Here is a 576,716-nt window from a genome sequence, read left to right on the forward strand (position 1 = left end):
GCTGTTGTGAGGATTAAGGAAGGTAAGAGATGTAAAGAACTTGAAACTGTCCATGGCATACAGAAAGGCTCGATAAATATTGGTTACTAGAGTAACAATATAATTAGCAGATGCATAACTCTACCTTGCTTATAAAGGTCCTCTATAAAGATTCTGTGATAAAAGTCACCAAAATATCCATTATCAGCTAAAACAAGCTCCAAGGGATGTTGATAACAGTGACGCTGAATCAAGTCAGGGTCTGACTTGAAGTGGGGTGTCTAACTGAGGGCACATGGATGGCCTTGGGAATGTGAATATACATTGAAACTGTAAATAACACCTTGAGCATATGGGGAGAGATTTCATAGTAGTGCTGTCAGCAGAAATATTACAAATATAATGCTAATGACATTCATAATTTTCAAATTTTAAAAAGTTGTGAGTTTTCAATAACTACATTTTTTTAAGTAAAAAGAAAAAAAAACAGGTGGAAATGTCAAATATAAGATAAATAAGATTACCAATGGAACAGAAACAGACTCACAGACCTAGTAAACAGCCTGTGGTCGCCACGGGGGAGGGGAGGTAGGCGAGGGATAGATTGGGAGTCTGGGGGCAGCTGATGCAAACCATTATATGCAGAATGAATAAGCAATGAGGTCCTCCTGGACAGCACAGGGAACTATAATCAATGTCCTATGATAAATCATAATGGGAAGGAATATATATGTATATACGTGCAACGGAAATACTCGCTGTACAGCAGGCACTAAAAGTGTAAATCAACTCTATTTCAATATAATAACATTTTTAAAAAGAAACAGGTGAATTACTTTTATTTATCCAATATACCCTAATATTATTTCAGTTCAGTTCAGTTCAGTCGCTCAGTAGTGTCCGACTCTTTGGGACCCCATGAATTGCAGCATGCCAGGCCTCCCTGTCCATCACCAACTTCTGGAGTTCACCCAGACTCGCGTCCATCGAGTCAGTGATGCCATCCAGCCAGCTCATCCTCAGTCGTCCCCTTCTCCTCCTGCCCCCAATCCCTCCCAGCATCAAAGTCTTTTCCAATGAGTCAACTCTTCGCATGAGGTGGCCAAAGTACTGGAGTTTCAGCTTCAGCATCATTCCTTCCAAAGAAATCCCAGGGTTGATCTCCTTCAGAATGGACTGGTTGGATCTCCCTGCAGTCCAGGGACTCTCAAGAGTCTTCTCCAACACCACAGTTCAAAAGCATCAATTCTTCGGTGCTCAGCTTTCTTCACAGTCCAACTCTCACATCCATACATGACTACTGGAAAAACCATAGCCTTGACTAGACGGACCTTAGTCAGCAAAGTAATGTCTCTGCTTTTGAATATGCGATCTAGGTTGCTCATAACTTTTCTTCCAAGGAGTAAGCATCTTTTAATTTCATGGCTGCAGTCACCATCTGCAGTGGTTTTGGAGCCCCCAAAAATAAAGTCTGACACTGTTTCCACTGTTTTGCCATCTATTTCCCATGAAGTGATGGGACTGGATGCCATGATCTTCATTTTCTGAATGTTGAGCTTTAAACCAACTTTTTCACTCTCCTCTTTCACTTTCATCAAGAGGCTTTTAGTTCCTCTTCACTTTCTGCCATAAGGGTGGTGTCATCTGCATATCTGAGGTTATTGGTATTTCTCCCAGCAATCTTGATTCCACCCTGTGCTTCATCCAGCCCAGTGTTTCTCATGATGTACTCTGCATATAAGTTAAATAAGCAGGGTGACAATATACAGCCTTGACGTACTCCTTTCCCTATATGGAACCAGTCTGTTGTTCCATGTCCAGTTCTAACTGTTGCTTCCTGACCTGCATACAGCTTTCTCAAGAGGCAGGTCAGGTGGTCTGGTATTCCCATCTCTTTCAGAATTTTCCACAGTTTCTTGTGATCCACACAGTCAAAGGCTTTGGCATAGTCAATAAAGCAGAAATAGATGTTTTTCTGAAACTCTCTTGCTTTTTCCATGATCCAGCAGATGTTGGCAATTTGATCTCTGATTCCTCTGCCTTTTCTAAAACCAGCTTGAACATCAGGGAGTTCACGGTTCACGTATTGCTGAAGCCTGACTTACAGAATTTTGAGTATTACTTTACTAGCGTGTGAGATGAGTGGAATTGTGCGGTAGTTTGAACATTCTTTGGCATTGCCTTTCTTTGGAATTGGAGTGAAAACTGACCTTTTCCAGTCCTGTGGCCACTGCTGAGTTTTCCAAATTTGCTGGCATATTGAGTGCAGCACTTTCACAGCATCATCTTTCAGGATTTGAAATAGCTCAACTGGAATTCCATCACCTTCACTAGCTTTGTTTGAAGTGATGCTTCTTAAGGCCCACTTGACTTCCCATTCCAGGATGTCTGGGTCTAGGTGAGTGATCACAGCATTGTGATTATCTGGGCTGTGAAGATCTTTTTTGTACAGTTATCTTTTTTGTATAGATCTTTTTTGTACAATATTATTTCAGCATGTACTAAATATAGAAAACTAGTCAGAGATCGTTTACATTCTGGTTTTCATCGTAAGTCTTTAGAATCTGGTGTGTGACACAGATGAAGCCCATCACAACTGGGACGAGACATTCCAAGTGCTCTACAGTGGTGGGCCGCTCACGGCTGGAATGTCTATCACACTCATTAAGAGCCAATGAACAGGGTGATGTACTCATGAAATCCTGTATATTATTGCTTTTATTTTTATGAACTGAATGCTCATTTTATGAACCAAATGCTTATTTTTTTAAACTCAAATTCTACATGAAAATAGAATTATCTGTAATTCCACAATTAGAATTGTGGCAACTGTGGATGACATTAAACATTAAATTTTAAAGGTGAACTTGGTTAGAGTCTTCAAGCAGTAGAGAAATTATTAACGGTTCTGTTTATTCTCCCCAAATATTTTCTGAGAATACATAAAAACTGATATTTACATAATATAGTTTATTAATAAGGAAACAATTGTTATACTATTCACCCTGTCCTATTGGTTTTTCAGTTAATAATATTAATATATCTCGGAGGAGAAGGAAATGGCAACCCACTCCAATATTCTTGCCTGGGAAATCCCATGGACAGAGGAGCCTGGTGGGTTCATGGGATCACAAGAGCTGGACACGACTTAGTGACTAAATAACAATAAATTTGGGAGGATTTTCTATATTAGAATATGACACATCACACTTGTTTCAAATAGTTGTATGGCATTCCATTAAATCAACATATAAGGATTTATCTAACCAATCTCCTTTGGATGGTCCTTTGCTTCCACTTCTTTATCCTTTTTAATTTTACTGTTGCAGACACTTCTGAGATGATCATGTTTGTTGATACCCTGTTCATATCCTTATTGAGTTGATATATATAGTTTTGCAAGAGGTTCCTAGAAATACATTTAAAATTTTGATCAATTTGTCAAATTTCTCCCCTAGAAAGTTATTCATTTATATTTCCAAGAAATGTAATGTCTATTTGCCCTAACCATTTACTGTGGTTTATATATTTTTTTCACTTTGCAAATCCACATAATAATGATATTTCCGTTTGTCTTGCATTTCTGTAATCGAGTGAGGTTCTTATTATGTTTTCAGCCATTTGCTTTTATTTTCTGATACACTATTGTATACGTTATACAATTTTATACAGCTTGCCTGTTGTATTAATTTTTTCATGAATCCTTTCTCTATTACATGTGAGAAGTTTTTAAATTTGTTTTTAATTGGAGGATAACTGCTTTACAATGTTGTATTGGTTTCTGCAGTACAACAACGTGAATCACCCATCAGCTCAGTTCAGTCACTAAGCTATGTCTGACTCTTGGCGGCCCCATGGACCGCAGCACGCCAGTCATCCCTGTCCATCCTAGAGCTTTCTCAAACTCGTGTTCGTCGAGTCAGAATCAGTCATAAATACACATATATCCCCTCCCTCTTGAACCTCTCTCCCATCCCCCCGACCCCATCCCACCCCTCCAGGTTGTCCCAGAGCACCAACTTGAGCGCCCTGTGGTATACAGAGACTTCCCGCTAGCCATCTGTTGTGCACATGTGACGTATACGTTTCAGTGCTAGTCTCTCAGCTCGTCCCACCATCTCCCTCCTCTGCTGTGTCCACAAGTCTGTTCTTTTTTTTTTTTTTAATTTTAGTTTTTTATTTTTTAAATTTTAAAATCTTTAATTCTTACATGCATTCCCAAACATGTTTGAATGCACAAGTCTGTTCTTTATGCCTGCGTCTCTATTCCTGCCCTGCAAATAGGTTCCACTGTACCATTTTTGAGAAATTTTTCTTTAATCTGTCCTTCATCTTTTTATTTTGTCTATGCAGAGTTTTGGGGAGGCCTTATTTAAATTTTACATTATTATGTGATCAGATTTATCAGTCTTTTGCTTTATGCCTTCTCTCTTCAGCAGATGTTTAGTTGGATAATTTTCCAGATGTGTTTACTATAGAAATATACAGCAGAAAAGCTCAAAGTAGAAATTTGAAAAGGGTAGAAAAGGGGATATAAGAGACACAGTGAACATTGATATCCCCATTACTAGAAAATAATCCTGTTTTGTTGTGTCTAGTTTTTTAATGCATCAATTTTTCTTGATGATGAGTGACCTGGAGGTAGACTTCCCCAGTGTACAACAAGGTGTGGTAGAATAATATTTTAAAAGAATTAATGTAATGTAATATTAATTAACATAAATAGTTTAATATGTTTAATTAAAGCATGTTATTAAACTTACTAACCAAACCTTAAGGTAATTAATATGTGTTTAAAGACTAATGTTTTTTGCCCCACGTCTGTTGCCACACTGTGAGCCAGCATTTGTCCTGTTTACTGTGACAGGTGACAATACCATGGGCTGGGGATGAGGGAAAAAGGGGAAACACTGCTGTGTGTCTTCAAGGGTCAGCCCTGCGCTGGCTCCTCTGTGAGCTCATGGGAATCGAGTGGGGCCCAAGGGCTGAGAGTCCTGTCGTGGCTTCTCGGGGGTGTCCTAGGGAGATGATGGCAGTCTGAGGAGGTCTCATGCTTTGCCCTAGTGGGCGAGTCCGCAAGAAGGAATCTCAGCGTGGCAGGCTAGTCCTGAGTCTCTGGGAGCCCAGAGTGGCCATAATTGTCTGAGACGGATACAGGAGTACCTCACGGAGGCCTGGCAGACTAACAGACGCTTCTTCGTCCTGGGAAGAGGAGCCCAAGAGCAGATGTCAGCGCTGTCCCGATATCAAAGGCCAGATGGGAACTCAGCTGCCTCTGCGGATGCCAGCAGGGAGAGACGCTGACAATTGGCAACTCCAAGGAACGAGGACACGGCAGACTATGCCAGCATGGACAGATGAGAACCAAGGGCCAGACGAGCCCCCTCCACGTCCAGATGTTCTGTCCATCTCCGGCCAAGTCCCCAGGGTCAAGGTGGGAGGGGAGGAGAAAAACCCTGAGTGGACTGAGCTTACCTGGAATGACTTGTTTCCAGTTCTGCCATCAAGTAGAATGGGGCCTCAAGACAAACTGGAGTCAGTTATGGAAATATAGGTTCTCACATTTTTGCACACCTGAATTTTATGGTCAGAAATATTACAACCACTACAAAGATAAAGCGAACTGAGACACCAGCAAAGGCCTTTGATAAAAGCATGACTGGAAATGTTTTCCACTCTGGAAACAAACTAAAAAAAGCTTCAGTCTTAGAAGGGATTCTAGACCATAGAAAAATCTGCAGACAGAAGGAGAGAAGTGGGATGGTTTCTCTTTGCTGTGTGGATGAGTATGAATGAGAGTTTTGGTGACACTTCCAACAGTTGACAGAAAAATGTAGTAGAATGGCAATATGTCACTCCATTTACTTCATTTTGATGCTCTAGCAAGCATGGGTTCATCGTTTGTACTCAAGATTCACAGTATTATAATGAATCTACGGGAGGAAAGAGGGATTTGTAAATTCCTAATGTTCTGGTAATTCTCACTTCTGCTCAGAGACCCAAATAACTAAGCTCATCAGTACAGAGAGTTTAGAAGGAGGAAGTGGTGGCTGTACTCTTAACCCCAAACAGGCATATTCATTAAAAGCAGAGGTGTTCAACACTGGCTGCTCATTAGAATCATCCAAGATGCTTTTAAAAATGTTTATCTCGGGACTCACCACTTCCAAAATTCTAGTTTAATCCATCTGAAATTGTTTGCAGCTGTGGGATGCTGGAGACCCCTGAAGGGCTTCGCTGGTGGATCAACAATACAGAATCTGCCTGCAAGACAGGAGACGTGGTTCCAATCCCTGGGTCGGGAAGATGGTCTAGAGAAGAAAACGGCAACCCACTCACTCCAGTATTCTTGCATAAGAAATCCCATGGGCAGGGAGTCTGGCAGGCTGGAGGCCATGGGGTCTCAAAGAGCTGGACACAACCGAGCGACTAAACAATCACCACAGAGAACCATGGGGGAGGGGAAACCTGACTTTGCTCTGCTGAGCACCAGCAACTTGGATCCTCCTGCGGAAAATGCTGCTGGTTGTCCCTTTATATTAGTAAGAGATTTTCCAATTTCTAGCTTGGTTCATGGTCATCTAAAACAAAGGCTGTATTGCACAATGTCTTTGCATCAAGGTCTGGACACTTGATTAAGTTATCCTGCCTCCTCTCACCTTTTCACTGAGAATTTAGAATATATTTGGCTTCTAGGAGCAGAAAACCCAGCTCATGGTGGTTTAATAATCGGGTTCATTTTTTTCTCCCATAACAATAGATCTGAAGGCTGGTAGCCCAGGGCGGAAGAAGAAACTCAAAGATGTCAGTCCCAGGCTCTTCTTCTATTTCCACTTTGCTACTCTTAGCGCAGTGGTTTCCCACACCACAGTAGCTAACACAATGACTGTCACAGCTCCAAGCACCAGCGACTTTGTGCAAGACACGAAGATGATGGGAGGGATGGCTCGAGCTATTCTGTCTTTTCTAATATTAAGAGAAGCAACCACTTCCACAAAATTGCTTAGCAGACTTCCATATATACGCATTTCATGGGTTATAATTGTGACTTCTGGCCATCTCCAGGAACAAGAGAGTCTGCTAATGAGTATGGAGGTTTTTGAGCTTCTATACTAGGAGGGAGAAGAGGGATGGAATGGATGTTGGGTCAGCCAGCTGATAGCATCCGTCCATCATGTTCACCTACCGCAGCTAATCAGTCATCATTTCTGCTCACTTCACCTGATGAAATTGCTCTTGACTCTCCATAGCCACTTCTCTAAATCAAAACCACACTGTAGCCGCCAGTTTGGCAAAAACAAACAAAAACCAAACCTGAACAGTCTTTATTCATAATGTGCATTTGCTGTAGTATTTGAGAATGCTCAGTTTTGCTATAAGAGACAAAACAAACTGAATGCATGTAACTGTTAAAAGGCTAGAGTACTGGGACTTCCCTGAAGGCCCAGTGGCCAAGACTCCATGGTGGCAGCACAGGGGGCCTGGCTTTGGGCCCTTGTCAGGGAACTGGACCCCACACACTACAAGTAAATCTCTCTCATGTCTCAACAAAGACAGAAGATACTGTGCACCCAAGCTAAAGCCTGGTGCAGCCAAATAAATAATTGTTTTTCAAAAAAAGAAGGATGAAGTAGTGATAGTAAGTAAAGGAAGAACCTTTGAAATACAGGCAAAACTCATAGGATGTTTAAGAATAGAGAATGATTAAACAAGTAGTATGCGAAACTTAGGTAGACCGCCAGGCCCCTCTGTGCATAGCATTCTCCAGGCAAGAATGCTGGAGTGGGTTGCCATTCCCTTCTCCAGGAGATCTTCCCAACTCCGGGACTGAACCTAGGTTTCCTGCATTGCAGGCAGTTTCTTTACCATCTGAGCCACCGTAGAAGCTGGAATTCATCAGATGTGTTAAAATAGATATAGTAAGTTATATCTGCCTGAGACACGCAGAGGATACATAGAATAAACAGGAGATATAGCAAACAAGAGAGTGGCTTACAGAGAGAAAGTGCTTTCAGTGGGGGGAGCGTGATCCGTCACTCCCAATCAGTCACCCAGTGGTGAAACCCCGTATGATTACGATTCCCTACTGGCCCTATGTAGAAGTGCAGAAGAAAACTTGTAGCTACAAGTTTGTAGCTTGTAAAAAACTTGTAGCTTCAAGTTTGAAAAGCTGCAGCTCTGGCCTACGTACTTGCTCTGTTCCCCTTCAGTAGAGCGAGCGTGTCTTTGGCTTCAGGCGACGTCCCTTGTGGGGCTCCTGCCCCAATCTCAGCTCTCGTCCTGTCGTAACCACATCATTGGGGGAAAGGCTGATGCAAGATGATGAGGAGATGGGGCAGGGCTGACGGACATAACCTGACTAGCACAATCCTTTCACCTGCTTGCTGCCTAACCTGACTCTTCACATCCCTCCCTGGCTTCTCACTGGGGGGTTTGCGTTGACTTCATGAGGTGTGTGGTTTGAGCCTTTTCATCGGCACTGTGAGTGTTCTGTGGGGTGGGAGAGTTCCCATGCGTGTGTATTTGGGGGGTACATTATATCCAAGTCCTTTCCCTCAGGACACTATTCCTCTGTGTTTGCCACTTCAACACAGCCTCCATGTACTACCACAGAGTAACCCTTAAATACTGCACATCTGATCACTATTGCCAAGAGTGGTACCATCAGACTCTCCTGCAGAGTGTTGAGGACTGGACTCCCTGAGAAGCAGAATTGGACTTGCAGGTGAACATGTAGGAAATAATTTAGGAAGTGTCCTTGGGAGCCTTCTATATGCCTGATCACCTAACACTGACCGGTTATTAGGTTTGGTGGCCCTTGGGGTGGGGTGTGACCTCGGGTGAGTACCAGCTATAGCGTGCTAGAGCAGGTGTCTAAGCAGCACAGCACAGTCCTAGAGGACTTTACAGGATGGGTCCCTGCCTCTCTTTCCATCTCATCTGTTGTTTTTTTTTTCCTTCTTTAAACACAGTTACATTGTTCAAATATACCGCTCTCCTTCACCCTCCATGCCTTGTCGCGTTGTCCCTTCTGCTCAGGATGTCCTGTCTGTCCACTGCTTCCACTCCTCCAGAAGCCCAGACTCGCAGCTTCTCAAATGAGACCTCTCACCCAGCCACCCACGGCACCTGCATGTCAGGCCGGCCCCGCTCCAACCCACTGTCTGCAGCTCACCTGCTGTTCTGAACTGGCCAACTGTAAAAAGAAGTGATCGGAAGCCCTTGAATGAAGTACAAGTGACGAGTGCTGACATAGGAGGGACCGAAGGCAGTCAGCCTACACGTTCTAAAATACTTCCTCTTTCCAAACATGCGCCTTACCTCCCACCCGCCCTCACCACCCCAAATCCAGTAATAAGAAACCTGGATTCATTTTGTAACAGAAGACTGCACACTGTAGCTCTAAATTGTCCTTTAAAATTTTAATAGTAGGCTAAATTGAAAAACACATAGGGAGCATTTTGAAGATGCCCTGCAGCTGGATTTATTTTATGCTAGAGCAATTTTGCTGCCTGGCTGCTTCCTGCTGAAAGCACAGAGGATGTGCTGAAATGCTGCCACTGTAAACAAAACTAGATCAGACAGAAGCTGCTCTCTTGCACTGACAGATCTACCTTGTAAGTGGCTGGCAGCGATGCTATTTGACAAGCACAGTGCTAGGAAGCAAGTGGCTTCCAAAATAAGAATTGAAAGGGAGGAATTCCTCAACACAAGCTTGAAAAATGTCAGCACTGGAAAGGACTTTGGAATTCATGCCGTCTAGCTTCCATAACTAATAACTGAGGAAACTGAGGCCAAGGAAGGTTAAGGTACTTTATCCTATGTCACCCAGCTTATGAGCAGCAGCCTGAACCAAAACCCAGGTTTCCTGGCTCCCCGTCTAATCGTTATTCTACCACATTGTATTCGTTACTTTTCCTTAGCATTTTCACTTTTGTTGTGCATTTCAGAGGATCGTATGTAATTCTCATGATCAAAACAACTGACTACATAGGAATGGCTATTGGTGTGTCACTGGGAGGAACAGTTACAAGACTTACTAATTGGACTTTGTATTCATTTCTCTCCTAATTGCTTGTTTAATTAAGGCATTTCACCTTGATCATAAATGCAGTCACATTTGATGAATCTTGACTGTGCTATGAAGATCCAACATATGTACGAAATGTTGTCATTAGAACTTAGGAAAACCAAACAACTAATTAGCTTTGAGATATTTAAAGGTTCAGTTCAGTTCAGTTCAGTTGCTCAGTCATGTCCAACTCTTTGTAACCCCATGAATTGCAGCACACCAGGCCTCCCTATCCATCACCAACTCCCGGAGTTCACTCAAACTCATGTCCATCGAGTGGGTGATGCCATCCAGCCATCTCATCCTCTGTCGTCCCCTTCTCCTCCTGCCCCCAATCCCTCCCAGTATCGGAGTCTTTTCCAGTGAGTCAACTCTTCACATGAGGTGGCCAAAGTACTGGAGCTTCAGCTTTATCATCAGTCCTTCCAAAGAACACCTAGGACTGATCTCCTTTAGAATGGACTGGTTGGATCTCCTTGCAATCCAAGGGACTCTCAAGAGTCTTTTCCAACACCACAGTTCAAAAGAATCAATTCTTCGGCGCTCAGCTTTCTTCACAAGGAGTAAGCATCTTTTAATCTTATGGCTGCAGTCACCATCTGCAGTGATTTTGGAGCCCCCCAAAATAAAGTCTGACACTGTTTCCACTGTTTTCCCATCTATTCCCCATGAAGTGATGGGACCAGATGCCATGATCTTAGTTTTCTGAATGTTGAGCTTTAAGCCAACTTTTTCACTCTCCTCTTTCACTTTCATCAAGAAGCTTTTTAGTTCTTCTTCACTTTCTGCCATAAGGGTGGTGCCATCCTGAGGTCATTGATATTTCTCCCGGCAATCTTGATTCCAGCTGTGCTTCTTCCAGCCCAGTGTTTCTCATGATGTACTCTGCATAGAAGTTAAATAAGCAGGGTGACAATATACAGCCTTGATGCACTCCTTTTCCTATTTGGAACCAGTCTGTTGTTCCATGTCCAGTTCTAACTGTTGCTTCCTGATCTGCATACAGGTTTCTCAAGAGGCAGGTGAAGTGGTCTGGTATTCCCATCTCTTTCAGAGTTTTCCACAGTTTATTGTGATCCACACAGTCAAAGGCGTTGGCATAGTCAATAAAGCAGAAATAGATGTTTTTCTAGAACTCTCTTGCTTTTTCCATGATCCAGTGGATGTTGGCAATTTGATCTCCGGTTGCCAGGAGCAACCTCATAAATTTTAGAATTATTCTCTGTTTTGTATATTAATTCACACATGCATGAAAAACCATAAGGGATCTGTGCAAATTATGATTTATTATTTCTTTATGATTTTTTTTCTCCCCTGGAGAAGGGAGAGGCTACCCACTCCAGTATTCTGGCTTGGAGAATTCTATGGACTGTAGTAGTAGTCCATGGGGCCCCAAAGAGACGGACACAACTGAGTGACTTTCACTTTATGCTTTTTTTAGTGAGGGGGTGGAGATGGGTGGGGGAGGATTAAAACCCCCAACATGCCATTGAGTGAAAGCAATTTGTTTGGCATTTAACATTACTTTTTCCTGTGACACTTTTTCCTCCCAGCTGCTCAAAGTACTTAATACATATCAACCAATAATCCTCACTACAGCCCAGCTAGAGAGAGTAGACAGCAAGTATAATCCTCTTGATGCACAAGGCCTACAGTCTGCTTGAAAATCCAGTGTGCAATTGATTTGGATGCTAAATGCATGAGCAGAGTATTTGTGCACTGGTTGAAAACTGCTGTCCAACCCATATGTGGCTAGTTTTTTTTTGCTTCTGGGCTTCTTTTCAATTGAGAATATATTGCTGAGTTTAAAAACACCAAATTGCAAACTGTTATACATGGATTAACATAGGCTTGACTTTCATAGGATGTTCTGGGCTATCATGGAAATCATGCAGAATTATTGAATGTGTGGAATAAACAAACGAATACTAGCAATAATGGTTATCATTTATTGAGTTCCTACTCTGCCTCAGGTGCACAGGCAGGTATTTTGCATACATTCTGCAAATTCCCCAAACAAGCCTGCAAGACAGGCCTAGTTACCCCTATTATTCAGATGAGCAGGGTGCAGTTATGAGAATTTAAGTTCTATCATCCAAAATGGAAGCACCAGTTACAGAGACTCTCGGCCAGACTCCCGTGAAGAAGGGCATGGCACCCCATCCCAGTGTTCTTGCCTGGGAGAACAGAGGAGCCTGGCTTGCTGCAGTCCATGGGGTCACAAAGAGCTGGACACAACGGAATGACTGAACAACAAAAACAAGGCCAGACTCACTATTTAGACACATTTCTTCACCTTTCCCCCAGTTTTGCCCTGCTCTCCTCCTTCTCTTTAGTCATTCAACAAACATTTACTGAACACAAACTTATGCCAGGCAGGCACTAGGGATTGGTATATGGTTGAGAACAAAGCAGTCAGACGTCCTGCCCTCATAGAGTTTGGCTTCTAGGCTGATGTCTGGATTTCTACAATGAAGTGGTGAGAAACAAACAGAATAGAGTTAGGTGTAAAGCAACAAAGAGAACCAAGGACACATAAAAGATGGAGATTGCCTAACCAAATACTGATCTCAGAGTTGCAAATTGTTATCCTTGTTTTCTTTAGTGATTTTATTTCGGTCATTTTTTGTATTAGCTCAGCACCAAGCATATGGAAAGAGGAGTAATGTGCTTTGCAACAAAATGACAGGGCTGTTAGCTGCTCCATTATAGCATGGAATTGTGAAAAATGCTCAAGGTTTAGGTGTAATATTCCCATAGAATAAGTTGCATCCAGAATGGTGGACCTAAGGTGGTAACCTACCATGTCTCTTCAGCATGACCCATGTTTCACCTGCCCAGTCCACAAGCCACTTTCTCTGTTAGCTAACATCTCCCTTATCCTCCACTCCATGCCCTAGTGGGTTGAACAGTCTCTTCCCAAGATTCGTGTCTACCCATCACAGCTCTCCACAACCGTTTGTCTTTTCTTTATTGGAGATATTCTCTGCTGTGCTCAATCCACACTTCATGAAGCTGTAGTTCCCGTTCTCTTGCCCTACCCCCAGCTCCATGCTGTCTGCAAATAACTGCAGCTTTTGTTATCTGGTCATATCCGGAGTGGCTGAGCACCCAGTGGCTCAGTTGTTAAAGAATCTGCCTGCTAAAGCAGAAGACCTGGGTTCGATCCTTGGGTCGGGAAGATCCCCTGGAGAAGGGAATGGCAACCCACTCCAGTATTCTTGCCTGGAGAATCCTGTGGACAGAGGAGCCTGGTGGGCTACAGTCCATGGGGTTGCAAAGAGTCGGACACGACTGACTGCCTAACACTTTCACCCTCATACAACCTCTAGAGTGGACCACATCCCTCTATCCCCACCCCCAGGTCATCCATCCAAGGGCCCCAAATGACCACCTCCAAACTGGCTTCTAATTGGGTCTTCTCGTGAGCTCAGAAATACTGCCCATGGAGCTTCCTTCTTCCCTCTTCAGAAGTAGTCCAACATGTGAAAAACACCTGAGCAGCAATCTGTGGCCTTCTCTCTGCATTAGGGCCTTGTGCTGTTACAGGAGGGTTCAGGGCACCGGTAGGGAAATTCACACGGTACCTTGTCTGGCATTACTAGAGCAAGCAAAGCCACACGGAACAGACTCTGTTCAACACAGGAAGACTCACTCACCTTTATGCCTTAATTGATCTTGGCGCCAATTTCTAACCTTCTCCAGAGAAAACATTTCCTCCCCAACAGAGCCTCTCAGAATGCGAGCAGGAAATTTACCCTCACCACACATGCAAAGAATCCCATTTTTGTCTAAAACTTGCATAAGCTTTTAAATGAAGCTCCTTTTTCTTAGAAAAGAACACTGTCATTGTTCTCTGGGGTGTATTGTTTTGCTGTTCCTATTATACATGCATTTGGGCCTAGAGGTTATAAAGATTCTGCTCTAGATAAGAAGGGCAGGAAATAAAATTAAGAATGTCTCTGGACACCAGGAACAAAATTGTTGCAACGATAAGTAGATTGAGCAGTAATTACTCAGGGAAATGATTTTGTTTCCAAGGATAAGGACAGAGGGCAATTTTGAAGTATAGATGGGCAGAAAACAACGAGTTTGTAAGAAAAAAAAAAATACAAGATCTGATTCCTGATTTAATGATTCTCAAAGGGTGGGCCATGACATGTAACCATTAGCATGATCTGGGAACTTGTTGGAAATGTACGTTCAGGCTCTATCTTGAAGCTACTGAATCAGAAACCGGGGATGAGGACCAGCATTCTGCACTTTAGCAGTGATTCTTCACTTTCCCAGTGATTCTGACGTATGCTAATGTTTAAGAACCGCTGGGTTTAAAAATAAAAACAAAACAAAACAACTCTTCTGTAGGGAGAATATTTAATTCAGGACACCTGGTGTAGGAAAAAGCTCAAGCAAAGCAATCAAAGGTCAATTTTGTTCCACTTGGGAAACTCGTCCCCCCTAGTTCTCTGGGTCAAGGCTGGGGAAAGCCCAGATGCCCCCACTGGTCCCTTTAGAATTCAAAGGAGGGCTTCAGAGCTGAGCTGCCAAAGACTTTGTAGCCAGACTAATTAGTCTCTAGGAATTTCCTGTAAGAGTTTGAAGGGCTGAGCTGGAAACTTGTAACTGGTGAAGTGGAGGAAAAAGGACCAACGACACTGCTGAAGTACCACAAAAGCTGGTCCTCCCCAAGAGGGACTGAAGGCAGCCTGTTTCTGTCTAGCAGGCTGTGAAAAGCCCTTCCTTTGCTCTGATGGGAACTGGGCTCAAGGGAGTTTCCCTTCCAGCAAGAAGTGAAGAATAAACCAAATGCTGGCCAGATCTCAAGCTGGGGTACACAGGCCAGCCGTCCTGTCTTCTCCCTGGCTTTTCCTCCTGCGTGCTTGTGTGCTCAGTGGCTCAACTGTGTCCGAATCCTTGCGACCCCATGGTCTGCAGCCCACCAGGCTCTTCTGTCCAGGGGGTTCTCCAGGCAAGAATACTGGAGTGGGTTGCCATTTCCTTTTCTAGGGGATCTTCCTGACACAGGGCTAGAACCCGTGTCTGCTGCATTGCAGGCAGATTCTTCATCTCTGAGCCATCAGGGAAGCCCTGCTTTCCCTTCTATACTCCCCTCTTCCTTTTTCCTCTGTTCTTCTTTCCTTCAGTGTGGTCACAGGACTTGCTGTGAAGGATCAGCTGACTGGTGGGAGCACCACCGCTGGACACAGAGTCTGGAGCTTGAGTCCACCATTGTAACCTCTTGGGATAGAAAGCTGTCTAATATCTTTCAGTTTTGATGTCTTTCTGCTGAAAATCTGCCATGGTGAAAAGCTTCATCCAGTGAGAAATGCTGTTAGAGTTCTAAGACCTCTCATTTGCCTTTGACAAACTCACTAGTCCACCCACTGCCTTCTGTCCAATGACACACTTTAACTAGACCAGCTTTTCAGGACTGTCTCAATTTTGAGATCAATGGCTTGTGTTTCTTCCCTGGAATCCCTCCATCATGCATTCATTTGTGCATTCAGCAAAGGCTTTCTGAGCACTGACTTCATACTGTGCTCATCATATCTTTGGGTTCCAGGAGCATTGGGGGGCAGTGATGTGCATCTTCTTACTTCTCCGTCTTTACTTTTGTGGCACCCTGCCCTCTGCCTGGGGATTCCCTGGTGGCTGAGATGGTCCCACCTTCCCTCAGCAGTCCCACCTAACTGCTGACTGCTTACCTAACCTTCATAGTTATGTTAAAATATCTCTCACTCTAGCTTTCTCTGCTCAGCCCCCGTTCCCAAGTGGATGAAGTGTTTTCTCCTTTGTGTCTTTCATATTTGCTTCTTTCTACCTTTTGTTTTTTCTTTCTTCCCTTCCTCCTTTCTTTCTTTCCATAGCACATCTCTATTTTAAACATCACTATACTTTTTTCCACTTACACATTTTCCCCCACCCAGATGAAATATTTAAAGGTAAAAATCACACTTCATTCACCATGGTATCTGTATGTCTAACTCATGCTCTGTGTATAGAAAGTAATGCTGAATTAACGCTGCAGTGATTTAAACATTTATGTTTTTGTGCTGTTTTTTAGCATAAAAAAATCGAAAGTCTTTTTTTCTAACTTGTCCACAGGTATTTATATTTAGTTAGAGCAATATTCCTAAAAGAGGATCATAAATGTATGACTGTAGTTGTTTAATGGTCAAAGAGAAACCAGAACTGGATGGAAGGTAACACGGTAAAAACATTATATTTGGAACTCAGTTCTAAATACATCACAGACAAGTGGAAATTTGTAGCCAAGAAGCAGGATAGCCATCATCGGATGGAAAAATCACTGAGGGGTAACGTGAGGGGTTAAGGGCATTCTGGCTAAACTGACCTATAACTGATCTCTGCTGAAGACAGGCCAGGGTGAAGAGGCATCTCCTGGAGGATAAGGGAGGATGAGGAACCTGCTAGATGTGGAGGGTGATCAGACATGGAGAATGAGGCACTCTTGTCTAACTGACCGAGCAGGGTTCCGGCTACAACTAGATTTTACAGCTGGGCCTAGGAGAAGGTTCAGGAGCCTCACTAAAGTTTGGTCAGGAACAGAATCTTTGTCACAACCTAGAGGAGGAACACCATTGTGGTGTGCTTAGTTGCACAGTCCTGTCCGACTCTTTGTGACCCCATGGACTGTAGCCCTCCAGGCTCCTCTGACCAAGGAGTTCTCCAGGCAAGATACTGGAGTGGGTTGCCATGCCCTCCTCCCGGGGATCTTCTCAACCAAGAGATCAAACCTAGGTCCGCGTTGCAGGCAGACTCTTTACTGTCTGAGCCACCAGGGAAGTCACCATAACTATGAAAAATAATCCAAGAGAGCTTGATGTATCATCCTCAAAAGAAAGATGTGCCTTGAACCAATAAAAATGTGTGGTAAATCATTTATAGAATTCTTTCACATATTTTGTTGATAGTATAGATGTTAATTTCCATGGAAAAGGGAGCAAAGATAAAACTGTTTTTTGGTTCCTGAAGCTTTTCTTATTATTGACAAGGTTGGTACACACGCATTTCTAAAATGTGATTAAAGATTTTGTGTTTTCTGGGGTTTCACTAATGGGGTATGTTGGCACAAAAAAGTAAAAACTCTGAAGAGAAATTAATTATATTATACATATAATTAATTATAAATAATTATTTATTCTCCGTAACTTAAGGTTAGATTCTCAAGCTAAGGATTAGGTTGCTAACTAGTTCATAATTTGACCTCCTACATGGTTATAGCACCTTTAAAACCTGTCAGTTGAGGATATAAACCAAGCTAGCTACTGCATTAAGGTATCTGTGTGGATAAGAGTTATTTACATGGTTCTAAAGCACTGTCAGGCCAGAGAAAGCACATGAAAAGCCATACAATGAATTGCTGCCTGTCAGGGTCTGTGAAAGTGTTAAGTGCCATACAAGTGCCCAGCAGGGCTCCTGCTAACACTGTTTAATTGTCCTACCAAATAATAGCAGCAATAGCATGCCATGCCCCCAATCAGTTTAACGTATCATTTGCATTTACAGTGTAAAGTTGTTATTAAGGGCAGGATATTTTTGCAAGTGCAAATGTTGTATCTTCTCTTTTCACTCTCTTGTAGTGGCACAGTATTTAAGAACCCGCTGCTTAACCACCTGTTCACATTTATTCCTGGGAGAACCATGTTCCTGCCATTGGCAAATTTCTTTCTTTGGTTGTAATGCTGCCCCAAATGCATCTAGGATGATGGGCTACAGAAGCATGGCATTGAGCACCAAGATCCCTGGAAATGTGTGGCTCAGTTTTGCCTGATCTGGAAAGGATCAAGCCCCAGAAAACCATGTACCTTTTTCCTGTTGAGAGTAAGACCTTGCAGGAAGGAGAACTCTGGTTCTCACCTTTGGGGCATTGGATTTTCAATGTGCCTATTGTTTAACATAGTGAACAAAAGAGTCCAAAATGCAGTACTTGGATCCAATCTCAAAAACGACAGAATAATCTCTGTATGTTTCAAAGGCAAACCACTCAGTATCACAGTAATCCAAGACTATGCCCCAACCAGTAATGCTGAAGAAGCTGAAGTTGAATGGTTAGTTCTATGAAGACCTACAAGACCTTCTAGAACTAAAACTCAAAAAAGATGCCATTTTCATCATAGGGGACTGGAATGCAAAAGTAGGAAGTCAAGAAATATCTGGAGTAACAGGCAAATTTGAGTACATAATGAAGCAGGGCAAAGGCTACCAGAGTTTTGCCAAGAGAACGCACTGGTCATAGCAAACACCCTCTTCTGACAACACCAGAGAAGACTCTAGACATGGACATCACCAGATGGTCAACATCGAAATCAGATTGATTTATTCTTTGCATCCAAAGATGGAGAAGCTCTATACAGTCAGCAAAAACAAGACCAGGAGCTGACTGTGGCTCAGATCATGAACTTCTTATTGCCAAATTCAGACTTAAATTGAAGAAGGTGGGGAAAACCACTAGATCATTCAGGTATGACCTAAATCAAATCCCTTATGATTATACAGTGGAAGTGACAAACAGATTCAAGGGACTTGATTTGATAGATAGAGTGCCTAAAGAACTATGGATGGAAGTTCATGACACTGTAGAAGAGACAGGGATCAAGATCATCCTCATGGAAAAGAAATGCAAAAAGGCAAAATGGTGGTGGGAGGAGGCCATAAAAGCTGAGAAAAGAAGAGAAGTGAAAGGCAAAGGAGAAAAAGAAAGATATACCCATCTGAATGCAGAGTTTCAAAGAAGAGCAAGGAGAGATAAGAAAGCTTTCCTCAGTAATCAATGCAAAGAAGTAGAGGAAAACAATAGAATAGGAAAGACTAGAGATCTTTTTAAGAAAATTAGAGATATCAAGGGATATTGCATGCAAAGATGGGCACAATAAAGGACAGAAATGGTATGGACCTAACAGAAGCAGAAGATATTAAGAGGTGGCAAGAATACATAGAAGAACTGTACAGAAAAGATCTTCACGACCAAGATAATCACAAAGGTGTGATCACTCACCTAGAGCCAGACATCCTGGAATTCGAAGTCAAGTGGGCCTTAGAAAGCATCACTACGAACATGGCTAGTGGAGGTGAGGGAATTTCAGTTGAGCTATTTCAAATCCTAAAAGATGATGCTGTGAAAGTGTTGCACTCGATATGCCAGCAAGTTTGGAAAACTCAGCAGTGGCCACAGGACTAGAAAAGGCCAGTTCTCATTCCAATCCCAAAGAAAGGCAATGCCAAAGAATGTTCAAACTACAACACCTTAGCATTCATCTCAGTTCAGCTCAGTCACTCAGTCGTCTCTGACTCTTTGTGACCGCATGGACTGCAGCATGCCAGGCTTCCCTGTCCATCGCCAACTACCAGAGTTTATTCAAACTCACGTCCATGCATCGGTGATGCTATCCAACCATCTCATCCTCTATCGTCCCCTTCTCCTCCCGCCTTTAATTTTCCCCAGCATCAGGGTCTTTTCCAATGAGTCAGTTCTTTGCATCAGGTGGCCAAAGTATTGGAGTTTCAGATTCAGCATCAGTCCTCCCAATGAATATTCACTGATTTCCTTTAGGATCGACTGGTTGGATCTCCTTGCAGTTCAAGGGACTCTCAGGAGTCTTCTCCAACACCACAGTTCAAAAGCATCAATTCTTTGGTGCTCAGCTTTCTTTATAGTCCAACTCTCACATTCATACATGACTAATGGAAAGACCATAGCTTTGACTAGACATACCTTTGTTGGTAAAGTAATGTCTCTGCTTTTTAATATGCTGTTTAGGTTGGTCATAAATTTTCTTCCAAAGAGCAAATGTCTTTTAACTTCATGGCTGCAGTCACCATCTGCAGTGATTCTGGAGCCCAAGAAAATAAAGTCTGTCACTGTATCAACTCTTCCCTCCCCCCATTTCCCATGAAGTGATGGGACCAGATGCCATGATCTTAGTTTTCTGAATGTTGAGCTTTAAGCCAACTTTTTCACTTTCATCAAGAAGCTCTTTAGTTCTTCTTCACTTTCTGCCATAAGGGTGGTGTCATCTGCATATCTGAGATTATTGATATTTCTCCCGGCATCTTGATTCCCACCTGTGCTTCATCCAGCCCAGCGTTTCTCATGATGTACTCTGCATATAACTTAAATAAGCAGGGTGACAAAATACAGCCTTGACGTACTCCTTTTCCTATTTGGAACCAGTCTGTTGTTCCATGTCCAGTTCTAACTGCTGCCTCCTGACCTGCATACAGATTTCTCAGGAGGCAGGTCAGGTGGTCTGATATTCCCATCCCATCTCTCGAAGAATTTTCCACAGTTTATAGTGACCCACACAGTCAAAGGCTTTGGCATAGTCAACAAAGTAGAAGTAGATGTTTTTCTGGAACTCTCTTGCTTTTTCCATGATCCAGTGGATATTGGCAATTTGATCTCTGGTTCTTCTGCCTTTTCTGAATCCAACTTGAACATCTGGAAGTTCATAGTTCATGTACAGTTGAAGCCTGACTTGGAGAATTTTGAGCATTACTTTACTAGCATGTGAGATGAATGCAATTGTGCAGTAGTTTGAGCATTCTTTGGCATTGCTTTTCTTTGGGATTGGAATGAAAACTGACCTTTTCCAGTCCTGCAGCCGCTGCTGAGTGTTCCAAATTTGCTGGCATATTGAGTGCAGCACTTTCACAGCATCATCTTTTAGGATTTGAAATAGCTCAACTGGAATTCCATCACCTCCACTAGCTTTGTTCGTAGTGATGCTTTCTAAGGCCCACTTTACTTCACAATCCAGGATGTCTGGCTCTAGGTGAGTGATCACACTATTGTGATTATCTGGGTCATGAAGATCTTTTTGTACAGTTCTTCTGTGTATTCTTGCCACCTCTTCTTAACATCTTCTGCTTCTGTTAGGTCCATACAATTTCTGTCCCTTATCGAGCCCATCTTTGCATGCAATATTCCCTTGGTATCTCTAATTCCCTTGGTATCTCTAATAGGAGCAGTGACCCCACAAGAGACTTACCCAGTCTTGCCCGTGGGTGTCCAGGAGTCTCCAGCAGAGGCCTGAGTTGGTGGTGGCTGCTGCAGGGTTGGGGGCACTGAGCGTAGCAGTGCTTGCACTCATGTCACACGCTAGCAAAGTAATGCTCAAAAGTCTCCAAGCCAGGCTTCAACCATATGCGAACTGAGAACTTCAGATGTTCAAGCTGGATTTAGAAAAGGAAGAGGAACCAGAGACCAAATTGCCAACATCCATTGGGATCACAGAAGAAGCAAGAGAGTTCCAGAAAAACATCTATTTCTGCTTTATTGACTATGCCAAAGCCTTTGATTGTGTGGATCACAACAAACTGTGGAAAATTCTGAAAGAGTTGGGAATACCAGATCACCTGACCTGCCTCCTGAGAAATCTGTATGCAGGTCAAGAAGCAACAGTTAGATCCAAACATGGAATAATGGAGTGGTTCCAAATTGGGAAAGGAGTATGTCAAGGCTGTATATTGTTACCCTGCCTATTTAACTTAGACGCAGAGTACATCATGAGAAATGCCAGGCTGGATGAAGCACAAGCTGGAATCAAGACTGCCAGGAGAAATATCAATAACCTCAGGTACACAGATGACACCACCCTTATGGCAGAAAGAGAAGAACTAAAGACCCTCTTGATGAAAGTGAAAGAGGAGAGTGAAAAAGTTGACTTAAAGCTCAACGTTCAGTAAACTAAGATCACTGCATCTTGTCCCATCACTTCATGACAGATAGATGGGGAAACAATGACGATAGACTGTATTTTTTGGCTCCAAAATCACTGCAGATGGTGACTGCAGCCATGAAATTAAAAGACGCTTGCTTCTTGGAAGAAAAGCTATGACCCACCTAGAAAGCATATTAAAAAGCAGGGACATTACTTTACCAACAGAAGTCAAAGCTATGGTTGTTCCAGTAGTCATGTATGGATATGAGAGCTGGACTATAAAGAAAGCTGAGCGCTGAAGAATTGATGCTTTTGAACTGCGGTGTTTGAGAAGATTCTTGAGAGTCCATTGGACTGCAAGGAGATCCAACCAGTCCATCCTAAGGGAAATCAGTCCTGGATATTTATTGGAAGGACTGATGTTAAAGCTGAAACTGCAATACTTTGGCCACCTGATGCGAGAGCTGACTCATTGGAAAGACCCTGATGCTGGGAAAAATTGAAGGCAGGAAGAGAAGGAGACGACAGAGGATGAGATGGTTGGATGGCATCACTGACTCGATGTATATGGGTTTGAATAAGCTCTGGGAGTTGGTGATGGACAGGGAGGCCTGGCGTGCTGCATCCCATGGGGTTGCAGAGTCAGACAAGACTGAGCGACTGAACTGACTAATTGTTTAACATGCACGTGATCAAGTCCTCAAGCTTTTATCCTCTGGCCCCCATCCTTTCCCATCACAAATATTCAGGGTCAGAAAACTCCTGTGCTTGCATGTTAGCTTGGGAGTAGCAGGATGAAGAATGGATACTTTGTGCAAAAGGTCTCTTCTGCCCATATGCATTTAATTCCAGTCATGGTTTATCTGTGTGAAGGATGGTGGGAAAAAATGAAATTATTGAAGTTTCATTACTGACGTGATTCATTTGGGATGACTAGGAAATACTGTGCAAAGAACTGGCTTTATTACAATAAAAATGTTGGTGAAAAGCTAGAATCTAGGATGTAATCTAAGCTAAGACAGATCAGAATGTCTCTTGCTCTTGGAATCTACTCGATGCATACCTCCGCCATTAGCAGGAGGAAAGGCCTAGAAAAGAAAGTAAGGGAAGAAGTGAAGAGAATAAGAATTGCACAAAGCAAGAGAAGAGATATCTCCTTGCTGGCCTGGTACAACCACACTTAATACATGGGCTTTAACAAATACTGAAGATCAGTAATTAAATGCAGCAGGAACCCCAGGTCTGGTCCTCTTTCAAGCAGAAAGAAAGGGGCAGGCTAAATGAAACTAATCTAGATTTACACCTTGGCCATCTGGGTTGTAGATTCTAGTTCCTTCAAAGTCTCCTAGGCCAGCTGGGAGACACTCTGAAGGAAATATGGGGGTTTCAGCCACCAGGATTAAGAAATGGATTAAAGGAAAAGAGACACAGCTGTTTTGCATAAAGAGGCACACTGTGGGGCGGAGGACAGGAAGGACAGAGATGCTCCTGCAGGAAAGAGAATTGGTCACTGGACAAGAGCGGGAATAAGACTTGGACAGAGCCATGGGGACTTCAAATTTTAACAGTGTAAGTCAATTAGATCTTTAAAGACCAGGAAACCCACATGTATTTAAACCACTCAAGCATGTAGATGAGAGAAGCAAAGGCTCCACAGTATTTTATAGAGAACAATATTTGTGACAAAACTTTTCAAAGCTATCAAAACAGAAGGAACTATAGTCCATATATTAATATAAGCAACACAGACAAAATGTCTGTCACCAGAGTCCAGCAGAACTTTAAAAGAATAGACTCCATTCCAGGAAGGCAAAGGTCATTCTATACTAGGAAACGCAGTAATATAATTTCCCATGTTTCTCAAAGGAGTAAAATCAGTCATCACCATTGGTGCTAAAAAAATAAAAAGGATAAATGTGACATATTTCATTATTTTTTAAACTGTGCTTAGTAAAATAGGAATAGAAATTTTGTTAATATGTTTAAGATATATATAAAAAGTCAGCATCAGTGTAAATTGGTGTAGGCATTAGGGGAAAGGGTGTGGAGGAGGGATAAATTGGCAGTTTGGGATTGGCAGATGCAAACTATTGTGTATAATATAGACAAACAACAAGGTCCCACTGTATAGTACAGGGAACTATATTCAATATCTTCTAATAAACCATCTGGAAAACAATATGAAAAAGAATATACATATATGTATAACTGAATCACTTTGCTGTACACCAGAAAACAACATTGTAAATTAGATATATTTCAATTAAATTTTTTTTAAAATAAAAAGCCAGCATCATACTTAAAGGCAAGATAAAAGAATAACTCTTGCTAAATCTGGGACTAAGACATAGATGCCCACAAACTATTCTTAGTTCTTAGATAATACTATCCTATATAATTATTAATTAATGAAAAGACAAAGAAATGAATTTGTAAGACAACAACTACTTGTGGAAGATTTGATTCCTTATTTAGAAATTCCACCACAATGAGTTGTTTAGAGAACAATAAGAAAGTTCAGTACAGTGGGTATTACAAATGCAATGAGAAAATGAATAGCTTTCTATAGACTCTTGAGAGTCCCTTGGACTGCAAGGAGATTCAACCAGTCCATTCTGAAGGAGATCAGCCCTGGGATTTCTTTGGAGGGAATGATGCTGAAGCTGAAACTCCAGTACTTTGGCCACCTCATGTGAAGAGTCAACTCATTGGAAAAGACTCTGATGCTGGGAGGGGTTGGGGGCAGGAGGAGAAGGGGACGACAGAGGATGAGATGGCTGGATGGCATCACGGACTCGATGGACTGAGTCTGAGTGAACTCCGGGAGTTGGTGATGGACAGGGAGGCCTGGCGTGCTGCGATTCATGGGGTTGCAAAGAGCTGAACACGACTGAGCGACTGAACTGAACTGATATGGAAATAGCTACTTATTAAAGTTTTAATTTTAAAAATTCCATTTACAGTAACAGTAAACACAAACCATTCAGGGAATGATCTAACAAGGAATGGATAGGAATGAAAAATAGATTCACACATTTCATACTTTCTGAGAACTGTTTTTATGGTTTTTACCTTTTTTGTCTATAGGAAGTCGACTCCCAGCAGCATCTATGACCAATTATAGTGAAACTGTGCCTCCTTGAGCCAGGCTGTCTCGTCATCACATTTTAAAAGGGAAAGAGCACTGTCCCCAGAGTCCAGACCCCAGAGGCCTGACTTGCTCACTGACTGTGTGACCTACACAAGGTCCCTCACTGTGTGACCTCAGTGGCCCCAGAGTTTAAGAAAAAGAGTGGGTCACACATATTGAATCAAATGTCATAAACTGGAGTTCACAGATGTGCTTCATGTGACCTGCTTGAAATTATTTTTACTTAGTAGTAAAAACTGGGATACTTCCCGTAAAAATCTGCATTCTCAGCTACCTTTGAAAATTTCAGGGTGACCTAACAGGACTGGCCTCTCCCACTGGTACAATTAGCTGCAGCTGCAGAAGCAGCAGTCCCTTCATTCAGAGCCTGGCCCCAGTGTGCAGGCCCGATCCCCTGACCCCCATGGTGACACCACCATGGCGTCACCAGCCTGATTATTTACCTGACCAGCTGCCCCGTGGTCATTCTGTAAGGTTCCTTTCATTTTACAGTTTAATGATCTTAAAATTCGATCAAGCTGTCAGTCTAGGAAATGTATTCCTTTTCCATATTACTTAAAAGCCTGGGCATTTTGAGCTACTGTGAGTGTAGCAAGCTCTGGCTCCATGGGTCTTTCTTTTTCCTTTGGCTTGTAGCAGACGATCCTTGGTTACCATGGTGATTACCATCCCTTAATGATATAGCTGCTACCGCAATGGGGATGTAATTTTCTTTAAACGTGGTGGAAAGAGTCAGGTAACAGGAGTAAATATAAAACCTTTCTCCCTTCTCTGTCCCTGGGTGCTACTCCGTCACCACAAAGAAGACAAGCCAACCTGAGAGGTGCTGTTAGGACGGAAATACCTTCCCTGGGTACCAGCACACAGGTGGGAGTCCCAGGAAAAGCGCTCCACGCCAAGTCTCATGGGACTTCATTAAAATAGCCAAGGCTTTTGACTCTAACCCCCTACCCAAAATGAGCATCCCACGTCCAAAGAGGCCGGCTCACCGGCACTCGGAGCAAGTGACGCCCCTCACCTGCATGCTCAAGATCCCTGGTAGGGGTCTTGGGGGCCGGGCCGGCCCTTCCTGACTAAACTGCAGGCACTGCTCCGCCTGGACCGTCCAGGGCTCACTTCGGAGGCGTCGGAAGAATGCGTGCTCTCTCCAGTGAAGCACCCGGGCTCCCTCCTGGTGACGTCACTTTGAGCGGCACATTGGATTTGCCCGGGGCTGACGGCCTTCATCAGGTCCTAAGGTCCATTTTAAAACCATGGTCAGAGTATAACAGAAAAGCAGATAGTTTGTTCACAGATAGAACAAACTAGTGGTTATCGGTGAGGGGTGGGAGGGGCAGGTGGGGGTGAAGGAGTGGGAGGCATAAACTACTGGGTATAATATACATGGAAATATAGCCAGTAATAGAACATGGAAAATATAGCCAGTATTTCACAATAACTGGAAGTGGGAAGTAACCTTCAACAACTATATAAAATTTTAAGAAAAATTTTAATATAAAGATGAAAAACAAAATTTTTAAAAAAAGAAAAAACAAAACAAAACAAAAATCACGGCCAAATAGAAAACTGAGTGAATAAGCTGAATTTCTAAAAATGTATTATTTAAAAAAAGACATTAAAAAAATTTATTATTTTCATTATGATTACTAGTTTTATTTTGGTAAGAATGCCTAACGAGATCTAGCCTCTTAGATTTTCAAGTGTACAATGTAGTTGCTCTCTCTAGGTACAAGGCTGTATGGCTGTTCTCTAGGACTTGCTCATTTTGCACAGCTGAAACATAATACATGTTGATTAGCAATTTCCTATTTCTCTCTACCCTTGAGGGTGAATTTTAAGAAATGAGTTAATAGACGAGAGTGACCTCTATAGGACTTACCCTCTCTTTTCTTCCCTGCATCTTCAAATTTCCACAGCTAAACTTTGATTACAGGAAGTCACTAGATAGATAGGCAATAAAGCAACTGGAATCTAGGTAATAGGTATACAGAAGCATCCACTGTAAAATTATTTCAAGTTTTCTACATATTTGAAGTTTTGCTAATAAATATTAGGAAATAAATGACCAAAGTAGAGTTTATAAATGGATGGCTCACAGGCCAGGTATGGTCCAGATATGATTTACTTGGCCATGAAGATTTTTTAAAATTTTAATACAATGTTTTTTGGCCAGTATGAAAAGCAACAACAACAACAACAACAACAACAACAACAAAACCTGTATAAAAATTTTAAAAAAATAAAAAAAAGTCTGATGGTCAAATATATCATGTCTTTATCTTAATTGCCAACATCCACTGGATCATCAAAAAGCAAAAGAGTTCCAGAAAAATATCTACTTCTGCTATGCCAAAGCCTTTGACTGTGTGGATCATAATAAACTGTGGAAAATTCTGAAAGAGATAGGAATACCAGACCAACTGATCTGCCACTTGAAAAATCTGTATGAAGGTCAGGAAGCAACAATTAGAACTGGACATGGAACAACAGACTGGTTCTAAATAGGGAAAGGAGTAGGTCAAGGCTGTATATTGTCACCCTGCTTATTTAACTTATATGCAGAATACATCATGAGAAACGCTGGGCTGGATGAGGCAAAAGCTGGAATCAAGGTTGCCAGGAGAAATATCAATAACCTCAGATATGCAGATGATACCACCCTTATGGCAGAAAGTAAAGAAGAACTAAAGAGCCTCTTGATGAAAGTGAAAGAGGAGAGTGAAAAAGTTGACTTAAAACAACATTCAGAAAACTAAGATCATGGCATCTGGTCCCATCACTTCATGGGAAATAGATGGGGAAGCAGGGGAAACAGTGGCTGACTTTATTTTGGGGGGCTCCCAAATCACTGCAGATGGTGACTGCAGCCATGAAATTAAAAGACGCTTGCTCCTTGGAAGAAAAGCTATGACCAACCTAGATAGCATATTCAAAAGCAGAGACATGACTTTGCCAACAAAGGTCATCTAGTCAAAGCTATGGTTTTTCCAGTAGTCATGTATGGACGTGAGAGTTGGACTATAAAGAAAGCTGAGTGCCGAAGAATTGATGCTTTTGAACTGTGGTGTTGGAGAAGACTCTTGAGAGTCTCTTGGACTGCAAGGAGGTCCAACCAGTCCATCCTAAAGGAGATCAGTCCTGAGTGTCCACTGGAAGGACTGATGCTGAAGCTGAAACTCCAATACTTTGGCCACCTGATGCGAAGAGCTGACTCATTTGAAAAGACCCTGATGCTGGGAAAGACTGAAGGTAGGAAGAGAAGGGGATGACAGAGGGTGAGATGGTTGTATGGCATCACCAGCTCAATGGAGATGAATCTGAGCAAACTCAGGGAGTTGGTGATGGACAGGGAGGCCTGGTGTGCTGCGGTGACGGGGTCACAGAGAGTCAGAAACGATTGAGTGACTGAACTGAACTGAACCTTACATGGCCTGTGGGTCACCCATTTGCAAATGCTACTTCAGTCAAATGCTTTCCAATATTTATTAGGAAAATTTCTGCACAGTCAAAGCTATGGTTCTTCTAGTAGTTATGTATGGATATGAGAACTGGACCATAAATAAAGCTGAGAGATGATGAATTGATAATTTTGAACTACAGTGCTGGAGAAGACTCTTGAGAGTCCCTTGGACAGCAAGGAGATCAAACCAGTCAATCCTAAAGGAAATCAACCCTGAATATTCATTGGAAGGACTGATTTTGAAGCTGAAGCTCCAATATTTGGCCGCATGTTGCAAACAGCCAACTCACTGGAAAAGATCTTTATGCTAGCAAAGGTTTAAGCCAAAAGAGAAAAAGGTGGCAGATGAGATGGTAAGATAGCATCACCAACTCAAGGGACATGAACCTAAGCAAACTCCAGGAGATACTGAAAGAAGGGAAGCCTGTCATGCTGTAGTCTGTGAGGTTGCAAAGAGTTAGACCTTCAGAGCAACTCAACAACAACAACATATCTGTGAGTCTGCCTCTCTTTGTTATATTCACTAGTTTGTTGTATAAGAGTTTTTAAAATAATTGGCATTATAATTGCTTTACAAAGTTATGTTAGTTTCTGCTGTTACAGTGTGAATCACCTATATGCATACATATATCCCCTCTCTTTTGAACCTCCCTTCCATCCCCACCATCCCACCCCTCTAGGTCATCAAAGACCACCAAGGTGAGCTCCCTGTGTTATACAGCAGCTTCCCATTAGTGATCTGTTGCACACATGATAGGGTACGTGTGCCAGCCTGGGGCATGTGTCCACCAGTGTGCATGGGGGCTGGGAGCTGGAGTGTGGGGACTGGAGAGCAAACCCAGGGCAAGGACTGCTGTTGACTCCGAGAAGATGGAAAGAAATCTTAAAAATTAAGGCAGAAATAAATGCAAAAGAAACAAAAGAGACCATAGCAAAAGTCAATAAAGCCAAAAGCTGGTTCTTTGAAAGGATAAATAAAATTGATAAACCATTAGCCAGACTCATCAAGAAACAAAGGGAGAAAAATCAAATCAATAAAATTAGAAATGAAATGGAGAGATCACAACAGACAACATAGAAATACAAAGGATCATAAGAGACTACTATCAACAATTATATGCCAATAAAATGGACAACGTGGAAGAAATGGACAAATTCTTAGAGAAGTACAACTTTCCAAAACTGAACCAGGAAGAAGTAGAAAATCTTAACAGACCCATCACAAGCACAGAAATTGAAACTGTAATCAGAAATCTTCCAGCAAACAAAAGCCCAGGTCCAGACGGCTTCACAGCTGAATTCTATCAAAAATTCAGAGAAGAGCTAACACCTATCCTACTCAAACTCTTCCAGAAAATTGCAGAGTAAGGTAAACTTCCAAACTCATTCTATGAGGCCACCATCACCCTAATACCAAAACCTGACAAAGATGCCACAAAAAAAGAAAACTACAAGCCAATATCACTGATGAACATAGATGCAAAAATCCTTAACAAAATTCTAGCAATCAGAATCCAACAACACATTAAAAAGATCACACACCATGACCAAGTGGGCTTTATCCCAGGGATGCAAGGATTCTTCAATATCTGCAAATCAATCAATGTAATTCACCACATTAACAAGTTGAAAAATAAAAGCCATATGATTATCTCAATAGATGCAGAGAAAGCCTTTGACAAAATTCAACATCCATTTATGATAAAAACTCTCCAGAAAGCAGGAATAGAAGGAACATACCTCAACGTAATAAAAGCTATATATGACAAACCCACAGCAAACATTATCCTCAATGGTGAAAAATTGAAAGCATGTCCCCTAAAGTCAGGAACAAGACAAGGGTGCCCACTCTCACTGGTACTATTCAACATAGTTCTGGAAGTTTTGGCCACAGCAATCAGAGCAGAAAAAGAAATACAAGGAATCCAAATTGGAAAAGAAGAAGTAAAACTCTCACTGTTTGCAGATGACATGATCCTCTACATAGAAAATCCTAAAGACTCCACCAGAAAATTACTAGAGCTAATCAATGAATATAGCAAAGTTGCAGGATATAAAATCAACACTCAGAAATCCCTTGCATTCCTATACACTAATAATGAGAAAGTAGAAAAAGAAATTAAGGAAACTATTCCATTCACCATTGCAACGAAAAGAATAAAATACTTAGGAATGTATCTTCCTAAAGAAACTAAAGACCTATATATAGAAAACTATAAAACACTGGTGAAAGAAATCAAAGAGGACACTAATAGATGGAGAAATATACCATGTTCATGGATTAGAAGAATCAATATAGTGAAAATGAGCATACTACCCAAAGCAATCTACAGATTCAATGCAATCCCTATCAAGCTACGAGCAGTATTTTTCACAGAGCTAGAACAAATAATTTCACAATTTATATGGAAATACAAAAAACCTCAAATAGCCAAAGTAATCTTGAGAAAGAAGAATGGAACTGGAGGAATCAACCTGCCTGACTTCAGGCTCTACTACAAAGTCACAGTCATCAAGACAGTATGGTACTGGCACAAAGACAGAAATATAGATCAATGGAACAAAATAGAAAGCCCAGAGATAAATCCACACACATATGGACACCTTATCTTCAATAAACGAGGCAAGAATATACAATGGAGTAAAGACAATCTCTTTAACAAGTGGTGCTGGGAAAACTGGTCAACCACTTGTAAAAGAATGAAACTAGAACACTTTCTAACACCATACACAAAAATAAACTCAAAATGGATTAAAGATCTAAACGTAAGACCAGAAACTATAAAACTCCTAGAGGAGAACATAGGCAAAACACTCTCCGACATACATCACAGCAGGATCCTCTATGACCCACCTTCCAGAATACTGGAAATAAAAGCAAAAATAAGCAAATGGGATCTAATTAAAATTAAAAGCTTCTGCACAACAAAGGAAACTATAAGCAAGGCGAAAAGACAGCCTTCTGAATGGGAGAAAATAATAGCAAATGAAGCAACTGACAAACAACTAAACTCAAAAATATACAAGCAACTGAGATTCCTTAAAAAACTGGAAATATAACTGCCTTATGACCCAGCAATCCCACTGCTGGGCATACACACCGAGGAAACCAGAATTGAAAGAGACACGTGTACCCCAATGTTCACACAGCACTGTTTATAATAGCCAGGACATGGAAGCAACCTAGATGTCCATCAGCAGATGAATGGATAAGGAAGCTGTGGTACATATACACAATGGAGTACTACTCAGCCATTAAACAGAATACATTTGAATCAGTTCTAATGAGGTGGATGAAACTGGAGCCAATTATACAGAGTGAAGTAAGCCAGAAAGAAAAACACCAATACAGTATACTAACACATATATATGGAATTTAGAAAGATGGTAATGATAACCCTGTATGCGAGACAGCAAAAGAGACACAGATGTATAGAACAGACTTTTGGACCCTGTGGGAGAGGGAGAGGGTGGGATGATTTTGCGAGAATGGTATTGAAACATGTATAATATCACGTAAGAAACGAATCGCCAGTCTATGTTTGATGCAGGACACAGGATGCTTGGGGCTGGTGTACTGGGATGACCCAGAGAGATGGTATGGGGAGGGAGGTGGGAGGGGGTTCAGGATTGGGAACTCATGTACACCCGTAGTGGATTCATGTTGATGTATGGCAAAACCAATACAGTATTGTAAAGTAAAATTTTTTAAAAAATTCAATCAGTTGCAAACATTTAAAGGGCAAGAGACTTCAAATAAAAATACAGACTTCCAGTTTTTCCTAGAAAAATGAAAGAGATTCAATATCAGGCACCGCATTCTTGCATGGGAACATTTGGCTAGAGCTGGGGAGTGGCTGTTCCCTCCCAGTGGGACATGTCCTCTCCATTTGGACACAGACCCACTAGACACGCATTCTACATTTACCTTACTTGAATGGGCCAGCTTCTCAGCTGATGACACTGATATAGAGCAACCTGGAGGTGGGGGAAGACTTAAAAGGGTGGTGTATCTGTCTATGCATGCATGCAGTTGGCAGGAAAATGCATCCTTGTTTTGTTTGGTCAGGGGTGCGGTGGGACAAAGGCTCCTCCTTGGCCTTCTGCTCACAGCTTCCTGAGATATTGCTCAGTGCCAAGCCGTGAGGCTAAGTGTGCACGGTTGCCCATAAACAGCTCTGGGTGTGGCTACATCAGAAAAAAAAAAAAAAAAAAAGGTCTTGGGACTAGCTGAGTAAGGCTGATTTATTTTAGAATGTTTGCCTTCTGACTAGAATGCCTCAGTTAGTGACCAAATAAACCATTTCTTATCCATGTGTTGCCATCATCATTTATCATAGAGCTTCATTGTTAGATGCCAGGCAAAGACAGCAAAGCAGAGCTCAGCTGTCCTAGAGCCTGAATTGGATCTTTGCCTTTCATGATGGGAACAGTCTACCTCTTTCACTTCACTTTCTTCATAAAGGCGGAATGTGGGCAAATGGATGCTTGTCCCAGTGCTTAGTGTTTCTAAAAACTGATTTTTTTCCTCTGCTTCTGCCTTCTCCTTGCAGGGATCTGCACTTGGAACGATGCCTCACTGGGGTGTGCTCTGCCTCCAGGGCCTGTTCGAGGTTGGGAGGTCCTAGGGTGAGACTCGGTTCCATTAAATTCACTATCGATTGGTCCACTGTGAGTGCTGTCAAGAGCATGGCCCATCCTCTGGTGATGAGATTAACAGGGAGCTCTGCTCCCTCTGCTCTTCTGTCTCCAGTGCTTTCTACTCAGCTTGGAATCAATTTCATCTTCTCCCTCGGCCAGCTGTTCTTATGCAGTCTGACCCCTGCACGTCTTGCAGCCTCAAATTGTCCCACTCTTCCGTGACCTTTCTGGGCTCCAGGCCTAATTTCCAGTTCTTAGATTCTTTCTGATTCTCAACCTGCCATGGCTTGTCCCAGCCCTGGACCACAGTTCCATCAGCTCTTGGCCTGGCTGATTGCTTCCCTCTTCTGGCTTCAGGTGGCAGACTCGCCCCCTCAGAGGTCTTTCCTGACCATCATCCCTTTTCACTTACACCCAACTTTTCACATTATACCCTCGTTTTTCCATTGTTCAGTTCAGTTCAGCCGCTCAGTTGTGTTCAACTCTGCGACCCCATGGACTGCAGCACACCAGGCCTCCCTGTCTATCACCACCTCCTGGAGTTTATTTAAACTCATGTCCATTGAGTTGGTGATGCCACCCAACCATCTTATCCTCTGTCATCCCCTTCTCCTCCTGCCTTCAATCTTTCTCAGCATCAGGGTCTTTTCAAATGAGCCAGTTCTTTGCATCAGGTGGCCAAAGTATTGGAGTTTCAGCTTCAGCATTAGTCCTTCCAATGAATATTCAGGACTGATGTCCTTTAGGATGGACTGGTTGGACCTCCTTGCAGTCCAAGGGACTTTCAAGAGTCTTCTCCAACACCACAGTTCAAAAGCATCAATTCTTCGGTGCTCAGCTTTCTTTATACTCCAGCTCTCAATTCCATTGTAGGAATTCTCTAATTTCATTTACTTGCTCATTTCTTGTTACTGCCTCTTCCACTTCAATGCAAGCTTCGCAAAAGCAAGGCCCTTGTCTCTTGTTCACCACAGCATCCCTCATTCCTGGGACAAAGGTTTAATCCATGAATGTCTGCCCCTAGAATGGTGAGGGAATTCTAACAATCATGAGGCTGCAGTCATTAGGGCAAATGTTTCCAAAAAATCAAGTCTATACACATTATTGGTTCTGCCTTTAAGAATGGCCTTTGACTATTTGTAATTTCTGGGTGCCAGTATTAAATTAAATCATGGGAGAGGAAGGCTGAGATTTGACGGTCTAACTTATTTCCTTAATTATTGTGGCATTTATAGCATGGCTATGACTTGTGACACAAAAGGCAAGGTTGCCACCTAGTGTTAGATGTGTAGTTGTGTGGCGCTGGCAAGAATGAATCTGCACTTCCACAACTTGCTATAACAAAGACCAGAATTTACCAGTGGAGCACAATTCTCCACAACATGTCTCTTGGGGGGCCTTGAATGTTCCAGTCTCATGGGCCTCTGCCAAGCTGTGATACTGTCTTTGTTAGCTACTAAAGAAATTTCAAGCAACCAAGAGAGCTGTCAAGCTCAGTTTCACAAAGTAGCATAGCCTCCAGACTGTTTTCTTAAATTCCACTTGCCTCCTCCTTCAAGATGTGCTGCTTATAGAATAAGTGAAATTAAAGAAAACAGTACTCCACTATCTCAGCTGCTTTTCATCCTGGTGACATAAGAAGGATGCATCCTCAAGGTATAGGAACTCATGAACCATTTAGACCCCTAAGTGGTTGCAACCAAGCACAATATTAGCTGTGCTGAAAAATCTTGGTAGCCTTAAGCTGGGTATTTTCCATTTTCCAGCCATGCTGAAGACTCTAAGACAAAGGGAAGCTGTGAAAAGTGGCCAGAGAAGGGTGGCACCAAGGGAACTCATTTAATGAAGAGACTTGGCTATAGGCTCCTAAAATACCACTCCGGGAAACGAGGTTATTAGAAATGATGGAAAATGGGTGGTGAGATGAGTTGGTGGATGGGAATAACCATGGCAACTATCCTTTTTTTTTTTTTTAAATTTCACTTTCCTTGAGACTAAAAATAGTTCAAGTGTAGGTCACTGCAAAAAAGTTCAGCAGTAGTTTATGTCTCCTGCTACAAATTTTGCTAGCTTTTGGGGAGCCTGTGAAGAAATGCTCTCCTAACACTGAAAATGCATCATGTATCTTTCGCTCTAGCCATATAGTCTGTGCTCTAGATATTATCTTAACACATATAGTGTTCTATCTTTGCTTTCAAGTGTATTTTCTAAGAATGAATAAGAAATAGCTATGAAATTACAAAGCCAAAATTAGAATAACTTTTGAAAACCATCTTCTCAAGCAGGAAAATCCAGGAATTTTTTTTTTTTGTCATCCTAAGAGATCTAGGCTCTTTTTAAATCTCTACAGTGATAACACCTATCCTTCTGAAACTATTCCAAAAACTTGCAGAGGAAGGAACGCTCTGAAACTCATTCTATGAGGCCACCATCACCCTCATACCAAAACCAGACAAAGACACTACCAGAAAAAGAAAATTAAGAGCCAAGATCACTGATGAACACAGACACAAAAATCCTCAACAAAATACTAGCAAACAAAACTCAACAATACATTAACAGGATTATATACCACGATCATGCGGGACTTTTCCCAGGGATGTAAGGATTCTTCAATATATGCAAAACAGTGAATGGAATACACCGCATCAACAAACTGGAGATGTTTTTATGGGGGCTTCCCTTGTAGCTCAGTTGGTGAAGAATCTGCCTGCAATGCAGGAGACCTGGGCTCAATCCCTGGGTTGGGAAGATCCCCTGGAGAAGCAAATGGCAACCCACTCCAGTATCCTTGCTTGGAAAATCTCATGGACAGAGGAGCCTGGAGGGCTGCAATCCATGGGGTTGCAAAGAGTCGGGCACAACTGAGTGACTAACACTTACTTCACTTACTTAAAAACCATATATTCATCTTAATAGATGTAAGAAAAACTTCTGACAAAAGTTCAACACCCATTTATGATAAAAACTCTTCAGAAAGTGGGCAAAGAGGGAACATTACCTCAACATAATAAAGGCCATCTATGACAAGCCCATAGCTAACATCATTCTCATTGTGAAAAGTTTAAAGCATTTCCTCTAAAGTCCACTATTGCCACTTGTATTCAACACAGTTTTGGAAATCCTAGCCACGGCAATTAGAGAAAAAAAGAAATTAAAGAAATCCAAACTGAAAAAGAAGTAAAACTGTTACTGTTCACAGAAGACATGATACTATACATAGAAAATTCTAAAGATTCTACCAGAAAACTACTAGAGTTCATCAATGAATTCAGTATAATTGTAGGATACAAAATTAATACACAGAAGTCTCTTGCATCCCTATATACTAATAATGAAAGATCAGACAGAAAATTTAAGGAAATAAACCCACTTACCACTGCAAGAAAAAGAACAAAATACCTAGATATAAACATACTTAAGGAGGTAAAAGATATGTACTCTGAAAACCATAAGATGCTGATGAAAGAAATTAAATATGATGCAAACAGATGGAAAGATACACTGTGTTCTCAGATTGCAAGACTCAATATTGCCTAAACGACTATACTACCCAAAGTAATCTAGAGATTCAATGCAATCTCTATCAAATTACTAATGGCATTTTTCACAAAACTAGAGCAAAAAATTTCAAAATTTGTATGGAAGCACAAAAGACCTCAAATAGCCAAAGCAATCCTGAGAAAGGAAAACAGAGCTGGAGGAATCAGGCTTCTTGACTTCAGACTATAGTACAATGCTACAGCCATCAAAACAGTAGGGTATTCACTCTAAATCATAAATATAGCCCAATGGAACAGGACAGAGCCCAGAAATAAACCCACACTTCCTATCATCAATTAATCTACGATAAAGGAGGCAAGAATATATAATGCCCTGGAGAAAAGACAGTACTTTCAATAAGTGATGCTGGGAAAACTGGACCACTATGAAATTAGAATATTCTCTAACACCATACACAAAAATAAACTCAACATGGATCAAAGACCTAAATGTAAAGCTAAACACTATAAAATTCTTATGGGAAAACATAAGCAGAATACTCCTTGACATAAATTGCAGCAATATCTTTTTTGATCCATCTCCTAGAGTAATGAAAATGAAAATAAACAAATGAGACCTGATTAAACTTAAAAAGTTTTATATAGCAAAGGAAACCATAAGCAAAATGAAAAGACAACCCACAGAATGGGAAAAAATATTTGCAAATGAAACAATGGACAAGGGATTAATCTCCAAAATACATAAAAAGTTTATGAAGCTCAATATTAAGAAAGCAAACAACCCAATCAAAAAATGGGCAGAAAACTTCAATAGACATTTCTCCAAAAAAGGCATACAGATGGCCAAGAGGCACATGAAAAGATATTCAACATCACTAATTATCAGAGAAATGCAAATCAAAACTACAGTGAGAAAAAAAAAAAAAAACTACAGTGAGTTATCACCTCACATCGATCAAAGTAGCCATCATCAAAAAGTCTATAAATACATGCACCCAAATGTTCACTGCAGCACAATTTACAATAGTCAAGACCTGGAAGCAATCTAAATGTCCATTGACAGATGAATGGATAAAGAAGATGTGATATAAATGAAATAATGCCATTTGCAGCAACATGGATGAACCTAGAGATTATCACACTAAGTGAAGTCAGACATAGAAAGACAAACATATGGTATCACTCTTTTGTGGAATCTAATTAAAAAAAATGATACAAATGAATTCATTTACAAAACAGAGACAGACTTACAGGTATCTAAAACAAACTCATATTTTCCAAAGGGGAAACGTAGGGGAGAGGGATAAATCAGGAATTTGGAGTTAACACACACTACCATATATCGGGTTGGCCAAAATGTTCACTCGGATTTTTCCTACCCAGCTTACACAAAAAAACCCTAACAAACTTTTTGGCCAATCCAATATAAGATAGATAATCAGCAAGGACCTATTGTACAGCACAGGGAACTCTAGTTAACATTCTGTGATAACTTATATGAGGAAAGAATCTCAAAAAGAATGAATATATGTCTCACTGAATCACTTTGCTGTATACCAGAAACAAGACAACACTATAAATCAACTACACTCCAATTTAAAAAAAAAATCTCTGCAGTGACAAGGAACTCATTATTCTGTGATGTAGCAATTCCATTATTAAACTAATTGCTGGAAAGCTCCTTCTCTATTTCCATTTATTCATGTAACTGATATTTATTTAGCACCTACGATTGTGCTGGGTATTTCAGATCTAGTGTTGAACAAAATGAACTCAGTCCCTGGATGTACAGAAGTTAAAATCTGCTTCCCTGTATCTTTGCTGTGGGTCTGTGCAACTGGAAACAGTGTAGAACAAGAACAGTACTTTTTTTCCTATAGCAGAGTCTTCTACAGTTTGTAGAGAAGCTTTAGATTTTTCCCTTACTAGCACAAATCATGGAGTCAGGGAGGATTTCTCAGCTGCAAGCAAGCAAACTAATGAACAAAAGCCCTGGCAAAGCATGCATCTATTTGAGACAAATGGAGCAGCTCAGTAAATTGAAGGGGCAGTGGAAGAATAAGGTCTGGAAAGAATAGCAAAGAAGCAGCTTTGGGAATCCAAACAGCAGAAACCAATGGACAGTCTTTTCAAGGTGCTGCTATTGTTTCAGCAACAACTGCTTTTAGTCTTTTGTCTCTGCTCAGGGATCAAATTATAAGCAGAGAGAATCAGATTGGTCTGGCTTGGATTCCATGCTCACTCCATGCTGGGAGTGGCAGTGGGAGCTCTTGATATTCACAAAGAATGAAGCAAAGTACATTCCTGCAAAGAAAGATAAAGGAACTGCCGCCAGAAGAGGATGAATGGATGCTGATGGTGAAACCAACAAATGACCACAGAGATTACCACTTTAACCACCTGGAGTGCTCAGATGCTCTGCTGTGTCCAATTCTTTGAGACCCCATGGACTGTAGCCCACTAGGCTCCCCTGTCTGCAGGATTTTTCAGGCAAGAACATTGGAGTGGGTTGCCACTTCCTCCTCCAGGGGATCTTCCCGACCCAGACCTCGGGATCAAACCCGTGTCTCCTGCATTGCAGAAGAATTCCTTACCACTGAGCCATCAGAGAAGCCCTAACCACTTGGAGACAGGGATGCAAAGAGGAACCTGGAGCTCCTCTCTTAGAAAGGAGCACATGACGGCAAGGCCTGATAGGTTTACCTCATCTCTCTAGTGATAATCTTCAGGTCTGCCTTACCTTCCCTATCTGATGCTCAGGAGCACCTAGATGGCTTCTTCCTTGTTGGTTTTATTCCATCCCGGACTCATCATCCTGGAAGCACAGGAGGAGCCTGCCTGGCAGTGATGATGAAAACTTAGATTTGCATTCCGCTTTGCCTTTTGAAACCCACGAACTGGGTCCAGCCCAGCCACCAACAAGGCCTCAAACTTTCCCCTTACTTCCAAAAAAGCAAATTTACACACCAAGACTGTGATCCTCATCCATTCATCATTTCCCTGTTTGACCCACAGTCACGCTGTAGAGCCTTTTGTGAATGTAAGTGAGCTTCTGCTAAGCTGCTAAGTCACTCAGTCGTGTCCGACTCTGTGCGACCCCGTGGACTGCAGCCTACCAGGCTCCTCCGTCCATGGGATTTTCCAGGCAAGAGTACTGGAGTGGGTTGCCATTGCCTTTTCCTAAATGAGCTTAGTTGTTTCTAAGTGCTCGTTCTTGGGAATCCAGCAGTCTTGCTAAAAGTACACACAGGAACAGTCAAGATTTTTGCTGGAGATTAATATGAAGACTAAATATCTATATATCTATTTTGTTGTTGGTCTTATTGTTCAGTCGGTCAGTCATGTCTGACCCTTTGTGACCACATGGACGGCAGCATGCCAGGCTTTTCTTCCTTCACTATCTCCATGAGTTTGCTCAAACTCATGTCCGTAGAGTCAATGATGCCATCCAACTATCTCATCCTCTGTCACCCTATTCTTCTGCCTTCAATCCTTCCCAGCATTGCGGCCTTTTCTAATGAGTAGGCTCTTTGCATCAGGTGGCCAAAGTACTGGGGCTTCAACTTCAGTATCAGTCTTTCCAATGAATATTTAGGGTTGATTTCCTTTAGGACTGACGCAGCTTTAACTGTCTCCACTATTCTAGCAGATCCCAAGTTTTTTTGTAGATGACTACAGTATCCTTGGAAGAAAAGTTATGACCAACCTAGATAGCATATTCAAAAGCAGAGACATTACTTTGCTGACTAAGGTCTGTGTAGCCAAGGCTATGGTTTTTCCAGAAGTCATGTATGGATGTGAGAGTTGGACTGTGAAGAAGGCTGAGTGCCGAAGAATTGATGCGCTTGAACTGTGGTGTTGGAGAAGACTCTTGAGAGTCCCTTGGACTGCAAGGAGATCCAAGCAGTCCATCCTGAAGGAGATCAGCCCTGGGATTACTTTGGAAAGACTGATGCTAAAGCTGAAACTCCAGTACTTTGGCCACTTCATGCAAAGAGTTGACTCATTGGAAAAGACCCTGATGCTGGGAAAGATTGAGGGCAGGAGGAGAAGGGGATGACAGAGGATAAAATGGTTGGATGACATCACTGACTCATGGACATGAGTTTGGGTAAACTCCAGGAGTTGGTGACGGACAGGGAGGCCTGGTGTGCTGCAGTTCATTGGGTCACAAAGAGTCAGACACGACTGAGCGACTGAACTGAACTGAACTGATGCTTCTTTATACTACGGAGTTAGGGCAGAGCTGGCAGGAAGTCATAAGCCAGTTCCAGCTGTGCTTCCAACACTACTTAACACACTGTGTGTGACTCAGGGCATAACCTCTCTGGGTCTCAGTTTCCTCATTTGTAAAATGAAATGAGTAGATGAGAGGATTTCAAGGTCTTTCTCACTTTAAAACTATGACAGGAAATGACAAATGATATGATTCCATATGATGGGTCTGATAAAAGGATAAGGCAGTGACTTAATTAGCCAAGGACAACATAACTTTCATATTTAAATTCAAATTCTTTTGAGCCTAACAGATTTTTCTAAATGCTCAAGATAAAGCAACCATCAATTCATCTGAAATAAATATGGTATATCTGATCTCAGTACATCTTGTTTCTATTTCTCCAGAAAATTGGCAAAAGATCTCTCCAATATTTACTGGTAGCAGAGAAATTCAGTCTGGGAGCTGGCAGCCAGAGCGCATGGCTGCTTACTATAAAATCCATACAGCCTATTTGGATTGCTCTAAAGGCATTACAGTGGGTTCTGTTTGAGCCTCTGTCTTGTAATGGCTGGATCAGAATGCCTCTGTTAAGAATAAACAGTGACTTCCTGTACTCAACACAACCTAACTTGAAATATGAGTAAGAAGCTGCAGCTTGAGAAACGTAAAAAGGAAAACAAGAAAAAGGTCTTGGATGAAGGGGGTCCTATTAGTTGTATGTGTGTGTTGGGATCTGGTCAAGACTCTTCTTAGGAGCCCAGGTGCTTAGAAATGATTCTAGAAAGGAAAGCGAAGACTAGCATGGGACAAATATAGCCTATTCATTTCTTGTCTTGAGGTACTTGTTCATGTTGGGTACATGGATCCAGGGAAGCCAGACACACAAAGGAAAGCACGAGGCACAAGGAATAAGCTGACTGGGTTCTGGCCTTGAGTTTACACGGTGAAGGACAGCGCTTGAGTTAGACTTCCTCTCAGAGGACCGGGGCACTGGCTGAGAGACCCAAGAGGAGGCTGGGTTTAGAGTTCCAGTGTGGCAGGCGGGGCGCATGCTTTGTGAGCAGGCAACCAGTGCAGATGCATGGGCCTTCTGCTCAGAAGGACCCCATGTCTCAAGTCCAACTCTCTGTGGTCGCCATTTTGAAGTTTTTTAATAACTTAGAACAGCAAGGAGAGATAAGAAAGCCATCCTCAGCGATCAATGCAAAGAAATAGAGGAAAAGAACAGAATGGGAAAGACTAGAGATCTCTTCAAGAAAATTAGAGATACCAAGGGAACATTTCATGCAAGGATGGGCTCGATAAAGGACAGAAATGGTATGGACCTAACAGAAGCAGAAGATATTAAGAAGATATATTAAGATATCAAGAATACACAGAAGAACTGTACAAAAAAGATCTTCACGATCAACATAATCATGATGGTGTGATCACTCACCTAGAGCCAGACATCTGGAATGTGAAGTCAAGTGGGCCTTATAAAGCATCACTACGAACAAAGCTAGTGGAGGTGATGGAATTCCAGTTGAGCTATTTTAAATCCTGAAAGATGATGCTGTGAAAGTGCTGCACTCAATATGCCAACAAATTTGGAAAACTCAGTAGTGGCCACAGGACTGGAAAAGGTCAGTTTTCACTCCAATTCCAAAGAGAGGCAATGTCAAAGAATTCTCAAACTACTGCACAATTGCACTCATCTCACATGCTAGTAAAGTAATGCTCAAAATTCTCCAAGCCAGGCTTCAGCAATGACTGTGAACTCAGTGAACTTCAGATGTTCAGAAGACAGAACCAGAGCAACATTGCCAAATCAAACATCAAAAAGCAAGGGAGTTTCAGGAAAAACATCTATTTCTGCTTTATTGCCTATGCCAAAGCCTTTGACTGTGTGGATCACAATAAACTGTGGAAAATTCTGAAAGAGGTGGGAATACCAGACCACCTGACCTGCCTCTTGAGAAACCTGTATGCAGGTCAGGAAGCAACAGTTAGAACTGGACATGGAACAACAAACTGGTTCCAAATAGGAAAAGGAGTACGTCAAGGCGGTATATTGTCACCCTGCTTATTTAACTTATATGCAGAGTACATCATGAGAAACGCTGGGCTGGAAGAAGCACAAGCTGGAATCAAGATTGCTGGGAGAAATATCAATAACCTCAGATATGCAGATGACACCACCCTTATGGCAGAAAGTGAAGAGGAACTAAAAAGCCTCTTGATGAAAGTGAAGGAGGAGAGTGAAAAAGTTGGCTTAAAGCTCAACATTCAGTAAATTAAGATCATGGCATCTGGTCCCATCACTTCATGGGAAATAGATGGGGAAACAGTGGAAACAGTGTCAGACTTTATTTTGGGGGGCTCCAAAATCACTGCAGATGGTGACTGCAGCCATGAAATTAAAAGACGTTTACTCCTTGGAAGGAAAGTTATGACCAACCTAGATAGTATATTGAAAAGCAGAGATATTACTTTGCCAACAAAAGTCTGTCTAGTCAAGGCTATGGTTTTTCCAGTGGTTATGTATGGTTGTGAGATTTGGACTGTGAAGAAGGCTGAGTGCTGAAGAATTGATGGTTTTGAACTGTGGTGTTGGAGAAGACTCTTGAGAGTCCCTTGCACTGCAGGGAGATCCAACCAGTCCATTCTAAAGGATATTAGTCCTGGGTGTTCACTGGAAGGACTGATGCTAAAGCTGAAACTCTAGTACTTTGGCCACCTCATGTGAAGAGTTGACTCATTGGAAAAGACTTTGATGCTGGGAGGGATTGGGGGCAGGAGGAGAAGGGGATGAGAGAGGATGAGATGGCTGAATGGCATCACTGACTCAATGGACATGAGTCTGAGTGAACTCCGGGAGTTGGTGATGGACAGGGAGGCCTGGCGTGCTGTGATTCATGGGGTCGCAAAGAGTCAAACATGACTGAGTGACTGAACTGAACTGTATTTTTAAATTTGTTTTATAAGTGAAGTTGGATGGGACAGTGGAGCATGTCAGGGACTTGGGGCCTCAGCTCTTAAGTGATCTTGCTTTTCAACACCTTTTGCTAACTGCTTCATAGCTGCCAGCTCCCCTTAGTTCTCCAGCCTCCCCAGCAACCATAGGTTGGGGCCTGGGTGTGAAGCAGGAAGGGCTGGTGTCAGGCAAGCTCATGCCACACAGGGGCCACCTGTTGAGTTGTGGGGCTGGGTCACAACCATGCCTCAGGTGTCCTCAAGCACGATAGACTGCAACATCAATCAGCAAATAAAAACGCCATGACAAGTCAAGAGAGGGACCACAAAAACAGAAAGGAAAAAGCTTTTTCTTTTTTTTTCTATTTTCTGGCTGCACCTTGCAGTATCCAGGATCTCAGTTCCCTGACCAGAGATCAAACCCATACCTCCCACAGTGGAAGCACAGTGTCTTAACCACTGGACCTCCAGGGAAGTTCCTTTCCTGCTTTTTAAGCAAGAAGATTCACCTTTTCATTTTTCACTGGGCTCCACAGATTATGTAGCCAGCACTAGTAAGAGGGAAGGTGATAACTGTCCAAGAGTGAGTTAGCCTGACATCAGTACACAACAGGAAGGCAAGGCGAATACCAAATCCATTATGTAGGCCCCATGAAAATCATAATACAGTTCTAGTAAGAATGCTACTATTATCTAATTTGATAGAAGAGAAAACTGAAGCATGCTTAAGTACTTGCCAGTGTCTGGCTGGTAATGACAGTTAAGATTTGGGTCAGGAACCCTGCTTCCCGTGCTCCACAGAGCCCTGAGCTGAGCCGGGCTGACACGCTCATCAGTGAAGTATTTCACTTGACTTTTCCAGACAGCTAAAAAAGGAACTCTCTACAAACCAAAACTTTTTGTTTTAATAATTTGGGGAGAACATTTGCCTTATATTTGTTACTTACTTCCTGCCTTATTAATTAATAGATTATTCTGAATATTTGGTTGTTCAGTTACTAAGTCATGTCCAACTCTGCAACCCCATGTACTGCAGCATGCCAGGGTCCTTTCCAATAAGTTGACCCTTCACATTAGGTGACCAAAGTACTGGAGCTTCAGCTTTAGCATCAGCTCTTCCAGTGAATATTCAGGGTTGATTTCCTTTAGGATTGATTAGTTTGATCTCCTTGCAGTCCAAGGGACTCTCAAGAGTCTTCTTTGGCACCACAATTCGAAAGCATCAATTCTTCAGCACTCAGCCATTTTATGGTCCAGCTCTCATATCTGTACATGACTACTGGAAAAACCATAGCTTTGACCTAAGTGGACTTTGTCAGCAAAGTGATGTCTTTGCTTGTTAATATGTGATCTAGGTTTGTCACAACTGAACATAATCTATTCTTTTTCAAGGATGACACAGTACCCTTATCCCAAGATAACCTTATTGAGTACTCCTTATGTACGTGGCAATCTTGGAAGGCTTTTTTTCTTTTATAAAAATGTTAACTCACTTGAATCCTCATAACCCTATGAGACAATTATAGATGAAGAAATCTAAGTTAAGAGAGGTTAATAAACACACACACACATCTCAATATATATGAAATAGATAACCAACAAGGATCTAGTGTATAGCACAGGGAACTATACTCAATATTTTGTAATAAAAGACCCTGAAAAAGAAAATGCACACATATACATAGAAAATGAATCACTTTGCTGTATGCCTGAAACTAACACAGCACTGTAAATCAGCTGTACTTCAATTTAAAAAAAGAGAGGTTAAGCTACTTGTCCCACTTTACCCAGCCAGCGGGTAACAATGGAACCCAGGCATCCAGGCCCCTGAGCAGACCCTCTCAAACAGGGAAAAGTAGCTGCTTGATACTGTGCAGAGTAGAGTGAGGCTTTAAGAGCTTTACTCCCACCCCTAATATCTTCAGACCAAGGGGTTATTTTAAGTCTTGTGTCAACTTTTCAGGATATCTGCCTTCTTTCTCACTGTCAGGCAGTTGGCTGGTAATTTTAGCTGGGTTTTGTTTCCAGTACTCATATTTATCACTTGATAAACACATGGAGTGCCTACTAAGTGCTCTGTCGTAAGTGTCTGCTGGTTCCAACGTCCTTGAAGGGAAGAACTAGCCCATTTCCCAGCGCTGTGTGCCAGCTAGAATTTAACATGTGCTGCATGGAGAGACAGATGACCCTCTAATCAGCCTTGTTGTCTTTATTGGTTGGCCTTGCCAAGGTGATTTGGGGTGCTTTGAGGTCTTTTGTTGGTTAATGTTCATTTGTTTCTTGATTTTCAGTTAAGTTTTTAATAGTGTTGGTAAGTGGCATGGCAGATATTATTATCTGTAAGGGGAAAATACTTGGTATGAAATCTTAATTAAGCAAGTGGCTTGTCAGAATTCATTTGCAGGGTAACTGCACTATTTTCATGGTCTTTATTGAATAGTGTTACAGACATTTTTAAGTGGAAAATCGAACTCCACTGGGCTATTCTGAATTATTCTTCCCTTACAGCTCAACTTGCCTATAATACTTAGAATACTGAGCCTGAAGCTGGGAGGTACTTCATCTTTTCACCTGTATATCTACCTCCCAATGTCTTTATGTGGAATGTGTTAATTGTTCAATGGTGTCCAACTCTTTGCAACCCATGGACTGAAGCCTACCAGGCTCCCCTGTCCATGGAATTCTCCAGGCAAGAATACTGGAGTGGGTAGCCATTCCCTTCTCCAGCGGATCTTCCTGACCCAGGGATTGAACCCGGGTCTCCTGCACTGCAGGCAGATTCCTTACTTCTGAGCTTGTCTTGACCCTTGCTCATACCCAAATATCACATTGAAGTGAAGTTGCTCAGTCGTGTCCGACTCTTTGCGATCCCATGGACTGTAGCCTATGGCTCCTCCATCTCTGGGATTCTCCAGGCAAGAATACTGGAGTGGGTTGCCATTTCCTTCTCCAGGAGATCTTCCCAACCCAGGGATTGAACCTGGGTCTCCTGTATTGCAGGCAGACGCTTTATCATCTGAGCCACCAGGGAAGTCCATATCTTAATTCTGGCTTTTATGACTATCCAACTGGCCATAACTCTATATGAAGGCTTGAAAACCACTTCAATCTGATTCTTTTCTATTAACCTTATTTCAGTTCCTGGCCTTCACAGTCTTCTCAGGAAATGCTGCTACCACACCCGAGACCTTATTCTCTGTGGCTGGCCCCATAATGGTATGCTGATTGGCAATCAGTTAGCAAGCCTATGGAGGCTTGGCAGTTTCTGGGTCCTAACAGTTCAGTCATCATGGAAATATCTAGAGCCTTGTGTATGCTTTGGAACATTGGCTAATGTTTGGATAGGAGGAAAACAGGCAAGAGATGAGTAAATTTCTTGAAACATCTTCATCTGTTTTTAAAAGGATAAACAAATTACGCTAGACTACCACCTAAGTCAGAGCTTGCAAACTGCTGATCCACAGGTTGGATTTGGGCTAAAGACATGTTTTGTTTGGTCTGTATCTTAAACTACAGAACTTTTAAATCAATTACTTTCATTTAAAAATCAAGAAATTTCACCAAAAATTTTCCAGACTTCTAACTTCCTTTGAAAATTGAGGAATCTGACAGCACTGGACCCATGTTCCTGCAGAGCAGCAGTTACTTAGAGTTGGGTAGCACCTGGCTATTCTGGACAGCACAGGCACTGTCCCCTTTCCTCATCCATTTGCTACCCAAATTGCTTGCTTAGGTGACTTGCCTGTGCCCTGGGGGCATTTGACTTTGTATATCCCCTACTATGAGTTAACGAAGGCTGTAAGCTCAACAGTTCAGGACCACAGCACCTCTGCTTAGTTTTCTGCTTAGTCAATATAACCTTAAAAATTAATACTGAAAAGTAATACATGCTCATAAAAAATTAAAACCATATGGAAGTGGAAATTCCCTGGTTGTCCAGTAGTTAGGACTCTGCACTTTTACTGGCAAGAGCCTGAGTTCAATCCCTGATCAGTGAACTAAGGTCCCACAAGCCGAGCAGCACGGCCCCAAACAAAACAAAACAAAAAAGCCAAAACCTCACAAAAAACAGAAGTGTATACAGTAAAAAGTATACGTCTGGTGACCTCATTGATCCAACTCCCTTTCCTCACTCTCCAGAAATAATACTGGTAACAGTAACTTTTGTATTCATTTAGAAATATTCCACGGATGTGATTTTTAATCCAACTGAAGTTATCTACTTTTTGTAAAACTATATGTGTATATAAATATTGGGTTCCATACATGTGCAAGAGTGCTATGGTATAGTAAAGTAATTATCTGTACAATTAACAAAAAATCTTGCTGAAATCTCCAAATATTAGAAAAAAATGTTTTGTTTTAAATTATCTGGCTAATTGCCTTAATTAGTCATCCTTTCAGCTCCTTTCTTTATGGAAGGATTCCATCCATTTATTAGACATAGACTCATTTTCTTCTGTGTCCAAGGTGCTGCTGCTGCTGCTGCTGCTGCTGCATCACTTCAGTCATATCTGACTCTGTGCGACCCCATAGACGGCAGCCCACCAGGCTCCCCCATCCCTGGGACTCTCCAGGCAAGAACACTGGAGCGGGTTGCCATTTCCTTCTCCAATGCATGAAAGTGAAAAGTGAAAGGGAACTCGCTAAGTACAAGGCGCTCTAATAGCTAAAGTGCATTTCTATGCAGAGATGAACTGAAAATAAGATCAACAATATTAACATAAAAAAGAAAATGACTAACTTTTTTTCAAAAGAAATGAAATGAAGAATGGATATATATGCCCTAGTTTTAGTAGACCAAATCTAAGATTTGAGGGATTGTAAAAATCCCAGGAATAAGCCCAAACTGGAAAGATGGAGCAAAACAAGTTCAGCTGTGCAGAGAGAAGATGGGTGATGCAGACTGGGTAGGAGGTGGACCAGGCAAGTGCTGAGCAGCGAAGTGAGGTACAAAGGCTGCTCAGAGGTGGAGCATGACTTGCCAAGGTGCAGACCTGCAGGCATCAGGTCTGTGTTCAGGCAGGTAAAAACCATGCTGGGCATGACGGCCATTCCTCTTCACTCCCAAGTAGATTTCAATGACAATTTTACTAAAATGAAAGAGCTACAAAAGTAGACATAAAGTCAGAGATGTGCTCATGAGAGATTTAAAGAAAGAGAAATTTTGCCTTTGAAGTCTTGTATCTCAGTTACCTGGAGACTATTTTTTGTTGTTGTTGAATATTCTCCTGGAATTACAGAATTGTAAAGGCTGCCAATCTTTAAGGGAAAAACCAAAGCCAAACCAAAACCCATATGATTACCTTAAGGCTTTTTTCTCTTATAGTTTTTCAGATCAGACAGTTAGGGCCTCTTGGAAATAGAAAATACTATTTGCTATAGATCTGTGGTTACTTGCGGATGGAGCACTAGGAGGGACCCACAGCACACTCCGAATTCTTTCTAAAGAAGTATCACTCTTCAAAAATCCTTAATTTAAAAAAAATCCTTAATTTTGATCTCCAGCAACTGGATGCTTTCATATGCTCAACATGGATGAGAGTTACTCAATTCTAGTTTTGACATATATAGGGGCTACCTAAGATACTAACACTGGATAAAGCTTTGTGAAGGCTACATGAGCATCTCTGAACTATTTTTGCAATTTCTTGTGACTCTTAAACTATTTCAAAATATGAGGTGTTTTTTTCTTTTTCACCACACTGCATGACATGGCATCCAGGACCTTAGACCAGGGATGGAAACCCTGAACTGCTGGGGAAGTTCCTAAAGTTATTTTTCAAACGGTCACATGACCAATTTTCATTTTGCTTTAAAATGTTGTATCTTTTGTTTTGAACACCTCAGTTAGAGGTTCTAACTTAAAGACCTCTTAAATGATTTCATTGATAACGCTAACTGAAATATTAAGGAAGGTGTTTGAATTATTTGAGCAAAAATATCTGTTATTAGAGGAAGAGCCTTTTATTTTCTCTGAGCCACAGAGGCTGGGGTTCTTCAGTGAAAAACCTCACAGGCTAATAGGGCAGTCTCAATTTCTCTTTGCTTTGCTTTAGCACTTCAGGTATAAATAATGAATGTTTTCACAATAATCCTATTAGTCAACATTTTTGGATATTTTGTCTAAATAGTATATGAAGAGAGCTGTTTAAAATATCAGCAGTGCCATAATTAACAACTATTTGTATCAGTTTTCCCAAAAGGTTTTTCTTTCAACAACACGTTATACCAGTCTATACATATGTTATATTATATAATAAATTACATAAAGCCAAATAATGGCTGATTTTCTTAATTCTGTACTTTCAAAATGCTCTAAATCCACTTAGAAACACACTACAGTCCTTTAAAAAATGTAATGCTTTGGTCTCCAAAATAGGATCCACATGTTCCAGGATATGTTCAGGCTGATTCACACTGCCTAATTTGAAAAATTTAGATGTGATCCAAAGCAGTGGTAATATCAATATACCTGGGCCAATGGTATATTGATATCAAAAGTCTTAGCCAACATTTCTCCACAAGAATTTCTATAATAGATTAAGAAATTTTCTCTGATATTCATATTTCTGGTAGGTAGTGACTGTTCTTTGAGAGGGACACATATCAGTAATTTACATATTTATAATTTTGTAAAAAAAAATACTATGACCTTGTTAGTGAATCATCAGAGTAACTGCTCATCTTTTGCATTCAAGAAAACATATAATTTCTAGTTAGAAAGGATTTGATGTTATCCAGTCCAAATGAGAGCCAAAGCTTGAATTTGCTTTTTAAAATTCTTACTAAGCATTCCTCCACTTTAGAATTTCATGCTATGATCTGCAGAGCCCCAGGCTCTCAGAGGCAGTGTTTCAAGGGTACTATAGGGAGGAAGTGGGTGGGTGGGGGGGAACTGCGGAAAGTGAATGCTAACCTGGCATAGATCCAGTTGTCCTCAATCACTCATTGAACAAGAGCAGCTGGGTTAGCATCTGATTCACTTAATCAGCTTCTGCATCCAATTTAATTTGCAGAAAAAGTATTCCATTGCTTAAAGAAGGGACTCTTGAGCTGAGTCTTAAGGATGTATAGGAGTTAGCCATGCAAAAATATGGCATTTGGATATAACCATTTGAGTGCAAAATATGTCATCTTAAAAAAGCTACAGAGGAGTAATGTTAGAGAAAATGGCAGACAAAGGAACTCCAAAAATTCTTTATAAAAGGAATAAGAAAAGAGCTAAAACTTTTTAGCCAACTTTTCCCAAACTCTATATATAAGCCCAAGGCTTGCAGCAATCTAAGGAGTGTTTATTCCGGAAAAATGGCCCAGTCTCAGTAAAAACAGTGAGATTTGTGGCATTTTAACTTGCCCTCTTCCAACGCCCCTTCTCTAGCTCCATGGTAGCCTTGAAAACCAACAGCCTGCAATCATGTTGATAATTAGCTCCCTGGAAGACACTGGAAGTTGCAGAATGGAGTTGGACCTCCTTCAAAGCCTCATTTCCAGAGAATTATCATCATCTAACTTGTCTTGAGAAACCTATATGCAAGTTAGGAAGCAACAGTTAGAACTGGACATGGAACAACAGACTGGTTCCAAACAGGAAAAGGAGTACGTTAAGGCTGTATATTATCATCCTGTTTATTTAACTTCTATGCAGAGTACATCATGAGAAACGCTGGGCTGGAAGAAGCACAAGCTGGAATCAAGATTGCTGGGAGAAATATCAATAACCTCAGATATGCAGATGACACCACCCTTATGGCAGAAAATGAAAGGGAACTAAAAAGCCTCTTGATGAAAGTGAAAGAGGAGAGTGAAAAAGTTGGCTTAAAGCTCAACATTCAGAAAACGAAGATCATGGCATCTGGTCCCATCACTTCATGGCAAATAGATGGGGAAACAGTGGAAACAGTGTCAGACTTTATTTTTTGGGGCTCCAAAATCACTGCAGATGGTGACTGCAGCCATGAAATTAAAAGACGCTTACTCTTTGGAAGAAAAGTTATGACCAACCTAGATAGCATATTGAAAAGCAGAGACATTACTTTGCCAACAAAGGTCCATCTAGTCAAGGCTATGGTTTTTCCAGTGGTCATGTATGGACGTGAGAGTTGGACAGTGAAGAAAGCTGAGCACTGAAGAACTGATGCTTTTGAACTGTGGTGTTGGAGAAGACTCTTGAGAGTCTCTTGGACTGCAAGGAGGTCCAACCAGTCCATCCTAAAGGACATCAGTCCTGGGTGTTCATTGAAAGGACTGATGCTGAAGCTGAAACTCCAGTACTTTGGCCATCTCATGTGAAGAGTTGACTCATTGGAAAAGACTTTGATGTTGTGAGGGACTGGGGGCAGGAGGAGAAGGGGACGACAGAGGATGAGATGGTTGGATGGCATCACCAACTCGATGGACATGAGTTTGCGTGAACTCTGGGAGTTGGTGATGGACAGGGAGGCCTGGCGCGCTGTGATTCATGGGGTCGCAAAGAGTTGGATATGACTGAGTGACTGAACTGAACTGATCTGGTGGTCCCTGGAAGACCCTACTTGCAAGGCTATCTATACCTGACATGACTCAGTATGGAATTCATCTAGTGGGGAGAGCATTTTCCACAGGGGTGTTTGTACAAGCAGTTAGTGACAGTTGTTCAACTTTTCGACTATGAGGGGTGATAGAAGAAATTGGGATAAACAATAGGCTAACCAAAAAGCTTTAAAGGAAAATACAGGGGGTAAGATGTCCATAGGGACTTTGAAAAGCTCTGACATATTCCTAAGAATCTAGAAAGTCATGCATGTATGGGGCTATTTATGTCCAGAACTCCATGAACGCTGTGGCAAGGCCTGCCATTAGCTTCAGCTCTAGGTAACCTTGAGGGCCTGCAGAAATAGAAAGTGCAGGCTAAGGTAGAGTTGTTACCTTCCTGAGTGAGCATTGAAGGCATGCTCCCACATACAGAGAGCTTGTTGGCAAAGACTGGGAGATTTTTTTGGTTCCAGGTACTGAAGGAGACTGCAACGACCACGTACAACAAAGAACACAGACCTTGTTTTTCAGAAAAGTCACTAAAACAAACAAATAGCAACAACAAATGCTGAAAGGGGAGAGAACCTGATTTCCAGAGTTGCCACAATTTATTATTAGATGTTCCAATTTTTAACAAAAAAATTACAAGTGTGCCGAGAAATAAGAAAACATGGGCCTTTAAACAGGAAAGAAGATAGCAAATAATAGGAATTGTCCCTGGGGAAGCTCAGGTGTTAAAACCACCGGAGACTTCGAATCAGCTATTAGCGAATAAATGCGTGAAAAGATGCTCAACATTATGAGTTGTTAGAGGAATGCAAATCTAAAGAATCATACCCATTAGGATGGCCATGATAAAAAAGGTAGTAATAAATGTTGACGAGAATGTAGGGAAATAGGACTCCTCATATATTCCTGATTGTAATGTAAAATGGTACAGCTACTCTGGAAAACAGTTGAAAAGTCCTCAAAATGTTTAACATAGCATTACTGTACAAGCCAACAATTCCACTTCTAGGTATATATACAAAAGAATTAAAAACATATACTAAAGCAAAAAATTTTACATGGATGTTGATAGCATCATCACGTATAGTGCCCTACCAGGCCATATATCCATCAACTGATGAATGGACAAACAAAATGTGCTATATGCATATAACAGAATATTATATAATCATAAAAAGGAAAGAAGGGCTAGTATATGATACAACATGGATGATCTTTATGATAGTTTTATGTGTCAGCTTGACAGGATCACAGGTACCAGGATATATGGCTAGACATTATTTTCACATGAGTCTGTGAGAGTGTTTCCTGGTGGGATTAGCATTTGAATTGTAGACAGTAAAGACAGTAAAGGACAGATTGTCCTTCTCAGCGTGGGTGCACATCGTCCAGTCTACTGAGGGCCTGACTAGAACAAGAAGGCACAGGAAGGAAGGCTTTGCTTTTCTGCCTGACTGGGTGAAAACGGAAGCATTCGTCTTCTCTTGACCTTGGTCTGAAAATTGCACCACTGCCTTCCCTGGTTCTCAGGTCTTTGGATTCAGACTGAACTACCCCCATTGGCTTTCCCGGGTCTCCATTTTGTAGATAGTGACCATGGGACTTGGGACTTCATTTATATGCCATGTCCAGAATAGGCAACACCAGAGAGACAGGGCATAAATTAACACTGCCAGGGGTCATGGAGTGGGGAGGGCAGAAAAGGGAATGAGGTGTGATTCTGATGGGCATGGTGTTCCTTTCTGTGGTGATGAAAATGTTCTGTAATTAGACAGTGGTGATTGTTGCCCAACTTTATGAATTGTGTACTTTAAGAGGGTGAATTTTATTATTTGTTAATTATAACTCAATGGCTCAGTCAGTAAAGAATCTGCTTGCAATGCATGAGACCCAGGTTCAATTCCTGGGTCAGGAAGATCCCCTGGAGAAGAAAATGGCAACCCACTCCACTATTCTTGCCTGAGAAATCCATAGACAGAGAAGCCTGGAGGGCTACAGTTCATGGAGTTGTAAGAGTCAGACATAACTTAGTGACTAAACCACCAGTTATATCTCAATAAAATATAAAATAAGCTCAGTACTCAAAAAACAAAGATCACAGCATCTGGCCCCATCACTTCATGGCAAATCGATGGGGAAACAATGAAAACAGTGACAGACTTTATTTTCTTGGGCTCCAAAATCACTGTGGATGGTGACTGCACACATGAAATTAAAAGACACTTGGAAGAAAAGCAATGACAAACTTAGACAGTCTATTAAAAAACAGAGATATCACTTTGCCTACAAAGGTCCATGTAGTCAAAGCTATGATTTTTCCAGTAGTCATGTACAAGTGTGAGAGCTGGACCATAAAAAAGGCTGAACACCAAAGAATTGATGCCCTCAAACTGTGGTGTTGGAGAAGACTCTTGAGAGTCTCTTGGACAGCAAGGAGATCCAACCAGTCCATCCTAAAGGAAATCAACCCTGAATATTCATTGGAAGGACTGACGCTGAAGCTTAAACTCCAATACTTTGCCCACCTGATGCCAAGAACTGACTCACTGGAAAAGACCCCGATGCTGGGAAAGATTGAAGGCAGGAAGAGAACAGGATGACAGAGAATGAGATAGTTGGATGGCATCACCGACTCAATGGATGTGAGCTTGAGCAAACTCTGGGAGACGGTGAAGGACAGGGAAACCTGGGGAGCTGCAGTCGAGGGGATAGCAAAGAGTTGGACACAACTGAGCAACTGAACAACAACAACATATTACACGGGCTTCCCAGGCGGCACTAGTGATAAAGAATCTGCCTGCCAATGCAGGAGATGTAAGAAACACAGGTTTGATCCTTGGCTTGGGAAGATCCTCTGGAGTAGGAAATGGCAACCTGCTCCAGTATTCTTGTCTGGGAAATCCCATGGATAGAGGAGTGTAGCGGGCTACCGTCCATGGGGTTGCAAAGAGCTGGACATGACTGAGCACGCGCGCGCGCACACACACACACACACACACACACAACATAGACTACACTAAAATTATGTTAACAATGTGAGAGACTCTGATTTTCAAACATGAGCTTATGAAAAAGATGAGTGATGAATGGAAGAAAAGAACAATACGCATTCGATGAAGAGGATTCCTTGGTGGTCCTGTGGCTAGGACCATGCTTTTACTGGCAAGGACTTGGATTCAATCCCTGTCCGGGGAATTAAGATGCCACAAACCTTGTAGTGAGGCAAAAACAAAACAAAAAAACCCACAACAATAACTGCCCCCCCAACCTGCTCACAAACCCCATTATACTGGCTAAAATAAAAGGACTGGTTGTGGGTAGGCTGAAAAATGCCCCCTCACAAAAGCTATCCACCTCCTAGTTCATGGAACCTGAGACTGTTACCTTCCTTGATCATAAAAGGGGAAGGATGTCTTTGGAGTTGATGACCTTGAGAAGATTCACTAGGTGGGCCCTAAATGTCATCACAAGTGTTTTTATGAGAGAGAGGCACAGGGAGATTCCACAGACGGAAGAGGAGGAAGAAATGTGACCACAGAGGCAGATGTGGATGATGCAGCCAGAGGTCAAAATGCAGGCAACCATGAGAAGGTGGAGGAAGCACAAAGCAGTCTCTCTTACAGCTTCAGAGGGAGTGTGGCCCCACCAACATCTTGATTTCAATCCAGCGATACTGGTTTGGACTTCTGGCCTTTAGAACTATGAGCGAATAAATTTCTATTGTTTTAAGACATCGAATTCACAGGAATTTGTTTCACTAGTCATAGGAACTAGTACATTGATCGCATCAAATGGCATAATCACTTTGGAAAATAGTGACAGTTCCACTGTTAAACGATCCAAATCATCCTACTTGTAGGGAAATGAAAGTACATATCCATACACAAGACTAGTACATGAATATTCACAGAAAATAGTTCCAAACTGGAGACAACCTCAACATTTATCAACAGGTAAAGGTGTCAACAAATTATGGCATATATGTACTATGGAATACTACTCAGAAATGAAGCCAACTATTGATATATACTATAATGTGGATGAACGTCAAAGTAACTATTTTGAGTAAAAGGCCAGACCTCAAAAAAAGGGTACACTTCATAATTCCATTTATATAGAATTCTAGAAAATGCAGACCAATCTATGGCGACAGAAAGAGGATCAGTGGTTACCTGTGCAGGGAGGTAGGGCTAAGAGGGCATGAGGTGATAACTATGTTTATGATCTTCACTATGGTGCTGGTTTCACAGATGTATAATCAGACAGAACTTATCAATTTCTACAGTTTAAATTAGAAATTCACTATGCATCAATAAAACTGATAAAAAAGTAAGTGCGTGTGAAAGGCCACACGCAGGGAGTGTGAGAGTTTCCTGGAGCTGATGCCCTAGAGACTGGAACTTAATTCTTTACTCAGTCTGATAGTCTTGCCACTTTAATTTGGGGAATGAACGCTGCTTTGAACCAGGCTTAGAGTTTGGAGCTCTAATGTTCTAGAAACAGAAGCACATTTGGAACACTGGTCTAAGAGCCTTAGACATCCTGGGATATTTCCTATTCCACCTGATGACTGGTCCTTGAAGATGAGTGTGCAAAGTGGTGATCTAGAGAGTCAGATGACACAGGTAGGCCGGTGCCAAAGCTAGAGCCACGTAGGCATGAAACTGGGGCTACAGGAGATGACTGGGGGTGCAGAACACAACAGTAGAGAGGGTAGAGAAGGGTCTAATTTATCTGACAAACCTTATTTTGTGAGTGTAATCTCTAGCACTTCAGGGGCAACAAAAACATCTAGAGGTAATCGGGCACTTCCTGCCATTTCCTGAACTGCTTCAAATATCCACAAATCATATTGATGGGTCCCCAAAGCACCTACTTAAAATAGCAAAGAAATAGTTTAGGAGATAATTTAGTGGATTAAATGCCAGAAGCACATTCTTGAAATATGCATTCCTCTTTGCATATGCTTGACTTCTCTTTGTTATTATAAACCATAGATTCTAGCTGAAGTGATTTGCCTAAAGCTCTGAGGAGGTATCTAGCAGGCCAGCAATGTACTGTTTCTTGTGCTACAGAATCTGACACAATTCAACATGCTATTTAGCTTTACAAGGTATTATTTTGATTTGTAAAACTGATTAGCCTCTTCAGCTCCAAGCTATTGATCATTTAAATCTTTTTGCAACAAAAAACATGAATTGGTTCTTTTTGTAAAATGTATGACAAATGCTGATTGTATGGGTTAGGATAAACCAAGCAATGTACTGGAAAATAAGCCACATTAAACATAACTAGTCTTTCATTTAAATGACAAATAGCAATGGTCTCCATACAGCCATGTATTTGTTACAAAAGCAAACTTGGGTCTGCTCGCCTGGGAGCAGTAAAGCCAATCTATTGCCACTGGGTTTTGGTGAAGCAAAGTGCAGTGTTTATTGCAAGGTGCCAAGAAAGGAGCGCAGGCAGCTAGTTTTCAAAAGGCCCAAAGTCCCCAATGGCTTTCAGAGAAAGGTTTTTAGAGACAGGGGGAGGGAGAGGGGTTGTGAGGTATGTGATCAGTTTGTGGATATCCTTCTGATTGGTTGATGGTGAGGTAATTGGAAGTCAACATCCTCAGTCTTTAGGTTCCAACCATCCTGGGGTCCATCTGCTGGTGGTCAGCATACAGCTAACTTTTCTCACCTGGTGGGGGTTTTAGTCTCTGCAAAAGAGCGCAAAGGATGTGGCTCAGAATATTATCTGTAGCCCTTGAGGAGGACTTTGTTTAATGGCTAATCTATTATTATTTTTGTTGGTTGACTATTTTCCTTTCTTTCTGCGTTTTCTCATTACTCTGATAAAATGTATTTTTTGAAACTCAGGGAAGGCCTAGGAGGCTAAAGTTTTTCTACAAGAGGCAGGCAGAGGACACAAGGAGAGGTCTGTCCTGTGAAGCACGCATGGGGTCATTCCTGGTTACGTACTGAGAAGTAAGCCTGGTAGCTATTTGAAATCTACCAGGCAATTTTAATTTCTCCTGAGTGGGCTTATCATTTCATTATCTCATGTGATATTTCTAACTGGTAACCATAAGTCATTTTTTATTACGCTAAGGAGTCTGGTGGTGATGAATGTGGCAGTTGCCCTCTTGGTCAGTAAGATGGATTCAGGTGTTGCCAGGTGTTGGACTAGTTGAATGTGTCTCTTTCTGCCTTTTATAAGAGAGAGTTCAGTCGCTCAGTCATGTCTGACTCTTTGCAACCCCATGGACTGTAGCACGCCAGGCCTCCCTGTCCATCACCAACTCCCAGAGTTTACTCAAACTCATGTCCATTGAGTTGGTGATGCCATCCAACCATCTCATCCTCCATCGACCCCTTCTCCTCCTGCCCTCAATCTTTCCCAGCATCAGGGTCTTTTCCAATGAGTCAGCTCTTTGCATCAGGTGGCCAAAGTATTGGAGTTTCAGCTTCAGCATCAGTCCTTCCAATGAATATTCAGGACTGATTTCCTTTAGGATGAACTGGCTGGATCTCCTTGCAGTCCAAGGGACTCTTCAAAAGTCTTCTCCAATACCACAGTTTAAAAGCATCAATTCTAATAAATAAATAAATAAAAGCATCAATTCTTTGGCACTCAGCTTTCTTTACAGCCCAACTCTCACATCCATACATGACTACTGGAAAAACCATAGCTTTGATTAGATGAACATTTGCTGGCAAAATAATGTCTCCACTTTTTAATATGCTGTCTAGGTTGGTCATAACTTTTCTTCCAAAGAGCAAGAGTCTTTTAATTTCATGGCTGCAGTCACCATCTGCAGTGATTTTGGAGCCCCCCAAAATAAATTCTGTCACTGTTTCCACTGTTTCCCCATCTATTTGCCATGAAGTGATGGGACCAGATGCCATGATCTTCATTTTCTGAATGTTGAGCTTTAAGCCAACTTTTTCACTCTCCTCTTTCACTTTCATCAAGAGGCTTTTGAGTTCCTCTTCACTTTCTGCCATAAGGGTGGTGTCATCTGCATATCTGAGGTTATTGATATTTCTCCTGGCAATCTTGATTCCAGCTTGTGCTTCATCCAGCCCAAATGGAGACAGTACATTTTCTTAAATCAGACAGATTTCTTGTTTCCATCATTTCCAGTTAGTCATTGAAATAGCTATTTATTGGTAACTTTCAATAAAAATGATCATTGTTTCTATTTTTTGCCCCTATTTTATGTCTCAGTAGTCACTTTAAGTACTTGAAAGATATATTCAAACATAAAGTACAAAATGGAAGATTTAAATTGTTTTTAATCTTGAGAAATCCAGAAAAGCAAGTCAAGGGCAGTGTATTGTCATAGGATTGGTGTCAAATGGGTGATTTTGATAATTGCCTCTGTTATTTTCTAATTTGAATACCTTACACTTCAAAAAAAAGTTTGAAAATAGAATAGAATATTATATGTATTTTTTGGCATGTGGACCTGGTTGAACTTTTGGTGCTCATGGGGCAGTTCTTTACTTTGTTACATTTAGAAATTTTTCTCCTCCAACCAACTCATTTAATGAGTGGTCTTAGAAAACCCTTCATTGGCATCTTCCTTTTCTTCCTCAAGGCTTCAGCTGCTGCTGCTGCTAAGTCGGTTCAGTCGTGTCCGACTCTGTTAGAGCCCTATGCTTTTGGAGCCCCCAGGAAGCAGAAAGCTGACTGCCTTCTCAGAAAGACGGGAAGCCTGGGCACACCTCCATAAGCCTATTTATTTTTTCTTTCTTTCTTTCTTTTTTTTTTTTTTAAAGACCTCCAATCAAAGAAACTAAAGTTCAAAACAAAATAAATTGAAATTCTTGATTGAAACAAGATTGGGATAACAGCCTCCAATTTAGAACTGCTTTGTAAGCAGAACCTATTTTAGTGTCTGATTAGTCAGATTATTCACTCACTGCAGTTTTGTATCAGAGCAGAATAACCTATCTCCTGGATGTGAAAAACTAAAGAAAGAAAAAAAGGTGGAGAAATAGATGAGTTAATCCTAGGAGACCAAAAATACACCTTGAGAGATGGTAAACATTTCAAAGGCTCGCTTATACTCTTTTGTAGCAAGTTAATAAACACGCTGTGGTGCTTGGCTCTAGAAGCCGACCTGTGCTAGCAGGGTTTTCTCAGTTGAGAGCTGTCTTCTCTGGTGGACTTCGGGTTTCTGTCCTCTTGCTGCCACTACAGGTCCTGCTCTCTAATGGTCCCCTGTGAGGTGATCTGCTTGGCAGCAGGGACTTTGGCAAGTCCCAGCAAAGATGTCAGAAAGGAGCCATGAAAACATCTAACTTGGGATGAACCTTTTTGCTAGGTCATGTCTGACTCTTTGCAATCCCATGGACCGCAGCATGCCAAACTCCTCTGTCCTCTACTGTCTCCCAGAGTTTGCTCAAATTCATGTCCATTGAGTTGGTGATGCTGTCTAATCATCTCATTCTCTGTAGCCCGCTTCTCCTTTTGCCCTCAGTCTTTCCCATCATCAGGGTCTTTTCCAATGAGTCAGCTTTTTGCATCTTATCCAGTGAGTCAGCTCTTTGCATCAGGTGGCCAAAATGTTGGAACTTCCACTTCAGCAACAGTCCTTTCAATTTTTGTTAAATTTCACTTTCTGGTTGGAAACTCAGTTCTAAACCAGCTATCCTCATCTCTAAGCCCTGAGGGTTATGTTAAATACCCTGCATGTGACCCTATCCACCCTCCAAAAGGAGACTGGGTTCTCCCTGATGACCTCAAATTACTATCATGAGATTAACCCTTTACCATTCTTTTCTCTAATCAGAACTTTCATATTTTAGCTCTTTAGCCCCTAAATTCTCAGTTTTGCTTTTAACAATCTCTGTCTGACTGATACTTTCCTCGAAGGATAGAAAAAGAATTAACCAGAAATACTGATACTTGAAAGGGGTTAGTGTCAGCTACAACACACAAAATCATCTGCTGGTTACAGAAGGCATCTTGGTGCAAAAACCCCAGAGTCACAAAAGCAATCTCTCTGGACCTCAGTTTCTTCATCGGTAAAATGAGGAGGTAGACTACTGAAAGTTTTGAGTTTTTTCTGATTTTGAAGAATCAGCAGATAACTTTTAAATTAGGATTTTAGGGTCTTGTATTTGCTTAAGTCATACACCATTTTTTCTCTCATTTTTATTGATTTCTCCTATATTAGAAAATGACTATTAATTTGGTAGACATTTATTAAAACTGATGTGAAGAGCCAACTCATTGGATGGAGGATAAAATGGTTAGATAGCATCACCGACTCAATGGACACAAATCTGAGCAAACTCCGGGAGATGGTGATGGACAGGGAAACCTGGCATGCTGCAGTCCGTGGGGTCACAAAGAGTTGGACATGACTGAGTGACTGAACAAAAACAAATATTTATTAAATGCCTAGACTGGACCAGGCACTCTTATGGCTGCTGAAAGTACAAACACCTTGCCCTCAAGGAGCTTGTGGTCTAGTTAACAGATGCCCTTGTCCTTTCTTCCCCCGTCTCCTGTGTTAGTAAATTATTATTATTATCTATCCATCTCATTCAGGATCCCTTCTCTGTCTCCTCTGATGGTTCCCCTTCCTTCTAGAATATTTAATTAATACTGGGTATCAGTCATCCCTCTGTCCTTATTTCCCAACACTTTTCTACTAAAGGCCATTAAATATTAATCTTCAAAAAAATGCATATTCCCTTGATTTCGCTGACCTTTTGGCCTTAAGCTATTCTGTCACACCAACAGTTAGGACAATAATGCAAGGCACAGACACAGAAGTTCTCGTATTTCTTTATCAAGAAGATTCATCACATCTCCCTCAACCTGCACTAGCCATTTCCACTTCATTCTTAGCTTTCAGGTTTTAAAATATTTTTACGCATTTACGTGTATTTGCTTTTGCCTCTGCTGGGTCTCTATTGCCGCTTTTCTACATTTGTGGTGCTCAGGGTTCTCATTTCAGTGGCTTCTCTTGTTGCAGAGCACGGGCTCTAGGTGACCGGCTTCAGCAGTTGGGCCGCGTGGCCTCAGTAGCTGTGGTGCACGGGCTCAGTTGCTCCATAACTAAGATATGGGATCTTCCTGGACCAGGGATCAAACCTATGTCTCCTTCACTGACAGGCAGGATTCTTTGCCGCTGAGCCACCAGGGAAGCCCCTCGCACGTGTGTGTTCGTGGCTCAGTCGTGTCCAACTCTTTGCGACCTCATCGTGTAGCCTGGCAGGCTCCTCTGTCCATGGGATTCACCATGCAAGAATACTGGAGTGGGTTGCCATTCCCTCCTCCAGGGGAATCCCCTTAGCCTTACGCTTTGTCTCCACTTGAATCTTCATCCGTCTTTCACACTACTCACGGAACCTGGTTTCTGTATTAGTTTCCTAGGGCTGCTGTAAGAAATTACCACACACTGTGAAAGATGATGCTGTGAAAGTGCTGCACTCAATATGCCAGCACATTTGGAAAACTCAGCAGTGGCCACAGGACTGGAAAAGGTCAGTTTTCATTCCAATCCCAAAGAAAGGCAACGCCAAAGAATGCTCAAACTACTGCACAATTGCACTCATCTCACATGCTAGTAAAGTAATGCTCAAAATTCTCCAAGCCAGGCTTCAGCAATACATGAACCGTGAATTTCCTGATGTCCAAGCTGATTTTAGAAAAGGCAGAGGAACCAGAGATCAAATTGCCAACATCCGCTGGCAATCATGGAAAAAGCAAGAGAGTTCCAGAAAAACATCTATTTCTGCTTTATTGCCTATGCCAAAGCCTTTGACTGTGTGGATCACAATAAACTGTGGAAAATTCTGAGAGAGATGGGAATACCAGATCACCTGACCTGCCTCTTGAGAAATCTGTATGAGGTCAGGAAGCAACAGTTAGAACTGGACATGGAACAACAGACTGGTTCCAAATAGGAAAAGGAGTACGTCAAGGCTGTATTTTGTCACCCTGCTTATTTAACTTATATGCAGAGTACATCATGAGAAATGCTGGGTTGGAAGAAACACAAGCTGGAATCAAGATTGCTGGGAGAAATATCAATAACCTCAGATATGCAGATGACACCACCCTTATGGCAGAAAGTGAAGAGGAAAAAAAAAGAAATCTCCTGATGAAAGTGAAAGAGGAGAGTGAAAAAGTTGGCTTAAAGCTCAACATTCAGAAAACTAAGATCATGGCATCCAGTCCCATCACTTCATGGGAAAGAGATGGGGAAACAGTGGAAACAGCATCAGACTTTATTTTGGGGGGCTCCAAAATCACTGCAGATGGTGACTGCAGCCATGAAATTGAAAGACACTTACTCCTTGGAAGAAAAGTTATGAGCAACCTAGATAGCATATTCAAACGCAGAGATATTACTTTGCCAACAAAGGTCCGTCTACTCAAGGCTGTGGTTTTTCTTGTGGTCATGTATGGATGTGAGAGTTGGACTGGGAAGAAGGCTGAGCGCCGAAGAATTGATGCTTTTAAACTGTGGTGTTGGAGAAGACTCTTGAGAGTCCCTTGGACTGCAAGGAGATCCAACCAGTCCATTCTAAGGGAGATCAGCCCTGGGATTTCTTTGGAAGGAATGATGCTAAAGCTGAAGCCCCAGTACTTTGGCCACCTCATGTGAAGAGTTGACTCATTGGAAAAGACTCCGATGCTGGGAGGGATTGGGGGCAGGAGGAGAAGGGGACGACCAAGGATGAGATGGCTGGTTGGCATCACTGACTCGATGGACGTGAGTCTGAGTGAACTCCGGGAGTTGGTGATGGACAGGGAGGCCTGGCATTCTGCGATTCACTGGGTCGCAAAGAGTCTGACACGACTGAGCGACTGAACTGAACTGAACTGAACTGAACTGTGTGGTTTAAAACAACAGATATGTATTGTCCCACAGTTCTGAAGGCCAGAAGTCCAAAGCCAAGGTGTTGGCAGAGCCTCCAAAGACTTCATAATGACCCTTCTTTGCCTCTTCTGATTTCTGGGGGCCGCTGCCAGTCCTTGGTTCTCCTCACAGATGCATCACTAAAACCTCTGCCTTCATTGTCACATGGCCTTCTCACCTGTGTCTCTGTCTGTGTCCAAATTTCCCTCTTCTTATAAGGGCACTGGATTTAGGACTCACCCTAATTCAGTATAACCCCATCTTAGCTTTATTACATCTGCAAAGACCCTATTTGTGTATTTCTCTGTCTCTCTTTTTCTCCTGTTGGATGCATCCTATTGGCTCTGTTGCTCTGGTGGAATCATTAATAATGTAGCATGTAACAAACATTTACTGAATGAATTAATTAAATGCAAAATGAACAAACAAGTAAGTTTTCTATAGCTAGGGAGTGATTTCATTTTTTAGCTTTAATATATTCTGCCTTCCACTAATAGGTCAAGCTCCTTTAACATCAATTTTATCAATTTATTCATTCTTCCAAGGTGTTGAATTTAAACTCATTGTTTGGGTTTCCATGAGCTTATAGTATGAGTACTCTATCTTATTATGTAGTAAGATCTAGTAATTTTTAAAAATAATCTACGACATTGAAAAGATATGAGTTCAACCCAGGCATCATTGTTTACTAAATATGTGATCTTGGATGCATGATGTTATTTCTCTGAGCTTCATTTCCCTCACCAAAAAAATGCAAGTCACCTCAAAGAATTATGAGGGATAAATAAGACAATATGTCTCAAGTTCTTAGCTGAATACATGAAGGTACTAAGTACCAAACAAATAGTCTCTTAATATCGTTTCTGCTCTACTCTAATATGAACTCCCCATTCTCGTCAAGTTGATTTGCTCACAGTTGAGATGCATTCCCAGTCTCACATCCTCCTAAAAATGCTCCCCCCCCTTTCCCTCTTCTTTCTCTTTTTTCTCTCCTCTTCTCTTTTTTCCCTTTCCTCTTCTTTCCTTCTTTACCATTTTTGAAAACTAGATTCAGACCTGTTTCTACCATCTCAATCGTCATTAACCCAACCTGCTTCTCTGTGGACAGCATTTTATTTATACTGAAAACGTTAATTTCACTTTCAGGGAAAAAGAATAGATGTGTTTCTCCAACACATCAGAAGACTCTGAAAATTAGAGGAAAAAAGGCACAACAGCTAAAGACTTAGGGACACAAAGAATAATACTGTGGTGAGTTTACTGGATTTTCTTTATGTCCCATATATCCGAAACTTAGAGATGAGGAAACAAGTAATTAGAAATGCCAAAGGTGCAGAGAAAAAGCAACAACAACAGCAGCAACAAAAGACTATATCCAAAGGACTCTTTATCCAAGAGACCGAGAAAGGGGAAATCTGGTGAGATAGAAAACTTCTAGACAATAACAGCTCTACTCCAGCCAAATACCACAGAAGACACTAGGGCTTCACTCTCACCAAAGCCAGAAAAGGGCGAATGGGGAGCCTTGGCTTCCACACTTGTAAGGCTGTAATGAGACACCCAACACTCCCAGGGGGTTGGTGTCAGAGAAGGTCAGCTAGGGAACCTGGGCTTCCACCCATCTCCCTTTCCGTGCAGAGGTCTCAGAGGAGGCCTAGAACAGAGTTAAGAGTTTCATTATTACCCAACAGTAATGAAGCCATTCCTGTTGCAGTGAACATGTGAAAATAAAAATTAAAAATGCAATACCATTTGTAAATGCTCAAAAAAAAAAAAAAGAAAAGGAAAGAAACATTTAGGTGTAAATCTAGCAAAACATGTATTGGGACATATTGTGAGCATGGATTAGAAGACTCAACATGATAAAGATGTCAGTTCTGTCCTACTGACATACATGTTTAACGTAATTCCTTTAAAATCCCAGTAAGACTTTCTGCAGACAAAGATAAAATTGTTTCCAATTTTATGCTGTGCTGTGCTGTGCTTAGTTGCTCAGTCTTGTCTGACTCTTTGCAACCCCATGGACTGTAGCCCGCCAGGCTCCTCTGGCCATGGGGATTCTCCAGGCAAGAATACTGAAGTGGGTTGCCATGGCCTCCTCCAGGGGATCTTCCTAACCCAGGTCTCCCACATTGCAGGTGGATTCTTTACTGAATGAGCTGCCAGGGAAGCCCAAGAATACTGGAGTGGGTAGGCTATCCCTTCTCCAGGGGAACTTCCCCACCCAGGAATTGAACTGGAGTCTCCTCCACTGCAGGTAGATTCTTTACCAGCTGAACTACCAGAGAAGGCCCCTCTAACTTTTGTATGAATAGGTAATTGAAAAATTTTCAAAAGGAACAATAAAGTGGGAGGAACCGTCCCTAATTCTCTAGAGAATGGAGAATGTCTATCCAGTCTCTAGACATTACATAATGAAAATAACCAAGACAATATGATATTCGAGGAGAGATAAACACATAGATCAATGGAACGAAATAGAGAACTCAGAAATAGACCTACATAAATATGCCCAACTGTTTCTTGACAAAGGTGCAAAAATAATTCTGCAGAGAAAAGATAGCAAAGTAAATTGTGCTGGAGCAAGGAGACATCCATAGGCCAAAAATAAATAAATGAGAGGAGAAGAAATTTGACATAAGTCTTATGCCTAATGTAAAAAATAACTCAAAATGGATAATGACTTAAATGTGAAATATAAAATTATAAAGCCCTAGGAAAAAAGCATAGGAAAAAATCTTTTGTACTAGGACTTGGCAAAATGTTCTTAGCTTGACGCCAAAAGTATGATCCATACAAGACCAAAAAAAATCGATAAATTTGGCTTCATCAAAATTAAAAACTTTAAGGAATTCCCTGGTATACCAGTGGTTAGGACTTGGTGCTTTTGCTGCCAGGGCCAGGTTTTAATCCCTGGTTGAGGAACTAACATCTGTGAAACAACTAACTAACACCTAACAACTGTGAAAGTCTCACAGTGTGGCCAAAAAAAAAGAAAATTAAAAAAAATTTTCCTCTATACATGACCCTGGTAAGAGGGTGAGAAGAAAGCTACTGACTGAGAAAACATATTTGCAAACTATATATTCAAAAAAAGCAGTAGTATCTACACTATGACAGGAACTCTCAAACTCACAGGAGCTACCCCTCACCCAAGGTCAGGGGTGGTGGCGGGAGGAGCTACCCCATGCCTGAGGCCAGGGGCAGTGGCCGGGAAGAGCTACCCCACGTCCAAGGAGTGGTGGCTGCACAGGCACAGGAGGGCCCAGAGGAGATACCCCTCATCCAAGGTAAGGAGCAGCGGCTGTGCTTTGCTGGAGCAGCTGTGAAGAGGTACCTCATGTCCAAGGTAAGAGAAACCCAAGTAAGATGGTAGGTGTTGTGAGAGGGCATCAGAGGGCAGACACACTGAAACCATAATCACAGAAAACTAGTCAATCTGATCACACTAGGACCACAGCCTTGTCTAACTCAATGAAACTAAGCCATGCCCTGAGGGGCCACCCAAGACGGGTGTGTCATGGTGGAGAGGTCTGACAGAGTGTGGTCCACTGGAGAAGGGAATGGCAAACCACTTCAGTATTCTTGCCTTGAGAACCCCATGAACAGTATAAAAGGCAAAATGATAGGATACTGAAAGAGGAACTCCCCAGGTCAGTAGGTGCCCAATATGCTACTGGAGGTCAGTGGAGAAATAACTCCAGAAAGAATGAAGGGATGGAGCCAAAGCAAAAACAATACCGAGCTGTGGATGTGACTGGTGATAGAAACAAGATCCAATGCTGTAAAGAGCAAATTTGCATAGGAACCTGGAATGTCAGGTCCATGAATCAAGGCAAATTGGAAGTGGTCAAACAGGAGACAGCAAGAGTGAACGTCGACATTCTAGGAATCAGCGAATTAAAATGGACTGGAATGGGTGAATTTAACTCAGATGACCAGTATATCTACTACTGTGGGCAGGAATCCCTTAGAAGAAATGGAGTAGCCATCATGGTCAATGAAAGAGTCTGAAATGCAGTACTTGGATGCAATCTCAAAAACAACAGAACGATCTCTGTTCGTTTCCAAGGCAAATCATTCAATATCACAGTAATCCAAGCATATGCCCCAACCAGTAACGTTGAAGAAGCTGAAGTTGAACGGTTCTATGAAGACCTACAAGACCTTCTAGAACTAACACCTAAAAAAGATGTCCTTTTCATTATAGGGGACTGGAATGCAAAAGTAGGAAGTCAAGAAACACCTGCGTTAACAGGCAAATTTGGCCTTGGAATACAGAATGAGCAGGGCAAAGGCTAATAGAGTTTTGCCAAGAGAATGCACTGGTCATAGCCAACACCCTCTTCCAACAACATAAGAGAAGACTCTACACATGGGCATCACCAGATGGTCAACATCGAAATCAGATTGATTATATTCTTTGCAGCCAAAGATGGAGAAGCTCTATACAGTCAACAAAAACAAGACCAGGAGCTGACTGTGGCTCAGATCATGAACTCCTTACTGCCAAATTCAGACTTAAATTGAAGAAAGAACGGAAAACCACTAGACCATTCAGGTATGACCTAAATCAAATCCCTTATGATTATACAGTAGAAGTGAGAAATAGATTTAAGGGCCTAGATCTGATAGGTAGAGTGCCTGATGAACTATGGATGGAGGTTCATGACATGGTACAGGAGACAGGGATCAAGACCATCCTTGTGTAAAAGAAATGCAAAAAAGCAAAATGGCTGTCTGAGGAGGCCTTAAAAATAGCTGTGAAAAGAAGAGAAGCAAAAAGCAAAGGAGAAAAGGAAAGATATAAGCATCTGAATGCAGAGTTCCAAAGAATAGCAAGAAGAGATAAGAAAGCTTTCCTCAGCGATCAATGCAAAGAAATAGAGGAAAACAACAGAATGGGAAAGACTAGAGATCTCTTCAAGAAAATTAGAGATACCAAGGGAACATTTCATGCAAAGATGGGGTCGATAAAAGACAGAAATATGGACCTAACAGAAGCAGAAGATATTAAGAAGAGGTGGCAAGAATACACGGAAGAACTGTGCAAAAAAGATCTTCATGACCCAGATAATCATGATGGTGTGATCACTTACCTAGAGTCAGACATCCTGGAATGTGAAGTCAAGTGGGCCTTAGAAAGCATCACTATGAACAAAGCTAGTGGAGAAGATGGAATTCCAGTTGAGCTATTTCAAATCCTGAAAGATGATGCTATGAAAGTGCTGCACTCAATATGCCAGCACATTTGGAAAACTCAGCAGTGGCCACAGGACTGGAAAAGGTCAGTTTTCATTCCAATCCCAAAGAAAGGCAATGCCAAAGAATGCTCAAACTACTGCACAATTGCACTCATCTCACATGCTAGTAAAGTAATGCTCAAAATTCTCCAAGCCAGGCTTTAGCAAAACGTGAACTGTGAACTTCCAGATGTTCAAGCTGGTTTTAGAAAAGGCAGAGGAACCAGAGATCAAATTGCCAACATCCGCTGGATCATCAAAAAAGCAAGAGAGTTCCAGAAAAACATCTATTTCCGCTTTGACTCTGCCAAAGTCTTTGACTGTGTGCATCACAAGAAACTGTGGAAAATTCTGAGAGAGATGGGAATACCAGACCACCTGACCTGCCTCCTGAGAAACCTGTATGCCGGTCAGGAAGCAACAGTTAGAACTGGACATGGAACAACAGACTGGTTCCAAATAGGAAAAGGAGTACGTCAAGGCTGTATTTTGTCACGCTGCTTATTTAACTTCTATGCAGAGTACATCATGGGAAACGCTGGACTGGAAGAAGCACAAGCTGGAATCAAGATTGCTGGGAGAAATATCAATAACCTCAGATATGCAGATGATACCACCCTTGTGGCAGAAAGTGAAGAGGAACTAAAAAGCCTCTTGATGAAAGTGAAAGAGCAGAGCGAAAAGTTGGGTGAAAGCTCAACATTCACAAAACTAAGATCATGGCATCCAGTCCCATTACTTCATGGCAAATAGATGGGGAAACAGTGGAAACAGTGTCAGATTTTATTTTTTTGGTCTCCAAAATCACTGCAGATGGTGACTGTAGCCATGAAATTAAAAGACGCTTACTCCTTGGAAGGAAAATTATGGCCAACCTAGACAGCATATTGAAAAGTAGAGACATTACTTTGCCAACAAAGGTCCGTCTAGTCAAGGCTATGGTTTTTCCAGTGGTCATGTATGGATGTGAGAGTTGGAGTGTGAAGAAAGGTGAGCGGCAAAGAATTGATGCTTTTGAACTGAGGTGTTGGAGAAGACTCTTGAGAGTCCCTTGGACTGCAAGGAGATCCAACCAGTCCACCCTATAGGAGATCAGTCCTGGTGTTCATTGGAAGGACTGATGCTAAAGCTGAAACTCCAGTACTTTGGCCACCTCGTGCAAAGAGCTGACTCATTGGAAAAGACTGATGTTGGGAAGGATTGGGGGAAGGAGGAGAAGGGGATGGCAGAGGATGAGATGGCTGGTTGGCATCACTGACTCAATGGACATGAGTTTGAGTGAACTCCTGGAATTGGTAATGGATCGGGAGGCCTGGCGTGCTGCAGTTCATGGGGCTGCAGAGTCAGACATGACTGAGCGACTGAACTGACTGATTCACTGACTGATCATATATTTTAATCTCTTCCTTATTTTCCACTGTTGGTTCCAAGTAAGATCATCTTAGCTCCCTAACAGATTTTAAGCTACTGACATAAGGACTATCTCACCACTGTGATCTCTGCCATGAGTTTGCACAAAGTACGTGTTAAGACAGCTGGGTGAATGAATATTGTTGAGTGAATGCTCTGCTGTGCCTAGGACAGGTAGTTATAAGCATAAGACTTGATCATTTCTCTGGCTAGATGCAGGGAATCTGGGTAATAGATACACTTTGAGCACTGACAACATCCCTGCAGTTACTAAGGAAACAGAGTAGCACAGAGCAGCCCCAATACCCATGCCTAGATAATCCATCTTCAACCCACCTGCCACCCCACTGAGTGCTGAAGGAAGAGGTGAGCTAAAGTATATATCTCAATAATCCTTCTCCTGCTTGGAGAAGCTGAGAAGAAAGTTGTGATACAATATAACTCAGCAGGAAGTTTATAAAAATCCAGTGTTCCAACATGGCATAAGTGCGTTCTACGTTGCTTCAGTTGTATCCGACTCTTTGCAAACCCACGGACTATAGCCTGCCTGGTTCCTCTGTCCGTGGAATTTCTTAGGCAAGAATCTTGGAGTGGTTAGCCGTTCCCTTCTCCAGGGGTGTCTTCCTACCCCAGGGATCGAACCTGGGTCTCTTGCATGCAGGCAGATTGTTTACGGTCTGAGCCACCAGGGATGCCCAGAACTGAATAGAAGTGTCTTTGTTTTCTCTTGCTGTGCTGTTTATGTGCTTCCCCAGTCTGGGTGAAGACCCTTAAAGGGTTAACTGAGCTGGACACAAACCAAAACATTTTTAGGACATAATTACTAATAGTCTTTCTTCTGATCCATGCTTCTAAGGTTCAACTTAGGGAAATCAGGTTTTGAATCTTTTGATGTGGTTTGTTGTTGCTGCTCAGCCTTTAGTTTTTTATATATGCCCATATTACATTAATAACTCTGTCAATACTGATGAGAGGAAAAATACTAATTGGATCCTAAAAGATGTAAAGGCTAGTGACAATCAAATCAATAGAAGTGTACCTACACTGTGGCTAGCTGCACAGAGAGCTAAATTAAGATATAATTAGATGGGCATTTATAGATTAGATATTAATTACTCTTTCATTAATATTCCATATTATAGGACATTAATGAAGATGACTAAGACATAATTTTTTTCCTTTGACGAAGTCGCAGACTGGCAGGTAGACACATAAAAACAATTACAACACTGTAATAAAAGCTGTAACAATGGTGTGTTCATGGTGTTATGAAAATGGAGAGAAAGGAGAAACTAACTCAACCTGTGTGTTCTGGCTAGTTTCTAAGAGTCGAAGAATCCTGTGGTTTTCAAAAAATCTGAGTTTGCTTCCCATTCCAAAGTGGTCTCTTTACTTAACTGAGAAATTACAGGACACCATGCAGCTTTAAAATTTACAATGTGGCATTTCTAATATCACCTGAACCTGCCTGACGTCCAACTATTTCCAGGTACTTCCTGAGAATCAGTGGGTGAAGGTAAGAGCAAAAATCTGGAGCCAGACTCCTTGAATTAAAATCTCAGCTCCGCTGCTTGTTATGGAGAAGGCAATGGCACCCTACTCCAGTACTCTTGCCTGGAAAATCCCATGGACGGAGGAGCCTGGTGGGCTGCAGTCCATGTGGTCGCTAAGAGTCAGATACGATTGAGTGACTTCACTTTCACTTTTCACTTTCATGCATTGGAGAAGGAAATGGCAACCCACTCCAGTGTTCTTGCCTGGAGAATCCCAGGGACGGGGGAGCCTGGTGGGCTGCCATCTATGGGGTTGCACAGACTTCAGTCGGACACAACTGAAGTGACTTAGCAGCAGCAGCAGCAGCTGCTTGTTAATTGCCAAGTTACTTAACCTGTTGAGACTTTACTGTCCCCAACTGTAAAGTGGAAGTAATTATGATACACTATGCCTCACTGATCTGTGAAACCACTCATGCTTTTAAATGCTATAGCATTTACGTCATTGCATTCTTATCCTATTACTTTCAAACATTTACATGACCTTTAGCTGTATAATAATAATAATACACTCAATTGTATGATAATGGTGATCCACAATTGATTTTATTTTCTACCCACTCTAAAAGAGAAATTTCAAATTTCTCAAAATTCTCATGCAACTCATCATGACACTATGCAACTTTCTAAAACATACATACCTGTGAACACATTTCACCAGAAGCAAATAAACTGGAAGCTGTAATTAGAATTCTGGCAGGAAACGGAGAGTATATGCATTTGGGGAATCTGAGGAGAGTTTTTAAAAAGGACTTTTGGGAACTTCCCTGGTGGTCCAGTGGATAAGAAACCACGTTCTAATGCAGGGAATGTGGGTTTGATCCCTTGTCAGAGAACTAAGATCCCACAAGCCGCGGGGCAGCTAAACCAGATGCTGCACAAAACAGCCCTTGCATGGCGGCTGGAGACAGCCTGTGAGCCGCAGCGAAGGCCCCGCACAGCCAAAAGGAAAACAGTAAGAACCAAAAATAAATAAATGAAAAGGACTATCGACACAGATGCAGACAGGGTATAGGAAAATCACAGAGGATAGCGGGGTGGAGTCACGGCAGAGAGCTGCTGCTGCGGCTGCTGCCAAGTTGCGTCAGTCGTGTCCGACTCTGTGCGACCCCATAGACGGCAGCCCACCAGGCTCCCCCATCCCTGGGATTCTCCAGGCAAGAACACTGGAGTGGGTTGCCAGAGCTAGTGCCACTGTTTAAACGGAATTTTCTAAAGTTGGAGGATGATCGCTTTACAGTGTGTGCTAGTTTCTGCTCTACAACAACGTGAATCAGCTATATGTATACACATGTCCCCTCCACCCTGAACCTCCCTCCCACTCTCCCATTCCACCCCTAGGTCGTCGCAGAGCACCACGCTCAGCTCCCTGTGTTATTCGGCAGCTACCCACCAGCTGTCTGCTTTACATACAGTACAGCATACGTGTCAGTTCACTGCCACTCTTCAACCTGAAGGGTGAGGAGAGGGAGCGGTTATCAGAAGTCAGAGGCCATTTCATGGGCTTCCCTGGTGCCTCAGACAGTAAAGAATCCACAGGCAATACAGGAGATCTGGGTTCAATCTCTGGATTGGGAAGATCCCCTGGAGGAGGGCATGGCAACCCACTCCAGTATTCTTGTCTAGTGAACCCCCACAGATAGAGGAGCCTGGCAGGCTACAGTCCACGGTGTTGCAAAGAGTCGGACATGACCGAGTGACTGAGCACAGCACAGCACATGACCATCGACAGGCCCATGGAACCCCGCAGAAAGATATCTAGGGGAAAGATACCCTGATCTCCCTCTCCCCTCTTGGTGATCTTTACCAGAATCCCCCTACCATTGACCAAGCCCAGCAGAAAGCCTGACAGCAAGAGAATCATCGAGGCCATGCATACAGGTCAGCTTCCCAGTGCATAGAGCAGGGCTGAGATGAGTACAGATGGTTCTGGAGGGCAAATGATAGAAATTAATGTAGAAGACTATTTCATGGTGAAATTATATCGCAACAACAACAATAACACAACGAAACAAAAAAAACAAACTCGAGATTGGTTGACAGCTGGTCCCTAACTGGACTCTTAACCTAAATTCAAACATAGAGAAAGATTTTCAAAGGCTGAGGAGCCTCTAGGAAGAGCATCCTCCTAAATGCTCAGGTCAGATGTGGCTCCAAGAAACAGTCACAGGAAGGTCTTCTCCAAACGTACAGCTATGGGACAAAGGAAAATAACAGGATTTCCCCAGAAGGCAGAGCCAGGGTCAGAGGAAAGTAACTCCACTGCCTAAGCACAAGGGCCTCATTCGTATTCTTACTGTCCAGCAGGATGTGATGTGGACTGTGTGTTCCTCATCTGTACCTTATCAAATGGGAGTTTTTAAAAGTTGCAGTTATCCTGTTTCTTCCTCCATCATCATATACTGCGTGGATCTGGATCAGATATCATAACTTTTAATCTTAAGTTTACCAAGTCATATGGAACCACAGCCAGAACTATTGAAGAGGACTAGAGCTCAAACGGAGATACTGGACTTTGACCTGAACAACTAGAGTTGTACTCATAAGGAGAAGAAGTAAATGTATTCCACATGAAATGAGTCTATGAAAATAAGGAAGCATATGAATTATGCATTGCCAAGGGGATGGACTGAGGTGGACACCCTGGATGGGCTACGCAAGAGCCTTTCACAAACACCCTTTCCTTGCCTTTCTCTACTAAAGAGACCAAAAGCTAAAACCACACATCTTTCAGGCTCCCTTGCAGCTACAGAAAAGATAATTGTGGTACTGAAATGTAGAGACTTCTAGAAATCCCTACGGTTGAGTTATTGTCCTTTCTCCTTAGACTATAAACATGATGCCTGAAGTTGGAACGGTTCTCTTTTGACCATCAGGATGAATTTTCTGTGCTAAAGATGATAGAGCAAAACAATAGGTGAAGCTTGGTTTCCATGACACTTAGCAAGATTTTTGGCCAATGAAATTAATGACTCACCTCAAATAATGACTATTCAGTTGGTGCTTTTTTTTTTTTAACCATATAGCTCTTTAAAAGTCATCCATTTTTAAATTAACATTTCTTTTGTTGTTTTTGTCGTCTTCATAACTTTTTCACTCCAAATGCTTTACACAGATATACTGTAAGAAGGGACATTTTGACATTACAGCTTCAGACAAAGACATACTCTGATAAACCCTGACCATGAAAATGTTAAGTCACAGAATATCATATAGACCTATGGGAATATAAATGTTGTTACTTTTTCAAGGCTCTGTTTTCTAGAGACTGTTCTGTCGTTCCCTTTCCTTACATGCTCTTTCTCACGCTCTTAAGACAGATACCTTGGCTGACACGTCAGCCTCAGAAGATGTTGTTCTGTACGCAGAACAAACTTCCTTATCTTCAAAGCCTTACTATCGCTTTGCTGAGCTCTGTTACTGAATGCCAGATAAGTTCTCAATAAATATGCACTCAACATTTTCTCAGGGAGTTGCTCTTGCAGGAGCTCTCCCTGCGCTCTCATAATCCTGGGTGTTAGCGGGAATTAATTCAGTGCGACACCGTAACATAGACCAAATGTGAATTGTGCACCACGCTGAGAGGGTTAAATTCATTACAACAGGGGAAACACAGAGGACAATGACTACTGAATAACACAACCAGGCCAGCCTCACAAGTCGTGTGGAGCCACACAGGGCCCTGTGCTCAGAAGGGTACCATGCTTGGTTTAATGCTCTGTTGCTGCCATCTTGAAATTCTTAATACTTTTATCTTGAAATCCTTGTATTGTAAACAAACTCTGATGGACCAGTAGAGCACACACAGGAGCAGACGTGATACTTGTGAATTTGTGTCTCTCCCACTCTTTGCTGCCCCATTTGCATGTTGGCCCTGTGAAACCCCATGAGCACAGAACTCTAGTGGACCCGCCCACTGTGCATGGGAGTTGAATCAGTCTCAAAGCAAGAACAAAGTAAGCATGCTAATTCTACAACGGAGTAAGTGATGGCACTGACAACCTCAGGAAAACATGCTTTCTGTTTGAACCAGGATTTTCTTTATGCAGAAAGAAGGGAAAGCCATTCTAAGACATAAGAACAACCAAGGAGCTCGATGGGTTTCCCTGATAGCTCACTGATAGTAAAGAATCTACCTGCAATGCAGGAGACCCCAGTTCAATCCCTGGGTCAGGCAGATCTCCTAGAGAAGCGATAGGCTACCTATTCCAGTATTCTTGGGCTTCCCTTGTGGCTCAGCTGGTAAAGAATCTGCCTTAATGTGGTAGACCTGGATTCGATCCCTGGGTTGGGAAGATTCCCTGGAGAAGGGAAAGGCTACCGACTCCAGGATTCTGGCCTAGAGAATCCCATGGACTGTACAGTCCACGGGGTCACAAAGAATCAGACATGACTGCGCAATTTTCACTCTCAAGGAGTTCTATCACATCTTTCTTCTTTACTGGTATTAACCAGCCAGACTGGGAAAGGAGTGCGTCAAGGCTGTATACTGTCACCCTGCTTATTCAACCTATTTGCAGAGTACATCATGCGAAATGCTGGGCTGGATGAAGCACAAGCTGGAATCAAGATTGCCAGGAGAAATATCAATAACCTCAGATATGCAGATGACACCACCCTTATGGCAGAAAGTGAAGAGGAACTAAAGAGCCTCTAGATGAAAGTGAAAGAGGAGAATGAAAAAGCTGGCTTAAAACCCAACGTTCAGAAAATTAAGGTCATGGCATCTAGTCCCATCACTTCACAGTAAATAGGTGGGGAAACAATGGAAACAGTGACAGACTTTATTTTCCTGGGCTCCAAAATCACTGCAGATGGTGACTGCAGCCATGAAATTAAAAGATGCTTGCTCCTTGGAAGAAAAGCTATGACCTACCTAGGCAGCCTATTAAAAAGTAGAGACATTACTTTGCCAACAAAGGTCCGTCTAGTCAAAGGTTTTTCCAGTAGTCATGTATGGATATGAGAGTTGGACTATAAAGAAAGCTGAGTGCCAAAGAATTGATGCTGAGTGCCTAGGAATTCATGCACCAACTGTGGTGTTGGAGAAGACTCTTGAGAGTCCCTTGGATTACAAGGAGATCCAACCAGTCCATCCTAAAGGAAATCAGTGAATATTCATTAGAAGGATTGATGCTGAAGCTGAAACTCCAATACTCTGGCCACCTGATGTGAAGAACTGACTCATCTGAAAAGGCTCTGATGGTGGGAAAGACTGAAGGTGGGAGGAGAAGGGGATGACAGAGGGTGAGATGGTTGGATGGTATCACCAGCTCAAACGACATGAGCTTGAGTAAGCTCCAGGAGTTGATGATGGACAGGGAAACCTGGCAAGCTGCAGTCCATCGGGTCACAAAGAGTCAGACACGACTGAGCAACTGAACTGAACTGAACCAACCTACACTGAAAATTATGACACAGAAGGAAAGAGAAATATAGGGCAACCCATAGCTGCTTTTCCTTGCAGTTTTCCTTCCTTCAACTGAAGCCTTAGGTAGAGAATGTTAGTAGAATATGTAAGTATCAAGAAGCAAAATAAAAACAGTTGAGTTAGTTTTGTGTAGTGTTCCACTGTTCAGGTATGTACAGAATGCATATACATGTATAAACTACAAAACACAAATGGTATAATTTCCGTAATCCCATATATAAATTATATGCCCTTATATTTGCATTTAAAACATGCATCACACAATATAAAAATGAATGGCAATAATTCATGCTAATAATTTCAAATTTTAACCTTACTAATAAATTCTCTCTCAAATCTGATGTCAATCCGGAGGAAAGCAGAGAAGCAAGAGCCATAGGTTGAGATTATATAGAACCTGGGGGAAACTTGACTCTCTGAGCCCTTTCAAGCAGTTCCTGCCCTCTGCAACAGGGATGATCACTCTCACTATGGATGTCTCCTTGGATCTGGCGAGAGAGGAGGGGCAGGTTAAGGTTGCTGTCTTACTTCTGTTGTTCTAAACTGTCCTGGAGTCGAGGCCAAAGGGGCACCATAAAACTGGCACAGGCGCCCCAGTCTATTGGTAGGATTAAAAATTTTGAATTCTAGGTTCTATGCCCAAAGTCTATGACTTGAATGAATTTAAGGCATTGGTTAATAGCCCATGAATTGAAGCCTACTACATTATTCTAATGAATAACACAGTCAGGAAACCCTTAACTACAACTCAACTTTCTTGAACCTTTAAAATTCACACCAGCAGAAACAGGTCTCAGAAAGACATGCAGGTACCAGAATGGCCTTCCATTGTTGTTCTAGGTTATTAGACAAGGGAGATCTTCAGAAAGCTGGACAGATGATCATGAAAATCTATGAGCAAAGGAGATTTTCCCCAAGATCAGAAGCTGGGGCAGCTGGCACGTAGATCAAGGACAGCCCGGGTGTGCTTAGCTGCTCAGGTGTGTCTGACTCGGCAACACCATGGACTGTAGCCCGCCAGGCTCCTCTGTCCATGGGATTCTCCAGGCAACGACACTGGAGTGGGTTGCTATGCCCTCCCCCAGGGGATCTTCCCACCCAGAAATCAAACTCTGGTCTCTTGCATTGCAGGCAGGTTCCTTACCATTTGAGCCACCAGGGAAGCCCCAGAATACTGGAGTGGATAGCCTATCTCTTCTCCAGGGGAATTTCCTGACCCCAGAATCAAACCGGGGTCTCCTGCATTGCAGGTGGATTCTTTACCAGCTGAACTACTCCTTATAGTCCAGGGATTACTGTGTTCTCTTTTCCCAAATGAGAGTTGTCATTGAAGTTATTCTGTTTCCTCTCTACTATTAAAGTATTATTATTTAAAAAATAATATTAAGGACATTCCCGGTGGTCCAGTGGCTAAGACTCTGCACTCCCAAGGCAGGGGGCCTGGGTTCCACCCCTGGTCAGGGAAGTAGATCCCACACACTGCAACTAACAGTTCCACACCCCCCCCCCCCCCCCCAACTAACTAAAAGATCCTGCAGGCTGCAATGAAGACTGCAGATCCTGTGTGCCACCACTAAGACCTGGCACAATCAAATAAGTAAATAAATATTAAAAAAATAGCATATACAAATATTATTTATAAATAAAGAGTTTCTTGACTTGCTTAAACATGGAGAGCTACATTTGAAGGGGGCTGGACAGCACCCAGAGAGCCGGGACTGGAGCTGGTGGAGCACACACGGCTTAGCCTCCCCGCTGCCGCCATCACAGAGGCTCACTGGAACCCTCCTGACGTCTTCTTGAAAAAACATGTATTTACTGTGGCTGAGTCGGGTCTTTTTTTTTCCTTTTTAAGATATTTGTGTATCTATTTGTTTCTGACCGCGCTGAGTCCTCACTGCTGTGCGGGCTCCTCTCTAGCTGCAGAGTAGGGGCCCCTCTCTAGATGCAGAGAGGAGGGGCTCCTCTCTAGCTGCAGAGTGGGGGCCCCTCTCTAGCTGCAGAGTGGGGGCCCCTCTCTAGGTGCAGAGTGGGGGCTCCTCTCTAGCTGCAGAGTGGGGGCTCCTCTCTAGCTGCAGAGTGGGGGCTCCTCTCTAGCTGCAGAGTGGGGGCCCCTCTCTAGATGCAGAGAGGGGGGCTCCTCTCTAGGTGCAACCTGCAGGCTCCTCACTGTGGTGGCTTCTCTTGCTGCGGAGCATGGGGTTCAGGGTGCACGGGCTTCCGTGACTGTGGCATGTAAGCTCAGTAGTTTCGGCTCCTGGGCTCTAGAGAACAGGCTCAATTACTGTGGCACATGGGCTCAACTGCTTCCTGGCATGTAGGATCTTCCCGGACCAGGGATCAAACCCTTGTCTCTTGCACTGCTGGGCAGACTCTTTATCAGTGAGCCACCAGGGAAGCCCTCTATTGGTGTCTTGGCCAAAGGGGCTGCCTCTTGGTCTACAAAGCTGCAATTGAATGGCTATGCTGCCCTTTCCCGAGTCCTCAGAGTTGTGAAGGCCCACGGAGCCTATGCCTAACTGAGGAAAAGAAGCTTCCCCTTACCTGGGCATAATCGTGGCACTGCCCACATCCTCATGTCTCAGGGTGTCACACAGAGGCCCCTATAAAAACAGTTCCTTCAGCTTCTGCCTGCAGCTGTTCTCTCCACTGACTCAACCCCACACCCACGGGGCTGCCCAAGGAACGCCGCTGAAATTCTAACCCTTTACCCTACAGCTGCTTCCCTTTGGGGCTTGGGCGCCTGCCTCTTTCCTTTTCAACCAACAAAACAAAGCAAGCCTTCTGGCAGGCCTGCCATACCACATCAGCAGACAAGTCTGGTCCTGTCTGAATCCCAATTATGAGTCACTGCAGAAAACAGACTGACCTGAATATTCATATAATCTATTTCAAAAAGCCTTAGCATCTTGGAGTGATTGAGCAGAAAACCAAGACTTCTTGAAACTGACTTGCCATTTGATTTTTAGGGTAATCTGTTGGAATTGAGTAGAAATAATAGAGGACTATTATTTATTAATGAGCAAGGGGTATTTTGTATAACAGCAAACAGGATTTTTCATTTCAGCTGAGATCACAAAGTTGAGAACAATTCATGGCAGATAGACCCATGTTTTAAATAGAGGAGCTGGACCATCTCTACAGGGCTCGGTAAGAGGCCAAACTGACCCTGATGCCTCTTCAAGGTTTAGTGAAAAGGACTGAGAATAAGGATTTCTTGGAAGTTTGGTGGGTGCTGAACTCTGTGGCATGGGTCTCCCGTTCCAGTGGAAGAGAGACAGAGTTACCCTCTCCCAACTCCAGCCAAGCGAGTGGGCTCCTCCGTAAGCCCTTATAAAAAGCGATGGTCCTGGAGTGGCCCCTGGTGACAGTGTTCACAGAAGACCAGGATCTGGGGCTTGACTCCTGCCTGGAAACCTCTAAGGTTTTAGGTTCTCTGGGCCTGTCCCTGAAGCAGGCAAGGGGAACTGCTGCAGTGGAGGCAATGCAGGCTGTCCTTCCCTAGAGGCACAGTAGATCCCCTGAGCCAGAGTGCCAGTGTGAGATATTCTACTGGAAACAGGATCTAGGGAGGTGGGGGTAAGCAGTCGTCTGGAGAATGTACTGCCCACATCAGTGCATACACAGCACTCCTGTTATTTCAGGGCAGAGTTCCCGAGTGAAAGTGAAAGTGAAGTCGCTCAGCTGTGTCTGACTCTTCGCGCCCCCCTGGACTGCAGCCTACCAGGCTCCTCCAACCATGGGATTTTCAAGGCAAGAGTACTGGAGTGGGTTGCCATTGCCTTCTCCGTCATTATTCCCAGACATAACCAATTAGATCATATCTTATTTTCAATAAACAGTCAGCACTTCTCAAATAATGCAGAACATTGATTTCCAGGCATTTATCTCTGTATGCCATTTATCCAAATAGATTTATATTGGAATTGAGCACTTTAGAAATGTATTAATAGCAAAAATATATTTAATACTCATAATTGGACCACATATGGCTTTCCTTGTCTTCTATATAGATATACTTATTCATTAATTCACTTATAGTAATACCATCCAGACCTATGAATATTAATAGCCTGAGAACAAAATCCTGAGCATTAACTTCTGTTGTACAGGCATTAACTAGGTCTCTGACCTCAGAGTTACAGGGTTTAACCAAATCATTTATTCACACACACCTCAGATATGTATTGGTTCAAACTTTGCACCTTTCCATTCATGTGTACCTTTGTTTACTGATCCCCTAATTAAGTCACTAATAATAATAAAGTCAATGTGTAAAATTCAAAAAACCCTAAAAAAAATCCTAGAATATTACTAAGGTCTATCTATAGGCTTATTTTTCATAAAACTACGATGCTACGTCTTTTTTGCAGCAGATCACAACATTATACACCAAGATTATCAGCTTACTTGCTTCATGTCAATCCCATATTTATACTTTATCTACTATGCTTGCCCTTCATTCACTTAATTTTTCCATGTTTTAAAGATGGTACATATGGTAGCCAGCCTCCAAGACCGCACCCAGGGATTCCTGGCTCCTAGCACTCGTAGCCTTGTAGTGTCCTCCCATATTAAATCATGCCTGGCCTCTATACCCAATAGAATACTTGACAGGCTGACAGCGTATGACCTCTGAATCTTAATTATACATACATTGAGCTTTCTGCCTCCCTTTCTCTTGGGGAACTCAGCTGTCATGTTGTAAGGACACTTAAGCAGTCCTGAGGAGAGGTCCAAGTATAAAGAAACTGTGGTCTCCCTGCCAACGACCAGCATGGACTTTCTGGTCTTCTGAGTGACTCATGGAGGCAGATCCTCTAGCCCAAGCTTTCACAAAGAACCTCCCAAAAGAAGGAGCCAGCTTTGGTGCATCTGCCACGCAAGGCTCACTAAGACCATGTTGCAACAGCGTCTGTCCAGTCAGTGTTTATTCCTTACCTCTCTCCTCTCCCTGTCACCTCCTCCAACCTCGGAGGAGCCAAAAGGTGTGTGCAGAGGAGGAGGAGAAGAGCGGAAGGGCCCTGCTGGGGACTGTGAAAGCACAAAGAGACCAAGGCCCTCTCCCCACTGCTAGGCTGTGGGTGGCGGCAGGGAGAAGCTGGAGAGACCAAAGTTTTCATTTTATCACACAGGATTTGTTAATACTGTACTAGAAAATAAAACCTTTCTAGCTCTGAAAGGGACTGCAAATCTATGGGATCTGCTTAAGCTCTCATCCAGGGGATGAGCAGGGAAACCTGACGGGAGATATCTGAAGATCAAAGTGGGAGAAAAATAAAGGTGCTTCCTGCTGCCTGCACCTCCTGGAGTCCACAATATTCCACAAAACTTTTACATTTGGAATACTGAGGAGAAACTGGAAGAAGTAGCTAACATGCACAGATTTCAAGTAAATGCCACACTGGAGATAAGCGGAATTGATGTTTGCAATGTTGTATTTCACTGTTAAAATTATAGCGTTAGATTGTACTGCATGCTAAGTCACTTCAGTCATGTCTGACTCTTTGCGACCCCATGGACCACAGACTGCCAGGCTCTTCTGTCCACGGGATTCTCCAGGCCAGAATATCGGAGTGAGTTTCCAGGTCCTCCTCCAGGTGATCTTCCTCACCCAGGGACTGAACCCGTGTCTCTTGCGGCTCCTGCATTGCAGGTAGATTCTTTACTGCTGAGCCGCTGGGGAAGCCACAAGAGTTGGATCACGAGGCATTAAATACGGCTCTTTCTCATTGTTTCTATCAATGACAACCAAAATTATTCCCCATCTCAATAATTCATTCCTTGAGGAGAAAAAAAAATCTAAGAACGTGTTTTTTATACTTAACATTATATCATAACTATTTTCTATATTATTTCATTTTCTTTTGAGTGTAATTTTAAATGACTAAAGAAACGACATCCTAAAAAAAGATATTTTGATTACTAACCTTTTTTTTTTAAATAAATAAAGCATGTGGATAGGACTTTCCACATTTTTTAAAGCTTAATTCGTTTGGTTATATTCCAAGAACCAATGGCACTCTTAAGTCTCATGATCATTTCATTTCAAATTTTTGACAAAGTTATAACCGATTCCTATTAATTATGATTGAAAGTAATTTTTGTACTGTGAATTTTATGGCCTTACTGCCTCTTGAGAAATCTGCATGCAGGTCAGGAAGCAACAGTTAGAACGGGACATGGAACAACAGACTGGTTCCAAATAGGAAAAGGAGTGCGTCAAGGCTGTATATTGTCACCCTGCTTATTTAACTTCTATGCAGAGTACATCATGAGAAACGCTGGACTGGAAGAAACACAAGCTGGAATCAAGATTGCCGGGAGAAATATCAATAACCTCAGATATGCAGATGACACCACCCTTATGGCAGAAAGTGAAGAGGAACTCAAAAGCCTCTTGATGAAAGTGAAAGAAGGGAGTGAAAAAGTTGGCTTAAAGCTCAACATTCAGAAAACGAAGATCATGGCATCCGGTCCCATCACTTCATGGGAAATAGATGGGGAAACAGTGGAAACAGTGTCAGACTTTATTTTGGGGGGCTCCAAAATCACTGCAGATGGTGACTGCAGCCATGAAATTAAAAGACGCTTACTCCTTGGAAGAAAAGTTATGACCAACCTAGATAGCATATTGAAAAGCAGAGACATTACTTTGCCAACTAAGGTCTGTCTAGTCAAGGCTATGGTTTTTCCAGTAGTCACGTATGGATCTGAGAGTTGGACTGTAAAGAAAGCTGAGCGCTGAAGAATTGATGCTTTTGGTGTTGGAGAAGACTCTTGAGAGTCCCTTGGACTGCAAGGAGATCCAACCAATCCATTCTGAAGGAGATCAGCCTGGGATTTTTTTGGAAGGAATGATGCTAAAGCTGAAACTCCAGTACTTTGGCCACCTCATGAGAAGAGTTGACTCATTGGAAAAGACTCTGATGCTGGGAGGGATTGGGGGCAGGAGGAAAAGGGGACGACAGAGGATGAGATGGCTGGATGGCATCACTGAGTCGACGGACATGAGTCTGAGTGAACTCCGGGAGCTGGTGGTAGACAGGGAGGCCTGGCGTGCTGCGATTCATGGGGTCACAAAGAGTCAGACACGACTGAGTGACTGAACTGAACTGAACTGGTTAGAAAAGGCAGTTTAGTCCAAAATTAATCAATTTTTAAAATTTTCCAAATCAAGAGCTCGTAAAGTAACAATTTATTCTTTGTGTCTTCTACTTTTGATTTTTAGCAATACATTATTTTAGTATTAAATGGTTTATATTTATTGTCCAAAAAAACACTAGTTTATTTTATTCCTTATTTACATATTATATGTGCTACATTAAGAGTAAATTGTCTTTAAAAATATTTTGTGATTAAGAATTCTCGCTTGGTAGAACAGCCATTTCCTTATTGTTGGCAATCTGTGAGATTTTATCATAGCATTCTTAGAGTATTAATAAAAGACTCAGAGTTGCTTTAAGAATTCAAAGTAATTTCATCAGCTAGACAATTCTGTGGAAGTAATTCATACTGCACATGAGAAAGTGTGAGTGATGAAGTAATCACTTATTAAAATTCCCTCATATTTAATAACAAAATAATATTAAATACATTATATAAGCAGAATAAAATGTGTTACACATTATTTTGCTTATAAATGTATTTATAAAACAAATAAGGTTTCAGTTGTCTGAGAAGAGGAAAGAGAATAGCAATAATAATAAACCATGCCTGATCTAACCCAGTGGTGTATAAATTTGGAACAATGTCCTTACATAAGACTAATATTTAAGGACCTGCACTTAATATTGTTATTTTTAGTGTGTGCAGGATAATACAGATAAAGGTAACATAATTTTGAAGTTTAACTTGAATTTTTGGCACTATATCTTTCAGCAAAGAACACTGGACTCTTTCCCCAGTTGCCTTTGGCAATAAACCCCACAGTGACTGATCTTCATGACCTCATCCTGGAATTTGGCTTGAGTGACCAGTTTTAATCAACCTGAAAATAATGCCTCTTTGTCTATTGGAAAACAAATGGCGACAGATTGGCTCTTTCTGCTATAACCATAGCTCATCTGACTAGCTTTGTCCATGGAAGCCTCAGAAAAGTATGAGACACAATTTGAGGAGTTAGTTGTGTGTGAAAATCTTAATGAACTCAGTCACCTTGTAATTTAATGGCCAAGAAGCAGCTGTCTGAACAGATTAGCCATTAAATCTCCGATGTGAGGCTGTTTGACCTTAATTTGCATATTTCTAAAACCGGATTTTGCAGGATGTGGTCGGCTCTCTGAGTCAAGCGAGGGGTCTCTGAGCACTGCCCACTCCTGTCACAGCACCAGGCTCCAGAGCAGACGCCGAGTCAGTCATTAACAGGAAAACAAAAGGTGGCACTGCTTTCCTTTGTTTTATACAGCTTTCTTATATTAAAGTAGCTTTATACAAGTAGCATTTGCTCATTGGCTACTTTTGTTCTCTGAGAAGCTAAATCAACATTCAGCTGAATACAGCATTCAGCTACAGCAATGGGGAGATCTGTGGTGGGTAATAAGAACATCTTTACAGTGGACTTTACAGTGTATTTATTTCTGAATAGAGATATGACTGTTGTTGGGATTCAGAAAACTGAAAATAAAGTAACAAAGACATTCAAACAGCATTGCCAACGGAAATGCTTAGAAGAACCAGGCAGGTAAAAGTTGAGTTGTACAGGAGACAACTAATGGACCTCCAGGATTAGTAATAGAATCCTGCTTAGAAGACACGCTGCACTTCCCAGGCTTCCTTGCAACTATGTGAAGCCGTGTGCCATGGACTGAATTGTGTCTCCCAAGTTCACAATTTGAAGCCTAATATGCCCCCACCCAGAGAAGGCAATGGCACCCCACTCCAGTACTCTTGCCTGGAAAGTCCCATGGATGGAGGAGCCTGGTGGGCTGCAGTCCATGGGGTCGCGAAGTCGGACACAACTGAGCGACTTCACTTTCACTTTTCACTTTCGTGCATTGGAGAAGGAAATGGCAACCCACCCCAGTGTTCTTGCCTGGAGAATCCCAGGGACGGGGGAGCCCGGTGGGCTGCCGTCTATGGGGTCGCACAGAGTCGGACACGACTGAAGCGACTTAGCAGCAGCAGCAGCAGTACGCCCCCACCCTACCCCACCAGCACTGTGTGACTGTATCAGGAGAAAAGGCCATTAGGAGGTAATTAGAGGTAAATGAAGTTCTAAGGGTGGGCCACTAATCCAACAGGACTGTAACCTCTAAGAAGAGGAAGAGATCTTTCTTCACCAGGTGGGGACACAGGGGAAGACCCCTGTCTACAAGGCAAGAAGAGAGCTATCACCAGAAACTGAATCAGCCAGCACCTTGATCTGGGACTTCCCAGCCTCCAGAACTGTGAGAAAAAATAATTCTGTTTTCTGCACCGCACAGCCTGCGGTACTTGGTTATGGCAGCTTAAGAAGACTAAGACACCACGTAATGAAGTTCTGGCCGATGATGTATGAGCAGAGATGAGGGGTGTGACTTCTGGGTTGTGCACTTACAAAGAATGCACACACTTCCCCCTCCTCCTTTCTCTTTCTCATCAGCAGGACCCTGTTCCTGGCGGTAGTCAGTGATTGCAGGCCGCTCACATAAGGACCATACCTCAGGGCTGGCTGAGCAACACCACAGAAGGGGCCGGGGGCTCAGACACCATGGGTCTGTCACCCTGGCTCTGTACTATTCATGCTAGAACTACATTACATGAGAGAAAACCCAAACCATCCCATGTAAGTCACTGTTACTTTGGTCCTTTTGCTTTACAAGCAGAATCTACTTCTTAATTCACACCGTATATAAGTCAATTGAAAGGAATGGTTAAAATCTTAAAAGCATTAAAATCCAAGTTTTAGGAAACAATGTACATGCCAAAATAAGGGTAAACAAAAATATGTGTCTTAAGATAGATTGAACTAGTTTTCAGTTCTGGCTATTAATTTTCAGGCTCTTTTCTGGAGCCTGGAAAGAATCCTTAGAAAGATGCCACATGCCACCCTGTTCCAGGCTGTTCCAAGCATCCCTCTCACACAGCCCAACAAAGGTGACTCTGCTTGTCAGTCCCTACAGGATTTAGATGTAGGGCTGGGAACACAGTGCTTAGGTCCTCACTATTGCCTGTTGAGTAACTGTGAAGACAGGAAGTTGGAAACCAAGGGCCATGGGTTTATGAGATGCCAAAAGGAGTTTGAGGGTGGATTGGTGAGAAGGCGTCCCTGGAGGGGACTAACACAGGACCACCTCTTATTGGTGTACAGATTGTGTGCTGCCAACTGTAAGGGAGCCCATTCACGAGGAAGTCAGGGATTTGCAAGTTCTGATAACTCTCCCAACAAATGTTAGTAAAGAGCTTCGGAGTTAAAGTTCTCTTTCCCTAATTTGCACACTGTTTCAGTAAGAGCTGCATTAGCTATATTTTGGATGTGACGGGCTGGTTGGGGTTAAAGAGAAAAAAATGACCTTCCCTTTTGTAAAAATCAGTGAGGGTTTGCAGTGTCGGGAGGGCCTGAGTTTTAGAATATGCACAGGAGTACCTTGTAGATCTTGAGACAGCCATGCGGAGGGGGAAACGCCACAAGAAGACCAATGAAGTACAGGTGATGAGCTCACTTAATTAGAAAGGTTCCTATATTTTCAGTCACTGCATAGGAAACCCCAGGCATCCCAAATGGTGCTAGAGGGTTGGGGTGGAGGGAGGTTTCCAGTATCATATTTCAAACATTTAGAAAAGCTCATTTTATGTCAACATATTGTAAGAGTAGCTGTCGCATGTTTAAGATATTTCCAAAAGTTAAGGAGACAAGAACAGGGAAATGGCAACACTGTGAAATTCACTGCTATATATTTTAAATATTATATAGCAGTTTATTGCAGAGGTTGTTATCTGGCTGCTCCGTCAAATTCGGCCTTACAGTCGTATTTTGCTGACACAGTATTTTTAAAAAATTGCCATTAGCTGTCCGTTTTTAAACAGAAGAAATTTTACAATAAAATTGGGATTTGAGGCTTTCTTCTTTGGAAAATGTGACAATACTGAGTTCATGCTGCTGCTGCTGCTGCTGCTGCTGCTAAGTCACTTCAGTCGTGTCCTACTCTGTGCGACCCCATAGACGGCAGCCCACCAGGCTCCGCCGTCCCTGGGATTCTCCAGGCAAGAGCACTGGAGTGGGTTGCCATTTCCTTCTCCAATGCATGAAAGTGAAAGGTGAAAGGGAAGCCGCTCAGTCCTGTCAGACTCTTAGCGATCCCATGGACTGCAGCTTACTCCCTTATGAAAATAATCAATGGAGCTGAATAAAGGCAGGTTCTTTTTTTAAAACTGAAGTGTAGTTGATGTATAATGCTGTGTTACTTTGAGTTGTACATTAAAGTGAATCAGGTATACATATATCTATTAATATACATATACATACTCATATGAAAAGTGAAAGTGCTGCTCAGTTGTGTCTGACTCTTTGCAACCCCATGAACCTACCCTGCAGCCCACCAGGCTCCTCTGTCCACGGAATTCTCCAGGCAAGAATACTGGAGTGGGTAGCCATTGCCTTCTCCAGGGATCTCCCCAACCCAGAGATAGAACCTGGGTCTCCTGCACTGCAGGCAGATTCTTTACTGTCTGAGCTACCAGAGAAGCTCCATATATTCATATACATATACACATTCTTTTCCAGACTCTTTTCCGTTATAGATTATTACAAGATATTCAGTACAGTTCCCTGCGCTATACAGCGGGGCCTTACTGTTATCTATTTTATATATAGTACTGTGCATCTGTTAGTCCCAAACTTTTAAGTTATCCCTATCCTTCTTTCCCCTTTGCTAATCAGAAATTTGTTTTCTATGTCAGTGACTCTGCCTTCGTTTTGTAAATAAGCTCATTTGTATCATTTTTAGATTCCACTTAAAAACAATATATGATCCTTGTCTTTCTTTGTCAAGGCAGCCTCTTTTTGATGGAGCCTCTATTGTTCTGGCCACCACAGTTCCCAGCTCCTCCCAGCCGGCGTGCTTTATATTACCTGCCTGTTCCTGTCAGCACGGCACTAGACTAGCCCTGTCAGATTCCATATAGAGACTGTTTCCCCTACAGTGAGGATCTGTTCTATTGCTGATAGAGTCTGTGCTCGATAAAGAGTCATTGAATACTGAATGAGTGCATAAACTGATCCTGCTCAGGGTTCACGACAGCCTGATGTCAGTGATCATCCTCAGGCTAGAATAAGCTATGGTCCAGTGTTTTGATCATCCTACCCGAACCTCTGCTTCCAGCCAGGAGAGAGGCGAACCTTCGAGCCAGATATCATGAATCCAGCTTCAGTTCAATTCAGTGGCTCACTTGTGTCTGACTTTTTGTGACCCCATGGACTGCAGCACGCCAGGTTTCTCTGTCCCTCACCAACTGCTGGAGCTTATTCAAACTCATGTCACTCGAATCAGTGATGCCATCCAACCATCTCATCCTCTGTCGTCCCCTTCTCCTCCTGCCTTCAATCTTTCCCAGCATCAGGGTCTTTTCCAATGAGTCAGTTCTTCACATCAGGTGGCCAAAGTATTGGAGATTCAGCTTCAGCATCACTCCTTCCAATGAATATTCAGGACTGATTTCCTTTAGGATGGACTGATTGGATCTCCTTGCAGTCCAAGGGACTCTCAAGAGTCTTCTCACAATACCACAGCTCAAAAGCATCAGTTCCTCAGTGCTCAGCTTTCTTCATAGTCTAACTCTCACATCCATACATGACTACTGGAAAAACCATAGCTTTGACTAGACGGACCTTTGTTGGCAAAGTAACATCTGTGCTTTTTTAAAAATATGCTTTCTAGGTTGATCATAGCTTTTTTCCAAGGGGCAAGTGCTTTTTAATTTCATAGCTGCAGTGATTTTGGAGCCCAAGAAAAGAAATTTTGTCACTGTTTCCATTGTTTCCCCATATATTTCCCATGAAGTGATGGGATCAGATGCCATGATCTTAGTTTTCTGAGTGTTGAGCTTTAAGCCAACCTTTTCACTCTCCTCTTTCACTTTCATCAAGAGGCTTTTTAGTTCCTCTTCACTTTCTGCCATAAGGGTGGTGTCATCTGCATATCTGAGGTTATTGATATTTCTCCCGGCAACCTTGATTTCAGCTTGTGCTTCATCCAGCCTGGAATTTCACATGATGTGCTCTGCATATAAGTTAAATATGTAAGGTGACAATATACAGCCTTGACATATTCCTTTCCCGATTTGGAACCAGTATGTTGTTCCATGTCCTCTTCTAACTGTTGCTTTTTGACCTCCATACGGATTTCTTAGGAGGCAGGTCAGCTGGTCTGGTATTCCCATTTCTTTCAGAATTTTCCGTAGTTTGTTGTGATCCACACAGTCAAAGGCCTTGGCATAGTCAATAAAACAACAGTAGATGTTTTTCTGGAACTCTCTTGCTTTTTCGATGATCCAATGGATGTATGCAGTTTGATCTCTGGTTCCTCTGCCATTTCTAAAACCAGCTTGGACATCTGGAATTAAATGGTTCACATTCTGTTGAAGCCTGGCTTGGAGAATTTTGAGCATTACTTTACTAGCATGTGAGAAAAGTGCAATTGTGTGGTAGTTTGAACATTGTTTGTCATTGCCTTTCTTTGGGATTGCAATGAAAACTGACTTTTTCCAGTCCTATAGCCATTGCTGAGTTTTCCAAATTTGCTGGCATATTGAGTGCAGCCTTTTCACGGCATCATCTTTTAGGATTTGAAATAGCTCAACTGGAATTCCATCTTCTCCTCTAGCTTTGTTTGTAGTGATGCTTCCTAAGGCCCACTTGACTTCTCATTCCAGGATGTCTGGCTCTAGGTGAGTGATCACACCATTGTGGGTATCTGGGTCATGAAGATCTGTTTTGTATAGTTCTTCTGTGTAATCTTGGCACCTCTTCTTAATATCTTCTGCTTCTGTTAGGTCCATAGCATTTCTGTCCTTTATTGAGCCCATCTTTTCATGAAATATTCCCTTGGCATCTCTAATTTTCTTGAAGAGATCTCTAGTCTTTCTCATTTCATTGTTTTCCTCTATTTCTTTGCAGTGATCACTGAGGAAGGCTTTCTTACCTTTCCTTGCTATTCTTTGGAACTCTGCATTCAAATGGGTATATCTCTCCTTTTCTTCCTTGCCTTTCACTTCTCTTCTTTTCTCAGCTATTCGTAAGGCCTCCTCAGACAACAATTTTGCCTTTTTGCATTTTCTTTTTCCCTTGGGGATGGTCTTGATCCCTGCCTCCTGTACAGTGTCACGAACCTCCATCCATAGTTCTTCAGGCACTCCGTCTATCAGATCTAATCCCTTGAAACTATTTGTCACTTCCACTGTATAGTTGTAAGGGATTTGATTTAGGTCATACCTGAATGCTCCAGTGGTTTTCCCTACTTTCTTCAATTTCAGTCTGAATTTGGCAATGAGGAGTTCATGATCTGAGCCAGTCAGCTCCTGGTCTTATTTTGCTGTATAGAGTTTCTCCATCTTTTTTGTTCTGAACACTTAATCGATGCTATTTTCTCTCCCTCCTCCCCCTGAGATCAGGGAGGCAGTTTTTACAGTAATACCTGATGAGCTCATGGGAGCTGGTGCTGCTCTTCATTTTTATTGAAACCTTTATTTTCTGACAGCCTGCAGCCCTATATTTAAGGTCCAACCTAGGTGATTTCTGGACCAAGGCCTTATTGCTTGAGTGTTTTTATAAAGCTGCTTTAGATTCTTTGGTGGAAGAAAGATAACTTTTGCCATGTGACCTGATTTTGCTTATCAGCATATTCAACAATTCTGTGATTTCAGTTATTTCCTCAGGAAACTGTGTTTGATTCCAAATGAAACACTTAAGCGTTTTATCTGCAAATAACGCACAATGGGTCCCAAATGTATGGACTTTAATTTATGAGTCATTTAAGAAAAAGAACTGTTAAAGGAAAGCCAGGGAGGGAGGAGGAAGGGAAGGGAAGACAAGAAAGGGGAGGTTGAGGCTGTTTCATAGTCTCAGAAGAAGGGACGGGGAGAGGGAACCGAATGAATGACTTAATCTGGAATTACAATGGGGTGGCCTGGCATAAATCCAAAGGAAGGGAGAGGGTGGGATGATTTGGGAGAATGCCATTCTAACATGTATACTATCATGTGAATTGAATCGCCAGTCTATGTCTGACGCAGGATGCAGCATGACCCAGAAAGATGTTATGGGAATGCATGTAAGAATTAAAGATTTTAAAAATTGCATTGTTTATAAACATGAAACAACCTAGATGTCCATCAGCAGATGAATGGAGTATTACTCAGCCGTTAAAAGAATTCATTTGAATCAGTTCTGATGAGATGGATGAAACTGGAGCCGATTATACAGATATGTCCTGCCTAAAAATTAAAAAGAAAAAATCATTCAGTCCGAGCTTTGGAGGTGAAACCTCTCTGATTCTGGTTTAATATTTTGGCCCATTCTGTTTTGCTCAGTTGCTGTGGCTTTGCTTCCTTGTAGAAACAAAGAAGAAAGCCCTCTAGAGTCCTGCAGGCTGGTTGGTGCTTCATAAACGAGCCCGGAAAGGTTTTATAAACTCCTCCCAGAAGGATACAGTATATAAAAGAAATAACGTTAAAATTTTAGTAGCCTCATTGTCAAGACTGTTTATGTTCCTACATGCTAGGCATATCATTTTCTGGTAACTAATAATGGCTCTCTTTATACAATTCATGAAACAAGAAGCATTTCCTCCTCTCACCTGAGTGTGTTTCCCGAGGCTTTTTCCAAAGCACACGTTTAAAGGAGAGAAAGGCATTCTTCTCATTCTGGAAGCATTTATTCAAACTCTCTAGTGTAGTTACTAGCTAGTCAAGCAAGAGGCAGAGAGAGGTGATTCGAAAGGGGACAGCGGGGCATAAGGCAATGCAGAAGAATCCTAGGATGACATAGCCCCCGATCAACAAGCTAGTCTTTGAGGGCAAATAAACTTACACACTTCACTCATTCAGCTCATTCACTCATTCCTTTATCCATTATTTGTTAAACATTTATTAATGTTAAACATCTGTTAAACATTATTAATTCATGTTGTATTTAGGCCCAATACAACATGAACAAAATCAAAGACCTAGAATTGACTGCGGAAATAGTGCCTTGTACATAAAAGTATTCAATAATGGTTAGCTATTATGTTTCCTGGCTTCCCAGGTGATGCTAGTGGTAAAGAATCCACCTGCCAATGTAGGAGACACAAGAGACACAGGTTTGATCCCTGGGTTGGAAAGATCCCCTGGAGGAGGGCATGGCAGCTCACTGCAGTAGTCTTGCCTAGAGAATCTCATGGACAGAGGAGTCTGGCAGGCTACAGTCCGTGGGGTCACAAAGAGTTAGACACAACTGAGATGACTTAGCACGCATTATGCTTACTAGAAAATCAAAAATTAGTATCACAGGGAGCTTCTACAAATTAATGAGAAAAGGAAAAACACAGAAAGTCGAGCAAGGATTATGGAAAGACAATTTAAGAGGAGGAAATCCTAATCCTCAATGAACCTATAAAAATATGTCCAGCTACACTGGAGGTCAGAGGAAAACACTGATTTAAACAACAAGATATTGGTTTCACACATCAGGTTGGCAGAATTTTAAAAAGCTAGTGAGGATGGGGAGAAATAACTGATACAACTTTGGGGAAAGAAATCTGGAGGGGCCCATTAGAAATAAAAGTATACATATCTTCCTTGGGCTATGGTTCATTTTGGCTAGAACCAGATGAGTGAGTGTTTGCAGGGAAAAGAACACAGGGCGAGAATTGGGTATGTGCTCGGGAGCTTGTATCTGCCACGGGAACCCCTGGCAGAATCTTACCTGGGTAGTGGAAAGTGATGAAGATGAGATGTAGTGCTTCAGAAGGATGCTCTGGCTGCGGTGTAGACAGTGATGGACAGTCACAGGGCTGGAGACAGGGAGACGGGTAACTGGCTGTGAAGACAAGTCCAGACATAAGAAAATGAGGGTCTGACATGAGGGCAGTGACCTGAATGGAGTGGGTACTATCAAAACACTCAGGATGCAAAGTCACAGGCCACCTACACAAATACCCAAGCGTAGGGTGATACAGTGAGAGGCTTTATTTGTTTGGGCTCCAAAATCACTACAGATGGAGACTGCAGCCATGAAATTAAAAGATGCTTGCTCCTTGGAAGAAAAGCTATGACCCACCTAGACAGCATATTAAAAAGCAGAGACGTTACTTTGGCCAACATAGGTTGGTCTAATCAAAGCTATAGTTTTCCAGTAGTCATGTACGGATGTGAGAGTTGGACTATAAAGAAAGCTGAGTGCCAAAGAATTGATGCTTTTGAACTGTGGTGCTGGGGAAGACTCTCGAGAGTCCCTTGGACTGCAAGGAGGTCCAACCAGTCCACCCTAAAGGAAATCAGTCCTGAAAATTCATTGGAAGGACTGATGTTGAAGCTGAAACTCCAATACTTAGGCCACCTGATGCGAAGAGCTGATTCATTGAAAAAGACCCTGATGCTGGGAGGGACTGGGGGCAGGAGGAGAAGGGGATGACAGAGGATGAGATGGTTGGATGGCATCACCGAGTCGATGGACATGAGTTTGAGTAAGCTCTGGGAGTTGGTAATGGACAGGGAAGCCTGGTGGGCTGCAGTCCATGGGGTCGCAGAAGAGTTGGACACGGCTGAGCGACTGAACTGAACTGTGGGTTGGTACAATGCAGATGTCTCAGGAGGCAAAACAGAACAGACTGAAGCAGCTCAGGAAATACCTGCCCTAGATCAAAGTGTGAGACAGCTCAAATTTACATTAAGCTCTTTCTCTTCCTTTCTGGTCTGAGCCCTCCTGCTATCCTGGATTACCCAGAAGTCTGGACCACAGGGCAACCCTCAGGAGCGCTTCAGGCTTCAAAAGTCTCTAAGCATTAAGCTGTGAGCTGCCGCAGGGCAGGGATTGCATCCCATTCTTTACTGTGCCCCACCCTCTAGTTTATCTGTCACATAGTAGGTGCTCAATGAGTATTTGCTTATTTTGTGCTCTCGTTTATTTACTAAGATAATTGACTAAATCACCAAAATATACAAGACAGCAACTTAACATGTGACCTTCCTGGAGTCCACTTTAACCCAAAGAAATGTACTAGCGGTGGTAAAATTTCTGGGAGATGGAGAGCTTCTGGAATTGATGTCTTCCAGGACTGTTAAAGCACACAACACAGGCAAAATCTGAGTATTAACTAGGGTGTTTTGTTTTTTTTTTTTAATGGCAAGACAAAGTGCCACATTTGGTTATGAGAATCCAATGAAATAATCTACCAAAAAATGTTTAGAAGAGGGTAAAGTGGAACAGAGATTCAAGTCTGTCACAACACTATCTGGCTTTACACAAAGTCACATACGGAATGTCTGAGTCTGGGTATATTTGAGGGCTTTGATTTAGGTATATCAGTCTGTGATACCCAAGCATGGGAAGTTTACTTGAGAACTCTCTAGCTTGGTCTACAGTTTCAGTATTTCATACTGTAGCTGCTTTGGGCTTCCCATAATCCACACCTGCTCCAGGCTGATAAGTGACTCATCTGACTGTCTCTTTCTTTACCCCCTTTGCATTCTCCCAGCGCCACCGGGGCCAGGCCAGCAACGTCCTCACTGGGTCCACACTGGTGTGCGTTAGTCTCTTTCGTGTCAGCAGCAGAACCAGCTCCTGGAGGGCAGTTAGAGTGTCTAATTAGAGTGTCTTCTACAAGGCTGTGTATTTGATGCACAATGGCAGCTCAGTAAATGTCTGTGGATTTCAATTAGAGTAAACCATGGAAAAGAGGAGAGTTTCAGTGTCCTCTGACTGGGTTCAAAAGGAGCTGCCTCTAGAGGTACAGCAGATGCTGAAATCCCAGATTTATTGCTGGTCCCCAGAGAGGCCAAGATTTGGCCTGCAACATCCTCCACTTTTATGCATCTCATTCACATCATCTACTCAGAAATGACTTCTTTGATAGTCAGGAACCATAACAATATGATCATAACGGTCATATGGTAATGGCAAGCTATTTGCTATTTATGGGTCAAGCAATATGCCTCATAATTATATGTTCTAATTTTATCCTCACAACAACCCAGTAAGAGGAATTATTATTCTTGTTTGATCATTCAGATTAGAGAGGTTAGATGATTTGTCCAAGGTCACTGGACTGGTAAGCGATGGAATCTTCTGCTCTCTAAATAAAACCTGTGCTTGAGTCACAGCAAGGGCTGTTTGCTGTTTCTCCCCACCCTATCCCCACTCACATTTACATGTCAGCATGGCAGGCATTTTTTTTGGTGCTAGAAGGGTAAAGAAATATGAGTGAGTCATTCATAGTAAAGCGTGCTTAGAGCTTAGTGACAAAGGAATGTATATAAGTACTATGGAAGATCGAGGCAGAGATACCCTAACTAGATGGGCGTCAGGAGTAGGACAGTCTTTTCAAAAGAAGACATCAATGAATATAGTTTTGGAAACAGAACGAGTGTTACAGGTAGAAAAGGGAGACAAGATTTGTTTGGGGACATGCTAAGCACTGAGTTTGAATCCTGATTTATCTCTGCACTAGCTCCAGGGTTTCGAAAAAGTTACTTAAACGTTTTGAGCATTGATATACTCATTTTATTTATTTATTTATTTTTATTATTATTTTTTTTACACTTTTATTTTTTTAAATTTTAAAATCTTTAATTCTTACATGTGTTCCCAAACATGAACCCCTCCCACCTCCCTCCCCATAACATCTCTCTGGGTCATCCCCATGCACCAGCCCCAAGCATGCTGTATCCTGCGTCAGACATAGACTGGTGATTCAATTCTTACATGATAGTATACATGATAGAATGCCATTCTCCCATATCATCCCACCCTCTCCCTCTCCCTCTGAGTCCAAAAGTCCGTTATACACAGCTGTGTCTTTTTTGCTGTCTTGCATAGAGGGTCATCATTGCCATCTTTCTAAATTCCATATATATGTGTTAGTATACTGTATTGGTGTTTTTCTTTCTGGCTTACTTCACTCTGTATAATCGGCTCCAGTTTCATCCATCTCATCAGAACTGATTCAAATGAATTCTTTTTAACGGCTGAGTAATACTCCATTGTGTATATGTACCACTGCTTTCTTATCCATTCATCTGCTGATGGACATCTAGGTTGTTTCCATGTCCTGGCTATTATAAACAGTGCTGCGATGAACATTGGGGTACATGTGTCTCTTTCAATTCTGGTTTCCTTGATATACTCATTTTAAAATAAGGCGAATAATTTGTCTCATGCAGGGGTCTGATGAAAGCCAACGTGAAAACATATGTAGAACACCTAGCTTGTTGCCAGGGATGCAGAAGGCATTTGTAAATGGGGGTGATGGTGGATAGTCGTTATTAATATGATCGAAGGAAGAGGCTTGTGGTAGAGCCCCTGGACAGCTGAGACTGCTGGGGGACTGCTGAGTAACTGGAGGCAGGAATAATGAAGCCTGGAGACAGAGAAAAGGGGCAGATTTGAGAGAGATTTCAGAGGTTGTAAGAGAAATGGAATAACCTGGTGATTGGCTAGATTATCAATGGAGGTAGAGAGAGGAGACGTCTTCCAAGTTACTGCCTCAAATGCAGGGGTGGGGACTGCAGAAGAAGAGAATAGATTTGAGTACTTCCATTGTTTAGAGCCCACTACCCTGTAGGGTCAGTTCTGTTCAGTCACTCAGTCGCGTCCGAGTCTTTGCGACCCCATGAATCGCAGCACGCCAGGCCTCCCTGTCCATCACCAACTCCCAGAGTTCACTCAAACTCATGTCCATCGAATCGGTGATGCCATCCAACTATCTCATCCTCTGTCATCCCCTTCTCCTCCTGCCCTCAGTCCCTCCCAGCATCAGGGTGGCCAAGGTATTGGAGTTTCAGCTTCAGCATCAGTCCTTCCAATGAACACCCAGGACTGATTTCCTTTAGGATAGACTAGTTGGACCTCCTTGCAGTCCAAGGGACTCTCAAGAGTCTTCTCCAACACCACAGTTCAAAAGCATCAATTCTTTGGCGCTCAGCTTTCTTCACAGTCCAACTCTCACATCCATACATGACCACTGGAAAAACTATAGCCTTGATTAGACAGACCTTTGTTGGCAAAAGTAATGTCTCTGCTTTTCAATATGCTGTCTAGGTTGGTCAAAACTTTCCTTCCAAGGAGTAAGCGTCTTTTAATTTCATGGCTGCAATCACCATCTGCAGTGATTTTGGAGCCCAAAAAAATAAAGTCTGACACTGCTTCCACTGTTTCCCTATCTATTTCCCATGAAGTGATGGGGCCGGATGCCATGATCTTCATTTTCTGAATGTTGAGTTTTAAGCCAACTTTTTCACTCTCCACTTTCACTTTCATCAAGAGGCTTTTTAGTTCCTCCTCACTTTCTGCCATAAGGGTGGTGTCATCTGCATATCTGAGGTTATTGATATTTCTCCCAGCAATCTTGATTCCATCTTGTGCTTCCTCCAGCCCAGCTTCCTGACCTGCGTATAGGTTTCTCAAGAGGCAGGTCAGGTGGTCTGATATTCCCATCTCTTTCAGAATTTTCCACAGTTTATTGTGATCCACACAGTCAAAGGCTTTGGCGTAGTCAATAAAGCAGAAATAGATGTTTTTGTTGCTTTTCCGATGTAGGGTCAGGAGAGTCTTAAACCCAGTCACTTGGTATTGACAAAGTAACTCTGAGAAGGGGCTCAGCATGATTGTCAGGGCTGGGAGGAAGATGTGCCACATATTTTTAACCCCTAACCTCATGTTCCAGGTAATATCTGTGATCTTGAAGAAATGTTAGCATGTTGAGACAGTAACCCCCCAATTATTTGCAATGACGCTGTTTCCTTAGTTATAAAGCATCTTTTACTCTCAGGAAGATTCAGAATTAAATACAGAGACAAAGTTAGGATATCAATAATTCTTGTCTTAAGAGATTTGTGCATATTTGTTACTTGAAGTACTTGCTATAAATATTTAACGGAACTGAGTCCATTAGAGTAAACAAGTAACCTTGCTTCCAATATAAATTTGTAGTTGAATTATTAATTTGTGACTTTAAGTTGGAAAAATATAAGGATATGTTAGTAAGTTTAAAAATAGGATTAGAAATCTTAAAACACTAAAAAGTATAAGAGTAATTTACATTCTTAAAATAGTTGGCTTGTTTGTTAGTTAAGATACTTAACATGGAAATAAACTGTATAAATACAGCTTAAAATGTTTGAGGGTATTTCTTTAAATTAACTCAGCTTATACATTAATTTAATATATTAATCAAGCCTTCCTTAAAAGTCATGTAAAAATTTGTCAGCTGTAAAAACCAAATGATAATATTTGTAAGTGAACTAAAACCTCAAAAGAGGCCTAGACTTTCCATTTTTAATATTAACACATAACTTATTAAAATGAAGTTCCTAAATAATCTTTCCTGTTTGCAAAAGCCTCTCAAGGTACCAAAACCACATATAACACATTGACATGATATATGCCTATATTAAAAAGAACATTATGTTTCTCAAATAATATATATTTATATTGTATATATAAATATTTTTTCTATCTAAATGTATATATTAAATATAAAGATACAAATAATATATAAAATATATGTTAATATTTACCTTATTACTAATAATGTATTCTTCTATATATAATAACATATTCTCAATATATACTTTGTGTATATGTTTATATATTCTTTTTTCCTCTCATAGGAATAACAATGGTACACAAAGACTGCACACTAAGGGTTAGATGGTTTTGTCTGAAAGCTGTTTGCCAAGGCTCTGATATCTAGTAACCCAAATAGAGAACAAAGGGATGTTGCTCTGTGAAGCCTAATCGCCTGCTAAATAAATAAATAGATGCAGTATTGTACATGTCAAATGAAGGTAAATATTGACCCTGACACCATACGTTTGCTTGGTGCCAGCTGAAGTGTGCTGGCAGGTTTGATAGTCAGGGGGTCCACCAGCCAGCAAGCAGGGCCTAAGTCATTCAGAAGCACAGGCTGGGAAGAGACTGAAATATCAGTCAGGCTCTCCTGTTGGTGCCTTAATCCACCACTCCGTTAATTCTTTCACTGAAGTCTACTGGCGAAATCTGAAATCCAGAAAAGGAAAAGTAGGATGGATATTGATCGCCCAATCTCTGATGGTCCCCTGGGAGCCTTTGTTAAATCAGACTGAGGAGGAGCATACCTTTGAGTTATTTCACCTTTACCTTAAAAAGGAGCGCTTTTACTCTAATGGGTCAGACCCGTGAGTGTGTAGGAAACCGCAGCATGCCTGAGCGCTACACAGCACCCTCCCCACAAAACCACTGGCTGGCGGAGTCCTAGCACCTCCCTGAACCCCTCAACCTCACAATGAGGATAATCCTGGCCCTGTCACAGGGTTTAGAACCTAAGTGAAGTTCATTATATAACAAGTCCTAGAGAAAAGGCCTGTGAGTTTTTGAAAAGCTAGTTACCATGATATCCGAGTAACAAGGAGTAACTCTGGAGCACCCCCTCACCCACCGTTGTTTCTGTCTCCCTTCCTGCTTCTCACACCCAGAGTGGCTGCAGAAAGGGCAAGGAGAGGGCAGGCTCCCGGCAGCCACGGTGACTTCTGCAGGGGAAGAAATGCCTTCTTTTCTCCTCATTCTTTTTGAATTAAGAACTCTTAGTAATAGATTCTCCAAGAAATGGAATTTGCACATTTTAAGGATACACAAAATCATAGAAGATAAACATTTTCATTTAATAATAGATAAAACTTGTTTCCAAGAAATGGCATAGAGCTCATAAATAAGTGGTCCTTGAAAAACAGGTATGTAGGTTGATTATCTGGTTCCTGGCTATCCCATACAGTTAGAAACACGGGCGTGAGTTTCACACAGGATTACATTTGGCCACCTTTAACAAAAGGCAAACAACCCCCAAAAACAAACCACAAGGGTTTGAACAGATGATTTTCTTTCTTCCTTCCTCATAGAGAAGCTGAGACAGGCTGCCCAGGCTGACATGGTGCTTCCATGCGTGCTGGGCAGAGGTTCCTTTCTTGTTCCCCACCACTGTCTTTCCCTGGCTGTTTGCGTTCCAGCCATTCCATTCAAATGCCAGCCAGCAGCAGGGATGACGGATGTTGCCTGTCTCCTTTCTTCTCGGTAAAGACTTTGAGAAAGATTTTAAAGAGGCTCTCAGGGGCTTCCCTGGTGGCTCAGCGTTAAAGAATCCATCATACCCAGGTATGATCCCTGACCCCGGAAGATCTCACAGGCCCTGAGCAACTCAGCCTGTGCACCGCTACTATCGAGCCTCTGCTCTGGAGCTGAGCCCACCCGCCACGGCCACCGCAGCTGCTGCATCCCAGAGCCGAGCCCCACAGTAAGAGAAGCCACGGTGACGGGAAGCCCACACACAGCAGCAGAGAGCAGCCCTGCTCTCCTCAACAAGAGGGCGGCCTATCCAACAGTGACGACCCGGCACAGCTAAAAACAAATAAACAAACCTTAGAAGGGGGCTCTCAGGAAGCATTCTCGAATACGTAACACACCTTACTGGTCAGGTCTGAGCCACATAGTCATACCTACTTCCAAGGGAATCTGGGGAAAAGGCTCAGCTAAAAATTGGGGTTTCGTTTCAGAGGTAGATTATATGCTGTATTTTGTTTTGATATGTAGATAATGGGAAGGTAAACTTATACCTCAAGTTATCATAAATAGCAAAATCAGACATATCTTTGGATGAATACGCAGGGACTATCTCTTTCTATCTAATTTGAATCCATTCCACCCATCCTTACTATTAGCAGTTTTTTGGCGAAGGAACTAAATCAATTACTTAAAGCTCTGAATACGTATGATGCTCCAGGCAGTACCTTGAGTGTTATAGGTAAAAAACTGAAGAAGGTGCTGCCTCTGCCTTCAAGCCCCTCATAGTCTGATAGGGAAGACAGGCACATAGGAGAATATTTTAAATTATAATACTATAGTAAAAAATAATCTACTCAACCAAAAAATTCACATCATGATTTTCTAGGGTCTTATTTGCCCTTTTATCTTATGTAATATGGATCTAGCTAAAGGAAGATTAATGCTTGCTAACAACATTCTGTAAGGCTGCAGATTCCCCGAGGCCAGAATCCATGCACAGTTTACTCATGGCTAAGCCTGGCACACAGTAGGCTGTCAACAAGTTATGACTGAGTAGTAAAATGATTGGAAATATATGAGGAAAAGGGGAGTCCAAGTATCATTTTTTAAGTGTATACTTTACACAACATGGACACTTGGTACATGAAAATAGATATTTGTCAAAGATAGAAGGCAAAGGATGATTATTTACCTTGAACAGATGGTCTTCATTTCAGAATATGATTTCCCAAATAGCCCTGTATATTTAAACCATGATTTGGGTAGTAGACATTCATTGGTTACTCCTACCTTCTTTCTATGTCTCAGTTGCCTAATTTTCCTTCTCAAAGGCCCTATTTGGCGATCCATGTGATTCCAGAGAAGCAAATGTTGCCTACCACTTGGGAGGTGACTTCTGACCTAGGTTAAGCCATTCAGTCCAGTCTCCCTCTAGCCACAGCGATTGTTTCAGGAATGAATGATATCACCATCACCACCAGCATCATCAACAACATTTTCATAGTATATACTAAGTACCAGGCACTGTTCTAAGCACTGTGTTAGTCCATTTAATCCTTATAACAACCACAAGAGGTAGGGACTATTATAACCCTCTCTTGGTGCTACTCTGAATCTCAGAGCTATAAATAGTGAGCTGGGTTGGATTCTGAACTCAGGCAGTTTGGCTGTGGAATCCATGCTCCTAATGACTCCACTGAACTGCATGTGACTCAGACTGGCCTATCAGAGTGAATCCTGGGCCTCCAACTAACAAAGTTAGGATGACTGCCTCCCTTTGTGTGGCGTGGACAACAGATATGAGCCTTGGAATTTCTCCAGCATCTGATTGCTTCAAGAGAAGTTAGGCTGAGCTAAAGACTAATATGTGGAGGTACTAGAAGTAAAAGGACACAGAGAATCAGAGTCAGTTTTTGAATGATACATGTAATTTATAGTCAGCAAGGCAATAAACTCTGCTCTAAAGGATGGTTTAAGTTCAGTTTTCAAAAGCATCCCCCTATTATTTGATCTGCAAAAAAATTATATACATGCATACTTTCTTATATATATCTGTTACCTGTAAATATTTACACCTATGTCCTTCATATATATTTAATAAACATGGTATAAATACAGAGACATTAGTAGTAATCAATTATTTAGCAGAAAAGAGTAGTATAAACTATTCTAATTATCACTACTATACTTTATCAATTTTCAAGATGATGTTTTTCCCTCATGTTAATATTTCTGAAATTGGGTTATTTTATAAATGATACTTTCTTCAATTAGTTCTTTCTTGGTGGTAAATAAGATACTAATATAATCAGTGGCATCTTAGATTTCAAATATGGTAATTTGATTGTGGTTTGATATATATCCCGTCCTAAATACCACTTTATCCTATCTACAATATGCTGAACTAAGCATATTCAGATATATATTACTGGTATATACATTATAAGTACATACAACAAAACTTAATTTCATACTTTCCTAGAGTTTTGGGTGATGTTTTTTCACATGTGATGGTGAATTGTAAATGAAAAAATAAATTAAGACTGAGGGCAAGGGATCATAATGGAGTAGGAGGACATGGAGCTCATCTTCCCCTCAAATACACACACAAAATCTACATACAGAACAGTTATGATGGAAAATTAACCAGAAACTGACAGAACTCCTATACCATCAAAACTGCCAGAAAGATCACCATGATGGGAAAAAGGCACCGATCAAATCAGGATGACTGTTCCTGGGAGGGATTTGTTAGGCCAAGAAGGCCCACTTGGGTGGACGTGTGGGAGTGAGCAGGGTGAGCTATAATTTGGGCATCCCAGTCCTCTGTTTGTGCACAGAGGAGACAGCCCTCTTTTCTGCTGAGAAATCCAGTAAGACAGAATTGTCAGAGAAACAGTCTCTACTCAAAAAGAGTGCATGTGTGCTGGCTTGCTAATAATCAGGGTAGAGAGCCTCACACTGGCAGCTGCAACCTCCTGATGCCTATACAACAATTCATCCTCCAAACCCAGAATACACATTCTTTTCAAGCATGAATGGAACATTGTCTTGGATAAATTACATACTACGTCACAAAACAAGCCTCAACAAAGTAAAGAAGATAGAAATTATGTCAAGCATTTTTTCTGATTACAACAGCATGAAACTGGAAATCAACCACAGAAGGAAAAAAATGGGAAAGGAAGGAAGAGTGGAGACTAACACCACGCTGCTGAAAAACTAATAGGTCAATGACAAAAATCAAAGAAGAAATTAGAAAATGCCTTGAGATGAACCAAAATGAAAGCTCAGCATCACGAAGTCGATAAGATGAGACAAACGCAGGTCTGAGAAGGAAGTTCATGGTGATATAGGCTTTCTTCAATAAAAAAGAAAAATCTCAAGTAAGCAACTTAAACCATCACCGAAAATAATTAGAAAAAGAAGAAAAAACAAACCCAAAATCAGCAGAAGAAAAGAAATAATAGAGACCAGAGAAGAAATAAAATAGAGATTAAAAAATTAAAAAGATCAATAAAACCAACAGCAATTTTCTTTTTTTCTTGATTTTTTTTTTGAAAATAAACAAAACTGACAAACTTCTAGCCAGGCTCACCAGGAAGAAAAGAGAGAGGACTCAAATAAACAAAATAAGAAATGAAAGAGGAGAAATAACAACAGATACCACAGAAATATAAAAAAAATCATAAGAGACTACTATGAACAGTTACATGTCAACAAATTGGAAAACCTAGAAGAAACAGGCAAGTTTCTAGAAGCATAAAATCTGCTGAAACTGAGTCAAGAAGAAACAGATAACTTGAACAGATCATTAGTGAAATACAATTTTTAATAATAATAAAACAAAACTGTGCAAACAGAAGTCCAAGACTAGAGGGCTTCACTGAGTAGTTCTGCCAAACAGACAAAGAAAAATTTATACCTATACTTCTCAGACGATTCCAAAAGATTAAAGAGAGGAGGAAACACTCCCAAATTCATTCTATGAAGCTCCCATCATCCTGTACCAAAATCAGAGAGACAGAGAAAGAAAGAAAATGACCGGTCAATATCTTTATGAAAAAGGATGCAAAACTCTACAAAGTATTAACAAACTAATCCAAAAATACATAAAAAGGATCATACGCCATGATCAAGTTGGATTCATCCTAGGGATATGGTTCAACTTAAGCAAATCAATCAATGTAATATGCCACATTAACAAAAGTTAAGATAAAAACCATATGATCATCTTCATAAATGCAGGGAAAAAAAGCAGTTGAAAAATTTCAACATCCCTACCTAAAAAAAACTCTCACCAAAGTGAGTAGAGTGAGAACATACCTCAAACGTGATAAAAGCCATTTATGACAAACGCATAGCCAACATAATACTCGACAGTGAATAGCTGAAAGCCTTCCTACCTAATTTAGGAACAAAACAGGGATGCCCACTCTCATCAGTCCTAGTTAACATAGTACTGGAAGTCCTAGCCACAGCCATCAGATAAGAAAAAGAAACAAAAGGTGCACAAATTGGAAGGGAAGAGGTAGAACTGTGTGCAGGCTACACGATGCACTATATAGCGGAGGCTGCAGTCTCCACGCAAAACTACTAGAAGTGATGAATAAATTCAGTAAGTTACAAGGTTAATATGCAGAAGTCTGTTGCATTTCTTTACATTAACAAGGAATAACAGAAAGAGAAATTTTCAAAAGTTCCAGTTAAAATCACGTCAACAAAAAATTCTTAGTAATAAACAACCAAAGATGTAAAAGACCTGCATGCTGAAAACTACAAAACATTGGAAAAGAAATTTAAAGCTGATTCATGGATATGAAAAGATACTGCAAGCTTTCTTGGATTGGAAGAATTAATATTGTTAGAATGGCCATGCTGCCTAAAGCAATGCATAGATCTAACGCAATCAAAATAACCGTGTCATTTTTCACAGAGCTAGAAAAAACAATTCTAGGATTTATATGCAACCGAAAGTGGCTCAGAACTGCCGAAGCAATCCTGAGGAAAAACAGAACAAAGCTGGAGACATAAACCTTCCAGATTTCAGACTATACTACCAAACTACAGTAATCAAAACACCATGATATTAACACAAAGACAAACATATAGATCAATGGAACAGTATAGAGAGCCTAGAAATAAAGCCACACACTTCCAATCAGTTACACAGTTGTGTAACTGACACAACTATGACAAAGAAGGCAGGAATACACAATGGAGAAAAGACAGTTTCTTCAACAAGTGATATTGGGAAAGCTGGACAGCTATATGCAAATCAATGAAATTAGAACACTCCCTCACACCATACACAAAAATACGCTCAAAATGGTTTAAAGACCCAAATATACTACGTGACAAAACAAAACTCCTGCAAGAGAACACAGGAAAAATATTTTTGGCTGTAAATCTATGTTCAACATCACTAATTAAAAGAGAAATGCAAATCAAACTATAATAAGCATTGGTCAGAATGGCTATCATCAAAAGGTCTACAAATAATAAATGCTGAAGAGGGTATGGAGAAAAGGAAAGCCTTTACACTGTGAAGATACTAACTGGTATAGCTGCTGTGGAAAACAGTATGGAGGTTCCTTGAAAAACTAAAAGTAGAGCTACCATATGGCCCTAAAATCCCATTCCTGGGCATACAGTCAGAAAGGATGAAAAGGAATTCAAAAAGATACATGCACCCCAATGTTCAGGCAGCATATTTACAACAGACAAGACTTGGAAACAACCCAAGTGCCCATCAGCAGATGACTGGCGCGCACACACACACACACACAGTGGAATACGACTCCGTTATAAAAAATGAAATATTGCCCTTTGTAGCAACGTGGATGGATCCAGAGAATATTGTTTAGAGAAGAAAATCAGACAGAGAAAGACAAATACTATGTGATATCACTCACATGTAGAATACAAAAAATAATACAAATTAATTTATATACAAAACAGAGACTCACAGACATAGAAAACAAACTTATGGTTACTAAAAGGGAGAAGGAGGGAGGGAGGGACAGACAAATTAACCGTATGGAATTAACAAATAACAAACTACCATACACAAATAGATAAGCAAGAGGGCTTACTGTATCAAATGTTATTATATATTCAATATCTTACAATAAAATGAGGAGGGTATCCAAATAGACTAGGTGGTAGGTACTATGATGAAACTCAAACAGGAATCTCTCCCTTCCTTAAAAACTACTCTTTGTGATGTAACCTGCTCAGCAGGGTCTTCAATACTCTTTTTTTCTGACTGGCATTATTTTGCTGTATGAGGTAGAATAAGAGGGAGGCTGTTGAACTGTCCCCTTTTAAAAAGTTATTCATAGGTAATATAACTTTGATTGTTTTTTTGAGAGGTAGATTCTAAAGCAGTGATTCTCAAAGTGTAGTTCCCAGCCAGCACCATCAGCAGCCCCGGGGAACCTGTGAGAGACGAAGTTCCTCAGGTCCCATTTCAGACCTACTGAATCCAAAACTCCAGGGGCGAGGCCAGCATCTGTCTTTTAACAAGTCTTCCTGGTGGTTCTTCCGCATAGCCTTCAGGGGTTTAAGTAATTAAATTATGCATGTCAATGTTTTGAAGGTGTTTTTTCTTTTTTTCAAATTAGTTAACTTTCTGAGGTTTGGAAAATGTAAAATTATAAGAAGATGACAGAAGACATGGATTGTTTAAATACATCTTCCTGAAGGGAATATGGAGCTTTAAACAGAATGTGGTGTCTGGCATTTTGAAGTGCATGTTTCAGCAAAGGGTGGGGGCCTGTTTAATGTACAGTGAAACTGCTTCTTCCAGGATGAGATTCCTGCAGTCCACCGCAGATGGTCTACATATTCCTATAAAATTATATCTACTCTGAATTTGTTTGTCATTTGACTCATCGACATGGGCTTATTATGACAGAATGTCATCTTGACCAAAGAAAATATTTTCCTAAAAATCTCTGAAGAGAGATCAAAGGTTTTGACATGAGGCTTTAAATAGAGTGTACTATGTTATACACATGTTAAAGATCTGTATCATTTTCTTGGGGAGAAAAATATGTTTCAGTAGTATCTTGTTAATTTGTATCTGTGGCTAGACAGAGAAAGTTTTCCTCCAAAATCCTGTAGACAGTATATGTTCAAATTTTTGAGACGTTACCAAAGGGTTACCCAAGGTGATTCCATCTTATATTCACACCAGCTGTGTATGGAAACACAAATTGTCCCCCGCCCTCACCAATGCTTGTTATGGTGGTGTAGTCGCCATTCTGTTAGAGCTCTACGGCATTTTCTGGTGATCTGAATTTCACTTTCCTAAAGACAAGTAGCATTGAGCATATTTTCATGTGCTTATTTGCCATCTGTCTATCTTCTGGTCCAGTGATTCCACTCTTTTTATTTCAAAAGAACTAAAAGCACATGTCCACACAAACACATGGATCCTTGCTACAGACTGAATTCTGTCTCCTCCAAACTTATATGAAAGTTGTGTTCAATTCTTTGTGTCCCCATGGACTATCTAGTCCATGGAATTCTCCAGGCCAGAATACTGGAGTGGGTAGCCTTTCCCTTCTCCACGGGGTCTTCCCAACCCAGGGATTGAACCCAGGTCTCCTGCATTGCAGGCAGATTCTTTACCAGCTGAGCAACCAGGGAAGCCCAAATTTATATGCTGATGCTCTAACCCCTAAGATAACTGTATGTGGAGATAGAACCTATAAGGAGGTAATTAAGGTTAAAAGGGTCACATGGGTGGGACTCTGATCAAACAAGTTTAGTGTTTTTGTGAGAGAAGACGCACAGAGCTCATGCTCTCCCCAGGAGCTCCTCACAAAGAAGAGGTCATGTGAGCATGCAGTGGGGTGGCAGTCACCTATAAGTCAGGGGAAGGGGTTTCACCAGAAAGCGATCATGCAGGCATCCCGATCTTACTCTTCCATCATTCAGAACTGTGAGGAAATAAGCATCTGTTGTTGGAGCCACCCAGTCTATAACCTTTTGTCTTGGCAGCCAGGGCTGAGTGGTATAGTCCTCACAGTAGGATTTGTAGTATTTCTATTATTTGTAATAGTAAAAATCTAGAAACCACTTAAATGAATGGATAAGCAAATTGTGGTAAACACATGTTCAAAGCAATACTACTGAGTAATACAAATGAACAAGCTAGTGATATACACAACAACATGGATAAATATCAAAAAAACTTTGCTACAGGAACTAAAGCAGACCAAAAAGAAGAGAGTTGGCACTGTTATTCCATTTATATAAAACTCTAGAAAATGTCAATAGCTGATTGTGACAGAAAGATCTGTGGTTGCTTGGGAGGTGAGGTGTGGTGAGGAGTGAGGGGGAGAGATTACAAAGACACAGAAGCAAACTCTAGGGAGTAACAGACAGGTTTACTAGCTTGACCATGATGATGGTTTCACATATACATGAGTTAAAACTTACAAATTGTGTACTTTAAATACACACAGTTTACTGTGTGCCACTTATAGTATTTCTGGACCAAACTTGAGTCTGCTGGCCTGGCCGAAGTAAAGCCAATCTGATTGGTTTGTAGTGAAGGAAAGTTTGGTGTTTTATTGCAAGGCACCCAAAATAAGGCCAAGGTTAGGAGAACTGGCGGCTCATACTCAAGTCCTACACTCCCCAGTGGCTTTCAGGGACGGATTTTTATAAAGACCAGGTGAGGGAGAAGGCAGACCTCCTACTGATTAGTTAGTGGTGAAGTAACAGGGTGGTGTTTCAAAAATTAACATCACAAACCTTCTGGTTCTAGAATTGAAAGAGACACGTGTACCCCAATGTTCATCGCAGCACTGTTGATAATAGCCAGGACATGGAAGCAACCTAGATGTCCATCAGCAGATGAATGGATAAGAAAGCTGTGGTACATATACACAATGGAGTACTACTCAGCCATTAAAAAGAATACATTTGAATCAGTTCTAATGAGGTGGATGAAACTGGAGCCGATTATACAGAGTGAAGTAAGCCAGAAAGAAAAACACCAATACAGTATACTAATGCATATATATGGAATTTAGAAAGATGGTAACGATAACCCTGTGAGACAGCAAAAGAGACACAGAACAGTCTTTTGGACTCTGTGGAGAGGGAGAGGGTGGGGTGATTTGGGAGAATGGCATTGAAACATGTATAATATCATATATGAAATGAATCGCCAGTCCAGGTTTGATGCATGATACAGGATGCTTGGGGCTGGTGCACTGGGATGACCCAGAGGGATGGTATGGGGAGGGAGGTGGGAAGGGGGTTCAGGATGGGGAACACATGTACACCCGTGGCAGATTCATGTTGATGTACGGCAAAACCAATACAGTATTGTAAAGTAATTAGCCTCCAATTAAAATAAATGAATTTTAATTAAAAAAAAAAAAACCTTCTGGTTCTAACTGGTCTGGAGTCTAAACGCTAGTGGTCAGCAGTTAACTTCTTCCACCCTGTAGGAGCTTTAGTATCTTTAAAACAACTCAAGGATATGGCTCAGAACATTATCTATAGCCCTCAAGGAGGAACTAAAAGTCCTTGACTTGGTCTCCTGGCTAAACTATTATTCTTTTGTCTCACTTGACTGTTTTCCCGTGTTTCTGCATTTTCTCACTTCTCTGATTAAAATTTCCCTTTGGAACCTGGAAGGCCTAGGAGGCTAAAGCCTTTCTATAAACAAGAGGCAAGGGGACACGGGGGTGGGGACTGTTCCTGGGAAGGCCACCCAGTGCCCTACTTCATTTCAGTAGCTCAACAGGCTATTAGACAAAGAAAACCTGTGGCACTTCTGCTTTCTCCTGGCAGCTCTCTGTTAAGTAGATTTTCTTTTCTCCATTTTGATAAAGAAATGGAAAAGAAAATGCCTCATCCAGAAAAGGCTGTCATATGTACAGGACTCCACAGCTTTGAACTTTCCCTTGTGAGGAGCCTAGAACAGGACTCCGTCCCACCGCCAAAAGCTGGCTTTCCCATCACCACTGGCGGTAGAGCTAACAAACCACAATACCGAAGAACATAAGGCCGACGGCAGTAAACCCCAAACTGGCAAGTGGGTCATTATGCTTGGAACTTATCTTTTGTTTTTTCAAGTTTCAGTTCAGTTCAGTCGCTCAGTCATGTCCAACTCTTTGTGACCCCATGGGCTGCAGCATGCCAGGCCTCCCTCACCATCACCAACTCCCAGAACTTACTCAAACTCATGTCCATCCAATCAGTGATGCCATCCAACCATCTCATCCTCTGTCATCCCCTTCTCCTCCCGCCTTCAATCTTTCCCAGCATCGGGGTCTTTTCCAGTGAGTCAGTTCTTCACATGAGGTGGTCAAAGTATCGGAGTTTCAGCTTCAACATCAGTCCTTCCAATGAATATTCAGGACTGATCTCCTTCAGAATGGACTGGTTGGATCTCCCTGCAGTCCAAGGGACTCTCAAGAGTCTTCTCCAACACCACAGTTCAAAATGGCCAGGTGTGGGAAGGTCCATAGGAACCGCAGGGCACATGAGTGGATAGTCTCATGGTTCCAGGCCTTGGCTCTGCTCGCTGTATCGGTTTCCCCAGGGAGATCGGGAGGCGTGCTCCAGGAAGGGGCTGCTGCTGCTGCTAAGTTGCTTCAGTTGTGTTCGACTCTGTGTGACCCCATAGACAGTAGCCCACCAGGCTCCCCCATCCCTGGGATTCTCCAGGCAAGAACACTGGAGTGGGTTGCCATTTCCTTCTCCAGTGCATGAAAGTGAAAAGTGAAAGTGAAGTCGCTCAGTCGTGTCCGACTCTTAGCGACCCCATGGACTGCAGCCCACCAGGCTCCTCTATCCATGGGATTTTCCAGGCAAGAGTACTGGAGTGGGGTGCCATTGTAGGGAGCATCAATTCTTCAGCGCTCAGCTTTCTTTACAGTCCAACTTTCACATCCATAGATGAGTACTGGAAAAATGATAGCTATGACTTTGTCAAAACCATAGACAGGCCTTTGTCAGCAGAGTAATGCCTCTGCTTTTTAATATGCTGTCTAGGTTGGTCATAGCTTTCCTTCCAAGGAGCAAGCGTCTTTTAATTCCATGGCTACAGTCACCATCTGCAGTGATTTTGGAGCCCAAGAAAATAAAGTCTGTCATTGTTTCCCTATCTATTTGCCATGAAGTGATGGGACCAGATGTCATGATCTTCGTTTTATGAATGTTGAGTTTTAAGCCAGCTTTTTCAAGCTTAGGTGGCTCTATTGGATATTGTGGGAAAGAATCAATCTTTCAATCATATTTGGTAATTTGGGTGAGGAATATTATATGACAGAAAAGCTTCCACAAGACAATACACTAAAATCTAGAATAAGAAGTCAGCTCATGGGAGGCAAAACTTTGTCAGTGTAATCCAAGGCTGGACACACAGTTTGGTTAGAAACTCAAACTCAAATTGGACAGTGAGCTTGAAAGAAAAAACAGGGTTTGATTCTTAGCTTTAGGTTAAGTTCACACCAAATATAGTGGATTTATTGCTCTTTGGGGGGTTGCAGAGAGGCTTTCTACAGAAGGTTCTTTGTAGCAAATCACTATGGGAGGAAATTCCTTCCAAAGTTGCATTGTGTATTTCCATTTTACTGTGCTCCGGATGCCAGGTTTTTTTTTTTTTCTTCAAACTAGTAACGTCCTAGGCTTTAAGTAAATTGTTCACACTTGGGCTCCGTACCTTAAAAGTGGTAGAGGAGAGAACTCAAAACTGTCTGACGCCCAAACTCTCACTCTTTGTAATACTCAGTATAAAGTAGAGAAGCTTTCTGGCAGGCCTGCCGTCAACCACGCCCCGAGCTCTCCCTAGTGTTTCCTCTAACTTCCACTTGCATTAACTCACTTCTGGTTCCCAGCTGGAGAGCGGATTGCACCTGCTCAGAAGGCCAGCGGGAGCCCCGTCTCCCCCGCAGCTCAGCCTTGGCTGCTTGTGCACGGACAGGAGTGCCCACCAGGGGGCACTGCAGCCTCGGAGCTGTGGTGCCTGCCCGTCCTGGACAGAGCCAGCGGCGCGGAGGGCGTGGGACTGGGAGCGTCGAGCGCCGGGGTCCGCGCGGAGCCGCGCCCTGCCCCTTCCTAGAGCACGCCCCAGATCTCCCCGGGAAACCGATACAGCGAGGATAGCCCGGGCCCGGGGCCGCGAGGCCGACCGCTCCCGCGCCGCGCGGTTCCCGTGCGGACCTTCCAGCACCTCGCCATTTGACCGTCTCCGCCCCGCCCTCCATCCCCAGCCGAGACCCCGCCCCAGAAGGGGCGCCCCCGTCGCGGCCACTGGGTCCCGGCTTGGCTCCCGGGCCTCTCGCAGGCGCCCAGGCCCGGCCCAGCTGCACCTGGGCCGCTCCCGCCCGGGGCGCCACCCCTCGCAGCGCCGAGATAACTTTCCCGGGAGCCGCCGCGGCCTGGCGCGCCCCGGGGCACACCCCGCCCGCCCGCCGGCCGCGTTCCCGGCCGGGCCGCCGGCTCCTCCGCTCACCGGTCTCCCGACCGCCCGCTTCTCCGAGTCTCCTGGAGGAGCGGCACCCCGCCGCCCGGGCAGGGGGCTCTGGGAGGGAGAGCTTCAAGTTGGCCACCCGTGATGAACTCGGGGATCCCCAGGCGGCAGCTGTGCCCCGCGACGATCTGACCTCCACTCGTCGGTCGCGGTAAGCAGCCCGAAACCCTTTCGGACCCTCTTCCGGCTTCGCGGTGCTGGTGGGCTGGGCCGGCGGCGGTAGTGCACTGAGGCACGACCCTCGCCATTGCCCCCGCGGTGGGGCCGGGACGTGGTGGGGGCACCCCTGACACAAAGGAACAGCCGAGTGCTCCCGGGTCGGCGAACCGAACCGGGGCTGCGGGGTGGGGTCGGAGCTGGAAACGCGCGCCCTCTGGGGACCCCGGAGGCGGGGGGGAGGCCGGTGCGTTGCTTCTGCCCTCCGGCGGGCGGAGGTGGAGGCAGTCGCAGGGCTTCTAGGGGCTGCCAAGTCCGAGGAGGGCCCGGAGCGCTCGCCCCTTTCTTTTCTCGCCGCTTGACCCCTTTGACAGGCGACTTTTCTCGCCCGCAGGGCTGCGCGAGGGGCCGCGGCGCCCCCGCCTTCGGAGGAGCCGGAGCCGCAGGATGCGCGGGGACTCGCCGCCGCCCTCCGCGCCCAGTTCCGCCGGCGCTTCCCCGGCCGCTCCCGGGCGCTGACGCGTTCGCGGGCTTCCCCGCCCTCCTTACCTTGCGTCCGCGCCGCTCCGGACCCCGCCGGCGACTGGTGCTCTCGGCGTCGCCGCGGCGCGGGCAGTCCGTTCATGCCTCGCGTTTGAGGGCAGGGGGTGGCTCAGCGGCTGGGTCGCAGCTTTCTCCGCTGGCCGAGGCCCGCCGCAGGAGACATGGGCTGTTTCTGCGCGGTTCCGGAAGAATTCTATTGCGAAGTGTTGCTTCTGAATGAATCCAAGTTAACTCTCACGACCCAGCAACAGGGCATCAAGGTAGGCGCGGGCCGGGGGCGTGTGCCGGGGGAGGCGGTGCGCGGCTGGGAGAGCGAGGGGCCCGCGGCTTTGTCCCAGCGCCCACACCCGGGCGGGGCGGGCGGCGGGGTGTCTCCGCGCGGTGGGAAGGCGCGGCGGCTAACCCTCGTGCTCAGGTGCGGGGTGGACGTGTCAGGCCGAGTTAACTTTGAGTCCTTCCAAAAGCAGGGTAAGTTTGACGTCTGGCAGGATCGTCCGTGCAGCAGCTCTCAACTGCAATCTACCGTCCTGAAACTGAGACCCAAAACTCTTCCCTACCTCGTCCTCCTCCCAAAGCAGCTAAGGCCCCCAGAGCTCCCAAAGAGGCGCAGAAATGAATACACAGGCGATCCTCGGCTTTGTTGAGCGACTATTTTTCCCTTGATAGGATTACTGGGAAAGGAAAATAGCTCACTCGTTGGAAACCCATTTATTAGGTGGCTGTGATTGTGTCGCCTGTGTCTGTGGTTGGGTAATGTTACGTTTGGCCGGAAAATAATCTCCTTTTCCGAAAGCAACCTGGTTTTAGCCCCATGTTTAAGTAAACCTCTCTCCAAACTAGGTAATAACTTTGTGCCTCTTAGTAGGTCATTAAAATGCAGTTACCTCTATTAACCTGAAGAACCCAAACAAAAAGGATATGGGAGCCTGCAGACATCCACTTCCTTAGTTTTGATGGGCTCGTGTTTACGGTTGACAACCTGAAGGACGCGCCTGCGCGCTGGTTTTTGTCTCGAAGCAAGGTAGCTACCTAGAGATGATCGTAGTCCCGAGTGTTTTGTTGTTTTTTCTTTCTCCTTCAGTTTAAAATCGCTTCGGCATTTTAGATGCCTTAGCTGCTGAGTCTGAGGAGGGGAAATCGTCCTTCCCCCGCCTCTCTCTCGTACAGCAGGCCGTCTGGAAAATACAGTTAAGGCTGCCAATTGTGTTTTCCTTGTCTTGTCACCGCAGAATTTAATCCTAATGGCGTAGACTCTGGGCATTTCCTTGTGTGAATTAGTTTTTAACATAGCTTAATACGCACTAGAGTAACTGTTCTCCGTCAAAAGTTTCAGCTTTGTATTATTCTTGGTGTACAGAATTCTGATTTTACAGCTTTTTTTTTTTTGTCAGAAAAAGGTAAAAATGATAAGTTAAAGCCACAAAATAAAGTTAACCCTTTAGCAAATTGTTTTGAATATTGTTTGCCCTGTAATTATAATAAGCAAAAGTCAATCAGATTCTTTTAAGGTCAATAAAAGACTTTGGGCAAGTATTCATTGTATACTTTTAGCTCTTTATGTTCCAACTCCCATCCCCCGCCCCACCAACATGAAATCAAGGAAAGAACTTACAAGATGATGTAACATTCTTTAGTGTACTGTGCAAATAAAATAGGCAACACTCACAAAAACATCATACATTTTTGATAACACATAGATTCTCTTTGGCTTTGAAACAATTAGAGAAAGATAACTCATGATCTGATACTAAAACAACAAAGCAATCTTTCTGAAGTCTAAAGTCATCTGGTATGTGAGCTTCCTATTTTATCATGAAAGCCCTATTCCTGTCAGCTGTGGAGCTTGTACATTATTCTGTCAAGAGAGCAGCCAAGACTTGGGATCAAATGGAATAATATTGTCAAAGAAACATGAATCAAAAATCCTGATCCATAATTACTTTTTATAACCTGATGGTGCTTATCTTGTTTTACAAATAGGTGGAAAATTGGTGAGTGATTCAAAGGCATTCACAACTTGAGAATGCTGTTATTTTGGATATATGCCATTTAACTAAACAATAATTTAGGCATGCTTTTCTTCAAAGTAATCATTTCGCAGCAGGCATGCCCTCTTTCAGTGTCATGAAGCACGCCACAGTTATTTTGATGGCCATATGTATAATACAGATGTCTGCTGAAGTTAACCACATTATCTGTAGCTACTATGCTACCATAAAAATGCATGTGTTAAGCACCTATCTGCTTGTGCCCGCGTGCTCAGCTGCTCAGTCCTATCTGAGTCTTTGCAAGCCTGTGGACTGTAGCCCACCAGGCTCCTCTGTCCATGGGATTCTCCAGGCAAGAATACTGGCGTGGTTTGCCATTTCCTTCTCCAATCTGCTAATGGTATGTACTAAATTAAACACACACATATATGCTTACAAATGGTGTAATGTATGAACAGCATCTTACATGATATTCAAACGCTGAATGAATATTATGTTTGTGCATATTATTGTTTTGTACATTCTTGGCATTTAACTCCTACTTTAATTTGTAAATGAAATAGTAAACAATTACTACAAAGTCAATAGCCAATAACTACTATTATAGTGTTTTCCTTCCAGGATAGTACTCTTGATAATTTTGATTATCGCTAACTAAAGTTAGCTAAGCATATGACATTTTCCCCTGAAATTGAAATATAATTTTTTTCAAAAGTATTTTCTAATATTTATTTTGAGATGACCCTTTTTCACATTCTTAGATGAAGACATCTAATCTTGTGTTAAAATTACATATTTTAACCCTTAATGGGAGAAATTTTACTGATTCCTAAACAGTTATTTAATAATTTTCTTGCATTACCATTATAATAATGCATTATAAATTAAAAAGATTAGTTGAAGTAAATTTAAGTAGAAGGCATAGAAATAAGCTTTGTAAAACACTTTTTTCCCCTGTACTATTTTGAAAAACACTGTGGATTTGTTTAAACACCAAGTTACTCATTGAAAAGTTAGTTATAAAGTGATTTTTTTCTGCAACTCCGATCAAAGTTTTTCATTGACTTTAGGCAAAAAAATCTACATATTTGTTCCCATAGGAAGCATTTCAGCCTGAGGACAGTAGTTACACATCTTATATGTTCAGATTCAAGTGAAAGTGAAGTTGCTTAGTCCTGTCTGACTCTGCAACCCCATGGACTGTAGCCTACCAGGCTCCTCCATCCATGGGATTTTCCAGGCAAGAGTCCTGGAGTTGGGTGCCATTTCCTTCTTCAGAGGATATTCCCGACCCAGGGATCAAACCCAAGTCTCCTGCCTTGCAGGCAGACGATTTACTGTCTGAGCCACCAAGGGAGCCCCTTGTTAAGATGAGTAGCATTTAAATGGAAAACAGTTTTCTGTTTCAAAAATAATTAGAAAAATAAAACCCGGTGTGATATTCATACTAATAAGGTATAGCTGTTTGCCTTCTTATTTTAGAGGTAACCTTACCTTGTCAAACAGAAAGTCTTTTGCATGCAAAAGATTGTAGATTGAGCCTTATCCAAGATTTAAAAACCCAAGTTTATATAAACTGAATGCTATTGGTTGTGTGTCGAGCCACACAATAGCTTTTAGCTGTTTGTTCTCCGCTGCTATCTCTGTTGTTTATTTTAGTAGGAATTTCTGCTGTGGTTGGTCTCTTAGTTTTTTGAGCAGTGTTTGTTCAGGAAAACGTTTGTTTTGTCCTTTGTAGTTTTCTGTGCTTGCTGAGGTAGAAATCTTTCTTTTTATTCTCTTGGAAAGCAAAACTTGAATGTGACTCAGACTACTTTTATTACTTGTCATTTGATTAGCAAAAGATTTTTAGGGGAAAAAAAAAATCACGAGGTTTTATGATTTAGTCCACAGAATTGCTGCTGCAAATGTGAACTAGATCAGTATTTTCATTTCAGCAAGATTTTAGTCCTCTGAGTAGTAATGTAATAAACACTGAGGAGCTTGTTTCTCCCTCAGTGTATTTGACTAAATTAATGAAAGCAATGTGATAGTAAGATGGAATTTCCTTTAACTTAAAAAAAAATGCTTTATTGAGATATACCATCCAATTCACACAGGTAAACCCATCCATTAACTTTTAAATGAAGTTACTTTCTAAATCATCCTGAGGTTCCTGAGGGAATATTATAAATCAGTTTTGATACTTTGATCAGAAACTTCCTAATAAATTAGAAAAGCAGAACTTGGGGACTTGAATTACGTGCATCCCTCTTACCAACAATTGTTTCTTATACTCCATTTAGATTGGTAAATAAAACATCTAAGAAGACTGAGAAAAAGGGAAAAGCAGTAGTTTTTTGCAAATCGTATTATATTCACATATAGCTATATCTTTTAATACCAATGACATAAGGTACACAGTCAGGGACCTTCTAAACATAGGTTGAAGCAAGTAATCGTACCCCAGCATTTCTGGGGTATAAGCATTTCTGGGGTAATAGAAGATTGACCTAGGGTCTCGACTGGTTAGTAAGTTACATGTGACTGGGATAGTACACCTTTTTCACACTGTGTCTAGGTTTCTAAACCTCAAACATGATATCTGTGTTGTAACTGTTTTAAGATGAACTGCTATATAAATGCTCCCTCAAAAATTTTAAAAAAAATGATTGAAAGTATTTTTTCCAGCTTTATTGAAGTATAATTGACAAATGAAATTGCAACATGTTTAACGAGTATAACTTGATGATATAATACCCATACATGTTGTGAAAGGCTTCCCACATCTCACCAACGTTAACACATGCACATCTCACACCTTTCTTTCTTATTGAAAATGCTTGAGATCTACTACTGTCTTAGCAAATTTCAGTTATATACTACAGCCTTATCCCCTATAGATACCATGTTATACCTTTAGATCTTTAGACTTAACTGCCCCCTCAATTTTACAAGACATTTTCTTTGGGGAAAAAAAAAAAGATTAAAAATGCCATTTATTATCCATGGTTTTAAAGTGATTTAAAAGCAATTAAATGGGGAAAGCATTGTTTGTTACCTTTAGCAGATTATGACTAGCTATCCTTTTCTAGGGGCTTACAATTTTCTTGGTTGATGCTGGATCACACTTTTGCTGCCCCGTTAATATAATTGTCCTTGAATTCTATAATATTAAGCTTAAACTAACTTTAAGTTAGTTTAATTTCCAGTAGTCAGTATAGATGTGAGAGGTGGACTATAGAGAAAGCTGAGTACCAAAGAGTTGATGCTTTTGAACTGTGGTGTTGGAGAAGACTCTTGAGAGTCCCTTGGACTGCAAGGAGATCCAACCAGTCCATCCTAAAGGACATCAGCCCTGGGTGTTCATTGGAAGGATTGATGTTGAAGCTGAAACTCCAATACTTTGGCCACCTGATGCAAAGAGCTGACTCCTTTGAAAAGAGCCTGATGCTGGGGAAGATTGAAGGCAGGAGGAGAAGGGGATGACAGAGGGTGAGATGGTAGGAGGGCATCACCGACTCAATGGACATGAGTTTGAATAAACTCCAGGAGTTGGTGATGGACAGGGAGGCCTGGTGTGTTGCAGTCCACGGGGTCACAAAGGGTCGGACACGACTGAGCGACCGAACTGAACTTTGAACTAAATTTAAACTAACACACAGTTCTTGTTTTTTTGAGCATGGGTGGTATCTTAATCTACTCAGGCTGCTATAACAAAATACTGCAGACTGGGTGACTTATAAACAAGAGAAATACATTTCTGATAGTTCTAGAGGCTGGAGGTCTGAGATCAGGGGTTCCAGCATGGTTGAGTGAGGGCCCTCTTCCAGCTTGAAAACTTGTGTCTTCATGTGGCAGAAGGGGCCAGGGAGCTCAGTTGGCCTTTTTTTTTTTTTTAAAGGTGCTAATTCCAAAGGCCACACCTCCTAAAGACCATTACTTTGGGGCTTAAGTTTCCAACATGAATTTCAGGAGGACCCAAACATTTAGACCATAGCAGATGGCGATAAAATTAAATCTAAGTTGCAGGGTCAGAAGTTCAGAATCGACTTTCCATTAGATATATTGACAGTGGTTGGTTATTTTTCTTATAAAATGAGATGGGAAGCTCATCTTTGGTTCAGTGGTTCATGTCAGGTTGTATCTTTGTGGGGGTAGATGGTTCTTTGTTGTGGGATGCTGTCTGCTCCATTGTAGGATAATTAGCTGTAATTGTAGCTTCTACCCAGGAGATGCCAGTCACACCGCTTGCCTAAGTTGTAACGAGGAAAAATACCCCCAGATGTTGCCAAATGTCTCCTGATAGGTGAAATCACCCTCAGGTGAAAACCACTGCCATAGATTGTAGCAGCTTCCCTTTTTCTTCTGAATTTGGTACCCAACCTTCCACACTGTATGCAGACTAACTTTCGGATGCCTTCTTTTTTCTCTTTTGAAAGAGAGTTATATGCCTCATAGGTTAGTGAAAACAATATGAAATCTGTATCTTTAACTTGCTGAATATTCTTAGACTAGCAGGCAGTATACTGGATTGATGAAAAGCATGGACGAGATTTACATATTGGTTCCACTGATTACTTATTAGATGTGAGGACTTCAGAAAGTTACTTTTCTTCTCTGAATCTCAATTTCCCCATCTGTAAAATGGAAACAAAATAATACCCACTTCCGGAATTCATGGTGCCTTGCATGTGGTAAACACTCAGAAATTGTTGGTCTAGATTCTTCCTCCTTCTTTCCTTGTCCTCTTCTCCTCCTTTGCCTGCTTCCTTCCTGTTTGCATATAAAGTCCAACCATCATTGTTTGAGTTAACATTCTACCTGACCTAGACCTTCAGCAGTTCTGTGTACCCAAGTGACTGTGGGTAGAACTGCTCAGTCTTCCAAACATACCTGACTTTCTTGCACCTTATGCTTGGGATTGCTGCTGAGTGGTACCCTTTTGCCTTTCCTTAGCCACATACTCATCTGAACTCATCCTTTAAGACTTAGACTGAGCGTCCCATCTGTTAGAAAGCTTTTAAGGCAGTTTGCCCTGGCAAAGCTAAGTGCTTGTCTGTGCCTTGCTCACATCCTGTTATAGCACTTATCACGCTGCAGACGTTATTTCTAGATGCCTCTCTCTCCCACAGAAGCCCGAGAGCCCTTCCCTGTGATCCCAGCAGCTAGAGCTGTACACCTGTAACAGATGCATGTTCACTGTAATTTGAATAGAAGAATGAATGGAGTGTTACTGCTGGAATCGGCCGAAGAGGCCACGTTGAAAATCTTCTGGATAATGAGATTCCTTTGCCGTTTTATTTTTACTTGAAAAGATCCTAGAATAAAGTGAATCTTACTGTGAGAAATCCTGTTGCCAAGGTACTCTCATTTTCACACTGATTGTGGGTAGAAAGTGAGATGGTGCAGTGAACTGAGCGCAGGCAGGACGCTGAAGATCTAGCTGAGGAAGAGCTGTTTCAGAAAACGTGAGCTACACCGTTTTCGTGTTACAGAAGTAACTACTGAATCTTTCCTCTCTCTCTTTTAACAGTGTAGCTTTCCCCTTACAGCTTAAGAGTCTTTTGGAAGAAAGGCCTGTTTCAAGATGGGATAATAGATCCTCACACTTCAGTTGCTTTTCTTCCCTTGTGTCTGATTCTTTAAACCATCGGACAGTAGTGTCAGTTGGTTTCATAGTGTGGGTTTACACAATTGGGGACCATTGGTATAATTTTTAATCTTGCTGTACTGCCAGTTTTACTGCTAAAGCTGCATAAGCCTCATCTGACACTACTCTGAGGCATAATGGAAAAGACAGGGTCAAGGTTAAATACTGGGTTTTTATGACAAATGATAAGTTTTTCATTCTGATGCACAATGGATTTTTCTGCAGGCCTGTTATAAACAGGACAGGTCAGATGTCAGATTTGCCATAACCCTTCAGCTTCCCTGGAAGCTTCCCTGGTGGCTCAGGTGGTAAAGTATCTGCCTGCAATGCAGGAGACCTGGGTTTGATCCCTGGGTTGCAAAGATCCCTTAGAGAAGGGAATGGCAACCCACTTCAGTATTCTTGCCTGGAAAATCCCATGGACAGAGGAGCCTGGCGGGCTACAGTCCCTGGGGTTTCGAAGAGTCGGACATGACTGAGCAACTAAGCACGCACGCGCTCCACCTTCTCTCGGACTGACTTCTTTGGCCGAGCTTTGTCTCTGATATTTTAGCCACATGAAAAGCCCGTCCTTAATGCTCCAGTCAGCCTGCTTTGGGTGGTAAGAGTAACTGCCATGTGCTCCTGTGTCACAAGATTTGTTTCTCAGTCTCATATATTAAATTTAACCAGGCCCCTGTTATCACTTGTTTGGATCTAGACTAGGTGTGTTAAGGTCAGGGACCAGCCAGTTTGTGACTCAAAGCCTGTAACCATAGTTTGGAAAGTCTGTAGCATTCTCAAAAATGTGGATTGCATTCCTTGCCCTCTGAACCATGTATTTCCTGTTTTATTTATTTTCTTTGTTAAAGTGGAATAGGCACTTTTCCTTAGTGCCGCCTGTTGTTAATCCATTTCTCTGTAACTGAACACTCTTGCTGAGTCTCCAAAGGCTGAGATGGCTCTTGCAAGTAATTCGCTGAAGTCAAGAGGGGGCCTGGCAGTGGTTTCCAAATGGGTGAGAAATTTGTTTTCAAGGATAGTGATGTGCCAAGTGGAGATGAATGCAGGCCGGGAGACCTGAAAGGTGCTGAGCGCTAGACCCTATGGACAGTGACTGAAAGGTCAGATGTCAGAGGAGGAATGAGCCAAACGAGACCAAGGAGGGAACCAAATGCGGCAGCAGATTGTTGAGAAACACCATGTTCAGAGCGCGTGAGGCAGCTCTGTTAGTGATGCTGAGCACTCCAGCTTTGTAGGCATGGTGTCCTGGAGGTTGCCGAGAAAGTACCTTGTTTAGAATACATCTTTGCGTAGGAACAGTGATGTGAGTCGGGGGTCAAGTTCTTGAGCTAGCCCATGGAGACTGTGAGTTTTTTTTATTTATTTAAAGAAAACTCCCCACCCCTCCACCCCCCCAAAAAATGCATGTATGTGGCTGCGCTGGGTCTTCGTTGTGTCCCTCAGGGTCTTTAGTTGCTGCATGTGGGATCTAGTTCCCTGACTGGGGATGGAACCTGGGCCCCTGCCTTGCGAGTGCAGAGTCTTAGCCACTGGACCAGCAGAGAAGTCCCCCTGTTTGAGTTTTTAAACACTCGGGTCCCACCTTGCCCTTCATTTAGGGCTGTATTTGAGAAGCAATCTTGGAGCCTCTCCTGCCTTGTCGCTTGTCAAAACTGGTTTTTACCCACCATTCTCACTGCTCCCACGTTGTCCTGGAACCATCCTACTAACTGGGGTGCTGTGTGGTCATTTTTCGTCTCCCCGCTTCCCCTACCATGCCCTGTGTTTAAATCCTGAAATAACTGATCTTGTGATGGATCACAGGACTCTCCTTTCCTCATCTGTAAGCTGTAGGGTGGGAAAACTGCCTCATGGAATGACTACAAATTTGAGAAAAGACTTTGAGGCACATAGCCTAAAAGGTGCTCATGTTGGCAGGCGAGTGCTTTACCACTAGCGTCACCTGGGAAGCCCCCTAAAATGATAGCTGTCTTTATGTATGGTCTATTATTTGCCTCCCTCCCCCCCCCCACCGCGGAATTCCAGTTTAGAATATCTTACCTCCCCAACCCTGCCCAAAGTGGTGCTGGATCTGAGAGGCATGGATGGGTTGGTTGTTAGAAGTAGGGAAACAGCGGTTCGATATCCATAGATACCAGTGATTTTTCAGATCTCTGTATTTTTACTCACATTGCCTCAGCTACCACTGGGATGCTGAAACTTCGCATCTGTACCCCTAGTGAGACTTCCTGCCTCTTATCTGACTTGAGTCTCTGCCTGCCTGCTGGAGGTCACAGTCGATGTCTCAGCCCTGTTTTCCCTCCAGCCTCTGTCTTCTGGTGCTGCCTAGTTTGGTGAATGAGGCCGCACTCGGTCTTGATGAGTTAAGATGCTTTGATTCTCGGTTACAGAGATTTCATTGCAGATTCTTTTAACATGAGGAGATCTGTTTGCTCAGATCAGGTTCCCAGTTTCTCTTCATCTCTCCTGTGCTCTGTCATCCTGGGAATCAGGGTCATATGCAGGTGGTAGCAGACAGGTAAATGGTTCTAGAGATGATACTTGTACGTGGCAGTATGTGAGATGGGAGTGGAGACAGGCTCTGTTGTAGGAGGGACGACTCCTTCTCCCGAAGTTCACCAGCAGACTTGCCCTTGTGTCTTTTAACAGAGTCTTGTGGCCGTTCTTGAACTACAGTGGCGATGGGGTCACCTTCAGGGTGACAGATTCTGCTTGGGGCTGGGTAAGGGTGGAATTCTTTCCTAAGGGAAAGGGGAAGGGGTTCAGGCAGGAGGGAAAGTGGTCAGGATTGTCAGGATTCTGGCACCTGGGCTCTCCTTAAATTTCCACATCCTTCCAGATGTTGGAATTCTACCACCTCAGTATGTTCCAGGTTCGTTTCTTCTCCCCTCTTCTGATGCCTTCTGCCCTGGTCCAGGTTGCTCTCAGTTCTCAGCTGGACGGCTGCTGTAGCTTCTCAATCTCTTTGGCTTAGTTTATATTCCTGAGTACGAGGGCCGCACCTTGGCCCTTCATGATGGGACCCCATGTCTATCTGACCTTACTCCCACCACCTGCCATATCCTTGTGGATTCTGGCTGAGCCAAGCTGCTTTCTAGTCTGAATTCTCTATCTTCCCTCTCATCCTGGTCTTTTTCTGCTTGGAAAGCCTCACCCCACCTCCTCATGTTTGAGTGAAGTCCCTGTTCTCATCAAGCAGGGTTCTGCTCAGGTGCCACTTTCTCTGAAGGCCCTCTCCTAATCTGAATTACACCTGCATTTCATTGCAGGAGTTTCTGTACACCTCACCCTGGGAGCAATATCGGACGATGAGGAGGGCGTGGGTCTTGGTCATAGATGACTCTTGCTTCAGGTCTCCCTTCTGTGTGTTAGTACTGTAACCATGGCCAAGTCACTACCCTCAGAGTCAGCTTCCTGTTCTATAAAATGAGGGTCAAATTCTCCACCTTATCCTGAGTACTATGCATGACCCTTAGCCCCATGCCGAATGAGTGGGAGCTGTTGTGATAGACATAGAAAGCCTCGCTGCTGCTAAGTCACTTCAGTTGTGTCCGACTCTGTGCGACCCCATAGACGGAAGCCCACCAGGCTCCCCCATCCCTGGGATTCTCCAAGCAAGAACACTGGAGTGGGTTGCCATTTCCTTCTCCAAAGAAAGCCTTGAGGGAGGGGACTATATCTCTTTTATGGGATCCCCAGGTCAAGCTGAGTTGAATCAATGAATGATTGTGGACTGGCTGAATTACTCTGAATAAGGAAAGGTGCTTCCAGATTGATATAAGCAATGAATCTGAGAAGAAAAAGACATCTTTTCGCCTTGATACTTTCTAGGTTCCCTGGGTACACGTGTACCTGCTTGACTCCTAATTTCTTATTTAATTTTTAAAAACAGTTTTATGGAGATGTACATCACATACCTTATAATTTGCCCATTTAAGGTGTGTAATTCACTGGTTTTTCATGTATTTACAGAGTTGTGCAACCTTCATCAAAATGAGTTTTAGAACATTTCATCACTCCAAAAGAAATCTTATTAGCAGTCACACCTCCCTTCCTCCCACCCTCCTACCCATTCCAGCTAGGCAAGCACTCATCTTTCTGTCTCTGTAGATTTGCATATTCTGGACATTCCTTATAAGTGGATTCATATAATATGTGGTCTTTTGTGCCTGGCTTTCTAACCTTGCATTCACTCATAAGGTATGTATCAGTATTTCATGCCGTATTATTGCTGAAATATAGTCCATTGTATAGATACGCCATATTTGTCCATTCATCAGTTGATGGATTTTGGCTACTACAAATAATTTTGCTATGAAGATTCATGTATAAGTCTTTATGTGAACATAATGTTTTAGTTCCTCTTGCATATATACCCAGGAGTGGAATTGCTGGATCACAGCAGCAGTTAATAGTTTGGGGAACTTGCAAACTGTTTTCCGCAGTAGCTGCACCATTTTACATTCCCAGCAATGTCTGAAAGTGAAAGTGTTACTTGCTCAGTCGTGTGCGGCTCTGTGACCCTCTGGACTGTAGCCCACCAGGCTTCCCTGTCCATGGGATTCTCCGGGCAAGAATCCTTGGGTTTCTGTTCCCTTTTCCAGGGGATCTTCCTGAGCCAGAGATTGAACCAGATCTCCTGTATCGCAGGCAGGTTCTTTACTGTCTGAGCCACCAGGGAAGCCCAGCAATGTATGGGTTCCAATTTTCCCCACATTCTCACCAACACTTGCTTTAATCTTTTTGATTATTACTGACCTTTTAGATGTGAAGTGGTATCTCACTGTCATTTTGATTTGCATTTTCCTCAAAATTAGTGATGTGAGCATCTTTTCATATGTTTGTTGGCCATTTGTATATCTTCTTTGGAGAAGTATCTATAGTTTGTCAATTAAAAAACTGAGTTATTTTCCATTTTATCGTTAAGTGTTTGCTATGTGTGTATAGTATGTTGTTGTTCAGTTGTCCAGGCGTGTCCAGCTCTTCTTGACCCCATGGCAAGTTGTTTTTTTTTTTTTTCTGTCAGATTCTTGATTTGGAAATGTTTTCTCCTATTCTGTGGGATCTAAAAATTTTTTCTTGACAATGTTCTTTCATATACAAAAGTGTTAAATTTTGATGAGTCCAATTATCTTTCCTTTTGTTTCCTGTGTTTTGGGGGTCATATTTGAGTGACCATTACTTACTCAAAGGTTGTGAAGATTTACTTCTGTTTTTCTCCTAGGAGTTTTATGGCTTTAACTCTTACACTTGGGGCTATGATATTTTCTTCGTTCTTTTGCAAGTGGATATCCAGTTGTCCAAGCTCATTTGTTGAAAAAACTAATTGTTTTAGTTATCAAAAATCAGTTGACAATAAATTAAAGGTTAATTTCTGGACTCACAATTCTATTCCCTTGACATACCTATCTATACCTCTTGTTTATTTTTACTATTTCCTTAGTAGGGTAGATGTGTATAATTCAGCAGAGAAAGCACTCCCAGTTAAAACAAATTTGACATTTAATATTTTGAGCAAAATTTCCTGTAAACTTCCTGGTGGCAGTAAAATATCGTGTATTTTATCCACTGTTAAATCCCGGGGAAGAGTGGCGGGCACGTGGTGGTGCTCAGTAAATACTCGTCATATTTGAAGAAGGATTGATAGAAGGATTGTTTAGTCATGCTGTTGCTGCTTTTGTAAATTGAAACCTTGGTTGTTGAATATTTAGATTTCCAAAACCTTTTCTGTATAAGCTTTGAATGTTGCTGTTCATGTTGTGTGAAGGATTTGCCTTTGGTTCTTCCAGACTCTTTCTGTAAATTACTTGATGGAGGGCTGGGAAAGAGTATTAGCATATGTTTTATGAATAACTTTGTCAGTCTTGGTAGTTAAGGGTGTAGTATGTTAGGAAAGTTAATGTCATTTAAATAGGTGTATGGATTTCATCTATTACCTTGCAACACACTGAGAAATTGCCAGATAATGGTCCTGAGCAGTGGAACCTGCAGTGTTCTCCCCCTGGGAAAGTGATGTGGATGGCTGGCTGGAAGATCATCACTTCTGAACGCCCACACCCTCTCTCATCCTCACGGCTTTCTTTCAGCCTTGAACTTCCGGGATTCCTAGTGTGATTGCAGGTTAAAACCTGGAGAGCAACTGTGGCTTCATGGAACTGGGCTAACATCCCCTATGGCCGAGGGAAGTGGTAGCACATCTTAGTGGTATTGAAACTGGCGTAATATTACGCCACAGGGGATGTTAGTCCAGTTCCATGAAGCCACAGTTGCTCTCTAGGTTTTAACCACAATCACATTAGGAATCCTGCTTATTTAACTTGAATGCAGAGTACATCATGAGAAAAGCTGGGCTGGATGAAGCACAAGCTGGAATCAACATTGCCGGGAGAAAAACCAATAACCTCAGATATGCAGATGACACCATCCTTATGGCAGAAAACAAAGAAGAACTAAAGAGCCTCTTGATGAAAGTGAAAGAAGAGAGTGAAAAAGTTGGCTTAAAACTCAACATTCAGAAAACTAAGGTCATGGCATCTGGTCCCATCACTTCATGACAAATAGATGGGGAGACAGTGGAAACAGTGAGAAACTTTATTTTTGGGGGCTCCAAAATCACTGCAGATGGTGACTGCAGCCATGAAATTAAAAGATGCTTACTCCTTGGAAGGAAAGCTATGACCAACTTAGACAGCATATTAAAAAGCAGAGACATGACTTTGCCAACAAAGGTCCATCTAGTCAAAGCTATGGTTTTTCCAGTAGCCATGTATAGATGTGAGAGTTGGACTGTGAGGGAAGCTGAGCCCCGAAGAATTGATGCTTTTGAACTGTGATGTTGGAGAAGACTCTTGAGAGTCCGTTGGACTGCAAAGAGATCCAACCAGTCCATCCTAATGGAAATTAGTCCTGAAAATATTCATTGGAAGGACTGATGTTGAAGCTGAAATTCCAGTACTTTGGCCACCTGATGTGAACTGACTCATTGGAAAAGACCCTGATGCTGGGAAAGATTGAAGGCAGGAGAAGGGGATGACAGAGGATGAGATGGTTGGGTGGCATCACTGACTCAATGGAGATGAGTTTGAGTAAACTCTGGGAGTTGGTGATGGACAGGGAGGCCTGGTGTGCTGCAGTCCACGGGGTCAGAAAGAGTCAGACATGGCTGAGCGACTGAACTGAACTGATTCAAACACTTCACAAATCCCAGTAGATATGCAGGCTACAGGCAGTTTCCTCTGTGATGAGAATCTCAAGTGTCTAGAATCTCGATAATGCCACTGCTGTGGGTGACAAATCTTTCACACAAACTGGTTGTTACATGTTACTGCTTTTTCTGCCAGTCACTCATTCTTTTGCTGGGTAGTCCATGTCTGCTTCTCTGCGCCAAACCTGACTGTGGTGATACGTCCTCAGGTAATGCAGCCCTGCAATGCCTGCCCCCAGGTGCAGCAGACACCAGGGGAGGATGTGGCAGAGATGGCATGCATTACAACAGACTGACCTTCACTTACCCTAGGAAGGCAGACTAGGCGCAGGCATTTAGAATCATCTGATGCAGCCCTCCCATCGGACAGCTGAGGGGGCAGGGACCCAGTGAGGGGCAGTGATTTGCCAGAGCCCAGTACGTGGTCCTGGAACCCTGTCTTTGGTTTCCGGCCTGCTGATTTCTCAGTGCTCACCCGCCCTCAGTTTCTTCGAAGTGTGCAAGGAACAGCTGGGAGCTGATTATAGGGGAAGAGGTCAGAACTGATTGAAAATCGTTTAGGTTTGCTGCCAATCTCGTCTCCTCTCATGCTGCCAACCCTTCCCGTTTCCTCCCTCTCCTCCTCAAATCAAGTCCTTCTAGGCCCGCATCTGGCTTGAGTGCCTTCTGCAGTCTCAGCATTTGGATTTGTGCAACTCTTTCTGGGTAGATTATATGAGGGAGAGACTCTTGTCTCAAAGAATCTCCCCCCCGCCCCCCTCCCAATTTGGGAGTTTGCTTATGTGGAATTTCTTTTCAGAATGATACTAGCTGCATTGCATTTTTTTTTTTTTTTTGACTTTCTGGAAGATGCTTGTTTATTTAAAAGGCTTAGAATAATGTATGGTTATGGCCATGGTTTTAGAGCTCGTATCACTCAGAGTTTTTCCTTGGTTTCTGTTTTGTAAAGTCTTTACCTTGAATGCTTATTGCTCCGTTCTGGTATCTCTCCAGGAAAGAAAATTAAAAACTGATTAGTGACCCTTCTTATTGCCTGAGGGAGGGTGCTAGAGAGGAAAGTAGAAAGGTAAAATTGCTCTTTCGTTGAAAGGTTTCAGATGGGCCAATCATCAGGCGGCTAATAGATCTTTCCCCTGATAACGATTATTTCATGCATCTGCTGCTGTTTACAAGGGCACTTTGAGGTTGTGCAAATTTTCCTGAATTCCTCAGGGAACCGGCTTCTTTTTCTTTCAGACAGTGTTTTTACATAATGTTCTGGGGTAGTTATTTGAAGATAAATAGGGTTTGAGTGTGAGGGTGTATGGTGATCTGGACCAGTGCTGTGTGTCTGTAAGTTTAAGCATGGATTTGTGAACTCACTTTTATAAGAATTTATTCAGAGCTTGTGTACCCAGTAGCACCCAGGATTTCTGGTGGGGATGATGAAATCGAGGGAAGACTCTAGCCTTTTTTTCCTTCAAACATAAGTATGGGTATATTTAATTCTATCAGATGCATAAAAGATAGTAATTACACAACCACAAGTCTTTTGTTCAATAATGATATGATTCATAAGCATTTGAATGAAATTTACACAATTTTATATCCATACTGTTGAATTTTTAAATACTGTAAGTAAAAAAGCCCCCCAAATAACCAATTCTTATATTTCCTATTTATCCCTTTATCCACACTTTAAAAAGCTACAAACTGAACGTTATACAGAACATGTAAGTTGTGTTTAAAAACCCGAGTTTTTAAAATTGTTGTGCCCCAATGTGATTCAGAAAAGTCCCCACGCTGACAAGTGCAGTCCTAGGTGGCGAATTGGAGGAGGGGATGAAAGAGACAGAAGCAAGTTTTCTGTCTTAATATTTACTAACCCTCTCAGTTAAAAATGGTAATGTCATGAGAAATGACAGTTTAGGTTTAATATGAGTAATGGAGTTTGCTTCACAGTTAAGTTTAAAAAGTTAAAAGAAATTTAAGTTTTAGGTGGAAAGACAAATATTTACTTATAAAAACAGCATTCAATACAATTCATAAATAAGTACTGGGTTATATAGTGGAGATTTTAAGAGGTACAGACATCCTTATAAGAAATGATGTTTCTAAGATACTGAGGTGGATCGGTTAATCAGGAAAGGTATTTTAGAAGAAGTGAATATAGATTCACCTGAAACCCTTGAGGCTAGATGTGTTTGAAGGTTCAAAATCTTTCAGATTCTAGCGAGGTGTGTGTGAAGTCGCTCAGTCGTGTCCGACTTATTGCGACCCCTTGGACTGTAGCCTGCCAGGCTCCTCTGTCCATGGGATTCTCCAGGCAAGAATACTGGAGTGGGTTGCCATTTCCTTCTCCAGGGAATCTTCCCAACCCAGGGATCGAACCCGGGTCTCCTGCGTTTCAGGCAGACGCTTTATCCTCTGAGCCACCACGGAAGCCCTAGCAAGGTAGTATGGTATATAAATGCTCCATTATGCAATATCCCTGGCCAGGTTTAGGGTGATACCTCTTAAAGCAAGCACAGTAATATTTGCACAACTCATCATTTGAATAGTCACAATAAGTGGGAGTAAATAGAGACTTCAAGTTGCCTTCTTCCAGAGTTTGCCTCTATATTAGTTAACTATTATCTAGTTATCTTTCATCTTGTCTGACTCTTTGCAACACCATGGACTGTCGCCTGCCAGGTTTCTCGGTGCATGGAATTTTCTAGGCAAGAATACTGTCAGTTCCTTCTTCAGGGAATCTTCCTGACCCAGGGATCAAACCCATGTCTCCTGCATCTCCAGCACTGGTAGGTGGATTCTTACCACTGGCGCCACCTGGGAAGCCCCAGGTGTGTATCTATTGCTGTGTGCCAAATTACATACAAAACTTAGCAGCTTAGAAGAACAAACATTATCCTGTACAGATTCTCAGGGTCCAGAATCCAGGAGCAGCTTCACTGGATGATTCTGGTTCAGGTTTTTCTGAGGCTGCACTCAAACTGTGTCTGAGGCATCAGTCAAAGGGAAGCAGATGGTGGGACTACTTCTAAGCCTGCTGACGGGCTTGTTGGTAGGTTGTGGTTCCTCGCCACGTGAGCCTGAGTGTCCCCACAACATGGTAGCTGGCTTGCTCCAAAGCAAGTAATCTTAGACAGAAAAACCAAGATGGAAGCCCTAGTTGTGTATAACATTATGCTCATGTGGTATTTTGTTGGTCATACTAGCCAGTCTTGGAGTGAGAGGGGACTGTGTAAGGATGTGAACACTGGGAGGCAGAGATCACTAGGAGACATCTGGAAGAGGGACTGCCATAGTTACCAAGTGCATTTTGGCATCAGACTTTAGAGAAAGTTTTCCGTTTTTGTATCTTTTTGGGTTGTGAATTCCTGTAGACTCTGGCCTCCTGAAAGTGAAGATTTGTGAGGATGAACCGCGGCTCTGAAGGTGGTCTAGGACTGCAGGATAGCATAAACATAGAGAAATGACGTTGGTGGAGGAAGATGAAGAGCGTCTAGGGAATGCATAGACTCATGGTCTGCTCTGTGCCAGGCACTGTGCCTGACGTGGGGAATAAAGAGGTGAATTAGGTGGTGCCATTGGTAAAGAACCCACCCGCCAGTGCAGAGGACATAAGAGACGTGGGTTCCATCTCTGGGTCGGGAAGATCCCATGGAGGAGGGCATGGCAGTCCACTCCAGTATTCTTGCCTGGGAATCCCATGGACAGAGGAGCCTGGGGAGGCTACAGTCCATGGGGTTGCAAAGAATAGGACACGACTAGAGTGACTTAGCAGGCAAGCAGACAGGCAGATACATTATTAACCATCGGGAGCTAGAATTTTGATTTGAGAAAATTCTAGAGTTTTGCTTTGAAGATACCTGTATTGTCTACAGTGAGAAAGACAGCCTAGTTAGAAAGCTCGCATAGTGAGAGAGTGTAGACTCAGAAAGTCTGCATTCTTCTGCCAGCGCCTTCATTTCCTATCTTGCAAAAGTCAATATTGTGGAGCCTTAATTTTTTCTTTCCATTTGCGAAATGAAATTGGTGGTTACGTTATTCCATCAATATCAAAGTATTGTGAGGCTCAGTTGTTATTGTTCAGTTGCTCAGTTGTGGCTGACTCTTTGCGACCCTATGGACTGCAGCACACCAGGCTTCCCTGTCTTTCACTCTCTCCTGGAGTGTGCTCAAACGCATGTCCATTGCGTCAGGGATGCCATCCCACCATCTTCTCTGTTGCCCCTTTCTCCTCTTGCCCTCACTCTTCCCTGGCGTTGGGTCTTTTCCGGTGAGTTGGGCTCTTTGCATCAGGTAGCCAAAGTATTGGAGCTTCAGCTTCAGCAGCAGTCCTTCCAATGAATATTCAGAGTTGATTTCTTTCAGGATTGACTGGTTGGATCTCCTTGCAGTCCAAGGGACTCTCAAGAGTCTTCTTCAACACCACAGTTCAAAAGCATCAACTCTTTGGCTCTCAGCTTTCTTTATAGTCCAACTCTCACATTCATACATGACTACTGGAAAAACCATAGCTTTGACCGTATAGACCTTTGTTGGCAAAGTGATGTCGCTCTCTCTGCTTTTTAATACACTATCTAGGTTTGTCATAGCTTTTTTTCCAAGGAGCAAGCATCTTTTAATTTTGTGGCTGTGGTCACTGTCTTCAGTGATTTTGGACCCCAAGGAAATAAAATCTGCCACTGTTTTCACTCTTTCCCCACCTATTTGCCATGAAGTGATGGGACCAGGTGCCATGATCTTAGTTTTTTGAGTGTTGAGCTTTAAGCCCGCTGTTCCCCTCTCCTCTTTGACCTTCGTTAAGAGGCTCTTTAGTTCTTCTTTGTTTTCTGCCATAAGGATGGTGTCATTTGCATATCTGAGATTATTGATATTTCTCCCAGCAGTCTTGATTCCAGCTTGTGATTCATCTAGTCTGGTATTTCACATGATTTACTCTGCATGTAAGTTTAATAAACAGGGTAACAATATACAGCCTTGACATACTCCTTTCTCAATTTGGAACCAGTCCACTGTTCCATGTCCAGTTCTAACTGCTCTTTCTCGACTTGCATACAAGTTTCTCAGGAGGCAGGTAAGGTGGTCTGGTATTCCCATCTCTTGAAGAATTTTCCAGTCTGTTGTGATCCACACAGTCAAAGGCTTTGGCATAGTTAATGAAGCAGAAGTAGATGTTTTCCTGGAGTTCCTTGTGAGGCTTAAAGGAAGATAATGGCTGAAAAAATCTTGCAAAATTTTAAGGTGCTCTGGAGTGTTGATTATTTTTATATTGTGGTTTTGGCATTTATTAACGACCTTTGGCCTCAGTGAAATGAGGGTGATAATACTGTCTATTTCATATTTGCTCTGGTGTTTGAATGAAATAAAACATGTAAGAACTGAGAATAGTGTCTGGCACATGATAACATGAGAAATAACAAATATTAACTATTATTATTATGTCAGTATAGTACTAAGTATAGTATAGTATAGTACTTATGTAGTATATAGTATAGTATAGTACTTATACTAAGTATAGTACAGTATAATATTAAGCCACAGTATAGTACTAAGCCTTATATTGATTGAAAGAAAAATGAAATGATTTAGAATGTCCTTAGAAAGTTTGAAACCATGAGACAAATTACAGTTTTCCTTTAAATGCTTTTTTATTATTTTGCATTTGCTGTCTAGAAAACTGATTTATTGGGTTGGACAGAGATTACTTTGAAAACAACTGGCAGCTTCCTTCCTCCTTCTTTTCCTCTCTCTATCTCTTTTTTTTATGTTGAACTTCATGTACAGCTTTTCACATTTTGAAGGTCATAGCTGAAAATAAATCCCGTTGCTTTTCCGGTAATCCAGTAGTCACATTACCTGTCCAAGCAGAAAGAACTAAGTTCAATTTAGAGCTGAGTTCACGTGATGAAGATGTGTTTCAAAAATGAAGCGTAGATATGGAAGCCTGGAAGAATTTACTCATTAAAATTCCTTTTTGGATTAAATTACATGTCAAAAATGAGGACTTGCAATTTTGTTGATTTCTGTGATGAAGACAAGTTTGTTATGATTTAGTCTTTGTAAGAATCTGAATAGCCTTCTTTTGAGGATCATGAGAACTTCCACAAATCATTATTTTCTAGAATCTTTGTCTGGCAAACCCTGCAGAACTTTCCCTGAGAATGCGTTTATGCCATTACATGCACCCAGGGAGGGTGAGCCGTGACAGTGTCATGGAAACATCAGTATCGACGCTGGCATTTTAGTGACCCCCCCCCCCCCCCCCCCCCCGCCCCACACAACAGCTATAAAGGAAACCAGACCCCAAGCTGACAGCAGATCAATTGCTTTATGTCACAGATTTCCTTTGTGAATGGTAGTGAAAACCCTTGGGCTTTTTTGTGTGTTTTCAGGTTAAAAATTCTTGAGATTCCCCCTGCTTGAAAATGCTGAACCGTATGTGCGCGTGTGCTTGGGTGCACACACAAGTGTCCTTGTGCCAGAGAAAGAAAGACAAATGACCTAGTGTTACCCTTTTAATATTCGGGTAGTTGTGTTTAAGAGTGAATGTATGTAGAGGACAGATTGTTGCCAAAGGAGAGGGGTATTGGGAAGGATATATTGGGAGTTTGGGGTTAGCATATGCAAGCTATTATTATAGAATGGATAAATGACAGGTCCTGTGTATAGCACAGGGAACTATATTGAATATTCTTAATAAGCCATAAATAAAAGAATATGAAAAAATATATATGTATAACTGAATCACTTTGATATATAGCAGAAACTAACACAGCATTGTAAATCAACTATACTTCATTAAAGTAAATTTAAAAAAAGAGTAAATGTATGACTTATTGTTCTCTAGAAAATAATTTTTTTAACTTTTAGATGTTTTCAAAATATGATCAGTATGTACTGAAACAACATTTTCTTTAATATGAAAATCGTGGCTACTGAAAACAGGTATCATATTCATCAGAATGTACATTGCTATACTTAAAACATTATTTTGAAGAATTTCATTGTGAATTGACTCTTGCTCTAAAATGCTTCTCATTTAGTATAATTGGAAAGTTGAAAATGACATAGAAGTTTTTTTTCCTAAGGGAAGGGTGATTTTATGTGTCAGCTTGGTTTCAGATCACTGGGTCCTCCTTGTGCTTTTCCACTTGTTCAAGTCAGTGCTGAGCTGAGCAAAGCGAAGTTCTGACAGGCTGCTGTGGTTTCAGCACATGCCTCCCTCTGTTTTGGCTTTACCATCAGTATATGTGTCCGCCTTTGTCCTCAAATGGTTAGACAGTTGTGTGCTTTCTGCCTGAGGTTGTGGTAGCAAAGTGACAATAAAATGCACCGTTTCCCCTACATTTAATAAACTCTGCTGCTCTGAGTGGAATCCGTGGCTTACTAGACATGCCAGGTCGCTAGCTTTCTCAGTATGTTCAACTGAAAATGATGAACAAAATGACATAGACTGGCATGTTCTGAGTCTCGCTGCGTGCATCTGTCAGAGTTTGGCTCTCATTTGTTGGGCAGTCTCTTCATGGAAGAGGCATTGAAACCACTCTGGTCAATTTGATTGCCATTTTCTTGTGTTAGGATGTTGGATTCCTCTTGCAGGAAGAAAAGGGAGTAAGAGCCAGGAAGAACTCAAATAGTTGGAAACATCTGTAATTTTTATACCAATTACTAATAGATTTTGCACTTCCTCATAAATTAAAACTCTGGGGCTGAGAACAAATCATACACAGTCCACAAGTATGTTTGCTATTGCATGAACCTGCTATTTCTGCTTGTGTCAGTGCATGGAGGGGTAATTTTTTAAAAAAAGTCTTCAAAATTAATGAGACAACCTTGATTGAGAAGTAGTTTCCTTACACAGAAACTTTTAGTTCTTAACTGAGTGAAGGATGAAGAAAGGATTCTGCAGATCCTGGGTAGTGAACATGTTAATTGCATATTTGACTCAGGCATTTGACCATAAGTATAAATAGCCGAGTTTCCTTCTAGCTCTCAAAGTCTGATGTGTTGTGTTGAAGGTGGCTTTGGTGACAGGTGCAAGTTTTCATTTCTAGCGGTTGTGTCTGTGCTTTATCTAGTCTGGAGCTATGATCACCTTTATTACCCAGGCTTCACATATTACTACGGCTTGTTCAGTTCGCTGCATATAGTAGACAGGGCTCAGGAAAATCAATGTGATTTCCTGTTTTCAGCAACCTGAATGATTTGGTAGGGAAAGGAGAGTGAAACTCTGTTTTTTCTCAGACTCATGAGCATTTTGGTTACTCATGGACTCTTGGTTACTTCATTGTGGTGGCTGGGGGGGTGTGGGTGGGGAGTGGCAGAGGGTTATTATTTTCTTCTTTAAGGCTACTTCATAGATTAAGCCCATATGCCATTAAAAGTTGCCGGTAAGAGAAAGTGAGCCAGTCCATTCAGTTGATGTTACACCTAGTGATCTTCAGTAAATGTTACCTTTTCCTTCTCTTTGACACTAGTCAGCCTGTTGTGGGGAATACAGAATGGAGTATGATGTTCAAGTGTGAGACCTGAAGGGTCTCATGGAGAAGTGTCTTGAATTAGACTTTTAAGGATAAGTGGGCTATAGATACACAGAAAGCAAGGGGTTGCCCTGTGGAACTCCTGGGACAGTGAGGAGGCTGGCTGAACCTGGAGGCAAAGGGGAAAATGTTTTAGGTTTGTTTTTAAAGAGCATTCTTAAAAGACAGTGAAATAATTAATCTTAAATACTCTGCATTCTAAGGCTTAAGGGTCATGAAGATGTTAGGAGTCAAGTCTATTTGTTTCGTATACATGCAGCCTGTTTCTGCCTTGGGGCCTCAGCTTCTGCTGTTCTTTCTGCCGAGAATGCTTTTCCCTAGAAAGCTGCCTGGCTTAACCTCACCCCTTCAAGTCTCTGCTCAAGTGTCTCCCCTCTGAGACCTTCCTTGAGCCCTCTGCATACACTTTCACTAGGCCCCTTCAGCTTTATTTCTCTTCACCATATCTACCCCCCTTGTAACATAGTGGATAATTTACTTGATGATTTTGTTTGTTGCCTGTCTTCTCCACTAGAATGTGTGTTTCATGAGGCCAGGAGTGTTTTTACGGATTTGTCCGCTGAGATCTGCTCAGCATTGACTACAGCATCTGGCATGTAGTGGGCTCACAGTAAATACTTATTGAATAAACATCTTTTTTTACATGGGCTAAACTCATTGTGCTGCTGGCTCTAAGGATGATGTATTGTGATCTCCCCCCACCCCCGCCCTTTTAAGGATAGGCTGTCAATAGCTTCTTCCTTTCGGAAAACACCATGACAGTAAGGGGAAAAGGTCTCCGAGGTACTAGATGAGCCACTGAAAAGCCTGTGTTTTAAAGACAATGTACATTTTACTCAGAGCCCATGAACTTAAATCAGCAGTCTGATTTTATGAACAGTTATATAACTTAATTTTAATTTTTGCCTCTTTAGCAAAGATAGGCCTACTGGGATGACCATACATGCAAGAAAGAAAACCCAGTTCTAAATATGTGTTTATTGTGGGGCTGTTTATTGTAAACGCTGATAGAACCTTCCCTCCCATTAAACTCCTGAGTACAGAAATTGGGCAGTCCTAGGAAAAAGTAAGAAAAGGCTATTTTTTTATAAAAAGATTCCTCTGTGTCTTCCCACATTGGGGAAAACAGTTAAATTTTTTTCATATTAAATAATCACCCCTGTAGGGTGACTGGGTTGGACTAAACCATCACTAAAGCCGCTTTCCATCTTGAAAGCTGTATGATCCTGCTCTGTCTAAATATTCCACTCTGGCCGGTTTGTTTTATACACCACTGTATGAACTTGCTGCGTGCATTCTTTAGCTTAGTGACTTAGTTTATGATTGTCTGAGTACTCTAGAAGGGGGATTTCTGGATCCAGATGCTTGGAGATTTTTGAGGTTCTTGTTTCATAGGGCCAAATATTTTTTAGGTAGGCTGCCCTTTAGGATAGTGGCTAATGCTTAGGTTATTGAGTTAGCATAGCTGTGATCTGTCCTGGATCTGCCCTTGCCAGCCATGTGCTGAGTTTACTTGGTCCCTTGCCCTTCATTTCTTTCTACCTTTCTTACAGGGCAGCGATGAAAATGAGCTGAGAATGCACCCTGGCTGCTATTATCATCACGATTATTTAACTTTGTACTTCTAGAGTTTCATGAACATAGAATCTTAGCATATCAAATATCCTTGTCAATTTGATAAGGGAAATGTGGCATTTTTATATTTTTTGATTACTTTTGAGTGTCTTTTTTCATGTTCATGATTATTTACATTTTTAAAAAAAATGTTTTAAACTACTTCATTTTGGTAATGATTTCTTTTTCTAAGTTTAAATCCATATTGTACTCACACTCACTTTACATGTACTTGGTGTCCTTAAGATCACCAAACATAGCACAAAGAATGCACACGTGGTTTTTAAGATACCATATGGATTTTTAAAACATATGTGTATAAAATATGTGAGGATTATTCTGTTTTGGTAAAAAATTGTTTTTCAATCAAGTCTGAAGTGAAGTGAAATGAAGTCGCTCAGTCGTGTCCGACTCTTTGCGACCCCATGGACTGTAGCCCACCAGGCTCCTCCTCCATGGGATTCTCCAGGCAAGAATACTGGATTGGGTTGCCATTTCCTTCTCCAGGGAATCTTCCCGACCCAGGAATCAAACCCAGGTCTCCCGCATTGCAGGCAGATGCTTTAACCTCTGAGCCAGTAAAAAGAACCCAAGATCAAGTCTATCAATGGTTTATTAAATAAATACATACATGTTTAATTTTAAAAGAAAATATCTTGCCAGTGGCTTGGGGAGTGAACCATTTTGGAATTTGGGCTCATAGCCCCATTCATGTGCTCAACCGGTACAGCGCTGGCTAATATTCTGACTACAACCTCATCAGAGAACATGAGCCAGAACCACCCAGCTTATTAAAAATGCCAATTCAAATCTGTCCCCATACAGGGAGATAACTTTGAATGAAGTCAGTTTCTTCCATTAGGAAATGTGAGTTCTGCTTTTTAAATTCTTGTACGTTGGTTTTTTCCCCTACTCTTGCTGAGGCTCAGACATTTGTTGTTTTTTCATGTCCAAAGGTTCTCTTCTGGGATGAAAAGTTACTTTAGCGTGAGTTCACAGCTCATTAAATTAATTTAAGAAGCAACTGTGCCAGAGGTCCACAAACCAATAATTTACTCTTAAGTGTGTGTTTACCTCTGAGAATTCATAGCAGGGGCTGAAAGGGAGAGTAGTGAGCCTGGCAACTCCCTACTCAGCTTGCTCACCAGACCCCTCACCGGAAATGTTTCCCCAGCGCTGCTGTTTTCTGGAATTCCATCAAGATGCCCTTCCGAAGATTAGAGGCAGTTGACTCTGCGTACAGAAATGAACCAGGTAATGGAAGCCTAGGCCGGGCCTCTGAGAGAGCCTTCTGCTGCCCAGGTGGTCACAGAGCAGCACTTTATGTTAGGGCAGCCTGTGGACTTGAAGTTTTTAGAACACAGTTTGTCTTTTCCTAGCCCTGACTTCCTCTCCTTCTCAGGCCAGTGGGGCTGACCCCTGATTGCACAGTACAGTCATTTGGAGGGAGTTTTGAAAATAACCAGAGAGGTTCTGATTTAAGTGGTCTAGGTGGGATCTGAGTTTGGATAAAGTTAGAAAACCTCCCTTTGTGATTCAGGTGCACCCCATGACCAGGAACCCAAGCCACCAATCTGTTTCCAGACAGCCTTTCCAACCTCCTCCCTACCATTCGCCTTCCTTCAGTCTGTATATTTAAGGGTTGCTCTAGCAATAGCTCTGTCCTGCACTTCAACCTTGGGCTGCTTGCCCCTTTAAGTGATTTATTTTGGTGAATATTCACAGTCTGTAATCAGGTCGGGTAAGGGTGCGTTGTTAGTTTGCTTCCTTGTTGATCTTTGAATTAACTTAATGATCTGTGAATTTCTACTCAAGCAACTAGACTATCCAAGTCTCTTCTGTGGCATAGCCCCTGGTGATGAACTCTTGTATTTGATTTCTTAAAACTTCTCTTTGCTGGTCCTTATGTGCTGGTATAAGATTGAGATGATTTACTTCCTTTTTATTATTCCTGTTGTTAAAACTTGGGTGGGCAACTTTTACATTTCTTTTTAACGTAGTGAAGGTGGAACATTAAGAATGTATTTCATGAGTTTTGAATCAGTTACTTAAGAGTTAATCTGAATTTCTGATTTTTCTCTTTAGTGTGATTATATTCTAATAAAACCTACAGTCTACAGAACTGCTTCATATAAAATCTCATTTACAGACAATAAATATTTGAAAATGTAGAAACTCTTCAGATCTACAGTTTGGAGGACTGAGATAAATGTCATATTTTTTGGCAACTCAAAGGAAAAATTTGCAAATTACTTAGCACAGTGTCTTTAAAATATAGCCACTTGATAAGAAACTTCATATTAACGGTCTGTTCTGGGCTTGACGGGCTACAGTCCACGAGGTCACAAAGAGTCGGACACGACTGAGCCACTTTGCTTCACTTCTGGGCAGTCTGACACTTACCTTCTGTTGGTAGTTCATTACCTTTTTGAGATACTTAAAGTGATGGGAAGGCTTTGGAGCCCTGAGGGAAGCTGGGGTGTCCTGTGGGAATGGTAGTCTTGTAATAGAGCGGGGTCAAGTGCAGTCCTTAGCACACCACCCTTGGTATGTGCCAGTACCCCTCCCCCCATTATCAGGCAACGAGTCCTGCTCATCCATTGGTTGGTGCTGCACAGAGCCCCTCCCCCAGGCTGCTGCTGCTGCTGCTGCTGCTGCTAAGTCTCTTCAGTCGTGTCCGACTCTGTGCCACCCCATAGACGGCAGCCCACCAGGCTCCCCCGTCCCTGAGATTCTCCGGGCAAGAACACTGGAGAGGGTTGCCATTTCCTTCTCCAGTGCATGAAAGTGAAAAGTGAAAGTGAAGTCGCTCAGTCGTGTCCGCCTCTTCGCGACCCCATGGACTGCAGCCCACCAGGCTCCTCCATCCATGGGATTTGCCAGGCAAGAGTGCTGGAGTGGGGTGCCATTGCCTTCTCTGCTCCCCCAGGCTACCAGCCGTCAATGTGAGACCGGTAGTGGTCCTGCTCACCCATTGGTTGACACCACAGTGGGCCCCGCCCACAACCAACCAACTGTCAAGGAATGACTGTTAGTGAGGGGATCTAGTCAGGAGTGGTGGTCCTTGGGTGGAGAGTGAGGTGAGAGGAGGATCCTAGCCTTCTCCCTGGGACTCTTCCAGTTCACCCGGCCTCAAGCCAGCAGGTGAGCTGGTGGGGCAGGGAGCAGGCTGGGGGCTGTGTCCTGCGTCCTGCAGGGCTCCAGAACCCTCGCCAAAGCCTCCCACCGACTGGACTCAGACCTTGAGGCGATGGTGAACCTCCCCCTCATCCCATCTCTTCGACCTGATGGCAGCAGCCTGGGGGACCTGGTCCCTACCATATGGGCGGCCTGAGGAGCCTGAGGCTCCTGGCTCAGGTTGGGTCCTGGGCGCCTGGCTCCCTCGGCTGTGACAGCTGGGCAGGGTCTGGGAACCTGGCCCTGAGGAAGCCGCCAGCTGACTGCCTCCTCTTAGCCAGGAGGAGGACCTCTGAGGGAAAGTTGTGCTTCGCTTGGGACCTCGCCCTTTCTTGTCAGGACAGAAAATAGCATTCGTTAAGAGATTTACAGAAACATCATTACCATGAGAGGCCCTCTAGAACAAGGGATCTGGTACCAAAGAGTTTACAACTAACCACGCTCCTCCCTCACCTTTCCTGGCAAAGGGCTTTGCTGAAAGCTTTTGGGGAGCTTGGGGTTTTTAAGACATGAGCCACCTGTCTACTTTCATGGCCCTCAATAAACCTGTCTCTGCTCCAGATGCCAACATTTTGGTATTGTTTGACCTCACTGTGCATCGGGCACACAGACTTGTGTTTTGGTAACATTCTGGGTAGGCTCAGAAGAGCCCCTGTGTTGGACATGGTCGGCCTCAGATACCAGGACTTCATGCATCTACCTTAATCCCTGGTTGCATCTGGATCTGGCCAAGTCAGCAACCATGCGAGTCAGCCTAGAGACCTTTCTGAGCAGAGTTTGAGAGGAGATGCCATTGGGAACCTCCCGGTTAGTGAGCTTCATCCTGCACATCCTTATGTGCAGGGCCCTCAACCATCCCTTGGGGCACTGACTGACAGAGCTGAAGGGCAAGCAGCCTTTAGGCCTTTCTCCTCCATGTCTGGATGGCTATGTCTTTGCAAGTCAGTGCTTTTATGCCATCATTAGTTCCAGTAGGATGGGAATTCTCTTCTCTGGACTTTAGTTTTCTCTGTCAGTTGTGAGTCCCATGTCTTTTGGGGCACATGTGAGCCTTCCAGGTGGACACAGACACTGAGGTATCCAGGTGGCAGTTTGCTCTTTTCTTTAATTTTTCTTTTTCTCCCCTCAATCTTTTTAGCAGGGACTGCTGGTAGGCTCTGTTAATGGTGAAGTCAGAGTCAAGTAGGGTAGCGGAAGGGGAAAGGATCTACTGTCAGTGTTTGTTGTCTGTTAACTCAATTGCTTCTGCTTTCTTGCAGGAGACTCACTCTCTGATCTCACTGAACCTTTCATCTATTCAGTCTTCCAGTATTATATCTATCGTATCTTCCTTCACTGTCCAGTCAAAGTGACTGGAATCTATAATCTCAATTTTGAGATCTGTCCTATATTTTTATCCTAAATATGGGGTTAAAAAGAAGGTTGATATCAGAGATTTATTTAAAAACTTTATTTCTATAATATGTTCTGAAGTTAGTGCTCAGTCCAATCTCTTACATCTTTCACAGTCAGCCTGACAGTTAAATTTGACAATCATTTATTGGATTAAAACAACCTGAAAAATTCAATTACCCAGAAAACTCCTTCCCTGAGCATCCTTTTAAATCAATATTGGGCCATATAGATGAACTGGGAAGTCCTTGTATTCCTTAAAATAATTAGTTTATGTGTAAGCCTTTTAGAACCTATCAAAATGAATAGTATTTATTAATTTTTAAACTAGTAAAATTTTTAAACTACGTATTACTGAAGGTTTGATGTCCCACTGGAAATAGTTTAGGATCAGACAGGAGTAATTTGTTGTACTGATATTTTATGTAAGGCCTGAGCAATTTTATTGTCTGGGTTTACGAGGCTGGTGCTTCAGGGTCCATGTATTTCTTCGTTATGTGTTTGCAGGGTTTAACATAAGATGCCCATTCGTGGGTGATAGTGTCTTTGTTAGGCCTTAGTGCAAACAGCTGCGCTTCATACAGACAGGCCTGACAGCTGAGAGGATGCAAGGCATTGCTTCATCTTGCTTTGCCTTTTAAAAATATAAAGCGCTAGGGCTGAATTCTCTACTAAAGTAGCTAGAGATATGTGTAATGAAATGAAATATCTGAAATAAAAGACTAACTAAGCCATATTAGAGAGCTAATTATTTGGCTAACAATGAGCTCACAATTTTATTTCTGAGACAATAAAGCTTGGAGGAAAGGAGTAATGTTCTAGTTAAAAAGAAATCAATGCACATTACTCACATTATTTTCAGAAATTGTACCAATTTGAACACCTACCGTGAACTTGTGAAACTGAAGTCTCCTCTCTTGAGTGATATATAGTATTTTATATTTATATAAAATCATTGTTTTACATCTGAAACTAATATGATGTTATGTGTTATGTGTCAGTTATACCTTCATGAAAATATCACAACTTCTTAAACCTGACTTGAAAGGCAAAAAAATAACGTTTGCAATTAACATGGCAAACCGAGGCTAACTTTACTATTAAAAAATAATAATATTTTGCAGTGGTCCCTCCTCTTTAATATTTTGAAAGAGTTTGAGAAGGACTGGCATTAAATCTTCTTTAAATGTTTGGTAGAATTCACCAGGGAAACTATCTGGTCTTAGAGATGGACTTGTCTCGATTGGCGTCTGTCAGCTCTTACTCTGGACTTTTCTTTCCAGCTTCTCCACGGTTCCCTTCTAGCGTCTTCAGACTGCTTTGTCATACTTCCGCAAGTCTTCGTCCAAAACATTTCCCTCTTTGCACTCAGATACTTCCAATTCAAGTCTGGGTTGGTTGTAACTCTTTCTAAAATACATTTTATTCAGAATAATATTAATATATTATGTACATAAGTGTATATATATATATACACACACAGTATATATATATATATATATATACACACACACACACACATATATATACAATATTTTTATTGAGGATAACCTAAAAGCATTAAAAGGCAGGTAAGGAAATTTGAAAACTGTGTATCAGATACACCTGCTTCCTATATGCTGGTCTTGTAGCTGCAGATAAGACTCCCTTCTCCTTTCTTATTGAATCCCTGGGCACCAATCAAGTTTCATGTGCTCAAAAGAAACTCAAACATTCAAAGAATATCATAATTATTCTTGAAGAGATATCTTGTATTATAAAGTGAAATATTTAACGCCCAATCTTGAATAACTGCATATGAGTTAGGTGAAGTAACTCAGGTCAGAATTTCCCCCAGGAACAGCCAACCTCTTGACTCAGACAGGACTCATACAAGAGTGGATTTCAGCCTCTCTGCTGGGTTGCAGTCTTCATCCTTGTCACAGGTATACAGTGTCCTGTCATCTGCCAGATAATGATAGTTTGCTTCCGGTTTTCTGGCAGTTGTAGCCCTTCTCTTCTGATAGCCATTGGTTAGAGCTTTCGAATGACATGGAGAAATGATGGTGAGTGATTAAAATACTTTTTGTTTTGCTCTTTCAAATATGATTAAATTGAAGTGAAGAAGAACATCAGGTTAATGAAAGAGCTTTCTCTTCCTAACTTATTAAGAGTTTAAAAATGAAGAATGAATGTTAAATTGTATAAAATATTTTTAAAACCACCAGTTGATTTCTTAATTTAAATTTTACTAATGTGAATTACCCTATTATAAATTTCTTAAAATTAAAGCAATTTGGGGGCGGTCCTAAGATGGCGGAGGAATAGGACGGGAGGACCACTTTCTCCCTCACAAATTCCTCAAAAGAACATTTCAATGCTGAGCAAACTCCACAAAACAACTTCTGTAGGCTGGCAGAGGACATCAGGCAACCAGAAAAGCAGACCATTGTCTTCAAAAACAGGTCCAGTGTTCCATACCCTGTGCTATGCAAAGAGAAACATCACTACCATCAAAATCAACTCTATTTTTTTTTTTTCTAGTACTCTGTGCCACAGTCTAATTTGCTTTGTATTTTAACCATGAGAGATTCATACAGCTTTTTTTCCTTACAGTTTCAGTTCTTTTCCTTTTTGGTGAAAAAAAAAAATCTGTGTTTACAATAAAAAAAAAAAATTAAAGCAATTTGTTTCTGAAGGCCTGCTTCCCTGGTGACTCAGATAGTAAAGAATCTGCCTACAATGCAGGGAGACCTGAGTTTGATCCCTGGTTCTGGGAGATCCCCCAGAGAAGGGAATGGCAACCCACTCCAGTGTTTTTGCCTAGAAAATCCCTTGGACAGAGGAGCCTAGCGGGCTGCAGTCCATGGGGTTGAAAGAGTTGGACATGACTGGGCAACTAAGCACACACACACGCACCTTACTGCATGCCATTGAGTATGATTTGCAAACATTTTATTTAGAATAACAACACTGTTCTCCCCACCCCTTTTAGGGGAAATTGCCCAATATCCTAACACCCCTTGAAATGTTTGGTAGAATTTGGGAAGAGCCCCTTCTTGGTGTGGACTTGATGGGGCGTATTGGCTTTTTCACATTATGAAAGCATGGAGATACGTGGCTGATGCTTAACCAAAGTGCTGGCACTTTGAATTTGCAAAGACAAACAGGTTAGAAAATGTTCATAGCTCTGCTTGGTTATCTAGAGTCCAGCAGCAATGGAGATGTGTGTCCTGCCTTGACAGGCTAAAGGCAGCAGTAGAGGGGGAGCTGTCAATCGCAGCATCCTAAATTCAGGGCTTGATGTAGGTAGTGGCTTCTTCAGCTTGACCTCCTTTAACTTGTGCTCGCTTGGTGAGCTTGATTCTCCAGGTTTCCCATCTATTCTGGAAGCTATCAGTATGCTTTCAGAAAATTGCTTCTCTGCTTAGGTTTGCTCGAGTTGCTTTCTGTAGCGTGAAGTCAAGAACCTGACTATTTAATAGCATAGTGGATGGACGTGGTACAAGTCCTGTTGTTGGTGAGTGGACAGATCTTGATTCAAGTCGGCGTTCTTTCATAACTGGCTTTGGGCAAGTCGCTTAGCCTTTCTGAACCGCATTTGTTCAGAGGACATTCACCCAGAATGTCCTCATTCTTGCAGAATGGTAGAAAAAATTAAAGATAATATATGCCAAATGCATCATCTCTCAGAGTAGGCATTTGATGCATTATCAGTAATTAACATTATTATTTACAGAATGTTCTGTATCAGGTCAATAATCCTTTCTCCATAATTCTGAAATCCAAAAAGTTCTGAAAACTTTTCAATAACTCATTTGATTGTAGAACTTGACCTGACTTGCAAATATTTGAAGAAAATAACTATGGTGAGAGGCAATTAAAATTTTTTTATTTATCTCATTATTTTACTTTCACTACAGAAAAATTGTAGCTGCCCAGACTCTCTGAAGGTGTGTGAAATATAGTACATATGCCCCATAGTGTCTTTCTGGGGAGTTTGGAATCTTGAAGCACATCTGGCCCCATGAGTTTTGGATAAAGGATTTGTGAAGGATTGTTGAATTATACTGATTCACAGTCAGAGCATGTCAGAATGGTCTGGGGAATTTTTTTATTTGTTAAAAAAAAAAAAAGTCACTGTCCTCTGGGTGAATGAGACGGGCACTTTCCTCTCCTTTTCCTTTGGCTCATTTGTGTGTACATGTGTCTGTGTAGGGGAATGGTTTCTCTGGCTGTTTTTGCCAACATCAGAAAATTAGCTGGGGACATTTCAAGTCTTTTTTCCATGCTTTGTAATACATTGCATAATGAGAGACTTACTGTTCTTTGTGTATGTTAAACTATCTGAAACTAGAGGGTTTTTTGTTTGTTTTTTTTTGTTCTTGAGGTTATTCTCTGAGAACTTACTTGAGTATGCCAATTTTTAGGGAAGGTTTTTTTGTTTTGTTGGTTTCCCATGAAAATCGTCCATTGGTCAAAGAATTTTCAGGTGGTAACATTACGGACGAGAAAAGTAAGTTATCCGTGGTCAAATTGTCTTTATAGTTATTTTAACATTATTTTACAGAACATCATGTGTAAAGTTATAACAACTAAGTAATATTTTGCTGAAATAAAAAACAAGTAGGGAGAGAGGAAGCATTATATTTAAACATAGATAAATAATATACTCTGGGAAAATTTTCTTACTGACCCTTAGTTGTTTTCAGTCACTTCTTAACCTGTTTTTTTTTTTTTTTTTTAAACTCAGGATTTGGTAGAGTAGTGTTATGTTGTATTCTTATTTAGCATGACACCCTCTTAACTACTCCTGTCTGGTTCCTGCTCCCTGGGACTAGGACTGAGCTCTCCACTAGTGGGGTCGCTTTAGATTATATAGCCCTCTCTTTCAGGTAACAGTGATTAACCTACTGGGAAGAGTAGATTCCATTTTGACCTGAAGATCATAAATTAGAGAAATTCTGTGGCTTTTAATTTCCTTAAAACAATTAAATCAAAAATTTACTGTGTTAGTGCTTTGAATAAAAGACAACTCAAATAGCCTGTCTTACATCTTGAAGAATTTCAGTAACTAATCATATGTTGACAAAAGTGATTGGTTCTAGATTTGGACAGATTCCATTAAGCAGTTATTTTGACAACTCTCCTGTTAATGCTGGAGAATTTGTTGTGCCTTTGGGCGAGCCTGAGAGCAAAACTATCTAAGTCAGTATGAGAAATGCTGCTCATAGCTTTTCAGAATGGCTAGGTTTCATCTCAGAGTAGAGTCTTTTCATGCAGTTTGCCACTGGCGAGACCTCTTGCTCCCTTTGAGGAGAAGGTAGGCGTGATGAGGCTCGTGAACATTCCAGTGTTCCTCCCTGCTCTCCATTATGGGCAGACTCCCAGGATGCGGCAGTGTGTGGTCTTAGACTTGGTCCTGCCGCCAGCTCTGCTGCTCTTTTGGATGTTTCTTTATGTTCTGGCCTTTATGTTCCTCACCTCTTTCTTTCGCCCAAATCAGTACTTATGAAAGGCAGTTTTAGGCTTTCATATTCCTTTGAGAAGTATTTTGATGTTATGCCCTAACTTTATTTGCAGGACACATCTTTTTTTTTTTTTTAATAAAAAATTTTAGGTATTCAGGATATGTGCGGGGTGGTGGTGGTGGTGGTGGTGGTGGATATTTTGACACTGCCAGTGGTTTCATCAGTTAATTACATGAAAGGAAGTGCTTAACAAACTTCTGATTACTTTAAGAAGACGTTTCCAAATGTTTGAGAGGAAATATATGTGTTCTTTTGCCTGCATTCATGTCCATTGAAAGCTGAGGGGCTGCTGTGGCTTCCCTAGTGTGCTGGCTCCTTGGAGAACGAGTGTCTGCAGAGAGAGTGAGGGGGCACTGCTTTAGTGCTGGCCCAGTGTGCTCTGCCACTATGTAAAGGTGTTCGTGCATGCTCACACCTACTCACGCCTGCACACACCTGAGCCACAGGTAAGGATTTTCAGGGAGTACATCACAGTGGAATGGTTTCCATATTTAGCCCTTGATGCAAAATTAGGCTTAATTTTAAGTCAGAACTAGACTTTAAAATACTTTTAGAAAGGCCACCTTACCAGCTCTTAAACATGGCCCATGTTTCCTCTTGCTCAGGACCTATTATTCTATGTTCAACTGTGCATCAGACAAATAAAGAAGGAGGCTTTGTGTTGTAATAAAAAAAATGCACCTGAACCACTAAGATCAGACTCCGTTTTGAAGCCCAGTTGAGAGAGGCATTGCAGAACTGAAGCTGCCGGAACAGGAATGGCCCCTGGAATTGCCTTGTTTCTCAGATTGATCTAGCTCATTGTGCAAAAGTCAAATGCTGAGTGCTCTCAGACCCAGCCAACCTGGCATTCTTAGGAGTGGCTAACATTGTGTAACGGCACCCACTCCAGCACTCTTGCCTGGAAAATCCCATGGGTGGAGGAGCCTGGTGGGCTGCAGTCCATGGGGTCGCTAAGAGTCAGACACGACTGAGTGACTTCCCTTTCACTTTTCACTTCCATGCATTGGAGAAGGAAATGGCAACCCACTCCAGTGTTCTTGCCTGGAGAATCCCAGGGACAGGGGAGCCTGGTGGGCTGCCATCTCTGGGGTCCTACAGAGTCGGACATGACTGAAGCAACTTAGCAGCAGCAGCAGCAGCAACATTGTGTGGATACTAATTCCTCTAATCATGAGAGGAAAAAAACATAATTTTTACCAAGTTGTGATATTGAAGATAACATGGCTTGACAAATGAAGGTTGTGGAGTATCAGAGTAAGTGTTGGGATGGGTTGTAGATTTCCTCTCCCTGGACCATTTTAAATTCAGAATAAGTGTTTATGTGTGCATGCTCAGTCACTCAGTTGTCAGACTCTTTGCGGCCGCGTGGACTGTAGCCTGCCAGTCTCCTCAGTCCATGGAATTTTCCACGCAAGAATCCTGGAGTGGCTTGACATTTCCTTCTCCAGGGGATCTTCCTCGCCCAGGGATTGAACCCATGTCTCTTGTTTTGACAGGTGGATTCTTTACCATCTGTGCCATCTGGGAAACCCCTTTAAGGGCTATTCTTATAGGTGAAAAGTGAAGGTGGCTGGTTTTTTTGTTGTTTTTGGACCCAATCAATGTGGATTTAAAATCTCTCAAATGTGAAATTGACTTACAGATGAATTCTTAGTGTCCTAAATACACTGTAGAGTAGTAATAACCCTTTTCGGTTTCCCCTGAGAATTGGGTTTGTGACAGGACAGATGAAGCATTAGGAGTAGTGATTTTTTTTTCCCCCGCAGTTCACGTGAAGATGTTAGTCTGAAAGACAGGGCTGGAAAGGTTGTAGATGGGCATTTTAGCATCTTTCTCTAAAGAGATGGTAGAGAACAAAGCAAGTATCAGCATAGAAAATGGTCACTGGAGTCTGGGGTGTGTCGTGGGCTTGATAGCTAATATGTTGAATGTCACTAGGGAAATATTAGTCTTGGCAAGGCTATGGGGTGTCCTTCTTTATTGAATAAAATTAGTTAGGTTGCTGAGACTCATGAATCATGAATAAAATGTTAGAGCTAAAAATGGCCAGTAAATAACAGTGCTGAACACACATAAAGGTCATTTCCAAGTTCTTGCTGTTTGCTGTATGTGTTGTAGTCAATATTCAGTGGGCCAGCAGCCTTTTTGGTCTAATTAAACTTTCTCTTTTGAGAGAATTCACGTGCAGTTGTAAGAAATACTACACAGAGAGGTGCCGTGTCCCTTCATTCAGTTTTGCTCATTGTAACTTCTTGCAAAACTATATAGTCCAGTATGATAGCCAGGGTATCAGCATGGTTGCAGTCAAGACCCAGGACATTCCCAACATCACAGAACTTTCTCTCAGTGCCCTTTTATAGCCACAGCCACACCTCGGCTGCTTCTCTGGCTCCTTAAACTCGCTGCCACAAGTCTCTTTCTATAGTCTTATCATTATAGAAATGTTCTGTGGAGTCATTTGGGTAGGCTTTTCCATGCAGAGTCGGTCTCTGCTGATCCATCCAGGGTTTCCATGTGTCAGTGTTTGTTCCTAAGCAGTATTCCATGGTGCAGATGTGACCATAGTTTGATTACCTTTCCACCTGCTGAAGGACACTGGGTTATTTACACTTTTTGACTTTATGATTAAAGCTGCTACAAATACTCATAAATGCATTTTATATATGAAGATAAAATGTCACTCCTCTGGGATTAATACTGAAGAGTGCAATTACTGGGTCATATGGCAGATGCGCGTTTAGTTTTTTAAGAAGCTGCCAAACTGTTTTCCAAAGAGGCTGTTCAGTTCAGGCGCTCAGTCGCGTCCGACTCTTTGTGACCCCATGAACTGCAGCACGCCAGGCCTCCCTGTCCATCACCAACTCCCAGAGTCCACCCAAACCCATGTCCATTGAGTCGGTGATGCCATCCAACCATCTCATCCTCTGTCGTCCCCTTCTCCTCCTGCCCTCAATCTTTCCCAGCATCAGGATCTTTTCAAATGAGTCAGCTCTTCACATCAAGTGGCCAAAGTATTGGAGTTTCAGCTTCAGCATCAGTCCTTCCATAATAATAATAAAGGTATTACCACTTTATAGTCCCACCAGCAATGTGTGAGTGACCCAATTTCTCTGTGTCCTTATCAGCATTTGGTGTTGTCACTATTTTTATTTATCCTGCTCAGTATATAGTGATATGATATGGTAGTTTTTGGTTTTTCTGAACGGAGAATTGTTCTTTGTAGGTTTAATTTACATTTCCTTAGTAGCTAATCATCTGGAATGTCTTTTCCTGTACTTATTTGCTACCTGTGTATCTTCTTTGGTGAAGTGGCTCTCTTTATCTTTGCTGATATTCTAAACGGATTGTTTGTTTTGCTACTGTTGCATGTTTCTAGTGCTTCACGGCAAGGGCTCCCCACTCCAGTGCTCTCGCCTGGAGAATCCTGTGTCACTCCAGTGCTCTCGCCTGGAGAATCCTGTGTCACTCCAGTGCTCTCGCCTGGAGAATCCTGTGTCACTCCAGCGCTCTCGCCTGGAGAATCCTATGTTCAGAGGAGCCTGGTGGGCTGCAGTCCATGGGGTCGCGAAGGGTCAGACATGACTGAGCGACTTCACGTTCGCTTTTCACTTTCACGCATTGGAGAAGGAAATGGCAACCCACTCCAGTGTTCTTGCCTGGCGAATCCCAGGGACGGGGGAGCCTGGTGGGCTGCCGTCTATGGGGTCGCACAGAGTCGGACACGACTGAAGTGACTCAGCAGTAGCAGTCCTTACTTTGGATATGTAGTTTGCAAATATTTTATCTCAGTTTGTAGCTTGTCTCTTCATCCTCTTTCCAGGATGTTTTGCTAAGTAGAGATTATTAATTTCAATGAAGTCCATAGAATTTTTTAACTTTCATTCTTACTGTGTTTAGTCAAAACCAGCCCTGAGGTCAGTCCTTTTGTCCCTTCTTCACACTCGAAGCCTTTGGAGACCCAGTCAGTCATTCCCCAGTAGTGGAGCTCCCTTCTCATGGTCCTCATCTTTCATTCAACAGTTTCATTCAGAAAGTCAGATTAAATCCATTAAGACAAAGGTGACTTACAGTGAACGACCCCTAGGAGATTGCAGGCTAGTGTACAGGTGGGGTGGTATCCCATGGTATCCTTCCCTGAACAAGCTTCCCAACCTGCACTAGCTCACACCTGCATGATTTTGTCTGGGCTAAGCTTCAGGGGCCTGAGGAAGATGGGAGCATTTCCCCCAGTTTATGTAGCATCTTCCTAATGGCTCCTTGAAGAATTTAATCATGGGTACAGAAAAATCTGTCAGATAATTCTAATATCTCTGTCATCTTGGTATGGAAATCTGTTGCTTGTCTTTTTTCATTCTGTTGGAGATCTTCCTCATTCTTGGTATGATGAGTGACTTTTGAACAAAACTTGGACATTTTTGTATTATGTTGTAAGATTCTGGATCCCATTACAACCTTCTGGTTTTGACCCCACTCCAAAGGGCAAGTGGGGAACTTAACACCTACTTAATATCTGTGTTTCCAAGGGGTTCTTAGGAAGAAGGAGCAAGAGAATTGAGCCTAGGGCTTGGCTTTAGTGTTCTACCATTACTCTGGGGCCTTAATATTTCTTTAGCATCCTCTGTGCAGTGGTTCTCAACCCTGTCTTCCCATTAAAGTCATCCAGTGAAGCTAAAATCAGCAACTGTACATGATGGTCTCTTCTACCCTGGGATTTTAATTCAGTTGGTATGGAGTGAAGCTTAGGCAGTGGTATTTTAAAAAAGCTCCCTAGTTAATTGTAATGTGCAGCTGGAGTTGAGAGCTACCTTTCTGCAGACAAAAAGAACCTGAATGTTGACCATAACATTACAGATTCTTAGATTTTTAAAAGCCTTGGCCTCAGACTTGAAGTTTTGTTTATATGCATTCTCAGTGGTGAGTGGGAAGGAGGAGAGGTGTGAAAAGTTACAGAATAAACTTGGCCTATCTTCCTGGAGTGCCACTTCTGCCTGATGGAAAAATCATGTTTTAAATTACCTTGCAAAAAAGGACAAAAAATCAAAACAAAATTTTTTTTTAAAGAGCAGAATATAAAAATTTCGTGCATTTTTAAGAGAAAAAAACAAACTAGGTAGGATTCTAGAGAAAGTACACATTAGTGGTGAGCCCCAGCACCATGGATGGGCGTTGGCAGGGCTCTCTTAACTGAGGTTATTTCGGTGGAATTGTTTTGAAATGCATGGTGAAGGCCTGGGAGGCAAAATACTGCTGTCTCTGAGAGATGTTTATAACTCATATTGTTAGGTAACCTAGGTGACTGGACTAATGCGATGTTTTATAGTATGAATCATGTTTGTTTAGAACAGTTTACCCTTTTTCATCATCTTTTGGTGTCAAGAGTATTCATCCCCCTGAATATTATTTTTTGGTCTGAACCACTTTTGCTCATTCTTAGAGGGTTACAGCAGGGGATTATTGGATCATGAAACATTCTCAGCCTTTCTGCGTCCGGCCCCCATCACTGTCAGTGGAGATGAGCTCCTTTCTGTATGGCCACAGCTTGCAACACCAGCTTAACAGTCTTGTTGGGGGCCTTTGCTATTCTGTGGGGATCCTTCTGACAGTTGAAGAATGCCATTTATTTCTGAACTGAGCTCTCCGTCCACACTAATAATTCTCTTTGTGGGAAGTTCTCTTAAAAGATACGTGCCTCCTCCTCTGCAGGCTTGCACTGTGGCAAAACGGACAAGTGTGTACATGAGTTGCTCTCTTTACCACATACCCAGTGAAAAATGAGTGTTTTCTCCTCTTCACATATTAACCTGATTTTCTGGCAGTAATTCAAAACTTGGTGGAATCAAACTCATGTAATTTCAGCACTATAGAAACCATATAAACTGTCACCTCAACATTTCTCCATTAAAATATAAGTTGGATACTCTGTCTTTACATTGAATCACGGACCTTTTGGTGGTTGACAGCAGTTGTTTCAATTTATTCCTGAAAAATGAGTAAAACAAGTTTTGAAGAGGCAGCTCAAGTGGCTAAGAACACAGGGACCCTGGGCAGACTGGCTAGTTCTAATACTGCCTCTGTTGCTTGCTGGTTACTTAGCTTTTTTGTATTTCAATTTCTCCCTCTATAAAATGGAAGTAGAATTTTCTGAGAATGACATTAGTTAATACATTGAAAGCTGTAAAACAGTTCATGGTGTGGATGAAAAAATGCCTGCTCTATCAGTAAACAAAGAATGTTGCAACTCCCGAGCCAGCATTTACTGCAGCCATCCCCAACTGTGCACCCCAAGGGGATTCAGGATGTAGAAAAGTAGGATGCTGGCCCTGGATGGTTAAGATGCATATCAAAGGAATGATTTCAGTCAGCCCGGACTCTTGTATCTTCCCATACGTAGAGAGGGGCTAAATTCACTAACTTGAGATATCTGGTTTTCTTTAAATAACAGTAATATTTTGATGGTCCGACTACCTGATTTTTGTTGCAAAACTCCTGTATATTCCGCCTCTTCCTTTATCTCTGCAGGGCAGTCCTCCAGAGCTGTCTGAAAGACTGTCTTCTGGGCTTAAGTCCTCAGTTTTGTCTGCCAAATAAAATGTAATTCTCAATTTTCAGGTTGTGTCATATTTTTTTCGTTGACAGCGACATATATAAACAAGTGCTCAAATAATTTAGCTGCTTTTATTATTTAAATGGATCTTGAAGTATAGGTGGCTACCAGTTTCTGCACACTTGACATATATGAAAAAAGTACCAATTCCAAATCGGGTGACAGGTGAATTTGTACTTGTAGCTTCCTGTGCCTGGAATGTTCTCCTCTCGAGACTAGTACACACTCAGCTTAGATATACCTTCCTGAAACGGCTATCCTTATTGTTCTGCTCATTTCCTTCCTAATAATACCACTGTTGATATGTGTTTCTTTACTTACTGTTGTCCATCTCCTCCACTAGAATATAAACTCCATGAAGGCATGTCACAGGCTGACTTAAGTTAGTCTGGCCTTTCAGCTTTGTGTTGTGTTCTTTTGTTCAATATTGGAGACCTCCAGAGTCTAGAAATAAGTGAGTGCTCTATACCCTTCCCTCCAGGCTTTTGCTTCCAGCTGTTAAATTACAAGGAAAGCAGTTTCTGGTCTTAATTCTGCCAGGTGTGCAGTCATTCATTAGAAAGCAGTTCCAGAGCCAGGCATCGTTTTGTTGCCCTCTGTCCCTGGGTGCTTTGAGCATCCTCCGGTGCAAACGCAGCGGTGACCTTCTGATGACTTAAGCCAGCTAGTTGTGCCTCCAGCCGAGCAGGAGAGTCTTTTGAAGAGTGAAGAGAAGCAGGACAGAGTGAAGAGAAGCAGGACAAGAGCTCCAGAGCTTGAGCTCCACACTATATATATGGGTGGTAGATTTTTGACTTTGCCAGGTTTTTGGTGCCTTGTTCTTACAGAGATGGTGGAGTCTGTACAGTCGTCGAACGAACCGCGTATCTTAGACACCGCTCATTTCACAGATTAAGATTATATCGAACAGCCCCTTCACTAATGAATAAGCCTTTTGTTGTACTTTAAAATAATGATATTTAAAGTGCTGAGCAGAAGTGTGAACGCCCAATAACAGAACTCAGAATGCCAATGACTGCTAGGGTGTCAATAAGCTAATATGTAAATACACAGTGTGCATTGTTTATGCCGAAGTTTTCCTGAATTTCAGGAACTGGAGTAGATGGGGCCTTCTTTGTTTGATTTCCTGCAATATCTCCATCATTTAAAATAGTACTTAGTTCGTGATAGTTGAAATTATAACCAGTGTACAGACTTTTGGAGCATAGCAGACTTTGAGGATTTGCGACTTGAAAAATTAACCTTTTAAAAGAAATCCATGAATATTTTAGTTTGACCTAGATGATTTGGTTGATGATTTGATTATCAATCAAGTATCTAATTTGCTTAGGAGGCCATTTTATGAATATAGGAAACACATCCATTAGCATTCACATCTTAAAAATGCTGTGAAAATGACAGAAAAAACATTTAAAATTCCTTACCAGTCCAGTGGTTAGGACTTAGCACTTTTACTGTGGAGGTCTGGGCTCAATCCCTGGTGGGAGACCTAAGATCCCAGAAGCCATGCAACAGAAAAATAAACTTTTAAAAAGAGAAAATCCATAAAATCCAAGAAATATATAGAATGCCACTGACAGATTACAGCTATAGAATAATTCCGGAAAGAAGGGAAAGTTCGCAGTTCTCTAGGGGAGCAAAAGTGGTCAAAGGGGGCTAAAGACTGCTGTGGAGGCACAGTCCTTCCTGGAGACCTGCGTCGCACACAGGGAAGCAGCACAAGCAGGTCCGCCTCCGGGGGTGTTCACCGGAGGTTCACGCGGAGCTCAGAGGCCAGGGCCTTTCCCAAGTATCAGTTGCTTTTGCTCCAGGCTAAGTGGCCCAGGTTGTCTGTGCGCAGGCTCCTGTCCCATCAGAAAGCGTGGGGCTTCCGGAGGGTAAGCTGCCCCACCTCCCTGACAGCATTTCTGCTGCTGCCAGCAGTTGCCACTGGAGTGCTGGTGGTTTCTCAACATTTCTTCAGGTAGACAATGGAGAGAACACAGCTATTTTAAGAATTTGGAAAGTATTGAATAAATGAATGAAAAAAACCCAGCATGGCACGTGGTGCTCATTATATAAAGAGCCCCAGGTTTGTGAATGGTCTGTATTCAGTGGTATGTAGAAACAAGTAAAGTAGTATGCGGACATTGGCCTTTCTCAAGTAGAGGAACACATATGAGTGAATTAATTTAGCTTTTTCTGAGATCATTTTATGAGCCATGTTTCTTAACATTAAACTAGGATCATGTCATAACTCATTTAGTATAAACAGCATTTGAAAATAAAGTCACAAGATTTATAGCTATTTCAAATAAACTCTCAGATACATCCCTAAGTTTTTCTAATTCATTTGTTAAAGAAATATATCTAGATCTGATTATGCAGCTATTTCTTCAAGTCCCTGAACAGAAGAATGTCTACAAGAGAAATAACTCTCCTTTGAAAATCTGTTGCAACAGAGACAATGAAATATGCTAATCTGATTTTTGGTATTACTTTGTTTGCAGTTTTAATGAAGGAAAAGATAAGTGCTCATCTTTAACCTCTAAGAATATTCTTTAAGTTCTCTTTATTTACTAGTTCAGTTCAGTTCAGTCGCTCAGTCGTGTCTGACTCCTTGCAACCCCATGAATCGCAGCACACCAGGCCTCCCTGTCCATCACCAACTCCCAGAGTTCACTCAGACTCACGCCCATCGAGTTGGTGATGCCATCCAGCCACCTCATCCTCTGTTGTCCCCTTCTCCTCCTGCTCCCAATCCCTTCCAGCATCAGAGTCTTTTCCAATGAGTCAACTCTTCACATGAGGTGGCCAAAGTATTGGAGTTTCAGCATTAGCATCAGTCCTTCCAAAGAACACCCAGGACTAATCTCCCTTAGAAGGGACTGGTTGGATCTCCTTGCAGTCCAAGGGACTCTCAAGAGTCTTCTCCAACACCACAGTTCAAAAGCATCAATTCTTCGGCACTCAGCCTTCTTCACAGTCCAACTCTCACATCCATACATGACCACCGGAAAAACCATAGCCTTGACTAGACGGACCTTTGTTGGCAAAGTAATGTCTCTGTTTTGAATATGCTATCTTGGTTGGTCATAAGTTATTTACTAGTAATTTGATCCAAATTCAGATGATATTCAAAATACCCCTCAAATGTTTTTAAGCATACTAACTTCTGCTTCAAGTCCAGTTACTTTAATTGGGGCTCTTTGATCCAGTAAGCATTTCTTGCACCTCTGTGCTTTGCTCTAGACTGAGAATACACCACTGAAGAGGACAGAGTCCCTACCCTCTGGCAGCTTACAGTCTGTTAGAGGCAGCACACAGACAGATGATTTTAATTAATAAGGCCAAGGAGGCTAGAATACCTAGAATATGACTTTGTCAGGGAAGAAGTGTTAGGAGAATTCCACAGAAGATCAAATAGCGTGAAAACAGGTGAACCATGGCATAGCCCTGGGGAACACGTGCAGGTGACAGCAGTTGGTTCTGATTACTAGAACTTGACACCAAGTGTAGACTAGGAATGGGACTTCCCTGGCGGTCCAGAGGTTGACTCACCACTTCCAATGCAGGGGGTGCAGATTTGATCCCTGGTTGGGAAGCTAAGATCCCAAATGCCTCGTGGCCAAAAAAACCAACAGATAAAAAGTAATGTTATAACAAGTTCAATAAAGACTTTAAAAATGGTCCACATTAAAACAAAAAAAATAAAGATTAGATGGGCCATAAATGGCCTGGGGAAGCATGTGGGCCTGGAATGGGAGAACCTTTATGCTCTGTGTACAGGGTTATGGAAGGTCATTTTAAGGGTTTTGACTAGGCTTAATTGAGTTCAGTTCAATCCCTCAGTCACATCTGACTCTTTGCGACCTGATGACTGCAGCATGACAGGCTTCCCTGTCCCTCACCAACTCCGAAGCTTGCTCAAACTCATGTCCATCGAGTTGGTGATGCCATCCAACCTTCTTATCCTCTGTTGTCACCTTATCCTCCTGCCTTCAATCTTTCCCAGCATCAGAGTCTTTCCCAATGAGGCAGCTCTTCGCATCAGGTGGCCAAAGTATTGGGAGTTTCAACTTCAGCATCAGTCCTTCCAGTGAACATTCAGGACTGATTTCCTTTAGGATGAACTGGTTGGATCTCCTTGCAGTCCAGGGGACTCTCAAGAGTCTTCTCCAACACCACAGTTCAAAAGCATCAATTCTTCGGTGCTCAGCTTTCTTTATAGTCCAACTCTCACATTCATACATGACTACTGGAAAAACCATAGCTTTGACTACACAGACCTTTGTTGGCAAAGTAATGTCTGCTTTTAATATGCTGTCTAGGTTGGTCATAACTTTTCTTCCAAGAAGTAAGCGTCTTTTAATTTCATGGCTGCAGTCACCATCTGCAGTGATTTTGGAGCACCCCCTCCCCTCAAAAGTCTCTCACTGTTTCTATTGTTTCCCCATCTATTTAACATGAAGTAATGGGACCGGATTCCATGATTTTAGTTTTCTGAATGTTGAGTTTTAAGGCAACTTTTTCACTCTCCTCTTTCACTTTCATCAAGAACTTAAAAAAAAAAAAAAAAAGAACTTCAGTTCTTCTTCACTTTCTGCCATAAGGGTGGTGTCATCTGCATATCTGAGGTTATTGATATTTCTCCCAGCAATCTTGATTCCAGCTTGTGCTTCATCCAGCCCAGCGTTTCTCATGATGTACTCTGCATATAAGTTAAACAAGCAGGGTGACAATATACAGCCTTGACGTACTCTTTTCCTAATTTGGAGCCAGTCTGTTGTTCTGTGTCCAGTTCTAACTGTTGCTTCCTGACCTACATACAGATTTCTCAGGAGGCAGGTCAGGTGGTCTGGTATTCCCATCCTTGAAGAATTTCCCACAGTTTGCTGTGGTCCACACAGTCAAAGGCTTTGGTGTAGGCAAATGTAGAGTGACTAGGCTACTGATAGACATTTGTGTTTTCAGTGGATCTGGCCGGGTTGTGTCTGGGAAGTAAAATGGAGATTCAGAACTAAGGAGAACCATGTTCAAAGCCTTGATGGCTCAGTGATAAAGAATCTTCCTACAACACGGGAAACACAAGTTTGATCCCTGGGTGAGGAGGATCCCCTGGAGAAAGAAATGGCAACCCACTCCAGTATTCTTGCCTGGAGAATCCCATGGACGGAGGAGCCTGGGTGGCTGCAGTCTAAGGCGTTGCAAAGAATCAGACGTGACTGAGCACACATAACACATACAGGTTCGGAATGAAGGAGAACGTGGAGGCTCTGCTGGGAGGCTTTGCAGTGGTCCAGGCGAGAGACAGTAAGAACTTAAGCGAGTACTGGGAGATCTGTTTGAAAAGGAAATGGGGATGAGTTTTAAAAATACTTAGGAGATAAGACTTGCAAGATTTGGAAATTGAGGAAGGAGGTAGAGGTTAGGATGATTCCAGATTGCTGGCTTGCCAGACTGATGGTGGCTAGGGTACCCTTGGGCTATTTATGTTGAGTTGGAAACACTGTGGACATCAAAGTTGCCATCTAAGTATATATCTGTAGCTGGAGAAAAGACTTCAGTTCAGTTGCTCAATTGTGTCCAACTCTTTGCGACCCCATGGACTGCAGCATGCCAGGCTTCCCTGTCCATTACCAACTCCCAGGGCTTGCTCAAATTCATGTCCATCGAGTTGCTGATGCCATCCAGCCATCTCATCCTCTGTCGTCCCCTTCTCCTGCCTTCAGTCCTTCCCAGCATCAGGGTCATTTCCAGTGAGTCAGTTCTTTCATATCAGGTGGCCAAGTATTGGAGCTTCAGCATCAGTCCTTCCAATGAACATTCAGGACTGATTTCCTTTAGGATGGACTGGTTGGATCTCCTTGCAGTCCAAGGGACTCTCAAGAGACTTCTCCAACACCACAGTTCAAAAGCATCCATTCTTCAGCACTCAGCTTTCTTTATGGTCCAACTCTCATAACCATACCTCACTACTAGAAAAATCATAGCTTTGACTTAGGGAGAAAAGACTTGGAGAGCCTTTAGTAAAAGGTGAGAGAATCGTGGAAGTGGATATGACTGTGTACTCCAAGGAGAGCTTGGAAAGAGTGAGAGGGGGGCAGGAGAGTGGGAGGGATGGAAGAGAATTGACCGAGGGGTGAGAAGGCAGAGAGAAAGACAATGGCAGTAACAAAAGAGAACCATTAGGGACTACAGTGGATAAAGAGTGGCAGAGAAACACCAAGAAAGCACAGTAAGCAGGAATGGTTAGAGAGATCCAGAACAACCAGAAATGAAAAACTTACGTTACAGTAGTCATAGGAAGAAGTCAGTGGTAGCAAACATGGCAGAGAAGGCCAGCAAGACACAGGCTGAAATGTATTCAGTGGGTTTGACATCTAGAAGAAATTGGTGTCCCTTGAGGGAACCAGGTATAGTAGATTGATGGCGTCTGGCCTTGGCTCAAGAAAAGGAGGGGCCGGGGGTAAAGATGCAGAAGGCCAGAACACTGGTACTCTTTCTAGTGAGAAGGAAGAAAGCAACGGGGAGCAACTGGAGGGACTTATAGAGGCTAGGGAGGTTTGCATTTTATTTTTTAAGAGAATTTGAGTGACTAAGGCTGTAAAGAAAGAGAGAGCCAATGAGGACAAGATGGTGCTAGATGAGAGGGGGCAGCAGACGGGCAAAGGAGGTGAGAGGGTGGTGTCAGTCATGCTATGGAAGGAATGGAGTCCAACAAGAGACAATCCGTGCTCTTCGATCAAAGGTGCAGCGGGAATAGAATTATTTTAACAGGGGAAAGCAGAAGGATGAGATAGGTGTAAAGATATTTCATTAGAAGGCCAATCTGTTGTGAAGGTTGACTCCTCGTATCTTTAAAGATAGTAATTAAGTACTAAGTTAATAAAGGACCTAAAAGGTACAAAAATCATTGCTGCTTTTAAATTATTATATATCATCTTATGAGCTGTTTTTTCCTACTAAGTAATCTCTGTACAATCCCATTTTGATAAATTAGATGCAATTACTGATCATCTCCTTTTATAAAGAACAGTACTAAATCATCTGCTTTGTATTCCTGGTAAGATGAACATAATAATTCATTGCCATACCACAGCAGAGACTTGTTTGTGGGTGATGATATTTGGTGTTCCTCATACGATGGCCCAAGCTGTTCATGGTTTGTTAAAACAGGACTCGGAACTTTATTGGCAGCAATTGTAGTGAAAGATAAATGTCATTCCTGTGGACCTTCAACCTTTCATGTTTCCATCGCAAGAGGAATGGGTGTTTTTTTATTAAATGCAAAGGCATTAGCGCACAGCATATTCAGCTCATGAGTTTCGTAGGCACTTACTCAGTTGTCCAGTACAGTGCTTGTCTGGGAGGAAGTGAGAAGAAATTGGGAGGCATCTGCCATTCCTGGAAGGAGCTGCCAGGAATGAAATGTGGAGTAGAAAGTTCCACAGAGAAAGATAGCTAGGATCCCAAGGCAGGAGCGTAGGGGAAGGATGGGGAGGGGAGAGCGTGCAAGTAGTGGGTGATAAGGAAAGATAAATCTGGTGTTTATATAAACATAAAAGCTCTAGTAGTACCTCATTGAAGGTCTCTACACAACTGGTCTACAGACTATTAAGCAAGACAAATTATTTGGAGAATTGGAGTGTAATGTAAATGAAGTTTCATTTTGTTCCCAGTCTATCAGGTATAGATTCAAGGTGCAGCCCTGAAGTTTATGGAGTATTGGGCAGGATGATCCAATGGTTAGGTTCTTCCTAGTGAGAACATAGTCGCTGCCCTGTGACCACAGGTACAGACTCTGTTCTGTATTGACATGAGTTTAGGGCAGAACTGAGTGGTCAGTCTGGGTGTTTGTGAGTCTTCCCTGCAGCAGAGTCATGCTGTGATGGACCTCAGTTGGCCTGTTGCATCTCTTCTTTCAGATAGATTGCTAGGGCTTACCAGGAGGTTTGCGTGGGATTTAAGATTATTTTTGTAAATCCCCTTCCAGGAGTTCCCAGCATAGCAGGGGTGATAAGACAGAAGAACAAATATCAATATGAAAACAGTTCTCTGAAGGGTGCCTTCCTTTCTGAACGGCCTATCTTTTATTTGCCCCTCCAGATTCATTTCCCATCCTAATCCATTCTGTGCTCTGGGATGCTGATTTGTGTGTTAATTCATTTATCTTCTGGTCTCCTTGGTTCTGGTCAACGGAAGGCTCTAGCAGGGTTGGAGGGCGGGAAAGTGAGGTGAGAATGTCTGTTCCCTTCAGCTCATCAGGTGGCTCTTTCTAACCACAGTTCTCCCAGGGCTGTAGCAGTGCCTTCCTTTCCTTGTCCTTTGGAGCTCGGTGTGGAACAGCTCCCAGTGCTGGCCTACCCCAAGGTACTGCATCATCTCAGGCTGGCTTCTCTGCCTACATCTTTGCAGAGGCTCCTTGATTAACCTGAGTTACTCTGTTGGTAATGTTCTTTCCTGCTGGGACCCGACCACTTTCTTTTCTTTTTCTGAAAATGATTATAGACAGCTTACCCATATGGAGAGATAGGCTGCAATGAATTGATGTGGGAGACTGAGGCAAAAGTAGGGAGTGGCAGGGGGGCAATAGTCAGTACAGTTTTTGTAGTTGAACCCTGACTTCATAGAGATGCCTGGGGCAGAGTAGATGCTGGATGAATTTTCTTCCAGCTCTCCTCTTGGCTCTTAGACTTTTTCTGGCTCTCTCCAGGGTCCTTGGATTTGTCCCCCAGCAACACTGTTGAACTTAATTTCCTATTGCTTGAGTTCTCTATCTGCAGTCTGTAGTTTAAACTTGTAGATGGCGTCTTCCCAGAACAGTGGGAATTTTGTTGAATTCCCACTTTTTTGAATTCCCATTTTTTGTTGAATTAATGGGGAGATGAAGGACCAAATTTTTGCTTTGTACTTTGTCTTGTCGGAAGTCTTTGAGCTGAATATTTTGAAATCTGATGTTTTCAAAACCAAAACCTTCTAGGAAAAACACAAGACATATCCAAATAGGGACATTCCTCAACTCAGTGCTTCTCAAAACTGTCAAGGACATCAAACTTAAGGTAAAAAGAATGAGAAACTATCATAGACCAAAAGCTAAGAAACTATGATCACTAAATTTAATACGGTGTTCTGGGTAGAGTTTTGGACATTAAGGAAAAACTAGTGAAACTTGGATATTCGGAAATTTGTTCATAGAAATGTACCAGTGTTGATTCTTTAGCTGGAACACATGCACCACAGCAATGCCAGGTGCTGGCAGCAGAGGTGACGGGGTGCCAGATTTATGGGGACTGTTTGTTATCTTTGCCACTTTTCTTTAAGTCTAAAACTATTTTAAAATAAATAATTCCCTTAAAAATCGATCTTTAATATCTAAATAAGTTGATATTAAATCAAATACTTTAAGACATTTATGTGATATTTTTCTCTGCTGAGGAAGATAATATTTGGACCCAAAGTGAAGTATAGAGTTCATGAATCTTGTGCACAATTCAGGCCTATTAAGATCCCTTTTTTTTGTTTGGAATTTTTGTTCATAATTCAACAAACATTTATTATTACCTTTTTTTTGTTTTTTTTGCCAAGAACTGAACTAGGTTTTAGAAATAAGAGTAATAAAGACAGATAACATTGCAACTGAGAAATAGGTAACTTTTGTGTTGTGGATATTTCCTTAATTCTGTATCGCAGATTTATTTTGTCTCAGCGCATAATACGGTATACTCTCATTAAGTGCTGAAAGTTCTATGAATATGAGTATATTTTAAAAATTACACTTAGACCTAATAAAAGTATGATTTTATAGTTTACGTTCAGTTTAAAGATTGAGGTTAGAGATTAACCTTAACCTTACAGATTGAAATTATGAATTGGGAAATATTTGTATTATAAATTTATTTGAAGTAGTAATTAGAACAAAAAAGTACTTAAAAGTCTGAAAGAATTTTTAGATATTTCCTCTGAGTTAAGATTTAGAGAGAAGGTGTTCTTTAAAAATCAGAAATTTTGTCAGAAACATAAATTTGATAGGGAGAAAAGAGCTGCGTTGAGTACTGTACATATGAAAGAAAAAAGTCTCCCTTCTCCCTCTTTGAGTTTCTCATTAATTTGTCTTATTTCTAGTGAGAATACGCTCATATTATGGTGTCTGTCAAGTAGGATTTTGGCAATAATGTCAATATTACCAGTGAAAAGCTAAATAGTATTAGCAGTGATTCTGGATCAGTAGGATAAAACTGAAATTTAAGAATTACAACTGTGATGTGAACATTTATAAATGTTTTACGTATAATAAATTTATGCATAAAATAATATGTTCAGTACTACCTTGAGTCCATGCTGAATTTATTGTTTTTTGAAAACTTCATTATTCAATATATTTTATGAAAGTTTTACTCTGAAAACTTTTATGCAAATATAGCATAAATAGTTTCAGTGGTGAAAGTGAATATTTGATTGAAGAGGGAAGACACTAAAACGAACTTTTAGTAGAAATTGCTGAATGTGCATACAGCTGTGTTAGGTAATAGTTTAATTTTCAATTGTAAAATTAATATTTAAAATTTGAGAGTCAGTAATCAAATAAAGATACAGATTAAGTCATCTACTACTTTTAGAAAATATGTTAAGCATTAGATTAGAGTTGAAATGAACCCTCAGACTTGATACCATTTATACTGCCTTTATTGTTTCAAAAATTGAGTTGTCTTAGGGAAGGTAATGTATTGAAGAGAGGGTAAAGACCATTGTTAATAATTACTTTAGGGAACTTAAGTTGAAGACTTGTGTGTTGTTCTCCAAGGTTTAATTCTGAGCAATGTGAATGTTAACCCTAGTGGAATTGATACTAAGGGTAAACTGAAGTCAGTGTTCTGCTTGACTTTTAAAATTAACGGTTTGCTGGTTTTATAAACTTAATAGTCTAATAATAGACTAGCCCATTTAGTTTAGCATAGCAAACAACCCAAGAATTTAAAAGTTTACCTTGATAGCCTGGCTTATCAAGAAAGAAGAAAAAAATGTCAACATGGTAAAATATTTTTAGAATTGGATTTTCTTTAATTGCTTATGTTACTAAAACTGAGTTTGCCTCTTGGTGGTTGTTGAGTCAAAAGACAAAACCAAGTCAAAGTTTGGGAGAAGGAAGGATTTATTCATTGCAGCAAGTAAGAACGACATTAGGGATCTTTCCCAAAGCAGTGTCTCCTCAAACAGCAAAATTGGGGAAGTTTTAATCTAAGGATACATCCCTATTCATGAAGGGGCTTGAGTTTGAAAGGCAGAGTCCAAGTTTTAGTTGAATAAAGTCAGGAGGATCAGAAAAGGTGAACACCATCTTGTCTTAGGTTCCAGTTGATCTGGGTTGAGCCCCCCACCCCTCCTCAGGGATGGCAGGGGGGTGCGGGGGTTGGGGTGGGGGGTGGGTCGGATTTTAATTCTGCTGTACAGTTCCAGATAGTGCTTTAGGGTAATCTTTACAATTGATACAGAATTGGAGTCTTTGCAACTGATTTGTTATCTTTGCTATTGTTACTTCTCTTGCCTGATAAGACTGTTTATGCATTCTTTTGTTCCCTTAAAATAATTTTCACTGAGACCTGTTTAAGGACAAGCTTTGTGGCCAGGCTTAAATCACTCAGTAGTTTAGGCCAAAAATGACTTACCTTAGGTCAAGAAAGCCATGCCTGGTTTTCTCCCTCTGGGGACCCCCCTGCCTATCTGTTTACACTTTTACAAATGTATTAAATTTCTATTGGATCTAGTCTGGATAGGAATTTTTTAAAATAAAATGTAGTTTTAAGTAATCACAGAGTTCAAATATATACTTTTAAATTTGAAACATGGTATATTGAGATAGAAAGGGAAGATGGTGTATCATATAAAGTTCTTTTAAAAAAGAAGTATGTGATACATGACTTATATATAAGATAAACTCATCAAGGCTTTCAAGGACATTATTCCTACTTATCCTTGAAACTAAACCAGGAAAGTAACAGGTTTTTAAACTTGGCTTAAAGGTCAACATTCAGAAAACTAAGATCATGGCACCTGGTACCATCACTTCATTGCAAATAGATGGGGAAACAGTGGAAACAGTGGCAGACTTTATTTTGGGGGGCTCCAAAATCACAGCAGATGGTAACTGCAGCCATGAAATTAAAAGACGCTTACTCCTTGGAAGAAACATTATGACCAACCTAGACAGCATATTAAAAAGTGGAGACATTACTTTGCCAACAAATGTCCATCTAGTCAAGGCTATGGTTTTTCCGGTAGTCATGGATGGATGTGAGAGTTGGACTATAAAGCTGAGTGCTGAAGAATTGATGCTTTTGAACTGTGGTGTTAGAGAAGACTCTTGAGAGTCCCTTGGACTGCAAGGAGATCCAGCCAGTCCATCCTAAAGGAAATCAGTCCTGAATGTTCATTGGAAGGACTGATGCTGAAGCTGAAACTCCAGTACTTTGGCCACCTGATGCCAAGAACTGACTTATTTGAAAAGACCCTGATGCTGGGAAAGATTGAGGGCAGGAGGAGAAGGGGACGACAGAGGATGAGATGGTTGGATGGTATCACTGACTCAATGGACATGAGTTTGAGTAAACCCTGGGATTTGGTGACGGACAGGGAAGCCTGGCTTACTACGGACCATGGGGTCGCAAAGAGTCGGACATAACTGAGTGACTGAACTGAACTGAAGTAGTTTCAGATTTGAAACTCAAATCATTGTTATTCCAATAATATTAAGATTAGAGAGCATAATGAAGTAAATGCTTCTGAAATCAGCTATAGCAGATAATTGACTGCCTCTGGCTATGCAGAAAGATGGGAGTTTCTCTAAGCAAGGACTCAGCTGAAAATGTGAATTACTTATTTCTGGTTTTTGTTACCTTTGTTGGACCTATTAGAGAAACTGGGGGGAAACAAAAAGAACAACTCTGGATTCATTTTAAGAATATGTATATATACATAAATATTTGAAAAACAATTTTACTGAGATATAAAATACAGTGAAATATACAAATCTTACGTATATAGCTGGGTGAATTTTTACATATAAATAAAATATGTAAACACTGCCCAGATCAAGATTAAGAATATTTTCAGTTTCCAAGAAGGAGGGGCCCTTGTGTCCCTTTTCAAACAGTACCTCTCTCCCCTTTCACTGACCTGCCCAGAAGAGTGAGGAGTGAGTAGTGAAGTCGCTCAGTTGTGTCTGACTCTGCAACCCCATGGACTGTGGCCTACAAGGCTCCTCCATCCATGGGATTCTCCAGGCAAGAATACTGGAGTGGGTTGCCATTTCCTTCTCCAGGGGATCTTCCCAACCCGGGTCTCCTGCATTGGAGGCAGACACTTTAATGTCTGAGCCACCAGGGAAACCTAGAAGTAAACCACTGTTCTGACTTTCAGCACTGTACCTTAATTTATGCTCTTTTTGACATTTCATAAGTAGAATAATAAAATATGTATTCTTCTGTGTGCAGCTTCTTTCACCTAGCATTATGCTTTGGGATTCTTTCATGTTATTGCCTGTAGCAATTGCCTTTGCTTCTTTCAATTTCTGTGTGATATTCCATTACATGAGTGTAATACAATTTATCCATTCTATTGATAGTATTTAGCTATTATATGTAAAACTTCTGAACATTCTTAGACATGTGTGGATGTGTGTGCTCACTCATGTATATAGCTAAAACATAGGATTACTGGGTCACAGAGTAGGTATATGAGTAGCTGCTAGTTTTCCAAAGTGGATATACCAATTTATGCTCCAAATTGCAATATATGGGAATTCCAGTTGCTCCATTTGCTTGCCAAATCTCGGTATTATGTCTTATAAATTTTTGCTGTACTAATGGTTGATTTTTTTCCTACCCTGTTTGATTGCAAGTGGATTTAGTTTTCCTAATGATTAACCATGTACTCACCCCATCAGGATTTCAGATTAAGAACTTTATTGTTGGTCTTAGTTAACAGTATCTGTCTCTGGGTGATATTATCATCTCTCCTAACTTATTTACAATTCTGTGGAATATTCTTTAATCTAGAAACTAAATTGTAAAGGTAAACACCATGGCCAATCCTTCTTGGAAAAGATAGAGAAAGAAGTGAGGAGAAGCAAATAACATAGTGTGTATGTGTGTGTGTGTGTGTGTGTGTGTGTGTGTGCGTGTGTATAAGTTGGACTTAAACAGTGAGGATGATTCATTACCTCCTCCTTGATGGAAAGGGTCCAGTGTTACTCATCCACACACATACACCTACCCCACAACTTCCCCCAGTGGCTGCCTGATTCTTAAGGGGAATGTTGCTGTCTTGAGGACTGGGGATTAGTTTCTGCTGTTGGCAAGTTACGTACTCATTGTTGGCAGGAGCCAGGTTGGCCTTCGTGAGAAGTTCTTGTACGGAATCCATTCATCGCCTCTGCTCCAGTCACTGTGGCCGCTTCTAGTCTGTCTGTTGAGGATGTCTTGGGGTGGCTGGTGACAGGCTAACTGATATCTGAAGATTTGTACTTTTATTTACTTGATTACTGAGGGGACCCTCTGCCCTTTAGTGTATATCCACATTGGAGCAAAACATTTTTCACATACTATGATCATCCAGAGAGGTCCCCCCTCCATAAGGCTTCTCTGGTAGCTCAGCTGGTAAATAATCCACCTGCAATGCAGGAGATCCTGGTTTGATTCCTGGGTTGGGAAGATTCCCTGGAGAAGGGATAGGCTATCCACTCCAGTATTCTTGGGCTTCCCTGGTGGCTTAGCTGGTAAAGAATCTGCCTGCAATGTGGGAGACCTGGGTTCGATCCCTGGGTTGGGAAGATCCCCTGGAAAAGGGAATGGCTACCCACTCCAGTGTTCTGGCCTGGAGAATTCCATGGACTGTATAGTCCGTGGGGTCACAAAGGGTCAGACATGACTGAATGACTTTCACTTTGACCATCCAGGGTAACCATTAGCCCTTGCCCATGACTCACCATAGATCCATAATTCTGGCTGTTTCTCTGTGTTGATAAAGGGGACAAGCAGAAGTAGTAGTCCGCTAGGGTGACTTCTCTTCACAAGGGGTTTCAAGGATGTTCTTTATTGGAGATGGGAGACTGCGGCAGTCCATTTTTGCTTGGTGCCAGATACTGAGGAAGTTTCCTTCTCAGTCAGCTGATCATAAGGAATTCTCCATGAAGCTCTAGGTAGGGTAATACAGTAAGAGTGGGCATTAGAAGTGTCTGAACCATCTGCTTGTGTGATTTCTTACCTTGTGTAGATCTGATTTAGCCCAGTCTCTTTTACACCATTGTCTTTTGATGATTGATTGCTTCTGCGCAAGCCCAACTTTATAGCCTGTTGAGTCAGATAACATTCAGATCCTTATAGGCAGCTCAGGTTACAAGTCACTTGATATCTTTTCCTCAGGCTCTGCCAAAGCCTAGTTGCAAGCCAGGAGTCTTTTCTTAGGGAATGGCTTTGTTCCAGAACCTTAGAGATTTGTGCTGTGATTCTCTGGATTTTATTGGAGGTAACTAATTCAACTTGCTGCATCTTAAGACCCAAGTGGCAGAGCAGTTGGTACTGCAGACCGGACATGCTGCATATAATCACATTTTGCTCTGGGCCCTCTAAGTAAGTAACTAACCCTCACCGCTATAAGTAACCTATAAGTGTGAATCAATGTGGTGAAAGTCGCTCAGTTGTGTCCAGCTCTTTGCGACCCCATGGACTATACAGTTCATGGAATTCTCCAGGCCAGAATACCAGAGTGGGTAGCCTTTCCCTTCTCCAGGGATCTTCCCAACCCAGGGATCAAACCCAGGTCTCCCGCATTGCAGGCAGATTCTTTACCAGCTGAGTCACAAGAGAAGCCAAAGAATACTGCAGTGGGCAGCCTATCCCTCCTCCAGCAGATCTTCCCGACTCAGGAATCGAACTGGCATCTGCTGCATTGCAGGTGGATTCTTTTCCAACTGAGCCATCAGGGAAGCCTGATAAATGTGGTAGGCATTGTCTTTAGTAGAATGTAAAGTGGCCCATGAAGTGTTGTGTCTCTTTCTTTTGACAGTAAGAAGTTCTGGGTTCAGCAACTTGCATGTCACTTTGGAGGGGACATTCCAACACGTTCTAGACCACTGTATCCTCAGAAGCTTGACTGATGTAGCAGCCCTCGGATTTTCATGGTGTGTTTCATCATGAAGCTTGGGCACATTATACTGAAACACCAAGGAACTTGGCATGTCCTGTTCGTCAGGTCTGTTCTGCATGGTGCAGTCAGTTTAGTGGACCAGTTGTGACGATCTGTAAGGTGTCTTAGGCTCAGCACAGTCCTGTAGAGTAAGTGTGGCGGAGCGGAGAGTTGTTCAAACCCTGAGGCAACTGTGTTGCAAGTGTATTCTTAACCTTGACCTAAAATAAAAGCAAATGGATTCTTGTGTTCCCTGCGAATTGCTAAAGCATTTTGCAGATGAGTAGCTTCCTCTCAGGTCCAGAGAAGGTACCTCATTTGGTACAGCCAGTCACACTGGAGCTGCTATTGATGAGTTTACAATAACCCACAGCCATTCTCTGAGATCTATCTGTCCTCTGCACAGATCAAAGAGGTAAGTTAAACATGAATGTGATCCTTGAAAATTTCAAGTTTTTGGTAGTGATATTAATCTCTACAGTTTTCCCATGGATGTAATATTTTCTTTGGTTTACTATCCTAATAGGGAGGTCACTTGGTCATTCCTATCACAATGGCCTATACTCCCTGGTCATGGAGCCATTGTGGAAAATGTGTCAATGGTCAAATAAGTTTATTCAATACACATTCAGAAACTGCAAAATAACCATAGGGTGGGTCCAAGAATTTATTGGACTCACTGTGAAATGCAGGAGGCCAAAATATGTTTCACCTGACTACAATAAACTTCACTTTGACTGTTAGACAGTGGTATTTTAGGTCACTAGAATTTAGTGGAGCTGTCCGTCTAGTCAAGGCTATGGTTTTTCCTGTGGTCATGTATGGATGTGAGAGTTGGACTGTGAAGAAGGCTGAGTGCTGAAGAATTGATGCTTTTGAACTGTGGTGTTGGAGAAGACTCTTGAGAGTCCCTTGGACTGCAGGAGATCTAACCAGTCCATTCTTGGTGTTCTTTGGAAGGAATGATGGTAAAGCTGAAACTCCAGTACTCTGGCCACCTCATGCGAAGAGTTGACTCATTGGAAAAGACTTTGATGCTGGGAGGGATTGGGGGCAGGAGGAGAATGGGACGACAGAGGATGAGATAGTTGGATGGCATCACTGACTTGATGGATGTGAATCTGAGTGAACTCCAGGAGATGGTGATGGACAGGGAGGCCTGGCGTGCTGCGATTCATGGGGTCGCAAAGAGTGGGACACGACTGAGTGACTGAACTGAACTGAACTTTTCAAAAGTGGAAAGGTAAGGATTGCTGTCTAAGGGAATCAAAGCAAGTAGAATGTGTTTTGGTTATGCTTGTCTTTCCAGCTCCAGGATCACTTAGTGTATCTCTAAGAGTAATCCTAGGAGTCGGTAAGGGCTAGCAGGTGAAGGAGTGGAATTTGTTGTGGGCGGTGGTCTTTGCAAAAGATAATTCCTGAGAGCTTGTAGCTGTGTTAGGAGGTGGTTTGGAAGAGCGCGTTTGTTTTCACACATCCTTAATGCTTTCTAGTAAGGAACCAGCAGTGACCTTCATTATATTGAAAATTGAGTTTCAACTGTGAAACTCAACTTGTGCCATAGATGAATACATTTAGCACTCCACAAGCAAGTGAAATACCATTCTGAAGTGTGAAACACTCTTATAGAAAAGATGTTGTTCGGTGTTTCTTTTTCTTATGAGAAATAACTAGTCCATAAAGAAATTTCAGAGTTATTATTTTTTTACTCAGGTGAAAATCTAAATACAGTTGATTCATCTGAATCATTGAGCTCTGTGAATTGCACTGCTTGAATTCAGCCACTTGTGCTGCATAGAAACTGTCTTTGAAATAACTGTTGACTTCTATTAACTTACCTTACTAGTTGCAAATAAATGTGACTACTTTCTGCTTCTTTTGCAAGTTGATAAAATAGATTGTCTGGTAGTGGTGATGAAATTTGAGTATAAATTTGTTTCCATTAAATTTATGTCTTTATGTGAAATTCCAGAGAAAAGGGAAAAACCCTGTAACCTAAGGCATCTGTTGGTGGTCAGATTTCCCTTCCTCCCACATCTCTATGATTCCATTTTAGGTTTTTTGCCCCCTATTCTTTTGTTTTGGTACCTTTGTTCTTTAGTCATACATGATAGTTCTTCTTACCTAATGGTACTATGCTGTGCTTATTAATGGCGTTGTAAGTCTGAGACTTATAGATGACATAGTTAAAATGGGAATAAAACAGGTTTGTAGTAAAATCTTGACATATAGTTTGCAAAGACTTCCAACATCAATTCAGCTAGATTTGAATAACCTCAGATATGCAGATGACACCACCCTTATGGCAGAAAGTGAAGAGGAACTAAAAAGCCTCTTGATGAAAGTGAAAGAGGAGAGTGAAAAGGTTGGCTTAAAGCTCAACATTCAGAAAACGAAGATCATAGCATCTGGTCCCATCACTTCATGGGAAATAGATGGGGAAACAGTGTCAGACTTTATTTTGGAGGGCTCCAAAATCACTGCAGATGGTGACTGCAGCCATGAAATTAAGACGCTTACTCCTTGGAAGAAAAGTTATGACCAACCTAGATAGCATATTGAAAAGCAGAGACATTACTTTGCCAACAAAGGTCCATCTAGTCAAGGCTATGGTTTTTTCAATGGTCATGTATGGATATGAGAGTTGGACTGTGAAGAAAGCTGAGCACCAACGAATTGATGCTTTTGAACATCAATGTGTTGGAGAAGACTCTTGAGAGTCCTTGGACTGTAAGGAGATCCAACCAGTCCATTCTAAAGGAGATCAGATCTGGGTGTTCTTTGGAAGGAATGATGCTAAAGGTGAAATTCCAGTACTTTGGCCACCTCATGAGAAGAGTTGACTCACTGGAAAAGACTCTGATGCTGGGAGGGATTGGGGGCAGGAGGAGAAGGGGATGACAGAGGATGAGATGGTTGAATGGCATCACCGACTCGATGGACATAAGTTTGAGTGAACTCCAGGAGTTGGTGATGGACAGGGAGGCCTGGCGTGCTGTGATTCATGTGGTCGCAAAGAGTCGGACACGACTGAGCGACTGAACTGAAGTAAGAATCATAAAGTATTTTCTGTTCACTTGTGCAAGGTTGCTATTTGTTTTGGAGTCCTAATTAGAAAATGGGATTTTCATCAGAAACCTTTCCTGGATGGTTTTTGTTTTTTTTTTTTTTTTTTGTGCAGGGTAACTATATGGCAGAGGAAAACAAACACCAGTACAAAAAACTACTACTTAACTGATAGTTAGCTTATGTGCCCCTTTTTAGGGGAGTGGGTAAAATTTTGTTGAACTGAGATGAATATTTTTTCCATGCCCTTCCTTACTCTGACTCCCACTGACTTTGTCCTGACGCGCCTCCTCCCCGTCCTCCCTTGCCTGCTGGTAGTGAGTCACTTGTCAGGGAGTGGGGTCTACATTAACTTGGTTTATCACTGTCCCGTCCAGGTTGTTTCTCTTTCCTGCATTTATTGTCCTCTCTTACTTTCTCCTTACCTTCAACTTCATCTATTCCTGACATCTGGGTCCCTCTGCAGTGTAGAGTTCGACAGTTCACACCACTCTTTTCCCCTATAACTGTCAGCATTAATGACTCCAACATCCATTTGAATCATAATAACTGACATGTAATTGAGTTCTTATTCTGTGCCAGGTACTATTTTTTAAATCGTGTTTATGTGAAAGTCAGTAGGTACTCTCATTATTCCCATTTCACAGATGAGGTTATTTGCCCGAAGTCAGAGAACTCAACTAGTAAGTGTGGGTTTTAAACTCAGGTAACCTGATTCCAGAGTTCATATTCTTAACCAATACAATCCAGGACCTTTAAAAAGTGCTGATGCCTGAGGCACTTGGCCAACTGATTAAGTAAGAATGTCTGGTGAGTGGGAGCCAGGTAGCTGTACTTAAGTCTCCCCAAGTGACTTTATTGCACCAAGTTGAGAACTTGTTGTTCTATATCCGCACCAGTTAGAATGGTAGCTTCTAGCTGCTTGTGTTTATTTAAATTTAAATAAACCAAGGTTAAATAAAATGAAAACTCAGTCCGTCTACCCCCTTGGCACATTTCAAGTACCCCATTGCCCAGTGTGGCTAGTGACTGCTGTGTTGGACTAGGTAGAATTAGAATACTTCTGTCCCAGCAGCAGTTCTGTTGGACAGCGCTGCTCTGCACTGCGATGCCTCTCATCCCTCACACTGCCTGCCTCCTTGACCCCATGACCTTCACTTTTCTTTACAGTGGCCCACTGACATGGCTAAACCCTGCCCATGTCATCCCCTGGAACTCATCTGCTTTGCAGAAATCTTTTAACTCATAAATCCCTCTCTGACCTGAGCCTCCAATTCTGTTTTCTTTCCAGTGCAACCTCTCTGCCTAGCCATTTCGCAGGTTTTTCTTTTTTCCAGGTTTTCCTGCTTTTTACTATTCAGTTCTGTACCCCATGACCAGTAACGTCCTGGACATTCCCTCTGTGTCTTCCATTTTCTCTGTCCTTTTGTGCTGTACCCATGGCGGGAGCTCTGATGCTGGGCACAGAGCTGTGGACACTCCTTGCTGCTCCTGCCCCAGTGCTGCGAGAGAAAATCATCTGCCTTCAAACAGCTGTCGCCTTAATTTTTGTCTCCTTTGGAAACTCATATCTGCACAGCAGTCCTTTAAGTCATTCCTGTATCGTTCTCTCTTTTCCTCTGCAGTGGCTGCGACCGACCTTTTCACCCCTGGCACCCGATCGCCCACCCCTGCCAGCCTCAGCAGATGCCCCCACCTCTCACCTGGAGGCAGAGCCACAAAGACTCCTGTGCTTCCTTCACCTCCACCTTCACACTCCTTAGGAGCAGCACCTGTTCTTCATCCCTTCCCTCATCTTAGGAGACACCTCACTCTTTTCTAAAGCTCACCTCTCCAGTGGGTCACCCAAGCCCCATCTTGCTATATGGGGGCTTTGCCAAGTCTCCCCTCCAAAAAAGTTAAAAAATAATGATACAAGTGAACTTATTTACATAACAGAAACAGACTCACAGACTTAGTAATAACATTAATGAATGAGGATGAGGCTCTAGCATGCTCTATGGGGACTAAATACCTTGTTTGGGGATAATTTGAAACACATTCTTGATTTGCATGTGTGTGCTTCTGAATGGAACGATGGAATCCCTAATAGATGTTTGGGAACTTACTATCAAGATTTACTTTCTCCCTCCACAAAACACCTGAACGCTTCATTAGTACCACGGTCACATTACTCGTTACCTGTCTTACTTTGCTGATCTGCCTGGAGCTCAACCACTTGCCTCACGCCTGCCTCTAGCTGCCTCCCCACCGCCCCTGTAGAGGGATTCATGGGACTTTCTGGATGTTTTAGGTTTTATCGGCAGCCAGTAAACATTTAGGACTACTGTGTTTTTAAGTCAAATTTTCTAAAAATATGACTTTTCATGAAATAGGGTTTGGGCCCATTGTTACTGATATCTGAAAATGCTTCTTTAGCAATTTATGGGGACTGTCTTTGTTCTCATAGATATAAAGAGAACTAAATAAAACATGAAAACCATGGCTTTTGAGGTGATTATAAGCTACTTTGAGAAGAGTATATGTGTACCACTTAATTCTAATCCAGGCACAAGGTGGGTAATTGAGCAAAGGTGGGGCATTTTACAGAAAGGTTCATGAAGGAGGTGACTTGAGAACCTTGAAGGACAGGTGAGAATTTCAGTGGGTAGAGATGAGAGCGAGGCTGGAGCAGTCCAGGTAGGGTGCACCTGGAGTCATGGCGGTAAGAAGTAAGCCATATGCTGGCTTATGTTGGATATTTCAGTTTGATTGATGCAAGGGTGTATTGAGAGACACACATTGAAGGATAATTTGAGCCACAGAATAAAGTGCCAGCCAAAGTAGTGCAGATGCGGTAAGTGGTGGGGAGCCTTTCTGGACTTTTGTCAGAGGAAAAGTGTGAAGATGGGATGCTGGGAAGGTGCTCTGGCAGCAAGAAGTGAATTGGAGGGTTTATTGGAAGGTGGAAGCTGGGCACCTGTGGCTGGTTGACCAGCCTAGGGACGTTGTGATACTGGGGCCTTCTCTTTTTCACCCTGTTGGAGTGATGGGAGGCAGAGGCTGCCCCTTGGCTGTGCCCCACTCTGATCTGAGACTTGAAACCGTGGCCTTTGGCTGCTCAGCTTCTTAGACTTAAGCTTTTCTCCAAATTTCTGCTAGTTCAGTCTTCCTGTCACCACTCTTCTCCACAAGTATTCAGTTATGTTTTAAATGGATACTCAAAGGTCAGGCAGTGAAAAGGAGGAAGAAGTGAAGCCATTTACAAAATGGATTATCAAAAGCAGGATGAAGGTCCAAAAGCATGTTTGATATGAACACAGTAACCACATGTTCTTAGCTGAACCACGTTAATGGCTCCAAGATGCTTGGAAATTCATGCCTGTAGGAGATGGATTTGAGGGAGTGGAGAATCTGTAATTAAAACATTGGTGCTTGCCTAAATTCTGTATTTTAATAAGCAGAGATGAATTATCTACACTGCTTCGTGAAGTGTGCCTCAGTTTTTAAAAATTCAACCGATTCCTTTTGTATTTATTTTGTATTTTCTTCATCTTTTTGCCCACTGTTGCTTTTCTGTCATCAGTTCAAATGTCAACAAAGTGCAAGAGGCAGACAGTGTGGGCCCCCACAATGGGTCACGTTTTGGAAATGCTGGTGTGTGTGTGTATGTGCGTATGTAGGCATGTCTAACCATCCTTTCGGTTATTCCAGCTTGCTTCTGTGGCGACATGATGCTTCTTGTGGCTTTCACTTGCTTTGCTGTTTGCTTAGTGTCTCCTTACAAAACTGTGTGTAGGCCTCTGTGGTTCTATCCATATTGCTCAGAGCACTGTCGGTTTGCAGTGCGCTGTTTGTGCCCAAGTTTGGTTTGGGGTTTGTTGTTGTTCAGTCACTCAGTCTTGTCCAACTCTTTGCCACCCCATGGACTGCAGCACACCAGGCTTCCCTGTTCTTCACTATCTCCCAGGGTTTGCTCAGACTCATGTCCATTGTGTCAATGATGCCATCCAACCATCCCAGCCTCTCTCACCGCCTTCTCCTCCTGCCCTCAATCTTTCCCAGCATCAGGCTCTTGTTTGGGGTTAGGATCAGATATATAGCTGGCTATTTGGACTGTAACTGCCAAAATGCTAAACACTGGGTATTCACTCTCACGTCCTCCACTTTGATGTTAAAAAGCTGTAAAGATCACTGGGACAAGCAACTCCTGCAGCTCAATTCCAGAAAAATAAATGACCCAATCAGAAAATGGGCCAAGGAACTAAACAGACATTTCTCCAAAGAAGACATACAGACGGCTAACAAACACACGAAAAGATGCTCAACATCACTCATTATCAGAGAAATGCAAATCAAAAACACAATGAGGTACCACTTCATGCCAGTCAGAATGGCTGCGATCCCAAAGTCTACAAGCAATAAATGCTGGAGAGGGTGTGGAGAAAAGGAACCCTCTTACACTGTTGGTGGGAATGCAAACTAGTACAGCCACTATGGAGAACAGTGTGGAGATCCCTTAAAAAACTGGAAATACAACTGCCTTATGACCCAGGAATCCCATTACTGTGCATACATACTGAGGAAACCAGAATTGAAAGAGACATGTGTACCCCAATGTTCATTGCAGCACTGTTTATAATAGCCAGGACATGGAAGCAACCTAGATGTCCATCAGCAGATGAATGGATAAGAAAGCTGTGGTACATATACACAATGGAGTATTACTCAACCATTAAACAGAATACATTTGAATCAGTTCTAATGAGGTGGATGAAACTGGAACCTATTATATAGAGTGAAGTAAGCCAGAAAGAAAAACACCAATATAGTATACTAACACATATATATGGAATTTAGAAAGATGGTATCAATAACCCTGTATGTGAGACAGCAAAAGAGACACAGATGTATAGAACAGTCTTTTGGATTCTGTGGGAGAGGGAGAGGGTGGGATGATTTGGGAGAATGGCATTGAAATATGTATAATATCATATATGAAACGAATCGCCAGTCCAGGTTCGATGTATGATACAGGATACTTGGGGCTGGTGCACTGGGATGACCCAGAGGGATGGTATGGGGAGGGAGGTGGGAGAGGGGTTCCAGATGGAGAACACGTGTATACCCATGGCTGATTCATGTTGTATGGCAAAACCAATACAATATTGTAAAGTAATTAGCCTCCAATTAAATAAATTTATATTAAAAAAAAGAATTTTTCTAGATGTAGCTTTCCTTTCAAAGCTGTGGCCTGAGAGGTCTCAGAGAGGATTTCAGTGGCTAAAACTTGTGTTGTCTGATGGAACAGGGAGATGATGATACGTGAGTTTTCTTTCACTAACCTTTATTTTTGGTTATTTTAGGTGATGACTATAAAATAACAAAGTGTTGGTAGATTTGTATACTTCTCCACTGTAGTGTACGCTGCCGTGTTTCTGATTATGAACCTCTGTGGCTAACATTTTTTTAATGAGAACCAGAAGGAAGTATCTATTCTCACAGTTTGATTTCTTTCAATTTATATTGATTAGACAAGTCCTTTTTCTTTTGGTTTCTTTTGTTAGATGAAAAGTATCTAATTTATCTGACTTTGAAGGATCTTTCCTATCAGATGTTTGATGGAAATACAGCAAATAGTTATATCTGTGAATAAGTGATTTGGCATCCCAAAGCAGTGGAAATCCTGGAAAGAGCAAAAATAATTGTGGATTGTTGGGACTAACAGTCTTGTTCCTGTGTTCCTAGGAACCTAAGTTTTCTATGCGAATGAATTGATCTTCCTCATCAGTGAAATCAAAGAAATGTCTGTTAGCTCTACAAAATACCTTCATAACATCTAGATAACTGTTTGAAAAACTGGAGACTGTCACCCATCCATCCATGTTGACTCATAAAGGTGACTGTCACATAGAATGTATTAAATGAACGGCTGTCATGTACCCTCATTTTCCCTGCAACAACCATAAATCAATTTCACCTCATTCATACCTTCATCCACTTCTTTCCTTCCTGTTATATTTTGAAGCAAATCCTAGTCATCATAAGGTTTCACTCACAAAGGACTCAGTAGGTATGTATTTCTAATCTAGTGTTGTCCAACAGAATTTTCTGTGATGACAGAAGTATTTACTCTCTTTCTGTAGCCACTAGCCACGTGAAGCTATTGAGTACTTGGAATACGGCTAGTGGGACTCAGTTCAGTTCAGTCGCTCAGTCGTGTCCGACTCTTTGCAACCCCATGAACTGCAGCACGCCAGGCCTCCCTGTCCATCACCAACTCCCAGAGTCCACCCAAACTCATGTTCATTGAGTCGGTGATGCCATCCAACCATCTCATCCTCTGTCGTCCCCTTCTCCTCCTGCCCTCAATCTTTCCCAGCATCAGGGTCTTTTCAAATGAGTCATCTCTTTGCATCAGGTGGCCAAAGTATTGGAGTTTCAACTTCAACATCAGTCCTTCCAGTGAACACCCAGGACTGATCTCCTTTAGGATGGACTGGTTGGATCTCCTTGCAGTCCAAGGAACTCTCAAGAGTCTTCTTCAACACCACAGTTCAAAAGCATCAATTCTTTGGCACTCAGCTCTACAGTCCAACTCTCACATCCATATATGACCACTGGAAAAACCATAGCCTTGACTAGATGGACCTTTGTTGGCAAAGTAATGTCTCTGCTTTTTAATGTGCTATCTAGGTTGGTCATAACTTTCCTTCCAAGGAGTAAGCGTCTTTTAATTTCATGGCTGCGGTCACCATCTGCAGTGATTTTGAAGCCCAGAAAAATAAAGTCAGCCACTGTTTCCACTGTTTCCCCATCTATTTGCCATGAAGTGATGGGACCGGGTGCCATGATCTTAGTTTTCTGAATGTTGAGCTTTAAGCCAACTTTTTCACTCTCCTCTTTCACTTTCATCAAGAAACTCTTTAGTTCTTCTTCACTTTCTGCCATAAGAAGAAAATAAAATTTTACTTGTGTTTAATTTTAAATAGTTGAGAGTTAAGTAGCCACATGTGGTTAGTGGCTATGGAACTGGAGACCATGACTTAAGAAGGTAAGAGCTCTTTTCATGTAACATAATCCTGTTAGCTTGCCAATAATTTTAATAGTTATTCCTTAATATTATCAAATATCCAGTCAGCATTAACATTTCCACTTATTTCATAAGTTTGATAAATTGTGTATGTAATGGTTTGGATCAGAGTACAGAAATAGTATATTGCAATTGGTAGATGTGTGTGTTTTCAAGACTGTAGGTTCTCTTTTTCTAATTTGTTAGTTATTTGTTGAAAATATTGGCTATTTTGTCCTTTCTAGATTCTGTTTCCTACTCTTAGATGATACAGCCAAGGTTCAGGTGTGTAAGCTATACTCAAAGCCAGGTTTGATTCCAAATTAAGGTTCACAGTGGGGCTGCTGGGTCCAGAGTTTGAATTCTTCATCACTCTGCTGTATTCTGTGGGCTTCCCTGATGGCTCAGCAGGTAAAGAATCAGCCTGTGAAGCGGGACACACAGGTTTGATCCCTGGGTCAGGAAGATCCCCTGGAGAAGGAAATGGGAACTACTCCAGTATTCTTGCCTGGAGAATCCCATGGACAGAGGAGCCTGGTGGGCCAGAGTCCAATGGTTTGCAGAGAGCTGGACACCACTAAGCAACTAAGCACGCACCGTGCTACATTCTGTATCCCCTAAACACACAGGACGGGAAGCTTCATCTTGGTTGCCGCTTAGGAGCCCGAACATGTTTGAAATTACGAACTTAAATTTTACCAAGTGACTTTCCGAAGCTATTGGGAGAATGAAACCAGCTATGCTGGAAAGCACTTGAGGACCCGTAACATAAAAGACTGTTGCTTGTCTGTGAAGTCAGCTGATTACTGTTCCCAGATTCCTACTTGTGTTTTGAGTGTCAGTTACTTTAAGATGGAATCTATTCCTATAGGCTGCATTCTGAATATGACATTTTTATTTTAAGTCCCCTAAACATTATAGAAATCCTCTAAGAAACTTGTTTAAAAACCCGTCTGTTCAGGGTGCCTCGTGCATTTTCTAGACTGTTTTTCTCATCTGGGTTGGGAGAGATTTGTCTGTGTCAACAAGATGGAATGCTGAAATGCACTCTTGGGACTGAATGCCTCTGAAGTATAGCAACTTGATAACAACACCTGAGTGTCTATGTGTGCTGAAACTTTCCTGTTTTGTATGCTGATCTGATAACTACAGAAGTCTACATGCTAATCTCTGTCAATCTTAGTGGCTGCTCTTCCCTTAAGACCACCCTTTCCTTCCTCAACCCAGGTGGCTGTGGAGCCTGCTACAACTCAACACACCAATTAGGGGTGGGTGCCTTCAGCTTTAATTCTTTTCACATGTACTGGATTAAATTGCTGCCTAAGGCAGCACATGGGGACATTGGCCTGGCTGATGAACAGATCTGGAAGATGTGCCCAGTGCAACGGCTACCCTGTAAAACCCCTTGCCAACCCACCCACTCAGGACTTCCAGGCAGCTCAAAGGCAGCCTGCTCAGAAATACATGGTAATCAGTGCTATGGAGCAGTTATCAGGAAACGTTAGTGGTAGGTAGTTTTGTGTGTGTGTGTGTGATAAGGTGTATTTCTTATGTCTTCAGTTCAGTGGGAAGAAATACAGAAGGAGAAAGAACAGTGAAAAGGAATGAAGAAAGGGAAGGAAAGGAATTGGCAAGCCCTCTAGGACAGCATTTGTTACACCCAGGAAGCCTGCTTGTTTTCTTGCACACTGTGAGGCGTTTCTCTTTGTTGCCTAGTGTCTTGTTTAAAAAATTTATTTATTTTTAATTGAAGGATAATTTCTTTACAGTATTGTGTTGCTTTCTGATAAGCATCAACATGAATCAGCCATAGGTAGGCATATATCCATTCCCTCTTGAACCTTCCTCCCACCTCCCTCCCCATGCAACCCTTCTAGGTTGTTAAAGGGCCCTGGTTTGAGTTTCCTGAGTCATACATAGCCAGATACTCACTGGCTATCTATTTCACAGATGGTAATGTATGTTTCCGTGTTATTCTCTCCATATATCCCACATTCTCTTTTCTCTCCCCCAGCCATGTCCATAAATCTGTTCTCTATGTCTGTGTCTCCATTGCTGCCCTGCAAATAATTTCATCAGTACCATCTTTCTAGATTCCGTATATATGTGTTAGTGTGCAATATCTGTTGTTCTCTTTCTGATTTACTTAACTTTGTATAATAGGCTTTATTTTATTTATTTTTTTAATCAAGCTTTATTTATTTATTTATTTATTTATTTTATTATTATTATTTTTTAATTTTAAAATCTTTAATTCTTACATGCGTTCCCAAACATGACCCCCCCTCCCACCTCCCTCCCCACAACATCTCTCTGGGTCATCCCCATGCACCAGCCCCAAGCATGCTGCACCCTACGTCAGACATGGACTGGCGATTCAATTCTTACATGATAGTATACATGTTAGAATTCCCATTCTCCCAAATCATCCCACCCTCTCCCTCTCCCTCTGAGTCCAAAAGTCCGTTATACACATCTGTGTCTTTTTTCCTGTCTTGCATACAGGGTCGTCATTGCTATCTTCCTAAATTCCATATATATGTGTTAGTATACTGTATTGGTGTTTTTCTTTCTGGCTTACTTCACTCTGTATAATTGGCTCCAGTTTCATCCATCTCATCAGAACTGATTCAAATGAATTCTTTTTAATGGCTGAGTAATACTCCACTGTGTATATGTACCACAGCTTTCTTATCCATTCATCTGCTGATGGACATCTAGATTGTTTCCATGTCCCGGCTATTATAAACAGTGCTGCGATGAACATTGGGGTACATGTGTCTCTTTCAGTTCTGGTTTCCTCGGTGTGTATGCCCAGCAGTGGGATTGCTGGGTCATAAGGTAGTTCTATTTGCAATTTTTTAAGGAATCTCCACACTGTTCTCCATAGTGGCTGTACTAGTTTGCATTCCCACCAACAGTGTAGGAGGGTTCCCTTTTCTCCACACCCTCTCCAGCATTTATTCCTTGCAGATTTTTGGATCGCAGCCATTCTGACTGGTGTGAAGTGGTACCTCATTGTGGTTTTGATTTGCATTTCTCTAATAATGAGTGATGTTGAGCATCTTTTCATGTGTTTGTTAGCCATCCGTATGTCTTCTTTGGAGAAATGTCTATTTAGTTCTTTGGGCCATTTTTTGATTGGGTCGTTTATTTTTCTGGAATTGAGCTGCATAAGTTGCTTGTATATTTTTGAGATTAGTTGTTTGTCAGTTGCTTAATTTGCTATTATTTTCTCCCATTCAGAAGGCTGTCTTTTCACCTTGCTTATAGTTTCCTTTGTTGTGCAGAAGCTTTTAATTTTAATTAGATCCCATTTGTTTATTTTTGCTTTTATTTCCAGAATTCTGGGAGGTGGATCATAGAGGATCCTGCTGTGATTTATTTCTGAGAGTGTTTTGCCTATATTCTCCTCTAGGAGTTTTATAGTTTCTGATCTTACATTTAGATCTTTAATCCATTTTGAGTTTATTTTTGTGTGAGGTGTTAGAAAGTGATCTAGTTTCATTCTTTTACAAGTGGTTGACCAGTTTTCCCAGCACCACTTGTTAAAGAGATTGTCTTTACTCCATTGTATATTCTTGCCTCCTTTGTCAGAGATAAGGTGTCCATATGTGTGTGGATTTATCTCTGGGCTTTCTATTTTGTTCCATTGATCTATGTGTTATAATAGGCTTTAGATTCATCCACCTCATTAGAACTGACTCGAATCTGTTCCTTTTTATGGCTGAGTAGTATTACATTGTTTATATGTACCACAGTTTCTTTACCCAATCATCTGTTGATGGACATCTAGATTCTTCCATGTCCTAGATATTATAAATAATGCTGCAGTAAACATTGGGATAAATGTGTCTTTTTCAGTTTTGTTTCTTCAGGGTCTATTCCTAGGAGAGGGGTTGGTGGGTGTGGATCATCAAAAAAGCAAGGGAGTTCCAGAAAAACATCTATTTCTGCTTTATTCTCTATGCCAAATCCTTTGACTGTGTGGATCACAATAAACTGTGGAAAATTCTGAAAGAGATGGGAATACCAGACCACCTGACTTGCCTCTTGAGAAATCCGTATGCAGGTCAGAAAGTAACAGTTAGAACTGGACATGGAAGAACAGACTGGTTCCAAATAGGAAAAGGAGTACGTCAAGGCTGTATATTGTCATCATGCTTATTTAACTTAGATGCAGAGTACATCATGAGAAACGCTGGGCTGGAAGAAGCACAAGCTGGAATCAAGATTGCCAGGAGACATATCAATAACTTCAGATATGCAGATGACACCACCCTTATGGTAGAAAATGAAGAAGAACTAAAGAGCCTCTTGATGAAAATGAAAGAGGAAAGTGGAAAAGTTGGTGTAAAGCTCAACATTCAGAAAACTAAGATCATAGCACCCAGTCCCATCAACTTCATGGCACATAGACGGAGAAACAGTGGAAACAGTGACAGACTTTATTTTTGGGGGCTCCAAAATCACTGCTGATGGTGACTGCAGCTATGAAATAAAAAGATGCTTACTCCTTGGAAGGAAAGTTATGATCAACCTAGATAGCATATTGGAAAGAAGAGACATTACTTTGCCAACAAAGGTCCGTCTAGTCAAGGCTATGGTTTTTCCAGTAGTCATGTATGGACATGAGAGTTGGACTATAAAGAAAGCTGAGTGCTGAAGAATTGATGCTTTTGAACTGTGGTGCTAGAGAAGACTCTTGAGAGTCCCTTGGACTGCAAGGAGATCCAACCAGTCCATCCTAAAGGTCTTGGGTGTTCATTGAAAGGACTGATGTTAAAGCTGAAACTCCAGTACTTTGGCCACCTGATACAAGGAATTGACTCATTTGAAAATACCCTGATGCTGGCAAAGATCAAGGGCAGAAGGAGAAGGGGATGACAGAGGATCAGATGGTTAGATGGCATCACCTACTCGATGGACATGAGTTTGAGTAAACTCCGGGAGTTGGTGATGGACAGGGAGGCCTGGTGTGCTGCTGTCCAGGGGGTCGCAAAGAGTCGGACACAACCAGGTGACTGAACTGAACTGAACTGATGATGGTTTTATTCCTAGTTTTTTAAGAAATCTCCATACCGTCTTCCATAGTGACTGTATCAATTTACATTCTCACCAACAGTGCATGAGGGTTGCCTTTTCTCCACAGCTTCTCCAGCATTTATTGTTTGTAGACTTTTTGATAATGGCCATTCTTACCAGTGTAAGATGATAGCTCATTGTAGTTTTCATTGTATTTCTCTAATAATGAGTGACATTGAACATCTTTTCATGTGTTTATTCACTATCTACGTGTCTTCTTTGGAGAAGAATGTCTGTTTAGGTCTTTTTCTCAGGTTTTGATTGGGTTGTTTGTTTTTCTGATACTGACTTGTATGAGCTGCTTATATATTTGGGAAATTAATTCTTTGTCAGTTGTTTCATTTGCTATTATTTTGTCCCATTCTGAGGGTTGTCTTTTCACCTTGTTTAATAGTTTCCTTTTCTGTGCAAAAACTTTTAAGTTTAATCAGGTCCCACTTGTTTACTTTTGTTTTTATTTCCATTACTCTAGGAGGTGGGTCATAGAGGATCTTGCTGTGATTTATGTCAGAGAGTGTTCTGCCTGTGTTTTCCTCTAAGTATTTTATAGTTTCTGGTCTTACATTTACGTCTTTAATCCATTTAGAGTTTATCTTTGTGTTTTGTGTTAGAAAGTATTCTAATTTTATTCTTTTACATGTCTTTGTTACCCAGTATCTTTAAGAAAATGGTCTTTAATGGGAAGGGTTACTTTACTGATAATTTTTTTTTTTAAAGTGAAGTTTTTAACAATTCTAATTTAAGTGTCTCCCAAGAATATAGTTCTCTGACAATTTATATTTTCCAGTTGCACATATCTCTGCATGGTGTTTTATGAATTATTTTGTTTCATTCTATAGGATGGAATTGATACTTGACTTTAAATAAAGATATTTGAAGGAATTTTGACATAATTAGTTGCATATTCAATCTTGTATGCTGTCTTCACCTACACTGATATACAGAATTTTAGATTACTGTCCAAAATTGTTTTTCAGTTTTTTTTTTTTTAAGATACCAGGGTCTGTCTTTAGAGTGCCTTGTTTTTTTTAAGGCATGTAGTTATGGATGAACAATATAGTTTTTAATATTTAATATTAAAATATTAAATATTTAGAATGACTTCTTTTCATATTGTGAGCCATCAGCAAAGATGTTTATAATAGTTTACATGCCTTGTTCATTTGTGAGGTCATGAAAAAGGGATTAGAGAATCCTATTACCATGATATTTCAGTTGACAGCTAATGCATCAGAGATGCATTTGATGACCTCCACTATTAAAATCATTTTCTGTATACACACAGACACACACACACATGTATTTTTGTAAACTTATTTCTTGAAGAATAGGTTGTGAAGGAAAGTTAATGCATTATAACTGAACACAATTATATGTGGAATTTTTGGAGCCTGATGAGGATTTATTCAGTAAATTCAATCGAAGTTTATTGAGTGCCATATTTCCCAAGCTCAGGAAACAGAGCAGCGAACTAAAACAAAGTCCCATCTTGCAGGCGGAGACCAATTATACAATGAAAAATTAAGTATAAATACACTTAATGTTAAGAAGAAGAATAAAGTTGTGGGAGGATTGTTTTAGAGTACTAGTTGGGGACTTTCGATGAGGTAACATTTGAACAGAAACTTGAATGAAGGAAGCAAACCATCTGGTTATTTTATAGAAAGAAGTAGTCTTGCAGAGTGGACAGTAGATGTGCAGGTCCTTGCTGTTTGTGTAAATAGATACTTATTTATGAACAATACTTAAGTTTATATTAGGGCTGAATGAATGCTGTGGGGTTGATGTCTAAATTGGATCTTTATCCAGGAAGTAGATACAGGATAAACTGTACATCCTTTTTAATTTTCGGTTTTGCTGGGTCCTTGTTGCTGCTCGTGGGCTTTCTGTGGTTGTGGCAAGCGAGGGCTACTCTTTGTCGTGGTACGTGGGCTGATGGCTTCCCTTGTTTTGGAGCACAGGCTCTAGGCGTGCGGGCTTCAGTAGTTGTGGCCGTGGGCTCGGTAGCTGTAGCTAACAGCCTTTAGTTGCTCTGCGGCATGTGGCATCTTCCCAGACCAGGGATTGAACCAATGTCCCCTGCATTTGCAGGCCGATTCTCATCCACTGGACTACCAGGGAAGTCCAAACTGTACATCCTTTTAAGTGGGTCATTTGCAAGCAAAATTCACATCACAGAATAAAATTGGCAGAAATATAGTTGTATTGGACTAGTAAAGGTGAAGGGCTTCCCTGGTGACTCAGATGGTAGAAATTATAACTGTGAAGCAAGAAACCTGGCTTCAGTCCTGGGGTCAGAAAGAGCCCCTGGAGAAGGGAATTCTTGCCTGGAGAATTCTGTGGATAGAGGAGCCTGGTAGACAGTTCATGGCGTCTCAAAGAGTCTGAATGACTAGTACTAATACTTTCACTTTTTCAGTAGAGATGAAAGGAAAAAATAAAACCTTAATGTGCTATTATATAGAATTGAAAAAATTGTTTTTGGAGCATAGATCTGTTTCTATTACTTTTTAATCTTTATATGAGGATTAGAAAATCTTACTGAAGGAAGCGGTCTAAGACAAACTTCCCTGTTAGGCATTGGAATGGGTTGAATTGTGTCTCCCGAAAGATGCTCACCAGGACCTGTAAATGTGACCTTTGTTGGAAATAGGGTCTAGCACTTCTGGCTTCCAGAACTGTGAGACAATCGGTCTCTGTTCTTTAGGTCACTCAGTTTGTGGTACTTTGTAAGGGCAACTCTGCTGCTGCTGCTGCTAAGCCGCTTCAGTCGTGTCCAACTCTGTGCGGCCCCATGGACGGCAGCCCACCAGGCTCCTCTGTTCGTGGGATTTTCCAGGCAAGAGTACTGGAGTGGGGTGCCATCGCCTTCTCTGAAGGGCAACTCTAGGAAACTAATAATACAAGCATTAAGAAGTATTTTGTTTTCTTCTCAAGCTGTCAAAAATGAGAAGATAAACATTAAAATCCTTTCTCTGTCTGGGCACCTTTATAGTTAGGCATATAGGAAGGCAAATATCAGCATCTACAAACCCCAACTAGATCACAGCCTTTACCAGCTCATGCTCTCCCTACATTTGATGGGTAGTTTGTACTTGGTTATTGATTTCTTTATCTAAAATGGGTAATGTTGACTTTTGGCAACATGGCAGCCACATAAAACATGTCACAGTGGAAGAATCCCTGACAGAAGTGTAATGCTTTCCCAGGAATGCTGTCTCTGTTATGTATTTTCCATTTTCTGCTTGTTAATACTTTGCAAGACTGCTGCTCTAACACTTGAGAAAAATGAACTGAATAAACTTCCTTTTCACTGAGAAACTAAAACAAGCTCATGGTTGTGCCTTCAGAAGAGGCCAAAGTATATCTTTCAGAGGGAGGGAAGGGAAGTAGCCAGGTGAAGTCTTCTTAAAAACCACATTTGAAGATGTATGGTCATTTTTTCATACTGAAGATAGAAAACTGAGAGTGGAGGCTGAGGTCATCGCTGGATGAGGTCAGGCAGCTTTGGAATGCTTGTGGCTTCGGCTCATTGAAATCTGGTTATAGGTTATATGTTTTTACGAGGGGGTGTGAAGTTAGGAGCCTAGGCTCCATGACCTGGCTTGTGTTTGAACTGTGGCTTCATGGCTTCTTGGCTGTATGAGGAAGTTACCTGACTTCTCTGTCTCAGTTTTTTCTCCTTTGAAAATTGGGGTAACAGTAGTTCCATCTTCACAGAGTTGTTGTGGGAATAAAGTGTGATGCTCCCTGTAAAATGATCCAGAAGCGTGTCTGGTCCCATTAAGTGCTCAGCAATTTCTGGCCATCATTAGTAGTAGTAGGAGGAATAGAAAATCAGGTTAGGAGGGAAAAGGTAAGATGGCAAGATAGGGCAGAAGAGGCAGATCTGCAGGCCGCTGACTGGAAGGGCTCTCGAGAGGAGATGGCTCTCATCAGCTCCTTGGCACTCCCCCGGAGCAGGAACCTCAGTGATGCTGAAGAATGGTTCTAAAGCCTGTTTGGAAAAAGTAGGATTTTTAACAGTCTCCACTGATTCTCCTGGGTTTCTGGAGCTGGCTTTAGTCTTTATAATAGGATAGAGGGTGGGCAGAGGACAGGGCATGTCCAGGCTCCCCAGGGGCAGCCTGACCTTAGCAGATCATGAGAGAAATGACAGTGGCGGCTAGCCTGGAGCACGCCTTGTGAGGAAGCAGCATGTGCAGCCACACAGAGGATAGGATCTCGTCATTTCACTCTCAGAGCCCTCCTGTGAGGCGATTCTTACTACCAGCTGTGTCTCTGAGACGGAAAACCTTGTGCTTTGGAAGGCTGGTTTTTTAAAGTTACATGTTGAGGAAGTGGTGGAGCCAGGATTCGCTTCAGATCTGTCTGATTACAGAGCAGGGGCTTCCAGCTATGGGGGAATCATGCCAATTTCTCCCCCTCCCCAGCAGCTGGTTCACAACTGAAGATCTTTTCTTCCTGAGGTAGGGATGTGATGACCTAGATTTAGTGCCCCAACACTGTTGGTATCATGGGAGGATTATAACAAGAGGAAGGTGATGGTGAGTTAGTCTCATCATTTGTTCTTTTCCTGTATATTTGTTTGTTTGATGACTAAAGTGTCAATCTTGTGGTTATAAAACTGTGAGACCAGTTTTAAGAATACCATAACTCATGTACCTATGCATATTTTCAGCCCATTTTGTACATATAATTGCATTCTCATTATTGTTTAAAGAAATCAGTCTTACTTTAGATTTATTTCTTATTTTTTAACCAAGAAATACTATGTTATTCATTGTACTCAACATGTTTACTAAGACTGGTCTGCAGATAAATTTTGACATCGCTCAGTCGTCCCGACTCTTTGCGACCCCATGGACTGCAGCCCACCAGGCTCCTCTGTCCATGAAATTTTCCAGGCAAGGATATTGGAGTGGGTCGCCATTTCCTTCTCCAGGGGATCTTCTCAACGCAGGGATTGAACCCGGGTCTCCTGCACTGCAGGTGGATTCTTTACCGACTGAGCTACAAGGGAAGCCACCCTCAAATGACCGTCTGCAAATGTTGAAGATATTTTAAAAAAGTGTTACATTCTCAGAAGAAAGTTCTAGAGGAAGCACTAAACTGTGTGGTGCTATAATAGTGTAATAATCACGGGAGTTGTTTTGAAGTGGATCGTGTTCATTTTGAGACGTCCATCCTGACACACTTGTAAAGGTATTCATTGCTCGCTGTCCAGAGCAGTGAGCTTGTCACTAGTGTCTGGGTAGATTCTGTGCCCTTCTGTCTGCTCCGCCATCTGCCATTCTTTCCTGGCCCCACCTCTGTGCTCCCTCACTGAGAGTGGCTCTTTGCTCAGTTCTGTTGTGAACAAGCTCAGGTTCTTTCATTTTTCAGGAACTTGCAGCAGTCACCACCCTTCCCTCCACTCTTCTCTTTATCGTCAGACTTCTCAAAATGGTGGCTGGAGAGAGGTGGAGAGCCAGGTGAGAGGCGTCTCAGGAAAGCCGCAGGATCACGTGCTGCCCCAGCAGTTCCTGAAGTGTGGTCTTTGGACCTGCAGCATCAGTGTCAGATAGGGACTTGTTGAAAATGCAGGTTCTTGGGCCCACCCCATTCTACCTGAGGAGTGGGCCATCCATCTGAAAAGACCAGCAGTTGATTGCGATGCAACCTAAATGTTGAAAAGCACCGTATTACAGAAAGGTCGAGTGAGATGTGGGCCAGAGATCCCCACTGGCATTCCTGCACGGGCAGTTCTTTGTTTCCTTCACCTGCCCCCTCAGTCCTGTGTGGTCTTGCTCCTGTCCCCAGCAGCTCACCGAGAGTGCAGGGGGTGGACAGGCCCTCCCTCCCGACTGCCTGTGCTGCCGTGGGCTCTGGTGCCTGGGAAGAGCCCCTGACCTGGCAAGGTGCTGGCTTCTGTTCTAGCCTCCTCCTCTTAACCAGCTTAACTAGTCTGGGTGACTTAACTAGTCCGAGCCCTCGTTTCTCATTTGTTGTTAACCCAGAGAGTAAGATTTGCTAACCATTAAAGGATCTCCTACAGGAGAAGGCAGTGGCACCCCACTCCAGTACTCTTGCCTGGAAAATCCCATGGACGGAGGAGCCTGGTCGGACACGACTGAAGCGACTTAGCAGCAACTTGGCAGTAGCAGCAAAGGATCTCCTCCATCGGGTCTAAGGGTTTCTGTTTGCCTGTAAACATTTATGTATTTAGAATTTATAAATTGGCTTATATGTACTTCCTTCTCTGTTGTCAGCTGTTCAGATTTAAGCATGTTATCTCTGGTTACCAAAGATTTGAACTTCCAGTGTACATTTCACTGGAGTGAGTTTATTGATGGGGCTGTCTGTGGGGCATTGACTCACCTTGTGGAGGAAGCTGACACCTTCATTTCAGACCCATCAGTGGGGAAGCAGCCCTGATGCAGAGCTTGTGCTTGCTCAGCACCTCTTCCTTTGACCGAGGAACATAGCCACGTTTGAAGTCCTTCTGCTGCATGACTCCTCCTCTTTCCCTGGCACCTCCGTGCAGTTACCAGGCCTGTGGATTTCTCCTCCAGCATCTCTCGCCTCCATTTACTCCTTTTCCTTCACATGTTCCTCTGTCTCCCTCTCTCCATTTAACAAATGGTTTCTAAGTGCCTGCTGCCTGCTAGACTGTGCACCAGGGCATCTGGAGGTAAACTGTGAGCACAGCAGGGGAGGGGGCGGCTTGCTCGACACTGGAGAGCAGGACAGCATGGGTGGCAAATATTTTTGCGAAGGATTAGGTAGGAAGTGGCTTTGTGGGTCATGAGGTCTCAACTGTTCCACTCTTCTGCAGACTACACGTAAAATCATGGGGCTCCTTTGTTCTAATCAAAAGCCTGGGAGAGGGGTGAGGTGGGGGAGCAGATTTGGCCCATGCACCATAGTTGGCCAGCCCATTGTGGAGACTGACTTAGGCCATAAAGAATACACAATAAAATACGTCTGTGTGTCTTTCTCTGTGTGTATCAAGTTGTGATAAAATGCTATAAAGAGAGTAAAGCAGTGTGAAGGGAATGAGGCAGGCTGGGGTGTGAAAGTGTAGGAGTGTTCTTTTCTACCTAGGCTGTAAGAGGAAGCCCCTTCATCTGGAGAAAGTGGGGGAATGACGACAGAACCTGTGATGGGAGAGGCTTTCTGGTGGCAGGAACCCGATGCGGGGACCCTGGCGTGGCCGTGTGCTGATCTTGCTGAGGGACCAGCAGGGAGGCCAGATGGGCTGAGGTGACAAGGGCAAGGGTTGGCAGGGTCTCTGGGACAGTTGCCAAGGGAAGGGTTGGCAGGAGCTCACCAGCAGACAAGGGAGGAAGGGCTTTCTGGGGAAAGGAGGGGGCCTGTGGAGAGCCTGGGGGCATGAGAGGACGCTCTGCTCAGGGAAAGGGAGAGATTTGGTTTGACTGGAAGACAGGTTAGATGGGACATTTGGGAGTGAGAGGAGCAGAGTTTGATAACTTGGCTTTGAGACTGAGAGAGAGTTACCTTCTGTATTTGGGTGGGGAGACCAGTTAGGTGGCAGCTGAGGTTCAGACTGGCTGATGGTGGTGATGAGAGCCATGGATAGATTTGTGTCTGGAAATTTTGTCCTTATCACCAGGTGTCCAACTGGTGTGGTGGGGTAAAATGAATCATCTGGAAAATGCCAGTTTGTGGGACTGGGTCAATATATTTGAGTACCTAGAAGTATCTAAACCTAGTTGAGTGATTTTCTCATATTCCTCATTGTCTTTGGTTTTATAGATATGGTCAAAAATAAACAAAGAAAAGGTATGACCAACCTAGATAGCATATTGAAAAGCAGAGACATTACTTTGCCAACAAAGGTCTGTTTAGTCAAGGCTATGGTTTTTCCAGTGGTCACGTATAGAGGTAAGAGTTCGACTGTGAAGAAAGCTGAGTGCTGAAGAATTGATGCTTTTGAACTGTGGTGTTGGAGAAGACTCTTGAGAGTCCCTTGGACTGTAAGGAGATCCAACCAGTCCATTCTAAAGGAGATTAGCCCTGGGATTTCTTTGGAAGGAATGATGCTAAAGCTGAAACTCCAGTACTTTGGCCACCTCATGCGAAGAGTTGACTCATTGGAAAAGACTGTGATGTTGGGAGGGGTTGAGGGCAGGAGGAAAAGGGGACAGCAGAGGATGAGATGGCTGGATGGCATCACGGACTCGATGGACATGAGTCTGAGTGAACTCCAGGAGATGGTGATGGACAGGGAGGCCTGGTGTGCTGCGATTCATGGGGTCGCAAGGAGTCGGACACAACTGAGTGACTGAACTGAACTCTGAACTGAAAAATAAACAAATAACCCACTCCCAAACCCCAAACAAAAATAAGGTAGTGGTGGTATTTTTCTGCCTATGAATTTGTATTCAGTTCTATTCATTCGCTCAGTTGTGTCCGACTTTTTGCGACCCCATGGACTGCAGCATACCAAGCCTCCCTGTCCATCACCAACTCCCAGAGTTTACTCAAACTCATGTCCATCGAGTCAGTGATGCCATCCAACCATCTCACCCTCTGTCGTCCCCTTCACCTCCTGTCTTCAGTCTTTCCAAGCATCAGGGTCTTTTCCAGTGAGTCAGTTCTTCGCATCAGGTGGCCAAAGTATTGGAGTTTCAACTTCAGCATCAGTCCTTCAAATGAATATTCAGGACTGATTTCAATTAGGATGGACTGGTTGGATGTCCTTGCAGTCTAAGGGATTCTCAAGTCTTCTCCAACACCACAGTTCAAAAGCATCAATTCTTTGGCACTCAGCTTTCTTTATAGTCCAACTCTTACATCCATACATGACCTCTGGAAAAACGATAGCCTTGACTAGACGGACCTTTGTTGGCAAAGTAATGTCTCTGCTTTTTAATATGCTGTCTAGGTTGGTCATAACTTTTCTTCCAAAGAGTAAGTATCTTTTAATTTCATGGCTGCAGTCTCCATCTGCAGTGATTTTGGAGCCCCCCAAAATAAAGTCTGACACTGTTTCCACAGTTTCCCCATCTACTAGCCCTGAAGTGATGGGACCGGAATGTTGAGCTTTAAGCCAACTTTTTCACTCTCCTCTTTCACTTTCATCAAGAGGCTTTTTAGTTCTTCACTTTCTGCCATAAGGATGGGGGTGTCACCTGCATATCTGAGGTTATTGATATTTCTCCCAGGCATCTGGATTCAGCTTGTGCTTCATCCAGCCCAGAGTTTCTCACGATGTACTCTGCGTATAAGTTAAATAAGCAGGGTGACAATATACAGCCTTGACGTACTCCTTTTCCTATTTGGAACCAGTCAGTTGTTCCATGTCCAGTTCTGTTGCTTCCTGACCTGCATACAGATTTCTCAAGAGGCAGGTCAGGTGGTCTGGTATTCCCATCTCTTTCAGAATTTTCCACCGTTTATTGTGATGCACACAGTCAAAGGCTTTGTCATAGTCAATAAAGCAGAAATAGATGTTTTTCTGGAACTCTCTTGCTTTTTCCAGGATCCAGAAGATATTGGCAATTTGATCTCTGGTTCCTCTGCCTCTTCTAAAACCAGCTTGAACATTAGGAAGTTCATGGTTCACTATTGCTGAAGCCTGGCTTGGAGAATTTTGAGCATTACTTTACTAGCATGTGAGATGAGTACAATTGTGCTGTAGTTTGAGCATTCTTTGGCATTGCCTTTCTTTGGGATTGGACCTTTTCGAGTCCTGTGGCCACTGCTGAGTTTTCCAAATTTTCTGGCATATTGAGTGCAGCACTTTCACAGCATCATCTTTCAGGATTTGAAATAGCTCTACTGGAATTCCATCACCTCCACTAGCTTTGTTTGCAGTGATGCTTTCTAAGGCCGACTTGAGTTCCCATTCCAGGATGTCTAGCTCTAGGTGAATGATCACACCATGGTGATTTTCTGGGTCATGGAGATCTATTTTGTACAGTTCTTCTGTGTATTCCTATCACCTCTTCTTAATATCTTCTGCTTCTGTTAGATCCATACCATTTCTGTCCTTTACTGAGCCCATCTTTGCATGAAATGTTCCCTTGGTATCTCTAATTTTCTGGAAGAGATCTCTAGTCTTTCCCATTATATTGTTTTCTTTCAATTCTTTGCACTGATCATTGATGAATCTATATTATGTTTATATTTTCTTGGTTGAAAAAAGAGCATAGGTGATTAATTCCTTATAAGACTGAAACAATTTCGAACTGCTGAAGAAGGAGGGTCTTTTTCTGAGTTTGGTACTCAGGAGGATTCAGACTCTAGTGGAGGTGCTTTCAGTTTCTGCTTTTCAAGGTGCTTTTCAAGTTTCTGCTCTCCTCTGTGCCTGGCTGGGCTTCGGCTGCGTCCTCAGAGGGCATCCTGTGTTCCGGCCCCTTTATGCCCAGTCCGTGCAAAAAGCCACCCTGTCTTTTTCCCCTGATGACAAAGTGGTTCTTTTTATTCTATGTTAACTTAATCGAAGTAAAAAAACCCCGCGCTAGACCAGGATTTAGTGATATGTTTCCTAAGGTTGTTTGCCACATGCGTTTTTCCCAGTTCTTTTCTCTGTCAAAATTTAATGTTTGGCTTTGCCGGGTGGGCTGTCTGTCATCTCTTACTTTTTGTTTTCTTAGACTCACCATTAATTGTGTTTTGTGGTCCTTGAGATGACCTGATGTGGGTGCTGAGCAAGCTGTTTCCATATATTTACAGGGGAAACTGATGGTAACAACATCAGTTTAGAATAATTCAGTGAGATACCCCTCCAGGCTGATCAGGGGCCCTGGCAGGCAGCCAGGCTGCCCGAGAAGGATTTATGCAAAAGCTGAGCTGGTGACATGTGTCCTGGAAAGAGTGGGATCAGAATTGCTGTCAATATGTAACAATCACAGAGAGAATCTCCCACAGCCTGTAGATTCAGGAGAGTGTGGGTGAAGAAAAGAGGACCAGAGGAAGTCAAGCAGTTTGGGGGAGACACGTCTTTCCCTTGTGGCCACCCTGTCCATTTCTGAGAAGAGGGACTGCAAACGTAGCATCCTGGCTTGTCTCTGCTTTGTCTGTGTGTATGTGTTTGTTTAATATTCATCAAGACCACATCTCCTGGGGCTTGGTGTCACAACCGTTATCCTTCTGTCTGAGGCTGGCTGCAGCTTCCCGTGGAGACCAGCTTGTGGCTCCTTAATTGGCTATGGGGTCAGCAGTGCTGACATGCACACTCCTACCATTGTCCCATCCCCCTTGCTTGACATCTTCCCACTCCTCAGTTCATTTCCTATAGAGGAGGGCCCGGCAGAACCAGGAGGAATTAGGGGTCTTGCCTGGGAAAGGCAGCCTGCTCAGGGATGTAGCTCCTTAGTCAGGGGCTTGTTCCCAAACCTTTAAGCCTTTGGGGGATGCCTCCACCTTATTATTAATATTTTGAAATATAATATTGTGTTGGTTTCAGGTATTAAGTTGATGGAAGGAAAAACAGTTCTACAGTTAGGCCTCCTGCTCAGCAAAGTGCTACTAATGGTTTCAGCACTCTTAGCCTTTGCAGGCATTGGGGACTCTATAGTATTAAATGTGAGTGATGCTTAAATATTACCCACTGCCTCCCTGTTCTCCATGTACCACACATTGTGCATGATCTGAATCTATGAAAAACCTTTCCCCAAACTTTGGATGCTAATCTCTTGATTGGTATGTTGTGTTGCTTTTAAAAGAGTGAAGGAAGAAAGCCTTCCGCTATTTGTGAAGAGCCACAAGATCCTGAGAAACCTGTATGCAGGTCAAGAAGCAATAGTTAGAACCAGGCATGAAATAACTGACTGGTTCAAAATTGGGAAAGGAATATGACAAGGCTGTACATTGTCTCTGCTTATTTAATTTACACGCAGAGTACATTATTTGAAATGACAGGCTGAATCACAAGGTGGAATCAAAATTGCCAGAAGAAATATCAACAACCTCAGATATACAGGTGATATCACTCTAAAAGCAGAAAATGAAGAGGAAATAAGAGCCTCTTGATGAAAGAGTGAAAAAGCTGGCTTGAAACTCAGCATTCAAAGAACTAAGATCATGGCATGCTATCCCATCACTTCATGGCAAATAGGAAGGCAATAGTGGAAGTAGTGACAAATTTTATTTTCCTGGGCTCCCGAATCACTGCCTACGGTGACTGCAGCCATGAAATTAGAAGACACTTGCTCCTTGGAAGGAAAGCTATGACAAACCTAGACAGTGTATTAAAAGCAGACACATCACTTTGCTGACAAAGGTCCATATGGTCAAAGGTAGTTTTTCCAGTAGCCGTGTATGGATGTAAGAGCTGGATCATAAAGAAGGCTCAGTGTCAAAGAATTGATGCTTTTGAATTGTGGTGCTAGAGAAGACTCTTGAGAGTCCCTTGGACTGCAAGAGATCAAACCAGCCAATTCTAAAGGAAATCAGCTCTGAATATTCACTGGAAGGACTGAGCTGAAGCTGAAGCTCCAGGACTTTGACCACCTGATGCGAAGAGCCAGCTCATTAGAAAAGACCCTGATGCTGTGAAAGATTGAAGGCAGGAGGAGAAGGGGGCAGCAGAGGATGAGATGGTTAGATAGCATTATTGACTCAATGGGCATGAATTTGAGCAAACTTTGGGAGATAGTGGAGGACAGAGGAGCCTGGTTTGCTACAGTCTATGGGGTTGCAAAGAATTGGACATGATTTAGAGATTGAACACAGCAACAAAGTACATAAGCAAAACTGTAAAAACAACTGTGCTTTTAAAACGAAATAGGTCAGTTTTTAAAAATATGCTTTTATTCATTTATATGGTTGCACCAGGGTTACTAAGGGGCACATGCCACATGCAGACTCTTAGTTGTGGCATGTGAGGTCTAGTTCCCTGACCAGGGATGGAACCTGAGCCCCCTGCATTGGGAGGGTAGAGTCTTAGCCACTAGACCACTGAGGAAATACCTCCAAAATAGGTCAATTTTTAAAAAGCCATAGTTGCATCATATCTGTGTGTATTTTCCATTCGTAATTTTACCTGTTGGTAATCTCTATTATTCTAAGCACGCTCAGGGCTTAAAATATAAATTGTAGTGGCAGTAAAATAAAAGAGTTAGAAAGGGAAGAATGCTCAAAGAAGAGAAATGAACGACAACCAGAGGGACTTCCCCAGTGATGCAGTGGATAAGAATCCCCTGCCAGTGCGGGGTCACAGGTTTGATCCCTGGTCTGGGAAGATTCCACATAACATGGAGCAACTGAAGTCTGTGAGCCCACGCTCTGGAGCCCGGGAGCCTCAACTGCTGAAGCTTGTGTACCTGGAACCTGTGCTCCACAGCGAGAGAAGCCGCTGCAGTGAGAGAGCTGTGCACCGCGACTCAGAGCAGCCCCCACTCCCGGAAGCTGGAGAAGGCCCATGTGCAGCAGTGAAGACCCAAAATAAATGAATAGGCAAGTAAATTAAAGATAACCAGAAATGCAAAACAAACAAACAAAAAAAAAAAGCAAAAAACCAAACAGTGCCTGGACTAGGGAGTGGAAGGGGTGATTTCAGAGAGGGCCGTATGTCATATGGGAGCAACAGTACCCACATCTTCTGTAGCCCAGAGTTTTACTCAGACTTTGTTTATTTCATTGAAGTATAGTTGATTTACAATGTAGTATTAATTTGTTGTACAGCAAAGTGGTTTGTTTATACATACATGTACTTTCTTTTTTTGTATTCTTTTCCATCATGGTTTATCACAGGACATTGATGCTGGGAGGGATTGGGGGCAGGAGGAGAAGGGGACGACCGAGGATGAGATAGCTGGATGGCATCACGGACTTGATGGACGTGAGTCTGTGTGAACTCCAGGAGATGGTGATGAACAGGAAGGCCTGGCGTGCTGCGATTCACGGGGTCGCAAAGAGTCGGACACGACTGAGCGACTGAACTGAACTGAACTGACTGACTCTAGTTTTCTGTACTGTACAGTAGCACCTTGTTGTTTACCATTCTCTGTATAGCCGTCTCTAGAGATGTCTTCAAGAAAATTAGAGATACCAAGGGAACATTTCATGCAAAGATGGGCTCGATAAAGGACAGAAATGGTATGGACCTAACAGAAGCAGAAGATATTAAGAAGAGGTGGCAAGAATGCACAGAAGAACTGTACAGAAAAGATCTTCATGACCAAGATAATCACGATGGTGTGATCACTCACCTAGAGCCAGACATCCTGGAATGGAAAGTCAAGTGGGCCTTAGGAACCATCACTACAAACAAAGCTAGTGGAGGAGATGGAATTCCAGTTGAGCTGTTTCAAATCCTGAAAGATGATGCTGTGAAAGTGCTGCACTCAATATGCCAGCAAATTTGGAAAACTCAGCATTGGCCACAGGACTGGAAAAGGTCAGTTTTCATTCCAATCCCAAAGAAAGGCAACACCAAAGAATGCTCAAACTACTGCACAATTGCACTCATCTCACATGCTAGCAAAGTAATGCTCAAAATTCTCCAAGCCAGGCTTTAGCAAAACGTGAACTGTGAACTTCCAGATGTTCAAGCTGGTTTTAGAAAAGGCAGAGGAACCAGAGATCAAATTGCCAGCATCAGTTAGGTGATCGAAAAAGCAAGAGAGTTCCAGAAAAACATCTATTTCTGCTTTATTGCCTATGCCAAAGCTTTTGACTGTGTGGATCACAATAAACTGTGGAAAATTCTGAAAGAGATGGGAATACCAGACCACCTGTCCTGCCTCTTGAGATACCTATATGCAGGTCAGGAAGCAACAGTTAGAACTGGACATGGAACAGCAGACTGGTTCCAAATAGGGAAAGGAGTACGTTAAGGCTGTATATTGTCACCCTGCTTATTTAACTTCTATGCAGAGTACATCATGAGAAGCTCTGGATTGGAAGAAACACAAGCTGGAATCAAGATTGCTCGGAGAAATATCAATAACCTCAGATATGCAGATGACACCACCCTTATGGCAGAAAGTGAAGAGGAACCTAAAGGCTCTTGATGAAAGTGGAAGAGGAGAGTGAAAAAGCTGGCTTAAAGCTCAACATTCAGAAAATGAAGATCATGGCACCTGGTCCCATCACTTCATGGGAAATAGATGGGGAAACCGTGGAAATAGTGTCAGTTCAGTCGCTCAGTCATGTCCGACTCTTTGCGACCCCATGAATCGCAGCACGCCAGGCCTCCCTGTCCATCACCAACTCCCGGAGTTCACTCAGACTCATGTCCATCGAGTCCGTGATGCCATCCAGCCATCTCATCCTCGGTCGTCCCCTTCTCCTCCTGCCCCCAGTCCCTCCCAGCATCAAAGTCTTTTCCAATGAGTCAACTCTTCTCATGAGGTGGCCAAAGTACTGGAGTGTCAGCTTTAGCATCATTCCTTCCAAAGAAATCCCAGGGTTGATCTCCTTCAGAATGGACTGGTTGGATCTCCTTGCAGTCCAAGGGACTCTCAAGAGTCTTCTCCAACATCACAGTTCAAAAGCATCAATTCTTCGGTGCTCAGCCTTCTTCACAGTCCAACTCTCACATCCATACATGACCACAGGAAAAACCATAGACTTGACTAGACGGACCTTAGTCAGCAAAGTCACGTCTCTGCTTTTGAATATATTGTCTAGGTTGGTCATAACTTTTCTTCCAAGGAGTAAGTGTCTTTTAATGTCATGGCTGCAGTCACCATCTGCAGTGATTTTGGAGCCCCCCAAAATAAAGTCTGACACTGTTTCCACTAAAATAGTGTCAGACTTTATTTTTTTGGGCTCCAAAATCACTGCAGATGGTGACTTCAGCCAACCTAGACAGCATATTGAAAGGCAGAGACATTACTCTGCCAACAATGGGTGTGAGTCTGGGTGGACTCCAGGAGTTGGTGATGGACAGGGAGGCCTGGCGTGCTGTGCTTCATGGGTTCGCAAGGAGTCGGACATGACTGAGCGACTGAACTGAACTGATGGGGTTGCATAGAGTTGGACACGACTGAAGCGAGTTAGCAGCAGCAGCATACTAGTTTTAATCTGCTAACCCCAATCTCCCAATCCATTCCTTCTCCCCTAACCCCTAGTTGGCAACTATATATATATATAAATCTGTTTTCTATTTTTGTGAGTCTATTACAGACTGTAAAACAAACCGAAAGAACCCCATAAGACATTATTTCATGGCAGACCTTGTCACACTGAAAAGGTCCTGGGTGGTCCCTCAAACAGATGATTACTCCAAATAACAGAAGTAGTACCACTGCACCTCAGGCTGTTTGCAGTGAGAATGGTTAAAGAGTAGAATAAGGAAAGTTGATGAGATTGTATGTGTCGGTCACAGTCCATAGGAACGAGATTGGATGGAGAGCAAAACCGAGATTGGATGGAGAGGAAAACCAAAAAGACTGTTTTACTTTTATCGTCTTAAGATTTTGGAATTTAACTCTTGTAATGTTGTGCCCATGTCCTTGAGGATACAAGTGGATGCCTTTGCTTTCATTCCTGGTCCCACAGACTAGATCCCTTAGATTTCTTCAGTTTCCATTCTCAGTTCACATGTTTTGATGGAGAGCTGGTTGGTAGCATCCTATCCTTAATAAGAAATTCTTGCTGTGATTCTGATGCCTTTCTGTCCTTGGTAGTCACATGGACAGGACAGGGCGGGAGGTGAAGGATCAGTATTTTGAAAAAGAAACTTAGGTTGTTCTCACACATCCTCGAGGCAGGCACCCCTTGGATACCATGGACAGCAGATCTTCTGTTGAGTTAGCAGCTCCCCAGTTGCTGCTGCCCACATCGGTTAAGGGACAGGGGATGTTTGCTCCTGGGGGCTGAAACCCCTTGCCTGCCAACTGCTGTAGCTGTGCCTTCAAGGATCTGCTGACCCAGTGCTAGAGTGGAGGCTGACAACTTTGCTCTAATGAGACTTGTCAGGAGGCAGCAGCGGTCTCCAGAGGGCCGTGCCCAGCTGGCCCCTGCCCTCTGCTGCTCTGGCCCTGGATGCCCAGTGTTTCTTTGGTTCAGTGTGTTAGTGGGAACAGGACACACCAGACTCCGAAACCACAGAGGACCCTCAGTTCTCCAGCAATGCAGGAGACCCCAGTTTGATTCCTGGGTCGGGAAGACCTGCTGGAGAAGGGATAGGTTGCCCACTCCAGTATTCTTGGGCTTCCCTTGTGGTTCAGCTGGTAAAGAATCCACCTGCAATGTGGGAGACCTGGGTTTGATCCCTGGATTTGGAAGATCCCCTGGAGCAGGGAAAAGCTACCTACCCCAGTATTCTGGCCTGGAGATTTCCATGGACTGTATAGTCCATGGGGTCACAAAGTGTCGGACATGACTGAGCAACTTTCACTTTCACTTGGGGTCATTTGTCTGGTGTAGCAGGTCAACACATTCACCATTTTAAGTATAAAACCAGTGGATCTGAGTAGTTATAAAGGGGGATGGAACAGAAGTGATGGTTTTGAGTTATGGCTAGGCACCAATTTGGGACCAGATTCTTGGCGTACATCCATCTCCACAGCAGACCTGTGAGGAATGTGGAGTTTTGTCCTTGCGTAAAAAGCAGCTGGTCTAAGGAACCTTAGCAGAGGGCTAAGGAACTTCTCCAAATGTCTCTAAGTATTATGTAGTGGGAATTGGAGTTTGGGTTTGGGTTTGCTGATGCAGAGGCTGTGGCTTTCCTACCACGTTGGTTTAAGGATTTGTAAGACTAGAAAGGCAGCTCCTTTGGTGTGTTGAAGGATGACTTCCCTGACTTAAAACAGTCTGTGGACAAAAACAAGGTGCACAAGTTCAGAAACTTGAACCAGTACAGGAGGCTATAGAATGAAAACCTCTCACCCTGTACACACCGATCCTGCTGACGGCTCTCTCCAGAGGTTATCAGTTTGGAGGTGTTGACACACATTGATACACAGACCCAAGAGTGTTAGGCTTTTTAGTTTGGACCAAGACAGTGGAGGCAGGACAGCACAGTTGCCAGCGTGAGCCACATAGCCACTCGGCCTGGGGTCAAGTCTGGTCTCTTCCTGCCTTACGGAAAGGCATTAGAATATTCACTCTCTGCACCTTAGTTCCCTCATCTCTAGAATAAGTTGTTCTGATAAAATCTGATAATATTCAAAGTGTGGAACAAAGCCTGATGCATTCTATATGCAGGATGAAGGTAAGCTCTTTATTACTTAGCTTCATCCTTTTTAAAAAAAACTTAAAAAACATGATCTCTATCTATTCTTTTGTTCACCTGAAAAAGAAGTGAATTTAGCCAGGTATCAAAGTGTGCCAGGCATCTTTCAGTGCTGTGGAGCCTGGTTAGCGCCAGAACACGCTATGCTCGCGCACAGGCTAGCATTATGTGACAGGAATGAGACCGTGACTGTTTGTGGTACTTTGTGCTTTTCAAGAGGTTTTATATGATCTTCCAAACCAGCCTATGATGTGGGTTGGACAGATATTATTAATGCATTTTGAAATGAGGAAATCGAGTTTGCCCATGTTTCAGCAGACCTGCCTGAGATCACACAGCCTTGCCTAGAGCTGTGAAGATGCCTGGTATTCTGCATTCCTTTGATGTTACAAATAATCCTGTGGACTACCTGGTGTGGGAAAGTCCTCTCACTTTCAGCTGAGGGAGGGGGCTCTGAAAAGATCTCCTGTTGTGTAACGGGTCTACTCAGATCCATCTATCCCCTCCTTTCCTGTAGACCTTTCCTGTAGAGTGACAGCTGATTTCTGGCCAGTCCCTGGGATTAGAGAGGCACTGTGGGGTCACTGAGTAGATAAAATCAGGAAGTGGGTGTGGTGAGTTGTGCAGTGAAAGGATCAGTGAGCTGGAAGGCAGGAAATGTGGTCTCGGTGTCTTCATTGTTTAACATGATGCCTTGGTGTTAAATGTTTTCTGAGTTTATGGATGAGGATTTAGAGCTGGAGAAGTTCAGTGGCAGTTTTGGGTCATCCAGCTAGTTAAAGCAGAGCCAGGACTAGACTGGGAGGATTTGTGATGAAAGAGTTAGTTATCAGGACTGTCAGAACTCTTGCCAACCCAGGAAACCAGCTATCAGCATTTGTGTTCCGTTATCAAGAAAAGCTTCTGTATAGAGGTGTCCAATAAAAATATAATGTGAAACACACAGGTAATTTAAAATTTTCTAGTAGGTACATTTAAAAATTAATGACATTTTGTTTAACCCAATAGATCTAAAATATTTTGACATGTATAATATAAAAATTATTCTTTTTGTATTGCCTTCAAAGTCCAGTGTGTATTTTATACTTACAGCACCTCTTGATTTGGACCAGACACACATCAAGGATTCAGGAGCCGTGCGTGGCTGTGGCTACCATATTGGATGCATAGGTCTCAGGGCACAGGGGCTGCTTAAACTTTCATTGTTCAGGCTGCTTTGAAACAGAGACCATGCCTCGTGGCCCTTGTTAACGTTTCACAGTGCATTTTGGTTAAACTCCCTTGGAATGGAGAAACTGAATGAACTATGCTTTAATAAATGCCACAAAAGAATTTAAGTTTCTAAGACCTGTGAGGTAGGCGTTGATGATTCTCTTTCTTTTAGTACATTTGCTTTTCCTTCTAACATATTAACTGTTTTACCGCCTGCTCCCTGCCCCACACAAAATCCAAGGAATTGAGAAGTTTTATTAGGTGCTTTGGCTTCCCAGGTGGCTTAGATATTAAATAATCTGCTTGCAGTGCAGGAGACTGGGGTTCAGTCCCTGGGTTGGGAAGATCTCCTGCAGAAGGGAATGGCTACCCACTCCACTCGGGTAGGCTACAGTCCATGGGGTCGCAAAGAGTCAGTTATGACTGAGCGACTAAGCACACACACACATTAGGTGCTTTGCTACTTGAGGATTAGTGAGAAAATAATAAAATTTCAGAAAAACTTGGTGGTATAGTTTAGTTTGAATGGTGAAAATTTGATTTTTTTTTGGCCACTTTTTAGGGAAATACTAGTTGCTTACAAAATGTTTACAGAGGGAACAACATTTTAAATGAGCAGGATAAATATTGAACAGTTCGGAGAATTGGATTCTAGTCTCTACTCTGGTTATTAATCCATTCTGAGGCAAATTCTTAAGTTAGCTCTATTTCACTACTTATATAACTATACAAATCACTTCATTAAAAAGAACAGTTTAGATATAACCGTTAAAAAGTATTTATCAGATACACAATCCTTTTCTGCTCAAGAACTACAACTCTTTATTCATAATGTTATATCTTTGGGAAAGTTGCATTCAACTAAGATTGTTTTGTTATATAGAATCTTTCTCTCCAGTATTCTACAGCATCTTTTTGAAGGACTGTAACTTGCCGAAATATTAGAAATACAATGAACATATGAAGAAGAGATAAACTGATACGTGGAGATGGCATTTAATCAAAAGCTGTAGAACTGTAGTGAACGCGAAGGGTGGGTTGACTGGACAGCCAGACCCCATTTCAAATCCAGTGCTGCCCTCCTAGCTCGCTTTCTGTTATCGAGGATTAGTTATTAATTGTTCACTGTATTCAAGGTGCTTCTATTTACAGCTGAAGTTTGTAGCTTACAATTTCTGTTAAATAGAAAAATGTCTTACTAAGTAGGTATAGATAGTTTTAACATTTTATATCCTTAAAAGGAGCTTTGTTATTATTTAGTCACTAAGTTCTATCTGACTCTTTTGAGACCCAATGGACGGTAGCCCACCAGGCTCCTCTGTTCATGAGATTTCCCAGGCAAGAATATTGGAGTGGGTTGCCATTTCCTTCTCCAGGGGATCTTCCATACTCAGGGATCAAACCCGCATCTCCTGAATTGGCAGGCGGATTCTTTATCGCTGAGGCACCAGAGAAGCCCTAAAAGGAGCTTTAAAAGATATTTATGTCTTATGAATCAATAAATTTAAACATGGAGGGTTCCTTCTTAAAAAAGCTATCCATAATATGTTGAATTTCTTTTCTTTGAGGAGGCCTTTTCAAATTATTCTAGCCAGAAGTGTGTCTGCTCTTCTGAGCCTTGACGTCATGTTCAGAAAGGACCATGAACGTGGGAGCCCAGGTGCGTATCTGAGCTTCAGCACTCAGCTGGTTCCGTGACTTTGACAAGTCACTCAGCTGACCTTCCTTAGCCTTAGTTTCCCCCATCTGTAAGATTGAAGCTGCGCTGACTTGTTTTACACAGCGGTTGTGAGGGTTAAATCAGGTACGGAATGTCTCTAGCACAGCGTGTACTAGATGCCCAGCGAATGTTTGTTGAGTGAATAAATTCTAGCACGGTGTGTGCCAGATGCCCAGCGAATGTTTGTTGCGTGAGTAAATACTTGATTCTGTGACGCTGTTAGTGCTCTGTTGCCTCTGAAGATTTCTGATTGACTGCAGAACTTACATGTTGTAGGGGTGTGAGGTTTTAGTCATTTGGTTGATCTTAAGAGTGGAGAGCAGAAACAAGAAAAAGGAAGTAGTGATGAAAATAAAGAAGAGAGGGTGAGTTGAGAGAGTCCCAGCCTTTGCCCTGTGAACTGCTGTGTATCACATACTTTTCAGGAGGTAAGAACACTAAATGAAGTAACAGGGACTGGAACAAGACCCTGTCTGTTAGAGGCATGGCAAGTAGAACGCTTTCAGCGACTAAAGTCAATTTATAAAACTTAAGGAAAAAAACAAAACAAAACAAAACTTTGGTTCTGATAGTATTCTTCCTTTTTCAGAAATTTGAGCTGAAAAGAAACATCTTATACTTAATTATGTTGCATTACCCCTTGGCCAGTAATACCCAAGGGAGATGGCTTATTGCCTCTCCTATGAAACCCAGAGGGCCCTGTTTGACGAAGGGACTCCAGGAAACAGTTTTTGTCTGGTTTCTGTGTAGATCTGACAGTTCTCTTGATAACCTCCTGGAGGAATTTTCTACTGAGTGGGAGGTGGTCATGCCTTCAAGGTGGATTGGCAGCGCTGACCCTTGACCAGATTTTGGATAACTCTAAGTTCCCAGAGAAAGAGGCAGACAGTGGGGGTTTCCAGAGGATTCAGTCTACAGTTTTTGTTGCGTATTCACTGCCTGCCAGAGCTGGAAAGAGTTCAGTTCACTTACCCCATTTCGCAAGTGAAGAGACTGGGCCCCTGAGTGGTTCAGCGGCCCACCAGAGATGACACAGCGGGGCAGGAGCAGAGCTGGGCGAAACTGAGGGCCTGGACTCACCTTCAGCTGCCTCTTTGCTATTCTCTTGTCAAGGAATGACCTCCCCATAACCTTTTCTTTTCTTTTCCTTAGATGGTTTTGAAATTAAAAAAATTTTGAAATTCTCAAATTTGACATTGCAAAAGTAAAACAAACTGTTGTAGAAAATATTCAAAAGGCAGAGATACATAGAAAAAAACTTAATTCCATATTAGTCACTTAAAACACAACTCTGCTTTTGTAAGTAAAATACCTTATGCACATCACTTTAGCTCAGTACATATTAATTCAACTTGTTAACTGTTGCATAATTCCTTATTTTGGATGACTGTGGTTTATTCAGTCCTTTTTCAGCTGGTGGGCCCCCAAGCTGGGGGATTTTATTTTGCCACTCGCAGTGAAGCAGTAAACATCTTTGGCTGTATCGCTGGTGCTTTCATGTCCGTAACATAGATCCCGCAGGGTCCGAAAAGACCGTCGCTCTTGCACAACTCACGTTTATCACCCTCAATGCTGTGTGTGCTTTCATCCTTTCCATCCACCTTTTACTTACTTTTATTACACTTGGTCATGTCCACTCTTTCACTTCCTTCGGCCCATGGTCGCATTTCTGCTCAGTTTTCTACCCACCTCAGCACGGAAATGGACATTCTCTGCTTGTCCGTTTTTTTTAGTGGTTCTTTCCCCACTGAATACTTTGAGAGCTGCTATGATTAAAAATTCTATATTAACAAACAAATTAAAGAGAGTGCCCCTGCTTTGAGTTTTACCTAGACAGGTTAGACTTTTTTGTTCTCATCTATTTATTACGTTTCTTCTTATTGTATGCCACACAATAAACATTTAAGTTATAAACTATGAATTGAGTCATATCAGCTTTATGCTTTATCCACAAAGTGGATACATTGTGCCACTTCTGCCCTCCTTATTGTCCTTCACATCTTGAGTTCTCTCTCCAGTTAGAGCACAGCCTCCAAGATTTCCTCAGGCTGAGTTCATTGGCTAAGTAGCTTCTTACTTTTTCATGTTGAAAGAAGGGGTTTTCGACTTTCCTGACCGGTGAAGGACAGCTGGGTTAAGGCTTTTTCCCTTCAGTGGTCACTGTATCCCCGTGCTCTTGTTTCCAGGACTGCAGTCAAGAAATCTGGTGCTGATCTAATCCTCTTTCTTCTGTAAATCCTCTATTCAACTTGTGTAAGCGACTTCATTTGTGGTCGGTCATGTCCAACTCTGACCCCATGGACTGTACCCCACCAGACTCCTCTGTCCATGGAATTTTCCAGGCAAGAGTACTGGAGAGGGTTGCCACTTCCTACTCCAGGGGCTCTTCTCGACCCAGGGATGGAACCCTTGTCTCGTGTGTTTCCTGCATTGGCGGGTGGATTCTTCACCACCCCGGGCAGCCTGACTGATTTCCTCCTAATCTTGAGTCCCTGACTGCTGATTCTGAGAAGACTGAAGAACCCAGGATAGATAAAGCAAGTGTGTGAGTGTTCGCTGCTCAGTTGTGTCCAGCTGTTTGTGACCCCATGGCCTGTAGCCATCAGGCTCCTCTGTCCTTGGAATTCTCCAGGCAAGAATGCTGGAGTGGGTTCCCATTTCCTTCTCCAGGGGCTCTTCCTGACCCAGGAATTGAACCTGGGTCTCCTGCACTGCCGGCAGATTCTTTGCCATCTGAACCACCAGGGAAGCCCATAGATAAAGCAAGGTTTAGTTTATTGCTTACTGCAATGAGACAGATCACGACTGACTTTTTCAGAGGAGGGAGGACAAAGATGGGGGATTTGAGAGGTTTGTTAGGGTCTGATTTGACGCAGCCTGTTCAGAGCAAGGACATAGAATTAGACCAGGTTTTTGGTAAAACAATTTAAGACTGGTGGGCTGACTAAGGGATATTGACTCTTAAGTCACTCAGTCGTGTCCGACTCTGTGACCCCATGAACCACAGCATGCCAGGCCTCCCTGTCCATCACCAACTCCTGGAGTTTACCCAAACCCATGCCCATCGAGTCGGTGATGCCATCCAACCATCTCTTCCTCTGTCGTCCCCTTCTCCTCCTGCTTTCAATCTTTCCCAGCATCAGGGTCTTTCAAATGAGTCAGCTCTTCGCATCAAGTGGTCAAAGTATTGGAGTTTCAGCTTCAACATCAGTCTTTCCAATGAACACTCAGGACTGATCTCCTTTAGAATGGACTGGTTGGATCTCCTTGCAGTCCAAGGGACTCTCAAGGGTCTTCTCCAACACCACAGTTCAAAAGCATCAATTCTTTGCCACTCAGCTTTCTTTATAGTCCAACTCTCACATCCATATATGACCACTGGAAAAACCATAGCCTTGACTAGACGGACCTTTGTTGGCAAAGTAATGTCTCTGTTTTTTAATATGCTGTCTAGGTTGGTCATAACTTTCCTTCCAAGGAGTAAGCATCTTTTAATTTCATGGTTGCAATCACCATCAGCAGTTATTTTGGAGCCCAGAAAAATAAAGTAAGCCACTGTTTCCACTGTTTCCCCATTTGCCATCAAGTGATGGGACCGGATGCCATGATCTTAATAAGGGTTAGTTGAGCCATCTATTGTTTAAATAAGTGGGTTTTTGGAAGTTCCTGAAACAATAAAATTGTTTGTAGCTTCATCTTCCCGGGTAAGAGTTTCTTGAAATAGTGAAGTTATGTTTGCTGCTGCTGCTAAGTTGTGTCAATCATGTCTGACTCTGTGCGGCCCCAGAGACGGCAGCCCACCAGGCTCCCCGTCCCTGGGATTCTCCAGGCAAGAACACTGGAGTGGGGTGCCATTTCCTCCTCCAAAGCATGAAAGTGAAAAATGAAAGTGAAGTCGCTCAGTCGTGTCTGACTCTTCGCCACCCCATGGACTCCTCCGTCCATGGGATTTTCCAGGCAAGAGTACTGGAGTGGGTTGCCATTGCCTTCTCCGGAGTTATGTTTACATAACTTAATAAGATGTATGCTTGCAGATGATTTCCCTTCTCAGTTAAAGTATTCACAAGCCTAGGCATGTGTCTTCTTTATTCCTCATTAATACTGCCTGAGCTACTGTGAGCCCTTGCCATCTAGAGAATTATCCCTTCGTTTAGCTCAGGGAGGTTTTCTTTTGTTTTGTCCCCTCCCACTTTCCCTTCCAGTTTCTTTCTTTTCTGGTATTGTTACTCTTCTAGGAGAACCTGTTTTCTGCATGTTCTATCTTCTGATTAGATCTTTTATGTCTCTCTTATTTTCACTTATGCTTATCTGATCTTCCTGATCAGTAGTGATTGCGCTCTTTCCCATTGTGTCTGTTGACATCTTAATTTCAGAAGTCATGCTGTTTGATTTCAGAAAGCCTTTTCTTGGTGTGTTCTAATAGTATCTTCTTAAAAATCCCCATTACGGGGAGGGAGGTGGGAGGGGGGTTCATGTTTGGGAACGCATGTAAGAATTAAAGATTTTAAAATTTGAAAAAATAAAAAATAAAAGAAAAAAAATCCCTATTACCTTTTCTCCTTTATTATTTTTTGTTTGTTTTTAATAGACACCGTTCTAGTTTTTTATCTTGGGTTCCCTCACTCAAGTGGCTGAGCCTTCTAACTTGGGCTGTAATTTGAGTTTGTTTTACCCTGGATGCCTCATTCTCAGACAGGCTAAGAGGGCTGCTGGGCTGTGGTAAATCAAGTACTGGAAGGTAAGAGCGCGCGCGTGTGTGTGTGTGCGTGCGTGTGTGCACGCGTGTGCGCGCGTGCGTGCGTGTGCGTGCGCGTGCGTGCGTGTGCGTGCGTGCGTGCGTGTGTGTGCGCGCGTGCGTGCGCGTGCGTGCGTGCGTGCGTGCGTGCGTGTAGATGACTATAAGCCATCAGACTGAGACGCATCGACCACAGTGTTCGGAGGAGCTGCTAGATGCTCTAACGGCCCTCCTCGCCAGCACAGTGGCCCTGGAGGTCTGCTGGGGCCACTAGAATGAGAAGCCCTTCCAGGACCAGTCACCGTGTCTTCCGAGATAGAACGAACTGAAATTTCTGGCCAGATCATTTTAGGGAGTTTTAAGATCTGCAGTTAACTCAGGTGGATCCTTTGGCTATAACACAGATTTTGAGAAACTCTCTGTAGGAGGTTTGAGAGAATTCTGGCCTCACACCTCTTTTCTCGCTTTCTCCGTACAGTGTGAGAGCAATTTGGAGCATGGCTTCTAGAGCCAGACTGCCTAGGTTTTAATCCTGACTCGGCCATTCACTGTGTGCTCTCAGGGAAGTTTGCTTTACTTATGGGTTCTAATTGTCTTGTCTCAGGAAGGAGGAAAATGATAACACCGATATCCTTGAGTTGGTATGAGGATTCAATCTTTATGGAAAGATGTGGTGTTCTTAAGTCAGTGTCAAGTGTGTGGCAGATGGGAAGCGCTGGCCGTGGTCTCACCTCCAGCTCACAGGGTTGCTGTCAGCCCTGAGTTAATACGTGTAAAGTACTAGTATGAGCCAATAAAAGTTAGTGCCAGCAGTTTTTTTTAATGTGATTTTGGCTTATGTGACTTTGAATTATTGTGACAGAACAAAATATTAACAAAGCCTCACTTTATCATTTTTTATAAGTTTAAAAATGTTTTGTCCATTTTCTTTCAGCTGTACTGGGCCTTTATTGCTTTGCGTGGGCGTTCTCTGCTTGAGGGAGCGCAGGCTGCTCTCCCTCGCAGCGCTCACAGGTCTCATTCTCGCTGCAGAGCTCCGGCCCTCGGTGCGCGGGCTCCAGGCGTGCACGCGGGGGCTCACTGGCTGGGGCCCGCGGGCACGCGGGCACGTGGGCTGTCAGTGGGTGCAGCACTTGGGCTCAGCCGCTCTGCGGCATGGGGAATCCTCCCAGACTGGGGATCGAACCTGTGTCCCCTGCACTGGCAGGCAGACTCCCGTCCACTGTGCCACCAGGGAAGTCCCCACTTTATCTTAAATTTGAAATTTCGCCCAATTGAAGAAATTTCGTCAAAAAATTATACAATCATAAAGTTAGAAGGCCGAGTGAGTTGTAAATAGAATAAACTCTTTTCCTCTTCACTCACAGATGCAGTTAACATGTTACAACATAGGCTTTATCATGATTTTGTCTCTCCTACTGAACCATGTGTAAGTTGAAAACCTGACTTCTTACCTCTGAATGCATTAGTGCCAATTACCTATAAACAGGGACCCTCTGCAGCATAATCTTGGCACAGCTGTCAATACCAGGAAATGAGGTATAGTCTAGCTATTTAATACAAAGCCTCTTCAAATTCTGTCAGTTGTCCCAACATTGTCCCCTTTAGAAGAAAATAATCCAAATCAGACTATTCATGGCATTTTGCTAACATGTTCAACTCTCCTTCAATCTGGAATGGTTACTCAGTACTTTCGTGAGCTTATGATTTCTGAAGAGACTACACCGGATGTTTTGTGCAGGGTCCCTCAAATTGGGCTTGTCTGTTGCTTCCTCAGGGTTAAATTCACCTTAAATAGCTTTGGCAGGAAAACCACTGAAGTGGCGCTCTATTTGTTGCATCCTATTTGAGGCGGTACTTGATGTCAGTTTCTCCCACTCCTGGAGAAATTAAACTTGTCTGATTGAGGTAAAGACGCGAGATTTTTTTCACTGTAAAGTTTCTTTTTTATTCTTTGTAATAAGTATTTTGTGGGGAGATATTCTGAGACCTTGTAAAATATTCTGTTCCTCCTCTGGCTTTTCACCCGCTCATTTATCATTGCTGATGCGTCTCAGTTGAGTCAGTCATGACCGTGATGGTCCTCTTCTAATTCTGTCCTTTTTCCAGCATTTACAAGTTGGCATTTGTTATGCAGAAGTGTTTTCTCTTCTGTTTATTCATTATTTGTTTCTGTTTCACGTGAACTCAGGGATTCCTCTCAGAGGATTATAATCTGATATTTTCACTGACAGTGGTGTTCAAATCGTCCCTGATTTGATTGGTAAGAGTTCCCTTCAAACTAACACTTCTGTTCTTTTGGAAGGGCCCCATCATTCTTTGAGCATGCCATTCCTTTCTGTAATAAAAAATCATTTTGGGTCTTTTACTTCCCTGTCCAAGGCTTGAATTGGTCTGTTTTCTAAGGAGTAGAGAATGATACTTAGAACTGAAGTTCCAGGCACAACACTGGCCATTGCTCTCCGGGTGTCCCTGCTCCCGTGCCTGCTCGGTGGGAAGGTCTGGAGAACTGGGGTGTATATGCACACACACACACGTATTAATGTGAAAATACTAAACCATGTATTTACCCCACAAGATTCATTCTGGTTTTCTCCTTTGTGTAACTCCTTTTTCTAACAAGAAATCTGGCTCCTATTTTTCACAATATGCTGCTGCTGCTGCTAAGTCACTTCAGTCGTGTCCGACTCTGTGCGACCCCATAGACGGCACCGACCAGCCCTCCCCCTCCATCCCTGGGATTCTCCAGGCAAGAGTACTGGAGTGGGTTGCCATTGCCTTCTCCGTTTTCACAATATATCTGCTTATTATTACGTCCCTCCCCTCAGTGTGACCAGTCTGCCCACTCAGGCCGCTGCCTTCCTCGGTGGCCATCCTTGCCCAGACAACTGTTCGGCTCAACCTCCAGCTGCACCACCACCCAACCACCCTGCTCAGCCCTGAGTCTGCTGTCTGTCGCTAACAAGTGTTGAAGAAAAGGGAGGGATTCTCCTGGCTTTTCGGTGGAATGTTTCAGTTGTTCAGGAAGGAAGGGAGAGAAGGTGAGTTAGTTTCTTCCACCCCTCTAAGAGTTTGAGACATGAAAGGAAACACCATCACTCCTGTTGGGGCGATGCGCTTTAACCCTGACACTGCTTTGTGATGGTTCTGTGGAGTCACGGCTGCAGGGATGGCTCAGTTGTAACGGAAATGTCGGTTGTATGGCAGGTGTACAGTGTGGATAGAATATTGTGTTGATACTATACCATAGTCTACTGAGTGTACAATACCATAATGTCTAAAACAAGGGACATGCCTTAAATAGGAAATTCTTTATTGCTGAAAAATGCTAACCGTCATTCGAACCTTCGGAATCTGTTTACAGTGTAACATCTAAGATCAGTGTCACAGATCACCATAACAAATATAATAATAATGAGAAAGATTTAAATATTCTTGAGGATTACCAAAGTGTGACGCAGAGACGTGAAGTGAGGAAATGCTGTCGGAGAAATGGTGCCGAGAGAGCTGCTCAATGGAGGGTTGCCACAAACTTCCACGTTGTGAAAAGCACAGTATCTGCAAAGCGCAAGAAAAGGAACTACATTAAATGAGACGTGTCTGTCATTTGAAACATTACAGCAAAGACGAGCTGACCAGAGGGGGGAAAGAGAAGAATGTAATAGGTGTAGAGAGAGACTGCTGCTGCTGCTGCTGCTAAGTTGCTTCAGTCATGTCCGACTCTATGCGACCCCATAGACGGCAGCCCACCAGGCTCCCCCGTCCCTGGGATTCTCCAGGCAAGAACACTGGAGTGGGTTGCCATTTGCTTCTCCAATGCATGAAAGTGAAAAGTGAAAGTGAAGTCGCTCAGTCGTGTCCAACTCTTGGACTAGGAAGTAAAATATGTTAGGCTGTCTATAAGGTTGAGTACCAGCGATTCTCCCAGTCACTCCCTGTGCCTTCATGGCATGACTCCTCAAGAGACAGAGTCTCCTTCCCTTCCTTTCCATCTGGGCTGCCCTGGGACTGACTTCAAGCAATAGAGTGTAGCAAGAGTGATGCTTTGCTGGGCCTGGTCCTTGAGAGACTGGACAGCGTCTCTCCTCGCCCTCTTGGAGGCTCTAATCACCATGTGATAAAGTCATACTGCCCTGCTGGGAGAGGCCCTGGAGCAGGAGAGACTGGGAGCGAGGGGAGAAAGGCCCCCCAGCCCTCCTGCCCCTCCAGTCGCCTGGGGTGAGATGTCACTCTTGAATGACGCCATCACGAGTCCACAGTGACCTCTCTAGCCAACATTAGACAGAGTAGACACTAGCTATGCCTTCTGAGCCCTGCCCAGAGGGCACATCGTGAGCAAATCATGGGGGTGGCTTGAAGCCACTAAGCCTGGAGGTGTTTGTGACACAATGATAGACAGAAACACTAGATGAAAGTCTGAGAAAAGTCCATCAATGTGAGCAAGCTTTTATATGTGAAAACTATACGTAGTACCTTGAAAAGTACACATTTTATTTTATTTAATGATTAAATGTCAGTTCAGTTTAGTTCAGTCGCTCAGTCATGTCCAACTCTTTGCGACCCCATGAACCGCAGCACTCCAGGCCTCCCTGTCCATCACCAACTCCCAGAGTCCACCCAAACCCATGTCCATCGAGTCAGTGATGCCATCCAACCATCTCACCCTCTGTCGTCCCCTCCTCCTTTTGCCCTCAATCTTTCCCAGCATCAAGGTCTTTTCCAGTGAGTTAGCTCTTCACATCAGGTGGCCAAAGTATTGGAGTTTCAGCTTCAACATCAGTCCTTCCAATGAATACCCAGCACTGATCTCCTTTAGGATGGACTGGCTGGATCTCCTTGCAGTCCAAGGGACTCTCGAGTCTTCTCCAACACCACAGTTCAAAAGCATCAATTCTTCGGCACTCAGCCTTCTTCACAGTCCAACTCTCACATCCATACATGACCACTGGAAAAAACATAGCCTTGACTAGACGGACCTTTGTTGGCAAAGTAATGTCTCTGCTTTTTAATAGGTTTAAGAAAGTCTTTTTTTCTTACAAATTTCCTCACCTAGGGTGAAGGTAACTCTTAGTCAAAAGCCTTCATATGATGGTTAACAGTACCTGACCTGAGAAACAGTTACCGTTGGTGCCTAAGGAATGTCTCCTCCATGCCCCTGCTTCACCTTATCCTAATGGGCCTGAGCTGAGAAAAATTAATGTAATTTCTGCTTTTTCAGAGAACCTGAAATCTATTCTGTCAAAAATATTGAATGAAAATATAGTGACTTTCTATAGGCCTGAGATTAAATAATTTTTTGAAGGTTTCATTTCCCCTTTGTGAGGGAGTAAGCTGTTTGTCTAGAATGTAATAGTTATCATTCTGTGCAGCTGGTAAAAACTTGCCTTTCTGGTTTGTAATGTCATGTGAATCTGCAAAGGTGTTGTTACTCACTTGAAGAATCCTTTGTTCTGGTTGAAAGTCTCACTGATGGTATTTTCAAATAAACTCGTCCTGCCTAGGAGTCTTTCTCTGTGATCATAAGCCTCCTGTAGCTTTGTTCTTTCCAGAATATTGTTAAAATGTCAGTAATGAAAGTAATCTCTCTGTATTTGCTGAGATTTTAGTGGCATATAATTTACCATCCAGAAATATGTCACAGGCATTTATTTACTGTCACTTGAAAGGTAAGTTAATCGATTCTGACAATTAAATGAAGTTTTCTGAATGGAGTTACAAAGGCCAGAAGCTTCCTTTACTTCTTTATTTTCTTCTTAATTGCTTCATATTGATAATTTTTGTTTTCCTGATGATAGGAAACACAATTCTTGTCAGATTTATTTTATTACATAAAGAAAACTGTGTATCTTTACATTTTATACATTGAAGTTGAATATCAAGCCTCTAATTTGTTTGTGTCTTATAAATTTCAAATATAAAGTACTTACACCAAATTCAGAGCCTATTAAGCCTTTTGAAATTATATTAACACTGAAACAAATGTATATTTTTGAAATTAAAAGTAAACTAAGTAGCGCTGAGGTCAACAGGACACCTGAACCCGCCCACCTTCCTTCACGCTTGCAAGTCTGATGGGACAGGCAAAGTGGAAATCTTCACTGAGAAATAGGAAGCGATGTTTTCATAGGCCACCGTATTTCCAACAGCGCCTCTTTTCCCTTCCTTGTTTGCTGGTCCTTAGTATTTATTCAGTAGCCTTTTATGGAGTTCCTACTGTGTGTGGATTATTGGACTGGCATGCAAAGGAAGAGGTGTATAATGCTCGGTACCTGCCTTCAGAATTTCTAAATATCGGTGGCAAAGTTAAGAGAAATATCAGATGGCTTTAATAAAGGCAGAATAGCGTAAGTCTCAGAGATGGACAAAAACAAGACACTTTGTAGGTCCAGGAAGGCTGAGGTCATAAGGAGGTTGAGGGGATAGAGACAGGCCTTATGGAGAAAGTGGTATTTGTGCTGAGTTCTGGAGGATAAGTGGAGTTTTGAAGAGGACAGAAAGGAGAGAAGATATTCCACCAAAAGGGACCAGTGCAGACAAGCCAAGATGCGGGGAGACCTCGTGAAGTTTCCTTTTCTGTCATTTGTGGTGGCACTTAACTCATTCTCTCGAAAGTCTCATTAGCTGATGCTCTTTATCAATGACAATATTTTAGTTTATTCATTATTCAGAAAGTCCTTGGGCGTGTTGCCCAGCGCTTTGGTTGCCATTGGGTCTTATTTTGTGGCATCTCTGTTGATTTGCTCATTTTGGCAGAGATTCTTCTAGAAATGTTCAGAAAGAACTGGAAGGGTGCTAAATACAATCACATTTATGAGTTTCCTTTGCTAAGTGCTGAAGGGATTAAAGTTAAAAAATAAGTTTATATTAAACTTCAGATGAAATGAACTGTCTGCCTTGGAAGATACGTCTCCAGCGGTTCAAGTACTGGGGCACATGACCTCCATACTCGTATATGATGGCCAAGAACAGTTAGGTTTGCCTGCTCAGAGGGCTCGGGGAAAATTAAGATGAAAAAGTCTTGTAGTCACTGTTTTGGCAGGTGGGACCATAAATTGTTGGTGTATATGTGGTCAGCATGTTGACAACTCACCATCATAGTGCTCTCTCCTCTCTCTACATTTCTGTACTTAATAGCTCATGGCATGTGAACCAAATCTACAAAACGATTATAGCTGTGAGCGAAAAAAAGATAATGACTAGTTTCTACTAGATTTATTTTTCTTTAAAAATTTTTTTATACAAGTAAGACATGTGCAAAATTATCAGACATATGTAGAAAAAAACTTCTGATGAAAACCAAGTCCTTCCCTGTCTCACTTTCTGGGAGTTTCTTATTGCTCCATAACCCCCTGGCTTCTCTGTGGTTCTGAGAAGCCAGTCACCTGCTTCCTCCATAGCGATGTGCTTAGTGTTATGGTCCAGGTGTGTCTGACTTTCCCCTGGCATTCTTATTAGTGTACTTTTTTAAATCAGTGTTAATCACTTGCTGGCATGTAGTAGGTCCTCAATAAATGTTTGAATGAATGATATTATCCTTTCATAATATCCTTGATGATACTTACTTGTCCTTTTTTAGTAATAAATCCTGAACTGGCCTGTTCTTTGCCCAGGGTATTTCTAGTTTATTCTTGGGCTCTCATCAGTTCTGAATCAGTTCTTAATTTCTTTATTCAAGAATGGCTGTTGTGGAACTTGAAGACTTTCAATGTGCATTGCAACATATAGCCCACAGGCAATCTCTGTGAAGGACCCATATGTGAAGAATGAAATTATCCATAAGTGTAAAAGCAGAAGGCATTGCCGTGGAATACAGATGACGGGGCGGCGAACTGGAGGGGCTCAGCTGGTGCCGGATGGGCAGATATGGAAGCTGGCGGTGTCACCCCACCCCAGTAGCTAATGTACTGCTGGCGTCCAAGTTTTCTAAGTCTTGTCGTATTGCAGTATGATAGATGAGAAGCTGAAAGTTTTTCATGTACATGTTTGCTTGAAGAAGTGACAGAAAGAGGATTTCTGAGGTCCACCCGGCTCTTCCCCAGGTGCATGTGCAGGCACACCTGCAGTGTACAGAAAGCTATAGAGGGAACCGTGAAACACACGCTTTTCCTTTGCTCAGCTCTGGATCCATTGCCTAACACCGCGTGCTTTCCTTGTGGTTTCTCTGTAGAGGATAACATACGCTAAAGGATAATATTTGTAAAGTATTTTCAGCATCAGATTCTATATAAATGCAAAACTGTCACAGAGGATTTACAGACTTACGTTCTGGTATTTTGGGAATGATAGTTTTGGAAACAGTGATTCCTGTGTGAAATTTTTGCAATCTTCATATACTTTCCAAACTTCTAAGCTGTTTTTCCAAGCTTGTCTTTGTGTATTTTCTTCATTAGTAGGGCATTTAATCTTTGTTATGCTTTTTGAGTAGCACAAAAAGGCTGTATGTGAGAGGATATATGTGAAAAGGCTAACATTTCTTATAGAAATAGAAGCAGAAAAGGTTTTTATATAAAGGCAGCCTTAATTTATATGTATATTTTAACAGATCTGCCCCGTTTCACTGATGTAATTTTAAGCATCAATCATTCCTCTTTTGTCCGCAAAGCACTTCTTTACCTGCTTGGGATGGAAGAATTAAGTGGAGTTCTTTGGTTCTTCCTGTTTCTGTCTGTACCTGGATAGAAGAACAGACCCAGAGAAGAGGTTAGATCGCGGTGGAGCCCTGGCTTGAATGGCAGCCTTCTGAAACTGTTTTGAATAGGAAAGAGGCATGTGTATTTTCCATAGCCTCCTGGAGAATAAGCTAATCGCAGTTAAGCAGAGATGGTTGAGAAAAATTACTGAGGCAAAAGGCAAGTGTAGAAAACAATTGAGAGTGAATACTGTAGCCCAGCACATGGGCAGGCGGATCATGGAAGGAGGGTGTAATAACCTCCAGGTTTAGTGGCTGTGATACTAGGGTGCGGAGAAGACCTAACCTACTGTCAGGTGACGTCTACAGAGCCTGCAGTGGAGAAAATCAGTTGCTTACCAAGAGAGTAACAATAGCCAGTCAGCAAGTATAATATAGCAACTACAAAATAGCTAACATTAAGCCTGTGTTAGTGTTCTATTGCTGCAAAACAAATTACCACTAATTAGTGGTTTAAACGTAGTCCTGTTGGTTTTCTTACCATTCTGAAGGTCTAAAGTCCAGGATGGCGTGAATCAATTCTCTGCTCAGGCTCATAAGACTGAATCAAGGTGCTGGCCTCTTATCTGAAGGATCTGGGGAAGAATTGACTTGCAGAGTTTTTCAAGGACTTAGCAAAATCCAGTTCTTGTGGTTGTAGGCCTCAGGTTCCCATTTCCTTCCTGGCTGTCAACTGGGGCTTACTCTCAGCTTCTTGAGGCTGTTTAACATGGCCCCCTCCATCTTTCAAGTGGCAAGGACCTATGGAGTTGTTCTCATGCTTTAAACATCTCTGATTTCCCTTCTGATTTCCTCTTTTGCTGTAGAATGTGCTTGGCTTATAAGGGCCCAAGTGATTACGTCTAACATAATCCAATAATCTTCCCATTTTAATGTAAAAATTGTAACACATAAGACAATAAGAAGGTTTATATCTGGTTCCAGGGATTAGAGCAGGACTTTTTTTTTTGCGGGGGAGGGGGGCACATTTTATAACTTCTACCTACCACGGAGCCCAAGTTGAATTTTTTAAGACTTACATGAAAAAAGTATAAAATTTCCTTGGTGGATATAAAAGAAAATCATATAGGTTTCACTTTGTAAATATCATATCATTACCTCCCAAGTTATCTAGTCTGTCAATTCAGTTTAATTTCAGTCAGATTCTTAACAGAATTTTTTATTAAGTTGGCAAGCTGATTCTAAACTTCCTGTAGTAGAGCGAAATGTCTAAGAATTGGCGGAGACAAATTTGAAAGAGAATGACAGAGATCAACAGACTATATTAAACTAAAGTTAATAAAATCTTGAAGGATTAGTCTAGGAGTAATCCGTGGCATAGAACGAGGATTCGTTTAGTAGATGATAAATTTGCTTCAGTCAAAAGGGAAATGATGGCCTTCTAGGTAAATAGTGGTTTAGTTGTCTATCCATTTGGAAACAAAATTAGATCCTCATTCCAAGCACAGAAATAGTTTCCAGATGGAGTGAAGAACTAAATAAACTAAGTAAAATTGTACAGGTATTAGAAGTATTTGAGGGAATTTGCTTATAAACTTCAATTTAAAGAATAACCAAAGTGCTAAGAAGCATTGGAAAAGACCACAATGCTGCGAAAGATTGAAGGCAGGAGAAGAAGGGGATAACAGGATGAGATGGTTGAATGGCATCACCGACTTGATTGACATGAGTTTGAGCAAGCTCCGGGAGTTGGTGACGGGCAGGGAATCCTGGCATACTGCAGTTCATGGGGTCGTGAAGAGTCAGACACGACTGAGCAACTGAACTGAACTTATTAGTGTCCGGAAAACACAAATTAAAATAATTTGTCCTTCCGTCTTTCTTGCTCAGTCAGATTGGAAAAATTTTGCTCAGTCCAAATGTTGGCAAGGGTGTTGAGACATGTACTCTCCTTGCATGAATTGTAATGGTCTTTTTGGCAGTGCCCATTGTAAATTTAAGTAGGCCTGTCCTTTGAAAGAGTAGTTTCACTAGGAGATTTTTACTGTAGTTAAAGACATAGGTACATGAGCACAAAGAGACATTTTTGGGTTGTGGCATTGTTACTATAGCAGAAAATGTCTAACAACCTGAAGATACTTCATAGCAAGGCTTTTTGTTTATAGATTATCTAATGGATTTTGAACAAAAGACCAATTAAGTTTAACCAAAGTAGTTTATGGGATTTGTAACAAGCACTGTCTTCTCCCAGTGTGTGATTTTATCACCTCTTATCACCCATTTTATATTTAATCAAAAACATTTCCCTTATATTACAATCTATTTTCTCAAAACAATGCAGTGTTCTCATCTTACATGAGTATGTAAGAAATGGTAATTCTCTGAAGAAAGTGCAACTGAACAAAGCCCTGCCTCATAATGTGTAATGTCTTGGGAATTTCTCGTACCTGTCAGTGATGAGAAAAAAGGAAGGAAAAAATCTATCTGTAGGTATACCATCAAAATAGGTTCTTTTTGAGATTAATGTGTATATGGAGTAATGTTTTCTGATTAAATGGTTATGTATGGATAATATTTAATATGTTAGATGATAATCTTTAAAGACTATGTAGTGGGACGGGGAGAGATTAGATGTTTTAGATAGGTATTAGCATTTACCAGACAAGGGAAATATTTTCCTCATGTCTGTGTTTGTATGAAAGAGATAAAGTCTAATATCTAGACAAAGACATTTTCAGAACATTGACTTTGGTGGTTTAACTGTGGCTTTGTTAGGTGAGGATTGAAAACGAAAGCCTTGCTGGTGGTGGCCAAGATGGTAGAGTAGGAGGACCCTGAGCTCCCCTCTTCCATGCGCACGTGAAAGTTCCACCTGTTTACAGAGCAACCATCTATGGGAATGGCCTGAAGAGTTTCAAAAAAGACTTTCCGCAAGTAAAGATGTAAAGAAGGAACCACAACGAGACGGGTGGGAGAGACAAAGCTTCAGTATAATTAACACCCACACTCCTTGGGAAGGTGACCCACAAACAGGAGGATAATCACCATTGCCGAATTTTTCCCTAAAGTGCAGCCCCCACTTTGAGCTCCCCAGCCCACAGTTTTGCATTGGGAAGACAAGCCCCCAGAATATCTGGTTTTGAAGACAGGAGAGCTAAAGGGCTGTAGAAAACAAAGACTCCACTCTTAAAGAATGACTGCAATACCTGATATACTTTGAATCCCAGCACAAAGGCAGTAATTTGAAATAACCTGGAGGAATCACATTCCCTCATTTCAAACTATACTACAGAGCTACAGTAATCAAAACAATATGGTACCGGCACAAAACAGACATGTGGATCGATGAACCTGAATAGAAAACCTAGAAATGAACCTGAGCTATGGACAATTAATCTATGACAAAGGAGGCAAGAAAATACAAAACGGGGGAAAGACAGCCTCTTCAATAATCTTTGTTAAACTGGACAGCTACATGAAAAAGAATCAAATTGGACTACTTTCTCCCAGCATATACAAAAATAAACTCAAAATTGATTAAAGATGAAAAATATAAGACCCGCAACCATAAAAGTCTTAAAGCATAGACAAGGTGCCCTTCAACATTGGTCTGAGAAATACTTTTTGGAAATATCTTCTCAGGTAAGGGAAACAAAAGCAAAAATAAACAAATGGGACTGTATCAAGCTAAAAAGTTTTTCACAGAAAGGAAATTATTAATATCAACAGAATAAAAAGCTTACTGAATGAGGGAATGTTATTTGCAGCCCATATATCCAATAAGGGTTAATACCCAAGGTCGACAGAAAAACTCATACAACTTGATGTCAAAAACACACAAACATCCCAATTTAAAAATAGGCAGAACACCTGAATAGATATTTTACCAAAGAAGACATGCTAATGGCCAACAGACGTGTGAGGAGATGCTCTGTATCACTAGCTCTGTATCACTGAGGATCAGGGAAATGCAGATCAAAACCACAGTGAGATTCCACCTTACACTTGTCAGAATGGGTACCATCAAAAAGCAACAAATAATCCGTGTTTATGAGTCTGTGGAGAAAAGGGGACCTTTGTACATTGCTGGTGGGAGTGTAAATTGATGCAGCCACTATGGGCAGTAGTGTGAGGGTTTCTAAAAAAGTAAATATAGAACTGCCATATGATCCGTCAGTTTCACTTCTGGGTATTTACATGAAGAAATCAAAAACACTGATTTGAAAAGCTATATGGACTCCAGTGTTCATTGCAACGTTATTACAGTAGCCATGATGTAGAAGCAGCCCAGGTGTTAATTGATACATGAGTGGATAAAGACGTGTTGTGCATCTATGCACAGTGGAATGCTAGGCAGCCATTAAAAAAGGAAGCCATGCTATTTGTGACAGCATAGATGGATCTAGAGGACATTGCGCTAAAAGCAGTGTGTCAGACAGGGAAAGACAAATGCCTGTACAATCTAAAAACAGAGTGAACTAAGACAAAATGAAGATAGACTTGTAGTGCAGAGAACAAATGGATGGTTGCCAGAAGGGAGAGGGTGAAATTGGTGAAGGAATTAAGAGATATAGATCTCCAGTTATGTAATAAATAATTGCAGAGTATATTAATGTGTATACATATATATATGTAATTCAGGAAGATAGTACCAACAATCCTACATGCAGGACAGCAAAAGGAGACACAGATGTAAAGAACAGACTTTTGGACTCAGTGGGAGAAGGCGAGGGTGGGATGATTTGGGAGACTAGCACTGAAACATGTACATTACCATATGTGAAATAGATGACCAGTGCAAGTTCGATGCATGAAGCAGGGAACCCAACGCTGGTGCTCTGGGCCAACCCAGAGGGATAGAGTGGAGAGAGGTGGGAGGGGGGTTCAGGATGGGAGAAACACATGTATACCTGTGGCCGATTCATGTTGATATGTGGCAAAATAATCGCAATAATGTAATTTTCCTCCAGTTAAATAATCACAGAGATATTCAGCATAAGGAATATGGTCAATAATGTTGTAGTAACTGTATGTGGGACTAGTTGGTTACTAAACTTATCATGGTGATCATTTTATAATGTATGCAAATGTCAAATCATATAGTATACTGGAAACTAATGTCATATTGTATGCCAACTATATTTCAATTAAAAAATAAAACATAAAACCTTATTAAGCAAAATGAGATAAAAATTTCAAAAAGCTTTGGCTCTGTGTGTGTGAAAGTCGCTCAGTTGTGTCTGACTCTTTCCGACCCCATGGACTGTATAGTCCCTGGAATTCTTCAGGCCAGAATACTGGAGTGGTTAGCCTTTCCCTTCTCCAGGGGATCTGCCCAACCCAGGGATCTAACCCAGGTTTCCCACATTGCAGGCAGTTCTTTACCAGCTGAGCCACAAGGGAAGCCTATTAAAAATTGCTGTTTTAACTTTATATATCTTCTGCATTAGTTGTGAGAGTAATGATCCTGGTGAAAGTTGCTTTTTAAAGTGAGAGAAGTATGGGATTTTAACCAAAGTAAATTTTTTTTGATGAATTTATTAGACGTACTTCATATAAGCTATTATCTTTATTAAAATAATAATTTTGTCTTAATATTTTAGTCTCATAAGAAAAGCATCTTATTAATTTATAATAAATAATAATTTAAAATTGTTTTTCAGAAGAATTTATTTAATACTTAAATCTCTTTGTAATTGAGGCAAAACTTAAAGAGGGAACTATGGGCTAATAAAATTGTTTCCCTGTGAGCAAAGCTAATAAAAGATGAGAACTGTGGCTGTGTCCCACTGAGAAAGACAAGACACCTTATTAAAAAAAAAAAAGACACAACCTGTGAATTATTTTTGCAGAAGTCAACGAAGGGGTCCGTTGTCCTTGAACACGTGTTTCGTCACATAAACCTTGTGGAGGTGGACTATTTTGGACTGCGTTACTGTGACAGAAACCACCAAACGGTGAGTGCAGTGACTCCATATTAAACTTCCTGGTTGTAAATTTCATCATATCTCTGCCTTCTCTGGTAACTGAAAAACTTGAACATGTTTTCCATTGCTAATTTCTTTGAATTTTTTCCCTCTTCTGCCAAAAGTCCGCAGAGTTGTAGGATTCACAGTTTGTGTGTGTAGATTTCTTGATAGGTGGCTCACATGGTTTCTGTTCTTTACGATTATATTATAGAGAGTACTTTCCCTTTGTGTTGTTAGGAGGACTGAATTAGCCATTTAATGTGTTAGGAGCCAAATGACTAATGTCTTATAGTGATAAGTATTATTGCTTTTTAAAATATAAAAAAATTTTTAAGTTGGAGGATAATTGCCTTACAATGCTGTGTGGGTTTCTGCTGTACGACACAAGTCAGTTATAAATATACACAAATCCTCTCCCTCTTGAGCCTCCCTTCTAACCCCCCTCCCCCTCTCCCAATCTCACTCCTCTGGGTTATCACAGAACACCTGGCTAAGCTCCTTGTGGTTATTATTGCTTTTTAGGAAAGTAAATGGTTAAAGAGTATTTAAAAGAAATACAGTGTAAAAAGGTGCCTATCTAAGTTTTATAAGTTGGGCAAGCAATTATAAGATAAACTAAGTAGAGGTTTTCATTCATAAGCTTGATGAAGTAAGAGTAATAAAGGCAACCAAGCTTCTGGTGTTGGATGTCATTTGTTCAGGAGGATTTAACTCAAGATCTTCCTAACTGGCTGGATGGTAGAGAGTTATTAACAAACTTAGCAAATTGGTTAGTGTAGATTCTATTTGGTTATAAGGTTGACAGGCTCTCTTGGATGATGAAAAGAGGAAAGATTTTGAAGGTGAGGGTTTTGAGATATGAAAGTATATTCATTAATATGACTTTTGGCTTAAAAGTCTTAAGACAGATCTTAACCTGAGCTAGAAAGTCTTATGCTTATAATGCTTAATGCTTACCTTAAAAATACCATATTTGACCTTTCATTTTTTTATATGCCTGTTAAAATAGCTTTTCTCTTCTTTCTGCCTTAGTTCTCCTAGCCTCCACTGAGTCATCTGGGTCTGGGGTCTGTTCATTGCGGTTCACTGATTGTCTGAGTGGGTTTCTTGTTCTGTTCTCAAGAACGTGCTAGGATGAGAAGAGGCAGGCAAATGGAATGCTGTTGATGGCAGTATGTTCTTGAGCTTTTTCTATAACAAGCTTGTTCTGTTTCACAAGATTTCACAAAGTAGGAGTTAAAAATTGGGTGTGTTACTTAGCTTTCCATAGGAAGGAATTGCTTTCTAAAGGCCAGTGGTCGTTAGTACGTGCTTCAGAGGGAATGGACATATTCAGGTCACTGACTTCTGTCTTGTACGACTATAAGTCAACATAGCAAAACTGTAAATCTATACTGAGAGATTAAATTGAAGGCCATAGAAAATATCTTGTATTAGCTTCATATTTTTGAAATAGCATTTTTCCAGCAGAGGGAAATTCAGTTTCTGATCTTGTATGTCAGACCTTGCCTGGAAAGATTGACTGTCTTGCTAAAATTGTATAGACCTTATCTGTCTTTTTTTGTTTTTTTGTTTTTTTTTTTTTTTTAACATTCCAAAGGAAAAAATGTGAAAAGCTAGAGAATTTCAAACAATGGCTTGTATCATTGCAAAAGAATTAGAAGGTGGTATTGATAGTTTATTTAAAGTTTTCTAGGGCTTGTTAAGATCAAAATTTATTTTTCCGTTACCTTTATTTCTAAGAGTTGGCATTTCTGATACAGGCTTAGGAGAAAATACGTAATATGAAGGAGGAAACTTATTTAAGACGTGTTTTTTTCATGTGGGAAAAACATCAGATGTGTAAATCACATGATTTTTTGGTCTTCTGAATTTGTTTCTTTATAGTAAACTCAGAAAAAATAGGGGTGATTTGTAAACATGACTTAGTCTTTGCCTGTTTAAACGCACTGTTTTCCTTTTAACTGTAGGAAGCTATGAGAATAAGGCCATGACAGTTTAGCCTTCCTTTAGGTAACTGACCAAAGCCTGTCATTTCTGCAGGGTGGGTAGAGTGTCTGGGAAGGAAGACATGATTCCGTTCCTGACGTGCTTCTCTTGGATTTTGAGATAGGTGTTGGGACCTCCCTCACGCTAGAAGGGCAGCCCCCCAGCTGTAAGTCTTTGAGGGGATTGTCAGTAAACCTCACTTCATATTTCCCTACTTCCTCTCTATACTAGTAGAAACAGCCCTTCGTATCCCATAGTTACTTAATGGTGAATAAGAGTTTAAGAATAGCCCGATGCTAGAATAGCACAGGACATGGGGAAAAGTCTTTGTCTTAAAAACAGAGGAGTTATTTCTGTGAATATGCCTGGATTACTGTCCATTAGATTGGATTTGTTTATTGCTTTACTCTTTTTCTGTGCCCAGAAGTTTATTTTAATGAACAATGCCTGTGTAAGGATCTTGTATATAATTAACACCTACATAGAAGACTTTGAGGTCCTGATGGGGACCGCTTAGATCAACTCTTGAAGCCAATGCAGAGATTGGGAAGAGGAACTGGGGATGAAAGGAAGAAAGAGGACAGGAAAAAGAGATGAGTGCAGCAAAGAAAAGCTCCCCCTCCCCCTCCCTCCATCAGCAGTGGACCATGCTTTGGGGCCATGCCTGAACTGGCTGGGGATGGGGGAAGTAGAGGGCTTTCCTGGTAGCTCAGACAGTAAAGAATCTGCCTGCAATGCAGGAGGCAGCCTGCAGCACTGCTAGTCATCCAGGTGTGGTCAAAGTGTAAGGATGCGTCTGTAGGTGAGTTAGACTGGCGGTGGCTGCAGAACTGACGAGGAAAGGTTATGGAGGGCTTTATGCCCATCTCAGGGAATAGGTGTGTGTTGCATGAGAAGATGGGCAGCTACCCTAGAGAATTAGGCAGCAACAGGGGGCTTCCCTGGTGGCTGACACGGTTAAGAATCTGTCTGTAATTCAGGAGTTCAATCCCTGGGTCAGGAAGATCCCTGGAGAAGGGAATGGCTACCCACTCCAGTATTCTTTCCCAGAGAATTCTGTGGTCAGAGGAGCCTGGTGGGCTATAGTCCATGGAGTCAACAAAGAGTCAGACATGACTGAGAAACTAGTACATACATATATGCCTGATAAATATGTCCCTGTGACAGGTAGACCCCACATCGCAGGGAACTTTCTCTCCTGGAGAACAGAAATAACCAACAGGCCTCAATCCAGATGTATCAGCCATCACCATCACTGTCATCAATACACCAGCAACTGTTGAACATTTTCTTATGTTCATTACATACCCAGAACAACTGTTCAAGTTAAATATTGTTACTTTACCATCAGAGATGAAGAAAAGGAAGCTAAAATGGTTAAACAATGTCCCCAAGGTCACACAACCAGCAAGTATTAAGATCAGAATTCAAACCCAAGTCTTCATGTTTTCAAGATCTTCCAGTTATTCAGTACAATAATGTCCTGACTTGAATGCATGTAAGATGAGGAATTCTGAGGAAAGGGAGTTTCATGCCTGGAATGTTAAATGAAAAAATTCAAATTTTATTAAACTGTATATTCCATGGAACCAAGTCCTGGGAAATTTATGTAGCAGATGCCTAGATTTAGATGTTCTATGTGTGTAAAGAGTACTTGTTGTTGTTCAGTTGCTCAGTTGTGTCTGACTCTTTGTGACCCCTTGGACTGCAGCACGCCAGGCTTCCCTGTCCTCCACTATCTTCCGGAGTTTGCTCAGATTCATATACATTGAGTCGGTGATTCCATCCAACCATCTCATCCTCTGTTGCCCCCTTTTTCCTCCTGCCCTCAGTCTTCCCCAGCATCAGAGTCTTTTCCAGTGAGTTGACTCTTCACATTAATGGCCAAAGTATTGGAGTTTCAGCATCAGTCCTTCCAATGGGTATTCAGGATAGAAACATGCTTTGTTAAGGCAAATGTCTCTCTGAGGTATAGCTGACTTGATTTGGAACACTCTGGGCTTCGTAATTTCTTTACTTCTCAGGAGGGGTCTGTAAAAGAATCTCAGGATAATAAAAATAGTTCTTCATGAAGACACATTTACTGAGACTGAATCAACACAGTGCTTCCCGCATCACCTCAGGCTTTCCTTTAGATGCGCCATGGAGTTCATGTACTTGCAGTTTCTTTTTCTAAAAATGGCAACGGTGAAAGCAGTTAACCTTAGCCTGGATCTAGAACCTCCTTTCTGTTCTGCTCTGAACTGGGTTATCAGGTTCGTTCTTAATCCAGACTGGTCTATGTGGAATATGTCCTTTTTATATCTGGACCAGTCTTGATGGAAGCTGGATGTGAGGCAGTCTGTCATAGGGATTAGAAGAACACATCAGTTTTGTCTAATGACCATGCCACTCACTAGCTGTAAATATTTAAAATTCTCTTCAAGTATTAACCCTCAGTCTCGAACAGCAGCCCTCTCAGGAGAGTGGATGCCCTGCAGTGTGTTCTAGGCCTGCCTGTCACCGGTTGAGTGGCTGCTCATTGGGAACTCCTTCCTGTTTTCCTCATGGCCCGTGGCCAGCAGCTCCGCTTGGCGCAGCTTCAGTTCAAGTGAGCACCAGCTCTCTCTGCTCAGTGTCCTCATCCCAGCCCCTGTGGGTGTGTCACTTTATATGGCAAAAGGGACTTGGCAGATGCGACTAAAGTAAGGATCTTGTGATTGGGAGACTATCCAGGTGGGACCAACATAGTTACATGTATTCTTGCAGGTGAAAGAGAAGGCAAGAGGGTCAGAGCAGATGCGACAGGGGGCACAGAGGTCAGAGTGGTGCACGCACTGAAAGGAGGCCTTGATACCAGGGAGGCAGGTGGCCTCCAACAGTTGGAAAAGGCAAGCCAAGATTCTCCTCGGGTTCTTCCAGAAGGAACACAGCCCTGCCTACACTTAAGTTTTAAGCCCAGTGTCTTAGTCAGTTTGGGCTGCTGTAACAAATTACTGTAGGCTGGGTGGTTTAAGGAAGAAGCATTGATTTCTCACAGCTCTAGAGGCTGAAAGTCTGAAAGGAGAGTGCCAACATGGTTGGATTCTGGTGAGGGCCCTTTTCCAGGTTTCAGACAGATGACGGCTGAAAGTACACCACATAATTTCATGTGGTGTAAGAGCTTTCTTGTAAGAGCGCTAACCCCATTGCTCCCTGACCTAATTACCTCCCAGAGGCCCTACCTCCAAATACCATCACCCCAGGTGGTTCAGTGGTAAAGAAGCCACCTGCCAGTGCAGGAGGTGCAGGAGATGGGGGTTCGATCCCTGGGTCGGGAGGATCCCTTGGAGGAGGAATTGGCAACCCACTCCAGTATTCTTGCCTGGAAAACCGCATGGACAGAGGAGCCTGGTGGGCTACAGTCTATGGGGTCACAACGAGTTAGACATGGCTGAGCATACACGGATACATAGGGGGTTGGGGCTTAACATGCAAACTTGCAGTGGGCACAGACCTTCAGTCTCTTACACCCACTGAGATCGTTTTGGACTTTTGGCCTTCAGAATTGTAAGATAGTAAATTTCTGCTGTTTGAAGCCACAAGTTTATGGTCATCTGTTGCAGCATCAAAAAGAAACCAGTGCATGTGGTTACTGTGGGGAGAGTTGTATTTTGCTGGCTCAGTGGAAACATGAGGGCTTTCTTGTTTGGGTTCACTGCATTAAGCAGAAACCCGAGACACTGTTACTTCTCCGGGTAATATTAGCATATATCCTCCTGCAGGTGTGCAGAATTTCTGTGATTAGGACTGCATGTGTACATCGCAGAAGTCTATGAGTAGGTTAGTTGCTGCTGCAAGGATTATCTAGATTCCTTATTATGAGGGAGGGAGTGAGATCTGTTCAAGATAGACAGAGAATTGGGATTTTAATATAGGCTTCTTCACTTTAATAGTTGGGCAAGTCTGAAATTACTCTGAAGCTGAAAGAAGCATAAGCTGCCTTTGTTATTGTAAATGGAGTGTGGAGCGGTAGCAGAACAGATGACTGCCTTTGGAGTCACAAGACAGGTCGAGCCCTAGGTCTGCTCTTAAGAAAGGTCAAGCCACTTCATTTTTCTGAATACTGAGATGCTTTCCTTGCCCCGACATTCAAGACTGTTGTAGGATCAAATTAGAGAACACTTGAAAGCTCATTGTGTATTATACAGTTTTAAACATTTCGAACACTTTTCCTGTTGAAACTAGGATGGAGGAAAATATTGCTGGTGATAATATATTTTTAAAAGGTGAGGTAGAGGAAAGAAGGAAACAGTCTGGAGGAAAGGAGAGAAAATCTAATTAACTCTGGACTCTTAAACACCTCTGGAGATTTTTGAAGATCTATTTTGTTGATATTGAAAGCAGTAATAAGAGTAAATGTGATATCCTATTACTACTTCTGGTTTTAAAATTTATAATCCTGTCCCATTTTACTTTAAATATTTATTTGTTTTGCTTATTTGGGTGTGCAGGTCTTAGTGTGGCATATGGGATCTTTAATCTTCATTGTGGCATGCAGGATCTAGTTTCCAGACCAGGGGTGGAACCTGGACCCCCTGCATTGGGACCGCTGAGTCTTAGCCATCGGTCCACCGCAGGAGTTCCCATATTCTATTTTAATGTTAGCTTGAAGCTTCTCTACAAATTACTCCTTCAAATGCAGATTTTACCTAGTTAGAGCTTTTCTCAGAATATAGAATTCAACCTGCTGGATCTGCTATCCTGTAACTTTAGAAGTCAAAGAAGGAGGGAGACACCTTGCATTACAGATTCAGCCAGCACATGAATGCCCTTTCCCCCAGTGAACTCTTCTCTTCACTGAGACAATAAAAGCAATCAGATGGAAATTCCCCAGCTTCTTAACCCTCTGTACACACTTCAGTTCAGTTCAGTCGCTCAGTCCAACTCCTTGAGACCCCATGGACCGCAGCACACCAGGCCTGCCTGTCCATCACCAACTCCCGGAGTTTACCCAAATTCATGCCCATTGAGTCAGTGATGCCATCCAACCATCTCACCCTCTGTCGTCCCCTTCTCCTCCTGCCCTCAATCTTTCCCAGCATCAGGGTCTTTTCAAATGAGTCAGTTCCTCGCATGAGGTGGCCAAAGTATTGGAGTTTCAGCTTCAACATCAGCCCTTCCAATGAACACTCAGGACTGATCTCCTTTAGGATGGACTGGTTGGATCTCCTTGCAGTTCAAGGGACTCTTAGTTGCTTCTTAATCATCCTTTTCCCTCCTCTCAGTGGAGGAGCCCCAGTGCCTCTCTCCTGGATTTTGCTTCTGCATCTGCAGCCTTCTCATGAGTCTGAGTGAATTCTGGGAGATGGTGATGGACAGGGAGACTTGGCGTGCTGCGATTCATGGGGTCGCAAAGGGTCGGACACGACTGAGTGACTGAACTGAACTGAAGTGAAGTGAATCCTTTCAAATCAAAATAGATTACATCAGGTGCCTCTAAGTAAAAGAGAAAAAACATAACAAATACTGCTTTGGTAAGTCTTGGTAAAGCATTTTTAATACATCTCCCAGACACTGTGAAGTTGAATTACTCTAACGATTACAAACTGTTTGCCACTCAGTAAGTTTTGAACCCCTTGCTTTCAAACTAAACTAAAGCAGAACCTGATGAGTGGTCTGAGATACCCTTGCTCTCAGAGCAGGTTGAGAGGGGATGGTGATGACTACAGTGCATTTGAGATGCTTAAGTTTACAGAAAGTAATTTTAGATGACAGATCACTATGTGATTTTTTGGGGGGGGCGTATAACTCTGGAGAGTTCAAAAAACTGAGTGATCTTCCTTTATCAAAACTCCTTCATTTTCAATCTACCTCCTTCAGTAGATAAGGTTACTCAGTGCTCATCCTTATAAAGACAAGAAATAGGAATAAAATTGATGCTGATCCCTGTCTCACATCAGGAGTATATTATAATCATCCAGGGGTATGTGCACTAACTGAGAAGAAGCAGTCCAGTATTTTATCAACATGCACTTCCAATAAATACTCACTTTTTAAGTTTAAGAATTATTAAAATGTATAATACACTGCTGTTTTAATTGATAGCCATCAGACTCTCAAGAGTCTTCTCCAACACCACAGTACAAACGCATCAATTCTTCGGTGCTCAGCCTTCTTCACAGTCCGACTCTCACATCCATACATGACCACTGGAAAAACCATAGCCTTGACTAGACGGACCTTAGTCGGCAAAGTAATGTCTCTGCTTTTGAATATACTATCTAGGTTGGTCATAACTTTTCTTCCAAGGAGTAAGCATCTTTTAATTTCATGGCTGCAGTCACCATCTGCAGTGATTATGGAGCCCCCCAAAATAAAGTCTGACACTGTTTCTACTGTTTCCCCATCTATTTCCCATGAAGTGATGGGACAGGATGCCATGATCTTCGTTTTCTGAATGTTGAGCTTTAAGCCAACTTTTTCACTCTCCTCTTTCACTTTCATCAAGAGGCTTTTTAGCTCCTGTTCACTTTCTGCCATAAGGGTGGTGTCTTCTGCATATCTGAGGTTATTGATATTTCTCCCAGAAATCTTGATTCCAGCTTGTGTTTCTTCCAGCCCAGCGTTTCTCATGATGTACTCTGCATAGAAGTTAAATAAGCAGGGTGACAATATACAGCCTTGACGTACTCCTTTTCCTATTTGGAACCACTCTGTTGTTCCATGTCCAGTTCTAACTGTTGCTTCCTGACCTGCATACAGATTTCTCAAGAGGCAGGTCAGGTGGTCTGGTATTCCCATCTCTTTCAGAATTTTCCACAGTTTATTGTGATGCACACAGTCAAAGGCTTTGGCATAGTCAATAAAGCAGAAATAGATGTTTTTCTGGAACTCTCTTGCTTTTTCCATGATCCAGTGGATGTTGGCAATTTGATCTCTGGTTCCTCTGCCTTTTCTGAAACCAGGTTGAACATCAGGAAGTTCACGGTTTACGTATTACTGAAGCCTGGCTTGGAGAATTTTGAGCATTACTTTACTAGCATGTGAGATGAGTGCAACTGTGCAGTAGTGTGAGCATTCTTTGGCATTGCCTTTCTTTGGAATTGGAATGAAAACTGACCTTTTCGAGTCCTGTGGCCACTGCTGAGTTTTCCAAATGTGCTGGCATATTGAGTGCAGTACTTTCACAGCATCATCTTTCAGAATTTGAAATAGCTCAACTGGAATTCCATCACCTCCACTAGCTTTGTTCGTAGTGATGCTTTCTAAGGCCCACTTGACTTCCCATTCCAAGATGTCTGGCTCTAGATTAGTGATCACATCATCATGATTATCTGGATCGTGAAGATCTCTTTTGTACAGTTCTTCTGTATTTTCCTGCCACCTCTTCTTAATATCTTCTGCTTCTGTTAGGTCCATACCATTTCTGTCCTTTATCGAGCCCATCTTTGCATGTAATGTTACCTTGGTATCTCTAATTTTCTTGAAGATATCTCTAGTCTTTCCCATTCTGTCGTTTTCCTCTATTTCTTTGCATTGATTGCTGAAGAAGGCTTTCTTACCTCTTCTTGCTATTCTTTGGAACTCTGCATTCAGATGCTTATATCTCTCCTTTTCTCCTTTGCTTTCGCCTCTCTTCTTTTCAAAGCTATTTGTAAGGCCTCCTCAGACAGCCATTTTGCTTTTTTGCATTTCTTTTCCATGGGGATGGTCTTGATCCCTGTCTCCTGTACAGTGTCACAAACCTCATTCCATAGTTCATCAGGCACTCTATCTATCAGATCTAGGCCCTTAAATCTATTTCTCACTTCCACTGTATAATCGTAAGGGATTTGATTTAGGTCATACCTGAATGGTCTAGCGGTTTTCCCTACTTTCTTCAATTTGAGTCTGAATTTGGTAATAAGGAGTTCATGATCTGAGCCACAGTCAGCTCCTGGTCTTGTTTTTGTTGACTGCATAGCACTTGTCCATCTTTGGCTGCAAAGAATATAATCAATCTGATTTCGGTGTTGACCATCTGGTGATGTCCATGTGTAGAGTCTTCTCTTGTGTTGTTGGAAGAGGGTGTTTGCTATGACCAGTGCATTTTCTTGGCAAAACTCTATTAGTGTTTGCCCTGCTTCATTCCGCATTCCAAGGCCAAATTTGCCTGTTACTCCAGGTGTTTCTTGACTTCCTACTTTTGCATTCCAGTCCCCTATAACGAAAAGGACATCTTTTTTGGGTCTTGTAGGTCTTCATAAAACTGTTCAACTTCTGTTTCTTCAGCGTTACTGGTTGGGGCATAGACTTGGATTACTGTGATATTGAATGGTTTGCCTTGGAGATGAACAGAGATCATTCTGTTGTTTTTGAGATTGCATCCAAGTACTGCATTTCGGACTCTTTTGTTGACGATGATGGCTACTCCATTTCTTCTGAGGGATTCCTGCCCACAGTAGTAGATATAATGGTCATCTGAGTTAAATTCACCCATTCCAGTCCATTTTAGTTCGCTGATTCCTAGAATGTCGATGTTCACTCTTGCCATCTCGTTTGACCACTTCCAATTTGCCTTGATTCATGGACCTGACATTCCAGGTTCCTGTGCAATATTGTTCTTTACCGCATCGGACCTTGCTTCTATTACTGGTCACATCCACAACTGAGTATTGTTTTTGCTTTGGCTCCATCCCTTCGTTCTTTCTGGAGTTATTTCTCCGCTGATCTCCAGTAGCATATTGGGCACCTAATGACCTGGGGAGTTCCTCTTTTGGTATCCTATCACTTTGCCTTTTCATACTGTTCATGGGGTTCTCAAGGCAAGAATACTGAAGTGGCTTGCCATTCCCTTCTCCAGTGGACCACGTTCTGTCAGACCTCTCCACCATGACGTGCCTGTCTTGGGTGGCCCCTCAGGGCATGGCTTGGTTTCATTGAGTTAGACAAGGCTGTGGTCTTAGTGTGATTAGACTGACGAGTTTTCTGTGAGTATGGTTTTAGTTGTGTCTGCCCTCTGATGCCCTCTTGCAACACCTACCATCTTACTTGGGTTTCTCTTACCTTGGGCGTGGGGTATCTTTTCACCGCCCGCTCCAGCAAAGCACCGCCGCTGCTCCTTACCTTGGAGGAGGGGTATCTCCTTACCGCTGCTGTTCCTGACCTTCAACGTGGGGTAGCTCCTTAGGCCCTCCTGTGCCTGCGCAGCCACCGCTCCTCGGGATGCTCCTCCTGGCCAACGGCCCCCGCCTCAGGCGTGGGTGGCTCCTCAGGGTCACCGCCCCTGGCCTCAGGTGCGAGGTGGCTTCTCCTGGCCGCCCCTGACCTCAGATGCGGGGTGTCTCCTCCCAGCCGCCACTGGCCTCGGATGTGCGGTAGCTCCTCTCGGCCGCCGCCCCTGACCTCGGACGCCGCCCCTGACCTCAGACGTGGGGTGTCCCCTCCTGGCCGCCAGCCCTGACCTCGGATGCAGGGTATCCCCTCCCGGCCGCCCCTGACCTTGGACGTGGGGTGGCTCCTCCCTGCCGCCCCTGACTCGGACGCAGTATAGCTCCTCTCGGCCACCGCCCCTGACCTCAGGCGCTGGGTGGCTCCTCTCGGCCGTTCCTGCGCCGTCGCAGCCTGGCACTCGGCCGCTGCCCCGACCTCGGACGTAGTGTAGCGCTTCTCTGCCGTGCTTAGTGCGCTGGCTCGCCGCCGCCGCCTGCAAACTAAAAATTGTTCATTTTAATGAACATTTGCCAATATATGATATTTGGTAAAATGCTTTTATCTACTTGTGTATTTGTATTTTCATCAGAATATAGGAGCTGCAGATTTAGTTCATCCAATTTATAAAGAGAGTCCAACTTTTACTTTGGCAAAGTGAAAGTGAAGTTGCTGAGTCGTGTCCAACTCTTTGCGATCCCATGGACTGTAGCCTACCAGGCTCCTCTCTGCATGGGATTTTCCAGGCAAGAATACTGGAGTGGGTTGCCATTTGCTTCTCCAGGAGATCTTCCCAACGCAGGGATTGAACCCTGGTCTTCTGCATTGTAGGCAGATGCTTTACCATCTGAGCCACCAGGGAAGTCCCTTTTGCAAAACCAGTTATCAAACCACTCAGCTAAACCAGGGTGTATTCTATATTTTGTCAGTTTAAATAAAAATGTTAATGTATCCTGTGACAAGTATTTCACCTGGGAATTTGGATGAGTATAGACAGATAAGGCACAGATAAGGTTTATCTAAGTGATAAACCTATCACTTAGATGTGATAGGTTTTCCAGGGCTTTGATTTGTTTTTTTCTATGGATCCCTATCTCCTGACCTAGCCGTATATTTATGTGTTTTGATAATAGCTGGATGGTGGAAATTGCAAGATCATTAAACAAAAATCGCCATTCCTTTTGTTGCCTTGTTCTATAATATACCTGAGTTCAGAACAACCTCGCCAAGGAGCAAAATACCATACTTCTCTTACTTTGTCTGTGAAAGTGAAGTCGCTTAGTTGTTTCCAACTCTTTGTGACCCCATAGACTGCAGCCTACCAGGCTCCTCCATCCATGGGATTTTCCAGGAAAGAGTACTGGTGTGAGTCAAAAGGACATGTAAGGTTCGAAAAGACAGAACCTGATCTTCTGGTTTAAGAGTGTTTTATTGAAGGAAACTTTGCTAACACTGGTATTTAAAACACTGGTATTTTTCTGCTCGAGGATTTTCCACATCCTGGGGCAGTGTGCTCTAGAGAATTTGAAAGGGTGGGAGGTGCCTTCCTACTGTAAATGGGAAAGGAGTGTTTGTGAAAGGGGTGGGTGGTGGGGAGAACTGTGCCCAGTAGATCAGGTCTAAAAGAATGTGTGAAGACAGCAAATCCCAAGAGTTCTCATCAAAAGGTGGACTATTTTTTCTTTCTTTTTATTGTGTGTATGTGAGAAGGTGAATGTTAGCTGAACCTATTGCGGTAATCATTTCACAATATATATAAATTACACCATTGTGTTGAATGCTTTAAACTTAGTTGTGTATGTCAATAATTTCTCAATAAAAGAGGGAATAAAAATGTATATGGAAGTTGAGGATCCTAGAATTAAGTCCCTTAAAACTATCTGTTGTCTGTGTACCCTTTAGGATGTTCTTATAGTTGCATAAGAGGTGTCTGCCCTTCTTCTTGAATACCTTGGTGAATGCTGCACTTCAGGCTGGGGTGTCATCCCCAAATCCATCATCTCCCTTCTCAGAGCTGACGAGTCACCAAGTCTGTCAGTTCTTAATGGCTAATATGACTGTGTAATTAACCATCCAACCTAGGATACTTTTGAGAGTGAAAAGAACCACTGTTCACAATTAAGCGGGAGAGCAGTGTGTCTGCAGGACTGTGGTCACCTCTTATCCTTCTAGCGCCAGTTCCCAGCCCTGAATCCTGGTTGAAGTGCCAGCCTGGGAACCTGGATTTCTGTAAAAACTTTCTGATTGGTCTTCCTGTCTTCTCTCTTGCTCCCTCCCATATTTTCCCCCTTGCAATTGTAGTTTTGTTTCAGAAATACTACTTTAAGAATGTCTGCTCTGTGGTTTCAAATTCTTTAATGAATCCCTAAGGAAACAGTCAGAAATTCCATAACAAGGTTTACAAGATCCTGTAAGAAATGTGGCCCTTTGTTGTTCTAGAGCTTTTCTTGCACTGTAATTCTTCTCTTTAGTCCCCCAGCCATCCTCCACCCAAACCAGCACTACAGGTTGCTGAACACTACACTCAAGCACCTGCAGCTCCTTGCCTGTACTGTAGTGTCTCGTGATGTACCCTCTGCTTCTTTGGCTCGGATACCCTTCTTGTCTTTCATGCCTGATTTTTACCTGGTGATCCTGCTCTTCCTTACTATCTGATTGAGATGTCTTTCCTAAAGCTTTCTCTCATCCCCCAGAAATGCCCTAGGCTTACTTCTATCACGCATTGGAAATTCTTGTTGTTCAGTTGCTCAGTAGTGTCTGACCCTTTGCGACCCCATGGACTGCAGCATGCCAAGCTTCTCTGTCCTTCACCATCTCCCAGAGTTGCTCAAACTCGTGTCCATTCAGTCAGTGATGCCATCCAGCCATCTCATCCTCTGCCATCCCCTTCTCCTTCTGCCTTCCGTCTTTCCCAGCATTGGGGTCTTTTTCCAATGAGTTGGCTCGTGTCAGGTGGCTAAAGTATTGGAGCTTCAGCTTCAACATCAGTCTTTCCAGTGAATATTCAGGGTTGGTTTCCTTTAAGATTGACTGGTTTGATCTTGCAGTCCAAGGGACTCTCAAGAGTCTTCTCCAACACCACAGTTCAAAGGCATCGATTCTTTAGCTCTCAGCCTTTTTTATTGTCCAGCTATCACATCCATACATGACTACTGGAAAAACCATAGCTTTGACTAGACGGACCTTAATAGGCAAAGTAATGTCTGCTTTTTAATGTGCTATCTAGGTTTGTCATAGCTTTTCTTCAAGGAGCAAGTGTCTTTTAATTTCATGGCTACAGTCACTGTCCACAGTGCTTTTGGAGCCCAAGAAAATAAAGTCTGTCCCTGGTTCCATCGTTTCCCCATCTATTTGCCATGAAGTGATTGGACAGGATGCTGTGATCTTAGTTTTTTGAATGTTGAGTTTTAAGCCAGCTTTTTCACTCTCCTCTTTCACTTTCATCAACAGGCTCTTTAATTTGTCTTGGCTTTCTACCATAATGGTAGTATCATCTGCATATCTGAAGTTATTGTTATTTCTCCTGACAGTCTTGATTCCAGGTTGTGATTCATCCAGAGTGACATCTGCATGTAAGTTAAATAAGCAGGATGACAGTATATAGTCTTGCTGTACTCCTTTCCCAGTTTGGAACCAGTCTGTTGTTCCATGTCCAGTTCTAACTGTCACTTATTGACCTGCGTACGGGTTTCACAGAAGACAGGTAAGGAATACTACCTTGTGTTTTTCTCTTAAATAATATCTCCCACTTGATTGAAAACTCCCTGATGGTAGGGATTATGCCCCATTTCTCACCCTCTTACCACCTCTGCCACTGCCAACTAGGTGCTTTCTCACCTGGACAAATGGCAAGTCAGAGAAAGGGCACAATGCTTCTCTCTTACTGTTCTTTGAATTTATTGCCTTGGGTCTCTTAAGAAAGGACTTTCCTCTTGTTCATTTTAACTAGACTTCATATATATATATATATATATATATATATATATAAACATTACTGAGATATTAGGATGTTATGTTGGAAGTATATGGAATTGCAGGAAGTTACAGATGAATGATATTCTTAGGATGCTGGAGATTACCGAGCGCTATTCAGAATCTTCCTCTTTTGTAAGAGGTAGTGTAATGTGTAGTAGAAGGAGGAGTATGAGATTTTGAGTTCAGGTAATGTCACTAGTGGCTACACAGTTGTGTTACCTATGATTTTTTTTTAAAGAATGTGTTCATAATAAATGGTATTTTTAATAAAATAGGTTTTTCTATTTCTTTGTAGTTTATGAACAGTTTCTATTAAGGAAGGAGGTGATACGATTTCTCTGGCAAGTCCAGTGATTGAGACTCTGCCTTCCAATGTAGAGGACACCGGTTTGGTCCCTGGCTGGGGAACTAAGATCCCATATGAAGTGAAAGTGTTAGTTGCTCAGTCATGTCTGACTCTTCCCAACCTCATGGATGTAGCCCACCAGGCTTCTCTGTCCATGGAATTCTCCAGGCAAGAATACTGGAGTGGGTAGCCATTTCCTTCTCCAGGGCATCTTCCCAACGCAGGGGTCAAAGTCCTGTCTCCCATATTGCAGACAGGTTCTTGAGTCACCTGGGAAGCCCAATATCCCATATGCCTCAGGGCAACTAAGCCAGCACACTGCAACTGGAGAGGCCCATATGCCAGAACTAGGGAAGGCAGCAACAATAAGCCAGTGCAGCCAAAAAAAGAAAAGAAAAGAAAGGAAGTGATGATGCTTTTCTGGAACTGGTTTCTGTTTAGAGTGGGTTTGATTTCTTCTGAGTCCAGTCACTTGCTGCATAGTGAGAATTCAGGAGCTGGCCTGCTGCAAAGAACCCCAGCAGAACATGTTCTGATTATTCTCTTTGTTGTGTGTGTTGATTTTTTTTTTAAATTTATTTTTGCATTGAGTCTTAGTTGTGGCATGTGGGATCTTAGTTCCCTGGCTAGGGGTTGAACCTGTATCCCCTGCATTGCAAGGTGGATTCTTAGCCACTGGACCACCAGGGAAGCCTGTCTGTTTATTTTTTTGACATGGTTTCAAAAATGTTTTTGAAGGACCTAGACTTGTCTAGGGTCAGCTCCATGGTTCATCTGAACCTAACCCTCTTGTAGTTCTCCCCCCCCCCCCCCCCCCCCCCCACCCCCGCCATTCCTTTTCTCTCCCAGATGGTTGATCATAATAGACACAAATGTGTCTTCCATGGGTCATGTACTCTTAAGAGGATTTTCTTCATGGATGTAAAACGAGATTTGATTGGAATGTGCCAGCTTACTGATAAAATGTAATAAAATAGATTATCCCGTGGCTTCCATAAATTTGTCTTTCAGATTGAGTAAGATGAAGGACTGAATTCTGTCTTGCACAGTTCTTTCTTCACTAATGGCAAGTAGTGTCTTTTTTCATCAAAAATAGATTAAAAGGAGGAACAGTTGAACGTGGTAAAGATAGAAAATACTTCAAAACAAAGTTATCAGAAATGGTACTAACGTCACTATATATATATACACCCACATATATTTGCATATGTAACAAAGTGTGCAGGTATGCTGTGTTCTTTTTATCAATAAAACAGATTTTGTGTGACCAGTTTCTGTGACCCACACCTTCTTAGTTGTTTAAGTGCATGACAAGAATATTGCCAATTTCATTACCATGAACATTTTATTAGACTGTAGTCTACCTGGTTGACTGAGGATGAGCTATGCAGGATGGAATTTCAGACGATTGATTGATTGATTGGATAATGGGAAAGCAGTGGTTTTAGAGTTAATGTTTCTAGACATTTTTCTGATTATCATAGGAAAAAGGGTTTTTTTTTAATCTGATACAAACCTCTGATAAACTGACCTTGATTTAACCTTATTCAGAATCTTAAGAGGGTTTTCTTCATGAATATAAAAAGAGATTTGGTTGGAGTATGCCAGTAGCTTACTGATAAAATGCGTTATTTCCTATATTATTTTATCTTGAAATTCATTAAACTTAAAATATATTGCATGCTTGGTTATCAAAATACTCATAGCTCTGGGATTTTGAAATGGTAAAAAACATGGAGCCATTTTTGTGGAACAGCATGATACATAACTATATGTCCTTGATTACATAAAAATGGATGCTTAGTTGTGAAAATACACAAGTGAGACCTCGAAGGACACATCAAATGATAAACTGCATATGATTATGAATGACTTTTTTTTCCTTCTTGTGTTTTTTGGTTTCCTGTTATGCACATGTTAACTTTTAAGAAATAAATGTTATTTTAAAAAACCTTAGAAAAAGAAGAAAAAAAGCTAAGATGACTAGTTTGACCATTTTTGTATAACCTATTCCAGTAAGAGAGGTGCTCCAAAAATTGTTCAAAGTTGGGGCAGGTACTTTCTTTGGGGACAGAGGCAAGATTTACCCACTTTCTCTTTTGGACTGTGAAATTTCAGAGTAGCTTTTGAGTTAACAAAGGATGCCCTTTAAAAGCCAATTATATATAGGAACTTAAATTTTAAAGCATTTTTTGAGCAGAAATGATGCCCACCACTGTTTTGGGTTGCAGGATATTTTACAGAGAATATTTACTCAGAAAACCTTTTGTTTACAGTGTGATATCCTTGTTCTCGTTGGTGTCCCAGACCTGACCTGGGACTGTGATGAGATAAGAGCAAATGCTATTTCTCATTTCCACTGAGTCAAGGAGCAGATTCTTACTGGGTCACAACTGTGTCTCAGCAACTAGGATGCCGTGGTCAGCAAAAGACAAGGTCCCTAGTTTATATTCTAGGGAGAGATAAATTGTAAATATGTGTTCAAATATCATGTAGTGACAAATGCTTTAAAAATAACATGACTTGTGCCAGAGTGACTGGGAGGCTCCTTTTGTTGAGTGGTCAGAAAAAGTCTCTCTGAGATTCCATTTAAACTGAGGCTTGAAAGACAAGAAGTGAGGAGCAGTGGCAGGAGCAGCTGTTTGGTGGCTTAAAACAAGGACAAATATGAAGCCTTCTAGAAGTGAGAAAAAGGCCAGTGCTGCTAAGCACAGTGAGAAGGAGGGTGACAGGCTGGCCAGCAGGAGGGGTGTATAGAGTGCCTGACAGCATGTGGGAGCCTGGGTATGTGGGAACCTCTTGGAAGCTGAAGCTGAGAAGTGATAGCATCTGACTGAGGAGCTGGATTTTGGGAGTGGGGAGTCAATAGTTCTGTTTTGAAAGGGTAAAGTTTCAGATGCCCAGTGGACATCTAGGTGGAGATGTTAGGCAAGTAGCTGGGTTCCTGAGAGGACAGTGTCACACTTAGGATCCCCTAGGTTTTTAGAGTCTGTTAGGGAGAAACAGGGACTTCCCAGGTAGCTCAGTGGTAAAGAATCCACCTGAGATGCAGAAGGTGTGGAGGTATGGGTTCAGATCCTCCAGATCCTCTGGAGGAAGAAATGGCAACCCACTGCAGTATTCTTGCCCCCAAAATCCCATGGATGAGGACCCTGGAGGATGACAGTCTATGGGTTGTAAAAATCCAGACATGACTGCACATGTACACAGTAGCAGCAGGGAGAAATAGACTGTAAATGCAGGAGAGGGGCAGGGCTGCCGCACACACCTGGGCTACCCATGTAATTCTGGCCCCCGGAGTTGGGCACAACAATGTATAGTGGTCCTGAGCAGGGGACCCATGTCCAGTTCACGGCATAACTCCCCTTGGGTTGGCTTGGCTCCTCTGTGACAAATTATATGGTTCCTCCCTGATGGCTCAGAGGTTAAAGCGTCTGCCTGCAATGCGGGAGACCCGGTTCGATCCCTGGGTCGGGAAGATCCGCTGGAGAAGGAAATGGCAACCCACTCCAGTACTCTTGCCTGGAGAATCCCATGGAGGGAGGAGCCTGGTAGGCTACAGTCCATTGGGTCGAAAGAGTCGGACACAACTGAGCAACTTCACTTTCACTTTATATTCAGTTGCTTGAGCAGAGTTTAAAAACAAACTCTAGGTCAATTACTACAGTTTCAAAGTATGGCAGATTTAAGATTTTATTTCAAGATAAATCATGATGCCTCACTTATTCAGATGTTAGAAGTGTGTAGGTAGCAACTTCATTTATCCAAAAGGTATACTGAACTTACTGAAAAAAAAACTAAAGTCGGTCGAGTGATAGTTGCTCAGGCGTGTCCTACTCTTGTGACCCCATGGAGTGTAGCCCACCAGGCTCCTCTGTCTATGGGATTCTCCAGGCAAGAGTATTGGAGTGGGTTGCCATTTCCTTCTACAAGGGATCTTCCCAACCCTGGGGTTGACCTGGGTCTCCTGCATTGCAGGCAGATTCTTTACCATCTGAGCCACCAGTACTGAGGTAATATCTTAAAGTCCATTCAAGGATTCAGAACTTTTCTCATGAAATCTGTCATGCTTAAGACACTGTTTCTTTTTAAGAAGAAATCCAAACTCATTTGTTATTAGATACCCTGGCCCCTTAGAGATTAGGAACAGCCTATGGATGCAGTGTGGAGAAGCCCAACTGGAGATAGTCACAGCTTGACAGGAAGGCAGGTCCAAGGGATGATCTGTGGGCTACAAGGAGGTATAATAGTCGGTCACTACAATCCAACATGGTTCTATTAATAACCAGAAAACCAACTCATGTCTGACTACTTTATTTCTGATAAAACTAGTGTATTTAGAATTCAGAAAGTTATATAGAACAGTTGATATATTTGTGGATTCAATGAAAAAGTGATGGTTAAATTGAAAGATAGTTTAATTGACTAAGCCTTAAGCACAGAGAACTGATTTTTGAATATCAATTTAGAAGGAAGTCTCTGGGTATGTCCTAGGGGTTACAGTATTGATATCAGCTCCTAGGATAAAGCTGTAGGGTTAGGGCATGCTCATCAGGTTCACAGATGATTTAAACACAGAGGGAACAGCAGGCCTGTTGAATGCAAGAGTGAGGATCAAAGAGACCTTGATGAATTAGCATGTGTTCCTGTTAATCATGGCTCTGTAACATTCACCTCCAAGTTTAGTGACTTTAAATTAAGGTGGAATTCCCTGGTGGCTCAGTGGTAAAGAATCTGCCTGCCAGTGCAGGAGACACGGGTTCCATCCCTGGTCTGGGGAGATCCCATGTGCTGCAGGGGATCTGAGCCTGGGTACCACAACTTCTGAGCCCGTGTCCTATATCCAAGGAGCTGCAACTACTGAAGGCTGTGTGCCTTAGAACCTGTGATTCCCAACACGAGACGCCACTGCAGTGAGAAACCTGCGGACCAAAATTAGAGAGTAGCTCCTACTCACCACAACTAGAGAAAAGCTCACGTGGCAAGGAAGACCCAGTACAGCTAAATAGATACATACATGAAGTTTTTTCTTTTAAAAAATACAAATACATTAAGGCAACTCTAGAAATTCCTTGGTGGACTAGTGGTTAGGACTCCATGCTTTCACTGCTGAGGATATGGTTTCAATCCCTAGTCAGGGAACTAAAATCCTACAAGTTGCAAAGCACAGTCAAGGAAAAAAAAAGCGACTCTCCTCTTGAAATGTGATGAGGACAGGGCTTTGTAGGGATAGCTTACCTCTGCATCACTATTTTCAACTGGGGAGGCTCAAAGGCTGGAGGCTGCAGTCATCTGAAATCTCAGCCGTGTGTCTGATTGTGGATGTTGGCACTGACCTGAGCTTGGCTGGTGCTGGGACACTTACATGTGGAACTGACGTGTTGTTGCTTGACTTGTTCACAGGGTAGAGTCTGGGTTCCCAGGGCAGGCATCCAGAGGAAGATAGGGAGGGAAGGGCAAAGCTGCTGCTGCTAAGTCACTTCAGTCGTGTCCGACTCTGTGCGACCCCATAGACGACAGCCCACCAGGCTCCTCTGTCCATGGGAGTTTCTAGGCAGGAGTACTGGACAGGGGTGCCATTGCCTTCTCCGAAGGGCAAAGCAGTATTACCTTTTATAACTAAGCCCAGAAGTCAGAGAATATTACTTTTGCTGTATTCTGCTGATTTGAAGAGAGGAACCGCCAGTCTGTATTTAAATGGAAGAGAGATTAGATGATCCTACTTGATGAGAGGAGCACCAACTAAATTTGCCCATGTTTTAAAACATGAAAGTTTTATCTTCCAGCCAAAAATTATTTCTCTTCTTCCTACATATAAAATGTTCTCACATCCCTCCCAAGGCCTTTCCAAATCTCATTTAGTATGGCACTGGACTCAGACTTAAGGTACAGGAGTTCATCAAAGCAGACTCTTTGGGTATTTTTCTTCAGTACCTGCAGTTCAGTCTTGTGAATGTAGTTCCTCTTGATCTGAAGACCTGTGAATTAGAAGGGTGAGAAATACATATCTACATACCCCAGATCATCATTCAGCATATACTGATGAGACACACATGGGATGGGATAGTTGGTATTTGCTGTTGTTTTGTCACTAAGTTTTGTCTGACTCTTCGCAGCACCATGAACTATAGCCTACCAGGCTCTTCTGTCCATGAGATTTCCTGGGCGAGAATATTGGAGTGGGTTGTTATTTCCTTCTCCAGGGGATTTTCCTGACCCAGGCATTGAACCTGTGTCTCCTGTATTGGCAGGCAGATTCTTTACTGCTTTCCCCGGGGAAAGCCCATAATTGGTATAGACAGTTGCATTTAGAATGAGGGAAAACAGGAGGCACATAGCAGTTACTAGTCCTTAACAGTTCTGAAATCTAGCCAGCAGCTGTTTCTTTGATTAGAGCTTGGTCTTAACTGCTTGTGACAGTTGCCCCTTCCCTCTGGGCTTTTGATTCTGTTCTCTGAGTTTTCCTTCCCTTTCTATAAAAAGTGAAGTGTGTTTGCAGCTGAGTAGTATTTTCAGTCTGCTTTCTGCCTGATGAAGGTTGAGCTCCAAAGGCCCCTTTTCAGTGTGTATCATTTCTGTCCTTTAAACTAAAGCTGATATAATTTCTTCAAAAAAATTTGTGGATTTCTTATGAATCAATTTATAGTCAATTCTATTTGACAAAGGCCATACAAATTGCTATTTCTTAAAAAATATTTATTTTGTATTGGAGTACAACCAATTAACAATGTTATGATAATTTCAGGTGAACAGCAAAAGGACTCAGCTATATATATATATGTATCCATTATCCAGGGCTTCCCTGGTGGCTCAGGAGTCCCAGGTTCTATCCCTGGGTTGGGAATTGTCCCTGGGAATTGTTCCACTCCAACAGTCTTGCCTGGAGAACCCTGTGGGCAGAGGAGCCTGGTAGGCTACGTTCCACGGGGTCACAAAGAGTCAGACACGGCTGAGCGACTAAGCACATATGCACAACTGACTGACGATCTGTGATAGTTCCAGGTGAACAGCAAATGATCCAGCCACACATATACGTGTATCCATTCTTCCCCAGCCCCCCTCCCATCCAGATTGCCACATAACATTAAGCAGAGTTACTTGTGCTGTACAGTAGGCCCTTTTGAATATAGCAGTGTGTACATGTCCATCCCAAACTCCCTAACTGTCCCTTCCCCACCAGCAACTGTTAAGTTCCTTCTCTGTTTCTTTTTTGTGAGTAGTTCATTTGTGTCCTTTCTTTTTAGATTCTACTTGTAAGGGATGTCATGCAATATTTCTCCTTCTCTGTCTGACATACTTCACTCAGTATGACACTCTCTAGCATCTGTGTTGCTGCAAATGGCATTATTTCATTCCTTTTAATGGCTGAGTAATATTCCATTGTATATGTATGTATTACATCTTTTTTATCCATTCCTCTGTTGATGGACATGTAGGTTGCTTCCATGTTTTGACTACTGTAAACAGTGCTTCCGTGAACAGTGAGGTGCATGTATCCTTTTGGATCATGTTTTTCTCTGGATATATGTCCAGGGGTGGGATTGCAGGGCCTATTTTTAGTTTTGTAAAGAACCTCCATACTGCTAAGCATACTGGCTGTTCCAATTTACATTTCCACTAGCAGTGTAGGAGGGTTCCCTTCTCTTCACATGCTCTCTGGCATTTATTGTTCATGGATTTTTGCTGATAGTCATTCTGGCTGAGAGGTGATATCTCATTGTAGTTTTGATTTTCAGTTCTCTAATAATTAGGGACAAATCACTGTTTCTTGAAATAGGCTCTTCAAACCTTAGATTCCTTGTAAAAGTTTTGGAAAACAACACCCTTAAGATTCTTAGAGGAACTTTTCTTTGTTTACGAGGCATTGTTTTAGATCTTTTTTTTTTAAATGGAGGAAAATTGCTTAATAACGTCATGTTGCTTTCTGCCGTACAACAGTGTGAATCAGTCATAAGTGTACACATAAACATCACTACGAACAAAGATAGCAGAGGTGATGGAATTCCAGTTGAGCTATTTAGAATCCTAAAAGATGATGCTGTGAAAATGCTGCACTCAGTATGCCAGCAAATTTGGGAAACTCAGCAGTGGCCACAGGACTGGAAAAGGTCAGTTTTCATTCCAATCCCAAAGAAAGGCAATGCCAAAGAATGCTCAAACTACCACACAATTGAATTCATCTCGCATGCTAGCAAGGTAATGCATGGAATTCTCCAAGCCAGGCTTCAACACTACATGAACTGTGAAATTCCAGATGGTCAAGCTGGATTTAGAAAAGGCAGAGGAACCAGAGATCAAATCGCCAGCATCAGTTAGATCGAAAAAGCAAGAGAGTTCCAGAAAAACATCTACTTGTGCTTTTTGACTATGCCAAAGCCTTTGACTATGTGGACCAAAACAAACTGTGGAAAATTCTGAAAGAGATGGGAATACCAGACCACGTGACCTGCCTCCTGAGAAATCTGTATGCAGGTCAGGAAGCAACAGTTAGAACTGGACATGGAACAACAGACTGGTTCCAAATAGGAAAAGGAGTACATCAAGGCTGTATATTGTTACCATGCTTATTTAACTTATATGCAGAGTACATCATGAGAACCTCTGGGCTGGATGATGCACAAGCTGGAATCAAGATTGCTGGGAGAAATAGCAATAACCTCAGATATACAGGTAACACCACCCTTATGGCAGAAAGTGAAGAAGAGCTAAAGAGCCTCTTGATGAAAGTGAAAGGGGAGATTGAAAAAGCTGGCTTAAAGCTCAACATTCAGAAAACTAAGATCATGGCATCTGGTCCCATCACTTCATGGCAAACAGATGGCAAACAGTGACAGACTGTATTTTTCTGGGCTCTAAAATCACTGCAGATGGTGACTGCCACCATGAAATTAAAAGACTCTTGCTCCTTGAAAGAAAAGTTATGACCAACCTTGACATCATATTAACAAGCAGAGACATTACTTTGCCAACAAAGGTCCGTCTAGTCAAAGCTATTGTTTTTCCAGTAGTCATGTGTGGATGTGAGAGTTGGAGTATAAAGAAAGCTGAGCACTGAAGAATTGATGCTTTTGAACTGTGGTGTTGGAGAAGACTCTTGAGAGTCCTTTGACCTGCAAGGAGATTCAACCAGTCCTGAATACTTAGGGGCAGGAGGAGAAGGGGACGACAGAGGATGAAATGGCTGGATGCATAACTGACTCGATGGACGTGAATCTGAGTGAACTCCGGGAGTTGGTGATGGACAGGGAGGCCTGGAGTGCTGCGATTCATGGGGTTGCAAAGAGTTGGACACGACTCATTGGAAGGACTGATGTTGAAGCTCCAATACTTTGGCCACCTGATGCAAAGAACGACTCATTGGAAGAGACCCTGGTGCTGGGAAAGATTAAAGGCGGGAGGAGAAAGGGATGATGGAGGATGACGTTGTTGGATGGCATCACTGACTCGATGGACATGAATTTGAGTAAACTTTGGGAGTTGGTGATGGATAGGGAGGCCTGGCTTGCTGCAGTCCATGGGGTTGCAAAGAGTCAGACATGACTGAGTGACTGAACTGAACTGAACTCCTTCTTGAACCTCCCTCCCACCCCACCTCCCATCCAACCCCTCTCGGTTGTCACAGAGCACCAGTTGAGCTCACTGTGTTACAGCAGCTTCCTCCTAGCTATATGTTTTATACATGATAATATATCATATTAGATATTTTGAAGACTTAAGTTTTATGGTTACATTCATAATTTCCTGACAACACTCTGGATTTGGTCTTTGCCCAGGAGCCATTTCTTAATTGTAGCATCATTTGCCTTTTGATAAGTCTAAAAGTGACAGAATTTTATTTTCAAACCTGTTAAAAGTCCTAGTTGATATTTCACAGTCAGTTTTGAGCATATCTCTTTCCGCTTAGCTTTCATTATAGGGAGCAGAAGAAGTCAGTCAAGACTTTCTCCAGTCTGCCTGGAAATCTTGTCTGGATGGTCCAGTTCAATAGGTGCATCTTTTATTTTCCATATGCCCCAGGCAACAGCATTGCTAAACTTTCTGCCTCAAGAGTCAGGTCTTTCTTCCTGCTTCCAACAGGTTTCTCTCTGCTTTTCTTTAGGACCCCTTGGGGGCTCTAAGGGCTTCCCGGTGGTGCTAATGGTAAAGAAACCATCTGCCAACGCAGGAGACTTAAGAGAGGCGGGTTCGATCCTTGGGTCAGGAAGATCCCCTGGAGGAGGGCATGGCAGCCCACTCCAGTGTTCTTTCCTGGAGAGTCCCATGCGCAGAGGAGCCTGGCGGGCTACAGTCCATGGGGTCACAGAGGCGGACACAACTGAGCGACTTCACACGCACTCATGCGTGGGGGCCCTAAGGCTTCCACTAACACTTTTCTTAAGGTCCTTCCTGCTACCTCATCATCAAAACACACAATGGAGAGTGACAGGAGCAGGGCCAGATCAGGGAGGGCCTTACAGATCATCACAGCCGACTTTGGATTTTAATTTGAGTAAGAAGGGAAACAACTGGAGGATGTAGAGGAGAGTAAACTGATCTGATCTGCGTTTTTAAAGCATTTCTCTAAATGCTGAGGTAGAACCTGCGGTACCATTAAAGGAGTTGTTTAAGAAATGCCCGTGAATGGTGATGACTGCTTGGCTCTGGGAGTGGTAAGAATTTGTCAGATTCTATTTGTATTTTAACATAAGCCAGTAGTATTTGCAGATTGATAGAAGAGATAGACGGTAAAGAGGCTTTGACTGGAACCAGTGGAAGCGTTTTGTATCATTTACTGAGATGGGAAAGACTACAGGAGAACAGGTTTTTCTGCAAGGGAGTAGAATCATCATTTCCTCTTTGAACATGTAAAGTTGAAAGATTCTAATAGGCATCTAAGTAGGAAGTTAGTTGGCTTCAGGGGGCAATTCTGGTCTGGCTATGCATTTGAGAGGCGTCATGTATCAGTTCAGTTCAGTTCAGTCGCTCAGTTGTGTCCGACTCTTTGCGACCCCATGAATCGCAGCACACCAGGCCTCCCTGTCCATCACCAACTCCCGGAGTTCACTCAGACTCACGACCGTCGAGTCAGTGATGCCATCCAGCCATCTCATCCTTGGTCGTCCCCTTCTCCTCCTGCCCCCAATCCCTCCCAGCATCAGAGTCTTTTCCAGTGAGTCAACTCTTCACATGAGGTGGCCAAACTACTGGAGTTTCAGCTTTAGCATCATTCCTTCCAAAGAAATCCCAGGGCTGATCTTCAGAATGGACTGGTTAGATCTTCTTGCAGTCCAAGGGACTCTCAAGAGTCTTCTCCAACACCACAATTCAAAAGCATCAATTCTTCGGCACTCAGCCTTCTTCACAGTCCAACTCTCACACCCATACACGACCACTGGAAAAACCATAGACTTGACTAGACGGACCTTTGTTGGCAAAGTAATGTCTCTGCTTTTCAATATACTATCTAGGTTGGTGATAACTTTTCTTCCAAGGAGTAAGCGTCTTTTAATTTCATGGCTGCAGTCACCATCTGCAGTGATTTTGGAGCCCCCCAAAATAAAGTCTGATACTGTTTCCACTGTTTCTCCATCTATTTCCGATGAAGTGATGGGACCAGATGCCGTGATCTTTGTTTTCTGAATGTTGAGCTTTAAGCCAACTTTTTCACTCTCCACTTTCACTTTTATCAAGAGGCTCTTTAGCTCTTCTTCACTTTCTGCCATAAGGGTGGTGTTACCTGTATATCTGAGATCATTGATATTTCTCCTGGCAATCTTGATTCCAGCTTGTGTTTCTTCCAGTCCAGCGTTTCTCATGATGTACTTTGCATATAAATTAAATAAGCAGGGTGACAATATACAGCCTTGACGTACTCCTTTTCCTATTTGGGACCAGTCTGTTGTTCCATGTCCAGTTTTAACTGTTGCTTCCTGACCTGCATACAGGTTTCTCAAGAGGCAGGTCAGGTGGTCTGGTATTCCCATCTCTTTCAGAATTTTCCACAGTTACATTTAAAGCCAGGAGCCTGGTTGTAAGGTGTGAGCCCAGGGCAATCCAGCCTTTCCTGGTTAAGGAGATAGTGAGCACCCAATAGAGGAGACTGTGAAGGTGTGGTCAGTGAAGTAGGAAGAAAGGCCGGAGGGAGAGAGCGCATGACAAAGCTGTTTCAAAACAGTGGGTGATGACTTGCACCTGTCATTAGGGTTAACAATTGCCGTTGGTACTAGAGTGGGCTCTCAAGAGACCGTGGGAAGCTCAGCCCTTGAATGAGCAGCTATGATCAAATTTGGGAAAAATAAATAATCCTGGAGAACAATTCACGTAGCAGATTTATTCCACTCGAGTGAAGGCATAGTGATAGAGTGGAGATGGAATGCATTTTGGATGCAGGCATGTTTGAGTTTGAGTCTCTACTTCCTAATTGACCCATTGTGGAACTGTAGGCCAGTACTCTGTCTCCACCTATAAAATGGGGATACGAGTACTTTTCTTAAAAGGTTGTCAAAAGGTTAACATGAAAAAATAATAGGCAGAACATCTAGTACAGTGCTTGGCACATAGTAGGTATGCAGGTCATGTAAAATACCATTGGTTTCATTTTTCTTTTTTTCAAATTGCAAATTAAAGTTTTCCATGCCCGTAAGGGGCTGGACCCAGCATCAGGAAACTTTAATGATTCCCTAACTCATTTACAATATGATGTTGAACACATCACTAGGCCTTTCAGAGACTGACATACCCCATTTGTAAGTAGGGACTCATAATCCAAGCTCCACACTTTTTTTTCCCCTAAGTCTTCACTAATCTGAGTCTACTCTCCAAATTACTCACTAGCCCATGTGAAATTCCCAACACTTCCCTTAAGTCCATATGGCATTTTATAATTTGGGAAATGATTTCACATTTGTCCACTCATAACAAGCCCTATCAACTAATTCATCTGCCCAGTACCCTGATGTGAGGAAAAATCAAACTTCTGTTCTACTTGAACCTTTTCAGTTGAACCAGTTAAATGGCATAGTAAAACCAGAAATGGGCTTGGATAGTTCCAGACATACGGAAAGGTCAATAAATGTAAGCTGCAGATGTTAAAGGGGCTTGCCAGGTGGGGCAGTGGCACAGAACCCACCTGCCAGCGCAGGAGATGCAAGAGGTGTGAGTTTGATCCCTGGGTCGGGAAGATCCCCTAGAGGAGGAAGTGGCAACCCACTCCAGTATTCTTGCCTGGGAAATTCCATGGGCAGAGGCGCCTGGCGGGCTACAGTCCATAGGGTTGCAAAGAATTGGACACGACTGAATGAGTGAGCACACACACAGTTGTTACATCTCACAGTAAATTCTAAGGTGTATTTGTTAATGGTCCATGTCTTATGTCTCCTAAATTGCATCTCTGCAAATCCCAAAGTAGAGAGGACATTGCTGGGTATATAGGGGATGCGTCCAGCAAATCACAACCAACTAAGTGGCAGCGGGGGTGGAGGGGGGCAGCGATGTGGTGAGAGGGAGCAGAATATAGAACTCCCCTCACCCATCAGAGATTTGTTTTGAAGTATGGAAGTAAAATGGGCAGATATGGGCTCAAAAGGGTGTGTGTGTTTCAGTATGGGAGAAATAAAAGCATGCATTTGGCTAGGAATGATTCTGTGGAAAGGGAAGCTTTGATGGTGCAGGGAAGAGAGCACAGAATTGCTGGGACCATATTCCTGAAAAGATGGGAAGGGATGGGCTTCAGTGAACATGGCCATTCCTCCACAGCAATAGGAGAGGAGACAGGACCAGCACAGATGCAGACAGGTTGGCAGATGTTGTGAGAAGGCGTACGTGTTCTCACCTGATGGCTTCAGTTTTCTCAGTGAGATAAGAAGGATCATCAGCTGAGAGTGAGAAAGGGCGAAGTGAAAGTATGGACGCATTATGTAGGCAAGTGAAAGAATCATATGTAGTAGGATTCTGGGTGGGGTCAGTGGTTCTTAATAATGACTTTAGAGTGAGCCCATCTATGGTTGTGCAGTTTGAGTCTTCAGTTACAGTTAGCCTCTCAGGTGCTGGCATGGAGAAGGTGGAGAGTTGGCAGGTGTTTGTTTTTTTTCCAGTGGATATATGGAGGGAAGATTGTGCAGGGGAATTGAGAACAATTGTGAGTGAACAAAGAATGAATCACGAGCAAAGTGAGGACGTGCATCGAAACAGGGAGGAAGGATGGTGCAAAGGTAGTAGGGAGTCTCAGTTGTATCCTGGTGGAGTCAGAATATGAGGGAGCGAGCTGGGAAAAAAGAATTTGGGTAGTCAAGCGTATGAATCTTGAAATTGAAGTTTTGCGTTCCTATTCAGACAGTATTCTTGAAGAGTGGCTTGGTTCGAACCTAAAATAAAAGGAAGTTCATTTCCTTGGATCTATTATTCTGTATTTTGGGGCAAGTTGTTTAATCAGTTTCCTCATTTGTCAGAGGGTAATTTTTATAGTTTCTAATTCGTAATTAGAAGGACTAAATAAGTGAACATGTAAAGTCTTCAGTAGTGCCTGGCACATGGTGAGCATTTAGTAGGTGTTAGCCGATACTGTTGTTAGTTCTCTAAGCCTTAGTTGGTGCCAGGGTCTGTGGGAAAGAACTGGGGAATTGTTCCTGGGGCCAGTGACACTTCTTGAGTAGTCAGATGGTGCAATAGAATCCACTTTTGTTGAAAAATAAGGCCTAGTTACACGCCGGCCCATCCCACCCCCCATCCCCTCATGATGGCTTAATGACAACCCCTGGTTTCTGTCCCTGCTATGAGTAGCTTTGTAATGGTGGTTTTACCTGAGGTTCCAAGGCTTCTGTGATTGATACCAAGGAGCAAATTAAGATCACATCCTGTGAATGTTGCTTAGAGGGCCTGAGATGTGTCTGTATAGGGACATTGGGAAATGGGCATGGAAAAAGTGAAACAGGCATTCTCGCAGCTCTGGATTTCTGGGATTGTATGTGCAAATTATGTCAAGTCCTGGAACTCCCCAGGAATGACTTGCAGTATCATTTTTTTAGATCTTTTTGTCTCCATTGTCACTTATAGATTGCCAACTCTTCATACTTCCTTAGATCAATAAGTTATTTTGTTGTATTGATACAGACTGTGCGCTTTAAAGCCTTTTTTGGATCTACAGGAAACATTATTAAATACCATTGTGGTATTCTTAAATTCTCCAAAGAAGAGTCAGTATTATACTCAGTGTGAAATAAGATATAGCAAAGCTCTTTTTACTCCATGCTGTCCATGCATTATCTAAAATGTTTTAGGCTTTATTCTACTATTAGAGCTCTGCTGCTGCTGCTGCTAAGTCGCTTCAGTTGTGTCTGACTCTGTGCGACCCCATAGACGGCCGCCCACCAGGCTCCCCCGTCCCTGGGATTCTCTAGGCAAGAACACTGGAGTGGGTTGCCATTTCATTCTCCAAACATTAGAGCTCTAGGAGACTCCAAAAGAACAGTTGTCAAATGAAAGGTTGGATCCCAAGTTTAATATATATCTTTTGAAGGTTTGGATATTGATTTACTGGACAGTGTTAGAGTTTAAAAATACAATTCAGAGACTGTTGCATAGGAAATTGATGAAATTGTGACATGATCAGCCAAGGTGGGTGAAAACGTGCTCGGGGCATTTAGCCAAGACTGTGAGAGTAGGAAGGACCTTGAACCCATCTGTCATTTTTCTTTGAGTTGCATAAATGCTGTTATTAAGATCGACAGGACTGAAGAGGTAAGTCCCTCTAACTATTGGAGTCTTACATCCTGGCAAAGAGTCATTGACTAGGAGCACTTGTCATCTTAACTCTTAATGATTGGACTTTGGGATTATACAGAGGAGCCTGGCGGGCTCCAGTCCATGGGGTCACAAAGAGTCGGCCACAACTGGCCGACTAAGCACAGCACAGAACATTGAGATTGTAGTCTGTTAATGTGCTCTTGTGTTAGGAAGCCTGCTGTAGAAATCAGGATGAGAGAGCACGGTCTGTTTTGGTTAACTGTCACTTGATCTTCCTGCTGAATAGGATCCAGTCCAGCTTATGAGGATATACAGAACTATTGGATATGTTTGAAATAAGTGAGCAAGAGGAGGTGGGGGAAGGTAAGGGGTAGAGTGATCGATGGATTTTCTTAGAGAGTGAGCTGCCTACATGTTGAGAGAGAATGAGAGAGATGGGGCAGTCGCTCCTCTTGACTGTCTAGGTAGCAAGTACGGCTCAGGAAAGCTGTTCTGTAGCCCAGCACTGCAGTGGACCCTGCTCGGCCCTCTATTCCTCTTTTTTCCCCCACTCAGCACAGACAGAAAGACTGAATGGGCCACTTTTTTTTTCTTTCTTTCTGGAAGTGCTTTAGAAACACATTTCTTTTTTCAAGAAAATGTTTATTTATTTATTTGCTGGTGCCGGGTCTTAGTTGCGGTATGCGGGATCTAGCTCCCTGACTGAGGGTTGAACCTAGGGCCCCTGCGTTGGGAACATGCAGTCTCAGCCACTGGACCACCAGGTAAGTCTCAGGCACATTAATTTCTCAGCTGCATCGTTATAAGCTGTCAGACGGCACTGACCTCAGTAAGTCCTCTGCTGTGAAGGACTTGTAGACCCATCAGCTTTAAGGGCAGTTGAGCTGTTAGATAGCACTTTTATAAAAACTTAGGGCTCGGTCTCCCTTTCTGTATTTTGGAGAAGTGTTTTATTTGTGAGCATACTGTTCAAAGATTTTCTCTTCAGTGATGCCTGTCTGTGCTTACCTTGAAGAGCTCCTTTTCTTTTTACGTTTGTCTTACATGTATTCATCTTGTACAGGTGATAGTCTCACCGCATTATACCTTATCAGTGATTCTGTCTGTGTGTCTGCTAGGCTGTGAGTGTCTCACGGTTAGGGAAAGTTCTCGGTCATTTGTGTTTTACTGCAGTCCTCAGGGCAAGATTTGACATGCCGTGTAGAGAATATATGTAGTGGGAATGCCATAAATGTTGAGTGAATAAATGTTATCCCAATTTTAGAGCCTACATCCATTCTGGATATAGGTGAATATTCGAACTTAAACCCTGAAGCTAAAACGGGAGTGCTGTGTTACTAGCAAATTTTGTGCCCTTTTTTCCACTGGTTATGGAGCAGCTGCCTGCTGTGTTTCACGGTGATCACACACCTGCTGCATTTGATCTCTTGTTTTTTTTTTGCACACTCAGATATAGTATTTTATTTTATTTTTTTTATTATCAAGGATATTTTATTATTTTTTATTTTTTTTGTTTTTTTCTATTTATTTATTTATTTTTAGTTTTTTATTTTTAAATTTTAAAATCTTTAATTCTTACATCTCTTGTTGATAATGGGTAATGACAAGTGCCATTGGTTCCAAGGTTGTTTCTTTACCTTGGTTGAATGTAAGTGGGTTTCACATTGTAAGATGCAGGCTATGGGGACTGGTGGCTCATGTTTATTATGTGTATTCTGGGGCATTTATCACTGTCTGACTTCTGTAATTCCAGTTTCTCTTTGGATCAAGTGCCACCTGTGTGCATATGGATATATACCAAGGAAATTGAATGGCAGTGGGCAGCCTTTGGCTGAGTCTTGAGTCTTCCCTTTTTTGTTGCAAAATTGTAATTTCTAAGTCCTTGTAGACCCTTCATTATGCTTTTTCGCCTCACAAGGAAAGATTATTTTAAAAGTGTACAGATTACCATTAATTTGGAAAATTGTAATAGGTTAACCAGTTTTTCCTGTTACATTTAGCTTAAAGTTTCTTTCCTGTTTTCTTTCTTTAGCTTTTTAGTGCCTGAAAGTCATTCTAGAGGAAAGAACAAACTAAGAAACAAAGGTGGTTTGAGGAGTAAGTTTGTGAAATTTGTTTTTGGGGGATGATGTTGTTAGAAGGACAGATTAAGAGACTCTTTTTGCAATTTCTTTTTACTAGTTTCGAGATGAGATTAGACAGAGTAGTAAGACCACAGGCCTCTGCCCTCCCTCCTTTTTGCCCGAAGCACTTAGTACAGTCTCAGTTCAGTCTCTCAGTCTTGTCCTACTCTTGGCGACTCCATGGACTGCAGCACACCAGGCTTCACTGTCCATCACCAACTCTCAGAGCTTACCCAAACTCATGTCCTCCGAGTTGGTGATGCCATCCAACCATCACCATCTTATCCTCTGTCATCCCCTTCTCCTCCCTGCCTTCAATCTTTCCCAGCATCAGGGTCTTTTCAAATGAGTCAGTTCCTCACTTCAGGTGGCCAAAGTATTGGAGTTTCAGCTTCAACATCAGTCCTTCCAAAGAATATTCAGGACTGATTTCCTTTAAGATAGACTGGTTGGATCTCCTTGCAGTCCAAGGGACTCTCAAGAGTCTTCTCCAACACCACAGTTCAAAAGCTTCAGTTCTTCAGCACTCAGCTTTCTTTATAGTCCAACTCTCACATCCATACATGACTACTGGAAAAACCTTAGCTTTGACTAGATGGAACTTTGTTGGCAAAGTGATGTCTCTGCTTGTTAGTATGCTGTCTAGGTTAGTCATAGGTTTTCTTCCAAGGAGCAAGCATCTTTTAATTTTGTGGCTGCAGTCACCATCTGCAGTGATTTTGGAGCCCCCCAAAATATAACCTGTCACTGTTTCCATTGTTTCCCCATCTATTTCCCATGAAGTGATGGGACCAGATGCCATGATCTTAGTTTTCTGAATGTTGAGTTTTAAGCCAACTTTTTCACTCTCTTCGTTCACTTTTATCAAGAGGCTCTTTAGTTCTTCCTGCCATAAGGGTGGTGTCATCTGCATATCTGAGGTTATTGATATTTCTCCTGGCAGTCTTGATTCCAGCTTGTGCTTCATCCAGCCGGACATTTTGCATGATGTACTCTGCATATAAGTTAAATAGGTAGGGTGATGTACTCCTTTTCCAGTTTGGAACCAGTCTGTTGTTCCATGTGCAGTTCTAACTGTTGCTTCCTTGACCTGCATACAGGTTTCTCAGGAGGCAGGTCAGGTGGTCTGGTGTTCCCGCCTCTTGAAGGGTTTCCCACAGTGTGTCGTCATCCACACAGTCAAAGGCTTTGGCACAGCCAATAAAGACGAAGTAGATGTTTCTCTGGAACTCTCTTGCTTTTTGGATGATCCAACGGATATTGGCAGTTTGATCTCTGCCTTGGCTAGACGGACCTTTGTCAGTGAAGTGTAAGGCCTAAAATTAAGGCCTAGTATTATGTATGCCTTGACATCTGGAGAAAACTGGGAAAGCCTCTCATGGCCCAGTTCCTAAGTCTCCTTCGGAAAGTGCCCCTGTGGGTAGGGTCTCCTTGCCAGATAGCCCTCTGGAACCCCAGCCAGCTGATACACTGGATTTTGTCCTGCGAAACCTGGAGCAAGGATACCTCTACAGGCCTTGGGGAGAGTAAACGGGTGGTGGTGTAAATTGTTCGTGATAACTTGTTACGGCAGTGATAGGAACCTGATGCAGGTGTTTATGGTTGAGTGTGTTTTCCTCTGTTTTATCTTATTTGAAAAATCCAGGGAGAGTCTAACCTTTTTGTTAACATGGTTTGCAAGAAACAATCCACCCACCTAATGTTTCCATTTTGTAGGAAGCAGCCCTGGCTTTATCTAGGGGAGAAGGTCTGCTCTGTGTCTAACACACAGCTGAGCATTTGGATTGATTTTTACTCTATTTTAGTGAATCAGTGTTTCCTGAGAACCATTTATTTTTTAATACCAAAGCCACATCTTTAGTCATTGTGAATTCCAAAAGCGATTCACTGATTATTACCTCTTCTTCAAACACCGTAAGTTAAAAGTAAGTTTTTCTAGACTTTCAAAAATTAAGACATGATAAGAGTGGGATGATGGACATTGTGTTATAAGTTGCTGCTGCTGCTGCTGCTGCTAAGTCACTTCAGTCGTCTCCGACTCTGTGCAACCCCGCAGACGGCAGCCCACCAGGCTCCCCCATCCCTGGGATTCTCTAGGCAAGAACCCTGGAGTGGGTTGTCATTTCCTTCTCCAATGCATGAAAGTGAAAAAGTGAAAGGGAAGTCGCTCAGTCGTGTCTGACTGGTAGCGACCCCATGGACTGCAGCCTACCAGGCTCCTCCGTCCATGGGATTCTCCAGGCAAGAGTACTGGAGTGGGGTGCCATTGCCTTCTGCGGTTATAAGTTGCTACCCATTTATATTGATGTGTCTGTGTGTTATTCGCTCACTCATGTCCGACTCTTTGCAACCCCACTGACTGTAGCCCGCCAGGCTCTTCTGTGCATGGGATTCTCCAGGCAAGAATACTGGAGTGGGTTGCCATTTTCTTCTCCACGGGATCTTCCCGACCCAGGGATTGAACCCAGGTTTCCTTCAATGCAGGCAAATCCTTTACCATCTGAGCCACCAGGGAAGCATATATATTTGTCAAATATATAAGATGAGGCAGAAGGCTTCTTTTTCTTTCAGTGATTTTATTTCTCAAAGGTGATGGGTAATTCAATATGTTTATATTGGTTACCTTTTGAAAAAGTAAGAAAATTTGAAACAGCTCTGTGAGTGGCAAATAGTGAGGATTATGTATACATGAATAGAGTTAAGTATTGTGATAAAATCTGTAATAAAATGATTATGATACTCATTTAGGATGAGTGATTTTTATTATATGTAAATAGGAATAAAAGGTAAGGGGATTATATAAAATATTATAATTATTTATAATTACTGGTACTGTAACACAGCAGAGTGAGCATTTCTGCCCTTGGTGAAGCGGCAGGAAAAGGGGTGCTGGGCCAAAAGGTTCTCTGAGGCTCCTTTTGTGGTTTGTTATTCCTGACCCAGGGTGATTAAGAGAGAGTGAATGTTTTCATTGTGAATGTTTTGCCTGGACAGACACAAGAGTGCTAAGAATACAGTGGTTCAGGTTGGACTAGCTCCTGCCTCCATGCTATGAGAGTTTCCCCTTCTTCATCCAGTAACAGGGTAAAATGGAAACCGTGGAAACTGGTTAGCTTGGCCCTTGGAACCGCCAACATTGGCAAGAAGAGTGGGGTGAAGGTTCCACCTTGCCCGCTCCCCTGACTTAACAGGCACTGGGATCCCTTTGACTGTGTGCTTCTGTGGGAACTCGGGGCACTTCCGCCCGCTTTGTCCTTGCTCCTCCTCTGCTCTTCCTCCAGATGAGGCAGAAAGCTTGTTTCTTTTCCTTTCAGTGATTTTATTTCACAAAGATGAGATTTAAAGGAAGGCCTCTCGACAGGGCCCCAGATTCTCCCATTACTGTCTAAAATTCTGTCCTCTGAAGATTAATTTGAATTGATAAGCAAGTATCTTAAGACTGGCTAATGATACTTATTAAGAATGACCATCACACCTTAATGCTAATCATCGCTAGCACGTGTGGCATACTCAGTGTGAGCCAGGGGCTACTATAAAGCCTCTGCAGGGCGTAATTGACTTCATCCTCCCAGCGAGCCTATGCAGAAGGTTCAGAGAGAGACGCCCAGCGCTTGCGTGTGTGCTGAGTCTTCCGTCCTGTCCAGCTGTCTGCAACCCTGTGGACTGTAGCCCACTAGTCTCCTCTCCCCATGGGATTCTCCAGGCAAGAAGACTGAAGTGGGTTGCCATGCTCTCCTCCAGGGGATCTTCCCAACCCAGGGATCAGACCCATGTCTCTTGAATTGGCAGGCAGGCTCTTTACTGCTGGGCTTCCCCGATAGCTCAGTTGGTAAAGAATCCACCTGCAGTGCAGGAGATCCCAGATCAATTCCTGGGTCGGGAAGATCCTCTGGAGAAAGGATAGGCTACCCACTCCAGTACTCAGACTTCCCTTGTGGCTCAGCTGGTAAAGAATCCACCTGCAATGCGGGAGACCTGGGTTTGATCCCTGGATTGGGAAGACTCCCTGGAGAAGGGAAAGGCTCCTTACTCTAGTGTTGTGGCCTGGAGAATTCCATGGACTGTATAGTCCATGGGGTCACAAAGAGTCGAACATGACTGAGTGACTGTCACAATTCTTTACCACTAGTGCCACCTGGGAAGCCCCAAGATGTCCAGTAACTGGTTCCAAGTTATATGGTGATGAATGAGGGGAGAGGATGGAATCCAGATAGGTGTGCTCTGGGACTTGAACCCTCACTCCCTGAACTGGGCCTCTTCTCCTAGATATGATTTGATTAGATTGCTTTCTTCCTTACACCTGGCAGAGATGCTTGTCAGGGATGGGACTGGAAATGAACAGAGAAAATTTTACGGAGAGACGTGTCTGTAGGGGAGTTGCTGTGGGGATGCTGGAAAGAGATTTGGGTGGCATTCTCTGCAGCCAAAGACTGTAAGAAACTCACTCATCATCATCTTGATGTTGCTGATCTTATAACCAACATGAGAATTCAACCAAGAACCCAGCATGTACTGTTTCTTTTCTCTCCCAACACTGATGTCATTTCTCTTTTAATGTTCTAGCAGCAGAAAATTCTTATGTATCTTTGTGTGTATATATCATAAATCAAATGTTTTATTTAATATTTAAATGTAATTAAAAAAATAACACTTTGCAAATATTCTTGAAGAGAAGGCCAATGAAATGCAACTAATTTCTGCAATTACTCTTTTCTTCCTCACACCAGTATTGGCTGGATCCTGCGAAAACCCTGTCTGAACACAAAGAACTGATCAACAGTAGGTATTTGATTTTAATTTTGTTGAAATTTGAAAATGATGTAATGTCCATGATTAGATGAGTGCAGAAATAGGCTGTAAGACCACAGGTGTGAATATTAGCACTTGAGTGCCAGAGTATGGAATGGGTGTTTATACATTGCTCAGTCTCTCGAGACTCTGATTAGATTGTGTGGATAGGGACTCTGAGGAGATGTGAGTGTTGAATTTTGCTTTCAGGGGCACCTGGCCTGGACTTCTGTCTGTGATTTTTCCATTGCTTTTGAAATTTCACCTTCAGACAGAAAAAGCAGAGAGGCACTGATTTGAAAAGCAAGTGGGCACTGGATATGTTAAAGTGCTTGAGTTTCTTGGGTTAAAGCGTGGTATTGCCGTTTACATTGTTCGCTCGGTCAGTGATTAAGGAGTGCCCTCATAACCTGAAAGATTGCTCTGAATTCATAAAGGATCCATCTATTTTGGTTTTGACTTTATCAATATGAGTCTACTAATTGACTCAGAAGTCTAATTAATGTTATAGTCATTGATTTTCATAACAAGTTTTTATTTATAAATGTACTCCTGCCACGTACTTGCAGCCCTTAAGTGTGTAGAAGAGTAGTTATTTTTAAATCATCTTTATTATTAAAATTATTAGTAAAATGTGCAACATAAGATGCACCGTGTGAACCATTTTGGCGTGCACAGTTCAGCAGCATTAAACACACTCATACTGGTTTGTAGCCATCACGGGTAACCATCTCTGAAACTCTTTTGTCGTCCCAAACTGAAACCGTGTCATTAAACTATTTTGCTGAATTATTGCTGATAAGACCTAGAGGATTCTTCTGGTCTTCCTTACCCCATTCTGAGTCTGTACTTTTCCTGTGTATTGATTCATTCCTTGGGGTAAAATGGGTCACATGGTGCTCTATGGACCCCACGGGCAGGAACAGAGCTGTGCCTCAGGAAGGAATTGGGAACTAAGAGCTGCAAAATTGTCAGGAACTCAGCACATACCATTTCTCTGAACATTAGCATCATTTTTGTTTCTCTCTGTGGTCTGGCTCTTTTTGCCCCTCCATGTCTGTGCTGGAAACCTCCACAGTTTCCAAGTTATAGCTCTAACCACAAGCAGAGGCGAACTGGCTGTCTCTGAATTGCAACTCCAAACTCTTGGGAGGGTGTTTGGCCAGTTTGCATTAGTAGCTCACTTCACTCCACTCAGCTGTGTCTAGGCTTTTCCAAGGTCAGTACAAACACAGTTGGTAGGGGGCCAGCATTCTGGATGAGAATGGGCAACAGGTTTCAGAGATGGGGCTGGTGGCCTATGAAATGAGAAAGCACCCTCAAAATATATACCTTAGACATCAAGTTCTGCCTCTTCAGCCTACTCAAGAGAAAGTCCTAATCAGAAAGGGTTTGCGACCTGCCATGGATGAGAAGCTGTGGTATTGGAGGGATGACCAAAGCCCTGACCATCTGACTTCTCATTCCACGTGCTTCCTGAGTGAGCAAACTGCCCACTGAAGCTGAGAGGAAGCAGGAGGTTCATGTGATTAGATGTGAATGCAGATAACTTCCATGAGGTATCCTGATATGAATGGTAGATGCTCCAGTTTAACAAGTCTCATCCCTCAGGATCTAGAAATCTGCACTTTCCCAAAAGATTCAGGTAGAATAATAAATACAGTAAATTCTTGTCCATTTCAACCACTTACTTAAAAAATACTAGTTCAATAATTAGAAAAATTTTAGTATTTTAAAGCAGATTTCTATGCAAATGTGGAGAAAAATGTAAATTATTTTAAAGTATATTATTCAAGTGTTCCTTTAAAAGCATTTGAAGTATCTATTTCTTTACATGGTATAAAATATTGTGTTTAATATCTATAATCTGTAACGCAGTTACAGTTTTTAACTGCATTTCTTAATGCAGTTATAACTTTCTCATCTTAAGTAAATGTCATCCTGTCAAAAATTTGATGTACAGGAAGAATGAAACACTGATATTACAATTGAATGGAGAAGGAAATGGCAACCCACTCCAGTATTCTTGCCTGGGGAGTCCCATGGACAGAGGAGCAGCCCTGGACACGACTGAAGCGACTTAGCAGCAGCACAGCAAGTGAAGAATGCATAATTTATTATTTTATAAGATAGTTTGAAAATTAATGAAGGAGAATGCCTCTCACATCTCCAGCAGATAAGTCAGAAGGAATATCTGTAAAAATGACAGAATATTTTCTAGTCACTGTAATTCTCATTGGTAAATTTTGATTTAGATATCCTGAGCTAAGTTCAGTTCAGTCGCTCAGTCGTGTCCCACTCTTTGAGACCCCATGAATCGCAGCACGCCAGGCCTCCCTGTCCATCACCAACTTCCGGAGTCCACTCAGATTCACGTCCATCGAGTCAGTGATGCCATCCAGCCATCTCATCCTCGGTCGTCCCCTTCTCCTCCTGCCCCCAGTCCCTCCCAGCATCAGAGTCTTTTCCAGTGAGTCAACTCTTCGCATGAGGTGGCCAAAGTACTGGAGTTTCAGCTTTAGCATCATTCCTTCCAAAGAAATCCCACGGTTGATCTCCTTCAGAATGGACTGGTTGGATCTCCTTGCAGTCCAAGGGACTCTCAAGAGTCTTCTCCAACACCACAGTTCAAACGCATCAATTCTTTGGCGCTCAGCCTTCTTCACAGTCCAACTCTCACATCCATACATGACCACAGGAAAAACCGTAGCCTTGACTAGACGGACCTTAGTCAGCAAAGTAATGTCTCTGCTTTTGAATATGCTATCTAGGTTGGTCATAACTTTCCTTCCAAGGAGTAAGCGTCTTTTAATTTCATGGCTGCAGTCACCATCTGCAGTGATTCTGGAGCCCCACAAAATAAAGTCTGACACTGTTTCCACTGTTTCCCCATCTATTTCCCATGAAGTGATGGGACTGGATGCCATGATCTTCGTTTTCTGAATGTTGAGCTTTAAACCAACTTTTTCACTCTCCTCTTTCACTTTCATCAAGAGGCTTTTAGTTCCTCTTCACTTTCTGCCATAAGGGTGGTGTCATCTGCATATCTGAGGTTATTGATATTTCTCCCGGCAATCTTGATTCCAGCTTGTGCTTCTTCCAGCCCAGCATTTCTCATGATGTACTCTGCATAGAAGTTAAATAAGCAGGGTGACAATATACAGCCTTGACATACTCCTTTTCCTATTTGGAACCAGTCTGTTGTTCCATGTCCAGTTCTAACTGTTGCTTCCTGACCTGCATACAGATTTCTCAAGAAGCAGGTTAGGTGGTCTGGTATTCCCATCTCTTGAAGAATTTTCCACAGTTTATTGTGATCCACACAGTCAAAGGCTTTGGCAGAGTCAATAAAGCAGAAGTAGATGTTTTTCTGGTACTCTCTTGCTTTTTCCATGATCCAGCGGATGTTGGCAATTTGATCTCTGTTTCCTCTGCCTTTTCTAAAACCAGCTTGAACATCAGGAAGTTCACGGTTCACGTATTGCTGAAGCCTGGCTTGGAGAATTTTGGGCATTACTTTACTAGCGTGTGAGATGAGTGCAGTTGTGCAGTAGTTTGAGCATTCTTTGGCATTGCCGAGGCTATTATCATTAAAGGCCTTGAAATCAGTCTTCACAAAAGGTAGATTAGAGGATTCCCAGTTTCTGGCTTCTATTTTGCTAGAGTTAAACATTATTAACTTACTTTACATAAATGATTTCTTAAAGATAGACCTGAAAAGACATAGATCAAGATAATAATCTAGGAATTTGCTTCATTGGCACCTGATTTTTATAGTCAGCTTTAGATTAAGAAGCTGAAAAATACCTGGGCAGACATATCCTTGCTCCAGAATTTCCAGTTCTTTAGCCTTCAGTTGATGTACAAAACAGTGATGTGTGTATGAATTATTTAACCTTACTCTGAAGTGGTATGATTTTTGTCCCTGAGAGCCTGTGTGCAATAGTTGGCAGCAAGCACTAAACTCTCGGTATTAGCAAATGTGGTTCTCACTTTTGGGATCTTGGGTGAGTTGCTTTACCTCCTTGGAGCTTTTCCTGTCTTACACATGTTACCAGGTGCATGCTGGGAATCAAATGTTAAGGAAACATTTTTGAACATTATCAGATACAATCAAATAGTAACTTGTGTATTTGGACATAAGACATTTTATATGTAAGTGGATAAAGAAGAGCTGATTTTGGCCAAAAGTCCTTAGAGAAAGTTAGTCCAAACTGAATGTTTTTAACTATATGTTTTTCAAACTTCTGCTTAACTGCTTATCACCAAACACATTTGAACTGACTAGGCTTGGCATGGCAACCTGCTCCAGCGTTCTTGCCTGGAGAGTCCCAGGGATGGGGGAGCCTGGTGGGCTGCCGTCTATGGGGTCGCACAGAGTCGGACACGACTGAAGCGACTTAGCAGCAGTAGGCTTGGTCAGTAGTGTGGAATCTGTCATGTTCTGGGGAATAAAAGCAGCTCTGGAGTCTGGACAAGGCCTTCTTCCCTTTGAACACCATGTCAGCAGCATCTGTGCTCCTCACATCCCCAGATATGTGAACCCTTGTGGCCCTGCACGCACAGGCAGACCCACCTACTTAGTAACACAGAGCTTAATTGCCACAGATTAGCGGAGGATGGACTTCCTACTCTTCTGAATATTTAATAATCCATGCCTCCTTGACATCTGTGTTCAAGGGTGAAGTTATATTTGTCAGAAATAAAAACACAATGATTAAGTAAACATAGAAATTGAACATATGGAATCAACTCTAGGGATAAATTATAACAAAATTTCTTTTAACATTTAGTTTCTCAAGACGCTCCAGCATAAGGAGGGCCTTATACAGGAAAGCGTAGGCTAGGGGAGAGAGGTGGTAGGGCCCTAGTGTTGGTTGTCTTGTGTGTGCCATAGCATATGTGTCAGAATAATAATAAATAATAACATCACTCATATGTTATAAATGTATTATGACTTTGTTACCTGTTGTTCTGTGTAACTTCCTCTCCCTAGCTTTTAATTTGTAACTTTATTTACTTAGTTAAAAATGAAAATAGACTGTATGTCTGTCATACAGTATCCGAGACTGCTCAGATAAACAGTTGCGTAGTACCATGTATATGTCCTGTGGTTGACTTAAATAGTCTGCCTGCAGCTGAGCATTTAAATTGTTTCTAGCTTTTTGCTGATTTTAGTGAGTACCTTTTGCAGTAGTTAGTGGTAGGAGTGCAGTGAATTCGGGGGTGCCTACATCTCTTGGAGATCCTGATTTCATTTCCTTTGGATAAACACCTAGCGGTGGGATTGTTGGCTTACATGGTAGCTCTCATTTTAACTTTCTGAGCAACTTCCGTACTGTTTTCCCTAATGGTTCCATTAATTTATGTCCCAGCCAACAGTGTACAGAGTTCTTCTTTCTTTACACCGTCACCAGCTCTTTTGTTTTTCTGACAATAGCCATTCTTATAGGTGTTCGTTCTTATAGGTGTGAAGTAATGTCCTAATGTGGTTTTGATTTGCATTTTCCTGATGATTAGTGATGTGGAATATCTTTTCACCTATTGAATATCTTTGGGCATTTGAACGTCTTCTTTGGAAACATATTTATTTAGTTTTCATATTTTAATTGGGTTATTTGTCTTTTGCTATTGAGTTGTGTGACTTCCTTATATATTTTGTATTAACCCCTTATCCAGTATATGGTTTGCAAATATTTTTGATGAGTGTAATTTTTAATAGTTGTGTTATACTACACTACTACTTTGGCAAATTTATAATGTGAAATTTAATTTTTATTTCTTATTTTAGCTGGACCTCCATATACTTTGTATTTTGGTATTAAATTCTATGCCGAAGATCCATGTAAACTTAAAGAAGAAATAACCAGGTATAGTACTGACTTTGCTTTTGATCAGTAATGTATGGCATATACAGAAGGCTTTATTTAAAACAAGTTGGAGTCAAATGCTGGGAAGGTGTCTGCATGTGCTTTGTAAGCATTTCCTGTGAGAGTTAAATTTAAACTCGCAGTGGATGAGGCAGTTCAGCGTCTGGTGATAGATGTGCTTGAACAATGACATGGACTGGGTGACGTGATAATAGATTCTGCATCTGCTGTGATGGGATATTTCTGTATCGTTACTGTGAAGGATACAGTCAGCCTTGTAGTCATGTGAAAGTAGCCATATGAATATGTAAACGGAAGATATAAATATATCTTAAAGTTTATTGAAGTATAGTTGAATAACAATGTTGTGTTATGTTCTGCTGTACAGCAAAGTTGATTCAGTTATTGCTATTGCTCACTCAGTCATGTTTGATGCTTTTTGGCCTCAGGGGCTGTAGCCCACCAGGCTCCTCTGTCCATGGGATTTCCCAGGCAAGAATACTGGGGGGAGGGGGTGGTGATGCCATTTTTTCCTCCAGGGGATCTTCCCGACCCAGGGATTGAACATCTCTTATGTTCCTGCACGGGAAAGCTGGTGATTTACCAGCTATATATCACTAGCGTCACCCGGGAAGCCATGATTCAATTATACATATACGTTTATATTCTTTTTCGTATTCTTTTCCACATGGTTTACTACAGGCTGTTGAATACAGCTCCCTGTGCTATCCCTGTGTGCTAAGCAATGAGTAGGGCCTTACTGTTTATCCGTACTATAATATACACAATAGTGTGCACCTACTAATCCCAAAACCCCTCTCTGCCCGTCTTCCTCCGTGGCAACCACAAGCCTGTTTTCTGTGTCTGTTTCCGTTTTGTTTTAAATTCATTTATGTAGGGACGATATTTTGATGCTGAGCTTGCATGTGTAAATATAAACTTGAAGAGCTACTTAGTTCTCTGTAATTGTTGTAGCTTAAACATTATCTGTTCAGAGATTTCATTCATCTCTACGGAAAATGAAAAGATAATTGCTTTTAGTATTAAGGGAGAGAGAAAACCCAGTAGTTTATAATGTATTACTTCACCTTCATCACTGACTATCTTACTTCAGTTAAGGCAGACTTTCTGATTGGTGTTGATTATATTGGTAACACAGTGCGTGCCAGCATTTGAGAGTGGCTTATAGAGAGCAGACAGCGGCGTCCTGTTTTCACTTATTCCGCTGCGACCTGCCTGCGTGCATTCCTGTGTGCCCAGTCGTTTCAGTTGAGTCTGACCCTCTCTGACCTCGTGGACTGTAGCCCGCCAGATTTCTCTGTCCATGGGATTGTCCAGGCAAGAATTCTGGAGTGGGTTGCTATGCCCTCCTCCAGGGGATCTTCCTGACACAGGACTCAAACTCGCATCTCTTGCCTTGTAGGCGAATTCTTTACCCACTGGGCCACCTGGGAAGCCTGACCTGCCTACATGTGGTACAAAAACAGAAGCGTTTCCCTAACTTACCTTTAAATGGTCAGTTTTCCTAATGAACCCATCCGGGCTTGAGTAGAACCCAATGCGTCATTCAAAGAACTGGAAATCATACCTTTGGTTATGAAGACAGTCTGTGGTTCTGTTTCTGTTCCGTCCTTTTATCTTCTTCCTTAGAAGTCTTATTCCTTTGACTTCCTTTTGTCTTGATTTGTCTCACTCTCACAGAAAAGAGAGAAGGTCAGCTATGGGACCTCTGCTATTCTGCTCTGAAGTATTGTAATTAGGCCTCGTTTTTAGAACTGTGCTGACATCTGCTTTCCAGTCTTGCATCGCTACATTGCTCGTGAGCGCTTGGAAAGGCAGGACTGCCTCTAGGCTTTCTCTGAGCAAACCTCTATGGGAGAAGCAACGTGTGCTGGGGAAAGATTCAGCTGAGGGTCCTATTTACACTAGAGTTTCATGAACAGTCTCTGCAGTCAAGAGTGATTCTAGTTGAGGTTTCTGGGGAACCTGAGTCCAAGTGATATAGAGGCAGATTTGTATCTGTAAGTGATCAGGGATTACAGGGCACAACATTTTATGAAAATACAAAGGAAGTTCTTCATTTTGATGTTATCAGTAACTTCTCTGTGACTCCGTTTCCTCACTTATAATATTGGAACTGGACCTGCCTCATGCTTTCCTGGTGGCTCAGAAGTAAAGAATCCGCCTGCCAGTGCAGCAGACTTGTGCTCAGTCCCTGGGTGGGGAAGATCCCCTGGAGGAGGAAATGGCAACCCACTCCAATATTCTTGTCTGGCAAATCCCATGAACAGAGGAGCCTGGTGGGCTAAGGTCCATGGGGTCGCAAGACTCCGCCATGACATAGCGTCTAAACCACACCTCCACCACATGTCTTGTGAGGTTTTTTATAAGTGTTAAATGGAATAATGTATGTGAAGCTCTTTTAAGTTGGTTTTATTGGCTCACAGTTCAGTGGGTGATAAATGCTAGCACTACTATTTTCTTCTCTCTTTTCTCTGACAGTTCAGTTAGTTACATCTTAAGTGAGGGTTAGAGTCCAAAAGAGTGCTTGATTTAGTGTTAAGGGAGAAAAAGAGTAGTGTTTTCTAATAATGCATTCAGTTCAGTTCAGTTCAGTTGCTCAATCGTGTCCAACTCTTGCAACCCCATGAATCGCAGCACGCCAGGCCTCCCTGTCCATCACCAACTCCCGGAGTTGACTCAAACTCACGTCCATCGAGTCGGTGATGCCATCCAGCCATCTCTTCCTCTGTCGTCCCCTTTTCCTCCTGCCCCCAGTCCCTCCCTTTTCCAGTGAGTTAACTCTTTGCATGAGGTGGCCAAAGTACTGGAGTTTCAGCTTTAGCATCATTCCTTCCAAAGAACACCCAGAGCTGTTCACCAAATACTGATGATGCATAGAAATTTCCTTGTAGAATCTTCTAATGGCTCATTAGCAGAATACATGGATTTGTTTGTAATGTACAACCCCACAATATATTGAATGAAACCTTTTTTGTTTCAAGTTTTAGACCAGGTCATGTAATAACCAGGCAATATAGTTAGCTTACAGTTAGTGGCCATGATCTATGATAATTTGGTTTTATTGTACAAAACATACAGTCAAATTTAGGTAAGTTAAATATGCATTTAATGTGCTACTATTATATACTCTTGTTGTTTAGTTACTAAGTCATGTCTGACTATTTGTGATCATCTATGGACTGTGGCCCACCAGGCTCCTCTGTCCATGGGATTCTCCAGGCAAGAATACTGGAATAGGTTGCCATTTCCTTCTCCTCTTAGTATATCCTAAAGATAAAATCACTGATTTGCATGAATATGCTAACTTAAATGGTTAGGCATAATAGACCTTAAAAAGGGAGTCAATTACACAAGATAATTTTTGCAAAAGCAAAAAGGAAACCAAAAGACAAAATCCTCCAAAATAAAAGCATACTTCTGTTTGCATTTTCACCTTGAATCTTTACCTTGCTTCAGTTCTTTGGAAAATTGTTTCAGCCTATTCTGTATTGGCTCTTAGATTTTTAAATTTTTATTTCTTCACTTTCTCTCTTCTGTTTCTTTTTTTAAAAATCAAATTAAAATTTTAAAACTGGAAGTGTAGTTGATTTAGTGTTTCAGATGTATGGCGAAGTGGTTCATTTATACAGACATAATACAAATGTGTATATATGTAATTCTTTTTCAGACTCTTTTCTGTTATAGATTATTACAAGATACTGAACATATTTCCCTATGCTATATAGTAGGTCTTTGTTGTTTATCTATCTTGTATATATACTTTGCAATTTGTATGTAAAAAATAGCTATAGTAAACACACTTTTACTTATTCTTTATATATGTAGATCTTTTGAAAATCACACAATGTCATACATATTGTTACAGACCTCTTTCACCATCTAACCCATTTGTTATACTCCTGCCCTTGTGGATAGCTATCCAGGTTGTTTCATTTTAAAATTATAAGTAGTGCTGCACTAAGTACATAAATGATCATATTAGATGAAGGATTCCAGAAGGACATTGTATTTAGGGGGAAATTTTTTTTTTTTAGGTGAGTGAGATACATTAAAAAATAAGGTTCCAGACTATGAAAAATATAAGTTAATAGAATTGCTTCAACTCGGAGTACCTACTGTTTGCTCTAAAATGTTTTCGGATAGTAAATGAAGTTGGGGGCTTCTGAGGTCATATATCCTACACTCCATTTTTATAAAAAGTTCCTGAAATGTCAGCCAGCTTCTTAAACATTTTTAAGAGAGGAAACTTTACTGCCTCACAAAGCAGTAGGAAGTTCAATAAGAACTAAAAGATCTCTCGAACCTCTGTCCTCAGCACTAGGTATTCTTTCTAGCTTTATGCAAATAGATCTAAACTCTGTCTTTTTCAGTTCTTTAAATACTTCGTGTCCTCGTGGGATCTGTTAAACTTATTTTCAATTCTGATTCAAAATATTATAACAAACTTCCATGTATTATGTATCACTGATAGCTCGGTACTTTCTGCAGATTTTGTCAGCATAATACACATATTTGTTAAGGCAGGCTGTGGGGTCAGGTTGGGCTTTGCAGCCTTACTCTGCCATTCACTGGTTGTGTTAACTTGAGAAGACTGCATAACCTTTTTTAAAGTCTCAGTTTTCTCATCTGTAAAATGGCATTATTGTATTTCTTCAAAAAGAGGACAGGAAGAATATATTACATATTACAAGCAAACTTGGGTGTGTGTGTGTGTTCACTCACCCAATTGTGTCTGACTCTTTGTGACCCCATGGACTGTAGCCCACCAGGCTCCTCTGTCCATGGGATTTTCAAGCAAGAATACTGGAGGGAATTGCCATTTCCTATTTCAGGGGTGAAGTATCAATAACCTCAGATATGCAGATGACACCACCCTTATGGCAGAAAGTGAAGAAGAACTAAAGAGTGTCTTGATGAAGGTGAAAGAGGAGAATGAAAGGCTGCCTTAAAACTCAGCATTCAAATAACTAAGATCATGGCATCTGGTCCCATCACTTCATGGCAAATAGATGGGGAAACGGTGGAAACGGTGTCAGACTTTATTTTTTTGGACTCCAAAATCACTGCAGATGGTGACTGCAGCCATGAAATTAAAAGATGCTTGCTCCTTGGAAGAAAAACCTATGACTAACCTAGACAGCATATTAAAAAGCAAAGACATTACTTTGCCAACAAAGGTCCATCTAGTCAAAGCTATGGTTTTTCCAGTAGTCATGTATGGATGTGAGGGTTGGCCCATAAAGAAAGCTGAGCACCGAAGAATTGATACTTTTGAACTGTGGTGATGGAGAAGACTCTCAAGAGTCCCTTGGACTGCAAGGAGATCCAACCAGTCTATCCTAAAGGAAATCAGTCCTGAATATTCATTGGAAGGACTGATGCTGAAGCTGAAACTCCAATACTTTGGCCACCTCGTGTGAAGAACTGACTCATTTGAAAAGACCCTGATGCTGGGAAAGATTGAAGGCAGGAGGAGAAGGGGACGACAGAGGGTGAGATGGTTGGATGGCATCACTGACTCAATGGGCATGAGTTTGAGTAATCTCTGGTAGTTGGTGATGGGCAGGGAGGCCTGGCGTGCTGCAGTCCACGGGGTTGCAAAGAGTTGGATATGACTGAGTGACTGACCTGAGCTGAACTGATTCCAGGGGATCTTCCTGACCTAGTGATCGAAGCCAGGTCTTCTGAGTCGCCTACTTTAGTAGGTAGATTCTTTTACCACCATGCCACCTGTGTAAAAATGTAACTGTTCAGTAGATGGTAAGGGTAGATAAAATGAATTATCTTATGTGTTTAAATTACTGATTAAAAATTAGGGAAGAGGACTTCCCTGATGGTACAGTGAATAAGAATCTGCCTGCCAGTGCAGGGAACAAAGATTCCATTCCTGGTCTGGGAAGATCCCATTAGTGGCCAGGCAGCTAAGCCCGTGCACCACAGCTGCAGAGCCCGCATGCAGCTAGGGCCCTCGAGCCACCACCACTGAGCTCATCTGCCTAGAGCCTGTGCTCAGCAGCAAGAGAAGCCATTGCAATAGAAACCCTCACGCTGGAACCAAGAGCAGTTCCTACTTGCTGGGACAAGGGAAAGCCTGCACGGCTTCCCCCACCCCCACCCCCCACACACACAGATTAGGGAGGAAAAGACTGGCTTGGAGCCCTGAAGATAGGTCTTCCAGGTTAAGTCAATCCATTAATCAGAACATCCTACCACTATCCTCTAGCCTGCATTTCTTGAATTTGTACATAAAGACAGAATTCACTCACTGACTCCCCTCCCGTTGAATAATATGTGGAGCATTGTTGCCCATTGCACTGAGGACCAATGAAATTTAGTAGTGACCAAGGGAGAGCTGTGGTTTCAGTCATCTGGAGAGAAAGGACAGAGAATGAGTGAGGAAAGGAGTCTGCCTGTTGCTTTGCTGACAAACCTTGTGGCTTCCCCCTGTGGCTCAGTGGTAAGAATCCACCTTCAATGCAGGAGACTCAGGAGATGTGGGTTCGATCCCTGGTTGGGGAAGATCCCCTGGAGAAGGAAATCTCAACCCACTCTGGTATTCTTAACTGGAAAATCCCACTGACAGACTAGCCTGGTGTATTACAGTCCATAGGGTCACAAAGAGTCAGGACACGACTGAGACACTGATCTTGTTGCCATTGAAATTTTAACTCTTCCTAAAAAGAGAGTCATGTTAGCTCCAAATAACTTGTTCACGATGAATAACTTCTAAAAATAAGCGTTTGTTTTTTAATATTTTATTGTACTTTGTTAGAGATTGACATTTGGAGACGGCAGTGGCACCCCACTCCGGTACTCTTGCCTGGAAAATCCCATGGACGGAGGAGCCTGGTAGGCCGCAGTCCATGGGGTCACAAAGAATTGGACACAACCAAGCGACTTCACTTTCACTTTTCACTTTCATGCTTTGGAGAAGGAAATGGCAACCCACTCCAGTGTTCTTGCCTAGAGAATCCCAGGGATAGGGGATCCTGGTGGGCTGAGGTCTACGGGGTCGCACAGAGTCAGACACGACTGAAGTGACTTAGCAACAGAACTTGGCAGCAGCAGCAGAGATTGACATTAAGCTTGTCAGTTTATTATTATTATTATATCTGGTAATCCATATTCTTCTCTTTGTGAAGGCTAGTGTGTTTTAGCTTTTTTATGGGTTGAGTGACCTTCAGTTAAACATTCACTTCCGGGGTCCCTGTCTCCTTCTAAGTGAAGATAATGATCCTCAACACATTAGATTTGAGGTTTGGATCACATTCCAGTATGGATGCAGAAGAAATTTGTGACCTTTAAAACAGTGTCAGACTTTATTTTGGGGGGCTCCAAAATCACTGTAGATGGTGATTGCAGCCATGAAATTAAAAGACGCTTACTTCTTGGAAGAAAAGTTATGACCAACCTAGATAGTATATTCAAAAGCAGAGATATTACTTTGCCGACTAAGGTCCGTCTAGTCAAGGCTATGGTTTTTCCTGTGGTCGTGTATGGATGTGAGAGTTGGAGTGTGAAGAAAGCTGAGCACTGAAGAATTGATGCTTTTGAACTGTGGTAATGGAGAAGACTCTTGAGAGTCCCTTGAACTGCAAGGAGATCCAGCCAATCCATTCTGAAGGAGATCAGCCCTGGGATTTCTTTGGAAGGAATGATGCTAAAGCTGAAACTCCAGTAGTTTGGCCACCTCATGTGAAGAGTTGACTCATTGGAAAAGACTCTGATGCTGGGAGGGATTGGGGGCAGGAGGAGAAGGGGACGACAGAGGATGAGATGGCTGGATGGCATCATGGACTCAATGGCTGTGAGTCTGAGTGAACTCCGGGAGCTGGTGGTGGACAGGGAGGCCTGGCGTGCTGCGATTCATGGGGTCGCAAGGAGTCAGACAGGACTGAGCGACTGAACTGAACTGAAATATAAGGTGATATTACAACTCTTTGCTCTTGTATTTTTATCATCAGTTTTAAGCTGCAAAAATGTTATTCCCAGTCTTTGCCATATTCCCTTGATAGTCAGTGGGCGTGTCTCCTGTTTTTCTTTTTCTTAAGCCATGCATGCTGTTTCCCCCTCCGCCCTCATGTTTACTATTATGTTGTTATTTGAACCTTCCCCTCTGTCCAGCACATTGTTTTATACAAATGAGTAGGCTTTATTGGATTCAGAGGACAGTCCTCCTGTGCAGGCAGCAAACCTCTTCTCTCAGGTTTCTTGGTGTCACGTTCAGCTGGCACCAGAAATCAGGCTTGTACTTGTCCCCGCATCTTTCAGTTTACTCAGCAGGGTCTTAAGTCATGGGAAGGTCTGCTTCCAGCTGTACTGGTATTCTTCAAGCTTATTTTTGGTTGTCTTTGGCCCCAGAAATCTCAGAACCTCCTGTTTGGACTCCTGAAAGAATGGTTTCTTTCTGCCTCTTCTTTAAGCACGTCTCCTTTGCCTGTTCTTCTCATCCCTGATACTTGCTGAATCACTGATGGTCCTTAGCAGCTTGTACATCCGGGGTGTCAAGTCAGCCCTTTTCTATGAACATCACGGAAACAGAAAACGGCGATGCCAATGTTTCAAGTCCTTCTCCGTGTTGCACTGGTTGTGCTCTTGTCATGAGGGAGGTTGGGGTGAAAGATGGAGGGCCCCCCTCTCCTGGGGCTCTTAATCTCACTGGGGTGACAGCGCATATACACTAGTGAAGTGAAGTCGCTCAGTTGGGTCCGACTCTCTGCAGCCCCATGGACTGTAGCCTACCAGTCTCCTCAGTCCATGGAAGTTTCAAGGCAAGAGTGCTGGAGTGGGGTGCCATTTCCTTCTCCATATACACTAGTACAGTGATTTATATTAAAAGATAACAAGTAACTGCTTTATGCAGACACTGCTTTGTATCAGAATATGTTCTGGATCAGCGTTTTTTTTCCAGTAAGAGTATAATATAACATGGGTCATCATATAATTTGCTGTTCGAACCCTAACACTTGGAGCATGATGAGAAAAGTTCTTAATAGTAGAGGATGTATAACAGGCTTAAGCTAAAACTGTCCTAGGCAAAATGGGATTTATCTGGTTAAAACCAGAGATAAACAAGGACTCAAGCATCTAATCATAGCCTTAATCAGAATGATGTAGAAGGGAAGACCTAGCAACTCTAAATCTGTAATTTAAATAAAGTGAAGTGAAAGAGAAAGTCGGTGTCTGACTCTTTGTGACCCCATGGACTATACATACAGTCCATGGAATTCTCCAGGCCAGAATACTGGAGTGGGTAGCCTTTTTCTTCTCCAGTGGATCTTCCAAACCCCAGGGATCAAACCCAGGTCTCCTGCATTGCAGGCAGATACTTTAAATAAATAAAATATTATATTGTACACTAAGTCTCATAAATGGACAAAATTAGTTATGTATATTAAAAATAAGCCTTGAGATAAGATAAAGTGTTTAACATATAAAAATATGATTTTGCTGTATTAGAGGTTTCTCTTGTATAAAACTAATGTGATGCTTGCCATGATAGAGATTAATGAAATTATTAGTTAAAAATAGTTTACTTGTCTTCTTTGATTTTAGTGAATTTTAAAAAAGTAAAATGGTTTAAAGATCTCCAGTATCTTTAAAAGACATGCTATCCAGGGAAGTTTGAATAGATGTCCTTTTTTTTTTTTTTTTCATAAGTTTCCCAGAGACAACAAAGGATGCTAGTTTGTCCCCGTTTTCATCCATCTGTCTCTCTGTTCATTCTTATATCCATCAAGTCAACAGGTATTTACTGTGTACTTGTTGTGTGCTGAGCCTGAGATACTAGAAATATAGTCATCGGTGGGATCTGGTTTCTTCTCCTTTTTACCTGCTTGTTTTTCTCTCTGTCTAAGTTCTTTGTTTTCTCATCTTTGGTTCTCTTTCCATTTCTCTCTGAAGCAAAGTCTATAGAGTTAGGCCCCTAAATTTATTTGGCAAAAGATTTTTATTGTTCAATCAAATGTTGTAAAAGTCTTAGTAGAGCAAGACAAATATGCATCTATGACCCATTTACTAAAAAAAAAAAAAAAAATACGCACCTCGGGAAAAGAGATTCCAAGTTAGCAATTGAGGAAGCGAGTGAAGCTAACACAAGTTTCCAGTAACCTGTACTAATTCTGGTTAAATATCTCTATATTTTTGCATTTCAGTTCTGCTAATGTTACTTTACTCTGCTTTTCTCCTCTTCAAGAGGAACCCAGATGATTATAACAAAGTGGATTTAATGCCTAAGATGAGCATTCAGGGAATGGAAAGTGTTTAAGTGGGGCTGGAAAAGTGATTGCAAGTTAGGGAGTGGGAGTTCAGTTCAGTTCAGTTCAGTTGCTCAGTCGTGTCCGGTCCTTTGTGACCTGATGAATCGCAGCACGCCAGGCCTCCCTGTCCATCACCAACTCCCGGAGTTCACTCAGCCTCACGTCCATCGAGTCCATGATGCCATCCAGCCATCTCATCCTCTGTCGTCCTTGCCCCCAATCCCTCCCAGCATCACAGTCTTTGCCAATGAATTAACTCTGCATGAGGTGGCCAAAATACTGGAGTTTCAGCTTTAGCATCATTCCTTCCAAAGAAATCCCAGGGTTGATCTCCTTCAGAATGGACTGGTTGGATCTCCTTGCAGTCCAAGGGACTCTCAAGAGTCTTCTCCAACACCACAGTTCAAAAGCATCAATTCTTTGGCACTCAGCCTTCTTCACACACCAACTCTCACATCCATACATGACCACAGGAAAAACCATAGCCTTGACTAGACGGACCTTAGTCGGCAAAGTAATGTCTCTGCTTTTGAATATGCTATCTAGGTTGGTCATAACTTTTCTTCTGAGAAGTAAGTGTCTTTTAATTTCATGGCTGCAGTCACCATCTGCAGTGATTTTGGAGCCCCCCAAAATAAAGTCTGACACTGTTTCCACTGTTTCCCCACCTATTTCCCATGAAGTGATGGGACCAGATGCCATAATCTTAGTTTTCTGAATGTTGAGCTTAAGCCAACTTTTTCACTTATTGCAAGTTAGGCAGTGGGGGTAGTCATTAGTTAATGGCAAGAAATTTGGCTCAAGGAGTAAGTAAAAGTCTTATAAGCTATCTTAGGGATCTTGAACTTTATCCTGAAGGCTTAGGGAAATCTCTTAAGTTTTGTTTGTTTTGTTTGTTTCTTTCTTTTTTTTTTTTTTGTAAAACAAGGGAGTAACATTATCCCATTTACTTCTTGGAAAGGTTGTTTGTAAGAGAGATAAGTATGATTAGTGACAGGGTTGTGAAAGTTTTAGAACTCTCCTGGTTAGTTACCCAGACTAGGAGATGGTGAAAAGTATATAGACTCCAAAAAACAGATTTTGTGATTGAACGTGGGTGCCACAGATTACACATTGCTATCGGTTTCCATTACCTAAGAACTGTGGTGATATTACTGAGCGGTGGGGAAACTGCAGGGTGTTAAGCAGATTTCCACTTAAGCCTGTGGGTACAAATTTGATCAAATCCTTTACAATTATGCAGTGGAATTGTGAAATAGATTCAAGGGATTAGATAAACAGAGTGCCTGAAGAACTATGGAGGGAGGTTCATAATATTGTACAGGAGACAGGGATCAAGACCATCCCCAAGAAAAACAAATGCAAATAGGCAAAATGGTTGTCTGGGGAGGCCTTACAAAGAGCTGTGAAAAGAAGAGAAATGAAAGGCAGAGGAGAAAAGGAAAGATATACCCATCTGAATGCAGTTTCAAAGAATAGCACGGAGAGATAAGAAAGCCTTCCTCGGTGATAAATGCAAAGAAACAGGAAAACAATAGAATGGGAAAGACTAGAGATCTCTTCAAGAAAATTAGAGATACCAAGGGAACATTTCATGCAAACATGGTTTCAATAAAGGACAGAAATGGTATGGACCTAACAGAAGCAGATATTAAGAAGGGGTGGCAGGAACACAGAAGTACTATACAAAAAGGATCTTCATGACCCAGATAATCATGATGGTGTGATCACTCACCTAGAGCCAGACATCCTGGATTGGGAAGTCAAGTGAGCCTTAGGAAGCATCACTAGGAACAAAGCTAGTGGAGGTGATGGAATTCCAACTGAGCTATTTGAAATCCTACATGATGCTGTAAAAGTGCTGCACTCAATGTATCAGCAAATTTGGAAAACTCAGCAGTGGTCACAGGACTGGAAAAGGTCAGTTTTCATTCCAGTCACAAGGAAAGGCAATGCCAAAGAATGCTCAAACTACTGCACAATTGCACTCATCTCACACGCTAGTAAAATAAAGCTCAAAATTCTCCAGACCAGGTTTTAACAATACATGAACCGTGAACTTCAGGTATTCAAGCTGGTTTTCGAAAAGGCAGAGGAACCAGAGATCAAATTGCCAACATCTGCTGAATCATCGAAAAAGCAAGAGTTCCAGAAAAACATCTATTTCTGCTTTAGACTATGCCAAAGCCTTTGGCTGTGTGGATCACCACAAACTGTGGAAAATTCTCAAAGAGATGGGAATACCAGACCACCTGACTTGCCTTCTGAGAAACCTATATGCAGGTCAGGAAGCAACAGTTAGAACTGGACATGGAACAACAGACTGGTTCCAAATAGGAAAAGGAGTACATCAAGGCTGTATATTGTCACCCTGCTTATTTAACTTCTATGCAGAGTACATCATGAGAAATGCTGGACTGGAAGAAGCACAAGCTGGAATCAAGATTGCCGGGAGAAATCTCAATAACCTCAGATATGCAGATGACACCACCCTTATGGCAGAAAGTGAAGAGAAACTAAAGAGCCTCTTGATGAAAGTGAAAGAGGAGAGTGAAAAAGTTGGCTTAAAGCTCAACATTCAGAAAATTAAGATCATGGCATCTGGTCCCATCACTTCATGGGAAATAGATGGGGAAACAATGGAAAAAGTGTCAGACTTTATTTTTTTGGGCTCCAAAATCACTGCAGATGGTGACTGCAGCCACAAAATTAAGATGCTTGTTCCTTGGAAGAAAAGCTATATCCAACCTAGACAGCATATTAAAAAGCAGAGATATTACTTGGCCAACAAAGATCTGTCTAGACAAAGCTATGGTGTTTCCAGTAGTCATGTATGGATGTGAGAGTTGGAGTATAAAGAAAGCTGAGCACCGAAGAATTGATGCTTTTGAACTGTGGTGTTGGAGAAGACTCTTGAGGGTCCCTTGGACTGGAAGAAGATCCAACCAGTCCATCTTAAAGGAAATCAGTCCTGAATATTCATTGGAAGGACTGATGCTGAAGCTGAAACTCCAATACTTTGGCCACCTGATGTGAAGAGCTGACTCATTTAAAAAGACCTTGATGCTGAGAAAGACTGAAGGCAGGAGGAAAAGGGGATGACAGAGGATGAGATGGTTGGATGGCATCACCGACCCAATGGACATGAGTTTGAGTAATCTCTGGGAGTTGGTGATGGACAGGGAGGCGTGGTGTGCTGCAGTCCATTGGGGTGCAAAGAGTCGGACATGACTGAGCAACTGAATCGAACTTCTCGATATTATCAGAGTAGCATTTAAAATTCTCTCTCTAAAAACTTTATTGTGAGCATTCGGTACAGAAATATGACAACTGACTTTTATAGTTAATTTCCTGCGCTTTCTCCTTGTCCTTCCCAATGACAGCAGGAATCGCCTTGCAAAGAGAGAGATCACAAAAGACAGCCTAAAGTGAGAGAGAGAGTGAGAGAGAGAGAGTGAGTGAGTGGTGGTGACCGGGGATGGCATTGACTGTTCATTGTATTGTTTCATAAACTTTTCGCATTCGTCACCCACTGGCAGAAAGCCTGAATGGAAGGAGAAGGGGGAAACCGAAGCTTACGATTGCATAGCATCCCGATTTAGAGAGCCTGGGGTCATAATTGCTACTGCGTTGCAGTTCTAGTTCTGCTACATAACTAATTGTGAGATCTTGGACAAATTTTTTTCATCTCTTTGTGTCTGTTAACTTGTTCATCTGCAAATTGGAGGTAAAAATGGTACTAACCTCATTTTATAATTTTCCGTTGCTATATGCGCCACTGTTATTATAAAAAGTTTTCTTTCAGCAGATGGAATGAGCAAAGCCTCAGGTAATGGGCAACATCTTAATAAATGTGGGGACTGATGGAATTATAATGACCTTTCTGTCCTGTATCCATGATTTTAGACTCTGTAGGGCGCACATAGCTTATTGAGTGTGTCCTTGTAATATGTCCATTCTAAGGAGAACATGTCACGGCAGTGGCAGTGATGAGAATGGTAAGAATAGCTTGTATGTAACGTCTGTATCCACCTGATGAGGTATGGATACTTCCTGGTCTCACTTTTACTATTGCGGAGCCTGGTTGTTACATGAAATAGCCACTCAAGGCAAACAGCTAGTGAGTCCTGGAGCTGGGATGCAATCCAGCTGGTTGAACTTGAGACCCTTCACTCCTTAGTCACTGCCCTGATTGCCTCTGCAGTGTGTTTAAATAGTCCCTGTTCCCTCAACAGCCCCCTCACGAAAGAGCGAAAGTCGGCTTCATTTTCGTTAAAGGCGACAGGTTTCAGGGTCTGAACATTCAGCTGACAGTAGTGGAAGAGATCATTAATCTCTCCTCTGTTTTTCTTTTAGGTATCAGTTTTTCTTGCAGGTGAAGCAAGATGTCCTTCAGGGCCGGCTGCCCTGCCCCATTAACACTGCTGCTCAACTGGGAGCCTATGCCATCCAGGGTAGGTTTCACTTAAGCAGACTTGCTTCAGAGGTCTTGAGGAGGAGGTTTGAATTTTTCTTTTTAAGCAAGTTTATAAATAAATGACATTTTGCTAAAAAGAAATTGAATTTAGTTAGAATTCCGGTTTTAATCAACATGCCTTCAGAAGAGGTGAAAATGAAGCTGGTTACATATCCCTGATAGGAGGTCCCATGGAGTTTTAGTCGTGGGAGTGGCATTGATTCTTGACTCAGTGGAGAGTCTGAAAATCTGTTCTGTTCTACATTCTGCCTAAGTTGATCGATCCCTCGTAGCTGCTGGGTCTCAGAGATCCCATTGATTCCAAGTGGCTGCTGTGAAGACTCCACATGGGCAGGTGCCATCACCAGTTTAATTTGTTGCCTGCAGTCAACACCGCTTGTCCATTAGCTCTTGGCATCAATATGGCCACCATATTGAGGGAGCAGCTCCAGGTGGCACTGTCTTTTTGGAGGCTGAATCTGAGGCTGTCTTGTATTTATAATTACTGAGCCCCTTCAAGGAATCAAGCTAGATATGGGGTGATGAAACAGAATGTTCCTTGCCTGTGTAGTTCTCGCAGACCAGAGATAGTCTAGAAAAAATATTCCCAGAAAAATGCTGTGTAAATGAACTGGGGAACTGGGTTGGGCTTGGAAGCTGGATTAATGTAGGAAGAATTTTTATAAGCATAACATAGTGAATTCTCTGGTTTCATTTTGTTCTTTGTGTAAACTGGAATGGGGTTATGTGCAACATCGTATTATATTTCCATGACCATTATTTGGGGCAAATATGTTTTGAACCACATGCTTTATCTCTTGGTGTCCTTGTCAGAGAGAGGATCTAGCTGTTTTTCACCTCAGGCATTTCCATTATATGTGCTTTAAATTCTATTTACATTGTACTTCATATAAACTGCTAAGAATAAGTTAAATGAAAATAATAGTTATAGTCTCACAGAAAGCAAAAATGTTATGTTTTTTAGATAAGATTTTGTTGATCTCTATATATGCTCATCAGAGTTGTTTGAAACTAAAATTAGTTGCCTTATATAAATTTATTGATAAAGCATTTGAAGAAAATAAGCATGATAGGAATACTTTTATTCCTGTATTTTTAGGTATATTATCCTAAAATGGAAAAAAATAACATTTTCTTTGTGTTTTAGCTGAACTTGGAGATTATGATCCATATAAACATACTGCAGGCTATGTGTCAGAGTACCGATTTGTTCCTGATCAAAAGGAAGAACTTGAAGAAGCTATAGAAAGGATTCATAAGACTCTAATGTAAGAAGCCCGTTTTATGAACACTAGTTAGCATGTTGTACATTAGAGCCTCAGAACTTCATTTTATAACTGGACGTTTATGTTCTTTGACCAACATGTCTCTGTTTCACATACACACACCCCTCCCCTCCCCCACCCTCTGGTAACCACCATTCTAGTCTCTGTTTTTATGAGGTCTCCTTTTTTAATTCCACATACAGGTGATATATTATACAGTATTTGTCTTCATCTGTCTTATGTCACTTAGCATTATGCCCTCACAGTGTATTTATATACTTGAAAATTGCTGAGAGTAGATCTTAAATGTTAGCACAACAAAAATGATAGCCATGCTATGGTGGTGATCATTACACGATGTGTATTTAAATGTGTCAAATCAATATCTTATACACCTTGAACTTACATAATGTTTTATGTCAATTATATCTCAGTAAGGCTGGAGAAAAGAAGAATCCCTCTTTACATCGCATCAGCAATCATCTTATGCTATTGGCGGGCATAAGAAAAGAAAAGTTTCTTATTCTGTGTCTTGAACATTTTTCTTTTTAAAGGTTTTTTTTTTTTTTTTTTACTGCTTATAACACTAAAATGCTCATAGGAAACCCAGACAATTTAAAAAGGAAAAAAATAAGTGTAAAAAAGTAAATCCTAATACTTAAAGTATATTTTTAGTCAGTGGCCTTTCAGATCCCTCTCTATGCATAATTTATTTTGTATGAAAATTTATTTTATATCGAATGTTTGTTTTATGTAGATTTATGTATGTATGAAATGAAATATATAAATGTATTTATGTATGTATGAAATACATAAATGAAATCATTCTGTACATACTCTATTTTACAATTTTGTGTTTTTTTTCAGTCACCAGTACCTCGTGAAATTAATTTTTTTAAACTATGAATGCATTTTATAACCACAAAAGCCTTAATGTATTCTGGATTTGATCTATCTTAAGTATGCAAATTCACAGTTACAAGCAAATCCTTATTCAGTCTTTAGCAATGAATCTGGAGATCATGACACCAGTGTGGCTTTTCAAAGGGTATTATATTAACACCACATGCACTTCAGAGAAATATACACACTCTACAAGTAGGATTTTCAATTAAGACCCGCAGCATTGAAGTTATAATTTAATTATAGTTATTTTGTTAAATTTCCTGTACTGATTAACTTTGCCTTTATTGCCTCTCATGTAACTTTCCCTCTTGAATTTGCTTGGTTTCAGATCTACCATACTTAAGAGAAAAAAATGTAGAATTAATCTGGTCAACAAAAAAATGTTTGCCTAAAGGATTTGTTTCAATGAGTAGCAGCAGAAATTGCAATCAGAGAAACCCGGCTCTCCACCTTGTATTCTAGCCTTGTTCTAGAGTCCTGCATTATAAGGTTTCACTGAAATGAGTGCTGAAAGAAGGCCTGTTACAAAATTATGGAGGGCAGTGTATTTGGCACATTCTGAGAATACTAATTGTGCTAGGAGTTCTCAAGTACCATTATGTTTTGAAATCATCAAGGAACTTTGGCAAAGCACCTTGTCTGCTTTGTGTGATGGCACGGACAGCGTGGTGGTTACTTTTAAGAGGCCAAAGCTCAGTCAGTATTTGGTAGCTTTTTTGTGTCTAATTTGTGGTAAACATTCTTCATAGATTTCAAGAGTATTACATTGCTGGGTTTTCCAGAGTACCATGGCTGAAACATGGGATTGCCTTGAAGTAGTATTTTTTAATATTAAAAAACTCCTTTTGTTAACCATTAAAAATCTCTCTCTTTCTCACTCTCTCTCTCTCTCTGACGCACATACACACACAGAGCTCCACTTCTCTGTGGAGATTATTGGCAGACGCTTATCCTCGTTAGGAATGAGTGCTGTTTTCTGTATATTATCACTGATGAAGAGTTGGGGAAGACTTTAAGAAAAGTGACAAGCGTTTTGTATTAAGAAAGTGATGGATACTTTCGCAGTTTCTGAAGAAGTGCACATGTGCTGTTGAGCCCAGTTGGCTGTTGAGGAGCCCACTCTCTTTCCTCCCACCACAGCTCTCCTCCGTTTACTTCCCAGTGGAGAGCTGCTGGAGCATAGAGACATTTTACTCTTTGCCAAGGGGTGTGCTTTCTAATTTAAGTGCTTATATGCTCAATAATCTCTTTGGGGTTTCTGAAACTGAGACTTTTTAATATGTGTGGAGCTATTGGAATTGGCTATAATGAGCAAAACTAGATTTGGTAAATGAAACTTACAAGTATCACCTCAGAATATGAAATTTTGTCACCAGGAAGGCAGGAGGCTTCTTGAAATATGAAGGCTTAAGTTTGCATTAGCACAAAGGATTATTTATTTTTCCAGTGAATATAGTGAAAATGGTCTATACTCCCTGTGAGCGCAGTAGATGTAAGTAAAGTACGGCTGTTTTGTTCTTATGCTGCGTGCAGGGGTCAGGCTCCTTCTGAAGCAGAGCTGAATTACTTGAGGACTGCCAAATCCCTGGAGATGTATGGTGTTGACCTCCATCCTGTCTATGTGAGTAACATTTAATTAACACAGAATATTTTAAGCTGATGACATTTTCTTAGAAAGTCACTGAAACTCCCAAAGGAAAGCAGCAGTCCTATTGTTTAGTGAGCAGATGATACTTTTTCATCTGTGTTTTTGAACATAAAGAATCTTTTGCGTCATTTAAATCCTAATGAGTTTTGCATAAAAGTCTGTGATTGTATTTCCGTGTGTAGAAAACAATTAACTGGCTTGAAAACATAATCTGGATAATAATTCCAGAGGGGTAAGCTAAAGGTCAAAATGGTTTTAAATTAGTTTATAATTGATTATATTAGAAAACAGGAAGATTTTCCAAAAAAGAGTTTATGGCTGAAAAGAATTCATAAAATCACCTGCATGGCAAAGTAGACTTTCGGCAACAGTACATGTATAAGTGTTGGTGGGTCTATGTTGGGTGTGCAGGTGTTACCAATATTAGGGTTACTGCCTACTGCAGTATTGCCATTGCGTAAGTAGGAACATTGTTGCAGACTTTCCTCAGTGGATGACGGAAGCTTTCTGAATAGGATCAGTGGACACGGACACTGAATCTGCACTGAATTTTCTAGATCAGGTCTTCAACTTTGAGACACTTTTCTAAGGTTACCAGTTGGTTCTTCTATGCCCATGAGACTGGAATGTCATTGTCTGGTTTTGTGAGTTTTGTTAGCAGTAAACAAATTTGATTATTTGAGAAAGTGGATCAGATGTTTTATTTACATGACATGAGCTGCTAAAGAGTGTATGTAGATTGAATGCTTGTCAATTGAATTATGGAGTCAGAACTCAGTTTTTAAGAAATCCTGATATACTTGCTGTAACACAGGCACTAACTGATGTGTTCAGTTTGTAATATGCCTTTTGCTCATAAGAGTCTCAGTTCAGTTCAGTCGCTCACTTGTGTCCAACGTAAGAGTCTCAGAGTTTCCCAAAACAAATCATCTCATATTATTTGTAAAGAACTAGAGGCATCCTTGCGTATACTGTTAATGTGGCAATGAAAATTACATATTTGGTAGAAGTAGTTGTTCCCTGATAAATTATAATCTAATATCATTAAACCATTAAATGCTCCATCCTACTGTCCTTTAAAACTACTTATAAAACTTTGTGGAATAGTTCTCTTTTTCTCTTCTTGCCACATTAATCTTGTTAGATTTTCAGTTTTTTAAAAAGTATATTTTATAGGAAATGTATAAAGAGGGTCTTATGTAAAATACCTCTATGTTTATGTAATGTTTATCCTAATTCAAAAAATGCATTTTTTGTGGGAGGTGGAAATTTATGCCAAATTAATCAGATTCATTAGTATCTTCCATACTTTGCGTTAAAATTGAATTTTTAGAACTAAGAATAGGCTACAGCTGATTTTCTTTGAAAATATATTTATCTTATGTTCCTTGGGAATTTGGCTTTGCAGGCTGTTATTTGGCCTTAGAATAGAAAAAAGAAAAAAATGAATACAAACTCAATTTCCTGTTTGGTATGCACTCCGTGACATTTTCAATCCAGAATCCCATTTTCTTAATTGGGATTTGTTATTGTCCAGAAATGAAAGGCTTCCAGTCTTTGCCAGAAGAGATCGTATTTTACAAGTTTTGAGCAGTCTTAAGGCACAAATGAAAATAGAAAGGTGTATGCTGGAGACCTCAGAAAATCATGCAGGTGGCTGACTGAGGATTCTGGGGAGGATGGTGGTGAACCAGGCCTCATGATTGTCCAGATCGGAGAGTAAGATAAGTGATCTTGAAAAGGGCCCTTGAGGGCAGCCAGTGGTTGTCAGTTCTTGGCTGCTCAGGAGAATCACCTGGAACATTTATGTTTTTGTTACCTGGATTCCATCATTACAGATTCCCATTTAACCTATTTTGATGGTACCCAGGAAAGAGCATTTTAAGGTCCATGGGGGATTCTAGTTAATATGCAGCTAGGGTTGAACACGACTATAGAAGCAACATGGAGTGAGTCAGTCAGTGGCCTGATTGGTAGGTGGTCCAGGTTCTTTTAATGAACTGAGGTGACCAGTTAGAATGCACTAAGAACAGTTTTCTTAAAAACTTCGGGAAAAAATGAGCAGCAAGTTAGCTACCATGATAGCTTAACTAGCTTTCTAAGCTGATGTCTTTGAAAGACCAGATCCAGTATTTATGCAACAGACAATGTGCATATGGCTAATTACAGTTTGACAGAGAGTTTTCACATGAATAAATTTGTGGTTACAAGCATATGTTTGTTTTTGCAGGGAGAAAACAAATCTGAGTATTTTTTAGGATTAACTCCGGTCGGTGTTGTCGTCTATAAGAATAAAAAACAAGTGGGAAAGTATTTCTGGTAAGTTTAACTTGAGGGCAGAATTGGTATTAAAGTTGTGCACTACATGTATGGGGCTTATGGAACTTGAATGTCATTGAAAGTGTTGGGAAAAAGCGAACAGACATTTCCAGTGGTTGATAATAAATGAGTGAAAGTGGGTATGAGTTTTCTGCTAGTTCATCTCGGTGTATATGTTCTCTGTAAATTTGAGGTATTTTGATTCTAGACTCTCTCGTCCATGGAGGCTGTATATAGTAGGATTTCCTATCCATTCCAGTGTGTGTGGTGAGCTGTGGGCCCAGGACTGCTCTGAGTTCTGACTCTAAATGAGGAAGGATCTGAGAGAGATTGGGGCGCCCACAGCACTACACTGTATCTGGAAAGGCTGTACTGCCAGGGCCTGGGGATGCCAAGCTCGTCTGCATTCACTGGAGAAGCCCAGGAGAGTGAGAAGGGAGTGAGTTGAGGAAGGTGTCCAGAGCAGTAGCAACCTATGAAGGAGCCAGTAGGAGCCATCTATTTTCCCACTGGATACTTCTCTGAATTTCTGATTAATTCTTACAAGCAGCAGTAGCACCACCATCTGCTTTGTTTTTCAGGCCTCGGATTACAAAGGTTCACTTCAAGGAGACCCAGTTTGAACTCAGAGTACTGGGAAAAGACGTAAGTTTGTGTTTAGTGCGTAGCTTCCCTGAGACGGGAAGCCTTGTCTGCTCATTGATAGCTTAGAAGACCTAGTAAAGTAAAACTGCCATGTTTTCTTCAGCTGCAGCCACATGGAACCAGGTTAATTGACTCAGATAAACAACTCCTTTTCAAGGAAGGGAAGGGGAAGTGAGTATAAATGAATGAGTTGGTAATGGAGAAATGTCACTTCAGTTTTAACAAAGGGGGAAAAATAACATTTCTTGGGCACAGGAGAGAATAGGAGGTGATTATCATTATTAGTTTTTTAGTACTGTCTGTGAAGGTAAGATTCATGTAATTAGAAGGGTGCAGCTTTCATGCAGGACAAAACATGTCCTAACTTTGTCTCAAAGTCAATTGAACAATCTACAGGAAGTCACACTTCTGTTCTTTCCCTAGTTGAGCATGGTAGGTAAACCAGACGAGAAACTCTGGATGCTTTCAAGGGAGTGCAAGCCAAGGGTGCAGAAATGCTGACCGTCCTGCTGCAGCTTGGCAGCGACCTCCAGGACTGCTTGGGTAGTAGGCACAGGATTTGTTAGAGCCTCAGGGTGCTCTCGTGCTTTGACGAGTAGTTTTAGGGAAACCAGGCAAAAGAAGACAAGAATACAAAAGCTTCCTTTTAATCTCCCTGTGAAAGTAATGCTTCCTTGAAGTGCTGTCACTATAATTCATGTTTATGGGATACACAGGTGAAAATAAGACGTAGGCGAATCCACCCTTCTGTCTCTTTAATACTAACTTTTTGCAGAACAGAATGTAAGTGAATGGTCTTGAGTTGACTTTCTAGTGAGGTAGTTGTAGAAAGAGGTAAAACCAATCCGATGATGCAGCCACGAACTAAGACAGGAGGAAAAGTGGCTGCAACCACAGTTGGAACATAATATCCGGCTCAGTGTCCGACATGCAGCAGGTGCTCAGTAAGCACTTGGCGCCTGATCCGTGAACTGATGTACTGGGGTGGTGGGCTGCCAAAGCAGAGAACTTGGCACTACCATTTGTTCTTCTAGAAAAAAATGCAGTGAACCCTCCCAGAATTCTGTGACGTGCCATCAGAGTGTTTAGTGAGAATGTGATAGTAGGGGTTCCCTGGCAGTCCAGAGGTTAGAACTCCACACTTCCAACTGCTAGGGCCCGTGTCCAGTCCCTGGTCGGGGGATCTACGATTAAGACCTCACAAACTCCGTGGCCTTGAGAGGGAAAAACAAAAGAAAACATGATAATAAAATGGTAAGACTTTCATGGAAACATTACTATTATTCAAAGTCATTTTCCCATTGAGACCTAACTTATTTTTGTGAATGAGGTCCTTTGGTGAGCTCTTTGTTCATTATTACTACACTGCCTTAAAAGGCCGTCTGCTGCCTTGAGATAAATGTTTGGTAAAGTTGCAGCTAACTTGAACTTTCAATTTCTTACATTTCTTCATTATTAGGTAAAAACAACAATAAAATTGATGTCATTGTGTGATTTTTTATTTTTTTAATGGCAGTCTCCGGGGGTGGTCTGGTTTCCTACACACACAGCTCCCTCCCTGTGCCCTGGCATTTCTGAGAAAGCTTGACCGTTCATCGGTGTGCATCCTGAGGCACCGTGTGCTCCTGGCTCTTTAGTGGCTGTGGTCTTTAGTAAGGTGACAGAGCAGGTCACATTTAACTCATGCTTGCATCAACGGGATTTAAATTTTTGTTTTACGCATGAAAAGATGCTCAACATCACTCATTATCAGAGAAATGTAAATCAAAACCGCAATGAGGTACCATCTCACCCTGGTGAGAATGGCTGCTATCAAAAAGTCTACAAACAATAAATGCTGGAGTGGGTGTGGAGAAAAGGGAACCCTCTTACACTGTTGGTGGGAATGCAAACTAGTACAGCCACTATGGAGAACAGTGTGGAGATTCCTTAAAAAATTGGAACTAGAACTGCCATACGACCCAGCCTACACACTGAAGAAACCAGAATTGAAAGAGACACATGTACCCCAATGTTCATCACAGCACTGTTTACAATAGCTAGGACATGGAAGCAACCTAGATGTCCATCAGCAGATGAATGGATAAGAAATCTGTGGTACATATACACAATGAAATATTACACAGCTATTAAAAAGAATGCATTTGAATCAGTTCTAATGAGGTGGATGAAACTGGAACCTATTATACAGAGTGAAGTAAGTCAGAAAGAAAAACACCAATATGGTATGTTAACACATATATATGGAATTTAGAAAGATGGTAACGATGACCCTATATGTGAGACAGCAAAAGAGACACAGATGTAAAGAATGGACTTTTGGACTCTGGGGGAGAAGGTGAGGGTGGGATGATTTGAGAGAGCCTTGAAACATGTATATTATCATATGTGAAGCAGATCGCCAGTCCAGGTTCGATGCATGAGACAGGGTGCTCAGGGCTTGTTCACTGGGATGACCCTGAGGGATGGGATGGGGAGGGAGGTGGGAGGGGGGTTCAGGATCGGAAACACATGTACTCCCATGGCTGATTCATGTCAATATATGCAAAACCACTAGAATATTGTAAAGTAATTAGCCTCTGATTAAATTTTAAAAAAAGAAAAAATTTTGTTTTATTGAATAATACATTGACCAAAGCACACCATTTCCAGAGTATTCTGGCTTTGCATAATCTTTCTCCTTTCTCTACCAGGGCATCTCTTTATGAGGTGGTGATTTATATGTTAGAATAAAGTTGGTTAATATGGAGGCCTAACTGTTAATCGCAGATTAAGCCCCTGAAACCTATCACCTGGAACAATAATTTACCATCAATTTGAAAAGTGATTAAGGGTCTTACTCTGCTGGTTTTCTGGTTGAATGTTTCAGAGACTTAACTACGTATGTTAAGTGCTGTTAGGGCCAAATTCAGAGATTGAGTTCTCAAAAGAATAGCAATGTCCTATAGATAAAATATTTTCCTGGGGTTGCACTGTGGCACTAATGCTGTCCAATTCCACTTTTAAATATTAACCATGCCCAACATAACACATTGACGTATTTTAATAAGTATTAATAATATTTAATGTGTACTGATGATCTGTCTATATATTGCTTTGTAAATAGCAAATAGCTGTCTGTAACTAAGTATTGGTTTTATAAAAGTTTATCCCTCTGACAGGTTCAGAAGCTAATTAGTATAAATACTTTTATGCATTATTTAAGCTTCCTAATAGGTACTGTGGTTTAAAGAAAAATCTTACATGATGATTGTAGAAATCTGGGAGTTACACTGTGAAGAAGAAAATTTAAATTATCTAGTACTTTAGATCAAAGGAAGTGATTATGATGATTACTTTGGTACACTGTCTCGGACTTTTTCCCTGTTGGAGTGAGCATTTAATATATGTGTATAGACATGCATATATATCTCATCTCCAGGTGGTTTTGTACACAGTTTTTATTCTTCATAGCATATCACAAATATTTCTCCTTTTATTGTATAGATTCATATTGTGCCTGCATAGTATTTGGTTATGTATTTTTTCTTAATGTTGCAGTTAGCATTTTTTTCCTCTTCTTATATCTCATAACTTGTTTTTGCTGATAGAGGTAAAAGCTGTGGAATTTTATGTTTATTTCAAATATGAGTGTTTTGTTGAATTCTTTTGTTCTAGCCAGGAGTTTTAATTTGATACTTATACATTTTATAGCTGTATAGTTATATCAGTCACAGGTAAAAATGTTTATACTCTTGTTTCTGTTATTTAATAAACTTTTGTAATTTTATAGTATTGGTCACAACTTCTAGAAGAGTGTCAAGTGATCTAGCCATATAAAGAATTCTTGGTTGGTTTTTTATTTTATTTCTTTTTATTTTTTGTGTTTAACTCTTTAATGAACTGTCACAGCAGCTAAAGCGTTTTACATTTCCATCTAGCAGAGCTCCAAGTTTTTCATATGCTCATTCACACTTGTGATTTTCTACTTTTTTGATTGAACTGTCCCAGTGGTTGTGAGGTGGTGTCTCACTGTGATTTTGATTTGCAAATAAATGTTATTTTTAAGTAATATAGAAAATCAAAATCAATGGAAACAAAACCCCATGATGAACAAAATATCAGAATCTTAATAAAAACAGGATTCTGCATTTGTTTACTCATTTCACTCACCTCACTGTTTTCTGTTTATTGGTTTGTTTTGTTTTTTGTTTCGGCTTTTTTGGGGGGTGTCACACTATCCCGTTTGTGGGGTCTTCGTTTTCCCACCAAGATCTAACCTGGGCTCACCGCAGTGAAAGTGCAGAATCTTAACCACTGGATCATGGGGGAATTCCTACTTCTCCGTATTTTATTCTATTTTTTAAAATATAAATTTATTTATTTTAATTGGAGGATAATTACTTTACAGTATTGTACTGGTTTTGCCATACATTGACATGAATCTTGCATGGGTGTACATGTGTCCCCGATCCTGAATCCCCCTCCCTCTTCCCTCCCCATCCCATCCCTCTGGGTCATCCCAGTGCACCAGCCCCGAGCATTCTGTATCATGCATCAAACCTGGACTGGCAATCTGTTTCACATATGGTAATATACATGTTTCAATGCCATTCTCCCAAATCATCCCACCCTCACCCTCCCCCTCAGAGTCCAAAAGACTGTTCTATACATCTGTGTCTCTTTTGCTGTCTCGCATACAGGATTATCATTGCCATCTTTCTAAATTCCATATATATGTGTTAGTATACTGTATTGGTATTTTTCTTTCTGGCTTATTTCACTCTGTATATAGAATAGGCTCCAGTTTCATCCACCTCATTAGAACTGATTCAAATGTATGCTTTTTAATGGCTAAGTAATACTCCATTGTGTATATGTACCACAGATTTCAACTGTAGTGTTGGAGAAGACTCTTGAGAGACCTTGGACTGCAAGGAGATCCAACCAGTCCATTCTAAAGGAGATTAGTCCTGGGTGTTCATTGGAAGGACTGATGCTAAAGCTGAAACTCCAATACTTTGGCCACCTCATGCAAAGAGTTGACTCATTGGAAAAGACCCTGATGCTGGGAGGGATTGGGGGCAGGAGGAGAAGGGGATGACGGAGGATGAGATGGCTGGATGGACATGAGCTTGAGTGAACTCTGGGAGTTGGTGTTGGACAGGGAGGCTTGGCGTGCTGCGATTCATGGGGTCGCAAAGAGTCGGACACGACTGAAGGACTAGACTAAAATGAACTGTGACAAATACCTCTGGTAGCTTGATAGGGATTGCACTGAATCTATAGATTGCTCTGGGTAATATACTCTTTTTCACTTCATTGATTCTTCCAATCCATGAACACTATATATTTCTCCATCTGTTAGTTTCCTCTTTGATTGCTTTCACCAGTTTCTTATAGTTTTCTATATATAGGTCTTTTGTTTCTTTTAGGTAGATATATTCCTAAGTATTTTATTCTTTTCATTGCAATGGTGAATGGAATTGTTTCCTTAATTTCTCTTTGTATTTTCTCAGTATTAGTGTATAGGAATGCAGAGGATTTCTGTGTGTTGATTTTATGTCCTGCAACTTTACTATATTCATTGATTAGCTCTAGTAATTTTCTTTAGGATTTTCTGTGTAGAGGATCATGTCATCTGCAAACAGTGACCGTTTTACTTCTTTTCCAATCTTCTTTTATTTCTTTTTCTGCTCTGATTGCTGTGGCCAAAACTTCCAAAACTATGTTCAATAGTAGTGGTAAAAGTGGGCACCCTTGTCTTATTCCTGACTTTAGGGGAAATGCTTTCAGTGTTTCACCATTGAGGATAATGTTTGCTGTGGGTTTGTCATATATAGCTTTTTTTATGTTGAAGTATGTTCCTTCTGTTCCTGCTTTTTTGGAGGGTTTTTATCATAAATGGATGTTGAATTTTGTCAAAGGCTTTCTCTGCATCTATTGAGATAATCATATGGTTTTTATTTTCAATTTGTTAATGTGGTGCATTACATTGATTCATTTGCGGATATTGAAGAATCCTTGCATCCCTGAGATAAAGCCCACTTGGTCATGATGCATGATCTTTTTAATATATTATTGGATTCTGATTGCTAGAATTTTGTTAAGGATTCTTGCATCTATGTTCATCAGTGATATTGGCCTGTAGTTTTCTTTTTTTGTGGCATCTTTGTCAGGTTTTGGTATTAGGGTGATGGTGACCCCATAGAATGAGTTTGGAAGTTTACCTTCCTCTGCAATTTTCTGGAAGAGTTTGAGTAGGATAGGTGTTAGCCCTTTTCTAAATTTTTGGTAGAATTCAGCTGTGAAGCCGTCTGGTCCTGGGCTTTTGTTTGCTAGAAGATTTCTGATTACAGTTTCAATTTCCATGCTTGTGATGGGTCTGTTAAGATTTTCTATTTCTTCCTGGTTCAGTTTTGGAAAGTTGTACTTTTCTAAGAATTTGCCCATTTCTTCCACGTTGTCCATTTTTTTGGCGTAATATTGCTGATAGTAGTCTCTTATGATCCTTTGTATTTCTGTGTTGTCTGTTGTGATCTCTCCATTTTAATTTCTAATTTTATTGATTTGATTTTTCTCCCTTTGTTTCTTGATGAGTCTGGCTGATGGTTTGTCAATTTTATTTATCTTCTCAAAGAATCAGCTTTTGGCTTTGTTGGTTTTTGCTATGGTCTGTTTTGTTTCTTTTGCATTTATTTCTGCCCTAGTTTTTAAGATTTCTTTCCTTCTACTAACCCTGGGGTTCTTCATTTCTTCCTTTTCTAGTTGCTTTAGGTGTAGAGCTAGGTTATTTATTTAACTTTTTTCTTATTTCTTGAGGTATGCCTGCATTGCTATGAACTTTCCCCTTAGCACTGCTTTCACAGTGTCCCACAGGTTTTGGGTTGTTGTGTTTTCATTGTCATTCGTTTCTATGCATATTTTGATTTCTTTTTTGATTTCTTCTGTGATTTGTTGGTTATTCAGAAGCATGTTGTTCAGCCTCCATATGTTGGAATTTTTAAGTTTTTCTCCTGTACTTGATATCTCATCTTACTGTATTGTGGTCAGAAAAGATGCTTGGAATGATTTCAATTTTTTGAATTTACCAAGGCTAGATTTATGGCCCATAATGTGATCTATCCTGGAGAAGGTTCCGTGTGTGCTTGAGAAAAAGGTGAAATTCATTGTTTTGGGGTGAAATGTCTTATAGATATCAATTAGGTCTAAGTGGTCCATTGTATCATTTAAAGTTTGTGTTTCCTTGTTAATTTTCTGTGTAGTTGATCTATCCATAGGTGAGTGGGGTATTAAAGTCTCCCACTATTATTGTGTTATTGTTAATTTTCCCTTTCATACTTGTTAGCATTTGTCTTACATATTGTGGTGCTCCTATGTTGGTGCATATATATTTATAATGGTTACATCTTCTTATTGGATTGATCCATTGGTCATTATGCAGTGTCCTTCTTTGTCTCTTTTCACAGCCTTTGTTTTAAAGTCTATTTTATCTGATATGAGTATTGCTACTCCTGCTTTCTTTTGGTCTCTACTTGCATGGAATATCTTTTCCAGCCCTTCACTTTCAGTCTGTATATGTCCCTTGTTTTGAGGTCGGTCTCTTGTAGATAACATATATAGGGGTCTTGTTTTTGTATCCATTCAGCCAGTCTTTGTCTTTTGGTTAGGGCATTCAACCCATTTACGTTTAAGGTAATTATTGATAAGTATGATCCCGTTGCCATTTACTTTATTGTTTTGGGTTCAAGTTTATACACCCTTTCTGTGTTTCCTGTCTAGAGAAGATCCTTTAGCATTTGTTGGAGAGCTGGTTTGGTGGTGCTGAATTCTCTCAGCTTTTGCTTGTCTGTAAAGCTTCTTATTTCTCCTTCATATTTGAATGAGATCCTTGCTGGGTACAGTAATCTGGGCTGTAGGTTATTTTCTTTCATCACTTTAAGTATGTCTTGCCATTCCGTCCTGGCCTGAAGAGTTTCTATTGAAAGATCAGCTGTTATCCTTATGGGAATCCCCTTGTGTGTTACTTGTTGTTTTTCCCTTGCTGCTTTTAATATTTGTTCTTTGTGTTTGATCTCTGTTAATTTGATTAGTATGTGGTTTTTTATTTTAATGAAAACACCACTATTGTTTTACAACATGTATGTTAGCTCTTTGTTTTAATAATGTGTTCATTACTGGAGTTTACATTTTTTAAAAGTTTGGATGAAATGGTTGATTTTCACTGAATGCCCTTGAGAGCCAAGATTGCTGGTTGTTCACTCATTCCGTAAGTAATGCTGATTTTAAAGATCCAGATGAGAGAAGATAGTGACTTGGACCAGAGTCGTACTATTTCAAGTGCTGAGAAGCTGTTGGATCTGGATGCAGTCACATGGTTTGATGGATGTGGGAAATACGAGTGACTTAAATGTGTTTGGCACCAGTGGCAGCAAGAATGGAGCTGCTGTCAAGGGAGGTGGGGGAGGCTGTGAGTGGAGAGGTTCAGGGGGAAAATCAGGAGGCCCACTGTTAACATGTTGAGTCTCAGATGTGTGGTCGATGTCTAAGTGGGGACCCTTGGGAGACGTATAGGAGGTAAAGTTAACATGCTGAATCTCAGATGTCTGGTAGATGTTTAAATGGGGACACTTGGGAGACATGTATAATAACATTCTTTATATTAATAGGAGGTAAAGTTGTTTCTGATTGGTAGCAGATTGAGTGATTTGTGAAAATAGGGAGGAGTTTAGCATCATACCCAAATTTCTTGGTTTCATGAACAGGGGAGAATATAGTCTCCACAGTAGGCCCAGAAGTTGGCATGTACTAAGCACACTGCTGAATAAACAGGGGAAAAAGTGATGCTGTGATTATATTTACATGTAATATATCGTGGAACTGACCTCAGCTAAACCCACCCAGCGTGACAGGATGTAGAACCAAAAGGTTTCTGGCAGCTCTGGCCGCAAGTAATTAGACCGACGTGGCTGAACCCTCTGCCTGCTTTGGGAAGAGGACACGGGAAGTGATGGTGGCCAGGAGCTGACACTGTTCGTCAACAAGCCCAAGAGGTCTTGGTTATACAAGCTAGGCATTCCTTTCATGCTTTAAGTAGAACTACAGAGTTTTAAAATTTGATTTTATTTGAGGACAATTCCAAATTTATAAAAAGTTGCAAAGATTAAAATACTACAAAGAACAGGGTTATATATTGTACTTACATTCATTTGTTAGCATTTTACTTCATTTCCATTTTTGTTATTTCTCTACACATACATACTACCTTCTGAGTGATTCGACTGTATGTTTCACATGTTATTTGTCTCTAAATACTTCAGTGTATATTTCCTAAGAATAGGAATATTTTCTCATGTGGCCACAGCATATTTATCTACTTTATAAATGTATGTTGATAGAATACTTCTATTATCTACTTTTTCTATATTTATATATAGAAATATATATAAATACTTTTTCAACTTTGTTGACTGACCTAATAACATTCTTTATAGTAATAGCATTTTCCTGCTCCAGTGTAGAGTCAACTTAGCCTCCTTTAATCTGGAACATTTTAGTAGCATTTTTGTTTTTTATGATGGATGGGGGATTTTTGAAGAATACAGTTCTACGCCACTTTTTGACCTTTAAATATCAAGTGGTTTTAATTGCGTGGGTCCACCATAGATGGATTTGTTTCACTAAATAGATGCTACAGGTACTTCTTGATCTGTGCTTAGTTGAATGCGTGGAAGCAGAATCCTGGATCCAGAGGGCCGACTGTGTGGGGTTTGGCACTGCTAACGCCCTATTGCTCCAGGGTCAACTGTAGACTTTCATATTTGTCTGATATTTCACTATAATCAGATGAGATTATGCATTCTCAGTTGGAAAGCAGCCCAGGTGAAGCTGTGGCTCTCCTGGGGTGTTAGATCTGGAGGAGCATGGAGACTCCTATCTGCTTCTCGTTGGTTATATTAAATGAGTGTAATTGCTGGGTTTTTTCCCCTCCTTTACAACTAATAGGAAATCTGTGGAGGGATCACGTCATTCAGTGCAAATACTGTGCTCTTGAAAATTTCCCTTAGGTCTAACTGACTTAGGACTCTTTCCTGATTAGATCTTTTATTATGATGCTTGCAAAATGCTGATTTTCTAGCTGTCCGACTGCCGCAATATTTTATTTTTAATTGGAGGAAAATTGCTTTACACTGCTGTGTTTTTTTCTGCTGTAAAGCTTCAATCAGTCATAATTAGGTGTGTATATGTATGTATGTATATATATATATATATATATATATACATATACCCTCCACATTTATCAGTCAGTCCTTGACAGTCCACTGTGAGAGCCTCACCATCTCTCTTTTTAATTTATTTCTGTTATCAGCATGGACTTCTATTTTTTCCAGTGTTTTCTAACACACTACTGTACCTAGCTATTCTGGTGTTGTAATTGTCCTGCTGCTACTGCTAAGTCGCTTCAGTCGTGTCCGACTCTGTGCAACCCCACAGAAAGCAGCCCACCAGGCTCCTCTGCCCCTGGGATTCTCCAGGCGAGAATACTGGAGCGGGTTGCCATTTCCTTCTCCAATGCATGAAAGTAAAAAGTGAAAGTGAAGTCGCTCAGTCATGCCCGACTCTTTGCGACCCCGTGGACTGCAGCCTACCAGGCTCCTCTGTCCATGGGATTTTCCAGGCAAGAGTACTGGAGTGGGCTGCCATTGCCTTCTCCGGTAATTGTCCTAGACATGGCCAATGGGAGACCTTTTGACATGCCTCCTACCACTGTTTTGATTATTTTCTCCCTTTTTTGACATCTCATGGTATTTCAGGTGCATCTTGTACCTACCTTGCATTTACACTCTCATCAGTCATTTCTCCAAAGAGCCCTGGTTCCTTCTGGTGGGGAAGGGTCAAGATCTGGGTGTTAGTGTGGTCATTGCTACTGGGATGACTTTGCTTCTGGCCTTTCTAGTGGACAATGCCAGGGAATACATGCATGAATATACACGTATGTACAGGTATAAATACATACATTCATATACATGTGCTCAAATGAACATGCTTCTACATATTTTCAGTTCAGTCCAGTTCAGTTCAGTTGCTCAGTCGTGTCTGACTCTTTGCGACCCCATGAATCACAGCACGCCAGGCCTCCCTGTCCATTGCCAACTCCTGGAGTTCACTCAGACTCACATCCATCAGGTCAGTGATGCCATCCAGCCACCTCATCCTTCTGTTGTCCCCTTCTCCTCCTGCCCCCAATCCCTCCCAGCATCAGGGCCTTTCCCAATGAGTCAACTCTTCGCATGAGGTGGCCAAAGTACTGGAGTTTCAGCTTTAGCATCAGTCCTTCCAGTGAACACCCAGGACTAATATCCTTTAGAATGGACTGGTTGGATCTCCTTGCAGTCCAAGGGACTCTCAAGAGTCTTCTCCAACACCACAGTTCAAAAGCATCAATTCTTTGGCACTCAGCTTTCTTTAGTCCAACTCTCACATCCATACACGACCACTGGAAAAACCATAGCCTTGACTAGATGGACCTTTGTTGGCAAAGTAATGTCTCTGCTTTTGAATCTGCTGTCTAGGTTGGTCATAACTTCCCTTCCAAGGAGTAAGCGTCTTTTAATTTCATAGCTGCAGTCACTATCTGCAGTGATTTTGGAGACCAAAAAAATAAAGTCTGACACTGTTTCCACTGTTTCCCCACCTATTTGCCATGAAGTGATGGGACCAGATGCCATGATCTTCGTTTTCTGAATGTTGAGCTTTAAGCCAGCTTTTTCACTCTCCTCTTTCACTTTCATCAAGAAGCTTTTAGTTCCTCTTCACTTTCTGCCATAAGGGTGGTGTCATCTGCATATCTGAGGTTATTGATATTGCTCCCAGCAATCTTGATTCCAGTTTGTATTTCTTCCAGTCGAGCATTTCTCATGATGTACTCTACATATAAGTTAAATAAGCAGGATGACAATATATAGCCTTGATGTACTCCTTTTCCTATTTGGAACCAGTCTTTTGTTCCATGTCCAGTTCTAACTGTTGCTTCCTGACCTGCATATAGGTTTCTCAAGAGGCAGGTCAGGTGGTCTGTATTCCCATCTCTCTCAGAATTTTCCACAGTTTATTGTGATCCACACAGTCAAAGGCTTTGGCATAGTCAAAGAAGCAGAAATAGATGTGTTTCTGGAACTCTCTTCCTTTTCCATGATCCAGCAGATGTTGGCAATTTGATCTCTGGTTCCTCTGCCTCTTCTAAAACCAACTTGAACATCAGGAAGTTCACGGTTCAGGTATTGCTGAAGCCTGGCTTGGAGAATTTTGAGCGTTACTTTACTAACTTGTGAGATTAGTGTAATTGTGCGGTAGTTTGAGCATTCCTTGTCATTACGTTTCTTTGGGATTGGAATGAAAACTGACCTTTTCAAGTCCTGTGGCCACTGCTGACTTTTCCAAATTTGCTGGCATATTGAGTGCAGCACTTTCACATCATCATCTTTCAGGATTTGAAATAGCTCAACTGGAATTCCATCACCTCCACTAGCTTTGTTTGTAGTGATGCTTCCTAAGACCCACTTGACCTCACATTCCAGGATGTCTGGCTCTAGGTGAGTGATCACACCATTGTGATCATCTGGGTTGTGAAGATCTTTTTTGTACAGTTCTTCTGTGTATTTTTGCCACCTCTTCTTAATATCTTCTGCTTCTGTTAGGTCCATACCATTTCTGTCCTTTATTGAGCCTATCTTTGCGTGAAATCTTCCCTTGGTATCTCTGATTTTCATGAAGAGATCTCTAGTCTTTCCCATTCTATTGTTTTCCTCTATTTCTTTGCATTGATCGCTGAGGAAGGCTTTCTTATCTCTCTGTGTTATTCTTTGGAACTCTGCATTGAGATGCTTGTATCTTTCCTTTTCTCCTTTGCTTTTTACTTTTCTTTTCACAGCTATTTCTACATATTTTAGAAATCGTAAATTCATGCCATACCTCCGGTTTCCGTCTAGCCCCACAGGGCTTGCTCTTCTTTTCCTCATTTCATATTTGTATAACCTTTCTTTGGCTATGAGAATCTTAGCTCCCGACAGTAACACATGTACTTGTTTGTTTGGTCTTAAAACTACATCTCAAGCAGTGTCAGAATTCGTTTGTGGAAACCACTAAAATTGACAGTTTTTTTTTGTTTCTCTCTAGTTGTGGCACCCAGGCTTAGCTGCCTCTTGGCATGTTGTATCTTAGTTCCCTGACCAGGAATCAAACCTGTGTCCCCTGCTTTGGATGGTGAATTCTTAACCACTGGACCACCAGGAAAGTCCCTGTATATGGTTTTGTGCTTTTTCGTTTGTTTAGTAATACCTCTGGAAATCTCTGTATCAGATCATTGAGAGCTTTCTTATTCTCTTGTACAGCTGCATTTACTTTATTGAGTGTCTATAAAATCATTTACTCAACCAATGTCTTATGCTGGATCATTTGATAGTTCTTGATAGTTGGCAATTATGTATTTTTCCTTCAGTCAATAACTTTGTGCATATGTATTTTCATATTGTTGGAGGACTGTCTTTGGGGTATGTTCTCAGGAGTGAGGGTGCCCAGTTAAGAGGGTAAGTACATGTGTGAATGTTCGGTGCTGCCTTACTCCCATACCCCAGCCGTTACCTGCAGTTTCTGTGCCATTGTGCATTTCACCTGCAGTGTATAAGTGAACCTGGACTATTTGGGTTTTCCTGTAAATGTTCAAATGTGTGACTCTATTGGTAACATTTGGATCCTGAGGCCATATGACAGTTTGGTTTGGAGTCTTTCAGATTCAGTGATGGACTACTAAACTTGCGGTCAAACAGCATAATGTAAGCTCAGAACTTTTCATTGTCCAACTTTGGACAATTTCCTGAACAACATTGAAACTCCCTTTTCTTGTCTGTGAAGTGAAGATGATAAAATCTGTTTTACAGGGTTGTGAGGTTGTGCTGTGAATGAACCCAATCCAAAGTTGGACTTGTAGCAAGCACCGGGTACATGTCTCTGTGTTGGAACTATCTTGCCCTCACGCACTTAAAGTTTTGCACAGGAAAGGGCTCAGGCAGCACTTGTTCTTAGAAGGTGAATAGCTGCTGCCACAGCAGGAAGGGGGGCTCAGGTCTTTTTCAGGCCCATGGAGTTTCCTTAGCTTCATTTGCTACTATGTATGTTTTTCCATAATTAAGGGAGCCATTTGTTTGGAAGGAATGTCTAAATTCTGCTATAAAAATTTTCTACATTAAGAGTATCAGTAGATAGTACCAGATATGCCTTCATTTTAACAAGCTTAAGTAACATTTGTTATTAAATTCTTGCAAACATTTGTAAGACTAGCAATAAGGGTTAGTTTTCATGAAAAAATGAACCCTGCAAGTATAAGAAGGAAATGCTGACATTTAAGGAAATTCTACAGTTTCTTTAGAGAACAGATGAAGAAAAGATAGAGTAAAAACAATAAAAAAGCAAGCCATCTGGAATCCTGGATTTGCATCTGTGAATTTTTTCAAATAGGAAGAAGAGTAAGCTCAACAAAAGAGTTTCTAAAGTTTACTGAAACATGATGTAAACATTCTCTAATGTTTTGGCTCCTGTTTTCTCCTTTAAATTCCTGGGAGGAAAAGGAAAAAGGGGAGATGCAACACAATCTAACACATCCCTTCAAATTCGTTAATATACATTTCTATGAACTAGAGAGTAAGTAAGTGAAGTCGTTCAGTCGTGTCCGACTCTTTGCGACCCCATGGACTATAGCCTAGCAGCTCTTCTGTTCATGGGATTTTCCAGGCGATAGTACTGGAGTGGATTGCTGTTTTCTTCTCCAGGGGATCTTCCCAACCCAGGGATCCAACCCGGGTCTCCCGCGTTGTAGGCAGATACTTTACCGTCTGAGCCACCAGGGAAGTCTAGAGCTAGAAAGAGTTATAAACAATTATTCATTAAGCAATTAATTTCTTTGTGAAAGAGGTAAAGAGGTTTTTCGTGTTTAGTTTATAATTTGGAATACCCACATAGCAGACGAAAGAGTTCTGGAATATTTTTGCTGTTTTTGTTGTTTTATTATAAAATACAACATATATGTTGGAATGGAAATTAATGCTATTTTTCCAGTGCTCTGTTGAAATGCATAGTGATTTTTAATTCAAACCATATTATGTGCATTTCAAAAAGAATTTTAAAAATAATTGACGTGTGTGTAGGGGTGTTTATATGTAGTGTATAAAAGCCAGAGTTCTAGAAATAAAGTTTTTGCTCTTACAAATCAAGGAAAGACCGGCTACCTTAGCAGCTCTTCGAGAGTCACAGTGTAAAATAGGCTCATTAAAAGGTCTGAGCATTTAACCCGATGTTTCCCAAATTGACTTGACCGTAGAATTCTTTTTATGCCAATATCACGAGACATTAATGTTTAAGAGTCACTTTTTAGAGAGCACTCTGTAAAGAAAAAACAAGATAATATTAAAAGAACAAGATAACATTTTACTCAGTGTTTTCAAATTCCATGCTAACTTGCCTTTCCAACTAATAGGAAGATTGATAGTTTTTTTTATTGCAGAACTTACTTGAATTCTTTATATGGCTTTGCACTTGGAATGAGAAAACAGTGGCAGATATGGGGAAAGTGATTAAAATATTGTGCCCACTGTCTGACATACACAAATGTAATTTAATTTTACATTTAGATTCACCATTTATAAAGATAAATATCTCAAAATACTTGAAAATTTGTGATATTTCTTTGGTATTTATTTTTAGTTCAAGAATAAAGTTTTTTCCTTTCTACCATTTGCCTTCCTTTTCTTTATCAGTAATTAAGTTCTTTCAGTCACTTGCTGTTAGTCCCCTGATTTTTATTTCGTCTGGTGCCTAGAGTAAGTTCACAATTGCCAAGCACATATAAATCTTGTAGAAATCAAATGTTTAAAAAAGGTCCCATAATACTGTAGTCCTGTAGTCTTTGCACTTCTTTTTAGCCTCTGCTTTGTCTCTGTGGGTCATTGATAAGGAACCTGTCTGCTGAAGGCCTTTCCAATATTTGTGTAATGGTTGCATTTTACCATTGTTAGAAGTACTCATCTTTTTCAAGTATTTGACCTTTGCAATGTCCCTTAGGTTACTTCAATTGACCTTGGAGATGGGATGAATATGTAATGACAGGATTCAGAAGATGTTTATCGCCGCACTTCTAGGGAAGCTGGGGAAGGCAAACTGTCCAAGGCAGCAGCGAGGGACCAGCTAGAGAAGGGCTTTGTGTGGCGAGGCTGTTGGGCACGGGAAAGGCAGTGAAGCTGGGACCCAGGGAGAGGAAACTGCCGAGCGTCTTGCAGTGTGAGCACCTCCATGACCCTGTCAGTAAACTCAAGGCCCTTCAGAGAAGCCAGGCTCAAAACAGATTGACTTCTTCAAAGCTGCGAAGCGAAACAGCCAGCAAAGATGGGAAAAGAGTGAGAAAAACAGAGGGAGTTAGGTTGGGAATTCATCCATTTGATCTGGGTCCTGAATTCTTACAAATGATGGGATTGGGACTTTGAGCCCCGTTTACTTAGAGATCCACAGTATGATGAGCCCCCGTGTGTTATCTGAGTTAGAGGTGACTTAAGCTTGGTCTGTTTATAAAATAAAAAAAGTAGATTGAGACTATAGCTTTGTGTCTGGCATGAAATGGCTGAAGTTATGAAGGTATTTGAAAAATTTTGCCAAAAGCATGCATTGGATTCTTGGATAAAGTATTTTAGCAATTGGTTGTAATGAACTTCTGAAGTTAAGCAGCTGCTTGTGTTTATATGAACGAATGGAAAGGTGCTAATTGTCCATGTCCTTTTGGAAAAGGTTTAGCAGGTAGTGAGTGAATGAAGTCGCTCAGTTGTGTCCGACTCTTTGTGACCCCATGGACTGTAGCCCATAAGGCTCCTCTGTCCATGGAATTTTCCAGGCAAGAGTACTGGAGTAGGTTGCCATTTCCTCTCCAGGGGATCTTCCCGACCCAGGGATTGAACCTGGGTCTCCCGTATTGCAGGCAGACTGTTTACCGTCTGAGCCACCAGGGAAGTCCCTAAAGAAGTGAACGTTGCTCAGTCGTGTCCGACTCTTTGTGACCCCACGGACTATACAGTCCATGGAATACTACAGGCTAGAATACTGGAGTGGGTAGTCTTTCCCTTCTCCAGGAGATCTTCCCAACCCAGGCAGGAATCAAACCCAGGTCTCCCACATTGCAGGCAGATTCTTTACTAGCTGAGCCACAAGGGAAGGCAAGATATTTAAATATCATGTCAGTTACATTAATGTCAGCAGTTATTTTAAGTGGCAAAAATATATAGAATTTATTCAGAGTGCCTGGCTCTTTTTTAAAAAATTCATTTATATCAACTCACCTTTTAGTATTTGGATCATTCTGCTAACAGTGGGACAAAGTCCAGGCAGCTAGTGTTAAAGCCCTGTTTGAATGGGGGAATGAGTTTATACTTGTCATTGCATAGGGCAGAAGTAATTAGGGGGCCTGCAGGAAACTCTTTTGTTCCTTTAATAAATTTGTACCCAAGGAAATTTGCTGCTGCTGCTGCTAAGTCTCTTCAGTCAGACAGCAGCCCACCAGGCTCCCCCATCCCTGGGATTCTCCAGGCAAGAACACTGGAGTGGGTTGCCATTTCCTTTTCCAACGTGTGAAAGTGAAGTTGCTCAGTCATGTCTGACTCTTTGAGACCCCATGGACTGCAGCCCACTAGGCTCCTCTGTCCATGGGATTTTCCAGGCGAGAGTACTGGAGTGGGTTGCCATTGCCTTATCCGCAAGGAAACTTGGGAAAACCCAATTCTGGTTGGATCCTAAAATTCTGGTTGGATCATTAGGTGATGGTAGTTTTGTGTCTATATGAAAAGCAAAAGAATGCAGATGTTTATTAAAGAATAGAGTGAATACCAGTCCAAGAAAAGTTTGAGGGGATTTATTTTATTTTCAAGTTAAAAAAATTTTTTTCCTGCATTTTTGGAAATCTAGGTAATATATGTAATTAAATCACTTTGTGAAAATTTGATTTAATATGTCAATTCCACGTTAGTTTTGGATGTTCTTGATAAAACATGAAGGTGTTTCTGTCACAGAGTAGTCATCAGCAGCCACCATCTCTTAGTGCCTCAGTTGCTGACAGAGAGAGATACTGAGAAAGGTGGTAGTTGGGGGAGCAGGGGAGGAGCCTGGGGCTTCCCAGACAGCTCAGCTGGAAAAGAATCCACCTGATTGGATCCCTGGGTGGGAGATCCCCTGGAGAAGGAAAGGGCAACCCACTCCAGTACTCTTGCCTGGAGAATCCCATAGACTGAGGAGCCTGGCAGGCTGCAGTCCACAGGGTTGCGAGAGTCGGACAGGACTTGGTGACTAAACCACCAGGGGGCCCCTGTCTTATACTGGCTACTTCGTTGTTGTTTTTTTTTGACAAGCCACGCTGCGTCTTACTTCTCCAACTGGGGATAGAACACACACCTCCTGCAGTGGAAGCGCAGGGTCTTGCCCACGGGACCACCAGGGAAGTCCCATATACTGACTTTATCTTATTTATCCTGATACACAGCCAGAGACTCAGTATTTTACGATTAATGGCCTGTGCATTATATGTTGGATAATCCAGTGACCTCAAAACCCTGGCGTGTTATGTAAGAAGCTCTTAATCGTGGTTGCCTCTGGGGAGGGGAATTGGAGACAGTGGTGAGAGGGAGGTTTAGTTATCATTGTGTAACCACTTCGGTAACTTTTGGTGTTTTTACCACGTGTATGTATTTGAAAAGGAAAAGTGAAAGAAGAAAAATTCCCCTCTAAGCATCCCCATCTCCTGACAGGATGCTTGGTCTCCTTTTGCCTCCAAGGGTCTTCTGTGATTTCCACTGCTCCCCCTGGTTTCTTTTGCTTTTGAGGAAGACGCATTCTGAATTCATTGCCTTTTCTTACTCATCCCTACCTTTTAAATCCTTACCCCTTTCATGAAAGCCACTGAAGATTTCTCCCCATGAAATGCAGTGACCTCTCTTCAAGCCCTGTGACCTTTCTGGGTCACTGGAGACTTGCCCTCTCCCCCACCCTCTCTGACACCATTGCCTCCTGGTCCATGCTGGCCTGTCTCACTCCACCTTCATGAGCATCTCCACTGTGATCCCATCATCTGTGCTCTCTCCCTGAGCAAACTGTTTTAGATTCTCGGGTAAAATCGCCTGTACCAGCAGACACGACCTCTCTCCTCAGCCTGCCTTGCATATTTACCGGCCCGCTAGGCATGTGGAATTCCCAATTCTACGGGTGCCTCAAAATCAAAACAGTGTGAGCTATTGTCCATTCCTCTGCCATCCGAGTCCCCAGGTTTTTCCACTTGCGATATTTTAGTACTTTGCTGCACCCAGCTCAGAAACCTAGACTTGCCCGAGTTCCTTCCTCCACCTCACGAAGTTTGGAATTACAGGTTGTCTTGCTATAACATGCATATATTGGCTCTGTTTCCATCACACCATTTCATTTTGCAAATAAACTCCTGAATTGGGCAGGTTCATTCTAGATGGACTTGGGAAGAAATTTCCTGCATGTAAATGTTCTGTCCTTGCTAAAAGGATGTGTGAAGGGAGAGGAATCATTCAATATTCTTCTGCATTGACAATTTTGTGTATATGAATCCATGGGACCCTTATTCCACAGGCATTTCTGCATTTGTGACTTGAGTTTGATTTTTATTTGAAACTAAATTAGCAATTATGTAACTTCACAGAGCTTGTGGCTTATTATTATTTTTGTATAGATACTGTATTTGGCTTGGTTTTCTATTAAGTCACTTTAAAAAATAGTATCTTTTCCTGTAAAATTCAAATTATATCTAATATTGCCTCTGTTTCTTATGTATTAAGCTATATAACTATAAATAGATATTGTATATGTATAAAATAGATAAGGAACTACCAGATTAAAACAATTGTGAAAATTAATTGCATACCTAGTATATGGCACTTTACATCTGTCATGTCATTTAATTTCTTTCACCCAATAACTTGATGCAGAATGGAGAAACTCGGTAACTTGCCCAGATTACACTGCTCTGATGGTGTTGCCCCTCCTAGCAGCCCCTCTTGAGATTCTTTCATTTAAGTGTGGCCTGTACATCCCTGAAAAAAATACAGTTAAGAACTGGATTTATGAGTGTCTTCTTTTTTGGGGGCCTTTGATTTCCATGTGGTCAGTATTTTTCCTGTTCTGGTGCACGTTGTTGGCAGAAGAGTTTTCAGTGCTTCCACACCATCACTGTGATTATTTGCAGTCATGGGGTGATGTAGAAAAAGGTAGTTGAGGTGAGGGTGTTAAAATTTCATGACACTTACATTTTGTAATTCTATCAAGAGATAATTGTTCTTTTTCTTTTTTTTTTTTTTTAATGTGTTAACAATGATTTCTCTGCTTACTTGAATTTTTGGTACCTAGAAGGTGGCTGCCATCTGAAAAATCTTATGGTCTGTAATTTATATTCTCACTTTTTTTTCTCTCTTAGTGCAGTGAAACCTCATTCTTTTTTGAAGCTCGAAGTAAAACTGCTTGCAAGCATCTTTGGAAATGTAGTGTAGAATATCACACATTTTTTAGGTATGTTCCTTTGCCTAATAAATGAAAATTGCGTTTGCTTTTATAACAAGAATTCTATTCTTAGAAGAAATGTATAAGTGTTTCTCTTTTCTTAACTTCTTTACATGCACATGTATGTAGATGTTTTGTTTGTTTGTTTGCTCATGCTATAAGGAAGGATCAAGGATGATTGCTTTTGGGGTTTATGTAAAAGTATAGCTTTGGTATTGGTGGGAGTTAAGTGTTCTGCTGTGAACACACTAATTGAAATGCCTAGCCTCAAAATATGGAATGGGTGGCTGGGTATGTAAAGCTTGGTCATGTAAATTTTGTAGGTAATAAGGCAGGCAGTAGGCAGACAGTCGCCAATGGAAACAGTAAAGAGAGGACAGGGACTGCGCTGTGGGACCCTTCCAGCGCTTAGAGGACGGGAGCGTGGGGAGTGGGAAGTAAGGGCGGCAGATGCTGTGACGAGTGAGGAGCTGGCGTCTGCCTTGTGTGCTCCTGGGAGGTCGCAAAGATGCAGGCAGAGCACTGACCGTTGGGTTGTGTGGGTACTGCTTGTTTGACATTCTTATGGTGTAAAGATTAAATTTTATCAGGTAATGTTATACATTAAACTGTTTTTGGTTTTCAAATTTAGATTAATCCTTCCCCTTTTTCCTTTTTGATTTACACAGAACATTTTTTCCAAATAGTATGACGCTAGAGGAGTAGTATTATAAAACGATCCACATCTTTTGAGGAGTTTGTATCCAGAAAGGGATGTAGCCCAGAATGTCTGAGACATTACCTCTCCGTCAGTGGGGCGGGGCCAAGAAACTCCACTCAGAGCTGTGTGTTGAATGTACCATAGAATGGAATATGAGGAAGAGTGAACCATAGCATTAGATATGATGAACTGCCATGAGAACCTTGGCTTGGGTTAATCAACACAGTGGCAAAGTTCCCAAGAGAATTTAAGTAGAGAAATTAAATTTATTCACAACAAAATCTTCCTTATAAGGGTGATGATATATTTAATAGTCTTCAGGAAGTATGAGTATTTTGATATCATACTTGTATAAAATAGTAGAATGTGGTGGTTGTTTTAAGTATTAGCTTGAAAGTAATCAACGATTATTTTTTGCCAATATGTAGACTGAGTAAAATATTTCAACTATGTGTTAAGCAGTATTGCACTATTGCATATTTCTACGTAGTTTTTGCTCGTGTTACACAAGTATATTTGTAAGTCTTTTTCTAATTTTCTTTTACAAATTCATTAGAATGCCAGAAAATGAATCAAATTCATTGTCAAGAAAACTCAGCAAGTTTGGATCCATGAGTTATAAGCACCGGTATAGGTAAATGGCATTCTTTTCCTTTGGGGTGTGTGGATGTGTGTATGAATGCATATTTAATCTAACCATCCAGATGCATGCATGCATATTAAAGTTTGTGATCTAATTTTTTTCTGATTTTTTTCATAATGCCAGTTATTTTGATAGGCAATAACAGTTTATTAAACTTTCTTGACAAAAATGATTTTCTAGGTTTAATGATATTTAAAGAGTACATTAGCTTGATTAAGTATAGAGTTTTTAGAATGTAGTAGAGCTTACTATCTTCAGAAATTCATTTTGGTCCAATTATCAGTTATCTCCAATTATGTGGTGATTATGAAACAGAGTAGATATTCTGAATAGTAGTCTATTGGCATTCTTAGGATATTCAGTTAATTCTCTGTTGCAGCATCATGGGTCAAATGTTTTCTGTAGTATAATGCTTACAACATAGTAATGCTAGCAAGTATATGTTAACTTTATGGAGCAGTACCCAGTGCTATATATTGTGCTAAATGTGTCCCAATATCGCTTCTTTAATCATTGCAGTCTTATTGATGTTATCCTCATACCATGTGAGGAAACTGAGGCTCAGAGACAAGTCACTTTTCAGAAAAACCAACCAGGAAATGTCGATGTTGGGCCCACTGTCTGGCAGTCTAACTCCAGACAGAGCCTGTGTCTTTACTGGTTAGTCAGACTGTTGCATGTTGCGAGGAAAGCTTGATTGTCAAGCAGCCAGGCAGGTGCTTGTGAAAATGGAAAGTTTCTATGTTTTGAAAAATAATTTGTTTTGTTTCAATTCATTCTGTTAACTGGAGAACCTGTGATATTGAAGGCAGGATAATAGGTGCCCAGAGATAGAAAGAATAAGATTTCACCACCTTTGCCTTCGGCTTCCCTAGTGGCTCAGACGTAAAGAATCTGCCTGCAATGTGGGAGACCTGGATTTGATACCTGGGTTGGGAAGAACCCCTGGAGAAGGGCATGGCAACCCACTCCAGTATTCTTGCCTGGAGAATCCCATGGACAGAGACTGTAGACTGGCGGGCTACAGTCCATGGGGTCGCAAAGAGTCGGACACGACTGAGCAACTAACACCTCTGCCTTCAGAGAGCTACAGTATTATTCAGTGAGCAGTGATACAGCAGTGAGATGGTCCCAGGCCCTATAAAACTGAAGCAGGGTGCAGAAATGGCACTTTGGAGGCAGGACACTGTTCTGTCAGTCTATTTGAGATATCTCCAAGTGAAATGCTTACTTAGGAGACTTAAAAATCAAACCAGGTCAAGCGTGTGCAAGACAATAACATGCCAGATTTTAATTCCTTTCTTTTATAAACCACTTTTTAAAATCTCACTTTGAAACCAGGGATAATCAGTAAAGGAGTGATTAATATTAAATGTTCAGTACATTAATCTTTACATATTCACTTGGATGTTTCCTCATTTGCTGACTTAACACTTAAGTATTATTATATTATAGATGTTCTTGGTGTTTGTAGGAAAGTGTTTATTGAAATCCAAAAATTTAAACTTTGTTATCAAGGTTTTCCCCTAGATAGTGATATAATTACAGGAATTTAAGGAGAGATTATTTACTTTTATATTAAGGAAAACAGCTCATAGTGAGTATTTGGGCTGTTCTTCCCACTGGGACGTAACACATTTCAAGGGTTATAGAGTGAATGTGTAAACCTGTCTCTTTGTCACTGAAATGAAGCTAGTGAAAAAGCATCTGTCTTAATATTCATAATGCAAAATTTTTAATTATGCTGTTTAACATACACTGTAGCTGGTTTCTACAAATTTACCATACCTGATTTTTCAAATTTATTGAAATGCAAATGCTGTCACTCTGGGAATTATTATTAGGAAGTTATTGGATTTTGCATATTAAGTATAATTTCCTCCACAAACGTAATTAAAGGTAACCTTTGCAAATTGGAAGCTCTGCTAAATCTGTTCTAATTTTGTGGGTGGTGTTAACTGCTTAGTAAATCTTAATGAAATTCGAGTCTCAGTGTCTGTACGTAGGAAGCACTAACATTATGCAGTTCCTGGAAGAAGGATGTTTCATCCCACTACCCAGAGCCAGGCTTAGGCAGGGATGGGTCTCTGACTACTGGGTGGTCACCAGGACATGACTGTTAATTGTCAAGAGCAATAACAGCCAATCTTTAAAAAACATCGTATGCCTGTTCCTTTATTTTGAGACGTGCTGGAGACAACCTGGAAGGATGGAAGAACTCTGGAAACAGAAAGCTCCTTCCTTTACCCTGTAGGCTTTTAGAGCGTGGGAGATAGTGAACGGCATAACCAGTGGCTGTGGTGTGTGAGTGTGGTGGTCTGTGTGTATAACTCTTAATGTGTTTACATGTGTTACGTGTGTGTAGGAGTGTGTGATAGAGAGAGACAGTTCTAGTCTTTACTTTCTCTTTTGCATCTTAGGGCTTGCAGAATACCAAGGAGATTCCAACATCTTTGAGAAAAAACTAGTCATTACTTTAGAGGAGAAAACTTGATTTTAGTGGTATGTGACAGGCAATCCTTTCAGAAATTCAAAATTAAATTTTTGGGAAAAGATAGAGCTGAAATGTGACAGTCAAAGTCATTTATTGCTTTATTATCAGATACCAGTAATCTGAAATAGAGACTGATTAAGTCTTTGGTTAAATATTTTGTTATACACTGCTCTCTCTTCCTCTGAGCCCCTTAAAAACTAACCTTGCCTCTACCTGTTGTTAAGTTTGTAGAGGACTCCTGGTTTGGATGAATGAATGAGTCGTGTAGAGCTTATACTCTAGAAATGAGACTTCGACCTGAGAACCACCTCCCGCCCGCAGATCCCCGATAGCCTTCTTGCCACATTTCTTGAAGTGTGCAAGAGATCCAGTCCTCCTGAGAACTTACTTTGTCTCAAGTGCTTTCATGTGTGTTACTTGGTTAAATACATTCAGTGACCCATCAAAGGGGCCTTATCCTCATTTGTACAGACAAGATATTTGAGCACCGCCCCCCCCCCCCCCCCCCCCCCCCGCCAAGTCTAAGGTAATTGAACTGAAGGCCTTTAGCCAGTAAGCAGCAGAGTTGAGATCTGAACCCAGGTGTCTGTCCTCTTCCCTCTACCCAACCTATGGCTGTTTGTAGCCTCACTTTGGGGCTGAAGAAGGGCTGCTGGCGGGGCCTCCCAGCATGGAATGGGAGTATGTGTGCCACAAGGCGAGGGGTGGGCAGGTGGGTGACATGGGGGCAAAGCTCTATCCTGCCGCTGCGGAGAGCCACTAGGCGGGCAGGGACGCTTACACCAACATATCCTGCCGCTGCGGAGAGCCACTAGGCAGGCAGGGACGCTTACACCAGCACTGAGAATCTCTGCATTTGCCCTGTGCTTTTCTGTTACAAGGAAGGACTAAGAACACCATACAGGAGTGTTTCTGCTAGGGAATAATAGGAGCAATAGAAATACAGACGAGGAAAATAAGGTTCTAGGAGATTAAAAAAATAACCTACTGAAGACCACGCGTTTCTGCTAGAGCTGAGCTTTGAGCCAGGCTTGTAGCTTTAAAGTACATGGCTGTGTGCGCTGTTCCTTCTCCTGGGCTGCCAGGCTGTGCCACCCTGGCCAGCTGGAGGATAGAAAGCTGCTTCCGGTCCTGGGTCCTGTGCAGCCTCTGCCAGGTCAGCTTATGTCCCTGGACTTCAGTTGTATTAGTCTTGTGATATGATTTTCTCATTTCTTCTTTATTCCTGAGAAACAAGCCATGAGGAAAAATTGAATAATAAAATAAAATCTCATTATCAAATGCCTCAGTAGTCCACATATTAGGTTATGTTTTTAGGCCAAAAATTTTTTCCTCCATGCAATGAAGTACAGACTATCCAAGTCTTAGATTAAGTCTGTTGCAAGGAGATCTTATCTTCATACTTCAAATAATTTATAATAATGGAATTTTGCTGTCTGTATAGAATTTTAAAAAGATTTTCAGGGGAGAGATGTTGCTATTTGTATTACCTTATTCACTACCTTTAGAATAGCTAAAACTGTTGAAAGTTCTCAAATTAATAATTTTTAAAATGTGTTTATTTGTATTTAGTTATAATTATGTAACATTTTATGTGCTTGGCATTGTTCTGGAAAATTTAGAAACATTCATGCTTAACATTCATAATAAGCCTATAAAGTGGTCATTGGTATTATTGTTGCTTTAGTAATGAGGAAGCCGAGCTACAGACAGTTTGAGTAATGTTTCCCGGAGTCAGAGAGCTAGGCTATGACATAGCTGGAATTTGAACCCAGTGTCCAGAGCTTCTTATTAACAATATATTAATGTGTGAAAACAGCAAAATGAAAGTTGATAAATGACAATTTTCTTTTCATGTTATTAGATTTCTATATGGTACATTTTCACTATATATGAGGGGAAGTAGTTACATTTCAAGTGGAAGCAAGCCTGTCACTCTGTGCCCCCCAGCCCCCTGCCCTCCCCCTGGTTTTCATGAAGTCTTGAATGTGGAGTATGTACACTCACGGATAGAAACTGTCGTTTTCATTCCACATAGTAAGTCGTATCCCCAGTTAGCCCGATGAGAAATAGCTTGTTATGAATGTTTCAGGCCTCTGTTTCTTGTAAAAATGAATGGGGTAGTAAGCAAGGAGGGGGAGTTTCCACAGAAGTATGTAGGAGGTAAATTCGGCTTTTTCCGTCTCATTTGATCTCTTTTGGGGAAAGAGCCACCAGCACGTATCCTGTGCTGCTGCTGCTAAGGCACCTCAGTCGTATCCGACTGCGTGCCGCTCCACAGACGGCAGCCCAGCAGGCTCCCCCGGCCCTGGGACTCTGCAGGCAGGAGCACCGGAGTGGGCTGCCATGTGTCCTGTAAATGGAGGGCAAATAGGTTGAGGCCATTAAAAGACCTTTTTCCCATTAGATGGCGCTTCCTATAGTGAATCAAAGTAGTCACTGAGAAATTCATTTTCTCTGTACCTAAATGACACTTTCCTTAAAATCCAAGAGTCATTTATTGGTTCAGATTCAGCAGCTGTGGAATAAATTTTTAGTAGAATGAATGTTGACTGAAATTCAGCAAATTAAGTTACATGGTTCTTGAGAAGTTTAGTTTCTCCTCAGGGAAAGCTCACCCTGTTGCCTCATAGACTCATAAGGAAGTGCTGCTGTGCCGGGGGATTCTGGCTGCTCTGAATCTTCCTGGGTACTTGCTGGCACAGGTGGGGTGGGCGGAATCAGGGGCTGATTGTGTCACAGGGTTCAGAGTACAGTCTCGCCAAGTGGCCCACTGGCAGAGGCTCTGTGACTTGCCTTGTGAGTACAGCACGAGGACATGTCGACTCATGTGGAATCTTTGCCCTCAGTACTTCAGCCCAGCACGGTTTCATTACCAAGTTGTGGAGCTGACAACATGAGCATCCTCAGTTTCTAGCCTATCATTCTACTTAAATCCAAACCTGATTCCTCCTTTAATAAATTTTTTCTTGGTTCTCTCTCTGAAAAATCTTCCTTATGTCAGCTGAGGGGAAAAAAAAAGTGCAACATGAGAGCTGTGAGTCAGGCTTTATTGGTGCTTGTAGAGAGAGGACTAGAGGCTGAGAGATGGTCCTTCAGAGGGCTCTGAGGACCTGCCCCTCAGGGAGTGTGTGCAGTCAAACACACGCCTCTGCAGGAGGTTGCTGCCAGTCGCCAGGAGCAGATGTCTCCATTAGTGACTGCAGTGCTTTTCTAGTAGGAGAAGATGCAAGAGACCAAGCTCGTAAAATATTCTGAAAACGTCTATCTGAAGCCCTGTTTTGCCACTTTTTCCCAGAGCACAGAGTGCCTCAGTCCCAATCTCTGTCCTGAATCCCTTTCAGAGTATGTCGAAGGTCAGCAACTTAGTGGCTAGTGGCTTCATTCTTGCAGAACCAGATGATGGGTGACATTCTTCAGCTGGCACTTATATCTCAACCAAACCTTTCCTGTTGGACTTTGTTACTTCCTTGCTTAACACTGCAATGAGAATCATTTGAAGCTCCTATATAATCTGCGTGAGTCTGGTTTGTTTTTTTCTTTCTCTCCATACACTGCAGATATATTCTTTATGAGCTGTGCTTTAATTTTGCGGCTGTGTGCTCTTACCTGTGTTACTCAAAATGTTGTATTTTCAAGTGGCAGGACAGCACTACAGATGAGTCGAGATCTTTCTATTCAACTTCCCCGGCCTGATCAGAATGTGTCAAGAAGTCGAAGCAAGACTTACCCTAAGAGAATAGCACAAACACAGCCAGCTGGTAAGTCACAAAAGCCCCCAACTCATCAGTGTAACCTTGCATTTCCTTTTAGGCTGTTGGTATGGCATATACTTAAGTGGTGACTGTAGCCTTGAAAGGTTTTGACTATTAACACTAGAGTTTTCAATTTGACCCAGAAAATGTCCAAGCAATCAGAAATTATTCATAAGTTGACAGGTAATCAATTTGAATCACTGTAACTTGCTTAATGACTATACTTAATAATTCATTTTTTGAAGAGTTTAAATAAAATCACAACTGAGCAATTTCTTAGTTTGGTGTAGCTGAGATTAGAATTAAAACAAAGTCTTAGCAAAATTCATTTAAAAAATTACTGCTGGCATAATAGTCTGTGAACAGTTTAATTGGTTTTTTATTGTTGTTGGACTTTGTTTCATTGTGCAGTATAAGAAAGTGCACAAAATATCCAAACATATATACCTGTGCACATAAACATAAATGTGGTGTGTTTGAGGGCTTCCCAGCTAGTTGAGTGGTCAAGAACCCACCTGACAATGCAGGAGGCTCAGGAGATGCAGGTTCTGTCCTTGGGTCGGGAAGATCCCTTGGAGGAGGACATAGCAACCCACTCCAGTATTCTAGCCTGGAAAATGCCATGGACAGAGGGACCTGGCAGGCTGCAGTCCATGGGGTCACAAAGAGTCAGATATGACTGAGCATTACACATACATGTGTGTGAAACTGAGAATCACTCAGTCGTGTCCAAATCTTTGCGACCCCATAGACTATACACTTCCCTGGTGACTCAGACGGTAAAGCATCTGCTTACAATGCAGGAGACCTGGGTTCAATCCCTGGGTCGGGAAGATCCCCTGGAGAAGGAAATGGCACCCCACTCCAGTACTCTTGCCTGGAAAATCCCATGGATGGAGAAGCCCGGTCGGCTACAGTCCATGGGGTCGCAAAGAGTCGGACACGACTGAGCGACTTCACTTTCACTTTCAGACTGTACAGTCCATGGAATTCTCTAGGCCAGAATGCTGGAGTGGGTAGCCGTTCCCTTCTCCAGGGGATCTTCCCAATCCAGGGATCGAACCCAGGTCTCCCACATTGTAGGCGGATTCTTTACCAGCTGAGCCACCAGGGAAGCCCAAGAATACTGGAGTGGGTAGCCTATCCCTTCTGCAGGGGATCTTCCCAGCCCAGGAATAGAACTGGGATCTCCTGCATTGCAGGTGGATTCTTTACCAGCTGAGCTACCAGGGAGTCCCCACGTGTGTGTATATATATGTGTACTTGTGCACACACACACACAATTTAACATAGCCTGTGGCCCCAGAAGTCCCTGCTATTTGCTTGATCACAGCCTCACCATCTCCTCTTGTCCCAACTGGCAAAAGCCCCCATCTGACTTAGTGATAATTATTTCCTTACTTTTCACTATAATTTTACTGCTTATGTAGCCTTCTCTGAACAAAGTAGTTTATTTTGCCTGTTTTTGAAGTGTAATATAAATGAATCAAGAAGAGTGTTCTTTTAAAGTGCATTCATTTTCCTTGCAGTGAGTTTTCTGTTGTATGACAGCTTCTTTATTCATTCTACTGTTGATGTACATTGGGTTATTCAGGTTTTCTGTTTTTAATGCACACCACTTCTTTAGTAAAGCCACCTAATCCATCAGTTTTAACCTATGTTCAATGCTCAGAGCTCACAGATTTTACTCTAAAGTGATAGTACTAACATTGGTTTGTTGTTTCTTATAGATCACCCTTGTCTAACACTCTTTACAGGCTTTTCACATATGTTATTTCACTTGAGCCTCACAGTAATCTTGGAAGGGAGGGCATGGCAAAGTCTGTGTTTTCAGATGAGAAAGACATGGTCTCAGTAGCTAGACAGGAGTGAGGCTGGGATGAGAGCCCAGACCTCCTGGGTCTTTTTGCCATATTGTATGAAATGAATGGAATTTTTAATAACAGTAATTAACATCTGAACATTGCATGACAGCTGGCAAAGCATTATGACAGCCGTTGTTTCTTTTCATCCTCATACCAAGGCTATGAGGAACATGTTTAAGTTTGCTCCACTGCTGCTGGCTGTGAGAATATCACCTGACTTATTTAGCATTTCTAGAGTGAAATTAAATCTGATTGTAGGTCCCCTCCTCTCACTGGGCTGAGCAGAAATTAAATTCTGTCTGATGATTCTACAGTGGCAAAAATTAGACATGATTTAATTTTATAATAGATTACTGTGCCACATAAGTAATATCATTATCCTCATTTAGCTGTTGAGGAAACTAAGATTATAAAGGTAATTTAGCCAAGATTACATAATAGGCAGGTGACTTAGGACAGAAATTTTCGCCTTGAAATTTAATCTTTATCTTAATATTTTGTGATTATCTTTGTATCTGATCAGTATTAATCCTTTGGATCAAGTGCAGTGTGGTATAATTGATAGGCAAACTTTCAGATCATCAGGTATTTCTGAAACACCAGGCCTCATGAACTTATTCTGAGACCAACTGAGAATATCAAAAGCATTCCTTGTGTCAAATCAACATTTCATTCCACTTGAGATGCTGGAATCACACATGCTTTTTACACAAACCTGCTCAGGTTGCTCCTTTTCCTCTCTTCACATGCTCTTAGAAAAATATCTGCCTGTATAGCACTCTTTCTGTCTGTCTCTCCTTGTAAGCCTAAATTCCAAAAGCTGATTATTTTAGGGACAGAGGTTTTGTTTGTTTGTTTCTTTGCTGGCTTATGTAGAATCCAGCCAAGTGCAATTTTGACAAACCTGCCTGAAACTGTATTGAGCCTCATGTTTTCTCCCTTCCCCGTAGTGTTGCATTAAAACACATTCCTTCTAGGGTGAGGGCTTCCCAGGCTCAGCGGTGAAGAGGTGAAGAATCCTCCTGCCAAGCAGAGACGGGGTTTGATCCTTGGGTTGGGAAGATCTCCTGGAGAAGGAAATGGCAACCCACTCCAGTATTCTTGCCTAGGAAATCCCATGGATAGAGGAACACGGTAGGCACCATGCGGTCACAAAAGAGTCAGACAGGACTTAGCAACTGAGGAGGAGCACGAGCTGGGGAGGGGGCTGAGGAGGTGGCTGCACACAGCCCAGAGTGCTCTGGGACAGCCTATCAACGTCAGGCCAAGCATCTTCTCAAAAGGTTGCACTTGTTATGCTTTTATTATTATAAAAGTACATGCTTGCTTTAGAAAATTTAGGAACTTCCAAACCTCCCCATTCAAAAAAAATCTTTCATACTCAGTTCCATTCTCTGAATGTTCAGTCACTAAGTCGTGTCCGACTCTTTGTGACCCCATGGACTGTAGCAAACCAGTCTCCTCTGTCCTCTGCTGTCTCCCGGAGTTTGCTCAAATTCATGTCCATTGAGTCAGTGATGCTCTCTAACCACCTCATCCTCTGTTTCCCCCTTCTCCTTTTGGCTTCCATCTTACCCAGCTTCAGCATCTGCTAGTGCTGAGACTATTTTATATAGGCTTCTGGTCATTTGTATATCTTTTCTGCAAAAATGATATAGAATTGTTTTACAACCTACGTTTTATTTAATACTGTGTCGTGAAAATATTCTAACAAGTGTTAAATGTTCTCACACAGCACCATTTTAATGACCCTATGATTTTCTGCTACACAGGTGCATAGACGTGACATAATTTATTCAATTAGTCTTTAATTTTTGGATATTTAAGCTGTTTCAAAACTTGAAGAATATAAATATAACTAAAGTGAATATCTTTGAGGTGATATCTCTAAGTATTCATGCTAGTTTTATAACAGTGGCCTTTTTTTATTAAAAAAAAAAGAAAGTGAAAGTCACTCAATCATGTCCGATTCTTTGCGACCCCCATGGACTCTACAGTCCATGGAATTCTCCAGGCCCAGAATACTGGAGTGGGTAGCCTTTCCCTTCTCCAGGAGATCTTCCCAACCCAGGGGTCAAACTCAGATCTCCCACATTGCAGATGGATTCTTTACCAGCTGAGCCACAAGGGAAGCCTATTCAAAAAAAAAAAAAGAGCCATACAGTGCTGTTTAAAAACTAAGACTTTGACTGTATGTACCTATCAGTTTTGCTTTTCAATCCCGTATGCTGCAAAACTGCGATGTGTTCTGGGAACCCAGAGGTGACCCTGCCCTTGAGACCATGACTGCCTGAGTGGAAAAGGACCATTTAGCAATGCCAGTGGTGCAGTGTTACTTTAGTCGCCGTCATGAACAAGCGAAGACTGTTGTGGGGGCAGGGGTGATGTTGTCGCACGTGTTTTTGAGCGTTGTAGACTCTTTTTCCTCTAACTCAAATGTGCTCTACTTTGAGCCTCAGTTGAACCCAGCTGGTCGAGACCTGATGTCTAAGGTCATGGTGGGGTTCGGACTTGGAGCAGAACATTTTAAGAGGGCGCTCTGGTCTTCGTGTTTCAGTCACTTTCTGCTCCTTATCCTATCCACCAGGTCCCTTGAAGCAGGGCACTTCTGTGTGAATCTGGGTCCCTGTGTGTAGAGAGGGGAGAAGTCGTGGGTGAGCTGGAAGCCTCCTATGCTGAGAGTCAAGCCTGCCCTTTAGGGCTCTGCTGCTGAGAGGGGTGGAGGGGAGGCTGCTGTGAGGGGGTAGCCTGCAGGTCACTAGGTCACCCAGCCCTCCAGCCTCCACCTCCTTCCCCATCAAGCCTTCTCTACTGCTCCAGGCAGCTCTCCTGGGCCTGTCACTTCTGATTCCCACACTCCCAGCTCCAGAGCTGCCTCCTCCAAAGCTCCCTGTTCCTGAGACTCATTCATGGGTGGCTGGGCAGGGAAGGAACAATTGCTCAAAACAGTAGGTTTTTATTATCATTATTATTCTTTTAACTAACTGAAGAAAAGGAAAAGTATTACCTTAATTCTTGTCAAAATTGCTTTAATTTTAATTTGAAAAATTTGACAATTAAAATGGTAGAAAGCTTATTTTAAAGCATAGAGAACGTTTATTTTATTAGATTGTACTGTGTTTCACAAAAATGGAGCTGTGGTTTAAAGGGAAGATAGATTAAAAAAAAAAAAGACAAAACTCTTTAAGACCAGCTCTGAATTTTCATAAATTGAATTCTGGTATTCTCTCTAAAATAAAACTTTAGAACTACAGTTCCAAGAGTTATTGGCATACATTCTTACCTCTTATTTAACATTTTATAGGCACTAAAAAACAAGACAGAAAGGGAACTTTGGCTTTTTGTTAGTTTATATCATTAATTTATACGGCATGACTTGTAACTGTAGAAGACATTCTTTTATTTCTTCTGAAGTAGCTCAGTCAAATTCAGTCACCATTCCTCTTCACTTGGATCTGAGTTCTCTGATAATTTTTAAAAGCCTGTTTGTTCTTTTCTTGATCAGGAATAATAAATGCCCTGGTAGCTCAAAAGCCATTGTGATTAGAATCCACTGAGATTAGGCCTTGGCACCTCTATGAGGAAGTGCATTCCAGAGTCAAGGGCCCTGCACCCGGCCTGCCTGCTGCCCCACCCAGGGGAGTTCAGCGCCAGGGCAGGCATCCAGAGCATTCCTGCAGCTCTGCCCCGGCAGAGGCGTTCTGGGTAAAGCAAGAGGCCAGATGGCAGGAAGGAAAAGTGCATGTTTGTCCAGCCCTTTCTCTGACAAGTTCTTGGCACCTCGTGTTAGTGGGTTCATGTCATAGAAGAGCTTCTGCTGTAAGAAGGGCAGTAAAGACAGAATGTTTAGCTATAATCTGTAATTAGCTATTTGAAAAGTAATGGGTGAAACCATGTACAGTGGATAAACAATGCTGTGATTGTCTGGTGCAGCATTTTGAGTTTTTAAGAATATCATACTGATGAACAGAGAAATAAATAGTTGCAGTGTAGTCCTTCAGGCAGTTGAAAAGCTGGTTCAGGTGACATTTTGGCATTCTAGAAGACGCTGCAGACACAGTGCAAGAGGGCTCGTGAAAAGGACTTGTGATTGAGGACGGTCTGGAAGCAGACAGCTCCTGCTTAGGCCAAGCCAGCGTTTCTGTGCAGGAAAGAGGACTCAGTGTTGCCAAATCTTCCACTGTTTTAAGGGAAGCATGGAATCTGGGTATTTATAGAAACTTTCCAGAGTTTTAAGTATTGGCAATTAATTTCATTTTGAAGAAAGTCTCTGTGTGCCAAATGAAACATTCCTAAAGGGCCACTGTGGCTTGAGGGCTGCCTCTTCAGAACCTGATTGACAGAGTTGGTATGAATGACTGGCCCACCTGCCCTGGGGTCTCTGTGGTTTCTGCAGCATCTCCTGTAGGGTCCCTAAATCAGATTCTACAGCCCATGACTCCCAGCAGGAGCGCTTTATAGCTGGGAGGTGAGTTGGCCAGCTCCAGGGGTTGATGGCGCCACATAGCTCTGCAGCTCCTAGCAAACGATTCACATGAGGGAAGCTGACTGACGCTTACAGGTGCCTTTAGCTGGTGCAGGCCGGAGCAGGAGGGACCGAGAAATGCAGGAGAGCAGCCCGAGCAGGAGAGACAGTGAAGAACACTTTTACCAGTTTGGTGCAGTAAGACTCCCTGGGCTGCCGGGAAGTGGTGATGTCAGGAAAGTAATAGTCACTCACTGAGCCCTTGCTCTGGTTGACATGTGCCAGATGTGAGGTCAGCAGAAGCCCAGCTTGACTTGTGGTCAAAAATATATTTTAAATAATTTTTTTTAAGGCAGTCTAAAAACCAGCTATGTGAGTAAAGACTGGCATTATCAGACTTAGCTCCATCTTCCAAATCTGGGTTCAGCCTCAGTCATTCCTGGACTAGTTGTGCGATGTTATGAAGTCACTCAACCATCCTGAGCCTCAGTTTCTTTGTGTGTCCAGTGGTGGTCTTACCTCCTGCCTCACAGGTTGTTGTCATGGGACACAGCATCATGCTGGGAATGTGGACAAGTGCTTTCCACATTCTTTAGTTTCTCTTTCAAACTTCTCTTTGGTTTCTTTCTCCTAAATCAAAAGGAGTCTCTCTATACATAGTGGGGACCAATCTGTGAGTCCACCTGGCAGCCTTTGAATTGTATTTATCATATAGCATCAGTTTCACATACAACGGTTACTATCACGTGGAAGAGGCATGGCCTTTTGGGAGTGATGCGTGGACAGAGTCATTGAAGTCCAATGAATGGGCTTCAGAAAGAAACTGGTTACCACTGGATTGGTACCGATTTATTCTAGAAGATTAGGTATAAACAATATGAAGGAAGTGGGCAGGTCACAGTGCCCCCTTTGGGGGCAAGTGTATCGCATCCTCCTTCCCTTGCCTGCCCAAAGGTCCCTGGGCGCCCAAGGGCAGCTGTCGTCAGGCAGTATTGGGAGCCCAGAGCTAGGGCTTGTCCTGCTTGCCCTGTTCCTGCTCCTCAGAGCAATCATTTTCCTCCACTTATTTTTAGTCCCTACTCCATGCTCACCATTCTCCAGGCTCTCTAACCGCCCCCCGCCCCGACCCCGGACAGTCTGTGGCTGTGAGTTGAGAATAACAGACTCCTTATCAGTTCAGTTCAGTTGCTTAGTCGTGTCCGACTCTTTGCAACCCCATGAATCGCAGCACGCCAGGCATTCCTGTCCATCACCAACTCCTGGAGTTCACTCAGACCCACATCCATCGAGTCAGTGATGCCATCCAGCCATCTCATCCTCGGTCGTCCCCTTCTCCTCCTGCCCCCAGTCCCTCCCAGCATCAGAGTCTTTTCCAGTGAGTCAACTCTTCGCATGAGGTGGCCAAAGTACTGGAGTTTCAGCTTTAGCATCATTCCTTCCAAAGAAATCCCAGAGCTGATCTCCTTCAGAATGGACTGGTTGGATCTCCTTGCAGTCCAAGGGACTCTCAAGAGTCTTCTCCAACACCACGGTTCAAAAGCATCAATTCTTCAGTGCTCCTTATAGTGAACCCATAATAATGATGAGATTGTATGCTGTTTTTAAGGTTCACATAGTTAATCATTTCATCTGTGTAAGGTGGTTTTCCCTATTTGAGGTAATTAGGCACTGCTGCTGCTAAGTCGCTTCAGTTGTGTCCGACTCTGTACGACCCCATAGACGGCAGCCCATTAGGCTTCTCTGTCCCTGGGATTCTGCAGACAAGACCACTGGAGTGGGTTGCCATTTCCTTCTCCAATGCATGAAAGTGAAAAGTGAAAGTGAAGCCTCTCCATTGTGTCTGATTCTTAGTGACCCCATGGACTGCAGCCCACCAGGCTCCTCCATCCCTGGGACTTTCCAGGCAAGAGTACTGGAGTGGGTTGCCATTGCCTTCTCCTAATTAGGCACTAGGCCCACCCAAGTGCATTTTTCACATTGAGCAGACAATAGAAACAGAAGATAAAGGGCAAAGCTGAAAGGGCTCAGAGAGGAAATCAGAGTTATTGAGTGAAGAGGAAATAGCAGTCATGGCTGTGGATATGTGATTTGATAAGTCAAGTCACAGCCTCAACATATTGTTAGATCAGCAGCAACCTCACTTCTGCCATATGAGCAGGCCCGTGGCTATGTTTGTTGTCACAAGAGACTGGAAACTACCTAAATGTCCACTACTAGGGAACTGACCTAATAAAATAATACATGTGTACCCTTGGGAAATACCATGTGTCTTTAGAAGAAATCTGAGGGCAAGATTTGAATTTGTGTTGGCTGACTCTGTAGTCCCTCCACGTCTGCTGCAAAAGGGCAGATCCCCTGAGGGGTTCCCCAGGCAGAGGATTGTTAACAACTAATAGTCATTAAGCATCACTGTATGCCTTGCAGTGTACTGGGCACCCTGCGAGTAGTATTGCCCTCATTTCTTTTGGAAGATGCTCTGACTCACAGTGTACAGGTCAAAAGTCAGAGGCAAGGACTTGTCCAGCACCCCAGAGCTGGATATGAACCAGGTCACTGTGGAGAGGGAACAAAAAAGAAAGTGATAAATTGGCATCGATATGAAATGATTTCCAAGATACAGTATAAGCAAGGGGGGAAAAAAGGGCAGGAGTAGTGGGTAGCAGCAGGCAATATACTCCCATTGCATAGATATATGATCAAAAATAGAAAATCGGAAATGGGAGAGAGAGATGTTTACTCTGTATTCTTTAATAGTATTTGCATTTTTACCATGTTGTACTTTAAAAAAGCCCTTCAGGTAATTGTCATGAGTGTCCTAAGTTCACAGAGTAATTTCAAATGTCCATTCAAGTTTCCAACAGATAGATTCCCGAAAAGCTCAGATGAGGACACTGATGTTGTGCTAGGATGTGTGCGTGATCATTTATGAAAGATGTAATAGAACAGTACAAGATGGACCATCCAAGTTCAAATATTAGGATTTCTACTGTGCAGATGCAGCCCAAGTCTTCAAGGCAAAGACAGTAGACACGCTCGTATCGGTGCATTTAAATGTAAGCCTTAAAGTATAGGATATTGCACTGTACATCATCAAGTCAAAGGAGGAAGACATATGTAGGACCCACATGTGTTTTTGGATTCGACGAAATAGAGGATAGTCACTGGCTAAGGCCAAGAGGTGAAATGATTTGCAAGTGTAGCAAGTTCTGGAACCTGGAGGTTATCTGGATGAGAATCAGTAGGCACTGTCTGGGAAAAGATTGAGAAAACTGATGAAAATAGCTCTCACACCTGTTGTGTACTTAACAGGCATTGTGAAGGTTTGCATGTTTGTCCTCTCTAGGTCAGCTGAAGACAGGAAGGGAAGACAGTAAAAATTCTCATGTAAGGAAATTAGAAAAAGCATTCTAACCAAGAGTGTAACAACCATGTGGGTAGTTTTGGAGATGATTTCTAGAAAATTTAGGAGAGTGTTAACTTTGTTTTAGAGAAAGTGTGACTATGGCTTTCCTACTTCAAACTGGTAAGTTGGAATTAGGTCATCTATTGAGGTGTGGTCCAAATCTGTGAGCCCACTTACTCTTCACCCTAAGAATTCCTGCAGCTGATGATATAAGCTCTTGCATTGAGAAGGCATGTGGGACAGTGGCAGGAAAAAAAAAATGTATCTGATTTGAGTAGACTTGAATTCCTGGTCTAACTTGACTCTGACTTGTAACACATCATTCAGCATGGCTGAGCTTTCATCTCATTGTCCATGAAGTGAAGCAATTATTTTGGTAAAGCTGTGAAGAAGGTAGGTGTTATCCTCATCTTACACATAAGGAGACTGTAGCTCAAAAACATTGAACATTTATTCAGAGTTACACAGATAGTAAGAGCAGCAGCAGAATTTGAACTGAAGTTTTTGGAATATTAAGGCACATCCTTGGAAAGTAAATGAAAAACAAAAAAAGTGAAAATCCATTTTTCCACTATCGTATCATTTCTTTACTTCACTAGATCTGCTGTTTCAGCAGGTATTTTTGAAGATAGTACATTTATAGAGTAGCAGCAAGTCATTCTGTTTTTTATACCGTCAAATTGTTTACAGAAAATATTTAAGTTCTTTGGGACATTTTGCGTAGCAAAGAGGGGAAAAGACAGTAACTCTGTTAATTGCAAGGAGCTTTAGGTCCCAGAGTCTGGGGTATGTATGTTCAAGGCTGTCTTCCTTTGTTGACACCCTTTTCTATTCTGCCTTGAAGCTAATGTTTATTTTCATTCTATAAAAAATGTCTTAATATATGGCAGACTGGTTATATTTTCTCTAAAAAGTTAATGTTTCCACTCTTTGTGGGAGTGTTTAGCATTCCATGCATAGCTATCAAAATTAAAAAAGCAACCAAGGCTAAAGGCATGTTGTATATTCCAGTTAGATACCATAGCTTTAGTGAGTTACCATAAATGACATTTTTCTTCCCTTACTTTCTCATTCAACAAGAATTCATTGAACACTTGTTTGTCATAAGACTTGTGATGTTGTAATTAATAATAATCATTTGGCCTTCATCCCCATTTCTGGCACAGAGCTCCTTAAACACTTGGAATTTCCTAGGTGGTAAGAACGTGAAAGGAACATCATTTGTTACTCATAACAAGCTCCTTTTAACCACATCTGAGCTTATGGTGATGAGATGACTTCTGGAAAGCCCCAAACAAGGAGGGCATGCTAACTGCCAGGGGAACTAAACTTGAACAGAGGTTCAGAAATTCCGTCTCATCTGGTGATGTCTGGGGAGGGGAGAGATGCTGCAGGTTTAATCAGTCCCCAGTGGCTAGTAATTTCATCAATCATGCCAGTTAATGAAGCCTCCCAAACCTAGAAAGGATAGGCTTCTGAGGGGCTGGTGAACATGTAGATGTAGCTGGGGGAAGAGTGCTGTGCTTACAGCATGGAAGGTCTCTGTCTCTCTCCATGCATCGTTGCCCCGTGCCTCTCTTCATCTGACTGTTTTTGAGTTATATCCTTTTATGTATAATAAACCAGCAATCTAGTAAGTAACTGAGGTCGGAGTTCTGTGAGCTAATTTAGCAGATTAATCTTAGAAAGGGGTCTTGGGAATCTCCGACCTGTAGCCTGTTGGTCAGAGCACAGATGGCTACCTGGACTTGCAACAGGCATCTAAAGTGGAGGCAAGCACCTAGAGCCTGTTATACTGAGTGAAGTAAGTCAGAAGAAGAAAAACAAACTTTGCGTATTAACACATACATATGGAATCTAGAACGATGGAACTGACTAACCTATATGCAGGGCAGCAGTAGAGACACAGACGTGGAGAACAGACTTGTGGACACAGCAGGAGAAAGAGAGAGTAGGACAAACAGAGAGCATTGACACACATACATTCAGTTCAGTTCAGTCGCTCAGTCGTGTCTGACTCTCTGCGACCCCATGGACTGCAGCACGCCAGGCCACCCTGTCCATCACCAACTCCCGGAGTTTAATCAAACTCATGTCCATTGAGTTGGTGATGTGATCCAGCCATCTCATCCTCTATCGACCCCTTCTTCTCCCACCTTCAATCTTTCCCAGCATCAGAGTCTTTTCAAATGAGTCAGCTCTTCACATTACGTGGCCAAAGTATTGGAGTTTCAGCTTCAGCATCAGTCCTTCCAATGAATATTCAGGACTGATCTCCTTTAGGATGGACTGGTTGGATCTCCTTGCAGTCCAAGGGACCCTCAAGAGTCTTCTCCAACCACAAGTCAACTTCTCCAACCAGAAATCAACTCCAGCCACAGTTCAAAATCTTCAATTCTTTGGCAGTTAGCTTTCTTTATAGTCCAACTCTCACATCCATATATGAGTACTGGAAAAACTATAGCTTTGACTAGATGGACTTTTGTTGGCAAAGTAATGTCTCTGCTTTTTAATATGCTGTCTAGGTTGGTCATAGCTTTTCTTCCAAGGAGCAAGCATCTTTTAATTTCATGGCTGCAATCACCATCTGCAGTGATTTTGGAGCCCAAGAAAATAAGGTCTGCAACTGTTTCTACTGTTTTTCCATCTATTTGCCATGAAGTGATGGGACCAGATGCCATGATCTTAGTTTTCTGAATGTTGAGTTTTAAGCCAACATTTTCACTCTCCTCTTTCACTTTCATCAAGAAGCTTTTTAGTTTTTCTTTGCTTTCTGCCATAAGAATGGTGTCATTTGCATATCTGAGGTTATTGATATTTCATCCAGTCCAGCATTTCTCATGATATACTCTGCATATAACTTAAATAAGTAGGGTGACAGTCTACGGCCTTGAATCTATTTGTCACTTTCATTGCATAGTTATAAGGGATATGATTTAGGTCATATCTGAATGGCCTAGTGGTTTTCCCTATTTTCTTCAATTTAAGTCTGAATTTGGCAATAAAGAGTTCATGATCTGAGCCATAGTCAGCTCCCTGTCTTGTTTTTGTTGACTGTATAGCGCTTCTTCATCTTTGGCTGCAAAGAATATAATCAATCTGATTTTGGTGTTGACCATCTGGTGATGTCCATGTGTAGAGTCTTCTCTTGTGTTGTTGGAAGAGGGTTGTTATGACCAGTGTGTTCTCTTGGTAAAACTCTATTAGCCTTTGTCCTGCTTCATTCTGTACTCCAAGGTCAAAATTTCCTGTTACTCCAGGTGTTTCTTGACTCCCTACTTTTGCATTCCAGTCCCCTATAATGAAAAGGACATCTTTTGGGGGTGTTAGTTCTAGAAGATCTTGTAGGTCTTCATAGAACTGTTCAACTTCAGCTTCTTCAGCATTATTCATCGAGGCATAGACTTGGATTACCGTGATATTGAATGGTTTACCTAGGAAACGAACAGAGATCATTCTGTCGCTTTTGAGATTGCATCCAGGTACTGTATTTTGGGCTCTTTTGTTGACTATGATGGTTACTCCATTTCTTCGAAGGAATTCTTGCCCAAAGTATTAGATATAATGGTCATCTGTGTTAAATTCACCCATTCCAGTCCGTTGTAGTTCGCTGATTCCTAAAATGTCGATGTTTACTCTTGCCATCTCCTGTTTGACCACATTCTGCCTTGATTCATGGACCTTGATTCATGGAGAAGGATAAGAGGCTTATGGAAGCTTCCTGATGGGAGAGACTGACAGGGGGAAACTGGGTCTTGTTCTGATGGGCAGGGCTCCTGGTGGCTCAGAAGTTAAAGCGTCTGTCTACAGTGTGGGAGACCCGGGTCCAGTCCCTCAGTAGGGAAGATCTCCTGGAGAAGAAAATGGCAACCCACTCCAGTATTCTTGCCTGGTAAATCCCATGGATGGAGGAGCCTGGTTGGCTACAGTCCATGGGGTCTCAAAGAGTCAGACATGACTGAGCAATTTCACTCACTCACTGGCTCAGTAAATCTTTAATCCAATTTTCTGTTGAAGGGTGGGGCTGTTTCCTCCCTGTTATTTGACCTGAGGCCAAACTATGGTGGAGGTAATGAAGATAATGGTGACCTCCTTCAAAAGGTCCCATGCATGCACTGCTACACTCAGTGCCCCTGAACCTGCAGCAGGCCACCACTGACCCATGCTTCCACCAGAGACTCCTTGACACTCACGGGCAAGTCTGGGTCAGTCTCTTGTGGGGTCACTGCTCCTTTCTCCTGGGTCCTTGTGTACACGAGGTTCTATTTGTGCCCTAAAGCAAGAGAGTTCCAGAAAAACATCTATTTCTGCTTTATTGACTATTCCAAAGCCTTTGACTGTGTGCATCACAAGAAACTGTGGAAAATTCTGAAAGAGATGGGAATACCAGACCACCTAACCTGCCTCTTGAGAAACAGGAAGCAACGGTTAGAACTGGACATGGAACAACAGACTGGTTCCAAATCGGAAAAGGAGTACGTCAAGGCTGTATATTGTCACCCTGCTTATTTAACTTACATGCAGAGTACATCATGAGAAACACTGGGCTGGAAGAAGCACAAGCTGGAATCAAGATTGCCCGGAGAAATATCAATAACCTCAGATATGCAGATGACACCACCCTTATGGCAGAAAGTGAGGAAGAACTAAAAAGCCTCTTGATGAAAGTGAAAGAGGAGAATGAAAAAGTTGGCTTAAAGCTCAACACTCAGAAAATGAAGATCATGGCATCTTGTCCCATCACTTCATGGCAAATAGATGGAGAAACAGTGGAAACAGTGTCAGACTTTATTTTGGGGGGCTCCCAAATCACTGCAGATGGTGACTGCAGCCATGAAATTAAAAGACGCTTACTCCTTGGAAGAAAAGTTATGACCAACCTAGATAGCATATTCAAAATCGCCAGTCTATGTCTGACGCAGGATGCAGATGCTTGGGGCTGGTGCATGGGGATGACCCAGAAAGATGTTATGGGGAGGGAGGTGGGAGGGGGGGTTCATGTTTGGGAATGCATGTAAGAATTAAAGATTTTAAAATTAAAAAAAAAAAAAAAAAAAAAGCAGAGACATTACTTTGCCAGCAAAGGTCCCTCTAGTCAAAGCTATGGTTTTTCCAGTAGTCATGTATGGATGTGAGAGTTGGACTCTGAAGAAAGCTGAGTGCTGAAGAATTGATGCTTTTGAACCGTGGTGTTGGAGAAGACTCTTGAGAGTCCCTTGGACTGCAAGGAGATCCAACCAGTCCATTCTGAAGGAGATCAGCCCTGGGATTTCTTGAGAAGGAATGATGCTAAAGCTGAAACTCCAGTATTTTGGCCACCTCATGCGAAGAGTTGACTCATTGGACAAGACTCTGATGCTGGGAGGGATTAGGGGCAGGAGGAGAAGGGGACGACAGAGGATGAGATGGCTGGATGGCATCATGGACTTGATGGATGTGAGTCTGAGTGAACTCCGGAAGTTGGTGATGGACAGGGAGGCCTGGCGTGCTGCGATTCATGGGGTTGCAAAGAGTCGGTCATGACTGAGTGACTGAACTGAACTGAGAGTCTGTTTCCCCAGTTCTGTGTAAGTTCTGGTGGCTCTATGTTGGGTTAATGGTGACCTCCTCCTAGATGGCTTATGCCATACCCAGGTCTACTGCACCCAGAGCCCCTGCTCCTGGAGCAGTCCGCTGCTGACCCGTACCTCCTCAGGAGACACCCAGACACAGTTCTTTCTCAGTCTCTGTGGAGTCTCTGGGTCCTGGTGAGCACAAAGTATGTTTGAGCCCTCCAAGAGTCTCTGTTGGGTATGTGGTTTGATTCTAAATGTGATTTCACCCCTCCTACCGCCATGCTGGGGCTTCTCCTTTGCCCTTAGATGTGGGGTATCTCCTCACTGTCGCTCCAGCTCCACACAGGTGCATATACATTCAGTTCAGTTCAGTTCAGTCGCTTAGTCGTGTCCGACTCTTTGCAACCCCATGAATCGCAGCACGTCAGGCCTCCCTGTCTATCACCAGCTCCTGGAGTTCACTCAGACTCGCGTTCATCGAGTCAGTGATGCCATCCAGCCATCTCATCCTCTGTCGTCCCCTTCTTCTCCTGCCCCTAATTCCTCCCAGCATCAGAGTCTTTTCAAGTGAGTCAACTCTTCGCATGAGGTGGTCAAAGTACTGGAGTTTCAGCTTTAGCATCATTCCTTCCAAAGAAATCCCAGGGCTGATCTTCAGAATGGACTGGTTGGATTTCCTTGCAGTCCAAGGGACTCTCAAGAGTCTTCTCCAACACCACGGTTCAAAAGCATCAATTCTTCCGCACTCAGCTTTCTTCAGAGTCCAACTCTCACATCCATACATGACTACTGGAAAAACCATAGCCTTGACTAGACAGACCTTAGTGGGCAAAGTCTCTGCTTTTGAATATGCTATCTAGATTGGTCATAACTTTTCTTCAAGGAGTAAGCATCTTTCAATGTCATGGCTGCAGTCACCATCTGTAGTGATTTAGGAGCCCCCCAAAATAAAGTCTGACACTGTTTCCACTGTTTCCCCATCTATGTCCCATGGAGTGATGGGACCAGATGCCATGATCCTCGTTTTCTGAATGTTGAGCTTTAAAGCAACTTTTCACTCTCCTCTTTCACTTTCATCAGAGGCTTTTTAGTTCCTCTTCACTTTCTGCCATAAGGGTGGTATCATCTGCATATCTGAGGTTATTGATATTTCTCCTGGCAATCTTGATTCCAGCTTGTGTTTCTTCCAGCCTAGCGTTTCCCATGATGTACTCTGCATATAAGTTAAATAAGCAGGGTGACAATATACAGCCTTGACGTACTCCTTTTCCTGTTTGGAATCAGTCTGTTGTTCCATGTCCAGTTCTGACTGTTGCTTCCTGACCTGCATACAGATTTCTCAAGAGGCAGGTTAAGTGGTCTGGTATTCCCATCTCTTTCAGAATTTTCTACAGTTTCTTGTGATGCACACAGTCAAAGGCTTTGGCATAGTCAATAAAGCAGAAATAGATGTTTTCTGGAACTCTCTTGCTTTTTCGATGATCCGGTGGATGTTGGCAATTTGATCTCTGGTTCCTCTGCCTTTTCTAAAACCAGCTTGAACATCAGGAAGTTCACGGTTCACGTATTGCTGAACCATATGTAAAATAGGTAGACAGTGGGAATTTGCTATATAACACAGAGAGCTCAACCTCGTCCTCTGTGACAGCCTAGCAGCCTGCGATGGGATGGGAGGTGGGAAGGAGGTTCAAGAGGGAGGAGACAGATGTTATACCTATGGCTGATTCATATTGATATAAGACAGAAACCAATACAACGTTGTGAAGCAGTTATCCTCCAATTAAAAATAAAGAAGAGGGCAGTCTTATGGAGCTAAGCCCTTAACCTGTTGGATCTGATGCTACCCAGGTAGATAGTATTGGGACAGAGCTGAATTTCAGGATACCCAGTCAGTGTCTGCTGAAAACTGAAGAATTACTTGATAGTGTTGGAAAAAACACCCAGTGCAGACCCTGTCCCATGGAGCAAGTCTTGTCCCGATCTAGATGAACTTCATCATATAAAAAGGATATCATAGTTATTTAGCAGTTGCTAGTCCTAGTGCACAAGGCTCTGTTGTGCCCTCCAAGAGTCTATCTCCCAGTCCTGTGTATGTTCTGGCAGCTCTGTGGTAGGGTTAATGGTGACCTCCTCCAAAAGGGCTTACGCCATACCCACACCCAGAGCCCCTGTCCCTGCAGCAGACCACTGCGTACCTGTACCTCCGCAGGAGATGCTCAGACACAGTTCTGTCCCAGTTTCTGTGGGGTCCCTGGGTCCTGGTGTGCATCAGGTTTGTTTGAGCCTTCTGAGTGTCTCTGGCGGGAATGGGGTTTGATTCTAAATGCCAATTTGCTTCTCCTACCGTCTTGCTGGGGCTTCTCCTTTGCCCTTGGACGTGGGGTATCTCCTCACAGCGGCTCCAGTGCCTACTGTCTTACTGGGGTTTCTCTGACCTTGGATGTGGGGCATCTCCAGACCGCTGGTCCAGCGAAGCGCAGCTGCCATGTCTGACCTTGGACGTCGGGTATCTACTCACGGGTGCTTCAGCAAAGTGCAGGCACCGCTCCTGACCTCGGCTGTGGGGTATCTCCCCTTGGCCGCTCACCACTCCAGCGCCATGCAGTAATGCTCAAAATTCTCCAAGCCAGGCTTCAACAATACATGAACCATGAACTTCCAGATGTTCAAACTGGTTTTAGAAAAGGCAGAGGAACCAGAAATCAAATTGCCAACATCCACTGGATCATCAAAAAAGCAACAGAGTTCCAGAAAAACATCTATTTCTGCTTCATTGGCTATGCCAAAGCCTTTGACTGTGTGAATCACAAGAAACTGTGGAAAATTGTGAAAGAGATGGGAATACCAGACCACCTGACCTGCCTCCTGAGAAATCTGTATACAGGTCAGTAAGCAACAGTTAGAACTGGACATGGAACAACAGACTTATTCCAAATCGGGAAAGGAGTATGTCAAGGCTGTATATTGTCACCCTACTTATTTAACTCATATGCAAAGTACATTATGGGAAATGCTGGGCTGGATAAAGCACAAGCTGGAATCAAGATTGCTGGGAGAAATACCAATAACCTCAGAAATTAAGATGACACCACCCTTATGGCAGAAAGCGAAGAACTGAAGAGTCTCTTGATGAAAGTGAAAGAGGAGAGTGAAAAAGTTGGCTTAAAGCTCAACATTCAGAAAACGAAGATCATGGCATCTGGTCCCATCACTTCATGGCAAATAGATGGAGAAACAGTGGAAACAATGGCAGACTATTTTTTTTTTTTGCGCTCCCAAATCACTGCAGATGGTGACTGCAGCCATGAAATTAAAAGACACTTGCTCCTTGGAAGAAAAGCTATGACCAACCTAGACAGCATATTCAAAAGCAGAGACATTACTTGGCCAACAAAGGTCTGTCTAGTCAAGGCTATGGTTTTTCTAGTAGTCATGTATGGATGTGAGAGTTGGGCTATAAAGAAAGCTGAGTGCTGAAGAATTGATGCTTTTGAACTATGGTGTTGGAGAAGACTCTTGAGAGCCCTTTGGACTGCAAGGAGATCCAACCAGTCCATCCTAAAGGAGATCAGTCCTGAATACTCATTGGAAGGACTGATGCTGAAGCTGAAACTCCAATACTTTGGCCACCTGATGTGAAGAGCTGACTCATTTGAAAAGACCCTGATGCTGGCAAAGATTGAAGGTGGGAGTAGAAGGGGACAACAGAGGATGAGATGGTTGGATGGCATCACCAACTCAATGGACATGAGTTTGAGTAAACTCCAGGAGTTGGTGATGGACAGGGAAGCCTGGTGTGCTGCAGTTCATGGGGTTAGAAAGAGTTGGACATAACTGAGGTGAGCGAACTGAACTGAACTGAGAAATTATCTGATGTAATCCTCATATCCACTATATAAGGAGTTCATTATATCTTCATTTTATAGATGAAAAAACTGAGATGCAAAGAGATATAATAACTTGTCGAAGATCACGCAGTGGGTAAATTTGCAGAGCTAGAAACGAATCTGGGTTTGTAAGACTTGTATACTTAACCACTTTGTCAGAGCAAGGAGATAAAAGACCTACCGAAATCAGGTACATGTGTCAGGCATTGTGGAGTGGAGCACTTTCTGTTGTAAGTGTCCAGGAAGGTAGTTTGCTTGACTAATGGTATGTTCTATGATGCTGTTGTGAAGGAAGCAAATTCTGAAGGACTGGTGGCCTGGGACAGAAGATTCCAGCCCCTGGTGAGGAGGGGATGCTGGAGGGTTTTCTCAGGGTTCTGTAGACCCAGGCAGTTTTAATAGACTAGATTTCCAGATTCTCTTTCCTGGAAGGAGCCTGCCTGTGATAGTAGGCTTGCCCCTTCCCAATGGACTTTTTCCTATTTTCCAAAAGAAAAGTAGTCGTTTTTCCCACTCAGAATCTGTTACACTGTTTTGTGTTTAAATGTTCAACCTCCTGGACTGATGCTGGAAAAGTAAAATGACCTTGATTATCAAGTGACACTTCCTTGTATGTCATTTTCTCACTTTGACTTTCAGCAGAATTGATGAAGGACCCGATTGATTTGCCACCTAATAGAAAATTTGAAATACTTTTAGATAATATATCACTACTTGTAGAGTTATAGGTATACATGTAACTTGGAAGTTCTTTGGGTCACTGATGATGTCCTTATAACAGAATACTTAACAGAATAATATAAACCTCTACTTAATGTGAAGAATAAAATCTATTCAAATAAAAATAAGAATAGAATTGTTGCTAAGCTGTTTCATTTTAACACAAAATAATATTCTTGAATGGATATGATCTGGGTTAATCATGGACAAAACAAGACTATCCTGTTTATCTTATTAAGAATTACTTTTCAATATAAATGTGCTTTTTACATTTAATAATTACTTATCAGCATTGATGTGATATACTAATAACATGCTGTTAGTAATTGTAATGATAACTTTAGAAAAAAATTTTTCCACGTTGAGCTTTATGGTCATGGGAAATAAACCTTTTACTTTATTTCTATTTTTCTAACACGAAAATAAGATATAGTGATGAATAAATACTTCCAAGCATAAAACATTACTTTGGGATACATTTTTGCAGAGGAGATGAAATTGAATTGCAACTATAAGGAGAATGAAAGATTGCTGTGAAATTTTCAACTGATAAACTCATTTCATGTATTTTTGTTTGCTTATTTCTGTAATTAAATTTTTTTAAATTGGAGTACGATTAATTTGCAATGTAGTATTAGTTTCTGTTGTGCAACAATGTGAATCAGCTATATATATACATATGTCCCCTCCCTCTTGTACCTCCCTGCTACACCCCCCATCCACCCCTCTAGGTCATTTCATGTGTTTTTAAAATGAATGACTGTGGATATCAAAGTTCTATGGTATTTTATTACACCGGATATGTTTAAGAGAGTCATGAAGCAGTTTCTTTTAATTAATTTTTTGTTTTAATATTTTTATGAAGTACTGTCGATTCACAGTGTTGTGTTAGTTTGTACTTACAGCAAAGTGATTCCGTTGTGTGTGTGTGTTCTTTTTAAAAATATTCTTTTCCATAATGGTTTACCATAGGATATTGAATACTATTCTCTACTCTACAATAGGACCTTGTTTACTCATTTGTGTGTCAAAGTTTGCATCTGCTAACCCTAACCTCTCCTACCTCATACCTCCCCAACCCCCTTCCCGGCAGCCACCAGTCTATTCTCTGTGAATAAAGAGATTCAAAACAGTTACATCTTTTTATGGGGATGGAGGAGGGTAGGGGGTTCAGGATGGGGAACACGTGTATACCTGTGGCAGATTCATGTTGATGTATGGCAAAACCAATACAATATTGTAAAGTAATTAACTTCGAATTAAAATAAATTTATATTAAAAAATTCTTTAAAACTCTGTTTTTAATTTAATATTGTGTTAGTTTCTGCCATGTATCAACATGAATCAGCCATAAGTGCATGTAAAAATATTTACTTAAAATGTCAGTATTTACTGTATGTTGCAAATGACATCCTTTTGATACTCTTTAAACTTCTGATGCAAGATGTTAGATATCTTAGAAACATGCACTGAGGTGAATCACTTTCCAAATTCTTTGAGTGAGTACTCGTGTAAAAAGTTTAAAGAACACTGAGTTAGGGCCTCCTAGATATGAGCTCAACTATGGAAAAATCAGAAAAACCAAAAATGTTCTCAATTTTGCCTTAGCAAAACAAACCTTTTTAATGTGATCTTTACATACAATTGTATGTATTTTGTGTTTATATATAGTTTATATGGGGCTTCCCAAGTGGCACGGTTGTAAAGAATCCACCTGTCAATGCTGGAGACACAGGGGATGCGGGTTCTCTCCCTGGGTTGGGAAGAGTCCCGGGATAGGAAATGGCAACCTAGTCTAGTATTCTTGCCTGGCAAACTCCATGGACAGAAGAACTTGGTGGGCTATAGTCTATGAGGTTACAAGGAGTCAGACGTGACTTAGCACACACACCCTTTATATACCACTGTCATTACGTCAGATAAAACCTGCTCAGCAGTGGTCTAGCACACTCTTCTGGAACAGAACCAACTTTGTGTCTGGTGTGGAACTGTTCAGCTGCCCTAGACCAGCTGAGCATAAATGTGGGGCCTGAGAAAAGATGGCTGGAGAAGGTTTGCTGTAGGTTGCTCTGAACTGTGTGGCCCTGTTGATGGGGGGCCGCGGGGAAGCGGGAGCGGGAGAGCAGTGCAGGGATAGGATGTGATTCAGTTCTCCCCCGTCATACTGTGTTCTCATATCACAGGAAGAAAACTTGGAGACTAAGAGACTTGCCACACCTCTTGCTTCCAGACCGCCATTCACAGAGCCACGCTGGCTCTGGGCCTGGGACGGCTGGGAGCAAAGACAGGCCCCATCTACTGTTAGCGTGGCTGGCAGCCCCGCCAGCATGCACAGGTGTGGATCGCAGGCCCTTCAGATAGCACAGCCCCTTTGTTCTACTCTGGGGGCCTAGGGAAGAAAACAAATGCTTGGATGTGTCTTTTTTGGTTTTGAACCAGTATTCTGACCTACAAAGAAGGGTGTTGGTGCCTGCCTTTCGGAGTGTGTACCTCGGTAGCTTGGGCAGAGGGTGAAATGCCTTCATCTCTTCTTCTCCCAAGTTGACCATGTTGGTCACGAGGAAAGCAGAGGGATCCAGGAGAGCGCTGGGTCGAGGAAGAAGACACTGGAAGCAGACCAGCCAGGGAAGGGATCTTTCATGCACAGACATATTTTCCTAGCATCTTTCTCATCCACACCCACTCTTTACGACCTACCCTCCAGCTTTCTAGCAGAATGCTTTGTTTGATCTTGCAGTTGACATGTAGCAAAATCAGTCTTAAAAGTCTGTATGTTTGTAGTAAAGAGGTAACTGTTTAAATACCACTTTCAGGAGTTCTGAATGGAGAAACAGAAAGGCAGAGGTCTGGCTGCCTCTTTGGGATGAATGGGCTGAGGTCAGGCATTTGAGCTTTAAAGAATTGGCCACTGTACACTGAAACACTTTTTATTTTCCAAATCATGTGTTTTGAAATTTAATTAAATTATACCTAATTTAATGAATATCAGTTCTGGCAAATATAAAACCTTTATGATGATAGGAAAATATATATATAAAGTTTCCATGGCCATTTTACTGTTGGTAATTTGCGATGTTAGAAAAATAGATTTTGCCAAGTTGTTCTGTCATCTGCCATTTTTTCCCATAGTACCCAGTTTATACAGTTGAAAAACCAAGGCAAGGTGATTCTGTACTATCAGTGTGAGAACTAGAGCTAAAATATATTTCCAGTTACTAGCTCATTCTTAATTCATGAATATAATATTTCTTCTGATAAGTCATTCTAGGTCAGATAATATGAACTCAGACTGTCTTTAATGAAACCTAATAATCTGCTAAAATCTATTCTGTCCTGATTATTTGTCTCAAGCATTAGGTGTAGCTTTTAAAAATATAGATCAGAAAAGAAAATGTGAATAAGTGGGATAAAATTTAGCCTAAAAGTTTACAAATGTATCATATTTGAGAGTTTTAAAAATGAAATCATGTATATATGATAGTCTCACTTTACTTACTGGCTGTTTGTCTTTTTCCCCATTAAACAGAATAAGTCAAATCACTCTGATAAATATATATATATATATTTTTCTTTTAATGTCACATGTTCATCCTCCATGCCCACTCTAAATTCAAAGCAGTGGCAACAGTTAAGTAACATCAGACATTTAAACTAAGGTTGACAGGTGTCAAATTGAGCTATGAACTTTGGTGGTGGTGGTTTAGTTGCTAAGTCCTGTCTGACTCTTGTGATCTCATGGACAGTAGCCTGTCAGGCTCCTCTGTCCACAGGGATTCTCCAGGCAAGAATACTAGAGTGGGTTGCCATTACCTTCTCCAGGGGATCTTCCCAACGCAGGTATCGAACTCAGGTCTCCTGTATTGGCAGGCAGATTCTCTATCGACTGAGCTATGAGGGACCTTGTGAGGCTCAGTGTTTTTGTAATTGAGCATCCATGTGAATTCAGTACCGCATCCTGAAATCTGGACATCACAGGGATGACTTTTAAGAATCTCCCCCAGGTCAAGCGGCTAAACAGATCCTGGGGAAGTTGGTTCTGACAGCCACTCTTCCTGAACAGAAGGCGAGGGTCACTTAAGATAAAGGCACTGAACTGTGAGCAGAGCCAGACTGCACAATAGCGTGGTCATCGTCCGCTGCACATGGGCTGAGATCATTTGCATATGGGGTGTTAAAAAATGAACGGAGACCATGGAACGCTGAACACTGGCGCTGCGGTGCTGCCTATCCCACAGGGAACTGTCAGGCCCCTGCCGCGCTGTAGTGTTTACCAGTCCAGAGGCGAAAATAATCACAGATCATGAGCTGGATCTGGCTCCTTAATAAACTATAGCAGTCTCCTGATACACTTAGTCTTCTACCTGTGACCAGTCTCATGAGTAAAGCCCCTTGTCTTTTGGGGGAGGGGGGTTACCACACCATGTGGCATGTGGGATCTCAGGTCCCTGACCAGGAATGGAATCCATGCCCCCTGCAGTGGGAGGACAGAGTCTTAACCGGAACTCTAGGGAAATCCCAGGCCTTTGTCTTTTTCTGTGAATGATACATAAGTTGAACTGTATGCTTCTAATTCTAAATGACCTTGCTAGAGTTAATATGTCATGTAAAGCAAAATACAGATTTACTTAGGAGGCTTGGTGATCACATGTGGATAACCGACTTTTGCTGTAGGTCATCTGCTGCTTTCATTTAAGAGACTAGAAAGGAGGCGCATACTACAGCGGAAGGCTGCCGTAAAGCCCTGAGAAGTAGCCCGGGCTTGTAGGATGTGGCTGCATGTCACCTCACCTCCTGGATTTTCCATACTGCCACATCCAGATTTTTTTTGGTCTTAGTTTTGACACTTTTTAAACATAACATTATTATCCTCAATTTTCCCTTGTAGTGGGAAAAACTAGTAGAAACAGAAAGACATCCTCTATAACAACAGACCGTCACTGAATACTCGCCATGTATAAAACACTGTGCTGGAAATCATGGGGCCTCAGTGATATGCCCTTCACTTTATTAAGATTTTGAGGCCTTATTCACTTTTATTAATAATTTTATTGTGTATATTATACATAGTTTTTGAAATATATATGTGGCCGTTTGTATTTCTGGATATTTTAGATGGTAAACAACTGTTTGCCCTTCTCTAAAAGAAAGAGTTGCCCCACATGGAGTGATTTCTATAGTGTAGGAAACTGCCCTTAATGTTTTATTTCTCAACATGAGAAGTAGTTTAATAGCTATTCACTTTATAATAGTTTGTTAAACAGTTCACATGTGTATGTTATATTCTTTTCTGGTGGTCTGTTACAATTTACAATGAAAAAAGAATGTTGAAAACAATTTCTCCAGCCTCAAAATTTCTTCTGGAATAATGCCTAAAATTCCATTGTTATCAATTATTTATTTTAGTTAGTATTTATCTTCTCCTTTTTGTCTTTAAAATGCAACTACTTTGTGACCAGTTAATACATGAAGACATGAGCCCTTTAGTGTGGTTGGTTTGTCAGATCACCGCTTCTCTGTAGTTCAAGACTCTGAGCTTATGTAGGAGGGCTGGTTCTGGAAGGTAGGATAACGAGGGGAGGAAGAGTCTTGAAAAGGAAAGCAGTTAGTGCATGTCAGCAAAATGGAAAATCGGTAAGCCTAAAGGATGCATAACCATCTCTCTCACCTTTGCAGATTTCAGTAAGCAATATTTAATTGCTTAGCTTTCTTTTTAAATGATAGATGATTAAAAAAAAAACCTCACTCATTTGACGTAATTAGGACAATGGTTAAAATATAGTATTTTTAAAGTATAGTTATTACTTTTAAGTGCATATTTACTAACATAAAGCTAATAAGTATTGCCTACTTAGAGTTTTTAAAGAACCCTACATTCATGAATAAAAAGAGTAACTTATAATTAAGGTATGAATATTACATGAATGGATACTGCAGAAAATCTCCCAGTTAAGTCAAGGCTAATATGTAGCTTTTTTTTCTTACAGTTAGTTTTCCTAGTATGTCTTTTACACTTCAGGCTTGTCCACTTCACATACTTACAGAAGAGGGGAATGCATATAAATAGATTTGTTTTGGTTAGTAGTATGCTGTTTTGAATATAAAGAACCATAAATTAAATTGGATTACCCTATCTAGTTATGATGTGTTTGAGTGTGTTATCTGACTGTTATGTTAGTAAAATAATCTTGTCAGTGAAGCAGTTTATTTTGAAGACATTTGCCTATTGTGTTTGAGATTGTCTGAGAGAGCTTGTATGTGATTTTTTTCCCTGAAATTCTTTGAGAAAACCATAGATCTAGTGTTTGACCTCAAAAATTATGACTTAGGTATTGTGAATAACCAAGTGTTGGTTTCTTTAAGGAAGTACATATACATATATAGTTTGAAATTTTTCTATTTGAAAATATTCCTCAGTTTTTGGCCTGCCTGTTTATTAAGCTTTTGCAAGCTTGGGAAAGAGACTCAGTGAAAGTGATCAAGCGGCCTCACTTTCCCCAAGGCTGTTAGACTAAGAAAAGACTGCTCAGCAATATTTCGGTTACCAGGGCTAGGGAGAGGAAGACTGGGATAAATGGGGAGATTGAGATGGACACATACACACTACTGTGTGAAAACTAAATAAATAATAGGGAACTAGTGTGTAGCACAAGGAACTCTACCCAGTACCCTGTAATGACCTACATGAGAAAAGAATCTGAGAAAGAGTGGGTGTACGTATGTATAACTGATTCACTTTGCTGTACAGCAGAAAGTAACCCAACACTGTAGATCAACTAGACTCTAATAAAAAGTTTAAAATCAAACAAACAGTAACACAAAACAAACAACAAAACACCAACGCCCACCTCGCCCCCCACAAAAAGCCAAGAAGGGACTGACTGCTCAGTCAAACGGAGAAGGCGATGGCACCCCACTCCAGTACCCTTGCCTGGAAAATCCCATGGATGGAGGAGCCTGGTGGGCTGCAGTCCACGGGGACTGAGTCAGACACAACTGAAGCAGCTTAGCAGCAGCAGCAGCAGCAGCTCAGTCACAAGTGATAAGACTTGAAGTAAACCCAGGTGTATCCACCAGCTAGCTGCACAGGACTTCAGCTTAAGTGATGCTTGCTTTCACTCGGTGCTTCTTCCTCTGCTGTTATTGCCACTGGGCACTTGGGCTGGATTCCCTGCTGTGCCCCCTTTTTCCCCCAGCCTGGAAAATAGCCCTGGGTATGTGAATTTCCCTTATATTATAAATTAGCAATACCAGCTTGGAACAATGCTACATTTAAAAAACATGTATTTAAAACTATCAAAAATATTTATATGGGGACACATCAGCTGTCTGGGGCACAAATGAATTAATCCCTCTTGTCCCTGTCCCAGGGCCATATCACACAGAGTTCCCACTTTTGAGAGGTAGCTCCTTCTTAAATCTGCACCTGCAATTTTGGGAATATGCCCTTGTGATTTTTATTAAGGGTTATGGCAAAATAGACAGTGACTGGCCACTACAGTGTCTGATAGCACTGGGGGTTGTTCAGGGGGAGTTGGTTGTGTCCCATTCATCCAACCATGCTCTTTTATAATGCCTGAATTCTGAATGTTGCTCCCATATGAGCTTGCCTTTAATGCCACATATCTTCAGGTTCACCTTTTCACTTTAGGATTCCAAAACTGGAACAAAATTCAGGTATTGAATGCATGTCAGATTGCTCATAATAATAGTTTATGGAGTGCTTATTTGAAACCTCTGTTTGCTTTCTGTGTCTAAGGTGTATTCATTCATGTTTATCATTCCTGATCGGTAGCCAAGGCTGCCTCCCAATGTCCTGGAGGGAATTGCCAACTTCAGGGTGCTTACATGTTCCTCTTGTTATCTCTCAAGGTTGGTTGCCCTTGACAGAGAGTTCTTGTCTTAGCTGACGATTAAATGTCCTCATTGGTCGTTCTTTTCACTTATCTTCCAAAGAGTCTGTTTCTCCCAGTGTACCCTTAATTTAGACTGGCTCCTGAGGATGAGGCACAGATGGCCATGGGAGGCTGTGTGTCGTGGTGGTCTCGAGCTGATTCTCAGGAGCCAGACTGGTGGGTTTAAAAGCTGGGCCCTCACTCATGAGCTGTGGGACCTTGGCAAAGTCCTGTTTTTCTTATCTTTAAAATGGGGAAATATTAGTATCCATATTAGAGGATTATTTTGAGGATTATATAAGTAAATAGACCAGAAGTACTTAGGACAGTGGCTCAGATGGTAAAGAATCTGCCTACAATGCAGGAGACCTGGGTTTGATCCCTGGAGAAGGGAATGGCAACCCACTCCAGTATTCTTGTCTGGAGAATCCCATAGACAGAGGGTCCATGGAGTCTCAAGGAATCGGAGACAATTGAGCGATTTTCACTTGGGACAGCACATAGTAAGTGCTCAACAGGTATCAGCTGTTACTAGTATTACAGACTTAGCTTGGAATTTGGAAACTGTTAGCTGTGATTATACTTTGGATTGAAGGACTTGACCCATGGACATACAAGATGGCTTTCTGAGGAGGACACGCCTGCTTGCCACATGATTGAACCAGGAGTGCAGGCGTCCATCCTCCTGGAGTGGGGGGCGTGCCACTAGAGAGGAGACTAGCCATCAGTGCCTGCACATCTCACCCCTACAGGCTTATCAGCCTCTTTCCCAAGAATGGGATCCAGATTTCCTGGATGGGCTTGGCTGCTGGGCTAGTTTGATCACAGTTTCCATCATTGTGTCTGCTGGGGGTGCCCTCTGCTGGTCCATCTAGCATGTGTGCAAATCTGGGGAATAACAGCTTTTAAAAAGTTAGTTTTAGCCTTTTAGGGATGTTTACATTAAAAAGCACACTTGAAAACTTTTTTTTTTTTAATGTAATACAAATCATATCTATATTAGTCTGTTTTTGCTATTTGCATTATGAGTTGGAGTATTTTCAGGTCTGAAATATTTGGGGTAGGTTTGATTGAGAATGAGGGTTGTCAACGGCATGCCAAGAAACAGTAATTTTTTCACAACACAGTTGTCAAAAACCGATTGGAATGGCTTACATTCCAGTATAATAGTACTAAATATCTTAGATTCTTATTTAACGGTTTAAAGAACGTCCATGATGTGGGAACTTTGTAAACCCTGAAGTCTTAAAACATCCTATTTTCAAAGGGCGCCATAACCTAGACATTGGGCATTGTTATATTCAGGGTTTAGTACATTTCAGAAAATATTATCTCAGATTTATTGAGCAGTTCATTATGTATTTAGAATTATATTTTACCAATACAATGTGTCATGATGTCCCTAAGTTTACATTAAAAATTTTTTTCCGTTTCTTTCGTGTTTTTCTGACCACTGCCTCCTTTTTTTTTTTCTTCTCCACTGTCTCTTTCTTTCCTCTGCTTTGCTACTAGGATCAAACAGCATAAATCGGGTTACTGCGAATATGGAAAATGGAGAAAATGAAGGAACAGCTAAAATTATCGCACCTTCACCAATAAAAAGGTCAGTTAGTTAACTGAAAGGACTCGCTGCTATCTGCTGTCACAGAAATGCTTTTAATCTTTTGTCAAGGTTAAGAAGCACTCTGGTAATTAACTAGTACTTTTAATGAAAATAGTCTGTGGGCCAAAGAATCCTTTAAAATGCCAGTAAAATGTGAAGAATCAGGACATGGCCCTCTCATTTGAAGGAAATGCTGCTGCTGTTGTAGCATGATGAAGTTATGGATAGTCTGCGGTCTGCCTTCTCCACAACACAGTGAAAATCCCATGTGACTCTTTTAAATGGCGTGATATAATGGACTAACTCAGAGGGGCCTGGGAAGTAAGGCAGATCGTATTCACGCTTAATGTGCTGCGTTCATTGTAGCAGTGCACTCAGCTGTGGCCCTGGAAGGAGGTCTGATCGCGTTCGGAGGCGCAGGGTTTCAGAGGCAGTGACTGCATATGTGTGAAGAGCTGTCATGGTCTTTTGCATCCGTTTTCCCTGAAGCATCCCCCAGCGGAAGGCCCTTCTCTTAATACATTATGTGGATTGTTGCCCTGAAAGATCAGCATTGTTCTCTGTGCAGACACGGTTCCAGCGTCACTCTTTCCTGTCTCCAATTATGTTCATGGAACAGGATGTCGCACATGCAGTGAGCTCTGTAGAGAGAGTACTCTATACGCATTGTAGAGACGTCCAAGCAGTCGGAAATATGTGCCCTTGAGAAACTTCTGAGATCATCTACTCCATCTTTTGTTAGTAAATAATGGTGTTTTCATTCCACTGGATTGTTGCTACTTGGAGAAATACAGTGTATGATTTCTCAGCAAAATAATTCTAAGTTATGAAATTTCTCAGAGTTGCAGTGTTTCCCTCAAGGTTTTGCCTTCATTTTCTTTTGTGTGGGTACGGGACGCTCCCTGTACAGAGTCTCTTTCTGGAATGATAAGTTCTTTGCTCTCACATGCACTTCCTTCCTCTTTTCTCTTTCTGCATTCTTGTTTTGATTGGTCGATAATTGCTTTCCAATGTTGTGTTGGTTTCTGCGGTACAACAGCAAGAACCAGCCGTAAGTATACCGCCTCCCCGCGGGCCTTCCTCCCACTCCCCGCCACCCCGTCCCTCTAGGTGGGCACAGGGCGCTGGCCTGGGCTCCCCGTGTTATAGCAGCTTTCCACTCTCTGTTTTACGCTAGCGTGGCATGCGCTTTCGTGTGCTGTGCTTCTCTTAGCCGTGTCGCTGTGGCTGGAGAGTCAGCTGAATCTGTATGTACAGGGAATGCTTATGGCAAGTCTGACATAAGACTTCGCCTTGCATGAAGTTCAGATCCCAAGCCTTTTTAGAGTGTATGGAAGGAGTGCAGTCCACTCCACAACTGCATTCTTGCTGATAGCACTGATACCTGAAGGACTGCCAAATTTGCCCACTCAAGCTCCAGATGAGAACCAGCTCAGAGACTGCATTCAGTTAATTTTCCCCCTGAGGTTTCATTATTCTCCTGCTGCTGTCTCAGTCCCTCTTTCATCTCCCTACTGCACTGCTCAATCTCCCTTCTCTCTTCTCTCTCTGATTTACTAAACACACTCAAACTTTCTACTGTATCTTTCTACATACCATATTTATTACGTTTCCTCCTTTCAGAATTAAAGTTTTACTTTAGAAATTTGATCTTCCAAATGTTTTTTAATCTTTTTAGGAATAACGTAAATAAAATATACCTACCGTCTATCAATACTAGTGCTCTTTAACATGCCTCTGTCAAATATCTAATATTTTAGGCTTTATAACTCCCTAGATGAATATCATATACTAGGGTGCAAGTTTATCTGCATTTTTTGAAATGACCTTGTCATTTTTTCTCTCCTCTTTCTTTGCTGTTACAAAGAACTCTGCTATGACTATATTCCAGGACAATTAAATAGAGGATTCCTCAGAAAGCTGGGGTTAAACATGGATTAGGAGTTGAGTAGCTCTATCTTTTTCTGAAGTGGAGGCTCCCAGGGAAGTGAGAGGTGGCATACTTTCTCTCCTCCCCTGGTGATGGGAGGCTTTTGATGAGCCCCTGCCTTGTGTCTCCCAGTGTTTCTAAAATAATTTATTGAGGTTGAGTAACAACTCAGTTATATTTATATTCTTAGGACAGAAAGATGATACAAGGTCAGGAAATAAGATTTGAAAGTCATTCTGATTTGGAAGGATGAAGCCAAGATATGGCGGAAGCTGGGGGCAGAGAAGGTCAGTTTGGGCGGCCTGAACCTGCCCAGAGCTGACCGGCCTGCACAAATTCAGACCCAGAGCCAAAGCCAGCAGTCTCTGACCACTGCTGAGAGAGGGAGCCAGCCACATGAGCCAGAATACTCAACTTTCCTTTCTTATCAGCCCTGTGTTTTTGGCTTGCTGGTTCCCCCTATTTCTCATCCTGCCAGAATTCTCCAGTCCAGAATACTGGTGTGGGTAGCCTTTCCTTTCTCCATGGGATCCTCCCAACCCAGGGATTGAACCCAGGTCTCCCTCATTGCAGGTGGCTTCTTTACAAGCTGAGCCACAAGGGCAGCCCAAGAATACTGGAGTGGGTAGCCTACCCCTTCTCCAGCAAATCTTCCCAACCCAGGAATTGAAGTGGGGTCTCCTGCATTGCAGGTGGATTCCTTACCAACTGAGCTACCAGGGAAGCCCCTTCTCATACTGGAGGTTGACTTTAGAAAGTTTCTTTTAACAATTGATGACTTGGCATTTGGGTGACTTATAGCAGTAAAACAAGAAAGAAAGAAGGGGCAAAGAGACCCCCAAGGTACAGCTGGAAAGTTTATTATTATTATTATTTTTTAGGCAGCCCCTTTACATTTTTTTCTGGAATGAGTCACAGGTATGAATAAAAACACATATTTTAAAACGTTTGTTAAATAATTTTACTGAAGAAATAAGTATGTGAGTTAATGTTCTTTTATTTTCTAGTTAATTTACTTTCCACTCTTTTTTGTTTGTTTGTTTTTTTAAATTAAAGCTTTAAGAAAGCAAAGAATGAAAACAGCCCTGATACCCAGAGAAGTAAATCTCATGCACCGTGGGAAGAAAACAGCCCCCAGAGGTAAAGAGAATCCTTGTTTTTATAAAGGAGAACAGTATAAATGGTGTTGGCAATTGCAGCTTGTTAAACGATGGAATTTGCTTTGTGGCTGGTGATGACTAACTGTGGACAAGCAGTCAGATTCCTAAATCAGCATGACTGAGAACTTCTGAAGTAGAAGTCAACAGGATGTGTCCTAACATGAAACTTTCTCCCGGAAAGACAGAAAGGAAAACTTGCATATACTAAGAAACTGCCTGAAGGTGGTGAGGATGGCTTAGGTGGTCCTTTGGATACTTGAAATGACATATTAATGATAATTTCCCCAATTGCACCATTCTTGTTAAAACTTAAGTTGAAAACTACCGTTGATGAATAGTGCATTTAGAGGACCTTTATTCCTAGAAATAAATAAATATTTAGTTAATTTTGCTCACAATTACCATACCAGGGACAGATCTGCTTCCTAATTAATTGATGAGTTGAATGATTGTTCCAGGTCTGACCACACGATGGTTCAGATTCTAACTCTGCCTCTTTCCCGGGTACTTGGCTGCTTAACTAAATATTCTGTATTTCTGTTTTCTTTTCTGTTGAATGAGTCTAATAACTGTACTTCCGTGACTAGGGTTGACCTGGAGATAAACTGGGTAATGTGTGTAAAGCCCTCAGCTAGCATGCGTAGATTCACCATAAACGCAGATTGTTGTTACTGTTGCCGTCATTTGTGTGTGCTCATTTCTTTTGAAGTCGTGAGACAAGCCCATTCCTGCAAAGTGAAGACTGTCATGATTTATTTTACTCGATCTTACTCTTCTTTCAATACATCTTGTCAGGAGAGAGAAGCAAGTGCCCAAGACCCAGTATTCCCCTGAAAGTAGACAATGGGCAGTGGTGAGCCCTTCCCCAGGTCCAGCTCAGGGTATTGCTCCTCCCGGCCCTCTGCAGACATCCTTGACTGTTCCTCTTCCACTCCAGCGGACTCTATAACTCCCCCAACGACCGCACGAAATCCCCCAAGTTCCCTTACACACGCCGCCGAAACCCCTCGTGTGGGAGCGACAATGACTCTGTGCAGCCCACCAGGAGGAGGTAAGCGGAACAGCCGTCGGTTTCAAATTTTCAGCAGCAGTTCCAGGTCCCAGGCGCAGTTTAACCAGGTTGCTCTCATAGTGTCATGACTGTTTGTCCCCTCACGATAACAGAGAGCTTCTGAATTTTGTTGTTGTTGTTTTTTGTTTCTTTGAGATGAAATAAGCTAGAGGTCCTGAAGTATTTCTCTTAAAAAGCCAGCATTTCAGAGGATGATTTCATGAAATATTGATGGGAACTTACTCTCTGTATTGTAGATAAGACTAAAATTTTAAAAATATGTATAATATTTTGAAAATATATTGTAGATATAATATGTATATGTAATATGTATTGGATTAATGATATACATTAATATGTAAAAGATTTAAATGTTTTTACCTGAGAAGACAAGACCTTAATGACCCCAAAAACATCTTCATGACCCAGATAACCATGATGGTGTGATCACTCACCTAGAGCCAGACATCCTGGAATGTGAAGTCAAGTGGGCCTTAGGAAGCATTACTACAAACAAAGCTAGTGGAGGTGATAGAATTCCAGTTGAGCTATTTCAAATCCTAAAAGATGATGCTGTGAAAGTGCTACACTCAATATGCCAGCAAATTTGGAAAACAGCAGTGGCCACAGGACTGGAAAAGGTCAGTTTTCATTCCAATCCCAAAGAAGGGCAATGCCAAAGAATGCTCAAACTACTGCACAATTGCACTCATCTCACATGCTAGCAAAGTAAAAAATTTATCAAAATTCTCCAAGCCAGGCTCCAACAGTACGTGAACCGTGAACTTCCAGATGTTCAAGCTGGATTTAGAAAGGCAGAGGAATCAGAGATCAAATTGCCAACATCCGCTGGATCATCAAAAACGCAAAAGAGTTCCAGAAAAACATCTGTTTCTGCTTTATTGACTATACCAAAGCCTTTGACTGTGTGGATCACAACAAACTGGAAAATTGTGAAAGAGATGGGAATACCAGACCACCTGACCTGTCTCCTGAGAAATCTGTATGCAGGTCAAGAAGCAACAGTTAGAACTGGACATGGAACAGACTGGTCCCAAATAGGAAAAGGAGTACGTTAATGTTGTATATTGTCACCCTGCTTTTTTAACTTATATGCAGAGTACATCATGCGAAATGCTGGGCTGGATGAAGCACAAGCTGGAATCAAGATTGCCAGGAGAAATATCAATAACCTCAGATACACAGATAATACCACCTTTATGGCAGAAAGTGAAGAAGAATTAAAGAGCCTCTTGATGAAAGTGAAAGAGGAGAGTGAAAAAGTTGGCTTAAAGCTCAACGTTCCGAAAACTAAGATCATGGCATCCAGTCCCATCACTTCATGGCAAATAGATGGGGAAACAATGGAAACAGTGATAGACTTTATTTTTTTGAGCTCCAAAATCACTGCAGATGGTGACTATAGCCATGAAATTAAAAGATGCTTGCTCTTTGGAAGAAAAGCTGTGACCAACCTAGACAGCATATGGAAAAGCATTTAATATTTAAGCATTTAATGTTGGAGACATTACTTTGCCAACAAAGGTCCGTCTAGTCAAAGCTATGGTTTTTCCAGTAATCATGTATGGATATGAGAGTTGGACTATAAAGGAAGCTGAGCACCGAAGAACTGATGCTTTTGAACTGTGATGTTGGTGAACTGTGATGTTGGAGAAGCCCTTTGAGAGTCCCTTGGACTGCAAGGAGATCCAACCAGTCCATCCTAAAGGAAGTCAGGCCTGAATATTCATAGGTAGGACTGATGTTGAAGCTGAAACGCCAACACTTTGGCCACCTGATGCGAAGAACTGACTCCTTGGAAAAGACCCTGATGCTGGGAAGGATCGAAAGGGGGAGTAGACGGGGACGACAGAGGGTGAGATTGTTGGATGGCATCACTAATTTGATGGATGTGAGTTTGAGCAAGCTCTGGGAGTTGGTGGTGGACAGGGAAGCCTGGCATACTGCAGTCCATGGAGTTGCAAAGAGTCGGACACATCTGAGCGACTGAACTGAACTGGGAAGACAAGATTATGTTTAGAGAGATATCTCTTAGGTGAGGCTGAATTATTGGCTCTCAAGCCTGATATTGTTGCTTAAACTTCAGTAAAACCCCTTTTAAGAAGAGAGAAAATGAGTCTTGTTACATTTTACCCAGCAGGTCAGATTGTTCATATAAATATACTTGTGTGTTTGTGCTTAATAAAAAAAAGAAAAATTCCTATATAGCGGTTTTGAACCCTCTCTGCAAAGCAGGCTGGGCAATATGACAGGTCCAAAAGAGGAAGACCTAGAAATCACTTACTAGTGAAATTCACTTTATTTCTATCTGATGGGGACTGTTTTACTTTGGGTGCCTACATGAGTGGTATTTTATGTGACTTATAATTATGAGATGAATAGATAGCATCACCAGCTAAAGGGACATGAATTCAAGCAAGCTCCAGGAGATAGTGGAGGACAGAGGAGCCTGGTGTGTTGCAGTCCATGGGATCATGAAGAGTCGGACACAATTTAGCAACTGAATAACAATGACAATAACCAAATTATGAGATGTTCCAGTCATGTTTTCAGATAACCACCAAGATTCTTTTCGTATGCACTGTGGATTTAGAAAGCAGAGGTGCACCTCTTTTCTCTGCCCTTTGTTTATACTCACTTGCTGATCCATCCCTGCTTGATTCCTTCTGCTTCTGCCAGTTTCCTAGAGTCTTCATCCATAACTTTCTCAAACCAGGTCCACTTCACCAAAATTCTTTGAAAGTTAAGAAAAGAAAGGTCATCATCTTCACCCAGCAGGACTGAGAAGGGGGAGCCATGATGATTAGACAGAATAATGGAAAAATAGCTGGCATGCACCATGTTCCAAGTACTGAGCAGTTTACTAGCTATGTATTATCTCGTTTCAACCTCATGGTACCCTACGGAAGTTGACATAATGTATCTCTCAGTCACTAAGCCTTTCCAGCAGAGAGGGATTAAGGCAGGGATCAGTGCACAGGTGTGAGCAGGACTGAAGGAACAAAAAGACCAAGAGTCTGTGGCCTGGATGCTGTGCTGCCCCTGGGCTGCAAGAGCAGCGGGAAAGATGGGGAAGTCACCCAAAGATTCAAAGCTGCTTCTGCCTTGGAGCTGGCCCCTGGGAGCCTGTGCTTGGCGCTGACACCGCTGGGGGCACCACCACTGTAGGAAAGACTTGCTGCAGCTGCTTTAGAAGGTAGCACCACGTCTAATGCTGTGGAAGCCTCACTTTTGGGGAATGCAACAGTAAGTGCTGCAGGTGCTGCCAGAAGCAAAATTGCCTCCTTTTTTCTCCTGCCTTCAAGTCTCACCTGAGCACCTGAGTGGTGAAGAAGCCTAGGAAGATGTAATTTTCAGGTCTCTCGTCTTGGCAATACATGGGAGACTACAACTAGGTTTGGATGGGACTGAGTACCAATGGAAAAATACCTGGCCCGGCATTATTATCTCACTTTTATAGATGCGAAAACAGGCTTGAGGAGAAAAGAGTAACTATTCCTTGCACACATCCAGAATTTGGGTCCACGTCTGTATGTCTGAAAAAGGCAGGGCTAATGAGTCATCATTTAAAACAGGCAGGGGAATAGATTTTCTGCTCTCCTTTCACTTCCAGCAATTGGTTCAACTTGGAGAACACTTAAAAAACAAGTCAACATCACTGGGAAACACTATAAAGCGCGTTTGTTTGTATATGTGTATTGAGGAGTTGTGGGGAGTGGGAATTACTAAATATTTTAAGAATCTGTGATGGTATGGTTATTGTTAATAGATAGGTTTTTATAGGTTCTCACCCTAAATTATTAGTGTACTTTTTCAGCAGTCCCTAAATAAAATACACACACTGAGCAGATGGTCATTTTGATTTTAATGTTTAGAAGTGAATTTATCAAGTTTTTACATTACATATCAAAATTTGTTGTATTTTTTTCCTAAACTGATTGCTTGAAATACTTGGGAGCACACACATTCCCAAATCCAGACTTAATAATGTTCATATTGGATACAGTTTCTGCTGGCTTCCTGTGCAATACAGAGACATAATTGTGGTGAGTGGACACAGGATCCTTTCATGGGTACCATCCAGAGGAAAGACACTTTTGATTTTATAGAGTAGAGGATCTTTTTGTCTGAGCATCGGGGCCTCTGTCTGATTCTGTGTGGTACTGGAAAGGGCTCTTATTGGGCATGTGGATTTGAGGAGACTAGACATTGCTGGCTGTTGGCATCAACAGCTAGAGCTCATTCTTTGTTCTTTCCACTCTAAATACACTGTAATTGTCCCTGTCCTTCTCAGTCTTGTTGTATCTTCACATGTATTTACCTTGCTCTTGAGCACAAATCCCTGCATAGCTGAATCAGCTCTGACATTTAAAACTGAATATTTGTCATCAGCATGGAGGAATATTGTGAACTTAAATTTAATGGTGGAAAATTCTACTTTGCAATGCATGGCCAGAATAACATGTTTTGCAAAACATATCAAAATTTCGTATTTTTGCTAGTTGTCTGTCATTAAATGGATAAATCTATCAAATTCGAGTGGAGCCTAGAACCCTGGTCCTTAATCTTTTGGGTTGATAAAACTCTGAGAGCCTGATGAAATGTTGGATTCATTCCAGAGGAGGGGGAAGTACTTAATTAAATACATGTGTAAATTTTCCTTTGCAGCTCAATTGGTAAAGAATCTGCCTACAATGCAGGAGACCTGGGTTCAATTCCTGGATCGTGAACATCCCCTGGAGAAGGAAATGGCAAACTACTCCAGTGTTCTTGCCTGGAGAATCCCATGGACAGAGGAGCCTGCAGGCTACAGTCCATGGAGTCACAAGAATCGGACATAATTTAGCAACTAAACCACCACTACATAAATTTTCATAGAATTTTTCAATGTTCATGGAGACCCTGAAGCCTGCTTGTTTAAGCAGTCCTGTTTTAGAACAGAAAAGCTTCTATACTTCCTGGCCAATACAAGTTTATTTTTACCCTAGTCCATTTTCACACTCAAAAATGCTTATTGGGGACGTCTCTATGCAAGGCATGTGTTAACCAGCACTAGAGAAAGTCCCTGTAGGGGCCTTGGGATGGAATAGAGAAGGGGAGTATTCATAGAAAGGCTGAAAGGTCAGTGTTGTCAAGCACTGAGAGGACAGAAATGTGTTAGAGATGAGCCTGGAGAGAAAGAGAGAAAGGAAGAGAGAGAAGTCAGACCTCATAGGACACCTGGCTTTTGTTGAGGATTTCAGTCATTATTCTGGTAGTTTTTCTAAGGGAGTGATAACACAGTTGCGTTTTTACTGGGTAAAGATGGTCCTTGCTGCCTCTGGGGGAAAGGTGGTGGTGGACATAGGCCAGACAGCAAGGTCCTGGAGAAAGAGGATGGGAACTTGTGCTAAGGTGGCGATGTGGAGATAGGAGGAAGTAGATGGTTTTAAGACCCTTTAAAAGGTAAAAGTGTGGGACAAGAAAGATCAAAATGAGGGGCGAAGGAATTGACAGGTGTCAAGATGAAAGCCAGACTTGTATAATTTCATGGATGGAGGTGTGATGCACTGAAATAAGAATCACCTGGATATCACAGGCTTAAAAAGGAAAACTGAGTTTGGTTGTTGATAAGTTGAATTTGTTGTACCATTGAGAAGTCCAAGTGAGGGATTTACATGGATTGTTTGATATAAGTCAGGAGCTAGATTGGCTATCTGGACTGAAATATAGATTTCTTACAGATGTTAGTTGAAATATGAAATGGAGTTGAGGTTGTCTAGATAGATACTATAGATAGAGTGCAAAGACAAGGCAATGACAGAGCTGTGGGAAACTTCAGCATTTATTTGCCTTAGTTGAAGAGGGTTAACTTGTAAAAGAGACAGAGATATTATATCTACGTGAAAAATCATGGAACAACATACTGGCACAAAATTGGGAAAGGAGTACTTCAAGGCTGTGTATTATCACCCTGCTTATTTAATTTCTATCCAGAGTACATCTTGCGAGATGCTGGATGAAGCACGATCTGGAATTAAGATTGCTGGGAGAAATATCAGTAACCTCAGATACACAGATGACACCACCTTTATGGCAGAAAGTGAAGAGGAGCTAAAGAGCCTCTTGATGAAAGTGAAAGAGGAGAGGGAAAACATTGGCTTAAAACTCAGCAGTCAGAAAACTAAAGATCATGGCATCCAGTCCCATCACTCCATGGCAAATAGATGGGGAAACAATGGAAACAATGACAGACTTTATTTTCTTGGGCTCCAAAATCACTGAAGATCATGACTGCAACCATGAAATTGAAAGATGCTTGCTCCTTGGAGGAAAAGTTATGACCAACCTAGATAGCATATTAAAAAGCAGAGACATTACTTTGCTAACAAAGATCCGTCTAGTCAAAGCTATGGTTTTTCCAGTAGTCATGTATGGATGTGAGAACTGGACTATAAAGAAAGCTGAGCACTGAAGACATTGATGCTTTTGAACTGTGGTGTTGGCAAAGAGTCTTAAGAGTCCCTTGGACTGCAAGGAGATCCAACCAATCCATCTTAAAGGAGATCAGTCATGAATGTTCATTGGAAGGACTGATGCTGAAGCTGAAACTCCGATACGTTGGCCACCTAATAGGAAGAACTGACTTATTGGAAAAGGCCCTGATGTTGGGAAAGATTGAAGGCAGGAGGAGAAGGGGATGACAGAGGATGAGATGGTTGGATGGCATCACCGACTCGATGGGCATGAGTTTGAGCAGGCTCCAGGAGTTGGTGAGGTGGATAGGGAAGCCTGGCATGCTACAATTGATGGGATCACAAATAATCAGACACTACTGTGTGACTGAACTGAACTGAAGTCCTCATTCCCAGAATGCTAGAAGCCAGGCTTCTATCTCCTAGGCATGAGAGTAGAGACTCTCCCTATAAGATATGGAAAGATATTAGGGAAAAGGTCTACTGATAGGAACTTTCAAAAGATTCTCGAGTGAAATGGCGAGACTTCCCATATTAACTCTGCAGTGCAGTGAGGCTGTCTGTTACCATGCACTGCACCATCCAGAGGGGTCCAGTCTTTTCAGTGTCTGAATAATCACCCAGCATTTGGGGATAGCTTCTCTTTGGAAAGACAGAGACTGAGCCAAGAATTAGGAGTATGTATGGGGGGAACTCGCAGGAAATAGAGACAGTATAAGAAACAAAATTTTCTAAAAAATATATACTTATTACTTTTAGAAAAGTAGAAACTGTGGTATTGAAAGAGTGAATAAGAGTTTTTAGCTTTTAAATTTGTGGGGTAGAACTTCAAATAATTGGAAGATAAATTAAGGAAATCTTCCCCAAAGTAGAACCAAAACAAATCCATGGAAATAAGGATTATTATGATCAAACCTGAATATCAGTCATTTGACTAATGAAATTTCTGAGGGAAAAAACCCAAAAATTACAAGAAAGGAAACTATTAAAGAAACAATATAAGAAGGTATCCCAGATTGGAATGGTTTAACTTTATACATAGACAGAACCCACTGAGCATTTGGCATAGAAAATTGAAAAGTAAGATCCATACCAAGATCATTAAAACATTATAGTCAAGAGAGAATTTTAAAAAATTGGCATCAGGAAGGAAACTGTGAGAGGAAAAATCACAGATCATGACAAATAAATATGATGGACTTGGACTGCTTCACAGCAAAAGCAGGGAAAGAAGATAATGAGTCATAGCCTCCAAATGCTGAAGAAAGATTAGTTTCAATTTAGGATTCTGTGCCCAGATAAACCAAAGTATATGTGTATAAAGAAGACATGGTCAGAAATTTCATTCTCAAAAATATATATACATGTATTTGTGCACAGATATAATATATTGTGTATATTTAGTGTACACACACATACATATATATGTGCATATATATATACACACACAGAATGCTCAAACTACTGCACAGTTGTACTCATCTCGCACGCTAGTAAAGTAATGCTTAAAATTCTCCAAGCCAGACTTCAACAATACGTGAACCGTCAACTTCCAGATGTTCAAGCTGGTTTTAGAAAAGGCAGAGGAACCAGAGATCAAATTACCAACATCCGCTGGATCATGGAAAAAGCAAGAGAGTTCCAGAAAAACATCTACTTCTGCTTTATTGACTACACCAAAACCTTTGACTGTGTGAATCACAACAAACTGTGGAAAATTCTCAAAGAGATGGGAATACCAGACCACCTGACCTGCCTCTTGAGAAATCTGTATGCAGGTCAGGAAGCAACAGTTAGAACTGGACATGGAACACCAGACTGGTTCCAAATCAGGAAAGGAGTACGTCAAGGCTGTATATTGTCACTCTACTTATTTAACCTCTATGCAGAGTACATCGTGAGAAATGCTGGGCTGGATGAAGCACAAGCTGGAATCAAGATTGCTGGGAGAAATATCAATAACCTCAGATACACAGATGACACCACCTTTATGGCAGAAAGCAAAGAAAAACTAAAGAGCCTCTTGATGAAAGTGAAAGAGGAGAGTGAAAAAATTGGCTTAAAGCTCAACACTCAGAAAACGAAGATCATGGCATCTGGTCCCATCACTTCATGGCAAATAGATGAGGAAACAGTGGAGACAGTAAGAGACTTTATTTTTTTGAGTTCCAAAATCACTGCAGAATGGTGACTGCAGCCATGAAATTAAAAGACGCTTACTCCTTGGAAGGAAAGTTATGACCAACCTAGATAGCATATTCAAAAGCAGAGACATTACTTTGCCAACAAAGGTCTATCTAGTCAGGGCTATGGTTTTTCTAGTAGTCATGTATGGATGTGAGAGTTGGACTATAAAGAAAGCTGAGCACCGAAGAACGGATGCTTTTGATCTGTGGTGTTGGAAAAGACTCTTGAAAGTCCCTTGAACTGCAAGGAGACCCAACCAGTCTATCCTGAAGGAGATCAGTCCTGGGTGTTCATTGGAAGGACTGATGCTGAAGCTGAAACTCCAGTACTTTGGCTACCTGATGCGAAGAGCTGACTCATTGGAAAAGACCCTGATGCTGGGAAAGATTGAAGGTGGGAGGAGAAGGGGACGACAGAGGATGAGATGGTTGTATGGCATCACTGACCCAATGGAAATGAGTTTGAGTAAACTCTGTGAGTTGGTGATGGCCAGGGAGGCCTGGTGTGCTGCAGTTCATGTGGTTGCAAAGAGTTGGACACGACTGAGCGACTGAACTGAACTGAGATATATATATATATATATATATAGTGTGAATGGGCTTCCCAGGTGGCGCTAGTGGTAAAGAACTCACCTGCCAATGCACGAGACGTAAGAGACACGGGTTCAGTCCCTAGGTCAGGAAGGTCCCCTGGAGGAGGGCGTGGTGACCCACTTTGGTATTCTTGCCTAGAGAATCCCATGGACAGAGGAGCCTGGCAGGCTACGGTACATAGTGTTGCAAAGAGTCAGACATGACTGAAGTGTCTTAAATATGAGTATGTATATATATGTGTGTGTGTGTGTATATGAATATATAGCTGTCATGACAAGAGGCCATGAGACCTAAGACTATGGGATTCATCAAAGGTGCAAAAGAAATTCCGTGGCTCAGGGTGAAGGGCCATCTATGCAGCAGTGCTAGACAGCAAACTGTCCAGTGTGAGTAGGGGGGCAGAGTGCTCCAGAAGGGATTTACATGGAACGTGCAGATTATCTGTGTATTTATCCATCTCAGGACGAGTTGTGCAGCCCTCTCAGAGATGGGATACAGTATTAGTGAGAAGTACGAGGAAAACTAAGCAAGCAGCTTAAGTAGAAAACTAGGCAGTTACCATCTCTAAGGAAAATTTAAACCTATACAAGAAATTGTATTCCTAAAACACTGTTTAGATCAGTCATCTGTGAACAATAGTTATGTAATTGTGTTTACAATGAACAGTTCTATCAACATTATGTTATTTGATATAATTATGTTGGGAAGGTGGGAGAATGAAAGTTGTGGATGTGGCGTTAAAAGAGTCACGTCTGCCCTGCCTAGATCGGAAAGGCACACGTAACAAAGGATAAGGACATGGAGCCCAAAAGCAAGAAAGAGGCCTCGCTCAAGAAGTGTGGCTTGAAGGAGAGGAGAGAGACTGGGCAGAAAGTCGCGGGGGATGTGGAGTCAAAGTAGCTGTGTGTATGTTTGAGCAGGAGAGACTTGGGAATGTGAAAGGCTGGGAAAGAGACTCGGCTCTGAGGACACGGTGAACATAAGTGAGAGACAAGACGTGGTTAATGGCAGTCGCCGAGGAGGTAAAAGGCAGCGGGGGCCGCACAGCACAGCTGAGCGGGTTGACCTTAGTTGTAGGGGCACTTCCGCACAAGAGAGGGTGACGTGGGTGAGTTCTATTTGGGGTAACAGGAAAAGGAAAGAGTTCCCATCCAATGGCTCGCTACTTTTTGCTTTGGAAGGAGAACACACAGTCATTTGCTGCAGCCGCGGTGCAGTGAGTCAGAGCGCTGCCAGGTGAAAGGAGGTTGAAAGCGCTTTGAAGAACCTGAGAGTTCTTAGATCAGAGAAGGGTGGTAGGATTGCTGGGCCATGTTGTAGATCTGAGAGTATGCACATGGATTTGTGGTGTAGTTAACATGCCTTTTTATGTAACCTCATCTAGCACTGCTTGCCAGCTTTTGAGGGCTGGCCCAAAGAACCTGGAGAGTTGGATTCACCCACTTTGGAGTTTTGTCATAAAGACTGAACAAAAAAACACAATCAGAGGAAGTTTCAAGTATTGGCATACATCTTATTGTGATGATGAAAATCCAAACTGAGTCAGGCAGGAAATAAAAGTTAGCTGACAGAAAGTTGCAAGTTTGATAGACAGACAGTACTACTGAGGTCACAGAAAGGTAGAATGGAAGTCATTGAAGAAGCAACAATGGTAGTAGCCAACATTTATTGAGTGCTTAGAGTGGGCCAGGCCCTACTGTGTGCATTTTAAATATATTGATTCATTTTATCCTCATAACAACCCTGTGTGAATTGAAGTGAAGTGAAGTGAAGTTGCTCAGTCATGTCCGACTCTTTGCGACCCCGTGGACTGTAGCCCACCAGGCTCCCCCTGTCCATGGGATTCTCCAGGCAAGAACACTGGAGTGGGTTGCCATTTCCTTCTCCAGGGGACTTTCCCAACCCAGGAATCGAACCCAGGTCTCCCGCATTGCAGGCAGATGCTCTAACCTCTGAGCCACCAGGGAAGCCGTAACAACCCTGTGTGGGAAGTACTATTCAAACTGAGGCTCAGGAGAGAAGTCTTGTGTTTAAATCACACTGCTTATCATCAGATGGGACGGGATTCACATTCAGGACTACAGAACTCACACATTTAACAGGGTGCCCCACTGAAGCTGTTTGAAGGTAAATAGGAAGTGGTCTTCAGGAAGGAGAGGAGACTGAGGTTAGAGAGCAAGGTTTTTGCAGGTGGTTACAGATAATAAAGTCCAAAGTGTGACCCTGATAGGGTTGCTGAGTTGCAGTAAAGAGGTCCTTGGGGAAGATGACAAGGGACGTGGAGGCTGGGATGTTGGAAAGGGCATTCAGGTGGGAGCTGACATCAGATTATGGCAGAACTTGGCCTGGTAGATTGTGTTATGGAATTGAGTTTGTTTGCCTAACTTGCAGCAAGCCAGACATTGAAATGCCAAGGTTTGCAGCAGGGAAATCATTTATTCACAAGATAACCAAGCAAGTTGATGGGAGAACAAATCTAAAACTTGTCTCCCTGAAGATCAGATTTAGGAATATTTATAGGATAAAGAGGAAGGGTCTGTGAGGCGTGGGGAGAGGTGACTGAGGTAAGAAGAGGGAGGTACTCGGTGGTTTCTGCAAGAGTGGTCGAGCTTCATGGTTCTTCATGGCAACTGTTCAGAAAATGGCAGAGTTAGTGTGTTCTGAGGGTAGAGGTTTTGGCCCTCTAGCATCAAAAGATCATCCGTCTGATACTCACGCGGGGCCGGTTGAATGGTCAGTGGTTTCAACCAGTTTGAACTGGGCAAGAACTAACTCCACATTCCTGAAAAACAATGTAAGCAACCATTACTATAGTGACCCATACATCAGAGGTGTTATCCATAAGGAAGCTAGGGAGTGGTTAGTTTAAAATCAACTAAAAGCAAGTGAGGCAGGTTAGATTTGGTGGGCCTAAGTAGGTTAGTGCTCTGTTTCAATTGCAGATCTGGGCGCTACAGTTGAACTCTGTTATTGGATGAGTGGAACTTAACAGATAATTACTGTTATATCTGTTAATTACTTAATAGATAATTACAGACACAGATAAGTGTGCATAATTACTTATGGACTGTTTGTAGCCCCTGCTAGCCTGATGGCTTCTTGAGGCCAACTGGTATCGTTTCTGGGATCTGTTGTAGAGCTGGGCCTGTATGTGTGACTCATGTGTTTGGTGACTGACGTGAATGGATGACTGTGCAGTGTGCATTAACTGAAGTAGAACTCATTCTGGTATGCTTTCTGTCCTCCTGAATGAATTCTTTTTTCTTACCCCCACCCCCCCACCCCATAGGAAAGCCCATAACAGTGGTGAAGATTCAGATCTAAAGCAAAGGAGGAGGTAAAAAAGCCAAGAGGGAAGGAGGGTCGAGGGAGAGGGAAAGGGCTTAGCAGGTCAGCACAGCTCAGACCTGAGGCGAGAGTGTGGGAAATGTTTGGTTTTATTAGTGGCTGCTTTAAGGATATTGCAATTTTTTAAACTTTGAAATAACAATTTTGGCTGCAACTGGTTCTCAGTCTTCCATTCCTTAACATCTTTAGGAGTTTCTCTCTCTTTTTTTCCTGCTCCTTTTTGTCTTAGAGGAGCTATCTCCATTATCTCTCTCTTTCTTTTTTTCTTTTCTATTCTCTTTCTTTCAGTTTTTCTTTTTGGCCACACCACACAGTGGCACTTGGGATCTTAGTTCCCTGACCAGGGATCGAACCCATTTCCCCCTGCAGTGGAAGCATGGAGTCTTGACCACTGGGCTGTCCGGGAAGTCCCTCGCTTATCTCTGGCTACAGTAAAACCATCCAGACCTGGGTGGTTGGATATAACAACAACCGTATATGTCTTATATGATTCTATTGATTGAGCGGCAGTTTGTTAGCTAGTTTAACTGGCCCCTGGCAGAATGGCTGTCCGCCTGGGAACTCTCTCTCCATGATCTCTGTACCCGGTTAACCTAGGTGGCTGGGAAGAAGCAGAAGCTGCCAGCTCTGTTAAGCGATAGTCCTGGAACTGGCAGAGTATCCCTTCCACCTCCTTCTGTTGGAAAAATCAGTCGTAGGACCAGCACAGATTCAAGGGGGGTGGAAATAAGCTCTCCCTCTCTTCGTGGGGGTAGGGGTTTGACAGGACTTTGAGTCCATATTTCATCCACCCCAGGGACTTACAGCTTTTCTACCTCAGAGTTCTGTTGAAAGCACTTCATTCTGTGGTCCTTTCTAGGAGCATGGTGACATTTACTTTAGTCTGCTTCCACATTTCTGTAGACATTCAGATGGCTAGCTGAACTGAGAAACTGATTGGGAGAGGGCTGTGACAACTACTTATGTTTGAATTGGTAATTTGATTGCAAAATTAATTCTGAAGAACCTACATGAACCTTTCTGGAATTTTTCATTTGTCATAACTATGGTTTTTTTTCCTCTTATTTTCTTTTCAGGTCACGCTCACGCTGTAACACAAGCAGTGGTAGTGAATCAGAAAATTCTAACAGAGAGCACCGGAAAAAGAGAAACAGGTAATGTTGGAATATGATAGTTAGCAGGAAATCAGCCACTGAAATCAGCAGCTGCCACTGATTGTAGAACCTGTGTGTCCTATGAATTTTCACACCTGATTTTTCTCAGCTGCATTTAAGAAGAAATCTGGAATGGTTCTGAAGTACTATTTTAGGAAACCTCAGCTCTTTGAACTGAGTTTCTTATCTTTATAATAAGATGATTAAACAGTTTGACAGTGATGTTCCTTCTTGTTAATTAAAAAAAAAAAAAAAAGCAATGATCTATATTTAGGTACAACATGTAGTGAATTTGCCTAACAGTGGTAAGAAATGTTATCATTTGTAGAGAGATTTCTCCCTGAAGTGTCTTTTAACATGACATCATTATTCTTTGCCCAACCAAAAACCAAGACACTCATAGTTGCCTACTTTTAGTCTTATGTGTATGTAAATGCAAATGTGTTTATACTTGTGCCAGGCACACACAATTAGATGGGTAAATGCAATTAATTCATATTTTTAGGACTTAGTCTTAAGAGCATGTTAGTAACATGATTTGACATGTAATCAATATTAATGATGACAATGCATTGATTTAATCAGTTCTTCCTAATTCTGAAAGATTTATTTGAAAACAAGTAATCCATGATGAGAGAACGCCAGGTTGGGGAGCTGAGGGATCTATTTATTGGTTATGCCAGTTTCTAATCCAGTGGTTCCCAGCTGGGGACAGTTTGTTTTCCCTCTCTTCCCTGAGGACATCTGGCACTGTTTTGGGAAGCTTCTGGCTGTCATGCTGGGGGATTGCTGCTGACTAGGGCTGCTGCTGAACTCCCTATAACCTACATGGCAGCACTCCACAATGGGGCACCTGGCCCCCAAACACCACGGCGCCACCATGGGGACACCCGTGCCCCTCTGACATGGACTCTGGCGGGGCTGCTTCTTCTGGGCTGTCTCTTGCTGAGGAAGCTGCGTGAGACGATCTCCAGGGTCCTTGTTCCGTGCTCAGAGCCCCTGTGCGTGGCATGCACTGAATCATCCCTCTCTAACTACAACACCTGTGTAATAGCTGCTCAGCCAGCACTGTGAGAGTGGACCACTTTCTTAGGAAAACTTTCTGTGTTGAGCCTTCTTGATAGACGTGAGATTTCAATGTGTTAGGACAGTTTCTCAAGGAAATGACCCCAATTTCTTCATCTGTAAAAACCTACGTGTGGACGGTAGCTTTCCCTCAGGTACCCTCTTCCCACTCTAAAATCCAGTATTTCTGCACAGACAACACAAATCAAACTGAAAAACACCTCCCCCATCTCTATGGACCTACTTATCAAGCCAATGTCTTAACAAATATATTTCTGTTTTGCTGGGTGTATTCTGAGTTTGTGCATGCGAGGTCGCTTTAGCCCCTCTCTTTGCGACCCTATGGACCAGGGCCTGGTGCGCTATTCTCAGCTTCTCAGAGCCAGCCTATTTAAGAACAGTGTCTTTTTGAGCCAGAAGTGCTAACTTGACATTTGCTGTTAAAATGAAACACTATTTAAAGGTTGCCAGCAAATTCCTAAATAGCTCATTACTGATCTAGAAGCACTGGCTTTCATATTCTTAATAGGTGTTTTCTGCCTCTACCTCAGTTTCATCAACAGTTTTTCAGATTGGCTTTTTTGTACTGTATAAATAGTATATTTTAGAATGATGGTGGTTCTGAATGTTTAAGTGCTAAAGTACTTTATAAGGCTATTAATGAGAAATTGCTTTCAAAGCACACTGACACAAAGACTTGCAAAAATAATTTCCTCTACCTGTAGAGATACTGCCCTGGGCTTACACAGGGTGGCTGTGTCTGTAGAAGATGAGGTCTGGAGTCTGGCTCTCAGCCACAGCGAAAGTGGGCGAAGGAAGCAGCAGGTCTTGCAGGGCTAATCCCATGCCTGAGAATCCTGCTGGAGGCTCAGCGTGCGGGGTGGTGCTGCACAGGACTCTGCCCCAGGGGCCACGTCCCCAGGACGCAGTGCTGCCACTACCCACTCCATCCCATTATCAGCCTTTAAAATCTTGCCAGAACCCACTCACTCTACCTTGGGATATGTGGGTCTGAATATTTATACTGTGGCCCTGCTAATAGTCCCAGTATGTCTTGTGTCTGTAATGAAGGGTTGTCTAATAATGTCTGACTTTCAACTTCGGGGGAGAGACTGAATCTCTTCAGCCTCAGTTGCCTTTTCTTATTTCCATCAGCAGAGTGACCCAGCCAAGCTCTCACCAGCATCCTTTGTGCTTTTATTAAAGGACTCTGGTAACCCTGCTGCTGCTATAAGTCTCTTCAGTCGTGTCCGACTCTGTGGGGGCAAAGTGAGCCTTGAACACGCTGATTTTCTTCTTCCTGCCAGCAAGGTCTCTAAATTCAGCTCCGATGTTCTCTCACTTTGGAAGTCAGAGCCTGCGCCCGAGACACCCCATTTTCCTCTCTCCCCATGGGAACTGTAGCCTGGGGCAGAAGGGCAAAGACTGTGCACACTAGCTTTTCAAGCACCGTTTTGAAGCCCATGATGTGTCCAGTGGAGCTCTGGAGAGACTCTCTCCGGAGAGACGTTCTGGAGACCGCGTGTGGTCTTCAGGATGTTATTTCCTCTGCCACTGCCTCTTGCTGTTGTCGCAGTTTCTGTTGTTGTTGTTTCCTTGTTTGCTTTTTTAACATAAGGAGAGTCTCTCACATTAGGTTCAAGACAATGCTGTGTCAATACTGTTTTGTCACAGGGTCTGCCTGTTGGGGGCTCAAGCTGCTTTGCTGCTCCCATAGATAACAGTTTCAGTCTCTCTCATTTTGTGTGAAGAGTCGCACAAGTTAACAAGACAGTGTTACAAATCAGCTTTATTCAAGGCAGTGGTTGTGGCTTCGAACAAACATGGAAAAAATCATAATCCACACTGACTCTGGAAGGCTAGTATTAGAAACAAGGATGTTGTTTAGATTCAATTTTAGAGAAACATGACTGTAGATAAGCAACTTCCTCTATTAGCTTTTGGGTCGAGAGCTAGTGAGGCCAGATGGGTGAGGACTGGGCAGTAACTGCAGGGTATCATTCCACAGAATTTGCAACAGCAGAGGCTTAAGCCTCCTTTGTTTGGGAAATTGTTTATATATTTCTTAATCCTCTTTTACTTTAGTTGTCTTTTTACTGTTTTCATAATCTGCATGGGTACCTACAGTTTTCCAGATTTTGAGGTTTGAGAAAGCAGTTTTTTTTTTTTTCTCTGTATAATTAGCTGGAAGTTGGAACAGTTTCTTGTTATAACATCTAAGATGACAGAGTCCTTATTTTCCTCTCAGTGTCCCTAGTGAGTGAAGTCGGTCAGTCGTGTCTGACTCTTTGTGACCCTGTCTGACTCTTTGTGGCCCCATGGACTGTAGCCTGCCCGGCTCCTCCGTCCATGGGATTTTCCAGGCAAGAGTGCTGGAGTGGGTCGCTATTTCCTTCTCCAGGGGATCTGCCTGACCCAGAGGTCGAACCCAGGTCTCCCACACTGTAGGCAGACGCTTTACCGTCTGAGCCACCAGGGAAGCCTGGTGGTGTCTCTGTGCACACCTTTGCCTCCATCTCTCCTCCTCTCTGCCTTCTTTACTCCATTGCATTATTTTCCCTCACCCAAGTCCCCCCTATTCTTTTCTTTTCTTAGCTTCCTTCTCACTCTTTCTTTCTTGTCCTCTCTGACATCTGTCTCTGTTTAGGAACCAGTGATAAAATGTCCAAAAAAAAAAAAAAAGGCAAAAATAAAACCCTAAGGGAGTGGGTCAGGGTTTTGGTTCTGCCATGTCCTGCTGTTTGACCTTGGGCAACCATTTAACCAATTTAAACTTAGCTTTCTCATCCTGAAAATGCCGTGTGTACTGCCTGATCTGTTTTCTTGACTTACTGCAGAGACTAACAGAGCTGTAAGAGGTGAGAGCACTGTGGCAGACCGAGCTGGATATCTCATGTTGGTGTCGCTGCCTCTTCCTTGGCTGTCCCGACCTCTCCTACACCCTCTTTCTAGCCTTTTCCACTTTTCTTTTAACTTTGTCCTCCATTTCCCCATCTTCCCGATCTACACATTTGTATTTTCAGACCAGGCTTTTTTATCCTTTAATTGATGGGTAGGTTTTAGGGGTATCATAATCTCAAGCAATTTAATGTAAAATTCTCTGTTTGCAAGCATACAATTTTCTGGTGATAAGAGTCTGTAGATTTAATCAGATTCTTAAGAGGGTATCTGATCTCCAAAAAGTTAGACAGTGGTCATTATGATCTAAATAGTGAAAGATAGATTGAAATTGCGAAATGGAGTTGATATTTTAGTTCACTGGTAAGGTTGAAATCTAAAAGGCTGAAAATTTCTTTTGAGATTACTAACTTTCCTATACCGATTTGTGAAAAAATTGGTTCAATTAAATTAATCAAATTAGAAACCTACCAAGTATAGAGAAGCATTAAATTAATGATCTTTGTGAGTATTAGATTGCATTAGTTTTCACTAGTTAGAATTTTGAATCTTGCACGTAAAATCAGAAGGGTCAGTTGGCTCCTCCTTTGTGGATTTGAACCCCTGGGCCGTGCTTGGGACTTGCCTACAGAGTATGTTGAAGGAGGACCTAAGAAGTAGATCTATCACAGTGAAGCCTTTCATAAGCCAGCTTTCTCTGAAAATACCTTGCGCTTAATAAAATATCCTTCATATTCAAAGGAACTGGTCTGCAAAATATCCTTTGTGCTGTTGATGAAAATCAGCTCTCCTTTAGGCATTCACTGGGATCTGTGGATTACTCAGTCATTAGCTTTGATGTGTTGCTAGGCTTTTAGGATTTGAAGTGGGAGATTTGGAGGAGGTAGGGGGCAGTGAGGCAGAGAACCAGTCTGGTGTTTTTTGCATAAGCATAAAAGTGGAAGTAACTCTGGAGCCTGGCGAAAATTAAAAGAGTAAGAAAAATGAGAGAAGCTGGGGGTAAGAACAGGACTAGAATAAATTGGCAACAGGGGGCCATTTGGACCTTTCCCAAACTTCATTCTGAGCCGTTTGCCTCATAATCGCATGAATTATGTACAGGAGGCGGTATGTATGCACACGTGTGCGTGCGTGTGGGCGAAACAGAGCACAGAACAAAGGAGGGGCCGTGCATTATGAGTCTGGCCCTGCTTTGAAGAGCTCCGGGCCTAGAAGCTGGTTCCTTTACCCTCTCGAGTTTTAATTTTCTTACATGCTAAATGGGATCATCCCGGCCCTGCCTACCTCATGAGGTTTGTGAAGATCTGAGATAATGGATGTGCTTTGAAAGCAGAAAGAGCCCTGCATTCGACTGATGAGAATGCTCAGTGCTGCTCAGTGTTACCTGAAGTCCCCATTGTATCCACAGAGTGGGGGCCGCTCCCTTTAACAACAAAGAGGCCAGTATTTCTAACCTGTGAGTTTATCCTGCCACAAATGGTAGAGTTTCCTCCTGCTTTTTAGGTGTCTCAGAATCTGTATCTGAATAATGGATTAAGATGGTTTGAAGTATTTTAAATGGGTTCCACAAAGTCTTTTATATTATTTTTCTGAGAAAAGTAAGAAACCATCCTCTGTGGCACTGCGGCTAACAGGGATGATGTGGCTGAGGCAGGCAGGTCTAGATCACGGCCTTGGTAGGGTCTTGTTGTTGTTAGAATCATAAAACAAAACAAAACATTACTGTCCCTGTGCCTTAAGGGGAGAATGTGTTTTGGATGATGGCAAACTTAAACCCAAGCGTGTTTATTCCACATGGCCTGAAAACAGATAACTGTTTCCTTGCAAGCATGCCTTCCTGCCTGGTTCCTGTCCCTGACAAAAGTGTTTGGGCTGCAAACCAGGTACAAATTGCGGGTCTGGAGTGGGTAGTGTGTACAGAGCCACTGGAAGTGAAGTTCACTGTGGTACACCCATGGCACAGGCTTCTGGTTTCTACTTTATTAAGTTGTACTAAGATTTAAACATTTGATATGGATAATTTAGGAATTCCAGAGCATAATCCAAATTGATAGAGACGACTATGGAAGCACAAAGCTACAGCAACAGAGAAATGTTCTCAGAGGACTAAACTCGAGGCAGGTTGAACGATTGAAAAAACAGAAGCAGAGCTGGGGAGAGGAAATTGTGCCAAGGGTAGCCCATTTCAGGAGGGAGAGCATAAGGTGTAAGTGGAAGAGACTGAAGTACCTTTAAGAGCAAATAAGATTAATTTATTGATGGTGGGGGAAGATGGGAAAAGTGAATGAATTTTTTGCTTGCTGGTCTTCAGGGAGTATGTTGACAGATGCCTGGAACTGATAGAAATTTCCCTAGGGAAGAAAAACTACTGAAAAAAAAAAGGTTGGTTTATAGCAGGTGATCCCAGAATGAGAGCTGTTGTTGAGAAACACAAGTCCACAATCGGTTGGGACTGCAGAGTTACTGTTAGCGATGGAGTAGCCATATGAAGCAATTGTCGGGAGAGTTGTACTGTGGCTGAAGAGTGGAGGTTTGTTTCAAAGAGTCTGGCTGCCTTGTAAGTGAAGCACAAAGAGAAAAACATAGAGTTTTAAATCTGGAAAGGATCTTCACAGTAATTCAGTAGATGAAGAAACAGACTTACCAAAGAAGGTTAAATGTTTTGCCCAGGGATCTCTGAGTTGGATAACAACAGAGCTGGAACTAGGCTGAACTCAGGGGCAACGGGTGTTGCTTCTTATCATTTTACATTTGCTCTGTACGATTGCTCAGGTTTTGTATTAAACATGGTCTTTTATCTCAGTGAAGGAGAAATGAATTAGGAACTGGTCTAAAGGAATGTCCTGTTAGGAATGAAACTGCCCCGGTAAGGGTAGAGGACAGAGTGAAATGCACAGAGATTTGTATAAGAATTCACTGGGTAATGTGAAGAATTTTGCGGAAGAAGCAGAACTATTTTGGGAAGATGGAAAGAAGAGACCAAGAATAGTTATTATCTTCATTATTGTTATCAAACGATTATATGGCATTTCATCATCACAATCTTTTACAAACTTTAAGTGTTAAATGCAGTTAAAATCGAAATGCATGGATAGCCTGGAAAAGTAGGGTGTTGAAGTTTGGTGAGATATGAAGGAAGGATATCAGAACTCTCTTATTCTGAAACATCATTACTGGAAAACGCTCTGGTCTAGAACAACTCTCTTCCTTATATATTAACCGAAACACAGAAGCTGAGACTTCCTTGGTGGTCCAGTGGTTGGGACTCTGCACTCCCGCCGCAGGAGCTGTGGGTTCCATCCCTGTTGTGGAACTAAGATCCCACATGCTATGTGGCGTAGCCAAAAAAACATAAAATAAAATGATGGCGAATTAAAAAAAAAAAAATAAGCCTCCGTATGGTTAGGCTTCTTGGTCTAGCTGTTAAGTCTTGTTAGCTGTACTGAGGAAATAGACAAAATATGATATGTAGAGTTATTGCCTTAGTGGATACAGGAAAGAAATGTTTAGCATTTTTGAGGTTCAACTTTAAATATGACATTTGAAAATGAATATATTCCCAGTAAAAAATGCAACGGACTCTTTCCCCCCTTAACACTTTAATGACTGTAAAAAGTCAAAATATAAAACATTTTGACTTTTCAAAAGGCCCTATATCAATATAATGCTTACAGTGTTTTTATTCTTCATAATTTAAATTCCTGCATTAAAATTAAAATCTATCAGGAAAGAAGCAAATCCCAATACTTTGCGTGTCTCACCGTCTCAGGAGAAATGAGACTCACAAGACAGAACCATTATAGGATACATGTTGTACATATAAAGATTTCTTTAGTTACTTATGCCTAAACGAAACAGTTAATTTCTGCCTCCTAAGGACTGAGTATTACAGTATTCTTGCCTTTAAGGGTAAGATTTTTCCTTTCCAAGTAGCATCTGTATTTTCTGGAGTAGGTCAGCGATGGAAGAAATGACACTTTCACTCTTGTAATGAGGTACCATTAACCAGAGGCCTTTTGTAAGGGTGTAATTTCAAACTTCATTACAGACTAAGGCAGCCACACCGCCCATTACTCAGGAAAATGTGCTTCTGTTGTGACTCTGCAATGAGCCTTACATTTTTAATGCACCTTGTTAGAATATTTATGAAGCTGCATCACCGGTAGAGGGCATCTGTTTCTGGAACATGTGGGTCCCAAGGATATTAACTGACAGGGTTTCATCGCCCTCACTTTCAACTGTTTGGTTAGGAAGATAGAAGTTAAATGTACAGGCCATGGTCGGAATTCTTTCTGATACAGTTCTTATTACTAGCAAGGTACTGGAGGTAGGAGCTTTCGTTTCTGTTACCAGCATGAAGGCAGCTAGCTGAAGTCCACAATGGAAGAATGAGCATGTACTCCTTGTGCTTCCTGTGAATTGTCTAGGGAATGTTCTTCTAGCAAAAGTAGGTTTGCCTCAGTCAGGTTTCACCCTTGCTGGTACACCTGACCCCTCAAAAATAGTTAAAGGTTCTGACTTAACTGATTAAAAATAAAATTAGTGAAATTTAGTCCTGTCCATGAACTACGCAGTGATTCAGTTCAGAATGGAAGCTGCGTCTAAAAGACTCCAGGCTTGAGAGGTGCACGGACTTGGTTTTATGTGTATCCCCGGGCTTTGCAAGGTGTGGGTTCCTGTGAGAAGGGAGCTATCTCCTTGCCAGCCTGGCACCTTTCCACTGACCATCTCTTCCTAACTTTGGGCTCCTCAGCCCTGGGGGTGTACAGGACAGCTCTCCCCCAGCAGGTCTGGTTGGTCACGGTGTCACATGATACAGTGAATGGCTCGGAGGTGTAAGTCTTGGCTATGAAAATCCATATACATACGTGTTTGTACATGTAGTCAAAATATAAAAAATAACTGTTTCAAAGAATTGTTAATAATCATATGACTTTGAATCATATATCTTATTTTTTCTTTAGCTATTTCTAATATTCATGTATCTTCTCATATTTTTCTTTAGCTATTTCTAATGTTCAAATTCATAACCACATATGTTCAATTTTAATTTCTTTGCATGTATCATGAGAGAGGGAACTATGTTCTTGAACTTGTGAAAAATACCTTGACTGTATCCTGTTAATATTCAAATAATAGAAATGAAAGCTTTAGTGAGGAAATATATACAGTTCAAAGACTTGAAGTGTGTTACAGATAATTTTTTACTTAACACAATTCCTCTTTAATATAGAGAGATTTAAATAGCTTTTTCCTTTTAAGCTACTTTGTTTTAGTTTTTTTTTAGGCTTGAATTTGCTTTCCTTTGTCTCTGTTGAGGTGAGATGAATGTTTGCCACTGTCCACTGATCTGCATTATAAGCAAATCCAGATAGCCATTCCACGGTGCTGTAACAGGGCAACCGGAAGACATCTGTTCAGTGAAAGAAAGGACTCCAGACTGGTCTATTCTTTTCACTTGTTTTGAAACAGTTATGCTCATGCAGTCCCAGTCCTGGGATGATTACCGTGTGATGCCGCGCTGCTTTCCCATGTCCTGGGAGCAGCAGTGTGAAAGAAACACCCTGGAGTGGCTCCCTCGAGAACTTACATAGATTCAAAGTTAAAGATTCAGATAACAGTTCTTTGATTTTTGCAAAAAATACTCATGGCTTTACAGCATCAGTGCATTCTAGACATTATTTACACATTAAGTATGCACTTGCTTTAATTTAATACTTGTTTCCCTCTCTCCCCTACAACTCCTCACCCTTGTTTTTAGAAAGGCTTGATGTATCGGCAGACTGAGTGTGGTCCATGATGGTTTTTCCTAGGCCCATTCAGTATCTTCACACTCATAATTGATTGCCATTACTTAAAAAATAAAAGAGTTCATTAAAAAAAAATCCAGATTTGTAGATTATCTTTTGAAAATGGACAGGATTGATAATATTGTCCCCTGACCTCACATGACAAATGCCTATGCCCCCAGCCCCCTCTCCCCTCAGCTTCGCTCTCCCTCATTTTGTTCTCCCTGCCAGGACCCTGGCCACACTGAGTGCTCAGCCCTCATTCGCTCTTAAACACACTAGCAGCGTAACCAGAATGTTCTGTGCCTACCCCGCTGCCGAGGCATTATGCCACCATACTTAAGAGTTTGAATTTCTAGCTTCCATACATGACCGCTGGAAAAACCATAGCCTTGACTAGATGGACCTTTGTTGACAAAGTAATGTCTCTGCTTTTGAATATGCTATCTAGGTCGGTCATAACTTTCATTCCAAGGAGTTAGCGTCTTTTAATTTCATGGTTGCAATCACCATCTGCAGTGATTTTGGAGCCCCCCCAAAATAAAGTCCCTCACTGTTTCCACTGTTTCCCATCTATCTCCCATGAAGAGATGGGACCAGATGCCATGATCTTCGTTTTCTGAATGTTGAGCTTTAAGCCACTTTTTCACTCTCCTCTTTCACTTTCATCAAGAGGCTCTTTAGTTCCTCACTTTCTGCCATAAGGGTGGTGTCATCTGCATTTCATTTCTTAATAACTTCTAAATAGCTTATCTAATAACTTTTTGATACCTTTGACACCTTTGACCTCTTTGATAACTTTGATACTTTTGACAGCACATTCAGGATGAACTGATAAAGGTAACACACGTGTGGGTGTTAACTTTAGGTGAACCTTGTTTTTTTCAGAATACGGCAGGAGAATGATATGGTTGATTCGGCGCCACAGTGGGAAGCTGTATTAAGGAGACAAAAGGAGAAAAACCAGGCGGACCCGAACAATAGACGATCCAGACACAGATCTCGCTCGTATGTGCTCCCTCTTTATGCCTGAATTGAAAAACTCAGAACTTTTGGTAGCATGTGGATTCTGGGGCACATTGGGCTGTCTCTTTTGAGGTCTTCTAAGGTGGTTCAGGTTTATCATGATCATACTAGTATTTGTTTGCCATATTTATTTTGTTTTATTGTGACACTCATCAACTATATCTGAAGGGGTAGAAGTTGGAGCAGAGCCAAAGCAAAATGTCATAAGCACAAGGCTATCACAATCATGTTTTATTTTGTTTTTAAACAAAAGTGTATATTCAGCTGAGTAAGTAGGAAGCCTCCTTTGTTCTGGAGCCAGACTGTTGAAATACCTGCTGCTTCTCTCCTCTGAAGCCTTGGTCCAGGTTGAACTAGCTATGACTAACTTCCCGTCAGATTACCATTTGTGAGCAGTTCTCAATGAGTGATTCATTACGTCCCAGTCTTGAGATCAGCCTGCTCCTTTTGTAGCTAGGCAGTGCCAGGTGTGAGCACAGTTATCCCATGATGATGAGATTGCCAGTCCCCCAGATCAATTTTTTTTTGAACTGATAATGTTTATTCTTAAAAAAAAATTGCATCATCCAGATTTAGACTCCCCACTCCCACCTCTTGCTCCAAAGCATCTCTTTCTTTTTTTGATGAGCAAGAAGTAGATTTATTAATATAGGGCACTTATGAGAGACACAAGTGGGCAGACAAGGGGACTGTGCCCAAGGAACTAAGAGGGAAAACAGCTTTATGTGTTCTGCCTTGGATATACACTTCATAGACTGAGGATGGGCCACCCAGAAGGTGAAAGGCCCTGGGAGACGGGCATGTTCCACAGAGAGACTGTGGCCCATTTTAAAAGGTGAGAGTGGCCCCCAATCATGCCTTTTTAAAAAATGCATACTTTTAAACTTTATCATTTGTCTGTAGCGGGTCTTTGTTGCTGCGCAGGCTTTTCTCCGGCTGTGGCGAGTAGGGGCTGCACTCCAGGTGCAGGCAGCTGGCTTCTCATTGCATAGCGTCCCTTCTCGTGGGGCTGGGGCGTGGCCTGTAGGGCACATCGGCCTCCGTGCTTGTGGCTCCTGCGCCCTGGAGCACAGGCTCGGGAGTGGTGGTGCACAGGCCTGATGGCTGCACCACATGCGGGACCTTCCTGGACCGGGGATCGAACGCGTGTCTCCTGCATGGGCAGATGGATTCTTTAGAGCTGAACCATCCCAGGGAAGCTCCAAAGCATACATTTTTTTTAATGAAAAGTGAGCTGGGACTAACTACCTATATCCCTTTATGATCCTGGGTGGTAGGATGCCTCGTGTTGCCTACCTGTGGAAGGAGAGATGGTGTCTCAGGTGTGGGTTTTCTCTATTCCATCAGTGGAGGAATTACATTGGCTGAGCTTTGAGTGATACATCCTTGCATTCTTGGGATAAATGCCCAATGAACCTACTATCGTTTCCATATATTGCCAGTTTCTATTTAATATTTTGTTAAGATTTTTTTCCATATGTTCATGAGAGATTCTGGTTTACAATTTTCTTGTAATATTTGTGTCAGTTGTTTTTTTTTTTTTTTTTTAAACAAGGGTATGCTGGTCATTTAAAATAGTTTAGGAACTTTCCTTTCAGTTCTGTTCAGTTCAGTCGCTCAGTCGTGTCCGACTCTTTGCGACCCCATGAATCGCAGCACGCCAGGCCTCCCTGTCCATCACCAACTCCCAGAGTTCACTCAGACTCACGTCCATCGAGTCCGTGATGCCATCCAGCTACTTCATCCTCTGTTGTCCCCTTCTCCTCCTGCCCCCAATCCCTCCCAGCATCAGAGTCTTTTCCAATGAGTCAACTGTTCGCATGAGGTGGCCAAAGTACTGGAGCTTCAGCTTTAGCATCATTCCTTCCAAAGAAATCCCAGGGTTGATCTCCTTCAGAATGGACTGGTTGGATCACCTTGCAGTCCAAGGGACTCTCAAGAGTCTTCTCCAACACCACAGTTCAAAAGCATCAATTCTTCAGCGCTCAGCCTTCTTCACAGTCCAACTCTCACATCCATACATGACCACAGGAAAAACCATAGCCTTGACTAGACGGACCTTAGTCGGCAAAGTAATGTCTCTGCTTTTGAATATGCTATCTAGGTTGGTCATAACTTTTCTTCAAGGAGTAAGCGTCTTTTAATGTCATCGGTGCAGTCACCATCTGCAGTGATTTTGGAGCCCCAAAAAATAAAGTCTGACACTGTTTCCCCATCTATTTCCCATGAAGTGATGGGACCGGATGCCATGATCTTCATTTTCTGAATGTTGAGCTTTAAGCCAACTTTTCGCTCTCCTCTTTCACTTTCATCAAGAGGCTTTTTAGCTCTTCACTTTCTGCCATAAGGTTGGTGTCATCTGCATATCTGAGGTTATTGATATTTCTCCCGGCAATCTTGATTTCCAGCTTGTGTTTCTTCCAGTCCAGCGTTTCTCATGATGTACTCTGCATATAAGTTAAATAAGCAGGGTGACAAAATACAGCCTTGATGCACTCCTTTTCCTATTTGGAACCAGTCTGTTGTTCCATGTCCAGTTCTAACTGTTACTTCCTGACCTATATACAGATTTCTCAAGAGGCAGGTCAGGTTGTCTCGTATTCCCATCTCTCTCAGAATTTTCCACAGTTTATTGTGATCCACACAGTCAAAGGCTTTGGCATAGTCAATAAAGCAGAAATAGATGTGTTTCTGGAACTCTCTTGCTTTTTCGATGATCCAGCAGATGTTGGCAATTTGATCTCTGGTTCCTCTGCCTTTTCTGAAACCAGCTTGAACATCAGGGAGTTCACGGTTCATGTATTGCTGAAGCCTGGCTTGGAGAATTTTGAGCATTATTTTACTAGCATGTGAGATGAGTGCGATTGTGCGGTAGTTTGAGCATTCTTTGGCATTGCCTTTCTTTGGAATTGGAATGAAAACTGACCTTTTCGAGTCCTGTGGCCACTGCTGAGTTTTCCAAGTTTGCTGGCATATTGAGTGCAGCACTTTCACAGTATCGTCTTTCAGGATTTGAAACAGCTCAACTGGAATTCTATCACGTCCACTAGCTTTGCTCGTAGTGATGCTTTCTAAGGCCCGCTTGAATTCATTCCAAGATTTCTGGCTCTAGATTAGTGATTACCTCATCATGATTATCTGGGTCATGAAGATCTTTTTGTACAGTTCTTCTGTGTATTCTTGCCACCTCTTCTTTATATCTTCTGCTTCTGTTAGGTCCATACCATTTCTGTCCTTTATCGAGCCCCTCTTTGCATGAAATGTTCCCTTGGTATCTCTAATTTTCTTGAAGAGATCTCTAGTCTTTCCCATTCTGTCGTTTTCCTCTATTTCTTTGCATTGATTGCTGAAGAAGGCTTTCTTATCTCTTCTTGCTATTCTTTGGAACTCTGCATTCAGATGCTTATATCTTTCCTTTTCTCCTTTGCTTTTCACCTCTCTTCTTTTCACAGCTATTTGTAAGGCCTCCCCAGATAGCCATTTTGCTTTTTTGCATTTCTTTTCCATGGGGATGGTCTTGATTCCTGTCTCCTATACAATGTCACGAACCTCATTCCATAGTTCATCAGGCACTCTATCTATCAGATCTAGGCCCTTAAATCTATTTCTCACTTCCACTGTATAATCATACAGGATTTGATTTAGGTCATACCTAAATGGTCTAGCGGTTTTCCCTACTTTCTTCAATTTGAGTCTGAATTTGGCAATAAGGGGTTCCTGATCTGAGCCACAGTCGGCTCCTGGTCTTGTTTTTGTTGACTGTATAGAGCTTCTCCATCTTTGGCTGCAAAGAATATAATCAGTCTGATTTCAGTGTTGACCATCTGGTGATGTCCATGTGTAGTGTCTTCTCCTGTGTTGTTGGAAGAGGGTGTTGCTATGACCAGTGCATTTTCTTGGAAAAACTCTATTAGTCTTTGCCCTGCTTCATTCCACATTCCCAGGCCAAATTTGCCTGTTACTCCAGGTGTTTCTTGACTTCCTACTTTTGCATTCCAATCCCCTAGAATAAAAAGGACATCTTTTTTGGGGTGTTAGTTCTAAAAGGTCTTGTAGGTCTTCATAAAACCATTCAACTTCAGTTTCTTCAGCGTTGCTAGTTGGGGCATAACCTTGGATAACTGTGATATTGAATGGTTTGCCTTGAGACGAACAGAGATCATTCTGTCGTTTTTGAGATTGCATCCAAGTGTTGCATTTCGGACTCTTTTGTTGACCATGATGGCTACTCCATTTCTTCTGAGGGATTCCTACTTTCCCTTATTTTGTCTATTTTCTGAGAGGGTAAAATTAACAGTATTCTTTCCATAAATATTGATATAATTTACCCAGGAAACCAACCCTTCCATGAAGGTTCTTTGTGGTAAGTCTTAAAGTACAAACTGAAATTCTGTAACAGATACTGGGCTGTTAAGATTGTGTCCACTTGTTATGTGTAGGTTTTGGTTGTATGTGTTTTTAAAACAATTTGTTCCTTTTATCTAAGTTGTCATCTTTTAATAAAAAAATTGTTTATAATAATTCTTTTAGTGTCCTTTGAACATCTGTTGTGGTATTACCTCTTTCATTCCTGATGTGAATACATTGTTTCTTCTTTTAATTTTCTCCTTAATTGTGTTTTCTAATTTTTCAAAGAACTAATTCTGGGTTTTGTTGATTTTGTCTGTTAACGACTCATTGATTTCTACTCTTTACTACTTTCTTCTATGTATTTTGTCTTTTATTTGCTCTTTTTTTTTTTATCTTCTTAAGGTGACACTGAAATCCATGATTTCTTTGACCTTGTTTTTTTCTTTTTTCAGTAGTGTGTTATTTAATTTCCAAGTATTTGGAGATTTTCTACATATCAAATTACTATTAATTTCTAATTTGCTTGTATTCTGGTTAAAATCTGTAAGATTTCAATCATTTCAAATTTAGTGAGCTCTGTCTTAAGAGCTAGCATGTAGTCTTTAGCGACGAATGATCTGACGGACTTGAAAAGAGTCACTCTCCGTTGTTGGGTATCGTCTACAAATGTCAGGAAAATCTAGTTGACTGAGCGTTGTTTGGATGCTCTGTGACTTTACTGGTTTCTTTGTCTACTTTTCAGTCAGTCGCTGAGAGATGTTAAACTTTCTAGTAATTGTGGATGTTTCTGTTTCACCCTTTACTTCTGTCAGTTCTTGTTTCAGCTTAGTTTGAAGCTCTGCCATTAGGTACACACATATTTGTGGGGAAAAAAAGTGTTTTTTTGGTCTACCTGAAAAGTTGACCTTTTCATCATTGTGACACGTCCTTTGTTCTGGTGATACTCCTTTCTCTCTGTCCATTTTACCCGCAAACTTGTGTGTGTATGTGTGCACTTAGATATAGCCATTGTACTTTTTTCATGCTCACTTTTTACATGGTATATGAAAGTGAAAGTCACTCAGTTGTGTCCAACTCTTTGTGACCCTGTGGACTGTAACCTCTGTCCATGGAATTCTCCGGGCAAGAATACTGGAGTCAGTAACCATTCCCTAACCAGGGGATCCTCCTGACCCAGGGATCAAACCCAGGTATCCCACATTGTAGGCGGATTCTTTACCAGCTGAGCTACTGCTTCCCATGTGGCGCTAGTGGTAAAGAACCCACCTGCCCATGCAGGAGACATAAGAGATGCAGGTTCAGTCCCAGGTCAGGAAGATCCCCTGGAGGAGGAAATAGCAACCCACTCCAGGATTCTTGCCTGGAGAATCCCATAGACAGAGAAGCTGTGGGTCACAGGGTCACATAGACAGGGTCACAAAGAGTCGGACATGACTGAAGTGACTTTTATTTTAGGCCTAAGTATATCTTTATGATTAAAGCCCATCTCTTGATCTCTTGTAGATTGCAGTAATTTGTCTTAAATTTTTTAAAAAAATCTAGTCTGACCATCTATAACTTAAATTGAGTGTTTAGGATACTTATGGGCCCTATAATTATTAATATTTGGGGTTTAAACTTTCTTTTAAATCTTACTTACATGATAAAAATATCAGACCAGAGAGAGGGTTATCTCAGAACAATGGAATTATATGAGAGAATCCTGTTAATAGTATGATATATACCTTTCTGGAATTTAGTTTTTAAAACAAACCATAAAAAGACGTAGCAAATGTTTGTGGCATGACTTTCTAATTGAACTTGATTATTCGACTGTATAGCTGATATGGCCAAAGTACAGTTAACAAAAAAAAAAAAACCAATTTGAAGAGTAATTCTTTCAGAAGTTGCTCTGGCTGCTGAGTTAAAAGCAGATTGAGAAAGGAAAGGAAGCAGGAAGAGCAATTTAAAAAATTTTTCAGTGGTCCAAGTGTGAGGTGGCTTTAACTCAGAAAAGATTGTGGTCGTGGAAGTGAAGTGGATGAATACCCATTTTGGAAGGAGAGCTAACGGGTTCATAGTGTGAGAGACAGTGCGGATGAACTTTGGAGTTGACATATTGAGTGAGTAGCCATGCCTTTTTACATACTTCATCCATGAGGTGGAGGGAGATGGTCTGGTATCTGTGGGAAGTGTTAAGGTTTCTGTTTCATTAGGTTTGAAAAACCAAGTTGTCGAACAAACGGGAATGTCAGGCAGGCTGCTAGATAGAAGTGTTAAAATTCTACAAGACTGTTCATTACTTTATTTAGGACAAACTGGGCTCTGTCTTCTATTTGATCATGACATCAAAAACCCAAGGTTTGTTGACAATGAAGAAAATATCTGGTGCTGTTGTTAGGAACAGACCTATGTCTGCATTCTGGGCCTCTGAATGTTAGCTTATTACCTCCTCTCCATGAACTTCTTAGTGTCATGTGTACAACATGGATGATACCATCCTGCAGAGATTTTGCTGAACATTAAGTCAAATCATATATGTCAAGTGACAGCATAAACACTCACAATTGCAATTACTATAATTAGTAAGTTCTCCAGGTCTCAGTGTATCCATATAAATAAGTTACTTGACTTTTTCCCCCTTGGAATGGGGAACAGCTGAGAAAAGAGAGCAGGTTGAGGTCACTCACATTAAAACTAGAATTTGAGAATTTAGGAATCTCTAGGAACCACTACCGGAGAAGGCAATGGCACCCCACTCCAGTACTCTTGCCTGGAAAATCCCATGGGTGGAGGAGCCTGGTGGGCTGCAGTCCATGGGGTCGCGAAGAGTCAGACATGACTGAGTGACCTCACTTACAGTTTTCACTTTCACGCATTGGAGAAGGAAATGGCAACCCACTCCAGTGTTCTTGCCTTGAGAATCTCAGGGACGGGGGAGCCTGGGGGGCTGCCGTCTCTGGGGTCACACAGAGTCGGACACGACTGACGCAACATAGCAGCAGCAGGAACCACTACAGCTTTTGTTTTTTCTTTTAAGTGAAAACGTAGAGCAGCATCTGAAGAAAGTAATTAAAATTGTTCTTTAAATGTATCAATGTTTGTACGTATATTTAGCATTTAAGATATTTAGTAAATCGCATTCTGTCAGTTACTCCCCTATTCTTGAATTCCTATGGTTGTGTGCGTCAATTGCCCATATGGAGGTATCCACTGAGGATTTAGAATGTTATGATACATCATTCACACATGATTCACTCATTGTTTTTTTAAATCTCCAATGAAAAAGGAGAAAATTGTGTTCACTATTTAATACCAGAGATACACAGTTGTAGAAAATACAAAATCCTCTCTCTTAAAACACATGAACTGAAATATGATTGGATATAATTTACTTGAATGTGGAAATGGTCCTATCTAGTTTATTTTTCAGCTTCATTGCCAAGACATTGATATTACATATCATTGGGAAACTTAAATGAAATTTCTTTTCTACATGGGTGAATTTTTTTATTCACTGGGATATTTGGAAAAGACATGGAAGTTGAAACAGTAAGTTCTCACAGGTTCAACTTGTGTGTGCATGAAGGCTCAGGCTCCCTCTGGTGGCAATAATGTCTTACTACTTCTGTGAGAAACTGAAAGATGAGGCTGTCAGGGTGGAATGATGTTCCCAGTTAAACATAAAACAGAAGTCTGATGCCTTAGATAAAGACTTAGCATGAAGTCCCTGGAAGTGACTCCTGAGTGATCTTCAGCAACTAGGTTTCCGGGCTCTGTGGCTTTCTAATCTTTCTCTAATTCCAAGAGGGGGAGAGGGAAGGAGGAGAAGATTTAAGACACTGCATAATCATACCTATTCTGACCACTCAGGAATTTGATAAGCAATTACTGAGTTAAGTGCTCTGAATGTTTTAAATAAAGATATTTTATAAAATTGATTGTTTTAGTAACACATTTTCAGCTCTAAATTTCCTTCTATGGCAGTGATCACAAAAATAAGTCAAATGCTGTCAGATGTATTTTTTTCAGCATAATACAGTACACAGAATATAGTAGATCATCGCCTGTAATATGGGCTTCCCTGGCGGCTCAGATGGTGAAGAATTCACCTGCAGCGTGGGAGAGCCGGGTTCAGTCTCTGGCTCCCTGGAGAAGGCAACGGCAGCTCACTCCAGTATTCTTGCCTGGAGAATTCCATGGACAGAGGAGCCTGGTGGGTTATAACGGGGTCACGGAGAGTCAGACACAGCTGAGTGAATAACACTCTACTATAATATATAGCACACATTATATGTTATACTATTTTCTAGAAAATATAATTAGAGTGTTTGGGGGATATAGCAGAAGACTATATGGAAAAAAGAAAAATTATTTCTAGGATGTCTTATCAAAGAAATCTCTGAAAGGTAAATATTAATTTGAGTTATTGGTATAAGGTGTGTATGAGGGATGCTTTTGAAAAATATTGGGCTAATATTGGACTGCATGTATGTGTTTTATATACATTGTACCTGTGGAGACTCATGGTTCTATTTTCTAGGAAATTTATTTCGTGAGTTCAAGTAAAACACCTGCATAATTAAGGGCCTTTAAGTTAAGAAAAATGGCTGTTAAAATTCCACAGCTTTCAGAATCCACAAATCAGTGTTGAGTTGCACATCATGAGATCATCCTAAATTATTGATGAAATGCATGCAGATGTCAGCATAAAAACTATACAGTTCTCATTAGCATGTAACCTGTGTTTACATTTATTAAATCACAGGTTGTCTAGCAATTGGAGGAAATTAGCATTTTTTTTTTCTTTTAGCTTTGGGACTTTTCCCTGACTTAATGTTTTTGGAAACTGCTGGCATTTCAGAACTCAGTTTGGTTAAATACATGACTGTTATGGTGCCATAGCATTTAAACATGTAGACTAAATTTCTGAATCTTTTAGGACCAGTATTTATGTCTGGAAGGACTAATGTTCTTTTAAGATAAGTGCTCAGTAGCTCAGTTGCGTCTGACTCTTTATGACCCTATGGACGGACTGTAGCCCACCAGGCTCCTCTATTCCTATGATTTTCCAGGCAACAATACCGGAATAGGTTATCATATCCTCCTCTAGGGGATCTTCCCAACCCAGGGATAGAACCTGAGTCTCCTGCATTACAAGTGGATTCTTGCCCGCTGAGCCACCGGGGAAGCCCTCTTTTAAGATAACGTTTTTCCAGTTTTTCTGAGATGTGAATGAAAGACGTTTCTTGTGGAACTGCAGCATTAACCCCTTTTTTAAAAAACTGAAGTGTCATTGATTTCAGTGTTGTGCTGGTTTCAGGAGTACAGCAAAGTGATTCAGTAACGTGTGTGCTGTTTCAGATTCTTCTCCCTTATCGGTTGTTACAAGACACTGAATATAGTTCCCTGTGCTGTGCAGCAGGTCCTTGTTTATTTTATATATAGCAGTATGTATGTATTAATCTCAAGCTCTAAATTTATTCCTCCCCCCAATAGTAATGTTTTTAAATTTTTAATTGGAGGATAATTGCTTTACAATTTTTGTGTTGGTTTCTGCTGTACAACAATGTGAATCACCCATAAGTATAAAACATGGAAATAACCTTATTTTTTTTTCTTTTCTGATAATTAAGGTAAGAAATGCTCTTGGCTAAAAGAAAAAAAATCAGACAATATAGGAAAATGTAAATAATAAAATTAGGTGCAATTCCAACACTCAGGAATATCTGTTGTTACCAGCTGTTTGTATTTTGCTCACATCTTCCACTAGGCCTGGGGCTGGCAGCCTTGGGGAACGTGTCCTCCTTGCCCCTCATCTTGTCATTCTCCTCCCCTCCTCCCTCCTGCTGTCAAATTACGCCGTTTCCTTCATTCTCCTGAGATTTAATTAGCTCCCGTTTCAGTGTCACTCTCTAGCGGTGTTCAGCACCCACGTAGTGGAGCTTTACGGTCATTTGACCGCTTCCTTCCGCCACCAGGCTTTGGCTGTTGTACTACGGTATCATACCTTTGACCAGTGGTTTTCACCCTGGGATAGTCTTTCCTCCCAGAGGACATTTGGTGAAGTCTGGAGATGTGTTCGGTTGCCTCACTGGAGGTGTTACTGGCATCTAGGTGTCAAGGCTGTTCAGTCCAGTCCAAGTCACTCAGTCGTGTCCAACTCTTTGCAACCCCATGGACCGCAGCGCGCCAGGCCTCCCTGTCCATAGGTACTACTAATCGTCCTACAGTGGTCAAGACAGCCCCCAGCAACCACGGATGACATCTGACCCCAGTGTCAGCAGTGGGGGGGGCAACATACCCTGCCCTTAGGACAGCCTCAGCACTGCACCATCCTGAAACAAGCGTGATTCCCAGCAGAATCGCTTCCTAACCTAGATGCTATGTAATACTGAGGATTTTGGGGGGACTTTCTGTGAGAATCAGATGCTGGTGTATAATTACAATGGAACCATCTTTCATCTTTTTGTATATAAACAGAATAATAGTTTAGTGCTTTTCAATGTTAGTACCTTCTCTCTGGCAGTACAGTTGACTGGGCTAATGTATTGTCTAGTGAACTAGATCAGCCGCATGTAGGAAAGGCAGATCCCGTATAGGAGATTCTTCCAAAGAAGCATTTTAAGTTTTTTAAGCCTACAATTTTCTTTTTGATAACAAACTCTGCCTTTAACAACACCGTATTTTATATGTCTGAGACCACGGCTGCATTCTGTTTCCCTTACCCTGCTGTGTTTTAACTCCTTTTGAGTGGATTAAAAGGTCTACAAATTTCTTTTTTTTTCTTTCTCTACAAAGGAAAAAACTACTTAGTCAATTCAGTTGTGAGAAAGTAGTTTATTATATTCTGTGGGCCCAGAAAGACCTACCAGAATGTCTCAGTGCTGCCCTTATTAACTGAGAAAAATGAAAGTGATGATAATATCATATGGTGAAAGTGATATTTAGCCCAGAAATGCTGATACAGATTATAAATTTAAAATTCCACAGGAGAGCATATCGGTGGCTTTGTTTAGCTGCAGGCATTTTTTTTTTTTTTTTTTGCAGGCATTTTAATTGTTGGGGTTTAGGTCTTTTCTTTGGGCCTTTGTTAGAACTTGGTTCTCTTGAAAGGACTGATGAAAGCTTAGCATTTTCTCACTAGGGGAAAAAAATCATTCTATGGCAACAGTTGCTGTGATCATAGATTTCTAGTTCTCGCTGCTATTATGGGGACCCCGAACACCTGGATGCTGGCTTTGAATTTCTCATTCTAGAAAGTTAAACATAGTGGTACAGTTTCTATTCAAGTAGTTCTTAGAGGAGAAATTTGTACAGTCTATAGACGGGGTGGAGATGGGCATATGGGAAGATGGCAGCATGGGCCACAGACATGCTCCAGTCCTTGTGAACCCAGGTCTTCGCCCAGAAATGCAATGTCAGATGCAGCGAGAAAGGACAGCGAGTCAGCGGCACACGGTCTGCCAGCCTGGCTGCCCCACCATTTTCCTTCCCCTTGTGGTGTTGCTTCTACTGCGTGATCACAGCTCGCATTGGGACTTCTCCATATTGATACATTAAGGTTAATTCTTTTGATTTAACTGAGAAGTAGTTAGAAGGACCAGAAACAGAAGCCTCAGATCAGTCTTCGTTGTAAAACCACCACTGGAGACTGTAGATTTGCCCCGCTACTGCTAAGCTCTTTGTTAAATGGAGCCCTGGTTGTGGCTGGTTTTTATGTCTTTTCTTTTTTTTTTTAGTGGACTAGCAGATAAATTGTCTGCTATCTTTGTGCTAACCATCCCACATTAGCTCTCCCTATTCAGTCTTTCCTTGTCTGGTATCAGCTGGCAGATAAGAACTTCACAGTCTGGAAACTGGTAATATTGTGGCTCTGCTGAAGTTAGAGGTTAGATCATTGGATGAAGCATGTGTGCTGAGATGAGTGTTGTTCTTTCTATTTACAGGAGAAGCCCCGATATCCAAGCGAAAGAAGAGCTATGGAAGCATATCCAGTGAGTACTGTTTTTAAAACTCACGTGGTTTGAAGGCGCTTATAAGGACACAGAGAGGCAGCCTAGGGCTGAAGCCTGCGAGGTGGTCTTCACTGCCGTCACTGTGTGGAGCCTGGCACCTGGCGGTGGTGCCTCAGCAGGCAGCCCCACCATCTCTCCTGAGGCCAGTCAGCCTTGCCTGTAAATGAGCCTCAGAGAGGCCAACACTGTGTAAATAAATACCAAGGAAAAGACATCCGCTACAGGAGAGAGAAGCAGATCTTTTTAGGGAGATAGGAGATGCTGGCGAGTCATCTCTATCCTGAATAAAGAAACACTGCAAGAGGGTAGAAGAGCTACTGAAAAGGTTTTCCTCCCATTTCCCCCTTAAAAACATACTAGTATTTTTTTTTCAAGTTTTATTTATGTCTATGTTTTAGTTTTTGGCTGCAGCATGTGGAATCTTAGTTCCCTGACCAGGGATTGAACCCATACCCCTTCATTAGAAGGCAGAGTCCCTTCCCAACACTGTCAAGGAAGTCCCAAATGGACACCAGTTTTCTTACTCTTCATTCCTGGCTTATATCTCTATTAGTTGTATTAACACTGTGTTATAAGACAAGATTCAGTTCAGCTCAGTCGCTCAGTTGTGTCTGACTCTTTGCTACTCCATGAACCGCAGCACGCCAGGCCTCCCTGTTCATCACCAGCTCCCGGAGCTTACTCAAATTCATGTCCATCGAGTCGGTGATGCCATCCAAACATCTCATCCTCTGTCGTCCCCTTCTCCTCCTGCCTCCAGTGTTTCCCAGCATCAGGGTCTTTTCCAGTGAGTCAGTTCTTTGCATCAGGTGACCAAAGTATTGGAGTTTCAGCTTCAGCATCCGTCCTTCCAGTGAACACTCAGGACTGATCTCCTTTAGGATGGACTATCTCCTTGCAGTCCAAGGGGCTCTCCAGTGTTCTCCAGCACCACAGTTGAAAAGCATCAATTCTTTGGCGCTCAGATTTCTTTAGAAAAGAAGGGCTTTCTTTTTCTTAAAGAAAGCTGAGACAAGATTAGAAAGGTGAAAACTCACCTGCCAGCTGTCAATGGTGTTCGTATTTATGTCAAAACTTTCATTCTCTTGCTCATTCCCTTCTAGAAAGGAGCTTGTGGATCCATCTGGACTGTCGGAAGAACAATTAAAAGAGATTCCATACACTAAAATAGAGTATGTCTTTGAAAACCTTTCTTAAAAAGTTTTATTAATATTTGTAAATGAGTAATCCATTCTTACTCTCCAGAGGTGTTCCTTTCAGTGCTTTGTCTTAACATTTTAACTAAAAGTAAAAATAACTGTAGAGGAAGGAGTAGAAAAGGGTGTATTATAATTAATTATTGTCATTCTATACTGAGGTCACTCTCTGTGCTATAGACTGGAAAGGGGTATGGGGATTTTCAGCTTCACTCAGGGTTGGTATCCCTAAGCAAGCATTAGTCAAGGGTCAACTGTATGATAAAGTTTTATCTGCATGTTATGATGGAGGTAGTTTTCTTTTGTTAACTTGTGAAATGAAAGCCATTTAGGCTTTCCAAGCTCAGAGAGATCAAGTTTTTAAAACTCTCAGTTATATTCCTTCACAGTTACAATATTAAAGAAAACCCCAGCTCGGTCCCATTCTGACTTCTGGCGTGTTTGTCTGCTTGTTCAGGACTCAAGGTGACCCAGTCCGCATCCGGCATTCTCATTCACCGAGAAGCTACCGCCAGCATCGCAGGTCCCAGTGCTCAGATGGAGAGCGGTCCGTGCTCTCAGAAGTGAAGTAAGTGGGCAGGCGTGAGTACGCTGTCACCATCACAGCTCCAGGGAGCAGAGCACAGAACTGTCTGCAGTGATAGGAATGTTCTGTGTCTGTGGACATGGAGTATTTGGAATGTGGCTCATGTGACCTAGAAACTAGAAACCTAATATTTGTAATTTTAATTAATTTAAACTTAAGCAGCAATGTGTGGCTGGTGGCAACCATATTGGATAGCACAGACGTAGACTATAATTACACTGAATTATGGCCTTCCAAGGGCTTCCCAGCTGGCTCTAGTGGTCAAACAAACAGACAAACACAACCTGCCTGCCAATGCAGGGGATATAAGAAACACAGGTTTGATCCCTGGGTCGGGAAGATTCCCTGGAGGAGGGCATGGGAACCCACTCCAGTATTCTTGCCTGGAGAACCCCATGGACAGCAGAGCCTGGCGGGCTACAGTCCATAGGGTCGCATAAAGTCGGACATGAGTGAAGTGACTTAGCACGCATGCATTGCCCTTCCAAGCTATGCACTGAAGCTTTTAGAAGGCAGAAAAATGCATGAGCTGTTCTATTTTGAATGATAAATGCATCCATATTAGAGAGAAACTGGCATAACAGTTTCTTTTTGAATCGATGGCATCTTATCTTTTCTTTTACTGTAGCAAGTATTACGTGTTACAGTAGTTTGTTTCTTTGTGTTCTTTAGTGTTTCTTTTGAGAAAAGTGTCCGTATTTCAGCTTAACGCAACAAGTGCTATATTTAAATGAATGTGTTAACAAAATAATTACGCATCCATTTATGAAAGTGCTGTCTGTGTGTTAGTCACTCAGCCATGTCTGACTCTTTATGATATCATGGTCTGTAGCCCGTCAGGCTCCTCTGTCCATGGAATTGTCCAGGCAAGAATAATGGAGTGTGTTGTCATTTCCTCCTCCAGGGGATCTTCCCAACCCAGGGATTGAATCTGGGTCTCCTGCACTGCAAGCAGATTCTTTACCACCGAGCCACCAGCGAGCCCCATGGAAATTCATGTACTTGATATTGCAGGGTAGCAATGTTAACCATTAAACTCAGAATTAAGGCTTAAAACTAAAATAAACATTAATAAATTGGGGATAGACTAGCCCATCAGAGAGAGAGATAGGTTAGGTTTTTGTTTTTTCAATTTTTTGTTTGCTTATAAAATATAGAACATTGCTGTCCATAGCTCCACAGCTGTTTTTTTTTTTTTTTTTAATGAAAAAGAATACATGGCCAATAAGTATTTCTTTAGGAACAAATCAAAAAGCCATTTATACACACATCACAGTACTTAAAATTTATTCTTGGTTTTTCTATTTATTTGCTGTGATTTGAGGTAAGTTACTTAACCCATTGAACTTAATTCAAAAACATTTATTAAATGCCTCACTGTGTAAAGCACTGTAGTAGTAACTATAAGGAACGCAAGATATGTAAAACCTGTTTATTTTGCTATAGCCTTTTTCCAGCTCAAATTGTCCTTCTAGGCACTGTCTCAGTCATTAATTCTAAAACTCACTTTCTGCAGTTCAAAAACCGACCTTGTACCTCCACTTCCTGTGACCCGTTCTTCAGATGCTCAGGGTTCTGGTGGTTCCACGGTTCATCAGGTAGGAAATAATCAGGTTTTAAGTGGGTATTGTATTGATGATGAGGTTCCATGTTTAAAAAAAATAGCATGTATAAAACATGGAAGGAGAAGGAAGGAAGGGTGTGTGGTCAAGACAAGGCACAACCTGGAAAGTTCGAAGTGACCGCTAGAGGTAGTGTAAACTCTAAAGTGAGAATTGGGGCAAAGCCAATGGAAACAAAGATTGTAAGATTTTTTTTTTTTTTTTTAGTCAGAGAAATAAGGATAAGGGGACCCGTGTTCTGTTGTTAACTGATAGCAGGCAGAATTACTGAAGTCCTGTTTTATTCCCATTTTATTTCTGTCTTCTCAGTCAAAGAGTTACACTTGTTCTGGAGATGTATTAAAAATGTGGTCAAAGAGGAATTTAAGGACATTGCAAAGCATCTAGCTTCCTTAACAAAATCAATTTAACACTTGGCTGAATTAGATAGCTATACCAGAGGAACGCTGTAGCAAACAAAGTGTTTGACATCATCTCTCACTGTATATTTAACAAGATAGAAAAAAATGGAGGCTATATAAGCTTACTGGATAGATTTGTATCTGTGATGTTTATTTATAATGGATCAGTATCAGCTTGTTGTTCGCAGTGGATTGTTTGGATCATGGATCCCTTTGAAAGGCAATTATAACTACTATCTTTTTCCCATAAAAATGTGTGTAAGCGTGTATTTCAAGCACATAAGCATACGATTCAGGAAGTTCATGGACAACCTAAGAACCCTGACTTCAGCGTATCTGTCATTCACTGTGCTTAACTTGATTCATTTTTGTTGATGACTTGAGCAAGGACCAGTTTTCTGTTGATGCTGACAAAGCTGTTAAACTGTTGCATTCAAATATGCCAGCAAATTTGGAAAACTCAGCAGTGGTCACAGGACTGGAAAAGGTCAGTTTTCATTCCACCTCCAAAGAAAGGCAATGCCCAGGAATGTTCAAACTATTGCACAGTTGCACTCATCTCACACACAGGTAAAGTAATGCTCAAAATTATCCAGACCAGACTTCAACAGTATGTGAACCGTGAACTTCCAGATGTTCAAGCTGAATTTAGAAAAGGCAGAGGAACCAGAGATCAAATTGCCAACTTTTGCTGGATCATTGAAAAAGCAAGAGAGTTCCAGAAAAATATCTACTTCTGCTTTATTTTATATGCCAAAGTCTTTGACCAGACCACCTGACCTGCCTCCTAAAAATCTGTTGTCAAGAAGCAACAGTTAGAACTGGACATGGAACAAGACTGGTTCCAAGGCTGTATATTGTCATCCTGCTTATTTAACTTATATGCAGAGTACATCATGTGAAATGCTGGGCTGGAGGATGCACAAGCTGGAAACAAGATTGCCAGGAGAAATATCAATAACCTCAGGTATGTAGATGACACCACCCTTATGGCAGAAAGCATAGAAGACTAAAGAGCCTCTTGATGAAAGTGAGAGTGAAAAAGTTAGCTTAAAACTCCACATTCAGAAAACTAAGATCATGGCATCTGGTCCCATCACTTCATGGCAAATAGATGGGGAAACAATGGAAACAGTGAGAGACTTTATTTTTTTGGGCTCCAAAATCACTGCAGATGGTGACTGCAGTCATGAAATTAAAAGACACTTGCTCCTTGGAAGAAAAGCTATGACCAACCTAGACAGCATGTTGAAAAGCAGAGACATCACTTTGCCAGTAAAGGTCTGTCTAGTCAAAGGTATGGTTTTTCCAGTAGTCACGTATGGATGTGAGAGTTGGACTATAAAGAAAGTTGAGTGCCGAAGAATTGATGCTTTTGAACTGTGGTGTTGGAGTGGGAAAGACTGAAGGTGGGAGAAGGGGACAACAGAGGATGAGATGGTTGGGTGGCATCACCAACTCGATGAACATGAGTTTGGGTAAACTCCAGGAGTTGGTGATGGACAGGATAGCCTGGCGTGCTGCAGTCCATGGGGTCGCAAAGAGTCAGAGATGACTGAGTGATTGAATTGAACTGAACTGAACTGAGCAAGGACAGTAAAAGCCTGTGCCAATTTAGGTTAGGTTCCCTAGGAAGAGATTCTGTGATGGAGGTTTGCATTCGGGAAGTTAACTGGAAAGTGCTGTTAGGATCAATACTTGTTGGGGTATAAAAGATAGGCAAGAGTTGAACTGAGTGGTACAAGCCTCAGTAGAGGCATCAGATGGTCCCATGGGGAGTTCTGGAGCCAAGATGGCCCTTCTGATTCCTCCCACCTGGAGATGAGGGGGCTGAACCTTAAACACTCACCATGTAGCAAGTGACTGGATAAAGGGCGCCCTGGGAGGGGGTCCTGACCATGGATGAGGTGGCCTCCTCAGCCCAGGGTGGGGCTCAGTTTTGAGCTGTATGGCAGCTGTCTCTTCAATATGCTGGGGAATGACTGCCTCAGTCTGGAATAGAGATCTGCGTGGTTAACCACAGCTTCCACTAAAATCTGCATAATTTTTGATTAATCTGGGAGAGCTAATAGGTTGTCCAAACAATTTAAGTCAATAGCAATTTAAAAAAATGACATTCATGACTAGTAGTTTAGACTTCACCTTCAGACAGGACCTGCACTGGTGTCTCTTTTTTCTCCACACACCACTTGAGTGGCTTTGAACGCTGTTAAACTTCTAAACTAAATTTCTTTGGAATGTGGATAATAACTACTTCTTGAGGTTGCTAGGAGGATTAATAAGCACTGTTATTTTTCAGAGTTTTTTTTTTTTTTTTGTCTTAAATTTAAGTTGGCTTCAATACAAATGAGAATTTCATTGTATTTCTGCTTTGTCAACTAGACTCTCTAAGTCACTCAGTCGTGTCTGACTCTTTGCAACCCCATGGTCTAGACAGTCCATGGAATTCTCTAGGCCAGAATACTGGAGTGGGTAGCCTTTCCCTTCTCCAGGGGATCTTCCCAACCCAGGGGTCAAACCCAGGTCTCCCACATTGCAGGCGGATTCTTCGCCAGCTGAGCCACCAGGGAAGCCCTAGAATACTGAAATGGATAACCTGTCCCTTCTCCAGGGGATCTTCCTGACCCAGGAATTGAACCGGGGTCTCCTGCATTACAGGCGGATTCTTCACCAACTGAGCTATAAGGGAAGCCCCCAATCACCACTTAGGAATCTCAAGAAACTTACAGGAAATGTTGAAAGAATAGCTATCACTTTGCTGCGCACAGGAACAACTCATATGCATCTTCTGATCAATGGCACTGAATCTAAGGTTGTCTCTGGGACACCTTTGATACTGAATTCAATAAGTATCTAGGGAGCACATCTAAGGAATGACAAGGCACTCACTGGAGCAGTCAGCAAACTACAGCCCATAGCATAAATTTAGTTTGCAGCTGGCAATGGCACCCAGTACTCTTGCCTGGAAAATCCCATGGACGGAGGAGCCTGGTAGGCTGCAGTCCATGGGGTCGCTAAGAGTCGGGCACGACTTAGAACTTCACTTTCACTTTCATGCATTGGAGAAGGAAATGGCAATCCACTCCAGTGTTCTTGCCTGGAGAATCCTAGGGACAGGGGACCCTGATGGGCTGCAACTGAAGCGACTTAGCAGTAGCAGCTGCTTCTGTACAGTCCAGGAGCTAATTGCTTTTGTTTTTAAAGGGTTGTTTGCAGGGAGGGAAAAACAGTATGCACCAGAGACAGGCGGAGTCTATGACCTTGCCCTTGATAGAAGATGGCGACTCTTGGCCTTGACACATAACAGTAAACAGGTGAAACAAAACCAAAAACTAGGTGAGCATTATGAAGAAACAAAGATCTGAGTTAGAAAATAGACAGGTGACTTCACTTTAGATAGATATGGCCATCTCAGAAAGCAACCTGGAAAGTTGAAACTCGCAGGTGAGAAGGAGCCAACCATGTGAGCACTCGTGGAAGGCTGATGGAAGCAGAAGGAAGAGCATGGTAAAGAGTGCTGAGGCTGGGAAGGGCCTGGGTGCTGGAGGTCTGAGCCCAGTGAAGGGGAAGGAGGGCAGATGACGCAGAGCCTTAGGTGCCGTGGGGAGAGAGTCTGTTTGGATTTCATTCTGTATCATTCTCTGTGCCAAAAGGAAACTGCTGATCTGGTTGCCATGTGGAAAAAGGATGCGAGTGACATGGGGAACTGGGACAGTTGCATTTCCTAAGTTCCACGATGATGCCAGAGTTCCGCCAGTGGCCTGGCCTGCCTACATCTCATCTCACTTTCTATGAAGGCTGGTTAAAGTGGGATGGATTTGGAACTTTGATTCGTTTCCCTTAAGGTTTGCAGGCACAAGAGAGAGGTTCAGCGCCTAACAAACTTGAACGGTAGCGATTCTTCTGCTGTCTTAACGCTATATTCCCTTGCCCTGACTCATGCTCTGGTGTCCTCCTCCTACCCCTCTGGTTATCTAAAAATCTGCTATCCCAAACAGGTGTTTGACTCCAAAATTAGCTTGATTTGTACTCCCTGTGCTCAGCAAAATCATTCCATCAGTGCTTCTTTGAATATGAGTAAAATTAAGCCAGTCCCGCAACAGATAAAAGACAACTTTTTTAGAGGGTGGCTTCAGTCCAGAGGAATCCCAGAATAATAGAATTCTGGAGTGTAGCTCATTATGTGTGCGGAGATACTTTTGGGGAAGTAAATATGCTTGTTTAGCGCAGATCTACTGACAGCTTAGGCCATCTATAAGGCAGTGGCACCCCGCTCCAGCACTCTTGCCTGGAAAATCCCATGGACGGAGGAGCCTGGTGGGCTGCAGTCCATGGGGTCGCGAAGGGTCGGACACGACTGAAGCGACTTCCCTTTCACTTTTCCCTTTCACCCACTGGAGAAGGAAATGGCAACCCACTCGTGTTCTTGCCTGGAGAATCCCAGGGACGGGGGAGCCTGGTGGGCTGCCGTCTCTGGGGTCGCACAGAGTCGGACACGACTGAGGCGACGTGGCAGCCCAGAAGGCACGAGCGGGCAGGCTTGTTGGGCAGGGGGCGCGGTGGCCTCCCCGCGGCTGCGGGAGGCGCCCGCGAGCCTCGAGCCGCAGCCCTGCGTGTGGCGCTCAGGCCCCGCGTCCTCACTCCCGCTTCTCCGCGAGGCGCCCCCCGCCCCAGCCGCCAGGGAGCTCCAGCCCTCAGGGATGAGGACACCCAGGGCATTGTGTTGAGGGGTTTCTTCAGTGACTACTGAAAATACAATCAGAGAAGCTTAAAAATTATCCCAAACTCCCCTTTCTCTTCATCTCTCTGCCCCTCCTCTGAAGAGAGGCCTGAGAGGCTGGGTTAGCCTCTCAGTAGAAAAGACACTTAACTGGGGGAAATGGATTGAGATTTATTACTAACTTTCTTAAACAAAATTTGTTACGCACATATAACTTTTTAAGATTTAAACACATTTATCCTAATTAGTTAAATAAAGGGAATATTTGTACAGCCTGGTATCACACACTTTTCCTAAATATAACTTGATGACTTAGTTATTTCTAATGTGTTAATTAAATTTACTTGGCTGTAGTTTCTTCTCTGAATCTTACTTTTTTTTCAAATATTGTTTTCCAGAGAAGAAACGGGTCTAAAGATAGCCTGATGGAAGAAAAATCTCAGACATCTACAAGCAATATGGCTGGAAAATACACAGCAAAAACAATAAAAACTATCCAAGCTTCACGCCTCAAGATAGAGACTTAATCCCAATGGGCTTGGGATGGGGGTGGGGAGGGTATGTGTGCCACCTTTACTTTGAAACTGTGAATTATAATTATTGAAATATCTTGGACCTGCAGAAATGTTTCTTCAGAAGAAAATAATGGAGTCTATTGTGTCTTTTAAAGGTTTAATTACAGTATATTTGTGCCTAAGGGCCTTTTTATTTGGTAACTGGAAAGATGGTAGTCTTATAAAACCTTGTTCATTTGATGCCATGTTTACCTTCCTGGAAACTCCCAAGCATCTTGTCTGCCACCATCAAGACCAGAGGCTTCAGATCAAAGTTCTGGAAGCCTGGACTGTGGCCAGGTAGCTATGCAGCAGTGCACTAAGGGGAATGAAAAGATTCTTCCCTGCTCTAGGTAGATCTCTGCCTGTGCACAAATGCGTGACTTAGAGATCACTTTCACACTGCAGATATTTTTATTCATATTAATGTTCTTTGTAATACTGTATTTTGTGGCATTAAGTTTCATTGGCTATTTGCAAATGTTAAAAAAAAGTGCTGCTTTTAATTTCTAGTGTCCTTGTCTGGTGCTGTCAGAAGTTATGTGCGGATTTCAGTTGACCTCAGCTTATAAATTCATGACCTTAAACCTGAAAGGTCTGCCTGGCTAACTCTTCCAGAACACTATTTCAGACCTTTCCTCTTGGCAGATGACTGCAGTCTACAGGGAAGCCATATTCCTACAGGATCTTTCATCTTCCCCTGATACAAAAGACAGACCTCGTCATGGCTGCCATCAACCCATGTCCTTCCTTTTCTCCTGTCCCTCTACCTGACATGCCCTGGAGCCCAGCTCCCTCAGCCTTCTCATCCCTGCGGCCTCATGTATTCAACCTCTTCCTGTCAGCTAGTAAAGACAGCCAAATCTCACAACCAGACCCGTCTCCAGTTACCAGTGTGCTCAACTGATCTCCTAACGTGCTATCTCAAACCATCTCAAATATGGATTCTTCCCCACTGTTCCACTAAAGCAGACCTCAGACATGACTTTCATGTCACCAAATCACAAGGTTAACTTTTAAGCTATCCTGCAGTATTTTTTACTTTAATGCATTTCTCACTGCTCCTGCCATTCTGTCCTTTCCAGCTCCCCCTATTCTACATCAGTAATTGAGTCTCTCAAATCTAGACCCTCATGGACCACACTTATTCCCGTGGCCAAGTTTTATTCTCATAGACTACAGACTTCCCTCGTGGCTCAGTCTGCCTACAATGCGGGAGACCCAAGTTTGACTCCTGGGTTGGGAAGATCTGCTGAAGGGAAAGGCTACTCACTCCAATATTCTGGCCTGGAGAATTTCATGAACTGTACAGGCCATGGGGTCACAAAGAGTTGGACACAAGTGAGCGACTTTCACTTTCTTTCAGACTACAGACCAGTGTAGTATCAAGGAGTCACTTAGATTTCTAAGGCAATTCAAATAGACTAGCTCAAAAAGCTGCTCCCCTAGCTCATCTTGTGAATGTACAAGACTGCACACCTAGCAATCACCACCATCACCATTGCGGACGTATCCTTCATCACTAACTCCTGGCTGTTATAGTTTTAACTCTCTCTCCTAACTTTACCACCACCCTTCTCCCAGGTGGTCAGCTCTGGCACAGACAGAATATGGCATACAGTAGTAGCCTCCAGTTGGCCCACGGCACTGCTTTCCTTACAAATGTACATTTCCATCATGGCTTTCCCTCCCTTTAAACAGAGCCTTAAGTGATCTGCCCCCTTTTGATCTTTCAGTGAAAGAATGCTATGTTCTAGCAGTTAAATCATAAGACACAAACCTCCAAGAAACACATTATTTACAGTCCCACTGCTTTACATGTACATTTATGGGCTGTCCAAAAGCACTTTTTTTTTTTTAAACAATCCTGGAAATTTTAAATACTCTAAGCAGCTCCTGAAGATCAAGTTGTCAAATTCCTCACCAAGGACAGCCTAAAAGAAAAAATAAGGCACTCAATTTAACAAGTGAACATTTACTTCAAGACTTACAAACTCAGTACATGCTTCTTTCCTGGATTAAGTCATGCACTTCTGGACTTCATACATCAACAGAAAACATGCTTGAGAGCTGGCCAAGTGGTTTTTCAAATTTTAGCTACTACGCATAAAATCATGTGAAGATTTCATGATAAATGGGATGAGGGTATCCCATTTGCAGTTAACAATCTGTTTACAGCAGTACTAATATTAATGAACTAGTAACAATTATACTAATACCCACCAGAGAAGGACCCCCATCTAGAAAGATAAAATTCACATTACTGTTAACTGCTGTTATGACAACTATCAATAATTCAAAACTATCACCCTACCTTAGGTCATCTTCACGCTTCCAGATACTTAAGTATTCAGTTGGCAGCAGTCTATGCTTCAGCGTCCATCTTTCACCTGAACAAAAATTAAAACCGGTTAAGAGAAAGGTACACTTAACTTTGCAGAATCAAAACTACCTATGTAAATAATATGAGTGTATGTTACTTAGGCAGCTCCTACACCAAAGACATCAAATACAAGGGCAGGAAAAAAAGCTGCGAAAGTGTTTTGTGTACGCCTTTTTTGACACCACATCCACTAGTTTCCAAAAGTGAATGGGCAACACAAAGGCGGTAAGAAAACCGCATAAGGAATGCTGCGTGGCGCCGAGGTGCTAACCCTAAGACAACGGGCCGAGATTCACTGTCCAGAGGGCAACTAAGCCCAGTTGTACATTTTCTTCTACGACTCAGAATCCAACTGGGTAAGGAACGCTTAATTACTCTACTAGATGGCTAAAATATTAAAATCTCGAGGCAACTGATCCTTTCTGTAAGAACAAGAAAACTCACCTGCAAGGATGGTGATGCTCATTTCCGCCAAATTCTGCACCATGACATAGTTATCAAGATCCACACGTGAAGTGACACTCTCGCGTTGACCCGATTTCACACCGCATGGTCGGCATACGTGCTGTTACACGGTGAAGCCTTTCCCTTTCACACGCACAAAATCCCCTCATTGGATATTCCCTGACACACAGTCGATGAACTGAGAAGCCCCCACCCCCATCGCCCCATCTCCTGGCATGGAAAAGCAGACTCGGGGCCGCTTGGAGCCTCCTGAGGTCTCCGCGACAACGTGGCGGAGGCCAAAGCAGGCCGCTGCCCTCCACGCGTTCAGGTGCCGGGAGCATCCTGCCCGGCCCGCTTGCGGCAACAGCCTCCCAAGACTCAGGGAGGCCGCAGGGTCCTGCCCGGCGCCCGGGCCTTCAGAGGGCTGGCTGCGGGACGACCCGAGCCAGCCGAACCTCCAGCAAAGGAACATCCCCACCGCGAGCCGAGGCCAGAAAGGCTGCGCCGCCTTCCCACAATGCTTTTCTACGACTGGAAGGACCCACTGCTAGAGGGGTGCGGGGAGGACGGACCGCACCATCGACATCCGCGCCCTCGCCAGACGCCGCCGTGCGGCCGGAGGGCGAATTGCCCAGTGATTGGCAGAGGGGCGGGGCGGCACGGGCAGAGTTGCGAGGGGCGCGGCTGCTCTCCCCGGGCGCCCGCCGGCGGAGCCCAGCGAGCAGCTCTTCCTGCGGGAGGGCAGTTCTTTCCCAGTGTGGACACTCAACCACCCCTCCTCCCAGTGTCAGGAGCACGCGGTCAGCGCTGAGCTGCGGGTGTAGTCCAGAGGACCGGAGACCTCGTGTTCTGAGGAGAGGCAGAGCTCACCGTCTCCAGCTGAGGAAGAGTAAGGTCATTCATTCCAGAAATATTTATTGCATATATACTGTGCTTCACGCTCTATTCTAAATGCCTGAGAACCAGGTGTGAATGAGACAGAATTCCTGTCTTACATTCTGTTTCTGTGAGAAAGACACGAAACAGGTAACGTGCACCCCGTAAGTTCATCAGTGTTAATTTAGTGCCAAGACGGAAACAAAGGAGGCGAAAATGTCATAGAGCCTCGCAGTCCGGTAGGAATCGAGTGCGAACCACGAATGTCTTAAATCTTAGAAATGCGCGTTAAAAGGAACAAGTTAGGAGAAGGATTCTTGCCTAGAGAATCCCAGGGACAGAGGAGCCTGGTGGGCTGCCGTCTATGGGGTCGCACAGAGTCGGACACAACTGATGCGACTTGGCATGCGTGCATGCATGCATTGGAGAAGGAAATGGCAACCCACTCCAGTATTCTTGCCTGGAGAATCCCAGGGACAGAGGAGCCTGGTGGGCTGCCGTCTATGGGGTCGCACAGAGTCGGACACAACTGATGCGACTTGGCATGCGTGCATGCATGCATTGGAGAAGGAAATGGCAACCCACTCCAGTATTCTTGCCTGGAGAATCCCAGGGACAGAGGAGCCTGGTGGGCTGCCGTCTATGGGGTCGCACAGAGTCGGACACGACTGATGCGACTTAGCAGCAGCAGCATAGAACTGAGGGGCTGGGAATGAATGGCTAGGGAGGTGACAGCTTAAAGATATGGGGGGTTTTTTTGAGATGAAAATGTTCTAAATGGTGATGGTTGCATATATCTGTGAATATGTCTAAAAACCATTGAATCACATACTTTAAATGAGTGCATTGTATGATGTCAATTATATCTCAATAAAACCTTTTTTAAGTTAAAAAAAGGAACAAGTTAAACTCAGAGTTGCAACCTGTGCTAAGTATTATCATTTAAACATGTAGTTACTGTACAATTATTAATGATATACATTGCATTCTTTTATTCCTATGAAGTCTTCGAAATCCAGTGTATTTATTTCTAGTACATTTCAATTCAGACGAGTCACGTTTCTGGCACTCAGAAGCAGGCCCTGGTCAGCGTGGCTAGAGCCGTGGGAGAAGTGCAGGCTGACATCAGATGCAGCGGAAGAGACAGGCAGGGACGAATCATACGGGGCTTTTATCTGTGGTAAGGTGTTGGGATTTTATGCTGAAATTTTAAAATTGATTTTTAGCACTGAAAGAAAGTAGAGGTGGTTCATTGGTTCCTTGCTGATGGCCATAACATGGGAGGGATGAAGACTGCAGCAATTTGGACTGTGTGGTTTCCTTGCACCTCTGAGTTCTAGTAGAGAAGCACCAGAGACTTCAGCCCAGCACCTTCCTTTGTTTCTTTGAAGCTTATTGCAGGAAGAAAGAGAGAGCGGAGGGGGCGAAGGAAGGAGGAATGAAAGGGAAAGAGGGAAGAGAGAAGTGAGGAAAGGAAAAGAAACAGAAAGAGGAAAGAGAAGGAGGAAAGGAAGGAAGAAGAAAAGAAACGGATAATTTAATGCCTGTAGTCCAGTGGTCATCCCACAAGGACTAGCCTGAACGATAACATCACCACTGGGACAACAGGGGCAGAGACCATACAGAAGTAAAGGTGTAATGACCATGAAAAGGTAAATAAATCTAAGACCTTCATGAGGAAGTCTCTGGAACATCTGGGGAGAGAAAGGTTGGAAAAGGAGCAGGCTTCCTCAAAGAGTGTTATTTGAAGACTCTGAAGGGTACAGTTTGGGGATTATGGGAACTTTCAATCTTGCCTTCTTGCTCGGGAAAGTCAGTGAGAGGGTATTTCCTTTGGCTGGAGGAGCCAGCCGACCCAGGTTCCTGTCCAGCTCTTTGACCTTTGGCTTCCCTGGTGGGCGGACGTTGAAGAGTCTACCTGCGGTAGAGGGAAACCCAGGTTCAACCCTGAGTCAGGAAGCTCCCCTGGAGGAAGAAATGGGAACCCACTCCAGTATTCTTGCCTGGAAAATCCCGTGGACGGAGGAGTCTGGCGGGCTACAGTCTGCGGGGTTGCAAAGAGTCAGACACAACTAAGCGACTTGACTTTCTTTCTTGCTTTGACTTTTGTGCTTTTGGGTAAATGACACGTCTCTAAGCCCAGGGTTCTGTGTCACAGGGTAACACCTTTACTTGGGTACCACATGCGTGCATGGGTGCCTGCTCCATTGCTCAGTCATGTCCGCTCTTTGTGACCCTGTGGACTGTAGCTCACCAGGCTCCTCTGTCTATGAAACTGTCCAGGCAAGAATTCTGGAGCGGGTTGCCATTTCCTCCTCAACGGGATCCTCCTGACTCAGGGATTGAACCCACATCTCTTGTGTCTCCTGCACCGGCAGGCAGACTCCTGACCACTGCACCACCCGGGAAGCCCACGTGCCATGTTGTTGCTGTTCAGTCGTAAGTCGTGTCCGACGCTGCAGCCCATGGGCTGCAGCATGCCAGGCATCCCTGTCCTTCACTGTGTCCCAGAGTTTGCTATGGACCACATAGATTAAAGATTTAAGCAAGGCTTGTGGAATCAGTTAACGCTGTACAGTACGTAGTGACACCCAATTAATGACTCTGATGAGCTGTAGTCTCCTTGTTTACTGCCATCCCAAGTATGGAAACTTCTTGGGTTGACGTCTTAAGGAAGGGGGGTACTATGCTGCTATTTTTCTTTTAATGTCTTGACATTTTCTTCCCACCTTATTCTTTCTCATCCGCCCCTTGTAAATCATCCCTAAACTGGATAGTTCAAGAATAGAAGGCATTTGTTTCAATTACTGGATTAATGTTAGTGTCAGGAAATTGACTCTAAATTCTTCATCTTCCCCGTCTGCTTCGACCTCACCTAGCCTAGGAAGGAAAGCCTGATAATTCAGCCAACACAAGCAGAAAGGACGTGAGAAAAAGAGAGGGAGATTTCCTGTGCTGTTGGAGTGGAGGCATTATGGAAAGATGTACAAGCTACCTACAGTGTTAATGCAAGCGTGGAACAAACCCAGTTTCCTTGTTCTGATTGGTAGGCAGAATAATGGTCCCTCAAAGGTGTCCACATCCTAATTCCCAGAGCCCGTGAATATGTTCCATTATGTAGCAAAAAGGGGGCTTTGCAGATGTGATTAATACCAGGGATCGTGCAATGAGATAAAAAATGCAGAGAAAAAGTCAGAGAGATGTGGCAGAAGAGAAGGCAGGAGAAGGACTCAGCCTTCCGTTGCTAGCTTTGAAGATGGAGGAGGAAGATCTTTGGATGGCCAGCATCTAGAATCTGGGAATGGCCCTCATCTGACAGCCAGCCAGCAAACACGGACTTCCTGTCTACAGCTGTGTGCACCGAATCTGCCAGCCACCCGCGTGTGCATGAAAGCAGATTCTCCCCTGGAGTCTCCAGAAAAGAACACAGCCGTGCTGATGCCTTGATTTTAGTCCACTGAAACTCATGCCAGACTTCCTACCTACAGAGCTGTCATAATAAATTTGTGTTGTTCGAAGCTGCTAAATTTGTGTTAATTTGTTATGGTGGCAAAAGAAAACTAATAAACCCTGTAAGGGTGGAGAGGGAGAAGTGGGCTGTTTTTCTTCCCCTGCTCCTCGTCCTGCTTCAATTTTCTCATCAGGAGCACAGGAAAATTTTGCAGATAAGCTATGCACATTTCATTCTGAAGTGCTTAATCCATAGGTTTGACATTTTCTTTATGTTGGGAGTTAGGGATCTGATATAAAATCCAATAGATATTAAATAATTTGAATACTCAATTTAAAATCATTTGTAATTTTCTTGGATTTTCTCTTTAAACAATCATATTATCTATGGAAGTGTTTTTCCTTTCTACTTATACTCTGTGTGTGTGTGTGTGTGTGTGTGTGTGTGTGTGTGTGTGTGCATGCCCAGACTGGGACATGTAGGATATTGTTGAATAGAATGATAATAGGCATCCTTGTCTTGTTCACAGCTCTAAAGGAATGCTCGTAAAGTTTCAACATGTATGTATGACGTATGACATTTTAATGCATTTTATCATTTATTGGGTTAGAGAAGTGTCCTATTTTTAGTTTGCTAATAGTTTTTTTTAATATATCATGAGTGGATATTGAATTTTATTAAATTTTTTTTTCTGCCTCTATTGAGATGAACGCAAGGTTTTTTTCTTATAATGTGTTAATGAGGTGAATTGCGTGAATACATTTGCTATTGTTGAACCGGCCTTACATTTCTGGGAGAAACCACACTTGGAATTTCAAAAACTGTTCTGTTTGGAATTACTGCATTTATATGTATGAACAAGAGGGGATTGTGTTTATCTTTCTCATACCGTCTTTGATGGTTTTTTTAAATCTCTGTGTTTAGACACCTGTGCATTTATTTTTGGCAGCGCTGGGTCTTCGCTGCCGCGCGGGGGCTTCTCTAGTAGCGACGAGCAGGGGCTGCCCTGCAGCTGTGGCGCTCAGGCTCCTTGCTGCGGTGGCTTCTGCTGCAGAGCACAGACTCCAGGTTTACAGGCTTCAGTAGCTGTGGCGCGGGGCTTTAGCTGCTCTGTGTCATGTGGGATCTTCCCAGATCAGGGGTTGAACTGGTGTTTCCTGCAGTGAAAGGCAGGTTCCTAACCACTAGACCACCAGGAAAGCCCCTCTTTGATAGTTTTGGCTCGAATTATATAGATAGTTTGGGGCTTCCCTGGTGGCTTAGACAGGAAAGCGTCTGCCTGCAATGTGGGAGACCCAGGTTCAATCCCTGGGTCGGGAGGATCCCCTGGAGGAGGGAATGGCAACCCACTGCAGTACTCTTGCCTGGGAAATTCCATGGACTGAGGAGCCTGGTAGGTGACAGTCCATGGGGTCGCAAAGAGTCGGACACGACTGAGCGACTTCGCTCACTCATACAGATAGTTCTTCTTGTCGTTGTGCTCAGTTGCTCAGCCGTGTCCGACTCTTCCCAGTCCCATGGGCTATAGCCCTCCAGTCTCCTTTGTCCATGGAATTTCCCAGGCAAGACTACTGGGCAGGTTACCCTTTCCTCCTCCAGGGGATTTTCCCAAGCCAGGGATCGAATCCTTGACTCTGGCATTGGCTGCTGGATTCTTTCCCATTGCTCTAGCTGGGAAGCTCCTAGATATCTACTTAATATTAGTAACTTGTCTCTGAACGAATTACAGATATTCTATGCAAAAACACTTTCTGGGAGCCTATTTCCTTCATTTTAAATGGTAAAATTATAATGAGTTAGTCCTTAACCCAAACTAGTTTCATAAAATATAACTAAAATATATTAAACAAAGCTCTATTAAATAAAAAACTGTAACAATAGGCTGTAACATCCATGACTTTCCTTTCTGATCACCAAACTATATAGTTATGAACAAATAGTTGCTTTGTCAGCAGTAACATAATCTCTTTTATTGTTACTGCTTTTCTGCTTGGTTTGCTTCTTTCTCCATTAATCTTTAACATTTCCTCAGCTTTTTTGGTTCTCAGAATACAAAACTAGGGGGGAAAAAAGCAATATGAAATATGAAAAGCAGTGTGGAAATGTGGCAGAAAATGACACACACTGAAGATGGTATGGTACTCTAGTGCTTCTTCCATCACCAATGGTGTCTATATGGAATACCCCTTTCACTGAAATTCAGTATGGTTTGTGATTTGCTGACAGATGAAGCTAGGAACATTTTTCCAGTTGCGTTTGTAATGCAACTCAGGGCATTCCCTATACCTTTGTTGTTGTTGGTAAAAATGTGTTTTGGGTCCTAAATATAATATTTGTATATAGTCAGTTTTTTCAATTTTTAGGACTTATTTTTAACTGGAGGGTAATTTCTGTACAGTGTTGTTGTAGATGTTGGTTTCTGCCAGTCAACATGAACCAGCCATAAGCGCACACGTGGCCGCTCCCTCTTGAGCCCCCTCATAGCACCCCGGTCCCACCCCTCTAGGTTGTCACAGAGCACAGGATTGAGCACCTTGTGTTTCGCCGTGTAAGTAAGCCTTCCCGCTGCTGTCTGTTCTGCATACGGCGCTGTCTGTGGTTCCACGCTCCTCTCGCAGGATGGCCCTCCCGCGCCTTCCCCTGCTGTGTCCGCAAGTCTGTTCTCCGTTCCTGCCCTGTGAACAGGCTGGTCGGTACCATTTTTCTAGCTTCCATCTATATGTGTTAATATGCAATGTTTATTCGTTTCTCTTTCCGACCTCACTCTGTTGTTGTTTTGGATGATATATGTGGTGTATGATACTGGAGCATTAAATACAAGAGTTAATTTATTGCGAAAACGTTAATCAGGAAAATGTTCTGTGGAGTATGCTTATACAGTACTGGCTTTATAAAATTACTTGGAGACTTTTTCCTCTTTTTGTCTTCTCTGAAGAATTTAATATAAAGTCAGAAGTTTTTTAAGTAAAAAATAAACCTCATTTTAAGAATTATCTGGACCTAGAATTTTCTTTGTAGGAACATTTCAAACTACTGAATCAGTTTCTATAATGATTGAACCACTCAAGTTTTTTCTTCTTTAGTCAGTTTCGTTAAGTCCTCCTTCTGAGGAGTGTATCCATTCCGCCTCCATTCTGCTGCGTTTTGAAATTTGTTGATCCAGGAAACATAGACCCAAACAAAATCAAACTAAAGATGATTACACCAGGACACATTTTTTATTAAAATGGCAAAAAGTAAAGATAAAGAGGAGATAGTAAAAGCAGCAAGGGAAAAGCAACAAGTTACATACAAGGGAACTCACCTAAAGCTCTAGATGACTTTTCAGCAGAGACTCTGCGGGCCAGAAGGGAGTGCCACAATGTATTTTAAAGTGATGAAAAGGGAAAATCTACAACCAAGAGTACTCTACCCAGCAAAGCTTACATTCACATTTGATGGAGACATGAAAAATTGCAAGGATAAGCAGAAGCTTACAGAATTCAGCACCACCAAACCAGCTTTACAAGAAATGATGAAGGGGTTTCTCTAAGGGAAAAACAAAAGTCCACAACTAGAAACACAATTATTGCAATAGGAAAAATAGGTAAAGGCAAATATACCATAAACATAGCAAACCAACTATGTGAAAAACTCATAGGGAAGTTAAAATACAAGTACTAAAATCATCTAATCCACAATGAGCAGTTAAGGGATACACACCCAAAAATATGTGAGATATGATGTCAAAAACAGTAATTATAGGGGAAAGTGACGTGAAAGTGAAGCCGCTCAGTCGTGTCCGACTCTTTGCGACCCCATGGACACCAGGCTCCTCCGTCCATGGGATTTTCTAGGCAAGAGTACTGAAGTGGGTTGCCATTTCCTTCTCCAGGGAACTTCCCGACCCAGGGATCGAACCCAGGTCTTCCACATTGTAGACAGATGCTTTACCGTCTGAGTCACCAGAGAAGGAGGGTAAAAATAAAGTCAGCCCTTGGATATCTGTTAAATTAGAAGTTACCCCTCAGATCATTGTTACCAAAATATGCAAATAGGCCTCTTTTACAGAAAGACTGGGCAGGTTTCAGCCTGCTGCTTCTGTGCTGGGCCTGGGGGTTAGCCATGCTAAGTCTGTGTGAGCCCTTTAGGGACTGTCTTTTAGAGCCCTGTGGCCTTGTGTAGCTCATGGATGCAAGTCCCACTGGTTTTCAAAGCTAGATGTTTTAGGTACTCATCTCTCAGGTGGAGGTCTTAAAAATTAGCATCAGATTGGCGGTCTCAATCCTTCACTTCTTAGGGAGAAGCTGAAAGGTGTGAGTTCCCTCCTAGTTAGGTGTTGCTGCACCAGGGCTGGGAATTATGGCAAGATTGTTTCTCAGCTTCTCCTTGGTTTGATGTGAGTTTTCTCTCATTTGCCCAGTGAGTAGGAGTCTAGTATTTTTTGGATTTTCTTCAGAGGAAATTGTCTTGTGTCCAGCTGTTGAGTCAGTGTGTCTCTGGGAGGGTGAGGTCAGAGAGCCTCTTACGTTGCCGTTTTGAGCCAGATGCTGAGACTGAGTTTCTGATGTCAATTATTAGAAATTATTTTTCTAGCATTTCTCTTTGGTTCTTTTTCAGAGATGTAGGTTACTTATGATATCTTTTGTTCCTTTGTTATGTACCCCCTTTTATTTCTCAAGAATATATGTGAGATTTATATTTAAATATAAACACACTCGTTCGATATTCTCAAGGTTAGAAATTAAAGTTGTCTGTTTCAACTCACTGTCATATGTTATGTTTTCTTATAGGTTTTTTTTTTTTTTTTTAAACTGTAAGCATATGTTCTTTGGAAACTAAGCTGTGGTAATCTTTTGGGTGTGTTCCTCTAGAAAAAATTTATGTGTGGTGTTGCTGGGGATTTAGGGTACTTTTATCTGGGCTTCCCTGCTGGCTCCGTTGGTAAAGAATCCACCTACAATGCAGGAGACCTGGGTTGGGAAGATCCCTTGGAGGAGGAAATGGCAACCCACTCTGGTATTCTGGGAAATCCCATGGACGGAGGAGCCTGGCGGGCCCCAGTCCACAGGGTCACGAGGGTCGGACGTGACTTAGGGACTAATCCACTGCCACCACTACCGCTCAGGAGGCGCTGTCAGGCCGTCCCACCTGCTCCACAGAGAACCAGCTGTGCGCCCTCCTGCGTGAGGGAGAGCTGGTGCTAGCCATTCTCTAGGGAGACATTTCCCCCATTTTATCCTTCCTAATAAAAAGTGGGATAACTCTCCACTATTTCTCTCTGTAGCGTGATTCACTCCCTACCACCCTGCCTCGTTCACTTAACATATGGATGCGTCGTTCTGTTTCCCGCTTGCTCAGGCCTTGCGTCCTGTCTCCTAACTTCCAACTGACCCTGTGAAGCTTAAGCTGTAAGCCACCAGGGATAGGTAGGTAGATGTCCCAGGCACATACCAGCTCCAGAACTTACTTTGGATTCATGCTATCTTTTATGTGTGGCCTCTGAGGACTTCCCTTATTTTTTAGCCAACTCAGCCATGCATTTAGAAAGGTATTTTAAAATATTTTATCCAGCATTTTAAATTTTTGGAATTAGGGGACTTCTCTGCATATCTCCTGCCACATTGCAGATACAGAAGAATTTGCATTTCTTCATCAATTTGGTCCTTGAAAAGCCATCCAGCTTAAGAGTGTCAGAAGGCTTATCACTAATCCTGCTTTTTCTACTAACAATCTATCTGTAAAGGTAATAACTCTTCCCAAAATAATTTATAATTTAGAGCAATTCTCAGAGTCTCTTTATTAAAGTAACTTGGTTAAATTTTTTTGCAACTTCACACAATTATTCTGAAGGTCATTTAGAGCAAGAAACTAATGAGAATAGCCAGAAAAATTTAGAAAAAGAAGAGTAATGGTGGAGGGCTAACTCCTTACCTAACTCTAAATATTAATGTATGTTCCAACATTAAATATTACAACATTCTCAGTTTCATAAGATAATTAAGGGTTTGGCATAGGCACTCACCTATCAATGAAATAGAAGGTATAACTCATAAACATTTGTTATGTATGTTAAATTTTAATGTATCTTAAAGCAGACATCACAAATCAGCAGAGATGGGAGGGCTTCAACCCACGCATGTCACTGATAGGAGTAATTTGTCATTTTGGAAATAAAAAGAATATTATGCGATATAAATCAAAATAAGTCCTGCATAGTTTAAAGAATTAAATGGGGAAAAAACAAATAATAGAAAGGCTAAGTGAAAATGTTTGACTGAAGAAAGGACTTACTAAACTTAACCTTAGGCTAATGGCTGTTTCTGGAAGAAACTGATTACAGTGAATAGCGACATAATAGACTTTCCTTACTTTTCGACCATGAGGAAGTATTACCTTTCAAAATAATAATCTTTATTTTAAAAATAAATAAATTAAAGGAGTAAGAAAATAACTTGATTTGGCAAAATTTAGAACTCTTTATCTTACATAATTAAGGGTTTCTCCAGTGGCTCAGCGGATAAAGAACCCACCTGCCTGTGCAGGAGACATAAGGGATGTGTGTTTGATCCCTGGGTTGGGGAGACCCCCTGGAGGAGGGCATGAAAACCCACTCCAGTATTTTTGCCTGGAGAATCCCATTGACTAAGGAACCCAGTGGGCTACAGTCCAAAGGGTTGCAAAGAGTCAGACACGACTGAGCAACTAAGCATGCAGACACATCTTAAATATTAAAGGGAAAATTCCTTGTATCTGCAGGCCAGATTCTTACAATAGATATACTTTAACAAATATAATACTTAATAAAGTATTCATGTTAACACATATAAATGCTGATAACCCAGTAGGACCTAAACCAAGAAATGATGTTTCACAAAGGAGAAGCATGGATTCTGAAACATATCGAGAAGTGTTAATACCGTAAGGAATTTTTTTTGAAAAATATTTTTGTAACCCTATTCATTTGTATACATGTAAACTAAATTCCCGGTTTTATTTTCATATGTTCATTTTTTTAACTAAAAGCTAGGTATGTCTATGTTTAGAGAAGCTTTGTCTCTTTCATTTTGTTCTTATTTTAGGGTGTGACTAGGTCTAACTTTTTTTCCTGATGGATTTTTTATTATTAATTGACTAACCATTTTGCTTACTGTGTTCAAATGATGTGGTTTATCTTAACTTGGTTACCAGAGCCTGTATGTGAAATCTCGCATCACTCTTTTAGAGATCTTACAGAAATGTTTTGTTTGTAGGTGACAGTGATGTTGCAAGTAGTAGTGATTCGTCGCTCAGAACTGTCCAATTCTTTGTGGCCCCATAGCCTGTAGCCCACCCAGCCTCTTCTGCCCATGGAATTTTGCAGGCAAGAATAGTGGAGTGGGTTGGTATTTCCTACTCCAGGGGATTTTCCCCACTCCATGATCGAACCTGCGACTCTTGCCTCTCCTGCATCGGCAGGTGGATCCTTTAGGACTAGTACCACCTGGGAAGTCTCGTGCTACTGCAAAGAGACTGTTGAATGAAAGCTACTTCAAGAAATTCCTTAAGCAAGTCTGACATTAGTACAGGCAGTAAGCCGCCAGGTGGCAGTACAAGCCAAGCACAAAAGCTTCACTGTGATTTACAGTCTCATTCTCAGTTGTTATACTTTAATTGGAATGAAATTAGCAATCAAATATCCACACTGGAGTAGAATCACCCTCTTCTCGAGGTGTTTTTAAAACCTGGGTTTTTATACATGTTTTTCAGAGGTGATACTTCGATTTTTTTTTTTTTTTAAATATCTGGTCAAGTTGCATAGAAAAATCTGCTTTAATATGCTACTTTGAGTAATTCAAAAGAACATCTTATGTATTCCAGTCCGGACACAAATGAAACATCTTTCAGTGGTAAAATTCCCTGTGCCACAGAAGTGTATGTCCTAAGCCAACTAGGAAAATAAAGCTGGTGCTTTTAGTCAGGATCCAGACTGCCAGGAAATATACATAGCAATTGGAGTTGAATTATTAATAGATACTTCTTTTGTGGGTTAGACAGCTCAGTCTGTCTTAATTTGTTTAAGTCAGGTATGACTTGATTGCAGTGCTTAAGTCACTTTCCGGAAATATATAGTTGCTAGATAAGAATAGGATTTTTAATTTTTGTAACTAAATATATGTGGCATGTGTTTCATATCCATACATTTCCAAGGGTATTCATAGGAACATCTGTTTCCATATTAGTAACTTTCCTCTTTGGTGGTGCTAGAGTCTTTCTTTGGTGTAGCAGACAGCATTGGAAGGTCCTCTGTGAGACGAGTGCGCCTGTGAGGCACGGAGCAGTTCCAACAGCACAAACGCCCAAACCTGGGTTTCTAGTGAGCGGCTTTAGTTGCATTAACGTTAATGTTTGTTTTAGCCACTGAAAGAGAATTCCTAGCTGCTCGATTAGAGATTTGAAGTCTCACAGCTGAATAAATTAAATCCCTGAGTACTGAGGCTCAGCTTGAAATTGATCACACAGAACCTCAGTTAGGAATCTGTGAAACATCATGGTGAGCCCAGGAGGAGCTGAAGGATGGGAGGAGTTTGAGGGTTCTGATCCTTCAAACTTTCAAAAAGTTAAGAAGTAATTTCAATAAACTCTGATCTATAATAACTAGCGTGGTTACAGTTCTGTAATGTACTAATAAGTGATTGGTGTGAGTCCTTAAAAGCTGCATCACTTGCTTATGAGAAGCCAGAATGAGTTTAACACCCATCACAGTGAAATTTCTTTTTTTACTAAGGTTTCCAGACCTCGAGAGCTGGGTAGAAGAACCTAGCAACCTGAATTTAAATAAGACACAACTAAGTCCCTTATTATGTACCTATGTCATTGTGTGTGTTGATAAGTAATTTAATAGCTACCAAGGGGATGTTTTTTAATAGGTTGGTGTTCAATGGAGGGATGTTTCTAGGAATGCCATTGGCCTTTTCCTTTAATCTTTTTTATTGTTGGTCTGTATGAAGATTTTGAAGGCACCCTTATAAAATTTGAGAAGATATAAAGTTAAAGAGGATAAATTAAATAGAATCCTAGAATCTTAGGTGTGTTGAACTTGGTGAGTGTTAAAAGAATGATTTTGAAGAGGATATATGTAAAGTCCACTACTTGTGCCCTAAAATCAACAGCATGTATATAGGATAAGTCGTAACTTAGCTGTAGCATGCCTAGAAAAGACTTATGGGAATTTGTTGGCAGCGAATATAATATAAATCCATTTGTACCATGGCAATCAGCAGTGTAAATGTAAACTTAGGTTTTATTAATCAAAAAGTGTGCCATGGCAAAAGAGAGATGCTCCTTCTTCCCCAGGCTGCACCATCCTGTCTTCAGTTCTAGGTGCTGTCCCTCAGGTGCGTCATAGGCAGGCTCAGGACTATTCACGAAAAAGACCACCCAGGTAACAAGAGCACTAGAGGCTATGTTATAAAGAAAGTGGCTGAAGGAACTGGGGACTAGATGGTGCAGTATTGGAAGATAGAGTGACACTGGCTTCACGTCTTTGGAAGTCTGCCCTGTGAGAGGGGGTTAGACTTGTTCTGAGTCATCCCAAGGGATCAAATTAAAATCAAGGGGTGGAAACCTTAAAGAGGCAGTTTTGAGTTTCATATAATGACTTTCTTATGGTTGAAAGCAAGCCCAGATGGGAACAAACCGTTGAAGAGATGGTGATTTCTTCATCATGAGGCTGTTCAAGCATGGATGGGTAACAACTTAGAAATATCTTAGCAACTGATAGACAGTTAAATACATTTAAAAATCCCTTCCAAGGTGGTTCAGTGGTTGAGACTCCACGTTCCCAATGTAGAGGACACGGGTTTGATCCCTGGTCAAGGAACTAAGTTCCTGCATGCCACATGGTACGGCCTTAAAAAAAATTCCTTTCAATTCTGAGAGTTTATGGTTATTTTCTTAATGCATATTTTTCTTAAGCTAGCAAGACTCCTTAAGAAAAGGCATCTTTAAAGATTGAACAATATTAATTTATCCCAATAATCCTAATATGTGTTATTTTTTTCTTTTTAATGTCTTTAGTCAGCAGAGACAGTATCAGGATTTTAAATGTGACTTTTATTCCTGTTATCTCAGAAAGAAAGAAAGAAAAAAAGTGAAGTCACTCAGTCGTGTCCGACTCTTTGCGACTCCATGGACACCAGGCTCCTTCGTCCATGGGATTTTCTAGGCAAGAATACTGGAATGGGTTGCCATTTCCTTCTCCAGGGAACTTCCCGACCCAGGGATCGAACCCAGGTCTCCCACATTGTAGACAGACGCTTTACTGTCTGAGCCACCAGGAGAGAATGTCAAAACTCCAATGGCAAGATAAACACAGTAGGTGCCAAGTACTCCAAATCCTAAAGAGATCACCTGAGCAGATTGTATTATATGGTTGGGCAACCAGTTCGGCCAGTATTGGCCCATTGGTAACCTCTAGGGTTGGAGCTTAAGCACTGCTGATGAAAACTGTTAGAGTCATTGGCCTGCTGTATAATACTGTCCCCACCTGGGGAACTGCTGGGAGAACCTGGTGTGTATGGAAGTTTGGCAGACTCAAGGACTATGATGCTAAGAGAGACCGTGGCTGGAGCTGCCCCTGCCTGCAGTGGCTCAGACGAGCGCGATTTGGTGGAAGGAGCTCCACCATCATGCAGCGGGTGTGGCAAAGGTGCCTGTTCGATTTAAAAGGTTGCCTGGAGGGTGGACTACCATAAAGAGCTGGTGGAGGAGACTGACAAGAAGTCAGTGAGAGGAGATTCACTGCCTAGAGAGCCAGGCCACTAGGTTCAAAGCTGGGCTCTGCTACTTATTTGCTGTGTGATCATGGGCAGAGGCGGAGCAAGAAAGGTAGAAGAACCCAACCCCATGCGCCTGCCAGCCCGAGTCTTAGGAAGATAGGAGCCAATTTACATCAGAAAAGATTTTGGAATTTGGACAGTAAATGAAAGAGGCTTTTAAAATACCCAAGTAAGGCTATGGAAACAACCTAGATTTCCATCAGCAGATGAATGGATAAGAAAGCTGTGGTACGTATACACAATGGAGTATTACTCAACCATTAAAAAGAATACATTTGAATCCGTTCTAATGAGATGGATGAAACTGGAGCCGATTATACAGAGTGAAGTCAGCCAGAAAGAAAAACACCAATACAGTATACTAACACATATATATGGAATTTAGAAAGATGGCAATGATGACCCTGTATGCGAGACAGCAAAAGAGACACAGATGTGTAGAGCGGACTTTTGGACTCTGAGGGAGAGGGAGAGGGTCGGATGATTTGGGATAATGGCATTGAAACGTGTATACTATCATGTAAGAAACGAATCACCAGTCTATGTTTGATACAGGATACAGGATGCTTGGGGCTGGTGCACGGGGATGATCCAGAGATGATATGGGGTGGGAGGTGGGAGGGGGGTTCATGATTGGGAACTCATGCACACCCGTGGTGGATTCATGTCAATGTATGGCAAAACCAATACAGTACTGTAAAGTAAAATAAAGTAAAAATAAAAATTAAAAAAATAAAAGAACAGCAAAATAAATAAATAAAATAAAATAAAATAAAATACCCAAGTAAGACCACTCTTGCAACTTAGATTAGAGAACTGTGGGACCTTCCTACGTTCCCATTCAAAGGGAGCGAAGGGGTCCAGAAAGCAGGTATGAAGAGAGTGGAAAAGAGGATAAAGCTGTTCTCTGTGTGCGTCTTGAACAGAGCAGCTTAATAAACAGATGAGCTGGCTACAGCAGTGACGGGAAACACCAGCTAGATTCTCTCTGTGGTTTTGTCACCAAAGAGCAGTGTCAATAACAGGTCACCCTATGTCTCTGGCTCCTAAATTTCTTCACCTGTAGAAGATCTCCAGTTCCTTTTAGCTTTGTAGTGCTGTTTCCATTTTACTTCACAACCAAGTTTTGGTATCTGTGTGTCTGTCTATCTAATTTAGTATTTATAAATATTTATATCCAGAAGTTTTTCTAGAAAAGATTTAATTAACTGAACTTTGATGTTTTTCCCCTGTTGGCATGCTGACTGTGTTTTGTGCCTAAATGTAGTTGGTAAGATTATCTTCTGTGTTTCTGGTTTGTCCAGTAGTTTTCCTCTCTGTTAAACTTAGTATAGATAAGCTTTAGTAAGATATGGCATTGTGAGCACATGCATTTTAAGTGTCTTACCCATATTAATTCTGCTGATGCAGTCTACCTGTGATTTTTACATTTTGTCGGTGAAAAGGCACAGGCAAACTACATTCAAGGATGTAAAAGGAATGGGCAATTAAATATTAAAGAATCCCTCAGATCTCTTGGAATTGATGAGATAGTTCTGCATTTTCTTACTCATGTGTGCAGAACAACGAGGCTTTGTTTGCCCTTGGATTTTAAGTCTCTTCAGAGCACAGCTGCTGTCTAAGGTGATGGAATTATCTGTAAATTCCTGTCAGAGTCTCTGACAGGCCCTGAAAAGGGTTGGCACAAACAAATCATTTCTCTAACTAGTTGGGCTATTTAAAATTATGCAGCAAGGTGTACATTTCAGTTCAAATGAAAATGAGACACTGATTAGAACATCATAAAGTAGTGAGGATGAGTGGGCCGCATACATCTTAATCTACTCAGTTCTTTGCTGGAACTCCTAACGCCACCGATCGCCCGTTTATGGCAGAAAGCCTGTAGCCTGAAATGTCTTTGCTGTTTGTGTCCAATTTAGATTTAAGTGATTGCTGAGTTTTCTTCTGTATCCACAGTCTTTTGATTCAGCTCAAGAGACATCATCTTTAAATCCTAGGTATAAATTCAGCCATAGCAGCTTAAGCTTCTAAAATCTCAGTATTTAGAGCATCAAAAACCCTGTAAGAATGCCATGAGAATATTTGTATGTTGCTGAGAGAGAATGGAAAGTTAAGTATAATAAAGTACCTTTCTTTAAAAGATACATGTATGTTCATTTAATTTCCTTTTTGTTCCCTCATAGTCAACAAGAGTCTGAAATGCAGTACTTGGGTGCAGTCTCAAAAATGACAGAATGATCTCTATTCATTTCCAAGGCAAACCATTCAATCATCACAGTAATCCAAGTCTTTGCCCCAGCCACTAATGCTGAAGAAGCTCAAGTTGAACGGTTCTAAACCTATAAGACCTTCTAGAAATAACACTCAAAAAAGATGTCCTTTTCATTATAGGGGACTGGAATACAGAACTAGGAAGTCAAGAGATACTGATAGCTGGAGTGACAGGCAAATATGGCCTTGGAGTACAAAATGAAGCAGGACAAAGGCTAACAGTTTTCCAAAGAGAATGCACTGGTCATAGCAACCACTCTCTTTCAACAACAAAAGCAACAACTCTACCCATGGACATCAGTAGACAGTCAATCCCAAAATCAGATTGATTATATTCTTTGCAGCCAAAGATGGAGAAGCTCTATACGGTCAGCAAAAACAAGACCAGGAGCTGACTCTGGCTCAGATCATGAACTCCTTATTGCCAAATGCAGACTTAAATTGAAGAAAGTAGGGGAAACCACTAAAGTATTCAGGTATGACCTAAATCAAATCCCTTACAGTTATACAGTGGAAGTGACAAATAGATTCAAGGGATTAGACCTGATAGATAGGGTGTCTGAAGAACTATGGACAGAGGTTCATGATATTGTACAGGAGGCAGTGATCAAAACCATCCCCAAGAAGAAGAAACACAAAAAGGCAAAATGGTTGTCTGAGGAGGCCTTACAAATAGCAGAGAAAAGACGAGAAGTGGAAAGCAAAGGAGAAAAGGAAAGATATACCCATTTGAGTGCAGAGTTCCAAAGAATAGCAAGGAGAGATAAGAAAGCCTTCCTCAGTGATCAGTGCAAAGAAGTAGAGGAGAACAATAGAATGGTAAAGATTAAAGATCTCTTCAAGAAAATGAGAGACACCAAGGGAACATTTCCTGCAAAATGGGCACGATAAAGGACCAAAACGGTCGGGACCTTACAGAAGCAAAAAATATTGAGAAGAGGTGGCACGAATACACAGAAGAACTATACAAAAAAGATCTTCATGACCCAGATAGCCACAATGGTGTGATCACTCACCTAGAGCCAGACATCCTGGAGTGAGAAGTCAAGTGGGCTTTAGGAAACATCACTATGAACAAAGCTAGTGGAGGTGATGGAATTCCAGCTGAGCTAGTTCACATCCTAAAAGATGATGCTGTGAAAGTACTGCACTCAATGTGCCAGCAAATTTGGAAAACTCAGCAGTGGCCACAGGACTGGAAAAGGTCAGTTTTCATTACCATCCTAAAGAAGTGCAATGCCAAAGAATGTTCAAACTACCACACACATGCATTCATCTCACACGCTAACAAAGTAATACTCAAAATTCTCCAAGCCAGGCCTCAACAGTATGTGAACCATGAACTTCCAGATATTCAAGCTGGATTTAGAAAAGGCAGAGGAACAAGAGATCAAATTGCCAACATCTGTTGGATCATCAGAAAAGCAAGAGAGTTCCAGAAAAACATCTACTTCTGCTTCATTGGCTATGCTAAAACTTTTGACTGTGTGGATCACAACAACTGTGGAAAATTCTTCAAGAGATGGGAATACCAGACCACCTGACCTGCCTCTTAAGAAATCTGTATGCAGGTGAAGAAGCAACAGTAGGACCCAGACATTGAACAACAGACTTGTTCCAAATTGGGAAAAGGGTATGTTAAAGTTGTATATTGTCACCTTGCTTATTTAACATATATGCAGAGTACATCATGAGAAATGCCAGACTGTATGAAGCACAAGCTAGAATCAGGATTTCAGGGAGAAATATCAGTAACCTCAGATATGCAGAAAGCAAAGAGGAACTAAAGAGCCCATTGATAAAAGTGAAAGAGGAAAGTGAAAGAGGGCAGTGAAAAAGTTGGCTTAAAACTCAACATTCAAAAAACTAAGATTATGGCGTCCGGTACCATTACTTCTTGGCAAATAGATGGAGAAACAATGGAAACAGTTGATAGACTTTATTTTCTTGGGCTCCGGAATCACTGCAGATGGTGACTGCAGTCATGAAGTTAGAAGACGCTTCCTCCTTGGAAGAAAAGCTATGACCAATTTAGACAGCATATTAGATAGCAGAGACATTAATTTGCTGACAAAGGTCCATCTAGTCAAAGGTATGGTTTTTCCAGTAGTCATGTATGTATGTCAGAGTTGGACCGTAAAGTAATCTGGGCACTAAAGAACTGATGCTTTTGAACTGTGGTGTTGGGAAAGACTCTTGAGAGTCCCTGGGACTGCAAGGAAGTGAAATCAGTCTTAAAAATTCATTGGAAGGACTGATGCTTAAGCTGAAACTCCAATACTTTGGCCACTGGATGCGAAGAACTGACTCACTGGGAAAGACTCTGATGTTGGGAAAGGTTGAAGGCAGTAGGAGAAGGGGATGACAGAGGATGAGATGGTTGGATGGCATCACTGACTTGATGGACATGAATTTGTGCAAGTTCAGGAGTTGGTGATGGACAAGAAAGCCTGGTGTGCTACAATCCATGGGATCACAAAGAGTTGAACACAACTGAGCAACTGAACTGATCTGAGTTGATGTTCCCAGAACTGCTCCATATTTGTGGTGGTTAAGGGATCGTAAAGAGTGATTATATATAGAGAAATAAGAGCACTGAATTCTGTTTCTGAGATCAGAGTGTCTTCTTTCTGCCGTATTAGACTATGGCCTCCAAGTCTAAAGATGTAGTCCAGTGATAGTGTGGGACAATTGTATATGTAATAAGTCGTAGGGTGGCAGTACTATTTCAGGCTTTCTGGCACTATTATTTCTGCAGCCCAGCATATTTCCTCTCCTTTTCTATTCCTCTAGTGCAGATTCTACTTCCTGTCTTCATATAGGGATCAGCGCAAGAGCTAATAGAGTCTTAGAGCTTCATTCACCTGTCTGTGTGGTTGGTTCAGATACGACACATGACCTGAACAAGGCCAATAAGAGCCCTCGTCTAGGAGGCTGTCCTATAGCGCAGTCAATAAGGAAAATTGCTCTTACTTCTGTGTTCCTGAAGCTGGAAGGGGATCTGTGTCTATATCAGGCAGGCTCGCTCACATGGACGTAGCAGGTTTCCCAGAGAGTGAGTGGTGCGTGAAGTCCTCTCGAGGCCCAGACCAGGCCCTGGCACTTCTCTACTTCTGCTGCATCCTACTGGCCAAAGCGCAGGGCCAGCCCTGACTCAGACAATGAGGAAATAGTCTCTGCTTTTAATGGGAGGAGTTGGAAGCCAAAGGGCATGAGCGTAGGCAGGCATGGAAAAATGGGAGCAGAGCTAATTTGCTAAAAAATGGTTATATGCTTTTCAAAAGTTTAGAAATTTCCTCAAGGTCACATGGCTAGTAAGCATTAGAGACAGGATTTGAGCCTTAATCTTCTGACTGAAAATCTTGCTCTTTCAGCATTTCTCTTTAGTCTTGCTGATTGATCCATGCAGTCCAGATGTCACAACTTAATTACTAATAGTTTCTAGAGTCCTATTCTTAGATCACTTTTGAATGACTTGTAACTTATTATGACAAGTTCCTTATTATAGTAAAGGTATTAATTTTCTATGAATAGGTCTTCTTGAGCCATACTTACAGCATTTTATCCATATTTGTATCCACAAGAAAAGGGAGTTCATATTTTCAACTTGCATCACAGCTATCATCTCAAATACCAAGTGTTATTTTTGGAGAACAGACAAAATAACTTGTAGTGTATAGGAAGTTTGACCTTGGAGTACAAAATGAAGCAAGGCAAAGCCTAATTGTTTGTCAAGAGAACATGCCAATCATAGCAAACACCCTTTTCCAACAACCCAAGAGACCATTCTACACATGGACATCACCAGATGGTCAGTACCAAAATCAGGTTGATTATGTTCTTTGCAGTCAAAAATGGGGAAGCTCTATACAGTCAGTGAAAACAAGACCTGGAGCTGACTGTGGCACAGATCATGAACTCTTTATTGCAAAATTCAGGCTTATATTGAAAAAAAATGGGGGAAACCACTAGGCCATTCAGGTATGACCTAAATAAAATCTGTTATGCTTATACAATGGAGGTGATGAATAGATTCAAGGAATTAGATCTGGTAGACAGAGTGTCTGAACAACTATGGATGGAGGTTTGTAACACTGTACAGGAGACAGTGACCAAAACCATTCTAAAGGAAAAAAAAAAATGCAAGAAGGGAAAGTGGTTGTCTGAGGAAGCTTTACAAATAGCTGAGGAAAGAAGAGACGCTAAAGGGAAGGGAGAAAGGGAAAGATACCCAACCAAACGCAGAGTTCCAGAGAATGCCTAGGAGAGATAAGAAGGCCTTCTTAAGTGAACAATGCAAAGAAACAGAGGAAAACAATGAAATGGGAAAGACCAGAGATCTCCTCGAGAAAATTGGAGATTCCAAGGGGACATTTCATGCAAGGATGAGTATGGTAAAGGACAAAAATTCAAAGGATCTAACAGAAACAGAAGAGATTAAGAAGAGGTGGCAAGAAGATACAGAAAAACTATACAAAAAAAGGTCCTAATGACCTGGATAACTATATGATGTGGTCACTCATCTGGAGCCAGACATCCTGGAGTGTGAAGTCAAGTGGGCCTTAGGAAGCATTACTATGAACAAAGCTAGTGAAGGTCATGGAATTCCAGCTGAGCTATTTCACATCCTAAAAAATGATGCTGTTAAAGTACTGCCCTCAAAATGTCAGCAAATTTGGAAAACTCAGTGGTGCCCCCTGACTGGAGAAAATCAGTTTTCATTCCAATGCCAAAGAGTGTTCCAATTACCATACAATTGCGCTAATTTCACATTAGCAAGATTATGTTCAAAATCCTTCAAGCTGGGCTTCAGCAATACGTGAACTGAGAACTTCCAGATGTACAATTTGGGTTTAGAAAAGGCAGCAGAACCAGAGATCAAATTGCCGACATTCACTGGATTATGGAAAAAGCAGAGGAATTCCAGAAAAACAGATACATACTTCTGCTTCATTGACTATGCTAAAGCCATTGACTATGTGGATCACATCAAACTGGAAAATTCTTTAACAGATGGGAGTACCAGATCATCTTACCTGTCTCCTGAGAAACCGTATGCAGGACAGGAAGCAACAGTTAGAACCAGACACAGAACAACTGACTGGTTCCAAATTGGAAAAGGACTACGACAAAGCTGTATATTATCACCCTGCTTATTTAACTTATATGCAGAGTACATCATGCAAAATGCGAGGCTGGATGAATCACAAGCGGGAATCAAAAGACTGCCAGGAGAAATATCAACAGCCTCAGATATGCAGATGATACCACCCTTATGGCAGAAAGCAAAGAGGAACTAAAGGTCCTCTTGATGAGTATAAAAGAGGAGAGTGAAAAAGCTGGCTTGAAACTCAACATTCGAAAAACTAAGATCATGGCATCTGGTCCCATCACCTCATGGAAAATAGATGGGAAAAAAATGGAAGCAGTGTCAGACTTTATTTTTCTGGGCTCCAAAATCACTGCAGATGGTGACTGCAGCCATGAAATTAAAAGACACTTGCTTCTTGGAAGAAAAGCTATGACCAACCTAGACAGCATATTAAAAAGCAGAGACATTGTCAACAAAGGTCCGTATAGTCAAGGCTATAGTTTTTCCAGTAGTCATGTCCGGGTTTGAGAGTCGGATCATAAGGGAGACTGAGCATCAAAGAATTTATGCTTTTAAATTGTGATGCTCTAGAAGACTCTTGAGTGTCCCTTGGACGGCAAGGAGATCAAACCAGTCAATCCTGAAGGAAATCAGTCCTGACTATTCATTGGAAGGACTGATGCTGAAGCTGAAACTCCAATACTTTGGCCACCTGATATGAAAAGCTGATTCACTGGAAAAGACCCTGATGCTGGGAAAGATTGAGGGCAGGAGAAGAGGGCAGCAGAGGATGGGATGGCTAGATAGCATTACCAACTCAACGGACATGAATTTGACAAACTCCAGGAGAGAGTGGAGGACAGAGGAGCCTGGTGTGCTGCAGTTTATAGGGTTGCAAGGAATGCGACAGGACTTAGTGACTAAACAATAAGAACAATATCGTTACACTCAGATGGTAAAAAATCTGCCTGCAATGCGGGAGACCTGGATTGATAGTGGGGGAACACTTAGTTCAGGCAAGTGGGAAACTGGAATTTGACAAGGGCTGTTCAGAGAGAAGGCTGTCAACAAGCGGAAGGGAGAGACAGTGAGCCTCAATCCTGGAGGATTCTGAAGAGAGTAGAAGTGGTAGTGGCTGTCCTTTAAGCTGAGGAATCTTAACAGTGAAAAGTGAAAGCGTTAGTTGCCCAGTCGTGTCCGAATCTTAGCAACTCCATGGACTGTAGCCTGCCAGGCTCCTCTGTCCATGGAATTCTCCCAGCAAGAATACTGGAGTGGGTTGCCATGCCCTTCTCCAGGGGATCTTTCCGACCCAGGAATCTTTCCTGGGTAGGATTCTTTACCATCTGAGCTACCTGGGAATCTTGCAGCTTGGTGTGCAAGGCCCCATGCATATTCCAGAGGCAGCTCTCTCCAGGGCTTCTCACAAGGATGGAGTACAAAGAGCCCGGTGTTGCGCTGTAAGACTCGCTGTCCCATATTGTGCCTCTACCAAAATAATTAGCTCAAACCCTCTGTGGACGCCTACTTTAAAAGTCTGGGTGCTGTAATTCTTCCTCTAGAGCAGTCCTAAGGGTGTTGATGGAAAGGGATGGCCACACAGGCAACTTTACCTCATGAAATTTAATGCTTACATATACACAATGGAGTATTACTCAGCTGTTAAAAAGAATACATTTGAATCAGCTCTGATGAGATGGATGAAACTGGAGCCGATTATACAGAGTGAAGTAAGCCAGAAAGAAAAAACACCAATATAGTATACTAACACATATATATGGAATTTAGAAAGATGGCAATGATGACCCTGTATGCAAGACAGCAAAAAAGACACAGATGTGTATAACAGACTTTTGGACTCAGAGGGAGAGGGAGAGGGTGGGATGATTTGGGAGAAAGGCATTGAAACATGTATACTATCATGTAAGAATCGAACCGTCAGTCTGTCCGATGCAGGATACAGCATGCTTGGGGCTGGTGCACGGCGATGACCCAGAGGGATGCTGTGGGGAGGGAGGTGGGAGGGGGGTTCATGTTTGGGAACGCATGGACACCCGTGGTGGATTCATGTCAATGTATGGCAAAACCAATACAGTATTGTAAAGTAAAATAAAGTAAAAATAAAAATTAAAAAAAAATGAAAAGCATGATTGCTGTGAAGGAAGGAAGATTAGGAAGGTATAGAAACAAACAGTGTATAGCAACAAACAAGGTACTGAAACAAACAGTGAAAAATGAAAGAGAACAACTGTCAGAAACTTTCTGCAGTTGAAATAAGGGCTTCTCTCGGAGGGAACACTAGTGAGTAGAACTGAACGCTTGCAAACATTTTGGAGTTCATTTGGTTTGATGTGGGATGACTGGAACTCACCCCTGGGATACGGGCATAAGAAAGGGAGTGTTCAAATGTTTCACATGAGACAGGAGAAGGGGGAGGAGGACAGGTAAGAGGACATCTTTGGATTGGTGAGAAAGCAGATGGCTTTATGACTTATAAATTGGTTAGTAGGGGTAAAGGCCATATGTACACTTTTTAAACATCGTATTAGCTTATCCCTTCACCTTCTTTTCATTGTTTTGAAAGCATGCCAATCTCATACCAGAATAGGTTCTGATTTTGGAATCTGGTGGTCAGGAAAAGACAGGGTAGCAAAAGAACTATAATGTGTTCTCCTTGGAGGAAACAAAACAGGGATTACACTCTCCCTGACAATTTTCCTAAGTGATTTAAAGTTTGTGCATTCTGCGTTTAGAAACACAGAGAAACTTTGAATGGAGAATCTGTTTTCCCTCTTGTCTGTTGGTCTGCATTCTGGCACTGGGTGACTGCCTCCATCAGAGAAATCTGGCCTGCAGTCAAGGCTGGATCTCAGGGCTGTGGGGCCTGACATGCCTGTACTCCACATCTGAGACTTTGTCTGTATCTGTAGTCATCTGACTGTAGACTCTTTCCCCTCAGCAAAAAGGTGCAGGGTTTTAACCATGAGGGTGAGAATTATGTATAAGCCTGAAGTCAGTTTTCAGCATAAACCATTTGAGACAATAGACTACATTTTATGTTAAAGGAAAAATAACCCAAGGAAATTGAAAGAAAGCAGATCCATGGCCATGTAGGAGTGTCTCAGAAAAAAGACTAAAATTTTTTAAAAGTTCAGGTAGGCCAACTCCATATAATCATTTTAAGCTTTTAAATCACAAGTTTGAGCTGTAGGAATGTCTTTGTTGGTAAATACAGAGGAAAGATCAGCCACTGGAACCATTTATCTTGCATTTGTTCAAAGCACTGAGTAAATTAGAGCAAATTTTAGAGTTTGGAATTCTTCTGTGATGCGATGAAATCAAAGAGCTGTTGAATTTGTATTACATGTGTATTTTGCAGTGTTTGACCTTTCTTCTAAATGTGTAATTAAAAAGGGAAGGAAAAGCAACCAAACATGAAAGCAGTTTTGCATTCTTTACTTGCAAGTTCTGGTTGAAGGTATTTGAAAGATCAGGATGGTTTTCCATCTCTGGTGTTTTGGACATGCTTCCAAAAAACCAATGTAATCTTCTAGATTATATAATCTCCTATATTATTATTAATATACATGTTATTCTTTACAAAGTTATAGATAACTGCTGCCACCAGTGTTGCTGTCAGCAAAGGGGCATCTGTCTGTGGATGCTTCTTTTTATCGTTTCAGTCTCTGAATATTTATGTCATAAGCCAACTTTGCTTAAATATTTTTTGAGTACACTTTTTATTTTGGAATAATTTTATATGCACAGAAAATTTACCAAAAAAGTGTAGCAAGTTCTCATAAACACTTCACCTATCTTTCCCTAATGTTTGCCATCATAAGTGGGTGGAATGGTGGCCTGCAGAATCCATGTCCACATCCTAAACCCCAGGATCTGTGAATGTGACCTAATTTGAAGAATCTTTGCTGATGTAATGAAGCATTTCAAGATGAGATTGTTCTGGATTATCTGAGTGGGCCTTAAATCCAATGACAGAGGTCCTTATAAAAGACGCAAAGAGGAGGGACACACAGGGAGAAGAGGGCAAGGCTCATTTTTTCACTGATATTCCCTTTCTGACCTAGGATCCTATTCAGGAAATCAAATGGTGCTGCTTGTCAGGCCTCTACACTCTTTGTTCTGGGACAGTTTCCTAGCCATTGTTTGTTTTTGTTGACCTTGATGGTTTTGGCAGCGCTGGTTGGATATTGTGTAGAATATCCCCCACCCTGGGTTTGTCTCCTCTTTCTTTTCGTGATTAGACTGGATTGTGAGTTCTGTGAACGAGTACCATGAAGGTGTAATGCTTCTTTCGTTACATCATGTTGCAGTTCAGTCACCCAGCCGGGTCCAACTCTTTGTGACCCCGTGGACTGCAGCACACCAGGCTTCTCTGTCCCTCACCGTGTCCCTTAGCTTGCCTAAGTTCATGTCCACTGCATCAGTGATGCTGTCCAGCCATCTCATGCTCCGTCGTCCCCTTCTCCTCCCGCCCTCAGTCTTTCCCAGCATCAGGGTCTTCTCCAAGGAGTCGGCTGTTTGCATCAGGTGGCCAAAATGCTGGAACTTCAGGTGTAGCATCAGTCCTACCAATGAATATTCAGGGTTGAGTTCCTTTAAGATTGACTGGTTTGATCTCATCGCTGTCCGAGGGACTCTCAAGAGTTTTCTCAAGCACCGCAGTTCAAAGGCATCGATTCTTCAGCACTCTGTCTTCTTTACGGCCCAACTCTCACAACCGTACATGACCACGGGAAAGATTATGCGGACCTTTGTCAGCAAAGTGACGTCTTTGCTTTTCAATACGCTGTCTAGGTTTGTCATAGCTTTCCTGCCGAGAAGGAAAGAGGCACATTTATTATTGCTTCATAAAGGGCGTATATATCCGCATGACTTGCCCCTGCTGATGTTAATCATATCATTTAAATGTGGTAGAGTTTTCCAGGTTTCTCCATTGTGAAGTTACTATTTTCCCTTTCTATTCTCTCTTCTTTGGAAGTAAGTCTTTAAGTCCAGCCCACACTCAAGTAGCTGGGAGATTAAGCTATAGCTGCTTGGAACAGGGAGAGGATGGTAGGTATTATGTGGAATTTTTCTGTAAGAAACATGCCTTCCTTCTGTCTTCCCTGTCTTCAGTCACTTATTTATATCAGTATGTATGTATATTTAGTCACTCAGGCATGTCCAGCTCTTTGTGGCCCTGTGGACTATAGCCTGCCAAGCTCGTCTGTCTCTGGGATTCTCCAGGCAAGAATACTGGAGTGGGTTGCCATGGCCTCCTCCAGGGGATCTTTCTGACCTGGGATTGGACCTGCACCTCTTCTGTCTCCTGCATTGGCAGGTGGGTTCTTACCACTAGCGCCACCTGGGAAGTCTGCATATCAGTATAAATGTACTTCTATTTATTTTATCATCCAGTTATACGTTATGATCTAATACAACAACATTATTTATTTATTTTTTTTGCCCAAATTGTTCTAGCTTTCCTGGGTCTTATTGTTATTATTTTTTTTTATTACATTATATGGTATTGATTTAAGCTTTCTTTTTGTTCCCTGGACTATTGTTGCATAACAAATTACCCCTAAGCTTAGTTGTTTAAAACAACAAACATTATTATCTCAAGGTTTCTATGGGTCAGCAGGCTGGTTGTGACCTAACTGAGTGCCTCCAATCCCTCACAAGTGTGCAGTCAGGGGGTCAGGTGGAGCTGTGATCTTCTGAAGCCTTGACTGAAGAGGCTGACACGCATGTTGTTTATAACCCCCAGGTCCTTGCTAGCTATTGCATGCAGACATAGGCAAGGAGCAGTCATAGGCTGCGCACAGCACAGCACCTAGCTTCCCTCAGAGCAGGGTGGACAGGGGGAGGGGTGCCCCAGATGGAAACTGTAGGATTTCTTATAACCTAATCTTACAAGTAGCAGCCTGTCACCTTTGCTCACATTCAAGGGGAGGGGACAATAGAATGGCCTGAATGCAGGGAGGTGGGATCACTGGAGCCCATTTTAAAGGCTGCCTACCACACCCAGAATTCTGCTATTGTAGTTGCTCACTTTACTTCTCTAGGATGGACAGAAGCAGAAGAGAAGGGGGAATCTTTGAAAAGCAAAACCCCACTGGATTAAATGTTGTGTTTGCAATAACTTTTGACATTGCATCACATACTACATGATACCTATCTCATAATTATTCATTTGCACATTTGTTTATTCATTCATTAAGGGGTATATAACATGGAAGGAAATGGCAACCCCCTCCAGTGTTCTTGCCTGGAGAATCAGAGGGATGGGGGAGCCTGGTGGGCTGCCGTCTCTGGGGTCGCACAGAGTCAGACACGACTGAAGCGACTTAGCAGCAGCAGCAGCAGCAGCTCATGAAAATGCAGTGTGGCGTCTGACATTTCTGACCCCCAGATATGGTCTACCTAAAATCTTTGGAAAGTCTTTTTTTCTTAACTAGACAGCACCTGTGCACTTGTAGGTCATTTAAGCCCAAACACTATAGTGCCGCTTCTACCAGCTGACATGTGAGCAGAAGTAGAACAATTGTTAACTGTAATCAAAGCTAAATCGAAGCTAATTGTAAATCGAAACTAAACTTTAAGTTGTTCACATTGAATTCATTAAAAATTTCATAATGAACCTAGGGAATTATGAAGAATTACTGACAATAACACCAGTAACTCTTCCATTTGAATTCAATTCACATTTAGGTCCTTAATCATTAAATAAAATCATTTATTGGTGTCTTCTAATTAAAAAAAAATAATTCATGCTCCCTGCAGAACACCTGAAAATGAAGAAAAGCCAAAGGAAGTTAGCTGATTTCAGAGGTTATGTTCTTAATCATTGCTCCATACTTTTGAAGTGAGCATGCGTGCTCTGGGCCTTTGTTTCTGTGTGGGCAAAATATAGGAGTAGTCCTAAATGTATGGTCTCCTATGTCCTCTCCTTGTTTGCATGTATAATAGAATTTTATCGTATGCGTAATTAACTTACTCAGCTTCCAAATTTCTCCAGTTCAAGAGTGAGAGCCAGAGAGTAGGAGGGAGAAAGAGTCCATGGGATTCTCCAGGCAAGAATACTGGAGTGGGTTGCCATTCCCTTCTCCAGGGGATCTTCCCAACCCAGGGATCCTACTTGCATTTCAGGTCTCCTGTGCTGGCAGGCATGTTCTTTACCACTAGCGCCACCTGGGAAGCCGTTACATAATTCAGGAGACTTAAATAATCAGTGGTCAGTGCAGGTTGGTCAAACAAAAGCTATGGAAGTAATGTAAAAATGATCTCACTTAAAAATTATTTGTATCACTGACAATGGACAGGAGTGTATTGTTTAGATGACCAAGTGAGTTAATGGTTATAGACTCACCTACACTCTTGAAGAGCTGAAGAATTAATTGATATCAGTGGTGGAACACGTATAGGAAATCAATTAGGGGAGCCAGTAAAGCATCTTACAGAGCAGTAAAAAATGCATACTATACTTTTTAGCAGTGTAAAGTATTTTAAGGATACATGATACTGTATATGATTTTCTTCACTTAACTGACTTTAAAATCAAACCTAGAAGTAATATGTGGCTCTGTTTTAACAGGCACCTACTCAAAATGGAAAGACACAGTTTGAAAGCAAAAGGTTCATTCTCATCTCACAAGGACTGGACTATGACCAAAAATCCATTAGGATTCAAGTAGTAGTTTTCTGGATCTGTTCTTGATTTCTCTGCTTCTGTATGGGAACTTGCCTCATTCTTTTTTTCATGCAAACTTTTTCGCTTCTCCATGCCTGGATGGAAAATGGCCATTCTACAGAATTTTTCAGACCAGGCATGCAATGGAGAATGACTAGTGTTTCTGAGATTTAATTCCAGATATTCTGGAGGATATGCAATTTCAGATAGGTTTGTGGGGGCCAAGAATAGCTGTATGCCCACTTTCCAGGAGAGGCCATGGGGAAGGAATCAGCTCTTGAGTGGAGCTGCCACACGGTATATTTTGGCAGCCAGCCACAGATGGCCTCACAGAGGTTCCTGGATCCCTCAGGCAGGGCTCAGAAGCAGAGGGAAGAGTCACTGAACTCCCCAGGGCCCTGCAGACAGAAGTGTGGGAGGCCTAATGTGGTGAGAGAGGACCAGACAGGACATCAGATGCCTTAGAAAGTAACCGACGGCATGACGCTGTAGATCCCTGGAGACTTAGATGTGACCCAGGAAAGGAAAAGTATGAAAGGAAGAATGCCAAACCAACAGATTAAATTTTAACCCATCTGGGGACGTGGAACTTGAAAGGTAGACTGAACCATGGAGAAGAGCTGTGTTGATGGCACACCTGTTTTGAGATGGTAGGACTTGCATCTGATACCCATGGGGACCTGGAATGTCTGTGATTCCTCAGGCAGCATATTTTTGGACTAGATCGCAGATACCTTCCAGAAATAGGGTCAAAGTCCCTTTAGGGGCAATACTCATGAACCCATGCAGAGATAAGGTAAGTGCTCCAGAAACACCAATGATCAGAAAACTGTGGACTGTAGTGAGATCAAGTTTGCAAGAGTTTTACAAAAATACTTTAAAATTTTGGGGCAACGTGAGGGCTGATGGGCAGAAGAGAGGACAAATGTAACCTTATAAATGGGTGAATTTGAGCTCTGTGAGTGTCAGGAAGGTCGTGACAAAGGAAGGTGCATGGTATCTTCTCAAGGCATATTCTCAGACTCAGACTCTGGATATAAAGAGTGGACTGTAAGGAGAAAGAAGTGATTCCAAGCAACACGAGCTCTCACCCTGCCAGATGGCATAGATGGGTATTTACCACAGCAGCTCTTTTGGGAGGCCCTTACCTAGGCTGTTTGTAAGATAGCTTGCAAGGCAGAAGGATCCTGTTACTCTGCTTAATGCCCTGATGCAATGGCCAGGGCCAGAGTCAGACGCTGTCTTAGGAAAGGAGATAGGACTTCTTAACAAGCCTCCAGAGGGCACAGCTCTACATCAGAGAATGTTTCTAAACTAGTGAAGCACAAACACCGCTATTTTGTTTGCCAGAAAAAAGGACCATTTTAATAATGACTTTGCCTTAAAGGAAACCCTCAGTCATTAATACTGGATGTAAGGTCTGCTTGGTGAGGGTAAGAGGAAAGGGTCTCAGAAAAGTGACAGGACCGAAGAGTAGGGCCATTTTCTACCTTCAGGAAAGAGTCTGGGAACTTCCCTGGTGGTCCAGTGGTTAAGATCCCCTGGTAGTTCAGCTGGTAAAGAATCCACCTGCAATGCAGGAGACTCTGGTTCGATTCCTGGGTTGGGAAGATCCGCTGGAGAAGGAATAGGCTACCCATTTCAGTATCCTTGGGCTTCCCTGGTGGCTCAGCTGGTAAAGAATCTGCCTACAATGCGGGAGACCTGAGTTTGATCTTTGGATTGGTGAGATTCCCTGGAGAACAGAATGGCTACCCACGCCAGTATTCTGGCCAGGAGAATTCCAGGGACTGTACAGTCCACGGGTCACAAAGGACTGACATGACTGAGCGACTTTCACTGTCACTTTTCAGTGCAGAGGATGCAGACTTGATCCCCTGTTTGGGGAACTAAAAAGAGCTACGTTTTTTCCAGTAGTCATATGTGGATGTGAGAGTTGGACCATAAAGATACCTGAGTGCTGAAGAATTGATGCTTTTGAGCTGTGATGTCGAAGAACACTCTTGAGAGTCCCTTGGACTGCAGGGAGATCCAACCAGTCCATCCTAAAGGAAATCAGTCCTGAATATTCATTGGAAGGCCTGATGCTGAAGTTCAAATACTTTGGCCACTTGATGCAAAGACCTGGCTCTGGAGAAGACCCTGATGCTGGGAAAGATTGAAGGTAGGAGAAGGGGATGACAGAGGATGAGATGGTTGGAGGGCATCACCGACTCGATGGACATGAGTTTGAGCAAGCTCTGGGAGTTAGTGATGGATAAGAAAGTCTGGTGTCCTGCAGTCCATGGGTTTGCAAAGAGTCAGACACAACTGAGCAACTGAACTGAATTGAACTGGGGAACTAAGATCCCACAGGCCGGACAGAGTGGCCAAATAAGTAAATTGAACAAAAACAAAAGAGAGTCTAGGCTCAGTAAACCCCTATAACTCTCCTTTCTCCAGACCTCTGGAGTCCAGAGATCTTGTAACAGAGATTTTGGGAATGAGGTAATGGGAATTGAGGTTGAGGAGTCTGATCACACACCTGTCGCCAACAGATGTCAACAGCTTTTCACTTCTTGGGTAAGTGGGCTTCTTATTTCAGTAGAAATAATGGGTTGGTTTGGAGGGCAGATGGCAAAGGGATTATTGATGGGAGATGGGAGAATTTTATGGATGACCTCAGATAAGGAGAATTATAAAGGAGAGAAACTCACCCGGGGCACATTTTTACCTACTTCACCTTTGGGCTTGCCTGGTGGCTCCGTGGTAAAGAATCTGCCTGCCAATGTAGTTGAGATGCGGGTTCAATACCTGGGTTGGGAAGATCCCCTAGAGAAAGAAATGGTAACCCACTCCAGTATTCTTGCCTGGATAACCCCATGAAGAGGAGCCTGGTGGGGTTCAGAAGAGTCAGATATGACTTAGTGACTAAATAACACCACCACCACCTTTGGGAACTCAGAGGAAATATCACTCCTATGGCCAGGGGCCACTTGTCCGCAGCAGTTTTCCCCCCTCTGGGACCTGGACCCGGATCTGAGCCTGTGCGCTGTGTGTGTGCATGTGTGTGTGCATGTGTGTGTGCATGCGCGTGCACATGCGTGTGTGTGTTTGCAGGGGCTTCTGGTGAGGGTGAGGAGCGATGCCTGCATGGGGAATAAATTTGCTTTGCAGGGATGTAAATATTTAATTCAGGAGGAGGAGATGGTGGAATAATACCGTGGAGATTTATTATTTTATTTCTTCTGGCACATCTTTCCTTTTCCCATTGGAGCAGATGGCCAGCTCTGAGCTCATCACCCTGGGAAGGGAAGTGACAGTGTAGGAAGAACCTCTCTAGAGCTGTGTTCCCAAACCCTAAATCCTTAGGGAAATAAGAGTATTTGGGGGTATCGACAAGATATTTAGAAGCTGTAGGAGAAAGAGAGCGGAGAAGGCAATGGCACCCCACTCCAGTACTCTGGCCTGGAAAATCCCATGGACAGAGGAGCCTGAAAGGCTGCAGTCCATGGGGTTGCACAGAGTCGGACACGACTGAAGTGACTTAGCAGGAGGAAGAGAGCAGGCTTCCCCTGAGATTAAGAGAGATTCCCTCAGCTGGAGGGCAGAAGGGGAACCGGTTGAGCCTCAGAGAGGGGCCCCAAGCCCTGGTGCCTGAGTGCAGTTCTGGAGGAGTGGCCGTGGGATGCCCGGCGAGTGGGACCGAAACAGCCTCCCATGTGTTGCTGTGCACCAGGGAGCCTTGAAGCAGCAGACAGTTTCTCACCTGTGGGCCCACACCTTGTCCTTCTTGTCCTGTGGTTGTCTGTCCATGTGGTCTCTGCATTCTCTCCATTATTTACACTGAGCAGTTTTGCAGCCCCTGGTGGTTGAGGTAGTGCTCACTTGAGTTTTCCTCTCTGCCAGGCTAGACGAGTAGCTTGTGTACCATGCTAGATACAGATGTCTGTTGGGGGCAGTCATGTCCCACCTTCCTCAGTGTTTCTCAAGGTCAATCTCTATTTGAGACCCTGAAACCTCTCTGAGGTCTCACTCACTCTGATAACCCGGTGCTGGGACCTTCAGGTTCTTGGGTTCTTGCTCATCAGCTTTCCTCTGCAGAAACCTCAGTAAGCCTCAGAGAAGCATGAGAGCTTGCTAAAAGGGGGAAAAATGTTTTGTGGGAATACAGTTTCCATGTTTTCCTACTTATATTGGGAATTCTCTGAGTCACCCTCACCCCCAAGCCCATGGATTCATGATAGTGAATTACGATCAGAGGTCTCCAGGTACCTATCTTTGTGGTGAACTTCAATTTTTTCACAGTAACAGCTCTTTGAGCAGTGCAACAGAGTTTTTGGAGGCAAAGAGTTCTGGTTCTGAGACAGACAGGTTTTTTTCTACAGTGTATCAAGATATGGCATTACCAAGCTCCACATCACCCCTTCTTGTGGACTTAGTATGACCATGGTCTGCACCAGCCTTGTCACACAACACACGAAAGAAAGTCACATATTACTTTGGTTTGGTCATAAAATCAACATTGAAAGCAATAATTTACAATGACAACTACCATGAAACTTTCTCAGATCTTCAGTTGAGCTTCATGTGAAGTAGATGACCCGTCTCTAGGGACAGTGGTGTACTTTAAAAGTTTCTTTAAATTCTGCAATCATGTTCAATGTGGTGCTCACACTATGAGAAGTAAATTAAGGGAAGAGCACTTTACGTCTCAGATTAATCTTAATTTGGGCTGTAAATGAAATGGGGGCAAAGATGTACACATTATTTGCTACATTTATTCTAATTCTCTCTCGGTAGAAAAAGTACAGACATTGTTAGATGTGGTTGATAGTAAAGAAATACCCAAGAGCTTGATCTCAAGGGGTGCACAGTTCTGCTCCTGAGATAATAGCAGCTAAGAAGGGAAAGACAGTGTAAAGGTCTCCAGTTCTCTTGGTTTGGGGTCACTCACTGTGGCTTCATTCTTGGGGCTCATGCATTAGAAATATGTCTACTAGTGCTCCAGGTCACGTCCTTCCGGGTGGTGCCCAGTGGAATAGAGTTTGTCCTTGTTGGCACTTCAGAACATCTTGGGTTTCTCATTGGACCTTGTTGGTTCACTTACTCATTCTAAGCTCATCATCACCACAAAGTGGAATGGATGGTAAGAGTAGAATGCAGTTCTTTGATTGATTATGTTTTAATTTTGTATTTTAATTCTAGAGTCAGGGGTAGAGTTAACTCTACCTGTTCTGTCTGTAAGAAGACAGAATGAGGAGGAAGTTGGTCTCTCAGAGGAAAACATTGATAATGCAATCTAGAAAAAGGTGAATGGATACTAGGGTAGAGAAATGACATTCTTTTTTAAAAATAGTATTTATTTTTTAAAGTAGTTTTGTTTATTTATCTTTTGACTATGCTGGGTCTTTGTTGCTGCGTGGGCTTTTTCTCTAGTTGTGGGGAGTGGGGGCTGCTCTCCAGTTGTGGTGCGTGGACTTCTCATTGCAGTGACTTCTCTTGTTATGGAGCATGGGCTCTGGGGCATGTGGGCTCAGTAGTCGTGGATCCTGGGCTCAGTACCTGTGGCTCCTGGGCTCAGTAGTCGTGGCTCCTGGGCTCAGTAGTCGTGGCTCCTGGGCTTGGCAGTTGTGGCTCCTGGGCTCAGTACCTGTGGTTCCTGGGCTCAGTAGTCATGGCTCCTGGGCTCAGTACCTGTGGCTCCTGGGCTCAGTAGTCGTGGCTCCTGGGCTCAGTAGTCATGGCTCCTGGGCTCAGTACCTGTGGCTCCTGGGCTCAGTAGTCGTGGCTCCTGGGCTCAGTGGTTGTGGCTCCTGGGCTTGGCGGTTGTGGCTCCTGGGCTCAGTACCTGTGGCTCATGGGCTCTAGAGTATAGGCTCAGTAGTTGTGGCTCCTGGGCTCAGTACCTGTGGCTCCTGGGCTCTAGAGTATAGGCTCAGTAGTTGTGGCTTCTGGGCTTGGCAGTTGTAGCTCCTGGGCTCAGTACTTCTGGTTCCTGGGCTCAGTACTTGTGGCTCCTGGGCTTAGTACCTGTGGCTCCTGGGCTCAGCAGTTGTGGCTGCTGGGCTCGAGTACAGGCTCAGTAGTCTTGGCACATGGGCTTAGTTACCCTGGGGAATATGGAATCTTCCCAGACCCGGGGTCAAACCCATGTCCCCTGCATTGGCAGGTGGATTCTTATCCACTGTACCACCAGGGAAATCCCTAAATTTTATTGATTTGTTTGACTACTCTGGGTCTTAGTTGTGGCATGCAGGATTTTTTAATTGCAGATGCAAACTCTTGTTGACATGTGGAATCTAGTTTCACCTGACCAGGGTTGAAGCTAAGCCCCCTGCATTAGAAGTGTGGAGTTTTATTCAGTGGATCACCAGGGAGGTCCTGAAAATTGGCATTCTTAAAAACCTTTAAAATGTTGGAAATTTCCAGGTAGAAGAATGATATTCTGTTGTAAAGCTTTAGACAGTTGGTGAAAGGGAAGTAGGATGGGAAGAAGCCAATCAAAGAAGCAGGGGACTACGCCTAACGGGTTTAAGTTCAAGAAAGTGGGAGGAATTGCGTCTTGGGTCATGCCTAGGAGTGACATGGATAAAGCATAGAGTTCAGAGGTAGGCAATGAGGAATGAACCAACGGGTCCCTGTTTGAATTTTGGTGCAAAGTTGTTTCGTATTTCTCTGTCAGTCCTAAGCCATTTCCCTCCTAGAGTGTTTCCAGAGGGCCTGAGACTTTCAGGGTATCTCGCCAGAAGAGCTGGAATTTAGATGGATGGTTTTCCTTAGGCAGGATAAAAGGAATTCCAATGATTATTAGTAGGTTATAAGGCTTTTACCTTACTCTTTTACTGTCTCTCTTTCTCCTAATTAGGGTGACTACTAGAAAACCATGCAAAACAAGGGCAAAATTATGTCCTCAAAGATTACTGGAGCTTTTTCCTGCATTTTTTTTTTTGCAAGATAAAAATGAGATTAATTAGAAAACGACAAAATTGAAGACATATTTCACTTGCTTTGAGCAAAGACCAGCTTTGATATAGAGTATTTGTATCATTCATTCTGAAAACAATTATGAGCTGATTTATATGTTACTGAATTGTTGTTTAAAACCATTAAATTATCCATTTGAGTTACTATAGAGCTTCTCAAAAAATGTATAAGATGAAAACAGGAACATTTAACATTCTGTACGTTATCAGGAGAAACAGTTTCGTGGCACGATCTATACTATTATTGCCTTTAGAAACATGTTATTATTGTGTTGGATTGTCAGCAACTTGGACTGAGGACTTTTATAAGCAAAAATAAGAGTGGAAGCTCCTTTTCTGTGAGAGTATTGGTTAGTCTTGCATTTGTTTTGAAGATGTAATAGCTGCCATATGTTAGACCTATTAAATGAATGATGTAATTTAGGCTTCCTGTTGTCCTGCCAACTGCTCCATGCTGCCTCCTCACTTTTAGCGTGTGTTACTCCAATATGTCCATATATCACCCAGCAGTAGCTTCTTACACAATCCTGTTAGTCCTTGGGCCCTTAACCCCATATATCACCTGTATAGGCTCCAGCTCCTTTTCTCCAGAATTAAAACTAATGAAAAATAATGGTAGACCTTGGCAAAGAGTGTGCTTGAAGGATGATAATCCACCCAATATTCTGGCTTGTGGGCAGAAAACTGAGGAGAGGCTTGATGCTTAAGACAAAAAATACAATGTGAGATTAAGAGAATTCAGCCTTCTTCACAACATGAAAGATGGAAAATGCTTTATCTTTTGTGAAACATTAGATGGTCTGTTTCTCTACTTGAGTGGATGAGATGTTATAATGAAATGATGAGAACAAAAATAAAGTCATTTATAATATAGTATATGGCCCTTTTCTTGAGCCACCTCTGATAGCTCCTCTCTGGGAAGATAAAATGTTCAGTCTGACTATGTCAGATATTTATAGAGCTAGAAACTACATATTTCCCATTTTTAATAAATGGGGAAACAGCCAAAATTGATTATTAACATACCTTAGGTTGCCATTTATTTATCATTTATTAAAAGTAAACATATGTATTAAAAATTATATTGGAAAAATCTATTATCAATTATTCTATAGGTTTAACTGAAATCTACTTCTCAGCCCAAGTTGCAGTTTGCTATAAATACCTTAGGACTGTTTCTATTGCCATTTTCCAGTGAATAAATTGGTTAGTGAGAGACTTTTTTAAGCCTTAGAAAGGAGTCTTAGAGTTTGCCAAGCAGCTTCAAAGACTTACGTCTTTGTATTATGTCTTATGTATTAAAATGTTAGGACTATTTATTTTAACTCAGTATCCTAATATATTTTCAACATGGCAGATCTCTTTTTGCTACTTTGCATCTTCGTGTATTTCAATGTTTTTCTATGTTTTTTTCTTTAAACTTAGGAACAGACACTTTTCTTTAATTTACACCTTTTGAATTGTCCAGCAGGACCTAAATTAATTCTTTCCTTTGCTGGGAATGCCTAACAGTTGTACTCTTATGTAACCTGTTGGCTCCCACTTGTCATCTTAATGAACTTCCCCATTTCCTGCTGTTTTACAGTCTGTCCCTTTGGCATCTTAAAACTTCCTGCACCCTTCTTCCTTTGGTAAGCATATTAGTTTGCTTGGGTTGCCATAGCAAAGTACCACAGATTAAGTGGCTCAAGCAGCAGAAATTAATTGTCTTACAGTGTTGGGCTTCCCTGGTAGCTCAGTTGATAAGGAATCCGCCTGCAATGCAGGAAACCCCAGTTGGATTCCTGGGTTGGGAAGATCCTCTGGAGAAGGGATAGGCTGCCCACTCCAGTACTGTGGCTTCCCTTGTGGGGGACCTGGGTTCAGTCCCTGGGTTGGGAAGATCCCCTGGAGAAGGAAATGGCTACCCACGCCAGTATTCTGGCCTGGAGAATTCCATGGACTGTGTAGTCCATGGGGTAGCAAAGAGTTGGACACAGATGAAGGACTTTCACAGTTTTGGAGTCTTGAAGTACAAGATCAAGGTGTCAGCAAAACTGCTTCCTTCTGATGACCATGAGGAAAGGATTTGTTCGAGGCCTTTCTCCTCAGCTTGTGGATGGCTATCATCTCCCTGTGTCTCTACCTCATATTCCCTCTGTATGTGTATCCATGGTCCCTCCTCTTGTAAGGACACTGATCATACTGAATGGGGGCCTAATGTCATGACCTTATTTTAACTTAATTACCTTTATAAAGACCCTGTCTCCAAATATGGTCACATTCTGAGGTTAGGACTTCAATATATGAATTTTGGAGGGACACAATTCAGTCCATAACAGTGTGAAAGAAGAACACAGAAATATTCGATGTCACGTGGCATTTCTGGGATATTGAGATTCTTTGGATCTAAAAATACAGACGTGAATTATCAGACAAGAAACATATGGGTATGATGCATAGTGATATTAGTTTTCTAGCAGTCAAAAAGCTAACCTGGATGTTTACCCCGATGTTTATTGCAAGAAAACAATACAAGTAGATTTAGCAAATGTGTGGAAAGCAGAGATCCTAAAACAGAAATGCGGAAGGAGAGCCTCCAGAGCCTTACATACCAAATGGTAGTGAAAGTTATTCTTTTTAATAATGTAGAGGCATTTTAATTCAGATTACAACACATTCATGTAAACCAGCTCTCGCCCATCACAACATTTCAGCACAGTATTATATTGAATATATGCTTCCATGTGGGAGTCAACAATGTAATTTCTCTATTTTTTAAAGTCTTTACATGTAGCAAGAGCTCTCTAATGCATTATAAATGGTCAAACAGACCAAACCTATTTCTCTGAAGTTGTTATGCAGATGAGATGAGACTCTTAATAGTTTGGATTTTTAATGCCATGATCTCCTCCTCTGAATTAGAAGTTGTGATTGTACTAGAGATCTGAACTGTTTTTCATCATGACCCAGTGAAATGGCTTAAGGGAACCCTGGTGGGTGCTGAAATTCTAGAAATGGAAGTTAGCCTGGGAGTTGATCCTGGGGATTTTGACTCAATCAAATCTATTGCTATGATTGCTGGTCTTCCAGGTTAATTTTGGGGACAGCTCAGGGAGTGTGCTGAATGGGGGAAGGGAAGGGTGGAAGGAGAAAATCCCAGCCTCATCCTTCATGAAAACTGACCTGGTCTCTTAAAGGATCACTCTGGATTAAGAAAGCCAGACCAGTAGGATGAACCTGCTTCTATAGTGGTCATAGAGGAGGATACAAGGAAGGAGATGGGGACACCAACAGTTCCACTTAGCTGTTTCTATGAAAGGGTCTCAGAAAGGCTGGCATGTCATATATTCAAATTTAAAATGTTTCCTGAAAAAGGTTCTCAGAAAGGCTGGCATGTCATATATTCAAATTTAAAATGTTTCCTGAAAAGTATACTTTTCTGCATACTGACCATTTTGCTTCAGTTGGTTTTGGATATGGATTATATTACATTGGATGTTTTAACAGGATCTTAGCATTTCTTTTATTAATCTGCTTGGTGTTCTTTAGATAAAGTCACATTTTTGGAGTTTCACTTAAAATGGTGAATTTACCTTAGAAACAATGGGGATTACTGTCAAGTATTTTCTAAGTGGAATTTTCTTGAGCTATTATAAAGGACAGTGATCACTAATATGCCTAAACTGAGAAATTTCACTAATAGGTAAAAATTGGTTGGCTTATCTCTTTTCTCAGAAAGTATTAGTGATTTCCTGCAGGAGGAAAGAAGTAGAAGAAAACCCTCCCTGAACTCTTCCCCGATTTCCTGTTTTATTTTCTGTATCCTGAAGAGAAACGCATTCTGTTCTCCTTTCCTAGTTTATCACTTCCTCTCTTATACTCAATCCCTGTACACCCACAGGGACTGAGTCTCACTTCCATGGTTTTTGTTGTGCATTTCATTTATTTCTATAATCCTTCCACACAACTCAAAATATACACACACATATATACACACACATATTCGTAGAGGTGTCATCTCACTTGTGTTTTAAATTATAACACCAAATGGAATTTTAATCACCCTTCCTAGGTCAGTTAAATAAAAAGTTTTGGTACAAACCAAGAGTTGTATTTACTGATATTTACTGAGTTTTCAGTAATGGGAATAGATTATGATTGTACATGATAACTCTATCTTGCAGGTTATAGAGTAGAATGATCTGAAGGCTCTCTCCTGTCAGTTTTATTCATGGTATGAAGACATCAATTCACTGTGTATATTCTTCAGATTCTCAAGCTGTTTTGCTCAGAGGAGGACCTGAGCTTCCTGTGCAAGTGTATCTTCAGTTCTTGGTTACGTGGTGAATATCTTGAACTCTTGTATTGACATTTTGAAGCCTTTTTTCCTTTTCTTTTCTTTTTAAAAGTAAGTTAGGCATATTGTAGAGTCAGTGGCTGTGTTAAGCTATATAGTTGGAGAGGAGAATCAGTAGTATTTGGAAAGGTCTTTTCATGAAAGCCTTAGGAAAGTATCTGCTTATTTATTAGAGCAGGGACTAAATGTGTTAGCCAGAAGGTGGTTGGAAAAATTGGCATTTATTCCTCCGCATGCTTATGTGAGGGCAGAGGGCTGAAAGGAAAATATTTACAGGCATGTTGATTGATCTGGGAATGAATGGAAAGCGTTGGTAAGGATAAACTGTTTTTAATCAATGGTAACCATCCTCAAGATGATCAAAACATGAGGAAGATAGGAGACAATACATCTTTCCTTTTTTTAACATATACTAATTTTTTAATTGAGAAATGTGTTAAACATTGATACATCCGACCTCTAATTGAACCTTCAGACTTATCATATGTAGGAGCTATTGAAGATTTATTGCACAATATAAAATTAAACATATACAGTAAACTTGACAGTAAATGACCTTTGCAGACAGGAGACTGCCCCAGAGAAAAGTTGCGCAACAGAAGGGGGTTTGAGAAACATATTTAAAGACCTTCAAAGGTGAGTGATGGGAACTGAAACTCATAAAGAGAAAAGATACTCTTCAATAAATAGATGCACAGAAAATGTTCTTTCTGAAATGAATAGATGTTTTTAACATCTATAATTCTTTTGTTATACAACAATCCATACTTAAGAACAGGTGTTTAACTGCAAACATATAAATATGCCTATTTAGTCATGCCAGTTTCGCAAAGTGCTTACAAATATAAAAAGATCTGCTTAATCCATTAAAAGGTACAAATTGACATATCAATAAAGACTCACTTAAGGATAAATATGTGTCAAAAGGAAGCACCCTATGATCTGAGAGGAGGTTGATTTCACTGTGAATTGAATTTAGCACATGCTTCATGCTTTTCTTTTTAGCACATGCTTTTCTTATAGGTCCATTCCTCTCTCCTCTTTCCTCTTGTGTTTTGTCTTGCCCTCTCCTCTCTTGCCTCCTCTTCCCCCTTTTCCTCTTTCCCTCCATCTCTCCTCCCTTTAAGTGGATTAGTGAATTGTCCATCAGCAACAGGCTTCTTGGTAATAAATACAAAAACGCCTACTGCAGCTCAAATTTACTGGTATGATGAGCTAATGAATCTTTAATTGGAATTGGGCAAAAAGTATCTTGAAGCTTTAACATTGCTTGCTCAAGGAGTTTAAAGAAAAAAAGTTATATCAGATGGACAAAAAGCTGTATAAAAATATTTCAAGGTGATGACATTTATTTTTATGAATGAGAATGCATCTATTGATTTTTGAAAGAAAAATTAAAACCTATACTTACTATCAGAAAACAATGTTAATAATGAGTCTGTCTAGAAGTAGAATCAATTTTTCTCAAGACTGTAGAGAAAATTCATATTTTAAAATCTATTTTCTACAGTATATAAGTGAGTGGATGGCACTTGGAAGTTTTCTTAAAATTTCTGAACACATAATTTCTTGATTTTTGTATAAGTTTATATCATATTGTATGAATCTGTGGGGTGTTTTTCCCTGTGTAAAAGAGAGGGACTCAGAGAGGCATATTAAGATTCTTGTCTTTCAAAAAGACTTTCATTTTTTCTAAGGTAAAATATCTACAATCAACCATTTTCCTACCAATTTGGATTATTTCTTCTAAGCAAATGATGCATTTGTAGTACTTTATTAATATTGGCATAGGTTGCTAATATTATGTATACATTCCTGGAACATACAATGAAAAGATACTTCAGAATTCTAGAAAGTACAAGTGAAAGTGGTCCATGAGGTCTATGTCCATTAGGACTGTGACCCTGGACGTGGGTCCAGCATCCAGTCTCACCATGATTGGTTGGGATGCAGCTATATCCCATGCTTAGCCAAGGAGGAGGTCTAGGAAGGGGGCATGTAAACTGCAGCTGTTATTCCCATCATGCTTCTGTGGAATATGGGAGCATGGCCACTTTGTTAGCATTCTTGAAACTGGGATTTTTTTCATGATTATATTTGTTAAGCCTCATCAGTTTTTATCTGTAGAGAAAAACTGTTGCAAAGAAAAAAATGTCATTTGCTTGTTTCAGAGACAGGCAGTATGGGAGAACTGGGATGGGAGAAGTTGTCTGCATTGGGCTTCAGGGAGAATCTGGGGACTGAGGTGTCTATGGCAGTGATTCTCAGTGTGGGAGTGAGGTATTTTGCCCCAAGAAGAACATTTAGCATTATCTGGAGACATTTTTGACTGTTAGGACTGTAGGAGAGCATGGTACTGCCATCTCTTAGGGAGAGGCCAGAGATGCAACTAAATATCCTACAGTGCACAGGATCCCCCAATCCATACCCCTTCCAGAAATTATTGGATTCAGCATGACAGTAGAACAGAGGTTAAGAAACCTTCATCTAGAGGCAAGTAGATGATTTAGCTGAAAACAGGGTGGGGATTTCCCTGGTGGCTCAGTGGTAAAGAATTTGCCTGCCAATGCAGGAGACACGGGTTCCATCCCTGGCCCAGGAAATTACCACGTGCCACGGAGCATTCAAGCCCGAGTGCCCCAACTATTGAGCCTCTGCCCTATTGCCTAGGAACTACAGCAGCTGAAGCCTGTGCCCTGAACCAGAGAAGCCACCAAAATGAGAAGTCTCTGCACCACAGTTAATAGTAACTCCCACTCCCCAAAACTAGAGAGAAGCCTGAACAGTAGTGAAGACCCACCACAGCCAAAAAAAAGAGAGACAGAGAGAAAAGCATGAGCAGTGAATCTTACTACGAGGCCTAGTACAGAAAAGGAGTGAGCTGAGACCTTGTGGGTGGGAAACTGCTAGAAAGCAAACAGTGTCCCCAGGGTGGATGGGGGAAAGGATGGAATGGAGTGGGGTATATTTGGAGGAACGTCTTTTCCTTAACTAAAGTATCTAAAGGAGAAGCCAATATCTGTTACTTTAGAGAGGGAGTTAATTTTCTCTTGGTTCCTTTTCTGGAGGGATCTGTGGTCAGAACGCTTCTTGCATATTTATGCTCGCTTTTAACTGTCTTCAGAACCAGAAGGAGATAAGATCTACCATATCTTTTCACTTCAGTTCATTTCAGTTGCTCAGTCATGTCTGATTCTTTGTGATCCCATGGACTGCATCATGCCAGGCCTTCCTGTCCATTGCCAACTACCTGAGTTTACTCAAACTCATGTTCATTGTGTTGGTGGTGCCATGCAACCATCTCATCCTCTGTCGTCCTCTTCTCCTCCTGCATTCAGTCTTTCCCAGCATCAGGGTCTTTTCCAATGAGTCAGATCTTTGCATCAGGTGACCAAAATATTGGAGTGTCAGCTTCAGCATCAGTCCTTCCAATGAATATTCAGGACTGATTTCCTTTAGGATGGACTGGTTGGATCTCCTTACAGTCCAAGGGACTCTCAAGAGTCTTCTCCAACACCACAGTTCAAAAGCATCAATTCTTTGGCACTCAGCTTTCTTTATAGTACAGTTTTCACATCCATACATGATTACTAGAAAAACCATAGCTTTGACAATACTGACCTTTGTTGGCAAAGTAATCTCTGCTTTTTAATATGCTATCCAGATTGGTCATAACTTTTCTTCCAAGGAGTAAGCGTCTTTTAATTTCATGACTGCAGTCACCATCTGCAGTGATTTTGGAGCCCAGAAAAATAAAGTCAGCCACTGTTTCCCCATCTATTTGCTATGAAGTGATGGGACCAGATGCCATGATCTTCATTTTTCAAATGTTGAGCTTTAAGCCAACTTTATCACTCTTCTCTTACACTTTAATGAACAGGCTCTTTAGTTCTTCTTTGCTTTCTGCCATAAGGGTGGTGTCATCTACATGCCTGAGGTTATTGATAGTTGTCCTGGAAATCTTGATTCCAGCTTGTGCTTCTTCCAGCCCAGCGTTTATCATGATGTAATCTGCCTACAAATTAAATAAGCAGGATGACAATGTACAGCCTTGACGTGTGCCTTTCCCTATTTGGAACCAGTCTGTTGTTTCATGTCCAGTTCTAACTGTTGCTTCCTGACCTGCATATGGATTTCTCAGGAGGCAGGTCAGGTGGTCTGGTATTCCCATCTCTAAGAATTTTCCAGAGTTTGTGTGATCCACACAGACAAAGACTTTGGCATAGTCAATAAAGCAGAAGTAATATTTTTCTGGTGCTCTCTTGCTTTTTCGAAGATCCAGTGGATGTTGGCAATTTACTCTCTGGTTCCTCTGCCTTTTCTAAATCCAGCTTGAAAATCTGGAAGTTCATGGTTCATGTATTGTTGAAGTCTGGCTTGGAGAATTTTGAGCATTACTTTACTGGTGTGTGAGATGAGTGCAATTTTGTGGTACTTTGAGCATTCTTTGGCATTGCCTTTCTATGGGATTGGAATGAAAACTAACCTTTTCCAGTCCTGTGTCCACTGCTGAGTTTTCCAAATTTGCTGGCATATTGAGTGCAGCACTTTCACAGCATCATATTCCAGGATTTGAAATAGCTCAACTGGAATTCCATCACCTCCACTAGCTTTATTCGTAGTGATGCTTCCTAAGGCCCACTTGACTTTGCATTCCAGAATGTCTGGCTCTATGTGAGTGATCACACCATCATGATTATCTGGGTTGTGAAGATATGTTTTGTATAGTCCTTCTGTGTATTCTTGCCACCTCTTCTTAATATCTTCTGCTTCTGTTTGGACCATACCATTTCTGTCCTTTATCAAGCCCATCTTTGCATGAAATGTTCCCTTGGTGTCTCTGATTTTCTTGAAGAGATCTCTAGTCTTTCCCATTCTATTGTTTTCCTCTGTTTCTTTGCATTGATCATTGAGGAAGGCTTTCTTATCTTTCCTTGCTATTCTTTGGAACTCTGCGTTCAGATGGTATATCTTTCCTTTTCTCCTTTGCTGTTAGCTTCTATTCTTTTCTTGTCTATTTGTAAGGCCTCCTCAGGCTACCATTTTGCCTTTTTGCACATCTTTTTCTTGCATCAAGTGACCTGTACAATGTCATGAACCTCTGTCCATAGTTCTTCAGGCACTCTGTCTATCAGATCTAATCCCTTGAATCTATTTGTCACTTCCACTGTATAACTGTAAGGGATTTGATTTAGGTCATACCTGAATGGTCTAGTGGTTTTCCCCACTTTCTTCACTTTAAGTCTGTATTTGGCAATAAGGAGTTCATGATCTGAACCACAGTCCACTCCCAGTCTTGTTTTTGCTGACTGTATCGAGTTTCTCCATCTTTGGCTGCAAAGAATATAATTAATCTGATTTCGGTGTTGACCATCTGGTGAGGTCCATGTGTAGAGTCTTGTGTTGTTGGAAGAGGGTGTTTGCTATGACCAGTGCGTTCTCTTGGCAAAACTCTATTAGCCTTTGCTCTGCTTCTTTCTGTACTCCAAGGCCAAATTTGCCTGTTACTCCAGGTGTTTCTTGACTCCCTACTTTTGCTTTCCAGTCCCCTATAAAGAAAAACCATCTCTTTTAGGTCTCATCTACCTTGACAAAGACCTACAAGACCTTCTACACCTAAGACCTATAAGACCTTCTAGAACTAACATCCAAAAAAAATTTCCTTTTCATCATAGGGGTCTGGAATGCCAAAGTAGGGAATCAAGAGATACCTGGAGTAATAGGAAAATTTGGCCTTGGAGTGCAAAATGAAGCAGGACAAATTCTAATAGAGTTTTGCCGAGAGAACGCACTGGTCATTGTAAACACCCTCTTCCAGCAACACAAGAGAAAACTCTACGCATGGACATCAGCAGATGGTCAATACTGAAATTAGATTGATTCTATTCTTTGCAGCCAAAGATGGAGAAGCTCTATATGGTCAGCAAAAACTGCGTGGGAGCTGAGTGTGCCTCAGATCATGAACTCCTTATTATTAAATTCAGAGTTAAATTGAAGAAAGTAGGGAAAATCACTAGACCATTCAGATATGACCTAAGTCAAATCCCTTATGATCATACAGTGGAAGTGACAAATAGATTCAAGGGGTTAGATCTGATTGACAGAGTGTGGGAAGTGCTATGGACAGAGGTTTGGGACATTATACAGGAGGCAGTGATCAAGACCATGCTCAAGAAAAAGAAATGCAAAAAGGCATAATGGTTGTCTGAGGAGGCCTTACAAATAGACAAGAAAAGAATAGAAGCTTAATAGCAAAGGAGAAAAGGAAAGATATACGCATCTGAATGCAGAGTTCCAAAGAACAGCAAGGAGAAATAAGAAGATGTTCCTCAGTGGTCAATGCAAAGAAATAGAGGAAAACAGTGGAATGGGAAAGATTAGAGAACTTTTCAAGAAAATTAGAGATACCAAGGGAACATTTCATGCAAAGATGGGCTTGATAAAGGACAGAAAAGGTTTGGTCCAAACAGAAGCAGAAGATATTAAGAAGAGGTGGCAAGAATACACAGAAGAACTGTACAAAAAAGATCTTCACAACCCAGATAACCACAATGGTGTGATCACTCACCTAGAGCCAGACATCCCGGAATGTGAAGTCAAGTGGGCCTTAGGAAGCATCACTACGAACAAAGCTAGTGAAAGTGATGGAATTCCAGTTGAGCTATTTGAAATCCTAAAAGATGATGCTGTGAAAGTGCTGCACTCAGTATGCCAGCAAATTTGGAAAACTCAGCAGTGGACACAGGACTGGAAAAGGTCGGTTTTCATTCCAATCCCAAAGAAAGGCAATGCCAAAGAATGCTCAAACTACTGCACAATTGCACTCATCTCACACGCTAGCAAAGTAATGCTCAAAATTCTCCAAACCAGGCTTCAACAGTATGCAGATCATGAACTTCCACATGTTCAAACTGGATTTAGAAAAGGCAGAGGAGCCAGAGATCAAATTGCCAACATCTGTTGCATCATAGATAGAGCAAGAGAGTTCCAGAAAAAACATATACTTCTGCTTTATTGATTACACCAAAGCCTTTGGCTGTGTGGATCACAACAAACTGTGAAGAATTCTTCAAGAGATGGGAATACCAGACCACCTTACCTGCCTTCTGAGAAATCTTATGCAGGTCAAGAAGCGACAGTTAGAACTGGACATGTAACAACAGACTCGTTCTAAATTGGGAAAGGACTACGTCATGGCTGTATATTGTCACCCTACTGATTTAACTTATATTCAGATTACATCATGAGACACGCTGGATGGAGGAAGTACAAGCTGAGATCAAGATTGCTGGGAGAAATATCAATAACCTCAGATATGCAGATGATACCACCCTTATGGCAGAAAGTGAAGTGGAACTAAGGATCCTCTTGATGAAAGTTTAAAAAGAGAGTGAAAAAGTTGGCTTAAAACTCAACATTCAATGAACTAAGATCATGGCATTGGTCCCATCACTTCATGGCCAATAGATGGTGAAACAATGGATATAGTTGACAGACTTTATTTTTTGGGCTCCAAATTCACTGCAGATGGTGACTGCAGCCGTGAAATTAAAAGATGCTTGCTCCTTGGGAGAAAAGCTATGACCAACCTAGACAGCATATTAAAGAGCAGAGATATTACTTTGCCAACAAATCTCTGTCTAGTCAAGGCTATGGTTTTTCCAGTGGTCATGTATGGATGTGAGAGTTGGACACTAAAGAAAGTGAGCACTAAAGAATTGATGCTTTTGAACTGTGGTGTTGGAGAAGACTCTTGAGAGTCCCTTGGACTGCAAGGAGATCTAACCAGTCAATCTTAAAGGAAATCAGTCCTGAATATTCATTGGAAAGACTGATGGTGAAGCTGAAACTCCAATACTTTGGCCACCTGATGCAGAGGACTGAGATATTGGAAAGACCCTGATACTGGGAAAGACTGCAGGCAGGAGGAGAATGGGGTGACAGAGAATGAGATGGTTTGATGGCATCACTGACTCAATGGACTTGTGTTTGAGCAAGCTCTGGGAGTTGGTGATGGTCATGGAAGCCTGGCGTACTGTTGTCCATGGTGTCACAAAGAGTCAGACATGACTGAGTGACTGAACTGACCTTGAGAAAAGGTAGACAAGACCCAAGGTTAAAGTGTTAGTTGCTCATTTCAGTTCAGTTCAGTTCAGTCGCTCAGTCTTGATCAACTCTTTGAGACCACAGGATCGTCTGCCCATGGGATTTCCTAGGCAAGAATAGGAGTGGGTTTCCTTTTCCTTCTCCAGGGGATCTTGCCAACCCAGGGATGGAAACCACTTCTCCTGCACTGCAAGTGGGTTATCCATTTTAAATATAGCAGTGTATAAGTGTCAGCCACAAACTCACCGACTGTCCCTTCCTCCCACCCTTCCTGATAACCATGTTTGTTCTCTTTCTGCTGTCACTGTTGTTCACAGATTTTTTTCTCTTTAAATTCTTTCCTCTCTTTACTTATCTACACCCTTCTGGTTCCTCTTTTCATCCCTAAATCCCTTCTCTTGCCCCTTTTTTGGTTCAGTGCCTGCTCCTAATCTTCCTAGCTATGCTCTCTGTCCTACTTTCTTTAATGTATTTTGCTAGTGATGTTGCTTCTTCACAGTCTTCCATCAGTTTTCTGTGGATCATTCTTTGAATTTAAATGACCAATCCAGTATTCTTTCTTAAGTTACTGGCCCTTAGTGCCAACCTGCTGGACAGTCCACTTCCTTTCCATGCCATGTTTTTTTTACAAAGCTGATCATCTTCTTTTTTATCAGCCAGAAAGTTGCATGATGCTTTTAATACACCCACAGAGCAAAAATCCTCTGACTTATCCCTGATTTGCTTTTTAGGAGTCTGGCTTTCTCTGTAGTTCCTGAATCACCTTTGCTTCAAGACTTTGAATTTTTGGTCCAATCAGTTCAGTTCAGTTCAGTCGCTCAGTCATGTCTGACTCTGTGACCCCATGAACCACAGCACGCCAGGCCTCCCTGTCCATCACCAATTCCTGGAGTCTGCCCAAATCCATGTCCATCGAGTTGATAATACCATCCAACCATCTCATCCTCTGTCGTCCCCTTCTCCTCCTGTCCTCAGTCTTTCCCAGCATCAGGGTCTTTTCCAATGAGTCAGCACTTCACATCAGATGGCCAAAGTATTGGAGTTTCAGCTTCAACATCAGTCCTTCCAGTGAACACCCAGGACTGGTCTCCTTTAGGATGAACTGGTTGGATCTCCTTGCAGTCCAAGGGACTCTCAAGAGTCTTCTCCAACACCACAGTTCAAAAGCATCAATTCTTTGGCACTCAGCTTTCTTTATAGTCCAACTCTCACATCCATACATGACCACTGGAAAAAACATAGCCTTGACTAGATGGAACTTTGTTGGCAAAGTAATGTCTCTGCTTTTTAATAGGGGAAGAGTATTTTTCCTCAGTAAGTACCTGTACTCACTATGTTACTTATCTACCAAGGTTCTAGTCTAGTGACCCTGCAGCTGCCTCATTTCACTCATACAAACTTATTCTAGATGAAATTTTGACTAATGAATTTAGATTTTGCAGTTTCACATTGATGTGCCTATCTCACAGTTCTTTTCCATTCCACTTAAATCTTGCTAGTCTATTTCTCTTACATAATATTGGCATTTAGGCAAGAGTCCCTACTTCCGTGGGTCAAAGAATAGAACCTGTAGAAATTTCTGGCTCTAAGTTAGAAGTCAGTGGGCAAAAATTAGTCAAGGGGGTAGGTAAGGCTTTTGCAACTTTTAAAACTACCTATTGCTGGCAGCTGCCACATGTAAGCTGGCATACTTAATGCCTCTTCTGTTTACGTCTTCCTGCTTCATACGGCAATTGCCACCCTACAGAGCAGGGACAGTCAGGTCTTGAGACCTTGCAAATAAGAGTGAAGGAAAAGGATATTGGTTGGAGAGAAACAGAAGGAAATTAAACTGACTTCCAAGGTTTCCTTGTTCTAGCTTTCAGGGAAATAATTTAATAAACCTGATGTGCTTTCCTTTAAATATACCTTTGAAAATTTGCATAAATGAATTTCTGCAAATGAAGTGCTATTTCCAACATACTGTTTAAAATTTGCTCTAGTATATTCCACTGAGTTACAAAGAATGCGTAAAACATAATTACACTTTAATTTCATAGAAGCTGTACTTTTAAAATATCAACTTTTAAAATTTATTCCACATTTGATTTTATAATCACATATCAAATAATTTATTTCCTTCCACCAGTCAATAGTTATATTAAAACTGTTTTCCTGAAGCTGGCTCAAAGAGAAAAAATCTGATCTTTCTTTTGCTTGAGTTTCTGTTGAAAGTCAGGATGAGCAGTTTATGCTTGAAGTGTACTCTGTAGCTCAAATCAGGCATACTGCACCAAATCCATAGCAGATTTTCACTTCTCTTTGTGCTGTTATGTTTTATTCTTTGATGCCATCCAATTTTGTCTCTGATCTTCAGGAAAAAACTTAATAAAGGTTTTTCTTTTCTCCACCCCCCCCCCCCCGCCTTTTTAAAATTTCCCTATGAGGAAGGGAAATTAGTGAGGGTAATGAGAAACATGCAGTACGGTATTTATACCACATTAGGTACCTACCTTGATGCTTGACTGATTCACAAAGGAGGATATGAGCAAGATCAGAAACTCACTTAATTCAGAAAGATGCATGATTTTTGTTTTTTTTTCCTAGCATTTTAAGTATATTTCTTGAAGTATTACTTGTGGGAGAAGAATCAAGCTAGGAATTACTAGTCGTCAATAGCACCGGATATTCCTTAGTGTTGGCAGAAAAATTCAGGAAAGATACCTTAAAGACCTATACTAATTCAGTTTGGTTGAAATTTTTACATTTTAGAACTTCTGACTAGATCCTGTTGTTTCTGTAGGTTAATATTTGGCAGAAAAACCCCCACCACATTTCATCCAACAATGCAAAAATTAAAGTGTTTCGGTTTGGTCTGTTTGATTTCTGTTTATGTGGCATACTGCTATTAGAGATAACATTTAATCCATCTCTAAAAGTGCTATTTATAAGACAGGTGAACTTCTATTACTGCCAGTTTATAGAAGCATGAATTTCATAATGGCAGAAGCAGAGCTGAAGGTAGCCAGAAGGTAGCCCTGTTTTCTGATTGTTTCATCTTGCAGGAAATGTCACCAAAGTATAAATGTGCTGTTTTGCTTAGAAATTATATGGTGTGCCTGGGTAAAGTCCACAGCGCATACCATAAAGGCTTGGAACAAATCACTGGGGTCTGAGGAACAAGTGAAAAGGAAATTCCATGTTCTAATCTAACTCACCAGGATTCATTTACTCCTTTATTAATAATGATACTAGCGAATCTTTTATTACTATGACACTAGCAAATCTTTGGCTGCAAAATAGAGATGTGTTGTTTTCATGTGGGATAACATGAAGATGTTACGTAAAAATATAAGCCTAACTTTATGGCTATTCTCAGGTCCACGTGAAAGCATCATGGGTAATTGTTTGCCAAGTTCTGACAGGTTTCCATGCTTCTCTCCCACATAGTCCATTCTCCTGTGGAACCCGAAATAATCTTTTTAAAAAGTTACTTCAGGTCATGTCATTTGCTGAAAAATCCTTCAATGGATTTTAGTCCTGTTCAACTTGGAATAAGATATATACTTCATACCATGACCTTTATTTTGGTCTTGGGATCCCTTTGCACTCTTAAATATTATTGAGGATCCTCAAATGTCTTTGTCTATGTGAGTTATAGCTATTTAAATTTATTATATTAGAAATAAAAACAAAATCAAAAATGGAAAAATGTTTATTTAAAAACAGTAATAATACACAATAGTACATATCACATCTTTAATGAAAATAGCTTTTTCAAAACAAAAAATTATTGGAAAGAGTGGCATTGCTTTACATTTTCGCAAATTTCTTTAATGTTTGGCTTAACAGAAGATGGCTTAATTCTCATATCTACTTTTTCGTTTAAATTATTACAGTAGCACATATCCATTGCTCAGGTCCACTTCATTCCGGTCTCTGCAGAGGAGTCTTCTTTCTCCACCCACCTGTGTAATCACCATATATCCCATTACTTTGTTTTACTTCCCCCATAGCATTTATAATTATAGAAAATTATATTATATATATCTGTTTATTTTCTGTGTCTGCCCACTTATTTGTAAGCGGCACTTAGACAAGTTCTTCATTTGCGTTATAAACCATCATGTGTTAATAATAGTTTTCTATTGTTGCTTAACAAATTACCCCCACATCTAGCAGCTTAAAACAGCAAACGTTTATTATGTTATAATTTCTGTAAGTCAGGATTTATCTGGGGGTGGTAGAGATGAGGGCTTCTTGCTCAAGATCTCTCTTGAGGTTGGGCTGAAGGGTTTGCTCTTGAGCTCACTCCTATGGCTGTTGGTAGGCCCAGATGATCTACTTCTCAGCTAATTCATGTAGACCAGGGCTACCTCCCTTACATGGCAAGCTGACTTTCCCTGGTAGGAGACTGGTAGGAGACTGGTAGGAGAGAGAGACAGAGGAGAATATGAACGAACCCAAAACAGAAGCTACAGTATTTTCATAATTTAATTTTGGAAGTGACATCCAATCTCTTTTAACATTTTTAGTCATTAGAAGGAAGTCACTAGATCTAGTGACTCAAGGGAAGTGGGTTACAAAGGATAGATAACAGGGGATAGGGATTCCGGATAAGCTAAGAGACTGCCTACCATCAGCTGTATCCTCAGGGTCTAGTGTTATGTCTGGCACATAGTAGATACTCAGTAAATACTTATTGAATGCCCATAGAGTACTCAGTCATATAGAAAAGGAAAGTGGTAGTCACTCAGTTGTTTCTGACTCTTTGCAACCCATTGACTGTAGCCTGCCAGGCTCCTCTGTCAGTGGAATTCTTAAGGCAAGAATACTGGAGTCCATAACCTGAGTAGGGAAGCCCACTCAGTCATATATGTATTGCCAAAGACTTTAGCTTTGTTTTCTTAGCAGAAGGGGCTTATTTGCTTTAGAAGTCTTTTAAAATCCATCCTATTATGGATAGATGACTCCTCTAGTTTGTTGTATTATTTAGGTAGTTGGTATAGGCCTACATCGGAGAAGGCAATGGCACCCCACTCCAGTACTCTTGCCTGGAAAATCCCATGGATGGAGGAGCCTGGTAGGCTGCAGTCCATGGGGTCGCTAAGAGTCGGACACGACTGAGTGACTACACTTTCACTTTTTACTTTCATGCATTGGAGAAGGAAATGGCAACCCACTCCAGTGTTCTTGCCTGGAGAATCCCAGGGATGGGGGAGCCTGGTGGGCTGCCATCTATGGGGTCACACAGAGTCAGACACGACTGAAGCAACTTAGCAGCATAGGCCTACAGTGGGGCTTCCGTGGTGGCTCAGATGGTAAAGAATCTGCCTGGAGTGTGGCAGACCTGGGTTTGATCCCTGGGTTGGGAAGAGTCTCTGGAGGAGGGCATGGCAACCCACTCCAGTATTCTTGCCTGGAAACCCCATGGACAGAAGAGCCTGGCAGGCTACAGTCCATGGGGTCGCAAAGAGTCTGCCAGGACTGAGTAACACTTTCACTTTCATAGGCCTACATAGAAGGGAAAATATTAATTTCTTTTTTGGGATAAGAAGACTTGCTGATATCTTCTGGGGCTTAAAGTGAGAAATTGGGTGAATACATTAGTCTAGGGACTTCAATGTATTCCTCCTGCAGGGGAAATAGAACTTCCTGCCCAATAATGTACGTTTGCCCATTCTTACATAAAATGTTGTCATTTAGAGATTCTGCTCTTGTGGGGCCATTGTTCTCTCTTGGTGTCTTCATTTGGCTTTTCTAGGGCAAGGAACACCTGAATTGTCTGGTTGGCTGTATTTTTTCTAAGATGCAGTAATTCCAAATTCACTAATTCTATCCATGAATTCTATCCAATTGTAATCATTTTCTAAATAAATATAATATGCTTAATTAATTTTTTATTTATTAAATAGAATTTCTGTAGAATATCTCCATGTATATATACACTGTAGTACTATTAATATTTTATTTAGGTCTTTTGAAGGAAATTATAGCTAGTCTTCACTTTGAGTCATGGTATAATAACTTTGCGTTTACACTTGTTTCCAGGGCTGTGTACACTGGTTACATATTAGTATAAATCAGTCTTTTCAGTCTTTAAAATTGTTTTCATGACACTTTGCTGAGACCACAGCAAGGGTAATTTCAACTGAGACTGGGAAGAGATACTCTGCCCACAAAGATTATGTAGGAAAATGCATGTAAAACAAATGCCTGACATATATACTCCGTGTTTATATTTGTAACTCTCTTTCCTCAGCTGAAATTTGGTGGAACACCCCCATTTTCAGGTTAGAATGTTCTTTTTTTGTAGGCACATCCAGATTTTAATTCAGTCTCTATTTGCAACCTGGTAAGAGCTGTCCTTCAAACAAAGAAGACGATCAGATTTGGCTGTCATTCTATTAGCTACTCTCAATCTCCATATATTGAAAGTATCACTGGGGAGTTAAAAGTATGACAAAACCCATAAAATACCAGATTGTTCAGCATGTGTGGTCATCTGCACAAAGTTGTGGTCATCTGCATCAAGGTTTCTCACAAATTATGGAAGTGTTTTGAACAAAGCCCCTGATTGTTGTGAAAGGAGAGGAAGTCTTAGATAGTGAGAGTTATTAATGTATGGATAAGTCACCGAGGGTATTTGTAAACTCTTCAGGCTGAATCAATGATTCCCATGAAACAATATTTTCCAGAAATAATATGGGCAATTGGTTAGTTTCTATGCTGCTTTTCAAAAAAATACAATCATCCATAATTTCTACTTATGATTTATTTTGAATATACAAGTAATTATAATAGTCATATATTTACTAACCATACACTGAGATTTAAGAGATGTTCATATTTTGCATATTTTTTGGTAGACTCTCTTTTTCTTTTTAATTCGGTTTTATGGTCATAGCTAAAACTCCAGGCTTATCTCTTCTCCTTCCATTTCACTATTTTAAAATTATTCCATTTCCGTTCATATTTTTATTCTTTATTATAAAGAATACATGGTTTTGCTTTGTGTTAATTAAAAATTTTACATGAATGGTTTCGTATTATATATATTAGACTTGTTTCTTTGCTTTTTTGCCATGTCCATGAGAGCATGCCCTGGGTCATCTGCCCAGCCCAGGACAAGGAAAAGCACAGACTTAGAATCTAGAATGGACTTGAAATCACACAGCTTTGTATCAAGCCTGGCCTTGCTGGGCCTTTAGCTGAAGCCCAGATAACCCTGCAGACAAGTGAGCAAGCAATAAGTGCCATTTTTGTTTATTGCTGAGATTTTGTAGTTGTTTTCTATGCAGCAGAAACTGACATATATTTTTACTATATATTTTATTAGGTATAAAAGCATGCAGTGTATTCATCTATATTGTTCCATGTGGTTAAGTAGTTCATCCATTTTCATTCATTTTTTTTATGAGAGAGATTTAAATTTCTTTACTTGATATATTTTTCACAATGTCTCCAGAAATTATTGTCTTTATATCATGGTATTTTATTTCTGTAAACCAAAAATATTTGTTCCCAAAAGCAAGTATTTAATGCTAGGTGCATTGTGATTCCTTCTACCAATGGACCCATACAAATAAAAGGATAGTTATGAGTTAGGAGGTGAGGATTGTCTCATATAATTCTTTAATTAAATACTTAAAGATCTCAAGTATTGTTAATTCATGACATAGTTTACTTGGTATAAGAACCAGAACAGCAAAGAGAAGTTTAAGACTGTATTATAAAATTACTAGTACGGTTAGAAAAGCCATTCATTGTGATGTGTGGTTGGTGTGCCTTTGCAGAGAAAAAAGCATATAGAAAAATTTTACTAATAAAAACATATCTTGTACCACACATGACAGTGTTTCTGAAATGTAGGAAGGCATTTCAAATACTGAGTTTCCTTCTCAGTATGGGTAACTGATGCTGTCTAGGAGGCTTAAAGTATCAAAATTGTGTTTGTTTTAATCATGCAGTTATTTTACATTTGAAACAACAGATACATAAGACCTACCACTCAGACCAAGATATGAGAAAGCGATTAGTGAAAAATGAAAAATGAACTGAAATGAGATTGGCCCCTTTTAACTTTCCATACTATAATTCATGGGAATAATAGAAACAAAATCTGGTGAATCAGAAGTCTTCTAGGAGGTATGCTTTAGGAAATCTCTCTGAAGGGAACATTCATACCTGTAAATTTTTACCAGTAGATCATTACTTCTCAGAAACCTTTACATTGGAAAGGGATGAAGCTGATCCTTGTTGTTTATACTTTTTTTCTCTAGTTGAGGAGGAGAATGGGAATTGGCTAGGTGACTGCCATCATTTCAGTTTTTAGACTCTTGAACTAACAATAATAGTTTTCACATATTGACTACTTAGTGTGGCCCAGAAATTGTGCTTTTTTTTTTTTTTAAAGTAATCTTCATCTTCAAAAGAGCAAGGTAAGGATTGATGGGGCCCTTTTGCGGATAGTGAAACTGAGGCACACAGAGGCAAAATGTCTGACCCAAGGTCCATTGCTGGTAAGTGAAGGAGGTTATATTGAACTCACATCTGTCTGGCTCTCTGCTTCTAACTGTATACCCATGCCCCCTTCTAGTGGACAACATGAACTGAGTGGCTATTATATGTAGACAATTATGTACTATTATCAAGTGAACAGAGGAAAGCAATTCTGTTTTTAGGCCGTTTTCCTTATTTGAGAAAAGCTGTAGGATGTCACTGTCTACACCTTTGAATTATAATGAATCTCTCTCTCTCTTACACCTAGCGGTATAGAATATGCAAATATATCTTGTCTGAGATCAAAAAGCCTTGAGTTTGGTTAAATGACTCTGTAACTTTGAGGAGACTCAGAAAGAGGTTTACTAAAGGAGATTCCCTAACTTTTTCTGTTGACTCGAGCAGAACTGTTGCCTGGCCCCAAACATTTTTCACATCATTTCCTCCAATTTTATTCAGGTTTGAGGTAGAGAAAATGAGTTTGAGGCAAAATAGGCCCATCCTTTGGCTTAAGAGAGGTCATGAGACCTAGTTTTGGCCAGAGGACATGTGTTGGGGGCTCCTGGGAAAGAATCCTTCTCCAGTGAGAGAAAGCTACCCTTCCCCATGCTTTTTGTCTTTGAAAATGAGGTGGAAATGTGATATTTGGAGCTTCTGTATTTATTGTGAGACCATGAAGAACAAGAGAACTATAGAGATGCAGCTTAAAGTTATCTATCAACACTGAGAGCAGGAAGTGTAAGCTGCTGATTGAGTTGGCTCTTGAAGGTAGTCATATATTTTATCATCCTTATTGTTGATAAAAAACTATACCTCAGCTCTTCTGTTTTTTAGATGTTCATAAAAAAGCACTAGATTATATTAATTGAAATATCAAATTTTACATGTAAGTATAAATCCCATGGATGGAGGAGCCTGGTAGGCTGCAGTCCATGGGGTCGCTAAGAGTCGGACATGACTGAGCGACTTCACTTTCACTTTTCACTTTCATGTATTGGAGAAGGAAATGGCAACCCACTCCAGTGTTCTTGCCTGGAGAATCATAGGGACGGGGGAGCCTGGTGGGCTGCCGTCTATGGGATTGCACAGAGTTGGACACGACTGTAGCGACTTAGCAGCAGCAGCAGCAGCAGCAGCAGCAGCAGCATAGTATTGACATATAAGTTTACTATAAACTTTCACACAATAATCCAACTAAATATTTATTGGTGATCAGGTTACCAGATTCTTATCTTAGTGGTCTTTCCAGTCACTGTACAATTGTAAGTCATAACTAGTAATAAATCATTTTAATGTGAACTTTCCTACAGAGGCAGTGTGCTGTGCTGTGCTCCGCTTAGTTGCTCAGTGTGTCCAACTCTTGGCGGTCCCATGGACTGTAGCCCGCCAGGCTCCTCTGTCCAGGGGGATTCTCCAGGCGAGAAGACTGGAGTGGGTTGCCATGCCCTCCTCCAGAGGGTCTTGCGCATTGCAGGTGGATGCCTTACTGTCTGAGCCACTAGGGAAGCCCAAAAATACTGGGGTGGGTAACCTAGGCCTTTGGATACTGGGGTGGGTTGCCATGCCCTCCTCCAGAGGATCTTCCCAATCCGGGCATTGAACCCAGGTCTCCCGCATTGTAGGCAGATTCTTTACCACTTGAGCCACCAGGGAAGCGCTCTCCTACAGAGGCGGTGTAATACAGCGCAGCGGGGCCAGCTCTCAGCCCTTGGCTGCCACAGTTACCACAGGCGGCGGTCCTGCTCAGCCACTGGTGGGCATTGCCCTGGGCCTCTCCCCCAGCAGCCAGCTGTCAAGGAGGGACGTTAGTGGGTCTATTCAGCCTGCGGTGGGCAGAGTGGTGGTCTTCAGGCAGAGAGGGAGTGAGGTGAGTCAGGGAGTGAGGTGAGAGAGGGATGCTGGTCTTCTGCTGGGGGCTCTCCAGTTCACCGGGCCTCGGCCAGCAGGTGAGCTGGGGGGCAGGGAGCAGGCTGGGGGCGGTGTCCTGCAGGGCTCCAGAGCCCTCACTAAGGCCTCCCACCGACTGGACTCAGGCCGGTGAGGCGGCCCTGAATCTCTCTCTCGTGCCCACCTGCCTCTGCAGCCTGATGGCTGTGGCCCGTCTGCATGAGACGCAGCCTGCGAACCTGGTCCCACCACCCCGGCAGCCTGAGGAACCCGAGGGCCGCTGGGTCCTGGGCGCCTGGCTCCCTCGGGAATGACAGCTGGGCAGGGTCTGGGGACTGGCCCTGAGGGAGCCGCCAGCTGAGACCTGTCTTTTAGCCAGCACCAGGACCTCAGAAGGGAAACTTATCCCTCGGGACCTCACCCTTTCTTGTCCGGACAGAGGATGACTCTCGTTTTTAAATTCACTTTTTATTGAAGGAGTAATGGCCTTATACTGTTGTGTTGTTTTCTGCCGTACAGCAGTGTGAATCAGCCGTGAGTGTATAGATCCCTTCACTCGCGGCCTCCCTCCCCCTGTCCCCATCCCACGCCTCCAAGTCGAGCTCTCTGTGCTCTACAGCGACTTCCCACTAGCTAGCTCTGCTCTTTTGTTTGTTGTTCAGTTGCTCAGTCGTTTCCAGCTTGATCTGTTTCACATATGGTAATGTATATGTTTCAGTGCTACTCTCTCAATTTGTTCCACCCTCTCCTTCCCCCGTTGTATCAACACATCCCCAAAACACAGAGAGACTTGTGAGAATAACACTATGTTGGCAGAGATTTACAGGAACATCCTTCCCTGACCAAGACCCGACCTCTGGAACAAAGGATCTGACATCAAAGAGCTTGCAACAACTGATTACGCCCCCTCCTTCACCTTTCCTAGAAAAGGGCATTGCCAAAAAGCTTTCCAGAAGTTTGGGGGTTTTAAGGCATGAGCCTTCTGGTTTGTTGCATGGCCCTGCAATAAATCTCTGTTCCAAACTCTGACATTTTAGTGTTGCGTGGCCTCACTGTGTGTTGGGCATAGGAACTTGCATTTCAGTAACACCAGAAGTGTAATATTCTGGTGTTGAATGGTTGACTTTAGTTGACTTTTGCTTTTGGTTATATTCAGAATTGCCAACTACATTTTCCAATAGTCTTCATACTGCGGGAGCAAATAAATGTCAAGATTCTCTCTTGACCAGCAGAGATCTCAGGCCTATTTGGGACCCTTGGCCTTTTCAAGAACCTCTGCTTTTTCTTTGTTTGGTGAAGTCCAGGCAGCGGTCACTATTTACTAAACAAAGTTAAGCAGAAGTAAACCTAAAGTGAATTTATGGAAGGCATGGTTGTATTAGTGGAGTGACGCGTGCTTATGGAGAGAAACAGAGAAGCAGAGGATGAGAGCCGAGAATTACTGTGTTAGATCACATTTGTTAAAAGAAGAGTCCAATTCAGAGACTGAGGTATGTGTCGGTTGATGAGGAAGTGCTTTTCAGGACAAAGTAAAGGAAGCAGGATAAAGAAGGAGAAATTGAGCAGTGATCACATCTTGGGTAAAGTCTCGCCTTAGTCTGATTCATAGGGTGCTCTGAATCTAGGTTCAGCCTAGAGCTGTCCTGCCTTGAGGCAAGAGGACCAGGCTCTGAACCCCATATTGACCAATCCTTGGCTATCCTCTGGGGTGGATATATTGGAGTGATTATGATTTAATTTCCAGGGCATCTCTTGCTGAGGCAATGCTCTGCAGAAGTAGTTTTTCTTCACTTCATTTATTTAATCTTCCCACTATCCTCTTCCCTAATACCCATCCAATGAGGTATAAGGTCACAAGTGTAAACTGTTAGCAATAGCAATTTCAGAAGTTTAGAGATGGGAATATTAATCAAGGAATTTATGAGAGGCACCCACAACATCTATTACTGTTTACTTTGGGGCAGGAACCTGAAGTTTGAGGAAAGTTAAATTCAATTCAAAACATACTTACTGAACACCTGCTATGTTCAAGGCAATATTCTAGGGAAAATGGGGTTACAATGTAAATGATCCATTGCCTTTGAGAAGTGCACGGCATAAGAATTAACTAAACATACAAGCAGTATATCTATTCCTGAGATTGGCCTCTAGTTTCAGATTTGGTAAGTTATAAACTCTTTAGGGCATTCCCTGGTGGCTCAGATGGTAAAGTGTCTGCCTACAATGCAGGAGACCCTGGTTCGATCCTTGGATTGGGAAGATCCTCTGGAGAAGGAAATGGCAACCCACTAGGCCAGTCCATGGGGTCACAAAGAGTCGGAAGCATCACTACAAACAAAGCTAGTGGAGGTTATGGAATTCCAGTTGAGCTTTCAAATCCTAAAAGATGATGCTGTGAAAGTCCTGCACTCATTTTGCCAGCTAATTTGGAAAACTCAGCAATGGCCACAGGACTGGAAAAGGTCAGTTTTCATTCCAATCCCAAAGAAAGGCAGTGCCAAAGAATGCTCAAAGCACCACAAAACTGCACTTATCTCACACGCTAGCAAAGTAATGCTCAAAATTCTCCAAGCCAGGTTTCAACAGTATGTGAACCATGAACTTCCAGATGTTTAAGCTGGATTTAGAAAAGGCAGAGGAAACAGAGATCACATTGCCAACATCGGTTGGATCATCAAAAAAACAAGAGAGTTCCAGAAAAATATCTGTTTCTGCTTTATTAACTATGCCAAAGCCTTTGACTGTGTGGAACAACAAACTGTGGAAAACTCTTAAAGAGATGAAATACCAGACCACCTGACCTGCCTCTTGAGAAATCTCATGCAGGTCAAGAAGCAACAGTTAGAACTGGACATGGAACAACAGACTGGTTCCAAATAGGGAAAGCAGTATGTCAAGGCTGTATATTGTCACCCTGCTTATTTAACTTATATGCAGAGTACATCATGAGAAACTCTGGGCTGGATGAACCACAGCTGGAATCAAGATTGCTGGGAAAAAGATCAATAACCTCAAATATGCAGATGACACCACCCTTATGGCAGAAAGTGAAGAACTAAAGAGCCTGTTGATGAAAGTGAAAGAGGACAGTGAAAATGTTGGCTTAAAACTCAACATTCAGAAAACTAAGATCATGGCATCTGCTCCTATTGGTTCATGGCAAATAGATGGGGAAACAATGGAAACAGTGTCAGACTTTATTTTTTGGAGCTCCAAAAATCACTGCAGATGGTGACTGCAGCCATGAAATTAAAAGATACTCCCTGGAAGAAGAGTTGTGACCAACCTAGACAGCATATTAAAAAGCAGAGACATTACTTTGCCAACAAAGGTCCGTCTAGTCAAAGGTATGGTTTTTCCAGTAGTCATGTATGGATGTGAGAGCTGGACTATGAAGAAAGCTGAGCACCGAAGAATTGATGCTTTTGAACTGTGGTGTTGGAGAAGACTCTTGAGAGTCCCTTGGACTGCAAAGAGATTCAACCAGTCCATCCTAAAGGAAATCAGTCCTGAATATTCATTGGAAGGACCAACGTTGAGGCTGAAATTCTAAATCTTTGGACATCTGATGCAAAGAACTGACTGATTGGAAAAGACCCTGATGCTGGGCAAGATTGAAGGTGGGAGGAGAAGGGGACGACAGAGGATGAGATGGTTGGATGGCATCACCGATTCAATGGACATGAGTTTGAGTAAGTTCTAGGAGTTGGTGATGGACAGGGAGGCCTGGCATGCTGCAGTCCATGGGGTCGCAAAGAGTTGGAGGTGACTGAGCGACTAAACTGAACTGAACTGAAGTTCCTATAATATTACCTTCTATATTGTAGTATTCCTATAAAGGTGGTCAAGTGAATTTGAAAATGTCTACTTTAAAATTAGATATAGATAAATTCTTACTCAGATTATGTCCAAAGACTATAGCCTATTAATCAATATTAGTACAAAAAACTGAGTTTACCCTTCAAAAGTTTAGGTATTTCCATTCATGTGAGAAGAACAAAATGACATACTTATGGAAGTTTGGCATTTTTATAGTTCATTTCTTTCTCATTTTGTTCCACTGAGTGAGAAGAAGTAATTGGCCTTTACGTGTTTCTCAGAGAAATCTGCTTTACTTTATTCTCTCCATTGTATATACAAGACATGTTTCTGCTTGGCTGGTGCATCAGATATCCTGATGGTTATATAGAAGACTTTTCTTAAATTGAAAAAACTGATTAGTGGTTTTCTGGAAGCATTCTGACTGGTCATCTAACCTTGAGGTGGAAAGGTATGGTGTATATACAAGGAATATTTCCAAACTGTAGAAAATTCAGTATTTATTCTATGACATCAGGCAATAATAAAATGTTGTATTCCCTCCATTTTTCCGGGTCAGATAGTCTCCCACCCTGATGCACTGCCAAGAAACTAAATCTCAGTTATTACTAAGGTTCTTTCCCTGCCACCTCGTTCACTCAAAGGTTTTAAGAGTTCTTTACAGTTCAGAACATTATATTCCTCAGTCTTTGCAAGTGTGCATGCTCAGTCGGTTCGGTTGTGTCCAACTTTGTGACCCTATGGACTGTAGCCTGATGGGCTCTTCTGTCCATGGGATTCTCCAGGCAAGAATACTGGAGTGGGTTGCCATGCCCTCCTCCAGGGGCTCTTCCAGACCCAGGAACTGAATGCACGTCTCTTGTGTCTCCTTCACTGCAGACAGATTTTTAACCAATGAGCCAGGGAAGCCTCATTCCTCAGTCTGTAGTCTTTTTAAATTTACTTTTTATTTTATATTGGAATATAGTTGATTTACAATGTTGTGTTAGTTTCAAGTATATAGCAAAGTGGTTTAGTTATGCATATACATTTATCCATTCTTTTTCAGATTCTTTTCGCATATAGGTTTTTAAAAAAAATTTTAATTGGAGGCTAATTACTTTACAATACTGTGGTGGGTTTTGCCATACGTTCACATGAATCAGCCATGGGTGTACCTGTGTTCCCCATCCTGAAACCCTCTCCCACCTCCTTCCCCATCCCATCCCTCAGGGTCATCCCAGTGCACCAGCCCTGAGCGCCCTGCCTCACGCATCAGACCTGGACTGGCGATCTATTTCAGGTATGATAATATGCTCTTCAGTGCTCTTCTCTCAAATCATCCCACCCTCTCCCTCTCTCCCAGAGTCCAACAGTCTGTTCTATACATCTGTGTCTCTTTTGCTGTCTGGCATATAGGGTCATCATTACCATCTTTCTAAATTTCTTATATATGTGTTAATATACTGTATTGGTGTTTTTCTTTCTGACTTTGCTCTGTATAATAGGCTCCAGTTTCACCCACCTCATTAGAAGGTGGATGCGTTCTTTTTAATAGCTACATAACATTCCATTGTGTGTACATACGTACCATAGCTTTTTTGTCTATTCATCTGCCAATGGACATCTAGATTGCTTCCATGTCCTGGCTATTGTAAACAGTGCTGTGATGAACATTGGGGTACACGTGTCTCTTTCAATTCTAGTTTCCTCAGTGTGTATGCCCAGCAGTGGGATTGTTGGGTCATATGGCAGTTTTATTTCCAGATTTTTAAGGAATCTCCACACTGTTCTCCATAGTGGCTGTACTAGTTTGCATTCCCACCAACAGTGTAAGAGGATTCCCTGTTCTCCACACCCTCCCCAGCATTTATTGTTTGTACACTTTTTGATAGCAGCCATTCTGACCAGGGTGAGATGGTACCTGATTGTGGTTTTGATTTGTATTTCTCTGATAATGAGTGATGTTGAGCATCTTTTCATGTATTTGTCAGCCATTTGTATGTCTTCTTTGGAGAAATGTCTGTTTAGTTCTTTGGCCCATTTTTTGATTGGGTCGCTTATTTTTCTGGCATTGAGCTGCAGGAGTTGCTTGTATATATTTGAGATTAATTCTTTGTCAGTTGCTTTATTTGCTGTTATTTTCTCCCATTCTGAAGGCTGTCTTTTCACTTTCTTATAGTTTCCTTCGTTGTACAAAAGCTTTTAAGTTTAATTAGGTCCCATTTGTTTATTTTTGATTTTATTTCCATTACTCTGGGAGATGAGTCATAGAGAATCCTACTGTGATTTAAACAGAGAGTGTTTTGCCTATGTTTTCCTCTAGGAGTTTTATAGTTTCTGATATTGCATTTAGATCTTTAATCCATTTTAAGTTTATTTTTGTGTATGGTGTTAGAAAGTGTTCTAGTTTCATTCTTTTCATAGTGGTTGACTAGTTTTTCCGGCACCACTTGTTAAAGATGTTGTCATTTCTCCATTGTATATTTTTGCCTCCTTTGTCAAAGATAAGGTGTCCCATATAGGTTTTTAAAGAATATTGGGTAGAGTTACCTGTGCCATACAGTAGGTCCTTGTCGATTATCTCTTTTATATATGTGTGCTTCCCTGGTAGCTCAGCTGGTAAAGAAGACCTGAGTTTGATCCCTGGGTTGGGAAGATTTCCTGAAGAAGGGAATGGCGATCTACTCCAGTATTCTGGCCTGGAAAATCCCATGGACAGAGAAGCCTGATGGGCTACAGTCCATGGGGTCGCAGAGTCAGACATGACTGAGTGACTTTCACTTTCACTTTTTCACCGGGTGGCTCAGATGGTAAAGAGTCTGCCTGCAATGCGGGAGACCTGAGTTTGATCCCTGGATTGGGAAGATCCCCTGGAGAAGGAAATGGCAACCCACACCAGTATTCTTGCCTGGAAAATCCCATGGACAGAGGAGCCTGGTGGGCTACAGTCCATGGGGTCGCACAGAATCTGACACGACTGAATGACTAACACTCATTTTCACATGTGTGTGTGCATGCTAAGTTGCTTCAGTTGTGTCTCATTCTTGGCAACACTATGGTGTCGCCATAGTGTTGGCACACATCTCACTCTGTAGCCTGCCAGGCTCCTCTGTCCATGAGATTCTCCAGGCAAGAATACTGGAGTGGGTTGCCATGCCCTCCTTCAGGGGATTATCCCAACCCAGAGATCGAACACACATCTCATGCCTCCTGCTTTGGCAGGTGGGTTCTTTACCACTATGCCACCAGGAGTGTGCATATGTTAGTCCCAAACTCCTAATTTGTCTTCCCCTGACACGTTTCCTCTTTGGGAACCGTAAACTTGCTTTTGAAGTCTGGGAGTCTGTTTCTGTTTTGCAAAAAAGTTCATTTGTATCATTTTTTTTTTTTTTTTTAGATTTCACATATGTGATCTCATGTGATATTTATTTTTGTCTGACTTACTTCACTTAGTATGACACTCTCTAGATCCATCCATGTTGCTACAGATAGCATTATTTCATTCTTTTTATAGCCCTCAATCTTTAATCTCAACTACTCATGTCCTGACCTGCATATAGATTTCTCAAGAGGCAGGTCAGGTGGTCTGCTATTCCCATCTCTTTCAGAATTTCCCACGGTTTATTGTGATCCACACAGTCAAAGGCTTTGGCATAGTCAATCAAGCAGAAATAGATATTTTTCTGGAACTCTCTTGCTTTTTCCATGATCCAGCAGATGTTGGCAAGTTGATCTCTGGTTCCTCTGCCTTTTCTAAAACCAGCTTGAACATCTGGAAGTTCACGGTTCACAAACTGCTGAAGCCTGGCTTGGAGAATTTTGAGCATTACTTTACTAGTGTGTGAGATGAGTGCAATTGTGTGGTAGTTTGAGCATTCTTTGGCATTGCCTTTCTTTAGGATTAGAATGAGAACTGACCTTTTCTAGTCCTGTGGCCACTGCTGAGTTTTCCAAATGTGCTGGCATATTGAGTGCAGCATTTTCACAGCATCATCTTTTAGGATTTGAAATAGCTCAACTGAAATTCTGTCACCTCCACTAGCTTTGTTTGTAGTGATGCTTTCTATGGCCCGCTACTAGTCCCTTGGACTGCAAGGAGATCTAACCAGTCCATCCTAAAGGAGACCAGTCCTGGGTGTTCATTGGAAGGACTGATGGTAAAGCTGAAACTCCAGTACTTTGGCCACCTCATATGAAGAGTTGACTCATTGGAAAAGACTCTGATGCTGGGAGGGATTGGGGGCAGGAGGAGAAGGGGACGACAGAGGATGAGATGGCTGGATGGCACCACTGACTCGATGGACGTGAGTCTGAGTGAACTCTGGGAGTCGGTGATGGACAGGGAGGCCTGGTGTGCTGCAGTTCATGGGGTCACAAAGAGTCGGACACGACTGAGCGACTGAACTAACTGAACTGAAATGACTCGTGTCCTAAGCTACATAATAGCATTGTCACTTCTGTGCCAAGACTGGGCATAAGACCTTTCCCCAAAGTTTCCATGGACATGATTCTTTCTATTCCATGCCCATTGCTGTTTCACAAGTTGCCTTTAAGAGTCCTCAGAAAGAGGATGCTTGGATCGTATATGTGGAGGTGAACTGTGGTCCCCCAACTCTTCAAGAGAAGCTCTCCTACTTCCTCCTCCCTCTGCCTCAAAGTCCTCAACTTTCTCTTCAATTATTCCTTTTATGAGTTTGATTTTGCATATAAAATCCAAGAGGTGTTATTTTCTGGACACCCAAGCTTCTGTTTTATATTTGGACACAAAAACATTTATATCAAGGCAAGGGAACAAATAAGCTTAGAAAACCTCCTTGGGATGGAGAGAGGAAAATACCTCTGGATGGGAGAATAAAAAAACACATACTGATATTTAGAGAAATTATTCAGCCTCTTTATTATTATTCTTTTTATTTAAGAACTTATTATTTTTTGAGTAATTTTAGTTTTAACTAAAATTGAGACAAAGGTTAGAAAATTACCCATTATACTCTCTTACCACACACATGTATAGCTTCCACCAGTCTCAGTATTATTCACTAGAATGGTACATGTTTTTTTTTGTTTGTTTGTTTTTTTGACCAAGTATAACCCTACATTGTAGGGGACTGGAATGCTGAAGTAGGGAGTCAAGAAACACCTGGAGTAACAGGCAAATTTGGCCTTGGAATACAGAATGAAGCAGGGCAAAGACTAATAGAGTTTTGCCAAGAGAATGCACTGGTTATAGCAAACACCCTCTTCCAACAACACAAGAGAAGACTCTACACATGGACATCACTAGATGGTCAATACGAAAATCAGATTGATTATATTCTTTGCAGCGAAAGATAGAGAAGCTCTATACAGTCAGCAAAAACAAGCCTGGGAGCGGACTGTGGCTCAGATCATGAACTCCTTATTGCCAAATTCAAGCTTAAATTGAAGAAAGTATGGAAAACCACTAGACCATTCAGGTATAACCTAAATCAAATCCCTTATGATTATACAGTAGAAGTGACAAATAGATTCAAGGGATTAGATCTGATAGCAGAGTGCCTATTAAACTATGGACGGAGGTTCGTGACGTCGTACAAGAGACAGGGATCAAGACCATCCCCAAGGAAAGGAAGTGCAAAAAAGCAAATGGCTGTTGAGGAGGCCTTACAAATAGCTGTGAAAAGAGAAGTGAAAGACAAAGGAGAAGAGGAAATATATACCCATTTGACTGCAAAGTTCCAAAGAATAGCAAGGAGAGATAAGAAAGTCTTCCTCCGTGATCAATGCAGAGAAATAGAGGAAAACAGTAGAATGGGAAAGATGAGAGCTCTTCAAGAAAATTAGAGATACCAAGGGAACATTGCATGCAAAGATGGGCTCAATAAAGGACAGAAATGGTATGGATCTAACAGAAGCAGAAGATATTAAGAAGAGGTGGCAAGAATACACAGAAGAACTATACAAAAAGGATCTTCATGACCCAGATAATCACAATGGTGTGATCACTCACGTAGAGCCAGACATTCTGGAATGCAACGTCAAGTGGGCTTTAGGAAGCATCACTACGAACAAAGCTAGTGGAGGTGATGGAATTCCAGTTGAGCTATTTCAAATCCTGAAAGATGATGCTGTGAAAGTGCTGCACTCAATATGCCAGCAAATTTGGAAAACTCAACAGTGGCCACAGGACTGGAAAAGGTCAGTTTTCATTCCAATCCCAAAGGAAGGCAATATCAAAGAATGCTCCAATTGCTGCACAATTGCACTCATCTCACACACTAATTAAGTAATGCTCAAAATTCTCCAAGCCAGACTTCAACAATACATGAACCATGAACTTCCAGATGTTCAAGCTGGATTTAGAAAAGGCAGAGAATCCAGAGATCAAATTGCCAACATCCATTCAATCGTAAATAAAGCAAGAGAGTTCCAGAAAAACATCTATTTCTGCTTATTGACTATGCCAAAGCCTTTGGCTGTGTGGATCACAACAAACTGTGGAAAATTCTTAGAGATGGGAATACCAGACCACCTGACCTGCCTCTTGAGAAATCTGTATGCAGGTCAGGAAGCAACAGTTAGAAATGGACATTGAACTGGTTCCAAATAGGGAAAGGAGTACATCAAGGCTGTATATTGTCACCCTGCTTATTTAACTTATATACAGAGTACATCATGAGAAATGCTGGGCTGGATGAAGCACAAGCTGGAATCAAGATTGCTGGGAGAAATATCAATAACCTCAGATATGCAAATGATACCACCCTTAAGACAGAAAGTGAAGAAGAACTAAACAGCCTGTTGATGAAAGTGAAGGAGGAGAGTGAAAAAGTTGGCTTAAAGCTCAACATTCAAAAATGAAGATCATGGCATCTAATCCCATCACTTCATGGCAAATCAATGGGGAAACGGTAGAAAGAGTGTCAGACTTTATTTTTGGGGTCTCCAAAATCACTGCAGATGGTGATTGCAGCCATGAAATTAAAAGACGCTTACACCTTGGATGAAAAGTTATGACCAACCTAGACAGCATATTAAAAAGCAGAGACATTACTTTGCCAACAAATGTCCATCTAGTCAAGACTGTGGTTTTCCCAGTAGTCATGTGTGGATGTGAGAACTGGACTATAAAGGAAGCTGAGTGCCAAAAAAATTGATGCTTTTGAACTGTGGTGTTGGAGAAGACTCTTGAGAATCCCTTGGACTGCTAGGAGATCAAACCAGTCTATCCTAAAGGAAATCAGTCCTAAATATTCATTGGAAGGACTGATGCTAAAGCTGAAACTCTAATACTTTGGCCACCTGATGTGAAGGGCTGACTTATTTGAAAAGACCCTGATGCTGGGAAAGATTGAAGGCAGGAGGAGAAGGGGACGACAGAGGATGAGATGGTTGGATGGCATCACTGACTCAATGGACATGAATTTAAGTAAACTCCTGGAGTTGGTGATGGACAGGGTGGCCTGGTGTGCTGCAGTCCATGGGGTTACAAACAGGTGGACACGACTGCATTTACCCACCTCAATTGGCCCTAAGTTGATAGTTTACCTTAGGGTTCACCTTTGGCCTTGAACATCCTATGGGTTTGGACAAATGTATATATATATATGTAAATATATCCATATTTATAATGTCACATGGAATATTTTTACTCCCCTAAAAATCTTCTGTTCTCTGCTTATTCACCCCTCTACATCAAGAACCACAGATATTTTTACTGTCTCCATACTTTTCTTTTTCTAGAATGTCATAAAGTTGGAATCATATTGTAAGAGCTTCTCATATTGTCCTTACTCACTTTGTAATATGTATTTAACTTTCTTCCATGTCTTTTTATAGCTGAATATCACTTTTCTTTTAATACTGAATAATATTCCATTGCCTGAATGTTCCAGAGTTTATCCATTCAAGTTTATCCATTCCAAGTTTTGGTAATTAGAATAAAGCTGCTATAAACATCCATGTACAGGACGTGGATGTTTTTGTGTGGACATAGGTTTTTAGTTCCTTTGGTTAAATATTAAGGGACACAACAGCTGGGCCAAGTGCTAAAAGTTTGTTTAGTTTTGAAAGAAATAGCCAAACTGTCTTTCAAAATATCTGTACCATTTTGCATTCTTGTCAACAATGAACAAGAGTTCGCACTGCCCCACATTCTTACCAGCATCTGATGCTGTCAGTGTTCCAGAGTTTGGTCATTCTAATAGCTATGTAGTTGAATATCATTGTTGTTTTAATTTGATTTTCCTGATGACTTATGACATAGAGCACTTTTTCATATGCTTATTTTTCATCTGTATATCTTCTTTGGTGAGGTGTTTGTTAATGTCTTGGACCATATTTTAGTAGTTTGTTTTCTTATTCTTGTATTATTTTTCTTCTTCTTAAAAGAGTAAAAAACAAAAGGCATATTGATGTTTGATGTTTAATTGTTGGTATTTATTCTTTCAAAATATATTAGGAACCAAAGGTAACTTTGTTCTAGTCAAATGTCCTAACCAGAAGAAAGTTCTTATTTATATAACTTCTTTTCCAAAGAAGGTTAGAGAAATTGAGCTAATAAGTTCACTCAAGGCAGAAATAAAAGGAAGCTCTGTCTTGATGATGTGTGATCAGCCACAGGCAGACCTGTCGTGTATGCTGCAATGGGCTCCTGGCGGGAGTGGCGATGGGAACTGGCAGAAGCAGAAACGGCTCCATTCTGACACAGGCCTGGATTGCTGTGTTGGCCCTCTCTCTGTCCTATTTAGGTAATACCATTGGCTTTCAGTGACATGTGTTTGCAGAAAAAGGACATAACCTGGAAATCCAAGAGAGAATTTGCCTTTGAAAGGAACTTAAGAACATGATGAGATAATCATTAATAAAAATCAGATGACTTCTAAAGTTTCTGTGAAGTCTGTAGATGACTATAATCTCAGATGGATAAGGTGTGCAGAGTTACATTTATTCTTTAGTTCTAGATGTTTTTGATGTACCATGCTACTCCTTCACTGCCAAATTAAAGAACTAGAGAAATCTGAATCTTAATAATTTTGTCTTGGTTCCTAATATCCATTTTTGCTGAAAGATATGAAAACCTTTGGGTTAAAACTAAGATCTAATTACAGTATACAGATTGTTTACATATATTTAAAAGAAAAATATTACCACACATCTAGATGATTAGAACTTCTTATCATGTATTTTTCCATTTTCCTTGTGAGTTAAAAGTGCTTTGAAGAATGTGTATTATTAAAATAATGAATTCTGTTTACTGATTTTGTGTTCAGTATCTATCAGGCCTTCCTAGTAGATGTGATTTCAGTTTTTCTTACCAGATTAAACGGCTGCTCTGCTTGTCACAAAGCAATATGTTTATATTACAAGATTTGTGATTTGATAACTTGACTAGTCTTGTACCATTCTATTGTTGCTAACTAGTTGCTTATACAGTTGTATTTTGCAGTGTAAAATTGGAATTGGGACTTTAAGAAGTCTCTAATTCAGGGGTTCCCTTAAAATTTCTTATAGTTCCTTTAAAAGTATTCAGATGTTCATATTCAAATATTTAATTTTGAATCAGAATCTCCAGGAACCCAATAATCGTGTCCCTCACTACTCTTTCAGAAATGGTACTACCTAAATCATCTTATAAACCACATAGTAAATTGGTAAGTTTGGGGATACTGTACCTTTATTTCTCATTTTACTGGACTTTTAAATATATGAGCAGAGAATTGTAAAATGAGAAAATGGCCTTAAAGAAAGACAGTTTAGTTTTAAAGGTTTTCAACTTCATCACCTCTTCCTATTTGAAACAGAAGATCTTAACATGTTATGAGGTTCTATGAAATCCTTCATGACTAATTGGAATAAAAATGCTGTTGTCTTCAATTGCAGTCTCATAAGACTGCCATCAATCACCACAGGGTAAAATATAGACTTACCCTTTTGTTTATGATGTTTAGTGGATGTTTTTGTAATGTTTAGTATTTTTGCACCCTTTATGTTGACATTTGTGTCAAGACTTTTTTTTTTAATTTTAAAGTTTCTTTGAATAAGATTTTGGTAAAATAAAGTGCAGAATGAAGATAAAGATATTGATATCTATTTTTAGAGGAGAGGGCTTCTTTCACAGCAAAATAATCTTAAAGTTTAAAAATTTAAGATTTTATAGTATGGACAAATTGTTAACCATAACATTGATTTTTTTTTCCCTCTAAGTGAGTAAGCAGATTAGAAAAGATATTTTGTTTAGTTTTTGAATTCTATACATGTAATCATTTTATGCATTTCTGTAACTTCCTTTTACTGTTCAGTGATAGGGTTTTGAAATTCTTCTTTATTTATCCCCTAATATATACCTCTGGAGAAGGCAATGGCACCCCACTCCAGTACTCTTGCCTGGAAAATCCCATGGGTGGGGGAGCCTGGTAGGCTGCAGTCCATGGGGTCGCGAAGAGTCGGACACGACTGAGCGACTTCCCTTTCCCTTTTCACTTTCATGCATTGGAGAAGGAAATGGCAACCCACTCCAGTGTTCTTGCCTGGAGAATCCCAGGGACGAGGGAGCCTGGGGGGCTGAGGTCTATGGGATCACACAGAGTTGGACACAACTGAAGCGACTTAGCAGCAGCAGCAGCATATACCTCACTCTTTTCCATTGCCATAGGCATGGCAGAGGGAAAACATTCAAGTTTATTCACCTATTCTACTGTTGATTGAAATTTGGATTATTGTCAAAATAATGTATTGTTACAAACACTATTGCTATGACTATTTAAAAAAATTTCTAGTGTATAAATACCATAAAATTCACTCATTTAAAGTGTATATACAGTTCAGTGGTTTTTATTATATTTATAAAATTGTGAAAGTCTCACTCTCTTGCTTTTTCCATGATCCAGCGGATGTTGGCAATTTGATCTCAGGTTCTTCTGCCTTTTCTAAAACCAGCTTGAACATCAGGGAGTTCACGGTTCATGTATTGCTGAAGCCTGGCTTGGAGAATTTTGAGCATTACTTTACTAGCATGTGAGATGAGTGCAATTGTGCAGTAGTTTGAGCATTGTTTGGCATTGCCTTTCTTTGGAATTGGAATGAAAACTGACCTTTTCCAGTCCTGTGTCCATTGCTGAGTTTTCCAAATTTGCTGGCATATTGAGTGCAGCACTTTTACAGCATCATCTTTCAGGATTTGAAACCACTCAACTGGAATTCCATCACCTCCACTAGCTTTGTTCATAGTGATACTTTCTAAGGCCCACTTGACTTCACATTCCAAGATGTCTGGCTCTAGATTAGTGGTCACATCATCATGATTATCTGGGTCATGAAGATCTTTTTTGTACAGTTCTTCTGTGTATTCTTGCCACCTCTTCTTAATATCTTCTGCTTCTGTTAGGTCCATACCATTTCTGTCCTTTATTGAGCCCATCTTTGCATGAAATGTTCCCTTGGTATCTCTAATTTTCTTGAAGAGATCTCTAGTCTTTCCCATTCCATTGTTTTCCTCTATTTCTTTGCATTGATTGTTGAAGAAGGCTTTCTTATCTCTTCTTGCTATTCTTTGGAACTCTGCATTCAGATGCTTATATCCTTCCTTTTCTCCTTTGCTTTTCACCTCTCTTCTTTTCACAGCTATTTGTAAGGCCTCCCCAGACAGCCATTTTGCTTTTTTGCATTTCTTTTCCATGGGGATGGTCTTGATCCCTGTCTCCTGTACAATGTCACAAACCTCATTCCATAGTTCATCAGGCACTCTATCTATCAGATCTAGGCCCTTAAATCTATGTCTCACTTCCACTGTATGATCATAAGGGATTTGATTTAGGTCATACCTGAATGGTCTAGCGGTTTTCCCTACTTTCTTCAATTTGAGTCTGAACTGAAAGAGATGGGAATACCGGACCACCTAACCTGCCTCTTGAGAAATCTATATGCAGATCAGGAAGCAACAGTTAGAACTGGACATGGAACAACAGACTGGTTCCAAATAGGAAAAGGAGTACGTCAAGGCTGTATATTGTCACCCTGTTTATTTAACTAATATGCAGAGTACATCATGAGAAACACTGGACTGGAAGAAACAGAAGCTGGAATCAAGATTGCTGGGAGAAATATCAGTAACCTCAGATATGCAGATGACACCAACCTTATGGCAGAAAGTGAAGAGGAGCTAAAAAGCCTCTTGATGAAAGTAAAGAGGAGAGCGAAAAGGTTGGCTTAAAGCTCAACATTCAGAAAACTAAGATCATGGCATCTGGTCCCACCACTTCATGGGAAATAGATGGGAAACAGTAGAAACAGTGTCAGACTTTATTATTTTGGGCTCCAAAATCACTGCAGATGGTGACTGCAGCCATGAAATTAAAAGACGTGTACTCCTTGGAAGAAAAGTTATGACCAACCTAGACAGTATATTCAAAAGCAGAGACCTTACTTTGCCGACTAAGGTCCGTCTAGTCAAGGCTATGGCTTTTCCTGTGGTCATGTATGGATGTGAGAGTTGGACTGTGAAGAAGGCTGAGTGCGGAAGAATTGATGCTTTTGAACTGTGGTGTTGGAGAAGACTCTTGAGAGTCCCTTGGACTGCAAGGAGATCCAACCAGTCCATTCTGAAGGAGATCAACCCTGGGATTTCTTTGGAAGGAATGATGCTAAAGCTGAAACTCCAGTACTTTGGCCACCTCATGCGAAGAGTTGACTCATGGAAAAGACTCTGATGCTGGGAGAAATTGGCGCAGGAGGAGAAGGAGACGACCGAGGATGAGATGGCTGGATGGCATCACGGACTCAGTGGACATGAGTCTGAGTGAACTCCGGGAGTTGGTGATGGACAGGGAGGCCTGGTGTGCTGCAATTTATAGGGTCGCAAAGAGTCAGACACGACTGAGCCACTGAACTGAACTTACCTGAAAGTCTCACTAAAATTTAATTTTAGAACATTTCATCATGTTAGCTAGAAACCCTGTACCTATTAATAGTCACTTCCCACCCCCACCTCACCTCTCCCTCAGTCCCTGGAAACTACTAATCAATTTGCTTTCTATTTCTATAGGTTTGCCTATTCTGGACATTTCATGTAAATAGAATCATGTGATATGTGACCTTTTGTGTTTGACTTCCTTCATTTAACACATTTGTTTTCAATATTCATCCTTACTGTACGTGGCAGTACTTCATCCTGTTGCTGCATTGGACAGACCACATTTTGTCTGTCTTTTCCTCAGTTGATGGATATTTGGGTTTCTGCTATTTGTGTACAAGTTTTTATGGGGACATAAGTTTTCATAAGTTTCACATGTAGATACCTAGGAGTGAAATTACTGGGTTACATGGTAACTCCATGTATCATATCTTGAGGTACTGCCAGACTGTTTTGAGAGTGCTGGTATCATTTTATATTCCTATTAGCAATGTATGGGAGTTCAGTTTCTTCAGCTCCTTGCCAACACTTATGATTGTATATCTTTGAACTAGTATCTCACTGTGTTATTTCCCAAATGACTAATGATGTTGAGCACTTTTCCATGTGCTTATTGGTCATTCATATATCTGAAGAAAGACAGTATATTCAAACTCTCCTCACATTTTAAAATTTGACATTTTCTTTTTATTGTTGAGTTGCAAGAATTCTTTATATATATTATATATATTTTCTGGAAACAAATCCCTAATCAGTCATATAATTTGAAAATGTTTTCTCTCATTCTGTGGGTTGGCATTTCACTTTCTTGATGGCGTCCTTTGAAGCACAAACATTTAAAATTTTAATACAGTCCAACTTATCTATTTTTTTATTGCTTGTACTTTTAGTGTTACATGTAAGAAACCAAAGATTTCTTAATTCCAAGTCTCCAATACAATTTTAAAGTTCCAAAGACTTATACCTAGGTTTTCTTCTAAAAACTTTATAGTTTTAACTTTCATATTTAAGTTAACCTTTGTATGTGGTATGAGATAGGGTCCACCTTCATCTTTTGTATATAGGTATTTGGTTATCCCAGCATCATTTGTTGAAAAACCCCACTGAATTGTCCTGGTACCTTTGTTGAAACCAATTGAACGTAAATTTAAGGGCCTATTCTAGTTTCTCAATTCTGTTCCATTGATTTATATGTCTATTCTTGTGCCAATATCATATTTTAATTACTGTAGCTTTGAAATCAGCATATATTCCCTTTATCTTTCCACATTAGATTTAATAAACCTTGGGACTTCCCTGGTGGCTCAGCTGATAAAGAATCTGCTTGCAAGGTGGGAGACCTGGGTTCGATCCCTGGGCTGGGAAGATTCCCCGTAGAAGGGCATGGCGACCCGCTGCAGTGTTCTTGCCCGGAGAATTCCCATGGACAGAGGAGCCCGGCAGGCTACAGTCGATGGGGTTGCAAAGAGTAGGACACGACTGAGCGACTGAACACATGGGAAACCTTATTTCATCTCAAATGTTTTACATTTTAGCGGTATAAAATTATGAAATTAGTAAGTAAAGGAAAAATGAATGATGCTTATGATACCACCAACCAGAGTCCCTACTTTAGGACATCCTTTTGGTCTCTTTTTAAGCAACATTATGAATTTAGTTTTCAGTTGATCCACATGCAGTGTGATAAGCGGTGACCATATTTTTCTTCCAACATAATTTTCATGATGTTCTCGTGTAATACTTAAGCTTTTATATTTTAAAAACATAGATATAATTGAAACACATAAATGTCTATTAATGACAAAGTGAGCTTTCTGTTTGCAACTTATTTTTATGGTCTTCAATTCTGTTTATGGGGGAGACAGCTTCCAGTAACCTCTAAGCCATAATTTTCTAATGGAATGAAATAACTCTGTCAGAGACAAAATCAGTACTTTCAAAGTACACACTAATATTCTTCGAAATTAGAATTTGACCTTTTTTGCTTTCTTTTTGCTTTTAAAGAATAAATACAAGCAGGTTTAGAAATTTGGAGTATATATGACATTTGAAATACAAATCTTTTGATCTCTGCTGAAAAATCATGTGTGTTGTTGTATGTCTTCTTCCTCATTGATAATAGGTTAAAACTATAAATAAAAACTTTTTTCTATAAAATATGGTTAAAAATTAGGACAATTTTTGTTTTAATATTTAGCAGCATATGTTGTTCAAATTACAACTTGAGCAGAAATGAAATATTTTAAAATTAAATACCAAGCAAGTAAAAAGTTAAGACTGTTTTCTCCCACAGTGCTTATGCTTAAAATTCATGCTAACTTGGAGTGAGTATGCATGTGAGACCTAGTATGTGATAATTTCTTTTTTCCGCAGATAACAAATTGCTGACTAAAAATCAAGCTGCTGTACTAACTCTATGAAGTAGCTATGAAAACATTGCAGATTTTAAGAGTTTTTTTTCTCTTTTCTCTAGTTTTATTGAGAAGCAATTGATATATATCACTATATAAGTTGAAGACAATATCGAGTGATAACTCGATTTACATGTATTGTGAAATGAGTTTTGTAAAAGTTCTTGTTAAGATTTTTCGGTTACACTTATTGCATTCAAGCCATTTGGCAAGTTGTTGTTCTATCTGGGGTTGCTTGATAGGAAAGGTGGATGTTCCACATAAAATAGTACAGAAGTTTCTAACTAATTCCATAGGATCTATCTGCAGATTGTTGGACTGGCACATATTCAAGGTATTTGCCGCTTTTTAGTTTCTGTCACTATAGTCTTTTCCACATTTGCGGCCATGGAGGGGGTATAGTATAGTATATAATTAAGGCATTGGCTCTGAAGCCTGGAGGGGCTCAAATCCTAGCTCCACCAGTAGTTAGTAATGTGACATTGGACAAAGTATCAAGTTTTCTGTTACACGATTTCTTTTCATCAGTAAGATGGATATTTTTAAAAAGTTCTCATGGGTCTCTTGAGAAGATAAAATGAGATGTTGCGTGCAAAGCACTTAGCTATTTCCAGTGGGCAATAAGGCACAGCTCTCAGAAGGTTTTTGCTGACACTTTATCTTTTTCTACTCTTAAGTGATCTTAGCTTTGGGAAAATGGAAGGAAATACCTTCTTCCCCAGATCACGGAGATGGAGCCTGACATCTACTTGATTCTTAGGAGCAGCGGGCTTGTACAGTCTTGTAAAGCGAGGAGATGTTAAGGGAAAAATGGAAGAGATGTATTACAACGCTAGGAATATTCAACCCAGTAAAGGAATATATGGATTCATGAGGAGGGAGTTACCTTTAGGGAAACAGCATCAATGTGAGCCTGACATTTCCCCTATTCTGGTTCTTATCTGGTTCACCTTCTGCCTTGATTTAAGATGCTCTACACTTTCGTTCAACAGTTGACCCTTGAAGAATGTGGAGGTTAGGGGCATGGAGCCCCCAGAACCAGTCAAAAATCCATGTAAAACTTTACAGTCATTCTTCTGTATCTGCAGACCCGCATCTGCAGATGCAACCACTGAATCATGTAGTACTGTAGTATTTACTGTTGACGAAAATCTGTGTATGAGTGGACTTGTGCAATTCAAACTCATTTTGTTCAAGGTCAACTGTACTTTGCTGTTTTTTTTTTTCCTTACTCCTGAAAGTTCACATGTTAGCTGGTAATTAAGGATTTTACAACTGTGAAATTGTAGGTTCCCTTAATCAGAATTCTTACGTGAATGGTCGTAATTGGAATCAGATCTTCTTTGGGAAATATCATCTTCTACAATAATGCCTCTGTGTTTTTGTCATTTCCTTTACACTATAGGCAGTGACTATCAATCCAGAGAAAGATGCTTTGTGTAGATAGCCTGAGATAATTACTTAGCATGGAGCTTAAGGAAAAGTGTGTCATTGTAGGATATTTGGATATTTAACCACTTTATGAAAATACCTTATAGTTTAAAAATTTATAAATATTTCTAAGTGCCTCAGCTAGGCCACAGCAGGAGGGAGACAGTGAAATTCAGACCAGTGAACAAGATCAACCCAACAGTAATAAAGTGCTCACAAAGCACTTTATTAAAAGCATAAAGTACATATCCCATCGTATTATCAGTATTTTCACAATTCCTTAAGATTGAGGGCTCCTTGTAGGAAACTATAGAACTTATTTGAATTTGGATTTCTTTCTTTTAAATGTTATTTTTAGTTTTCTTTTGCCTGGAGAATTCCATGGACAAAGGAGCCTAGGGCAAAGAGTCAGACACGACTGAGTGACTAACACACACACAGACCTGGTTTTTAATTGGAGGATGACTGCTGTACAATGTTGTGTTGGTTTCTGCCATACATCAGCATGAATCAGCCATAGGTATACATAATGTCCGCAGCACAGAAAACTGTAAACAAGGTGAAAAGACTGCCCTCAGGATGGGAGAAAATAATAGCAAATGAAACAGCTGACGAAGGATTAATTTCTAAAATAAACGAACAACTCAGGTAGCTCGATACCGGAATTTGGATTTCTGATGCTCAGTACATGTGTGCTGTGTGAAGGAATGAATAAATGGGCAGACACGTCAGTTTGGCACCAGGTGTCTCTGAAGAAAGTTTATGCCGGTGACAGAGTAGGTCAAGAGTGACTCGAGTCTTACCTAGTAGTTTGTGCTGTTCACTTGGAAAGCTCTGATGCTACTTTAACTCCTAAATCAACGTTAGGTATATTGAGGAATACCATTATTTAATACACACCTTTCCTAGTGACTGCTGTCTAGATAAGAATCAGGCTTTTTCATGAACTGCTACTTTAAAGTCAATCTTTATCTTGATTGAATTGAAATATGCAGTTCTAAAACTAAATTCTACATACCTGCGATAATGTAAATTACTTTCCAGAAATAATTTACTTACATCAATCCCAACTGATCCATACTGAGAATCACACTACAGATGGTTTTTAATTCTCAACTCAGTGGTTTCAGACTTGGCCATGTAACATGCTTTAGCCAATAATGTGAGTGCAAGTGATAGGTGCCACTTCTCAGCAGAGACTTTAAGAGCCATAATGTGGTTCTGCCATTATTCTTTCCTTCTACTACAAAATTCTTATGTCTCAGCTAGAGTCTGATCTTCAGCCTTGATCTTGTAATGGAGAAGAGATACCCATAGTGACCATGAAAAGGAAGTAATTCTATTCATGTTGTTGCCCACCACTGAGATTTTACGGCCATTTGTTATCATAGAATAACTTAGCTAAGCTGTTTGATACAATGGCTTTTAATTAAAGTGACTATATGATTTATTGTCAAACCTGGACATTTCTGAGAGTTAAAGGAGATTTTATGACCAACTTGTATAAACTGGTACTGTCAACAAACAGAGGCTGTACAGTCATCCTCAGTTCAGTTCAGTCGCTCAGTCGTGTCCGACTTTTTGTGACCGCATGAGTCGCAGCATGCCAGGACTCCCTGTCCATCACCATCTCTCGGAGTTCACTCAGACTCATGTCCATCGAGTCAGTGATGCCATCCAGCCATCTCATCCTCGGTCGTCCCCTTCTCCTCCTACCCCAATCCATCCCAGCATCAGAGTCTTTTCCAATGAGTCAACTCTTCGCATGAGGTGGCCAAAGTACTGGAGTTTCAGCTTTAGCATCAGTCCTTCCAAAGAAATCCCAGAGTTGATCTCCTTCAGAATGGACTGGTTGGATCTCCTTGCAGTCCAAGGGACTCTCAAGAGTCTTCTCCAACACCACAGTTCAAAAGCATCAATTCTTTGGTGCTCAGCCTTCTTCACAGTCCAACTCTCACATCCATACATGACCACTGGAAAAACCATAGCCTTGACTAGACGGACCTTAGTCGGCAAAGTAATGTCTCTGCTTTTGAATATACTATCTAGGTTGGTCATAACTTTTCTTGCGAGGAGTAAGCGTCTTTTAATTTCATGGCTGCAATCACCATCTGCAGTGATTTGGGAGCGCCCCAAAATAAAGTCTGACACTGTTTCTACTGTTTCCCATCTATTTCCCATGAAGTGAGGGGACCGGATGCGATGATCTTCGTTTTCTGAATGTTGAGCTTTAAGCCACTTTTTCGCTCTCCTCTTTCACTTTCATCAAGAGGCTTTTTAGCTCCTCTTCACTTTCTGCCATAAGGGTGGTGTCATCTGCATATCTGAGGTTATTGATATTTCTCCTGGCAATCTTGATTCCAGCTTGTGCTTCTTCCAGTCCAGCGTTTCTCATGATGTACTCTGCATAGAAGTTAAATAAGTGGGGTGACAATATACAGCCTTGAAGTACTCCTTTTCCTATTTGGAACCAGTCTGTTGTTCCATGTCCAGTTCTAACTGTTGCTTCCTGATCTGCATACAGATTTCTCAAGAGGCAGGTTAGGTGGTCTGGTATTCTCATCTCTTTCAGAATTTTCCACAGTTTATTGTGAAGTCATCCTATTTGTATGGAAAAACAGAGTGATGATGGAATAATTCTGTACCTTTCTTTGACACTCTTACTCTCCTTTGATGCAGTCACTTTGTTGGAGCTTACAATGAACAGGTTTTGCTTTCTTGACTGACTCCCCTTTTTTGCTGAAGCATATCCTTCGAAAAGGTGCATGAGACATTCATTAAAAAACTTTTAGAGTCTAAACTGAGTCTATTTTTAATTTTCACATTTCCTTTATAATTTGGCTTGGACGAAATTTTAAGTAAAAAAATATTATCCCTTAGATTTTGAAACATCGCCCTACTCCACTGTCATTAGCATTCAGTACTGCTGTTGTGAAATTTGATATCATTCTCATTTTCATTCCTTTATGTTGCCAGGCTTTCTCTCTCTGGAAACTTCTTCTCATTATCTCTGGCATTCTGAAATTTTGAAATGATGCATATTCTTTCATTGCTCTAGTCACTCAGCAGACTCTTTCAAACTACAGATTTTTGCCTTATAATTCTGGAACAATGTCTTGTGCTCCTTCTTTGAGCTGTTTCTCTCCATTGTCTCTGCTCCCTCATTTTCATTCTCCTTTCATTCACTGGCCATCCTAGATCAACTCAAAGAGGATTTTTGTGGGTTCTTTCTAACCATTGTTTTTATATTTTCTGACTTTTTAGTTTTTTATTCTGGCTTCTTGGTGATTCCTTCTATTTTAACTTTCAACTATTTATGTTGGATATTTTATGACGGCTAATTCCCAAGAGCTCTTTCTTACCCTCTGATCATTGTGTAGGCTACTCATATTGTTTTATGAGTGCAATATCTTGTATTATGTCACTGGGGATATTATTTATAACTTATTTGAATTTTGCTGTGCATCTGGCTTGCCTGTCTCTTCTGTTTTTCCTTTCAGCTTTTTTTTAATAGTTTATTTATTTTTGGCTGTGCTGGGTCTTTGCTGATGCATGGGCTTTTCTGTCCTTGTGGAGAGCAGGGCCACTCTCCAGGTGTGGCACGCGGGCCTCTCACTGAGGTGGCCTCTCCTGCTGCAGAGCACGGGCCTTAGGCACTTGGGCTTCAGTAGTTGCCATGCGAGGCCTCAGTTGCTGCGGTTTCCTGGGCTCTAGAGTGCGGACTCAAATAGTTGTGGTGCATGGGCCTATGGCTCTGCTGTACGTGGGGTCCTCCTGGAACCCAACCCGTGTCTCATGCATTGGCAGGCAGATTCCCCACTGAGCCACCCTCAGCTGATCAGGAAAGGATTGACTTAGCACACCTGAGGTAAACCCAACACATTTTACAGAAAGTCCTACCTTTAGAACTGTCTCATGGCTGACTCTTGGAGGCTAAATTCTGAGCCCTTGGAATATTCTACTTGATAAAATTGATTTTGTATGCTTGAGACCTTGGGCCACACTGAACCAATGTGATCCAATGGTTTGTGCTCAAACAGTGATTTATGTTGACTGCCTGGTTTTGTACTGGGGAAGGGAGACTGAAAGATCAGTAGCTGAGGTTATTCACGCAGGTTCTGCTTGCCTACATGACTGATTCCCAGTAAAAACCCTGGGTACCCAGGCTCCAGCGAGCTTCCCTATTGGCACAATTTTACATGTGCCACAGATCATTGCTGGGAGAATTAGCTGTATCCTTGTATGATTCTACTGGGATGGGAAGCCTGGAAACTTATACCTGGCTTTTCTTGGGTTTTACCTCATGTACCTTTTCTCTTTACTGAATTTAATCTTTGTTCTTGTAATAAAATATAAGTCCCTCCAGTGAATCACTGAGCCTGAGGGTCGTCCTAGAAAACCCCAGCACAAAAGTGATTCTTACTTAACTCTGCATATTTTTAAGTAAGTGACTAAAATGCCCAAAGAGTTCTCAGATCATAAAGACAGGTTTGTTCATTTGGTTATAAAGTAGTGGTTCTCATATACACCCATGGCTGATTCATGTCAATGTATGGCAAAACCAATACAGTATTGTAAAGCAAAATAAAGTAAAAATAAAAATTAAAAAAAAAAGAAAAAAAATTAGTGGTTCTCAAAGTGTTGCTCAAGGACTCCTGAGATCTCAGAGAAACTTGCAAGGAGTTCATGAGGTCAAAATTATTTTCATATTAAATATCAGACAGCTGTTTGCTTTTTCACTGTATTAACATTCACACAGATGGTGCAAAGCACTGGTGGATGAAACTGCTGAAACCTCTTGCCATGAATAAAAGTAATGGCACCAAGCCATACCAGTATTATTCACCACCACAAGCTATTGTATAACATGCTAGTTTCACTGAAGGTTAACCTTGGTGAAATAGTAAAATTTATGAATTGAGTACACATTTTTTAACATTCTGTGTAAGAAAATGGCAAGTCTGCCTAGGACATTTTTGCTACATACTGTATACAGTGGCTGTCTCAAGGAAAAGCATTAGTGCCCTTGTCTGAGTTGAAAGTTGAAGTGATTTTTTTTTTTCATGAAAACCATTTTGATTTACAAGAATGAATGATAGAAAAGCTATAATCAGATACCTACCAGACATTTTCTTAAAAATCAATAAAGTGAGCATGTCACTTTAAGGAAAACAACTCACAATATTTTTTGCCAATGATAAAATTCAAGCTTTCAAGAAATATAAAAGTTTGAAACACTTAAATTGGCCATGAGGAACTTGACAGCTTACCAATACTTATAGAGTTTTCTGATGATATCTGTGGTAATATTAACAAATGTGATTTTTTTGGATATTATATAATGAAATGTGTCAACATTTGGAAGACCTCTATAACTCAGTGAACAAAGATTTTTCTAAATGATAAATGCATGATGTTACAAAATCAAAAGATATGTTCAAAGTGAAAGATAGACCAATGGACTTTAATGGAACAGAATACAAAAAGTTCACTGGTATAATTTCAGATTCTGCCTAAAGATAACCTTTAGAAACTACTGATTTTCAAGTTTTGGTGGAGTTTCAGTCTGCGCTTATCCAAAACGGGTACTCAAATACTTTTTCCATTTTCCACCTATATATATTAGTGTGGGGTTACAGTTTCTTCATACACTTCTACCAGAATGTTGCAACAGGTTAAATGCAGGCGGAGATATGAGAGCCCAGATATATTTTATTACAACAGACTTTAAAAGATTGTTCAAACTACCACTCTTCCACTAAATATTTTTTGTTTTAAATAATTATTTTTCATTAAAAATGTTACTTATGTTATATGGTAGATTTGTTATTGTTATTTTGAAATAAATTAATAAGTATTTTAAAATTCCCAATTTAATTTCTAAAATGTTACAATTTGATACCTGTAATTTGCATTGTTTGAAGCTATCAGTAATTTTTGTGACTATAAGGAGGTACAGGCACCAGAATTTGAGATGTGCTACCACAGGACTTAGAAGGAAGACCTGATCTTTTCATTGGAATGCTCCTAAATGTAACTACTTGTAGATGCATTTTTCTGAAATGGTTCATTTTCTCCCAGAGAGGAATTCCTCATTTCTTTGACTTCGGGCCATATGGTGGCATTTTGGGAGTGGGTCAGAGAGAAGGGGGTGCATATCCCTTAGTTCACTAGTGTACCTTGTCATCCTCTGGTTTTATCCGATGCCACACTCCTCTCCTCCATTCTGTTTGGTGGCCTTAACTGTGAGGACTTTTTGACTTTATTTCTCCAGAGAATAACCTCTGCTCTCCCGTCAGGATGGGAGAAAGACAGTAGATAAATGCAGTGATAAATCACTTTTTGTTAATAGTCTTTCTTCCTTAAGGTTTTCCACAGTGACTGCATCACTTTACATTCCCACCAACAGTGTGAAAATGTTCCCTTTTCCCTGCATCCTCATGAACATTTGCTATTTGTGGTTATTTGTGTTCTTTTTAGTGATAGCCATTTTGACATGTGAGGTGATAGCTGATTGTAGTTTTGATTTGCATTTCTCTGATGATTAGCAATGTTGAGCTGCTTCGTTTACTTTAATCATCAAAAAAGTCCTTTCTTCGATGCTGTTGATCCCTCTCCTCATATCTTTTTAGGCATATAGTAGGGTAAATAATGGCCCCCTCAAAAGATATCCATGTCCTAGTCTCTGGAAACTCTGAGTGTTCCCTTACATGGTAAACACTTTGCAGGTGTGGTTAAGTTAAAAATCTTGAAATGGGAGATCATCCTGGATATCCAGGTGGGCCCTAAATATAACCACAAATGTCCATTTAAGAACAAGGCAGAGGGAGATTTGTTACCGACAGGAGAAGGGGATGTGATTATGGGGCAGAAATTAAAATGATGCAGCCATAAGCCAAGGAACTGTGGCAGCCATCCAAACTGGAGGAGGCAGGAAGAGCGTCTTCTCTAGGGTCTCCAAAGGCTGTGCCAACACCCTGATTTCTACCCAGTGATACTGATTTCATATCTCTAGATTCTAGAATCATAAGGGAGTCCATTTTCTTTTAAGTCACTGAGTTTGTGGTAGTTTGTTATCGCAGCTTCAGGAGGCTAACATAAAACATAGTTGTTTAAGTTGGCTTAAAACTCAACATTCAGAAAACTAAGATCATGGCATCCAGTCCCATCACTTCATGGCAAATAGATGGGGAAACAGGGGAAACAGTGACAGACTTTATTTTCTTGGGCTGCAAAATCACTGCAGATGGTGACTGCAGCCATGAAATGAAAAGACACTTGCTTCTTGGAAAAAAAGCTATGATAAACCTAGAAAGCATATTAAAAAACAGAGACATTACTTTGCCAACAAATGTCCATCTAGTCAAAGGTATGGTTTCTCCAGTAGTCATATATGGATGTGAGAGTTGGACTGTGAAGAAAGCTGAGCGCCGAAGAATTGATGCTTTTGAATTGTGGTGTTGGAGAAGACTCTTGAGAGTCCCTTGAACTGCAAGGAGATCCAACCAGTCCATTCTGAAGGAGATCAACCCTGGAATTTCTTTGGAAGGACTGATGCTGAAGCTGAAACTCCAATACTTTGGCCACCTAATGCAAAGAACTGACTCATTGGAAAAGACTCTGATGCTGGGAAAGATTGAAGGCAGGAGGAGAAGGGGACAGCAGAGGATTGAAAGGTTGTTGCTGAGCCACAAAAGAGGCGTGAATTCTTGGCCTCCGGAGGAGAAGAATTCAATCCAGGGCCAGAGACAAGGCTTGATCGCTCAGAGCTTTTGTACAATAGAGTTTTATTAAAGTATAAAAGGACAGAGAACGCTTCTGACATAGACATCAGAAAGGGCCAGAAAGAGTACCACCTTGCTAGTGTTAGCAATGAAATTATATACTTTTAATTAGTTATTACAGTGAATCAAAAGAATGTCTCAAGTTTGTGAAAATTTTACCAGACCCACTCTCACAGTTTACATTTTAGGATAACGGGATTAAAATTTAACAGTAGAAAGATCCTCCAGACCCACTCCCATAATATACATTCTAAGACATCAGGATTCGTCAAAAGGTTTTCAGGAAGGAGAAACGGTCCGCTAGCCAGATACATTGTTGTATAATCCCTAGTACAGAGTTTAAACTGAGTTGTGTAATTAACTAAGACTAAGGAATGCGGAGGAAAAAAAAATTGTCCTTTTCTCCTCCTTGAGGATTCCAGACCCCTTTCTCTTCCTTGGGGACCCCCAGACTTCTTATCAACCTACCTAGGAATTGACTCTCTCAGGATGAGATGGTTGGATGGCGCCACCAACTCATGGACGTGGGTTTGAGTAAGCTCCAGGAGTTGGTAATGGACAGGGAGGCCTGTGTGCTGCAGTCCCTGGGGTCACAGAGAGTCAGACACAACTGAGTGACTGAACTGAATTGATGCCATTTTAATGGGATTTTGCAAGTTAGGCCAGGTAAATGCATGTGGTCTTCAGCTATAACCAGAAGCTCTGCAATAAGTTTCTAACTGCCATAAAGATGAAGCAAGCAGGGGAGGATTGAAATTTTGCCAGACTAGATAACTTTCTGATGTTTTGGAATGACTCAACTGCCTCCAGGGGGTAAGGTTGGGAGTTGGGCCTTAGATTTCAGTCACTTGTTTTTTTGGATTCTCAAGAAAGGAAGCACATCCAAATGACTGTAACATATCTGGGATTTTAAAAATAGCCAACAACAGGCATGAATTCCTGATCCAGCCCTAGAACTAGGAAGCCCTTGGAATATAATCAGGTTGGAGTAGGGGAATGAATTACTTTTCACATTTTCTGTTGCCTGGATGTGAGAACTTTTACAACTCTCCATTGAGACATATTACTTCTTTCTATGTGACTACCTTGTGAGTCTTCATGTAGTTTAAATAAAGAAAGGGATCGCAGCTTCCTCACTTTCCCCTGTATTTGATGTTAATGATGCTTCCCATTACCTTGTCTGCAAATGAGCCAAACAGCATGGAAAACTGAAAGGGAATAGTCATTAGGGGAGGTGAGAGCTGTAATGGCAGAGTGTAAGTATCCTGAGGTCAGTGAAGGGACTGAAAGATGGATGTGGAAGGGGTATCTTCTTTTCACAGTCAACAAGTATTTAGGTAGCACTCACAAAGTATAAAAATCTCAATAAAACAGCCTCTTTGGAAGCAAATAGTACCTTCACCTTATCCTTGGCTCTTATTTTACTTGGGTAATCATAATACATAAAGTAATGCATTAGTATGGTAGGTACCTGAAGGAGTATTTTCCAAATTACTTGAGTTTCTGGACATAATGAGAAAGCAAAAACTTTAGCATCCAGAATTTACAACATTAAAACCTATGAAAAGACTGCTATTCAAATTGTCTTGATACATTATTAAAGAAATAAATCTCAGAATTTATAACAAAGTTGGGACTCAGATATTTTGTACAAATTAGATTTTTCTTTTCTTCACATGATTAGAATTGCTTGGGAATTTTTAGTGATAGATATAGGTCTTTAAAGAATAATGATGAATAAAAGATGACAAATAAAACCTAAATTGACAGAGTAAGCCAAATAAACAGAATTATATTAGACAGAAGCCAGAACACGACCATTTTAGGCAGTATGCCCACTGGGCTGTAATTAGGTTTAATGCTGTGTTTTTCTGATACTTCAAATGCTGTTGGTGGTCAGTGAAAGTTTAAAATAATCAGAGACATATTCTGCAGTAATAAAGTTTATTTTTGCTGTACAGAGACATAAATACAGATAGTCAGTCAACTCATTTGCTTAGTTGTGTCTGACTCTTTGCGACCCCATGGACTGCAGGACTCCAAACTTCCGTGTCCTTCACCATGTCCTAAAGTTTGGTCAAACTCATGTCCACAGAGTCAGTGATGCCATCCAACCATCTCATCCTCTGTTGTCCCCTTCTCCTCCTGCCTTCAATCTTTCCCAGCATCAGGGTCTTTTCAAATGAGTCACCTCTTCACATAAGGTGGCCAAAGTATTGGAGTTTCAGCTTCAGCATCAGTCCTTTCAATGAATATTCAGGACTGATTTATTTTAGGATGGACTGGTTGGATCCCCTTGCAGTCCAAGGGACTCTCAAGAGTCCTCTCCAACACCACAGTTCAAAAATATCAATTCTTTGGCACTCAGCTTTCTTTATACTCCAATTCTCATATCTATGCATGACTACTGGAAAAAGCATAGCTTTGACTAGACCCACCTTTGTTGGCAAAGTAATGTCTCTGCTTTTTAATATGCTGCCTAGGTTGGTCATAACTTTTCTTCCAAAGAGCAAATGTCTTCATTTCAGAGCTGCAGTTACCATCTGCAGTGATTTTGGAGCCCAAGAAAATAAAGTCTGTCACTATTTCCATTGTTTCCCCATCTATTTGCCATGAACTGATGGGACCGGATGCCATGATCTTAGTTTTCTGAATATTGAGATTTAAGCCAGCTTTTTCACTGTCCTCTTTCATTTTCATCAACAGGCTCTTTAGTTCTTCTTTGCTTCTTGGCATAAGGGTGGTGTCATATACATACCTGAGGTTATTGATATATCTCTCGGCAATCTTGATTCCAGCTTGTGCTTCGTCCATCCTGGCATTTTGCATAATGTGCTCTGCACATAAATAAGCAGGGTGACAATATACAGCCTTGAAGTACTCCTTTCCCAATTTGGAACCAGTCTGTTGTTCCATGTCCAGTTCTAACTGTTGCTTCCTGACCTGCGTACAGATTTCTCAGGAGGCAGGTCAGGTGGTCTGGTATTCCCATCTCTTGAAGAATTTTCCACAGTTTGTTGTTCCACACAGTCAAAGGATTTGCTGTAGTCAATAAATGCAGAAATAGATGTCTTTCTGGAACTCTCTTGCTTTTTCAATGATCTAATGGATGTTGGCAATTTGATCTCTGGTTCCTCTGCCTTTTCTAAATCCAGCTTGAACATCTGGAAGTTCATGGTTTCACATACTTCTGAAGCCTGGCTTGGAGAATTTTAATCATTACTTTGCTAGCATGTGAGATGAGTGCAATTGTGCAGTAGTTTGAGCATTCTTTGGCATTGCTTTTCTTTGGGATTGCAATGAAAACTGACCTTTTCCAGTGCTGTGGCCACTGCTAAGTTTTCCAAATTTGCTGGCACATTGAGTGCAGCATTTTCACAGCGTCATCTTTTAGGATTTGAAATAGCTCAACTGGAATTTCATCACCTCCACTAGCTTTGTTTGTAGTGATGCTCCCTAAGGCCCACTTGACTTCACATTTCAGGATGTCTGGCTCTAGGTGGGTGATCACACCATCATGGTTATCTGGGCCATGAAGATATTTTTTGTATAGTTCTTCTGTGTATTCTTGCCACCTCTTAATATCTTCTGCTTCTGTTAGTATTATCTGAAATATAGAAAATACTGCCTAGTAATTTAAAAAAACTGCTTCCCCCAAACAAATGACTCCCCTTAACTAATATGTCCCAGTTTCTTGACAACATTCAAAGAACTACCTAATATCAATAACTGCATTGTTTGAAAACTTACCAAACATTGGATAAGCTGGATAGTGTTCCTGATGAAAGAAGGGAAGAAAGATCGAAACTTCAGGGTTGAGGGGATCACGGTTGAATAGTGTGTGGAGTAATGAGGGCATATGTTAACAGACGACTAGGCGGAGGAGACTGGTAGGCTGCAGTCCATGGGGTTGCTAAGAGTCGGACATGACTGAGCATCTTCACTTTCACTTTTCACTTTCTTGCATTGGAGAACAAATGGCAACCCACTCTGGTGTTCTTGCCTGGAGAATCCCAGGGACGGGGGAGCCTGGTGGGCTGCCGTCTATGGGGTCGCACAGAGTCGGACATGACTGAAGCGACTTAGGAGGAGGAGGAGAGTACTGAATCCTTGACTTAGAGAATCCAGGGTTTCTTTCTTCTACTGCCTACTTGTTACAGAGAGGTTTTATGTTTCCAAATAGTTCTCTCTGTGTGTGTATGACTGTATGATAGTTGTGGGGGAGGGGATGGAGAGAGAGAAAGAAATGGGGAAAAATGAGAACAAGAGAAAGCAAAATGATACAAGTTTAAAGGAAATGAGAAGTGAGCAACACAAAAGCATAGATATTAAAATGGAGCAAGAAATAACATTAATAATAATAATAATTTAAAAAGTCAACCAGAAAGGTCTACAAAGGCCGTTATATTTATATCTGATATTTTAAAAGCTATTCAGAAAAGAGGCCACTTGTACATAAGATGCAAACATTTGTGGCTCCAGAGGTACAGATATATCCTTGAGGTTGGGGACAGGCAGGAGAAGTTTTAATGGAGATGGCATCTTGTGATGCAATGAATGATATTCTCAGCAGAGTTCTGTGGTACTCTGATACATTTCTCAGGGTTGTTAATTATCAGTGGCTTCATATCCAACAGCAATTCAGCAAAATCACTCCTACCAAGGGCTGTCACACTATAAACCATGTATACAAGTAGATAGAAGAACCAGAATCTGCTTCGGAAGCCGTTGTGCTCTGGAAAGAAAGATGTAGAGACAGATGAGCCTGCTCTGCTTTTGTGGCCACCTGGGCTTCTTCGGTGCTTAAGAGTGATGAAGGAACTAAAAACATTTACTTATATGGAGAAGGAATGACTTCCTGCATAAGAGGAAGAAAAATGGAAAATGCTCATTATATACTTTTAAGCAACCTAGAACGTCCTCTTTCTTCTTCGTTAGTTATATAATTCCAGATGTCTACTAGACTGGAGTCTTTTTCCTCTGATGAGTGGCTCATAGACTATGGATAAAATATAAATAATTTTTATGATCCATCTTATGCTCCCAAGAAAAGACCTGCTGGTCCAGAGCCACCATATTGCACAACTCCACAGGGCATGGCCTCATCTAAATGGAGGTTGTGTGAATCACGTCCAGTTGTGCTACTTAGACGTGCTAGGAGGACCTTTGTCAAAGAAAGAGTGGGTGTAAAGGTTAATGCTTTTCTCTATTTCAAGCAGGTTATAAAGCACATTGGAGAAGGAAATGGCAACCTACTCCAGTATTCTTGCCTGGAGAATCCCACGGACAGAGGAGCCTGGGGTCTCAAGGGTCAGACACGACTTAGTGACTAAACCATAAGGCACATGGATGTCAAGAGAGGAATGATGGCGCCTGTCTAAGTAAACTGAGTCTGGTTTTGTCAAGAGAGGAGGCAGCACTTCCATGAATCGGTACTAAAGGTGGGACAGCAGCACAGACGAGGGGCAAGCGCCGATGCTACAGGCTTTGTTGGAGTGATGGCTGTTGGAACTTCCTGTAAACACAGTTTTTGAATTTAAAAGTGTAACTTATAGAAATAGAGATAACTTGCCAACAATTTCACTTAACTTATCAAATAATGAACGAACCAGTAAGATGAAAACTTGATTACAACAACACTTTGAGAAAGTCGGCATTTATAGGAAATCCAGTAGGAGAATCTTAGAATGAGAATGGTGAGTGCAGTTGGAAACTGGTTAATGGTCTAAAAGGCAATAAACATATGAGTTATTTTTTCTACCAGGAAGAAATAATTTGGATAAAATTTCTTAATATTTCTTTTACAGAATCAGTTGGGTACAGTCTTAACCTTTATCAGGAATTGCAAGGTGCCCTAATCACAGTGGAACTGATTTAAGGTTGGATGCTGTTAGGTTTTTAATACTAGTTTTATAAATTTTATCCTAAATACATACATAAAGTATTGCGGGTGTGAGAGAGAGTTTTTAAGCACATCAACTCCTGTTGTCCCAGAACTTACCTCTGGTGTGATGTAATAAAAGTAAGGACAAGTGTACTGCTTGAGTGGCTGAACACTCCATAGGTGAGAGACAGGGAAAATGATTTTTCTCTGCTTGTAAGAGAGAAGGAGACAGCTATCCCCCTCCTCTCCTGAAGATGTCTCCTTGGAAACATAATGGGCCTAAATCCTTACTTCAGCTCTTTCGTTTATAAATAAAATCTCTCCAGGAGCCAGAATGCCCTGTGCTCTTGTCTTTTACCACCCAAGAAGTATCTCCAAGTTTTGGGGCTCATTCCTCCTTGACATTTAAATACCTCAGAAGGTAACACTCTAGGCTGGGCAGTAACCATTTGGGGTCTTTTTGGTACAGACAAGTTAACTCCATCATTAGGGAGACAAATAGTTGCAGATCTATGTGAAAAATGTTTCTAGGAGAAATGAAAGCAATTTTTTATTTCTAAGATTTTTCTGTCTTTATTTTGTATACATTCCTGTATCTCAGGAAGTTGGAGCTATTTGCAAGAATATATACTGTAGACCAGTGGTTCTCAAAATGTGGTCCCTGGACCAGCAACATCAGCCCCACTGGGAAATATTTTAGAAATAAAACATTTTCAGACATTAGATTACACTAGACTTACTGAATTAGAAGTACTAGTCCAGTAATCTGTTGAGTGAGCCCTCCAGGTAACTCTGATGCAGGCCACAGTTTGAGAACTGCTGCCACGCACCCTGTGCTTGTGAGCTAGTCCCAGCCGTCCTCTTTATTTCCTACAGCTGACTCTGCTCCCTACATGCATTACTAATTCTTTACCAATTTATGAAGTCCATCTACTGCTACGTTAAGGTCTACTCATTATAGTGAGTTTAGTGGTGACCCAAAGAGCAGATTTACACATAGGAGGCATTTTGGTGTAATGAGAAGGTTATGAGATCCCTGTTTCAGAAAGGGTTTAAAAACTGGATAAGCAACCACCTATTTTGAGTGATTTAAATATAGATACCAGCAGCAGAGGGCTGGCCAAAATGACTGAAATTTTTCAGTTTCCTCAAGGCAAACTATTTGAGAGACCAACTAATAAAAGAATTTCCTGATTGAAGAGTAACTGAGCAGGATTATCCCTTGAAGATTCAGCAATGCAGAAATATGTTGAAACATTATTTTATTTTATATTGCATGTCATATCACTAGTACATTTAGGAAATAATAATGGCTACTTATACATGCTTCATAAATATTTTTATGCTTTTAATTGGTTGGAATTCTGGTGTCATGTATCTATCTTGGTACCAGAATTGTTTAAGGTGTTCTGTGGTTTCTGCCACTTGCCTCCTACTGTCTTCATAGGGGTGACATCAGAATTCCCTTTATCTGTTAGCAGTGTATTCTCTCACACAAAAGTGGGTTCAGTCTTACAAGTGAGAACTCAAGGGGCCTAACAGAAACTACCCATTTGCTCAGAAATCTGTCCTTCTGGAACATTAGTAAATGATATCAGATCATATAAAATTCAGTTTCTAAAATCCCCACATGATCTCTTGAAATTCCCTTTCCAGCTTTATGAATCTAAGCAAACAGAACATGTGGGACCCATTACCAACATTCCCAAAAGTTTTGTTATAGTTCCATGAACGTAAATCTGATTTGCTTGGCTTTCATGAGAAAGATCATAAGAGTTAACCCACAAAAGAGATGCATAGTAAGGAAAATATAATTGTCAGCATGTGTGCTTTTGGGCTGCACCATTAATGTTGACCTAAAAGCACATGTGCCATAAGAAAAATGCGACAAAGGAAAAAAAGAGAGCTAAATTTAGATAGCACTCGTGCACATGCGCAGTGGCCCAGTTGTGTCCGACTCTGCGACCCCATGGATAGTAGCCCGGCAGGCTCCTCTGTCCATTTTCCAGGATTTTCCAGGCAAGAATACTGGAGTGGGTTGTCATTTCCTCCTCCAGGGGATCTTCCTAATCCAGGGATCAAACCTGTGTCTCCTGCATTGGCAGGCGGATTCTTTATCACTGAGCCACCTGCAAAGCACTATATTGCCTGAAATTAAAGAGGGAATAATCCAGGTTAGTATAAATACTAACACATGAGCCATAAATGCTTCCTGAGAATGTTTCCTGTTTCTCACAATACTTGCGAATCACTCACTTTCATTAAGCAGAATTGTTTTTATGGACTGCTGAATTATTCCTTGCAGTACCATATTTTGTTGCTTCTGAGATTGGTTTGGAAGGGAGCAGTCATTATCTTAAATATTACCAGTGTTTATCCAGGTTTCTGTGGTAATTTTGTTGAGATTTTTCAAAAGCTGTTCAAAATATGAATATCCAAATATGTGCAAAGCACACAAATTTCTTTTTCCTTTTCTCCATGAAGACTTGCTTTTGGGAGGGCTATTAAAGAAAACTTCTATTAGGGGAAACTTCTCAGTTATCATTTCTCTTATTCACTTTCCAATTCTGGTATCCATGCTCTTTTGATTTTGAGACTGTTCAACACATCAAGTTGTGGAGAATTACTTTAGCTCTTTAGTTTAAGGGAGCTTTTAGTTTGGCTTGGTAGGCATGCAATACCAGAGAAGAATACATGCAATGATATCGCTGCTCCATCTTAGTTGGGAGAAGTGGTCTGGCCATATCTCCATTAAAATATGGAGAAAGATTTTTGTGTGACATGACCTTGCTAGGTTAGGTATACTAGCTGTGACATGGCGCTTTACCTAAATGCAAATCCTTTAGTGTCCTTTGGTCTTGTCAGCCTGGCTCAGATCTGTGCCCAGGGCTCTGGTGTTCTTTCTTGAAGGTCTTTCTTTTTAAGTGAACCTGGAAACCTTCCTGGTTGGATGATGCTACTATACACTTCTTGTGTGTATGTGTGTGTGTCTTTCCTCTTTCCATGATCCTGGCTGACGATTCGGATGCAGCTCTTTGAGAGCTCCTTTGCTTTCTATACCCAAAGACAGATCACAGGATCTTTTGATTTTAATGGTTTAAGAACTAATCATCACAAGGGGGAAAGAAATGAGATAATACCATGAACAAATTCCAAGAAGTTGAAAGTATTTAAGAAATCTGATGAAGTTTCTTGGCTCCTTTTTGTAATTCTTTATTTTTCTTTGTCCATTTTGAAAACCAATTCTATGGCAGCAAGTTTGTATATATCTTATATACTAAGAACCCAGAAAACAAATCATGATATAGCAAAGGAACAAAAGATGTTGGTTACAGAATACATTTTACTAAAAACAAGCTCAACCAAAGGGCAGAGGGCTCACAGATTTGGCTATCAAATTAATATGTAGAAATCAAGTCTCTGTGTAGTAAGATTTCTTAATTAAAGCAGAGCCTAGAAAATGTAAAACAAAACCCATTTCTTACTGAAACTGAGCAGAATGTAACCTCGGTTGGTAGCTAAAAATAAAAAAGGAATGAGGTGATGACTGAGGGTGTCTTTGTCGATTTCAGTGCCATCGTAACTAAGATTTACAAACGCCACATTCTATATTGCCCCAAGGAAACCAGGATTCTCATCTTCCTGTCTGTTCCATTGTCCTTCTGACTCGTGTAATTTGTATATTTGTCTACTGCAATTATCTATCCTTTCTCTCCAGCCAGTACAGTTTCAATGGCTCCTGGAAGGAAATAGATTTCTCTGTGACTGTCTGGCACACAGCAGTATGTCCTTAAAGCCTCATGCTGTGCTCTTCCTTAGGAAGAAAACTAATAATGCTAACTATAAAGTCAACTATAGCACACTAAACCACTGACATTTTATGGTTCTGAGCTTTTTTTCTTGGCAGTTGAAATATGCCTGGTAGTTAATTTTACATCAGGCTGCATCCCAAGAGTTTGTGTGTGACAGCTTTAAATAGAGAAAATGAGTATTTTTGAAACAGCCCAGCAACTATTGGTATGAATCGAGTAATTTTGGGATACAAATGGATAGTGAATAAAATCTGTTCTATAATTTTGTTGAAACTACCTGCACCTGACATGAGAAGTGGGCACTGAATCTGGAACACATTTTCTTTGGCTCTGAGGGTGCCAGTGGGACCTTTTCCTCACTAAAGGATACACTGCGCTAAGCTTTTCTTGGGATTCCTAAAATCCCCCTACTGCCCAAGGTAGTGAAGCAGGAGGAGGCACCAAAGACTAATTTGACTTCCTGATCTGGGCATAAAAATAGAAGCTAGCCTGTAAGGAGTTGTTTGGATTAAATGAGAAATGTGTATAAGACACACCACAGAGCTGGAGCAGCCTACTTAGCAAATGTCCTAGACATGCTTGTACCAGCTCTATCCTTGGGCCATTTATGTAAAGTTTCTGAGTCTCAGTTTCTTTACCTGTAAGATTTAGAATGTGTGAATCATACTGAATCATTAGGTTTTAAGGACAAAGGGCCCACATTGGGTGAAAGTGCTGTCAGTCCTCACCATCTATTAATTCCTCCAGTCCCAGAGAGTGTAGCTCTTCTGTGCTGGTTCCAGAAATGTTACCATTCAACCATTTCATTGGTAGGATAACAGCAGAAGCAACTTCATTTCATAATGTATTTTCACCTTGTCCTCCTGCCCTTTTTGTCTTACCTCCCTTTTCTACTCCAGGAAACTGCCTAGGACAGATCTCATCATTTGCATTCAGACATTAGAGACAGTCTCATTTTCAGCCATTAGAAAGTCCAATCTTGTATAAATGCAAACATCTGTCTCTCACTCTGAGAAACTTGTATGCAGGTCAAGAAGCAACAGTTAGAACTGGACATGAAACAACGGACTGGCTCCAAATTGAGAAAGGAATACGTCAAGGCTGTATATTGTCACCCTGCTTATTTAACATATACAGAGTACAGCATGCAAAATTCTGAGCTGGACGAAGCATAAGCTGGAATGAAGATTGCTGGGAAACATATCAGTAACCTCAGGTATGCAGATGACACCACCCTTATGGCAGAAAACAAAGAGGACTAAAGAGCCTCTTGATGAAGATCAAAAGAAAGTGAAGTCACTCAGTTGTGTCTGACTCTTTGCGACCCTGTGGACTGTAGCCCGCTAGGCTCCTCTGTCCATGAGATTCTCCCAGCAAGAATACTGGAGTGGGTTGCCATTTCCTTCTCCTGGAGATCTTCCCAACCCAGGGATTGAACCCGGGCCTCCTGCACTGCAGGCAGACGCTTTATCCTCTGAGCCACCAGAGAACCGAAGATCAAAGAGGAATGTGAAAAAGCTGGCTTAAAACTCAATATTCAGAAAACTAAGATCATGGCGTCTGGTCCCATCACTTCATGGCAAATAAATGGGGAAACAATGGAAACAGTGACAGACTTTATTTTCTTGGGCTCCAAAATCACTGCGCATGGTGGCTTGCAGCCATGAAATTTAAAGACACTTGCTCCTTGGAAGAAAAACTATGACAAACCTAGACAGCATATTACAAAGCAGAGACATTACTCTGCCAACAAAGGTCCATCTAGTCAAAGCTGTGGTTTTTCCAGTGGTCATGTGTGGATGTGAGAGTTGGACGATAAAGAAAGCTGAGCGCTGAAGAATTGATGCTTTTGAACTGTGGTGTTGGAGAAGACTCTTGAGAGTCCCTTGGACTGCAAGGAGGTCCAACCAGTCCATCCTAAAGGAGATCAGTCCTGGGTGTTCATTAGAAGGACTGATGCTGAAGCTGAAGCTTCAATTCTTTGGTCACGTGATGCAAAGAGCTGACTCTTGGGAAAAGACCCTAACGCTAGGAAAGATTGAGGGCAGGAAGAGAAGGGGCAACAGAGGATGAGATGTTGGATGGCGTGATCGACTCAATGGACATGAGTTTGAGTAAACTCTGGGAGACAGTGCAGGACAGGGAAGCCTGGTGTGCTGCATTCCGTGGAGTCGCAAAGAGATGGGACATGACTGAGCGACTGAACAACAATCTCTCAATTGAAAAGATTTCCCTATCACAGCTTGCTCTTGTGAAACCTATAGTAGGCAAGGGGAGCACAGTTTGACCAATAAGGTTATACTTCCTCAGCTTTCCACAGGTGTATCCCTGTCCTCAAGGCTGTTTGTGCTTTTTCCCCTGTGAGGGGGTGGATGGGAATGGACACGGAATCTGAAGGGCCAGAGCTGCTCCTCCTCTCTCTTCACCCTGGGGAGTTCTTCGGAAGGCCCACCGCAGGGGATCTTCCCTCTGCACTTCCTTGGTGCAGGGGGGCGGGTTTTCTTGCTCATACCTTTAGGTTCCCCTCAGGTCCAGTCCTTGGGGGTCCTCTGCAGCCTCCTTTTGGTACAGCACCTGCCACCCCTGGTGTATGTGTGCCTGCTCCCGTCAGCGGCTTTGCTCACCCTCAGTAGGGGCTAGCTGATGTCCTCAGGTGAGAGTGGTCATCCCAGCTCTGACCCCCTGGTTCTGCGGAGGATAGCCAGGTTCTCTCACAAGCTCCTTCCCACATGCTGTGCTGGAGGTCTGTGCTGGAGCCCGTGGAGCCTCTTGACCCTGGTGCCGCGTCCCTGTGGTCCTCACCTTCCCCCATAGACTGGTGGAAGGAAGGTGGTGGGGGGTGGCTAATTGGGGATTACAGAGCCCCGATAGCTCTGTTTAAGTATATCAACTCTTAACACTCTGAGTTATAATTCTGATTAATGTTCTTCTTTTAAGTTATATAGTTTTCTTAGCAGCTTTATTTGCTCTGGGAGGTCACAATTAGATCTGTTTTGTGCTTCTGTCTCCTAGTATGTTTTCAGTGTCCAAAAGGGTAGTATTATATACTTTTTCTCTTTTTCCCCTCAATAGCTTTGTATTGGATTTGACCTAGATCTTTACCTGTTGCTCATATTTATGTGAAACTAATTTTCCTAAGCTTTTAGAAGTTATGGCTCTATTACTCAAGGTAGTTTTCTTAATTTTTAGGGCTCCCTTTAGTTTTCTGTTTTGGGGTGTTAGGGCATATACTCACTTGCTCTTTAGTTTTATGTTTTGGAAGTCTGAGGGCATATACTCACTTGCTGTTTGAGGTTTCCTGGCTCTGTTTCCCTTTCCCTATTTACCTGGGTCCTCTCTTCCATGTTTCTACAGTGCCCAAATTTTTACTGAATTTTTACTTTATTCCAAGAAGTTTCTGCCTACTGTGGGACTTTCAGAGGGAAATTCTGGCTGTTTGATCTTGACAATGCATGTGACCCAAACTGCTTCAGTCTTTTTCAGACTTGACTGTAGGGTCTCTTGCAGCAGCCATCAGCCATTTATAGTTTTTTTTGTTTTTTTTTTTTTTTTTTTTACACTGCACTGTATCTTTGTTGTAGCACATGGGCTTAGTTGCCCCACGGCATGTGAGATCTTAGTCCCCGACCAGGGATAGAACCTGCATCTTCTGTATTGGAAGGCAGATCCTTATTGGAAGGCAGAACTGCTGCACCACCAGGGAAGTTCCCATCCACTGTTGAGTTGGTCAAAAAGCTTCCAGTTTTGGGTGCTGTTTTCAAATTGGTGGGTCCTGCTCCCCAAGGGATACCTGTACACTGTTTTGCTCTTTCATTTTTTAGACCCACAGACACCCCATTTCTTCTCTCTGTCTTCTCCCACACAGACACTGATGACATGCAGATCTTGTGGATCCTGTCACTTTATTGTTACTGCTTTATTTAGGGATGTGGGGGTCTTTTTTTGGTTTTGTTGCAAAGTTGTCTTGTTCTCCCATCTAGTTGATTGCTCTTTTTACATGAAGATTCTTTACAAAAGTAGTTTACTATATAAACATGAAATGATAGCCCTAGTAAAATAACAAATTGGATTCTTTTATGAACAATATGTTATTCTTCTGTCTTTAAAATCAAGTGTTGTGATTCAGTGGAAAGGATAATGTTAAATTATTTATTCCCCGGTTCAATAGCCAGTAAGAACCAATGCCTAAATATTTCTTTCATTAAGTCTGTTCTATTATAGAATTATGTAAGTTGTCAAGAGTAGCGCAGGAGCCTGAAGCTAGGAATAGTGGAGCTGTTCCCATCCCTAGGCTGGAAGTTACATTAGCAGGGTGTGTGTGTTGGTGGCGGGGGGAAAGTGAGTATTAATACTTCCTTGAGAGAACCAGTGACTTTCTTTTGAGGGACACAGACAAGTTGAGGTGATTTTCCAAGGAGAGAATTAGGGACACAATATCCTGACCATATTGTCTTCTCTTTTCATTTTCTGCTTGAGCATCCTTATTGGCTAAACACAAAATGTATGAGTGCTCGTGGAGTAAGACTAGGGTGAAAGGAGAGATAAGGTGCCCGTATTAAACAAATATAAAATAACCAGTATACTATTTGTCTCATTGGATAGAACTGTCTCAGGCTAAACTTGAATTTGTGGCTTATAAATATGTCATGTTGATTTAACAATATATCTTTCCACTACTGAAACAGAAATCACTCTTCTTACCTGTATACTTGGCTGTTAACTATTAATAGATGAGGGTGAATTTATATTTTTAGCCCCATCTTCTCTCTCCTTCAAATATTATTCATTAAAAAATTAACCAAGGTATTTGGAAATAAAAGGTAAATTCAGAAAACCCAATTATTAGTTTATGAAAATTTTAAAGATCTTTTTATCCACCAATTTATATACATGCTAATTTATGTGCATAGCCAACTATGTCATGAACTTATTCTAGTATTGAAATGATAATACTTTACCCCAGCTCATCTTTGTTGACCATAATGATGACATCAGAAGATCTTTCATCTTACCATGATGATTGCTTAAGTATATATATTTCTCAAGATAAGTTGGGTTATGCAGCTGGTACCAGATCGCTCCAATCTCAGTGGCTTAAAACAGGAATACACCCAATGAGGCCCAGCAGTAGACCTCTGCTCCTCACAGTTATTCATGGCTCCAAAGTAAAGACTGCACTACCATCTCATGCTACTTTCATTTCATAATGTGTTTATCTAGTCAGCATAGCAGGTGGAGAACTCTGAAGGGCCTTGTGCCAGTAATTAAATATGCCTGCCTGGAAAAAGGCATGAATACTTCCACTTATAACATTGTCTAGAATTAGTTTTTAGACCCTGCCTGACTCGATGGACATGAGTTTGAGTAAGCTCCAGGAGTTGGTGACGGACAGGGAGGCCTGGTGTGCAGCAGTCCATGGGGCTGCAAAGAGTCAGACACGACTGAGCAACTGAACTGAACTGAATCCCAAGTATGCCTGGAGGTACAGTATTATGTGTCCAGGAGGAAGACCTGCATACTAGTGAGCATTGATAATGTCTATCAAAGTATGAGGTTCTCTTGTGTTGCAGGAGATCAAGACATCTTGTGAATTGCCATCTTTTTTTTTTGGTACATTCTCTTTGGATACTCAGCCTCTTATCTTAACCCTTTAATACCTGGTACCAAATTTCTTTCTTCCCCAGGTCAGCTATGGTGGAGCTTTATTCAGAGAGCATCCTAAATTCTCAATCTGTCTTAAGATGATCACACACTTCAACTTGAAGACTAAACTCGAAACAGACTACAAAAGACAAGGACTCCTTTACTCTAAACACATAAATGAGGTTTGAATGAAAATGACTGTGAAGTACAGTAATCTAGCAACTATGAGAGATGTCACCCAGAAGATGAGAATGATTTAGAGATGACACATGCTGCTCTTCTTCATAGAAGACACAGAGGACCATCCAAAGTATGCATTCAATACACACACCCCTAGGAGGAGGAGGAGGAGGAGGAGGAGGAGGAGGAGGAGAGGAGATGCATGCTCAATCATGTCTGACTCTTTTTATGGCCTCATGACTGCAGCCCACCAGGTTCCTCTTTCCATGGAATTTTCCAGGCAAGGATACTGGAGTGGGTTGCCATTTCCTTCTCCAGAGGATCTTCCCAACCCAGGGATGGAACCCACAACTCCTGTGTTGCTTCATTGGCAGGTAAATTCTTTACCACCGCACCACCTTGGAAGCCCCTTATGCACACCCCTAAACGATCTCCAAATTACAGAAAATGGGTTGTTGCTAACTTCAGTTTCTTTGAGTCATCACTGTGCTTCTCAGTATGAAGAAAATTAGATCCTCAGGGAACTTTGACTCTGTCTCTGAAATAATTTGTGTATTGATTGGGAAAATTGGTTACTGTATTATTCCAAGTTCCTTTCATCATTTTTATTATTGCCTAGGCTGTGAAAATATTAATATGAAGGGACATGAAGATTAATATGTATAAATCTATTTAATATATTGTTATTATGTAGAAGTCAATACTAAATTGGATTTTTTGGTACTGAATCAATGCTTGGAAAGATTCAAAAATTTTAGGTCAAAAGTTGAAAATCCTCCTCTTCATTCCGCTGAGCAGGGATACTAATTCCTAGGAAACCTTTTGGTGATAAGACATTTCCAAAGTGTTAATTAAGGAGCAGGCCCGTCCAAGTAAGTTCTTTGATTTTTAGTTGTATTGAAAACATCACAAACTATCTTGATGAAAACAACTTTCTTTTGCTTCCCAACAGAATTCTTAGATTTCTGACTTGGCAAAGTGCAATCATTTTCATTACTTTCAGATCATTATTTATATAATTCTGTGCTAGCTTTCCAGCATTTCTTGCCTAATGGTTCTTAAAGTCAACAATCTGAGCAATTTGGGGAGATATTGTGTCAGTGTTGTGTGTTGAGGGATTAAGCTTTGATGAAGACCATTCCATTCTGTATTTTTACAGTGCATGAACAGAGAGAGTGGAATGGTCACTACTAGGGTGGAAATTGGAAATTTTATCTATAGGAGCTCTAGATATGAACTTGATGAGAAAAAGCTAGCAACAAAATCAATATAAAGGAAATGCTATCTTTCTAAGCTTGCTTGCAATTTCATTTTACTTTTGAAATATTAGATTTCAAAAATAATATTTTCTTATTCTTAAAAAATTAAGTGCTAAGCAAATATTTAACAGTAAGTGAAATTCCCCTACCACCTCATCCTTCAGGAGTAACTGCCATTAATAGTTTGTCTATATTCTTTATACTCTTCCAGAATTTAGTTTTTATTTTTATCAGATTCCTCTCCTCTTGTTCCTCTGCCCTCTCCTCTGATGTCCTCCTCTCCTCCTCTTTTTCCTCTTCCTCCTCCCCTTCATTCTCCTCTTCTTACTCCTCTTCCCTATATCCCCCATTCTCATTCCCCACTCTTCTTTTCTTTCTGTCCTCTGAATTAATACCTGTAATATTGCTGGTTCAAAGATTCTGAACTTTCAGAATTTTAGTAGATTGTCAGTAAATGTTTTTCTAATTGATATATTATTAATTACTCTGCCAAGTAAAGTTGTATTCATTAATACTGTCTATAATCTATCATTGGTCTTTATTAATCTTTGTTAATTCCATTTTACTTTAATTTTCATTAATTGTTAGGTTCAGCTCCTTTTTATAAGTTTATTGGCCCACAGAATTTTTTCTACAAGTTGCCTGTTGATATGTATCTTTTCCCTATTTGGTTATTTGTCTTTTTAAATACAGACTTCTATATAATGTTAATAGGCTTCCTAGGTGGCGCTAGTGGTAAAGAATCTGCCTGCCAGTGTAGGCGACACAAGAGACACAGATTCAATCCCTGGGTCAGGAAGATCCCCTGGAGTAGGGAATGGCAACCCATTCCGGTAATCTTGCCTGCAAAACTCCATAGACAGAGGAACCTGGTGGGCTACAGCCCATGGGGTTGCAAAGAGTCTGACAAGACTGAGCACACTATATATATATATAAATTTGTTAATTAATATATTAACAAATATATTATTATATAATATATAATATATATCATATTAATCTGTTAATATACGATATATTATATATGATATATAAATATGTTACATATATTAATATATATTAGAGATGTTAGACTTTTGTCTTTTCTGTGTGTTGTCTGTACTTTTATCTGATCACTCTGTCTTCTTTATTTTGTTATGGTATATTTTGCCTTGCAGAAGTTTCATATTTTCATGTGAACATATGTGTCTATTATTTTATTGCTTCTAGATATCATATCATGCTTGGAAATACCTCCTGAATTCTAAGTTTATGACACATATTAGCCATTGCTTCCTTTAGTTTTTTGTGAATTTACTTTTTTGCCTTGTATGTAAATTATGGATATAAGTCATGGATTCACTTTTCCAATTTGCTGTCCTTTTCCAGATGACTGGATAATTGTACAAGCCTCTTCTTTCAGTAGTCCATTTTTCTCTCCACTAATTTGAAATACCATCCTTATCAAATACATTTACATATACTTGAGTCTATTTTCTTTTATTCTGTCTATTTCTGTGCTGATCCTGTGCTGGGGTCCAGCCCCAGTGGGTCCAGGAAATTCGAAGCGGGGATGGCGTTGGCGTGAGAAAAACTTATTTATTTATTAATATAAGATAAGATTAGGAAGAAATAGTGTAGTAGGAAAATTAAGTGGAGAGAAGAGGCTGATTAACTTGGGTTACGTGGAAAACCAATGAAGTTCTAGACAAGGAGCTTGCACCATCTACGTTAGGCCGCCGGCGCCCGTTTGAATATCGGAGAGTGCCCCGCCTTGGGCTCTCTCTCTTACGGATCTTAAAAGCCAGGACAAGTAAGTAGACGTAGTGAGCCTCCATGCCCCAGATGGGAATTCAGCCTGAAATTAGAGTAAAGAGGAGACACGGGGGAAACCAGTCCAGCGACTGGCTCTCCTTCTGTTGTCCTTCAAGGCCTTTTATACTTTTGATTATACATAGAGATCAATGGGTAATACAAAATTATGTAGCGTTCGCAGCCCAGACTCTTTCTGTATATCTTTTTGTATACAAAAAGTCTCAGGTGATTTACATTATCTTCTGGCCAAGAGGCTTGTTAACACTTTTTGCCTCTTTTCCTTAATGAATGTTAATTTCTTTTCCCCTGAAGTGTTTTTCTTTAATCTGCATCTCCTTAAAGCATTAAAGTTACATCTCTATAGAACAAAGGTGCAGTGGGTTATAACAAAGAAGGTACTGAACTCAAAGATTTAATGTTGCTAATATCAGGTCTACTACTTGTTTTTCTATATACCAACTTTATCTAAAAATAAAGGATATGAAAATTTGGCAGCAAGTATTGGCTCAACAAATGAAACTTTTAATCAGTCCTATTCTAATGATTTTGACTCCTTGGGAGCCCCTACATTCCTAGGATGTTTTAAGCTTCCTGTGCCTCCTGCAATTAGGAGGCCTCAAACAATCACATGCGCAGCTGTACAGTCCTGCAGGCAGGCTAGAAAGCCATCAGAGGGGGTTTTGGATTGAAACACTCTTTCAAATGCAGAAGACTAAAGCCCTCAATTGACTTTTTCCAGAGAATGTCAGAAGAGTGGAAAAGCAGGCAGATTCTTATTTTTGGAGGGTGGATGCTCAGGATATTCCAGGGGGAAAACCTGAGGTCTGATTAGCCTTGCCATCAGAGCTCTGCCGCATGACCTTGTCACGGGTGGAATTCCTCACGCTGGCTCCCGGCAATCCTGGGATGTTTTATTATTGTAGCTTGAATATATTTGAATATTTAAAGGGACTTCCACTTTCTTTTGTTCAAGTTATAGACCCAAATTTAAAAGTACAATTGCAATATTGATTTTTATAACACTGATTTATCCCTGGTGGCTCAGAGGTTAAAGCGTCTGCCTGGAATGCTGGAGACCCGGGTTCGATCCCTGGGTCGGGAAGATCCCTTGGAGAAGGAAATGGCAACCCACTCCAGCACTCTTGCTTGGAAAATCCCATGGAGGGAGGAGCCTGGTAGGCTACAGTCCATGGGGTTGCAAAGAGTCGGACACGACTGAGCGACTTCACTTCACTTCACTTCACTCTGATAAAAAAGATACCTTTAAATAAGCAAATCTTTTTATCCCCAAACAAAATGAAACTCATTTTTCAAGTCTTATTTTATGGCCTTCATTGGAATTTTATACTCTTTTTCTCATCAGTTCAGTTCAGTTCAGTTGCTCAGTCATGTCTGACTCTCTGTGACTCCATGGACTACAGCATGCCAGGCCCCCCTGTCCATCACCAACTCCCGGAGTTTACTCAAACTCATGTCCACTGAGTCAGTGATGCCATCCAACCATCTCATCTTCTGTCATCCCCTTTGTCTCCTGCCCTCAATCTTTCCCAGTATCAGGGTCTTTTCAAATTAGTTAGCTCTTCCCATCAGGTAGGCAAAGTATTGGAGTTTCAGCTTCAACATCACTCCTTCCAATAAACATTCAGGACTGATTTCCTTTAGGATGGACTGGTTGGATCTCCTTGCAGTCCAAGGGACACTCAAGAGTCTTCTCTTCAAAAGCATCAACTCTTCAGTGCTCAACTTTCTTTATAGTCCAACTCTCACATCCATACATGGCTCCTGGAAAAGCTATAGTTTTGACTAGACCGACCTTTGTTGGCAAAATAATGTCTCTGCTTTTTAATATGCTGTCTAGGTTGGTAATAACTTTTCTTCCAAGGAGTAAGTGTCTTTTCATTTCACAGCTGCAGTCAACATCTGCAGTGATTTTGGAGCTCCCAAAATAAATTCTGTCACTGTTTCCACTGTTTCCCCATCTATTTGCCATGAAGTGATGGGACCAGATGCCATGATCTTAGTTTTCTGAACGTTGAGTTTTAAGCCAATTTTTTCACTGTCCTCTTTCACTTTCAAGAGGCTCTTTAGTTCTTCTTGACTTTCTCCCATAAGTATGGTATCATCTGCATATCTGAGGTTATTGATATTTCCCCCAGCAATCTCGATTCCAGTTTGTGCTTCATCCAGAAAATCCAGAAAAATCCAATAGAAAATTGGATTAATGATTTACTGAACATGGCCCTACCCATCAGAACAAGACTCAGTTTCCCCCTCAGTCAGTTTATCCCATCAGGAAACTTCTATAAGCCTCTTAGCCTTCTCCATCAGAGGGCAGACAGACTGAAAACCACAATCACAGAAAACTAACCAATCTGATCACATGGACAGCCTTGTCTAACTCAATGAAACAATGAGCCATGCTGTGTAGGACCACCCAAAATGGACAGGTCATGGTGGAGAGGTCTGACAAAACATGGTCCAGTGGAGAAGGGAATGGCAAACCCCTTCAATATTCTTGCTTTGAGAACTCCATGAATGGTATGAAAAGGCAAAAGGATAGGACACTGAAAGATGAACTCCCCTGGACAGTAGGTGCCCAATACGCTACTGGAGATCAGTGGAGAACTAACTGCAGAAAGAATGAAGAGATGGAGCCAAAGTAAAAACACTGCTGCGATTCATGGGGTCACAAAGAGTCGGAACAGCTGAGCCACTGAACTGAATTGATGGATGACTGGTGATGGAAGTAAAGTCTGATGCTATAAAGCGATACTGCATGGGAACCTGTAATTCATGGTCCATGAATCAAGGTAAATTGGAAGTGGTCAAACAGGAGATGGCAAGAGTGAAACATTGATATTTTAGGAATCTGCAAACTTAAATGGACTGGAATGGGTGAATTTAACTCAGATGACCATTATATCCACTACTGTGCTCAAGAATTCCTTAGAAGAAATGGAGTAGCCATCATAATCAACAAAACAGTCTGAAATGCAGTACTTGGATGCAGTCTCAAAATGACAGAATGATCTCTGTTCGTTTCCAAGGCAAACCATTCAATATCACAGTAATCCGAGTCTATGCCCTGACCAACAATGCTGAAGAAGCTGAAGTTGAATGGGTCTATGAAGACCTACGAGACCTTCTAGGACTAACATCCAAAAAAGGATGTCCTTTCATTATAGGAGACTGGAATGCAGAAGTAGGAAGTCAAGAAATACCTGGAGTAATTTGCAAATTGTCCTTGGTGTACAGAATGAAGCAGGGCAAAGGCTAACAGAGTTTTGCCACGAGAATGCATTGGTCATGGCAAACACCCTCTTCCAACAACACAAAAGAAGAGTCTACACATGGACATCACCAGATGGTTGACAACAAAATCAGATTGATTATATTCTTTGCAGCCAAAGATAGAGAAGCTCTATACAGTCAGCAAAAACAAGACCAGGAGCTGACTGTGGCTCAGATCATGAACTCCTTATTGCCAAATTTAGACTTAAATTGAAGAAAGTAGGGAAAACCACTAGACCATTCAGGTATGACCTAAATCAAATCCCTTACGATTATTCGGGGTGAGTGATAAATAGATTCAAGGGATTAGATCTGATAGACAGAGTGCCTGAAGAACTATGGACAGAGGTTCATGACATTGTTCAGGAGGCAGTAATCAAGACCTTCCCTAAGAAAAAGAAATGCAAAAAGGCAAAATGGTTGTCTGAGGAGGCCTTACAAACAGCTATGAAAAGAAGAGAAGTGAAAAGCAAAAGAGTAAAGGAAAAATATACCCATTTGAATGCAGAGTTCCGAAGAATAGCAAGGAGAGACAAGAAAGCCTTCCTCAGTGATCAATGCAAAGAAACAGAGGAAAACAATGGAATGGGAAAGACTAGAGATCTCTTCAAGAAAATTAGAGATACCAAGGGAACATTTCATGCAAAGATGGGCTCAATAAAGGACAGAAATGGTATGGACCTAACAGAAGCAGAAGATATTAAGAAGAGGTGGCAAGAACATACAGAAGAACTATACAAAAAAGATCTTCATGACCCAGATAATCACAGCAGTGTGATCACTCACCTAGAGCCAGACATCCTGCAATGTGAAGTCAAGTGGGCCTTAGGAACCATCACTACAAACAAAGCTAGTGGAGGTAATGGAATTCCAGTTGAGCTATTTCAAATCCTGAAAGATGATGCTGTGAAAGTGCTGCACTCAATATGCCAGCAAATTTGGAAAACTCAGCAGTGGCCACAGGACTGGAAAAGGTCTGTTTTCATTCCAGTCCCAAAGAAAGGAAATGCCAAAGAATGCTCAAAACTACCGCGTAATTGCACTCATCTCACATGCTAGTAAAGTAATGCTCAAAATTCTCCAAACCAGGCTTCAACAATATGTGAAACTGTGAACTTCAAGATGTTCAAGCTGGTTTTAGAAAAGGCAGAGGAACTAGAGATCAAATTGCCAACATCCGTTGGATCATCAAAAGAGCAAGGGTTCCAGAGAAACATCTACTGCTTTATTGACTATGCCAAAGCCTTTGACTGTGTGGATCACAACAAACTGTGGAAAATTCTGAAAGAGATGGGAATACCAGACCACCTGACTGGCCTTCTGAGTATCCAGGTCAAGACACAACATTTAGAATGGACATGAAACAACAAACTGGTTCCAAATTGGGAAAGGAGTACATCAAGGCTGTGTATTGTCACCCTGCTTATTTAACTTTTTCTCACAGGGACTATGTATTTCTGATCAATATTCCCAGGATATTTTGTATTTTTTGTTTCTATTATACATATTTTCATTATGTTTTATAAGAATATATCAACTTATTGATTTTTGTATATTGATTTTTAATCCAGCTCTATGCTGAATATTTTGTTTCCTGCTAGTACTTTTAAAGTTGCTTCCCTTTTACTTTCCAGAGAGACAAATACCTGGAAATAGTAATGACTTGCCTTTTTTTTTTTTCTATTGTTGAATCTTAGTCCAGTGCTCTGTTTTCAGTGTTTTTCCAGTGCACAGTACAGTTGTTGTGGTAATGTTAGGCATCTTTTCACCCTGCTGCTTACTTTAATATTTCTATTTCTAGTACCTAAATTAAGCATAATGCTGTCTTTTGAACTGTATGTGTATCATGTTAATTAATTAACTATGAATGTTTACTTTATTGAAATTTTTTAATATAAAAAGTGATTGATTTAAATCCAACTTTTATAAATAATTAAATTATATCCAATGCCTTTTTGCTATTTACTTAGATAAGGGCTTCCTTTATGGCTTAGCTGGTAAATAATCTGCCTGGAATGTGGGAAACCTGGGTTTGATCCCTAGGTTGGGAAGATCCCCTGGAGAAGGGAAAGGCTACCCACTCCAGTATTCTGGCCTAGAGAATTCCATGGACTGTACAAAGAGTCAGACACGACTGAACAACTTTCACTCACTCACTAGATGAGTGTATGGTGAATATTATTAATAGAATTCTTAATATTGATCCATCCCTGCCCTTCTGGAATGGCTATAACTAGATAAGTGGAATTAACCTATATTTTCTTTTTTAAAGATATCTTTGTATGATTACACTAGCAGAGCTATCTAAATTTATAAATGATCTGGGAAGCATTTCTCTTTTTTTTTTCTACTGCATTCCAGTGTAGCTTAAATAGGAATTTTATTTCTTAGAAATTTGAAGCAATTTATTTCTGAAATTATTAGGCCTTGGTCACATTTAGGAAAGTAGCTCTATAAAATCAAAATAACCAGTAATCATGGACTACGTTAAATAATGTTTTAATTTCTTCCTGGACTTATCTTCATGATTTTTGTTAATTTTCAATGGATTTGAACTGTCCATTTTATCTTGAGCTATTTCCTTGTGAAAGTCAGAAAGCTGCTGTGGTAACAGGTGACATATGCAAGACTGGCAATTGGGAAAATGTGGTAGTAGAAATTTGCAAATGTTGTCCTGATTTTCATTGTGAAGTTGGAAGCAAAATTATAATCAAGCACGAGGATGCAGGAGATGTTGGGAGTTTGAGGAGAAATGAGAAAAAGTAAAATGAATTTCCAGTAGAGTAGAAAATGAATAGGCTATAGAAGTGTAGGATGATAGTAAGAGAGCATTAGGGGATTGTTTGAGGTTCATGATCATGAATTCAAAGTGATGCCAATCGAGGTAGTTATGTGGGTTTTTTAAAAAGCCACATCTAGCTGCAGAGCTGCAGACATGTGGTGGTTGAAAGGTTAGATTTAACCAGGTTTAGACATTTCCTAAGTATTTATAATGATGAAGGAGAAGGACGAGAGAGCTAAGGATTATGAAAGTAAAGCTAGTTAAAGAAGAGAGAAATAACAATAAGGCAAGATACAGTGGAAACTGATAAGGCTGGAGCCCTAGAGGGGCCAACGGATTGTTGCAGTTTGTGAGCAGATCGAGTGAAAAGAACAAAACAAGGTGGTTATCCAATAGTAAAACAGGTGAAATAATGAATATGGAGAGGCTAAAGTTATAATAACATCTATGTTATTATGTTATGGTTTATAATAATAAAATCTATGGAAGTAGATGGCTAAAATAATGTGGAAAACAGTATCACCAGAGGAGAGAGGTTCAGGGAACTGAGAAGCTTGGGACTTGAAAAGATTATCTATGTGTATGTTGAACTCTCCAAAAATTAAGAAAGGTATAGTCTGGAGAGAAGGACAATGAGTCAGCTGTGAAAGTCTTTGAGACACAAGAGTGAATAATGTGGTGGAAGATCTGTAGACAGAGAAGAATTGAGGGGTAGGAGATAATATAATCTGATGTCATGAAACATACAGCTGAAGGTTTTTAGATGGAAGTGAGGAAGGAATAAGCAACAGAGAGGCTATCCACCTCAGTCCCATGCTCAGGGACATAAGCACTCAGTTTTTTCCTGTGCAGTCATGACAAAGGGCTCTGCAGGAAGCAATGCCTTTAGGGTGGTGCTGGCTGTGCTGTGTGTGTGCATGCTCAGTTGTGTCCAACTCTTTGTGACCCCCCCCCCCCACCCGCTCCATGGGCTGTAGCCTGCCAGGCTCCTCTGTCCATGGAATTCTCCAGGTAAGAATACTGGAGGGGGTTGCCATTTCCTCCTCCAGGGACTCTTCCTGACTTAGAGATGGAACCTGCGTCTCCTGTGGCTCTTGCATTGGCAGATGGATTCTTTAATGCTGAGCCACAGGGGAAGCCTAGGACAATGCCAGGTTTCCTTTGGAGTAAAACGATGAGAGAGAGAATCAGAGAAGGGGCTGGGGATGTTTGGGATCGTGCCAATAATAGAGTCCTAAAACTCTAGTTAGTAAAAAGATTCCTGGAGAGTTGGGAGAAGAGAATAGATGAGGAGCTAGCAGAACCTTATGGGGTTTCAAAGGTAGGAGATGAGGGTGTACCTAGCCATCTGGGGCTGTAGAGGTAACATACAAGGCTAAAGGCTATAGTGAGATTCACCCTTATTATATAATTCAAGGCAGAAAGTGGTAGCAGCCTGAGTATTTTGGGCAGGAACAATTGGGTGCTTGAAGCTCCCTCTTGATCCTGTTGACAGAGGCAACAGGAAATAAGGAAGTGGATATTTTGCCCTATATCATAGGATTGCATTCCCCTGAACTAGAGCACAGTCTGCTCTTGATGGGAGAGGCTCTGCTTTGAACTTCGAATCTAAGTGGAATTGGGATTCTGGGGGAGCTTGTTGTTATTTAATGTTGAAAGACAGCCACACCCCTACCCCAGCATCACTGGTAATCTAGGTCTCAGGCTCTGTGAAAAGCCCTCCTTGATGCCTGATGTGGGGATAGGATCATAAATGACTCTTGGTCCTCTGTTTGTCAGAGAGTAGGTAAGCTCTTCATCATGCTTATATAGGCATTGTTCAAATTGTCCCCTGAAGACATTAAATGGAAGGTAAGATTTCCTGTGTGTGTGTGTGGTGGGGTGGGGTGGAGGGCAGTGATGTGTGAGCTCGGATAGCAGGCAGTCTGTAGCTTTAGTTCAGATACGTTGTTTCTACACACTTTCCAGAAATGATAAATCATCTGTCTTTAGACATCTTTCATTCTGAGTTGTGTATGTGTGGGTGTGAGGTTGGGATAATATATGAGAAAGAGGTACTACCTTCTAATTTTGTTTTAAAGATCATAATTATGGATTTCCCCAGTTAGGTTCATACAAAATAAAGATGACACATTGCCGGTTATCATCTTCAACCTTGTCTCATTGATTGTCCTTGGATGTACAGATAATACTCAAGTGGATGCTTTTTTTTCCTTCAAGGTTTAACCTGACACTGGTTATTTACCCTTTTTACTTAAGAGATGTTATCTTGTGAAACAAAAACTGATCAAGATTATGGAGATGGATTTCAGTTCTCAACATTTCCCTGTGGTTGTGTCCAAATTTCACTGTTTATGGAAGAGTAGAATTATTGGAAGTCTTTATTTTAGATTGTGGTAGTACCCTAGTATTATTGTGGATGAGATTTTTGTAACTAACTAGGGTTCATTTTATTTATTTTAATAGACTTCAAGGAGGGTGGTTCTATATACATTTTCTCGTGGTGCCATCTTCTAGCAAGTCCTTGCTTGTGTGTCTTGTTCCTAACTACATAACTGAATGTTGTGATTTCAAAGGCTTTCATTTATGTCACTAGAGTATGTGTTGACTAAAATAATTATATCAATGTCAGTAAAGAACATGAATAACTAGGTGATATTGATGTCTGCACCTATTTCTGCTGTGCACACACATTTTTAATTGAAGTTCAAAACCTTTTAGTGCATAGCATCATGAATACTGTGACTGATTTGAAATATTGAAAATATTTTGAGGGTAAAATATTTTGCAGTTTTGTTTTCTGCTGCTGTGTAACAAATGACTACAAGAAGCTTGAAATAATGTAATACTTTACCATTTACCGTATAATAGCTTACCATTCTGTGGGTTAGAAGTCCAGTATGGAATGCCTGGATTCTGTGCTTAGAGTATCACATGGTGTTGGCCTGAATGAGTTATCTTCTGGAGACTCTGGAAAAATCTGTTTCTAAACTCATTTTTGTTGGCAATTTTTTTTTTTAGACTGTGCTATGGGGCTTTTATTAGAGAAGGAAATGGCAACCCACTCCAGTGTTCTTACCTGGAGAATCCCAGGGATAGGGGAGCCTGGTGGGTTGCCGTCTCTGGGGTCGCACAGAGTCGGACATGACTGAAGCGACTTAGCAGCAGCAGCAGCATGGGGCTTGTAGAATCTTAGTTCCCTGACCAGGGCTCAAACCCCGGCTTCAAACCCAGGCTTCCTGCAGTCGGAACGTAGAGTCCTAACCACTGGACTGCCAGGGAAGTCCTGGAAGAATTGTGTTCCTTGCAGTTGTAGACTTGAGGTCCTCTTTTCCTTGCTGGCTGTCAGCTGGGGGCTGCTCTTAGTTCCTGTGGACTACCTCTTTCATCTTCAAAGTCAAAGTTGTAGGTGGAATAGTGTGCCCCATACTCCTCCCCAGCCCCAAAGATCTCCATATCCTAATCCCTGAAACCTGTGAATATGTTACCTTATAGACAAAAGGAAGTATGCAAATATGATTAAATTAAAGTCTTGAGATGGAGATTATCCTCAATTGTCTGGGTAAATTTGAGTAATCACAAAGGTCCTAATAGCAGAGAAGGCAATCAGAAGGCAGAGGCAGAGATAGGAGTGATGCAGCCAGGAACCAAGGGATGCTGAAGCCTCTAAAGGCTAGAAGAGCAAGGGACAAATTCTCTCTTGGAACAGACCAGCTGCTGACACCGTAATTTTAGCCTCTTCAGACTTATCCTAGATCCTGACCTCCAGAACTAATATAAGAGAATAGATGCACATTGTTTTAAGTCGCTAAATTTCTCATGATTTGTTACAGCAGCAGTAAGAAATGAATATAACCTGCAATGGGAAATTTCTCCTTATTCACTCTCACTCACAATTTGAAGGTCTTTAACTTCCTCTTCTGATACTAGTGGATGAAAACTCTAGTTGTAAAAGGGGTTCATATGATTAGATCCAACCCACCCATATAATCTCTTAAATTTAAAGTCAACTTATTTGGGACCTTAATTATCTGAAAAATCCTTTCAGAGCAGAATTTAGATTAGTGTGTGACTGAATAACTGGGAAAGGACGTGTGTGCACCAAATGCCAGGAATCTTGGGGGACTGTCTTAGGGTTCTGCCTACCACAGAGATTAAAAACTTTAAAATATTTGAAGTATTTAAAGTATTTGAATCCTTCTCAGAATCTGTCTTTATGTGTATAACGGACTTTTGGACTCAGAGGGAGAGGGAGAGGGTGGGATGATTTGGGAGAATGACATTCTAACATGTATACTATCATGTGAATTGAATCGCCAGTCTATGTCTGACGCAGGATGCAGCATGCTTGGGGCTAGTGCATGGGGATGACCCAGAAAGATGTTATGGGGAGGGGAGGTGGGAGGGGGGTTCATGTTTGGGAATGCATGTAAGAATTAAAGATTTTAAAATTTAAAAATTAAAAAAAATAATAATAATTTTTTTTTCTGATCACAAAGCCTATTGCTTTACAATGCAATAATATTTTTTAAAAAGTTTCCATGGCACTAATTTAGTCAAAGGACACATGCAGTGAGTTTACTCTGGAGACCTGCCTCTGGAATTTTTCATGACTACTCTTTCCCTCAGGGCAGAACTCTTGATTCCTTGATGTGTTTTTCTACTCTAGTCATTATTTAGATTTCTGAGTTACTACAACCTGTAATCTTCACTTCCTTGATTTATTTAAGTTTCTAATGAAGTACATAGTGTATTGTTGATGTTTATTGAATGAATAGCAGTCTCTGTTCCACTTTGTTTAGTGGGGCGTTTTGGCCTTTTCACAGTCATTTTAACTCTCAGCTATCTCAGGCAAATAGAATTCTTCGTCTCTGCCTACTTCTATCACTTATCTATCCTAAATAATCTTTCTTCTGATTATCTTAAAAATTAAATTCCTTTTTTGGTTTGTGATTGTTAATAAGCATTGTTTCATCTTCTTTGTTTACTATTTTGCATATTTTCCTATTCCAATGAACTTTTGTGAATGGCAGGGAGTGTCCAATGAGAGGAAAATTACCTTCACTAGATGTTCCGTCATAATTTATAAACAATGTTTATCTCATAAACTAACATTTTATTAGGAAAAATAAAATCTTGTGCCTTATGAAAAGTTAAAAATGAATTACACTTCTTTAAGAGACTCTGTTTTTATAAATATCTTCTTAAGAGTCACTGTATAGTATTTTCAGTTTTCCACCTGGGACCAACGGAGGGACTCAAGTTAAAAGAAAAATATCATAAGGTTTTCTGAATGTGCCAGATACTTTCCTTTAAACTTCTTCAATATTTCATGAGGAAAATTCACAAAAAATATGACATTGATTTATCAGCTCTGTCTGGGGCCTAAAAACATGAAGATTAAGAATAGAAATGTCTGAGTGGTAGAATATAGTGAGGAGGTTTACTTAAATTAGTTCCCTCTACCCCAGCCATCAGTGATCCTGCTCTGACAGAGTACTTAAGCACAAACACATTTCATTTAACGTGAAACCTAATCTTGCTAATTCTCCAAAAGAAAATGTCGGATTAGTGACTAATTTGCTTTCATCAAAATGTTTATTAGAACCTCATTATATCAGGATATATGTAACAAATATCATGGTTTCTGTATTTTTTAACATCCCAGTAGTACATCCTTGCATATCTCACCAGTTATATAAGTGTTCTTGCCTTGAGAATCCCAGGGATGGGGGAGCCTGGTGGGCTGCCATCTATGGGATTGCACAGAGTCGGACACTACTGAAGTGACTTAGTAGTAGTATACTAATAGATAAATGATAGTTAGTCTGAATTTCCATTTTACACATTTGAGAATTTTTAGTACTACATGTGTAACTGAATAAGAAAATATATAAAGAAAAAACTAATTTATTATTGGTGGTTGGCTTTCTAAGTATTTCTATAAATCATATTTTGAGAGAATTCTGAGTCAGTTGATTGCAGTGTATGTATTGAATTAATCTTTTATTACCACAATAATGCTGCATAAATACTCCAGCACTTCACTACTTATACAACAAGATGGAATTATTCTCATCTCAAACGTTTATATTTGACTGCAGAGAGATCCAGCCCAGAACAGCTGGGCAACTCTTCCTAAGGCGCTGATTGCAGTTATATCAGTTTTATGTGCCTTTCACTGTTCTTGAACCAGTTTCTGCTCAGAGCACTTTCCTGTGGCAAAGAGCAGAAACTCTACAAGCATCATCCTCTGAGGTTCCTTTGGTCAAGGTCAGTCTCATGGCCAAGCCCGGAATCCATGGATATAACAAACCCATGGAGGAGTGGGAAGGATAGGAGTGAATATTTATTGAAGAGTAATCTAAACTATCTTGTAATTTTTTATTCTTTATGAGAAATGATATGTATGAGAAATGACATGTGAGATGGAAAGGATCCCTATTTGTGAAATCATATGCAGATACACGGAATCACTAAGTATTATCCCTTCTTTTTCATGGCATTCGATAGCTTAAGCATAAATTTAAGTATAAATTTTCAAGTCCTTATTTTAGGACCTGAGATAAACTTTTTAGCAGCTATTTGCTTCATTTTTGTTTGTTTATTTATAGATGTAGGTATATTTGGTGGCTCAGTAGAGCCCATGCTTTTTGTTTGTTTGTTTGTTTTGGTCTTATTCTTTCTCTAAGAATGAACGTATCTCAAGCAGGAGAGAAGAAATGGAAGAATGGCTGCTTCACTAAACTGCTGTGCTAGGGCAGAACCCATATCTGTCTCTATTCCCCGCTGTGTCTCTACACTCAGCCCAGTACTTTGCTCTTTGTAGCCTCTCAATAAATATTAAACTGATTACTAACTTACAAGAAAGTCCTCTTGTGTCCAACCTCTGTTTCTGCTTGATTTTTTTTGTTAATATGTACACTCCCTGAGAATACAAGTGATGTTTTCTTTATTGTGGTAAAATATACATACCACACAGTTTACCATTTTAAACCATGGTAAAATATACAATTCAAGGTTATTAAGTACATTTTATGAGAAGAATTTCACAAAAATGATGGCATCACTTTATGAGCCCTGCAATTACCATCACTACTATCTAGTTCCAATACTTTTTCATCACCTTAAATGGAAATGCTATTCACATGAAGCAGTTACTCCCCATCCTTCTTCCTCAAAGTCCCTGGTAAGATGAAATCTGTCTCTGTCTCTATGGAAGTGCCTGTTTTGACCTCTCATACAAATGGACTCCTCCAATATGTGGCTTTTTGTGTCTAGCTCCCTTCACTCAACATGTTTCAAGGTTTATCTATGGTATGCGTCAGTACTTCCCTCCTTTTTGTGGCTTTTCTGTTGTATGGCTCTACCATATTTTGTTTATCCATTCATCAGTTATGGAATTTAGGCAAATAATATTTTATATACATGCTAATTGATTCTAGATGTTAGATGAAGTCTAACAGGGTAACAGTCTCTTATTTTTCTCCACAGAATATATGGGGAGGAAATATTTTGCAGAACTTAGTTGGAAAGGGAAGAAGAAAAAACTGGAAGACTTCTAGAAAAATAATATGAACGCAGTATAGAGTGAATTCATGCCCAATTAAACTGTGATTTTTTTTTTTAACTTCAATCTAGATTACCATGAACAGCTATCATAGTCATCTGACAGCAATTTGGTAGGAAATCAGGAATAAGCAGCTGGTTATTTCAATTGTGACTTTAATCTTGCATTTTTCCTTATTTGCTGTGACATATCCCTTAATTTTCTCTGTAATAAAATAATAACAATATTCAAATAGTACTTTCTTGCCTCTTCCCATGTTTTCTGTACCAGTGCTTTCCAGCTTCCTCCTGCTCTCCAAAAATGTTTTAAACCCCAGATCATGTACAATTCTGATTTAAGTTTAAAAATACTTCACTCCTTAAAGGTTTATTACTCAATTAGTATCTGAAAGGGACTGCAGGACTATTTGATTATCCATAGAGTCCAAGAGAAGTTGAAAAGCTTGGGGAAAATAAGATATATGAATAAAATGAAAGGAATTGGCATTATGTAACTCAGAAAACTAAGATCATGGCATCTGGTCCCATCACTTCATGGGAAATAGATGGGGAAACAGTGGAAACAGTGTCAGACTTTGTTCTTTGGGCTTCCAAGTCACCGGAGATGGTGATTGCAGCCATGAAATTAAAAGACACTTATCCTTGGAAGGAAAGTTATGACCAACCTAGATAGCATATTGAAAAGCAGAGACATTACTTTGCCAACAAAGGTCCGTCTAGTAAAGGCTATGGTTTTTCCAGTGGTCATGTATGGAAGTGGAGTTGGACTGTGAAGAAAGCTGAGCAGCGAAGAATTGATGTTTTTGAACTGTGGTGTTAGAGAAGAGTCTTGAGAGTCCCCTGAACTGAAACTGGAGAAATGAAGACTGAAATCTTTAATACATGAAGGACTATTATATAGAGGAAGATACATGATTTTTCTCTGTCTTCCATGAGAAGAGAATAAGAGGAAATAGATTTAAGCTATAGCACACAGGATTTAGATTTGAAATAAAAAGCTTCCTAACTCTAGGGAATGTAAGGCATTTTATCAGTGTCCTTGTTAAATCCCAAAAGGGATTTAAGGAAAAGAAAGTGGAAGGATTAGTTTTGTTGTTCAGTTCAGTTCAGTTCAGTTTAGTCGCTCAGTCGTGTCTGACTTTTTGAGACCCCATGAATTGCAGCATGCCAGGCCTCCCTGTCCATCACCAACTCCTGGAGTTCACTCAGACTCAAGTCCATCGAATCAGTGATGCCATCCAGCCATCTCATCCTCTGTCGTCCCCTTCTCCTCTTGCCCCCCAATCCCTCCCAGCATCAGAGTCTTTTTCAATGAGTCAACTCTTCACATGAGGTGGCCAAAGTATGGAGTTTCAGCTTTAGCATCATTACTTCCAAAGAAATCCCAGGGCTGATCTCCTTTAGAATGGATTGGTTGGATCTCCTTGCAGTCCAAGGGACTCTCAAGAGTCTTCTCCAACACCACAGTTCAAAAGCATCAATTCTTTGGCCCTCAGCTTTCTTCACAGTTCAACTCTCACATCCATACATGACTACTGGAAAAACCATAGCCTTGACTAGACGGACCTTTGTTGGCAAAGCAATGTCTCTGCTTTTGAATATACTATCTAGGTTGGTCATAACTTTTCTTCCAAGGAGTAAGCATCTTTTAATTTCGTGGCTGCAGTCACCATCTGCAGTGATTTTGGAACCCCAAAAAATAAAGTCTGACACTGTTTCCACTGTTTCCCGTCTATTTCCCATGAAGTGATGGGACCAGATGCCATGTTCTTTGTTTTCTGAATGTTGAGCTTTAAGCCAACTTTTTCACTCTCCTCTTTCACTTTCATCAAGAGGCCTTTTAGTTCCTCTTCACTTTCTGCCATAAGGGTGGTGTTATCTGCATATCTGAGGTTATTGATATTTCTCCCGGCAATCTTGATTCTAGCTTGTGCTTCCTCAAGCCCAGCATTTCTCATGATGTCCTATGCATATAAGTTAAATAAGCAGGGTGGCAATATATAGCCTTGATGTACTCCTTTTCCTATTTGAAACCAGTCTGTTTTTCCGTGTCCAGCTCTAACTGTTGCTTCCTGACCTACATATAGGTTTCTCAAGAGGCAGGTCAGGTAGTCTGGTATTCCCATCTCCTTCAGAATTTTCCACAGTTTATTGTGATCCACACAGTCAAAAGCTTTGGCATAGTCAATCAAGCAGAAATAGATGTTTTTCTGGAACTCTCTAGCTTTTTCAATGATCCAGTGGATGTTGGCAATTTGATCTCTGGTTCCTCTGCCTTTTCTAAAACCGGCTTGAACATCTGGAATTTCACAGTTCACATATTGCTGAAGCCTGGCTTGCAGAATTTTAAGCATTACTTTACTAGCATGTGAGATGACTGCAATTATGCGGTAGTTTGAGCATTGTTTGGCATTGCCTTTCTTTGGGATTGGAATGAAAACAGACCTTTTCCAGTCCTGTGGCCACTGCTGAGTTTTCCAAATTTGCTGGCCTATTGAGTGCAGCACTTTCACAGCATCATCTTTCAGGATTTGAAATAGCTCAACTGGAATTCCATCACCTCCTCTAGCTTTGTTCGTAGTGACGCTTTCTAAGGCCCACTTGACTTCACATTCCAAGATGTCTGGCTCAAGGTGAGTGATCACACCATCGTGATTATCTTGGTTGTGAAGATCTTTTTGTACAGTTCTTCTGTGTATTCTTGCCACCTCTTCTTTATATCTTCTGCTTCTGTTAAGTCCATGCCATTTCTGTCCTTTATTGAGCCTATCTTTGCATGAAATGTTCCCTTGGTATCTCTAATTTTCTCGAAGAGATCTATAGTCTTTCCCATTCTGTTCTTTTCCTCTATTGCTTTGCATTGATCTCTGAGGAAGGCTTTCTTATCTCTCCTTGCTATTCTTTGGAACTCTGCATTCAGATGCTTATATCTTTCCTTTTCTCCTTTGCTTTTCGCTTCTCTTCTTTTCACAGCTATTTGTAAGACCTCCTCAGACAGCCATTTTGCTTTTTTGCATTTCTTTTCCATGGGGATGGTCTTGATCCCTGTCTCCTGTACAATGTCATGAACCTCAGTCCATAATTCATCAGGCACTCTATCTATCAGATCTAGTCCCTTGAATCTATTTGTCACTTTCACTGTATAATTGCAAGGGATTTGATTTAGGTCATACCTGAATGGTCTAGTGGTTTTCCTACTTTCTTCAATTTCAGTCTGAATTTGGCAATAAGTTCATGATCTGAGCCACAGTCAGCTCCTGGTCTTGTTTCTGTTGACTGTATAGAGCTTCTCCATCTTTGGCTGCAAAGAATATAATCAATCTGGTTTCAGTGTTGACCATCTGGTGATGTCCATGTGTAGAGTCTCCTCTTGTGTTGTTGGAAGAGGCTGTTTGCTAAACGCAGGTGGCTGCGAGGGCATGCAGAATGCGGGTGGCTGCAAGGGTGTGCAGAGCGTGGGCGCCTGCAGTGGCATGCAGAGCGCAGCCGAGAGGAGCTACCCCATGTCCGTGGTCAGAGGCAGAAGCCAGGAGAACCCATGCCTGAGGGGCGGTGGCAAAGAGGAGTTACCCCATGTCCGAGGTCAGGGGCAGTGGCTAGGGGGAGCTATCCCCCGCCTGAGGCCAGGGATGGCAGCTGGGAAGAGCAACCCCACATCCGAGGAGCGGTGGCTGCGCGGGCGCAGGAGGGCCTAGAGGAGCTATTCCACTTTCAAGGTTAGGAGCGGTGGTGGTAAGGAGATACCCCTCATCCAAGGTAAGGAGCAGCAGCTGCGCTTTGCTGGAGCAACCGTGAAGAGATACCCCACGTCCAAGGTAAGAGAAACCCAAGTGAGATGGTAGGTGTTGCAAGAGGGCATCAGAGGGCAGACACACTGAAACCATAATCACAGAAAACTAGTCAATCTGGTCACACTAGGACCACGGTCTTGTCTAACTCAGTGAAACTAAGCCATACCTGCGGGGCAACCCAAGACGGGCAGGTCGTGGTGGAGAGGACTGACAGAATGTGGTCCACTGGAGAAGGGAATGGCAAGCCACTTCAGTATTCTTGTCTTGAGAACCCCATGAACAGTATGGAAAGGCAAAATGATAGGATACTGAAAGAGGAACTCCCCAGGTCAGTAGGTGCCCAATATGCTACTGGAGATCAGTGGAGAAATAACTCCAGAAAGAATGAAGGGATGGAGCCAAAGCAAAAACAATACCCAGTTGTGGATGTGACCGGTGATAGAAGCAAGGTCCAATGCTGTAAAGAGTAATATTGCACATGAAGCTGGAGTGTCAGGTCAATGAACCAAGGCAAATTGGAAGAGGTCAAACAGGAGATGGCAAGAGTGAATGTCGACATTCTAGGAATCAGCGAACTAAAATGGACTGGAATGGGTGAATTTAACTCAGATGACAATTATATCTACTACTGTAGGCAGGAATCCCTTAGAAGAAATGGAGTAGCCATCATGGTCAACAAAAGAGTCTGAAATGCACTACTTGGATGCAATCGCAAAAACAACAGAATGATCTCTGTTCATTTCCAAGGCAAACTATTCAATATCACAGTAATCCAAGTCTATGCCCCAACCAGTAATGCTGAAGAAGCTGAAGTTGAACGGTTGTATAAAGACCTATAAGACTTTTTAGAACTAACACCCCCAAAAGATATCCTTTTCATTATAGGGGACTGGAATGCAAAAGTAGGAAGTCAGAAACACCTGGAGTAACAGGCAAATTTGGCCTTGGAATACGGAATGAAGCAGGGCCAAGGCTAATAGAGTTTTGCCAAGAAAATGCACTTTTATTGTTAACATTGTTTATTAAGAGATATTCCTTGTGAATGTTTAGAGGAGGATAGAGACCTGCTTATTTTGGGTGGTCTTGGCTCCTAAAGAAAATAGAAAGTACCATTTTTCTTCCCTATAGTAGTGTCGAGCACAGTGCTTTGCAGGCAGGATTTCTTAATAAAATGTAGTGAAATGTATAGGCCTTCTTCTTAAAGACCAGGAAACAAAGGTAGTATAAGAATTCTATGCCCTACGATCAAGCATCTGGCTGCTATTTGGTTCAAATTCACACAGTTATTTAAGACAAAATGTAGATTTGAGCCAGAAAATAGATTTCTACCTTTTTTATACCTAGAACATTGGATGAACAACCCTGAACCACGGACTCAGGCATACACTCTCCCTGCTCTATCCTCTATTTCTAGATTAACAATCCAGGAAGCTATGAATTGGTTAGGTGAGTCTGTGACTTGGTTCTAGACAGCAGTATACATATAATACTGAGAAGTTTCTTTTCAAAATGATTAACAATAATATATTCAGTAATTATTCATTGAGCTCCTATAGCATATGAGGAGTCGGACACTGAAGCGACTTAGCATGCACACATGCATTGGAGAAGGAAATGACAACCCACTCCAGTATTCTTGCCTGGAGAATCCCAGGGACAGAGGAGCCTGGTCAGCTGCCGTCTATGGGGTCACACAGAGTCGGACATGACTGAAAAGACTTAGCAGCCGCTGCAGTATATGAGGCATTACACAAGTCCTAGGCAGTGCATAAAATGGAGAAGATGTCTGTGAAATAATGTGGAGATAAGCTGTCCCTTATTTTTTTCCAATGACTTAAACAGAGATTGTTTCCTAATTTTTTTAAATTTAAATTTATTTATTTTAATTGGAGGCTAATTACTTTACAATATTGTATTGGTTTTGCCTTTCTTTTTGTAACCTGATCAATGCCCAATTATACCACCCTGAACACACCTGAGCATCTACCAGTATAAAGGCTAAACATCAGGAGAGGGTAGATAGGAAAAAAACAAACGGGAGAAGATTTATGTTTTCTCTGAAGTATCGGGGTGCAAGTTTATAAACTCCACATCTGTTCCCTCTCTGGCATCTGCCTCTTCTTTTTTTCACCCACCCCTGGGGACCAACCTGCTCTTCCACCCCTGCCCTGTATGCTGCTTCCCTCATGCGCTTGCCATGTTGCCAGCTCCCGCACAGGCTTACAACCTACATTTTCATTCTCTTGTCTGTTCAGTTAGCATAACTTCTAGGGTCCTAAATGGAGAGGAATTAAAATGGCGTTTGAAGGTCTCCTGTGATGGTGTAGGGTGGGCAAGGCACTTCAGGGCAGAGTTCCTTAGACTAGAGCCTGGGACCTAAATTTGAGGTATCATGTCCAGAATTTTGTTTTAACTTCTGTGACAGAAGTAAAGTGATAATTAAAATCTGCTATAGAATGAGGAAAACTTTCCAGTAACACCAATAGCAGGCACTGAGAAATAAAAGAGGAAAAATGGTTAAAAATGCTAGTTACAATAAACGTATGAACCAATCATCAATTATGTATAATTGCCAATAACATAAAAACACAATAGCAATGATTCATCATTAAATATGCCAGGTTAATTTTGCATAGATTTCAATTTAAACTATTCCTGTGATTCACTTTTCAAAAGCTCTTGGTTTTGTAGCGGGATCTTCTGTCTGTCCAGAGCATGTAAGACAATAGACAAGATGGTGCCCACCCGTGGAGTACGCACTGATATATAAGTCACAGTTTGGTTACTGTTGCATAAGTAATGCTGGTTAAAAAAACCAACCAGCGTATTTTTCTGATTGCCTTAGCTGCCTTTCCTGAAGGAAACATACTGGTTTTCAAGGCTGGCTAATCTTGGCATAATAATGAAGTGAAGTGAAGTGGCTCAGTCGTGTCCGACTCGTAGCGACCCCATGGACTGTAGCTTACTGGGCTCCTCCATCTATGGGATTTTCCAGGCAAGAATACTGGAGTGGGGTGCCATTTCCTTCTCCAGGGGAACTTCCTGACCTAGGGATCGAACCCAGGTCTCCCGCATTGTAGCCAGACGCTTTACCGCCTGAGCGACAAGGGAAGCCTAATAATAATAATAATAAATAATAAATGGCATAATAATAAATTGTTGTTAATGTTGAGAGAAATTTAATCAGATTACTTTCATTTTGGCAATTTCAGGATTTCCAGGTTATACCTCCTGCCTCCCCAGCAAAAACTGAACAGAGAATATTGGATTCTCTGCTCAGGAGATACTTTGCTCAAACATTACATTTTTTTTTTTTTCAAAGAAGATTTAACCAAAAGATAATCAGAGATAGTTTCTCCCTTAGCCACCCTCCTGCTTCATTAGGCATTGTTTTTAACTTTGATAAAAAAGTCTGTATTTTGATTTTAAGATTAAAAAATTAATATAGTCACTAAAGGAGTCACACAAAATAAAACTTTTGTTTTTTGAATTAACTTTTATGATTAAGGAAAGGAAAAAAGCAATTAATGGCTTGACTCTCAGCTAGGTCCTTGCTGACACAATTAATGCAATTTCTTTAACCTCCTAGTTTCTTTTATCTGTATTGAGCTGTGATTTTTTGTCTGTCATCAATTTAATTTATTTTCCTTTCCCTTGAAGGAGTTATTCCAGATTCTTAGCAGCCTTGCTGAACTGCAGGGGAACCAAGGACTTTTATGTGTTCAAATTCTTAATTGTTAACATTGTGACAAGCATTGGCAAACTGATTTGGCAGAATTAGTGTGACGTCATAGAAAAGAATTTCCTTTGTTTATTTAAAAGTGGTTTCCGAGTTTTTCCCCGGTAAGTCTGGCTTCTATCTTGAGCTCTAAGAGAGCCCTTTACCAGATGTCAGAACCAAGACATCATCTTTGACTTCTAAGGACTTTATCCAAGCTGACCTGGATTACTCCCCTTCATGAATTGAACACAAACTTCTTAAATAACACTCCATTTCTCCAGGCTAATGTTCTCCCTTTTTGTCCCATTTATCTTGCCCTATCTATCCTCATCCTTTGTCTTAGGCAGAACTTTCTCATCTCAATTCCCTCAGCATAAAAGTGACTCTCAAACACTATTGTCTCCTTAAAATATTTTCAAAAAGAGGTATTGCTTCCCATCCTAATATCACCCTCTGTAAGCAGGCAAGTTACAGGTTGACTAATCTGATGTAAGTTATTGGGAAAATCCTTAAACAGAATATTAAATAAGTGGCTTGTTAGCACTTAGGTAAAAAAGCCAGTGATAAACTGTGAGGATATTCATGAATTTTCTAAGAACGAATGGCAAACTAATCTCTCCCTTAGATAGGTTCCCTGCATTGGGAGGTCAAAGAACCTGTAGGGAGCATTTTGATTCCAGCAAGATACTTGAAGTAGTTGCTCAAGATGGCTTCATGAAAAAGATGTAGAAAACGGAACTGGGTGAAATGGCCCAGTCTGTCAGAACTGCTATGGCTACTCCATGAAATTATCTAATTTAGGAGGTGATTTTTAGAGATGTGCCATAAGACTCTTTGTTGGTTTAACTTCAATAAGCATTTTGATTTATAGTTTGGGTGAGTCATGGAAGGACCTTTTCAAATTCCTGTTTGAGTGTCTATTTGATCTTCAAAGCCCCACCTCAGAAGTCTTCTGCCACCCTCCAATTTGATTCGGAGATCTCCCTTCTGTATCACTATAGTAGTTTTCAATAGAATTTTCCACATTATTCTGTAATTCCTTGCTTTCTTGCCTGTTTCCTTTGGGAGGTTGTGAAATTCTTGAGGTAAAAGACCAATCTTATTTAACTTTATATCCCACAGCATCTGGTACTCAGTAAAGTATTTTTGAGTAGGTGAGTTTAATGTCAAATTTAGCATTACTTTCATGTAATACAAAAAAGGAAGTAACATAGTTAACAACAGGATTAAGAGTCAAAAAGAGTTGAGTGGCTAAAAAAATGGCTCCACTTAATAAAGTTCAGTACCTTGACTCCATTGATTTTATGGACCACTTTTGATTGTCTCTTACCCTCTTGCTGTTCTGTGTTTCCTCCCACAAAGCTTAATTTCATGGTTTATCATCACTCCCTTGCCCATCTTTTGCCTTGTCCTTTACAAAACCACAGCCATGGGTAAATCTGGCTCTCTACATGAATCGGTGGATAAACAGGACTGCAGACTAGCCTTACTCTTGGTGCCACTGATCTTTTTGTGTGTCCCTAGCCTCTTCCCTCTCCAAGTCTGTCACATGACTATTTTGGACTTTTTTTCTCTTCTCAAACACTATCACCTCCCCCATTCATAGTCTCAGCTGATGACCTTCCTTCTTGTTCACTAAAAAAATGTAAGTAGACTGATGAGGATGTTCAAATCACTCATCATATCCTGTGCACCCATATACTTTGCCTACCTTTATGTCCCTAGAGAGAGAAACTGTTACAATTAGACATAAAACCATCATATACAGTCTTCCACCCCTTTCATTTACTGAAGAAAATCATCCCAGGAATTCTGGGATTTCTTACAATGTGCTTTCTTTATTCACTTTTCTATTATGTCACATTCACAAGAATATAAACATAGTCAGATGTAAATACAAGACACTTATCCTCTCATTGCTAAACAAGTTAAGCATTAGGTTGTGTTAATAGTAAGTAAAAGGAAATAACCATTTTTCTGTTTGTTTTACAAATATTAAGTACCTCTTAAATATATACTAGTAACTGTCATAGTTTCTGGAACTACAACAGTGAACAAAACATAAAAATCCTTGACCTCATGGAGTTATATTCTAGTGCATTTTATTATACATTGTATGTATACATATGGCTGACTCACTTTTGGTGTGCAACAGAAACTAATACAACCTTGTAAAGCAATTATACTTTAATTTAAAAAATGGATTCAGATAAGAAACATTAAAAAAAAAAAGAAAGAGGGCTTCTGTAGTGGCTCAGTGGTAAAGAATCTATCTGCCAATGCAGGAGACCTGGGTTCAATCCCCAATCTAGAAAGATCCCACATGCTGCCAAGCGACTGAACCCAGGAGCCTGCACAGCCTAGAGCACGTGCTCCCAACAGGAGAAGCCACCACAGTGAGAAGTCCACAACCAGAGAGTAGCCCCACAACCAGAGAAAGCATGTTTGCAGCAAGGAAGACCCAGCAAAGCCAAAAGCAAATATTATTTTTTAAAAAAGAGCATTTGCTTTGGAATCAGAGAGGCAAGAATTTGAATCTTGGCTTACTTTGACCTTACTTATTTTCTTTGAGCCCCATTTTCCCCATCAATAAGGTATGGGCACGAATGCTTACAATAAAAGATCATTTACTTAAACTGTCGGGACCTGACTCACTCCAGGTTAATATTTCTTACTTTAGATATCTTAATTCCAAAAGGGCACAGTGATTTACAAAAGCCATTTTACTCTGATAGTTTTGGTATATAATGTGAGATGTCAACTATGATATGAAATAAGTTTAATATGCATTGATGTCTTACAGAATCACTTTTATGAGTTAAATACCATGCAAATTACTAAAGAATTCTGTGTATCTGTGGATGATTCAAATGAAAATATTTGTTTACCTGTGAAAGGAAAATATGTATCACATAAAATATAAAGATTTAATGATATAAACATTGTATGTATAATTAATATATTTTGCTCACCACATGTTTATTACAAAATCAGAATTTATAAACCATATTCATTTCCTTAAAAATGGCTTAAAAAAGCACTTGGAAATTTTTTAGGCACAAGATTTATTTTAAAAACATACAATTTGTTCCTAATCTGCAGAAAGAAGTTTCATAAGATCACTAATCACTAGGATTTGCTTTTTCTGTAGCAGCCACAGGAGAGGACAATATAATAGGTCTTTGGAAAAGATCAGGCAGGGCCCACTGCATACTTGTACTTTCCTTCATTTTCAAGCTTCTCTCCCTTCCTATGCATTTGGAGTAACTTCTACTCACCAGTGAATATATTTTGTTCCATGGGATTTATGAAATTTCTAACCTTTCTTTGTGTTCCACACTGCCTTGTTCATTTCATCATCACCTTCCTGTCGTTTACCACCTTGAAGCAGATTCTTTACTATTGAGCCACCAGGGAAACCCATAAATAAACAACAACAACAACAAAAAACTTAGCTCAGCAGAGCACATTGTATCAAAGTGATCTGTTATTATATAGCATGACTAAAAATGGGCAATCATGAAAAACATTCTTTTAAAATATAAATTATTATTTGAATACTTACGGCCTTCAAACTTTCAAAGAAATTATCTTCAGTTATACCATGTACAGTTGATATGAGGAGTTTAAGAAATAGTAATGTATATAAAGACTTCACACAATGTATTGTTTTTCAGTCACTAGGTCCCTACTCTTTGCAGCCCCATGGACTGCAGCATGCCAGGCCTCCTTGTTCATCACCAACTCCCAGAGTTTACTCAAATTCATGTCTATTGAGTGGTGATGCCATCCAACCATCTCATCCTCTGTCATCCCCTACTCCTCCTGCCTTCAATCTTTCCCAGCATCAGGGCCTTTTCCAATGAATCAGCCCTTCGTATCACACAGTGTATACAGCACAAGGTAAAATTACTTTATTATTCTTGTAAAAGCAAATTAGTGTATATTTAGAGGAAAATTCCTAGGATTATAAAGGGATCAGTATAATATGAGGATTTTTAAAAGCTATCTTAACTATATGCATACAGTTGTATAGTCATATTTCCTTTAGAGTTCTCCATACATTATACATATTAACTGTTGAGCTTCTAGTTGATAAGAATCATGCCAGTTTAACTTGGTTTTTTCCAGTCTCTAATTAAGCACTAAGAATTTTGTAGGTGCATTCTTTTTGCACTGGATAAAGCTAATTTAATAGTTTTCTTTCAGCTGAAGAAAATTGGGAGCTTCCAATGATTCTTGAAAATTATTAAATTAGGATTAATGATTATCTATACAGAGAATCTATATTGCATGGACAAGTTCAGGGATCTATATTATTCATTCATATATTCAGTCTATCATTTTTGAATCACTCAATAAACATTTATGGAGCATTTCTTACTCCTTATTAAGGGTACTGGGTTTTGAAAAATTAAAAAATAGCTTTTAGGCTCTCTTATGATATATATTTGTGTTGGAAGACTATATGTGAGATATGTGTGGGGAATTTAGTTTATATGATCTAAGGAAGGAGACTAGATTATACATAGTTTTCTCTTGAATATACTTATATACAAATGCATGATTGTTTTAGGGTTTTTTAGTTCAAGTAATAGGAAACCCAATCCAAAGTGGCTTTAGCAAAAAAGGGAACTTAATTGGCTCATATATCTGAAAAGCCAAGGGTATTTATTGCTTAAATACCACTAGATCTGATGTATTGATGTAATCAGAATCAAATCACTCTTTTAATCTTTGTTTTGCATCCATTTGGAAGTTGACTTCCCTCTCAGGTAGGCTTTCTCTTAGAGCTGACCTTTAGAAGCTCATCCTTAAATCTTTTGTGTTGCAGAAAGGAAAGAATTCTCACCAGTGCCCAGGGCCAAAGGCCTGGAACCTTCTGATGTACCTATTTTCTTTGCTTAACCAATTACTGTATTTGGGATAGGTTGATGATGTTCTGGATGGTCCCTCAAGGATCCAATGTCCACCTCTAGACTTGAGGATGAAGTTGGTTCCATCTGAACCATTTAGTCTGAGAGTTGGTAAGAAATACCTGGGCCCGTTACTCAAGGAAGCAGGAATGCATAATATGGAGTCACACAGGGGTCCACAGCACAGATCCTGTGACAGGTGTTCAGTCTGATGGGGTTGATAAGAGAGGAGGATGAGCTTCAGATTAACATTAATCTTAAATATTTTGCCATTTACATTGGTGATCATAAGCCATGTCTAGGAAAACTATCACTATGCTTTCACTTTCTTTCACTGTATTATGAAACATTTCCTATTTTCAGTGTTTCAGGGGAAATGTATTTTTAATTCTTATCATAAGGGTTTTTCCTATTTGCGAGTTATCTATATTGACACAAGATCCCTTTCCAGAAGCTCCAGATAGACATCGAGGTTTCGATATGCGCGCCTGAATGAAAAGTGTGCATCTAAACATTCTTGTTCTTTGTGTAGACAGATGTGTCACTATCCATGAATGTTCATTTCAGACAAAGAATTTTCCCATTTTTATAGTATCATTGGTCCCAAATCTCTCTTGAAACTGCTAAGGACACAGTCCTTATTATTTAAAAATAGTAATTACAATAAGAGCAAAAGCAACACAACAGAACTCTCCATCTACCTTTAAAGGTATATTGTGAAGATGCACGTTTGGTTATTTTTGGAAGGAAGGAAATGTACACTTGAATTCAACATTATGTAAGAATCCTATGCATACATTGTGGCCACCTTCACTCTCCTCAGTTCAGTTCAGTTCAGTCGCTCAGTCATGTCCTACTCTTAGTGACCCCATGAATCGCACGCCAGGCCTCCCTGTCCATCACCAACACCCGGAGTTCACTCAGATTCACATCCATCGAGCCAGTGATGCCAACCAGCCATCTCATCCTCTGTCGTCCCCTTCTCCTCCTGCCCCCAATCCCTCCCAGCATCAGAGTCTTTTCCAATGAGTCAACTCTTCGCATGAAGTGGCCAAAGTACTGGAGTTTCAGCTTTAGCATCATTTCTTCCAAATAAATCCCAGGGCTGATCTCTTTCAGAATGGACTGGTTGGATCTCCTTGTAGGGACTGATTGGATCTCCAAGGGACTCTCAAGAGTCTTCTCCAACACCACAGTTCAAAAGCATCAATTCTTCGGTGCTCAGCTTTCTTCACAGTCCAACTCTCACATCCAAACATGACCACTGGAAAACCATAGCCTTGACTGGACGGACCTTTGTTGGCAAAGTAATGTTTCTGGTTTTCAATAATACTACTAAATCTGGGAGGCAGAAGAGCTTGGGAGTTTCATTGTTTATGATGCAGATAGAATGTTATCTGCCAGTTTCCAGCAAGGCACCACATCTCTCCCTCCTCTGCGCCTGATGTTCCAGTCAAGGGCCCTCTGGTTCAGTAATTTGTTGGAGGTGGGAGATAGTAGAAATCTTCCAACTGACTTCCGTGATTTCTGCCTCCACTTCCTACAGCTTTCCAAGATTCTAGGATAAAAGTGGCTTACTTCTCATTTGTACCATGCTGTTGTAGACTTAATCTTCCCACCACCACCTGCTGAGTCATTCCACCATTTCTCTGTCCGCTTTCTGTTTTCATATACTAATTGGCTCAGTATTATAGAGATCCTCAATTGTAATGAAATTAAAGTTTTGTTTCTGGTTCTTGTTACCTTTGTTTTTTGACAGTGACTTAAAAGTAGAGGACAAAAATATTTTTACTATTTTGAAGACGGATTTCATCTAATTTATCACTCTGTTGACCTCAGTTTCCTCATCTATAAAATGAGCTAGATGGCTTCTAAAGATGTAATTCCATCATCATTATTGTTTTTATATTAATATAAGTGTGTGTGTATTAGTTAAATTTCTAGTTTATTGATTTAGGATAAATTTTTGTTGAGGAGGCCTGAAAAATGAAAACATCCTATATGCTAACTAATTTTACTTCAGATGTATTTATTAATACAGTTGATTCCACTATGTTATAGGATGTCCTGTATAAAAGCAATTAGTTAATTGAAGCTTATTTTTTTCTTTATTTTTAATTGGAGGATAATTGCTTTACAATATTGTATTGGTTTCTGCCATACAACACAGATCAGTCATAGTTTTGTATATATTTCGGCATCACCTCCCTCTTGAGGCTCCTCCCCCCTACCCCGCCCCTCTAGATCATCACAGGGTGCCAGACTGAGCTTCCTGTCATATGGCAACCCCCCACTAGCTGTCTGTTTTACACGTGTCTGTATATGTCAGTGCTAGGCCCTCAATTCATCCCACCCTCACTTTCCCCTCCCCTCTACCCGCAAGCCCATTCTCTATGTCTGCATCTCCGTTTCTCCCCTGCAAAATAGGTTCATCAATACTATTTTTCTAGATTCCATATTTGTGTGTTAATATATGATATTTGTTTTTCTCTGACTTACTTCACTCTGTGTCACAAACCCTGGGTTCATCCACCTCACTACAACTGACCTAATTTCATTCCTTTTTATGGCTGAGGAATATTCCATTGTACATATGTACCACGTCTTCTTTATCCATTCATCTAACAAAGGACATCTAGGTTGCTTCCATGTTCTAGCTATTGTAAATAGTGCTGCAATGAACACTGGGTACAGGTGTCATTTTTTTTTTTAATTTTTATTTTTACTTTATTTTGCTTTACAATACTGTATTGGTTTTGCCATACATTGACATGAATCAGCCACGGGTGTACATGAGTTCCCAATCCTGAAGCCCCCTCCCATCTCCCACCCCATATCATCTCTCTGGATCATCCCCATGCACCAGCCCCAAGCATCCTGTATCCTGTATCGAACATAGACAGGCGATTTGTTTCTTACCTGATTGTATACATGTTTCAATGCCATTCGCCCAAATCATCCCACCCTCTCCTTCTCCCACAGAGTCTAAAAGTCTATTCTATACATCCGTGTCTCTTTTGCTGTCTCGCATAGAGGGTTATCATTACCATCTTTCTAAATTCCATATATATGTGTTAGTAGACTCTTGAGAGTCCCTTGGACTGCAAGGAGATCCAACCAGTCCATTCTGAAGGAGATCAACCCTGGGATTTCTTTGGAAGGAATGATGCTAAAGCTGAAACTCCAGTACTTTGGCCACCTCATGTGAAGAGTTGACTCATTGGAAAAGACTTTGATGCTAGGACAGATTGGGGGCAGGAGGAGAAGGGGACGACCAAGAATGAGATGGCTGGATGGCATCACTGACTCAATGGACGCGACTCTGAGTGAACTCCAGGAGTTGGTGATGGACAGGGAGGCCTGGTGTGCTGTGATTCATGGGGTTGCAAAGAGTCGGACATAACTGAGCGACTGGACTGAACTGAACTGAACTGATACTGTATTGGTGTTTTTCTTTCTGGCTTACTTCACTCTGTATAATCGGCTCCAGTTTCATCCACCTCATTAGAACTGATTCAAATGTATTTTTTTTAATGGCTGAGTAATACTCCATTGTGTATAGGTACCACAGCTTCCTTATCCATTCATCTGCTGATGGACATCTAGGTTGTTTCCATGTCCTGGCTATTGTAAATAGTGCTGCGATGAACACTGGGGTACACGTGTCTCTTTCAATTCTGGTTTCCTCGGTGTGTATGCCTAGCGGTGGGATTGCTGGGTCATAAGACAGTTCTATTTGCAATTTTTTAAGGAATCTCCACACTGTTCTCCACAGTGGCTGTACTAGCTTGCATTCCCACCAACAGTGTAAGAGGGTTCCCTTTTCTCCACACCCTCTCCAGCATTTATTGCTTGCAGATTTTTGGATCGCAGCCATTCTGACTGGTGTGAAGTGGTACCTCATTGTGGTTTTGATTTGCATTTCTCTGATAATGAGTGATGTTGAGCATCTTTTCATGTGTCTTCTTGAAGAAATGTCTATTTAGTTCTTTGTCCCATTTTTTGATTGGGTCATTTATTTTTCTGGAATTGAGCTGCATGAGTTGCTTGTATATTTTTGAGATTAGTTGTTTGTCAGTTGCTTCATTTGCTATTATTTTCTCCCATTCAGAAGGCTGTCTTTTCACCTTGCTTATAGTTTCCTTTGTTGTGCAGAAGCTTTTAATTTTAATTAGATCCCATTTGTTTATTTTTGCTTTTATTTCCAGTATTCTGGGAGGTGGATCATAGAGGATCCTGCTGTGGTTTATGTCGGAGAGTGTTTTGCCTATGTTCTCCTCTAGGAGTTTTATAGTTTCTGGTCTTACATTTAGATCTTTAATCCATTTTGAGTTTATTTTTGTGTATGGTGTTAGAAAGTGTTCTAGTTTCATTCTTTTACAAGTGGTTGACCAGTTTTCCCAGCACCACTTGTTAAAGAGATTGTCTTTACTCCATTGTATATTCTTGCCTCCTTTGTCGAAGATAAGGTGTCCATAGGTGTGTGGATTTATCTCTGGGCTTTCTATTTTCTTCCAGTGATCTATATGTCTGTCTTTGTGCCAGTACCATACTGTCTTGATGACTGTGGCTTTGTAGTAAAGCCTGAAGTCAGGCAGGTTGATTCCTCCAGTTCCATTCTTCTTTCTCAAGATTGCTTTGGCTATTTGAGGTTTTTTGTATTTCCATACAAATTGTGAAATTATTTGTTCTAGCTCTGTGAAAAATACCGCTGGTAGCTTGATAGGGATTAAATTGAATCTGTAGATTGCTTTGGGTAGTATACTCCTTTTCACTATATTGATTCTTCCGATCATGCACATGGTATATTTCTCCATCTATTAGTGTCCTCTTTGATTTCTTTCACCAGTGTTTTATAGTTTTCTTTTTTTTAATTTTTGTTTATTTATTTTTTTTGGATATTGGTGTTTTTTTTTTTTAAATTTTAAAATCTTTAATTCTTACATGTGTTCCCAAACATGAACTCCCCTCCCACCTCCCTCCCCATAACATCTCTGTGGGTCATCCCCATGCACCAGCCCCAAGCATGCTGCCCCCTACGTCAGACATAGACTGGCGATTCAATTCTTACATGATAGTATACATGTTAGAATGCCATTCTCCCAAATCATCCCACCCTCTCCCTCTCCCTCTGAGACCAAAAGTCCATTATACACATCTGTGTCTTTTTTCCTGTCTTGCATACAGGGTTGTCATTGCCATCTTTCTAAATTCCGTATATATGTGTTAGTATACTGTATTGGTGTTTTTCTTTCTGGCTTACTTCACTCTGTATAATCGGCTCCAGTTTCATCCATCTCATCAGAACTGATTCAAATGAATTCTTTTTAACGGCTGAGTAATACTCCATTGTGTATATGTACCACAGCTTCCTTATCCATTCATCTCCTGATGGACATCTAGGTTGTTTCCATGTCCTGGCTATTATAAACAGTGCTGCGATGAACATTGGGGTACATGTGTCTCTTTCAATTCTGGTTTCCTCAGTGTGTATGCCCAGCGTGGGATTGCTGGGTCATAAGGTAGTTCTGTTTGCAATTTTTTAAGGAATCTCCACACTGTTCTCCATAGTGGCTGTACTAGTTTGCATTCCCACCAACAGTGTAGGAGGGTTCCCTTTTCTCCACACCCTCTCCAGCATTTATTGCTTGCAGATTTTTAGATCGCAGCCATTCTGACTGGTGTGAAGTGGTACCTCATTGTGGTTTTGATTTGCATTTCTCTGATAATGAGTGATGTTGAGCATCTTTTCATGTGTTTGTTAGCCATCTGTATGTCTTCTCTGGAGAAATGTCTATTTAGTTCTTTGGCCCATTTTTTGATTGGGTTGTTTATTTTTCTGGAATTGAGCTGCATAAGTTGCTTGTATAGTTTTGAGATTAGTTGTTTGTCAGTTGCTTCATTTTCTATTGTTTTCTCCCATTCAGAAGGCTGTCTTTTCACCTTGCTTATATTTTCCTTTGTTGTGCAGAAGCTTTTAATTTTAATTAGATCCCATTTGTTTATTTTTGCTTTTATTTCCAGAATTTTGGGAGGTGGATCATAGAGGATCCTGCTGTGATTTATGTCTTAGAGTGTTTTGCCTATGTTCTCCTCTAGGAGTTTTATAGTTTCTGGTCTTACATTTAGATCTTCAATCCATTTTGAGTTTATTTTTGTGTGCAGTGTTAGAAAGTGATCTAGTGTCATTCTTTTACAAGTGGTTGACCAGTTTTCCCAGCACCACCACTTGTTAAAGAGATTGTCTTTACTCCATTGTATATTCTTGCCTCCTTTGTCAAACATAAGGTGTCCATATGTGTGTGGATTTATCTCTGGGCTTTCTATTTTGTTCCATTGATTTATATGTCTGTCTTTGAGCCAGTACCATACTGTTTTGATGACTGTGGCTTTGTAGTAGAGCCTGAAGTCAGGCAACTTGATTCCTCCAGTTCCATTCTTATTTCTCAAGATTGCTTTGGCATTTCGAGGTTTTTTGTATTTCCATACAAATCTTAAAATTATTTGTTATAGTTCTGTGAAAAATATGGCTGGTAGCTTGATAGGAATTGCATTGAGTTTGTAAATTGCTTTGGGTAGTATACACATTTTCACTATATTGATTCTTCCGATCCATGAACATGGTATATTTCTCCATCTATTAGTGTCCTCTTTGATTTCTTTCATCAGTGTTTTATAGTTTTCTATATATAGGTCTTTAGTTTCTTTAGGTAGATATATTCCTAAGTATTTTATTCTTTTTGTTGCAATGGTGAATGGAATTGTTTCCTTAATTTCTTTTTCTACTTTCTCATTATTAGTGTATAGGAATGCAAGGGATTTCTGTCTCTTGATTTTATACCCTGCAACTTTACTATATTTGTTGATTAGCTCTAGTAATTTTCTGGTGGAGTCTTTAGGGTTTTCTATGTAGAGGATAATGTCATCTGCAAAGAGTGAGAGTTTTATTTCTTCTTTTCCAATTTGGATTCCTTGTAGTTCTTTTTCTGCTCTGATTGCTGTGGCCAAAACTTCCAGAACTATGTTGAATAGTAGCGGTGAAAGTGGGCCCCCTTATCTTGTTCCTGACTTTAGGGGAAATGCTGTCAATTTTTCACCATTGAGGATAACGTTTGCTGTGGGTTTGTCATATATAGCTTTTATTATGTTGAGGTGTGTTCCTTCTATTCCTGCTTTCTGAAGAGATTTATCATAAATGGATGTTGAATTTTGTCAAAGGCCTTCTCTGCATCTATTGAGATAATCATATGGCTTTTATTTTCAATTTGTTAATGTGGTGAATTACATTGATTGATTTGTGGATATTGAAGAATCCTTGCATCCCTGGGATAAAGCCCACTTGGTAATGGTGTATGATCTTTTTAACGTGTTGTTGGATTCTGATTGCTAGAATTTTGTTAAGGATTTTTGCATCTATGTTCATCAGTGATATTGGCCTATAGTTTTCTTTTTTTGTGACATCTTTGACAGGTTTTGGTATTAGGATGATGGTGGCCTCATAGAATGAGTTTGGAAATTTACCTTCCTCTGCAATTTTCTGGAAAAGTTTGAGTAGGATAGCTGTTAGCTCTTCTCTAAATTTTTGGTAGAATTTAGCTGTGAAGCCGTCTGGACCTGGGCTTTTGTTTGCTGGAAGATTTCTGATTACAGTTTCAATTTCCATGCTTGTGATGGGTCTGTTAAGATTTTTTATTTCTTCCTGGTTCAGTTTTGGAAAGTTGTACTTTTCTAAGACTTTGTCTATTTCTTCCATGTTGTCTATTTTATTGGCATATAATTGCTCATAGTAGTCTCTTATGATCCATTGTATTTCTGTGTTGTCTGTTGTGATCTCTCCATTTTCATTTCTAATTTTACTGATATGATTTTTCTCCCTTTGTTTCTTGATGAGTCTGGCTAATGGTTTGTCAATTTTATTTATCCTTTCAAAAAAACAGCTTTTGGCTTTGTTGATTTTTGCTATGGTCTCTTTTGTTTTATTTGCATTTATTTCTGCCCTAATTTTTAAAATTTCTTTCCTTCTGCTAACTCTGGAGTTCTCCATTTCTTCCTTTTCTAGTTGCTTTAAGTGTAGAGTTAGGTTATTTATTTAACTTTTTTCTTGTTTCTTGAGGTATGCCTGTATTTCTATGAACTTTCCTCTTAGCACTGTTTTTATAGTGTCCCACAGGTTTTGGGTTGTTGTGTTTTCATTTTCATCCATTTCTATGCATATTTTGATTTCTTTTGTGATTCCTTCTGTGATTTGTTGGTTATTCAGAAGCGTGTTGTTCAGCCTCCATATGTTGGAATTTTTAATAGTTTTTCTCCTGTAATTGAGATCTAATCTTAATGCATTTTGGTCAGAAAAGATGTTTGGAATGATTTCAATTTTTTGAATTTATCAAGGTTAGATTTATGGCCCAGGATGTGATCTATCCTGGAGAAGGTTCTGTGAGCACTTGAGAAAAAGGTGAAATTCATTGCTTTGGGGTGAAATGTCCTATAGATATCAATTAGGTCTAACTGGTCTATTGTATCATTTAAAGTTGCATTTCTTTGTTACTTTTCTGTTTAGTTGATCTGTCCATAGATATGAGTGGGGTGTTAAAGTCTCCCACTATTATTGTGTTATTGTTAATTTCCCCTTTCATACTTGTTAGCATTTGTCTTACATATTGTGGTGCTCCTATGTTGGGTGCGTATATATTTATAATTGTTATATCTTCTTCTTGGATTGATCCTTTGATCATTATGTAGTGGCCTTCTTTGTCTCTTTTCACAGCCTTTGTTTTAAAGCCTATTTTATCGGATATGAGTATTGCTACTTCTGCTTTCTTTTGTTCTCTATTTGTGTGGAATATCTTTTCCAGCCCTTCACTTTCAGTCTTTATGTGTCCCTTATTTTGAGGTGGGTCTCTTGTAGGCAGCATATATATAGGGGTCTTGTTTTTGTATCCATTCAGCCGGTCTAAGCCTTTTGGTTGGGGCATTCAACCCATTTGCGTTTAAGGTAATTATTGATAAGTATGACACCGCTGCCATTTACTTTATTGTTTTGGGTTCTGGTTTATACACCCTTTTTGTGTTTCCTGTCTAGAGAATATCCTTTAGCATTTGTTGGAGAGCTGGTTTGGTGGTGCTGAATTCTCTTAGCTTTTGCTTGTCTGTAAAGCTTTTGATTTCTCCTTCATATTTGAATGAGATCCTTTCTGGGTACAGTAATCTGGGCTGTAGGTTATTTTCTTTCATCACTTTAAGTATGTCTTGCCATTCCCTCCTGGCCTGAAGCATTTCTATTGAAAGATCTACAGTTATCCTTATGAGAATCCCCTTGTGTGTTATTTGTTGTTTTTCCCTTGCTGCTTTTGATATTTGTTCTTTGTGTTTGATCTTTGTTAATTTGATTAATATGTGTCTTGGGCTGTTTTGCCTTGGGTTTATCCTGTTTGGAACTCTCTGGGTTTCTTGGACTTGGGTGATTATTTCCTTCCCCATTTTAGTGAAGTTTTCAACTATTATCTCCTCAAGTATTTTCTCATGGTCTTTCTTCTTCTTCTGGGGCTCCTATAATTCGAGTGTTGGAGCATTTCATATTGTCCTGGAGGTCTCTGAGATTGTCCTCATTTCTTTTAATTCATTTTTCTTTTTTCCTCTCTGATTCATTTATTTCTACCATTCTATCTTCTATTTCACTAATCCTATCTTCTGCCTCCGTTATTCTACTATTTGTTGCCTCCAGAGTGTTTCTGATCTCATCTATTACATTATTCATTATATATTGACTCTTTTTTATTTCTTGTAGGTCCTTGTTAAACCTTTCTTGCATATTCTCAATCCTTGTCTCAAGGCTATTTATCTGTGATTCCATTTTGATTTCAAGATTCTGGATCATTTTCACTATCATTATTCGGAATTCTTTCTCAGGTAGATTCCCTATCTCTTCCTCTTTTGTTTGGTTTGGTGGGCATTTCTCCTGTTCCTTTACCGGCTGGGTATTCCTCTGTCTCTTCATCTTGGTTATATTGCTGCATTTGGGGTGGCCTTTCTGTATTCTGGGAATTTGTGGAGGTCTCATTATTATGGAGTTTCCTCACTGTGGGTGGGTTGTATCAGTGGCTTGTCAAGGTTTCTTGGTTAGGGAAGCTTGTGTCAGAGTTCTGGTGGGTAGAGCTAGATTTCTTCTCTCTGGAGTGCAATGAAGTATCCAGTAATGAGTTATGAGACGTCTGTGGTTTTGGAGTAACTTGAGCTGCCTGTATCTTGAAGCTCAGGGCTGTGTTCCTGTGTTGCTGGAGAATTTGCGTGGTATGTCTTGCTCTAGAACTTGTTGGCCCTTGGGTGGTGCTTGGTTTCAGTGTAGGTATGGAGGTGTTCAATTAATGTTCCCTGGATTCAGGAATTCTCTGATGTTCTCAGGATTTGGACTTAAGCCTCCTGCTTCTGGTTTTCAGTTTTATTTTTACAGTAGCCTCAAGACTTCTCCATCTATACAGCATCAATGATAAAACATCTAGGTTAAAGTTGAAAAGTTTCTCCAAATTGAGGGACACCCAGTGAGGTTCACTGAGTTACATGGAGAAGAGAAGAGGGAGGGTGTTGTTAGAGGTGACTGGAATGAGATGAGGTGGGATCAAAAGAGGAGAGAGCAAGCTAGCCAGTAATCACTTCCTTATGTGCGCTCCTCAGTCTGGACCACTCAGAGATGTTCACAGAGTTATACAGGGAAGAGGAGAGGGAGGAAGTAGACAGAGGTGGCCAGGAGGATAAAAGAGGGAAATGAAAGGGAGAGAGACAGATCCAGCTAGTGACCAGTTCCCTAAGTGTTCTCCATCATCTGGAACACACAGAGATTCACAGAGTTGGGTAGAGAAGAGAAGGGGGAGGGAGGAGGCAGAGACAACCTGGTGGAGAAAAAGGAGAGTCCAAAGGAGGAGAGAGTGCTCAAGCCAGCAATCTCGCTCTCAGGTAAAATTGGGTACTGAAGATTGGGTTTTTAAATGTACAAAATTGACAACAAATACCAAAAAGCAAAGATTAAAAATCTAGAGTAGAGGTTGGATTTTCAAAAATACAATATTAAAGAAAAGAAGAAGAACAAGAAGAAGAAAGAAAAAAAACAGAGTTACGAGAATTATTTAAAAACAACAGCAACCACCACAAAAAATATATATATACGGCATTGCTTTAAAAATAGGGTCTTTATTTTTTGAAAAGTGATAGTAGGTTATAAAAATTAAAATTAAAGGAGAAATAGAGGACTTAAAAATTTAAAAAGTTTAAAAAAAAGGAGAAGAAAAAGAAAAGAAAAAACAATCAAACAACAACCTCAACAAAAAACAAAAACAAAAAAAGAGAATGGTCGTAAAAATAGTAAAGATATTTCTGGGACTTTCTCTGGTGTTGTGGGCAATGTGGGGTCACTTCCAAGGCGGTTCCCTCTGTTTAGCTTCTTCTGTTTGCTGGTCTCTTCAGTGTCTGATTTCCGCCCTGACACAAGGTGGGCAGTGGTGGACACTTTTTTTTTTTTTTTTTTAGGCTCACTTGTTCATTCATGCTGTGGGGAGGGAGGGATGCTGCAAACAAATAACACTGGCGTGTGCTCGCGATGTCTCAGCCACACTGGGCATGTCCCTGCACATGGCGCACACCGCTCAGGCTCTACATTCCTCCGCTGGGAACTGTCTGAGGTCGGCCCTAGGCTGCATGCACCTCCCTGGTCTAAGCTGCTCAGGCTTGGCTCTCAGGTCACCCTCGGAGGTGCAGATTCGGTTGGGCCTGCGTTTTGTGCCCTTCCCAGGACTGAGTAGCTCAGGTGTTTGGCGAGCGCGGTCACTGCGACTTACCGCCTTTCCCTGCTCCTCAGTTTTCTGGGTGTACTGCTGGCGCCCCTTGTCAGGCAGATGGTGACTGTCCAGAACCCCAAGAAGTCTTAGTTAGCAAACAAGCCTGCTTGCAGTTTGGTAGGTAAAATCTCTCCGGGGCTGTGATTGCCCCCTTCCAGCCCTTATGGCTCTGGCTGCCTGTCACTGGTGGGGGATGGTCTGCAGCTGGCTATTTCTGTTCCATCCTTTGTTCTGTGCATCTTATGTTAGAGCTTTTCATGTGGTAGCTATCCCAGTCTGGTATGCTAGCCCAAGTTAGTTCGCTCTGGTTACATTTGGGGAATTCCGGCCCGATTCTTAAAAAGCACTGCAGCCTGCGCCTCCCTGCCCAGCCCCCGCTTGCTAGTGGCGGATGCAGGCATCTGCACTGCTTCTCGGCTGGGGGAGTTATTGTTGGGCTCATAATCTGTTGGTTTTAATTATTTATTTATTTTTCTTCCCTGTTATGTTGCCCTCTGTGCTTCCAAGGCTCGCCACAGACTCGGCAGTGAGAGTGTTTCCTGGTGTTTGGAAACTTCTCTCTTTTTGAGACTTCCTTCCCAGGACGGGACTCCCTTCCCGGGACGGAGCTCCCTCCCTACCTCCTTTGTCTCTTTTTTCATCTTTTATATTTTTCCTACCTGTTTTTGAAGACAATGATCTGCTTTTCTGGGTGCCTGATGTCCTCTGCCAGCACTCAGAAGTTGTTTTGTAGAATTTACTCAGCGTTGGAATGTTCTTTTGATGAATTTGTCGGGGAGAAAGTGGTCTCCCCATCCTATTCCTCTGCCATCTTCCAGGTGTGTTTTTGAATTGTGGTTTTCTCAAGGTATATGCCCAGTAGCGTGGTTGCTGGGTCATATGGTAATTTTGTTCCTAGTTTGTTGACAAATCTCCATACTGTTCTGTATAGTAGCTGTATCAATCTATATTCCCACCAGCAGTGCAGTAGCGTTCCCTATTTTCCACATCTTCTCCAGCATTTATCATTTGTAGTTTTTTTTTTTTTTATGATGGCCATTCTGATTTGTGTGAGGTGAATACCTCATTGTAGCTTTGATTTGAATTTCTCCAATAATGAACAATATTGAGCATCTTTTCATGTGTTTATGGCCATCTGAAATGAAGATCATGGCATCCGGTCCCACCACTTCATGGGAAATAGATGGGGAAACAGTGGAAACAGTGTCAGACTTCATTTTTTTTGGCTCCAAAATCACTGCAGATGGTGGTGACTGCAGCCATGAAATTAAAAGACGCTTACTCCTTGGAAGAAAAATTATGATCAACCTAGATAGCATATTCAAAAGCAGAGACATTACTTTGCCGACTAAGGTCCATGTAGTCAAGGCTATGGTTTTTCCAGTAGTCATGTATGGATGTGAGAGTTGGACTGTGAAGAAGGCTGAGCACCGAAGAATTGATGCTTTTGAACTGTGGTGTTGGAGAAGACTCTTGAGAGTCCCTTGGACTGCAAGGAGATCCAACCAGTCCATTCTGAAAGAGATCAGCCCTGGGTATTCAGTGGAAGGAATGATGCTGAAGCTGAAACTCCAGTACTTTGGCCACCTCATGTGAAGAGTTGACTCATTGGAAAAGACACTGATGCTGGGAGGGATTGAGGGCAGGAGGAGAAGGGGACGACAGAGGATGAGATGGCTGGTTGGCATCACTGACTCGATGGATGTGAATCTGAGTGAACTCTGGGTGTTGGTGATGGACAGTGAGGCCTGGTATGCTGTGATTCATGGCGTCACAAAGAGTCGGACACGACTGAGCGACTGAACTGAACTGAACTGATATGTCTTCTTTGGAGAAATGTCTGTTTAAGTCTTCTGCCCACTTTTTGATTGGGCTATTTTGTTTTTCTAATATGAGCCATATGAGCTGCTTATGTATTTTGCAGATTAATCCGTTGTTGTGAAGCATATTTTTTAAATGGAGCATCATCAACAAAGCAGATCAAAGCATACAAAAAGAGACTGTGATTGTTTACTAATTGCTCTAGCATAAGATCCTTAGAGCTTTGAAGGAAGTGACTTTCCAAAATGCTAAACTTAATTTTAGATGATAAAAAAGACTTCATTTTAAAATAGTTCAAAAATACTAACTTTATATGAAGCTCTAACATTATTTTTAGGTGAGCCATTTATTCTATGATTCACATGCTAACTCATGAGTTAGAGAAACAGTGAGTTTTAAACCACTTTTTAAAAGTTCTATGTTCTTCCATTGTTGAATCTTGGCATGTAATGGTACATTTTGGAAATTTACTCTTAATAAACCAATTACAATACAATTTAAAACAAATTTCCACCTATATTTAGAATTTGAGTATAATGCATTACTCTGATGCATAAGCCCAAAGGGACACATTTCTCATTTATACATTTCTATTCTCTTTTCTCTGCTCTCCTCTCTCCATTTTTCCCCTTCTCTTACCAAATGCCATTAGTTCTATTTTGTCACTAAGAAAAAATTTCTACATATTTGGGCAAAGGCCAAAGGTGAATGCCAAGCACACTGAGTCACCTCTTTGAGGATTAATGATGAGACTTTTACCCAGCATGCTCTAGGTTTGCAGTGTTCGTTTTGCCAAGATAAATCTCTGGGCAACCCAGTGCTTGTTTGGAAGAGGACTTAAGAAAAGTTTAATCATTTGTGGAGTTGGTTTTTTGACAGGTCATCAGAAAACTGCTTTATTTAATTCAGATTAATGTGTTTAAGTAAGACTAAGGAAATAAAGAGAATTGGCTTTGGCAACAGGTTTGGGCAACAGGCAAATACAGGGAGTTCTTGAGAGACCCACCAATAAGCGTGTGCCTCTCTGGGGAAAAAAAACTCCATGAACGTACAGAGAAGCCATTTCTTCACTTATAAGGATGTCAAGTGTTAACTGTTTCCAGACACAGTTGGATACAGAGAGGAAAACTGGGACCTGGCCTAGTTTTGTTTTGCTTTAACTTTTTATTTTGTATAGGGATAGAACTGATTAAGAGTGCTGTGGCAGTTTCAAGTGAGCAGAGAAGGGACTCAGCCATACATATACATTTGTCCATTCTTCCCCAAACTCCCTCCTATCAGGTCCTGGCCTAGTTTTATCATTTGACCATAATCTCCAATAGCAATAACATCAATAAAACTAGGTTCACATAAAATCCTTCTAGAATCTTTAGTGAAGACCTTGGAGTAAAAGACTAAAAGTAGAAATCAAATTACATGCAATAGGGCTGCAGGAATAAAAATTGAAATGCAGGTACTTACCAAAAGCTAAATGGAGATGAAGGCAATAGAAACGTTTAAAATGTTTTGAATGGACATATACTCCTGCATGTGATGTCATCTAAAAGAGAGGCCAGCTAAATCTGGTCATCTTTTAAAGTTCCAATGACTTATATTTCCCAGCAGTGACCAGGCCCTGAGAATCTGACTCATGCTTACCAAAATACTTTGCATGACTGAGGTAGACCCAGAATGATGGTTTATTTATTAACAAAGGAAAATATAACTACTACGTGGCCTGGGCATACACGTGAAAACATGATTAATGCAGTCTTTCCCTGTACACAGACCTTAAGAAGCTTCAAACCATGGGAAAAAATACAGTGATTTCAGGAAAACAGTTATATCATCAATCTGTTCTTTGCCTAAAGTTAAACAACTTCAGAATCAGAGTTTCTTGGTGATCCCGGACCCAGAAGAGGGAGCTTTAAATAAACTTAGTGCACAGTGGCACCAGTCCAGGCATATGTGATGTATCCATCTCTTGAGAAGAATGGTTTTGCCAGATGGACCAGGGAAGCCATGGTCTTATGGAAAATGCTTCCAATATCTGCTCAGCAACAGAGCTGCTTTGCAATTGGACTGAAATAAGTATAAGTAGACTTCTTTTCAGTTTGCTTGGATTTTCAGAACTGCTCAAACCTCATCCTTAAATGTACTTCTATTTAATAATGGAGTGATTCTGGCAATAGTTGTACTTCTCCCACTATTACTCTCTAGTACCCATCCATCTCTTTCTTCAACCAACCAAGCTGGAGAATTAAATGGTAGTGTGGCTCAGACAGTAAAGAATCTGCCTGCAATGCAGGAGACCTGGGTTTGATCCCTGGGTCAGGCAGAGCCTCTGGAGAAGGAAATGGTAACCCACAACAGTATTCTTGCCTGGTAAATCCCATGGACAGAGGAACTTGGCAGGCTACAGTCCATGGGGTTGCAAAGAGTTGGACATGACTGAGTTACTAACATACACACATAGAATAGAAGCCACCACCCATTCATTTCAGATCTTCACTGATGTTACCACACTGGCCGGTCCGCAGAATTGCAGTGTGGCTTGGTTGAATATAGGAATAGATGTTCCGGGATATTTCATTTGTTAGTTAGTCCTTATTCTTTACTCTGTAAATCAGGAAGGTATCATGATTGGTGGTGGCGGGGGTGGGGGGTGGGCGGCACTCTATGATTAACGATATCTGGTCTTCATCTCTTGAGTTTGTATTTGTTTGTAATTCAGGGTCTTTCTAAACCCATTTTGAGGCTATCAGCATTCCATTTTAATCTGAATCCTCCATATCCTCACTCTGATCAGTACTCGAGAGTGATATTCTTGGTCCTCAGGAATTAGTGTTAGCTCAGAGACATAGTGCAGTTGTACAGAAAGTTTGAGATTCACATTCCCAGTTAATGCTATGTATTTCTGTATAAGATGGATAAAATAATAGGAAGAGATGCCATTTATTGAGCACTTATTATGGATCAGACACTGTTCTAATTCTTGTTTCTAAATATTCTAGATGTAGTACCTCTTTCATAAAGAAGGTATCAAAAAGCCAAACTTTGGCATAAAGGATATTTTTGTAGGCCCACCCAGGGGCACGTAGAGCGGATGGGCAAGTCACATGTTAAAGCCACCAAGTATTCCTAGCTTGTGAAAAGAGAATTCCCTTCAGATAAAAAATGGTCTGCAGGCTGAATGGCCAAAAGCGAAACAAAATATAGGGACCTGCATACACACAGGTCTGCCTCATTTCTTTAACTGCTGCATGGTGTTCTATTGGTTTGATATTCCATAATTTATTCACTACTGTCCCATTAACAGATATAATTTCCTTATTTATTGCTGTTTCAAATAATACTTCATAAATATTTTTATATATCTCAGCATGTGTGAAGATTTTTCTCGAATTTGTATTAAAAGAAAGTTTTCATTATCAAATTTGTTCATATTTCTCCTCATGTTGGAGAGTCTGAGACCCCACATCTTGTCCTACCTAAAGAGAAGATTCAAAGTAACCATAGTTATGAACTATGGCAAGCAGAGACGGGGCTGTTCAGGAAAAATCAATGAATGGAAAATGAAACTCCTCCAAATAAATAAATGAATAAAAATAACACGAGAAAGTAGCGACAAAACCAAACATCTTAACCAACAACCTTGTTCTATTAGTTAGTATCAACGTCATATAGATATCAGAAAACTAAAAAAAGCTAGAATAGACAGATAATGTCCCCTAGAATCTGAGTAGGGAAAATTAAAACTTTAGAATAGACTCCCAGCTTTTAAAATACAGATTAAAAACCTTAGCTTTCTAAGCCAAGAATATATAGTATATGGTTTTATATGGCCAATGCCCTCATCTCTCTTTTTCTCCCCCCTCTGAGAGTACAGGAAAACACTGTGTTTATTTCTGAAAGCTGTTTCAGCTCCAGTGTTGATTGTTAGCAGTAGATGCAAGGATTAATAAAAGAGATGTTCAGTGAGTCACCAGCACAAGAGATAAAACAGGTCACGTTGCAAGGTAAATCAAGCAGGTCTCAGCATCACCCCATAGGGTTTTGAAGCTGTGACTGAGAGTCAGAAAGGAGAATGTGTGTTCTCCCAGAAACACCAGTGATTTTGACTTCTTTCAACCTAGACTGCGTGGTGGCATTCCCAGACTGCTGGTGAGGTCTGAAGGGGAGAGTATAAGGCTGAAGTAAAAAACTCTACTGAAGTGAATTTGTTATAGCTTTTTATTTTAAATGCATGAATGTTTCATGGTGAAAAATTTGAAATGGAAGATGTTAGCATAAAGTGATATGCTAGTTCTCACTCGTATCTTAGCAGGTCTGCCTGATTTTTCAGTAAGGGTCAGAATGCCAGGAAATTTCATGTTACTCATATTCGTACTCATATCTTATTAATGATATTCTAAAAAAAAAAAAAGCTAAAAAAGCCAAATACCCCAATTAAAAATCTCATTCTAATAATGAACATCAATTTCTGCTATATAGATAGCAGAAAACTGAAAAAAAAAATAGGCTACATAATAGTAATTTGATATCTCATAGTAATACCACAAATACTTTATCATATTTTTCAGTAAAGGAACTTTATACATAATTAATTTTGATCTCATCCTCAATGATCCTAGATCGTCTATTCACATTGCAATTAATAATGTTTCTCTAATATTGTTGATGAATCTATACCTTTGTATATTATTGTTATTAATATGAATTTGTAAGGACCATATTCAAGAACCACTGTATCTCTTTCAAGTTGCCACTGCTGCTTTTCTTGTTAAGAAAATCTAAAATTTTTCCCTTCATCTAGTGTGGGCTCTTGCTTGACACTTAATTCAGTTGTATAGGCTCTGGTGAATGTATTATCTAGAGTTCAATGTTAAGATTCCCTCGTCCCCACCCCTGCCCTCCTTCCTTCACCCGTTAATTGCTGCTCTATTTACAAAAATATCAAGCAAAAATAGCATGTATTATGGGCTGAATCATGTCCCCTCAAAAACACGTGTTTGAAGTCCTAACTGCCAGTACCTCAGAATGAGACCATATTTAAAGATAGAGTCTTACAGAGGTAATTAAATTAAACTAAGGCTATTAGAATGGGCCCTGGTCCAGTATAGGACTTCCCTGGTGGCTCAGATGGTAAGCGTCTGTCTACAATGTGGGAGACTCGAGTTCGATCCCTGGGTCAGGAAGATCCCCTGGAGAAGGAAATGGCAATCCACTCCAGTACTATTGCCTGGAAAATCCCATGGACAGAGGAGTCTGGTAGGCTACAGTCCATGGGGTCACAAAGAGTTGGACACGACTGTGTGACTTCACTCACTCGCTCACTGATCCAGTATGGCTGGTGTCCTTACAGAGGAGGAAATTTGGACACAGACAGGTACAAAGGAAATGCAGCCCTAGAAAGCAAACGCAGCACAGATGCTTAATTCCCCAGACTCTCCTGCCCAAAACTCCTCACACATTCAGTCAGTTTAGTTCAGTTGCTCCGTCATGTCCGACTCTTTGCGACCCCATGAACTGCAGCACACCAGGCCTCCATGTCCATCACCAACTCCCGGAGTCCACCCATACCCATGTCCATTGAGTCAATGATGCCATCCAAACCATCTCATCCTCTGTCGTCCCCTTCTCCTCCTGCCCTCTATTTTTCCAATCATCAGGGTCTTTTCCAATGAGTCAGCACTTCACATCAGATGGCCAAATTATTGAACTTCAGCTTCAAAATCAGTCCTTCCATTGAACACCCAGGACTGATCTCCTTTAGGATAGACTGGTTGGATCTCCCGGCAGTCCAAGGGACTCTCAAGAGTCTTCTCCAACACCACAGTTCAAAAGCATCAATTCTTTGGTGCTCCACTTTCTTTATAGTCCAACTCTCACATCCGTACATGACCACTGGAAAAAACATAGCCTTGACTAGATGGACCTTTGTTGACAAAGTAATGTCTCTGCTTTTGAATATGCTATCTAGGTTGGTCATAACTTTCTTTCCAAGGAGTAAGCGTCTTTTAATTTCATGGCTGCAATCACCATCTGCAGTGATTTTGGAGCCCCCCAAAATAAAGTCTGACACTGTTTCCACTGTTTCTCCATCTATATGCCATGAAGTTATGGGACTAAATGCCATGATTTTAGTTTTCTGAATGTTGAGCTTTAAGCCCTCTCCTCTTTCACTTTCATCAAGAGGCTCTTTATTTCTTCACTTTCTGCCATAAGGGTGTTGTCATCTGCATATCTGAGGTTATTGATATTTCTCCTGGCAATCTTGATTCTAGCCTGTGCTTCATCCAGCCCAGCATTTCTCATGATGTACTCTGCATATAAGTTAAATAAGCAGGGTGATAATATACAGCCTTGAAGTACTGCTTTCCCTATTTGGAACCAGTCTGTTATTCCATGTCCAGTTCTAACTGTTGCTTCTTGACCTGCATACAGGTTTATCAAGAGGCAGGTCAGGTGGTCTTGTATTTCCATCTCCTTCAGAATTTTCCACAGTTTATTGTGATCCACACAGTCAAAAGCTTTGGCATAGTCAATAAAGCAGAAATAGATGTTTTTCTGGAACTCTCTTGCTTTTTCCATGATCCAGCAGATGTTGGCAATTTGATCTCTGGTTCCTCTGCCTTTTCTAAAACCAGCTTGAACATCTGGAAGTTCATGGTTCACGTGTTGCTGAAGCCTGGCTAGGAGAATTTTGAGCATTACTTTACTAGCATGTGAGATGAGTGCAATTGTGTGGTAGTTTGAGCATTGTTTGGCATTGCCTTTCTTTGGGATTGGAATGAAAACTGACCTTTTCCAGTCCTGTGGCCACTGCTGAGTTTTCCAAATTTGCGGGCCTATTGAGTGTAGCACTTTCACAGCATCATCTTTTAGAATTTGAAATAGCTCAACTGGAATTCCGTCACCTCCACTAGCTTTGTTCATAGTGATGCTTTCTAAGGCCCACTTGACTTCACATTCCAGGATGTCTGGCTCTACGGGAGTGTGAGTGATCACACCATCATGATTATCTGAGTCGTGAACATCTTTTTTGTACAGTTCTTCTGTGTATTCTTGCCACCTCTTCTTAATAACTTCTGCTTCTATATGGTCCATACCATTTCTGTCCTTTATTGAGCCCATCTTTGCATGAAATGTTCTCTGGGTATCTAATTTTCTTGAGATCTCTAGTCTTCCCCATTCTGTTGTTTTCCTCTATTTCTTTGCACTGATCACTGAGGAAGGCCTTTTTATCTCTTTTTGCTATTCTTTGGAACTCTGCATTCAAATCGGTATATCTTTCCTTTTCTCCTTTGCTCTTCTCTTCTCTTCTTTTCACAGCTCTTTGTAAGGCCTCCTCAGACAGCCATTTTGCTTTTTTGCATTTTGTTTTCTTGGGGATGGTCTTGATTCTTGTCTCCTGTACAGTGTCACACATTATTAGATTTATTTGTCCAATATATTTTTATACACAGATAAAAGTTATAGTATAATTATTTCTCTTTCCAAACTCAACATAACATGTCACACAGTCTTCACTGGAATGTATTTTAAACTTAGGCCATCAAAATGAAATTGTCTTTATGTATCATTTTAACACTGTCAGATCCCTGACTCTCTGGGACCCAAGGCAGGTTTTGCCTCCATTGCATATATACTACAGGGTCTTCTGCTAGCATGAACATTCGCTTTCTTCAGATTCTTTCTTTTCTGCTTTAGTGGTAGCTTGCTATTTATTCATACTTTTGAGGGAAACCTAGTATGACATGGCTGATTTGAGAATGTCTCTAAATTCATAGGGAAAAGATAATCACAACTATTGTCACTACCAATACAGCTCTAGTTACATCTCTTGATATTTAAAAATACTTTAAACTTATTCTCATGGCCTTTTGGCCACTGGTTAATTTTATAGTTTGCTACCCTGGGCAGTCCGGACAACTTACATTTAATATCAAAGCTGTTCGATTTTCTCTGTTTATATTTTTGTCCATGTAGCATGTCATGTCCCATCAACTCCAGACTGATTTGAGTGCACGAATGTATGACGGACAAGTTCTTATTACAGGTCATTGTTTTTGTGCCCTATTTACCATCTAGATGTGAATTGGAAATAGGATAAGGAGATTCTAAAGCCCTTAGTTTTTGAGTTTACATCACAACTGGATTATACACACACTCACACACACACACACTTATGATTAATGTGGTGAGGACATAGAATTTTGGTGTGTGACTTATGAGTGATCCCTGATTCTTCACTATGGGAAGATGGAAGATAGCATGTTCCTGAGTGATATTTGCAAATATCAAATTATATCATTTCAAGATTTAATGTATGGCAAAACCAATACAATATTGTAAAGTAATTAACCTCCAATTAAAATAAATAAATTTATAAAAAATTTAATCTCTAAAAGAAGCACGTTATGTGGATTAATAAGACTTATAACCCTCTGCAACTGGGTCTGTGTTATGGCAAGAAACAGTTTCCTTGTGTAACTAGTAACTGCAGATGGTCAATAACCATCCAAGAGATTGAGAATTATTAACGTAGATTTTCACAGTACCTTGTAGGTATCATTCTTGCTATAAATTTGTATGACACAATAGTCCATGATGATGGGTTCACTTCAGGCTTCTCTTGGACTAAATATTTTGAAAGTGATAGAAACTGTTATATGTAGTCAAGTATGCTTTATCAACTTGAGCAGTACTTCTGTTTACCCAAGAAGATACCTTGTCAGGTAGAACTTCTTTTGTTGAAAAAGAAAATTAAAAAAAAAAAAAAAACAATGAAAGGTCAAATATAAAATATAATTCATCTATTTATATTTTCATGAGGAAATAGATGTCATTAGCCTGTGAGTTTTATGAGCTTTTTACTTACTGGTTTCTTATGTATTTTACGAAATATGTGGTTTAATGTTTGTGTTTGTGCCTGGAGCTGAATGTATCTGTGATTTAATATGGGAGAAATCTAAGAGAATTATTGTAGGAGGAGATCAAACTGAAAACATCTAAATTTCCTCTTGTCTTGACTCTCTTATATGGCTGAATGTGTATATATATATAATATATGTGTATATTTCATCAGTGTTGGAAAAGGAGGAAGAATGATATCAGCAGGCAGAAAATTTTGAGGATTTTTCAAATTAGAGAGAATGCAATCCTGAGATCCTGCAAGTTGAGAGTGACCTAACATAAAGGAGAGTGAGCTGAAGGACTTGCCCTTGTAATAATTAAATAGGGGCTAAATCTGAACAATGGGCAATTCAGTCCTTTCACTTACCCCACTAAACTAAATGACAGGCACAGGTGAAATTCAGTGTCAGGGTAAGTCTGAAATGTATTTTCAAACAAAGGTTTTAGGGGTCTGAGTGAAAAGGAGAGCAGATCACGCGGTGACATGAGCCACATACAGGCACAGAGGGAAAAAACGGAACAGACTGCTCTGCCAGGAGTTTCAGGCTCTGAAGCGCTTCTCTGCCAAAGTACACATCTTCCTCAGTTGGCAAGGGGTACAGCAGATGGATATCCAGCCTGCCTGCCCGCCCATGCCCAGGGAGCCTTGAGGGGTGTTGTCTGCTTGACCTGCCCTAACCGTTTATGTGAAAACTAAAAGCAGTCTCTTCAATCAAAGTTGAGGCCTGCTGGAACATTGGAACTATATCACTGCAGAAGTAACCCATGCCAGCTATTAATGGACACCCATCACCAGACAGTTGATGAAAAACCATAGAAGGAACAAGATGAACTAGCAGAACTACTGATCTAAGGTTATAAAGTAAATATTTCAAGAAATAGCTGAAAACTTAATAAGAAACACTTAAAAGTATCTTTAAGAGAAAGTCAAATGGCTATTATCCATTAAAAGAAAAGCAAAGAAGGGGGAGGATGAGGAGGGGAGAAGGAGGGAAAGGAAAATATTTTTATGAAGATGAATAATAAGAAAACACAAATTGGTCCTAGAAATTAAAAATCTCAAAGGCAAAGTTGAAAAAAATTCACGAGTTGGAAAACAGAGTGAAGGCCTAAATTAGTGTTCTGGAAAATAAAATATTCTAAAATTTGTAGAGGAAAGAGGAAAAGATGAGAAAAACAAGTTAAAAGTTAAAACACAAGAATTTTAATTCTTAATGTTAAATACCTATAAAATAGGTGCTTTAGGAAAAGAGAACACAGGAAATGGAAGTGATAGAAAGGAACTGGAGGAATTTCCCTTGAGCTGAAGATTTTGGGTCTTTAGATTAATAGAGTGCCCTTAAATAGCTGCGTCGTAATGAAGTTTCTGGTCTCCAAATTCAGTTTCTAGAGAAGATCAGTCAGTCAATCAGTAACACAAACAAATGGTTAAGAAAGGAGTAAGGGTCAAATTGTAATCAGACTTCTAGTTACCAGCATTGGATGGTGGAGCAGTAGTTTAAGGCAGCATTTTTTTCTGTCTGTGAGCAGATGGAGAACTCCTATCCCCCTTTTATACCTACTTAGAATAATTTTAGTCTAGCCCTATTTCCCAAAATTTACTGATCATCCAGGCACCTGGGAAACTTCTGAAAAATTCAGATCCATAAGCATTCCAAGAAATATGGGTGAAATAGATCCAAGATGGGCACGTCATGATGGAGAGGTCTGACAGAATGTGGTCCACTGGAGAAGGGAATGGCAAACCACTTCAGTATTCTTGCCTTGAGAACCCCATGAATAGTATGAAATAGATCCAGGAGGTGGTTTATGAGTCTGTATTGTAAAAAGCTTCTCAGTTGGGGAAATAATTGGCTGATCCTCTACACTGATGACTCAGCTCCATTAGTGTTTGGTCCACGTGGGACTTGACTCCATGGACATGAAGTCCAATCTAGGGCTAATTTGTCCTTATTCTAGACCACAATGCTAACTCAGTGTATTCTGTCTGAGGTCATATGTGTCTCTTGTGGCCAGAACCCAGGCCACAATAATAATATTCATGGCTTCTGCTTTATTTTAGACTAAACATGTCCTAGATGACAAATTAACCAAAAATGTGAAATATTTTTATAAATAGAACTCTATTAGAAACTGTTATTGTTCATTTCTGACCCACCAATCATTGTTTGAAGGTTTAAGTTTCATAGATAAGATGAAGACAGTTAAACTGCAGCTGTTCAACTCACGTGTATTTAATTAGGTCCAAGTAAATTAAAAATTAAAGATGTATCAGTTAACACTGCAGAATTTTCTTATTCATAGAGAAGTCCCTAGAGTTGCCTTTTACTTCTGTCGAATTTGTCATTAAGACACAATGTCTTACACTGGCCATATCATCGAAAGTCACAGTTTAAGTAAAGAAGCAGCTTCTAGGATGTGGTACGTGACATGAGAACTGGGAAGTAGGGTCAGGTACACAGAGTAATCAGAAATCCATAATATTGTCAGATCACTACAGTTTTAGTAGATCTTATTCACACTGTGGATGATTGGATCCACCACTCTACTTGCATGTTTAAACACAGCATGCAGATTCTATGCAGAGAGCCACTAAGAGAAGGCATGCCATCCCTCCAATTGAATGCTGCAGTATTAGGTGGTATGAAACTCAAGTAATTTTTTAAAATGCATTTATTTTTAATTGAAGGATTATTACTTTACAATATTATGTTGGTTTCTGCCATACATCTACATTAAGTAATTTTTTTTTTCACGTCAAAGAGTTATTGTGAAGATTAGGAAAGAAAATATGTGTGGGCAAAAGTGCACTGTGTGGTCCAAACACAAATCAGATGGGAGCTATTTATATTAGCATTATTTTTATTGTTGTTGAAGCACTGGAAGACTTTTGAAGCCTCTCTCTTTTCTTTCCTGTTTTAATTTATTTTCTTATGACACTCTAAAAATGGAGTGGCTCCCACAGTAAAGCATTTGCTGCAGTGTGGGAGACCCGGGTTTGTCTCCTGGGTCGGGAAAGTCCGCTGGAGAAGGAAATGGCAATCCACTCCAGCCCTCTTGCCTGGAAAATCCCATGAACGGAGGAGCCTGATAGGCTACAGTCCATGGAGTTGCAAAGAGTTGGACACGACTGAGCGACTTCACTTCACTTCTTCATGACACTCTAATACACGACATAAATCCACCAGAAGTTTTCATCATATTCCCCTGCTATGGCTCATTTTCCACCCTACGACTTTCCTCCAGTCCTTCCAGTGTGTTTCTTTTTTTCTTCTTCCAGTCTCCTTTTAAAGCTTCTTTTTCTGACTTTGTTCAATATTAAAGGATAAGGAAAAGTACAAAAATTGAAACATTTATGTAAGTCAATTTTATTGGTAACTGTTGTCCTTTATGGCTGAACTAAGCCTGTCATTAGTTTATGAGGGTCCTGCCTAGATGGCAATATTTTCCCTGGAAGGTACAGATAGCCATTCATTTCTTTGATACACCTAATGGTTAAATATTTTTTTATTTTCATTTCTAATCAGGAAAGAGGGCTAAAATAAAATTAGGCTCCAAAGAAATCTCTGTGTTCAGCTAAGCCTATGTTGGAATTTCCAAAAGATCATACTCCTCTTAGGTCTGATAAGTTAGAGGGAAATTTTTATTATCATGCCTGGAACTTGTGGTGAATATGATTAAAAACTGATTAAAGATCTATCAAAAGATGCAATTTAGATACTGGCTGTGATTTTAGAACTTAATAAAAATCATGACCTTGGTGTTGCTGAATTTCTTTCAAAAAGTAAGGAATATATTTGCCTTACCTCAGGGGGGAAAAAGAACAAATAACAATGTAGTTTATTTGAGAACTTCAGAGTCAGTCCCTGTGATCAGCTCCTAATGACTGTGTGTCCAGAGAAGAGGAGGCTAAGTGATCCTACTTTAAGCTTTTAACCTTTAACCTTTTATGGTATTTATATATCAAAAAAGGTTAGCATGACATTGTTCCTTTTCCTTTAAATTGAAGATACATTGAGTGCCATCAGTATACTATAGGAATAGAATACTAATTTTATTAGAGAAAGAGGTAACATTTACTGGGTCTTCATTTAGAGAATAGTTTTATAAATTACTCTTTTTAAAAGGGCAGGAGATGTCAGATATTCCTGATAAATTTCAAGTTAAATCAACACACTGGCTCATCACCAAGAGATAGATTTGCATTGGCATTGCATCCTATATATATTTATTTTATTACTGTTAAGAGAAAACTATTAAGAAATAGTCTGGTCATGTCTTCCAGGTAATGAATGATCACTCTGACTTCACTCTTAGGCAGTTTTGTCATTTGAGCTCTTGTATTTGAAAAATGTGTGGAACTGCCAACATCACTGGTGTGCAACTCACTCTGCATTTCCGTAAATTTATCAGAAGTGGATTTGGTATCCACAGACATATGTTAGAAGGAGTTTTTAAACTGTAGTATCATGGTAGCTTCATGATAGAAGCAAAATGATGATGAAACCTAAAGTAAGCATAGTAGCATAAATCAGGAGATGGAGGAAGGAAGGGAATTGGGAGACTTTCATGAAAGGAAATCAGACTGAGCCTGAGTCTTTAAGGATCAGGAACATTTCCACAGGCTAAGAAGGAGGCGGAGGAAATGTGAAGTTCCAGCTAAGCTGAAAAAAGCACTACCCAAACAAGAAGGAGAAATCAGTTGAATAGGGGTGGGAAATGGAAGAAAAGAGGATGTGGTTGTAAAAGGGTGATGGAACGCTTGTAGTGACGGCATTGTTAGTAGCTTGGCTGTGTTGGTGGATATAGGAACCTAATATACGTGATTATATTGTGTAAAACTAAACACACACATACTAGTGAAACTGGGGAAATCTGAATAAGGATTGGATTGGATCAATATAAATATCCTGGTTTGATGCACTATAGTTTTGTAGTATCTAAGACTGGAGGAAATGAAGAAAAGTGTGTGAGAGATTTCTCCGTATTATATCTTTTAACATTGCATATGAATCCACAATGATCTCAATGATGCTGAAACAAAACAGTCTAATTACGTGGGGCTGAAAATTGGTTTACATGGCCATATACTTGAGAGCAAATACAGTGTCATATATTTTTGCACTCCTAGCCTCTAATGTGGTGACAGACTTTATGATAGGTGCCCAATAAATTATTGTTAAATTAATTAATGTGGGGAACAGAGAGTAAGGAGTCAAAGATGGTTGACATTTCTGGACTGAAATACTGGAAAGATGGTGATACTATAAAAACATATAAAGAGTACAGGTACAGATTTGAGTTAAGGTCTCACTCTCTTACTCTTTTGCTTTCTCTCTCCCTTTTCTTGATGCACTGTATTTGAAATTTTAGTGGGATATCCAAGTAGAAATATCTAGAAAGCTGCTTCAAATGTTTTTATTCTTTTTAGTGTTCTTATTAAACAACAAATGTTCTAGATGTAAACTCTGTGCTTCAGGGTTCTATGTATCTCATTACATTTCTTGAAAAGGACAGAACTAAGCTTTCATAGCTTTTTTTCCTAGTCTGTAATATTGCATATTCAACCTGAAAACTCAAATTTAAATGTCGTTGATTGTAACATTCCAAATACTCCTCTCATTTTATAGTTGTAATCTATTTATTGGTAATAATCTTAATCCAGGGGCTTCCCAGGTGACTCAATGGTAAAGAATCCACCTGCCAGTGCAGGAGATGTGGGTTCTATCTGTGGGTCAAGAATATCCCCTGGAGAAGGAAATGGCAACCTACTCTAGTATTCTTGAATGAAAAATTCCATGGACAGAGGAGCCTGATGGGCTACAGTGCATGGGATGGCAAAGAGTTGGACATGACTTAGTGACTGAACACACACACAATCTTGATCCAGAGTTTAAATTCTTAACCCTTTGTCAGAGGGCTTATCAGATGTTTTCCCTTAAACTCAAGGAGTTAAGTATTGCTTTTAATTAAATCAGCTAAACAATGGACATAAGAATATTTTGCCATGAAGTTGTAATATTAATCAATCAGTTCAGTTCAGTCACTTAGTCGTGTCCGATTCTCTGTGACCCCATGGACCTCAGCATGCCAGGCCTCCCTGTCCATCACTAGCTCCTGGAGTTTACCCAAACTCATGTCCATTGAGTCGGTGATGCCATCCAACCATCTCATCCTCTGTCGTCCCCTTCTCCTCCTGCCTTCAATCGTTCCCAGCGTCAGGGTCTTTTCAAATGAGTCAGCTCTTCGCATTGGGTGGCCAAAGTATTGGAGTTTCAGCTTCAGCATCAGTCCTTTCAATGAATATTCAGGACTGACTCCCTTTAGGATGGACTGGTTGGATCTCCTTGCAGTGGACAAGTATAAATCCAGTTATATATACTTTGGTTATATATTACTTTTAACACCACTTGAAGGAAACTGTGGATTGTAAAAGTAAGGTACAGGCTCTAGTATCACAGTCTAGAAAGGAACTTCAGTAATCATCTAGTTCTATGATCATAACAACCATAACAATCTTGAATAGCAGTCAGTGTTATTCTTGACAATCTCTAGGCGTTTATATTACATATGCTCCTTCAGCTAGTTCTTGAGTTTTATCACCTGATTGGTCAAAGGAGTTCTTTCTTTTATTGAAATGCAGTGACTTCTATTGGCAGAGACATATGTAATTCATCTTTGTGCTTCTGCAACCTCCTATTGTGTTAAGCAATGAGTCAATGGCCCACATTGTGTGTGTTTATTGTGTTTTATTTAGACCAGTGTCTAAATAAATGCTTTGATTTTATCCTATTTCTTCTGTGTCTAGGTCTTTGTTTTATTTTTGGTTGCACTGGGTCTTCATTGCTGCATGGGAGTTTCTCTATTTTCAGAGAGCAAGCGCTACTCATTATTGTGGTACACCGGCTTATTGTAGTAGCTTCTCTTGTTGCAGAACAGAGGCTTTAGGCACCTAGGCTTCAGTAGTTGCAGCTTACAGGCCCTAGAATGCAGGCTCAGTAGTTGTGGCCCATGGGCTTATTTGCTTGGTGGCATGTGGAATCTTCCCAGACCAGGATTGAATCCTGCATTGGCAGGCAGATTCTTATCCACTGTATCACCAGGTAAGTCTGTGTCTAGGTCTTTTAAGGAAAAAAAAAAAAACAACACGTAAAATCTGACCTGATCATAAAGATAATAATCAAGTCAGCCCTTAGTCTTCAAGTTAAAGCTGGAATTAATTTAACTTTTTCTCATAGAACCTAATTTCCTTTCCTAATTAATCATCCTTTCCATTTTCCTCAGGATCTGCTTTAGCCTTCACGCATCCTTAAAAATTTGTCACCAGTTGGACACTCTATTCCAATAAGAACCTCGTGAATTTAAAATACATCAGCTTGATTATTTCACGGCATATGTACATTATTCATCTTCCTCCATTTTTGTTAGGCCACACAGCCCTGTGACTCTGCCACATTGTAGACTCGCGAAAAATATCTGCTGAAGGACTGAATTTGCTAAGGGTTTGGTTGCGTTAACAGACCATGCTCTGTGAGAGGCTAGGGCCGGCCCGTGGCCCTGTCTGGTCTCACATCCTGTTGGTGTTGGTGGGAACAGTTCCTTCTGCTGTTACACAAAGGGCAAAAGAGACTTCTAGTGGGCAGACACAGCTGTCAGTCACCCGCCGCTGACACAAGTGCTTTTCTACCAGGCCAGGCTTACCTACCTGATCATGTCTTCATGCTATCTTCTTAGCAAGAGATGCCTATGGTTGGATTCCTGGTAAGCCTGTTACATACAGTGTGCGGAATATGATCAGGTACATCAGAATTCTGGGCTTCCCAGGTGGCTCTAGTGTTAAAGAACCTACATGCTGGAGATGTAAGAGGAGCAGGTTCCATCCCTAGGTCGAGACGATCCCCTGGAGGAGGGCATGGCAGCCCACTGCAGTGTTGTTGCCTAGAGAATCCCATGGAGAGGAGCCTGGCCAGCTGTGGTCCATGGGGTCTCAAAAAGTCAGACATGGCTGAAGTGACAGCATGCACATCTGAATTCTAACAGTGAATGCTGGACTTACTCTAATACCTTTGTGCCATATTATAATATCATGTTAACTTTTTTGTTTTAAGCCAAGGTATTATTTAGAGTTTTAAATTTCATGAAAAGCAGGAATTGTGTTCCACTAACCTTGGGCCTTACACATGACATGCATATAGTAGGCACTGAAGTATTTATTGAACTAAAGGCTAAGGAATGATGTTTTTAACTTATGATAGTTTTATGAAAGTGGCGTATTTTAAATTTACTAATAATAGTAAACAATAAATATCTTCCCACTGATTTTTAAGGTGATGTTTTTATGCTATTCATATAACAATTTTGAAAAATTATTATTTTAGCATTCCTGGGTTCTATTTATCTTATAGTCTGTCATTACACCACATAGGTTTTCAATATTTTCCCAGTGTTTTTTTACACTAGCAGCTGGTTGACCCATAGTGAGATCATGGACTGTTCTCAGGAAGTCACAGCATCTGTAGCCCAGTGCTCTGGGCAGTGTTTGGAAAAGAGGCACGAAACTATGAGTGACCCAGCATTCTTTACCTTCAGCCTCCCCTTGGGCACTTCCTCCTTTCAGATTTGATGTGATACTAAGGGGGAGACCAAAGCTACTACAGAATACGTATGATGAAAACTGAACTTATTTTTCTGTGGACAGTTGATATGAGTCATGGAAAACCCAGGGGAGTTCACCGGATGAAAAAGTTTAAGAAGTCATGAGGTGACCTCAGGCTGATGCTCATTGAATTCCTTTGACAAAAGATCCTTAAATAATATAGAGCAGTTAGCTGTTTATAAATGAGTTCAGGGAAAACAATTTTCCCAGGATGTATCATTGGAGACCAAAAGGTCACTCACATTCTGCGGTTACTAGTCATGTGCAAATCAATCTTTGGTTTAAGTGAGGACTCAATCCAGGGAATCTGGAATTAGAAGGACTAGATTTGTCCTGTTAATTGATTAGTCTTATTAGTTGAAAACTAATTCTATCATCAAGGTTTAAAGTATGTCAAGTAAAACATTCAAATTTCTATTATCTTTAGCAGAAGTTCAGGATAATTCTAAACATCTCCAATCTATTAACAGTTGGTAGCAGACTTGATTTGCATTTGTTGTATGCTTTTCTCTGTATTTTACATATCTCACAGAACAGCTTCACCCAGATTGATAGTTAGAGTTAGAGTTAGAGTCAGAGTTTTCCTCATAGTTACAGTTTTCTCCTGACTTAATTTATGCCTATTCCTTGAGGAAATTATTAGTAGCCTCCTGCCTATCATTCTCAAAAATGTTTTATATAGAATACTTATTTGAATTCTATACTGATGAGTCTTTTTGTTGAAATAACATAGACATTTTACCCTCAATGTGCCTAATATGGAACCAATTCTACTCTCAGAACTCCTTTCTTTGCTGTATTCCTTACACTTGTAACACTCCCTATCTCCTGGGATCTCCATCTGTGTGTTCTTTCTTCCTTGAAGTCCATGGCCCTCTACTCTTCTCTGAGTTGTTGCTCAGAAGCTTTCTGAGTACTTCTCCCCATTCTTTGAGGATTTTAGGGGGATCCTTGCTAATTGTCTCTTCCACATTAGTCCCACCATCTATCCGAATTACCTTAACATCCATGTATGTTGTCCTTACTGTTCAGTTGCTAAGTTGTGTACCCATAGACTGTTTGTGACCACGGGGACTGTAGCACGCCAGGCTTCCTTGTCTTTCACTCTCTCCCAGAGTTTGCTCAAATTCTTGTCCATTGAGTTGGTGATGCTATCTAACCATTTCATCCTCTACTGTCCGTTTCTCTTTTTGTCTTCAATCTTTCCCAGCATCAGGATCTTTTCCAATGTGTTGGCTCTTTGCATCAGGTGGCCAAAGTATTGGAGCTTCAGCTTCAGCATCTGTCCTTCAATGAATATTCAGGGTTGATTTCCTTTAAGACTGGCTGTTTTGATCTCCTTGCTGTCCAAGGGTCTCTCAAGAGTATCTTCCAGCACCACAATTCAAAAGCATCAATTCTTCAGTGCTCAGCCTTCTTTATGGTCCAACTCTCACATCCATATATGACTACTGGAAAAACCATAGCTTTGATTATACATGTATATAACTGTGGCTAACACTGTTGGTTGCCTGTCCCAAATCATCAACTATTCCATCATCTTCCTGGGAAAATGAATTCTGCTTTTGTTCATGTGGAAGTATGCTTAGCTCCAGGAAAGAAATCATGATTAGTGTAACTAGTGATTCTCATTCCTGGTTACCTGTTGGGATCTTCTTGGGAGTTAAAGAAAAATGCCACTGCTAGGAACAGTTTCAGAGTTTCTGACATAATTGGTCTGAGACAGGGCACAGATGTTAGTGTCTCTAATTTGCCGTTTACTCTGCAGGTAATTCTAATATGCAACCAGGCAAGATAGCCATGGCTCCAAACCCATTTTCCATTGGTCCACGGCTATGCACATAGCCAAATATGGGAATTTCTGCTAATGTTTTCTGGAAAAGCTTTGCTTTCAAGATTAAAAAAAAGAATTCAAAGTCTCCTTTGCCCTTTACTTTCCATCTTTTTTGGATGCTCTCCTGTGAGGACGCTTGTAGTTGTTTAGCCATCTGGACATGCTGAACTGGTAAGTCAGCCTGCTGAGGATGGCAGAGTGGAAAAGGATAAAGAACCTGGGTCTCTGATGTCACTGTTGAATCTATGAACCAACGAGACTCTGACAGACTTTAGACTTTAGGTTAGGAAAGTGATAAACATTCTTAAGTTACAGTCATTGTCAGTTCTTATGTATTTTGTTGAAAGCATGCTTGTGATAGAGTGCCCCATCTAACCACCTAGACCAGGAGTCAAAACTTTTTTCTGTAAAAGGCCAGGTGGTAAAAATTTTTAGCATTGTGGGCCAGTAGTGTCTGCTGCAACTACTCATTGATGCACAAAAGCAGCCACAGACAATATATGAACAAAAGAATGTGGTTGTGTTGCAATGAAAAGTACTTATACAAACAAGCAGACAACCAAATTTGAACTGTGAGCTACAGTTTGGGGATTCCTGCCCTAAATCATCATTAAGAAATGAGAGAGTATCAGCTTCTAGAGGGCTAACTATATCTTTGATGTTTTTCTGGCAAGATAAGATTAGCTCCCTTTTGTGGGGCAGTATAGGAAATAACTGCAGCATTTGTAACTGAGTACAAGGGAGGCAAATAAAGTTGAATTATTAATAGCCGGATTCAGAATGTAAAAGAGAGCACCATTTGGAGGCAAGAATCTGAGAGAGGATTACCATCGAAGTTTTAGATGGTCACTAATAATTCTAGATGTTTTGTGTCATGGATGTAAAGAGAAGGAGACATTACATCCATCAGCAAAACACTTATAGGACTTTTTGAAGCCTCAAAACCTAATTTGACTCAGAATCCCAACATTTGTCATATGGAGAAAGAAAAATTTGCTAGAGTACATAAATGATGGTGGGCTTCCCTGCTGGCTCAGGTGGTAAAGAATCTGCCTGCAATATGGGAGACCTGGGTTTGATCCCTGGATTGGGGAGATTCCCTGGAGGTGGGTATGGTAACCCACTCCAGTATTTTTGGCTGCAGAATCCCCATGGATAGAGGAGCCTGGTGGGCTAGAGTCCATTGGGTGGCACGGAGTCAGACATGACTGAGTGACTAAGCATATAAATGATAGTGAGATGCCAAAAATTGGTCTCTGTGCACTGGTACTGAGTCAAATCTCAGAAACATAGTTTTAAGTGAAGTAGAAAAGAGTAGCTTTGTTGCTTTGCCAGGCAAAGTGGACTCAGTGGACTCTTACCCTCAAAAATTGAGTGTCCCAACTTGGGAGAATTTGATGAGAAATTTTATAGCAATGGTTCAAGGGTGGGGTTGCTGATAAGGATCAGGGTGTGTGCAAGGCCTCCTTTAATCTGGCCTCGGGTGGTCTCCTGATGTGCTTCTCTGAAATGAAGAATGCCAACATCTTCCATTTGTTGGGTGTTTTAGTTCTACAAAGAGCGTAAAGGTATTGTTTTGTGTATCACTTAAGGTGGAATGCAGAGTGCCGAAGAATTGATGCTTTTGGACTGTGGTGTTGGAGAAGACTCTTGAGAGTCCCTTGGACTGCAAGGAGACCCAACCAGTCCATTCTGAAGGAGATCAGCCCTGGGATTTCTTTGGAAGGAATGATGCTAAAGCTGAAACTCCAGTACTTTGGCCACCTCATGCGAAGAGTTGACTCATTGGAAAAGACCCTGATGCTGGGAGGGATTGGGGGCAGGAGGAGAAGGGGACAACCGAGGATGAGATGGCTGGATGGCATCACTGACTCGATGGACATGACTCTGAGTTAACTCCGGGAGATGGTGATGGACAAGGAGGCCTGGTGTGCTGCGATTCATGGGGTCGCAAAGAGTTGGACACGACTTAGCGACTGAACTGAACTGAACTAAGGGGGAATCAGGACCCCACTCCAAGGCTGCACTGTGGTTTCTTGGCTGGTGCTTGCTTGTCTCTACGTCCCCTCCTTTCGCTGATTAGCAACTGTATGAAAGGCTTCTGTGCCCAGGAGCCCCACAGAGTCCTGTTTGGTCTCAGGAGGACAGAAAGGTCTAGGTAGGATTCTGATTTATCAGGCTGGGCTTCTGTGGGTCCCCTAACAGACAAACAGGTTTTTTGTCCCGTAGCAAACTAAAATGGGCTTCCCAGATGGTGCAGTGGTGAAGAATCCGCCTGCCAGTGCATGAGACACTGGAGACCTGTGTTTGATCCCTGAGTTGAGAGAATGATCTGGAGGAAGAGATGGTAACTCACTCCAGTGTTCTTGCTTGGGAAATTCCCTGGACAGAGGAGCCTGGTGGGCAATAGTTGATGGGGTCTCAGAGAGTCGGACACAACTGAGCATACATAACAGCAGATTAAAATAATGGGGCAGTTTTTGCCATGAAATCTGTTCTTTCTTTGAAAGAGGCACAAGCTAGCTTTAACTCATCAATTCACAACTGTTAGTTGTAAACAGATTATTTCATCCCTTTATGCCTCTATTTCCTTATCTGTAAGATGGAGATTAATGTAGAGCATACTCAGAGTGTTGTTGTAAGGCTTAAGTGAAGTCACATGGTGAAGCCTTTAGCATGGTGGCTAGCAACTGTTTAATACATGTTAGCTATGATTTAAACCATTATTGGTTTTAAGCCCTTTATATCTGCTACTGCATATCTCCCCCTGGATTGCCCCATAGTCACTTCCAACTCCTGGTGCTCGCTGTCTCTCTCCTTCCTACCATATGCTCTTCATTTTTGCTAATTAGGAAAATGCCTTGGGCGTAGCATAAAGACATGTGGTGTGCTGTGTGAAACTATGTATTTGGGCTTGGATAGACTTAATTCACAGAATAAGCTGTGTGTTGTCTTGTTATCCAAGGAACCAAATAAAAACAGATCCCAAAATATTGATTAAATTTGATATTGATAAAATGCAGACTTTTATCTGTATCAATATCTACCTATTGATAAAAATGCAGACATTTTTATCCTTTTGCAATTTGATAGACCAGAATAATTCTGTTGCTAGTATTTTCTGATAGAAGGAATTACTCTTCCAGTCAGTGCAATCATGCTATTTATCAAAAGAAACTTTGGACAATCCGAATGGACTTCAGAGCTGTGTCCTGAGCCATCTGGCCAACACTGAGCAAGAACTTCTTTGTCCTTTAGAGACTGAACTTTATCCCCAAGCACTAACAGAATTGGAATAAATGGAGTTGGAATTACTCAGCTTTGGTATGTGAAGAATAACTTTCTGTTTATGCACATGAAGGGACATTTTATAAAAAAAGGAAGCAAGTATAAGCTGTTTGCTCCCTCCCTCACTGACCTCTTCATTTTAACCTTGCTCCTTTTAGTTGGGGGATGTTTTTGCTCTGTTTATTGATTTGTGTCCATGAATGCAAACCCTTGATGTAATTCATTCATTTATTCAGTATTGACTGAATGCCAATGGTCCTGTCACCATTTTAGGTGCTAGAATAGAAAGATATTTTTGCCCCAGTGGAGGCTGAGCCCTGGCCTTGAGATATGTTGAGGAGGAGGAAATTTTCATCCTAGGAATTGTCATGAGACAGATAAGCAGGAGAAAGTCAAGCAGAAGTTTAATAACATGTATACATGGAAAAGACCCAGAAACATGAAGTAACTCACCAAAGTGGCTGAAACCCTGAGCTTAAATACAGTCATCAGCTAAAGACAAAAGAGGATATTGGGAGTAGTGGTTTGAGACTTTCAAAGGAGAGGAAGGCAATTCACATGGATATGAAAAGCTGATATTTGGTAAACAAATGTTTCCTGGGCCACATATGTAGACACAGGAAACACAGAACTGAATTGTAACAAACATATTTTGCTTCATTCCTCCCTGTCACATTCAGACTATAGTGATCTGTGGTGACAGCTCCCTTCCTGGAACAGGTCCTCTGTCTACATTCTTTTGGGCAGTTAGGGTGAAGGTGAAAAGAAAGACTTCCTGAGTCTTCAGCTTCTTAAAAACAATCAACCTAGGGACTTCCCTGGTGGTCCGTGGTTAAGAATCCACCTTGCGATGCAAGGGATGCAGATTCAGTCCCTCGCCTGGAAACTAAGACCCCACGTGCTGCGGAGCAGCTAAGCCCATGCACCACAACACCCGAGGCAGCCAAGATGAGGAAGTAAAATAAATAAACAGTTTCTTAAAAATAATCAACCTAAATTAGTCCTTGTGCCAAAGAGATGCACTTTAGGGTGGCGCATTGTGCTCCTCTACTGGTATATGGTAGAACAGACCTGAGTTGAAGGCACTGGGGTGCAGCACAGAGTGATGAGGCAGAAAAAAAGTTATTCCAAAGGGAAAATTTGATGCAGAATCTACATTTCTTTTTCTTGTTTTGTTTTGCTTTCCAAAGCAAGTCACATATTTTTATTGAGTGCTCCCTAGTGCAAAGAACTAGCAATAGTGAAATATATTGTGTAATTTAGTATGAGAGACTATGACGTGTGTGCGCCGTGCGCACGTACGCGTGTGCTCAGTTACTCAGTTGTGCCCGACTCTTTGCAAGCCCATGAACTGTAGCCTGCCAAGCTTCTCTGTCAGTGGGATTTCCCAGGCAAGAATACTGGAGTGGGTTGCCATTTCCTTCTCCAGAAAATCTTATCAGACCAGGGATAGAACCCTTATCTCCTGCACTGGCAGTCAGATTCTTTACCATTGACCCACCTGGGAAATGCATGTCCATGAAAATGCAGGGAAAGGGGAGAGTGGCTGATTTTTGTTGACGAATGACAGAAAACCACAAAATTATGTAAAGCAATTATCCTTCAATTAAAAAAATAAATAAAGTGGCAAAAAAGAGAAGGGAGGGGAAATTCTATTGAGCATCTGTAAGAATGTATTCTGGAAGGCGTTCTTTCCAGCTCTGGAAATATAAACATGTCAGACATAGATGTGGAAATTGTTTCACTAGGACTAGAATCTACATTTCTTAAAATGTCAAGAATGCCATAAAACAAATACCAGTTTTTCTATCATGCTTCTAACAATTTTCACTATAGCATTGAAATATTCAGAGCACCTACTTAATTCAGAAGCTATTATGCAGTCTTTTCTGAATGAAGGCAGTAATGATTCCTTATAATAGAGTTTATTATATGAAATTAGTAAATTCTTAGACCTCAAAACATACTATGTACCATAAAATCATGATATAACATAGTTAGTCTACATTTTGAGGTTAGCTCAGTTCCCCTCAATTATCATTATAAAAAGTTTCACCTTGAAGAAAGAGCAGCTTAATTTGTAAAACAGTCTATATGCTGCCTAACTTAAACAAAGACAGAAAAGCAAAAGGATGGAATGTGGCTTTGATGAAACCCTGGCACAGAATACAAAGCAGCAGTGAGCCCTAAAGATAACTGCATTTCATCTAATAATTACAGGTGATATTAACTGTTTTAGGAAAGAATAATAGGAATGAATCAAGCCTGTCTCAGGCTAGCATTTTGATGTGAGTTTTTAACACAAACAAAATGTGGTATTTTTGGTTTTGGGCATGAATGTGTATGTTGATGGATACTATTTCTATATGTAACATGTATATATTTATAGTATAACCATTTTCCTTTCAAACACTTTATTAAACCACCTTCCTTTCCTTACATTCATCATTAGGCTTCCAGATCTCCTGATCCCGTACCCTGGCCAGTCAGTGCCTTTCTCAGGAATTTTAGAAATGGGAACAAAGACCATTTTCCTTCTCTCATTCTGAATCGCTAAGGCTGTAAGATGTGTACTGAGAGAGTGTTGGCATTCATGTTTCTTATCATGTAGAAGATGAAACACGAGCCCAGAGGGAAAGAAGACAGACAAGCGTCGTTGGTTCCAGTTGTCCTCAGGTTCTCTGCCAGATTTCTGTTCTTGGATTGTGTAAGACACCCTGCAATCCTGATTTCCTCTTTTTGGGCCAACTGGTTTGAGTTTCTATCATATGCAGCCAAGCAGTTTCTGACTATTGTAATCCTCACTACTACCCTATGTGACCCCTTCCATGACTTCAGGCTCTTCACTCAACTTCCCGAGCTTTGTTTATGTTTCCTCCCTCACACCTCTGCACAGAGACCTTCACCAGTCTCTCCTTTTATGAGGGTCAATACTTACTAGCATCCAGCTCAA

At 41.5% G+C, this 576,716-nt stretch overlaps 2 protein-coding genes, 1 long non-coding RNA gene and 1 other non-coding gene across 11 annotated transcripts; 2 read left to right on the forward strand and 2 right to left on the reverse strand.

The window, feature by feature from the left end:
• The first annotated feature begins 109,812 nt into the window (after nucleotides 1-109,812).
• LOC121820019 (skin secretory protein xP2-like) lies at nucleotides 109,813-115,365 on the forward strand. The gene is made up of 4 exons (XM_042252889.1): nucleotides 109,813-109,852; nucleotides 113,772-113,962; nucleotides 114,040-114,557; nucleotides 114,957-115,365. Exons 1-4 carry the CDS (start codon nucleotides 109,813-109,815, stop codon nucleotides 115,198-115,200), a joined length of 993 nt encoding a protein of 330 aa, XP_042108823.1. The 3' UTR covers nucleotides 115,201-115,365.
• EPB41L4A (erythrocyte membrane protein band 4.1 like 4A) lies at nucleotides 115,110-402,199 on the forward strand. Of its 8 annotated transcripts, XM_060418719.1 has the most exons (24): nucleotides 115,110-115,365; nucleotides 228,408-228,512; nucleotides 266,555-266,606; nucleotides 272,407-272,485; nucleotides 287,125-287,222; nucleotides 288,393-288,513; nucleotides 290,950-291,037; nucleotides 293,295-293,383; nucleotides 293,965-294,028; nucleotides 314,526-314,617; nucleotides 315,865-315,942; nucleotides 322,085-322,206; nucleotides 351,500-351,590; nucleotides 354,577-354,660; nucleotides 355,618-355,731; nucleotides 368,277-368,324; nucleotides 369,412-369,489; nucleotides 380,130-380,249; nucleotides 392,546-392,593; nucleotides 393,718-393,786; nucleotides 394,268-394,378; nucleotides 395,913-395,994; nucleotides 397,308-397,386; nucleotides 401,538-402,199. In XM_060418719.1, the coding sequence occupies exons 1-24, from the start codon at nucleotides 115,267-115,269 to the stop codon at nucleotides 401,552-401,554; spliced, it is 2,028 nt and encodes a 675-aa protein (XP_060274702.1). In that variant the 5' UTR covers nucleotides 115,110-115,266; the 3' UTR covers nucleotides 401,555-402,199. The 8 variants fall into 8 exon arrangements, with proteins under 8 accessions (XP_060274702.1, XP_027827247.2, XP_060274704.1 ...); XM_027971446.3 differs by lacking the exon at nucleotides 397,308-397,386; XM_060418721.1 differs by lacking the exons at nucleotides 380,130-380,249; nucleotides 397,308-397,386.
• Nucleotides 402,200-403,474: 1,275 nt separating this feature from the next.
• Nucleotides 403,475-405,021, reverse strand: LOC114115685 (uncharacterized). The gene is made up of 3 exons (XR_003589989.2): nucleotides 404,521-405,021; nucleotides 404,008-404,083; nucleotides 403,475-403,627 (listed from the first exon to the last, which is right to left on the reverse strand). It is a non-coding gene; the product is annotated as an uncharacterized LOC114115685 (long non-coding RNA).
• Nucleotides 404,165-404,301, reverse strand: LOC114115937 (small nucleolar RNA SNORA13). Its single transcript, XR_003590042.1, has one exon. It is a non-coding gene; the product is annotated as a small nucleolar RNA SNORA13 (small nucleolar RNA).
• Nucleotides 405,022-576,716: the final 171,695 nt, after the last annotated feature.

This window comes from Ovis aries, chromosome 7, assembly GCF_016772045.2.
Source record: "Ovis aries strain OAR_USU_Benz2616 breed Rambouillet chromosome 7, ARS-UI_Ramb_v3.0, whole genome shotgun sequence".
NCBI classification, from domain to species: Eukaryota; Metazoa; Chordata; class Mammalia; order Artiodactyla; family Bovidae; genus Ovis; species Ovis aries.

Coding starts and splice junctions, on each gene's coding strand:
- LOC121820019 (XM_042252889.1), top strand. CDS start 109,813: ATGCAGGCATCCCGATCTTACTCTTCCATCATTCAGAACT. Junction 109,853..113,771: donor CTCTTCCATCATTCAGAACT/GTGAGGAAATAA, acceptor TCTGGTTCCCAG/CTGGAGAGCGGATTGCACCT. Junction 113,963..114,039: donor TGGGAGCGTCGAGCGCCGGG/GTCCGCGCGGAG, acceptor CAGCGAGGATAG/CCCGGGCCCGGGGCCGCGAG.
- EPB41L4A (XM_027971446.3), top strand. CDS start 115,267: ATGGGCTGTTTCTGCGCGGTTCCGGAAGAATTCTATTGCGAAGTGTTG. Junction 368,325..369,411: donor GATCTAAAGCAAAGGAGGAG/GTAAAAAAGCCA, acceptor TTTTCTTTTCAG/GTCACGCTCACGCTGTAACA. Junction 394,379..395,912: donor TCCGTGCTCTCAGAAGTGAA/GTAAGTGGGCAG, acceptor CACTTTCTGCAG/TTCAAAAACCGACCTTGTAC.